The sequence below is a fragment of the Notamacropus eugenii genome, chromosome 4 (assembly GCF_028372415.1).
Source record: "Notamacropus eugenii isolate mMacEug1 chromosome 4, mMacEug1.pri_v2, whole genome shotgun sequence".
NCBI lineage: Eukaryota > Metazoa > Chordata > Mammalia > Diprotodontia > Macropodidae > Notamacropus > Notamacropus eugenii.
Window position 1 is genome coordinate 365042342 of NC_092875.1, and position 487587 is coordinate 365529928.

The window sequence follows — 487587 nt, forward strand, 5'->3', positions numbered from 1 at the left end:
TGGGTGCCAGGGCGGGTAGCAGAGAGCAACCATACCGCGGCAGCGACACCGTGAGAAAAAGATCCGAGAGGGCTACGGGACGGGATCTCCAGCGGCCACGCGGGTCCCTCCACCCACAGAGGGACCAGCAAACCTCTCGCAAAAGGTCCGTCGCGCTGCAGACGCAGTGCCCAGCCCGGACCTGCGGCGGCGGCGGTGGCCGCGGCTCCGAGAGACACAGTTCTGAGAGGGCTCCGGAGGCGGGATCTTCAGCAGTGGCACAGGCCCCCCCACCAACAGGTGACTGACGGGGGTAGGTGAGAGAGTCTCTTTGGCGGGTTGAGAGGGGAGTGAGGTGCCCCCATGGCTCGGGCCCCCCCAGGAGGTGGGGGCTGAGAGGCGGCTGTGGACGGGGGCTCCCCAAACGGGCAGGAGCCTGGATCCATTGTGGAAGGTCTGTACATAAACCCCCTGAGGGAATTGAGCCAGAGAGGCGGCCCTGCCCCTGACCTCAGCACCTGAGCTTAATTTAACACTGAATAACAGCCCTGCCCCCTCCAAAAATCCTAAGGCGGGAAGCAGCATTTGAATCTCAGTCCCCAAACGCTGGCTGGGAGGACCAGGAGGCGAGGTGGGTGTGAGGAGAACATTCAGAGGTCAGGCCACTAGGTGGAGAAAATGCCAAGAAAAGGGAAAAGAAATAAAACTATTGAAGGGTACTTTATCGGAGAAAAAACACTTCCTCCCTTCCTTTCTGATGGGGAGGAACAATGCTTGTCATCAGGCAAAGACACAGAAATCAAGGACTCTGTGTCCCAGCCCACCCAATGGGCTCAGGCCATGGAAGAGCTCAAGAGGAATTTTGAAAATCAAGTTAGAGAGGTGGAGGAAAGACTGGGAAGGGAAATGAGAGGGATGAGGGAGAAGCATGAAAAACAGATCAGCTCCCTGCTAAAGGAGAACCAAAAAAATCTTGAAGAAATTGGCACCTTGAGAACTAGCCTAACTCAGCTGGCAAGGGAGGTGCAAGGGGCCAATGAGGAGAAGAATGCTTTCAAAAGCAGAATTAACCAAATGGAAAAGGAGATTCAAAAGCTCACTGAAGAAAATAGATCTTTCAAATCTGGAATGGTACGGATGGACGCTTTGGACTTTTCGAGAAAGACAGATATCTCAGAACATACTGAGCAGATTCAAAAAATGGAAGATAATGTGAAATATCTTATTGGAAAAACAACTGACCTGGAAAATAGAATCAGGAGAGACAATGTAAAAATTCTGGGACTACCTGAAAACCATGATCAAAAGAAGAGCCTAGACATCATCTTCCATGAAATTATCAAGGAAAACTGCCCTGAGATTCTAGAACCAGAAGGCAAAATAAATATTCAAGGAATCCGCAGAACACTGCATGAAAGAGATCCAAAAAGAGAAACTCCTAGGAGCATTGTGGCCAAATTCCAGAATTCCCAGGTGAAAGAGAAAATATTGCAAGCAGCTAGAAAGAAACAATTCAAGTATTGTGGAAATACAATCAGGATAGTACAAGACCTGGCACCTTCTACATTGAGGGATAGAAGGGAATGGAATAGGATATTCCAGAAGTCAAAGGAAATAGGACTGAAGCCAAGAATCACCTACCCAGCAAAACTGAATATAATACTTCAGGAGAAAACATGGTCTTTCAATGAAATAGAAGACTTTCAAATTTTCCTGATGAAAAGACCAGAGCTGGAAAGAAAATTTGACTTTCTAACACAAGAACGAAGAGAACCATGAAAAGGCGAACAACAAAGAGAAATCATAAGGGACTTACTAAAGTTGAACTGTTTACATTCCTACATGGAAAGACAATATTTATAACTCTTGAAACATTTCTGTATCTGGGCACTGGGTGGGAGTACACACACACACACATGCACACACGCACACATACATAGAGACAGAGTGCACAGAGTGAATTGAAGAGGATGGGATCATATACTAAAAAAAAAAATGAAATCAAGCAGTGAGAGAGAAATATTGGGAGGAGAAAGGGAGAAGTTATATGGGGCAAATTATCTCTCATAAAAGAGGCAAGCAAAAGACTTATTAGTGGTGGGATAAAGAGGGGAGGCAAGAGAAAAACACAAGGTCTACTCTCATCACATTCCACTAAAGGAAAGAATATAATGCACGCTCATTTTGATAGGAAAACCTATCTCATAATACAGGAGAGTGGGGGACAGGGGCACAGGCAGGATGGGGGGGAGGATAGAAGGGAGGGCATGGGGAGGAGAATGCAATACGAGGTTGACACTCATGGGGAGGAAAAGGACCATAAGAAAATAGAAGTAATGGGGGACAGGACAGGATGGAGGGAAATATAGTTAGGCCTATAAAACACAACTAGTATGGAAATCATTTGCAACACTAAACAGATATGGCCTATATTGAACTGCCTGTCTTCCAAGGGGAAGGGGTAGAGAGGGAGGGAGCTAAAGAAGTTGGAACTCAAAGTGTTAGGACCAAATGTAATGTTCTTACCACTGGGTAACAAGAAATACAGGTTAAGGGGTCAAGAAAGCTATCCGGCCCTACAGGACAAAAGAGAAGACGGAGACAAGGGCAGGGAGGGAGGATAGAGGAGAGAGCAGATAGGTCACAGGGGCAATTAGAAAGCTTGGGTCTGGGGGGGGAGGGGAAAAAAGGGGAGAAAATTTGTAACCCAAAATTGTGTGAAAATAAATGTTAAAAGTTTAATAAAAAAAAAAAGAAAACTCTAAAGGATACTTAAAAAAAAAAAATCTTTTCTATAGGAAATATTTTCCTTCTACAGGAAATCTACAAAAAATGAAATCACCAGGAAGATTCTGAGCTTTCTATAAAGGAGGGTTAGGAGAGGCATTTAATATTCCCCCTCCAACTTTCCACACAGAGAGCAGAAGCAACTGAAGTCAAGTTGAGAAAGGATTGAGTATCAACATCTGAGTCAATCAGTATGATGATAAAATTTCAGGTGACCTCATTATCCTGTGGGGTTAGGGTAGGGAACAGCTGTTATATGGAGTCAAAGCCAAAGTGAGATGCTGTTACCTGGAAAAAGGAATTACCTGGAAGTTGTAAGATAAAACAAATAACCTATCCAGGATTCTAATGAAGACTCAATCTCAATTCAGTGAAGTAAGAGAACAAAGATTTTGATCTGCAGACAAGTCTTGTCCAATGCTTTACTTTTACAGAAGATGAAACTGGGACTCAGAGAAGCCAAGTGACTTGTCAAGGTCACGTTAATGATTGGTTGTCTTATCTTTTCAAATCCACATTCTTTCACTATCCCATGCTGTCCTGCTCACAACTACAAGAAAAGAAAACTCACTTCCAGCTGGGGTTTTTAAGTCTCATTTCACAGATGTGGCTATGTTTAAATAGTACTTTGAAGACTTTGCAGATTCTTAATGGGGTGAATGACATAAACAAAGTGATGGAGACAAGAAAAAGAAAAGGCATGATGCAGTGACACAAGATAAACTAGTTTATCCTGAGTAGAATGGTATTGTAAGATAGGTAACAGCAACTATGCCAATTGTATACCAGGGGGCACAGGAGTGGGAACTTTTCTAGTGGATTCACACTTGATCTGGGCAGATAGGAAGAAAGGAATACAGAAATGATAGGATTTATATTAATTAGCTCATTTTTCTCTTCTCAGTGGGGTTGCTGATAATGGGAGCACAACTTCTACAGCATCCCATAATTACTCTCTCACAGGGATGGGAGAGAATATAGTGGGAACTATAATTCCTACAATTTCCCTAAGTCTCTATGGGGATCAGTTAAGACTAACACACTTATTCACAAATCTCCCCAAGCCTTGGTGGGGTCTGATCAAGGCACACAGAGAATTCCAGCTTATGCATTCCCCTGTGGGTTCCCCCTAAGCTTTGATGAGGGCTAGTCAAGGCACGCACACATGCACATTCCCCTTGTGCATTCCTATTCCCCACTTACTAATCAGTGCCCACTTGATTTATAGAGGAGAGCACAAAGAAGGCAAATTGCCAGCAATAGTCTCACAAGTTTACATTAACTTTAGCAATATCATGTGCTTGCTCTTTACTAACTTAACTGAAATGTTTACATTGTCTTAAAATTATAATATGATGTGCAAACAAGGTGAAATTATTTACAAGTCATGAGCCTGGGAACTAGTAGATTGTTAAGACCATGGATCCTGGAAACTAGTATCTATCATCCTGGGAAATATTAACTAAAAAAAAATAACAAAATCCACCTTACATACACTAAAATCCACTTTACCTACAATATGCAGCAGAAAATAATGAAAGACAAAGGTCAGAAGGGAAATTGAGGGCAAATTATGTAAAGTCAAGTAGGGGGAAACCATTAGAATTTACTGAGTAAAAGAATTACACCCTTATAGTATGTTTTAGGAAGTTTGATGTGGAAGCAGATGCTGGACAGATTTGAAGGGAATAAAATTAATAATGATAATAATTATTATTATAGATAACATTTATATGGCATATTGAAGTTTTCAAAGTGCTATAATTATGATACCTAATCTGATCTTCACAACAACCCTGAGAGGTAGATTTTATCATTATTCGCATTCTACCAGATGAGGAGGAGACATCAAGTGATTTGTCCAAAGTCTCATAGCTAGTAAGTGTCAGAGGCCAGATTTGAACTCAAGTGTTCCATACTCCCAAAAAAATGCTCTATCCATCGTCCCAGTAAGCTAACTAGAGGCTAGTACCTCATCCAGAAGTGAAGTCATAGGTGCCAGTGCCCAGCTAACACTCTATGGCAGACCTATGCTATGGTGGTGAAGGTTTCTCAGGATAGGAGGAGTGAAAGACAAGCAAAGCACATAGCAAACATTCAAGACATTGTAATGACTTCAGCTCCACAGAATTCCCATCAGCCCTGCTATTTCTCAGAGCTTTGCTGCTTTGTTAATTTCATCAGCACTTCCTGTTCCCCTTTCCTTTGCCAAGCTGCTGTGTACATGGCTCTCCAGTTATATCAATCTAGGCTTGAATTTAGTGAATACTCCTTCCCTAACCCCCTCTCAATGCCATTAAGAACTCATCCTAGCCCCTGATGTCAGAGGCCTGCAGTACAGTGCTGTCAGTGGAAATGGAAAATGAGGAATGGATACAAACACATTGCAAAGGGGAAAATGACAAGATTTGTCAGTTAAGATGGAAAAAAATTAGAAGCCGGGACAAACAAGGAGAGGAGGGGTAGTAACAAGGGAAAAATAGGAAATAAAATCCATTATGAAGGACAACAACAGCTAAATAAAGAAAACTGAGAAAAGTAGAAAAATTCTCATTTATTTCTGAGAAAGCAATGATTCATTTTTATTTTTATCAACCCTTTCCCCAAATAATCTTCTTTTTTTTTATTTCTCAGAAACACTTGTTTTCGTAAAGGGGAGATCATCATGAGCAAACATATTGATGTGTTCCAATTCCAACCAACAAATGTCTAAAACAATTATCATAAACATACAGAGTTCAAAGGGAGACACAAAGTCTATATATAACAGCAAAAATGTTGGAGGGAGGGGTAGATAAAATGAGCAAATATACACACATTATATATGTATATACATGCATGTATGTATGCATGCATATCATGCCATCATGTGTAAATTTATTTAGATATAATACTCCATGTATTATATATCAACATATGCACATGTATGTTTTTATTATGTCTACACACCTAAGTGCACTTATGTGTACATGTATGCATGTGTGCACACATGTAATATGTCCCTGTAGAATTTTCAGTGGAGTATGTGCAGATAGTCTTATAAGACCAGAAAAAAAGTCTATTTCTATTTATTTGGAAACTGTTGTGTATTTGCTTACACATAAAAAATAAAGGGAAATGTAAACTCTAGCTTTTCAGTGACTCATAAATAGTAAAAGTCTCAGTATCTGATTTTCTTATCACTAGGACTCTCCAGCTGAGTTCAGCCACTGTGAAAAGATCCTTGAAATTCACAGTTTACCAGCTAGGGTTTGTACTATAAAAATAATAATTCACATATTACAAAGTACTTCATAATGACTAGACCTCAGGTGCTTGTAGTATAAAAAATGGCACTCTTTCCTCTTCTCTAAGCACCTAGTGCAGAAATATTTTCTCAGTGGTTGCTAAATGAACATTAATTAATGATGAATTCAAGGTATTTTGCCATCTGTTCAATGCTGATTTAAAATATATTATTGTTATTTAATTGGATTATTTTTAGCCTTACTGTTCCAATTGGGTGAACACTAATGGTTAAAACAGAGAATAGTCCAAGAAAATCATAACACATCTTTCTCATTCCATTTCACAGGATCAATTGATTTTATTTTGAATTATCAATAAAAGATCTTTTCTTAGACAATATACTTAAGAATTATAGAATTATAATATTAATGATATTTCATATATAAATATAAGAATTAAAAATTATAAAACAACCCTTCTTTAAGTAGAATTCAAAATCCCACGTTTGAAATGATAGTCAAGGAATTTAATTCACCTAAGACATAACAAGAATCCAATGCTTTCAAAGGAAAGTTAAAACAACAACTATGATTTATGCATACAGTATGTAATACTACATGTCTATTTGAAGAAAAATCACATTTGTCTTGTCTTTTGTGGTTTCCTATTAATTATGTAATAACCATTTCTTTATGAATGAGAAGTTGAGAGATTGCAAATGCTCTTTTAGGCCAAAAGAGATTTCTGAGAAATTAATTCAGCCTTTTCTGATCAATATTTCATCACAAAACAAAGAAATAGTAGATAGCACAGTAACCAAACCAGAGATACTAAACTTTGTGAAGAGGTATCAGGAGAGATTCACAATGCAGATATTTAAAGTATCCAAGGATATCTTTAAGAACATTCAGTTCTGTGCCTTTCATTCATTTTTCATTAAGGGTTTCTCCTGGGTTAGACTTTCTTCTTTCTTGAAGCCAAGTTCAATGCAATGTAGTGACACCACATCCCAGATTCTTCCATAGACAAATAAGTACAATTCCATGTTGTGAGGGAAAATATAGTGTCCCCACATACTTGAAACAAAATATTGGGACAGATCAAATTTTTTATTCCCTTTTGCTGAGCACCAGAGCAAAGAAAAATCATAACAACCTTAAGAAGGGAAAAACAAGAACTTATGATGTAGACTACAGAATTAGAGGAAGTTGTGAAGTACACAAATAAATACTATTTTGTTATTGGTTTCATGAGGGTAATTAGACTCCCTCACTAGACGAATACATTATGATGTTACAAAACTAGAACCGGGACAGAAGGAAAGAAACTTTGCTCAAAAGCACTAAAATTTCAGAGGCATAAAAATTTACACAAGCACTCCTTTAGGAATGTAAACACATTAACACAGAAAAGTGAAGGCAACATATCATGGTGGATAGAGACTCAACCTGGAGCCATGAAAACTTAGGTTCAGATTCCACCACTGACACATACTGGTTATGTGGCCCAAGAAAAGTCATTGAACTTTTCAGTGTTCTAAGCAACTTTCTAGGACTATAAGTTGCACATATTATGTCAACCCACATTAGTAGGAAGAGTTTACTTGTGTAGGAATACCAATGACCAAATTCCTACAAATTATGTAGGAATGCCATAGATTACATCTATGGCAAAAATAATTAATGAAAACAGAAGCCTAACAGTTCAGATGTTGCGACAGTTATTCATAGAATGAATGAGAAAGAGCTGCCCAAGATAGAATCTCTTACTATTCATGTCCATTGTAGCAAAATGAATCACAAATTCTAATTCATCATATAGAATAGTAAGCTTTTAAAATATTTCTAAATAATTTTAGGGACTATATTCACCATCATTATAGAATCAAAAGATTCTATGGTGGGTCATTGTTAATCTTACATCAAGCGTTGCTTCAGTTTTTTATTACTTCTTTTCACTCCTTGATAGATATTCCATCAGAGGACATTTAGAGTGATTACACTTTTAACTAAGCAGCATATCATTTTGGCAATGGTTCCATTTAGTCTGATAAAGCTATTTCACTAGAGATCCCTTTACGACTAATGTATGATTTTTTTACAGTGTGTCCAACCACTCTGGTGGTAGCATATGGTTAGTTTTGTTAATTGGACTTTTTGTTATGCTGTGTCTGCAAAGTTTCTTTTCATTTATATTCAAATGTTTGTTATCCTCTGGCAGTCTGTTTTGCTATGTCTCAGTTTATTTTGTGACCCATGACTATAGTATGTTTTTTCAAACTGTGTTCTGGCAGATTTTTTGAAGATGCCCACCATGTGTTAGTTTTCTTCTACAGTTTAATAATGCCTTGTCTGTGTAGCTAGCTAGCAGAGCTGGGTATTTTCATACTGGGCTGTTGTCATTTCAGCTTATAAATGCCTGTGCTTTTGGTAAATCCATTATTTCATGGTTTTTGCCTTTAATTAAAAAGTCTGACAAGAATTTATTAGGTGCCTACTATGTGTTAGGCCCTGGGGCTTCAAAGATAAAAATGAAAGAATTCCTGCTCTCAAGGAGCTCATCTATGTGGGAAAAGGAGAACAGAGGAAAGGGATCACCATGTTTAGAGATAAGTAAATATAAGTTTGTGTTATTTTGAACCGGATTTATTATATCATCTGGGTAGGTAACTCTTAGTAAGGAACTATTCTTACAAAAGCTGATTATTACCTGTTCTACAAATTATAATCACATACAATACATTGAAGGCACTCAAAGGTTAAATAATTTGCCCGGTGTCCCAAAGCCAGGATGTATTAGAGGCACTAGTTGAATGTAGGTCTTCTTGATTCCTAGGTTAACTCTACATTCATTTTCTCATGCTACATAAAAGCAGTATGACAAGTGAAATCGTGAAAAGCCTTTTAAAGGAGGATCACACTTGCCTTGAGTATTGAAGAAAGATAAGGATTAAAAATCATAGAGAAAGTGAAAGAGAATGTCCCAGGAATGAGGGCCAGCCTGTGCAAAGACACAAAGGTGGGAAATAAAATGATCCAAAAGAGGATTGGCAAGCCTGCCAGTTTGTCTGGAATATATTGTGTTTAAAGAGGAATAACAAATCATCAAACTAGAAATGCAATCTGAAACCAGATTGTCAAGAATTTTCAATATTGCATAAAAAAAATTGCATTAATGGGAAACCACTAAATTTTATTAAGTGGAGGAGTTACAAGGTCAGACCTGTGATTAGTAATATCAATGTGTGTGGTAGATAGATTTCAGAGTGGAGAGGCTCAATAAAGGAAGATCAATGAAGAAGCTAGTTGCAAAGGCCAGGTGAGAGATAATAAGGACTTGAACTAGGGTAATTGTGACTTGATTAGAGAAATGAAGCCACACATTCCCCTGTTCTCAATTTCTAGAATTCTTACTTGTATCTTTCAATAGGTTGATCCATAAAGGGTCAGCAATATACGGGAGCTTCTTATGAATGTTTTAGTATTCATTTAATAGGTTTCATTTTTGAAAGAGAAATCCTTGTTAATTTTCTGTTAATTTCTTTCCATTGTTCTTTGGACTAGGAATTATTCTGATTCTTTGAAAACCATGGTATTCGTCTTTTAAAGTTATAATGCTTCTTTAAAAATTGAGAAGTAGACTTCTTGATGGCAGCAATTTGGAGCCACAAAAACACTATAAATTTTCTGCAAAGCAATCTGCCCCAATACCCTATTAGAATTAAGAATAAGACCAACTTATTTTCTGTCTGCAGTGTTTGTCCATCACACACACACACACACACACACACACACACACACACACACACTCACACACACCCCCCCAAATGATTGCACATACATCTATCTATCTTCGTATACAGCTAGTTGGTGCAGTGGATAGAGCTCCAGAAAGATTGGAGTTAAAAATCTAACCTCAGACACTTAACTAGCTATGTGACTCTGGGCAAGTCACTTAACCCCTGTTTGCCTTAAGAGTCTTCATGTGTAACAATGAGGGTAAAAATAATACTTCATTCCAAGGGAGGTTCTGAGAATCAAATGAGATGATAATTATAAAGCAGTTAGCAAAATTAGCACATAATAAGTGTAAATAAATATGAGCTATTATTATCTATTTGTTTATCTAACTTCATGAAAATAGAACGCCAAGACTTCACCATGGCATGGATATAGCACTGAGTTTTCAAAAGTTATGCCAATGGAAAGCAGGTTTTGATGGTTTGAAGCAACCTAGAAAAGCTTCAGGTATGAGCCCCTAAGGGACTCTATGTTTGCTTCTCAAGGAACAATCTTAGATAAGTTTAGATACCTTCATCTCCAGGTTGGTTTGTTGATGAATTTTTCAGCACAGAAATTCTACAGGGATTATAAATTGAATTCATGGAGGAAGCACTCGCATTATTAAGCGACAGATCCTTGAAGTGTATATGATATATATGCACATATATAAACATATACATGCGTATTGTGTTTATAGATACATCATATATAAACACTATGCAAATATCTATCCATACACACATATATATGTGTTGGTGTATACATATATATGTATGTGTGTGTGTGCGTGTGCATATCATCTTGTACTTCAAAACATTCTCTGTAAAATCCATAAGAATATGAAACAGGTTGATTTAAGCCAATCAGTGTAATACCACAGGTAAAAAGAGACACTGCCTAGACTATGCCATGAAACTTGAAAGACAGCCACTCAAATTATTCTGTTCACCTGTCTCTGTCTCTCTCCATATCTTTATCTGTATGTCTGATTCATTCTCTCTCTCTCTCTCTCTCTCTCTCTCTCTCTCTCTCTCTCTCTCTCTCTCTCTCTCTCTCTCTCTATTTTTAAAATGCTATACTTTTTTCCATAGATACAATTTTCAATTCTCTCACAGTTACTCCGACTGAAAATTATATCATCTAATCTATATAATGATGAAATTCTCCAAACTTTTCTGTACAGATATAAGTATAAAGTAAAAATTCCTATATCTATTTGCTTATAGCTATGTTCATACCTACACCTATTCCTTTTTTTATTTTATTTTAGACTCCAACACTAGAACACAAATATAGAATAGAGAAAAGAAACAAAAACATATCATAAGCTTAAATATTAGAACTTAAATACAAAGAAAAAAGGGGGGATAAAGCATGCCATGTACACAGCAGAAAATGAGAGGACTCAAAATATATAATAAATTTTCATTTCAAGAAAGCCTGTGTGATAAATACTACACATTATGTTGAGAGCTGTCCATCTTTTTTTGCTTCCTTTTAAGTTTTCTTTTGGGTTTTTTTTTGGTTTTTTTGCTGTGCACGTTTTTACTTTATTCTTCACATCCCCCCAGAAGGTTAAAATTAAGTGCAAATATATTTCTCCATAACTACACACACACACACACACACACACACACACACACACACACACACACTATTCACCAGAATGTAAATATAGAACAAGGGGGGAAAATATACAAAGTAAGAAAAGAAAAAATGCCATGTACATAGCAGAACATAGGACAGGATTCAAAATACGTCACAATAAACTTTTATTTCAAGAAAGCCTGTAAGATAAATATTATATATTGTGTTGAGAGCTGTCCTTTTCTTTGATTCCTTATAAGTTTTTATTCTCTTCTGTGCACTTTTTATTTTGTTCTTTTCCTGTCCCCCCACCCACTGAAGGCTACAATTAAGTGTAGATATATTGCTATATAAATATAGACATATGCCTAGATACACATATATATGCACATATTTGTATAGATATGTATAGACATATACTTTCCCTAACAAATTCTACTCCTAATCTTTGTTTTCATGTCAGTGCATATCTCGTTCCCTATCCCTTCTACCTCCTCTACTTTACTTCTACTGGCTACCTTGGCCTCCCCCCTCCAAGGATCCCTTCCCATCTTCCCATTCCCATAAATTTAAACACTCTTATATCACCCCCTATAATCTTTTCCCTCACCCTCCCCTTATCCTCCCATTTCCATTGATCTAAACATCATTCTATACCCCCTTTTACCTCTTCCCTCACACTCCCTTCTAAAGATCCCTCCCTTGTCCTCTCCACCATCCCTACCCCCTTACCATTTTATTTCTTCTGAATTGAGAAGATTTTTATACTGTTCTAAATGTGTGTGTATGTATGTATTGTTCTCTCTTAAATTCATTTCTGATGAAAGCAGGTTACCAGGACTACCAGCCCTCCTCTCCTATCTAATTCTTCTGTATCAATTCTTCCTCTTACACCTCATTTGTATAAAAGAATTACTCTTTTTAGCTGTTCCTAAGTGGTTTTACTTTTTAAATTCATATCATACTTAGGTTTACTGCAATCTTTCTTATGAGCTACCCAATTATTAATAATAATCTTAGACATACATTTCACATTTTATATATAAGTAAGTGGTCTGTCCTTATTGAATCCCTTGTAATCAGGCTTTGGCATGTACCTGATGTTTCTCTTGGCTCTTGTATGTCAAACTTTCTATTAAGTTCAGATTTTTTTCTTTTAAAAAAAGTCTTGAAAGTCTGACAGTTGATCAAATTCCATCTCTCTTCATTGAGAATTATGCTTAATTTGCTAGGTATATTTTTGGCCAGATCCCCAGTTCTTTTGCTCTTCATTATAAAGTTTTCTGAGACCTGGGGTCCTTTAATGTCTCTGATGCTAGTTCTTCTGTGATTCTAATTGTGGTGCCATTGTATTTAAATTGTTCTATTCTTGTTGCTTTTAATATTTTATCCTTGAGCTGGGGATTTCAGAATTTGACTGTAATATTCATATGAGTTTTCCTCATAGGGGGTCTTTTAAGTGGTGATTGATAATTTCTTTTTCTATTTCTACTTTCCTTCCTTGTTCTAATGCTTCTGGACAATTTTTTTTTATTTTTTCTTATATTATTGTATCAAGATTCCTTTCTATCATAATTTTCGGTTAATCCAATTATTTTTGTTTTCTTTTCTTGATATGTTCTCCATATCTGTTGTTTTTCTTAGATGTTTTACTTTCTCTTCTATTTTTTTCATTATTCATATTTTGCTTAATTATTTCTTGATCTAATTTCACTGCCTTCGCCTTGCCCAGTTCTAATTTTCAAGGTGTCATTTTCTTCCTTAAGTTTCTGGATCCCCTTTACTAATTGGTTGACTTTCCTTTAATAATATTGTTTTTCTTAGATTGTTCTTTTTGTTTAATTTTTCTTCTGTCTCTCTCATTTGATGTTTAAAGTTTTTTTTTTTTAATATATTCTATGACCAGGTGACCATTTGATGTTACTCTTTGGAGATTTTATTTACCTCAATACCCTCCTCTGAAGATGAAGCCTTGTCTTCTCTATTCCTCTTATAACTTTCTATGGTTGAATTCTTTCTCTTTTGCCTGTGCATTTTTTGTGGTAATAGCTTAATTTTTGTAATCACCTCTAGCCCTGGGTTATGGAGGATGGTGCCTCTCACCCCAGATCTTCAGTTCTTCCCTCTTGCTTGGAACCAAAGCCAAACCTCCAACCTCCTGTGAGTGCCCATAGCCAGGAGCTTTCTGCCCCACTGCTTCTGCACTCACTAGGAATGTGCTGTTTGCTTCTCACCTCCAGGGCTCTTCCCAGCATAGCTGAGTCTGGCATTCCTTGTCAGCAGAGGTTCCCTCCATCTTATCTGAGCTCAGATGCTGAACTCCCTATTACTATCACAGGGTTAACAGTTCCTGTGCCTAGGGCTTAGGCAGCCTTTCAAATCAACCAACCCTAGGGCTTGCCACTTGGTGTTAAAGGGGACCCTAGACTGGAGGTGTTTACTCTTCTTTGGGACCAAACCTGATCTTGGGATTTTTCTTCTGATCTTCCCAAATTATCTCAGAAAGATTCCTGTTGTGCCCTATTCTTATTTATTTTTACTGTCACATTGTTCACCCTAAGGTACTATTTTATCTCTTTTGTGGAGGAAAATCTTGAGAGCTTGAAATTTTTCTGATCTACTCTGCCATCTTCACAGAGTCCTCTCCTAGATAATCTTTTCCACCTATTTCTACCTATATAAAGCTATCTGTCTCTGTCTCTATATCTTTGGAGTTGGATAGGTAGAGATGAGGAACCTAATTTGAGAAGTTGTCCTTTGAACTTCATGTCATCATCTAGGATATATAGGTTTATACACAATTTTTAATGAATAATTATTAATATCCTTCATGTTTTCATGGTTTTCACCAAGGAGATCATATAGTTTTCTCAGGAGGGATACAATTTGGATAAAAAGGAAGACTACAACTCTATTTTGGATTTTGATAAAGTTGTTCAAATGACCTACTAGAGATCAGTAGATTAAAAAGTATGGTGATAGAGTGGTACCTGTGTACCATTTGCACTTTGAAGCAGGGAAAATCACTGACAAATTAAGATAGAGGAATCATCTGAAAGTAAAAGTGGAAAGCAAGGCACGTGTATTGCATGAGCATGATATTTTACAAAACTGCAATGGAATTAGTTGAGTACTGGCCGAACTATGTTATTGTGGAAGCAGGGAAGGATAGAGATGATTAGAATTACAAAGAGCTTTGAGAATAAGGAAATATAACCATGGAAAGTACATGTTTTCTACTCTATCACTAAATTTGAGGTGGTGTGACTAGATGACAAAGGTTGAGGAGTCATTATAATAGGAAATGGATAAAGATGGCATGATCTGATGGCAGAAGCTAACAAGTAGAGGAATAACAAAGTTAATTTATGGAAATTTGATAGAATTAGGATCCTGGATGTTTTTAGAGTGTATCCAAAAGATTTATCTTCAAAGTGTAGGCTGTGTTTTGTTTTGTTTTGTTGACAGAGACATTAGGGCATTGGGTCTTTGAATGCTATAATCCTGATAAGAATACTAGACCTTTGTATATTTTATCATTTATGTATGGCTAGAGAGGCTGCTAGATAGAACAGTAGATATGGCAGTTGGTATCTAGTAGGATAGACCTGAGTTCAAATCCTAGTCTCAGACATTTACTAGCTAAAAGACCCTGGGCAAGTAGTATAACTTCTCTTTGTTTCTGTTTCCTCAACTAAAAATTGGGGATGATAATAGCACTTAACTCCTAGATTTGTTGTGAGAATTAGCTAAGAATATGTTTGTAACGCACTTAGCAATGCAGATCGCACATAGTAGATACTATATAAATACTGCTGCTACTACTACTACCACCATCATTAGTATGTTTCAGCTCTTTGATTAAGACACAGGACCTTGGGCTTGATACTAATTCTAAATCTTTAATTTGTCGCAATTTTGAAGAAAATATTTATTTCTTCTCAAACTGCACTAGATAATTTTGAGGAAAAATAATCATTTTTTTAGCTAAAAAAATCTATCAGCACAATGGAGTACTTTGCTTAACAATATTTTCTTTAGTTTTTAATAGCTTCATTATTATAAACAATAAAACACCTTCATTCTATTATGACTAGAGATGCTTCTTTTAACTATTTGAAAAAGTTTTTAGCGATACTTTTTGTTTATTTTCACTACAACCATTTCTTAATGTACTATACTGACAAAATCTTCCCTTGTAACAAAGAAAAGCAGTAAGCAAAAGCAACTGACCAAGCAAGCATGTCTGACATAATTTGGAACATTCTACCCCAATAGAACTTCACCTTTCTATTGACAGGTGAAAAATATATTCTAGCATCTAGTTCTCTATGACTAAGATTAGGTATTGCAGTTAATCTGAGTTCAGCTGCATTTTCCTGTTGTTTTCACATGTTATTTTCATCACTGTACGTACTGTTTTCTTGGCTCTGCATCACTCCATGCAATTCCTCTCATCCTCTACCTTCTAAATCTGAAAAAAGTATTTAGTTCTATTATAATTAATTCTAAAGAATTAATTGCTAATGATAACGTCAAATCTATACAGCCAACTGAACTTTACAGAAGTTATTTCAACTCCTATACAAAAAAGTGACCTTATTTTGTCAAATGAAACTCTTATTTCTGTCATTTAGTTACCTAACTTCTTAAATAGAATAAGCAGTTTGCAATAACTAGTCAGAACCAATCAAACACATGAATATACCAAAAATGCCTTTAACATCAAAGACCTGTATCCCTCAGGACATAAAAAAATAGACACATGGTGTTCTTGGATCTTGTAGGAATTATGTTCATGTTTTCAGAAAACAGTACATTTCCTAAGTGAGCATTAGCGACCTTGGACTATTCCCCTCACTAATGAACAGAAGTGTCAGAGCTGCCTAGATCTCTGACTTCAGTTGTTCTGTATTATATTGTGTGTATTATTGATTTATTCTATGTTGTGCAGCACTGCGTGAAAGTATTTTGCATTGTTTATCGGTAACTTACTCCCTAAAAGAACTCATGAATAATTCTGTGATTCATAGAGAATCCACAGGGAAAAGTATTGAAAGGTTAATGGCAATGGAATTTCAGGTGTCTCCTGAAAGTAAGGTAGAAATAAGATGACAGTATTCCATCTCTAAAGAGTGAATTAAATGTGAAATGCCAAGAAACAACAGTAGGCAGACAGATCTAGTGGATAGCCAGGAAAAATTAATTGGTCTTTTTTGAGCAAAGATGTCTACAACTCAGAGTACTGAAAGGTGGCAAGTACAGCTCCACAATCCAAATGACCCAGGGATTCAAGAACACAAGCTGTGAACAGTCTCGAACAGGAGTGAATTTGAAACTACACCCACTGACAAGTTACTGACAAGCTATTGTCAAGTAGTTCAGGGTCTCTGATGCTCAAGAGTACTGGAACCAGGGCACCATTTAAGCTCTTGCCTGATCCAGCAATAATTGGGATCAGATTATATCACTGTTTTATCATCTGGCTAATCCACTAGCCAAAGCAATTTTCCTTAAGCACAGATTTGACTAAATTACTACCTACTAAGTAAATTCCAATGGGTGCCAGGCATCTCTAGGATAAAATATAAACTATTGTATTTGGCTGTAAAGTCTTTAAAAATTGGTCCAACATAGTCTTTCATCTTCATTATACGTTACCCTCTCTTATCTCACTCAGTGGTCCAACCAAATAGGAACAGTCTCACACACATGCTATTTATAGTACTTTCGCACCGATTGCCACCATACCTGTAATATATTCTCACATCATGTCTGCTTTATAGAAATCCTCTCTTCCTTTCTTAAGGTTTGTAAAGTGCTTTTTATTTTTTATTATATTATTTAATCTTTGAGTTTTTTTGCTCTGAACTTAAATACCATAAAAGACTATTTCCATACACATAGTAGAATGCAAAAAGATTCTGCAAGAAACCATAAATCTATGATTTAATACTGTTTATAAAATGATCCTTTCAAAATTGCCTTCTTTTTCTGCACTTTCTTCTGAATATCTTCCTGTCCCAAAGAACAGAGGTTGGCACGCAGAAGGTAGTCAATACATGTTTGTTGATATTTCTATATATTAAAAAAAATTACAGTGGCCTCTTTTTTCCCAACACTGTTGCTAATATTAAATCCCTCCTCTATGGATAGAAAACTGAAAGAAAGAAAAAGGGGGAGGGGAAACTGTAGCAATTAAGCAAATTAAAATAAAATGAAGCCACAGAGTGTCCATGTCCAAAATTATGTAGCTCTTCCTCTGTCTTTCATGACTGTCAGGAGGTGAAAAACAGGCTTCATCACAGATCCTCTGGCAACTTTCTTATTGCATTGATCAACATTATTAAATCCTTAAATGTTGATTTCCTTCATAATGCTGTTGCTCTCTTAAAATTTGTTCTGCTAGACCCGCCCAATTCATTCTGTATCATTTCACAGTCTCTGGATTCTCAGGAATATGTCATTTCTTTCACCACAATGATATTGCATTTCATTTTTCTAAACATCCACTTTGCTCAGCTATTCCCAAACTGTTTAAAAGGCAATCTAAAGCAACTCCTTAGGTTCTAGTTTTTTTCCTCCTGTCCACTCCCCACTCCCCATACACTTTTCAGGACTTGCAAGTTTAATTGTCACTATCCCGTCTTTGTTATTATTTTCTTACCTTCCTTAACCTACTCCCCACCCCACTTCATCATCTCTATTTGCTTTAATATTTTTTAGTTTAATATTTTTAAGTGTATTCATCTCTCCTTTGTCATTTTCAAATAAACATGGGATTTATCTGGTAGCAACTCCTTCCATCCTTTTCTCCATGGTTATATTTTCTTATCAATTGAAATTCTGAAAATATAGTTCCTTTCCCTTCTTCTTGCTTTCCATGTTAACATACATCTTTTTGTCTTACTTTTTTTCTTTTTCCCTCATAAGATTCTTAGAACAAAACTAATCCATTCCTGGGACCTCCCTTTTTTATTTAACTCCCTCAATATTCTTTTAAGATATTAAGCTGCTGCGGGGACACTTTTTCTTCTCCTTTTGGAATGTTAGCACTACATCATAAACTCATTCCAATTGGTTAAACTGATTGACCTTTCTAGTATTTTTTTTCTGAGCTCTTCCTTTTGTTATCTCAAAGTTCCTACCTATATTTCTTGCCTTCTAGAATACTGTATTTCAAGGTCTCCTTTTGTTTTTAAAAGAACCATCCAGACATTGTGTGATTCTGATTATAATTCCTTGGTACCTGAACAATTTCTTTTTCTTTCTAGATGATTGCAATATTTCTTTTTCCTTTGACCTGAAAATGTTAGATTTTGGCTATGACATAAGTGTGACTTTTCCTTTAGAGGATCTTTTCAGGAGATGCTCTCATAACTTTACTTTATCCTCTGGTTTTAATATACCTGGGCAGATTGTATTTATGATTTCTTGATATCTTCTTCGTCTATTTTTGGAGAGAGCCCATTTATGGGGTAAGGTTTGCAGCTTTCTCTTTTAAATTATTCAGTATCTGAATTCTTTACTCCAGAGTTTTTATTATTTTTTTAACCTTTTGCTTCTTTTCTTCTGGATATTAAACAGTCCTTGTGGAATTATTTTTCGAGTCTTTGCTTAGAGTTATGAAGTCATACTTGCAAAAATTTTTAACATTCATTCATATATTCTCAGATTTACTTATACCTCTTGGTTTAATTCCTGAATTGATACTTTACACTAGGGCCAGGTTCCACCCAGCTGCACTTTTGGGTGGGGTTGTCAACTTTGCTGTCCCTAGATCTAAACTATCTAGATCTGAGCACTGCAGCACCAAGTTGATCAATACTATATTTGTTGCTGCTGACTGGCTCTCTCCAAAGTATCAAAGGTTTATATCTTGGAGCTTTTTAACTACCCTGGGGTTTCCTTAAAGGAGAACATCATTCTTTAGTACTTCTGACAAAGAACCTCAGAGTCTATGAGAGACACCTAGCTGATAGAGTAGATAGAGTACTAAACCTGATAGGTCTGGAATTGAGTTCAAATCCAGTTTCAGACAATACTACTTTTGTAATAAGTTAGTTCATATTCCCACATTAGTTTGCTTATCTGTAAAATTAGATCACTAATAGCAGATACTTCACTGGTTGTTATTGGGATCAAGTGAAATAATATTTGTAAATCACTTAACACAGTGCTTGGCATAATAGGCACTTAATAATTGCTTATTCCTTCTCCTCCTTTCCCTACCTGCATCCTATCTCTGGTAAAACAGATGCTTGAATTCCTGGAAGGGACCTCTTTTTTCTATTGCTGATGAACTTCTGGCTCAACTTTTGATAAGTTCTCTGGTGGATGGAGTCACTCACTTAATGTAGTTTCTCACTGAATTTTTTGATCATTAGTTGGTCTACTGTGAACTTCAGAGCTGAGTCTGGGAGATGTGTAATCCACATTCAGGTATCCTCGATTGAATTGCATCTCATTTTCTCTAGAAGATTGTCTTCCCTATCATCCCAATGCCTCCACTAATAGTCAGTCTGTCTGCTAGCTATTTCCACGTTGCCTATAAACAAATTTAATTCTCTCCAATCCTTAAAAATCATGACAAGATGTCCCTATTTGTTACTGTTTTATTTAGTCATTTTCAGTCTTGTCCAATTCATCATGAACCCATTTAGGTTTTCTTGGTAAAGATACTGATTTGCCATTTTCTTCTCCAGTTCCTTCTGCAAATGAGGAAACTAAGATAGAGTTTTTTGTTTGTTTCTTTGCTTAGGATCACACAATTAGGGAGTGTCTGAGGCCAGATTTGAACTCAAGTCTTCCTGACTCCATGACTGACACTCTATCCACTATACCATCTAGAAGATACCACCAACTCTACTAGTTACCAACTATTTCTTTCTTCCATTCTGTGGCAAAATTCCTTGAGAATGCCATTTACAAACTGATGGTCATTGCTTCTACTTTTTCTCTCACTCTTTTCTTAACTCTCTGTAGTCTGTCTTTGAGCCTCTTCATTCAACCAAAATAGCTCTCTCCAAAATGTCAAATCCAGCAGCTTTTTTCTTTTAATCTACATTCTTCTTGACCTCTCTGCAACCTTTGCAAGTGTCAATCATCATTTTCTTCTAAGTACTCTCTTCTCTCTAGGTTTCTCCTCCTACATATCTGTCTCACCATTTATATCAGTAAGCACCCTGACATACAAAGTGGGGGGGCAGGGAGGGCTGCCGTCACAGGTTCTTAGATCTGCATTTATAAAAGGAAAAACAACTTTTGAGGGGTCAACAATCACTTTAATTAGTTCAACCAAATTCCTCCAGACAGCCTTTTTACCTTGTACATTTCCAAAGCTACCAAGCCTCATATCTATTCAACAAATAGAGAAAATACAAAGAAATAACCAACAGACAAGGCTCTACTGCATAAATCAAAGCAATATTGCTATATACTTTACATACATCCCTGGTTTGAGACAGCCTTTACATCAGAGTAGTCAGGGGGTCTGAAGATGTGGCCATTCAGAGTCTTGACCTAGTAATCACAAGATCCATCTCATAAGCAAAACCTCCAAAATAAAATACTAACCTCCCAGTATATATAATGAAGACTTGGCTCTTGATTGGCACAGAGTCAATCCCATGAAACCTATATATCTCAGCACAGCTGTGAACTATCAGAGTTCAAAGGGGATTGAACCTTCAGGTGCTCACAATTTAGCCTGAACCTGGAAAATAGCTACAACCAAATCCCTCTTGTTTGCTCTTACACTACTCCTTACTTTTCATTGCTCGATCTTCATTGAGTTTAAGCCCTTAAACCATGGATATACCAAAGAGCTCTGTTTTTGGGGGGTTTTTTGTCATTATTTTGCTTAGTAATCTCATCGTTTCCCCTCTATCCAATTATCATCCTTATGTTTATGATCCTCAGATCTACTTATCCAGCTCTATCCTCTCTCCAGATGTTTACCCTTCTACAATTCCCTAGTAAATATCTCAAACTGGGTTAGTGTTTCCATATGAGAATTCCTTCCTGGTATTTCTCAAGGATTTTACATATTCTTTTGAAAGGGAAAAAAGAGTCAAGAAATTAGGGGAAGTATTAAGATTTTCCTGAGATAATTAAAGGTTAACAATTAAAGTAAGTATCAATCAATAACATTCATTAAGTGACTACTAATGTCCCCTGGGCTGGGATAAGGACTGGGAATGCAAAATGAGGCAAGAGACAGTCTTTTCCACCACAGAACCTGTAATGTAATGGGGGAAACAATTTGCAAACAGATATGTAAGAAGCAATCTATCTGCAGTATAAATAAAAGATAATTAACATAACAGTTTGGTGGAATAATAAAGTCAGAAACTGGGTTGTAAGGGGTTAATAAGAGAATGAGAGGAAAGAGGAGGCACCTATTATAGTCCACATTTTTGAGGGGCTCATTCATTTGAGAGTGTAGGCTGCCCTTAGTCAAAGGGCAGAAAGGGTATAGGGTATCAGGGATGAACAGATCAAATGAAGGTTTTTATGTAGGCACAGGAAATGAGCCAATGAACAGAGATTGAAAATAAGTGAGAGTGGGGATGGTAATGGAAGGGGGAGCAATCTGGTGGCAAAGATAGGATGGAATAGAATTGCTTGAACAAGCAGTAATATATACATACATTATACACATGTGTATATCATACATCCATGCACATATATGTATATATAGATTATATATTTTATGCATATACCATCCATATGCAGTATGTGCATATGTCTATGATATAGCCGGGGACAGATATATGCATTTATATACACATGTGTGCATTATGTACACACATTGTACACATATACATATTTGTTACCCCAAAAATGCAGCAAGAGGAGATATGAAAGTAATTTCATTTAAAATAATGATAAAATGCATTATATAGTTAAAAGCCCATCCACTAAGAAATATACAAGAATCATTTGCCTGCAGCTATAAAACACTTTACAGAAATAAAAAGATCCCAATAATTAGAAATATATTCATTTCAAATGATAATCTCTGCCAACATAACAAAAGTGGCAATACTACCAAAATTAATTAATGTATTCATTTTTCAAACAATAAAAAGATTAATTCAGAGTCATAAAAAGAAAAGGAAAATTTACCTTGAGGAAAAAATATCAAGAATCTCAAGAGAAATGATAGTGAAATACAGGAAGGAATGGGATCTAAGAGTACCAGATTTTGAAGTACATTACAAAGAGGTAATTATAAAACTCTTTGGTACTGTCTAAAAAATAGAGAAGTCTCCTACTGGGACAAGTTAGGAACTCAAAATCCAGAGATAACTGAATAATATAGCAGAGATTAAACCTGAAAGCTACGACTACTGGAAAAGATTATTTGACAAAAAATATTAAGAAAATGTGAAAGCAGTCTAGCAGAAATTAGGTCTGGCTCCAAATGGATACCTGCCAGAAACCTAAAATAAATAAATACATAAAACCATGTAATTAAAAAAAATCAGATGAGCAGGGAAGGATCAGCCTTTCACAACCATAAATGATGGAGGAGCTGTTGACCCCAACAGGGTTAGACGATCAAAATAAATCAAAGGAGATAAAATGGGCAATATGGATTACATAAAATAAAGTCTTTTGCACAAACAAAAGCAATGTAGCCTGAAGTAGAAAGCAAACAAATGGATTGGAAAAATCTTTGTGCCAAGTTTCAGATAACAGTCTGGTTGGAAAGGTAGGGAACTAGTCTAATTATGTGAGGAAAAGATCCATCACACAATAGATAATGAATATGAACAAAAAATTCTCCAAAGAAGAAATACAAGCTACCAAAACCTCCATGAAAAAATGTTTAAATCTGTAGCAGAAAGGAAAAGGAAAGTTTTTGCATTCTTATTTACACAGGAAAGTCACAGGTGAGGAAATTCCCTGTACCAATGACAGAGCAATTGCCCATAGTAGCCTGATCATAATATGATCCATAAAAAATTAAAACAAATATGTTGTTTCAATATTGATGTAGCCATATAAATGTCTATAATAAAATTTCAAAATATTGAAATTTATTACAAGAAAGCAAAATCATGTGGGGAACTGAATGAAGTGTATATCATCCCTTTCATCTCACTTCCTACTTGTATTATGCTGAAAATGTTTTCAATGTACCTACAAAAGATGAACTTACATCCAAATTATTTTAATTATGAAAAGTAATTGTTTATTCACGTGTACTATATTCTAGCCTAGAGTAGTAAATGTAAACATACAATAAAATAGTCATTTCTTCCAAAAATATTTATAGGTAAATTCCACAAAATAAAGAACAAAACAATAATAGTAATAAATCAATAATAGATATGGAAAGTATCCTAATAAAAGAGGATAAGGTTAAGAACTGGATCTATGATTTCACTGATGTAGGTATTTCTTCTATGAATTCAGTTTGGGCCCTTTTCTGTTTATTTTTTATTATTTCTTTCCTGATCTTGGAGGAAGGAATTGAACTAAATCGCAAATTTGGGAGCTTCAAAAAGTATTGAGAGCACATCACCAGATTTCTGGCAGCTACATTCTAGGGTAAGGTTTCTGTTCTCCCAGCACAGTCTCAAGCAGTGAGTAGCATCCCCAGCAGTGAATCTATCCCACATCCAATATGCCAATCCTTGGAAGTCAACAGGAATCACCCATTAGTTCTGCCAATGCTTTGTCGAAAATACTTTAAATTTGAAGTCATTCTTGCCAAGGAGCAAGGTGGTTAGGAGAAATTGTTCTCCCGACATTGGGGTAGCAAAGGGGAGAGGAAAGCTTATACTTCTGTTTTTAGTATATCTTCTTAGTAAATATCCCTTCATAAAAGTTAATGGAAGTTAATTGATTAAAGGACATTGGGGTGTCAATCGCTATAAGGTGTCGATGATATGCGAGTTAGAACTGTAATTGATCATTAATATATGGGAAAACACACCAAAGTGGAAACTTCAGCCATAATATTACAGAAGGATAGCTCAACCTCTCAGTGATACTAATGAAACCCTGAGAAAGTTATGTTGCTTAGCTCAGGAATCCAACTTGCCAGTGAGAGTGGAAGTTGGCATTAGTATCCTGAGAGAAATAATAACTACTTATCTCAAGAGCTTTTCTCACAACATGATATAGACTATCACCCCCTTTTTATAAACAAGTGCTCAAAGGAGTTAAATAACTTGCCCTGCACCATACAATGACTCTATAGTTAAGACTCAAACTCAAAGTATTTTGACTCCCAGTCTACTGCTCCACCCAATATATCAGGCTCTCCTCATAGCACACTGAGGAATTCTACCCCTGCTGTGTTTGAGTCACTCAGATTAGCTCAGTTGTGTTATTTAGGCATTGTCTTCTGTATCAGCACCGATCTATGGGGAGACATCTATTTTTTTTCTAGACTAAGGAGTCTTTATCTAGTTTCACTATTCTGTGTCAATCTGAGAGTGTCAGAAAGCTATTAAGCAGCACCCTAAGGCATCCTGTTCACTGATTGTATAACAAAGCTTTCATTGTACACTTCACTACAGTATTCTCATGCAAAATATGGCTTATCTTGAAACATAAACTAGAAATAACCAACCAATTATATCCCTACATGTGAGAGATGCTTGTCTTTTCAATGAAAGATTACAAATAGAGACAGGAGGTTTAAGTTTATTCAGGGAGCCAAGTTGAATATTATTTTCTGTCATAGATGTTGACACAAAACTAAGGGACATATTTTGGATTCCTGGAAGAATATAGTGGTATAGCAAGAGTCTCTAATCTTCAGACAAATAAAAACCTTGTTGCTCTTTGTACCTCTACAGCTGATCTTTCAAAACATTTTTGATTCTTTTCAAATAAAATCAAAAGTCATGGGTGTCCTTACTATTAACATAAAGAATCATTGAGGGAAAGGATCTGTAAAGTTAAACAAGCACTCAAAAGTTTCTGAAATTCAAGAACATTTTCGGTATTTAAGATATATGACTATGAAGCTCAGAACCAAAGTAGACATCTGCAAGAAGTTTTCTGTCCAATTTGATGTACTAAAATTGAATTGAAATGGGATGTATTTCTAATTACAAAAATAGATGAACTGTAAATTGGGGGGGATAACTGGGCTTCACTTAAGGGAAGTAAATTTGGCAGAAGGCAGGAAATTTAAAGGGCCACTGATAGCACTTATATTCTTCTGAGGAAGAAGGTTTTAATGGAGCTCAGAGTTGTGATGAAGTATAGCCTCGTAGGTGAGTTAGAATAGGAACTCTGTCCCTCCAGGAAGTAAGTTCCTCCTGGTAAGAGTTAGCAGGGCAGCTGTCAGACAAGCCAGGGCCTGAAAGTGGCCCAATCACTCGCAGTTAGAGGTACAGGTGTTTTATGAGGGACACAGCTGGAGAAGGAAGCTGTTTATCCCTTGCATAGGGATGCATAGAAAATTTCTCTATGCTAGGGAAATGTTTTGTTTGTTTTGTTTCGTTTTTTAACTGCAAAAATTTTGCTCTCTCCCTAGTTTCACAAACTTTTCTTCTAATAGAAACTTGCAGGTAGGGCTAATGATGAGCATGTGTTTAGACCATACTTAGAGGAATCAAAAGGACATCTTCTCTTTTCCTGAGGCATGAAGCCAGGGCCTACTATACCAGCAGGACCAATGATAACAGATGTTCCCCATGTCTAGAGGGAGACCTTGAAAACTGGTCATAAGGCCCATTCTACAAGGCTTCAGAAGATGTCTGCTCTAGTTCCTGATGTGACATTAACTCAGAGCCTCCATTTTGTCCTCTGAAAAATGAGGGCATTAAACATGGTGATCTCAAAGGTCTCTTCCATCTCTGTCTGTGAGTCTATGAGATCTGAGTACAATGTGGCTCCAGTTTATCACCGGTTTTAGTAAAAGTTAAGTCAACTTTTTATGACCTTGAGAAAGGGCCCAGAGCTTTAGGCTTGAGAAAGTCACTTTACTACTTTAGGACCTCAGTTGGACCTAGTGGTTCTCAGGATCACTTTGAGATATAATAGTATACTTTGATTGCTTGGAGAGAATTCACTACAAGCCCTCTCTTAGCCCCTTTCCCAAAGACATCTAATCTATCTCTTTTCTCTAAGGGTTACTATGCTACCCAACCTTTATTATTGCCACCATACAATCAGGCTTATTAGATGCCAAATTGAAGGGGAAAATAGTCTGAACACCTGGTTATCAAAAAATAGTTTGTTAAAATAAGAAGTTACCAGATGGTTTGGTTCATCATTCAGGGCTGGAGGAGAGCCAACTTCACCTGGATTAATCCAGCAGGATCTTAGGATCTCTTTCCATATAAGCCAGTGTCACATGGTCTCTGGCTCCCCTGAGCTATGTTACTTTCCCCATTGAGGATGCCTTTCATGCTGTTTGCTCCAGTTAAGTTTGTGCAGCTTGTCCCAGGTGTAAAAATCCCTACTTACAGCTCTCTAAAGTTCTACTACATGCATTCAATCTCGATTTTTCTCAAAGTTATCATCTAAAGAATCATTTTATAACCAATATCTCATTATTTTGTTGTGGATAGATATGTCTGGAGGCTATCAAATAGTTCTAGAAAGAACTAATGATGTTTCTAGGTCATATTATTTTGATCCATTGGAAGCAATTACACAACCTAGAGATAGTAGAGAAAATAGAATATTTCCTGTACTGGGGATACAAGGGGTGGAGCAGAACCTGTGGAAAAATTCTATCCTAAATGCATGATCAACTACTTCTCTTTTGTAGTCATTTGTTTTTATAATTTGCAAAGCTAATAAGAATGTTCCTGAAGTGATACTAAATGTTCTCTCTAGATCACTAGGCCATAGCTAAATTAAACCTGAAGGCTTTCCTGCTATTCAGTCACCTAGCGTTAAAAATGGATTTAAAAGAGCATCAGAGAAACCTGAGGGAAGCAAGAGAAGTAGGCCCTGGAAAGTCTCAGACTCTGTCCTCTGGTCACCGCAAATGAAGACCCACCCTCTTCTGCTTCCTTGAAACTGTCCAGCCATAAAAATAGAGAAGCATAGAAACACACGCAAACATCATATGAAATCACACTAAATCAGGCAATTTCTGCTGAGAAAACATTTATTTGATGCTTCAAGGAATACAAAATACTTCTTTCACAAAACTATGTGAGGCATTCGATGAAGCATCATTATATTCATTTAATAGATGATTAAACTAGGACACAGAGAGGTTAATTAACTAGTCCAGGGTCACATAACTAGTAAATTCCAGAGCTAGCACATGATTCTTCTGCCTTTGAATACCACTTTCTCTATAATGTCAATCTGAGTATTAGGTGATAACTAGAATTAACTAATATTTGGAAATGTCTGATAGATTTTCTGTGCTCTTTCATGATAAGAAAACCCTAAGAAAATAGTGCATCCCACCTAATCATAGCCTTTTACAAATATATTTTATTTTCCCTTTTAAAATCTAAATATTCTATAATGGAGGTGATATGGGGCAATGTTATTTGTTCGATACTCTCATTGAGTTTGGCGTTGCCATTGGTGCCTCTTAGATTAAGACAGACAGTTATCCATAACCTCAGAAATTGAGAGGTATTATGCTTACATAGTGCAGTGCACTTGGAGGCTGATAATATCTCACTTAAATTCCCATCTTGAATACTTCTCTTTACCTCAGTTTCTTCATTTTCAAAATGAGAAAGTGGAAAAAGGGCCTTTAAGGTCCCTTCCAATACTAGAACTATAATGTTACATCTTGAAATATCTTTTTTTTGGACACAAACATCTTCTGTCTGTGCTACAAATGGAAGATTTAGCTACTGTTTTCTTCTGACCTTATGATCAAGAAGATCTTGATATTTTTATTTAATGAACAAGTCTAACAAGAAGCAACTTTCTCTGAAGTGTTTGAGAAACTCAATACCTTGATTACTTCTTCTTTCTTCCACTTTAAATAAACTGAGCTGAAGTAGTAACCTGCGCTGCTAACTTCAGGTCTCCTCCCTTTCTTTAAGGTTACTTTGCTGACACCTACTGGCTCTTCCATAGATACTAAGTTTACATAGAAACATGGGCTAGGTGTGGCAAGAAGGGTTCTTTAAGCAGAATACCACATGATCTAGAATCATTTTCAACTTGTTTTTAAAAAGAAATACATAGAATTGAAAAATATTGCTTCTTCCTGACAATGTATCATCAAAAGGTTTATGTTCTCATGGATGAACACACGCACGCACACACGCACACACACTCATACAGATACTTCAAAAGTCTCCATTTTAAAGGAAAAGGAAAAAACGAAACAATCAGTTGCATATTATTTAAAACGCTTAACATTTAATTAAAATGTATCCTAAAAACTTTGATCTCCATTGACATATTCCCACTGAAAGGTATTTAGGATTAGCAAATCAGAAAAGAAGAAAAATCTTGTGTAAATCAGACAGCTTCCACTGAGAAGTTAATGAGAAATGTTCAGCCATCAACAGAGATTCTTATAATTGCAGCCTGTTGTTTAGAAGCAACTTCACTCTAAAGTATGTGAGCTATAATAGTTAACCAGATGTAATCAGGTCATTACTCATATTTAGAGACATCATTTAAATGTGTGCCATAGAATGTTGGAGATGGAAGGGATCTTAGAGATCATTAAGGCTAAGGTTTCTTTTCATTTTACAGATGAGAAAGTGGAGATGCAGATAAGTTAGACCATTTATCAGACACAAACTCTTGAATGACAAAAACAGAACAAGAAAGAGCTCAGATCCTTTGCTTCCCAGGCCAATGTTATTCCAATTGTACACTACTGTTCATGACATTTTAGGTAATCATTTGTCATTTGGAGTTGATTATTTTTGTTACCATTGCACACACATACACACACACACACACACACACACACATAAATACTAATGCCTGATTTGTGATGATCATAAGTCAATGGAATACCTACAACTACAAAGTAACACTCTGCTTGAACTGAAAAAGTTCTTAGATACTGTGGTTTCCTATAAATCATATGACTAATAAAATAAGGATCCTCAGGCACCAACATTTTGATACTATTTAGCTTACAGTAAAAAAAATTAGGGGCGGAGTCAAGATGGCAGAGTAGAAGGAAGTATCTGCTCTAACTCTCCTCCCATGGGCCATAAAATACTTGTAAAAAAATGACAAATTCTAGAGCAGCAGAAGCTATGAAGCGACAGAGTGAAAGAGATTTCTAGCGCAAGATAGCCTGGAAGACCAACAGGAAATTTCTTTCACACCAGCCTCAGAGCTGAGTGCAGCCCAGCCTTGGTGAGCTACACGCAGGCAGAACTGGAGCAGGCTTCAGGGCACAGAATAATGGATAGCAGCTGTGATTCCCAGATTTCTCAACCCACAAATGCCATGATATATGATATTCCAGAGGTCAAAGGAGATAGAATTAAAACAAAGAATCACCTACCCAGCAAAACTGAGGATAATACTTTAGGGAGGAAATGGAATTTCAATGAAATAGAGGACTTCCAGCCATTCTTGTTGAAAAGACCAGAGCTGAATAGAAAATTAGACTTTCAAATACAAGAATCAAGAGAAACATGGAAAGGTAAACAGGAAAGAGAAGCCTTAAGGAAATCATTAAAGTTGAACTATTTACATTCCTACGTAAAGAAATGTTATTTGTAACTCATGAGATCTTTCTCAGTATTAGGGTAGTTGAAGGGAATATATATATATATATATATATACGTATATATATATACGTATATATATATGTATATATATATAGGTGTGTACAGGTATGTTTGCATGTGTATATTACATATGTCTAGGTATGTATATGTACATGAATGTATGTGTGTATATATGTGTGTGTGTGTATATATATATATATAGAGAGAGAGAGAGAGAGAGACATAGAGGGCACGGGGTGAGCTGAATATGAAGGCAGAATACCTAAAAAATAAAATTTACTGTTGAATGGAATATATTAGGAGTAAGAGAAAGGGAGAGCTAGAATGTAGCAAATCATCTCACATGAAAGAGGAAAGAGCTTTTACAGAAGAGGGGAAAGGGGAGAGATGAAAGGAAATAATTGAGAGTAATAATTACTCTCATGGGATTTGGCTTAAAGAGCAAAAAACACACATTCAGTTGGATACAGAAATCTATTTTACCCTGAAGGAAGGCAAGGGGGAAGGGGACAGGAGAAGGAAGATAATAGAAGGGACAGCAAATTGGGGACAAGGATAAACAGAAGCAAACACTATCGTGGTAGGACAGTCAGCCAAGGGAGAGAATGAAATAAATGAAGGGCAGGATAGGACGGAGGAAAATGTGGTTAGTCCTTTACAACATAACTATTATGGAAGTGCTTTGAATTATTGCACATGTATGACCTATATTGAATTGCTTGTTTTCTCAATGAGGGTGAGCGGGGAGGGAGAGAGAGTGTGGAACTCAAAGCTTTGGGAATGAATGTTGAAAGTTGTTTCAGCATGCAACTGGAAATTAAACTATACAGGCAATGGAGTATAGAAATCTATTTTGCCCTACAGGAAAATAGAGGGGAAGTGGGTTGGAAGAAGGGTGGGTAATAGAAGGGAGGACAGACTGGAGGAAACAGTGGATGGGTTGCATGTTCTCCTGGGGTGGAGGTAGGGAAAGATGGGGAGAAAAATTTTAATTCAAATTCTTGTGGAAGTGAATGTTAAGAACTGAAAATAAATAAATTATATATTAAAAAAATAAAATGCATATACACATACACAGTGAAAGGCAATGAAGCCCTTAAGTACATAAAGGCTGTAAGAACAACGAGATACTTTTCTTGTAGAGTCAGAGTAGATGGTTGTGGTTTTCCTTTCCAACCCTGACATTCTATAATTCTGGGATTCTGTGGATATTATGGCAGTGAAGCATAGTAGAGCCAGAGCAGTGGAAGGAACCTTTGGGAGCAGTGAAGACAGATCCATCCAAAATGCATGTCTCCAGGTTTTCAGTGTTGAAGGTATTTAAACAGAAACTAGGTGCCATTGACATTTATCAGGTCCACAGGTGAAGATATGATTCTTATATGGTTAAGACTTGATGACTTCTATGATCCTCTCCAGTTCCCAAGGCTTATGATTCTATACCTCTGTGACTATAATAGTGTAAGGTCTGTAGGGAGAATGAGGATCAAGATGTCCAAATTGGGTGTCTCACCACCTCCTTCCTTCTTTCTAGAGACTATGATCAATGTATATAAAACAGTGAAGATACCAGTTTTGGGGTTGTGTTGGTTGGCTTTGACAAACTTTTTTACCCCTGTACTTTATTCTTTTTATAAAGAATGACTCTCTGAGCATATTGGAGTGGGCTATAAGAGAAAATGTCAGTGATATGAAAACAAAGATAACAATAAAATTCATAGTGAGAATTCCTTTCACCTAAAGGTTGGACTTGATAACACCTGAGGTCCCCTACAACTCTCAACTTTTATGATGTTAATAACTGTGTGAACAGAAGGAAAAATAACAGTTATTAGGAAACCAATGGCCATGATGGTTGTATATAACATGAGAATAATGAGGGAAGAGATGGCAATAAAGACTCTGGGGACAATAAGAGAAGTAAATGCAGGAAGAGCAGGCAAACCTCTGAAAACAGTGAAGTAAGAGCAGTAATTGAAGAACGGACCAAAATACCTGCTTTGACAGGTACTAGATTCCTCCTACTAGTTCCACAAGCTGGGACTAGTTGGGCATTTATCAGATGTGCTACACTGAAAACCTTCTCATGTTTGGTTTGGACTGGATGCCCACTAAAATATCTACCAATTTTTAAACCTATGATTCTGTAACTAGTAAGAACATAAAGGAAATGAAGACAACGAAGGTTATGAAAGTATTGATCACAATCAGAACAGTCAAGGCAGAGTCATCCAAAATGGTGGATAAAGGGGTACTGGGTTCTCTATTCCTGTGGGTCTTTAAAAATGGATTGGATGGCCACTTAGCAGGGGGCTCTTATACAGGGAGTTCCTTAAACTCTAAGCATATTGAATCCTTTCTCAAATCCTAAATTCTGTAACTCAGTAATTCTATACATCCCTGAATCCTTTAACACAAATGAGGGAAGGGAGGGCATAACTGTCAAAATTAATTGAAGAGAGAGGTGATATCTCCCCTTTTTCATATCTTCAAATGAGTCTGGATGGCTATTTATTGAGTGTAATGTACTCCTGGGAATTATTTTCACATAATGGTTGCAATAAGTGGTCACTGAAGTTACTCGCAAATTAAATTCTGTGATTCTATAACTATGAGAGAATTTCGGGTTTTGTGAGCAATGAATGCAGAAGTATAGATCAAAACAAAATGTCTGAATTGAGTTTCTAGACCCCCCTTTGTTGGTCTTTAAGGAGAAGCTAGATTACCATTAATAAGATATATTTTAATGGATTCTATTTAGTAAACTACTTCTGTAATTCTGTGATTTAGAAGACAATCAGGGCGGGCGGAGACAAGATGGTGGAGTAGGAAGACGCACATACACATAGCTCCGAACCCACAACCCACAGAACGGCTAGAGGGGACCAACTTACAGAGAATTCTGCACCCAGAGGCCACGGAATATTGGAGCGAGGGAGATTTCTATTCCGGAGAGACCTGCAAACCTCTCGCGGGGGGTCCTTCACGCTGCGGACTGGGCGCCAGGACTGGGAGCTAAGTGCAGCCCTGCGGCGGCCGCGGCTCCGAGAGGTACAGATCCAAGCGGGCTTCAGGAACGGGATCTCCAGCAGTGGCACAAGCACCTCCACCCACAGTGGATGGAGGTCGGTGAGAGAGTCTCTTTGGCGGGTCGAGAGGGGAATGGGGTGCCCCCATGGCTTGGGCCCCCGTGGGAGATAGAAGCTGAGAGGCGGCTGCAGACAGGGGCTCCCCAAGCGGGCGGGAGCCTGGATCCATTGTGGAAGGTCTGTACATAAACCCCCTGAGGGAACTGAGCCTGAGAGGCGGCCCTGCCCCGACCTGACCACCAGAACTTAATTCTCACACTGAATAGCAGCCCTGACCCCGCCAAAAGCCCTAAGGCGGGAAGCAGCATTTGAATCTCAGTCCCCAAACGCTGGCTGGGAGGACCAGGAGGCGAGGTGGGTGTGAGGAGAATATTCAGAGGTCAAGTCACTGGCTGGGGAGAATGCCCAGAAAAGGGAAAAGAAATAAAATTATTGATGGCTACTTTCTTGGAGAACAGACATTTCCTCCCTTCCTTTCTGATGAAGAAGAACAATGCTTACCATCAGACAAAGACACAGAAATCAAGGATTCTGTGTCCCAGCCCACCCAATGGGCTCAGGCCATGGAAGAGCTCAAAAAGAATTTTGAAAATCAAGTTAGAGAGGTGGAGGAAAAACTGGGAAGAGAAATGAGAGGGATGAAAGAGAAGCATGAAAAGCAGATCAGCTCCCTGCTAAAGGAGGACCAAAAAAATGTTGAAGAAATTAACACCTTGAAAACTAGCCTAACTCAATTGGCAAAAGAGGTTCAAAAAGCCAATGAGGAGAAGAATGCTTTCAAAAGCAGAATTAGCCAAATGGAAAAGGAGGTCCGAAAGCTCACTGAAGAAAATAGTTCTTTCAAAACTAGAATGGCACAGATGGATGCTAAGGACTTTATGAGAAAGACAGGTATCACAGAACATAGCGAGAAGATTGGAAAAATGGAAGATAATGTGAAATATCTTATTGGAAAAACAACTGACCTGGAAATAGATTCAGGAGAGACAATGTAAAAATTCTGGGACTACCTGAAAACCATGATCAAAAGAAGAGCCTAGACATCATCTTCCACGAAATTATCAAGGAAAACTGCCCTGAGATTCTAGAACCAGAGGGCAAAATAAATATTCAAGGAATCCACAGAACACCGCATGAAAGAGATCCAAAAAGAGAAACTCCTAGGAACATTGTGGCCAAATTCCAGAACTCCCAGGTGAAAGAGAAAATATTGCAAGCAGCTAGAAAGAAACAATTCAAGTATTGTGGAAACACAATCAGGATAACACAAGATCTAGCACCCTCTACATTAAGGGATCGAAGGGCATGGAATAGGATATTCCAGAAGTCAAAGGAACTAGGACTAAAACCAAGAATCACCTACCCAGCAAAACTGAGTATAATACTTCAGGAGAAAAAATGGTCTTTCAATGAAATGGAGGATTTTCAGGTTTTCTTGATGAAAAGACCAGAGCTGAAAAGAAAATTTAACTTTCAAACACAAGAATGAAGAGAAGCATGAAAAGATCAAGAGCAAAGAGAAGTCATAAGGGACTTACTAAAGTTGAACTGTTTACATTCCTACATGGAAAGACAATATTTGTAACTCTTGAAACATTTCAGTATCTGGGTACTGGGTGGGAGTACACACACACACATGCACACACGCACACATACATAGAAACAGAGTGCACAGAGTGAATTGAAGAGGATGGGATCATATCTTAAAAAAAAATGAAATCAAGCAGTGAGAGAGAAATATTGGGAGGAGAAAGGGAGAAATTGAATGGGGCAAATTATCTCCCATAAAAGAGGCAAGCAAAAGACTTATTAGTGGAGGGATAAAGAGGGGAGGCGAGAGAAAAACATGAGGTCTACTCTCATCACATTCCACTAAAGGAAAGAATAAAATGCACACTCATTTTGATAGGAAAACCTATCTCACAATACAGGACAGTGGGGGACAAGGGCACAAGCAGGGTGGGGGGGAGGATAGAGGGGAGGGCATGGGGAGGAGAATGCAATCCGAGGTCGACACTCATGGGGAGGGAAAGGATCATAAGAGAATAGAAGTAATGGGGGACAGGATAGGATGGAGGGAAATATAGTTAGTCCTATACAACACAACTATTATGGAAGTCATTTGCAAAACTACACAGATTTGGCCTATATTGAATTGCTTGCCTTCCAAAGGGAAGGGGTGGAGAGGGAGGGAGGTAAAGAAGTTGGAACTCAAAGTGTTAGGATCAACTGTAATGTTCTTACCACTAGGAAATAAGAAATACAGGTAAAGGGGTATAGAAAGCTATCTGGCCCTACAGGACAAAAGAGAAGACAGAGACAAGGGCAGAGAGGGATGATAGAAGAGAGAGCAGATTGGTCATAGCGGCAATTAGAATGCTTGGCGTTTGGGGGGGGAGGGGATAAAAGGGGAGAAAATTTGTAACCCAAAATTTTGTGAAAATGAATGTTAAAAGCTAAATTAAAAAAAAATGAAAAAGAAAAAAAAAAGAGATGGACTATATCTAACAAAGACTGGTAAGAATATATTTACCAGGTTTCTGAGAAATATAGTGAAAAGGACACTAAGCTGAAAAAAAATGAAAGATGAGTAAACTGTATATCCTTCAAGCTAGATATCATAGGTAGTAGCCACAATGATGTAAGAGGAATAATTGAAACACTCAGAAGTTCACAGGAGGCAAAATGCAAGAAAGAAGTAAATAATGAAACCTAATATTATCAAATGACTATACACAAATGGCCAAAGTTTAGGTAGCAAAAGAGGAACTAGAGGTCTTAATCAAAGGAAACAAATGTAACATTATACATATCACTGAGACTAAAGTATGACGGGATGAATAAACATATGGTTAGATGATGGCTGCAGATGGGTATACCTTATTCTAAAGTAAAAGAATTGGTAATGGAGGGGATAGCACCAAGGAAGTATACTCATTTTAAAAAAATTCAACAAACAATTGGGAGTGAGGAAGAATGATAGAGGATATTTCAAAGAAGAACGGTGGAGAGAACAAAACAAAACAGGGAAACAAAAGTGATTTGGCTACTGAAGTATAAGACAGACAACCTGGATGAAAAGAGGAAATAGACAAGTAACTGAAAATAGATTAAAGTTCTGGTAGAGAAGCATCGTATAATAATCATAAGAGAATTCAATTTTCCAGACATCTGCTGGAGAGCTCTTTCTGCTAAAAGCAATGGATGTAATAACTTATTGACTTGCCTTGCAGATAATTTTGTTCTCCAAAAGACAAACAAACCAACAAAGGGAAATTGCTTTCTAGATCCAACCTAATGATGAGCTGATATCCAACATAAGGAGATAGTAGGAGAGACTATCCCTGATGAATTTGTTATTTGACTCAGAAGAAGTTCATAGTACAATATTAAAAGAACTATAAAAATGTTGGCTTGTTTTTAATATTATTTGAAAGATCACAGGAAATGATTAAGGTACCACAAAATTTGGAAAGAGCAAAATGTTTTCCTGAATTTTTTAAAAGGGCAAATTGAGTCTGAAGATTATATGTAGGTGAATCTGATTTTGATACCTGGAAAAAAAAATAAATGAATCATTTCCTCCCCATTTTTATTATTTATTTGTTTTTATTTTTCACAGTCTTTTAAAACTTTGTCTTCTAGATTCTTTCCCTGCCTCTCCCCCCGCCACAAACTTCCTGCACCCACAGAGAAGTCAATCAATATGATAACAATTATACATATGAAATCATACAAAACATGTTCATATTAGCCCTATAATAAAACAGCAAAAATGAAAAGTAAGAAAATTGTGTTTCAATTGGCACTCAGAGTTCATCAGTTTTTTTCCCTCTGGAGGTAGATAGCATTTTTTCATCATGAGTCTTTTGAAATTATCTTACATTATTGTATGATCAGAGTAGCTAAATCTTTCAGTTAGTCATCATTACAATATTGCTTACTGTGCACAGTGATCTCTAAGTTCCTCTCACTTCACTTTGCATCAGTTCATATACATATTGCCATGTTTTCTCTGTAACCAGGCCCCTCATCATTTTTATAGCACAGTAGTACTCAATCAGAATCATTTACCATAACTTATTTAGCTATTGCCTGATTGAGGAGCAGCCCCTCCATTTCTAATTTTATGTCATGACGAAAAGAGACGCTTTAAATATTTTTATACATATAGATACTTTTCCTTTTTCTTTGATCTCTTTGGGGTACAGACATAACAGTGGTATTTTTATAGACCTTTGGGCATAGTTCCAAATTGTTCTCCATTCGCAACTCCATCAACAATTCATGAATGTACATTAGTCATCCCCTTCAGCATTTGTCATATCTTACAGGTGTGATGTGATGTGTGATGCCTCAGAGTTGTTTTCATTTGCACTTCTCTAATCAATAGTGATTTAAAGTATTTGTCATATGGTTATAGGTAACTTTATTTTCTCTTCTGTAAACTGCCTGTTCATATCCTTGGACCAATTATCAATTGGAGAATGGCTATTCTTTTTATAAATTTGACTCAGTTCCCTATATATTTAAGAAACGAGGCCATCAGAGAAACTAGGTATAAAAATTACATTATTTCATTTTCTATGGTACCTTTTTTAGCAAAATGTAGTTTCCCTGATTATCTGTTTAATTTTTGCTTTTGCTTTGTTTGAGATCATCACTTCTACACCTGCCTTTTTACTTCAGCTAATAAATTCTATCAAAGTCTTTACTTTTACTCTGTGTGTATCTTTCTGTTTCTATTGTGTTTCTTGTAACTGACATATTGTTATATTCTGGTTTCTAATCCATTCTGCTATGCACTTCAATTTTATGAGTGAGCGATTCACATCCACACTTAGGATTACTGTGTATTTCTCTCTATCCAGTTTTCTTCTGTATACTCTTCTCTCTCTTTTTACCTTGTCCCTCCTTAAACGCAGGTTTTGCTTCTAACTGCTGCTTAGTTAATTCATTTACTTCATTTTCCCTTTTATAATCCCCTTCATATCTTTTATCCCTAAACTCTCTATTTCCATATTAGGTAATATAGATTTCTATACCCAATTGAGTATGTGTTTAAGTATATATGTCTTTCTTACCCTTTCATTTTTTTGTTTCTTTTTAGATATCTCCCCAACATAATCGACTCACTTCCATTTCCTCTGCTTATGTAGACTTCTTCTTACTGTCCAAATAATTTATAAAATTCTTAGGAGTTACATGCATCATCTTCCCATACAGAAATATAAACAGTTTAACTTTATTGAGTTCCTTACATTACTCTTTCATGTTTACCTTTTTTATACTTCTCTTGAGTCTCCTGTTTAATGTCAAATTTTCTATTCAGCTCCAGTTTTTTCATCAGGAATGATTAAAAGTTCTTTGTTTCAATAACTATCTATTTTCCCCCTGCAGGATTAAAGCTCAGTTTTGCTGAGTCTTTTTTTTCTTGGTTGTAAACCTAGGTCCCTTGCTTTCCAGAATATCATATTCCAAACCCTCTGCTGCTTTATATGGAACCTGGCAAATCTCATGTGATCCTAGTGGTTCCAAGATATTTGAATTGTTTCTTTTCAGGCTGCTTACAATATTTTCTCCTTGATGTGGGAGCTCTGGAATTTAGTTACAATATTCCTGGGAGTTTTCATTTGAGGATCTCTTTCAGGAAGTGATCATTGGATCCTTTCTTTTTCTATTTTACCCTTTGGATCTAAGATATCAGGGCAGTTTATATGATGTCTATGCTCTTTTTTTTTTAACCATGGCTTTTATGTAGTCTAATAGTACTTCAATCACCTCTTTTCTATTTTTCAAGTAAGATGTTTTTCAACAAAGTAGTTCTAATTTTTCATTTTTAGACTGGTTTATTGTTCCTTGAAGTATCATGGAGTCATTAGTTTGTACCTGTCTAATTCTAAGTTTTAAGGAATTATTTTCTTCAGTGACTTTTTGCACCTCTTTTTCCATCTGGCCTAATCTTCTTTAAAAGGAGGTCTTTTCATTGGTGAATTTGTGTGCCTCCTTTGCCATTATGCCAACTCTGTTTTTTAGGCTTCATTTTCTTCAGTATTTTTGTGTCTCTTTTCTCAGGCTATTCATTTTTCTACATAATTTTCTTGCAGAACTCTCATTTCTTTTCCCAATTTTTCCTATACCACTTTCCTACACCACTTCTTTTTTAAATTCTTCTAGGAATAAATGCCTGCTGACCTTGCATCTAGTTAGCATTTTTTTCCTTTGAGGCTTTGCTTGTAATTGTTTTCATATTGTTGACTTCTTCTGAGTTTATGTCTTGATCTTCGTAGTCATTGTCACAGCTTTTTATGGTCAAGTATTTTGGTTGTTGCTACTGTTGTTGTTTGCTTATTTCCCCAGTGTAATTCTTCACTTTGAACTTTATGTTAAAGTTGGACTCTGTTCACCTGGTAATGGAGAGGCACTGTGTCAAGCTTCATATTTTTTGTGTTGCTGTCTTCAGAACTAGATCTGGAGTTCTGCAACTTTTTGGTGTTTCCAAGGTGGTGTGATGTGGGCAGAGCTATGGTCATTGCTCTTGTGGTCTGTGCTCTGATCTTTACTCAGGAAGGGCTCCTGCTCTCCTGAAACCTTCAAGTGCTAGAATTCCTCTTAAAACTGTGATATGGTCCACTGCTCTCCTGCAGCCCCAAGTCCTAGCACTTCTCTGGAACATCTGACTGTAATCAGGTCCCCTATTCTCTTGTAACCAGCCATAAATGTTCCCTTTGAAAGCAATGTTGTGTTTTTAATAAAATATCTCATATTATTGTGGAGGAGAATGACATGTAAAGTAAATAATATTACATTTAGATGTGTTCAGAGTTGATTGGATGATTGGACTGCAAAAGTAGTTGATATCTAGACAGGAGTTCTCTAGTGGAATACCACAGGGATCTGTTCTTGGACTCTGCTGTTTATACTGTTGTTGTTTAGTTATTTCAGTCATATCTGACTCTTCATAACCCCATTTGAGGTGTTCTTACAAATATATGGAATAGTTTGCCATTTCCTTCTTCATTTAATTTTACAGATGTAGAAAATGAGGCAAAGTTAAGTGATTTTCCCAGAGTCACACAGCTAGTAAGTGTCAAAGGCCAGATTTGAATTCATCATCCTGACTCCAGGTTCAGCATCTATCCACTGAGACACGTACCTGTCCAACTTTTGCAGGTGAAGTCTTTTATCAAAAATTTGGATAAAAAATGATATGGACATCAAATATTCATATCATACAAAGCAGAGAGCTGTAAATTAATACAATTAACTGTAGTCAGGATCAAAAATGACCTTATCAGGCTAAAGAATTTACCTCATTATAGTTTAAATTCAATTGAGATTAAGGGCAATACTTTCACTTTGGTGTAAAAGAAATCTACTTTATGACTACAAGATGGGGAAACATTGTTGGATGGAAGCTAAAAAATAGGTTTAGTGAGCTTCAAGTTCAATATAGGTGAGCAGGGTGATGTAGCAACCAAGGAATTTACTGTCTTCTTGAACTACATGAATAGAGGCACAACTTCCAGAAAGGGAGCTGATAGTTCCATGGTGCTCTGGTCTTCTCTTATCACAAATCGACTCTTGTGTGCAATTCTGCATGCCATAGCTTAAAAATGTGACCAGAATAGTTAAACATTAAGCTCATATTAGAAGATGATTGACAGAAGGAATTAAGGACGTTCATCTTGCACAAGTGAAGACTGGGGAGAGGGGGTAGAAACTGGCAGGTGTCTTCAGGTATTTGAAATGCTGTCATAAAGAATAGGGATGAGTTTAGCCCAAGAGGGCAGAAGTAGGAACTATGTATGGAATTGCAAAGAGGTCAATTTATCTATTTTGTTAGAAAAGAAAAAACTTCCTAAAAGCTAGAGTTTATTAGAAGCAGAATGACCTTTCTGGAGAACTGGTGGTTCCTACTTCCTTGAAGATCTTTAAGCAGAGGTTCAATTAATGTTCGTTGGGTATGCTGTTGTTGGGATTTGGGGGGTGAATTGAGATGACTAGATAGCTACTTGTGTCTTTTCCAGATCTCAAATTTTGGGATTCTGTGATCTCTCACAAGAATTCATATTTTAGGTTCTAGTTTTTATATATTTGATTTGGGGTAAAAGCACGCTTGATTGACACTTCTGTACCAAAAAAGTGTCTGAATTAAAATACAGACATAAACCTGATGCAACCACTAGCCAGTTTTCAGTCATTTGTTACTATCAAGATTATATCGTGCCTGCCCCCCCAAGCATGGTCATATATTCCATAACACAAATTAGGGCTATGCATGCAATTCAAGAATAGATGATAACCCTCAATGGAAAGAACTTGTTTTGACACAACTACAAAGCAGGAAGACTCTATGCAATGAGGGTATATATCACAGTTTTGCAGGCAGATCGGGTCTGTAAGTTTCAAAATTAATTTTCCTTAGGTAGAACCTCCAAATGATTTCTCATTTATAATAGCCTGGTTTTCTGAACCCATTTTCATTTTAGCAGGCTTGATTATTTCTAGCATTATTCCCATTTTAACTCAGTTTCTTATAACTTCAAACACTCCACAAGGAAAAGCACTATTGGTTTCTCCATTATTATCACATGCCAAAGTAGGCCAACTGGACAACAAATATGTCGCACTCAGGCTGGACCCTGGATGATTACTGATTTTTATTTATAAGAAATTTATGAAGAGGAGGTAAGCAAGACAAACCTTGGGGTGAGTTTATGAGTGTATATGCACATATAAAGCATATAGAGACATGTATATATCACATGTGTTTGTACATACTGTATATAGTAAATGTTGATATTTATCTATGTGCATATGTGTATGCATATAGCATACAGTGTGTGAGTGATACTTAAAACTTCCAAGAGAGAAGAATCATCCAAACATGGGACATTAATCTTATTTAATGAATGATATTATACAATCTGTACCTAGAAGTAGCTACAGCACAAGGCATTTTGTTTATATACAAATGTATATATACATGAATGTAAGCATATATCAATCCAACATATAAATATAAATAAAGATATATGAATTTTACGTGTTTATGTTAATATATTTATGTCTCTCTATATGGATATTGAGAGATGGACAAAGCAAGAGTCTTATGATATACCTATGGCCATGTGGAGATGATAAAATATAATTTATTAAATAACATTAATGATCTATGTATGCTTCCTCTCTCTAGGAAGTTTTGAGTATTGCTCAGCCATCATATTCTGAATACTGTTATTAAACTGATGAGAGGAATATCAGCTCTATTCATCTGCTATGGAACAGCAATGAATTAGCCAAAGCATTTCTCTAGTATGTATTACAAATAAATAAAACATCACAAAATGTTTTTCCCACATATAAATACTACTCCCTCCTGAAAGGGATTTAGACTACTTTTCTAAGAAGAATGATCAACTTTAGGAGATTTTCTCAAAAGGATTTAGTTTTTTATAAAACCCCATGTCTTAAATATGTCTCTAGTCAGAGAGGTTCTATGGAACAATGACCAGTTTGTTCCTAGCTTCCTAGTTAGAGATGGGAAGAGTATCTCTACACATATGCAAGGGACTTTGGTGAATGTTTTCTTGCCAAGCAACTGCAGAATAATTCTCTTCTCTAGGGAAGAAATAATCTCCCTTCTCCCCCTTTTCCCAAAGACCAAAAAAGATGGAAGTTTAATAGAATTCTCTGACAGAGTTCATGGAGAGAGGAAGGAAGGAAGGAAGGAAGGAAGGAAGGAAGGAAGGAAGGAAGGAAGGAAGGAAGGAAGGAAGGAAGGAAGGAAGGAAGGAAGGAAGGAAGAGGCTTTGCAACAAGGCTGTGAGTTCAACTGACATGATAAATAGAGCCTTAGATGAGCCAAGTTAGGAACTTCTTGGAAGGTAAGGAGCAACCAGATGAGCAACAAGTACTAGCTGACAAATAAAGGAAGGAGCAGTTCTTAAACTGTGATACTAAGGTTATCCACTAAAGGTTTTCATCCCCTTATTTTCATTTCAGGAACAAAAGAAAATTGCTATAACTTCCCCTCTTAGAGTATGAGTCTTTCGGAAGACTTCATTTCCTAGACTCCTCCACCAATAAGGAAAAAGAAACTGTACTTGCACAGATAGATAACTGAGGGTGTTTTTTGTTGTCCTGTCACTACAGTGGAGTTCATTGTTTCTCACCTGGTTCTGTTAATATGGTAAAAAACTGAAAATCAATGTAGGTAGGCCTAAAATCACTTCAGAAATGTACAATTTTCATATTATATGGAGTCAAATGATTCAATACCATCAAAAATCTTCACAATTTTAATTTAAGCCCATGATGGTACAGTAATGATATCTCAAGAAAGTTATTAATTAAACAAGCTTGCATTTCTGTTCATGAAGCCAGTAGGTGAATGAGTAAGTGAGTAAACTATAAATTTTCATCAGAATGCTATGTTCTGTGTAAACGTTATAGGCTCTTACAGGATATACATTGAAAAAGATTTTTTTAAAGTAGAGCTAATTATTAACATTCCCACTTTTAATTTTCATGACTTCAAGCATTAATGTGATTTTATTAATAAGGTCATTGTTACTTTTGTGTTGGCAACCATGTACATTCATTGCTAAGTGCAATAGAGAAAAAAAGGACAGGTGTGATGCCCACAAATTTGTGGAGCAGCTGGTATCCTACTAGGCACTTCCCTGGTCCTGTTCACCCTACCACTGTAGATTAAGATGCTCCCAGTGGATTTGTTGCATATTTTCATTATTTGCCTTTGAAACTTAAGTTTTGTGTCACAATTTTGTCCCAAAGCATAGTGCAAGCCCTTTGGACACTAAGCTCAAACTTGCCAAGTCAGCAATATGGTTTAGTGAGAAAACAAAGGTGTTAAATACCAGTCATCACACAAGAATGCCTGCAGCTACTGTTGACCTAATGACCAGCTGGTTGAAGGCTTAGAGGTTTCCAATCACTTGTATCATTTGTTATGCTCTCATTCTCTGAGACCATTAAGGATCTCAAATCATACAGGAAGGAGATGTTGATGATGGATTATTTTGAGCTGGTGCATCCTTCATGACTTCCAATATCATCCAATATTTGTGAAGATCAGAGTTTCAGAGGTGATGTCAAGACCTCACCAGTGTCAGTGACTTCTGACAGCAACAACTAAAGTCCCAGAAATCTCTTTCTTAATTTTCAGAGGATACCAAAGTAGAGAGGTTTACAGCAGTATAGAATACAATACAACAACCTCATGCTGATATCTGAAGGTAAGATTCAAGTTAAAACAAATGTATCTTTAAGAATTATATTTGCCATACAGTATTTATGGTACTATAGATTCCTTGTGTTATTAAAAGTGAATGTTGTCAAAAATCAAGGGGATGGGGTTTTTTTGTTATTTTAATGAGATGTTATCACAAAAGTCACAGAATTCTAGGGAATTTCTAGCAAGAAAATATGCTTTGCATGTTACCAATTTTATTTGGTTACTGTATTTATGGGTTATTTCAGGGTTACTGGGTTAGGAAAAGTGCATATTATCAGAATTAGGGTTTTGCTACAAAGAATTATGTGAAGGAAAGCATATTTTCAGCAGTCTCTAGTGAAAGATTATAGGTTTTGGTGACCCTGGGACCTAAACCTCTATTTCCCACAGGATTAATGTATCTACATTCATGTTTTTAACTTTATCACTATTTTCTAGGAATATTACCCTTATGAAAGTTGAGGATTGACTCTACAAGGACACTGCTTCTGGGTCTAAGAAGTATGAAGGATTAGAGAATTTGGAGTGAAAAGATAGTTAATATTAAAGATTAACATAAATTTTGAATACTTTCAAGGCCAATTGTCTTTTTTTCTTCTTGTTTTATGATATATAATCTTGCCACTGTTGGAGGTTCCTCAAAATCAGGACAATAAAATGACCCACTGATTTTGAATGAGAAACATTTTCATTAAAATAGAAAGCAGTCTGTATGTGCTTTCTCAGTTGTAATATAGAGGACTCCAGCCAAGAAGCACATTCAATTTACCTTCATTATTCATTGTTGGAATGCATGGGGTTTTAAAAAACCTTTAAGGGTAATGAGGAGTATGAAATGTGTTATTATACTGAAAATTTTAATGATCAAAGAAACCTGCAGCTTAAGTAACTGACACAACACTTACTGTCACCAACATTCCATACTTACTAAAAATAGATGTGCAGTTATGTCAGCTAATTTATATTTAATCCATCCATGGAATAATTTATTCATAAACTGAACTCAAACAATAATAACAAAACCAGAGCAAGAATTTGGGAATTGGAAGGAAAGGAGAACATGATTAAACAATGTCTCTATGCTAACTTATAATAGCAAAGAAAAAAGAACTGTTTGCAATTTCAGTTTCCCAACAATGAGAATCAGACATCAAGGAAACAAAGAAAAATATATGTAATATCTATGTTGTGCCCTGAGATGTAGCTTAATGTGGATAAAAATTAAGTTTTCAAGTCAAGAAGACCCAACACATAGCAGACATTATGACTATGGGCAAGTAACTATAACTTCCTTGTCCCATGCAACTCTAGTAGATTTTGTTTTCCAGGCAAGATGCCAATCTGCATTACTGGAAGGAGTTTCTACACAGGGAGTTCCCTACACTGAAGAAGAAACAGATGCAGATGAAAGACAAGCAAGTAACAACAAGAGCAGCAGCAATGAAATATGCTCAATATACTGGGCTGTATATATTCCTGCATATTACTGTGCATATTCCTGTCCCAGAAGAATGATAGCTCCTGAGGGCAGGTACAGTCTCGCTTGGGCATTTGCCCCTCCCAGTATTCAGTACAGTGTGAGGCATAAAGTAAATGCTTAATAAGTTCCTAATTATTGATTTGTTGATCAAGCAGTTTACAATATACCAAAGCAGGCCAGACTAATAAATGTGAAAAGTAATAATATAATAAATATATATTATATAATAAATAAAGATATGATATGATAATTGCTATAATATTTAAATGAATACTAAACTGGAATGAGGGACAAGTATAATAAGAGCTCCAAAAATGAGTGTAGACTGAGAAAGACATCATAGTAGAAGCTGAATAGAATTAGGATTTGGATTCAATATTTTTTTAATTACCATATTTGATCAGTATGTTATAGTAGAAAAGCTTGGAATCAGAAAACCTGCATTGAAACCCTGGCTCTGTAACTTACTGGTTATCTGCACTTGAATTGCTATGAGCTTTGCTTTTCTTCTCCATAAAGGGGATAAAGTCAAGCTTCCACAGATAACTTCATAGAATCTCTCTTAGTAGTCAATGAGAAAATGCATGCAATGCCCTTTGCAAAATCTTTTGTGTAACTATAAACTATTTTTACAATATCATCATAGTAATAATAGAAATGACTAAAATTGATTATAATTTGACTAAGTAAAGTTGAAGTGGTAAGACCATATGGTTTCATGTTGCTTTTCCATTGTCTAGGTCAAGAGAATCCTTAAATGGCTTTGCCCTTTAAAGGTAATGTGTATTCATTTTACAACTTAAATGGGTATCAGGCTTAATTCAGATAGATCACAATGGATGGTTGTCTTTTTATCTGCTGGAATGTTATTTCCAGTTCTTCAAAAGCTATTTGTATTGATTGAATTCTTATGCCATAGCTGACTACTTTCACTAAACGTATGAAAATGGTAAATGTTTCAAAGCATCAGTCATAGATAGAAATCTGGATGCAACCAAGAATTTGTCTGAGAGGTTATTAATTTAAATTTCTGTTTACAAAACAAATAATCAATAAATTTGGCTCAAAGTGATATGTTCTGTGGTAAGGGATATAGACTTTTGAAAAACATGTCCTGTAGATTCCATATGTGAAGAAGTTTAGGATATGTTCCTATTAGCAACTGAATAACAGAGAGTAAATCTCTCTATCTCACTTGGAATTACAGTGGCTACTCTTGGGCCCCATTCCAAGCAATATGATCACTAGGGAAGCTTTAACATGCTTTTTTTTCTGATACAGAATGGTTTACCCCTCCTTATATAGCCAGGTGATCCTCCACTCCAAGGAGTATGTCATATAAGTGCCAGATTTAGTGAGAGAAGCAGAAGGGCTTTAGCTCTACTAACCATCAGAACACCTGAACTCAAACAATCCATGAGGTTCAGCCTCCCCCAATAACAGGAATTATAGAAGTGCACAGCAATGCTCAGCTCCCACCTGTTTTTTAATCATAAATGTCTATGATGACATTATTTACATTACCTCTGTATAATTCCTTGGTGACAATATCTTGCTGTCCACTTGCCTCCACCATACAATTTTTCACTCCTCTTTCAATTCTTCATAGACAGTAGTGTTCCATAACACATAGCCATGCAATGTCACTTAAAGAATATCGATGTTAAATAAGTAGTCCTACAAAACCTGGTGTTCCCTGACTGGACATTCATGGAATTCTTCCCATCATTCAAATCAAATAAATATATAATGAACAGTAAATAGTGTCACATTATATTCTGTGAAGCTTTCAAAGGTGTAACTATAAAAATATTGTATTCAATATCATCTCATGTAGAAAAACCTTTCAGTTTCACTCATTTTTAATTATTCTTTTTTACATGGATGGATAACTTTAATAAATTTTAATAGAAGTGAAAAGTTAGTATGTGTACAAGAAGTTATTGATTCTCTCAATGATAGTTATTCTGAATAATAGTTACAGCCTTTTTTGATGATTTTCCTCAAATATTAGCTATCATCCTGCTCTCAGACATCTTGAGAAATGATGTCTCAGTGACCTCAAAGTTGTGTCTTCTCCTACATAAATATATTCTATGAGTTCTTAGTCTGGTTCTTATTCTTCCCATACTTTTCTGGTACCATTTCTATTTTCTCATATAGCACCACTGTAAGGATTTAAATATGCTGGTTCAGTTGGAATCAATGAAAATATAGTTTGCTATATAAACAACAAATCTTTTATATTATTCTTCAATTTGTTTTCTTCTTTCCAGTTTCATCCCTAAATGTTTTTGATTTAGGTTTCATGCTGGTCTTTCTGCAAACCTCAATTTGCTTTACTACTTCACACTGTTTAATAAAGTTTTTCAGATTATCATCTTTCACCGTCCTCCTCCATAAGATATTGCAAACTGGTTTATATTATAAATTGGTGCTGCCCATGAAAATAATCTGTACTCCTCCACTTATTAACGTGATCAGTCATTTCAGGCCTGAGACATTTTCTAGGATTATTTGTGTGATTGTTTCATATTAGTTTAACTTTCATAGGAAAATATGATATTTTTTAAGTTATAGACCTTCCACTTGGCAAGGATCCACTTAGCTTGTTTGATTAAATTAGGTTGAAGCTGTTTCAATGGCAGCCCATGTCCCCTGGCCTGTTTCTTCTAATTTAGTGCTAATTTTTTATCTTTGTTCTAAAGTGTCTATGATCTGACTATATACAAAAAGTTGATCTGGAAATGACTCTCTCACCAGTAAACAGTCATTTTGGCTAAGACAGTCAATAATGTTTGATTGTTTTCTGTGTGTGTGTGTGTGTGTGTGTGTGTGTGTGTGTGATGATGATGATGATGATATGTGGTATATGTCCTGTTGCATGTCTTTTTCCTCTTTTGAAGGTAAAATAAATGGATGGATGGATGGATAGATAGTTTGAGAGATGGATAGATGAACAAAGCAGGAAGGCAGACAAGCAAGGAGAGAATGAGAGAGAGACAGACAGCAAGACACACACACAGACAATGAATTATAAGGCTGCTGTGGTATAATCCTCAATTCTTTGGTCCTTCATTTCTTGATCCTGAGTCATAGAGCTCAATATTGTAATGCCCTCCCTTATTCCCAATTTTGTACTCAAAATAGTAAGTATTAAAGTGCTTGACCTGGAGGGTCTTATCGAGTTATTTGTAGATGCCTCATTCTGCAACTGATGCTGGCACAGTAGCTTCAGTTGTCCACATGCTGGTCTTTCTATTTATGTTGCTTATTCATCCTGCAAGATGAAATGACCAAGGAATTATTCATTCTTCCTGCCTTTAGATGCAAGATACAACTAACTTCTTCCATTTAACTTTACCTTTATTTTACCTTCTTTTTAAAATAAGAACAAGAATGTTCACAATGATATGATTTAGTTATTCCAGTAGTCTGTTAACTCTTGGCAGTTAGATGAAGATCACACACTTTACAAGTACTAATAGTTAAATTATATGGCTTAATAACTGTGTGATTCTTACCACAGTCTACCCAATTTTCTGACTTTCTGCCACAGTTGCTGCAGAAGCAAAGGAATAACATGGGATTGTGGATCATTTTGTAGTTTTCTTTTTTTCCTAGGCTGGGATGGCCATAGAATTCGCCCTCAGGTAGCCAACCTAGAGATCATGAGTTTCTTCATATTTAGGTAGGTTGACGCTTGGGCATCAGATGCCATCTGCTTTCAGAACCATATGAGAAGTTGTTCTATCATAGCAGAACTTGGCAGGAATTGTGCTCTGATACTAATGATTTAGAAAACCCTAGGTCACTTCAATGCCACAAGGAGGCATTAAAGGAGGACTTTTGTGAAGGTAAGGACCAGTAAGTGAAATACTGAATTTCACATAAAGTATTTGTTTCTTTAAAAAATTACCCTAGGTGTGTGTATGTTGTATGTAGACAGATATAGATGTATGCATGTATATATATATATATATATATACACACACATATATGTATATATAAATAGATATATTTTTTATCTATTTAGGATTTTGTTTAAATTCCTCTGGAGCTCAGGAAATAGAGAACATTGAGTACAGCATTTCATCCCAAGTTCCGAGTGTTGATTTGTAATTGGCTATACTGTCCCTTGGCAGCAATATGACAAAACTGCAGGATTACCTTCTTAAAAATTAAATAATCCAAAGAAAGGCAATTGCTTTCCATTGTTCTGGATTTCTTTTCATTGCCTTTTATATTTTCTCCAAAATTATTAATAGTTAACATTTGTGAACTTGAGTGCCTATGGGTAATTTTCTCCAAGTTTACAATGTTTGACTAAGGGTTGATGTCTTTAAATGTGGTATTTATGGAGACAGAGGACTGTTGGATGTATTGATATTTATGTTACCATAAATTTTGAGTGGACATGACAGACTTCTTGTCTCCTTGAACTTCTGGGGAATCAAGCAATATCAACTTTAACCGTGCCTTATTTCAAGCTAAACCAAATCTCCATTCTTAGGAATAAAGCTCAAATTAAAGAACCTGTTAAGACCAGTCCTTTCTCAGTCATTGATTGCCTTCCTAACATTCCTTGACCTTTAATTACAATCACATTTTATGAGCAAAGACTAATTCACATTGATTTCAGTGAAAATGTGAAAGAGATGACCAAAGTTTCTGACTCTGTAAGGAATATTGTGTCCAGGGTGAAGAGCTTTATCTTTTCTCAGATAAAGAGATCTGAGAAAATCAGATCTTCACAAATAAGAAAGTAATGAGATCTTATTTCAACAAAATACAAACATTATATCATATACTATGCTATATTATGGGACATGTTTTTAGAATGAAATGGTTTGTGAGAATTTTGGAAGGATTGTCAATAAGGCCATGGTTATATAGTTCAAAAATAATTCAGAAGCAAATATTGAAAAGTTCAGCTTTTTTTAATTTGGTGATATCTATAAATGACCATAAATATGGAAGGGAGAAAGCTGGGTTGCTTAGTGGATAGAGCATTAGACCTGGATTCAGGCCTGGAGTCAGGATTTGAACCTGAGTTCAAATCCAGTTTCTGACACTCATTAACTGGGTGACCCTGGACAAGTCACTTAACCTCTTTTTGCCTTAATCCACTGGAGAAGGAAATGGCAAACCATTCCAGTGTCTTTGCCATGAAAATTCGATGCAGGGTCATGAAAAATCATACATGACTGAATGACTGAACTAACAAATATAGAATATATAGAAAAACATGGCATTTTTACAATTGAAAGAGATGTCACTAATTTAGGTCTTCCCACTGAAAATTTTTCTGACCTAAATATCTCCATTTTCTCTTGATTGGCTAACGAGTGTGTGCATGTGTATGTGTGTGTATTATTTTAAAAGAACAACACATTTGTAATTTAAAACAATCGAATTTTTAAAAACATACAATAACATCACAATCCAACATCTGTTGTTTACTTTAAATGTCCCTGTTGTCATAAGATAAGTAGGATCCACTGGTATTTGAGAGAAATAAATAATTTGTTTTACTCATTTGGACAATCAGTCAGTGATAGTATAACTGGACAACATCGGGTGTGAATGTCAGCTTCAATCTAACTTTAAATGGCACATTATGATACTTGCTTATTATGTTTGTAGGGCATCACTGTCATGCAGAGGGAAACAGTAGGATCTCTGTTTTTGCTTTGAAATGGACCCCCTAAAGAGCACCATCCTAAAAACCTGAAATGAAAGAACCCCCAAAGAAACATTTCTTTGCTTATAGAATATCTTAAAGAAACACCAAACTTTATAGCTGTGAAGGACTAGTGAAAAAACTTTAATTTTACTGAGGCAATTGAAGTTGATAAAAGAAAGATGACTTCCTCAAAGTCATAAAACTAGTCACTGGCAGAATCAAAATTAAAACACAGATCACATGGTTCCCAGCCCAGTGTTCTTAGTAGGACTACATACTTCTTTTTCTAATAATTTCTTTACTAACAGTTTCAGATGTACCGTACAATTTTGGTAGGACTAAGCTGACCAATCACTATAGTTATTTTAGTTTGCATTGGAAATTGTTGTCATAAGAAATAAGCTCCTATTTTTTTCTTCTCTGTGTAAGGTGAAATGTAGGGCAATGACCTAGAAATCAGAAGATCTGGGTTCTAATTCTAGCTCGAACGCTGAATAGTTGTTTAAACCAGCACAAAGTCACTCAGGCTTAGGAAGACTTTGTTTCCTTATCTGTAAAGAGGGGATAATGATATTTATATAACCTGTGAAGAAGGTGCTCTGAAAAAAGTCAGAAAATACTAAATAAATTTTAGTTGTAGTTCTTAGGCTCCAAGTAGCTCCTCCCATCCCCAATAACACTTTTATTATCCCAAGTTGAGGTCATAATTGTAATGGAGGCAGTTAACCATTCATTTTAATTTACTAGGAGAGGAAATCCTATCTCTACACCTCATAATTCCATCTCCTATCTGATAGAGCAGTTGAAAATTTCATAAATTTCACTTATAGGAGAAGGATAACTTCCCAACCACTAGAATTCATAAGGATTAACCTTCTAATTTCTTAACCTGTCATTTAGGTGACTCTATACCTTAGTCCTTACTTACTCTACTTTTAACATTGTTGTTTTTTTTTAAGATAATGGGGCAGGAGTGAATGTAGGGAAGAGAACAGTGCCAGGCTCTGTACCCAGCACTTTATAAATGTTTTCTCACTTAATCTACACAAAACCCTGTGAGGCAACTACTATTATTAATCCTCATTTTCCAGATGAGGAAGGTGAGGCAGATAGAGGTTAAGTGACTTGCCAGGGAGAAACATGTAGTACCTGATTTGTATGCAAGACTTCTTGACTCCAGGACCAATGAATGTTCTATCCACAGTACTACCTGCCTGTCTCTAGATCAGAAGTGTCACACACACCACCGCACGCACGCGCGCGCGCGCACACACACACACACACATACACACACACACCTAACACTTCAAAGGGTTTCCCCATCCTGAGAACTAGATTAAAATGTGACTGGGAAATTTTTAACCAAATAAATAAAATACAATACAAGATAGACAATGTTAATTTGTGGTTGCTAAGTCAATATGCCACCTGAAGGGATCCATTTTCATTTAAGTTTGACACTACTGCTTGAGCTCTAAGAGCCCTTTAGTCAAAATGGCTTTACTCTTTGCTTAAGAAATATGTCATGCACCTGGTCACTTCAGTGTTTTTTCTCTTTATACTTTTCAGTTTAAAATGTTATTCTCTGTTTTCTCTCCTTATCTAAGTTCTGCTTCTTTTTTTAGCACCTGCTTAAGTCCCACTTCCTTTATGAAGCAGTCCTTAATAACCTCAGTCAGTTCAATGAAGTTTGGGATAGAAGCATCTAGTGGTTTGTTTAACACCCTGTTCTGTTTGTCTTTTTTAATGTATACATAACACACTTTTTAAGTTTAACCTACATTATTAACAAAATTTTATAAACACAGACATATGTACCATATACAAAATCAAGAATATATATATAGAGAGAGAGTGTGTGTGTACATATATATGTATATATATTACATATACACATAAGTGTATGTGTAAAATCATACACACAGAATCAGGGAGATAGATGATAGACAGACAGACAGACAGACAGACAGACAGATAGATAGATAGATAGATAGACAGATAGACAGACAGACAGACATCTTCCTGATTTGTAGCACTTGCAGATTTCAAAGTGTAAATTCTCACATTTAACATTTGGCTCCACTGGGCTAGTTCCAACAAGCTACCTGGATGCATCTAGAAATAAATAATATAACATATGTAGCAAATGCTACTCCTTCCCCTGGCTTGTGAAGGTTAAGAGGTGTCTCATGCCTCTTTGTATTTTCTGAATCTTGTACAGTGCTCTAGGTATGGTAAAGGTTCAATAAGTGTTTATTGCAAATGATCTCTAACCCTCTAGCAATCATTGCCTAGGAACTTTTATACTTATCCATCTGTAATGGTCATTTAAATGGGGGGATCTTTCATATTCATTAAAAGGCCCTTGTGACCTGCCTGAGTCACATGAAGCCTGTGGTAGGAAGAGTTTGCTGAAAGTGTGGAACAGAAAGAGGTGGAGCTAGAGCAGAGCTGAGAGGAAATTGGTCAGAAAGCAGTCAGAGCTAGGAAGGATGCAGGCAGCTGGCTAGTGTGAGTGAAAGAGCTTGTTTGTGATTTTGTTTAAGGGAGCCTGTTTGTGATTTCTTTAATGGAGCTGGTTTGTGGAAGTCTAGCAAGGAGAAAGTTTGGGGCTGGTGGTGTTCTCTGCATTGTTATTGTGTATAGATTTTTGTTACTATGATGGATTTAGCTTTCTGGTGTCTGACTAAATGTTTTGGTTCTGCCTCCCATGTGGAGAGTCTGCGGTATTTTGCAATTGAGAATTGTGCCAAAATATTCATGGTCACTGTAGGTGCTGTGAATATTGCATTGGTGCTACAAACAGCAACAAGGATGAAATTGTGAAATATCAGACCTCTATTTCGAGACATAAATGCAAAGGAGACAGAGGAAGACTTGGATGTCCCAGAGTGGGAGGATTTATACTCCTTCCTAGCAAGAGAATGGGCCAAAGTCATTTTGTGAAAACTGGGAACCAAGGCTACAGAAGGGAGAACCCAGACACTTAGAAAGATATTTGCAGGGAATAACAATACAACCAGGGAAAGAAATGGCAGGGGTGTGTAGGAGAGTCTGGGCCTTACTAACAAGCTATCGAATTAATATGTAAAAGCAGAGACAACCTGCTGGAGGAAAAGTCTCAGACAGAAAAGGAGTTGGCTGGTTTGCAGAAGTGTTTTATCCTGTAGCATTCAAACTGTCCTTTAGGAGAGGGAGCTAGAGAGTTTCAGAGAGTGGAAGAAAAAGCTATTGTTGGCTTGAATCACAGGAGGCTAAAAGTTAACAATAGGAAAGTGAATACAGCCCTTGCACAGGCTGGGCTTAACTGGGACCCAAATACTTGCCAAGAGGATGTGTGGGAGGAGAATGAAACAAATGAGACTGAAGTTTGGCCAGCACTAAGAAGGAAGCAGGAGAATAAAGGAGCCCCACTGTGTTTGGGGAGATAATTGAGAATTTTACTCAGCAGGAGGTTACAGATATTTTGATTTGGTTCACTCAAAGGATGGGAGAATTGTTAGTACGTCTGACAATGAGAATCAGTGAAAAAGATAAATTTCCTGGAAAGAAAAGAGTAAATACCCAGAGGATTCAAAGTCAGAATGGATTGACAAGAAAAGAATTGTTTACTGCTCTACTGAGAGCAGGGGTAGACTTTGGAAGAATAGATGGCATTCCGACTAATGAACTATATAAAATGTAACAAGGAAAGAGGCTTCATATTAGACTGAGCAGGGAGATGAGAACTGCCCCTACAGATCCTCCTGAAACATTATATCCAAGTTCTTCACACCTGCAAGGAGAAATTAGCCAGGATCCAGCTCAGATTAAAGTATATCTCTAGCCAGAATGATGACCCTGAAACTGCAAATTGGAAAACAGTAAACAACAGTGAATAAGGCTATGAGAGTAGGTTCATGGACTCCAGAAGCATGGCTGACCCTATATCTATCCTGCTTCTGGCTGTCTCCTTGTTTCTTTTTGGCTTTTTGTCTATTTGTTTTGTTTGTCAGATTTCTTTTTTGCAGGCTTAGTACCCTATACATGCAGATGCCTGATCAGTTAAGCTGGATGTCACCTGTTGTCCATGACTGTGATGTGTCTCTCTTGGACCTGGTGTCACCCAAGCTCCAGATGCCAGCTAAAGAATTGATCTCTTAAATGGTAACTCTTGGAGCAGGGACAGCTTTATGTCCAATTTCAGTAGGAAGTAGCCATGGAAAAGAAATCCTCGTCCCTTAACCCAAGATTTTGAGCCTCATTCATTTGAAAGGGGAGTGATGGGGCGCTTGTACTCTCAAGCTCCACCCTAAGTTATTGTTTTATGTACTTATATTGTGGGATCCCTTTCATACGGTTGAAAAGTTCTGTTGCCTACAATATTGTTTTATATATTTTCTGTTACCCCTGTTAAAATTCTGTTGATTCCAGTTAGTCCACTGACCTATGAAATGAATATGAAAGATCTGGGGCTCCCATATAATTGGCAATTTAAATGGGGAGATCTTTTCATTAATAGGCCCGTGTAACCTGCCTTGGTCAGATGGAAGTCTAAGGAGCCTGTGGCGGGAGAAGTTTGCTGAATGGGTAGAAGAAGAGGTGTAACCACAGCCAGGATGAGAAGAAATTGGTCAGAGAGCAGTCAGAGCTAGGAATGATGCAGGCAGCTGGCTAGCATGAGTGAAAGAGCTTGTTTGTGATTTTGTTTAAGAGAGCCTGCTTGTAATTTTTTTTTTTTTTAACAGAGCTGGTTTGTAGGAAGCCCAGTAGGGGGAAGGCTTGGGGATGGTATTTTTCTCTGCATTGTTATTGTGTATGGATTTTTGTTACTATGGTGGATTTGGCTTTCTGGTGTCTGAATAAATGTTTTGGTTCTGCCTTCCATACGGAGAGTCTATAGTATTTTGTGATTCAGAATTGTGTAGGGATACTCATGACTACATCATCATTATCATGAAATTACAGCTCAGTCAGTAGCTTTAGAAATCATGTAGGTCAGATATCAAATTTCACAGACGAGGAAACTAAGGTACTGATAATTTGTTATGAAATAAGAATAGAAACCCTGGTCTCTGGCCTCAAGAATCACAATCCAGGGTTTTGTTTTGTTTTCCCACCATGCCAGTAGGATCCAAACTGGGAATCATAGCTTAATCCTAATGGAACTGCAGTCAATCAGATAGTGGAAGAATGTGTCACATCCCACCTTCCCCACAATAGTCAATCTTTGGGCTTGCTTTTAGAATATTCACACTTAACTTTATCCCCTAAAATACCCCACTTTATTCAACTTCCTCTGCTGCGCTACCTCACAGTTTTCCTCATTCTAAGCCAAACATTAGCCCCTTATGGTAGTCATAACCTAACCACTTCCTGGGAATTCACAGGAGCTGACATTTGGGTAAAAGTTGCCCTTCTTCCCATTCATCACAGCCCCTCTCCTGTTTCCTAGATTGCCAAAAGGCTATTTATAGGTGGCTCTCCAGGCTCTGTGCTTCAAGGCAATTAATGGTAAGAGATCCCACTTTTTATTCTGAGGGGGACAAAGCAAGTCATTTGAATAGGCATAAATAGGTTATATGATCTTCATCACAGATTTCATTATATTGTTTTCCCCCAAAACTCCCACTTATTCAGAATATCCCTATTGCTATCAAGAACACCATTAACTGTTCAGTCACTCAGGGTCACAACTTTGGTGTCATTTTCAATTTGTCACTCTCCTTCATATGACATTTTCAATCAGCTGCCAGATCTTTCTGGCAACATATCTCATATCTGTTCCCTATTCTCCACTCATACAGACAGTACTCTAGTTTAAGCCCTCATCATTTGTCACCTAAACAGTATCACTGACCTCTTAATGCATCTCTCTGCTTCATCTTCCCTCACTCCAATTCCTCATAATACTGCCAAACTGATAATCTTGAAGTGCAAGTCAGACTATGTCATGTCCTTTCTTAATAACTCCAGGGGTTCATTATTGACTTGAAGATCAAATATAATTTCATATTTTTCTTTTATGTAAATTTTTAATGTATATAATCTTTAAGATAGCAGTACCTGTATGTAGCTTATAAATAAGTAAATGCACACATATTGGGGGCTGGTGCTCAAAACATTTTTTTTAAATTGATAGGGGCATATAATTTTTTAAAAAATTGACAGACCTGCACTAGAACACAATCCCTCTCTGGACCTTTCAGAATTGTTGGATAGAAATGCACATGAAAAGCTTGTGAAAATGAGAATCCTGATTTCTCCTAAATGCAAGTCCCACCTAAACATCTCTTTCCAAAGCTCACCAGAAGTATGACAAGCACCAGGAGAAAAAGACAAAATAAAACCCTTAGGAAGTGAATGTATTGGTATCTGATCTTCTGTGCTTTAGGTCTTTAGGAGTAAGTTCAGAGATAACCATCATTTCAGATAGTTTTGGTAGCCCATCATACCATCATAACCATTAACTTCTCAGTTTCTTATCATCTTTATGCAAATTAAGGGAGAGAGAAGGATTATGTGTATAATTACTGTCTACCTGGATGTCCTAATTTTAGGCTTTCCAGGCAGGAGGGCAATTCCCAAACAGGCTCACAGAATCCAGGAATACATGAAATGAGCTCTCATGGTCCCTTTCAGCCATATAATTCTATGTGATAGATATACCATAGTCACTCTTCCAGAGAAAGGATATCAAATCTTCATTTACTCACTTTATCTGGAAAGGCAATAGCAGATGTGGCACCTGTCTTTCACAAAGGGGGGGGCGGGGGGGACTAAGGCAATTTTTGCCCACTGTTGAGTCCAGTTTCACTATTCAGAAAAACTAAAAGGTGAAGTTATCTGCATGAGCTCCCAAATGCAGAACAATCAGTATTCTGGAGTTAGGTTGGTAAATTTTCAATTATTCTCAAACATTTAAAAATGCAAATTCTTACAAGTAGGGGTGATTCCAATACTTTGAGGCATTATCATTTAAACTCCAAGTTACTATAATTTTTTATGTGTTTTCTCCTAACCTAGAATGTCATTAATGTAGAGAAATTCCTTTAATCCAGGTAGATCAGCTGCTATTGTACTTCTTGAGTCAACTAGGGCAATGAGAAGTTAAGAGCCTTTCCCAGGCAGGATTTGAAACCAGGTTTAATTGACTTAGAAATCACCGCTCTATCCACTAAATGATGCTGTCCCTTAAGTTATTCTTTGTAACATAGAATTATTTGATGGGGATATGAGAGTATCCATATACCATGAATGATGGTGATTAAGCTTTAGGAGGAAAAAAAAGAGGAGGGAAGGACTACAAGCCCCAGGAGAATGGAGGTGACTCAAAAAGGAGGTGAGAAGATGCCAAAGACAAAGTTTGCTTACTTCAATATTTTGAATATGGCTCCGCCCTGCTTATACATTCCAAAATCATGTCATGGGTCGTTTTTGGCAATGATATCATAGACTGATGGACCATCATATACTATATAGCCTTGTACAGTTTGTAATTGAAGCTGGTTGGTATTCAGTTGAAGGAATTTTGATACTGGAAGTATCATAAAAGGTTAATTATTGCATGTACAGTCCCATGGAATAGGCAGTGTTGTAAGGAAGGTCTAGTGTAGAGCCATTACTGCTGTATATAGGTGTTATGATGGTAAATGATAGGAAAGAGGCTGAGAGCAAATTATATTGCTAATGTCAACTCCATCTCATTGCTACCAAGAACAACTTAATCTCATTAACTCCTAAATCCTTTTGTGATTCACCCAAAGACATACTTGAAATTTCTAGAGAAAGGGATAAGGAACAAGCCTTCTGAGGAATTCAAACAAAGGCTAGAAATTGCATGTGAATTGAAACAGAAAAAAGGGAAAAAAACAGAACCAAAAAAACAACATATGCACTGAGGATAACTAAAAAAATAAAGACGAACTTAAAAAGGCAAGAAAACTCAGGTCAGATGCAATGGACATCATTGGGGTTTCCTTGATAAACTTAAAGCAAATAGCCCTCATTTATTTTAACAGATAGCAAATACTAAATTATTTCATTACATAAATTATCAGCCCCAAGTATTATTTGGCCAGTCTAGAATAACTTGTTTAGGAGTGTAGTTGTGATTTGTTTCCTTTATCAAAAATTAAATTTATTATTTTTCCCTAGCAAAATGAGTGGTGGGGAAAATGTTTATATTCCCCTTAAACAAAATTATGTATTTTTTAAAATTCTTGAACAAGGGCAGATCTTCATCAATTCAAATCTAGTCTTAGACATTTACTAGTTGCGTGACCATAGTCACTTAACCTTGTTTACCTCAGTGTCTCATCTGTAAAATGAGTCAGAGAAGAAAATGGCAAACAACTCAAGTATCTTTGCCAAGAAAACACCAGAATGGAGTCACTAAGGGTTGAACACAACTGAAACAGCTCAACAAATTCTTGGATGAGTCACTGGTTTCAGAAGATCACCTACTGAGAACTAGAAGGGATCTTAAAGATCACCTCATCTACTTCCCCTTCATTTTAAAAATGAAGAAATTGAAGTTAGTTCCACAGGCTGTGACATGACTGGAATTCAAAACCAAGTCCTCTGATTTAATTCAACTCAATAAACTCTTACGGCTATGATGTGCCAGACTAAGCTAAGCACTGGAGATACAAAAAGAGGCAAAAGAGAGTCTCTGCCCTCAAAGAGAATCTAATGGTTCCACAACATTGGCATCTATTTACACTTGAATATGCATTTGAGACAAAACAGTCTGTTGTGGGGAAAGAGACTGACTTTGTTGCTGGACAACCTGGGTGTGAATCCTAGCTTTACCACTTACAACCAGCATGACCTTACAAAAATCACTCCACCTCTGTGGACCCCAGCTTTCTGATCTGTAAAATGAGAGCATTGGATGAGGTGACCTTTAAGGTCCTGTCCAGCTCTAATCCTACAAACTTATGATTTTACCAGCGTACTATGAATCATCTTCAGTGATTCTAGAAATATAAACTGAGCTTATTGAGTTTTGTTCAATCTCTCTGTATTCTACACAAATATAACTCTAAATTTCTTGACTTTAAACCAAGCTTAAATTTATTTACCATATTAAATATTAAACCATATAAACCATATAAAAATATTAAACCATATTAAATTTATATGCTCTGCTTTGATGATTTAGAAGTCTATTAGTCAAATTTTGTGAGTATAAAAATATGAATCTCCTTGAGGGCAGGAACTGTCTTTTGCCTCTTTTTGTAACCCCAATGCTTAGCACAGTGCATGGCACATAGAAGGTACGTAATAAATGTTTATTGAATTAAATTAAAGAAAGAAGATGGGGGTAAGGGGAAGCAAGCTTCAAATGATTAGTCAAGTTCCACAAAATTTCTTTACCTCTATGGTCCAGCTTCAAGTAAATGTCTATGTGACTATTATAACCAAAATAATCATATAAAGGAATTTTTTTCATCTACAAAGGTAACTGAAATTGTAACCATCATCATCATTTTAAGAGATACTCATTAAAACTACTTGGAAATTCTTGAGGGGAAGGATCAAGGTGTATAAAGTCACCAGAGATAGAACATGTTGGCATTAACAATTCATTAGGATCCCAAGGGGGAAGAAACTATCTGCATATTTTTCTAGAATGGTTAAAAATGTAGCATTGGCACATGTAATTGACCATTCTTCAAGTGATGAAATATACTACAGTGTTTTCTTCAGATCTCAGGGGATTCGCTTTATGTATTTGCATAAATAAATTATAAATGGGTACATCACAGCTGACTGCACTGAGAGAGATGAAGCTCAACAGAGCGAATTAAAAACCAACTTCATCAGTAAAGAGGAATGTTCAAAACTAACCCAAGCAGAGCATTTTCAAAAAATTTCTAAGCCTCTTCTAAATCTATGCTTTCAGTCCCTTCCTAGGCAGGCTATTCCTTGCCTTTCCTCACATTTAATCTTCCTTCTTTCTCAGGTCTCCAAAAGAACCCTGTACTGGAGCCTTATTAAAAATCACTCTTGCCCCCACATCGAGGAGCACTTAATTGGCTTTCCAGGACCATCTATTTGTGGTTGCATGCGATGTGCATGCTTTTTATTAGCCCAGGTGAAGAAATAAATGAAGAAATATATTACTGTAATCATCAAATATTAAAAGAAGCCAGGGCAAAAGTCTCCCTTTGCACAATATTTCTTAGTTGTAGTAGTCATAATCAATGAACACACAACCCGCAATAACACCTGGCAAAGTGAAAAATGTCATCTGGCATGCAGATGAAAAGGAAGGCAATATTCCATGTCTTGGCTGCAGAGTCCAACTACCATAAAGCACAACCTCAGAAACAATTAAGCTTGGATGTAAATCCAGAACCTTGGAGAAAATAAGCAGAGTTCTATATCAGAAAAAAGAGCAAAAGTACTCTAAGGAAGAAGATTCATTAACCGGGGCCAGAAGATGGTTTTTATAGCTTTTGGCCCCCTTCAGGGGCAAGGCAAAGCATTTATAAAGTCTCAGATTAATTTGGTTTAGCCACAGGAGTTATTATGTTGGATCATAAAAATATTTCATTCCTGTGTCATGATAATCTTGAGCTCTAGTACAAAAATATATAATGATATTTTAAAGTACAAAACTATTCCTCTTTTTCTAACCTTAGACTCTTCATTCGGCAAGGTTTTTCATTGAAACTGGCTTGATCCACCAGGATGCTTCCTAATAAGCAAATTCTAATGGGAGCCTGAGAGCAGAAGTCTCAGTCTGTCAGCATCAGCTTTTTCTTATCACTCATTCTCACTACACTTAGCTTCCTTTTACCCCTTAGCTTCCTTCCACCCTAACTACTCACACTTGCATATCCTCTTCATGCAAATGAAGGGAGAGAGAGGATTATGTGTATAATTACTATCTATCTGGCTGCCCAAATAAGCTTCCCAGGCAGGTGGAAAGTTCCTGGACAACCTCACAAGTGGTAGATTAAACAAGTGCCTGCTCTGCTCTGGGGTCTGCTAGGATTCATTTTGCTGAAAATACAGCACAAAAGTGAAGAATTACAGCTTACTCTTAAAATGAGGGAGGCAGCATTCTCAGGACCACTGACACTTATCCAAATCCTACCTTTGAATATGAAAAAGACCTTGAAAATATCTCTTTTGCCCCTTTTTGATACTTACCAAGATCCCTGTAAATACTTACTTTTTAAATGTGCAAGGGATACACTAATGTCACTGCTAGGAAATGTTCATAATTAGCTGATGCCTGGAGACGACAATTTTCTATCTTTTCACAAATACATGCTTGTTTATTTGACTGTCAAGGGGTTCAAATAATCTTTGAAAACCAAAGAAAAAATTCAAATGTATCATTTTATTCAGACTCAGGAAGCATCATCATATTGTGCTAACAATGCCTAATACTCAGTAGGCATCATAGAACTAATAAATCAGAAAAATAAAAAATCAATTTTCAGTGATACTAAACTGGGGGAAATATTAGGTACATAAGACAGATTATTCAATTGCTAAGGAAAAACAGGGAGCTCTTCTATTATTAAAGTATACCCTCTCTTTTTAAGAAATTTTATTACCCCTTCTAAATCACCAATTCTTTTAAAAGTTAAAATCAGCCAACTTTGTTTTCAATAATCTTCTATTAATTGTTTTATGTTGAAATTTATGCCTTATAATTTCAAAAGGGAGACATTACAGTGTAGCTGTACCAGTATCAGATTTTAAAAGGGAGGACCTGAATTCAAATTTGAGCTCTACCATTTACCACAAATAGACCTTGGTCTAGAAACTCCCATTCAGTTTCCTTATCTAGAAAACAAGAAAGTAAGAGGGATGACTTCTGAGGCCCCTTATATCTCTCTGATCTTATGACTTAGTAAATAAGTTTAAAGTTTTACAAACAAATCTAAAGTAAAAAGATCTTGGTAAATATCAAAAAGGGGCAAAAGAGAGATTTCCAAGGTCTTTTTCATATTCAAAACAGTGTGACAGTGCTAATTTGGTATTACTTAACAAGTACCTTGAAGGGAAAGAAACCAGTATCGAGGATTTTAGTATTTATTTCAATTTTTTGTTGCATATTGTACATTTAAATATGTAACAGTATATTTAGTTCCCATTGATACAAGCAGAATGCTTTGTAAAAGTATCATTCAATATATCACAGCATCTTTGGAGAATGAAATTGATGTACTGAAAGCATATGCAATAATTTGGCTCTGTTTTGCTATATGTTTATAAGGGGTGGGGAGTTGAGGGGTTATGGTTCAGTGCCTGACAGAAGTGAACAGAAGACGAGTTAAGATGAAATGGTGAGGTGAGGAAAGAGAGCCAAGCCTATGAAATATCATGGAGGCAGATGAGCAGATGTTGATGGTTTACTGTAAATACAGAGTGCTCTAGTTTGGCCAGAATGTAGTACATGTGAGGAAGAGTAGTGTGAACTATTTGGTAAAATAGGTGAGGGACAAATTACGAACAAATTTTAATACCAAATGGGAGAGTTTATATTTTCTTCTAAAGTTCATAGGAGAGGCGCTGAAATATCTAGAGAAAAGGAGTTATGTATTTAGGCCTGAATTTTGGAATGATCAGTTTGGCAGCTATGTGAAGAATGGATTGAACTGGAGAAAAAATGAAAGCAGGGACAAAATTAGGGCCCTATTCCAAAAATCTTGGAAACTATAAAAGTAATAGCATGAAGTCACCATTACCAATATAGAGGATCAATAAGTGAGGATCAGTCAGTTGCAGGATAATAGGAAGCTTAGAAATAAGTTAAACTACTATTTTTGAAGATTATAAGTTGTCAGTTTTGAAAAAGAGATGGTCGCATTACTCCTTTCAGGGAGCCAATACCCAGTACTCTGTTTATGACAGAGGCAATGTGTCACATAGAGTGATAAACTCAGATGATTTGATTACAAATTTTGCCTCAAGTAGACCACCACTTAACTAGACAGCCAAGGTCCAAGACTTGTAGCTACTAAAAGCCTCAGTTTTTTCATTTGTAAAATAGCCATAATGATACTTCCTCTACTAGCCTGCACCTAGATTTCAAGGTACAGAGGCAACCTTGTACCCAGCTGGTGCTAAGAGATGAAACAGTATGTCAATATTCACAAGCAACTGATCCTTCCGCCAAGCCCTGCAAGCTGATTCTGAGTGGCCCAAGAAAGTTAATGACTAGGGTTTTATATTGAGGTAGACGAAGGCAGCTAAAACCCTTCCTATGTAGCACGGGTTATGGTTTTACATGATAAAATGAGTCATTGGCCCCATGTTTCAGAACTCTTTCATGCATAAAACAGAAGCATTACAAAAAGAATCAAAAACAGATGGGAAGTGAAAGTGACACAACATGAGAAATGTGTAACGTACACATGCTTACAGGGAGGATGGTCAAAGCAGAGATGAAGGGATGAAGAAAATTGCATGCCATATATGAAATCCAAATGTACCAAGGCAGAAGAAGCATCTTTAAGTATATCAATCATGCGTATGTTTGATAAAGACAAACAAAGAGTTTGATAAAATGCTTGTGGTGTCAGAGGCTGCACTTAAAGCCTAATTCGTCACTGTAGCTATTTCTGTCACAATGGCTCTCTTCCTTATCTGGGGCAAAGGACATTATCTGACCAGATTAACAATGCCTTGCAGCACTGTCCTGAGAAAAGTGCTTTGAAAACTATAAAGTTCTAATCAGATTTGAGTGATTCCTAACAAGTGAATGAAAATGATAACCAGGCAGATTTTTAAGCTAAGAATGCAAGTGATATCTACCTGATCATCTGAGATTATTGCAATATAAAAGACCTTAGAATCTTCAAAAAGATGAGAGAACTAGAGAATTATTTTCAATGAAACTAGATAGTGCTATCTTGGTAGTAAGCTTTTATTTGATTCCTTCAACTAGAATGCTTACAAGTAAAATGTCTTTTTGCCAAATTTTTGAATGGAGTTTTGAACCATGAGAATTTCAATAAATCCTCAGAAAAATACATTACTTTTTCTATCAGATAAGGCTCAGTCAGTAACGAGATAGATGGGATGAAGTATGGCAACAACCTAAAAAATAGGCAATGTAATACAACAAGCTTTGATTAATTTAATTAATGGTAAAAAAAAAACCTGAACAACTATCTATAATGATCATTGCACATAAATATTTTATGAATCCTTAGGGCCAGTTGATAATTCTATAAATATACCTTATTGAATTTGTTCCTGTGAATTTCTAGTTGGTCTTTTAGGAATATCTATGGATAAATATATAAAAATATTTACAAATTAATACTAATGATACACTTTCAAGTGCTATGATTTTTGCCTAATATTTAAGTTGTCAAGTTCATTTCAGGACTTGATGTTACAAATATTCCATGCCTAATAAAAATCAATTCTAGTTCAGCCAATCAGCAAACATTTTTAAATAATCATTTATTGCATTGTTATCCTTTTGTTCATTTATGAAAAGATAAGTACACATTCACAAAAATCAATTTATTTATTAATGTAGAAGAAAGGTGTTCAAATAAAAGTGTTACCCAAGTGTGTTTATGTAATTAATGCCCCCATGGGCCTATCGCCTATCATATTAAATGACATAAAGCTACTCTTATCCATAATCATCAGAGACAACTATGTGCATGTGTGAGTGTACACACACACACATACACACACACACATACACACACAAAATAGAATGGAAATAGCGACTATAGCAACAAATATAAACAAATATAAACTAAATCTTGAAAAACATTTACAAAGTAGAGACCTAACTAGACTAGAAATATTGTATCATAAAGTGAAAAAAAAAAACCAGGACTTGGGGTCAGAAGATGTCAGGGTAAAAGACCTTCCTCTGACACTATGCCATGGGCAGGTCCCTTTACTTCCCTGAACTTCAGTTTCTTCATTTTTATTTTTTAAAGAATAATACATAATAACATTACCCTCCCTCACAGAGTTGTGAAGATCAAATGAATTAATTTGTATAAAATGTGTCATAAAATTTAAAAAACTATATAAATGTCAGATATTATCAGTAGATTTTAGACAAAATATTTGTAGTTAAGGGAGGTTTAGGAGAAAGAAGAGGAACATAATAATTAGAAATAAAAGGAGTTATTTTTAAAAGTAACAGAGAAATAAACATTTTACAATGAAAAATAGTATGGAAGTTTCAGCAGTATTTCCATCACAGTTTAAACTGGCAAAGCACTTATGACTGAAAAGTGTTTTATGATTACAAATTATCTCATACATCCATCATTTTACTTGATTTTTTAAAAAATCTCACTTTTTGTAATGTCATTTAAAATTTATGAAGTGCTTTCTTCACAATAATCCTGTAAAGTAGGTAGTGTAAATACTGTTCTCACGTTACCTACAGGGAAACTGAATCTTAGAGAGATCAAATGACTTGCCAAAACAACTAACAAGTAATGAAATTGCTACTTAAATTTAGATTCCTTGACCCTAAGCCTTTCCTGTATTTTATGTGCCACCTTTCCCAACCTATGTTTTAAAATAAAAATCTATTTTAATTTGGTACTTCAAATCCTGGAATTAAATTCATTGACCTAACAAATGAAGAAAGCAAAAGTAGCATATACTTCCCATGAAACCTCAGACTCTGTGGTTCACATAAGCACACTATTAAGAGAAGAAAACTTTCTTCATACGTAAAGAGAATCATTGACTACCTCACCTATTTAATCTTCAGTTAAACAGTATGAAGCCAATTAATGCTTCTTTCATAATGGATTTGGGGACAACAAGTCATTAGAAAGTGGGTTGTAATTATCATTGGTTATTTGCTTCTCTTAAATCACTTGACTTTTGAATGAAACACTGATTGGTCACTACTGATGAACAGGGTCAAATGTAAGTAGGTAGTTGAGGAGAGGGACGACTTGTAGTTCATTAATTTGGGGAAGGGGGCATCTGATTTATATGCTACAGTTTGTTGTAGAATATGTGTTTCTTCTAGGTACTTTAGTGGGAACACTGCTTACTTCCTTATCTGTCCTTTTGAAACTCCTCAGTGAAAAACACTGAAAAAGTACTTATGAAAATTGATTGAACATTACTTGACATCACAAAGAAGGGCCACCCCACGAAGTATCCAGTGCTCTGGGGGTTGGACAGTTTTAAGGTCTACTGCTGCGATGTAGTTCAAGTCTGTCCGCAGTGGCTTCTTGTATATTGGACATGAGTACATGCGAGGATCTCTTGAACCTTAAAAAAATTAAAAGGGAAAATATTTCAAATGATAAAAAATCCATGAAATTCAAAACTCAACTTATTAGGGTAAACAAATATTTTTATACTTTCATTATAAAATGGTTTCATCAAAAAATTGAATTAAGTGAATTCTTCTAGGGTGGAAATGGGGGTGGGTGGGAGGAGGCAGCTAATTTCACATAGTAAAATATGCACTTTGAACTTTCCTATATATCAAAGTCATCAATGCATTGTAAAATACAAGTGTGTCACCATGAGCTCACCCATGTTGTCCAGAGTATTCAGCTCTATGTGTTACTTTACAAAGATTATCATTAAAGTTGCTCATGCCAAGGTGTTCTTTAATTTCTCATTTTCTTTTCCCCACAAATACATTTCTATACTTCCATGGACTTAAAACTGAACCTTGCTTAGGGTTTGCCTCATATATAAGTAGCCTGTAATACTTAATGAGAACTCCATGGACAAATGAGAAGCCATTACCATTCTTTCTTCATTGTGAAAATAAAACACATTATTTTCAAAGTCTTCCCTACAACCCTGTCCATCATCACTGGTCTCTTCACATACCAAACAACTTTATATCAGCAGTCTCAAGGAGACCCTTTCCTTTCCAAATGTTACTAAGCAAATAGAAATATAACACACCAAGCAATGAAAATGGCTTATGAAAAGTGGGCCATTTGGTATATTAATGCATTTATTACTGAATGGTGGTTTTCTGGCCTCTAAGAGTTGATTAACTTACCAAAAGCACTAATGCAGGATATTCATTTCCATGTATTGTAAAAAGTTCTACTGCAGCAAGATAATATTAAACTGCCCCCCCCCCCTCACTCTCTCTCTTGCTGTATGAGAGACAGAGAAAGAGAAAGGAAGAAAGAGAGAGAGGCCACCAAGCCACTGAAACAATAAGATATTCAATGGTACCTCCAAATCTCTACCTAATGTTGCTTAATTTTCTCTCAGAAACAAACTGGGATTAAGATTGTGTTTTTTAAAATGACATATACCTACCACTGCAAGTCTTCATCAATCATAATACTCTTATACATTGACTACAAGGGTTGAAAAGGAAATGACATCCATCCTCTACTTACTCCTATTCTTATGCTTGCCTTATCATCCTGGAGACTTGGAACTTTGAAAACTGTCCCAGTAGTGCCCAAGCACTGATAGGTCCTACTAAGCTGGAAGAGCTTCTAATATTCAGCCAAAAATTAATGATGATGATGATGATGATGATGATGATGATGATGATGATGATGATAGTGTATTTGACATTTCTCAGTTAATTTCCTGAATATATAGTTTTTGTCAGAGAAGCAACTCCATTCAGCTACAGTTGTTGTCAGAGAAGTAGCTATATCTCCAGAGGACACTCATCATCAGAAGGTTGGCCTTGATTTATTTTTAGCCATGTTAATTTTTAAAGACCATAGATAGACTATAAAGGTGGAGAGGTTGTGGCTTGTCTCAGTGAGGGGTACATTCACAGTTGAAATCATACATCCTTGAAGTACTGAACAACAGATACTAATTCAATGCCTCTGTGTTTTCCACTAAAATTCAGCTTCAGATAAATAGCAATCTGTGATTTGCGATAGTGCAAGCCATATCCAGACTAAAAAAAAAGAAAACCTCCTTTCTTTCTACCCCAGCCATACCCAAGGATTCAGGAGTGATTTTGCAATAGACTCACCAAACCCTGTTCTTCCAAGCCAATGACACATAAAATGTAAATGTTTTAAGTACCTTTTAAATTTGGCATCCTGTGGTTTTGGTACATTTGGGAGAAGTGTGGTTGTCCAATCCTAGTAACAACCTTGATTTCACCCAATTTTGGTGGAATATTTTAAACACATGAAAACATTGCTGCTGTATGTATTTCTTAGCAGAAAAGAAATCATAAAAATAATAAGCAGTATCTACCTAAAACCTTCAGCAAGCATTATATGCAATGGAAATAAACTAGATGCATTTCCAATAAGATCAGGGGTGAAACAAGGATGTCTATTATCACCACTATTATTCAATATGGTACTAGAAATGTTAACTGTAGCAATTAGAGAAGATAAAGAAATTGACAGAATTAGAATAGGCAAAGAAGAAACTAAGTTATTCCCCTTTCTGATGATATGATAATATACTTAGAGAATCCCAGAGATTCAAGTAAAAAATTACTTGAAATAATAAACAACTTTGGCAAAGTTGCAGGCTACAAAATAAACCCACACAAATCTGCATTTTTATATAATACTAACAAAGCCCAACAGCAAGAAGTAGAAAGAGAAATCTCATTTAAAGCTAGGGTAGACACTAGAAAATATTTGGGAGTCTACCTGCCAAAAGAAACACAGGGACTATATGAACACAATTACAAAACACTTTTTGCACAAATAAAGTGAGATCTAAGTAAGTGGGAAAATATCATGAGTCAATATCATGAAAATGACAATTCTACCTAAATTAATTTACTTATTTAGTGCCATACCAACCAAACTATCAGATAATTATTTTCTAGAGCTGGAAAAAATAATATCAAAATTTATCTGGAAGAACAAAAGGTCCAGAATAGCAAGGGAACTAATGAAAAGAAATACTAGGGAAGGTGGCCTAGCTCTATCAGATCTCAAATTGTATTATCAAGCAGCAATTATCAAAACCACATGGTACTGGCTAAGAAATAAAAGGGTAGACAAGTGAAATAGGCTAGGTACTCAAGACACAGAAGTCAATAAATATAACAATCTCCTGTTTGTTAAACCCAAGGACCCCAGCTTCTGGGACAAGAACTCACTGTTTGACAAAAATTGTTGGGGAAACTGGATAAAAGTGTGGTGGAAACTAGGCATAGACCAATGCCTGACACTGTACACAAGAATAAAGAATAAACATGACTAGGTATAAAGAGTGATACTATAAACAAACTAGTGGAGCAAGGAATAGTGTATTTATAAGATTTATGAAGAAGGGAAGAATTTTTGACTAAAGAAGAGATAGGAAGCATTATGAAGTGCAAAATGGATAATATTGATTACATTTAACTGAAAAGTTTTTGCACAGCCAAATCCAATTCAACCAAGATTAGGAGGGAAGCAGAAAACTGGGAAAGAAGTTTTGCAACTAGTCTCTGTGATAAATGCCTCATTTCTAAAATATATAGAGAACTGAGTCAAATGTACAAGAATACAAATCATTCCTCAATTGATAAATGGTCAAAGGATATGAACAGGCAGTTTTCACAGGAAGAAATTAAAGATATCTATACTCATATGAAAAAATGCTCTAAATCACTTTTGATTAGAGAGATGCAAATCAAAACAACTCTAAGATACCACATCACAACTATCAGATTGGCTAACATGACAGAACAGGAAAATGATAAATGTTGGAGAGGATGTGGGAGAGTTGGAACACTAATTCATTGTTGATGGAGCTGTGAGCTGATCCAACCATTCTGGAGAGAAATTTGAAACTATGCCCACAGGGCTACAGAAATGTGCATACCCTTTGACTCAGCAATACCACTTCTAGGACTGTATCCCCAAGAGATCAAAAAAATAGGAAAGGTCCCCACATGTACAAAAATAGTTATAGCAGCACTCTTTGTGGTGACCAAAACCTGGAAATCAAGGGGATATCTATCAATTGGGGAATGGCTGGATAAATTATGGTACATGAATGTAATGGAATACTATTATGCTATAAGAAATGATGAACAGGAAGACTTCAGAGAGGCCTGGAAAGACTTATATGATCTGATCCTGAGCAAAAGGAGCACAACCAGGAGAACTTTGTACACAGCAACAATCACAGTGTGCAAGGAATTTTTCTGGTAGACTTAGAACTTCATCGCAATGCAAGGACTTAGAAAATTCCCAATGATCTTTTAAGGCAAAATGTCTTCTACATCCAGAGAAAGAGTTATAGAATTCAATCACAGATTGAAGCAGGTCATTTTCTTTTGTATTACATTTTAGTTTGTTCTTTGAGCTCTCCCATCCATTTTAATTCTTCTATACAACATGACTATGGTGAAAATGTATTTAATAGGAATGTATATATAATTGTATGCCATCTTGGGGAGGGAGGGGGAGGAGGTGGAGGAAGGTGAAGGAGGGAAAGAAAATATCTAGGTTCTATGTTAGTGATTGTGGAACACTGAAAATTAATTAATTAATTAATTTTAGAAAAAGAAAATCATACAGTTTTAGAAAATTTTACAGAACATTCAAATTAAATATTGAACTATTTATGTATTTCTTATTAACTTTATTATTAACATCAGTCCCCAAAACAATTTAAAATCTGTTCCTTAAATATAAAGTTCACTTCAAATACGGTGGGCAAAAATTCCATTTTTCAAAAATCTGAACACTATAATCTAGAACTGATTACACCAAATTTTGAAGGACACTTGCATAATGTAATTAACTTTTGTTTCATCAGTTGATTCTATTAATCCCTATTGTTTTAGAGATTCTCTTTGCCAGTAAGAAGCTTACTTAACTAAGCAGTCTTGTCTGGTAATATACACGTCTAGTAGGGATAATTTTTTAAACCTCCTTTAAAGTTCTAAGAGCATATATTAAGTCAGTTGGTCAGCAAGCACTTATCAAGCACTTCCTGATATGCCAAGCATTCAGCTAAACTCTAGGAATACACAGAAAAACAAAATAATCCCAGCCATCAAACAGTTTACATTCTAATGAGGGAAATAATATGTAAATAAATGAGGATATATATGTAAGATATAGGCAGAGTAAATGAAAGGTAATCTGAGTATGGAAGGCATAAGAAATTGGAAGAAATGACAAAGACTCACTGGAAAAGATGAGAATATAGCTGAGTCTTGAAGGAAACCAGGAGGTAGATGTGAAGGGATAGAATACTCCAGGAATGGAAGAAGATAGTGCAAAGGTACACAGAAGGGAAATGGCGGGGGGGGGGGGTGGGGGGGGGGTAAGTTCAAAGAACTACAAGTCAACCAGGACAGTTGTGTCTTAGAATGTGTAGAGGAGACCAAATTATAGCAGGACTGAGAGGATATGGAAGAGCCAGGTTCTGAAGAGATTGAGGCGCCAACAGACAAGTTTTTATTCGAGCCTGAGGTTAATAAATAGAGAGCCATTGTCACTCATTGATAAGGTGGAGAAGGAAGGGCAGACCTATATTTTTTTTAAAATCCTTTTGGCAGTTGAATGGAGAATATATTGCAGTGAGAAGAGTATTAAGGCAGAGGCATTTTAAAGAATATTACAATAGTCCATGAGATATAATGAGATCCTGAACCAAGATGGTAATTATACAAATATAGAAAATGAGGAGAGATGTTGTAAAGGAAGGAATGACAAGATTTGTCATTGAATTAGATATGTGAGGTAAGTAAGAGTCATGATTCATGTACAACACTGAGTTTGTAGGCATGAGTGACTGGGAGGATGATGTTGCCCTCAAAAGTCATAGGAAGTTTGGGGAGAATAGTTTTTGGGGAGAAAGATGATACATTTTGTTTTGAATCTGCTGTGTCTGAGATGCCTACAGAGGATATAATATGCTATGACCTGGAGGCAGTTAATAATAGGTGATTCTTGCTCAATAAATAAAGAGAGGGCTGGGGAAGAAAGATGGGAGAGAAAGTGAAAAAGGCTAAAAAGGAAAGGATGATAGCAAAAGTGATGGAGGGAAAGAGAGGGGGAAAAAAGAGGGGGGTGGAGAGAAAAAGGGAGAAAAAAGAGAAAAGATGAGTGGGAGATACAAAAAGATAGATACACCAGGGCAGCAGATAGATCCTGGAATTGTCTGCATTTTTGCTGATCAGTCATTCAGTCATATCCAACTTTTTGTGATCCCAAGGACCATAGCATACAGGCCTTTCTATCCTCCATTGTCTCTTGAATCTGTCCAAGTGCATGTTCATTCTTTCCACAATACTATCTACCCATCTCATCCACTGCCATCCCCTTTACCTCTCACCTTCAATATTTCCCAATAATAGGGTCTTTTCAACGATGAGTCCCATCTTCTCATTGTGTAATCAAAATATTTAAACTTCAGTTTCAGTATTTAACTTTCCAGTGAATAACCTAGATTAGTTTTTTTAAGTACCAATTGATCTGCACTCGTTGCTGCCCAAGGGACTATCAAAAGTCTTCTCCTGCACCACAATTCAACAGTACTGATTCTGCAGTGCTCATCTTGCCTTATAGTACAAATCTCACGGTTGATTATTGAACACATAGAAGCTAATGAGATCACCAAGTGAAATTGTATAGAGAACAACAGAAAAGAAGATGACCTAAGACAGAACACTGGGGGATACTTATGGTTAGTGGATTTGACATGGACTAAAATTCAGTAAAGGAGAAGACAGTGTAAAGGAATCAGTCATGTAGAAGGAGAACCAGGAGAGACCAGTGTTGTTAAAACCTAGAAAGGAGAGAGTATCTAGAATTAGGTGATCAACAGTGTCAGATTTTGCAGCAAGGTCAAAAAGGGTATGAACTGAGAAATATCAGATTTGGTAATTAAAAGATCCCTTATAACTTCTGTGAGTGTACTTTCAGTTGAATGATGAGATCAGGAGCAAGATTACAGAAGGTTTAGAGAAAAGGAGATATAGACACCAAGTGTCAATGGTTTCTAAAGGAATTTGTAGGAAGTTAGGAGGAAAAATAGTAGGTGGGGAGAAATTGAATGTAGGAGAGGGACTATGGAAAATAGTAGAGCCACTTTGTTGGAGAAGTCATAAAGAACTAGTACTAATCGTGGATGTAGAAGGGTTGATCTTGTCCAACTATTTGAAGTTTTCTCATAGCTGAAATAGTGGAGAAGAGACTGTTGTGTGGGAAGCTTAAGAAGATGAGAATATATGGAACAGTTTCTGGGGAGAATTGAATAGCAAATATGTACTTTGCTGAAGTGAGTGTCCAGTTCTCATTAAAACAACATAAATTTAGAATGGAATTTATTGTATGATTTCATGATTCTTCCACTTCCTTTTAGTAGCATGTGATTAGAATCAAAGGGAGTTAGTGGGAGTAATCCAGGGTTGGGAGTTGGCAAATACAATGAGGCAAGGGATTAAAGAATAGTGTTTCACTAAGGATTCAAGACAGGAAAAGGAGGAGAGTGTGGTCAGTTCAGGAGTTATGGTCTAGGACTGGCCTATCACTAGGCATCTTGACTTTTGTCTTGCCACTAATGATTCGGGAGGGAAAAGTGAAGCTGATTACTTCACACAGCTCTGCCTCAGTTAAATCCAGTTCACATGCAAGTCAAGACATCACCCCCATGATGCCATTGGTCCTCTTCAAGAATGGAAGACAAATAACAATATGTTCTAGGAAAGAAGAAAAGCTTGAAGGATAAGGAGACTCCAGTGAGTATGAAGAACAAGAATTGCAGTCATCCAGCATCAGGAATGATGGAATCATAAAAGATTATGATCAGATAAATGTCAAAGTGTAATCATGATTTATTTATTAATAACACACTAAGGAAATCTGGCCATCTATTTATATAAAATTAAGAACAAATACTTTTAAATTTCATAAAAAGGTGAAATGGACTTTTAAACATTTTTTTTTATTTTCAACACTTGTTTTCACAAAAACATTTCAACTGACTTATTCTATTGGATTTTTAAAAATTTATTATAGAACTGAAAGTATCCATGCCAAATCACAGCATGAGACAAATATTTATAAGTGCAGAAGAAACCACTGCAAGTAGAAGTGCTTAATAGACCTGCCAACAGACACTAAACTACATCATGGATGACTCATAAGTATCACCCCTGATTAAGCAAATAATTTTGGAAGCAAAAATAAACATATTGTGTAGGTGGACAAAATTAGTCAAATATGCTCAAATATGAAGTCTGAGGGATCCAAAAAAGGAAGAGAGGGAAAAATGGGTGCTATAGGAAAGTAGTCTACTGGATTCTAAATATTTTAGTTATGAGTCACTTGATTGGAAACTTCCTCCCATAGACTGTTCAACTTCTTATTCTATTTTAGCTTACTTATTGATGCATTAATCCAATAAACTTTTTCCCCACAAACTTGGGAGTAGCATATGATCACAATCCTGAAGACCTATTAATATCTATCATATAATAACCATCAAAAATGGTTGTTAAGAGTGGGTGTCAGTGTATATAAAACTAATATTTACAAAATATTTTCCTTCTAGCCCTGTTAGGTAGGGAGTAAAAGCATTATTATCTATATTATATAGATGAAAAAAACTGAGGTTCAAAAAGGTTGTGTAACTTGCCCCTTAAGGAGAGATATCAAGAGTCAGACAAAAGAGAGGAAGAAGGAGGAACATCAAGAATTAAGGCAGACATAATCAGGAACATACAGGCAATGAGTGGAATCGGAAAGACAAAATAAGATGAGGTATAATGAAGAAAAATTGGAGTCCATTGGCCTTTATCCACTCAGAGCCAAAGACAGAGGCTGACACTACCAATCACAACTCCTCAAGGATTGAAGAAAGTGGGCAAATTACAACATGTGGGACTGTTTTTTACCCATGTACACCATCAGGTGCTTTTCTTTTTGGTCCAACACTGTAATATATTCTGCTGCTCAACCCATGAAATTTCTCCTCAGGCTATGAATTAGCACCTCCGTTTATTTGAACTCTTTAGGATGTGCACATCACCCCATAGGAACAGTGTGAGCACTTAATTTAAAACAAACCAACTTTGATTTATTCAAGGGTCTGTCTGGGCCTTGTTCACCCTTTCTGAATAATTGTGATATTTTCTCACCTAAGAAATGTGTCAGTGCTCAGCATCATAACATATTTTAAATCAGATGGATTGATTTGATTATTTTATTCAAACATCTTCCACCTTTATGTTAAGACACAGTGACAGAAAAGGTGATACACTTTGTCCTCCATATTATTCAAAGGATACATTTCCTCTATACTAATCCAGTTGTCTTACTTGTACCCACCCTTTGTCTTTTTATTTCCTGGCCATTTGTATGCAACTTTCATAGCTTAAAGATAGTGCTGAACCCAAATCAGTGATCACAGAGCTTTTTCAGAAAATTTATATGTAAATAATAAGTCTTTGCTCTAAGTATTAAATTATTAAATCATTAAAAGCACTGTGAAATTTCCCACTTATCATCCAGCTTGTTCTACCCTGGTCTATTTTAGTACATGTCCTGAACTGACATACTAATTCAATGGACTAACCATCCAACTCTACATTATAATATGGACAATAGAAAAATTATTTAGTGTTTTTGAATGTATTTCAGGGCAATTACTGAGTAGGCACTATAATATTTTGGGCTTGATTCAATCAACATAATGTCATCTGCAAAGATCTGGAGGACCTCACTCATGCTTCTTTCGTTACAGTCTCATGTAAGACATCCAACATGACAAGGGCAAACATCTGGGCCAAGCATTTGAGACCTATAATACAGTAATCACTGTATAAAGTTATCTCCGTGATTGTATTTATCCAATAAAATTTCAAGATCTTAACCATGTGAGAGACAGATCAAGTTCTCTAGTGTATCCTTGTAATTTAATGCAGAACGAAACAAAGGAAAGGCCTCAAGTATATTGAGTATAATTTGTGTGGGGGCTTTCTCAAATAACAAAGACAAGAATTATACAGGATAAAAAAAAAAACAGATTGTAATTGGCATTGATGGAGGGAATACCCTTATTGATGATATCATCAATCCACTGATATAGTCATGTTTTTTTTTCACTATGGCTAGAAGTATACACTTCAACATTATTTTGAAATTCGCTTTCAAAGGTTCTACTGAAGCTTTGCTTAAAATAAATGCTCTCCCTGCTATGAAAAAGTCTGAGATCCGTTGATCTAAACCAAATCCCTTATTTGACACATGAAGAAACAAGCCCATGAAGGTTACAACTTGCTGGTTTACATGGATATTTAATGTATGTTTGGAAAAGCAAAATAAAACTATGAAGTTTCTCTGAAAAGAATATAAACTATGACCCTATTTCAAGGGTTGTGGATTTAAAGAGCATTTTCCCCTTAATAATATGGAAACTATTAATAATCAGATCAATAATTACAGAATGTTGTCCTGGAAGTGTTCTTTGATCATTAGCATTGTTACATTTGTTTATTTAAATGTATAGCCATTTCCCATACTTGGGGTTTAAAACAGAAGTTACATTATCAATTAGACCCTGAATAATAAAAGTATTTTTCAAAATAGATTGTCACGAACAATTTTTTAGAGCAAGAAAAGAGAGAACCATGTATTTTAAAAGAAAAGGCAAAAAAAAAAAAAAAACTCAAAGATCAGCCATTATTTCTGCTGCTGGTTTTATTTCCTCTTCTACCTGCTGATAATGAGCACTGAACCTGCCTTATGCCTGGCAGGGGAGTACAGTTCATCGACAAATTGAATAATCTTTTCTTGAATAATCAAGATTTGACTTTATTATAAAATTATTATTTTATTATTCTCACACTGAGATGTTCAATGTTAAATCTGAAAAGATTTTACAGTCTAATTATAAATCACTGAGAAAAAACTTCAGACATACAATAGAAAAGGATTTTCATTTCATTTTATAATAGATACTTTTTCACATGGAAAGGGAAGGTAATGAAAATGCCAATGTAAGTGGGGGAAAAGACTATGTTTGGCCAAAAGAATCTTTGCTTTTTATTTCTAAAATGCAACGTCCTGAGTATTTCACAAGGATGAGAGAAGCAATTAACTTGAAATCATTAGCCATATGTTTTTCATATTAAAAACTGGTGAACTAAACTCCTCAAATCACAGGTCATAATACAAATTGGATCACTTGTCCTGTAGACTTAAAGGAACCACTATCTCCATTTCTCTCTTAAACTCAGAAAGGGGAGAACATATCTGTCAGAGTCTTCTAATTTCCAATTTCTAGAGACAAGACTCCTAAAATAAGGACCACCAAGGGAATAGGGAAGGGGCCAGAAGTTACAGTCAAAAGGATCCTTATCTTAGACTTTGGGGTTGAGCCATCATAACTCAGTCTTCCAAATTTATGAGATTTAATAATTCATCCCCAAACTATTTCCTGAGTATTATCATTCTTTTTAAAAGATTTTTAAATTGTCATTTAAAATTCCCAGTGAGTAATAGTAACTCAAGGCAAGGGGGTAACCTTAAAATACCTTTGGACAAGAAAAACAAACGAAAGAACAAAGATTGATGCCTTTAATCAACAGCTGTCTTGCAACTGTGATTCACTAGTGGGCAATTGCAAATAATAGCTTTATACATTCATTTACTAGTAAATGAAACACAAACTTATCAATGAAAATATGTAAAGAAGGAAGAGAGAAAAAGGGAGCACTTATAAAAGAGCAGTGATGAAGGATGGTACCATGAAGTTAAATGACTTGGACTCAAATCTCTTCTCTGATGCTCTGATACTACCTTGATCAACATGGGCAAGTTAATAAACCCTGGTCTTCAGTTTCACCATAAAAATAGATCAAAATGTATAATCTGGACTATGTTTCATCAAGGTAATAAGGATGATTATGACAGGAAAGACATCGTAGAACAAAATCTCTTTCTTAAATAGGAGAGAGTGGGGAATCACCAAATTTTCACACAACTTATCAAGTTAATATAAAATGAAGGAAGTGTGTAACAGTTCTGTGTGTGTGTGTGTGTATGTGTGTGTGTGTGTGTGTGTGTTTAGGCTGGTAAAGGAATAGTATCTGTGAAATAAGCAAAATTATGTCTTCTCACAAAATAATGTAATTTCACAAAGTATTATAGAGAAAAGTTCAAATTTGACAACTGTAGTTTTGAATGTAAATTCAAGGCTATTGTATTTCCTCATAAAAAAATAAAGGGATAGTGATGGAATAAAAAAACAAAATACAACATTATGTTGCCAAATCTATACTATTTATTTCCCCCCATGTGTCAGTGCTAATTCACTTTAACTTCATAGCCCTCAATTTCTCAACTCTGAAATGAGAAGTTTGGATTGGACGGCCTATGTAAGAGTTGTCCTGGATCCATTTTTTATGATACTATAATTCTACATAAGATTTAAAGTTAAAATTAGCATTGAGAGAATGCAAATATGAAACATCTGTATGCCTATGGCATAACACTTAAATTAATGAAGGGAAACTACTGAGCTCTAAAGAAGAATTATGAAGTAAATTATTATTAGTGAGAGATTTCAACAGCACATTAGCAACATGAGAGATTTTTTTTAAAAAGTAAATGAAAGAGAAAAATCACTAATATTAATAGGATGATGAAGCAACTGGGCTTGAAAATATATGGCATATGCATGTTTTCAAGAACATATAGAATATTCACACATAAAGGAGATCATTTGTAGCACACAAAAATAGAATAGGTAAATCCATAAAGAAAGAATCCAGAAAATACATATTAAGAGCAACACACACACACACACACACACACACACACACACACACACACACACACACATACACACACACACATATGAAAAAATTTCCAAAAGTTGCAGAAGTATAAGAGTGGAAAATGATTCTAAATAATTTTAGAGCAAAGGAAAAATATGAAAAAATCAATCACAAATTGCTTTGAAGACAAAAATATAACATCAACACGTCAATATTCATGAAATATGGTTAAAGTAGTACTAACAGGAAAGTTTATAACCTAGATGCTTATATTAACAGGACCCTGAAAAAGAAATTTAGATAGTTTGCAGTTAAATTAATTGGACAAATCAATTATGAAAGTATAAAATTAAGTAAAATGTTTGTAATAAATAAAACAGATTTTTAATGCATGAAGAAAAAATAAACAAATATATTTTTAAAGCATAAGAAAATTTTATCAAAAAGAGAATGGAAAATAATTAAAAGCAGAAAAGAGAATACCATGAAGATAGAAAAGTAAACCATGAAACTATTTCAACAAAACCAAGAATATAAAAGAAATATATAAATACTTACAAAATTTATAAAATATTCAAATAGAAAAAAGAAATATTTAACTTGGTTAAGTCTCAGAAGTAGAGGAAGGCAGGGGATGGAGGGACAGTGGAAGGAAAAGAGGGAGAAAGAGACCCAAAGAAACAGAAACAGATTAAGGGATCAAACATTAATAAGTTACCAAGATCCCACAAGTTCATGTAAACATTATTTGAAGGACAAATATTACTATCTTAAAATCTATTTAGTTTACATTATAAGGCACTTTAAGGTATAAAAGAGTACATCACTTGATTATTTCCATTCATTCTCACCAAGCTTGTGAGAAAAGAACTACAGTTATTATTATCCCTATTTTATAGTTGGGGAAACTAAGGATCCTAGAGGCTAAGTAATTTGCCCCTAGTCAAACAACTAAGTATAAAGACAGAATTTAAACCTATAAGTGTAATAATTCTAAGTCTGTGTGTTTTTGCTCTTGTCCTATGAGATATAAATAGAGAGATAGATGTGTGTGTGTGTGTGTATAAAATCAAGACAAGTTATTACATGAAGCAAATATGATTCTGATTGCCAATCATGTTAGAGACAAAGTATAGAAAATGAACTACAAGTTAATTCTATTAAGAAATATTGATGCAAAATATTAAAATACCAGCAAATAAAATACTACAAAGCATAAAAATCAATATCAAACTAATTTATTTCAAGATTGTAAGGAAGGTAAGATAGTAGGAAGAAGTAATAAAATAATAATATCAATATGAAAAAAGATGCAGAAAAAAAAACCTTTGATGAGCAATAGCACTGATTTCTATAGTAGCTAGGTGGCACAATAGAAAGTGTTGAGCCTGGAGTCAGGAAGACTCATCTCCCTGAATTCAAATCTGGTCTCAGACATTTAGTAATTTTGTGAACCTGGGCAAATCACTTAACCCTGTTTGCCTCCATCTTCTCATCTGTAAATAAGCTGGAGAAGGAAATGACAAATTACTACAGTATCTTTGCCAAGAAAATCCCAAATGGGGTCATGAAGAGTTGGACAGCACTGAAAGGACTAAACAACAAACAAAAACAACAAAAGCAATGATTTATGTTAAACAGTAAAAAGAAGATAAATGGAAAGAATTTTTTCCCTTATGTTGGATAGAAAGTTATTTGAAATATTGAGTTAAATATATAAAAGAGAAATATTAGAAGGCATCTGATTAACATAGGGGAAAATCAGGATTATCCTCATCAGAGCTAATCTCATCCTTACTATTCAACATAAGTTTTAAAATATTAACACTATAAAAAATTCAAGAAATTAAAGAATAAAAATTAATTGCTAAAAGTAACTATAGTCACTCAGATAATGAAATATAAGATAAACTCATAAAATCATCAGCATTTTATTTGTCTCTGAAAAAAATAATTTCATTTACAGAAAAAGAAGTTCTATTTCTATAAACAAAATATGTATCAAATATTTGGACAATAACCTACCATGATATACATAAGACCTACATAAAGACTATAACATAATTAATAGAGAATAATAAGAATTCTAATATTATTCAAATCCTGTGGCAAGTTTCCACTGATCTAACAAGGATGACAAATTACCTAAATTATTTCACAAATTTTAGAGCAATACAAATGAGTTACTTCATAGAATTAAATTAAATGATAATTATATTTACATAAAAGAACAGATGGATAAAACTATCAAGAGAAATTATGGAGGAAAAAATACATATATAGCATGTTTTTCAATGCCACACCAAAAATTACACTGTAATATAATAATTACCCAAATTATCTGGTGGTAGATTTTTTTAATGAACAAATAGATTAATGGAATGGAAAAGTTAATCCTGAGTTAGAGTCTAACATAATAGACTAGTGTTTGATAAATCATCAGTGAAAAAATGCAGCTGAAAGAACTGATTATTAAATAAAAACTGATGGGACAAAAGGAAATATGGTGAAAATGAAACTAGATTCATTTCTCATAAAACATATAACAATAAATTTTAAAAGAATAATGACTATTTTGCTTTTTTAATCACAAAAACTGAACAAAATTGAATGATTGAGCTATCTTATAGAAATTTTAAAAAATTCTTGGTATTCAATAAATAGAATAAAATACAGGAAAAATGTGGGGATTAGGTTATATAAAATATAAGATTTTTGCACAAAAACAAATTAAAATATAAATAACATTATTTGGACAGATATTCATGCTTAAACTCTGATTTAGAACAGGGGAAAAATAAGATTATCCTCATCAGGGCTAACATAAGCATTACTATTCAACATAATTTTAGAAATATCAACACTATAAAAATTTCCAGGAATAAAGAGATTTAAAATCTATCATTATTTGTCACAAATTTTAAAAGGAAAAATTTATTTCAAAACAACTAGAGAAAATATTGAAATAATCACTTCTCAAAAAAAATCAGATTTTCAATAACTTCCTAAAAATTGTTCAAACTGTCACAAGGTAACATGCAAATTAACAAATGTTCAAAAATCATAAAAGTCAATGCTGACACAGTTGTAGATATAAAGATAAATTCCTACAATGCTAGTGGCATTGTTTTTTTAATCCCTTTTCCTAATGTTTCCTTGAGTAAGACTATGCCAGAAGGGTATATGGAGTGGGAAAATGTATACAAATGTTCATGGCAATATTATTCATTATAGTTTTTTTTAAAAACTGTAAGCATTTTAAGTGGAAAATGCTGAAAAATATTCATAGCAGAGGGCAGAGCCAAGATGGTGCAGCAGAAAGAAGCACATACTCTAGCTCTTCCCCCATAGCCCATAAAATACCTGTAAAAATGATTCTAAACAAATTCTAGAGCAGCAGAAGTCACAAAATGACAGAGTGAAAGAGATTTCCAGCCCAAGGAAGCCTGGAAGGCCAACAGGAAAGATCTATTACATGGGGCACAGAGCAGAGCACAGCCCATGGAGTCGATTCAGGCGTGGAATCCCCAGCAGATGTGGCAGTTCTCAGATTCCCTCAACCCACAAATACCAAAGATAGCTTCAAAGGTCAGGGAGAAAGCTTTTTCACCTTCGTGAGAGGGAAGCAGGGCCGTCTCCTAGCCAGAGCCCCCAGTGGTGATGGTGGTGGTGGTGGCACAGCAGCAACAGCATCCATTTTTGGAGCCCTTGGCCTAAAGGCCCTGGGGGAATGGAGCCACTTAGCTGGGTCTCAGACCTGAGTGGCAGCCCAGGGGTGAGGAAGAGTGCCGGCTGGAATGGTGGAACTGGTAGAAGCTCTGGAAAGGGAATTCTACTTGCAGATCCTGGGCACAGAAAAGTTTTGGTAGCCCCTAGAGCAGAGCTCAGGGCAAAAGGGGAGTAAACTCCTCTCCCTTGATTGTGCCACCTTGAAGAAACTGAGAACTTACAGGTCCCCAGAGTATATCCCTCTCTTGACAAAAGACTCAAAAGTCAAGTAACTGGCTGGGAAAATGCCCAAGAAAGGAAAAAAATAAGAATATGGAAGGTTACTTTCTTCGTGAACAGGTATTTCATTCTTTCATTCTTTCAGATGAGGAAGAACAATGCTTACCATCAGAGGCCTCCAAAATATATGCAATGGTCTCAGGCCATGGAAGAGTTTAAAAAGCATTTCTAAAATCAAGTAAGAGAGGTGTAGGAAAAATTGGAAAGAGAAATGAGAGCAACACAAGAAAATCATGATAAGCAAGTCAACAGCTTACTATAAAAGACCCAAAAAATGCTGAAGAAAATAAGAGCTTTAAAAAGAGGCTAACTCAATTGGCAAAAGAGGTCCAAAAAGCCAATGAGGAAAAGAATGCTTTATAAAGCAGAATTAGCAAAATGGGAAAGAAGGTTCAAAAGCTCACTGAACAAAATAGTTCTTTAAAAATTAGAATAGAGCAGATGGAAGCTAACGACTTTATGAGAAACCAAGAAATTACAAAACAAAACCAAAAGAATGAAAAAATGGAAGATAATGTGAAATATTTCATTGAAAAAAACAACTGACCTGGAAAATAGATCCAGGAGAGACAATTTAAAAATTATGGGACTACCTGAAAATCATGATCAAAAAAAAAGCCTAGACACTATCTTTCATGAAATTATCAAGGAAAACTGCCCTGATATTCTAGAACCAAAGGGCAAAATAAATATTGAAAGAATCCACTGATCACCTCCTGAAAGAGACCCCAAAAGAGAAACTCCTAGGAATATTGTAGGCAAATTCCAGAGTTCCCAGGTCAAGGAGAAAATATTGCAAGCAGCTGGAATGAAACAATTCCAGTACTGTGGAAATACAATCAGGATAACACAAGATCTAGCAGCTTTTCTACATTAAGGGATTGAAAGGCTTGGAATATGATATTCCAGAAACCAAAGGAACTAGAATTAAAACCAAGAATCACCTACCCAGCAAAACTGAGTATAATAATCCAGGGGAAAAAATGATCATTCAGTGAAATGGAGGACTTTCAAGCATTCTTGATGAAAAGACTAGGGCTGAATAGAAAATTTGACTTTCAAACATAAGAATCAAGAGAAGCATGAAAAGGTAAACAGGAAAGAAAATCATAAGGGACTTACTAAAGTTGAACTGTTTACTTTCCTACATGGAAACATAATATTTGTAACTCTTGAAACTTTTCTCAGTATTAGGGTAGTTGGAGGGATTATACACACACACACACACACACACACACACACACACACGCACACACACATGCACACACACATATATAGACAGTGCACAGGGTGAGTTAAATAGGGAAGGATGATATCTAAAAAAATAAAATTAAAGGATGAGAGAGGAATATATTGAGAGGAGAAAGGGAGAAATAGAATGGGATAAATTTCTCTCACAAAAGAGGCAAGAAAACCTTTTTCAATGGAGGGGAAAAGGAGGGAGGTGAGAGGAAAAAGTGAAGATTCCTTTTATGACATTTGGCTTCAGGAAGGAATAACATGCACACTCAATTTGGTATGAAAATCTGTCTTACACTACAGGAAAGTAGGGGAGAAGGGGGTAAACAGGGTGGGGGGATGATGGAAGGGAGGGCAAATGGGAGGAGGGAGCAATTAGAAGTAAACACTTTTGGGAAGGGACAAGATCAAAAGAGAGAATAGAATAAGTGGGGGGAGCAGTATAGGATGGAGGGAAATATAGTTAGTCTTGTACATATGACTACTATGGAAATCGTTTGCAAAACCTCACATATATAGCCTATATTGAATTGCTTGCCTTCTCAGTGGGAATGGGTGGGGAGAGAGGAAGGAAGAGAAGTTGGAACTCAAAGTTTTAGGAACAAATGTTGAGAATTGTTTTTGGATACAACTGGGAATAAGAAATACAGGTAATGGGGTATAGAAACTTATCTTGCCCTACAAGACAAGAGAGAAGATGGGGATAAGGGAAGGGAAGGGTGTTAGAACAGAGGGCAAACTGGGGGAAGAGGTAATCAGAATGCATGGCATTTTGGGAGATGGAGAGAAAATTGTAACTCAAAATTTTGTGGAAATGAATGTTGAATACTGAAAATAAATAAGTAAACATAAAAAAGAAAAAAAGAAATATTCATAGCAATATTATTTGTCACAGTCTCCAATAATTGGAGAATGCTTTAAAAAAAATAAACCTATAGCCAATAGATATAAAATATGCCTATACATTATAATAAATTATAAGTTTCATCGGACTACAGAAAAATGGGCAAAAATATGAAGATATATTGAAGGAAAAAAGCAGAAGCATATCAATAGTATTTACACTAACTACAACTATTTGATAATAATATGCTACTTGCTTCAAAATCCTTAAGTAGATTACAGATACTATAACTTTATCATTGATACAATAAAATACTGAAAGATTAGAAGATAAACTATTAATCTGGAGAGATTGTAATAGATGAAGAGAGACCATGAAATCATAGACAAAAATAGAATAAAAGAACTTCTGCCTATATAACTATAATAACTCAGTTAAACCTTTATCTTGTGAAAAAAAATTGAAGAAAATTCTTGAAAACATTTTAATTTGTATCCTGAGAGAACTGAATGGTGGGACTGTGTTTCCAGAATTGAAAAGTGAAGAGTAAAAGCAAATATTTTTGTTAAGAGGTAGCACTTGCTTTTTCCTTTCCCACATCTAATCTCTTTAAGGCCAGTGAAACTACCACTACTAGATTCTTGAATCAAAGCCTAGAAAGGTTTATCGAATAGTTAGAACCAGCGTCAAAGAGAACAAAGATGGGGAAAGTAATCAGATTAGAACAAGTCTGCAAGGAAGAGATCCATATAAACATAACAAAATTGTGAAGGCAATGAGGGATTACCTCACAAGGCAAGTGAAGGAGACAAAGATTAAGTCACAGGAGGAGGGGAAACATACCTCCTTGATAGCAAAAGTTCTTTTTCTTTTGCCTTTGTATCTCCAGCACCTAAAACAATTCCTGGCAAATATTTAATAAATGCTTGATAATTTCTTTATTTATTAATGCTCCCAAAAATGAAGAAACAGAGGATATCATCAAAAGTGGTGATTTCAGACTCAAAACCTAGGTCCAAATGATTCCTCTGATGCACATGACTCTAAATTGTAGAGCATGTCCTGACCTTTGTTCATAGCCTCAGTTTCCCTCCCAGGGATTCCCTACAGCAATGAAATTAAATTTCCACTTATTACCCCCCCTACATAAAACCTTGAACATATGTATACATGTGTATATGTGTGTGCATATGTATATATGTGTGTGCAGGTGTGTTTGTGTGTATATGAGTATATACACACATATATGTGTACACACACATATAGACATACATGTTGTATATATATCATGCATACACATATATGCATGTGCATATGTGTGTATACAGTTGTAAATATAACCTGCAAAATCAATGGAGTCCTTACTTGAAAATTAGAAGAAATCTAGAAGGTATCTAGTCTATGCTCCTTCACTGAACAAATGAGGAAACTAAGATGAAAAGAAAGGAAATAAATGATATGCCTAACGTCATTCAGATAATAATAAATGACAGAAATCAGGTTCAGATTCAAAACCAGGTCGTCTGGCTTCACAATATTCTTTCCACTGTTCCACTCTGCTTCACTAAGGTATTTATAGTCTGTTAATATGAACAATTTGTCACCTGAATTTTTCGTAATAATAAGGACTATAAAATAGTCACATTACTTACTGTTGTTTTCTGCATATATCCTTATAATAGGCATCAATTCAAAGAGCACTTTTGGTTTTGATTCAACGAGTTTCACATTCCTTTTATCCCATCCAGCACCTTCTAGGTAGAGCCCATAGACATAGACACCCTCAGTTGGAGGAGCAGAAATATCATCTTTCATCCATTTGGTGACTTCATTGCAAAGTACCACACTGTCCAATGCCCATCCTTTGTTGGCTCGAGTGATTTCCTATTCAAGGAGAAAACAAACAAACAAACAAACAAAAGCAAAGGCAGCATGAGTAAATTACCAAGCTACTCTTTCAGTATAAAGATAAAAAATATTCTTTTTAAAAGGAGATACTAAAACAAGCAAAATTCCAAGGAAATAGAGGATTACTTGACTAGATGTGTAAAATTCCCTCATAACTCATACCTATGTATTGATTTCATGGTTTTGATTTTGGTTTTTTTAGACATAAAATCAAACTTGGAAATAAAGAATATTATTGTTAATTATATCATTATATATAATTATGAATATAATATAAAGGATAATATTAATATTAAAAATTAAAGGTAGCTGTTTTTTTAAAGGAGATTAAGTTAGCTTTATCCTAATGTTTTAATGCCAAGAAATTTCACTAATGTTAAGAGGAGGAAATCATTCTTCAGCCTCAAAATAATTCTACATGCCTCAAAATAATTAAGAAAGAAGAAAAGTTTATAGCAGAAAAGTATAGAATTACTATGTGTTCAAAACACTGGTTTTTACCTGTCTCATCGCTGTTAGAAATCCTTGAGGGTTAAAAAATCCTGTCATCCAAAAGCAGTTTGGTCGGCCATCAAAAAGCCAAGAGTTAAATTGGCAATTTCTTTCTAAGAGTTCCGTGAACCAGAAACCTAGTGTACCTGAAACCCAAGATGCCTTAAAAAAAGCATAAATACAAATGTTCAGTTAACATGAATGGTCTATATAGGTTAAATTAATACCCATCAACAAGTATTTACTAAGTATTTACTATGTGCAGGCACTATTCTAAGTGCTAGAGATAAAAAAAGGCAAAAAAGGGGGCCATTTTCAAGGTATTCTAGTCTAATAGAATTAACATGCAAATAACCCCTTATAAATGAGATACATAAATGATATTTTTGTAAATAACCTCAGAAAAAGGAGACTATAATGTACACAAATCCTTCAGATTTTGATGTCCAGATGGCTATATGATATAAAACATAATTATATTGATAATCTACCCATTTTACTTTCAAAGTATGGCATGTGGAAAGAACTGAACTTTAATGTCTTCATCTTTCTTTATGTCTTCGTCAATACTAGGTAAGACCTGGCATTTCACTGGCATAGGGATCCTCTCCCCAGTGTACATTAGAACTCATTCATGCTTTAGCAGATGGTCTTCAAGTGCTTCCCTAGCCAACTTCCTGGTGATGAACTCACTACCCTTAGCCAGGTCTCCCTTGGACAACCGACATACAATCCATTACTAGGCCAGTAGGTGAAATAGTTCCAGCTTTATAGGCCCACCAAAGGTTGTGGTCTACTGGAAAAGCCTTTAAGAACCAAATTTATCTCAAGTTCCTCAGTGAGGCATCCAAGTAGTACTTGTTATGGAAGTTGCTTAATGTACTTACACTAGTGTTTTTCATACTCAAATTTTAATGATAGTATGAGAGTTCACTGGTCATCAGCATGATTACCAAACTAGTATAATTTTCTATAAGATGTCAGAATGAATATAAAAATATTCCTTATCATTAAAGTCACATTCCAGGTAAGATCATGTTCTATTTTTATTGGTTCAATAATAAATTAATTCAGTGAGTTAATGGAATTAAGTTCAATGGAGTTTGGCTACTTCTCTCAAAATAAAAATGAAATATACACAAATTTATATAGAATTCACATTCATCTACATTAATGTCACCCTAAGATTATGACTATAGCTCAATTCAGGGTAAATCTTTCCATATTTTAAAATATTTGTTATTATTCAATTGTTTCAGTTGTGTCCAACTCTTCATGACCCCATTTGGGGTTTTCTTAGCAAAGATGCTGGAGTGGTTTTGCATTTTCTTCTTCAGCTCATTTTACAGATGAGAAAACTAATGCAAATAGGGTAAAGTGGTCATATAGCTAATAAGTATCTGAGGTCAAATTTGAACACAGGTCTTCCTGAATCCAGGCCTGGCATTCTACCTACTACGTCACCTAGCTTCCCCATTTCAAAATATACTCTCTGTTAAAGAGGTTATACAAGTTTTTTTTTCACTTTTCATTTTTAATTAGATTAAAAACCAGTCTACATTTCCCAGGGTTTTCATCTCCCTTCAAATTAATTACCTTCTGATGAAGGAAGAAAATATGAAAGTTGATTTTCTTTATCACCCTTGGATCAATTATATTAATTTCTTTTAATAAAAAGTCAATTCACTGAACTCACTTTGCAAACTTTAATTATTCCATTTGGCATAAAAATATTATTATGTTTTCATTGGTATCACCTTTACAACCACTACTTTACTTCAGTGATACAAGTGATTTATAATTTCAATGGCATTTGTACTCCCTCCAAATGAGCAGCTCCCAACCCATCCATTCTGTTCATCCCTTTGAATCTACTGTCCATCTTATCCCTCAAAGCCTCCATAGAGGGTCTATCTACCCAGCAGTCCAAGGCTCATCTGTGGATCTCTTAACTTTGTCTAGATGCTGATGGAGCATGTTAGCCAGCCATCAGTTAATCTTTCTGCTATAAAACTAGACAATCTCTTTTTAAATTAACACATCTTTCTAATGATATCCCTTATGCCACTAGGTTTATGTAATTCTTCCTTATTCATATGCAACAGTCTATTCACACCCATTATGTTCCATTGTAATTTCTTGGAGACTCTAGCATCCAAAGACTTCTAGCATATAGCATTACCAGAAAATCAACTGCAGAATATATCAATTTCTTGAGATATCATTCATTGTTGTCTATATCTAGGACCTCCTACCTAAAGAAAATATTCATGCAACAAAGGAACAATGCTTTGTATAGTCTATAAAACTTTGGATTAACTCATTTTATATATCTCAACCACTTTCCCCAACATATCCACCTTGTCATCCATTGTTTTGAAGTCACAAGTATTGCATTATATGTTGATTTAATTAACATGTTTTTTTCAGTTATTTGTAGAGTAGTTTTTCTTTTTACCTCCTTTTCCTTTGCTACAGATGCTGGAGCATAAGTTGAAGGTATTTATATGGTAAGAGTTTTTGCAATACTTATCAACAGTACTGCAATATGAGGTGACCAAATATCCCATAAAATGATTTTTTGTTGTTGCGAATAGATTCATGATAAAACCAAATCTGCCAACTCTTTTATTTGTTTTGTTAATTAGAACATGTAAGCCATCCTTTCATTTAGCTGAAATTGATTTTTTTCTTCTGGTTTTATTTGTATTAAAATGCCTATCATGATTAAGTTCCTCCAGTCACATATTCAGTTGGTCATTGGATATATCTCACATTTGGAGTACCAACAGCTAAGCTAATATTTATAGAAAATCTAAAACCTCCAATTACTACCACCCTTGCCTGACTTTCCTGTCATTTGGATATTTGTAAAATGCTTTGCAAACAAAAAGTACTATAAAATGCTAGGATTTTTTTTAATTAAATGTTCAGCTTACTAGTAATGAGCATCTCTGTACCATATACTCTGCTATGACAACACAATTTTTCACTGAATGCAGCTCCACATGCTCTCAATTGCATGGAACAAGATACCCCTCCCAGGTATTCTAATTACCAGAAATCTCTACATCCTGCCTTGGATACATTCAACAATTTCCCACCTCCCTCCACCTCCTCTGCCTTCTGACTAGAGGGCTGGATTTGGGAACCATGAAATTCCATCCAAAACCTTTCTTTATTGAAGGCAAAACCTGAACTTTGCAGCTCACTCCACTTTGCATCTTCCATTCTATTGGTCTCAACTTCATGGAACAAGATGCTCCTTGGGATTCCCTAAACCTCCATTCTCCAGCTTCCTCTTATGTATTTTCTTCTCCCATTGGATTGCAAAGTCCTTGAGGACAGGGAAAGCCTTACTTTATCTTACTTGTATCTCTGGAGGTTATCACAGTGCCTGGCACAGAGCAAGTGGTTAATAAATGTTTATTAAATAGAATTAATGAAAATGAATACATAATTGAAGCTTTTCCAGGATAGCAAAATATGCTATAGTCTGAACTCCATTGACACGGGTCCCTTCTGTGCCAAGAAAAAGAAGGTTTTGGACTTTGTGGCTAGTAGAATATCACTATTCATAAATATCTATGAGATTTATAGACTTATAGGTATGTATACAATATCATTTTTATTTTATTATATAAAAACCAAATCAATTGATTTTGGTATGTATATTTCTGAGATATAGAGAAATTTAAGCAGCCCGCCTACAATTCAGAAGACATTTTGGCTCAATGCACAGTTATAATTTGCGTTCAGTTCTTTGCCTTAAAAGCTTCAGAACCTTTATGCCATGCTTTTTCAATCATCCTCCCAACAACCCCGTGGAACAGATTAAATATCTTCATAAAAACATCATGAGTTGAAAATGAATTCATTCCATCCTTACCCTTTTGGGTTAGTTAAATCAAAGAGAATGGTTTGTGAACTAATCTGAAAGCCAATAAATTGAGATTCCTTTGAGGAGGGGAAGCCATACAGGGATTTTCTGAGGGGAACATACTTCTCAAGAGTTTTACAGTTCCAAATGCAATCCCAAAGGTGAAAAGAGTACCAGGCAAAAACAAGGTTACAAATGTAGAAGACTGGGAGGATAATGGTATAGGAACAGGGAAGTTAAAAGGTGGAGTAAGCTGTGGAGGGCAAGGGGGGAGGAGGAAATATAATGATTTTAGGTTTTGGACATGTTGAGTTTGAGATGATTCTAGGATTTTCAGTGTAAAATTTTCAGTACCTATGACTAAATCTATTTACCTGAATACTTTCTCAGACAAAATATTGTTTATTATAACATACCAAAGGATACTTTCCTGAAATCTGTGTGTGTCACTATTTAAGGAGACATGTGACAGTTGTTTGTATTAGAACTCAACATTTATGAGTTTAAAATATTTTATTTCCATCACATGATAATACCCATTACTCCATTCATCCTATATCAATATTCAGTACCATCTATCCATTTCCCATGAGGAAATACTAATCAAGAAATAATTATATTTTTTGTAAATTCAGAATATTTAAAGAATATGACTACTGCTTCCCTCAATAAAACTAAGGTGTGAAATTCTTCTTCGTATTATGTCATATATCTACCCTTTTCCTTGTTACTAATGACAGATCCTACCTAAATGCATAGATAAATACATTTATTCCTAAGCAAAGAAGTTCTTTAAATAGCTTGGATTTAGCTTTCCACTTGCCACATGAAAAAATTCATGCCCCTTAGTATAGAGACTTCTTTTTAGGGACACAGATATTTTATTTCATTGTTATAGAGTGTTCCCCATTGAGAAATCCCCTTTAACCAAAACAGTTACATAACTTTGTGTTTTACAATTGTAGAGAGTCGCCCCGGGCTCTAAGAGGTTACATTAATTGTTCTGGGTAACATAGCCAGTTTGTATAAGATATGGGACTTGAAGCTAGCTTTTCCTATTTCCTAGGCCAGCTCTTTCTTCATTTTTTCATTATTTCATTAGCTATACACTTCCCCCAATAGGACAGGAGAAAATTATTCATTTCAGGTTGATGCTTACTTTTCCCCAACGAGCAGGGATCCTTGCATCATACATGCAATCCAAAGCATCTCTCAGATTTTCACTCATGATTATGGTGCCATCTATTGCAAGTTTTAGTTCAGTTAAGGTGCTTCGAACCAAGCTGATTATCCGTTGCATTCGGTCTATCTCCTGTCTGAGAAATATGTTTATAGGTTGGAATGGCCCCATCTTTTGCAACCTATCTTTTACCTGTCATAGAAAAAATGAAAAAATACATTAAAAATTAGACAACTGTTAATGACATTATTGATTTTGTGCCCCGTCACTCTTTGGGAATAAAAAGGGCAGAACTTTTATAATTCAATACACAACATTTATTATTTGCACAGAAAAGATAAAGCTGACCCAGGTGACTAATCATAACCTTCCTTTCACTTAGAAAATAATAAGCTGCTTCAGTGCCATGAAGGGATAGAAAAGCTATACACATACACACACACACACACATACACATATACACATATATGTGTATGTATTATACATACGTATGTCTGTATATATTTGTAAAGAAATGAGTATTCATTCCCTCATTAGGCAACTGGGTGGAACAGTGGATAGAGTACTGGGCTTGGAGTCAGGAAAAGCTAAGTTCAAATCTAGCCTCTGATACTTGATTGCTGTGTGACATTAGACAAGTCACTTAACCTGTTTGACTCAGTTTCTTCATGTATAAAACATGTAATAATAACCTACCTCCCAAGGTTATTGCAAGGATCAAATGACAATATCTGTAATAGCACAGCACCTAGTACATGGTAAGTAGTATACAAATGTGTGTATATATATGTATGTTAATGTATGTATATAAGTACATATATATATTCATAGAAATTCATGTATATTTATGCACATATCTATATACACATATGGACATTATCTATAATATTACATTATATATACTCATACATAGATACATACTGATATAAAATGACCCTGCTGCAAAAGCTGCATAGATGGTCAGACAATTAAGCAGATAAATTGCCTGCCTGAGACGACTGACAGCATGAAGTCAAAGGCTTACAACTAATAAAATAATTTATCCCAAGGAATAGCTTCTGAAGATATGGTTAGAGAAGTTAACCACTGATACGATATTTTATGCATTCCTCATTTTCATCAAGCAACATTATTCTCTTTAACTACTCTAAACTTTTAGACCAAAGCAACCAAGAATGATAATGAAAGGAAGACGATGATGATGATGATGATGATGACCTACATATTTCTTTCTCAAAAATGGGGAAGGGAACCAGAAATATACAAATAAATATGGCAATCTTCTGTCAAAGGTGAGACTAGTTACCATATTCATTTAGTTTGTGCTCTCCATTGAGACCACCTGTAAGTGAATAATTACTGTTACTTTTGTGAATTAGGAGAGTGTCTGCCACCTAGACAAACCGTGTCATTGTACAATATCCATGAGAATGCCATTACATTAAAAGAACTTTTGTTATCACCTTCATTATGAGGCAGTGGCCCAGAAAGATGAAAACTGAATCAACTCACAGCTGATTGGACTGAGAAATAAAGGCTCCAAAGAGTTAATGATGTAAACATATCTTCCCTAAATTAGAAAATACTTACATTTGAAATGGTGTTTTAATCCACCCAACACATTCTTAGTATTGAACAAGCTGGTAGTTTAGATTAAGAATAAATTGCCTTCTTTAGCATAAATGACAACTTGAAATACCTTGGGAAAATGTTCTCCATTTAAAAAGCAATCCTAACCCATCAGTACACATTTAGTCATTTAATTATAGACATTAGCATTCTGGTCAGGCTTTCTCCGTATTTATATTCTGAAAACATTACATAAATGGATTTGATAAAGCTCTTTTTAATATTAAAAAAAATCAGACTAACATAAGGATGAATTTTTTTTACTTGGGGTAGCATCCCCAAACCATTCCCAAAACTTCGAACGTAGTTATCATTTTTACAGGACTTCATTAACTCACTTCAAATGGGACATAATCAGGAGGAAGTTTCTCCAACATATCATCAGCCAGTCTTGCCACTACAGTCTCTCTGGTCTCATCTCCTCCACTGGAACTGTCTTTAGGCTGAATGCTGAGGATAGTGTCTAAAACATCCTTGGCTAGTTTGCTTTGGTAAGTAATATCAGCATTAGGGTGCAATCCAAACACCTCAGGAGTGTCGTAAGTTGGCAAGCCCTAAATTGGCAAAAAATTAAAATCTTAATAGCTTAATTATTTCCTTCATGAAAAATAGAAAAAAAAGATAGCACATCTTTTACAGTATGCATTGATTTTTCAGTGTATTTATTTTTAGTTTTCAACATTCGCTTCTATAAGATTTTGAGTTCCAAATTTTCTCCTGTCCCTCTCCTCCTCACTCTCCAAGATGGCATGCAATCTTACAGTATGTATTTAGATTAAACTTTTTAATCATGGCAGAACATAAAACTCAAATAAATAATTTCAGAAAAAATCAAGTTTGCTACAAAATATTATCACTGAAACATACAACATAAAATAAATTCTAATTGGGAATTCTGGGCCAACAAATAAAATTTAGCAAAAGGTTCATCTCAAATTTTCATGACGTGTACTACCAGATGGGAGTGGGACTTCTCTCCTAGAGTCTTAAATATAATGAGATGCCTTAGGGGACAATTTATTTTGCTTTTAAAATCACCTTAAAGAGACAAATACTTTCATTTTCATACATATGTATGAAAATATAGCTGAAACCATCATGCCTTACATATGTCTATTGGATGAAAGATCCATTGATCTAGAGTTGGAAGGAAAGTCTGAGGAACTCTTATCCAAACCCTTCATTTTACAGATGAGGAAACTGAGGGCCAAAGAGATTATTTGACTTTCTCAAGGTCATGAAGGTAGTAAGTGTGATATGCAATATTTGGCTCCATGCCCTCTGACTTCAAAACAAATGCTCTTTCCACAAAACCATGAAGAATGTATGAATGTAGAAAATCCTTCTAATAATTAAAAATCAATCCCAGTAATCATTCATATTTTGTAGATTTAGATAACTATATGAAATAAGTGTGGGAAAGAACATTAGAACCAGATTCTGAAGGGCTATAAATGCAAAACTGAATAGATTGTGCTTTAACCTAGAGGCAGTAAGAAGTCAATGAAGCATTTATTAAGCACTTACTATATGCAAAGCACTATACTAAGTGCTGCTAGTACAGATAGAAAAGCAAGACAGTCCCTGCTCTCCAGGAGATCACATTTTAATGGAGGCCAGGGAGGAAGAAAGAGGTAGATACATCGCATAAGGTAAGTTTTAGCTGCAAGTCAGATGGTAAGATTCTATGGTCCTTTAGAGTGCAGTAGCAAAGTAGATACTAATGCCTCTTCTTTGATATTATTTTCAACATTAAAATCACATACATTTTTATGCTGAATCATTTTACAGTGTCAAGGACTTTGGAGACAAGAACTTTCCTTTGGGCATCTTCAAACGATGTGGCAACAGCATCTGCAGGAGCAGCTGCCAGACTGCATCTCCACAGGGATTGCTTCTCAAGATGATGGCTATGGATATATAGCCTAGAAGCACTACTCTTCCAAAGACTATCTCCATCAGGTTGTAAGGGGAGATGGTGGTAGTGGTTTGACTTAGTAGGTGCGAGGTGTCTCTTATTTCTTCTTCAGGAGAGTGATAGGATCAGATGTGTTTTAAGATTTCTTTGGCATGGATGTGGATCTTAGATTTTTTGCAATAGTCCAGAGGAGAAATAATGAATTCCTGGACTAGAATAGTGGACACTTGAGTTAAGAAAATTATGTTAGAGGTGGAGAGGTAGAATCAACAAGATTTGGAAAATGGTGGGATACGTGGGTGAGGGAGAAGAAAGAATTATGAGTGATTCAGTTTAATTGACAAAGAAAAAGCCTGCAAATTCCAAGTAAGTTAGATTTGAAGTAGAGATACAGAAGATTAATTTTTCACTGGATGTTTAGAAGGTAGTATAGGTTTACTCAGACCTTGAGCACTGAGTAAATGGTAAACTGACTCTAATAACTGATCTATTCAATAACATAGAAATCCTTGCTTACAGCCAGTCTCCCATATGCCATGCTGGAGCTTAAGGAAACAGATTCCAGAAGGGTAGGTCTGGACAATCAACCTCATGACCTTTTTGTTAAAAAAAAAAAATTGGTTTCTATTGTAAGAAAAAAAGTTATGGCAACAGAGTCTCATTGTATGATCAGAATGATCCCTTCAAGATGCCTTGGCTGATGTGAACCAGATGAGAAGATGGTGTTTCAAAACCTTTACAGCACATACATGTATTTGTACCCTATCCAAACTTATAATAAAATGTAATTTCAGGGAGATCTAAGGAGAGTGTCAGACACTTCCCCCTTCACCTTTGCAGAAGTGGGGACATTTATGGATGTGGAATATTGAGAATGTCGCCACATTTTTTCAGCATATTGATGGTTTTGTTGGTGTTTTTCCCCTCCTTCCGCTTGTTAAAACATTCTTTGTTTTAAGTTGTGGCTCAATGGGATAGGAAAGGTGGAGAGATACAAGGGAAATTTTAGACAATGTAAAACAAAAGATATCAAAAATTTGTATAAAAGAGAAGTAAATATAGACAATATAAAATAATTGGGACTCTAATTGCCTAATACAAACCCAGGAACTATATGAATACAATCACAAAACTCTTTTCACACAAACAAAAACATATCTAACCAAATGGAAAAATATTAATTGTTCATGGGTAAACTGAGCTGACATAACATAAATGACAATTCTACCTAAATTTATTTACTTATTCAGTACCATGGCAATCAAACTATCAAAAATCAATTTACAGAGCTAGAAAAAATAATTTAAAAAATAGTCTGGAAGAAAGAGAAAAAAATAATAGAAGTTGAAGTTAGAGTCAACTCATCATTGTGACTGATAAGGTAGCTGAAGGGACATAAGCAAAAAGTTGCCATAATCATTGGTCACCCTGAGTTTCAATTCTACCTCTGATGCTTACTAATGATGTGTCTTTGGACAAGTTTCTTAATCTCCCTGTATCTAAATTTCCTCATCTATAAAACAGAGTTGGATTGGGTAGCCTCTGATGTTCCTTTCAGCACTAAATCTATGATCCGTTTTTCCCACTTTCATGTTAAAGGAAAGGAAAATAATTTCTCAAAGGACGAAATAAGAAAAAGCAAGTGAAAGCATATAGTTTGGATGGAAATGAAGACAAGTAAACATTTATGTAGAAAACAGACCAACAAATTCCCCATGTTGATATATATTTGATTTGCGTGTAAAATTTTGGAAGGTGACAAACCTGGACATAATGAAGATAGTTCTCCACCGTGCTGCATTTCGGTATGTTGTATCCTTTGTAAAAGCAGAAATCTGGAGTAAACATATTTTCACTAAACCAAACTTTAGCGAATGTGTTCAGTAATCTTTTATCATAGTCATCTGTGACTCTGCCTCCATATTGAATTTCACCTATCATGTAGCGCACAGTGCTCCAGGAGACACCCTGATGAAAGAGCACCATAAAGAATGATGAGAAATCTATGATCATCATAATATAATTTCTCCTATCTGCCATGCATTGTGATTTTAAAATGTTTATTTAAAAAGGAATAACATGATATTTCCAAAATAATAAATTATTGTTCAACAGTGCATCACTCTTTCCACTCTTTTTGAATGCATGTATTATATTAGTTAGGGAATTACATTATCAAAGAGGGAATATGTTAAATGTTTTGTATTAGACTATGTCACTAGAACAAGAGTTGTTCAAAAGGCAGGTAATAGGAAAGAACATCCTTCATGTGAGGTTTATACTTTGGAATGCATGGATCAAAAATCAAAAGGCAGAAGGGATCTTAGAGGCTACTGAACTTAACTCCTTCACCTTACTGGTGAGCAGAGAAGAGTTAATGACTTTCCCAGGGTCATGCAGCTAGGAAGTGTCTAAGGCAGAATTTAATACAGATGTTTCTGACTCAAAACCCATGTACCCTTCAAATATTTGGGTATATTATTTTCCTTAAAACATTAGGGCTTCTATACCCTTGTCATCAAGGGAGGTAGCACCAATTTACTAAATAAATTCTAAACTGTCAAAAAATCAAAACTGAGCTCCAATGTTCATCTACAGATTATTTTCGGAAAAACTGGTTATTTTCTTTTATATACATAATGAAAAATAAAGAATTGTAAGAAAACAAATAAAAGAACTGCTTGGATGCCTATTTTTATTATTTTAAGGTTTAAAGGTAAGTGTTATTTAGCAGATTCATATAACAAGTTTTGTTTGCTATGAATGGCTGAAAGGTAGACATGAAAATACACTCATGTACAAGCTTCTGAAACAACCCAAAATTTCATTTTCTTGGACTTTTAGGGGAAAAAAATCTTCAGAGAAGCCTCCCCATGTAGCTGTCTACATAAATTCAACTTTGCTTCAGGAGAGAAAAAAAAAGACAGAAAGAAAGAGAAAATTGTCCACATTTTTCCTCAAAAGAAGTGGCAAGCAGGCAACTCAAGGCATGATCACTCACAGATAATATTTTTTCCAGCACAAAGACTAGGACCACTATTAGGTGATTTAACCCTGACACAAGGGAGTCAAGTCATCTTGAAACCTCAAGCGTATATTTCAGAAATGACATGAAACTACATTAACTGCAATACCTTTTTGATATCCATGTCATCTAAATGGTTTTGGATGAACTGCATAGTGGCATTAAAGTCAGCCTGATTGAATTCATAGGGGATGTTCCACCCCAGTGGGCCAAATTTGCGTCTTTCTTGGACTGTGGAATGCAGGAAAGCCACAGCATATAACATCGGTTTCCACTGAGCCATATTATTGACATCCAGGAGATCTTGGCTAACACCTGTCATGGCCAAATGGATGAAACTCATTAGGCATTTTCTATATTCTTCATTTAAGTTTCACTAAATATAATGAATAAACAAACTTGATACTAAAATTCACAGAAGTAGCTTGTATTAATCAGAAAAAATTTTTCACAAAGATTATTTTAAAGTAAGACTTTGAAGGCAGAAATGGATATGTCTAAATGATGAAGAAGGAAGAACTATCTCTCAACATGTCTTATGGGTTACATGTAATACATACATAAACATATATGTATGTGCATGTATGGTGTATATATTTACATGTGTGTATGCATACACACATACAAATAATTATGTGTGAGTGCATGTACATTGGGGATTATTTTAAAATACCATCACTCACAAGACAGAATCTGTTTATTATTTCCCTTATCTCCTAGAAGTGAGATAACTCCTATCTTAGTGTGACTATAAATGTGTACATTTGAATAGCAAACAGGACAGCAATTTGTCATTATTCAGAGATTCATATAAAAAAGATGTCAAATTGGAAAACTGAAGAATACAAATATAGGGAGAAAATAGGACATATAGAATTGAGATGTTATTCTTAATCATTACTACAATAGTTACTTTTCATCATCACTTCCTTTTCTATTGGTTAAAGAAGAAAGCAATTCCTTAAAAAAATCTTTAAGAGAGTATAATGGCCAGGAAAATAGCATTTCTATTTCCCATGTAAAGTTTCACACACCTCCGTAGGTTCTTTTTAGACCTGCTCTGAGTCCTTGTGGAGGCTCATTGGCAAATTTGATGGACATTTGAAGAAGGGTAATGGGGAATTGCTTGTGGACCTCAGTGGTCATCCAGAGGCGGAAGGCATCATGTACAGTGTCTGTTTCTATTATTATGTCCATCAGCTCATCCAAGAAATCCAGACCCAGATGGCAGTTCTGCAGAAGTGCCCATCCTCCCTGCATCAAGCAGATGAAAAGAAAAATTGTTTGTTTCCTTCTGCACATAGATTGAACGCTCATAAGGTCCACTGAAAGTGATTGGAATTTAATAAGCATAACTCTAAGAATAACAGAAAAAAGTAAGACACAAGTTATGAAATGCATCCCTGGTTGTTTTTTATATCAATTTTTACAGTAAACTAGAATGTCAAGTATATAGCTTTTAGAAAATATAGAAAATTGGTCCAGGAGCCCTAGTTTTAAATATCAGCTCCGCTATTGCTATGTGACCATGATTCATTTTTCCTCTCTGGGTCTTAATTTCTTCATCTATGAAATGAGCAAGTTGGACTTGATGACTAAGGTCTCATCCAACTCTAAATCTTAATATGTCACAAAAATAATTGTTAGGAAACATGAGAAAAAACCTTAAAATAAAAGAATATGGAATAGATTGCGATAACTTTGTGATTCCTTAAAATCATTTTGAAAGACAGAGTTTTTGTTTTGAATTGTGCCATGGAAGAGATGTGGGCAAATTCGTTAAAAGAATAAGATTTTGTATATCACATGTGTAAAGATACTTACAACCGATCTATTTAAACAAAGAACTATATAGTTCAATCTATATTAAAAGATAGAAACACTCTCCACACTTAAGTAAATATTAACATTTGCCTTTTTAAAAGCATATTCCATATTTCTAAGTATGGATTGCTATGTTTTAATCATAAACGTATGAGTATAAGCATAGCATATTGAGTGGGTCTATGGAGAAAACTTACTTATCGTGGCTTCCTATTATCTATTGAATAAAGTTTAAATTTATTTACCTGGCATTTAAAGCATTTTAGATCTGCCTCTACCTTACCTTTCCAGATTTAAAATCAGGGAGAGAGGTAGAGAGAAGGAGGTAGAGAGTGGGAAAAGACATAAGTGCTTACCAGGTGCCAGGTATTGTGCTGTATACACATATCTCATTAGATTCTCATGAAAACCCTAGGAAATAAGTTCTATTATTGTCCCATCTTACAGTTAAAGAAACTGAGGCAGATAGAAGTGAAATGATTTGCCCAGCATCATACATCTAGTAAATGTCTGAGGGCAGATTTGATGTCAGGCCTTCCTTACTCTAGGCTCTTTGCTCCATCCACTGGGTGACCTAAAAGCTTTTGCTCTGGTCAAACTAGATTTTGTATCTATTCTCTCTTTTCAGTGTATATTCCCAGATACACACTATTCTTTCTATATCTTTACTAACCTTCTACCACACATATCTCTCTTAACCCTATTGAAAGTTTTTTATCCTTTTTAACACAAATAATATGTGTCTTCCTCAAAAAGGCTTCCCTTATTCCCCTAAATCAACTTCCTAAGAAATCTTTCCTCCCCAGAATTTACATAACAGTTTGTTTTGCAATTTTATAATGTACTTATCTATGCTGTGTCTTATCTACCTACTAGGCTCCAAGGTCTATGAGAACAAGGACTAAATTTCAGATACTCTCCCCCCAGAGAGGGCACTAGTACAACACTTAGAACCCAGGACATGCATACTTAGAACCCTAGTACAATGTTCTACCGTAGACACTATTGTTGTTCAGTCATTTTTACTCTGTCCAACTCTTCATGACCTCATTTGGGATTTTCCTGGGAGATATATTAGAGTGGTTTGCCATTTCCTTTTCCAGATCATTTTATAGAAGAAGAAACTGAGGCAAGGAAAAGTTAAATAACTTGCCCAGCATCACACAGCTAATAACAATCTGAGACCAGATTGAAAATCAAGATGAGTCTTCCTGAATCCAGGTCTCAAAGTCCATCTACTATACCACCTACCTACCTGAGCTAAAATTTCTCTGAAAGAATAAAATAGACATTAGATTTACTTGTATATATTTCCTTTTTTGTTCAGTTGTTTCAGTCTTTCTGATTCCATTTGGACTTGCCTTGGCAAAGATACTAGAGTGGTTTGCCGTTTTCTTTTCCAGCTCATTTTACAGAACTAAGGTTAACAGGGCTAAGTGACTTGTCTAGGATTACACAGCTAGTGTCTGAGGTTGAATTTGAACTGAGGTTTTCCTGACTCCAAGACCCATGCTCTATCTGGCTGTCATATATGTTGCCATATGTTGTTGATATAAAGGGCAATTTCATTTTTTTAAAGTACCTAATCTAATTTGTCACGTAGTATATGCCTGATTTATTCTCAGATAGGAAATGTACTGTATTCAAGAAACTGGATACCTCTTTTATGTCAAAAACCATATATTACCATTTCATATATATATGTATATATATATATACATATATATGCATACACACACACACACACAAACAACCTGAAAACCTACCTGTCTTTTGCCTTGTGAGAGATTATTACCCATGGATATCCTAAGTTAGAAACCTCTCAAACTTATTAGATTTCCCTCATGCTAAGAACATACATCTTTCTAAACTCTGACCAATTTCTTCTCTTTAGCAAATCATTTAATCCTGCTTTCTTCTTATGTAGAACTTACCAATTTTCTACATAACCTCATGATACACTGAGATCCTTTTGCTCCTTTGTGATGTCCACACTCTCTTTTAGAGGTCTAATTTCTTTAATGATGGCTTGACTGTACCAGAGTTGCTACCATTTATTGGCTGATTCTGCCATGCCATAACAACACTTTCAATGCAGACGCTGTTAAAAACACTAATTATTGGGACAAATCACAGGCATGCCAATAATGAGATATTTCATTTCATCTGCAATTAAAAGCTAAATATAAAACTGCAAGGTTAAAAAATATCTTTGATTATGACTCCATATTTTGCTGCATAAGGCTGAGATCAAATCAACAGGATACGTGCTCACTTTATACCCTAATTAAACAGGTGCACCCTTATTGCTAGTTCTTTATCATTATAGTATGGGACTAGCTCCCTTATCTAGAATGCTTCTGGATTTTGGTTCTCTATTAATAAGTTCTCCAGATAATTTAGGTCAATACCTCATGCATCATTTTGGGGAGGGAATATTGTAAAAAGATATGAAAACCACCCTTGCCTATTTAGTAAACAAGATGTGATAAATATATATTTAGGTCTTATCAAGAAAAATTTCCATATTCGTAGAACATTTTTGTTTTAAAGAACTTTCCTCAACTTTTGAGGTAGGGAATGTAATATTATTGGATATATTTAACAGGCAAAAAAAAAACTGAGAAAAAAAAATAAGTGACTTGAACAACCCAAGTCTTCTGATTGGAAACCCATTATCCTTTTCCACTAAATCAAATAATCTAGGTATCCTTGTGAATACCAGTACCATACTATACATTTAATAACAATGCCTTTGAGACCTTTAGAGGTGTGAAGATATAGTATATCCAAGATTAACATGCTGGCTTTGTTGTTCTTATTTTCCAATTTTTGCTCCTTTCTAATAATTTCAGCTTTTACAATTTTTACCACCCCACAGATACTTCCCTTTAAAATCTCTATTTTCCACCATTGTTGTCTCTCTTTTCTGGCAAATCCACAAATATTCACTAAACATTTGCTATATTCTTTGGGGGGAAAATATTCAATATACTCCCTTGCCCTCAAGGTGCTTATAATCTAATTTTTGGCTTTCTTATAATCTTTTCTTTAACACTTTTAAAAGTTTTGCCTTTCATATTAATAATGGTTAGATTTGACAGCCATCAACAGCTAATAAAGGTAGCTTAGCTGGTAAAATTAACCAGTCACAGGGTATCCAGTACCATCTTTGTCATCTTTAACTCTTAGTGTTTTATTTTGTTGTGCAGTTATACTCAGAAAGTTTCATTTCTTTATGAATTTTCAACACTTCCGGATAATTGTACAGAGGTCAGTCCAAGAAGGATGGGAACCTCAGAAGAAGGAAATTCAAAAGACACAGACAACTCTGAAGCTGAGCAGAGATGTCAACGAGACATATGTACACGAATAAGAACTCAAAAAGTAACATATTCTTAAAAGGAATAAAACAAAGGGGCATGGTACTGTCCATTCAAACCTTTTAGACTCCCAGCTCATCAATATTTTCATCTCCCAAGAACTAAATGTTAACCCACATCAACCATTCACCAAATTATACCATTGATCATGTGCCACCTCTATGCTCTTTAATTCTGAATTTTTCTTCTTAATCATAATCTCCTGTTCTTTCATCCCTTCCCTGTTATTCTTTTCCCAAGCCACACCCATGGGCTGTTCTTTTCTCCTCTTCAGTCTTGACCTTAACTGTTTAACTTAACTTTTTGACCTTTGAATACAATGTTCCCTTGTCCAAACTCAACTGAGCCCTATTACATAAGAATCTTCTTTCTCATCTATGATTAAATTTTTATTAAAACTCTTCATAATGTCCACCTCCAAATTTTTGACTCTCAACAAATGACCTTACCTACTACTTTACTGAAAAAATTGAAGTCATCCATTATTAAAGCATCCATTATTATTATAAAGCATTTCCCCTTTTCCATAGATGAAAACTTCTGTACACCTTCACTCATCTTTTACCACTTAAATCTAGTTACTAACCCATGCATCTCATCAAATCCCCCTCTTTGATGAGCTCCAGTAACTTCTTATTTCCATGAAGTCCTCCACCATTTAAATCTTTTAATAACCTGTTCTTTTCTCAATTTTCCATCCTTTTTATGTATTTCCTTCTATGCACTCTATCATCCAGCTAAGCTGACTTATTCATAATCCTTCAAATGCAATATTCCAATTCCCATCTCTGCCTTTGTATTGACTATCACTCATTCCTGGAATGATCTATCCATTTTCCCTTACAGTTACCTTAAATCCTTTAAGATTTAACAAAAAATATCTCCTTTGTAGGGGGATTTTCATAATCCTCATAATTGCTAAATGCCTCTATTTTCAGATTACATTTACTCAGTATTTATTTTTAATGTACCTAGAGACCATATGCTGTCTCTGTCATTAGAATATATGTTTCTTCAGGACAGGGACTAGTTTTGTTGGGGTTTGGTCTGGTTTTGCTTTGTTTTTTGTTTGTGTTTGGGCTTTGGTTACTTTTAGTTTGTTTGCTTTGTTTTGTTTTAGTCTTTCTTTGTATTCCAATGCCTGGTAGACAATAAGTTTGTTTGGTTGACTGATTCCTTTGCTATTGACACTCAGGAAAATTAACCTTTTCTCCTGGCCACATTTAACCCCTCTACTTATGCCTTTAATCTAGTCCCCACATAGTTTGTCTGAGAGCCTTCTTTAGCAATTGTTCCATCTCTCTTATCTTCCATCTCTCTCTTTCTATTGATTCCCTGCTTATATATTCATGTCTCCATCATACTAATAAACTTCCCCTGACTCTCCATCATATCAGTCTATGATGGTACATCTATCCTCTCTACCAAGAACCTAGAAAAAAATATCTACAATCACTGATTCTACTTCCTTATGGCCCATCTATTTCTCAACCCTTGGAAATCTTGTTATCAGACTTATGGTTCATCTACAACTTCTTTCACGTTTATCTGTATTCATGTTATATACTCCCCAATAGGAAGTTCCTTGAAGACAGATACTGATTTATCTTTGTATCCTAAAAGCATATCCCAATGATTTTCAATTGCAGACCCTTAAAATGATTTTTTGAAGATGGAAGCAAGTGCAAGAAATTGAGGATAATTTTTCTCAAGTCACTGTAAAAATCAAAGGATGGAACTTGGGATCTTTACCCTAGAAAAGAAAAGATTTCTAGGGATAGCAACCTTCAAGGAATTGAAAAGCTCTTTTATGGAAAAGGAATTAAACTTGTTCTGCTTGGCCTCAGATGAAAAGCTGGGAGCAGTGGAGAGAAGTTGCAGACAGATATCAGGCTTGATACAGGGGAAAATTATCTAATATACAGAGCAATTTCAAAATTAAATGAGATATCTCTAGAGTAGGTTCTTCCTAAATAGAGGTCTTCAAACAAAGACTGGGTGACAATTTGTTGGAGGTATTATAAAGGACATTCTTGTCCTGGTATGAGTTGATCTATATAACCTCTGAAGTTTCTTCCACCTTTTAAATTCTGTGATTCTTATCTATGCCCAAAAGGACATAATGTCAGTATCTTGTAGTCACAGAAAAGATTAATTGAATATAAGATGTTATTTATTTTCATTTTCCTAAGTGCAGCATAGCACTGACACTATCAAAAGAAAAGTAACAGAAAAATCTTCAACAAGGTGCTGGGTAAAGAATATAGGGATTTTTCAGTGTTCCAACATATAAAAGATCACTCTACATACTTACTTCCACTATAGGCATTTTCTAAATAGTAAAATATTTTAAAGCATGTATTTGAAACAGTTTTTTTTTCTGGAAGAACAAAACATAAAAAATACTAATTGGTGGATACCAATATTAGGTACATCTCTTTGAGTATTTCTGATAGATGCTTCTTTCTCCCTGCTCAAAACACAGACTAGGACCATCTTCCTTTCCTCTTTTAGGAAGGATTACCATTACCTAAAAGACAGTTAAGTGGCATAGTGAATAAAGTGCTGGATATGGAATCAGGAAGACCTGACTTCAAATCTGGTCTCAGACACTTACTAGCTGCATGACCCTTGACTAGTCACTTAGCCCTATTTGTCTCAGTTTCCTCATCTGTAAAATGAGCTAGAGAAGAAAATGGCAAATCACTCCAGTATCTGTGCCAAAAAAACTGCAAGTGGGGTCAGAAAGGTCAGACCCAACTGAAATGACTAAGTAGCAATAGCATTTTTGAAAAGAATAAAAAGCTATGATTATCCCCTATTTCCCCAATGAAGTTCCCTTATTACCTAAAGGTATAAAAATTTCCAGCCATAGGCATTTGGGGCCTGGTCTAATTGATTGATTTTTAAAGAGCATACAAGTCACTATATATTTCAATATGTCTTGCCTCAAAAACTAGATGTATTTGCATAAGGAGATGCAAGGTGGGTCAGGGGAGGGTGTTCAGAGAAACTAATTCCCAGGTTTTCTTGTTACATATCTTGCTGTGTTATGGCAAATTAAACTTTTTATTAAATCTTCACTGACTTGGAGACACCTCATTTCATTCTAACATGGAAAATGAATTGAGAGTGCTTGTCTTAGAGCCTTCTCCAAAGATATTCAAATACAGATAGATAGATAGATAGACCGACAGACAAACAGACATATAAGGTCCATAATAGTAATATTAACGAATCATAAAACTTTGTACATTTTCAAGTTCATAGTTACTGTTTTGAATAAAAATTAATACCAAAATAAAGTGGGTTTTTTTTTTATTTTCCTTACATTTGCCATGGTCTGCTGTAAAAGTTTACGAGCATGAACTTCTTGACCTTGACCCATAGAAACATAGCGTGTTTCTATTTTCAGTCTTTTTCCCAGTGCAGTGATAGAATCAGTAGGATCAGAGCCCATGGACAGAAAACAGATTAATGGAGTGCGTGGATCTGACTCTTCCCATGTCTTCTCCAAATCTAGGATAACTCCTTCTGCATATTTTTCTCCCATAGTGTCCATGACATATTTACGGGCCTATAGAAAGTAAAGCATAATGAAATATACAAGTTAACAAAATAGAGAATGATGTTCCTGAAGAAAATTCCATTATCAGAATATGTTTAAAGTCATTGTGGGTGTGTGTATAACAACGCAGCATCACTTTGCAAATCTGTCCTTTTGGGTTCTCTAAGTATCATATTACTAATACATACATGTGTATATGCACATTATACAAAATCCTCATTGTTCCAGTTAGAATTTACCAACAATCATTATTCTACCTAATAATTCCCATGGACTTCTACCTCTTCTATTTCCAATATCTATAACCTAATGAATGAAAAAGCTTTTATTAAACATTTAGTATATGCCAAGTACTGTGCTCGAAAATATAGGCAATGACTTTAATAAATAATGCTCTTCCTATTGACCCTTCTGATATTACGCCAATCCAGAGATCTCTAAATAGCTTTCCTATGTCTAAGAAGTTTCAGGTGAGGAAGATCATGCTTTCATATTAGAATTCTTGACTTTCTAAAGCAATTCCATTTGAAATTTTGATAACTCAGTGCTCACTTAATTCATATATATATACATATATATATATGTTATGTAAAACATCATATTTTCCTAGAAATTTGCCTGGAGCATTAACACTAATAAACACTAATAAAGCTGTGTGGTTTGTCTTCAAAGCTATATAATCCCTGTAATCAATTTTGACCTTTCTCAACTTTTGTATTCTTCTCTACTTCCATTTCTCCCGTGCTTCCTTCACTTGTTATTTTCCCCATATGCTTAGAGACTTTTGCTCTGCTTTGAATTTAATTTTTCCTCATATACATATATATAATATTCAGTTTTAATAGTATAAAAATGCATAAACATTTGGCACCTAATACACATTTGATACCTAATAAATCCTTCTGAACTGAATTGACTGCCTACTCACCATGATCTTTCAAAAAGAAGCAAAAAAAAGCTATTAGAAGCAATGATTGCTATGCTTAGTACAAAAAAAAACAAAATCTTCCATTGAACTCAAGGGCATTGTTGAAAAAACAAATAGTAGAAGAATGTCATATTGTATAAGCATTTCAGGAATGATATTTTATAACAAAAATTCTTAGAAAAGGGTGCTTGTTTACACAGAAGGAGGCAAGAATAATGTGAGATATAAGATTAATAAAGAACAGGGTTTACCTCACACCTGTCAGATCATACAATGGGACACATGTCCTGTTTAATTTGCACTGATTTTCAAGAACAGTGAATTTTACAGTATAACAGAGAAATTAATATGTAGAGATGAAAGAGATTGAAGTGTTTTCACTGAAACCAGTTTTTAAATCCAAATCAAACACAGAAAACATGGCAATAGAGTTATAATTTAAAAAACACTTTGACATAAAAACAGTTGGCTATTAAAGTATTGCTTGTACCCTAATGGCCCCATCCAAGTTTGATCCACAACTTTTTACTATCTTTGGAGGAAGATGAACTCGTCGGGACTTACTTGGACAAAATAATAATAATGCTGAGGATATTAGGAAATATTGTGTCAAAGATAATAAGATGAAAGCTAAAACAAGAATTTAAGATGTTGAGATGATGGAGCTCAAAGTAGAGGTGAAAGAGATTTTAGAAATCATCTAGTGAAGTTCAACCTGTCATGTAACAGATGAGAAAAATTTAGGTCTGGAAGAATGAAATTACTTTTCCATGATCATTGACATAATAAGTAGCAGAGAATATATTATTCCCTTATTGAGGAATGATCTGCTCAAATATGAGATAGTTATTCCATTGTACTTTGACACTCAGTTACAAGCTCTCTGCAGAATTCCAGTAAGAAGTCTCTGTGCATACCTCAGTGAGCTCTTATTACTACTGTACTATGCTTTATTTAAAGAAATGCTCAAATTACTCATTGCATAGGCATTAGCCAACCAGCCTCTTGGAGGCAAACAAACTTTTTTGATATCAAGTCTTTTGTCTACAGGCTTTAGATTTCATGAAGCAAGATTTTTAAGAATTTAACAAGCTAATTCAGACATATTAAATTTAAAAATCCTTCAGACCAAGATACTTTCTAGCCACCCAGAATGCTAATTTTCCTAAGTGAAAGCTGTGGGCTTCAGGGTCTTTGTAGCTTATTCTTGTCCAAAATTTAATAGATGACTTTTATAGTGCTGTTAGAGTTAGAAAACTCTTCACATTATGTCCTCTTTCTACTCTGTGATTCTACTTGTCAACCACATTTTCCAAAGGGGGCACTTAGGAGGCGGCCATATATACTGGATTCCACAGCATTAGACAATATCCATAAAAATATAAAGTGTCCATACAACCAGAATGATTCAGATACCAAATAATACTTTAAGCACATGTTCATCTGAAAAAAAGGAGCTGGTTGGTAGGCAGACAGAGAGAAAAACATCATATCCCACCTGGCTGCTCTCCTGGATTTCATCATTGTCTCTCGTAACTCATCTCTCTGCAAGATCATATAAACTTTGAAGCTTGTGCCTCCTCAGCATGCCTGCCCATAGCACCCCTTCCTTCTTCTGATTGGAGAGGGAGGAGGGTAGACATCAGAGAAGAGAGTTCCTCCAGATCCTTCATTTAAGGAAGGTATCCAGGGTAGACATCTCATCATTTCCCAACTAGCTGCAGGTCTTCATCATGACCTTCCCAAGCATGAGTATAATCCCTTCCTCTACCTCCATCCCTCCTTTATGACTTCTCTTTTATACACATTTTCTCCTCTCTTCTCAACAGACTATGAGCAACTTGAGGACAGGAACTATCTTTTGCCTTTCTTTGTAACCCCAACACTTAGCACAGGGACTGGCATTTACTAGGCACTTAATATATGATTTGCTGACTGATGACTGACAGAATATATGAAGAGGAAGTCAAACTTTTTTAAAAGAAAATAAGAATATATGGTTATATAGGTAACAAATAGAAAAGGCAAGATTTGAGCCTAGACCTGTTCACTCTAAGTACAGTTAAGTACAGTACTCCTTATATGGAATAATGATCTCATTGAAATTAACATATAAAATATATTCTTAAATTTGAAATGCAGTTGTGTTTTAAGAGCTATTCCTCATGCCTGATGCTTCAATTTTCTCATTTGTAAAATGAAGAGTTTAAACTAGATTATGTCTATGATAATTCTCCTCTAAAACACTCTTATTTTATAATTTACCTGTGCAATGGTTCTGTCAGGACACCAGGACCTAATAAGCAAGAGACGTCGAAAGCAGTCAAGAGACTGATCATAGGCATTTGGAGCAGGTTCCTCCTCAGGATTTTCCTTATCAAACCAAGTTTTCCACATTTTCTCATTTCTTGAAATCTTAAAATACCAAGAGATTAAAAAAACTGTCACATCCCATGAAAATCAGACTATAATACATTGCAAAAGCATTTTTTATCAGAAATTCTGGACCGTTGCAACTTTTGTGGACTTGGCCTTTTTTTTCCCCTTTTTTGTTAAACTTTATATTTGGGTGCTAAAGAGTTAGAACAAAGTTAAAAATTAAATAAGATTAATTGTACTAACACATGACAAGGCAAATTCTAATGTATTTATCCTCACATTTCCTATGCTTTTTTTTAAAAGTATATACTTCATAGTGAATAAAATTAATTGATAAATAATTTTTATAATTTAACCTTAAGAATTCTCATTTGTTCAACACAAATAAAAGAAAGTTAGAAATGCATTGTTATGCTAAAATGCCTGAGAAGGTTATTTACAATTGCTGGCTCTACTTTCCTTTTGCCCTTGTCTTAATACTCCACAGTCTGACTTCTCACTCAGTTGGCACTTCTCTCCATCAATGATCTTGTAATCGCCCCATCCAATGGCCTTTTCTCAGTCCTCATCTTCTTGACCTCTTTGCAGCTCCTGACACTATCAATCACCCTCTTCTTAATACTCTCTTTGGTTTTCATAATATTACTCCATAATATTACTCAATCTTGGTTCTCCTCTATTTGTCTGACTACTCCTCAGTTTCCTTTACTGGATCAAGGTCATGCCTATTAATTATGGTATCCTCCCCTGCAAACCTACATCCTAAGCCCTCTTTGCTTCTCCTTCTATTACCATTTTGCTTGGAGATCTCATTAGTTTCCATGGAATCAATTACCATCTCTACGCTGATTCTTAAATCTATTTTTCCAACCTTAACCTCTCTTCTACCCTGCACTTTCACATCTCTAACTGCTGACTGAATATCTCAAATTGATTTTCCAATATATATCTTAAATTGAATGTCCAAAACTGAGCTCATTACATTTCCCCTGATATTATGTCCTCTTCCTAACTTCTCTATTTCTATGAAGATTAGCATCATCCTCCCAGTCACCCAGGCTTGCAACCTAAGTGTATCCATAATTCTTCATTCTCTCTTACTCCCTATATCCAATCTATTTTGAAGACCTATTGATTTTATCTTCTCGACATCTCTTGTATACATTACCTTCTCTACCCTGACATTGTCACTATCCTCTTCATAGTGGCCTTCATCATTATATGCCCAGAATATTACTATAGTCTATTGTTTGATCTCCCTGCCTTAAATCTTTCCCCACTTGTCCATCCTCCACTCAGCTGTCAAACTGATCTTCCTAAAGTACAAGTATTACTATGTCACCTCCTTCCCTTTGTAACAAACTCCAGTGTCTCCCCATCAACTCCAAGATCAAATATAAAATCCTCCAATTTGTTTTCAAAATCCTTCATAACCTGGGTGAATTCTATCTTTCCCATATTCTTATGTTTTACTCCTACATATACTGGGATCCAGTGACACTGTCCTCCTTGCTGTTCCTTGCACAAGACACTCCATCTCCAAAATGCAGTCATTTTCACCAGCTGTCCCCATTGCCTGCAATGCTTTCCCTCCTCACTTTAAGTTCCTGGATTCCCTGGTTTCCTTCAAGACCCAGCTAGAGCCCCATCTATAGAAAAAGTTTTTTCCTATACCTCCTTAATCTTAGAACCTTCCCTCTGTTGATTATTTCCAATTGACCCTGCATACATCTTGTGACAACTTCATAGTTGTCTGTTGTCTCCCCTTTAGATTGAGTTCATTGAGAGTGGGATCTGTCTTTTGTTTGCTTTCTATTCTTAGCAGTCAGGACAGTGTCTGACAGTATTTTGTAGGTGATTAATAAATACTACAGACCGAAACAGGATTGTCATAATACTCATATTTAAACAATGTACAAAAATCCAACAAATACTTGCCATATCCTTTGGCCCCTAACAGTCCAAGTCAGAAAAATTCACATGGCTAGGCAACTGAAGACAGAGTGAATAAATGCGTAAAGTATATAAAAAGACATAAGTTCAAAGGACAAATGCCTTTGGTGAGTATTTAAGTAAAAGGAAAATCTTAGTATATACATGTTTAGACAAGCTAAGATCAGGAAAAAATGACTACTTCTCCAAACAGCAAAGACTGAGGCAGCATGGAATAGTGGCTAGAGCACTGAACTACAGTTAGCAAGATGTACATTCAGTTCTTACTTTAGACACACTAGGTATATCATGTTGGGCAAGTTATTTAACCTCTTCAAACATCAGTTCTCTCATCCATAAAATAGGAAGATTGGACTTGACTTTTAATGTTCCTTAGAACTCTAAATAATTGAATTTTATGAAGAAGATGAATAAGATAAATGACGACAAATTCATTACAAATAAAGCACATTGCAGATGCAAAACTAAGATAACTAATGCATGCAGGGCATTTGGAAATGAATGCCAAAAGGAAAAGAAGGAAGAGACTGGAGTGGTGATCATTTGCGGCAAACTGGACATAGTTTTGAAGCCCGGTTACTTTCTTTATACATAAAAAAAAAATTCTGATTTTTCTACATCTGTTTCCATTCAATGACACTTATTTAAACTCCTGAAAAAAATCAGGACCTATTAAATTAATGAAATCTTGTGTCATGTCAGATGTTGGCAACATAGCCAAGGGAACAACAGGCCTTCAACTAGACAGTCCTTGATTACTGTGAAATCTGCTTCTGTCAAATGCAACTCTCAACTTACTCACAACAGAAATGATAAGAATTCAAAAGGAAAAAAACAAGATGTTATATGGAAGAAAAATATGAATATGGTAACATAATGTCTACCATACTCACACATAGTACCCCTCCCCCCTCTTGGTTAACATGGTTCTATAACCAACAAGAGGTCACCAATATGTGAAGTTGACTGTGTGTTGTACTAGTGAGTGTCAAAAAAAAGAGGTAATGGCTTTAGCAGTTACGGAAGCCAGAAATGGATGAATATTTCCCTCTCTCTGGGACTAGTGAGTCCTCTGAAGTTAGAGCTGAAAATAATTTCAACATTAGTTGGCTCTAGAAGAATTTTTTCTAATGGATCTGCTCCTGACTGATATGTAGAAATTGTGGAGTATGCATGTCCTGTATACTGCTTATCCTGTGGGTAAACTTCCAATTTACATTTTATGGGTAGTTTCTTTATAGGAACCTATTCCTTTCATTACTGTGAAATATAATGATTCAGTCTTGCTGGATTGCACCTGGGAAAATTTGGTTCAGGGAGGAGGCTAGGATGGGGGGCTTCATCCTAAACTGCATGTACAAGAAGAGCCTGAAATAAGCTGTGCATGAAATCCCTTAAAAACCACTTTTGAGAAAGGACAGTAATATAAATAGCCATAGGATCACCAGGTTAGTCATTCCACTTGTGGAATCCAATTCTCTAAATGAAGATAAGAAGTTCAATTTTAATAGTTCCATAAATTCATCGAATATTTCAATTAATGGTGAAAAATATCATTACAAATAATGTAATGGTTTGCATTTGGGTGTATTAGGTCTATTAAAAATACAAGATTTATGTTTGGGAACCTCCCTTTTGGTTTTGCTGTATATTTTTTCCTTTGGATAGAAGAGAAATGTATTAAGATAATTCTAGGAATTAGATTGCCTGAAATCTTAGTTTTCACTTTGACTAAAAGCAGTTATTTTGAGCACATTTGTTTTTATTCAAACTCCAGATTGGAAACTAGATTTAATTATTTAACAAAAGTATGTATTTATCCAACTTTTAGGGAGCTCACCTCTATCACAAGAAGGGAGAAACAAGTCTTCAACAAGATAGTGATTTTTGATTAATTTTAAGACTTTTCTTGAAATCACTTTAACCAACATCTACAGAAATTTAAAGGGAACGAAAATGCTAACATTTTACTATATTGATCCCTGGCATGCAGGATATATTTTTATCTCTTCATCTACCAACTTTTCTATTTAAAAACCTCAAATGGCCCAGCTGTGTAGTTCCTCACCATGTGAGAGTGGTAAAAATAGAGTAGTGATTAGTTGACTAAAAGAAAAAGGTTGTATAGATGTCAAAATAAAGGTGGTAAGAAGAAAATTTTCCTTCTTCCCTAAACAATGTGGCAATCAAAGGACAATCAATGTACTTTAAATATCAATGTTCAATGTCACATTATTAGAAAGTTAATTAAATATGTTACCTACTTGATCAAGGACATCTGAAAATTGTCTAAGTTTACTAAGTTCCACCAAATTCAACCATATCATATCCAGGATCCATTTAGATGGTTTAGGAGGACAAGCTTTAAGATCCAATGAAGCACCACCTATAAAATTGAATAAATGATAGTATAAAACTTTTTTTCTATACTTAAAAAATTCAGAAAATTTTCTCCAGTCTCCTCTTAGTATCCTATAGTTTATAATTTCATAAATGTAAACTTATATTTACTTTTAACAATACAGTTGAAAGTAAAATAACAACATTAGAGGATTTTGATTCAATCCTGAAAGAAGAATTTTCCAGTATTAACACAAGCAGCAGATTTAAGGGAATAAAAACGTTTATCAGAGTTATCAGTGATGCTCTGTGTGGGTGAGGGACCCCATTTGTAAAGATCCTATTCCAAAATTCAGTGAACTACTCTATTTCCCTTCCCTGCCTGTTGACAAAGTTTATTATATCTGTTCTTTTAGTATAAATACATTTTCCACTAAGCATAGACATTGCTCCTAAATTTCCATTTACGGTATAACTGAACTCTTCATATCTCCCAAATAAATTGTATTTTATTCATTGCACAAGTCACAGTCTAAGTATGGAAACTGATTTACTAAAGGGCAATACCAACTTTACCTAAATTCGGAGAAATATTTACCCAGTCAAAAGCGTTAGAATTCTCGGACATCCTAATCAAAATGCTTCATTTTTCAGCCTACTCATGCTTAAAATTTCTACAAAATGTACACGGTTGACCACCCTCTCTTTTTAGAAATACTTTTCTTCTTCACATTCGGAACCATTGTTCTGTCCTAGACCTCTTTTTACCATTCCAACCTTTCCTTGTTGGTTCATCTTCCTCCATCCATCTATTAGCTACATCTTCCCTGAAACTCTGTTGCTAACCCTCTTGTCTTTTCTTTTGCACTCTCGGAAGCAGTATGAAGGAGTATCAAACTTAGTAAATATCAAGAAGTCCTCAGTTCAAATCCTGCTCAAACACTTTCTAGATGTATAACTTTGAACAAGTTATTTAACCTCTCCCATTTTCTTCATCTACAAAAAGGAAATAATACCTGTAGCTACCAAAGAGTGTTGAGGTATGAATGAAATAATTAGTACACTTGCAAGTTTTAAATGACTATTCAAATGTAATCAGTAGATTTCTCTCTTCCAACCTTTCTAGTCTTCTTCTACATAGTTTACTCCCCTCTGTGCATTGTGTGACCCTGCTAGATTAGCCAACTTTGTTGTTATTCTCTTCTAACACCCCAATCCCAAACTGTGCATTTGTACCAGCTACCCCGCCTGCTTGGAATACTCTTGCTCCCTATGTCCTCCTCTTAGCTTCCCCAGCTTTCTTTAAGATTCGGGTTAAATCCCATCTTCTGCAGCAGGTCTGCTCCTCTTCCCTCCAACCTACTCTCAGTTTATCTTCTATTTACTCTACAAATATTTTGTTTGTACACAGGCACGTAACTATTCACACGTTGTCTCCTCCATTAGAATGCAATATCCTTGAAAGCAAATATTTTGCCATTCTTTGTATCCCCTGCACTTAGAAAAATACTTAAAACATAATAAGTACTCAATACATGCTTCTTGACTGGCATTGACAATTTTATCCTTTTCAGTGACTTCAATTATCCCTTCTATGTAGATGAATTGTAAATACATACACACACACACACACACACACAAACAAGCAGACATATACATATTCATCTCTGATTTCTCTCCTCAATTTGAGTGTATTTTCCACTGCTATTAGTTCTACTCAGATGTGCCACCGGTACCAAAAACTTAATGTGCCCCCAAATTAAATTAATTATTTTCTTCCCTAAAGCTGTACCTCCTATGAGCTTACTTGCTTCCATTGGTGATTGTAGTATTTGCTAGTCATCCAAATTCAAAACTTTAGCATCATCTTTGACCCTTCTCTCTACCTTTCTCACCAATCCGATGCCAATCCTACCATTTATATCCTGATAAAACCTATTGTTGTCTTTTTGTTGTTTAGTTGTTTTCAGTTCTGCCTGACTCTTTTGTGACCCCATTTGGAGTTTTCTTGGCAAAGATGCTGTAGTGGTTTTCCATTTCTTTCTTTAGCTGATTTTACAGATGAAGGAACTAAGGCAGAGTTCTGAGGCAGAAAGTGACTTGCCCAGGGTCACCTAGCTAGTGAGTATCTAAGACGAGATTTGACTCAGGAAGATGAGTCTTCTTGACTCCACAACCAGCACTCTATCCACGGTGCCACCTAGCTGGCAATTCCAGACTCAGACACTCAATAACTGTGTGATCCTGGGCAAGTCAATTAACCCTGTTTGCCTCAGTTTCCTCATCTATATAATGATCTGGAGAAGAAAATAGCAAAACATTCCAGTATCTTTGTGAAGAAACCCCAAATGTGGTCACAAAGTGTCATGATGAATGAAAATGACTAAAAACATCACTACTCTACCACACTACCAATATCATCCATTTTTCATATTCTCTCTCTCTCTCTCTCTCTCTCTCTCTCTCTCTCTCTCTCTCTCTCTCTCTCTCTCTCTCTCTCGCTTTCTCTCTCCCTCTTTAAGAGCTTCCAAACTGTTTTTCTTTTGTCTCCTATTTCTCTCCTTTCCAATTCATCCTTCGTACAAATATGAAATTAAGCTTCCTAATGCTCAGATCCAACCAGGTTTAACTTCTGCTCACCTTCAATGGTTCACCAAAATGTATAAGACAAAAAAATAAATTGCTTAGCCTTATATTTAAGGGCATTAGCAACCTAGCTCTTGCCTATCTTTCCAGCATTATGCTTATTCCTTAAATATGCTTTCTTTACATCTCCATCTATTAAAATCTATCTCTTCTCTTAAAGTGCAAGTTCTATAGAATATGTCATCTGGAGAAGAAGTAGCTTCTTCATCTCCAAAAAATACTGAAAAAAATTTTCAGGTGAATGGTTCCATAGTAATTGTCAAAGTCAAAAAAGATGGGTAGGAATAATTGGTAACTCTCTATTCAGTTATTTGTTAGCTTTACATAAACAATACAGAAGCCTGATCTATTCCAGGGTATCTCTATGACATGACAGAAAACCTCACCAGACATGTCAAACCTAATGATCACTACCAATTTCTGGCAATTCTTGTGGGCTCATATGATACCTGCCCCAGAAAGACTCTAGAGAATATTTCTAAGAAATATGAAATCTAAGGCAGAACAAAACAAAAACTGTAGCCCTTAAAGATGCAGGTGGCATTTTCATCATGTCAGTAAGGATTCAGGAGAAAAGGTCAAGACTGATAGGTAAAAAACAGGCTAAGAAAATATCTGAGAATGATATTTGTATTTGTAATTCTAGATTATACTGCTTAAAATAGAGAATGGTCTCAGTCAGGTATGGAATATAATTAACAAGAGCCAGTAAAAATAAATATACTACAGCCTTTGGATCTAATAAAAAAAGGCTATTAAAATGAAAGGGAATGAAGTGGGAAAATAGCATGCAAAAGCTGTGAATTGATCCAGGAATTCTGGGAAAGTAATTTGTCATCATGCCCACAAAACTACTAAACTGCTTAATATTTGACCAGGAGATGCCAGCTACTAGACCTGAATCTGAAAGAGATCAAAGAAAAAGGAAAAAGTCCTTTATATGCAAAAATATTTATATCAGCTCTTTTACATCTGCCTATTAAGTGAGTTCATTCAAATGGGAAAAGACTGAACAAATTATGACATATAAATACCATGTAACACTATATCATCTTATAAATATGATAAAAGAAGTGGTTTCAGAAAAGCCTCAGAAAATTTGGTTAAATTGATACAGAGTGAAAAGAGCAAAAATAGGAGAATGATTCATATTATAAGAAGAATATTGTAAAAGATGAACAGTTTTAAAGACATTAAAAGTCTAATGACTATAGGATCAACTTTGATTCCAGAGGATGATATAGGCTGCTACCCATCCTCTGAAAGAGAAGTGATGGACTAATGAGATACATTTTCAGGCATGGCCACTATTGGAATGCATACTCCTTGACTATATATAGTTTTATAAGGGTTTTCTTTTTCTTTTTTTCTAGAAAGTGGAAAGAAAGGAGAAGTTTAATGCTTGAAAACATAATTTAATTATAAATAATTAAATCTACACACTAAAACTAAAGCTAACTCCTTAATTTCCCACAAGATGTGTTACATGATGAAACTCTAAACACTTTTTATCAAAAAGAAAAAAAACTAAGGTGGTACCAAAGAAGTTAGTATATATAGTAAAGAAAGGAGAATAGCAAGAGATGACAATATGCAAGAAGATATCCAGACATAAAATTCATCACTTTTGATGATGTGTACACAGGGAAAAATTATGGATAACAAGATAAGCAAACTAAATATCCTAGAGATGAACGCAAAGTTGACCTTGCAAGTACCTCTGACACTTGTTGGAATAAGAATTATCACTGGATTATAAATCTGGAAAGGAATACTTTGAATAGGTAATAAAGTAGAACATTGTAGTAACTTTATGCATTAAGTAGATATACTCTTGTAAGAAGATATACACTCCAAGGTGAGAAAAAAGAAGAGTAGAAACATTTTCATGAAGATCAATGGAATAAAAAAGGAGAAGATAATACTATAGGGGGTAGATTATATACTGCCTAAATTTAAAAAAAAAAAAGATGAGACAAGGAGTTTAGAAAACAGGACACAATCATGATATGACCATGTATTATTTTAGTGATGGGGAATTTCAACTATCTAGAGCTCTCTTTGTCCCAAAAGCAGAGTAGCTGAGAGACTGGCTTAATGGGGATTTCATCCTTGTTCTGTTTGTTCCAAAGCACAAAACTTGGAGTAGCAGGTTTACATTACAGAGATGCAGCTTTAAAATGGACAAAAGGAAAAACTTTCTAACAGTTAAATCTATCACAACACAGAATGGGCCCTATTAGGAGAAAATAGGTTTTCCTCACCAGAGTTCTTCAGGCAAAGGTTGGATGAGCACATGCCAGCTATACCCTACGAAGAATTAGACTAGATGACCTTTGAGGGCACTCCAACTTTACGTTTCTTTGATATGATAAACAGACTGGTCAGAGAATAGCAGAATATGCCATATAAGGATCATTTCAAAGAACTGAGAAGGGAAAAAAAGTGGTATGGAGTAGGGAGGGAAGTGTTCATGATAAGCTTAATATAAGATAAAATCTGTTAATGATTAGAATTACCCAAGAGTACAATGGTCTGACTACAGAGAGAGTCCTCTACCTCATTGGAGGTCTTTATGAAGGGGATGGGTTTTACTGAGGGTATGGTAGAGGAGAACTTGGTCAGATGTAGGCTAATCTAGATATCTTCGAGGTTCTTTCAAACTCGGAGACTGATTCTGTGATTATTAAGAAACACAGAAAAAAATGCGTCAAGTACATACTCAAGACATTTATTGAGCAAATACCTATTCTATCCAAATAGAATGTTACCAACTCATTACCTTTTCCTAGGTTTACTTCAATATATTCCACAGAGTCAAATGTATTTATGAGGTTTTAAAAGCAATTCAATAGATAGCTTTGGTATGCTAACAAATAAATTGCTACAATTTAAGACAGTACTTAAAAATATGAGAGAGAGTTAAATAAATTTCCAACCAATTGCCATGACAACTCTTCCCCACTTCACAAAAAGAAAATAATGAGATGATAACCAAGGCACTAGAAGGGAAAAAAAAACTGCAAATGTTTAGGAAAAGGTGCTGAACGCGATCCCAAACATGAGCCATTTCTTTAATATATTTTGAACTGCCTTGTACTCCTTTATCTATCTCAGTCATTCAATATAGACTCCAAAGGTCTAGCAAGGTTGATCTAAGCTGCTAGAAACTTAGTTTGAACTGATATGACTACATTTATTTAATAAAATCTACATAGCCCATGTTTCAATCTTTCCTATACTTGGATTACAGGACACCTAGCTAGAGATACTAATGGGCAAGCAATAAACAAAGAAAATGAATATTCTCGATAATTTACAGTCTAATTTTCATGATTATTAAAATTATTTCACTCTGTTAACTTTCCAAATATATACTTTAAAGCCACTTTTGACTCTCTTATTACTCTGTCCTGGAAAAAATGCACTTCTTTGAATGAAAGCTACAGAGAGTTTAAGACAATACCATAAGACGTTATTTTCAAATGGCGTTAAGGGCTCTAAAAATGATGCTCATGATAATGATGACGGTGGTGGTGGTGTTGATAGCACTTATTTAGTGCTTTAAGGTTTACAAAGTATTGTTACATGCATTATTTCATCCTATTCTCAGAACAATCATGAAAGGTAGATACTATTATTTTCTTCATTTTATAGATGAGAAAACTGAGAGAGAGAGGTCAAGGGACTTGCTCAGGATCACAAAGATAGTAAGCATTTAAGGATTAGCAGTCGGATCTTCCTGAACCCAAGTCTAGCATTTTATGCAGTGGACCATTTAGATGACTTTTTAAAGGGTTATGTAGCAGGAAAAAAAAGCCCTGGAATTAGAGTAGCAAGACATAGGTGGGAAGATGTGGGTAACTACTTCTATGACTTGGAGAAAGCCATTGAACTTCTCTGAACCTTGGTTTCCACATGTATAAAATGAGACGCTTCAACTAGACGCCAACTAAAATCCCTTTTAGCTTTAAGACTATAATACTGACCCTATAGTATTCAAATATAATTCTGAAACTACCCCCCCAAAAGGAAAATCAGAGGCTCTCCCTCTGGAGAATTAAGCATGCATCTATTTGTGAGTTTACTTTTCGACTACAAAAATGTAAATGATAACCCCTTGAAAATAAATGTAAAAGACATGTTCAAAAGTCTAAAATAACAAACAGCTCTGATCGTTTTTAAATGAAAAAGTAAATATTCGTTTCCCCAAATGATTCTGACATAATTAAAATGAAATACTATTCCACAATTTAATTTTACTCACCTCGAGTCAAATTGCATCAAATCTTAAATTAAGAACAAGAAGAAATTATATAAGCCAAAGAAAGATTCTTTCAGGAACATTCACAATAATCCCCACTACTTCCACTATGTAATTGTTGCATTGACCTTTTATAAGAGTGAGAAACTCTTCATGTTTTATTCTGTTTCTCTGTATATCAATCTTCAGAGTAAGCAGCAAGGTGAACAAGAACTTGTGCTCTTCATATAATCCTCGGGTGGCATATTTATAAACCTCATAAGTCATGTGTTCAATAATATTAGCAATTCTCTTGCTTGTAATTGGACTCTTGATAGACCTACCAAAAAGAACATTTAAACTTGGTTTATTTCACTGCCCTTTTCAATTGTCTACTTTAAAAAAAAAAAATTCTCCAATAAAGAATAAGTAACCTTTTAGAACCTATTCTCATTTCCATATATCAAAAGTGTATAGGCTGCCCATTACAGTAACAACAGTTCTCTCCAGCTGAAATAACATAAGGCACCTCACCTTTGTCTAAATTAAATTGAACTGCTGGACGTTAACTCTTTTGATAATATTCTGGGAATTTTTGAGTATAAACACACTAAACCAGAAGCTAAACAATCAAATTTCTAGAAGATCTAACTTTTTTATCTGAATATGCAATGTCAAATCAGAGTACATAAATTAATTAATTTTACATATAAATGGAAAAGGAAGAACCATATTGTCAAAGAAAAATTATACTGCTATAATCATAGAGCCTTAGATTTAGAAGGTCCTGAAGAAGCCACCTAATCTAGTCCTTCTAAGACATCAATTCCCTCTACAATATCCATGATAAATTTTTTATCCAGCATCTGCTTTTATATATGTAATAAAAGGGAGCTCACTGCGTATTAAGGCAAGCCACTCCATTTTGAGACAATTGTAATTATTAGGAAGTTTTTCTTTATAGAGGAGGGTGGTCTGCCTCCCTCTGGATACCACACATTAGTAGTCCTAGATCTGCCCTCTGGACACACACACACACACACAAGAAATTGCTTCTGTTTGCTTCTCATGTTGAACAACAAAGCACAAACAAACACAATAGGCCTTTACAAGTTTCCTCTAAGCAGCACACATATTTAAGTAAGCACTTTCAAGGGAGAACAGGAAATTGGATTAACAAGATTTGTGGAACTCACAAAACCTTGGTCAAACTATCTAGAATCCTTAACAGCCAGAATATAAATACTCTGGCTCTATGGGTGTAAAAATGTCTAACTTTTTGGCAATAAGCGCGTTGTTGGAGATGATTCTGGGAAGATGGTGTAGGTCAAAAAACTTCTGGCTCTCCAAATTTCCTCCAAGGAAAAAAATAGAACATTTCCTCAGAGTGAATGTAGAGCATTGGAAATAAAACAAAAGTTTGGGTAAAGCAGTTGTTCTCCAAGGACGACCTGAAAGTGCAAACACCTGAGAAAAGTGCGAATACCACCCTGGTCAACTCTGTGGAATCAATAAAGAACAAGCCCTGGGGGCAGCTGGGGGTGGGAGGCAGCCTCAGCCTTAGAAACCTGCATCTCTCAGACAATGTGGGGATCTGACAGCTGAGTAACAGAAGGTTGAAAAATCTTCCACTGTGTAGGGACACCAAGTACATCTGTGCTGACCAGATGTGTCCTGGGCTGGGGTGCTGCTGCTGCTGTGGGGGAGGAGTTAGCACACACCTGGTGAGTGCAGTAGCAGAGGGGCAGGGACCTTGCTGGCCATGGGTACTTGCAAGAGAGCAAAGTCCTTGATTTTCTTTCTAGGGTAGAGGACAGTTTTTGTTTGCAGCCACCTGAGGGACCACAGAGAGCAAGATCATTTGCAAGACAGCATAGCCCTGGGCTCTAGCCATGGTTTAGGAGCAGAGAGGAAATCCACGGTTGAATCCCAGGACAGATTTTAGAAAATAACAACGAGAAGGACCTGAGGCTTAGGGTATCATTCCCCATACCTTAGGAGTAGAATTTGATTATAATAATAACTGTTAAAAAATGAAACAAAGAAAAAATAAAACTGAGCAAGCAAAGGAGAAAGAACCCAACCATCATAGATATTATGGAGATAGAGAAAATCTGGGTTCATATTCATAAAAAGATAATGGAGCTAACAAACCACAACTTTTTCAATGAAATATGAAATGATCCCAAGCACAAAAAGAGTTTTTGGAAGAACTTAAAAAGGACTTTAAAAGTCAAATATGAGAGATCAAGGGAAAAAATAGAAATCAGTGAGAGTAATCCAATTAAAATCAAGAAAATTATGAAAAGAAAGTCAACCAACTGGAAATAGAGAATTAAAAACTTAAGGAAGAAAATAATTCCTTGAAAACCAAAAGAGGGCAAAGAGAAGCGAAGGATGTTCGAAAACACCAAAAATAATTTAAAAAATAATAACTAAAAAATCAAAAAAATGAAAGATTGATGAGATGTAAAACTTCTCATCAGAAAAACAACTGATGTGGAAAACAAATGGAGGCGAAATAACGTAAGAATAGTTGGACTACCTGAAAATTACAATTTTAAAAAAAGAAGAATCTTGACACAGTCTTATAAGAAATTATCAAGTAAAATTTCCCTGAAATTCTAGAACAGGAAGGCAAAGGAAAAATAGAAAAAAAAATCCAACTATTACCACCTGAGAGAGATCCCAGGAGGAAAACTTACAGGAATATCAATGCCAAATTTCAAAGCTCCCAAGTTCAGGAGAAAATATTGGAAGCAACAAGAAAAAAATTAAATATCATGGATCTACAATAAGGATTACATAAAACCTAGCAGCTAATACATTGAAGGACTGTAGGTCTTGGAACACTATATTTCTTAGAGCAAAAGAGCTGGGGTTACAGCCAAGGGTAACTTTTCCATCAAAGTTAAGTAAAATCCAGAATGAACAAAAAAATAGACATTAAATGAACTGAAACGCTTTCAGCTGTTTGTGATGAAAATAGTAAAACTTAAGGGAAAATATGATGTATAACATTCAGGAGAAACATAAGGTAAACATGAAGAATTGATTACAAAGGACTCAATAAGGTCAAATTGTATACTACTTATCTGTTAAAATATTATCAATTATTTTATGACTTTTTTTATTTAGGTAGTTTGAAAGAAACGTCTTGAGCTGAGTTGAGTGATGGAGTGATTTTAAAAAAATGAAACTATTGAAATTAAAAGGAGCAATTATCTCATGCAAATGAGACATAACAGGAAAAACTGACAGATGAAAGCTAGTGGGGGGAGAGGGTGGGTAATGCTGAAATATTACTCTCATTGGGAATGGGTTAAAGAGGGAACAACACATATATCTAGAAGGCTTTAAAAGTCTTCTAAATTCAGAAAGAAATAAGAGGGCCAGGGGATAGAGTAGAGGGAGAGGATGAGGAAGAGACTCTTGGGGGCGTGAGTAGAGTAAGGAAAAGGAAGCTAAGGTAGTGGATAGAAGTAAAGTGGGCATAAGTAATTATAGGTTAGAATGTGAATGGGATGAATTTATCCATAAAATAGAAACTGATGACAGATTAAAATTTTGAATTCAACAATGTGTTGTTTTCGGGAAATGCTACAAAATGAGAGATATACACAAAGATAAAATAAAGGTCAGGAGCAGAATTTATTATGTTAAAAAAAGCAGAGGTAATAATCATGATCTCAAAGTTAAAACTAAAATAGAGTTAATCAAAAGAGAAAAGAGGGAAACTACATTATGCATCAGCAATATTATTGAATATTTTAGACCATTTAAAATAACTAGACAACATAAAATACCTAAGACTATCCCTGCCAAAACAGACACAGAAACAATATGAACATAAACACAAAACATTTTATACAAATAAACTCATATCTAAATAACTGAAGTAAGATTTATTGTTCATGGACAGGTAAAGCCAATATAATAAAAAAATGACAACTTTACCTAGCTAATCTATTTGTGTAACGCCATTCCAAATTACTAAAAAAAATCTTAATGAGTTAGAAAAAATAACAAAGTTCATTTGGAAGAATAAAAGATCAAGAACTTCAAAGAAATCAGGGGAAAAGATGTAAGGAAGCAGATTTAGTAGTATCAAACCTTAAACTAAATTATGAGGTGAGAGCAGTGTTGAAGTACAAAATGCATAATTTTGTTTATTTTAAATTAAAATTTTCTTGGATAAAGTCTATGCAGCCAAAAATAGAAGAAATGCAGAAAATTGGGACATAATTTTCATAGACAATCTCTCAGATGGGAAGTGATGGGGTTGGAATATTTCTGTATTGAATGTATGACATTCATACATTCTGTATGAAATGATGAGCTGGTTGATTGATAAAAACATGGAAAGACTCATACATATGAAGGAAGATGTTATCCACCTTCAAAGAAACAGATGACAAGTGGAAATAAGTATAATATGGTGTTATATATATGCGTATGAGTTTATATATGAATATATGTACATGCTTATAGATATCTATATATATTTATATGTGTCAAGCATTAAGCATATATACATATGCATATATATTAAGCATTATGTACATTTTATGGGTGTATGATATGTATTAAGCATAGACGCATGCACAATAATGTATGTGTATTCACACTTAATTGTAGCCTTCTTTGGAGAGTGGCATGGGAAAAAATTAAGTAAAAAGTACACAGCAGAGAACAAAAGAAAACCTACAAGGAAGCAAAACTGGACAACTCTGAAAACAATGTGAAGTATTTATTATATAGATTTTCTTGAAATGGAAATTTATTGTTGCATATTGAATCCTTTGATGTTCTGCTGTGTCCATGGTAATATTATTTTTTTCTTATTTTGTATTTAAGTTTAAAATAAACACAAAAACTTACAAAAAATTTTGCTGTTATTGACCCTGATCATTTAATGAAAGGAATAGGTCTTTGGGTCTTCATTACCTTCTCACCAACTAAGGCTTTTTAATGATCAAAAAAGTGAACTTGTAGGTATACCCTTTTCACAAATGGAGGACTGGCTGGGAACATGCAAGTTCTTGCCTCTCATTTAGAGTTTTTAAAAAATTTCTATTCTTCTTTTGGGTCTAGTCTTTCTGGTCTCTGCTTGGCCACTCTCTCTCCTTTGTTATCTTCCTCATTAGAAATGACATACAAACAGCAGGTCTTAGTCACTTGGTGTTGGCCTATTTCTTGCTATTTATTTTAGAAGAGCTTGCTTGTCCTAATGTATTTTTTTTTCTGTTTCTTGGTAGAGTGTGACATCTGCTTCATTTATCTATTCATATCTTTGAATAGGATGACCTAGGATTCTTTTACTTTAATTTTATTTCATCTTAAGTTATTTTATCTCGTTTGTATTTTGAAGTGCTTATGTTCTTTTCCCTTTATTCATTGATTTTATCTTGCTGCTTAAAACTGAAGCACATTTTGTTTACTGCAGTTATTATAAGAGTCATAACTAGGAATTTAGGGGCATGAAACAGTCAGTCACCACCAACTGTGACCAGCTCTCTGGGGATGGTCAGGGAAGAGAGGAAGGAAAGCAGCTTAAGGTTGGTCTGAGTAAATCACCTTGGATACCAGTCTGGGAGAATGTGTGGCAAAGAGAAGGAAGCAGCATCTGATATTGTTATTTACTGCTAAGCTATGTGGTCTCTATGCTCCAGGCATCTTCTTTGGCTGCTCTCCATACCTTGGATGCTCTTGTTCATCATCTCTGGCTCCTGGTTTCCATGGCTTCCTTTACGTCTCAACCAAAATTACATCTTCCACAGGAAGGCTTTCCTAACCTCTTCTAAATAAATCTAGTGCCTTCGTCTTTTAGTTATTTCCTATTTATCCTGTTAATAGTTTGTACACATTTGTATGGTTACTGTCTCCCACATTAGATTATGAGGCTCCTTGAGGGCAGGACTATCTTTTTTCTCTTTTTGTATCCCCAGAGCTTTGTACAATATCTAGCACATAGTAGCCACTCAGTAAATATTAAACCAACTTACTGACTGGCTCTGTGTTGCTAAAGGACTTCTAGTGATTTCAGGTGACCAACCTTTGGGAGACCTAACACCTCTAAATTTTTGTTGTAGTTAAGTTGTTTTCAGTTGTGTTTGACTCTGTGAACCCTTTTGAGCTTTTCTTAGCAAGGATACTGGAGTGATTTGCCATTTCCTTCTCCAGCTCATTTTACAGATGAGGAAACTGAGGCAAACAGGGTTAAGTGACTTGCCCAGCATCACACAGTCAATAAATATCTGAGACCAGATCTGGACTCAATCTTCCTGACTCCTGGTCTGACACTCTATCAACGGCACTACCTAGCTGCCCATTGAAGTTATTTGACAATCCTAAAAATAAATTTGGAGAAGTAGAGGAATATATACTTGGCTCTTCTCAACAAGTCTAGCCTCAGCTCTCAGCTCCACTTGTAACACAGCTTCTTGTCAGTTTCTAAGAATGGCATGTTTTCATTTACTTGTTTAGGTTTAATGCCTGCTTTCCACTGCAGTACTCCCCAGATTCTAAGCACATATTGACATTTAACAAAAATGTATACACCGTAGGCCATTTGGAACAATCCACGGTGTCTATATACTTGTAATTAAAATTAGCAAGTAACTGGCAGGACCCACTGGTAGAAAATTCAGCTCAGCTTCCCTTGTATCATAGTACCTGGCCAAAGAAAGGTCAAACAACCCCAGAAACTGTCGTAGTGAAGTCTGATACATCACATTAACCACACTCATCTCTGTGATGAGGAAATAGAGTATGCTTCCCCTCGTTGCCACTGGTGGGGAAAAAAAAAAGAACAAAGACCAAGGTTATACTGTATGCAAAGTGAACAGATTACACATAAAAAATAGATAAGCCTAAGTTTAAGTATGAAAGAGTAATTATTTTGATTTGCATTCCTAATCAAAACCAACCAATGTTTGCCACTAGAGCACAGCAATATGAATTTATTGATCAATTTAAGCTTAAAATATATAGTTCATGGAAGTCATTAAAAAGTACAAAAACCAGTCCTATTTTTCAATGGTATTTTCTATCTTAAGATCTCTAAGTCCTTAATAAATATGTATTATCTTCTCTTTTTTTAAGTAGGGAAAGGAAGCAAAAAAGAAGATGAAAAATTAATCCAAGAATTGCCAAAAAAATTTTCTGCCCTGAGGCTTAAGGTGCAGCTCTTTTGAGCTGTGCCAGAGTGGAACCCATCTACCAACAATGCCTCAAATTTGGCAGTAATTATTTATGGTTAGTCTCTAAAGCTAAAGAGAGTAGCCCTCAGGCTCGGATGAAAATTGGCTCTTCTTATCCAAAGATATTATGAGTAGTGTACTGTGTTTGATAACCTTTCTAAGGAAGAGAGGGGTATCTACCAGAGGATTCCATTACCATGGTGCCTATTTCCACAGCACTGCTTGAGGTAGACATAATTTTTGTAGCCATAGAATGGCAAAACTGGCAGGCCTGTGTATAGACTGTGTTTATGTCACTGGCCTCATCAGGACGCCACCATCTAAAACAATTAAATTGATAGACCATAGAATCGATACTGTAGAAGCATGCTAACATCTTACTTCTCAGCTTTCAGAAAATGTATAAAAAAATCCCTCACTATTCACTTTCAATGACTTGGAAAAAACAAGGGAAATACTTAGTCTGTGATAGAGCTTTAAGACTTGGTGCCAACTTCTGACTTCAAAGAACTACAATCACATAAAAAAATCACCCACTACTAAGAGAAAAGATCAAATTGATGGGAATATTTCTAAAAAGGAAGCCTATAGGAAAAAGTAAAAATATGAAGTCACATTTTTGACATATTTATACATCTTCGTTATTTTCATGCACTTCATCTCACCCTCCTTTGTCCTCACTTCATGTTTCTCTGACGTTCGTCTTTCATTTTGAAACTCACCAGGCCTGTATTCTTCCCGAGCTGTGTTAATCTGTATTTCTGTCTCAGCAGAAATCTCAAGCTTCTGTGTCACTTCTTCTGCAGTCTTTTTCGTGTTACTCAGAACAATGATGAGGCTCTCATCTTCTACCAATGACCCTTTTGTACTTGTCAAGCGGTAAAGCAAATTATCTTCCAGTTCTTTCATTTTTCTTTTGTTCTCTGTTACATCTTGCATAAGATTAGTTCTTTCTTTTTCCAGTTCCTATTAATTTACAAATATAAATTTTTCCTCTGAACAAATTAATATGCATGCATAGAGAAACAGCACACAATTACTGGTTAAAGATATTTAGGAAATCTGAATATAGCCAGGCACAAAGGATGAAGAACAAGGCCTCTAAAGAAGATCTGAGTTCAAATCCAGTTGGGGACATGCACTAGCTATGTGATGCTGGGGAAGTCTCTTTAACCTCTATTTGCTTCAATTTCCTCATGTGGAAACTGGGGATAATAATAACATCTACTGCTCAGGGTTGTTGTGAGGATCAAAAGAGATAATAATTATAAAATGCTAATTATAATGCCTGACACATAGTAAGCACTTACATAAATGTTATTGTTTCTTTTTGAATAATATTTTATATTTTTCCCAATTATACATAAAAACAATTTTTAATATTCATTTTCTTAAATTTTGAATTCCAAATTCTCTCCCTCCTTGAGACAGTAAGCGATTTGATATAGGTTATAAATGTGCAATGATGCAAAATATAACCGTGTCATTTTAGTTATTGTTAATAGTACCATTGTTTTTATTAGTACTACCACCATTAATTACAGAATTTTTTTTTAAAATTGTGCTCTAAACCAGAGTTGTCAAACTCATGGTTATTGGCCACATAGGCCTATAAACGTTCAACAATGCTCTAGAAACAGATAAAAATGTAATTGGGAAATGTCTAACCAAATAAATTAAAATTAAATTAAACACAAATAGTGTTAATTTGTTGTTTTCTAAGATAATAAATTTACAGCCTTTGGGGATGCATTTCTATTTGAATTTGATACCACTGCTCTAAAATATTAACTGTTTATATTTTAACACATTCAGTAAAGAGATATAGTCTTGATACAGTGTATAAATTCATTTGAAATCCCAATGAACTTTAATAAAGAGCCGCCTTGTTGACTGTCAGGAAAAATATTCAAATTATAATTTAAAAAATAGCATGCTCCTATTACTTTGTCTTTTGGACTATACAATACTTAAATGGCAAAAATAATTCCACAGAAATGAGTAAATCACAGCCCTACTGTGAACTGAAACTGTAAAACTAAAAATGACACCTTTGAAATATCTTGACTGACTCACTTTAAGAATTTACAATGAGATATGAGATGGCAACTAGACCTGTGATGTCATCAGCACATGCAATTCCAAGGGGCGAAAATGCCTCTCATTAATGGAGGGCAGTATTTTCTCTGCCACATGTACTCCAGAGAGCCAGCTAAAGTATTAAGAAATTAAGTGACTTGTCCAGGGTCACATATCTATAGCAGAGGCAGGACTTGAACCATGGTGTTGATGACTTTAAGACCAGTTCTTTATCCTCTATGTATTACTGCCTCTCCAAATACATGAACACTGAAGTAAAAAAAAAATCATACTTTATACCACTTTCAGTTTCTGGCCATTTTACAGGCCTTGCTCATTTGATCTGCTTCAGAAGTAAGTAATACAGTAGTATCATTCCTATATTACTGAGAAGGAAACTGAGACTTGGAGAGATTAAGTAATTTGCCTAAATTCACACAGCCAAATGAAATTGTGGCAAGAACCTGATAGGAAAACATCTCCTAATTCCAAGTTCAGTGAATACAGAGAATTTTCTGCTTAAAGGCTACGGGATGACTGGTACATTAATACACTGTTGGTGGAATTTCTAATTGGTTGAACTATTCAGAATATGAATTTAGAATTATGTCTCCCCCCAAAAATTGCCTAAGTTTCCCATATCCTATGACTGGCAATCTCATTGCTGAACTTGAATGCCAAGAAATTCAAAGCCATAGAAAACAGCCCAAAATATGCCAAATGTTCATGATAGCACTTTCTATGCTAGCAATTAATCTATAAATATTTATTAAATATTTACTGTCAAGAATGTTGGCTAAATGCTGAGATTTAAAGAAAAAGCAAAAGTATCCTATGCCCTCATTCCAATGTACCCAAAGCAAAGTGAATATCCATCAATAAGAAATGGATGAAAAAACTACCATGTATGAATACAATGAAATATTATTATGCAGAAAGAACTTATGAATATTCAAAATTGATACATGGAAATATGTATACTATTTAATACAGAGTGAAATAAATCAAAACCAAAAGAATATACATGATGTCTACAATTTAAATGAAAAGATCACTAAATATGTATATTCATATGCTTGTACATGCATACATGAACACATACCATGTATTGTTTACATACATGTGCAGATATTTATAGATATGTGTGTATGTACACATAAAAATCTCACCTGCATGACTTCTAGTTCCATGATGCATTTTAATATGCACCAAAAGCCAATGGTGGTTAAATGGTTAGTTAGAAACATCAGTACTACAAATACGATGTATGCTCTGACTTTAATGAATCATAACTATTTTGATGATCCTTTCAAAAATGCTTATGGACAAGGCCTTTTATGGATTCCAATAATAAAATTGCTATATTCTGATAGAAAAATGAGGCGTATAAATAAATTTGAATACCAATATAGAATTTAAGCTCCTTGAGGGTAAAGATTGCTGTGATTTTTATGTTTTCCATTCTTATGGGCCAAGATTAGGTCTTGAACATGATAGGTGCTTAATATTTTAAAATAAATAACATAAATACCATGGGAACAGTTTACATTAAGGCTCTAATTATTGATTTTCAACTTCACTCTGCATTAGCTATGCCTTTCTTTTACTAAAAGCAATGTCGGAAGTAAGGCTTGGGATGACAAAGGAACAAGTAAGTAATGCAAATAGTGCCTTTATTGTTGGTTTATGGAGTATAGCCTGACACACTGAGCACTTTAACACTCTACTAGATGGGGTGACATCATGATGTTTTTAATAAAGCTCCTCTTTTATAAAGCAAGAGTTCTGAAGTTCCATAGAGACTCAATTCTTTGAGATGAGTAACTCAAACAAAAGTAGTTTTTTTTCATCTATTTCCATCTGTTGCCTGTTCTATTAGAAAGCTCCTTAGTGGTTATTTAATTCATTTGCCTATATCAAGGGAATTTCAAATTGTAGGATGTACAAAAGAAGTGACACAAAATAAGCAGCCCTTAATGTCTACTATTCCAATGGCTTTGTACCTTCAGTAATGACAGAATCACCATCACCACATCACAGTTCTGTTACAATCAGAAATACCAAATGAAAGTAAAGAGAAAAACATTACTTAATTTCTGTATTTTCACTATTTGCTTAATTTACTATCCATTTAAGAGCACTGAAAGGTAGTAGAAAGGTCAATGGATTCTGAATCAGAAAGCCAAGGTTTAAATTACAGGTGTGCTGCTCACTAGACCTTGGGCAAATCATTTCACTTCACTTTCCTGGGTTTCAGTTTCCCCTTTTGTAAAACAATGTGGTTCAAACAGATAATTTCTAAGGTCCGTTTTTAATCTAATTTAATTGAAAACAAAGATTTTAGTATTATTTATTTCAAGTTGAAAGAGACCATCAAGGAATTCTAGGTATTTCCCTTCATTTACAGATGAGGAAACTGAGGCCCAAAGAGGTAAGGATTTTCACTCTTTGAAGTGGTAAATAAAAAGGTCATCTCTCTTGATTTCATTGATGATAAGCCAAGGTGAGAGGTAATTCCAGCACATGTCCATCAAGTACTCAGATTCTAGAAATGACTGACCAGAATTTATTAAAGAATTCACCAGTTTGGTGAATTTTAATGACTTGGCATTAAAACTTGTGAGAAAGGGAAGCCAGAAGAAATTCCATCTCGAGAGCCATAGGTGAGTTGGTGTCGAGTTTGGGTGTTAGAGGGATACTCCCTGGTATGGTGTACCTTTCCTGCTACACTTACTCCTTTGTGCCCCGGGGCCCTTGCAGGCTATTGTTTCAGGATGGTGATTGTATCAGCCAGGTAATATTCACAGCACCATGGGCAACTATGAATATGTTGGTGTAGTTCTGAATCACAAAGTATAACAGATTCTTCATATAGAAAGCAGAAGAAAAACATCAATTCAGAGAGCAGAAAGCAAAATCCCCAAACTAGAAAGTCAAATCCATCATATTAACCAAGAAGTCAATACACATCAGCAAGGCAAGGGACAAAGCCATTCCCAAGCCTCCACCCCCCAACCCCACCCACCCCCACCCCACCACCTGTGGGGTCTTCCCACAAATACTCAAGAGGCCCAGCTGTGCCTGCTTGCCTGTGTACTTTCCAACTCTGACTAGCCTGACCAACTTCTTCTCAGTTTTCCTCCACCCTTCCTGTTCCACTTGTTCAGCAAACTCCTCCCACCACAATTGACTTAGGCTTCCATGTGATTTAAACAGATCACATGGGCTTATTAATGAATGGGAAAGATCTTCCCATTTAAATTACCATTACAGTGATATTCTGAACTGATGATATGGACAGAAATTAATAAGAGCTCATTGGCAAATTGGTGAGGTCTAATTTTCCAGCTGCCAAGGTGCTATGTTTCTTCTTACAACTTGATAAGAAAATTAGCCTCATCTCTCAATTCCCATATGGATTGTAGGTCATTCACTATTGACCCCACTTTCTTTCATCTAAGAACAAGGGAAGAAAAGAAAATAGAGAAACCGTGGCCTGTCCCTTCTAGCTACCATCCAAAAGTAACCAGTGCTCATTATTTATTGTTTCTTTTTATACCTTGTCGTTCTTTGTAAACATATTTACCTGATAAAGACAAAATCTGGTGGCCACCCATAGTCTTGTTTTTCTAATTAATGCCAGTTCAAAGAGAGAGAGAGAGAGCTGGGAAGAGGTTTTAACCCTTTAAAAAATATTAGAAATACTATTCTTTCAGCAGAGACTTAAAGTGTAGAAGTGAGGTTATCCTTGTTATTCAGTTGTTTCCAGTTGTGTTCAATTCTTTGTGACCTTACTTGGGGTTTCCTCAACAAAGATACTGAAGTGCTTTGCTATTTCCTTCTCCAACTCATTTTGCAGATGAGGAAATTGGGACAGACAGGATTAAGTGACTCGCCAAGGGTCACACAGTTAAAAATGTATCTGAGGCTGGATTCAGACTCCACAAGATGAGTCTTCCTGACTCCTGGCTCTATCCATTGCACCACCTACTTGATGTGAGGGGGTGAAGGAGAAGGCATAAATTCAGTTTGGATTTTACACAAAGTTAGAAGATATTCCATAAACCTATTTCTTAGAACAATTCAACAAAACCCTTGAGGCAAATGAGAGCCTTGAAAGGATAAACCAGAGGCATAGTGGGGATGCCAAATCACAGTAACATCTACATTATAACTAAATATGCCATTCTACAACTTCAACCATTGTTTCTAGGTATGCCCCCTTGGAGCCAAGCAGAATTTATCACCTCTTTTCTATATTAGAACCTTTCAAAAGTTTCAAAATGACTAACAAATCCTTTCTCAGTTTTCTCTCCCCCAAACTAAATATTGCCTTTTTCTCCAAGTGATACTCATATGGCATGATCTTGATTTATCATATAATCTCAATGGGGCCCAAATTGTAGCAAGGAAATTCTTTTCTGCCTCCCAAATTAATTCACTATTCCCCTCACCACAGACGCTTTTCTAAAACTTCTCATCTGATATCAAATCTATCACACTCATTTCCTCTACTCTCTCAGATGAGAAGCTTGCCTCAAATAGCACTGAAAACATGGAGGTCTTTGAAAAGAGACCCCTCTTCTCCTCTCCTCATTTAATATAATTTAGATGTATTCCTCCTCCATCTCCTCCCTCACCCTGTCTCACTTGAATGTAGGTCTTCTTCTTGCCTTCTAGATGTACCCATGATCCCATTCCATTCTATCACTTCCAGCAGAGAAGTATTATGCTCATCTTTACTTCTCCAGAGGCAATAGCATTCCATATCTTACACATAGCAACATTGGTAGAATGCTAGGTTGGGTACAGAGTGGAATGATAAAGGGGGCAATCTTCTGGGGAGGATGAGATAGAATAAGAATCACATACATGCTTAATAGACTCCAATCATGATCACCTTAGCATCTTTCATGCAGATGCTCAGGACAAGGTGCTCAGTCAGAAGCCATAGCTCTCCCTCTAACGTTGTTGTCCTGCAAAGTTTCTGTAAAACAAGACAGCCTTTAACTGAAGATGGGTTGCTCAGTTGTTGATGCAGGAGCATTTCCCAGTCTCAGTCTTGATGAAGGAACAGGCTAAATGCTTGGGTCACTAGTGGGTTTCTTACAGTTTTAGCTAAGGGCATTCTTAATCTGTTTACCATGACTATAAAGAGCATTGTGCCTTACACCTACATTCTCCAATTCAGGCTGAGACTGCTTCTCCTTCCCCCAGCATTTAACCAGGTAATTGCCTAACCACTAATAACTGTCAGTCCTCTTTTGGATGAGCCAGGACATGAGGCAGCAGGAGAAATAATTTATAGCTAGAGTAGATGTAGGAGTAGAGGCAACTAAATTAAATATGGATTGGATATATTGTCTGGCTCATAATTCTACCTAGAGTTGATTCTGGTAAACAGAATAAAAAATAAGACCAAGAACTCAGACAAGAGCCAAAATAAAAATCTTGCAGAGCATAAAGTAAAGCAATTTACTTTGGGTTGTACACAATCAATTAAATAAGTGTTACCATAGTGAATAAAGCTATTTGGGCTCAATCAAAACCTTATTTTTTGGTTGATGGAGATTTTTGGAAAGGAATAAGAAAAATATAGGTATGATCCTTTAACAAAATAATACTGTTGAATAATACAGCATAACTCTGCTAAAAACAAATGCACTTTAGTATCTAGGCTACTTCTGGGATAACAGGAAAATTGTACATTATCATATCCCTTCTTTAAATGTTTCCAGTTTCAGTGAAACTATCAGATCTTTCATTGTCACCATCTTGTTAGGGTTCTGTAAGGATAATGTCAGGAACATCAAGGTTCTGGACAAACTATGGTTGGTGAGGAATGCTAAGGACAACACAACACAAAGAATGTGTCAGGAGTGCTAAATCTCAAATTATAATGAGCCCAGTGTGGAATGCAAAGGGTAACAAAGAAATGGCTAATGTATGCGTGAGTGTGTACGTTTGTGTGTGTATTTATAGCTATATTAATATAGAGGATAAAAGAAGGCACAGGACCACTGTATGAGCTGAAAAAAGAGGGAAAGGAGAAGTGCTCAACTTTTATTTTGCTCCATTTTTATTTTTCTTGTCAAAAAGAAGAATTGTTGGACTATAAAGGAAAATTTTTGAAATAGCTAATAGGAAATTGATATCCAGGACAAGGAAGGAGCCAGAAAGCGAGTGCTTACCTGTCCCGGATGAGATCTAGTTACTTGGCCCAGAGGAACTACTTCCTAAAACTATGAGAGAAATAGGTATTTGGATTGCTGAACCACTGTCATGGATCTCTGGAAGCTGATATAGAGTGCAAAAAGTGCCACAAGACTGGAAAAGGGCAAATGTCTCCAATTTTTTTTTCAAAAAGTGATGAAAATAAAGTCTGTACAGTATAGGACAATGAGCTTGCCTTTGGGTCCCAATGGAATTCTAGACCATAATATCAAAGGAACATTAATGAAGATATAGAAAAAGAAACAGTGATTTAAAAGAGTCAGTATGTCTTTGAGGAGACATCATGCCAAAATAACCTCAGTTCCATTTCTAATTTTTTTCAGTTAATAAAAATCTATTTTCAACCCTCCAAGATCCTTCCCTCCTTTGAAAATATTAGAATGATTATTAATGGTTCAGCATCAAGAAGGCCTCTAATAGAATGCCTCAAGGTTCTGTGCTTGGCGCTTTACTATTAAATCTTTATCAATGACTTAAATATGAGTATAAGTGATTTTAGACTTATAGATGTTGCAAAGCAAGGAGAGATAGCTAAGAGACGGCAGAATCCACAAAGTTTTGGATAGACTAGAACATTGGGATTAATCAAATAAGATGGAATTTAATGTATTAAAAAGGTTGCAAAAGTCAGCTTCCAAAGTTCAAGATGAGGATTGCTGACTAGTCAAAAAGATGGCATACTGGGGTGTACACTGGCTTTCAAATCATAACAAACATGTTTTCACATCCTTTCAATTAGAGTCATCCAAATGTGGAATAGGCTGCTTTGGTAGGCACCCTCTGATGCTAAGTCTTGAAGATGAATTTAGATGACTTTCCTGGAAATTGTTTAGATGAGATTGTTTGGGTTTTTTTTTCCATTATTGGTAGCAATTTATGATCCCAATTTCCATATAAACCCTTATGCTATAAATTCCACTTCTGACACAAGATCTGTGACTATGGGAAATCATTTAAATATCTTTGAGCCTCAACCTCTTTATTTGTTTAAAAAAAAAGCAGGGGAGGGTAATAATACCTACTTCATTATATTATAGGGAAGATTAAATGAAATGAGTTTGAAAAACCATAAAACTAGGCAAATGTTAATTATGTCACTTTATCTGCAAAAAAATTATCTATTTTAATGGACTAAACTATCAGCATAGGCCAAGAATTCAGACAAAAGGCTTATGCAATAACAAACTACCAGAAGAGAAGCTAAATTTGAGGACTGGGAAGGTGATTGTCCTATTGTGCTTTGACCTAGTCAAAAGAGATTTGAATTACTATGTTCAGTTGTTGTCATGACCATAAAGGTAATAAATTTTAAGATCATATGATATGAGGATCAGTTAAAAGAACCGGATATATTTGGCCCAGAAAAGAGCAAACACAGAAAGGATATGAGAGTGACCTTCACATTTTTAAAGGGCTAGTATGTAAAAGGAGTATAAAAGTTCTGCTAGACGCAAAGGGTTGAAGTTGCAGAAAGGTATATTTAGTTAAATAAGCAAGTGATGCTGAAATTCTCCATTGCCACACCACCTATGGGTGATCCTTTCTAGGTTCTCTTTTGATTCAAAGTCTTCTCTGAATTATTCTAAGGGATATAATTATGAGACTTTCTTGCGTATGTGAAATCTGAACTGAATTGGTATCTACTTCTCTCCAACCTCTTCTCTAAGTTGAAAAATGGATGTTTCCAATCTCCTTAAGAGGTCAAGACCTCTTCCCAACTCTCTCTTTCTCTCTTAGCTGGTATTATTTACAAAAACAGGGATGTGATGATCATCAGATTTTATATTTATCAGGCAAATAAACATGCATAAGAAGGCAACATGCAAAAGTAAACAACACATGCACTGGTGACTTTTGCCTAGCAGCCAGGAAGGACTTACCTCTGTCTGTCATTATATCTCTTTATTGCCTGTGCTGGGAGGAAATAAGGTTGAAATAATGGTGAGTGGCCTACAGTTCACCTGGCAATTAGGGGGTGTTGAGCTAATTCCATTAGCAGATGGAAAGAAGCACACCACCCAAGTAACTAGTAATTCAGATCTCGCTCATTAAACTCTGTCCATCCCATCAGTTCTGATTATCACCATCCTGAAATGCCATCCTGGAAAAGTCTCAGGGTACAGGGTGGTCATGATGGGGGGTGCACCTTTAACAACTCCATATAACCTCTACTTAGCATGACTCTCAATATGGAATGTCTTCTGGCTTCTCTTTTCCAGAAGTCTCAATGCCAAGCTATATAGCATTACTAAAGTGTTGAATTCTTTGACAGAGTCTTTCTAGTTATTTCTAGAGTCTGAAATCTCTATGAAAATACTGGCAAAAGACCTAGAACCGAAAGGTAACATAACAAAAAAGGAATGTTTATAAAAGTGGAATGGACTTGAGAGGTAGCTTGTACCTCACTAGAAATATTTAAGTCAAGACTGAGTGACTACTTTAAAGGAACAATGTAAAAGATTCTTTTGTAGGTATGACTTGAATTAAATGCTCTCTAATGTACCTTCCAAATCTAAGATTCTCTGATCAGTTATATGATGTTGCCATAAGAATCTGTGGTCACTTGGAAAGATGGGTAAACATTTGCATGTAAGATGATTGGAATTCCAAAAACCAGTTATATAATCAAGAGGATCAATGATTTGCAGGAAATAAGGCTTGGGCATTGGGCAAATGAACTTGAACCAGCACTTCCATGTGTTGTTACGTGGTATTCTGGGGAATACCATTCTCCTCTATGGCTACAAGGATGATAGGCCATAGGGGTATCTAGGACTATAAGCTAGATGGAATAACTTAGTAAACTTAAGTACAAACTAGTTTGGTACCAGAAATGAATATATATATATGTATGTATGTATGTATGTATGTATGTATGTATGTATGTATGTATATAATTTTACTGATTGCCTTGTCTTTATGTATTACTTATGAACTTGTGTATTTCATTCTTTAAAATAGGGGAACCTAAGTATCTCAGTGTGTAGAGCAACAGGTCTGGAGTCAGGAAGACCTCAGTCCAAATCCAGATTCAGACGCTTACTAGCAGTCTGACATAGGTTAATCACTTATCCACTGTTTTCTTCAGTTTTGTCCTCTATAAAATGAGGAGCATCTACCTCCTGGGGTTGTTGTAACAATTAAATAAGATAATAATTATAAAGCTCTTAAAATAGTGTCTGTCATATAGTCATGACTATATAAATGTTATCTTTTATTAGTATTACTAAATAACCCCTGGAAAAATATATTTGTAGTCTAGATCATATGAAAACAAGGTATCCTCTCTCTATCAAAGAGAAATAGGAAATCATCACCAGACTTAACCATTCAGTTACAGTGACCATGGTTGAGGAAAGCGATAAAATAAGTAGTTTTTGGAAATGCTTTATCTCTCAACATTGGAGTCCAAATAGGCTAACAAATTAAGAATCATCAGGTTTGGTGATTCTGATTAGGATTCAGTAATCAGTGAAGACTCCAGAAAGTACTGAGGGGTGAAATCCTTGGGTCAAAGAAAGGACATAAAGGATTATTTCATTTTTTAAAAAGTTGAAATTGTTAGGATGCTGACCAAGATTTTTAAAAGCATAAAATCTAAGGATTTACCAAAAAATACTATTTTAAAATATCTTTCATGTGTTTCCATGGATGTTGTTCACTAAGTGGCCATCTATCTTGCCAAACCATAGTCCTTGGTCTACCATGTTGAATGACTCTTACTTTCTCAAAGTGGAAAGGAATGAAATGAAGTGTTGTGTTTTTTTTTAATCCTCTATTATATTTTCTATACACTAAAACATAGCAAAGATTGACAAAACTAATGGTAATAACATTCTTGTAATATATTATTTTCCTTATGATTCTAAAACCTTTCCCATGAGTAAAACTTTATCTTTGAGAGTGGATATATTAAGAATTAGAAATAAATTTTATGTATTCAAGAAAAGGATAAAAACATACAGACTAAATAAGAATAGGAAGGCGTATGATTCAAGTAGAGTGAGAGTTCGGAGAATTTGCCAGTCTTTTGAACATTCTGTCAGCTAATGGCGACTTTGGTGAACACTGCAAGTATACATAGATAAAATCAATCTTATAATGATATAACTGTCCTCCTTAGGAAAAGATCTTTTTTGGGATGGGATCTTCATTTGATAAGTTTTCACTATCAGGAAAGCATGTACTTGAATATTTTAGAATAATGATGACTTGTTGTAATCTTAATGAGAGTTAAAGATCTTTCCTGCCCATTTATAGGCCTCAGCTAGAGCCCATTAAGGGAGGATTGATTAGGGGAGGCTTGCTTTGTGGAAAAATCCACACATTTTGTTGATTTCTAATGAGGCACTGGGTCACGAGGGTCTTGATGCCCTCCAGGTCTGAAAAGTGTATAGATGGATAGATAGATAGATAGATAGATAGATAGATAGATAGATAGATAGATAGATAGATAGATAGACAGACAGATAGATAGATACTCTGAGGTAAGGTTTTGCTTGGGGGATTACTCTTTGGAAGAAGGTTCCTGTGCCAGATGAGACTGTGGGTAGCCATCAAGGAGCTCCCCTGCCCCTTGAAAACCCACATGTTGGTGATTCTGTCTCATGCATGTAATGGTCAGACAATTGGATCTGTCTGTTGATCTGTGATGTATATATTGCTTATGGTTAGACAATTAGAATCGCTGTCTGTTGGTCTTTATTTCTCTGCTTGTATATTATCTATTGGTATATGTGATTAAAGAAGATTGCTAGCCCCTCAAAAGTTGCTTTCCTTTTAGAAAAGCAGATCTAAGAACCTGTGCTAGCAGATCATCCTAGATGTGTCAGGGTGCTTGCTACAACACTTGTACTATAGTTTCTTCTTAGGCTATTACATAGATTGAGAAACTGGACAAGTCACTTAACCCTGTTTGCCTCAGTTCCTCAACTATAAAAATGAGTTGGAGAAGAAAATGGAAAATCACTCCAGAATTTTTGTCAGGAAAAGTGCAAATAGTGTCATGAAGAATCAGACACAACTAAAACAACTCAAAAATAACAACAACATCCAACATATAGATAGAAAGATAGACAGACAGACAGATAGATAGATAATTAGCAAAACCAGCTAACAATGGCAACTGAGATAAAATTTGCCCTATATAGGGTAGTGTCTAAGATAGTGATTGAACAGGGATTTTGCCATGCCTGGAATAACTGGAAGTAAATAAGTTGGGAGGAGGTAGGTTACAGTGCATAAGTTGTGCTCCATTATAATAAAAATGGAAAGATATGTGCTTTTGGCACACAGAATTTATTATAAAATTTACGGCATGGCTCATTTCCAGTATCAAGCATTTCCATTAGCTCATAATCAGAAACTTTCCACATATCACACCTAACAGACACGCAAGGGCCCTGGAAATATCTAGTCTATTCAATAAACATTTGTTAGTTTCTTTTTTCGGCCCATATGTTCAACAAGGAAGAATACTAGATATTTAAGATAAAAATGCAAAGCCCATAGTCTATTTCTTTAAGAAGCTTCTTAATAATCTAATAATGGAATATAATGAATAAAAAATTCATATGAAATATTTTAAGGAATTTAAGGAATCAGGAAAGAAGAAAAAGAAATTACATTTGAAAAGTATATGAAATTGGGCTGAGTGGTTATCTGTCTCACATCTCCTCTTTTCCCTCTCCTCCCCTCCCTTTCCCTTCTCTTCTCTCTTCCCTCCCTTTACCTAAGTGTGTTCTGCACAAAGGAAGGTAATTTTGATGACAAAAATATATCTGGTTAACTTGGGGTTTACTTTCTGGATTTCTTTCTCAAAGACCCTGTCTTAAATCCAACTCACTTTGGATTTCATTGGACAACAATAGGTCCCTGTCCAAGCACCACTAAACAGTTATTTGAGGGACCCTCCTGGCTCAGAGTAAATGTAAATAGTAACTGTTTCTCTTTTGGCCAAAAAACCCTGAGGGTCTACCACTCCCATATTAATTTTTTTTAATTAAAGGGGAGATCCCTTGACTCACTTCTTAAAAAGGCCAAGTTCTCACACTGCATCTTCAGTCATCTCCAGTCCTCCTGATCAATATCTGACCACTGCACCCAGATGGCTCTGGAGGAGAAAGTGAGGCTGGTGACTTTGCTCAGCCCTCCCTCACTCAAATAAAATTCAATTACAAGTCATGTCATCATCTCCCTGATATGATGGTCCTCTTCAAGAAAGAAAGACAAACAGCAGCTAGAAAGATAGACTGGAACCAAATTATTAAGGGCTTTCAAAACAAAACTAATGGCAATGAAGAGCAACTGGAGGTTTATGAGGAGAGGGATAACATGATTTTTTTTTGCCTGAGAGAGATTTTTTTAATCTATGAAAAGCATGAAATGGAAAAGAGAGAGAGGCAAGGAGAGTAATTAAGAAATTACTATGGTGGTCCAAGAATTGACAAGGGCCTGAATTAGATAACATTTTCCGTAGGTCAAAGGGAATGGATGTCCAATTTGTAACCAAAACAGAATAAACAGTATTTGCTAAGTAATTTGATGGGGAAAGTGAGGAGCAGAAAAGAGTTGAATATGACCCCAAATTTTAGGAGTTGAGGATTAGGAGGGTCGTGGATACTATCAACATGGAGAAGTTTGGGTATGGAATGGGCTTGGGGAGAGGGAGGAATGAAAATTAGTTCAGTTTTACTGTTTACATAGCATGTCAATTTGGAATTGTTGATAGGACATTGAGGTAAAAATATCCAGCAGTGAAGTTGAAAATATGGGACCATTTGCCATCTGAATGAAAAGAGAAATTTTGATAATTCAGTTAACATTCAGCAAAACATTTTCATAAGAAAAATGTAAGGGGAACCTAGTCATAACTATAAAAGGTTTTATGCCTATGAAAGTAAACTAGAGAAAACTTACAACAGAGCAAAATCTTTGGAAAGAAAAAATACTAATGATTATAGTAATCATGATGATATATTTTTTAAAATAGTCTTGTTTCATTTATATACATATATGTATATGTAAGATATATAGAAACATTGAAAATCTTTAGTAAAGAAAATTACTTTAGAAACTACAAAGGTAATAATAGTGAGATGAAATTCAAAAAAATTAAGCTTACTGTAAATTAATCTGCAAGAATAACTGCTAGATTCTGGGAGAGGAATATGCTGAGGAGACATTTTTTTCCACCTACTTGTTTCTCTGTGAGAATGACTCTTCCAAGTAACTGATCTTCCAAGCCTTTCATGGTGACAGTAAAGTCAATGATGGAAGTTCGGGCACTGATTTCAGGTGTATAGGCAGGATTAGGCAGTTTTGTAGTGATGTATAGTCTGAAGCCATCCATTACATCTACTTCTTTGTCACCAACTTTTACCTTAGGAGAGCCAGATTGGAAAGAAAAGTAACACAGAGATAAGCTTTAAAATATTTAAAAGAAATGCATAAGATAACAATCATAGATGTAGAGAGGTATAATGGAAAGAGTGGTAGACTCAGAATCAGGAACACCTGCATTCCAGTGGTACCCAACATAAGTCACATAGCTTTCAGAGTCCACAGACAGTGAGTTATAGATAAGCTTCTCATCTACATCCACAAAAAGAGTTTCCATACTAGGAGCAAAAAAAATGAAATCATAGGACCTTACCCTCAATAGTATAAACACAAAGAGTTATTATGTTTAACTATTGAATGTACACACGTGTCCTAGCTCCAAAAGTATCCATAAATTATCAAAGATCTAATCTTTATCAAGTTATTCAATAACTAAACAACTTTCCTGTGTATAGAATAACACCAGTAAATAATAGGAGTTCTTAAGAAAAATAATACATAGAAACCATCCATCTATTGCCCATATGACTGTTAGGTGGATTACCTGATGAGTAAGAGGAAATAAAAAAGTTAAATAATAAAGCTCTCACTGAGAACTTTGAGAAGAGACTGCCCACCAGTTATAACTCTGCTGTCTAAGACAAGTAATAGCTCAAAGAGTTATGTTTCTAATAAAGAGACACTACATACAGAAAACCAACAACTCTGCCTAGACCTGAGGAAGACACCAATGCAGACAAATTAGGAAGGTTGAATCCATAGGCAACACCTTCCCTCCTTAATACTTCATATGAAGTGATCCATATGGAAAAGATGCAATCTATAAAACTCCAAGATGATGACAGCTTCTATCATCAACAAGTTCATCGTGAACTATGATTTAAATAGAAAAAGAAATTTAATATAATATATACAAATATTAATGGAACTGTTCAAATTTTGACTAGGACACTTACAAGAGTGTAGGAGAAATAGGAAAACCAGCTATCTGTGCATTTAGAAATAGTTCCCAATAAATTATATTCTATTTGTTTCATTTTTATTTTTATGTGCAGTGTTATACATGTACTCCCATTATGTTAAACTATCATTATTAAAATCATCGTTGTTAATGTTTCCTTTTCATGCATTATTATAATATATATGTATTATATTATATATACACTCATATATACACAAACATACTGCAAAGTGGTACTTTGTATTTGTGACATGTATATTTCATATAATATTAATGTGGATTTGAAAGACAAGAATTTTTTTTTGGAGTGACTGAAAACTAATTGGACACATAGAGAAGGGTACCACCACAAACTTTTTTTTCCAAACAAACTTCTAATCAACAAGCCTTCAAACCATATAGTCACAGAAAATTGGTTAAAGATCATAGTCTAACCTCTAACTTTACAATAAGAGCAAAGTGAGGCCTAGAGAGATAAAATGGTTTGCTCCATACCTCCTCAGGCTTCCTGTTCATAATAGAAATATTTTTATTTTATTAGTCAACACAATCAGTAGCACTAGGACACAGAACAATGCAGAAATTTTAAGAGATTAAGATTATTGTTATTTATTTTTAAAATCACAGTTCACAATGCTGGAAAAGGAAAAAAATTATGTCAAGAAGTTTAAAAGTTATGATATAACTGATAGAGATATATCATCAGTTATACCATAACTTTTAAATTTCTTGATATAAATACCAGACACTATCCATCTATCTATTTATCTATCTATCTATCTATCTATCTATCTATCTATCTATCTATCTATCCAGTAGATAGATAGATGTGGGTATGTATGTGTATATATGTATGTATGTATGTACACATATACATATACATATATACCTACATATGTGTGTCTTTATATGCAAATATTTATGTGTGGCTATATGTATATAAATCTATTTTTATGTTCATTTATATAGTTAATATTAAGTATAGTCTACCTTAAATGTTGAACCAGTTTTAATAAAATTTCTTTCTAACACATTATCAAGTGCTGGGTCCAGCTCCTCCCCGATATCTTCAATCAGTAGTGGCCTCCCAAGAGAAAGGCTATCCTCCAGATGATTTCGGAAGTACTTATGATTCAGAGATGTGATCTAGAAATATAAATACAATGCAGTTTTTTATTTTTTAGAACAATACAGCCATATAGGTCATAAACACATCTGTTTCTGAAATACTATTATACACCTCTAATAGATTATTATATTACTAAGCCGATATAAGTATAGCTCACATATTTTTTGCCAAAATCTGCTTTGTTAAAATCTGAGGATAATTTATCATTACCATAATTTTTCAGTATGCTTGGTTTTTTTTTCTTCATAGTCTCATTTTAGGAGTATAACCTATATCAAGGTTGATCTATATTTGGATCAATATGAGAATTCTTGTCAACTATTAAAGAATTAGAGCTTCCATTTTGAAATATTATATGCAATATTGACTTAGTAAAACCAAACTTCTCAATTGTTTTCATGATCATTATCCCATTTCCACTTGACATTACTGTTCCCTCTCCTATGATACTACTTTTTCCCACTGCAATTGCTTAAAAAAACCCAGAAATGGTCATATGTATTTTTGTTTCTTTCTTTGTGTATCTGATCTTAAATGCTAAGCAGTTACTATAATGAGATATGCCATACTACAATTATCAAGGAGAGTCATAGTTCCCAATTCACATTGCTAACTCTCTATTAAAATGTTACAAATACAAACCAGCCAGAAGAATACAAAAATAAATTAATCTCCAAGCTTTATACACTAATACTTAAGATGTCCATCTGCTACATTTTTCTATGGAGATAGAGCCAATGGCTCTAAAATTTTTAAATCATTCTGTTCTGTGGTTCAGGATAAATTTTTGGCAGCAAAATAAAATGTCTGATAGCATAACTACATGCATGCACAAATTACCTGGAGTTCATTTTTGCTTTCTTTATTTTTAATCCAAATCTTGCCTTGAGTCTGTGGATCAATTAACAAAGGATAACGAGATGCTTTTGTGACAATAATTCCATTCTGTATGGATAGGTCATCATTTGGCAGCCCTTGGAGGTTCCAGTCACTAATGGTTGGGGCATCAATCAACATCTCATTGAGGTTTAGATTGTTGCCAAATGGAATTTTCCGGTTTTTCATTTCCCTTTGCCAATCATTTAACAACAGATTGCGGAATTCTTGGTTAAATGGACCAGAATAAGATAGAAAAGCTGTAGCCAGCAATACATCCCCTAAAATAGACCACAGAGCAAACAAAAACATTTTGTCACTTTATCACCATGCACAAAATTCTAAGCAAAAGAGAGCAGAATTACTCATTCTCATGCAAATTTCACAAATCAAATGATTAAGAATAACTAAATACATAATGTATAAATGACAAATAATTAGGCTCAATGGTAAATCAGGATTGAGTGGCACATCAGATGACATCCCACAGTCCTTAGTACTAAATCTAACTTTTTTAGTGTTTTTTTCCTTAAGTTATATAATTATTCTAGAGTTGGAAGGGGTAATAGTTTAATTCAGAAGAAAAGAATAGAATTCAAAATAATTTTTATTACTATGTCTATTACACTCCTTATATAACCTGCTAATCATTGGGAAAAGTTTGCTCCAACATACCAGAAGAAATGTGAAACTAGCATTCATCACACTAAAATTATAAGATTACAGAAAAAGAAGTGGAAGATCCAACCCTGAATCTTTGGTAAGGTTAAATGCCCAGATTAACAATCACTGTGATGCTTCGTATCTATAAAATCACATAATTTTAGAGTTTGAAGGAACTTTAGAGACCTACTTCAGTTTCCCTAATTTATAGGAGAGAAAACTGAGGCCCAGAAAGGAAAAGTAATTTGCCCAAGGGAGTAAAATTGGGATTCTAACCCAGAGTTTCCCACTTCAAAATCAGTATTGCTTCACATTTCACTATATATCGAGATAGAACCATAGAATTAATCGTGTATAAGGGACCTGAAAGGCTGTCTAATTCAAGGATCACCTAAAGTATTCCGTCTAGAAGATGTTGAACAAGTAGCCATTTAGTTTCTCCTTGAAGAATAGGAGAAATCTTAGTATTACCTTAAAAAGTTATTAATTTACAAATCTAACATAAAAAGTTATTTAAAAAATTATACTGACCAACAAGTCTTTTGGTTTGTGCAGCGAACTCTTTACTCTGCTGTGTCCATCTTTCTTTTTCACCTGCCAGTCCACTTATCAATGTGGATGCTGTCTGCATTTTATGTCTGCAACGTTCTGCATCTTCAAGCAGTGTCTACAAAAGATGAAAATCAAGAGAAAAGTATAATTTTCAAAACATCATATGTTTATATATACACAATATATACATATATGTGTATATATGTATATATACACACACACATATATTACACTCACATGAAAGAAGTCAGGGAACCAGGAGATAGAGACAAATAAGAAAAAAATTCCAGGAATGGAAGTTAGTGTATGAAAATGACCAGAGTTGAGAGATGAAGCATCTTGGGTGAGGGACAAGGCCAGTGTCACTGGATCACAGGATACATGATGAAAGTGGTGTAAGAAGACTGGAAAAGTATGAAGGAGGCAAGTTAGGAAGGGCTTCAAAAGCAAAAAAGGATTTCATATGATAGAGTGACAGAGCACTATTGGAGTTCAATAGGAGATATAGATCAGCAGGGCAATTTTAATACTATGTACATAAACATATACATGTGTACATACATACATATGCACATATATATGTATCAAGCTATATATGATAGATTCATAGTTTCATACATAATTTTTCTGTCATTTGTATATGGAAATGTTAATGTTTCTGAATGATTTTCTAGTTTGAAATTTTTTAGAAGCTGGTTATTTGCATGCTAAAGATGGTTGTCGTTATTCATTATTACCCATTTTTATCTTCTCAACGTTCTAACCAAATTGTCCTATTTGCTATTCCTTTCACAAGATAGTCTCTCTCCTACCTCTCTGCTTCTATGTATTAGCTGGTAAATTTAAACTAGGAATTACTACTTCATTAGTAGAGCAATTTTGCGTACCCTAGCATCTGCCCAAAACTTCCTAAAGGGAAAGTTCATCCCCTCCATTTCTTAATTCTTACAATTAAAAAATGAACAAAACTATTTATAAAGTTGGGCTTTGTTTTCTCTATACCCAGAACTAATCCGTATATTTATTAGAGTTACATTTATATTAAATACACTGAAAATTCAGCCTGGGTTAACTCAGAATGGAATTTCTTATCTATGTATTCATCTAAGTGAATCATGCCTTCGGCCTCATCTTTAGAGAAAGCAAAAAAGGCACAAACTGTTTAATATGACCCTGTAACTATCTGACAAGCTCCCTCCACCTTGGGGTAATTACCTGCTTTTCTGTCATGGCCTTTTCATACTCTTCCTGTACAACATCCAGTTCGGCTTGTTTGTCATCTAGCTCGGCCTGAGCTTTCTGTAGATCTTGCATAGCGGTGTCATAGCGTTTCTCCTGTACCACCAAATTAGCCTGGGGAGCAGACACAGCATGAACTGGTTGACAGGAATGCTTGAATACTAGAAAATTTGATTGCAACGTGAATGCCATACATAGATATATAACTCTTCTATGGTACATGAAATCATTTGGTGTTGATTTAGATGTGGGTTCAATTCTAAGACATATCCAATAATGAAATACTTCTATCTATGAGAAACATTTGATAGAATACTTCAAGTGGAAACTGTTTCAGGGAGAATTAATGTAGAACCATCTGATGAGGCTGACATAACAAGAACGGTCTTCATAGGCAACTAGTTGTTTTCTTCTGTTTTGCTTTGCTTTGCTTTGTTTTCAGGTTACTATTATGATGCAGGGTGATATACAGTATCATCCAGGATACACAAAGTCCTACAAGTCTCCCAGAGTGACAGCTCTAGGCATCTGTCCAGAATCAACCTTCTGTCTATCTAGACAGATCTTAAACATTGTAGCTAAATGGACTTCCTTGCTTGTTATTCTGTTTATATGATTATCTCTTGAATCCATTCTCGTGCGTAGGCTATGACCTGAGACTGTTTTCCTACTTCATCTTAGACTCCCAGAATCCCTAGCTCTGTTCACTGCTCAGCTCAGTTGTTATTTCCTACATGGTAGCCTTTACAGATGCTATCTTCCCAATTTCTTAGGGCTCCCTTGACCACAAGCACAAAATTACTTTGTATTTACTCTTGTTTCTTTGTTATCTGTATCCAGCAAAAGCTTCCTGAGGACAGGAGCTGTCTGTCATTGTGTGTTTCCAAAATCTAGCACAGTACTAGGCACAGAACAAGTACTTAAATGCTTTTTGAATGGACTGAGCAATTAGAAAGAATATGGTTAATTAAACAGAGCATAATTTTAAAAATCAAGGAACCTACTCTTGTTAGCCAAGAGATTCAGTGTAAAAATTATTCCATAAGTTTGGAACTATTTTCAAACACAATTTTTATTTTTAAATCCTTTATCAGTTCACGTGGCTTTCTTTCTTCATTCTTGAAAGTAGTCACTTTAAAGGCTGGAAGGTCCTTAGCACTTCCTCAGAGCTCTATTCTCTTTCCATATGGTAGAGAAAAGGAAAAAAAACTACATTGAATCTTCAGGTCTTGAATTTGAAGACAGAAACTTTAAGGATGAAATCGTAGCCAGATGACAAGTTTGAACTAAACAAAGGCAAAAATTGCATGTGTGTATGTATGTATATATACACAGAAAACATTCACATGTGCATGTATAGATTTATATGCATGTACGCATATATGCATGATTCATATATGTGCATGCACACACATTTTAAAAAACAACAACACAAAAAACTGACTGGTGGAACATTTTGGATCCTGTCACTCTTAAGCTCCTAACTGCTCCAGTGCCTTAGATAAGTATGTGAAGTTAGGCTATTTATGCCAGGTTCCTTACTGTGGCAAAACACTAATACAAAATAAAACTATTTGTAGAGTGAAGAATCAACTTGTATTGTGAATATTTTCTCATAGTTTACCCAGGAAAATATTAATTCCTGAGAGTTCTAAGCCAGCCTCATCTAAATGAAGGAAGGATAGCTTTATTGTTCAGAGGATATAGTTGTACTACATACAACATTGTCCTTAATGGTTTCTCTTCGTAGACATTCTTAGTGTTTATAAAGACAGGTCAAATCCATTGATAATAAATTCTTATCCATATTTTCTGTTGCATTGAATTTGTATTTAAATGTATACCTAGGTAGAAATTGCATTCCCATGGTGGGTGATACAAAGACAATTCATTTTCTGTAATTAATTAGAAAGTAAAAGAGGCACATTGAACTTTTCTCCTAGAATATATGTATGTTTGTAAACACACAAACATACATATTATGTACATTTTTCTATGATAACTTGTTTTGACTATGTTATTTGGAAACTTAGATTGAGGATTTTTTTTCAAAGTTGGAGGATGATTTGCCTTATATGTTGAAATAATAAGTGGTGATTTACATTGTACAATTTTGAGGTATGAAGGAAGATACTTTTGCCAAAAATATACCCTCCTCTTCTATTTCCTGGTGCCAGACATCTCTTTAAAAGAGGATAAAGCTTATTTAATATTCCCAATTACAGAGACACATGGAAGAGGTAACCAAGCAATCTACCATCAAGCATCTCTTAAGGACTTACTGTTTGTCAAGCCCCTGTGGAGGGGATTCAAAGACAAGTCTTTACTTAGATGCTGGGGATTCAAAGACAAAAGCGAAAGGGCCTTTGACTTGGAGAAATTTTCATTCTATTGGACAGATACATGTATAGAGAGAAGTAATAGGATATACTCAAAATAAGTAAAAATTTATTTGTGAGGGGGAGGCACTAGCAACTGGAATGATACAGATATATCATGAAAGATACAAGGCCATAGCTAAGCCTTGGGAGTTTGGAATTCTATGAGTAAAGACAAAAAGGCAAAGCATTCAGGGAAAACTTTAAAGTGCTAAAGACTAGGTTTCTTATTATCACTGTTGCTGTTATTATCTCTATAAAAGAAATGATGCTACCTATCAGGTATAACATTTTTCAGGGTCCTTCTTATTATGACTGATTTTTTTCCCTATAACCCTCTTTTCTATTTAAGGTAGAGTGGAGCTCTTGCCTTAGTATTCATGCCCAGTTTTCTGGACCACATAGGGTATGGTCTGCTTTCAAAATCACAGTGATCATCTGTCTTGAAGCAGACTGGTGTCTTGGAGTTCTCTAATTAGGCTGTCTTATAGCGTAAACTAACACTGATCTTAAAACAGCCTAAGACAATGATCTTTTGCAAAATACTTTATGGATACTATAGTATATAGTTTAGTTTAGAAATGGCTTCTACAGACATGATGGTTTTAAAAAGCAATCAGTAACCTACAGTGCAATTGTTTAAAGGCTTACAAGTCTCTAAATGACAACAGTAGGCTAAGAAGTAAACTAAACTGTGTGTCTTCTCCCTTTGTGCCCCAGGTTTTCCCTACAGAATTACGTGCAAGCATGTGATCAACTCCTAACTTATATGCCTATTATAATTAGAGGGAATTAAGTCTGAGATGTTTTCTCATGAATGTTTTTCATAATTCTACAAAGGAGACTTACCTTCAAGGGCAACACTTCCTTATTTGTAGAAAAAAAAGAGACCATGGCTTTAGTCCATGAGCAGAGACCAGCCACATTGCCACACACCCTTTTTGCAGTTTCAATATTGTAGTCTGACATTTCAAAGTAAGGAACCAGTAACTCCACTACTTCTTCATTGATCATATCTTTGGGGAATTGCTAGGGAATAAAAAGATGAAACAAACTTGAAACAAATATAGAATATTTCTTCTTCTGGAAGTTATTATGCTAACATTTATCATTTGATTCAATTCAAAATTATTGAATGGTTCTCATCATGACACTGGGTGATCTACTCTCTTGGAAATTTCTCAAAAGTATTAGTTATGACAACTAAAAATGGCGATGAGATGATGGAGCCAAAACCAAAAACTATTAAGACTGTGCCTTTCTGAGTGTGGTGACACATGTCTGTAATCCCTGTACCAGAGATAAATCTCTTGGGTTCAAATATTATAAAATACTGCAGGGATCAAAGCCAATTAGCGGTCTCCTCTAAGTTTGGCAACCATGTGATGAACCCCAAGAATGCAGAACCACCAGGCTGCCTAAGTAGGAATAAGTTAGCACTGGTCAGAAATGGTACAGACTAAAGTTTCTATGCTATCAGAACTGGATCGGGCCATGAGTTACTGCTTAATTTTCATTCTGGGTAAAATAGAGAAAGCAATTATTTTAAAAAATGTGCCTCAACTTCAGTTCTTAGGAGATTCTAACAGAGAAATCATTTTAATGGGTCTATGAGTAGAGCTGTGACAGGTTAACAGTTCACAGAATTTCAAAGAAATAAAAATTTCAGTATACCAAAATATAGTCCAAATGGGTACATGATTTAGATATAAAGGCTGATATTATAAGCAAATTAGGAGAGCAAGAAATAGTTTATCTGTCAGATTTAAGGAGAATGGAGGAATTGATGGCCAAATAAGAGACAGAGAACATTATGAAATGCAAAATGGATAATGAAAAGTTTTGGCACAAACAAAGCCAATGCAACCAAAATTAGGAGGGAAGCAGAAAACCAGGAAAGAATTTTTACAACCAGTATATCTGATAAAGGCCTCATTTCTGAAATATATAGAGAACTGTGTCAAATTTATAAGAATACAAGTTTTTCCCCAGATATGGTCAAAAGATATGAACAGGCAGTTTTCAGAGCAAGAAATTAAAGCTATCTATGGTCGTATAAAAAAAATGCTCTAAATCACTATTGATTAGAGAAATGCAAATCAAGGAAATTCTGAGGTACTGCATCACACCTACCAGATTGACAAACATGACGAAACAAGAAAATGACAAATGTTGGAGAAGATGTGGGAAAACCGGAATACAAATTCATTGTTGGCAGAGTTGTGAACTAATCCAACCATTCTGCACAGCAATTTGGAACTATGCCCAAATAAAAATGTGCATACCCTTTGACCCAGCAATACTAGTTCTAGGGCTCTATCCCAAAGAGATCATTAAAAATGGGGAAAAATCCACATGTACAAAAATATTTATAGTAGCTCTTTTTGTGGAGGCAAAGAACTGGAAACTGAAGGGATGCCCATCAACTGGGGAATGGCTGAACAAGTTGTAGTATATGACTATAATGGAATACTGCTGTGCTATAAGAAATGATGAATAGTTGGATTTCAGAAAATCCTGGACTTATGTGAACTGATGCTGAATGAAGTGAGTAGAACCAGGGGAACGTTGTACACAGTAACAGCCACGGTATGTGATGACTGAGTTTGATAGACTTAGCTCTTCTCAGCAATGCAAGGATGTAAAATAATTCCAAAAGACTTGGGATGGAAAATGCTATCTACATCCAGAAAAAGAAATATGGAGTCTGAATGCAGATCGAAGCAGACTATTTTCTTTTTTTGTTTTGTTTTGTTTTTCTTTCTCATGGATCCTCCCATTTGTTTGAATTCTTTTATACAACATGACTAATATGAAAATATGTTTAATAGGAATGTATATGTAGAGACTATATCAGATTGCATGCTATCCTAAGGGGAGAAAGGGAAGGAGGGGGAGAAAATTTTAAACTTATGGAAGTGAATGTTGAAAACTAAAAATAAGTAAATTAACTTATAAAAAATAAAGATTTCATGCTACACTTCACTAGATCAAAGCGTATATAGAATTAGATCTGGAAGGAAATTTATAAGCCACTGAATCCAATCCCTTTATTTTGCAGATAAGGAAACAGAGGCACAGAGAGGTTAAGTGAATTATTTAGGGTCACACAGATAATAAGTATCTGAGGCATAATCTGAACTCAAGTCATCCTTACTCCAAGCACAGAATTCTCCCATAAGTCTGACCCTTAAAAGTGAGTTGAAAATACATGATAATAACAAATTCAGTTACTGAGAACCTATTTCATATTGTTTAGTAGCAATGTTCCAATGAGGCAAGGAAAGAACACAGACACATTCAAACATAATTCCATTTTAGTTAATCTGAAATGGAAAAGCAAAATAATTGGGACTAAGGACAGACCAAAAAATCATGATATTCTCACAAATATAGAACTAAAATCTCCTGTGGCAAAGGTAGACTCTCAGAGGGGAGAAAGACAAGGAAGTAGGGTTTAAAATGGGCAGATCTGATTTCTTATTTTAAAAATGTCATCAATGAATAATATTTAAATGATTCTTTTTCATTGTAAAATAGGTCAGAGGGAGATTTCCAAAGTAGAAATATTTCTAAATAATGTTTCTTGCTTCAAAAAAGAAAGAGGTGCTGTACTTGGAAAGGTAAAGTTTATTTCCACTTTATTCCTATAGGTTACCATCTAATAGACCTCACATATTCATTTTCAAGCCCCTTTGGAAAACAGGCAGAAAGATGTAGAATCAATGCAAAGATAGTGCTATTAATGAGTCTTAATGGGAGGCACTAGAGCCATGGTGAGGAGAAAGGAACCTCTAGGAGATTCTTCTATAAGAAAAAAGAGTGGCAGGATCCACAACAGAATAAGAATTTGTCAAGGAGTCATGGCAAAAGAAAAGCCAGAGTGGGCTGGCACTGTGGTAGGAAATATGGATGATCTGCATTTTCATATTTCCTAGATCACTCTCATTTTCAATCAACTTAAATAAAGGAAACTCTACATAATGAACCATCTTCTAATAACAAAAATGTTGCTTAAATGTGTTTCAGAGAAGTACTGTTCTACTTTCAGAATATCTGACAGAAAAAAAATGTTCCAGAAAAAAAAAAGTTCTCAGAGTTTTTGAAATATGAGAATTCAGTCATCTATTTGTATAGGCTTTTAATTAGTATTCCTCTTTTAAGCTAACAAAATAAAAGATAAGACAGAATATCTAACCTAATTTTCTAGTGTTAGAATATAATTGAGGAGGAAAGCTAAAAAGTAACCAAAATTAAAATAGTATATTTTCATTCAACCTAAAGACTTGAAGTTATCTTCATTAGTTACCAATTTTTCATTTTGCCTTTTATTTTCCCTTCCTGTGAGTGATCAAACTAAAATGATTTGTTGTATCCTGATGGAGAGAAAGGGAAAAAAGTCAATATATTTCAATGTTACTAGGTTAAGGAAATAAGTACAAATAGTTTTCAAACAGAACAGGAACACTGAATATGTCAATGTTTCAAATCCCCTTGAATCTTAATGAAAAAGACCATCATATGATTTCCTAGAAAATGGGACCATTTCCTTAAACTGAAAAAAGTCCCCAGATCCTTATTCAATCATCCATTTCTGAACAACTACCTGTAAATTCTGTAAAAAGTTTCCTGCAGTCATTAACTTTAAGGACTCTTGCCAAGAAGGGATTACACAACTTTTTTCCAGGTCAATCTTCACTGCATTGACTTTCCTTTGAAATAGCAGCAGCACACAGTCCATTATGCGCATGATAAGGTGAGGAGGTCGGCCTAGGGTGCGGACAGTGGCAATATCCGAAGGCTTGATTGTCTAGAAAATGAACAGATCATTAAAAAGCAGACATTATGTCATAAAATTTGGTTAATAAACTGAAAATTTTCACTACTGATATTTTAACCATGAAAAGCAATCATTTATTTAAAAGCTAGATGTACAACTGTGGGGACTAGGTCCATAGGCCTAGCCAAAGAAACACACTTTTCAGAAAGTTCCAGTGTTTTAATCCAAACTGACACATGGTCATAAATGGTGGAATAGACTTCCTGTAAAATTTTATTGACAGTTTCAACTCAGATAAAGAAACAGGTAATTTGAACAAAAAAGATAGAATTTTCTGCATTCAAGCAATCAAGGATTCTAAAGACAAAAGAGTACAGCTACTGCAGATATCTGTCATGATTTTTAGTCTTTAGTTATATAGGTCAAGAATATGTCTCCATCTCTCTTAGACAACACAGAACTGTCATAGTGGAATGACAATAGTATATTGTCACAGGGCTGAGAGATTGAATAATTAGAAGTGTTTTAGCTGAGAATCAACCATACATGCTCTTAGAAAAGCTATTTTCCACTGTCTGTAGATATTTTATCTATACCCCCATCTCCCTTGGGTAGATGTGCCATACTTAATAACCAAGGGGATATAAAGGGACAAAAGGTTGAGAAGTCAAGGCCAAAATGACAAGGATGCTGTTAGCTGGCACAAAATAATGGATCAAGATGGAGAGGGGATCATAGTAACCAGAAGGGTCTATCTCTGTGCCTGGACCACTCTCACTCTATCCCATTCTCCACTAGCATTCATAGTTCCACACAGCCCAGGCGATTAGCCAACTATACTGAGAAGTAGCCAGAAGCCAGAACAAGAGACGGAGTAAGTGACAGAAAAGCATACAGGAAAGCAGAGCCATTGGGAATCAGCCCCAGTGCCCTGAGACCGGACTCCAATCCCTTAGAAGGTTGTGAGTGGAAAAGTGAATGAGAGAAGCTTAAACTATGAGTGGAACTGCAGATGAGAAAATAATTGCTAACTCCAAAATTCAGGACATTTCCTAACTTCTAGTGGAAGACATCAAAGGAAAACAATTCAACTGAATTATAGAATCTGCCTTCTCTTTCAAAGTCCTTAAAAATAAATTCTACAACACACTAAAATGATTTCATTTATAGTAGGGATTTTCTTTGTGTATAGTTGGTCTGGTCCAAATATTCTGTCCATCTGATTTATTTAGCATTATTCCTACTTCTTCATATAACTCATTAGGAACTGGGACATTAAAATATAAATACGGCTGTCTAGAAATTTTGACAGATTTTTTTGATATTGCCTGTTTCCTCATCTTCTAGTTGCATCTTTGGATTTTAGCATCCAACACCTCAGAGTAGAAAGAACTATAGAGGTCATCCAGTCCAATACTTAAATAAGCATCCCCTCAACTACATAAGTCAGCAAATGGCCATGGAGGTTTTGCTTGACAACATCTATGATGAAGATCCACTAATCATCAGAGTAGTTCATTCAATTTTGGTGAAGTCGTATTGGGAAGTTTTTTTTCCTTATATTGAGTATAAATATACCTCTTCAAAATTTCTACCTATTGCCGCCCTCCGCAGTCAGGTACTAAACAAGTCTATTCCCCATTACACATGATAGTCCTTCAAATACATGAAAACTGCTGACAGGACCCCATGAGGTTTTTCTTCTTCAGGCTAAACATCCCAGGTTAATTTAATAAATCCTTATACTGGTCCCATATCATGCTGGTTGTCCTCTTCTGCATATTCCCCAGTTTGAAAAAGTTCCTTCTATAATGTTGTATCAAAAAATGAACATAAGATAATATTGCCCTATCAAATCTGTGAAATGTGGTACTATCACATCTCTAATTCTGTTCACTATACATCTCTTACTACAACCAAAGGTTAAATTAGTTTTTGTGCTTTATATCATGCTGTTGATCATACTGTATTTGAAATCACCCAAATATTTCTCAGATGAGTTATTGTCTACCTATGCCTCTGTCTTATACATACAGTTTATCCAATAACTTTACATTCATCTTCAGAAATTAAAGATAAAACCTTATTGTGATAAAAGCTTATCTCATAACAATCTTTCTACAGGTAAATTTTTCTCTTCCCTGTTTCTCACTCTATAATGATCTGATATTATTCATAATCTTTCCTATCCTCTAAGATTTTGCAAATGGGGTTCTGTACAGTGTCAATGTTATTTATTGTTAATGTGTGTATACATTAATACATAGATCATAGATAACATATACATGTATATGCGTATATACATATAAGTATGTATATATCAATGTATACATATACATGTGCATGTATGTGTATACATACATATATGTATACTTACCTGTTTGCCAAATCTGTTTGGTAAAGAGATCAAGTTTTGTTGTTGTTTTAAAGGCTGAGCAACTTCTAGGCTCCTTAGGCCACCTCTTTGTGTGATTGCTTTATATCAGTTAAATTTATGTAGAATGTAGTTACAGTCTGAGCCAGCATTTATTCCTTTATCTGCTTTCCATTTTTCAACATCCTTAGGTCAGGTTGAAGCTGTTTTAACACTACCTTATATCTTTTCATTTTTATTTTTTCTTCTAATTTAGTATTAATGTTGATATTTTCTCTGAGTCTTTTATATATGAATAAAATTTTACTTATCTTGTATCTATTCAATAAAAGTTTGTTTCCTGGTATTTATTATTAAAGTGATTACTACTTTAAAAACTTTTTTTGTATTTTCTCTTGAAATTTGTTCTTCTTGCCCCCCTCCAATAAAAAGAAGTTGCTTCAGTACTTATATGTAGCCTTCCAGTAATTTGAGTTTCCTGGTTCAATTTCTCTGAATAGAAAATGAAAATTTCTTCACCATTAGTTTAAATATATTTGTGAATTAAATGATACCATTCAGAGTGGGAACCCCTTTGTTTTGCAAATATGAAAAATTAGTCCAACAGCCCTAAAATATCTTGCAGAGAAAAATAATCATAAATCATTATTAATATAGTTCTCTTTGGTGGGGAGGAGAGGGAAATCGTTATTTCTAATATAATGCCCTTTGGAACTGTTTCTAAGAATGAATGCTTGCTTTACAGACAGCACGTTGGTGAGAACCAGCAAGGTGATTCTTATGCTTAGGTATTTACTTTGTGTCATTCTTTATGCCAAATGCCTTGAATCAGGTTTTCTCATTCAGGGTTACCTGTAAAGCTGCTTCTGCTTCTTCCAAGGCAGGTTTAGCTGCTTCTAACTTCTCTTCAGCAGTTGCTTTGTCTGCTGAAATGCTGTCAACAATAGCCTGGGCTTTGTCCTTCACCTTTTGGACCTCACCCTTGACCTTCTCAGCAGCTTGAGCCTTCACAGTCACTTCTTTCAGGACCTAACACAAGCCAGAATAGATAACCATGACAGAAAGAGCCAACAATACATTTGTAACCGTACTATTTTAATCTTCCTTTGATCATTTGTTAAAGCTATCTGCTTGTTCAAAGCCTCATGTCTAAAAAGATGATAATCCTCACTGAAATGGAAAAAAAATATATTATTTACCATGTTATAATTGTTGGTTGCTAACTATGAAAATAAAATATGCCTAATATGAGGTCTAATATATAAGGTATGTTAGGATATGTAAGATACAATAAATACCTAATTGTATCACAAACTCCTGGAAAATAGACAAACAAGTAAAACAAATGAAAGTAATGTTTGCTTCTCAATTTACTTACTGTATCAGCTTTATCATTAGCAACCTGTAGCTCTTTTTCTTTCACTTCCAGTTCCTTGCTAAGGGCTGCAACTGATTCAGAAGCTTCTTTCAGTTTTTCCAATCCGGTATTCATCCTGAAGTCACATAGCAAAATAAGCAGTATTAGCATTTTGTAGTTAAATAGCAGCACCTTTATAGTCACTCTTTCCATTGAGCTAAGTTCTATATCTAGACATATGCACATGCATGTACATATGTACACACACATATATACATGTATTGTAATATATAATCTATTTTACCTTGTATAACTTGACGTATATTATACCTCATGTTATAAGGTATATGTGCACACATATACACATGTATATATGCATAGACATTCATATACACACATACATAGCCATTCACATACATACACATATATATATACCCAAATATGTATATAGCATCTATGTAGTTATATGCAGCATATATATTCATGAATGCATGTATTTGTGTATGTGCATGTATATATACATATACATATACATACACACACACACACACACATATATATATAGTGTATCACTTGAAGAAATAACAACAAGGAGTTGTTATGTAACATTCCTATCACTATAGTGTTCTTAGAATAGTAAGTATCCACTATACTTTGCTTGCTTCTGGAGCATGATCACCTAATACATTCCTTATTCATAGTACTTTCTCCACAGTTCATTTCAAAGTTATCTCTCCTAGGTCTTGTCTTATTTATATTTTCCTTCCACTATCTCCCTTAATACGTATATATCCTCTTTCCAGAAACATTCATTTCAGCTCATTAAGCACATTTAGGATATACTCTGTGCCAAGCTCTTGGGAACACAAAACCAAAAATTCAAGTCTACAACAACTGACACACTCTTCTAATCCTCTGAGCTCTCTAGGCACATATGCTATAATAATTTGCTGCAGCATGGAGGGAGTGTACAAGAACAGGTAATGGAAGCCAAAGAGCTGGATCATCAAGATCCAATCTGATGTATGATATCATTCAATAACATGAGAAGTAATTGATTATGTATAAATTTGACCAAAATGTGAGGCTAATGAGAAGAAAGAAGTACAAAATAATCATGTGATAATCCTCATTACAATAAGTTGCTCTACTTTATGTTCTACATAAATTTGCTATTTTCATACTTTAGGAGAAAATAATAATAAAAATAAACAGTAGAATTTATATAGGACTTTAAGGGTTGAAAAACACTTTAAAACATTATCTTATTTTATCTTCACTATAACTCTGGGAAGTTGATGCCATTATGATCCACATTTTACAGCTGGGAAAGCTGAGGCATATAGCAGTTAAGTGACATGTATAGGGTTATGTAGCTATTGTCTATAAGATTGAAATTTGAATTTGTGTTCCTGACTCCATGTTCAATGCTCAATCCGCTACAACACTCAGGTGGCTATGAAATCCATTTTTTTTTTTTACAGAACTTACCTATTGGCCAAAGTCTGCACTTCTGCATGCTTTTCTCTATAAATACTCTTATAGCCTTGAATAAAGGAGAGGTATGATTTGGGGGTCACATGGGTAGAGCGTCGATATCTTTGGAAATATTCAACACATTTTTCAGCCACTCCATCTTGAAAGGAGCCCATGCATTGGACAACCTCTTTTTTGATTTCAAAAGTACAGTCAATATCATAGGAAGAAAGAAAGTGTTCAGACACTAGAAACAAGAAAGGCATCATGTAAGTATTGAACACACACCTTCCTCCTTTCATTGATCTACTACTGAAGTAACTTTAGGTAAGTCACTTTCCCTCTTAGAGGCTTAAGTTGCTTCATCTTCAAGATGAAGCATTTAATGATCTTTAAGATCTGTTCCATTTCAAATCATATGCTTTGACCATTATAAATAGCATAATAATTTTTGCTTTTAAAAGGCAATTAACTATTGCTGAAGAGTTGTACAAATGTTAGCATTTCAGAGCATTATTTTCTCTCAGATTGGAAAATATCTTATTGGATTTTAGGTTTTATGTCATTTTGGGAGAGAGAGAGAGAGAGAGAGAGAGAGAGAGAGAGAGAGAGAGAGAGAGAGAGAGAATCATTTTATTTTTTCCTTTATTGTGCTTGAAAAAGATGAAATCTAAACCTAAGCAGTAACACCCTTCTTTATTCAGGAGAGTCAGCCTCTCGTGAACATTCAACCAGAACTTGCAAGTCTGCTTGGCAGCAAGTCTGTTTTATAGCTTATATAGGGGCAGCGTTTCTACAAATAATTCAAGAGTCAGAGCCCACATGGCACTCATATTTAATAGTGTCACTACCTTCTTCACTCAGCACTTGTCAGGCATTTAATTCTTCTAGATGCTGACTACATCTCATAAGTGGAAATGCCCATCACTAAATTATGTTATGCCTAAGGCATCTTGTCCTTAGCTGTGGCAGCTGGCCATGTATAATCTCCTAAAATTTATAGCATCCTTTAGAAATATTTAAGTAAAAAGCTTCTGTTGAGAGAACATTAACTTCCTAACTATTCTAAATATAGCACTCACTGCATTGCACTATGGCTTCCCTTCTGAAAACAGCCCTGTACTTGCCAAGGTTAATCAGTCAATTAATCAAGAAGCATGTACATAGTCCCTATCCTGTATATGTAGGGCTGCTTCAAATACTCTGAAATACAAAACATAAAATATGGTCCCTATCCATACACTGCAAATAAATTAATAAATCCCTTATAAATGCTTCACAGTGTGCTTGAGAAGCAACTAAGTGGTTGGCCTCAAATTCACTGAAGATGTGAGTATTTAATAATGGAAGACTAACAACAACTCAATGTATGAAAATATGACACAGGAAGAAAAAAACAGAAGGAATAAAGTGCAACATTTCTCTCACATGAAAGGCACCAGTTATTTGCTTGTTTTTAGAAGGAAAATGAGACAAATAACACCTTTGTTATTATGCTTAAAATAGCCAGAGTTAAAAATTCCAGAAGTTTGTCCATCACATTTTTGTGTTTGTTATTTTAGCATGTCCAACTGTCTCAAAGCATCCCAGAACCAGAGGTAATAAGTAAATAATACACTGTTTATGGTTAATATAGATGACAAGTAATTGAAGAACAAAATTCAAATCCTAGAGATGTTTAGCAAATAATGAAAAAAAAGTCTTCCCTGTACTTTTTTTTTTTAATCTTGAGTAGAGAATTCCCACTACCCTTGTAATTTATAATCTTAGAAATGTTTCTGGGACACTGATATGTTAAGCAACTAGCCCAGTGTGGAAATTTTTTTCTGTTTAAAGTATTAATGAGTTGCTTAAGGCACTTAAATGTTGGCTGGTTTGCCCACAGTAGCTGGTTCCAAGGTGCCCACTATAAACTAGGTCAAAATGGCTCTTAATTTATTTCTTGCAAAAAAAAAAATAAATAACATTCATCTTTTCATGACACCCTTCCCAGTGGCATGAGGGAGAATATCTGCATAAGAATGTAAATTAGAAAGATGTGCTAAGAGCTGAATCACATGCTCAGTGTGGCTACTGGCACACACTATTATAATACAACAATAAAGATAATAATCATCATAGCTATGTAAGTAATGGAGATCACTCAGCGGTCTGTTGGAAAATATAAACAATTTGTTGCACCTTGAAATGTAATCAATTGGACTACCATTGACTCACACAAGAAAATAAACTATGAGGTTAAGAAGCTTCTATTGAAAAGAGCCGGTTTTGATTTTTAGGAAGTTCAAGTCAGTCTAGAAGGGCCTGTCTGCCTCTTATTTAAGCAGTTGCTTATGGAAATCCAATAGGAACAAATGTGACCTCCAAGAAAGCCGTATGTATAATATTCGCATTCTTATTCAACAATGTTGGATTGAGGTAGGAAAATAATGTGTGTTGTACTCTATAAATAATATATATTCCCTTTTTAAACTGGGAAGATGCTTATATATCTATGGTGGTGATATTTTTCTAAATGGTTGTTGTATATACCATCATTTCTCTTTATCCTAGATAATTATTTCTAAGCTTTGAGATGAGCTGTGGTATTTAGATGGAAGAACCAAACTGTTCTATGAACTAAAATGAGAATCAATTCTCCAAAGGGGTGACTTAATTATAGATTTAGCTTCCACTGAATTGGTTTCAAACTATTCTTGGATGAGGAAAGATAGAAAGGGACATTTTAAAATAGTGAATGAATATCACATCTAGAAGAATGTTAATGACTACTATTCTTTCAAAGAGTTAGCAGAATTTAACTGAGGTTAATTTATTTAGCAGTGATTTGGGGAACACAGAGGCACAGAAAGGAATATGAAACAAGGGAATGAAAGTAATTAGAAGAGAGAAGTAAACACTCACATGATATTACCTGGATTGAAAATTTTAAAATAGTAACAATAACTTTTAGAAAGATACCTTGTATCTGACAACCAAGAAAATCATTTTATCTTTAATAATGTATCTGGATGAGTTTTTAAAACTCATGTGTTTAAAGAAATGGTGGTTTAAAAACAAATTTTAAGAGGATTATGAAAGTCTAATATTAATTTCTAAAGTTCTATAAAGCAAGGCAGCGTATATGTATGCTAGCATATTTAGACCATGAAAAATTATTATTAGCTTTTAGAAGAAATACTTGAATCACAAGAAAGTTTTCATAAATGTATAACCTAGCTTTCCTTCCACCAATCAAGACAGTCTCATGTTTAATGCTCTTGATGTCATTCCATATTGGTGTGATAAGGGATACTGACCTGATTTATAATCAGAAAATCCTAACTAAAGCTGCACTTACGGAAACATATGCAATATTTTCTCTGGATACCTCAGTCCTGACCTTACACTTGTTGTGTAATGACAATTCAAGTAAATAAGTTTTACATCTGTTAGATTAAATGACCTCTAAGTTCCCTTTCAGTACTAGGTCATTATCCCATGAAACAAAAATTTATTCACCACCTTTGAAATATGCACTTGAAGCAGAGAATAACCTAAGTTATTATAAAGCTCACCCCAGTTTCATCTTGACACACAACAATGAAATTACTAGGAGCCTTGAGAAGGGACTTCAAAACTAAGAACTAAGTAGTGTATTTATTCAATAATGTCCACAGTGCAGCCTCAGTTTTAATGGTAAAACTGTATCATGGGTAAGGAGGGGAAGGGCAAACAGACCCTTTACATATCTATATCACTATATCAGAACAGAACAAGGGTTGTGGAATTTACACTGATGCCATTAAGGGCCTTAGGAAAATTGGTAGCATCAGACATCAATGTCACATTTCCTCAGGGATCCCAGAATCTCTCCTTTAAGTGTAATTTCCCCATTATTCTATGAATCACTTGCTCATGTCAAGAAGATATGAAGGGTAGGAAGGGGACAATGTCATCATTCATCTTGCTTATTGGGGGGATGCAGAATGAAATAGGATGGTGGCCAAGGTTATGTAGGTCTCAGAGGAATTAGTCAGTGATAAAATGAGTCTCAAACCCGTCTACTTTCTGAATGTCTGTGACATCTTTTGAAGACCTTCTGAGAAGATACCTCCTCCAGAGTCCTTGGGCCTCTAACAGCAGGATGAACTGAAGTGAGAAGAGACTGGAGGGGTAACACTATCAAACTAATCTAAACATTAGCTGATGAGAACCTCAAGTGCCTGGTGGCATTGGGACTATAGTCACAGAAGTACAAATCTGACATCTTTAACAATATCTTTAATAATAAAGTTAAAAAAACAATAACATTGATTAAAATAAAGGATGAAGAAATCAAAGATGACTCCTGGTGACTTGAATAATGATGATTCTATTAAAAATAAATTAAGAAGTTAGGAAGAGGAGGCTATTTCCACTCAAACTGAATTAACAATAGTATTCTACTATTATTTGACAGCTGAAGTCATCCATCAACTATTTCCCACAATACCTTTTTTCAGATTAATCTTTACCGTAATTAGGACATACTGTGTATATTAATTGCTCTGGACTTTATGTTTCTTCCCTCCTGAAATAATTTTTATAATCTCATTTTACCTAAATGAATTTGAATTTGCATAATATAGGCTAAACATAAAACCCTCCTTTTTAATAGTCTATAGGTAAGCTTCATATTTCCAATGGATAGTAAAATTAAGACGTAGAAAAGCACACAAGGATTTGTAAACATTTCTTCCTTGCTATTTCGTTGTTTGAGTATTAATTTATAAAGAATTCTGTACTGTTCATTTCTTCAAAAAAAATGTTTGATACATTTAAAAAATTTTTAATTTAAACTAGATTCATATTTTTTCTCATACTTAGTGCCTTTCTAAGAGGCGAAGATAATAGACATAAGTGTAGTGGAAGAGAAGGTAGACAGTCAACCATACATTTCCTTTTGATTATCAGTTAGTAATAGCAAATACCAGGGTAAAATATTTAGTAAATACCATAGACCCAGAACACTAAAATAAAATTATGTATTTACCAGCAACCAAAGCATCTTTAGGCCATCGACTAAACCAGTCTGTAGTACATCCTGAGATAAGTGCAGGGAACTTCAAAGCTCGATTTCGGAATTTTTCACCAACTGGAGAAAAGCAAAGTACAATATGGAGGTTCTGTCGGACCCTGCTCATGAAGTAGTCATACAAATTCTCATTAGTTGGAGGTCGTCTGGGATATTCTTTTTTCATGACCAATATAAGATCACTATTAATTTCATCCATTTCATCACGAGCAAATAGGTTAGAGACCTTAAAAAGCAAACAGAGGCATACAACTCCAATGTTAGGGAAGACATATTGAAAAACGTGATATAAAGTTTTCAAAATGATTATGTCGAAAATGAAATATATCCTCATCGACGACCAGATGATAACACATCCATTTTTGTTCTCAAACTCACTTTTTTAAAGTTGCAAAAATCTCAATATGATATATATAGCTATTCTGTAATATGTGAATAATTTTGTACCATTTATTATAAAACATACAATCTTCTTATATTGTTTCATATTTCTAATTCTGAATATATCTGTTTTTAAGTGCTAATACCATACTTTGTTTGGGAATTATTCTTCAACAAGCACAATCTTTTATCAACACCTACCCCCGAACTCTTAGCAACACCATTACTCTGATAGAACAAAACATGAAAAACTATAAAGGAATAGAAGACAAAAACATGTGAAAAAAGTCCACTCCTACCTCACCAGATGATAAAACATTATTCATATATTCCAAAAACGACTCATCTTTAATCTCATTGTCAGTGAAAATAAAGCTGATTCCTTTGCCTTGCTGACCTGCTATCCTATATAAAAGCTTCAGGTCATCCATCAGGTTTGATGTACTATAAGACCTAAAATAACAACATGAGAATGTCATTGGCAAAAACCTCATCACAGAATAGGAAGAATATTTGCCTCACCCAAAAAGCCTCTTAGAACTTCCAACTAGGAGGAAGGTTTTACTTGAAATGTCCTGAGTCACTTCTACATTTTGAAAATTACTGAGATAATTTCTGCTACCAGTTCCTCATTATCTTTTCTAATAACTTGGAGAAGTAGACCCACTATATTCACCTTCGTTCAAAATTGTACACTCTTAGGATTAAAAAAAAGGTTTACCAAGAAGGTCTTCCATTCCAAATGAAGATAAAAAATATTCCTGTTTCCTGAACCCTATCATTTACATTGTACATGCATGGAAATCTTTATTTCCAATTTCAAATTGGTGCTGTCTCTTCCCTCACCCCTCTCAGGATTGATAGTTAAAATGACCAGTTTCCACTCTTTCTCTCTGTGTGTATGGAACAACGGTTTGTTAAAGTTTGAATATCATATGTCTCCTTAGCTTTGATTCCAATTTCCATCTAATATTACACATCATAGTAAGTATGATTAAATGTACACATTGTGATTCAAGCACAAAACCTTTGGAATCAAGACATGGAGAACACATATTTAAACTGTCTTTCCTTACATATGTGGCAGGGTGCATGGGAGATGGGAGGGAGAGGCAGACAATTTTTAATTAGACAATGATTAAGGAAAATTATTGGGCTGGCTCTCTTGAACAGTTGCTGACAAAAAATTATGGTTTATACAAATCAAATAAGAATTTTTAAAATTTAATGAGTATTTCTTAGTCATCAGGAAGTTATCAAAATACTTATTTGGGGAATAGTAATCTTTGTACTCACTAACAAGGCTGGTTTTACTATTAAAACAAACTTTTTACTTTAGGGAAACACTGTAACTAAACAAAAATAATTTCTTACCAATCAAAGAAGGTTAAAAAGTTAACCCAGAGTTAGATATAAACTTTTATTACAACTAAGAACAGATTTGATTGATTTGGAAAACATTTGATAGCAGTTGGCTTCTGGAATCAAACGAGAATAATATTTACTAGGCATCAATCTAAACCTGGTTGTACGGTAGACATTTTATAAATTTAATTAAAATAAACCAGTCTAGGTGCTTCCATTTTGAATTTACAGACCCACCAATAGTTCATATATTCAGTGAAACAGTTGCACAATATATGTGAAGAGAGTGATTACTTTAAAATGTTAATGTTTATTATTAAATATTAATTAATCATTATTAAGTTAATAGTTTGTAATTTAGTGCTTAGCATTTAATAAATCACACTCCCACATCTTCCTTTAGCCCCCATACAAAGACCTTGATTGGCATACTTTTGCCAACCATGAAGTTACCAAGTCAACAACATTTTATAGCAGAACTTTGTTTGACAAGAAAATTACAGTACTTTACCCTATCGATACTTATTCTGGTGCCAAAACCAAAATCCTTTAATAAAGTCAAATAATGAGAAAATATCAATGAGGTTCTCCCACCACCACCATAAGGAAGCCTCTATTACAGAGTAATCTATGTCTCTGAGGAAGGCCTGCAATCCTTGGAAAGGAAATGTAACATTACATTTCATTACACCATGAAATACTGAACCAAGGTCATTATTATCCTTATTTTACAGAACAGAAAACAGAGTTTAGGTAACTTGTCCAAGATCATTTAGATAGTAAATGGGAGACCTAGTTTTTGAATTCAGAGTTTTTGGCTCTGAGGTTAGTGCTCTTCCCACTATCCTAAAGGTTAAATGGAGGTAGGAAAAAAATAACAATCTTGTTATGTAGTTAATCCATCTCCTTGAGGTATGTTTTGCTTCTTCGTTTCACTCTACTCTACCTCCCAAGCCAGGTAAAGCTACTGCATTTAGTTTTTCCAGTGAGAGAGGGATTAGCATGTTATCTGAATAGTTTTTTTGGAACAATCCTAGGGTTGAAGCCAGATTTCAGGCAGCTACCCTGAAACAACTATTTTTTTGTTTGATTATTATAAATATAAAGTTTCTTCAGGTATCATTCACAGACATCTGGCCTAAATGACCTTCTTAGCTACCATTTTTCTATCCATTATCACCTCTTGCCTAGACTTTTGAAATAACCTCTTGTTCAGCAACTCCTTTGTCCCTCTACTCCAATCTAATACTAAGTCACCACACTAAGCCTACTAAAACACCAAGCTAACTTTGCAACCCCCTCAAAAATGTTCACTGGCTCACTATTGCTTCTAAGATAAAGTACAGAATCGTTGGCCTGGAATTTAAAGTATCCTACTATCTGGTTCCCACCAGACTTTCTAGTCTTGTTTCATCTTGCTCCTTTTTACTCACTATCCATTCTAGTCAAACTAGATTATAGCTAGTAAAATCCCTAATATCCTTTAAAGAACAGTGCAAGTCTTTCCTCACTCAAAGCCTTCTGTCATCTTTCCAGATGTCTGTGTGTCTGTCTGTGTGTCTGTCTGTGTGTCTGTCTGTGTGTCTGTCTCTCTCTCTCTCTCTTTCTCTCTCTCTCTTTCTCTCTCTCTCTCTCTCTCTCTCTCTCTCTCTCTCTCTCTCTCTCTCTCTCTCTCTCTCTCTCTAATTTTTCATCACTTTGGATATATCTTCGATTTGCTTCCTTTTTAACATGCTATATCCCTCCAAAATAAGATAATCTTCTCAATGGAAGAGACTATTAAATTGTTCTTTTGGTGTGTTTTTTTTTCGTTTGTGTTTTATCTCTAGCACCTAGAAAAGTGAATCTTAAGTTCTTCTAACTTATACCTGCTAATTTCCTCTCTCTTTGCTCCCCAAACACCAATGCACTATCTTTATTCTCCTTTCTTATCCAACATTAATCTTTGTAATTTTTTATATTCAACATGTTCTAAAATGAGATACCCAATATACAAAGGTTTGGGAAAGGGATTGTTATAGTGGAAGGCCAATTTTTAAATAATATTTTCTAAAATTGTTATAGACTACATACTAAGACCAATTTTTTAAATTATATGAATTTCTGGCTAATATATCACTGTGTTTTTCATGAACTGACACAGCCATCTCCAGCTCAAGTTTTATCTGTGAGTCTTTTTTATAAAAATCTACTTCAGATTCATTAAACAAGACACATGGAAAAAACCTTGTTAGGGTGATCTGGAAGGAATCGTAACCAGCAATGAATGATGCCAGCCGAGTCAGACTTTGCTTTCCTGATCCACCTACACCCACAAGAAGGGCATTTCCACGAGGCGTACGGAGAACACGTGAAATCTGAAGCACAAAATGAATAAAGCATAAATGTTATTTAAATTTTCTAAGTAAAGGCCATCCCCAAATTCTGAATACATTTTTCTCCAAAATTTGTATGTCAATCAGTATTTGGAATTCAATTCATTTTCCCTTTGAAAAAATATTATATTTATCATCAGAGTTGGTTCCTAATTCATTTCAATTTGATTAAAGATATTATATGTCTATGACCAGATATAAATAATATATAAATAAGATATACTCTGCCTTCATGGATGTTACTGTCTGGCAAAAAATTAAAATATCTGCTTAGTTATAATGTACTTTAATAATACTGCACCACATTCAGTGTTTCTTTGGAAAGAAAATGGATTCAGAGTTTCTATTTGGCATTAAAGGAACACATGACCCTCTACCTTTAAAATGAGTATAGGGTTACTCCACATAAAAGGATGAGTGAGAAAGAACGTGTGTGTATGTGTGTGTGTGTGTGTGTGTATAATATTAGAAAAGTTAAATAGATTCTAAACTGATCAAATATCTAGACATAAAGTATAGCATTATTGAGGAAAAAACCTACAACGAATTTTACAATGGAGTAACAACAGCAGTCTATACTTGTTCTTGAGCTGTCCAATGGTTTTAATCAATTTCCTAGATTAAAGAGGCAGACATAATGTTTACGAATTTTGCAGATGGCACTAAGTTGGGAGGAGTAACCAACACACTGAATGACTGAAGAATCTAAAGAGATCTCAGCAAGCTCGAATGATGGCAGGAGTCACATCAGACAAAAATTAAATTTTCACAGGCCCAAAAAATCAACCTCCTAAGTACAAGATGAGAATATAAGGCTAAACAACATGCCATGTGAAAAAGAGAAAGGTTTTACTGTATTGTAATTCAATATGACTTAATAATGTGACATGACAGCTAATAAAGGTAATACAATCTTGACCTCAATTAGGAAAAATATAGTATGCAGAACAAAGGATGCCATAATCCCTTTGTACTCAATAGTATGGCCATTGTAGAAATAACAATGACAAACTATTGTTATTCCGAAATGGGAAACAAGTATGATGAGAGATAAAAAGGAATGATCAAACAAAATCAATTCAAGGAAAAGATAATATTTAAACTATTTAAAAAATTATTATATAAGAGAGGAATTTGACTTGCTTTTTTTGGTCCCTTTAAGTATAATTAGGGAAAATGAGTGAAAATTGGATAAAGGTAGAATTTGGTTTGATATAACAAAGAGTTTCCTAATTTGAATTTTCCAAAATCAAAATGGAATCCCTTAGGAGATAAGAAATCCTCAATTAATAGAGCTTTTCAGGAAAAGAAAGGATAGCCATTTGTCAGAAATATTGTATAAAGGATTCTTGTTCAGGTAGAAATAAGACTAGATAACCTTTGAAGTTACTTCTAACTCTGTGTGATTCTAGGCTTCTATAATAATGCAGATGGTAAATCTTACAAGAGAAGCATGCAAGAAGTGTTTCATTTCCTCAGGATACGTGACAAGGTCAGGACCCCACCTATTGTTCATTGGTCTGCAGAGGGACTAAGGGAACCTTGTGCCATACTACTCTGAGGTCCTGGTCACTTAGCTGAGAAACTAGTATTAATTGGACTGTGACTCTTCCAACAGGGGCCACAAATTACCTACAAAATTCTAAAATACTTGTGCTCTGCACAAGAGAAGAATGTAAAATGTTAGATCCTGACAACAAAGAGAAACAGACCAAGACCTAAAATGTTCCATTCTATTTTTTCTCTATACCTTTTTGTCATTCAATTAGACATAAAAAGAGTGCCAACAGGTTTTAAGACTGCTCTAAAAACTGAAATAAAATTAATCAAATTTCAAAGGAAATGTAGATACAAGCTGTTCTGATAATTCACCATAAAATTTTGTTCATTGAATATGACAGATTTTACACAGGGTTCCTGCAATTAAGGAGATGTCTTAAAGATTATGGACACTTTCAGATGTGACGAGCACTAAGGCCATTCTCCAACTAAATAGATGTCATCTTAGTTTCTAGTGTTTTGATATAATACAAAAAAGCTGTTACAAATAATTTTTCAAATATGTGTCCTTTCTCTTTCTCATTTTAATTTTTTAAGTTAAAATCTATTGTGATATCACTAGATCAACAGGAATAAAGTTTTGTGATTTTGTATATAGTTACTAAATACATATATACACAATTCTCCTTCACTGTTATTTTTATATGTGGAAGTGGTCATATTTGCTCATGTCTATCAGGTTTAAAATAATGAATATAAAAAGTTATTTTAAAAAACTCTCTTCCTCCACTTATGTAGCTACCACCCAATTTATGACCTCTGACCTTATATAATTACCCCCTTAGTTATCATTTAATTATGGCAATCCCCTACAAATTTGTTTCCCTGCTTTAGTGTCTACTCTCTCCAACTCATTCTCCATCTGTGTTATCAAACAGCTAAAAAACTGACAGCCACAAATTGACATTATACCTCTCTTCTACATGAATGCTAAAATAAATTTCCTAAAATCCACATCTAATTATATAACTGCCTTGTTCAAAAATCTTTATGAGTTCCTTATTATCTCTTGAAACACACTGATTTACCCTTTTCTAACCTCTGCTCTTATCTACTGAACTAACTCATTGATGCAAGACAACCTAATGTATAAAATGCTAAAATAAGGCCCATATACCTTGTCACATATGGCTTTAAATTCCCAGTTCTGTAGAAAAGTTGATCCTCTCCTCAAGGTCACAAAAATAGTTCAGAAGTTCTAAACATAAGACTTCTCAATTAATCTACATTTCTCCTAGCTGCAGAATTTTAGATTTCGTCGAAACTATTCCCTCCTTTTTTTAAAATTACAGAACAGGTCTCATTCACTTTCTTAAAAGAAGCAGTAAAAACATCTTCCCTTTTTCATTTCTCTTTAAGACAAGAGTATAAAGAAGTCGTTGATAATACCCAAAGGAAGGGATTATCAATTAATTGTCTTTTGATCCTCCAAGACCTGAAGAAAACCTGAGTTGAAAATTGGAGATCACCCATAAACATTTGTTTGGGTAGTTGTGATATTTGTTAATTTGTTAATCTTAACCTTTAAAAGTCATTAATGGTTGCTATGCGCATAAATGTAATTTTATTTGTGATAAAGGGCTTCTTTCCATCTCACTACTCAAAGTCATGCAAGAGTAAGTCATCCACTATCTCCAAACCAAGGTAGGAAGAGAGAAAGAGGGGGAGGGAAAGAGAAAAGGGGGAGAGGGGAAGAAAAAGGAGAGGGAGAGATTATTTTACCAAGATGTAAATGTTTTAAAATATGTCTCATAATGGACTGCCTGTTTGAAGACCTGCTATTTGAAGAGCAATGAAGTTAAGTCTGTAGAAAGAATTAGTACTAGATAATGATTTTATTTTGTTTAGTGTAGAAATTTTAAAAGATTCTATTAAATTATAAAAAGGAAGTTGAGATCTTCATCATTTGAATGGATAACCACAAGGATGAATTGCAAATCTTAGAAATGAATGTTATTTCTCCCTGAAGGGTGCAAATTTGTTCAAAATGAAGACTTATGGATGCCTTTGTATTTCTAGTTAGAAACACAGTTCATTGAACACAATAAACATTTTTTCCAAAAAATTTTAACAAAACTATAAAATAATTATTTCAGAAGGTTTTTAAGTCAATTTTTAAATCACCTTGAACTGTTAAAATTAAAGATGCTATTTACAAAATATGTCACTCAAAGATCCCAACAGATTGTTTTCCTTGTTAAACAGGGATAGTGAGGCAGACATCTTTAACAACTCAATATTAATTTTTCGCTTGAGAATAATATAAACTGACATTTCTTTCAAATTTTAAACACTAATCAATAAGGTAGAGCTTCTAATTAAACAATTAACTTGTAACTAAAGATATCTGACAGATATATTGGGGGCACAGAGCAGGCATTTGCAGTCACTCTTGGTCCCAAGTTTTTTCCTGTTACTTCAAGTGCATCCACAAAACGCTACCCTTCTGTGTCACTCACTGTTTCTGTCACTTCTTATAAATGTGTCACAAATAATCTTATTGCAAAGACACCCATGTATATGGTTTTGGTCTTACATACAGAGAAACTGACAATAGAGGGCTCAAAGTAGAGAAAGAAATTTAAGAGTAAAAATAGATCTACTGATTTAGGTCTCTTGTTATGCTACCACCAGTCACTGATTGTCAATGAAAAGTCACATAGCCAATTGTCCTATCCCATAGATATGTGTGTCAATCTACCCTTCAATTCCTTAAACAATCAAAACTGCTACGAGGAAGCTCTCATTTGCCTCAGGAAATAAACCAAAAAGGCCAATTTAGAAGATTTCCACAAATACGACTCTAATACTTAATCTCACAAAAAACTCTCAGCCTAAAATGGAAAACTCATGGGGAAATGTCTGCTTTTATGGACATCTGATTTACCTATCTCTGTTCCCAAGAAAATCATTTCAAATCTGGAAGTTACCTTCCACACTATGAATATATGATAACTATTTAGAGAAAAATAGGTTTTTTGATTTATTGACTAAATTTAAGGAGATTTTTGTTCTTACTGAGCTACTTATAATCAGCTCTCACTTATCCATGTAAATAAACAAACACTAAAAGTATATATTAAATACTTGCTATGTACTAGGTAGTGTACTAAGAACTAAGGATACATATGCAAAAAATATTGGTCCTGCTATCAGGGAATTTATACTGCCATTGGAGATGAAAACACATCATAGGGAGCTGAAAGTGGCGAGGTCAAATGCACACAACTGTATGGAAACAGTCAGGATATGACATAAGGGGAAGGAAATAAACATTTATAAAATACTTAATATGTGCTGAGAATTGCAATAAACACTTTTCAGACATTATCTTATTTGATTGTCACAATCCTGGGAGGATATAATCCCATTTTTACAACTGAGGAAACAGGCAGAAGATGAAGTTTTTTTCCCAGGCTCATACAACAATTAAGTATCTGGGGCCAGCTTTGAATTCAGATCTTCCTGAATTCAGGCTCAGTGCTCTATCCACTGCCTCATTGAGTTTCATGGAAGCCTGCTTTCAAGCAAGATAAGGAAAAAAGGTCGTGTAGCAGAGCTGAGGGTGATTTCAATGTTAAAATCCAAGATTTGTTTAGGAGGAGGGCAGAAAGTTGAAGAAGATGGCTGGAGTACAGGAAGCATGGTTTGAAAATGTCCAGAAAATGATGTGAAGACCTAGTTCTAGAGAAGATGGGGGAAAGTTCACCCGACAATGGTAATCTTCTCATTGGAGTATAATATGTTTGACTAAATTATTCTTTGCACTTACAACTAAATGTAGGTGCACCTGATGTTCTCAGAATTCAGAACATACTGCAAAAAATAATAATCTCATTATGAAAATGGAACAATACAGGTATCATTGTATCATTGGTATCATTCTCTTCCTCAGACTACAGCACAATCACCACATTGTTCACACTGGGAATGATATTTAACCCCATTAATTGATAAATGTTGAAAATCAGGCTAAGGAAAATTAAATGACATTTCTAAATTCAGACATTGAGGTATTTTTTACCTCATTTTTACCATTGTATTGGCTAATTGCAGTGGTAACCATATCTAAATTTCCCCAGAACTCTCTCTTATATGATTTTGAACACTGATATTACCTTATATGATCATAATCTCCTGTTCTTCCATCTCTTCTTCTAACTTATCACTCCTAAATCAATTTTTCCCCTCATATGGTCTCCAGACTATCTATCCCTTCTTATTTCCCATGTCATCAACCTTTCTGTGATCCCATTTTTCACCCTTAACTGTCTTCACTCTCAATTAATCAATTCAACTATGATGTAATACATATTTGCTGAATTTAATTTAATTTGAGACATAAAAGACAGGATATGAGGGAGCTCACAATGGATGACCTCAATCTTCTTAGGGAAGTAAAAGGCAAGATTATCTACTAATGGAGGAAGAATTAGAAGTTGAATTAGGGATGAAAGAACAGAGAAGTTTTTGACTAGTTGATGTGTGGAATGTAATATGTCATTGCTCAGAAATGAATAAAGTACATTGTGCTACAAATACATTCAAGTTAGAGATCCTATATTGATTTGTATGAACCAATTGTGACTTTATCCAACTGCATTTATCTGCTTGGGAAAAGAAATTGAATGGACAGATATTGAAAGTTTGCTGAAATGATGCAGAACAGCAAAAGAAACAGGCAAGGGATTCAATGGTTGAGAGAAGTACATTATTGAAAAAGTATAGTCTCTAACAAAATTATAAAGACCAAGTATGACTCAAATAAAGAAATGTGAGAGGATATTCCCAACCCAATCCTTTGGGAAGGTGGGAGGTTGAAAGGTGTTACACACTGCATTTCTTTTTGGAGTTTCTCAGTGTATTGATAAGTTGTGTTAATTTTTTTCCCTCTTTAAATAATACTATTTTCTACGTGGGATGGCTCTCTAGGAGGCAGATGGGGAGAGACACTGGGGATAACTATAATAATGTAAGGAGCAGAAGACGTAAAGAAAAACATTTTTAAAAAAAGAGATGACATCAACAAAAATCTATAATGGTATAAAAAAATAGAAAATCCAAGAACCTTTTCCTTAGAAAAGCTGGATGGAAGAGAGTTATGCTTTCATAGGAAATACTCTTTTTTCTAACCTATTTTCAAATATTCACTAATTATTTTTTGGTGTTCATTAAATTCAGTATGAACTGTATAAAAAAAGAAAGATAAAAATCAGTCAAGACTGTGAAGAGAGGGGAATGAATCTAGTACTGGATAATCTCTTCTGCAATCTGAAAACGTCAGAGATCTCTATGTAGTTTTAAAAAACAGACTCGGGGAAGGGATGAGAAAATAGGTAAGGGAAGACAGGAAATCCTGAGGCCTTTCAACTAAAAACAATCTCTTTTCTTTGCTTTACTCTCATAGCACTTTCTTTGTACCTCTCTTTTAACAATCAGGATATTCTTCCTTATATCATATTTCTGTATGCAGCTTATCAACTCTACATAAGTTCATTAAAGATGGAAAATATTTGTCTTCATATTTCCATCATACCTGGAACAGTATCTTGTCCATGTTGGTTAACAATAAAGACCTGATAAATTAATTTGTTTAATCCTGAGGTAAAAAATGAAAGCTTTCAAAAGAATGCTTTGTAGGGTGTCAAATATAAGAATAATAGAAGTCAACAGAGTGAGAGGATCCAAAAAAGACAGCAAAGTAAGTCACATTTTTTTTTTGGCCCATGGATAAATAAAGTGATAAAGAAACAGTAATATGATCGATGTGTTTACAGATGATGGAGACTTGCCTGTCCTGAAAATGAATACCAAAAAGAAACATTTGATGATAGGAAAGGAAATTATAGATATAATAGAATTTTGATTCAGTTTATATTTGTCTTCAGGTACATTTTCTCTGGTTTTTCAGAACATTGTAATAAGAAGTCTTTTTTGACTAATCTTTGAACTCAATTGCCAATAACCTTCATTCTACATAAAAAAAATACATTGAGCTAGAAGCATTATAGCAACACTGACTACAATTAGTACATCCTACATACAAAGAATATGTTATTATTTCAAATCTACAGGTGCAATATATCAAATCAAGTGTAGAAATTAAGTTGGAACATAGCCTTGAGTTTATTTTTACATTGAATTTTTCTCATAAGAAATGAAAATTAAAGACAGAACAAATATTCTGGTGGGGAGTCAACTCTCTGTCACTTCCACAAGGCAATATTAGCAATATACTAGGTACCTTAACTAAATGAGTCATGGCATCTGCAAAAAACACCATGTCCATGCCAACTCCACGGATGCTTTCGTTGTATATTTGTAGAAACATATTTAAGCGATCTCTCAGGTGATTAAAAGATTCAATTGGTTCATAAATTTTGGGCATGTCAACATTAGTTTCTTCTGAGTCTTCACCTAATATGGAAAAACAATTTTAATATTGATAACAAAATACACAATTTTCCTTCTTTCTCCCATTCAACTCAATCAGCATATTTTATGTTTAAATAATTTTTTGGTACTCATTATAAATTTTCTAAATATTTAATATCATGTTTATTTAAAAAATTTAGTGACAACTAAATTCTAAAAGGACAAATTACTGTAACTGGACTGAATAAGTCATTTTAAGAACATGGAAATTCACTGAGCGCTACCATAGTGAATGGTTTTTTGAACATCTTAAAATTTCTATCACTTAAAAAACTACAAAACCTTTCAATTGACCTTACTCACATATAGCAATGCAATAATTTTCATATGGTGAAGGCAAAAAAAAAAGATGTTTTGAAACAAGTTTTTTTTTTCACAACCTTTATTTTAAATGTTAAAAAAATATGACATTTATAGAGCCCTTTCTAATAGCCTTCATGTCATTAAATTGTTTAATGGTTCATAAATATTAAAATGCAGCATTGTCACAAAGAAGAAGAAATAGCATTCCTTATAATGAGAAGGGACTTTATATTTGGAAATAAGTAAGACAGATATCATATTAAGTTTTCCTTATTAAATTATTGCCTAATATTTTTTGGTTGAAATTGGAGGAAAATAAATATAAGTACTCTGTATCACAAAATAGCTTTACCTTTATAGAATTTTCCTTTCCCCTGACCTAATTTCGAATAAAACTTGTCAGCTTCTTTTTGTGAAAGGATAGCTGCAAATGCTTATGCTGCATTAAATCTACTTTTTTATTATAATTCAAAAACTTTTGATAACGACACATAATATTGCCACATCTCTTAAAGATTGCCTGTCATCTCCAACCATTCTAGAGACAAAAATGGTATGTATAACAAGTTATATTTTCTTTCTAACTGAAAAAAATAAATTGAAGTTCATTCTCTGTATCTTGAATTGCTTCTTCCTGGAGGAGGCAAAGTAAACCCATTTAAAATCAAACAAGAGAAAAACAATTACCCTATTACTTTTTCCACAAGCAAAATGCAAAATATCTGTTTAGAAAAGCCATTCAACCACACTATCATGGAATTACTTCCACAACTTCTATTTCAACACTCTCCTCCTACTTATAATCATTCTCTCCTTTGTCCTGTAATTTTCTTTTTATTTCTTCCTCATTTCAATTATTTGAGCACTGCCTCAATGCTCACCTTCTAAACTAGCAAGTTCCTAATTTCCTGTGTGCATCATTGTCACTCCCACCTGTACTACTTAGAATTGACCGAAATTAATAGCAATGCAATTCAAAAATTATTTTCAAAATACCTTTATAATATTTATTACATATAAATGGAAACTGTTGAATTATATTCACCTTCTTCAACAATATTTTGGGGAAAACCTTATTCATTATTTACTTAGAATTTTTAGAATTACCTGTAGCTTCAGGTGCATCCCTTAAGAAATCAACAAAGTAAGAATCAACTCCACAATCCACCAAGAGTTTCTTTTCTTCACCAAACTTCTCTTCCACCAAATTTGCTAAAGTTGAATCAAACCAGTTCACATCCTCTGAGACTGTGAACCGATCAGCAATAACACGTTTGCATTCATGCTTCCACAATTTCATCAATACCTGTTGAAAGTACAATTTAAGCACGAAAAAATCCATATTGATGACTTATTAGTATCTGTTCAACTCTACTTGGACATGATATTTGAAGTTCTTTTTTTTATATCTTAATCTCTTTATTCTCTGAACATGTAGCCATAAGCAGGTCATGGTAAAGCAAAGCACCAGAGATCTTTCTTTTCTGCCTGAAGCAACCTTTGATATTTTATTTTTAATAATAATTTGAAATTTATCTTTAGAATTTAAATTTTTTTCTGCTTGGAAGACTTAAATTGAAGTCTACTTCAAATCAAACTATAGAAAAATATATTAATATAAAATGAAGAGCCAGAGGATTTTTTTTTATGAAATGAATTTAACATTAGATTTTTCAAAGAATTTAAAGTTCATCCTCAGTATCGTAATTCTTTTCTCTTTGGAAAAAAACTGTTCAACCAATGCAAGTTCATTTAAACACAAATAACAGAAAAAATAATGAGACTATTTCTTTTTCCTTGTGGAAAGTTTGTCTTTGATTTATGTTTACAGATGGCACAAAGCAAGAAGAAATAACCATCACCTTAGATATAGAGTAGCTAAAATGTTGAATATGTTATGTTCAATTCTGAGTACCATATTTAAGAAAAGACATAGGTAAACTAGAATAAATCCAGACAAAAGCAACTGGGATGATCAAAGAAGGAGAAGGTGTGCCACAGAGAATCTATTCAAGAAGCTGATGATCTTCAGACTTAAGGACAAAAGATGTGGGCAGGGAGTAAATAAGATCAGAATATCAGTAAAGACATTAAATACTTGCAAGAGAAAATAATCTGAAATGAGAATTATCAAGAAAATCCACTTCCAATGGCTACAAATAAATCAATAAAGATTAAAAGCAGGCCAACAAAAGGGAAAAAAAATGTGATCCCATAGTTATCATGAAGACATAGTAGGATTAGACCCAAGGCTGAATTACAAAGAAAATTATAGATAAAAGGAATAGTGAAGTAATATCTTTGCATATTAAGAAGATATATTAATGTGAAGAAATAAAAAACCAAAGCAAAAGAATAGTGGAAAGCATTGGGGAAAATATCAGCAAGGAGTAGAAACAAATAAAATATTGTTTTTGGGGAATGGTGAATACTACAGATCATCTGAACAAAAAAAAAGGAAATGGAAAAGGAATTTGGTAAACACATTAAAAATACCTTTAAGCCATAAGAAATAGTAGTGACTTGAATTATATGGATATCAGAGTTTTCTCTTGGCTCAAAGTAAAGCAATTAATTACTCTTTGGTCTAATTGAATGATAACCTCATAATTCAAAAGATTAAAGAATAAATAACTGTACTAGAAGGAATTGGTTGCTAAGAAATGGATGGAAACTATAGAAGGAAGTGATCCCTTTGTTTTAGATTCCATGATCATTAAGGAGAAAAATCCAGGCATAGCTTAAAAGCATCCTAGATTTGGGAAGAAGAGATTTCTAAAAGTTCACATAATAGTTGTGTAGAAATTTGTGTCCTGAGATTCCACAGGAAAAGTCTGTCCAAGAATGAAGGTTAGGAAGATCTCAAAAACAAAATTCTATAGGCACAAAGAGAAGCAATTCCAGTGAGGAAGAGAAAAGGGAAAAATTTCAGAAGTCTATGTAGACACACAGCAAACTCATAACAATCACATATTTTTTCAATAAACAAGTATAAAAGATGAGAGGCAAGTCATATAAAATTAATATAAAAGAAAGTCACATTAATGTGGAAATATACTTAACATGATTGCACATGTATAACCTATATCAGATTGCCTGCCATCTTAGGGAGAGAGGGAAAGGTCAGAGGGAGAAAAATTTGGAAATCAAAATATTATTTAAAAATCAATGCTGAAAACTCTCTTTACATGTAATTGGAAAAATAAGATTCAATTTTTAAAAAAAAAGAGTAAGTCAGACCCTGGAAGACAAAAATCAGGAGTGTAATCTTTAAGATGAACTGAGACTGAGTAAATACCATAAAAACAAATAAAAAGGGGTATTGTTTTTTGTAGAAGATGACTTTTTTTAAGGCAAAGAACTGCTGTATTAAATGATAATACAGATGTTAGAGAGAAGTCAAATATGTTCAATTCTTATTTTGTCTCTGTTTTTCTTTGCAAAGAAAAATAAAATTTAGGCTGGAAAGGAGAAAACAAAAATGATTACCATAAAGAAATACTGCACCAAAATTAGTAGAGAAAATGTGAGATACCATCTACCTGTTTTTGCTAAGTTCAAGTCACTAGGTTCAAATGAACTATAACCCAAATTACTCAATTAATTATTGCATGTGACTATAGAGCAATTGTCCCTGAGCCTTGAAAGATCTTATAGAATGGAAGCAAGTTCTGCAACCCTGAAGAAAACAAAAAAATTGCCTTAAAGTTTTTTGGGGGATGTGGAGAAGGAAGAGAGTAAAATCTATAAGACAAAGACTAAGAATTCCTTGGAAAATTCTAGGACGTTATTACATAGATCATTAGTGACCAGAAAGGTGGCATGAGAAACCAGATGGAGTTCTGGGATGACTTAAAATCAATTAACCAATCAGCAAGAATTTATTATCAGCATCTTACAAGGAAGCAATGAAGTTAAATGGGAAAAAAACACACTGATTCTATAGTTAAAGGTTTCTTATGCTTACTACCTCTGTGATGTTGGGCAAGTCACTTAATATCCCTGGGCTTCAATTTCCTCATCTCTAAAACTTAGCTTAGACTAAATGGCCAAGGGCCACCCATGAACACGCACTATAGTCCAGACTCTGTGCTACACGCTTAAGGATAAAAAGACAAAAATGTTAAACTCCTACTCTTAAGGAATTTAAATCCTATCAGGAGACAGCATTTCAAATACAAGTACATAGATATGAATAGGGAGTTCCCAGGGAAGCAAACTTCTTCTACTTCTGCAAAAGCAGATCGCCACTCTTGAAAAATTGACTAGAGCACTAAGACATTAAATACTTTGCCCAGAGTCATAGCTTGGATGAGAAGACTTCTTGGCTTGAAGAAGCTTGAATCTACCTATTATTTCACACTATCTCACTATATAAGCAGATACAGAATAAGTATCAGGCAAACAATATGAGGTAGTTAGAGATGAAGAGAACCTCAGAGAATTTATGATTTCCCCAAGGTTATAAGGGTAGAAAGTGAGAGAGTCAGGATACAAATCCATGTCACTTGACTCTAAAACGAGCATTTTTTGCCTACCATCCCATGCTCCCTCAGAAGATTTTAGCGGATACTATGAAAATAACTTGGCTTATTTTGTAAATATAAACATCCAACTCAAACAAATTAAGGCCTAAAGAGATGATGTAATTCTTTAGTCATTCTCCAGTTATATCTAACTCTGTGTCCCCATTTCAGTTTTTCTTAGCAAATATTTTGGAGTAGTTTGCCATTTCCTTCTCTAATTCATTTTATAAATGAGGAAACTGGGGTAAACAGGATTGTGACTCGTCCAGAATCACACAGCTAATAAGTGTCTGAAGCCAGATTTGAACTCAGGAAGATGAGTCTTCCTGACTCCTGACCTGGCCCTCTATCCACCGAGCAACCTAGCTGCATCAAAGACTCTATAGGTTAGAGTAGAATAATTATTCATATCAACTGGCAAATTTTATTGAGATTTTGTTGGATTGTCAGGTTGCACCTTTATGTAATGATCTGATTAAATATAATGATGTATCCAGAGTACAAATGTGTTATAAAAAAATATGTTCAGAGTTTCAGATAAGAGCAACATTATATGATAAAGGAAATATTAAGGGAAGGGACTAGAACTGGGATTCATTGGTAAGGAAAGATACCACTGAGAAATTTCCTCTGGCCAAAGTTCCACACCTTCTCAACAACTTATAGGGAATTGTCTTGAAGACTGAGAGAATAAGGGTTACATAGTTGTGAGAATCAGGGCTTGAAACTATACTAGGTTCCTCCAATCATAGTATTGTCACACACAAAAAAAATCAGTTGGAACTCAGTTACCTTTGGTAATAGATAAGGACAAAAGAGAGAATTATTTAAAAATAAATAATATTTGAAAGCTATATTTCAGAATTTAACAAATATGACTAATTTCGTTAAAGGAAAATCAAAATTAAATAATTTACTGCTAATATAGTGAAACTCAAACATTCTGTACTTTGGCAAGATTTCCATGGAAAATATTGTTTCAAATTTATTTCCTTGTGAATCTTACTTTCAAAAGGCAAATAACTACTTTTTTGCCTAAGCACTCAGTGAGATATCACTTATACAGCACTTTAAGACTTGAAAAAGTATTTTACAAATATTATTTCATTTCATCCTCACAATCACCATGGGAGTAGGTAGGTGCTATTGTTATCATCATCATTTCACAGAATAATAAACTGAAGTAGACATCAGTTAAGTTACTTGTCCAGGATCAAGCAGGTAGTAAGAGCCTAAGGAATATTTTAACTCTGTTCTCCCTGACTCCAGGTGCAATGTTTGATCCCGAGTACCACATAGCTACTCCTACCAGTTAATGGGCTTAATTACAACTTTGTTCACATCACAATGTTTTCTGTCTACTCTGCATGCATAAATACCTTTAAAATCCATTTACTTAACCATTTTCTTTGAGTCAAGTAAAGTCTAAGAGAAGGCAAATCTACCATTAAACTGAGAGTCCTGTATGTGTAATAGGAAGGAATTGATCAGTTGATAGAAAAAAAAAAATAGACCACCCAGATCTTCCCAAATCCAGCTAGCAATGAGCTTGAATTGAATTTTGGGAACATTGGACACTTCCATAATTCAAACTTATGTAAAAATACAAATTCTCAAGCCAAATAAAAATTATTTAAAAACTAATCAAGGATTGGATTCCCTCTCATATTCTGGTAAATTTTATTCTTTTAAAAGAAAAAATCAAGGAGGGAGGAGCCAAAATGGTGGAGTAGAAACAGGGACCTGCTTGTGCTCTCCCCCAAAAACCTCAAAAAAGCCTGTAAGAAAATACTCTAAACAAATTCTACAGCAATAGAAGCCCCCCAAAAAGCCACAGATGGGAATCAAATTTCCAGACAAAGGCAATCTAGAAGGGTCAACAGGAAGGGTCTATCCCACCAGGCTGGGAGCACAGCATAGTTCTGTGTGGACTGTGCCAGCACAGATGGGGCTGGAGCAGGCCTCAGGGGACTGAATCACTGGCAGCTTCAGTGGTTTCCAAACTTCTCAGCCCACAAGCATCAAAAACAGCTTCAAAAGTCAGTGGGAAAGGTCTCTCACCTATGTGAGAAGGGAGCCTAGCCTGGTCTGGCCCTAGCCCCAGCCCCAGCTTTAGTCCCAGGGTAGTGGCAGCCACTGCCACAGTAGCAACTACTTCTGGAGTCCTCCACTTAATAAAGATCTCAAAAGTCAAGTAACTGACTGGGTGGCTGCTTCTGAAGCCCTCCATTTAACAAAGAGCTCCAAAGTTAAGTAATTGGCTGGGAAAATGAGCAAACGGAGAAAAATCAGACTATAGAATCTTACTTTCTTGGTAAAAAGGTATTTTCGTATGCCCTTGGTGACAAGGAAATCAAAACGTACAAACAAAAGAAGACAACAAAGGCAAAGCTACTGCATCCAAAGTCTCCAAGAAAAATACAAATCAGCCTCAGGTCATGGAAAAACTCAAAATGGATTCTGAAAATCAAGTAAGAGAAGTAGAGCAAAAATTGAGAAGAGAATTGAGAGTGATGCAACAAAATTATGAAAAACAAGTCAACTGCTTGTTAAAAGAGACCCTCAAAAATGCTGAAGAAAAAAACACTGTAAAAGACAGACTAATCTAAATGACAAAAGAGATCCAAAAAGACAATGAAGAGAAGAATGCCCTAAAAAGCAGATTTGGCCAAATGGAAAAGGAAGTCCAAAATCTCATTGAAGAACATAATTCCTTAAAGAATAGAATGGAGTAGATGGAAGATAATGACTTTATGAAAACTCAAGCAATTAAAAAACAAAACCAAAGGAATGAAAAAATAGCAGACAATGTGAAATATCTCATTGGAAAAACAACTGATCTGGAAAATAGATCCAGGACAGACAATTTAAAAATTATTGAACTACCTGAAAGCCATGATCAAAAAAGAACTCAGATATCATCTTTCAAGGAATTATCAAGGAAAACTGCCCTGTTATTCTAGAACTAGAGGATAAAATAAATATTGAAAGAATCCACTGATCACCTCCTGAAAGAGATCCAAAAAGAGAAACTCCTAGGAATATTGTAGCCAAATTCCAGAGCTCCCTGGTCAAGGAGAAAACATTCCAAGCAGCCAGAAAGAAACAATTCGAGTATTGTGGAAATACAGTCAGGATAACACAAGATCTAGCAACTTCTATATTAAGTGATCGAAGGGCTTGGAATATGATATTCCAGAAGTCAAAGAAACTAGGATTAAAACCAAGAATCACCTACGCAGCAAAACTGAGTATAATACTTCAGGTGAAAAAATGGTCTTTCAATGAAATAGAGGACTTTCAAATATCTTGATGAAAAGACCAGAACTGAATAGAAATTTTGATTTTCAAACACAAGAATCAAGACAAACATGAAAAGGTAAATGGGAAAGAGAAACCATAAGGGACTTACTAAAGTTAAACTGTTTACATTCCTACATGGAAAGATAATATTTATACCTCTTGAGACTTTTCTCAGTACTAGGGTAGTTGGAGGGATTATATACATATAGACAGAGGGCACAGGGTGAGTTGAATAGGAAGGGATGATATCTAAAAAAATAAAATTAAGGGGTGGGAGAGGAATATATTGGGAGCAAGAGAAAGAGCAAAATAGAATGGGACAGATTATCTCTCACATAGAAGAGGCAAGAACAAGGTTTTTCAATGGAAGGGAAGAGAGGGGAGGTAAGAGGGGAAAAGTGAACCTTACTCTCATCACATTTGGCTTAAAGAGAGAATAACATGCACACTCAATTTGCTATGAAACTCTATCTTATCTTACAGGAAAGTTGGGGAGAAGGGGAGAAGTGGAGTATGGGGAGATATGAGGGAAGGCAAATGGGAGGAGGGTATAACTAGAAGCAAATATTTTTGAGGAGGGATAGGGTCAAAAGAGGGAACAGAATAAACAGGATAGGATGGAGGGAAATATAGCTGGTCTTCCACAACATGACTTTTATGGAAGATTTTTGCATAACTACACATATATTACCTATATTGAATTACTTGCCTTCTCAGTGGAGATGGGAGAAGAGGGAAGAAGAGAGAGAAGTTGGAATTCAAAGTTTTAAAAATGAATGTCAAAAATTGTTTTTATATGCAACTGGGAAATAAGATATATAGGCAATAGGATATAGAAATCTATCTAGTCCTCCAAAAAAATAAAGGGGATGGGGATAGGAGAAGGGAGGGGTATGACAGAAGGAAGGGGAAATTGGGGGGAGGGGTAATCAGAATGAGAGGAGAGATGGGGAGAAAATTTGGAGTTCAAAATCTCGTGGAAATGAATGGTGAAAACTAAAAATAAATAAATAAATTAGAATTTTAAAAAATTATCAAAGAAAACTTCCCTGATATTCTAGAATCAGAGGGCAAAGTAGGATTGTAAAGAATTCACTGATCACCTCCTGAAAGAGATCCCAAACAGAAAACTCCTAGGAACAGTGTAGCCAAATTCCAAAGTTCCAAGTCAAGGAGAAAATATTACAAGCACCCAGAAAGAAACAATTCAAGTATTATGGAAACACAATCAGGATAACAGAGGATTTAGCAGTTTCTATACTGAAGGATCAGATGTCTTAGAATATGATATTACAGAAGTCAAAGAAGGTAAGATTAAAACCAAGAATCACCAACCCAGCAAAATTTACTACAATACTTCAGTGGGGAAAATGGAATTTCAATGACATAGAGAACTTCCAAGCATTCTTGATAAAAAAGACCATAGCTGTATAGAAAATTTGACTTTCAAATATAAGAATCAAGAAAGAGAAACCATAAGGGACTTAGTAAAGTTGAACTGTTTACATTCCTACACTGAAAGATATTTGTAACTCATAGAATTTTCTCAGTATCAGGGTAGTTGGAGGGAATATATGTGTGTGTATGTGTGCATGTGTATGTATACATGTATGTGTATGTATGTATATATGTGTGTATATATGTATATATGTTTTGGTGTGTGTGTCTGTGTGTGTAGAGAGAGACAGAGTGTACAAGGTGAGCTGATTATAAAGTGATGATATCTAAAAATTAAATTAAGTGTTGAGAGAAATGTACTGGGAAAAAGAGAAAGGGAGAGGTGGAATGTAGGAAATTATCTCACATAAAAGAGCAAGAAAGAGCTTTTACAACAGAGAGGAAGAGGGGGAAAGTGAGAGGGAATAAATGAGTCTTACTTTCATCAGATTTGGCTTCAGGAAGGAGTAACATGCACACTCAATTGGGTATGGAAGTCTGTCTTACCATAAAGGAAAGCATGGGGGGAGGGGATAAGAGAGGGGTCATAATGGAAGGGATGGCAGATTGGGGGAAGGGGTAATTGGAAGCAAACACTTTTGTGGAGGGACAGGCCAAAGGAGAGAACAGAATAAATAGAGGACTAACTATAGTTAGTCTTTCACAACATGACTTTAAAGGAAGTGTTTTGTATGACTTTATATGTATAATCTATATTGAATTGTTTGCCTTCTCAATGAGAGTGGGTGGGAAGGGTGGAAGGGAGAAAACGTGAAACTCAAAGCTTTAAAAATTGTTTTACATGCAACTGGGAGATAAGATATATAGGCAATAGGATATAGAAATCTATCTTGCCCTACAGGAAAATAGAAGGGAAAGGGATAAGCAGTGAGAGGTGGGAGAAGTGACAGAAGGGAGGGCAAATTAGAGGAAGGGGTAATCAGAACACATGCTGTCCTGGGGTGGGAGGAGGGGAGAGAGGGGGAGAAAACTTGAAATTCAAAATTTTGTGGAAGTGAATGTTGAAAACTAAAAATAAATAAATTTAATAAAAAGAAAAATCATATTCTTTGTTCATTTGAAGAATATTTTCATTCTTAAGTGGAAAATATCAAATGAGTATACTAGAAAAATTAAATAGATATATGTTATAAAAGTAGCTATATTGTTCATATCCTTTGACTGAGTAATACCACTACTGTGCTTATATTGCAATGTGGTCAAAGACAGAATGGTCTCACAAACAAACACATTTATAGTAGTAGTTTTTGTAATATCAAAAAAAAATTAAGCAAAATGAGTGTCCATTGATTGGAGAATAGATGAAGAAATTGAGGCATAGTAAGGCAATGCAATACTATTATATGATAAGAAATGGTTAATATGAAAAATTTAAAGAAATTTGAAAAGATCAATATGACCTAATAGAAAGTGAATTAAAGAAGAACAATATACCCAAGAACTACATGTGTGTGTGTTCATCTTTCGTTGCTGAAGAACACCATGCCATCAGAGAAATAATGACATGACTTGCACTTGACTTTGTTTTGAGTGAGGGAGGGCTGTTCAGGTCACCAGCCTCACTTCTCCTCCATAGCCATCTGAATCCAGTGACCCGATATTCATCAGGATGACTGGAGATGACCCAGGATGAGGTCACTGGGGTTAAGTGGCTTGCCCAAGATCACACAGCTAGTGAGTGTCAAGTGTCTGAGGTGAGATTTGAACTCAGGTCCTCCTGACTCCTGCACTGGTGCTCTATCCATTGCACCACCTACCTGTCTACACCAGAATTGTAATAATGTAAAGAAAAACAATAACAAAAGACATCAGAACTTGAATCTATACAATGACTACAATTCTGTAGTCATTGAAGGGTAATGTGCAAATTTGGCTGTTTTTTTTTTCCTTTTGCAAAGTTCATTTTTATTTTTTTCTAAATGGCTGTTGCTCCCAATGGAAGCAATACAGTGGAAAGAGTGGTGAATATGGAATCAGTTAGTCTGGATTTGAATTCCAATGGCCATTTTTTATGTGTCACTTTGGACTAGTCAATTTCTGAGTTTCAATTTCCTAATTTATAAGATGAGAGTCTTCAGTTACTTTTTACCTTTAAGTCTATTACTCATTTCATGGAATTCAGGTACTTCATAGTCATACACACCTGGATTAGCTCTTACTACCGATGTAATTTAAGTCACAGCCTCTCTCTGGAATTTAGTTCTCTTATCTATAAAATAAGGAATGGAACTATACAACGATGGAGGTTGATTACAGGTCTGAATCTATGATCTATTGTCATAGTTCCAGAGCAGTGAAAAAGAAACATATATTACTCTTCTCAACAGCAAGTGGCTGACTCTACGTGTAGAATAAGATAGATGCTGCACGATGTGATCAGTAGGTCCATATGCTTTGCTTAATTATACCTTCTTACAAGGGAGCATTCTATTAAAAGAGATTCATTGAGAAATAATAATTATTTTTAAAAGAGAATTACCAACAATATTTTAAAAGAATATAATTAATGATTTCTTTTCATAAGACTTAACAATTACATCTGCTGTTAGAAAATGTCAAGCATTTAGCTATATATTTTCATTTAAAAATTAATACCTTTACATTATGTAAATCAAGGTGATGTATCTCTTTTTAAAATCTCAGAACAGTATTGGTTTTTTTTTTTCTTTTCTTGGTTAACAACACGCATCCTAAATGTTCATGCAAAACATTTTCATTATTTCAGGACGAACAAAATTGCCAAGTAACTCTTAAAAATGCTACTATGGCATAATCTATCAGTTGCCTCTCTGTGATTTATGTATCACTTACATCCATGTCCATGATAACTTCAGAAGTAGTATTCAACATTCCCTGCCAGATCCTGGAAAGATCTCGAAGGTTGAATACATAATGAAATTTGGCAGGGGTAGGCAGCATTTTCATCTTGGTCATCTGCCATAACCTACGAGTCAGGGGCACCAGCTTGACCACAGCATCTCCCACTTCTTCTGAGAAATTCCGTTGGGTACAGTAGTATCCTGATCCAATGACTCCTGAGGATAAAAAAATATATTTATAAGCCATTCAAAAATATAATTATGTTGCTAAACTCAAAACAAGGATTTTTAATGTATGTGCATATAATAGAATTACACATTTGAGAAGGGAAATGCAATCTGCTCTCATTTTTTTTTTACTGTGAATTGATGTCTTATTGCATTTCAGTGTTCCAGTATAAATCTACATTCAAAATGGTCAAAAAATTTAATGAAGGCATATCATAGTAAACTATTATACAGTCAACAGAAAAATATATAAAAACTAATGAATTTATAAACAAAATAATAATATTTATAGAAACATCAATTAGTTTGGATAACTAAAACTATCCAGCCATTTATTCTACAAATCCTCTGTTACCTTTCCCAAGTCTATATATTCCATAAAAATTTGTTTCCAGATCACACCCATTAGTCTAATGAATTTTATAGGATTAATAGGTTGAAAGCCAAAGTGTACCTTGGGGTTATTTAATTCAACCCCTTTTTTTTATAGATGAGGAAACTAAGCCCCAAGGAGCAAAGTGACTAGTCAAAAGTCCTCAGATGGTGGAGACAGAATTTTAATTGATATTCTTTGACTCCAAATTCAGTGTTCTTTCCACTGCCACATCTACCCAAAGAGAACCCAAACCCAAACAGGGACATGAACCCTGGACTCAGAATGAGTCTGATGCCCTACCAACTCAGTTATCCAGACTCAAGGAGTCCCTGAGCTATATAATCTTTCTCATTATCTTTTATTCTACCCTGAAAGCCTGGATCTGTAAGGGAAGCTCCTTAATGTAATTTTAAATAGTATTCAACCAAGATCAGTTCTAGAAAGGATAAATGACTATATTTATTGCCAGATATAGATTTACCCTAAAGAGGTTCCTAATATTGGTGAAAGGATTCTATAGAATAAGGACCAACCAATGCTGATCCATTGCTAGCCACTGGAAAGCTTTAGGGTGGTTCCTCAGTAGACTCTGGCCAGCTTATCTGTCCCCACCCCACACCACTTCCTACAAATCATTTCATATTCATTTTACCAAAGATCTTGTCAATGGAAGCATTTGATGGAAGAGTGCAATTAAATATAGAAAACTGCCTCTTGAGTCTCTGAGGTATATCATTGCGTCCTCCTCCAGGGTGGATCATGGCAGCCAAAAATTGGACATCTATGATGCTTGTAAACTCCCCAGGTTTCTCAAGGTTGTAGAATCCATTTTGTTCCATCAGCTGCCGAACTATCTCATTGGTAACCTTTAGAAGACAACTCATAACATTAAAACATTTTAATCACCACACAGTTTCAGATATGTATGCTATCAAAAATAATGAGCTTCAGGGTTACAAAGATTGAAGAGTTTGAAAATAAATGCTTGCCTATGAAAACATATTGAATATTAGTTGGATCTCTGACTTGAAAAAAATCAGTCTTACCATACCCTGAAACTTACCTGATCTCCCCATTCATTGATTACAGGCATATTTACATCATCAATAAATACAGTCATCTTCTTTCCTGCTGGAGGGCCGTATGTTGAGCCCATGCGTTTATCAACATAGCTCTCTATTGTCCGCTATGAAACAAAATAATCAACAAAAACATCTGTGAAAATATGAGCTGAAAGAGAATTGATCATAAAGAACTTCATGGGAATACTTTCCATTAATATGAATTAGCCAATAAAACCCCAAATGCTACATAGGCAAGCAAAAACACACCTGAAGTGTTTGAATTATCCCTATAACTTCCTTGGCTCTAATTTGAAAATTTGCTTTAATTTAGGAGGAAAAGGAATTTTAGCTTATGTGAAATTAGAATATGCTTCAATCCTGATATTATACATTTACTTTCTCTTACTTTTTTTCTGTTTTGATGACACTGTAACTTCTATTATGTAAAGACCTCAGGTCTGCTCAGAGTTCTGTAATCAGTATTCAGTTAACCAGGGCTGATGGCCAGAAAGCTTTTAAGTCTGGTCTCCAGGCAGTACAGCCTTTAAAGCCTTTTGGCCAGCTCTCTTAATTAAGGAGACTGCCAGCTGGCTTACGCGGGCCAGCAAAGTTAAACAAAGCTGCTTTTGGACTCAGCGATCTAGAAACAGACTCCATCAACACTACCCTCACTCTCACTCAAACCTAAACTGGAATAGACAGCATTGTCCTAACTGAATCAAGCCACATACAGCCCATAGGAACTCAGAAAAGACTGGTCTAACAATTCATAACAGAAAAGTCAAAACAGAAAAGGAATTCCCAATGTCCAGATTAGGGCATATAGTTAGACAGGCAGGCAGTCTCCTGAAATAGTATAGCTACATATATAGATATAGATATAGATATCAAGTAGATAGATAGATATAGATATATAGCTACATAGCTATATCTATATATAAAGATATATAGCTATATATATATATCTAGATAGATAGATAGATAGATAGATAGATAGATAGATAGATAGATAGATAGATAGATAGATATTGGACGAGCATTGCATATAGACAATGAAGCAGGACCAAAAGTAAAAAGAATAAGAAATCAGGGTGAATAACATTTGGGAAACTATATACCAGCACTTTCCTTGTGATATCACATTAAGAATTATGGATTATAATTTCTATAGAATAAAAACTTTCAAGTGACTCAAATAACAATGGAAAGATGGTGGTGGACAACATATTACCAGTGATGATTTTCATACCAGAAATATCAAAAGACATACAATCTAGGAAACATATATGACCAGAAAGGGGGGTAGGTTAGCCATATAGTGAGAAGAATGGAAAACACACTGACAGTGTAGGTCCTTTGAGATGTTAAAAGACCTAGAAGATGTCTGGCAAATTGGGGAAATCCTCTGCAGAGGATTGTAATGTTAACATAAGGTTAATGGCGGGTGGGGGAAAGAGTTAATAGATCTCAATACATTTTGTTAATTTCTATTGAGGCTCTGGGTCAAAGGTTCATGCCCTCAGGCTCTGAAAAGTGTATAAATACTCAGGTGAGGTTTTACTTTGGGGCATACTCATTAGAAGTGTTTGTTTGCCCAGACTAGACCCTGAGTAGCTGCTAAGGAGTTCCTTCAGCTTTGAAAATGCAGATGTTGCTGCTTCTCTCTCTGGTAACTATGTATGTATGTAATGGTCACATAGTTAGATCTGTCTGTTGATCTGTGATATATGGATTGCTTATTGTCAGATAGTTGGAAGCCCTGTCTGTTGGTCTTCATTTCTCTGCTTGTATTTTCTCAGTTGGTATATGTGTTTGATTAAAGTGATTGTTGACCCCTCAAAAGTTGCTTTCCTTTTAGAAAAGCAGATCTAAGAACCTGCACAGCAGCTCTCCTGTGTATGTCAGGGTCCTTGCTGTTACAAGGATTTATGAGAAGTCATAGCTAAGAAGGCAGGTATTAGAATGGAGAGATGGACAGTTACTTGTGGATTAAAAGCAAGCTCTTGGATGCTCATTGTACAGTGATTCCTCCAAGCTGTGCCTTGGGACAAAAAAAAGCTTCAAGAACTGATATTCACAGGAAAAAATGGGCATGATTAAACCAGTCCTTGTGTGACTGATTAGAACTGTGACGTAGTGAAATTTCATGAATGGAGTTCAGGTGATGTGTGTGTGTTTGTGTGTTTGTGTGTGTGTGTATGTGTGTTTATATGGTTTGATCTGTCAAAGAATAAACTTGCTATTACAAGCTATGACTTAGTATGTATATCAATCTAAGTGAGTAAATGTCAGTGGAATGTGCAAAGGTAGAGATCCCTGGGCAAATTTTTCTTGGTACCTTGTAAAGTTAAGGAAGGATACATGTGAGAGTGGAGTCAAACTTGAACTTCTGATAATCCAATAGGTAGTAGAGAGTAGAGCAGGAGGCAGAATTGTTTATTAAGCCTCACTCTGAAAACTCATACGGAAGAGTAATATTCAATTCAACAAGATATGTTAAGCATGTGCTAGGTATTATAGTAGGCATTAGAGAGACAGATGAAAATTACAACCCTAGCCCCAAGGTGATTACATTCTCTTCGTGTACATGTGACATGAATTAGTAGATTTAAAATACATATATATGCAAAGTCATTTCAGGAATGAGATACCCTAACAATCAGTGCATAAGTACATCTCAGATAAGCTTTGATGGCAAATGGCTCCTACCCATACAAATACCAGAACAAGAGAGAGCCCTAGAACTAGAATCAATCTTCAGAAAATCATTAGGTACCATAAAGAGGAAGCATTTACAGCTCTTTCATATAAAATGGCACCATATTGGATCCCTTATAAAATGGAAAAGGAAAAGAGTAAATTGTGAAGAACCCAAGGACCCCGAGATCTCAATATAAGTGAGGAAAGGACATTCATTGTAACATAAAAAGGAAATTGCCTTCTGTACCACACACAAAAAAATTTATATTACTGAAAGTATCAATTGGTTGAAGAATAACAAGGGAAAATCTGGTTAAGATCTCACTCAATCAAGCAGTTATATAGGAAATGGACCTACTATTTTTACTGATCTAGGGAATGGTAGGGTAAGGAAATTTTCTCTACCAATGTAGGTTGGCATCATCTCTGCTACTTATATTCTTTGAAAGTTGCCTTAAGCTGTGAAAAAGCAAATGACTTGCCCAGGGTAACACAGACAGTATGCATCTTCTCAGATCTGAGGATGACTCAGTAGCTCCAGTGTCATCTGCCTGTCAAACATGGAATGATTCGCAAATTCATATGTCATTCTTGTGCAAGGTCGATGCTAATCCTCTCTATATCATTCCAATTTTGTTATATGGCCTGGAGAATCAAGCATTTATTCAGCAAACCTACCAATTGCCTACCAATGTGGGAAACCAAAGACACATTTCTTGACTCCCCCCAACAAGTATGTAGTCTTATTTAGGACTGCTGTTTTCACATATCTAAGCCCTACATCTATAGGTGACTTAGGATTTTTTAATTATTTTATTTATGGTATATGACTACAAAGGAAGGCAAACGAATGTGGAGGTCAAAGGGAAAAAAACAGAAAAAATATCATATTTCCTTATGAAAAGCAAATAAATTAAAATTCAACATTAGCCAAGATACCATCAGTATTTATAAGAAAATGATATTATAAAGATTCAAATGCCAGCCCTTGAAAATCATTTCAGCTACAACATGTAACTTGAAAATATAAAAACATCTACCATTGTTTTTAATGTATAATAACAACCTACTCAAATTGTTCCCGCAGTATATTAAATTTAAAGCAATTGTAATATAGAAATAACACAATTCTCAATCATCAAAACTTGCCCCAATGGCAATGGTCATGCAGCCTTGACAATCGTGAGCTCTACTTCCACCTTAAAAAAGGACATTATCAAAGTAGATCAGGCTGCATTCAGTATTACTGGGCAATGGACATTAGAGCATACTGCAATTCATAGTGCTCTGACATCTCTTCCACAAACTAGAGTCCATGAAACACTGATGTCAAAAACAAAACACACACACACACACACACACACACACAGACATAAAGTTTTGTGTCTTCTGGATGGGTCTGAGAATAGCTGGAAGGGGGCAACAAGGTTACCACCTTAATCCCCTACACTGGTAAGTTTTCATTCGTCTTCCACTAACGTCACATCAAAAGTCCCAGGATCGTGAGAAGAAAAATGCTACTGGATTTTATTTGCCTGTGAAAGTCTGAAGTACCCAAAAGGAGAGGAAGATTAAATGACTCCTGGGCCTTCACACTTCACTTTTTAAACATTTAGCGTCAACAGGAACCAGTTATTTGTCAAAGCATTCTTAGTGTCTGGAAAGATCTTGCAAATAGAGAAAATAAAGTAGCAACGGCTTCAATAGAAACAACTTCATCTTTTTATATTCAACAATGTTTGTTAAAATACATCTGATAGGAACTTAATGGATTCTGTCAAAAAAAAAAAAAGCGCAAACCTTGGATAGTGACAGAGAATGAGACAACATTATCTAGCAGCAGGATAAGTCACTTTACTTCCCTAGGACTCAGTTTCCTCCTCCATAAAATGAGGGGGATTGGATCTGTGAGATCCCTTCTAGCTCTATGATCCTAACATCTTATGCCATTGGGGATGTAGTCTATTGCAAAAGACTAGAATCTTATTGTTAGAATTCACCAAACCCAACTTCACATTAATAACAAGACTTTATTCTGCCACATTCATATAACATCTAACCTTATTGGTAGTATATGTTATCTCCCCCTAGAGAAGTACCCTGACGACAGAGATTGTTTCATTTTTGTCTTAGAGAGATAAAGGGGTTTCTAGGTCAGCAAACAAAGATACCTTGGTGTAAGAACAACATGTGGTTGAGACAGTAGGAAAGTTAGGCTGAATAGAATGGAGGAGAGAGGAAGATGCTTGGGAAAACTGGCAAATACATTTGTAGAGGAAAACTGGGATTTGCTTACTGAGATCAAACAAAAGAGTTTAGATGTACTTAGCTATAAAACATGAAGTTTAGGCTGTAGCAAAGGCTTTCAACCTGGGTGTCCACAGATCTCCCAAGGAGTCTGTGGACAGATTTTATGGGATCTGTGAACTTGGATGGGAAAAATTACATCTTTATTTTCAATGGTCTCTAACTGAAATTTCATATTCCCCTGAATTATTAATTTTTAAAATACATTTGACTCTGAGGATGACTCCATAGACTTCCTAGACTAAAAAAGAGGTACATAAAGGGAATTAGAGGATAAGGATTTATTAAGCACCCACAGAATGCTCATGCACTGTGCTAAGCCCTTTACAAATATCTCACAAATATCTCCATGACACAAAAAAGAATGAAAAGCCCTGGATTAGATTATGTCCATGGTCTCTTTGAGCTCTAAAACACCTTAAGTTTCAAAATCAGAATAATTTGATATAGTAGTCATCAAAGGAGACACTAGATTTTTGGAGCTAGATAGTCACATTTTGGAAATTTAATTTGGGAGGGAGGTGCTAGATTAAAAATGAAGAATGATACTCCCATTTTTAGATGTGGTCATTACAGGAATTTGTATTACTTGGTATGTATATATATATATATATATATATATACACATATGTATATATACACATGTATATATACATATGTATATATACATATGTATATATATATGTGTATATATATATATATATATTTCTTACAAGTGTTTTGCTTTGCCTTTTTTCTAGAAGGAAAGAAAATAAATGGTTGCTGATTAGAAAAAAATTAACTTTATAAAGAAAATTAATCTGGTAGTAGTGACAAGAATAAGTAGAGCTAACACATACTAGAGTCAAGAAGGGCAGATCAAAAGCTGTTTAAGTTGGTTTAATATGAGCCAATAGATGTGTGGACTAAGGTGTTGACTTTGGAAATGGAAAAGAAAGAGATACTAGAGACACTTCTAAGGAAGTATAAAAAAAGTTGACTACACAGGATGAAAGTGAAGGAAGAATCAAAGGTAATTCCCGATCTGCAGTCTAGAACATGGTGGAAATGGAGATACGTAAAAGGAAAATATTTAGTTAAGAAAAGAAGCAGGTTTCAGTAGGAAAATTAATGAATTCAAATTCATAGAATGTTATTGACAAAAGATACTTTAGAAATATTCTAGTCCATTACTCCAAAATTGTCTGTCAAGTTATAGACACTCTGAGTTTAAGACAATAATGGTACCTACCTGAAAATAACATTTAGGATATATGCATGCCTACATGTGGCTCTTTGAGGCTACATGTGCACTGAGACCTTTATCTTGTTCAGAGAAGTTTCGGGCTTCACTAAAATTTAGGACTAGACATTATTAATATTCATAATGACATTTACATTGGATTTTATAGTTTTTAAAATGCTTTACATGCATTATTTAAATCTTCTAACAACTCTATGAGATATGTACTATGGGCATTATCCCCATTTCACAAACAGAAAATTGAGGCCAAAAGAGCTGATAGGACTTGCACATAATCATATATCTTATTAGATACCAGAACAAGAATTCAAATTCAGGTTTTCTTGACTCATGGTTGAACATGCTCTCTCTTGTACCATGATGCCTCTAAGATCCTCTAGCTAAAGACTTTCTCTGAAGTATGTAACAAGGACATCAGTACCACAGGATACCAACCCCTGGAATTGTTACTGCAAAGTGTTTCTCAAGTGTTTCACAGGGTAAGAAGCTGAAAGATGGCATCCAGCTAGTAGGAAAGGTACAGAAAGGGTTTATGAAAGTTTCTAATATAAACATGACCAAAAGAAAAGGTACCTGGAACATCAAGGGAGTTGTTGCTGAGGAAAAGTTCAAACTTTTGACCATGTGACTTTCAGCATTATATTTTGACATAAATCCTTTGATAATAACAGTTTTAGCTGTTCCTTGCTCTCCAATTAACAATACAGCCTAAAGATAGAAGGCAAATAATGTGAGAAATATAACAAAATAACTGAAAGATCTTTTTTTAACTATACTCAAAATTAAGCTTTTCTCTAAAAATTTAGGTAAAATAATACATAATAGTGAATGAGAAATAAGCAGGCCCAATATTACTGAACCATGATATAATGAAACAATAGATTATTATGGATGCATTATCGATCTTTTTAAATAGCAGCTCTAAAATAGCTCAATTTTTTTTTTATTTTCCAAAGCAGTTTTATTAAATGTCACATGCCAAAATTGTGAATATTAACTTCAGTGATACTAATTACAACCATTCTACAATTTAGTAGATGTACTTCAAGAGTTATTGCGGCCAATAAATTCATCATCTTCTGGACAATCAGGAGATAAGCCTCCCATAACTTGGTGAAGTTGGTCCGCAGTTGACAAAGTCTATTTCCAGGCCTGTCCTCTCACCTCTCAAGCCATGTGGAACCTGTTAGAGCCTATTTATTTCCTGATTTGGTCTATTAACACCCTGAAGGAACTTGCATGTTACAATGAGGAGTTAGGCTCTCATTTGACAAAGTCTGTTGCCAGGCCTATCCTCAGGCCTCTCAAGTCATGTGGAGATTGCCAGAGCCTGGCCTTAGTGCCCAAGGAATCTCAATGAGGCATTGCAGTTAGGTTTCTGTTATAACAATTAAACAAAAAAAGTCACAGAAATCATACCTTGCCTTGTTTAGCAATAGTTTTAATGAGGAAGTCAGTTCTCACATTATCTACATTTGGCACCAAGATAGAGCCATATTCTGGAGTAAAGTCAGAAGGATAAATATATTCTTCAACACATGTGTTCCAGTGCATCCATTTGCCTGATTAAAGGAGAGAAAATTAAAGTTTTCACAACTAAATAAATATATTTCACATGAAATACCACCTTTACCTATTTAATAATTCCTGCTTATCAAGAAAATTTCTAAGCAATCTACATAAAACAAATATCATCAGTTTCAGAGGCCTAAGTACATAAAAGCTAAATCAGAAAGTGATTAAAGAACTGGCCCAAATTTGCAAGGAGAAAGCAATAGGAAAATATGACCTCAATAGAATTTCTTTTTCAAGATGAAATTCTCCTAGAATTTAAAGTACATAAGGAATAGACACTAAAAGGTACTAAGTATTATTTTGTAGATGAGAAAACAGACTCAGCAAGGTAAAATAATTTGCCACTGGTCACACAGTTAGAAACTCCAGTGACAGTCTCCTAACTCCAGAACAGAACTTTTTTTTTAAATTTTTTCATTAATTTATTTATTTTCAGTTTTCTACAATCATATATGTGTATATATATATATATATATACATGCATATATATATATATATATATATATAAAACTACACATACTAACCATCAATAGTTACATAGTAATCAAACATGGAGTCTTCATTTCCAGACAAATGTGGCAAATCCAGTTTCAGCGTTTCATGAGACCGCAGCCAGTTCTCCATTTTAGAGCGGTCCTCCAATTCCAGTAATGCCCCAACACTCCACATGAGAGAGAAAACATATAATCTCTCCAGGTGTTCTGATGTGATATCCCCTCCCTGTTCCTGTAAAATAAAGAAGGTTTCTTTTAAATACATAATTTTTAACTAAAATTATTGCATGGAATTTCAATTAAAATCAATACAGAAGAAAGAGCAGATTTCTGTAGTAACAGAAGAGGAAGTAAAAGGATAATTTTCTGCATATAAAATCAAAAGGTATAATTTTTTCAATTACATCATCATGCTGAGTTTAAAATGGATCTCCCTATTGGCTTAAAAATTCAAATTAAAAACACAGACATTTGCTGGAGTCAGAAAGAATTGAGATTTGGGGCAGAGGTCAGAATAAATGTCCTTAAAGGTCCCCTTCAACATTAAAATGGTACAGCTCAAAATTATGTTTTCTTAAAGAATTGTTTTTGATATGTAACTGATGAGAAGTACAATAATGTATATACAGAATACATTTCATCCCAAAGTTTTATAAATAGAAACAACGGAATGTAAAACATCTTAAAGTTGAAATTTAAAGTTAATTTCCTCTATATTCTAACAGAATGAAGCACTTTTATATGTTTCAAATATCATAACATCTAATTTATATAGTACCCTGAAGTTGGCAAAGCACAACCATCTGTATCACCCAGGCAATATTCATAGCACCAAGGGCGACTAAGAATATGCCAATATAGTTCTGAAACACAAAGTATAACAGATTCTCCATACAGAAGGCAGAAGAAAAACATTTATTCAGACACCAGAAAGCCAAATTCATCATAGTAACCAAGAAGTCAATACACATTAGCACCTCAGGAGACAAAGGCATTTCCCAGCTTTCCCATACCCCACTTCCCCACCCCAGGGTCTTCCCACAAACACTCACAACCCTAGCTGTGCCTGTCTATGTCCTTTCTAACTCTGACAAGCCTGACTAATTTCCTCTCAGCTCTGCTCCACCCTTTCTGTTCCACTCCTTCAGCAAGCTTCTCCCACCATATGTGACTTTGGCTTCTGTGTGATTTAAGCAGGTCACATGGGCCTATTAATGAATGGAAAAGATCTTCTTATTTAAATTACCATTACAGTATCATAACTTTTCTCTGAGATTAGTATTGTGAATATATTTCCCTATTTGGCAGATGAGGAAACTGAGGCATAGAACAGTAAAGTAACTTATTCAGGCTCACAAAGCTAGTATACATCAGAGCTACGGCCCAGATTCAATTTTTTTGACTCCCAAGCTGGAATTAATTTTGCAACATCATATAGCTCTTAAAGCAGCAATTCCACAATTCAGAAAACTTCCATTATTTACATTTACCTTAGAAGGGATAAGGCCCTGTAGCATATTAATACTCTGCATAATCACAAATGCCTCAAGCATCTCCATTTTGTAGTTCAAGCTCTGGATACTGAAGCGATACAGGTCAGAGAAAGACTCAGTGTACAACTGACGAAGGATTGAAGCTTCTTGGGGAGAGCGCTTCTTCAAAAAACCCTATTAGTTCACACAATAATCTATGGTCATATAATTTTATATAAGAGAGTAATGACAGACAATTATTTCTAATAAAAATTATTTTAAGTAGCACTTAAGTATATGTAAAATACATTTTCAGGGTCTAAAGGATCAAAAATTCAGGAATCCAACTCAAGGAATTTCTGCATAAAGTGGAAAAATAAGGCTAGGTACTCAGGAAAATGGTTTAGAAGGAATTAAAGATGAATCAGGAAATTGAAAAGGACAACATTGAAATTTACTATGATTAAACATTTTCTATATTTTTTTTAAATTGAAGGATGGTATAGAAAGACTAGGAAGAATTACTCATAGAAATGAATAATTCAAAATGTTATAGGGCTAAAAGTTTATAAAAACTTTATCATTCATTAAAAAAAGTTATACTTCATATAAATAGAAAAGTTCTCTTAAGGCCATAACATCATCTCATTCTTCACCTCAGCATGCATAAGAAGAAATCACCTTAGATACTCTGAAATAAGGAGAAAGAGTGCCCTGATATTAAAGAAGGAGAATAAAATTGTTCATAAATTCAGGAATCTACTATGATTTTGTGCCCCCTCCCGAAGGTGGGGGAGAAGAATGGCAGCTTGGAGACTCAGTACATGCTTGATCTCATAACCTGATTGGTACTTGAAGACTAATGATTGAAACTAACTTGTTTCCTTGACCCGTAATCTAATCTCAGTCTCACAGTTCTCGCTACTTTTTTTGTATGAGTCTGATTTACTTCTAATCAGTGCCAAGAGTGAATACTCAAATGTCAAGTTCAACTGGATCAATGGACCTTATGGATTTGGATGTTTCTTCCAATGATGTTCATCACAATTCATGATGTCTGTCTGCTCTGCAAGACTGTAGTCAATGTCTTCCCATAATTTTGTCACATAGGTTTAATGCTCAAAACCTCCCTAACTTTCTCCTGCTCTCTTGAGGTTATCAATAAATAACCAGTTATCATCTACCTGTCATCTGTCACCTTTGGTCTGTGCTCAGCCCACCTTCCTTTGCCTACATTCAGTTCTCTGATATCCCTTAATCTTGTTCTGTAAAATTCATCATTTATTATGTTTCAACCTACTTAAACTCACCATATCTCTACATTGCCCTTTGTGTGATATTCATTGATCAAAATGTAAGAGAGTGATCCTTTAAGGGAGTGGCCCTTGACCATTTAGTTGTTTGGGTCATAAATGTGCTTCTGAGAAAAACAGTTGCTGGGTTGTCTACCTTAACAGTTCAAGAGTATGGGACGTAGGTCTTCTCAGAGTTCTAAGAGAAGCAATTAGTGAAATTGCCTGATCTGTAGTTCTAAAGCAGTCAAAGTTTATCTGAATGTAGCAAGATCTATCTAGAATATGGAGGCAGTGGAGAACACAAAATGCCTCAGTGGTTTGCATATGAAAAATTTAGAAAATCTTTACATTAATTATTTAGGAAATGTTGACAACAAATCTTCAATTGTGAGACAAATATAATTTATCTGATCTTAAAGGATGAGGATTTTGGTTAACCACAAGATAAAATGGAGTCATTTAGAGAGACAGACAAACAGACAAACAGAGAGAAATGCACAGAGAGGGAAGAAGAGGGGAGAGAAATAGGAAGATAGAAAAAGAAAGAGAGAGAGGAAAGGAGAGGAAGAAAAGGGTAGGGAGGGAAGGAAAGGGAAGAAACAGAATGTACTTTCATCTCTATTATGATTTGCTGCAGAGATACTTTTCTGCATTGTCACCAGTTGCTGCTGATAGGTGGAAAAGGAAAATATGAATCCTACAAAAGAGCAAAGCAAGAGAAACTTTTTCCAACTTTAAGGAAAACATTTCCTTTTGCTAAAAAATATAATACTATTTTAACTGAAAATATCAACTTGTTTGGCTCACACAACATGCCCATTAGGATATTACTCCAGTGAAGCTTAGATTATTTCAGTTTACCAGTACAAACAACTGCTCAAAAGTTTACAGTTTCTAGAATTGTGAGTTACTCCAAGCAGATGCAATTTCTTCCCACATGTATCTCATGGGCTGGTTCTTACAAGTATATGTTCACTCTCCCCCTAGAGACAAGTTCATTAACGGGAGAATGTGACTCAGGCTTACATGTGTACTCTGATACATATTTTATTCCAGCAGTCTAATCTAGCTGCTAATCTAATATAGTTGCTTCTTCTATGTTTATATGTCTATAGCTCCACTTCTACTTCCCCTATAAGTATATTCAGGACTATGAAAGTAAAATTCAAGTATGTTTGCCTTATTTTCCTTAGCAGAACTTCCTCCCTTCTTTGCAGAGGTCTGAGGGAGACTATGGGTATGAAATGTTTCATATTCCAACAGACTTGTCTTTTTCTGTTTTTTTATCCTTTCACATTATGGCTCTCTGGATAGGGAATGGGGAAAGGATAACCCAAGTAGACAGACAGACAGACAGACAGACAGACAGACACACAGATAGATAGACAGATAGATAGATAGATAGATAGATAGATAGATAGATAGATAGATAGATAGATAGATGATGGCTACATATGTAAAAGCAAAAAAAAATTTATTTTTTAACCTTTGTATACGTTTTCCATTTTGCTTCAGTTTGTTATACTCTTTCCATTTTATTTTTAAACAATCTAAAAATTATTTTCCTAGTTTAGGTCTCTCATTATCCTTTTAATTACTTCTCCCTACTTCATGAGATGATACTGTTCATGATATTCTATTGTCTCTCTTCAGAAGAGTTTCTGAGCAAGTTTATATCTTAAACCAGCGTTGTCTTTGGCTACCACCTCTCTCTATCTGGCAAGTAATTCAAATAGGCACTTTCTAGATTTTTTGGTCCTCTTTTAATAGCAATTATTGATAATTTAATGTAAGATTCTTAGGGAGTTCAAAAATTTTTCTACCTATTTATCTGCTGCAATTGGTGTTGATACAACAGCTACAATTATTTTTATGGTGGGCTTTATTACAAATACACACACATATACATATATTCATACATGTATATAAATGCACATGTATATACACACACACACACACACACACACACTGTAATACAAGACAGACAAATTTTTACTAAAACAATGCTCGCTATTGCCTTTGGGAAAATTAAAAAAATTACTCTGTCAACTTACTTTGAAGCTTGAAGCCATACTGTGAGCCATACTTTATGCTAAGTGTATCCCTCCTGCCTCCTCCCTCCTCCCTTTGGTGGATTCCAAGCCCTACACCTGGATGAGTTGTGAGGTAGAGTTAACAAAAGTGAGAGAGAGAGAGATTTGCTGTCTTTGTTTGAGAGAATCTTCAGTTCTCTTCAGTTTCTGTAGTTACTTCAGGTGCTTCTGGCTTCTAGTTTGAAGAGAGGAGATGGAAGATGTAAACCCCATTTTAGGTTGCTGAGGAAAAAGACTCTGAGAAGCCAATATATGAGGAACTGGTAGTCTTCATTATGACCCTGTCCCCACCTTCCTATATTAGATTTATCAGAGAAATTCCCCTGTAGTGAGATCAAGAACTCTCTCTGTCGGGTGAACTGAGTGACTGGCACACAGTACAGCTATCCCTTCCACATTGTGATTTTCCCCATCGCAGTTTCAATGTATTGCAGCTTGGTATAAGAAATTAAATAAGAATTTTTAGAGAGCTTTGCCAAAGCCACAGACAACCTGCAAAGGTCAGCATATGACACAGAGCCTATGACCAAATACTTAACCCAAATTTTATAATAAGGTACTGTACCCATTAAAGAAAAACAAAAAAAATCCAACTTCTCTGATATGAAGGGAGAGCCAAAAATTTTATGCAGGTTTTCTATATGAGGGGTGGGTTAGCACCCTAAACCCGCACAAAGTGGAAGGAATAACTCTACAGGCTTAATGAATATTTATTCACTGACTGATATTTCTGCTAATATGTTAGAATCATTGCAGGATGATGCAGGGTGTATCACAGGACTGAGAGCCATTTTGCATTTTCCTTTGTTTCATAGGTTGTCATGGTCACAGAATTCATCACTAAATGGATAAGCTAGTGATTAATCTTTCTTTGTCTAGCTAGAATGGTCTTGGTTGTGAAAAGTGAATACAATTTTAATTTTGTTAATGTCCCATGTGTCTAGGATGAATGCATGTAACATCACTTACTGATACAAGATGCTGAAATTCCATACCTATGCATGGCTGGTGGTTTATAAATGTTTTCAGATTTTGGGGAGAATCAATATCCTTTTAATAAAGTTCTTCTATGAAATAATTATCCAATTATTCTAAAATAATAGATGTTCAGTTTTCCCTGGGGTTTTCCTACATCCTCCCAAAATACAAGTAAGAATGATGAAGGCTTTAGAAAAGTTAATGACTCATTCAATTATATGACCTCATTTTTATATTTTTGATTCTCATTTCCCTTCCCTTCAAACTATATTTTAACTTTGTAGACCTAGAAACTTCTAAATCCCTGTGAAAAGCCTTTAAAAGTTTTTTTAAGCAGCCAAAACTAAGAGAAAGGAGCAAAGTAGAATGTTAAATTTCTTAAATTATATATTCTTCACATTTTTGACAAAATAGCTTCTGATGTTTGAACTTCATAAGCAATAACAATATAATACGTACAAAAGATGAATGTATAGCAAGTATCTAACTAAGTCCAACTCTTTCAGTAATTCATTCTTCAGTCACTCTTCCAGTAAACTGTCAAATCTTTCTAAGCATAAAAACTGTTATCAAAATGCTCTAAATGAAATATGCTGAAGTAAAAGAGTATGCTTTAAACTCAATTAAATAGATAGTATGTGAAGAATTATTGATACTTGTAAATCTAAAATGAAAGATTAGAAAACCTTACGGAAATGACAAATGGCTCAAACTCATAAAATCCAAAAACAAATATGATATACAGAAGAAGTATAGGAAAGGAGAGGATTCTCTGAATGAAGATGGAAGAGTAGGTCAGATAATTCCAAGCTCTCAAGATTTCCCCCCACAAAAGGGATAAAATAGCACCTTAAGCTGCATACCACGTGGGTAAAAATTAATAAGAATAGAGGCACAGCAGGAGTCTTCCTGGGACAAATCAAGAAAACCAGAAGAAAAATCACAGGATGCGGTTTGGTGTCTGTGAAGAGTAACCAAGTCCAAGCTAGGGTCCACTTTAACAAGTAGCAAACTGCTTAAAAACAAGCAACAAGCCCTGAAGATAGCTGGGTTGAGAGGCCACCTCCAACCCAGTCATCAGAACTTTTACCCCCAGGATAGTAAGGGGAGTTGGGTGTCTGAGCAGGAATGCCAACCCAGTTGTGCTGCAGCAAGTGCCAGAGGGACAAGAAGGAACCAGCACATGCTAATGAGTGCAGAAGCATTAAGGCAGAACACCTCTGGCTGTGGGCACTTATGAGAGGTTGGAGGTTTGGTTTTGGTTCCAGGCAGAGGGAAGAGCTAAAGATCTGGGGCAAGAGGCACCATCCCTGACATTCTACGACTAGAGGTGATTATAAAATCTAAGCTATTACTATAAAAAATTGCACATGTAAAGAAGAAATAATCCACCATAATAAGTTATTATGGGAATAGAGAAGTCTGGGGTTCATCTTCAGAGGAGGATGTTGAAGCAAAGAAACATACTTCTACTTCAAAGAATAACATCAAAAAGTCACCTGCCCAAAAAGAATTCATAGAAGACCTTTAAAAAGACTTTTAAAACCAAATGAGAGAGATGGAGGAAAAACCAAAATAAATAACAATAATCCAAGAAAAACAAGAAGATTGTGAAAAGAAAGTCAACCAATTAGAAAAGGAAATCCAGAATCTTAAGGAAGAAAATGACACCTTGAAAATTAGAATTGGTCAATGTAGAGTTAGTGAAGTTATAAGAGATCAAGAATTAATTAAACAAAATAAGAAGAATGAAAAATAGAAGAGAAAGTGAAACATCTTACAACAAAAACAAACTGGAAAACAGATCTAGGAGAGAAAACATAATAGTCAGACTACATGAAAGTTATGATTTAAAAAAGAATCTTGATACAATAATAGAAGAAATAATTAAAGAAAATTGTCCTGAAGCATTCGAACAAGGGGGGAAAGTAGAAATAGAAAAAAAAATCCATTGAACACCACTTGAAAGAGATCCTATGAGGAAAACCCATAGGAGTATTATAGTAAAATTCTAAAACCTGTTCCAAAACCAATTTAAATATGATGGTACTACAATCAGAATCACATAAGAACTAGCAGCAGAGACACTAACGTACCACAGGTCTTGGAACACTATATATTGAAGAGCAAAAGATCTAGGGCTCTGATCAAAAATACATCCAGCAAAGTTAAGCATTATTCTGAATGAAAAAAATGGACATTTGATCAACTGTCAGACTTTTAAGACTTTGTTAAAAAAATAAACTTGAACTTCATAGAAGATTTGACATACAAGATCTAAGAGAAACATAAGGTACATACCAAAGACTGATTACAAAGGATTCAGTAAAGACAGATTGTTTACTTTTTATATATGCAAAATGTTTATATGTCTACGATTGTCATTAGTAATTGAGGAGTTCTTAAGGAAGACTGTGTAGACCTGAATATATTATGACTTTAAAAAGTAAAACCATTTAGGAACAGCTAAAAAGAGTAATTATTTTATACAATAAGTGAAAAAGGAATAATTGATACAGAGGAATCATATGGGGAGAAGGGCTAGTACTTCTGGTAACCTACTTTCATCAGCAATGGGTTTAAGAGGGGGAGAGAGAGAGAGAGAGAAATCTATATAGATATATAGATGTATCCATATAGATATATCTATGTAGATATATATGAGTATAAAAGTCTTCTAAATTCAGAAGAAATAAAACTGTAAGGGGACAGGAAGGGGGGAGAGGATAGAGGAGAGATCTCTAGAGGAGATTGTGAGGGAATAGGTTATAGAAGGCTATAGAAGGGTGTTTAGATTTATGGGAATGGGAGGATAGGGGAGAGATCCTTGGAGGAAATAGACTAAGTAATATAATGGCAAGGTTCCCAGTAGAAGTAAAGTAGAGGAGGCAGGAAAGACAGGAAGCAAGAATTATACACAGACAAAAAACAAAAATCAGCAGGAGATTTTGTTAGGGAAAGTATATGTCTATACATGTTTGTGAATCTGTGTATATATGTATGTGTGTATATACATATAAATATGTGTATATATATATATGTTTAAATATATACACACGTATTTATATGTGTATTCACACACTTAATTGTAGCCTTTGGGGGAGAGGGGGAGGAAGGGCAAAAAAAGAACAAAGTAAGAAGTGCACAGCAGAGAGCAAAAGAAAAGTTACAGGGAAAAAAAGAAAAGGAAAAGAGCTCTTAACCCAACATGTAGTATTAAATCATACAGACTTTCTGGAAATGAAAATTTATAGCTATGTATTTTGAATCCTCTTGTATATTCTGCTATATACATGGCATGGGTTTTTTTCTTTTTCTTATTTTATATTTTTTTCTCTATTCTGTATTTGTATTCTAGTGTTTTGAATCTAAAATAAAATTTTTCGAAAACATAAAATATACAAACTTTATTCATACTATAAAACTACTATTGCACAGGAATGGAAAAGAGAGAATCGGTAAATTTCCCTTATAAAATACTAAATTATAAATTCATTAAGGGTATGGACTGTCATTTTTTCACTTTTTAATTCCAGAACACCTATCTGAATACTTCACACACAGCAGATACTTAAATAACTTTTTGTGAATTGAACTGACCAGGATGATATAACAAAGATATTCATGGGTAGTTAACATATAAATATTTCAGTGTAATAAAGATACTGTGAACTTTGACAAAGCAACTAAATTTTATTCAGAGAATCAATAGAAAAATAAAAATCTATTCAAAAACAATATTCATTTTTTTAATTATAGAAGTTGCACTCCGTACCTCAAGAATAGGACTCCAATTGAGGATGGAGGAACTCATGAAAACCATACCATTCCTTGACACTGTAGCAGGAGAAGCGTTATCGATGTTATGAGGCTCAAAAACTATTTTGCAGTTTGGAGCCATAGGGATACGATCTCCATTTGCAAGTGTTAAAGTTTTGTTATCATCCAAAACTGAATTCAAGTTTTCAATCCAGATTGCATCCACTGGGCCATCAAGAACTATCCAGATGTGTTCTCCTAGAATAACCACAACACCCAAAAAAGATATATTTTATATGTATATATATATATATATATGTGTGTGTGTGTGTGTGTGTGTGTGTGTATACATGTACATACACACATACATATATATTTACATATATTGTATATACATGCATATGTATGTATTTTTATCATCTTGTAAAAGAAAGTTGTTCCTCTATTTTATCAAATATATTAGCAGGTTTACACTCCATAAACATGTATCAAAATCCTAAAAAAGAAAAATTGACATCGAGTCATCATTGGATTGCCAATAAGAATTCTATCATTCATTTCAGCACATAACTTGACAATGATAGGAAATTTTGCTGAATTCCATTACTTTTCATGAACAGCTGACATTTAATAATAAGGTTTGTAGTCATGATTGTCCCATTAAAATTAAAAAATAAGCTTCAGATGTAAAATAAAATTTAAATAAAATCTCTATTTTAACCCATTGAACTAGCTATTCAACTGAAAAAAAATTGACATGAGTCACTATACACAAGTTTTGTGAGAAAGGATAGATAGCAAGTAGATATTTTTTTCCAGAGGAAAATTACTTATAAATGGCAATAAATTTTCTTATCCTAGGAAATGTTAAAAAATATTATGACTACAGGATAAGTCACTTCATAAAGACCCATTTCTATTCAATTCACCTGTCCTGTTTCTATCTAAAGTTACAATTTAAATTATTTACTTGTCAGAGATTTCTGTTCCAGAATAGGCAGTTGGGTACAACTGCACTAATTCAGTCTTCCAAGCACTTTTTAAAGATATTTTCTTCAGAACGGGATCAGGCCTCATCTTTCTAAAGAATTACACTTCCAAAATGTCACATTTGCACCTTTCATTAAATAAAAGCCAAAGCACAATAAAAAGACACTGAAAGGGAAAAGACTCAAAACTCATGTCTTTCACAATTTTTTTTTCTCACAAGGTACCCTATTTTCAGTGAACTTTTTTTTGAGACATGACCCTTGTGATGCCTGAATAAAAATGAACTAAATACTGAAGTAATCGTCATGTTTTAATATCAATTTGTCAAAGACAAAGTTTTCTCTTTTTAAGTTTCTCCTCCGTCAAGGTCCTCTTCTATGAAAACCTTCTTTGACCCTCCAAGCCGAAACTAATCTCTCCTTCAAATATGCCATGATTACACTCTGGACCTCACTTTCACACTTGGCACAGTCTGTATTGTGGAACTTATTTGAGTAGTATCTTAAGCCAGGAATGTGCTGGAGTCACCTTGTACATACTGATCGGTTTTCAATGTGATCATTTATACCTTGGAAACAGGCAAATGCTAAAAATTAGGTCTAGATGTATTGTTTCATTGATTGTCTAGACCTAAGAATGTAATTAAAATGTCAGTGATGCAAATTAAGTTTAAAAATGTGTCATGCATACATTTTTTTCAGAGTACTAATTCTTAATTTACCAGCACATTCCTACTCTTAAACTTCACCACTCCTATCAGATTATTAGCTCAAGTGGGAATGGTCTAATTAGCCATAGTATCTTTCTCAACATCTACAGAGGGTCTACACATGCTTTACATTGCATAGGCACTTAATAAATGCTTGCTGATTTAATTCAATATTGCCAAAGATCAATCAGGAAAATTAAGTCCTACATTCACATATTGCACACCTAAAGAATATGAAATTATCAAGTTTACGGAACCCCAAATTCTTGATCTTTGTTAAAGTACTAACGTTGAGAACACAATTCCCTTTCTATTCCAAACTTGTAAACTACTTCCAGGCAGAGACTTCCTTTCTCTAGTATCTCTAGTACCTAGCACTGTGACTCCTTAATAAAACTGTTGAATTGAATTGGCTTGAAACAGATTTTTTATTAGAAGTATCTTTAAATTTTTAGTTTTGTACTTTTTTTTTCTTACCTTTCTTTGCTCTCAAAGTTTTTCTCCAAAGAGTGGAGAAAATCCCATCTGTCCAGTCATTTGTAGCCACATCAAGACGACCAAACATCTGGGGTGCTGTGATAGCTTTGGGATTCATTCTCATTTCACGGTGTGGCTTTCCACAGTCTAGAGATGATAAATCCAAATAGTCAATATCTAAATCCTCAAATAAAATGTACTATATTACAACTAATTTACATACAACAGTATTTATGAACAATATTATATTGTCATCAGTGTTGTCTTTGATGAAGCATCACCAGACAGTGAAAAATTAAAAGCAAGAATCCTTTAAAAATATATTTGTACAATATACACACCTGTGCATGCACACATATATGTATACATACATGTATAAATAACATATCCATACATATATGATTGAAATCATTAACACTTCATAGACTATGGTTATTTTATTCTTCACCTACTGAGAAGCAAAAAGCCTGTATTGTAGAGGGTTAATAAAGGACACCATGCTAAAATTTATGAAAGCACTAATGTAATCTGGGAGTTCTTTAAACTTCACAGCTCAAAAGTCTTTTGGTTTATGATGTACCTGATTAAATTTTGTGCCTGGAATACCACCTGGAAGATGCTTTATTCTCCACATTATCAACTTTGATTTTCTGGGATGTGTTCTTACTCACCTTGGAAAAGACAGGCTAAACTAATGTCGCATGCATCTCAGGACTTTCCCTTATGGCCAACCACAGAAATATATTTAAATCATTATCATTCAACCTTTAAAATTACTCTTCAATTTGCTGGACTTTTCTGCATGAGTTTCCAGGAAAGACTTGTGTTTAATCAGAACCAAAGAGATCAATAAGCTTTAAGACTTAAAAATCATTAGAAGAAACTTAGAATATAATTTTACAAATAAAAGGGCCATATATACGCAAACATGCACATTAAGAAAGGTGTTACATTAAAGTCTGTGAAAATGTGTTCTACGCTTTCCTCTAAACGCCTCATAAAACTATGCAGGTTAGTAATCAGTACTATTTTATTGCCCTGAACTTCAATTTGATGGCCATATTTTATCTTTTGCAATGAGTGTAATCCACAAAACTTTGCCCAAACTCTTTTTTATTTACTTTTTAAACTCTTTTTTTCAGGAGAACAGGAAAGCATTAAAAAATGATCATGGAATATATGGTATGTTGGCTATCAGAAGCAGAATCCTACCCCCAACTTTAATTTTTGGAATATCATAATAAATAACTGATAGTAACACTTGTGTCCTCAGCTCCTCTCATCCTTAGTTATACACTAGTTGGCAACCATTTCCTTCTAGCTGCTTGGATGAGAAGGGTAATAGACCTGAAAGTGACCCTTTCACATCTAGTTCTTGTTAACATTGGAATGTTCCCCATTTGCTCCCAGGATCCATGAGGAACCTGTCTATTGTAGATGTAAGGTATTATTTATTCAATACTGTGGCCCCTAAGGAGGAAGATTAATTTCTTTTGATTTAACGTGCCTCAGACTCACCTCCTTCCAAACTGACTTTATCTTATTAAGTCTTCCATTGTGGATTGGTATTACATTATCCCTAAGCAAGTGAAACTGCGCTGACATGTGAATGTATTCTCTGGAAACCATTAAAAAAGCTACGATAGAAGGATCTGTGCTCCAGTTGATAATTCATTAACCAAATGACTATGATTATTTAGCCAGCAACAGATTCTTTTTCCAGCATGCCAAATTTAAAACTCTGGAAGAAATCTCATCTAATTTAGTTCTTTTGATTGATCTGACTGTTCTAACTTAAGTCATGGCCTATCTAGTACCATGAACATATGATCATACAAAGAAAAGAATCTCAAACTGGAGAAAATGCACTTCATTCATTCAGTACCTCTCTAGAGACTCATTGTTGGATAAAACATTTTGCTCAAGGACTATTCAGAGCTAAAGACTGGGAATATTATTTTTAGGTAGGTAAGATCATATCCTTACGTAGTAAACCCTTATGTAGCTTATCCTCCAGACCTAACTACCATTCCCACAAGCAAGTTGGAGACACAAGGGGTGCTTAACTACTTGCATCCTCAAGATTGTAGGGATAAATACAAGGAGGTGGGAAAGGGGGAGTTGTTTCTAATAGTATAATTCATGCTCTCCCTTTAGATGTACTCCCATGATTACCTAGACAACCTTAATTAGCTTTAAAAAAAAAAAAGATTCACAAAGGAACAGAATGGTTGATATAAAATATTCTCCCATAAAGTCTGGGACACACTCTCCCACAAGTACCTACAGAGTCAGGGGAAAAGTAGGATCAACCTTACAGAGCACATATGACAAAGGTATAATTCACAACTCCTGGTTTCTGGAAGTTCTTTTGCCCAATCTTCATGGCATTCCCTCGTGAAATGTGTAGCTCTCTACTAAGTTTTCAGGGTGGGAGCTCTTACAGAGTCCTGGGGCTACCTGCCCTTAGTGTATTTAATTTGTCCTCATTTACCAGTATAACACTGTAATCGGCCACTGCTGTTCTGGGGACATTGTGACCAATCTGACAGAAAGTCTGAATCTTCCAACTTTTAGAGTTCACAGAATCATCCTCTAGTCAAGAAAGAAGAGACAGAAACTATCCCTAAAACATACCCAAGAAATTCTCTCTGTGTGACCTGACTAGAGTTGTTCCACCAAAATTTAGGCCTGCTTTTGGAATTCTGAGTTCTGAAATGAATTGCTGCTTTATCCAGGCCCCACAGGATATGACTGCTTCCATTAAACCAACTACTTTTTTTCCTTTTTCTGCAGCCTTCCTTACTACCTATTCCCTTACCCCTACAATCAGGCCCCCATAATCTGAGTTTCTGTGCCATACCTAGGATAGTACAGCCTGGTTTGCACTAGGATGCCAAAACCTGGAAGATACTGATAAGATTTCTAAACAATTACAATTAATATCCAATTAGCTTCCTATTTGCATTGATTATCCTTGGTACCGTATGGTTACTCTTTCTCACATATACCATACCTGTGACAGGCAAGGTTCTTCTCATCCTATATTCACTCTGCTCCTCAGTAGAAATTTACTCAACAACACATGTGATTTTGTCTCCGTACTGGGGCTCTCTTATGTCTGAAAGACTTTCTATTGTGTTTCTTCTCCATCCTAATGCCCACTCAATTAAATTTTTCTTAAAAAGTTGATTTTAGGGTTACTCCTACTTGTGTTTTGTGAGACTTGTACCAGGAGCCATGGGATGGGTCTCATCACAAGTTACCATTGGACTCCTTATTTCTTAAGGCAAAAGCTTTTCACCACTCCTTATCTTCCTTGACCTCAGTAAAATTTTCAACTTAATTGACTATCTCATCCTTCTAGAATCCCCTTCCTTGGTCTTTAAAACCTTATAGTCTCTTTTCCTACCCATCTCTTCATCTGTCTCTTCACTGTGTCCTCTTTATTATTCCGATTCTTTGTGGATATCTTCCTAAGTCCTGCTCTTCACCTCCTTTTCTTTCCACATTCCCTCATCAACTTCATTGACTCTATAATTTTGACTATTATCCCTAATTAATTCCCAAATCTGTATTTTCAACATTAATTTTTCTCTTCATCTTGAGGACTACATTTCAAAATGATATCTGAATGGAAGATCAATAGTTAAAATTCACTATTTCCAAAGCTAAACTAATTATCTTCTCCAAAAAAATTCCTCCTCCAAAATGGTCTTCCAACCTCTAATCTTTGCCACCATACAATCCTTCCTTCATTGTACTGCTAGTTTTATCTTCCTTATAGATAAATTTTATAATGTTATCCCCTACACAATCAAAATCCTCTAATAGATAGATCCCTCTTACCTATTAAATACAAAGCAGTCATGGCATTCTAGACCTTCCGCAATCTCACACCAACCTACCTTTCCAGATTTAAATCATGCAACTTTTCTCCATATTCACTAGGTTTTAGCTAAACTAGACTCTTTATCATCCCCAATACAAACTTCTCTCTGTTCCATAACATATCTTGCTCAGTGATCCATACACTTGAAATGCCCTCCCTAATACCTCATCTCTTCCTACTGAAATTATATCTACTCATCTAGCACTTGAAGAGATATTTTGACCAGATAGTAGTCCTTGACCTTACTAACACTCACAATTGTGTTACCATACCTTTCAAAAATAGATATTCAGTTTTTCAACTGGCCAGAATGAGAAAAATAAACAAATCTCAAATTTTTCTGTAACACCTGGCTCAAGAAGACTGAGAAATATATAATAACATAGTGATAGCTGGGGGGGAGGGGTGGGGGGGAGAGGAGGGAAAGGAGGTCCTCTGGGAGCCTGGGAGCCTGGAAATGATATTATAATCAAAACAGAAAAATTATCTAAAGAATGCAGATCTCAGGAGAAAACTGGGTACAAATGCCACATTCATAATGCATCTTTCCTTGATTTTGTCCTGTTGCACCTGGCTCTCTCCAGGGACAGGGCCTACCTAATGGGAAAGCTGGCTAGCTACCAAAATTGGGGTCAGTAACAAGTTAAAACTGCAAGAGATAAGCCAATATTTACACATCTTGGGGAAGACTACTCAGTCAGAATTGGGCAACAACACATTGAAGAAGAGCCAATATTAAATCCAGTTCTAGAAGTCATAGGTCAGAGGTAGTGTCGACTAATGTATAGAGAGCTGACCTTGGAAGAAGGAAGATCTGAGTCTGGATAGACCTCTGACACATACTAGCTTTGTGGCCCTGTGGAAATCATTTAACCTCTAAAAGCTCTAGCCAATTCTCTAAAACTGTAAGATTCAGAGAAGATGTCAACATGCATTGGTAAAGGATATGATTCACTAAGACCATCTTATGCCAATGAAATCACAGGTCTAGTATCTATCCTCACTCATGTTCTGCTCAAGGCAACCTTTTGAGTTGCTGGAGAGGGTGCTTCCCACAATTCTCTACTAATTTAGATGAATGATTGCTCCCATCACAGTCCGCAGCAGTTAATCTCCCCACTCCTACACTTCTCAAATCACTTGGCTTGGATGTTTTCCATACATTTACCAAATATAATTTAAATTATGTTTATCTTTCTACATTTTGTATCCTCCTACTATACTATAAGTTCTATGAGGTCAGAGAATATGTCTTAATCTTTGTATCTCACTCAGTTACTTACAAATGTCAGGTACATTGTAAATTTTTTTAAAAGATAAAATTAGAACACAAGCCTCCTAGAATCCAACAGGGTCTCTGACTTTTTTAATAATCAAATTACAAATGGTACATATATATCAACAGCTATTGCTTCCACTAGGATCTCCCTTGCCATTTATCCACTAACAAAGCCTGAAATCTAGGGCTTCATGGGAGCTATCCAGAGACTAGAATCTTTACCTTCCTCCCTTCCTCTCTACTCCATTTCTTTAGGGCAGTTAGGTGGTGTAGGGGACAGAGTACTGGTCCTGTAGTCAAGAGGACCTGAATTCTTATTCTGCCTCAGACACTTAATTCTTAGGGCAGCTAGCTGGTACAATGGATAGAGCACCAGTGCAGGAGTCAGGAGGACCTGAGTTCAAATCTCACTTCACACACTTGACACTCACTAGCTGTGTGACCTTGGGCAAGTCACTTAACCCGAATTGCTTCATCCTGGGTCATCTCCAGTCATCCTGATGAATATCTGGTCACTGGATTCTGATGGCTCTGGAGGAGAGGTGAGGCTGGTGATCTGCACAGCCCTCCCTCACTCAAAACAAAGTCAAGTGCAAGTCATGTCATCATATCTCTGATGGCATGATCTTCTTTGGCAACGAAAGACAAACACACCATACACCACACCACCATTCCATTCCCTCCTCCCCACTAGATTCAAAGGACCTCAAGAAATCATGTAAATAAGAAATTGGACCTGAATGGGGTATGGAGCCCACAATTAAAATACAGGACTACTATTCCAACTTTGGATAACTCACAATTTAAATATTTCCATACCTGTCATTGATTTCATTAAGGTGTAGATGCAGGTTGTTTTCCCTGCCCCACTAGGTCCCAAGGTCATCATTCCATGTCTCACCCGCTGTGTTTCAAACAACTGAATAACTTTCAGCTTCCAAGGAGGATGATTAATTAAACCAGCTTCTTCAACCTAAAACCATAACCAAACAACAAAGTCATTCCAATTTAATGCAAGATTCCAATGAGTAAAATCAGATTTAATACACACTCACAAATAGAAAACTGAAAAATATTTTGAGATTTTTCAACTTATCATCATAATACAGGTTTTCAATGACTTACTAATATCACATTAAAACAAAGGGAAGCATCCTGCCCACGTGATTGAATAACATCTTTGTTTGAGTCAATATCAGGAGGATAATTTAAGAATAAAGTCTGAAACCATAACAAAACAGATTTTAAATTTTCTACTAACTCCTGATTGTGACTCATTTTACTTCTTGATTCTCATCCATCCTCACCTATTTATGAAAGTAATTTTCATAATGTGCAAAACTGACCATGACACTCTTACTGAATAAACCACAGTGACTCCTTATTGCCTCTAGGATCAAACGTCAAGTCTACTTCTAGGCATTTAAAGCTTTTTACAAGCCAGCCCCAAGCTAGTTTCCCAGATGTGTTGCATATTTAACACAGTCCAGTCAAATTGTCCTTCTTAGTGTTTCTCATCCATGGCACCATCTCCATGTTTTTGTACTGTCTAACCCCCATGCCTGGAATATACACACCTCTACTAAGAATCTTTAAATTCTCTCAAGTTGCAACTCCAAGGCCACCTTCCTCATAAAGCTTTTATTCATCCCAAGATGACACTATCTTCACCCTAACACTATCTTCTCTTTTGATGTAGCTTGTATATAATTATATGCAACACAACTTGTTATGGCACCCTACCTAATTATGCACATCATTGATAGAATATAAAGGTTTCAAGAGTTCCTGTCATAGAGTAGGCACTTAAATATTTGTTAATATTTTGATTGATCCAATACATTAAAAATACCAATAAACAAGGGAACTATGAGCAAAACATAGCTGTAAATTTGAAATGCCCAATTTTATAACACACGGGTCATGGATGAAACAATAATAACTCAAAAGATTATATTAAAGATAATGACAATATCAATACAAATATCAAAATATATGAGACAAAAACAAATCAGTACAGTGGAAAATTTCTGTTCAAGAATGTTTATATTAACAATCATAAAAAATAAAGAGATTTAATGAATTGCTTACCATTTAAAAATTAGCAAATCAACAAATAAGTATTTCCTCAAAAATGCAAAGAAAATAGGATGATTTGGTTGCTACCTTATTAAAATTAATATATACATTTTTTAAACCTATGAATAACAAAATTTTGTTTTCATACCTAATATTTTATAATCTTTTTTTTCTACTCTTAAAGCAAAAAGAAAGAATTGAATGTGAGAATCAAGAAATCGGGGCAACTGGCTTAACATGTTAGTGCTCTAGGTCACTGGTGCCAAACTGAAATAGAAATAGATTCCTATAGTCTGAATATTAACCCAGAAAACCACAAATTAACATTATCTGTGCTGTATTATATATTTCTTTGTTAAATATTTCCCAATTGCATTTCAATATGGTTTAGACACTGGGAGTTTTGCCTTGATACTTCTGTTCTAAACAACTACCTTAGACTATAAATTGCAGAGAAAGTATTAACCTCCTTTGTCAGTTTCTTTATCTGAGAGTTCCCTATACATACAACATACATAAATATGCACATGTATATGTGTGTATGTATACATGCATACATTTTATATATATATATATATATATACATATACATATACACGTGTGTGTGTGTGTGTATAGTTCCTGTCTCCTTCTTGTGAGGTATGAATGGAAGGCATTATCATCACCATTTTATAGATAATGGCCCAGAGAAGTTAAGAGATTCTTACCCTTAAGGTCACATAATTTTTAAGTAATAGAGTCAAGATTAGATCTCAGGTCTTCTGATTTCTTAGGCTATATTTCACTTTATTTGGTTTGTTAACCAAAACATTTGGTTACTCTCATAAAAAATAATCAAAAGCACTGCCATAGTCTCTCTTTAGCCAGTAGGTATCACCATAGGGGCCTCAGTATATCAATTTAATTCAGAGACAACAATATTGAACAAACATCTTGTGCACAAATACACACACACACATACACACACACACACACACACACACACACACACACATTACCTTTCTGTCAATTGCAGCTTCCAGTTCAGGGTAACCTGCCTTATCTAGCTGTATGTTTGGGAAAAGGTCTTCAATCAGACTCAGGAATAAAGGTTCATCCTCATCAATCTAAGGGAAAAGAAAAGGAAGGAAGGGAAAGAAAATGAAAAGAAAATCAGACAAATCATTTTTACCAGTAAAATAAAGATTTTACCTAAGCCCCCAAAAGACTAATACAGTCCTATATATTTGACAACAATTAGTAATACACATACCATCTTATTATGAACCTACACATTTTCATTATCTTTACCAGAAATCAAAAAAAATGCCATCTGTTACCACCTCCAAATATGACACAAAACCTTGCTAGCATTACTGTTTATACACATTCCAGTTAAAGATTAAGAAAACACTAACAGTTATAATAGATGAGAACTCATTAGCAAATTGAGAAAGTAAGAATTCTATTTATACTTCTCTTATGAAGGATGAACATCTATTCACTTAAGACAGACCACAGAACAAAGAAACTGGGACACACTAGAGGTCATCAAGTACAACCTTCTCATTTTACAGCTGCAGGAACTGAGGACAGGAGAGATTAAATGACTTGCCCATAGCCATACAATTAATAAGCCTCTGAGATGACATTTGAACTCAGGTTTCCTGACTCTAAATTTAGAATGCTATAAACTATATCATTCTGCCTTTGGACTCTATTAATTGTGTCTGTCAGTATATTGGCTGAGCCTCATTCTCTGCTATAAATTTTTTTTAAAAAATTTAAGCTTCTTACAAATTTTTACAACTTAAATAACGTGTTCACCTGTCATACTGATAGGCAAGGTGAGGGGGGTGAGTTTTAGTTAAAATGAATAAAAATCATTCATTAGCAACAGACATATAAACAGGACCTTAACTGATAAAATTTCTTCATTTATCTTCCTGGCTAAAATTACTTAGCCTGTGTTCAGAGATATACTATGACAGTCACAATAAATATAGATTATACTGGATAACATGTAGACAATATTATTTTTATTTTCCCTAGTGTTTTCTATAGCCATTAAGTCCTTTGTCATTAGCATCTCTAATAAACATCTCTAATAGCTATTAGTGCTTGATCAGTGGAACCAGTGCTTAAGTAAGTGGAACATGCCCATCTGTAAAGCTTACCAGTTTAGAAAGATTCATATCTCTTAGCACACGCATGACAATGGTTGATTCTGTGTCAGTGGGGTTAGCTCTTTTCGCTGCTCCTAAAGTCCTGAGTACTGATAAAATGTTACGTAGTCCAAAATCATAATGTACCTAAAGAATTAGGGAATTAAAAAAAATTATTGTTTCAATAGTAGCTTTCAGAAAAAAATATATAATTTATCCAGAAGGATTCCCAGACAGTGCAGTGGTGATTAAATGATGATTATCCTTTGATAAATGTACATAAACAATTGGTGCTAAGCACAGGTTTCTCTCAGAATACTTCGAAAAGCAAACTGAGAACATGAAACAAACTAAATCTGTTCCATTTCATGAAACTTATTTCATGAGTACAAGAATTCACTAGGACATATGCTAATAGAACTACCTAATGGGGAAAATTAGGGAAATTTCCCAGGCATGTAAAAAATCTCATTTTCAGCTTGAAGGAAGAGAAGGATATCATTTTATTATACAGGAAACAAAAAACTATTCTCTGTATAGGCAACAGCAAGATGAGAAAATATTTCTAAGTAGAAGTATAAGAAACAGGACAGCAAAAGCAAGAAAATAAATGAAGAGTTTGGACTGAGAAACAACATAGGAGCTGGGCATGCAGAGGCTTGATGCACCAAATGAGAACTTGGTAATGTGATTTACAGTGACAAAGGAAAGACTTGGAATAGAGTAGACAAATGGTTGATATTATGGCTTGGAAAGGGCAGAAGCAGAATGTGAGATACTAGTGAGAAGGTTACAGTAGATCAGGCACAAAACTTGGCTGCATATCTCACCAGCTGGATGTCTTTGGCTAAGTAACCTAACTTCTCTGTGCCTGTTCGAGTCAGGTATTTGTTGGTTGGCACAACCAATTCCCACCATGCCCAACCCTCCCCCCCCCAAAAAAAGTAAGACATACTTGTAATGTTTATCCACATTATTAATATTTCTCTATCGTGTACTTAAATCTAGATTATAGACCTAAGACAAGCAACAGAATAATAAATCAAGCCTTGATTTATAGCATTTGCTGATGTCCAAATTACAAAGTACTCATACTAAAAATTTAACTTGCTGGCTTTAGTATCACTTTGATTATTATTATCCAGAAAACTAAGGAAGCTGGGGTTGTGGATTCATTGGCTCCCAGGCTCCTTTCAGCACTAAAGTTTTTGGCAGTGGAGGCTGAGTACATAGATGGGATTAAATGCAATAATTCCTTGATTCAACATTTATTAAATGTCTACTCTAAACCTGGCTAAGAGACAGTCTGGTAGAGGGTAGATAGCAGGTAAATGAGTCAAAAAAAGTCAGCGTTCAAGTCCCATCTTTCACTCGTACTAGCTATGTGCCATGAGCAAGTTATCTTTCAGTGCCATAAGTCACTCTTTAAGATTATAAATTATAGGGAAGTCACTTATCTTCAACAGTAGGGGAAGCATCCACAGTGAGAACTCCCTCTACTAATGAAATCATGAGTGCAATACAACCCCTTTTTCCCTCTTCTCTAATATATAATAATTAGATAATATAGTAATACATCATATATGTAATTTATAACCATATGTAAGTAACTTAAATTTACTTATAAATTTAAGTTACTTACATATGGTTATAAATATCATAAGCCATATTATATTAATATGTGATAATTATCATATATTTTATATAGTATAATGTGATTAATTCTATGTTAATATTATTTCTAATATGTAATATTTTCTAATATGTGTCTCAAATAAGCAATCTTATTTTAGCCAATCAGGATGACACCTTCTCTGCAATTTCTAGTCTTCAACAATTGCCTACATGTCAGAGGTGGGACTGACCCCAGGCCCTCCTAGGGTTATATCTCTCTCTCTCTTTCTCAGAGGACAACTGTATCTGTGGCATACATTTATGTTTTACATTTAAACGGTCCCTCTTAGCAGTCAGATGCATATACAAAGGATTATTATTGTAGTGGTACTTGTGATTATATTTATTTGCCCCTTGAAAGTGTCTTTAAATCATCACCCCCTACATAGTTTTCCAACAAATAAAACTTGAATCAAAGACATCGAGTGATGCATTGATGCAAGACAAACTTTGGGTAGTCTCACCTGTTTAGAGAGCTGCTCCTCACATAGTTTATACAACGTGAAAAACTTCCTTGCCAAGACAATGTTATCGATGAAGCCACAGCTAGCCAGCTTCACTCGGATTATGATTTGGCGATCAGGAACCATCATAGCCACCGAACGAAAGTTAATCTTTAAGTTTTCGGGTAACTCCTGCCGACCAGCATAGCCAGGGTTCTAAACAGAAGAGGTGTCATTCAAACAATTATTAAGCAATAATCTAACCCCTGCTGCCATGAGCAGGCTAGGGTAATTTTTCCTTTAAAAGTATAAGAATTTCCTCAAGGATTTCTCTCAGGGGACTAAAGATTCAGACTGTCTATGTCACTTCCTCAATACGTACCTGAGTTCAAAGCAGTCCCAAGGAGCTGAAAGGACTCTGAGATGTTTGGCCAGTGAAATTGGATTGAAGCTTCACTCAGCTGAATTATATCAAAGGAAAGGTTCTCAAAATCGATCTTTTTTGAACACACCTGTCTCCCGCTATGGCTAAAGTAAATCTCCTTTCGGTAACTGTTAAATGACCTATGAATGTCTTATTTTGTTCTAGTATCAAATATAAACTATCAGAGGCCTGTCCTTAAGGAGGCTTAACCCAGGCCAAATGCCTACCACATACAAAGTTTTGAATGACTCACCAAGGAGATTCTTCAAATCTGCCAAAAGACTGATAATTTACTTTCTTCACTGACATAGCTCACAACACCTCCATGACTTAGTAGATAGTTCAATGAGTTGTTGTTGCCAAGTTGTTGTTACCCTACCCTGAACATGACAGCAAGCCAACCTTCTGCTAATAACAATGAGCTAGAGGCAAAGATTAAATAAAACTTGATTCTGCTCTCATAAATTACTATCACAGAGCATTAAACACATACAAAAACAACACCGAAAGGACATTTGATGCAGATGCAATAAATATGCAATTGCTATCAATGTGGTACAGTGAGGGAAAGACTGTGATAAAGACCTAGGTTCAAATCCTGACTTCTCTCTTGCTATATAGGTGAAATTAGGAAAGCTACAATTCCTCTCTAATCCTGAGCTTTTTCATCTATAAAATTAAAGGGTTGAATTAAATTATCTCTAAGGTCACTTCCACTCTTGACTTTATGTCACTTATCAAGATTTACCATTCTATGGATCATCAGGTATGACTCATGGGCATTTCTTAACCAGCCAGACCTATGATATCATCAGAGACCTCCTAGTAGGGCATCTCCTTTACCAATGTAGATGATCGCCCATCAGCAACTTAGTCTGAGAGAGCTGCTTGGAATGAAGCATGACTTTCCTAAGGTCACAAAGCCAGGATGTGGCAGAATCTGACCTTGAACTTAGTTCTTTCTAACTCTGAGGCCAGCTATCAGCACACACACACACACACACACACACACACACACACACAAATGTGTGTGTGTATATATACATATGTACAGATTATATGTATATATAGACATGTGTATATAATATATGTGTTAATATACGTGTGTATATATATATATAGCTCTCTCAGCTGGCGTATCAGTCTGTTAGGAGCAACCAAATGCACACACACATATAAATGCATACCAAAATCCACAATCCAATTCTTACTAATGAGAAGCAACTAAAATTATATTCATAGGGGAAAATATTGACCCTGTGACCATACTGCAAGAAATTCAGCAGTTGGTTTTATATTTTCTTACCATGGTTAGAAAGAGTCCAAATTCTGGGTTCATCTGTATAGTGTCTCCATCAGTAAAAATAAAACTCTTTTTACGTTCTTTCTTACATGTCAGAATAATGGAGATTTGCTGTGCAGCAACGGATAATACTGGTAGATCAATACGATTAAATTCATCAAAGCAGCCCCAGGACCCTGACTGTGCCAGCCCTTAGAAAGGAATTTAAAGAGAGAATTTGATTAATATATAGTATCAGAGAGTTGAGGATAAGGGTGTTGTAAAGGAAGAAGCCTACTGTCAAAGTAAATCAGAGATCCGTTCATTCAGAAATGAAGTAGGAGTGTATGGGGAATTAGAAGTTGAGTAAAGTGAACAAAGCAGCCAGCTCTGAAAGATGGTTAACTTAGCACCCTTCAGTAGCACCAATCTAAGCAACTTAGAGAAAAGGGATCCTACAACAGTCTGGTGATGTTGATAATGTTTGTCCATATGACCCACTATAATATATTTCAAGATTCCCTTTGAGTTTTGATTGATTTTTATCATTAAAAAATCAAATTACTTTATTAAAGAAAACTAGCAATTTGTATTATTGTACTTTGACTATTGACCTCACCTTTAAAAATTCTTCCCAGTCCTCGGAAATCCATCTGATCTGAACAGTTGAAAACCACCACATATTTACCAAGGCATCTTCCCATATCTTTTGTCGTTTCTGTTTTTCCAGTCCCTGCAGGGCCAGCCGGTGCTCCTCCCATGCTCATTCCCAAAGCTTGAGCCAAAGTGATATAACATCTATAGAGGTGGGAAGAGGAGAGGGAAAGATGACTGATATTGAGAGTGGTGGGAAAACAGACGAGAAGTCATGTAATATGAGAAACAGAGTTCTGGTCTGGGAGTCAAGAGATATGGATTTTAGATGTATGATCTTAGAGGAGGTACTTAATCCTTGTGGGCCTCAATTCCTTCCCTACCAGATGAGAAGAATATGCTAGATCATTGTGATATTATTTATAACTCTGTAAGTCTTTGATTTTACTTTGTTTGGATGATGCTGCTCATACAAGGAAGTAATTATTCATATATGAATAAGTCATCACAACATGGGCATACTTCCTGGTAAACACAAATTTACTCACTGAATCTATGTGCTTGTCTATCTGTCTGTCCCTCTCTCTCTCTGTCACGCGCGCGCACACACACACACACACACACACACTCCTATAATGGGATCTTGTGACTGTTCAGAGTGGAAAACTGCATTGAGTAAAATCTGGATGTGGTAGGAAATTTCCCAGAATAATATGATGTGAAAGGAAGCAATTTATAGAACACCACTATTTAGTACTGGTATTTCACCAAAAACCAAAGTGATAACTTCTTAATGGGAAGAATGATTTCATTGAAATATTCACAGAAAGACTTCCAGTGTGGACTCAGTAGCTTACAGTACATGTCCCCTCCATTTCAGTCAAATTTTTAGAGGCTTATCATAAGAGTAGCCACAGTAGGATACATGTCTTTGACAAAACAACTTACAGAGATCTTTTATTGGGTTCTAAATGAAACACAAATACCCACATGAATTACATCAGGCTTTAAAGCTGCATTTATATTTATAATTCAATGTGTTTATGCATATTGGGAATATTAATACACATGTATATGGAGTAGACATACGGAATATATTGTACACACATATGTGGAAATGGCATATATTCTATCTGTGTGTACATGTTCAGTTATAAAATATATATACAGGGTGTCCCAAAAGTCTTAAGCTTTAATAGAATATTCCAGAATAAAAATTTAGAGGCAAAAATATGAGGACCGCTTGCCTCAGTACTCTTCAAAAACCTATTTTATGAAAAAATGTGCTTATTAAAATGCAAATAACTTTGTACAGAAAAATAAAGAGGAAAATGCATCTCTTAAACCAAGAATGGAAACTGCTAGTTAGCAGGTCCAAACTAGCCCTTTGTTTCATTTCATCTCACCTCTGGGATATGTCACTTTAGTCCCTGCAGTAGAGAGAGTAATATTCCCCCCTGCCGAACTGCTAAATTTCCCATTTATAGTACAGCTTCAGAAATCATTGATTACTTAAAGACTAGCAAGCACTGGCTAATCAACTAATGTACATCTCAGGCATTACTGTAATAGGAATGTTTCTGGTGTATTAGGAAAAAGAGGCAACCAACTTACATGCCATTATCTCAATACATAATGATAAATATTTTAAGTGGAAAGTGCCTGAGCATGAGCACAGTATAACCAGCCTCTCTCCATCAAGACACAGCTACTTAAATAAGCCTGCTTTAACTACGCCACATCCATCATCATTCTGTGACAACCCCCCAGTTGCACCCAAGGAGCAATTCCACACCCTTCTTAGAGAGAGCAGCACAGGGTCTTTGTGTATCTGCCTGTGTTTGTGTATTTTTTTTCCTCCATTCTCCCCAGTACTCTGTATCTCCCATGCATTTGTCCTTCTGCAATATCTGTGGGGTTTTCTCCCCATCACCTGCCTTTACATTGCCTTGTCTAAACAACCCTTCACCTCCACATAACTGGCCATAATACAGAACAGGAGTATATTTTCTACTTTGCACTATATTTTTGAACAAATTTGTGTTCCCTATTCCTACCTTTAAAAGCAGGGGAGTTTAACATTTTATAATTTTAAAAAATAAACAAAAATATTTAAATTATACACTCATTACTTCTGTTTCATCCTCTATTTTCCTGGTCAATGAGTAAACTGAAAGGGAGTGGGGGTGGTGTCCCTCACGCATTAATGTAGATACAGTGATGCTCATATTACTGTATCAGCATCTCGTGGCAGTAAAAAAATCTTTTAAAGAATACATAAGAGTGCAAGTCCAAAGTCCTTTGATTCTACCATACATTTTTTGCACAATTTGACAGAAGTGAGTCACGAACCAGTGAGTTCATGAGTATGAAGTAGTTCTGGTGTAGAGACCTCTATCAATGCAGACTACACTTTATATGTAATTTATATCTTTAGAGGGCTGCCTGGCAACTGAGAGACTGAGTGACTAGCCCATGGTCATATAGCTAGTATGTGTTGGGGTGAGATTTGAATCTCAGTCTTATTGACTTCAAGGATTGCTCCTTAAACATTATCCTATCACCTATGCATTCATTAAATTAATATTTCTTCATTATCTCTAGGAAGCTTAGTTCTGGATTCTCTATCCTTTTTGCTAAAACTTAATTATGGACATATTTTAGGAATGAACAATCAAGATTTTTAAAATAAGAACCATTGTTTTGGTAATAAATCTATAACAAATTATATCTTATCAAATTCACTTTTTAGCTAATATGAACAGTAACGTCATGCAGTACATAAAGCATTGAGCTTGGACGGTTTATCATTGTGAGCTCAAAAATAGACTCACACTCTTACTAGCTGTGTAATCCTAGACAAGTAACTTAACCATATTTACCTTAGTTTCTCATCTATAAAACAAACTGGAGAAGGAAATAGCAAACCATTCTAGTATCCTTGCCAAGAAAACCCCAAATGTGGCCACAAAGAGTCAGAGACTACTGAAATGACTGAACAACTTAGCTAGTATTGTATGTCTTAATATGCTATTACTCAGACATGATGATTACTCTGTAGACCCACCATTGAGGCCTGAATTTTGAGTTATTTCCTCAATATCCAGAGCCAGTGAGTACAAGCTGGCTCCATTGCACCACTGCAAAGGTATATTAATCACATAGTCTATGTAATAACAACAGAATTTTGTTTTGTTTCATGCTTTGGGGATAAAGGGATGGCACAGATAGAAGTTATAAATAGGAAAAAAAAAGTGAAAAGTCAGAGTTCCCAAAAAAGAGAGAGAAGGAATTAAAAAAGGAAATATAAGCCAATGTTATAAATAAATCACGAATTTGTAGTTACAGAAGGACAGAAGTATAGTTTTCTAGTTTCATATACATTATTTATTAAACAGATAAAGTATCTTTATGTGATCCTTCATTTCTGCTACTATTTATTAGTTTTATAAGGTAAGGGATAAACGAGATTTGGGAAATTGTGTTGTACCTAAAATGATCCTAAATTGTTCACTGTGTCAGAAGCCCATCTCTAACACAAAATTTCCTGGTGTGTTGACTTGGTGTCATTACATGAACTATCACCAGCTCAGAAGAATCCTAACTATAAGTAACGCAAAGGGTACTGGAATCACATTTGTATGGCATCATTCAAAGATTTACAGGCTGACAAAGTAAAGTTTACACTCTCCCCCACAATCCATATGCACCTAACTTTCTTTATGTTGGAGTTACTAAAGAGAGATCTTACTATTAACCTAAACTAACCACTGGTTTACTGGTATTTCAGAAGAAAGGGGATTAGAACACAGTATGAGAGAACAAACTAAATTTGTTTGGGGGAAGAGCTTTCTGATAAAGGAAGAAAGTCTAAATGTATACTGTCTGAACCTCAAACAGAGGGAGGAGGAAACAAGGAGAATCCTGATTTACTCCACCAAATCTTTTCTCTTTTGGAGAGACTTCACCTCCTCATCTTTCTATGTCTTCTACAATGACGCGGACAAAAGGTATGCTTTGAGTTCATTCTTCCAAAATTTGAGTTATTGGGTTACCTTATTTTCAATTATTTTTCCATTCACTCATCTTGTCACTTCTGTCTAGCATTCATCTTCTCAAACTTAGCACAGGTAAATATGTAAGTAATAACATATCGCAAGGACCAGTCTTATCTTGTTTATACTAACTAAAAACCATCTTATTCAATAAGGGTGTTTAAAACAACTGCTGCCTAGACCTTCACAGCAGAGATAGGATGTCTTAAAGACATCTCCTAATAGAGAAAAGAATTATTGTTTTGTTATTAGAAATATTCTAAAAATATTTATTTTCTAATAAATATTAATGAAGAATTACGTTATTATTTGAAATAATGCTGAACCCACCACAAATCTCTTTTACTTTTAAAAATATGATAAATTCACTAAACATGAATTTATCAGTAACAAGTGATACATAAATAAAGATTCATAGTGTATAATTCTCTTCTAAGTTCATATGTATGGAAATGTTCATTATATTTGGTATTAATTAATAACAAAGCATTATTTTTTTAAAAATTACAATGTAGCTGATGTCACAAGTTTAAGGTAGAGTCATGGACTGGCAGAATTTTAGCAATGGAAGGGATCTTTGAAAATCTCAAGTGTACCCCCTCATTTTACACATGAGGAAATCAAGGCCAAAAGAAGCTGAATGATTTGCCCCAGTGATAGAACTGGGATTAAAATCCAGATCTCTTGACTACCAGTTCAGAATTCTTTCCACTACATCTTAGATTTATTTGCTTTCCATTGCTTTGTTGTACAAATGCCATTTTGGCTGTTTCAATAGGATAGCACTAAGTAGCAGAGCCAATAAGATGGTGGTCAAGGTCAACTATGATTTGTAACACTTTTTTTATTTCCATAAAAACAAAGAAAAATCCATTCATCTTCATGGCCCTTCAATTTCCACAAAGGTCATTTTAACTTTGTCTCAATTGAGACAAAGTGAAATTGCTTTGTATGGGCTCCTCCTGGGTAAGTCTGGGGAGATTTTTATCACCATCCAGCATAAAATATATGGGAAAACTCACATATAATGCTAAAAATGTCTTGGTTTCCAAGATTTCAGACACAAAAGAACCAATAAAACCTGAAGACATAATAAAACACCGTAAGCATTTTGAAAAGAAGAAAGGGGGGAAAAAATCACAGAATCCTTCCATCACCTATCTGTGAGAGGAGTTATGACAAGTCTGTCAGTGCAGCCTAAAAATTCATTCTGGTATATAAAAGAGACATCTGTGATGTGAATCATCATCTTGTCAGAGTCTTCATTAAAATAAAATCTGCACTGTTTCAGCCACTCGAAATCGGTAGGGTTCTTGATATGCATATGACACTGAAATTTAAAATAGATACTTGATTACAAGAGAGAGAATAATTTATTTCACATATATAAATTAATATCTGACTGGGCTGCAAAGAGTAGTAAAGGGGGATCATGGAAATTCCTGAGAATTCTGGGAGAGGAAAGTATCTACTCTTCATTTCACAGGCCCATAAAGAAACCTTTTGCAAACCATGGGGATAGTGTGAGTGAGGGGAGTACTTTCCTTAAAAAGATACAGTGAAACTAAATGTCTCTGCAATAAACAAGATATAATCTTTTTAAATTAGTTTAACAAATTAAGAAACCAAAATACTTCCCATAAATATATACACAAAATATAATCTATGTAGAATACAGAAAGAATCTTATAATTTAGCAGACAAAAACAAACACAAATAAACAATTCAAGATACAATAAAAATGATAAGAATTGTGTTTTTTTAAAAGAACTCTTAAACTTTTACATTAGACAGAAGCAAATCTAAAAATCCTACAAACGTATTCTGCCTTCTACAGGATATTATTATGCTGCTGGTTAGTGGCATTTCCATTTGAATTTTTTTAGTAAAGTACTAAATTTTCTATATTTAGTAAATCAAAAAAATCTCATTTCCAAAATTTCTTGACTCCTAAATCTATTTAAGGGTGAATATATATTCAAGTATTAAAATATATTATTATTTTAGATTATTATGCTAATTACTGTCATTATTTCTGGGCTAATCTTTCTTAATTCTTTACTGAATCTAGCTACATAGATATTAAAATAGCAGAAAATTTTTAAATCAGAGTGTTGGCTTTGAAGTTGGAGGACTTAGGCTCATGTGCCCGTTCTGCCCCTTGCTACATGGGTGACCTTTAACCAAACCACTTAGCCTTTTTGGAACTCATTTACCTCATATAAAAATGAGGTAGTTTAGACCATATAATCTCTAAGGTCCTTTCCAGTCTATATCTATGATCCCATGACATTTAGGACAGAAAATGAACTCTAGGAAAAAAACTAGTATTTCATTAATTATAATGAGCTGTCACCTTCTATACCTAATGGAGGATTTCACAAGAGCAGGCTTTCTTTCTTTTTGCCCATTTTTTCCGTTTCCTGAAACTTTTCTATGCTTATCAACTGTTAAAGATGAAAAGTTAATACAGTATCTAGAACATAACATATTGAAATTGAACACTGGCAAAAAAAAATTACTTAAAATGCTCATTTAACAAAAACCTCAAATATCTCAGTAAACTTTTCTATTAACAATGAAAATGTTCTCGATAGCAATAATAATCATCGTTATCTTTAATTAATAAGTAATTTTTAAATGATTACACCTGTTTTGGTAGAGATAGTGTAATTGCAGGGAATTCCCTATGCTGATGAATAACACATATAAAACTCCTACTCCTCAAAAATAGAGGAATATTAGACAAGCAGACAGACAAGTAACAGGCAAACACACAAAAAGGAAGACAGGAAGTCCTAGCTAAATAAGAGCTGAATGGAATTTTTCAACATATTTTAAAAATGGAAATTCCACATATACCCTTTCATAGTTAACACGTAAATGTACAAAACTAACTGAGAAGGAAAAAAAAGAACAGTATAAGCAGTTGTTTACCATTATGAAGAAGATTAAACTGAATTTCAACTTTGATTCTGATTCAATTAAATCAAAACCAATTAAGTGGGTAGATAGTGGAGGCTACTAAAAGTATTTACCAGTTCATCAAAGATATCCCTTTGGTGGACATGAATAGTGATCAAAGTCTCATATTTCACACGTTCCACTGAACTTAAATCCTTTGTGGTCATATCTATCAGTGTATTCAGTAGTTCTAGGAAAGACTGATTTGTTTTCTGCATGATTTTTTTATCAAACTTGGCATTTGTGAGAGCATCCTCTGAGTCCCTTGTCCATATCAACTGAATTCCTAACAGTCCAACCTGATAGAAACAAAAAGGCAATGTAAGCATGTTTATATAGAGATATCTAAACAGAATTGTCCATAAAATAAGTAGCTATTATTTATCAAAATGTTAATTCAAAGTATTTTTTTCTGGGAAATAATGGGTCACTCTTCACACAAGGTCTTCAGGCAAAGGCTGAGTGATGTCATCATGGGCATCGGAGAGGAAATTCTTGCTCTAATAGCAGTTGTACTAGGGGGTCTCAGAAGTTTCTTTCAATTTTGAGATTTTCTGATGCTGATTGCCCCCAACCTAAAGTAATTGCCTTTCTCTTCACTTTCCCAAATCCTCTACCAGTAATTTTTTCATTCATGTGTGTGCATGTGTATATATGTATGTGTATATATGTACATGTATACATACAAATATATCATGGGGCAAATTAGGACTGCATTCTCTTCAGGTGTCTCTTGTATTACTGTGTTGTACTGTTGTTTTTTTCTTTGTTTTGCTTATCTTTTCCTGTATATTTTGTTATCTTTTCCTGTGTCTAAGCCTTACCTCCCCCAGATCACTGTAAATTCCCTGAGGGAAAGAAAGGACAAGTCTTCTGCTTCTTTATGCCCCTACAACAGGTAGAGCAATGCTTTCCATTTGGAAGCAATCAGTACATCATATTTCTTTAGGAAAACAAACAATTTGGTGTATTTTAGTTAGTTTTTCATTCTACCAGTAAACATATTCAACATATATTGAGACTGAAGTATTAGAAAAACCAAACAGTAATATGGAAAATTTCTAAGGGCAATATCCATACATTTCTATTTTATGTAGAATTCAATTGTACATTGCACAAAAACATTCCAAGAGGAACTTTTAGCTATGTATTTTTTTAAAGTTTAGTTTAATATAATTAGGTAACTTGTGAACAAAGTTTTCATTGTCTTTGTATTCATGAAAATCTAGATGTTCGAGCTTTGTATTAGCACAATCATTCAAGAAACTCAAAACACATGCTTCCTGGAAAGAACATTCTGCAGAATATGCCATCTCAGTTTAATATTGACCTGTGCAGGGAAGGAAGAAAGAAATTCAATCAGTTGGAAGCCTGGTTCCTGAATGTTTGTGGATGCCTGGCGAATCACAAGATGTAATGAGGACTGAGATTCTTCCAAGAGAGAATTAAGCCAAACTTCTACGTTGCCCTCCGCCATCACAGGTTTATCCAGTTCAATCATCTCACCCTCACGCGAGCAAATTGACATAATACGATCATAGATCTACGTTAAGACATAAAAAGAAATACATTCATATAGAAATGAAGATAAATACACCAACTTTTTTTTCTCTGTTGCTTTTTTCCTCCTAATCTTACTTCTGTCTTTCACCAACTTAGGCTTTCAGCACAAGAAATTAAGTAACTGTGAGCTTCAAAACTAATTATCAGAAGAGAAAATATTTTAAAATTGTGAAGTGTCACATCAATAATGTGTTCTTAAATATTCTGATTCTACATGCTTAAAATAACTTATGTTGTGTATAATAACAAGGAAAAAAATACATTATGAAAAATCAAAATGGAATGTACCTTTTCATGAAATTTAACAGATTTTATGTTGTCAAATACATTCAGCAAATGAGCCTGTATGGTGTGAGAATCTGAGGCTTGGCCAAGAATCTCCAAAAGGGCAGGATCAGAGACAAAAAAGAACCGAGGAAAAGAAAGTCGTTTTTTCTCCAAATATCTGAGTGGTAGAGGAGGAAAACAAATACAAATTCATTTAAACACATTTTAAATTTGGTTGGCTGAGAACCTACTTGTTCAGGGGTATGCAATGGATTTGAATGGTTGTTTGTAAAGTTTATAACTTTCAAAAAATCTTTCCCTTTGCATATTACTTCTCAGTGTTGATTTTGTTGCCAGTGCTAGCAATTCAAACTTTCCATATTCTGATTGTAAATTATTACTTTTGGGAGGGGGGACATTTAATAATCATATCTGTTCTACATAATACATAGGTAGAAGGTCAATATAATGGTTTAACCATGTATAATCTTGCTTCTAGTTTTTGTACAAGCCATCTCTATTGTGTTTAATTTCTTATTCTGTAGACATCCAGGCACTCTTTCTACTGTCAGCAGAAAAATGATGGCAGGCAGAGTAGTTAGATGAAAAGAGCTATTACTACGTTTGAATCAATGGAACTTTCTCTTCCTTCAAGGTTCACTGTAGGTGCTGCCCCCTCTGTGAAGCTTTTCTTTATATCTGTGACTTAGAGTATTCTTCCCCTCTTCAAATTTTCCCAGCACAATCCAGTGGTATCTCCTTTTCTTCCTGTTATGTTTTACTTTATTTTATACTGAGTACATTTTATTTTCTCTGTAGTAAAATTTAAACCCATTTAGGGCAAAGATTCTGTGGTTTTCATTTCTGTATCCCCAGTGCTTAGCAGGCAGTTATACACATAGTGGCCACTTAATGCATGTTTATAGAATTCAATTGCTAAACTAGTAACTGACTGAATGTATGCTTTGAAAGAGAGACAGAAATCAAAAAAGAGTTACTGAGAAGAGAGAACAAGTTACCATGAGCAGAAACACAAAAGTAAGGGGTTGAGGCAGATTTGGGAAGACGATGAGCTCAGTTTTAGACAGGCTGAATTTGAAGTGCTGGAGGGCTGTACAATAGGAAGTGGGTAATAAGAAATGGGAAAGAGGATTGGAATTCTGAAGAAAGATCCCTATTGGCAAGTCATCGGCAAAGTGCTCATAAATTATGAGCAGAGGAAATTTCTAAGGAAAAGAATGTCAAGAGAAATGAGCGTATAAAGCAGAATCTTTGGAAATAACCAATGTACAATGGATGAGGAGTCATGCCAAAGAGTCCCCAAAAAGAATAGTTGTAAAAATGGGAATGAAAGTATACAGTATATTGTCATGGAATTAAAAAAACAAATGTGAAAGAAATGAGTATATGGTGCCTGGCAAACAGTAGGACCTTAATAAATGCTTGTTCCTTCCCCTACACTCCTTCTTACACTTTATTCCCTTCTACATACTCTATGATCCAGCTACTTGACTATTTTGCTGCTCTTTGCACACAACCTTCCATTTCCTGACTCCCTGCCTTTGTATGGACTGCCTCCCATGTCTGAAATTGTTCTCCTTCCTCACCTCTGCCTTTTAGATTGCTTGACTTCCTTTAAGATTCAGTTCGAATCTCAGCTTCTGGAAGAGGACTTTCTGCTGGTGGCTTCCTGCTAAGATTATCTTCTGCTTACAATAAATATATTTTATACATACATAGTCATTTGCATGTTGTCTCTCCCCATAAAATATGCGCTCCTTGATAGCAGGGTCCATATTTTTGCCTTTCTTTGAATCCATAGAATTTAATACAGTTTGTGGCACACAGCAAGTGTGAAACACAACAACAACAACAACAGCAAACCCAACACAAAAATACTGTTGACTAATTTTACTAAGCTAGTCTTCTTACATTTTTCTTACCTGTCATCAAACTCTGAAAGACTCATTTATAGTCATTGTTTCTACTTCTTTAGAGCCCACTCATTCCTCAACCCCTTATCGTCTGGCCTCTATCTCAGATAGCGAACTGGCTAGAGTATTTGACCTAGCCAGAAAGACCTGAGTTCAAATACTGTCTCCGACATTCACTAAGTGTGTGATCTTTGCCTCAATTTCCTCATCTGTAAAATGAGGATTATAACGTCACTTACCTCACAGAACTATTGTGAGGATCAAATAATGTCACATTTGTAAAGTGCTTCACACAGTGTCTGGCACTTAGTAGGTCCAGTATCAATGTTTATTTCCTTCCTTTCCCTTCCCTACTCTACTAAAATAAATCACATCCAAATAACTAATGACTTCCTTCCTTATTGAGAAGTTCAATGGATTATTTTCTACACTCTATCCCTCTTTGGAATTTGACGCAGAAGATACCATATACTCATTTCTTTCACATTTGTTTTTTATTTCCAAGACAATACAAGTCTTCCCCCTACTAAGCTTCCCACAAACTAGCTCCATTAAACAAATCACAAGTAGGCTTCCCTTAAACAAGATCACAAACAAGCCCTTCCACTTCCCTTAGCCAGCAGCCTGCATTCTTCCTAGTTCTGACTATTCTGTGACCAACTTCCTCTCAGCTCTGCTCTAGCTGTGCCTCTTCCTGTTCCACCCATTCAGCAAACTGCTCCCACCACAGGCTCCATGTGACTCAGACTTCCATGGGACCCAGGAAGGTCACATGAGTCTATTAATGAATATGTAAGATCTTCCCCATTTAAATTACCATTACAACTTGCTGTCTGTGGCTTCCACAAAACTCTCAGAAAATTCCCATTTAATTTCTTATGCTGACCCATGATATAATGAAACCACAATGGGGAATGTCACAGTATGGAAGGGATAACTGTAGCATCTTTAAAACCTTAAAAAGAGAGAATATCCAGGTTCAAGATGGACATCATTTGAACTATCTTTCAACTCTGAGATTCTGGGAAGTTACAAAAAAGTAGCTTTTGGCTCAACACAAAGAAAATTTTCTAGAAATCGGATCTAAAAATGCCCCAGACTACTGTAAGAAGTAGCAAGTTCCCTGTCATTGGAATTCTTCAAACAGAAGATTGCTGATCACTTGTCATGATTAAAAAAGAAGAAATTCACTTTTCAGCTGGAAACAGAGCATGATGCCTTTTGAGTTTCCATTTATTCCTAAGATTCTATGATCCTACAGTCTATCATGAAATATTTATTGAGTTCCTACTCTCTGTGAGGAATCTTGCTGCTGTATGTTGAAAGTGTGATGTGGGATGTGGGATCTCAGCATATGACAAGATACAAAAGTTGGACAGTTTCCTAGATCTTTCAATCATCATCCTCACTGTGGGGCTATGATTTTCTCTGAGGTAAATTCTCACAACATCAGGCATATCTACTGGTATAAAAACACAACTGGAAAATACATGTTCACAAATTGGGAGTTTTCTCTGGCCCTATTTGCATCTAAGAATATAAATCATTAATAAATTGCCACATAAAATTTCTTAATTGTTGACTATTGTGAAGTAATTATGGGTGCCTTAAAAGGCTAATGAAAAAATTAAATATTCAAAGATATATTTAGATTTTAATTGTTTTAACACTTTTTTAAGACTCAGACTCCTGACTTCATCAGTATTGAGAAAACCCAGTGAGGAATCATTCTCCCCTAATGCAGTCTCAACTTTTCTGCAACTTCTAATCTTTGAGAATTGCCTGGGGCACTTAGAGGTTGAGCAACTCAGCCTGGATCACATAGATAGCATGTGTCAAAGGAAAGGTTTGAACCCAAGTCTTCCTGACTCTGAGTTCAGTTCTCTGTCCACTATACCACCCTAGGTCTCAGAACACAAGTATTATACAGAATTTCTAAACAAAAAATTATTTAATCTTCTGCATAATTTTATTTTGATTAATCATGATAAAAGGCCAGGAGCAATTTGACTGCTCTTCTAATTAAACTGGCATATTTATACTTATATTAAGCATTAATTTACATGTAATCCTTAAAGCATAGCTAGATAACACTCAGTCTTATTCGGGTACACTACGTTCAGCTGTATATCATAAAATATTTTGTGTCTTCTGAGAGTGTTTTTCAAAGAGGCATCTAAAACACATGTGAACTGAATTCAAATGACTGCTTAAGGTCCCTTGTGCCTCTAAGACCTACATTTTTATGATTCTATGAAAGAAATATCAAGAGGATCAGAATTTACAGTCATCTGAAGAGAGTTTAGGGTTTCAAACAATTTGTTCCATTTCCCCTTCAGGGAAGCTACCTTCTCACAAATTCTTACACCTCTGAAAGGACTGAAGAAAGGCAGCTTTCTGTAGATGATCAAATTCATCAATAAATTATTCAACAAATATTATTTAACACCTATTAAACACCAGAGTCTGCACTATATAATTTGGCGTTCATTGTGTGATGTTAGAGTTTTTGTTTCTTTTTTCGCTGTTTGTTGACTTGTACCTGGGCTTCATCAGTGTGAGGAATTCCTCAAATGGAAACTCCCTAAACTGAGGCAAACATCACTCTATCTGTAACTTACAGTCTTCAAGACTTTCTGATAGCCCTGGAAAGCCAAGTGACTTGTCTGTGGTCACAGAGCCAGTAGACTTACTTCTGAGGCAGGACTTGAACACAGGTCTTTCTAAATACAACCACTATTATTAATCAAATCACTACCATTTCCCTAATTACATAAGAATTACCCAGATATTGGCATGCTATATAAATCCTATAACTAAAAAACTTCAAGCCAGACTTAACAACTGAGTCTACAATCAATATGTATAGAAATCATCTATTATTTAAGGCCTTAGAACCTTCCAGTTCTCAAATCATCTGAGTCCTATAAAGGTTAACTGTGCTATAAGTCTTACCCAGTAAGTGATTTCTGACAGATTTCCAGTTGATCTAATAAATGTGGCAATAGCTGCCCCATGGTTTCATCTCCAACACAACAATGTACTACGTGTGGCATATCACGTGCCCGTGTCATGATCTTCACCCAGGATTTATCTATATTAGAAAAACACTTGGCTTCCTGTTGATATAAAAAAAAAAAGAAAATGAATTTATACAGCTGTGGAAAGTGATTTCTATAGCATCTTATACATCTTGTCAGAGTTAGTGTTTCTAACCATTTTTGTTTGTTTAGATAGTACACCCAACTTCATGGATCTCTTTGTCTGTAAAATAAGAGAGTGGGAAGGGTCCCTTCCTGCCATAAACTTATTTCCCTAGGATCCTCAGTATATTGGATAAGAAGCACATCACTCCCTTCCTGACAGTAGAGCAGTGATCTCTTCTTTATTACTCCAAGGAAATTTCCACCTATTTTTCCTCACCATGTTATCATCTTCTACATTTATCTCATTCTCACACTCCCTTGAAGTGTCATATAAGGGTGAGAATACTCAATGGCAAGTCAGAAAATCAGAATTTAAGCCTTGGCTCTATTACCCAAGTAGTAGCTAAGTACTGTAGTGGATAAAATGTTGAAAATGGAGTCAGAAAGATATGTTTTAATAATGACTTAGTATCTGTGTAACCATGAATAAATTACATAAACCTTATTTAGCCTAAGATTCATCTTTAAAATTGATATAATTATAGTTTCTACTTCGCAGGGTTACTGGGAGATTCAAATGAGATTATATATATGAGCATTTTGCCAATCTAAACTGTTATATAAGTTTTAACTGTCACTAATTAGCTTGTGACCTTCAGTTAGATAAATCATCTAGCCCTTCTGAACCTGTTTCTTTATTTGGAAAACAAAGATTATATATTTTCACTATAATAATAATAATAGCTACCATTTATATGATGACTTAAGTTTTTCAAATTATATCATATATGTATATATGTCAGATAAACAAATAATGTACATGTTAATATAAACATATATGTATAAAAATTTCATTTGATATTTACTTAACAGCCTTATAAGGTAGGTACCATTCTCTTCTTTTCATAGATGAGGAAAATGCTGCCAAGAGAAGCCAAGCAACTTGCCCAGGGTCATGTAGCTAATATATCTAAGGCAAGATACAAACTCAAATACTGCTGATGCCAAATCCAGAGCTCTAGCTCTGAGTCCTGTACCACACCTCTGAGGAGTGATTTTAAGAATCAAATGAGAAAATGTATGTAAGGTACTTTTTGAACCTTTGACTACAACAGGAATGCTAGTTATTGCTATTATCCATCACTCCACTCACCCAATTGGTGACACAAATTTTACCACACTCCTTCTTAGCCTGGAAATAATTTTTAGCCTTTTTCATAGACTGTTCTCTCTATTTCTTTTAAATCTATCTGCCAGAAATGAAACAAGAAATAGAAAATGGAACATCTAGGGAGGAAACAATGTCAAGGAAAAATGATAAGAAATAAAAAAAGATAAGAAATCTTACTCAAGGACTTAATGCTCTGAAAATTAAATAGGTCAAACAGAAAACAAAAGCTCAAAAAGAAAAGCAATAGTTAAACAAAATCAATCAATAGACTGAAAAAAAAAGAAATGTCTGTAATATAATACCAAAAACAAGAGACTTATAAAGCAGATCTATAATCTAAGCATCATCAGACCACTGGAAAATCATGACTAAAAGAAAAAAGCTACCATATTTCAAAAAATCATGAATGAACACTGTTTAGATTGCTTAAAACAAGAGGACAGGGAGAATAGAAATAATCAACTAGCTATCTCTTTAAAAAATCCCAAAATAAAAGACTCTTAGGAACATGAACACCAAAATCCATAGCTTTCATATCAAAGTAAAAACATTGTAAAAAGCCAGAAATGAAGATTTCATGTACCAAAGAGCCATTGTTAGGATTGCCAAATATTTATCATCCACCATTCTAAAATAGGGGAAAACTTGTAATGTGATATACCAAAAAGCCAAAAAGAAAAAAAAATAGAAACTTAGAAACAACAATAACCCATCTAGAAAGTATAATTCTACAAGGTGAAAATGAACCTTTAATACAATGAAGTCTATCCAGGCATTCCTGATGCAAAGGTCTGACCTGAGCAGATAGTGTAAAATGAAAATGAAGGATTGAAAAATATAGACAGGCACATACTTTTGTTCGATTGGAAGAGATTGTGTTGGGATGGATTGATTACCTAGTAACTGGGACACGAGAAACAAATGTCTTCTTTGAATCCTTGAGCATAGTAGAGAAATGGGGAATAAAAATGACAGAGACCCTGTGGGTGATTTGTTCACTTTGGATGATCTTAGAAGAAAATGGCAATGGGAGTGATAGGTGACTATATGAGGGAAGAAAAAAGGAAGGAGAAGGAAATTATTACATCACATAAGAAAGAGTATAAGATGAATAAGATGAAGGCAAAGAAGAGGAAGTAGGCATCCCATTAACTTCATTTTCATTTGAACCAAAATAATATTGAACACAATTACATAAACTCACATACAAAGACTGAATGAAAAATAGAAATAAATTTCAATAGGGAAATGGTGAAGGACAAGGAAAAGGAACAAGGGAGTATTAAAAAGAAGGCGGCATAGGTAAAAGAAAAAACATCATAAGTAAAACAAACATCAACATTAGATGAGGGAAGGAACATATAGGGGAGCCAAAAAAAAAAAAGGAATAAAGAGTAACAGATTGAGATCAAGGCAGCACAATGGAAAGAGAATAGTATCGACGCAATAGAAGCCAACTGCTTAATTTATAGACGATGGTGTTAGGCAAACACTCTCTTTTGCTATCTTCTAGTTTGGAAAGAAGGGTATGGGAGCAAAGAGAAGAGAAAGAACGAGAGAATAAAATAGGAGAAAACAGACAATTGACAATTACAACTGAGAAAATAAATACGATGAATTCAATCATAAAATAGAAAAGGAGAGCAGAATGATTTAGAAAACAGGACCCCTCAAAATAGTTTACATTAAACACACTTGAAACATAAAGATGCACACAGAATTAAAATGAGAGAATCTACTATGCTCCAGGGTCAAAAAAGCAGAACTAGCCATAATTATCTTAGATAAGTATATTAAAAATGTAGGCAACAAAAAGAGGTAAGCAGGGAATCTACATTTAGCTTAAAGACAGTATAGATAATGAATAAATGTAACTATTTAATATATCTGTGCCCAAAAGCATAGCATCTAAATATTTAATAGGAAAATTTAATCAAATTACAGGGAGAAAGAGATAGTAAAACCATAATAGAGACCTCATTACAGACCTACATAATCAGATGATGTTGGGGTGGGGTTTACAATGAGGGAAAAATTCAGGACTTGAATAGAACATTGGAAAAATTAGATAAAAAAGAAAATTTGATTGATCTCTGTTACTTACTGAATGGCAAAGAGTTTACAGATTTCTCAGTCACACATGATACCTTTAAAAAAACTGACCACGTAAAAGCATCACCAAAAATGAAGAAATGCATGTTTACTGTTCATAATTCAGTACAAATTATATTCATTAAAGTACCTTTGAAGAATTAATTACTAATTAATTGGAAAACTAACTTTGTCTTAAAGAACTGGTGTGTCAGAGAATAAATCAGAGAAACTATAGATAATTTCACAAATGACAATGAAATGACATATCAAATGTATGGATGCAGCTAAAGCAATCCTCAGAGGAGGAAAGTTTTCATCCACAAAACTCTGGGATTTTATTGTACACGTGCATAAGATCAGCCAAGAAGTCAAAAGAGGAAAATGTGAAAACCTGGAGAGGCTATGGGAAAACAGGCACACTAAGATACTATTCCTTTAGCTGTGAATTGGTTCAGTCATTCTGGAAAGGAATTTGCACTATGTTTCCAAAATTACTAAAGTCTCCGTATACTTTTGCCTGAGTGATATCACAACTAGGCCTATACCTCAAAGAGATCCAAGAAAGAAGAAGTGAATCCATATCTATGAAAATATTTATAATGGCTCTTCCTGCATTAATAATTATAATGGAAACTGAGGGGCTATCCACCTATTGGGAAATAATTAAATTACAGTAAATGAATATTACATTAATGTGAAATATTTTTGACCATAATCAATGGTGGTGAAATAGTTTCAGAGGAAATCTGAAAGACCTATCTAAAGAGTAAAGTGAGCAGAACCAGGAGAAAAATTCATACAATGACAATATTGCTAGGAAAAAAATGTTGAAAGGCATTAGAAGTCTGTTCAATGCAATGACAAATTACAGTTACAGAAGGCTGATGATAAAACATGTCACCCACTTTCTGGCAATGAGAAGAAGGACTCAAAATGTAGAATGAGACACATGGTTTTAGATGTGATAACTGAGGGAATTTATTTGCTTGCCTATGCATATTATGACGGTTTTGTTTGTTTTGCTTTTTTATTGTTCAGTTTGGGGTGCGATTGAGGGGAAAGAAAATGTTTAATTGAAAAAATACTAAAAGTATTTGAAACAATAAAAACATCACCAAAAAAACTTATTTTCAGGCCTTCTTCTAGTCTTTGAAATTATATAAGTGGATATGAAAACAAATGATCGAAGTTTTCTTCTTCCAACAGTTAAGAGAAGAAATGGAATTATATGCTTTTATGAATGCTAAAACAGCTTTGCCATTTGTAGTGGAATCCTTTCACTGATTGAATAGGCAGAGGAGTCTATAACACTACTCTCCTAATGTCTCCCATTATACAGCTCAGATATGTTTTTGGTTTAAAACACCCAGTTCTGGTTAAAACTGGCTGCTAAAACTCTCCAGCAGCTTGCTGATGCAGTATAGTTATAATTTCTTTGTCCTCATCCTGAGTAGGGCTTTCTGGTTAATTTTAAAAGCACACCCTTTTAGAGAACAGCATGTTTCCTGAGTCCATCACTGTACAGTTGCCAAAGCATTCCCTTTTTCTTAAAACTTTATATAAGACCAAGATACCAGTGGCTCTGGGCCTTTGATCAGAAAGCACAGCCCACTACTCATTTTGGCCACTACCGCCTATAATGTGCCTCCTGTATCATGGGACATTAGAGACAGGGAGGTTATTCCTGGATTTATTCTGGATTGCTATACATAACTATGCTATGCTTGGTTTCAAGAATCAATGAATCATTTTAGCCCAGTCCTTACACAACAGTCACCAAAACTCTACCCTAAATTTGCATGACAATTGTTATAAGATTTGTTTCTACCTACCATCAGAAGATTTGAGAGGAGGAACAGGCTGGATTAATCCTACCTCTTTTACATCAAGAGGGGAAATTAAATACCATACTAAGGTAAAATTATATCCAAGTTTTTAAGTTTCAACTGTATCATAAAAACACCTTGATTTCATATACAATTCAAAAGCATGTACCGAGATATAATGAGAAACTTTTTTTAAAATACAACGAAACATCTCAAAATACACTCCATGTATGTTTATCTTGATTTCAGCAATTTGAGGAGGAAAGAAAATGCTCTTGATGTGTTTCAAGTGGGAGGGGTAGTATCTTTTTTTGTACATTTTCAGCCTACAATTTTACATAATAGATGCAATTAACTGGTTTATATCCTTCATTATTCTAAAATGTTACTTCTGAAAAAATAAATTACCATCATTTCCTCAAGATAACCTCTGCATAATTCCATACTCTTCTGTGTTCTAGATGAACATTTTCTGATGGTTTGTATCAGTCATGTAACTGTTCCCCACTTTGCTATTTTCCTTCATTCCAACTTTTCCCAGTATCAACATTCTACACTTCCCTCTCTCCTCCTACCTCACAAAAAGATAAATGGAAGTCAATGGACATGAGTCTTAGCTACTTTTCTTTATAAGGTGTTTTTTAGTATTCATATTTCTGTCATGAAAAAACTAATAAACGAAACCAACAACCTTAGGCAACTGTTTGGCGATGTCTCCTCCCACAAACACAGCTTCTAAATAAATCCACAAGTTTTGCACTGTCATCCAGTTTTCAATGATGTCAGTTGTGTTGGAAAGGCATTGTACCCATTTTTGAATCTGTGCCTTAAATGGAATGTTATACCTAAAAGAAGAAATATTTCAAATCTACATATTTTTTTCTCAAATCAAAGGTTGAAAAACATCTTTCTTGCTCATGCATCTAATTTGCCTTGAGTTCATCAGCAGCATAGAATGCACTAGGACTCTTTTTCTACAAGTAATTTGACTGCCTTTTACCAGGGTAGGAAACCTTTGACCTATGAACTTAATATGGTGCTTACTTAGGTATCATTTTATATTATCAAGCTACCATAGCCATATGTGAAATGGGGAGTATAAATCACTCCTTCCCAACTTAACTTGAGATAAAACAGTAAATCTCTGGAAATCAGAAATCACATGATATGGCTGATTGGAGGAGGCAGCTTATAGTTTATAAATATGATCCCCTTGAGTCAAAGCCTACTTGGAAAGGAGCTTATTTCTACTCATCCTTCCTTCTCACAGAGAGCTTGAAAAATCAAAGTTACAGTGAACTCTTCCTGGCAGGCAGAGAATTAAGTAGAAGTATCAATCAATCTGTCTGCCTCACTCTTTTTCTCTGTCTCTTCCCCCTCTCGTTGAAACTGGGTCTTCATAACCTGATGTCATGATTCACAAGGTAATCTAATTTCATCATATTTACAGGAATGCTTGTATATCTTGTATCTTTAGGGCTGCTGTTGAAAATTATATTCACATCTTATATAAAGTTATTTCTGTGCCATTAGAGATTTCTTGAAGTCCATCTGCTTCACAGTCATTATTAAATATGACTATTTTTATTTTAAATATGACATTAATATATGAACTGTGTCCAGCAAAATTGTTTATTCTGTGGAATTCAGTCTGCTAAGAAAGCAATTGACTATTACTAAGTAGATATCTAATTGAAGAAAACACTAGCCTTTAATAATTGGGCAGAGAATATTGGCATGGAGTTTTAAAGTAAGGATTACTCAATGTTTTTGCTAGAGAAATAAAGATGGGATCTGTAACACCACAAAATAATCTCAGCCATTCAGCATATAGCCTCTGAAGGTTTAAAAATAAAGGACTAGTTGAAGAGTTGAAAGAAAGGATCAACTAATTAGCATTTCAAAAGGCAGTCATAATAGAAAGATATAAATAGGACAAATACTTTATGAATATTCTCCAAAACCCACTAGATGGCTGCATTCCTATCTACTTTCTTCCAAATGATTTGTTATCCTTTGTCCTTTTTCCTTTCCTTTCCTTTTCCCTTTCCTCCTATCCATAACTTCCTCAACTGTATCTAAATCATGTTTAAAATATTTTTCTGAACCTTTTTTCCATCATGGACCCCTCTGGGACTCAGGATGAAGCCTGCAGATACTTTCTCAGAATAGAGGTTTTTTTGAAAGATGTGTTACATTTGTTAGAGGTTCAGGAAAATAAAGATATGTTTCATGTTCAAGTTCATGGACCCCCTGAAATATAACTACAAACTTCTTGAGTTTCCATAGATCTCAAGTTAAGAATTTCTGACTTATATAATGCTATATTTATTTTTAAAATATTTATGTTTAATAGTTTTAATTTTAAAATCAGAAAAGTATAAATACTTTTGTTCCCCCTTCCCTTCAGAAAATGAAATTAGTCAATTGATTATCATTTCTTTGGCCTTCACTTGACTATTTTCTATGGATTGGTGATCATAACTTGGGGGGAAAAGGCTCACTGACATAGACCATACTTGAATAACCTAAGTTGATATGGTTTGCTTTTCCTACTCAGGTATGTTATCTCCTACTAGTCCTTTTTGAACTCCCTGTTTTTTGCAGCCAAAATAGCAATTCCTTAAACCTTAAGCAGACCAAATTCTATATTTTGAGAAGAAACAATTTGTTTGAGGAGTGCTGCTTTGCATAGCTGTCAAACACTTAGATGTTTCAAATAAAAAGGAAAGAATTGTTTTTCCTTTGGTATCAGTCAAATTAGGAACTCAGAATTCATAAGTTGTTAAACTACTAAAGAAGAATAAAAGCCATCTGAAGTTATCAAGAGACTTGCTGTAAGCAACTCAACTTGGAAAATGACATGAAGTCAGAGAAGATAGACTCACATGCTTACTTAACCACTTGCCATGTATGTGACCAAATTACCTAGATTCCTTGGGCTTCACTTTCCTCATCTGTGAAATGATGAGGGCAATCACTAAAATAGATTATGACCCCAAAATTCTATAGTTTTAGATATATAGTCTGTATAATTCAACATGTTTGCTATGCTACTAAAAAATCAAAGTAATTTATTTTTACTAAGAGCATTTCATATATCTGAATGAATTAGATTTTCTTCTTCTCAATTCATTTTTTCATGAATGAGTAAATGGAATGATAATATTTTCCATTTTCAGGACCACTGGTAGAAACATTCTCCATATTGGAGGATGATGCTAAAATTCCTGCCCACTCTGGAATCAAGACAGTAGATCAATTCAGGGCAACACAAGGTTTTTATGTAAAACTGGAGCATTAAGGAGAACATGTGATAGAAGGGAAAAATGACTGGCTTGGGAGTCAGAAAGTTCAAATACTGTCTCAGAATTTTGTGTTGTGGGATCTCATCTCTCCAGGCCAAAGTTTCCTCAACTGTAAAATAAAAGGAAAAAATGCCCTCGAAGGTGCCTTTCAATTCTAAATCTAGGTCTTGCAATTCAAGGTGCTAATTGTGTGCTATGTTCTTTTGTGGTATGGGGACTTTCAGAGAATCTAGCTACTGAAGGATAATGATATAAAAATGGCACAAACTGAAGTGTCATTTGAAAGTACATTTGCATATGGATGTTAGCATTAAAATAAATGTTTGAAATATTCGATAAGATACTTGACATCTGAGAGGGGTTTAAAAAGGTTTCTCACTTCCCTTAAATCATTTCTTCTTCAATTTTTCACCTCTCATGAAATGAAAATGGTTTTGTTACCTGTTACTCATTAAGGAACCCAGCAGCATCAAGCTGTCTTCCATGCTGGCTATAATTTCTGCTGTGCTATCTCCTCTTAAGAGAAGTTCACCACGGTTTTTAAAACTGGCAAATGTAAAGGTTTTGTTGTCCCACTCAGTAATTACTTGTTTCAGTTTTTGTTCAATGTCCCGCTCCTTCACTGCACAGATACAAATGTCCTGTCGAAATAGAAAATGCTCATTTAAAAAAAATCCAAACTTTCAATAAATCACAAATTTTCCATTCAAAAAATCATGGAAAGAAGGTGACTTTCTCTAAGTTAAAACACATTGTGGCAGGTATCTACCAAGCTGGAAAGGTGTTGAGATAGAGCCTGGTCATGGACAACTTGTCTCTCATCCAAGGATCAGCCTATCTAAATTTGAGAGGAAAACTGACAGAAGGGGAGGTGGGAGAGAAAGGGAACGGCAGCTTCAAATGGATTAGTAATTTTACTTTAATTAAGCAATGAGAAGGACTTGTAAATAGAGAGAAGTGATTATCCAAGAAAGAATCCTATAGACAGGGCTGCAACTTGTCCAAACAAAGTAACAGATATATAATCACCAGACCAGGGAGTACCAACATCTGGATTCACAAAGCCAGGGGCCCCTTAGCAATGGTTTCCCAGAGTCTTGTCTGGCAAATTACAAAGAAACATTCTTCCCATGAGTGAGCCTCAAAGCAAAATCTCACCTCAGAACATACCAACGTGAATATATATATATATATATATATATATATATATACACACACACACACATATATACATATGTACATATGTACATATATATAAAAGAGCTTTCAACTAATAGATTCAGAGCCAGAAAGCATCATAACCCATGTGACTCAGTGTTTAATTGGTACAGTACCAAAAGGTGTGAAAGTGTATGTGACTCAGCACAGAATGTATCACAGCTGTGAACTGGGCTGGAGTTCAAAGCAACAAAAGATCTGAAATTGAAGTACCTGTGTACCTTTAGACCTGGGAACACAACCCACATTCCAAGGGGAAAAGGGGACACGTAGTCACAAGGGCCTATTAATGGACAGGGAAGAACTTGTACCCTACAGGGGGTTAGAGATGATGGTTGAAATTTAGAAGACATGAAATGGAGATGAGTGAAAATAAATATCATCATCAGATTAGATGGTGATGAATCTTTCAACAATAGTTACTCTTGCAGGTGACTGCACTTCAGGTCTTAATCATCTTTCTCCTAGAAGATTACAATAGATTAATTGCTTTTCCTGCCATAATTCTCTCCCTTCTCCAATCTGTCCTTCTCCATATAAGTGTTGCCACTTATAGTCTGAACATATCACCCAGCCCCTCAAAGAGTGATAATGGTTTATTATTGCCTCTAGAATAAAACTACTGTTTCTTATTAAAGCCATTTACAAAGTAGATCCAAACTTTTGAGACTGATTATACATTACTCCCATTCATGCACTTTACAATCCAACCAAACTTAACTTCTTGCTATTACATAGAATTCCATCATCTATCTCAGTGATTTTGCATAGTCTGTCTGGAATATGATCCTTCACCTCTGCCTCTTAGGATCCCTAGTTTCCTTTTAAAACTTAGCTCAAGCAATATCACCTATATGAAGCCTTTCCTAATTTCCCTCTTCCCCACAACTGCAAGTGTTGCTTCTCAAGTTACCTTGAATATATTATCTATATATAATATAGATTTATATAATATATGTTTCTATATATACATATTTTTCTGGTGGATGTAAACTCCTTGAGGACAGGTACCATGTTTTTCCTTTTTATCCCTCATACCTAGCACAGTATCTGACACACAGGAAATATTGAATAATTGATTGGTTGGTCCTCTATTATGTTATATAGAGTTTGTGATGTTCATGGATGATGTCTTTACATGGAATCCCTAAATTATTTTTTAAAAATAATCACCTATTTATTCTGGCAATAGTGTTTTTTGTTTTTCACATACAGATGTCAGGAAACACTTAAGTCTTCCAAATCCTACATGTGACAAATTAACTTTGTATATTTGCTTGATTTGTGGAATTTCCATTTATAAAACACTACATCAAACTCCTGTAATCTAGAATAATTTTGGCTGGGCTTTGAAGTAATTTTGGGATCCTGGGAGTCAAAGATAAGGAAGGAATACATCCCAGAGACGTGGGACAGTTTATGTAAATGCAAGGAAACAGGAAATAGAAAACTGTGTGTGATAAAGAGCAAATAGGTCTGGACCAAACAGTGTGTGAAAGGAATTAATGTATAAGTATGAAAAGGCAGTCTGGATACAAATTGTGAAGGGCTTTAAGTAACTAGAAGAGAAGTTTTTATTAGATTCTATTGACAAGAGGGAGACTATTACAGGTTTCTGAAGAGTGAAGTAATCAGACACACAGTAACAACTTTGTGATCTGTGGGAAGGATAGATTAGATGGGAGAGACTTGAATAAAAATCAGTCAGAAGATCAACATAACATTACAGGCAAGAGATGATAAAGACCTAAACTGGGGAGCAGAGGAGAAAGTAGACAGGTGAGAGAGATACTGTAAGGCAGAGTCAACAATATTTGGCAACTAATACTATACGGGGGTGGGGGAAGTAGAGTTAAAAAAAGAAGATAATTCCAAACAAATCTAGTAGTCCCTCTAGTAAACCATACTGCTATAACGGTATGTGGAAGGTGGTAAGTTTCTGGTTGAATTAATTCAGATTAATGCTTAGAAAGTACCACCAGAAACAAAGATTAAATTGAGAAAGCAAACGCAAGCTTATTTGCCCAATAAAACTATTCTCTTTTTCATTTCCTTAGCAACATTTCCCAAAGCAATATTTTATATTTGAGAAATGTGCAAAGGCATTCCTTTTTCCCACCCAACCTCACACTGCTTCTTGCCAAAAATACCTCTATTTCTTCTTTGTATTTCAGAAGAGGTGCATCCATGATATTCCTCAATTTAAAGGTCTCATTCTCCACATCAAAATTACAGCCAGTGAGTGCTGCAATCCTTTTCCAGTGTCGTTCCATCATGGCTTTATTTGACATGTGTTCCAAAAGTGGACAACATTCATTGAAATCATCAATGGTCTTCTTTAGGTCCAGAAAAGCTTGCCAATCCTTCAAAGCACGTGGAAGTTTACGACATCTATAAAAGAAAACCAACAGGGAAGACTAAACAGGTCTGACCTATTTTTTATTTCCATCTCATTTTTTTTATATCTAGCAAAGAAAACCACACTAAGTCCATATTTTCAATTATCTAGAGGTATGCCTTGAATGACATTGCCCTAATCATGGCCATTTCACAATAATTACCTTAATACAAAAGACCCAATATCCAAGAAAACCAATTAGAAGATCATTTGGTCAGTTATCCATTTTGAATATTGTTCCTATGGAATTAACTGTCCTAATCACTTTATTTCACCTAATGCTTTTTCAAAGAACAAATTATAACTCTACATAGACCTCGATGTACTACATAAGCACTAATTTTTCTCTATTATAATAAATACGGCATTACATTACCAAGACTTTATGTTGCAGAGGACCAGTCTTCATAGAAAGAAACCAAGATAATGGTTGGAATGACTTTTTTCAAGAGATTATTTTAGAAAGATACTAGGATCTTTCATATGCAAGTATGCCAAGTAGGATGAAATGGATATTATCTCCTAGTCCCTCCGCAAAGTCCATATGAAGTAGTATGTTATAGTTAAACTATATTAGACTTGGAATCAGATGATTAGGTTCAATTTTTTGCTCTGACACTTACTAGTTATGTAACCCTAAGCAAGCCACTTAATCTCTCTCTAACTCATAGATTCCTTATTTACAAAATGGAGATTCATTTAGAATGGAAAGAAATAGTGGACACACATACTATCTTCAATTATTGAAGTTCTCTCATATGAATTAGAGATTCAGTTTGTTCTACTTGGACCCAGGAGCAAGAACTAGGAACAATGGGTGAAAATTGCAGAGGGGTAAATGCAAGCTCAATTTAAAGAAAAACTCCCTAACAATTGGAAGCATCAAAAAATAAATATGGTGAGATCATCTGCAAGAAATGCCACAGAAGAGATTCTATTCAGGTATGGCTTATACTAGACGACTTCCAATGCCCCTTCCAGATCTAACATTTGCACTTCCTATGTCTCAGGATAGTTAAGAAGGTGTTTTATAAGCTTTAAAGAGTATAAAGTTTACATAAGGGCATGCCTTAACAATTTAAAGTATAGATAAGGAGTTAGGTGGTACAGTGGGTAAAGTGGGGCAGCTAGGTGGTACAGTGGATAGAACACCAATGCAGGAGTCAGGAGGACCTGAGTTCAAATCTCACCTCAGACACTTGACACTCACTAGCTGTGTGACCTTGGGCAAGTCACTTAACCTCAATTACCTCATCCTGGGTCATCTCCAATCATCCTGATGAATATCTGGTCACTGGATTCAGATGGCTTTGGAGGAGAAATGAGGCTGGTGACCTCCACCTCCCTCACTCAAAGTCAAGTGCAAGTCATGTCATTATTTCTCTGATGGCATGGTCTTCTTTGGCAACAAAGGATGAACACACACAATGGGTGAAGTGACAGGCTTGGTCACAAGAAGACCTGAGTTCAAATTGGCCTCAGACATTTGCTATCTGTGTGACCTTGGGAAAGTCATTTAACCTGTTTACCTTTGTTTCTTCAACTGTCAAATGGGGATAATAATAGCACCTACCTCCTACAATAGTTGCAAGGATTAAATGAGTTAATTTTTGTAAAGTTCTTAGCACAGTGCATGACTGTTTAATAAGTACTTATTCTGTCCATGACTTAAGCGATAAAAGGTGGACAGTATGTTGAAATGCTAAAACCTCTTATCAATCTCTTTAGATTGCTCAAGGTCAAAATGAAAGGTAACAAGATTTATGGGGGAGTATTAATTAAGTTTAATCCTATAAAATGATAGGGCCTCCAGGAAAAAAGAATCCTTTATGGTATTGATTTTAAGTTATGAGTTCAGTTATGATTTATATTGAGAGTAGTCCTAATATAATCCTCCCCATTTTCATTTCCTCTCTTGCTCTGATTACTAATCAAATTAACACCACCAATGTCTCTGGAAGATGTCAATTGATCTTCCTATTGTTCAGCTCGTGCATACACATATATGTATGTGTATATATATTTATTCTATATATATATAAATATATAAATATGTATTTTATATATAATACACATATATGTGTTTTATATATACACATATACACATATTTACATATACATATACGTATATATGTACATATACATATTTGAATTGTCTTAGGAAGATTCTGAAGATCAGCTGGCAAGATAAGTTACTAGACACTGAGGTCCTTACTCGAACTAAACTGCCAAGCATTCAAACTCTGCTTCAGAGAGCACAACTCCAATGGGCTAACCATGTTGTCTGAGTGCAAAATATACACTTGCCAAAAAGACTTTGATGGAGAACTCACACAGGGCAAGTAATCACATGGTGGTCAGAAGAAGAGATACAAGGACACTCTCAAGGTCTTGCTTAAGAACTTTGGAATTGATTGGGTGACACTGGAGACACTGGTGCAGGACTGCTCAGCATGGAGTGCCACATCAGAGAAAGTTCTGTGCTTTTTGAGCAAAGCAGAATTGAAACAGCTCAAAGGAAACACAGGATGCACAAATTTAGAGTATCCACTTCAAAGGTTCACATCTGTGCCCGATCTGTGGTAGAGCATTCCAAGCTCGTATTGGTCTGATCAGCCACAGTCGGACACACTGACACTTAACTCTAGTACAGTGATGTCATTTTGTTCCTCTTCAAGAAGGAAAGACAACCAACCAACACACATATACACACACAGACATATAAACATATATATGTGTGTGTGTGTGTGTGTGTGTGTAGTGTGTCCTTTCCTATTAGAAAATATCTGACTTTTGTATTTGTGTCCCCACTATGCTATTTAACTGACCATTAGCATTTAACAACTCCCTCTTCATCCATCTTTATTATAACATTCTATCAATCTGTAGAAGAATCTATAAATTCTTATTGTGTTAACAGATCTTTTAACATGGATTTCTAATATTTGACAAGTTTATATAAATGAAGACAGAGCATTGAAAAATAACTGACACTTCATTCAGGCTTAAAGGATTTGCTTTTCTATCACCATTCATGTGGAGACAGTGAAATAAGTACCATTTCATGACTGTTTTGACAACAGTGTAGTAAAAAATGCTTCTCAAAAATCTGGGATTAAAAAAAAAGATGAATCAAAGATAAAATGACTTAAGAAGAAAGTCATTAAAGTTTCAGAATAGTGGGAGCTCTTGTTACATACATGCTAACCTTTTGTAATTCCTTACCTGTTCTGGAATTCGAGAAGATCATTGTTTATTTTTTCAGTATTCACTTCTGACCAAAGCATATCGTAATATCCATTGATAGTGTTAATGACACTGTTATACAAACTGTAGATTTTCTGGAGGAGATTAAGCTGCTTTTTTATCTCAAGGAGCTGAGGATACGGAGTCACAGGAAGCCCAAAAAGCTCTTCTCCACCCGTGTAAGTGACATATTTGCGAAATATATTGTCAAATCTAGTCTAACAAAAATATAAGTGAAAAGTGGTTTGAATGATTTCCAAGAAGGATAAAAAAAGACTTGTGGTATACCTAAAATAAGACGTTAGCTAACAAATACATCATTGGAGATATATATTTCTACATTTAATTCTTAACTGACCCCAAAATCACATTTCACTTAAACACATCTTCTCATAACTGACCATGTATATTTGCTTATTCATGAGATTATTAATAAAATATCATCTCTACTTTTCTAATTATTGACAATATAGAATTATTTAATGAGATGTATGTATAATATTATAGAGATCAATACACATATAATATTAGAAAGTCTTTTACTATTTCTTGGTTTAAAAAATAGAATACAGTAGTTTCTTTTTTTCTACCACTATACACATTAGAAAGATTACCTGGAATATAATAAGTCTATCACTGGCTTCCTGTGGCTCTAGACCAGCAGCCATGGGACCATTCTGAAACAAGTTAAGATAAAGAGCTAATGATGCATGCTATTTACATAAGAAAATGTCAAGCTTTGGAAGGAATCTTGGTTTCATTTAGTACTTTTCTATGCTTTCAATTTTTACTTTAAGGAACATAAGATTTGGATCACAGTTAAAGTAAAGGGAATGAAATTATTATCACTATTACTTTACCTAAGAAAAGTGAAGGTTTAAGGGGTATATTACTGCCTCTTTTCTGGGAAATGATCTTTGCCACACAAATGAGAAGGGAAAGGAGAAAGACATTGACTTGTTTTTTTTTTCTTTTTTAGTAAAATACAAATATAGTTTTGAACTGAGAAATGAAAATAGAACATCCCAGGCTCTTGTTTCTACATGGTCCTAAAACATCCATCGTGTTTTCCAACACTCATAAGCTTTGTAGTTTAGCCTAGTGTCAAATAGGGGTCATAAATAATGCCCCCTGCTCTACACTCATATTCATTGGTACTTGAAAGTATAGGGAAGGAGGGGACTGACATAGGACAGAATATTCTATTTTATTAAAGAAACAGTGCTACTAAAAAATTTTGAAAATAGTTTTGGGAAAACTCTCCAATGTCTTCCATGACCTAAGTGATAAAAGGCAGACAGTATGATGAAATTTTGTAGTAAAACTGATTTTTAATCCTCTTACACTGCTCAAGGTCAAAATCAAAAGAAATGAAATTTATGGAAGTATGTTAATTAAGTCTAATCCTAAAAAAAAGTATAGGACTTTAAGGCAGAAAGAATCCTTTATGGCATAGATTTTAAGACATTATTTTAAAACAGCAATCCTTTTATAAAAAATTTATCTCCTTTTCCTTACAAATACATACATAGAAAATTAGTTTAGTACCATGTCATAGTCTGAATAGAACTGATTACAATCTTCAACAAAGGCTTCTACAGTACTAATAAGTTCTCTCCTGAAATTTGGCTGCAATGTGAATAATTCATGCTGAACTTCACTTGATCGGGCCAAAATCTTCTCCCAAGTATAACGCAAAGTATCAACTTTTTCCATTTCCTCCTTTGCTACCAAGAGTCCATATTTGCTAAGTAGAGCATAGGATTCCTATAGACCAAAAAAATAATGTATCAGGTTGGCACATAAATCCAAGCATAAAAACATTTCCTTAATAAAATAGAAAGAAATTATACCAAGGAATAGTAAACTTGTAACATGTAACTGAGTCCTTCTCTTGCTACCAGATTCAAAGTCAATAGGAAAAAGAAAAAAGAAAAATGCAAGTATGTGAATATAACATGCCTGGATGTAATGCCATACCCAGAGTAGCTGCTGTGGATATGTGTATTTGTGTATTTCTAGGGTAAATTCGCAAAATATAAACTCTCTTCCTCAAAGACAAAACCAAATTATTTATTCAGATACCAGAAAGCCAAATTCATCATAATAACAAAGAAATCTATACACATTATCAATGCAGGGAGGACAGCCATCCACAAGTGTTTCCTCTATCAGGCCTCCCCACAAACAAGCTCTCTTAGGCAAAATCACTCCCTCTCTCATACACACTAGCTGCTCTGCCCTTCTCTTCCTGCTCTCTCCCAGATCTGCCTTGCTCTCTCTTAGCTGCACCCTTCCTGCTCCACTCTTTGGGCAAGGTCTTCCCACCATCAGCTTCATGTGACTCAAGCTGGTTCCAAGTTGTTCCAAGAAGTTCCAAGCTGGTCACATGCGCCTATTAAGTGGCAGGGAAGATCTTCAGATTCCATTATCATTACACTGGGGGAGGGAAGAGGAAAAGGGGCACTTTTGCAGGCATAGGAGGAAGCATACAGAAGCTAACTAAGCACCTTGGGATTTGCAGTTCAATGCCTGGGAGAAAACAGGAATTCACCAATGTTCAATTTCACGGCCACACATTGGGAGATTTAAAAAACAGTTGGAGATTCAAGGGATAAGAAGTATAATGGGAAAAGGATATAGCCGGGCAGATTCTGCAGAAGCTCACCTTAAGGAGAGTGTTTTGATTGTCAGGTACCTAAGGATATCTTTCAGTATTTACTACAGGCATGCAGAACCAGGGTAGCAGGCTAGTCTCAGGGGTATTCCCTCCCTCCCTCTACAGATCACAGAACTTGGACTTAGACTAGTGAATGCCCATTTGTTTTAGAACTATGGAAAACTCCAGAATTTTTTCTTTCTCCATCTCCCCTCTCCCTACTCCAGCTGGGCTCACCTGGTGTCTGTTCCTTATTTCTTTACTCTGCTTTAATGTGCTGTTTGTTCTGTTTTCTTTTACCACACCAAAACGTATGATGATTAATGAAATGTTGTGTATGACCTAATTATACAGTGGTAAATTACAAAGGGTATTAATGAAAGGAAAACACAGGAGTTACCGGAAATCTACTCATAAAGAAATATTAAATCAAAAGGGTTAAATTTGTTCTAGTAACCAGAAATAGTACTGACCTGGGGAAGCAAGGTATTAAATTTCACCAATAACCAATATTAAGAATTGGTATGTTTTTAAACTCTGCAATTTGGAAGGGCATCCCTGTGGGTTCAGGCAATTTCTGTGGTGAAAACCACAAGTTTATCTCTGATCTCTAGAGGGTTGGATACTTTGAACTAAGGTAGTTTAGGGAGTTTGAACCATCCAAGGAATGATTAGGGAGCAGAAGTGAACATTAGAGAAGAAAGTCTCACCCCTGAGCCAGCCCCACACTCAGACGCATCTTTGGTCTGAGGAAAATCAGCCCTTCTCCATTTCTGCGGAGGGAAGGGAATGAACATGGGGACAGTTTTCTAGTTCTGCTTTCTACAACACCACCTGGATTTCATACAATAAAAATATTTTGCCAATTAGTTCACACTGCAAGGCATCCAATGTCTTAGGAGATTCTCTAGTCCACTTTAGAGATTTATGCTATTGATTGTTTCAGGGTTTAAAGGAACTAAGAAAGAGGAAAATCAGAAATCTCTGTCAGGATACTTCCCCAAAGTAGGATTCAGGAATTGTGAGATAGCGCCCATCGTGGTCATTAGAGGAAGTCAATAATGTAGCTGATGGTAAGTCTAGTGTCACTAAATTATATGATAATTGCTAAATTTTTCTTGCTTTAATTTAAAAAAATGGTTCCTGGAGCTCACTTTTGATAAAAGATCTTCATCAAGGTATACACGCACACACATACACACACACACACACACACACACACACACACACACACACATAACCGTAGCTATTATTTTCATATCCCTAAAAAACAACTATAGAAAAATAATATCTTTTACTAGAGGGAATTGTAAACTATTAGATTTGTTGGGATAAAGTCTGTTATCATTAAAGATTTAATTATAATCTAATATAATGAGATTGGTTTTTGTTTCTTAAAAGTATATAAATTAATCTATAGTTAGCCACTAAACATAGTTTTCCCTCAAATCTCATTTATGCTGTTTATGTGTTGTGTCTCTTTTGTTCATAAGCATAAAAAGGGCAATTTTCATCTATTCAGATCAAATTAACCCAAAACTATTGAGAATCAAATAAATGGCTTCATGGATATGCTTTAACAAATTCTTATTCCTGTTAGTTACCTCAATAGGGCCAACTTGAAAGTCTATGGGAATTTGCTGCTCTCTGATTTCTTTAAGTGCAGCCATTGCTATTCTGATATCATCCAAGTCTTTAATCTGGCGATTTAATTTTTTATTGAGCTCTTCAACCAAAGTAAAAACATTCTCCATCTCACTTTTGTATTTCTTGTTACAATGACGGCCTATATCAACCATCCAGGCCTTGGTTTCTGCAGTCAATGCTATCTTCAGGTCAGCTATAAAATGTAAGATTCACAATACATTTTGGATGAGTTGGAACAGCAGTTATCAAATATAACCACAAAAAGTCTATTTAATATACAGTCACACTTGGCATTTACAGAAACTTCTTTCCCTTTCCTTTCTTCCTCTTTCTTTTCTTCTGTGTCCTATAGATACCCAAAAATATATGGAAGTATAGTAGGTTTATGTCTTTCAGTTCTTTTGCTCTCAAGAATTCAGACTAAAAATATTTCTCTCCTTAAAATTATTCATTTATATATTTTTATAATATTTGGCCTTATAAGGACCCAAAGCACATTGTCAAAGACTAAAAACTGTACATCAAATATCCATTGCCTTTGCAGATAAACCTCCAAGGTTTTTTTATGTCTTTATTTTTTGAAAAAGCTCAATTTTAATACCAAATACATCAGATGTGTTCTCTTTCTCTAAATAAGCATTCATTTTCAGTGCATAGCAGCAAAGCATTCATTATATCTCTACACATTCTCAGAAAGCTGATTGAGTAGAAGGGGAATAAATAAACACCTACAACCTAGATCCTTATGCTTGAGTTTCATAAAAGGAAAGTCAATCTTTAAGAAAACCCAAGCCCTCAGAAATAGTAATCTAGAGATGAAGAGATAAAAAATATTTGTTGAATTTCTAAGAATATCTAAAAGAAGGTTTACCTACCTGTGTATAATGCAATAGCTCCTACGCAGATATATTCAGGTTCGGCATTAATTTCCTGCTCTAAGTCTCGGAAATAAAGGATCTGAGATTCAAATTCAGAAAGTGAGGGGTTTTTGCTTAAAAATTCCATAATAGTGTCTTCTTTCTCCTTTTGCCATATATGATGGTAACGTTTGAAACAATCGAGAGATGAAATAACTTCCTGAAATAGAAAGAAACAAAGAAAGGAAACAAATATTTTTTAAGTGCCTCCTGTGTGCCAAGTGCTGGGCTAAATACCTTAAAAACATTACCTTGTTTGATCCTCATAACACAGCAGGAAGGTAAGTTATTATTATCCCCATTTATTTATTTATTTGTTATTATCCCCATTTTACAGTCGAGGCTAACAGAGGTTAAGCAGCTTGCTCATAGTCACACAGCTAGTGTCTGAGGGAAGGTTTGAATTCAGGTCTTCCAAATTTTAGGCCAAGTGCCCCCTAAACCATGTGACACCTAATTGCCTCTAAGCAGCAATGGTCAGAATAAATTCATATTATAGTATTATAAATAACATTTATGTAACACTTACTACCTACCAAGTATTGTGATCAGTGCTTTACAATTCTTAACTCATTTGATTTCCACAACCCTGAGAGGTATGTGCTATTATTACCTTTATTTAAGGTAAGGAAACTGAGGTAAACAATTACGTTTAAGGGACTTGCACAGGGTCATACAGCTTTTAAATGTCTGAGCCTGCATTTGAACTCTGGTCTTCCTCCATATTATAGTAGGAAATAGGAACAAGAAGATATAATTGATATCTCTACTAATAAGTAGTGGCTTATTTTTAGATAATTCAAAACTTGAAACAATTTCATTTTAATGAAAAACATTTATTGCTTATCTTTGCTATGAAAACCCCAAAATGGGAGATTTTTTGTAGTGCAGCAGAACGAACATTAAGGGGCAGTTACATGGTGCAGTGGATAGAGCACTAGGCTTGGAATCAGGAAGCTTCATCTTCCTGAGTTCAAATCCGGCCTCAGACACTTACTAGCTGTGTGACCCTGGACAAGTCACAACCCTGTTTGCCTCAGTTTCTTAGCTATAAAATAAACTGGAGAAGGAAATGGCAAACTACCCCAGTATCTTTGCCAAGAAAAACCCATAATCTAGTCACAGACAGCCAGACAGGACTGAAACAACTGGCAACAGCAAATAATAACAAGATGAATTTTAGACTGGGAATCCAGAGCACTAGTTCTAATTTTAACTCTCTGGACCCAATATCCTCAACTGTAAAATTAGGGGGTTCCACTAGATTGAATTTAATTCAGTTACACACCTAGGAAGGCAGCACTTAATACAGAACCTGTTTTCACAGATCTGAAAATTTAATAATGGGAACCATAATTTAACGAATAGTTTTGATAAAAGAGAACATAATAGTTTTAGTATAAAAAAAAAGTAGTCTAGGCAAAGTACTAAGAGAAATGTGAAGGGAGAGATATCACTTTTGAGTTGGAGGGATGAGGAGGGCTCAAGGAGGACTGACACTCAAGGTAGGCCTCAAAAGAAGGAGGGGCTTCAACCTGAAGAGAGTTTTCCTAACATAGCATCTTGGAGGCCCAGACCATGTTTTCTATCATCTAACAATAGGAATTAGTTTTCCCTAAAAAGTAAACAAATCCATCAATTGATCCAGCTTCTTGGTCACCTAAGGCATTAAATGTTATTTTTGTCCTTTGTTCTTGAATAGGATCATGACATCAGGAAGATGATGCCATGACTTGCAAGTGAATTGGATTTAAGTGAGGGAAGACTACACAAGGTTCTCCAGAGCCATCTGGGTCCAGTGGCAAGATATAGATCAGGACAACTTGATCCTTGATTTAATATAGTCCCAGTCACAAAGAGCTTGAACCTACCTCCCAGCCTTGCGGGGGTGTCTGAAATCACTCAAGTCATCATGTCCTGCCCTAAGGTCATGTTAACATTAAACTGTAAGTTCCTTGAGGACAGGGACGTTTTTTGCCATTTTTTGTATCTCTAGCACTTAGTGCCTATCATGTAAAAGGTACCTAATAAATGCTGATTAGTTAATAGTAACCAAATATGTTTCCAGTAGGAGGCAACTGAGGCCCCATCACCAACACTGAAGATAAGCACCCCTGTATCCTTATTAAATATCCTTAATGTGTTAGGGCAAAATAAATCTCTTTTTTATTAATTGTTAAATGACTTATGAGTGCCTCATTTCATCCTACATCAAACCAGAACTAAGAAAGAACTGGCATTAGGCCTGTCTCTTCATGATGGCAGGTAATGGGCGGGGCAAGGGGTAGTCATGGAGAGAAGAGAAAAACTTCATTATATGTCTAATGTCTGTGCCAGCCCCAACACACTACGATTCTATGGACATTCAAAATTCAGCAGATATAGTCATGAGTTTGTACTAAGATAATGATATACTCAAATAACAGATTTGCATGAAAATGTGTTGATAAAATTATTTTATAAAGTTCAAATCTTTTTCATTTTTGCGTAATTTCAGAAAAAATAAATCCATAATAAAAAATACTCTGAAATGCAATTTTTAAAATTTCAGAAAGTAGTAAAGCTTTTTTATCTCCCACATATTAAACCATCAATAACTTTCTGATAAAATATTAGCAACAACTCTGAAAATGAACCAAGTACAATAAACTTAAGTTGGCTTCTGGAAGTGTTAGCGGGTTTGGTGTTCCCACTGCAAGTTTTCTGAACGCAGAAATGTTCTTCAGCATTCACTAGGCGATGATGATAACGATGATAGCGATGATGATAAAAGTTCATGTGCATGTACAGCTTTAAAGTTGATAAAGAACTTAGCTCACAACAGCTCTGACGTACGCAATACTGATGCTATCCCCATTTTACATATACTGAAATTAATGCTGAGCCAGATCAAATCTCTCATTGACCGATAGTAAGTGTATAGAACCAAATCGAATCCTAGGTTTTCTAAGTCCTAGTACAAACCTCAAACTGACTCCTATTGATATTGTCTACCCTTTAAAAACAGTTGGTTTGCCTGATGAGGTGCCATACATCCATGAGTCTATGGGATGCACTATTTGGGTTTCTGTCCTACACAGATACTATCCACTGGCAGTGAAATTTGATCAAATCCCTCCCCGTCCTGCTGCTTATCTCATGGTAAACACTAAATTCACTCATTTTTCATTCTTAATCTGTAGTCTAGTTAAAAGGTAAAGAATGATCACTGAAATTATGCATCATTGCCAGTCAGCTATTTAGGAGGTATGCCAGGCACCCATCTCAGATATATTAGATTTGAGACCCTGAGCAGCCCACTTAAGTTCTCTGAGCCTCAGTTTCCTCATCTGCAAAATGGTGATAAGAATATTTACAATAGCTACTTCATTAGAGTTATTATTAGGAAAGTACTTGTCAGTAGTTAAAGTTGCGTTTAAAATAAGTTCTATTCATTACTGTTACTTTGTGGAAGGCACATAATACTTGAGAAAGAATGAAAGCAAGAGCAGGGATGGCTTGGCTTTCAAGAGAAGAGATAAGATAGACAAGTTGATGTACTATTGATGGAGTTATGAAGTAGTTAAACTAGTGGAACTACACAACAAAAATGACTAAGTAATCGGTATGCTTTGATTCAATCAGACTACTGAGCACATAAGCAAAGGAGTCAAGAATGGGGAGGAAGATCTGATTTTATCTCCTCCAATCTGTTCTGTGTACCTTTGCCACACAAGCCTTCCATAAACATTGTTTGATCATGTCATGTGATCATCTTTTCTCTCTAATGAAATTCTAAGTTCCTTAATAGTGGAGATCCCTTCTAATGCTTCCACAGTCTTGACCATATTTCTCTAGCTACTTAACTTGAGTGCAAAGATATGTATCAAAGAATTTAGTGCAGTATTTCTTGTGATAACAAACAATAATTAATTGAGTGCCCATCTATTATATAACGGCTGTGGCATATGGCTATGAGGGAATACGATTTTCCAATAAGAAATAATAAGCATTAGAATTCATAGAAATATAGGAAAATACATATGAAGTGATGGATAGTTGAACAAGCAGAACAAAGAAAATAACATACTCAGTAACTATAACAATGAAAATTAAAGGAACCATAAAAGGAAGCTGGATTATGAATAACTTTAATGACCGATCTTAGTCCAAGGAAAGGCATAATGAAATATACCTCCTGCTTCAAGGGAAGGAGAAGGAACCATGGGTAAAGACTTTTACATATACCATCAGAAGGGCTTTGATTGGTTTTTATTAACTATTTTTCATTGTTTCAAGGAAGGGTTCAACATGGGAAAAGTTGGAGAAGTTCCCCAGGAAGCAGCTCACAAAATCTTGCTACCTTTTTCTTCCCCACCTTCGTTCCCTCCCACCCCTCCGCACATCCCCTGGCAAAAATTCAGAAAGACTGGTACTCAGTAACTGAATATCTGATTAGAAATCACTTATCGTCCTTCCCACAAGGTAGGATTCAGAAGAGACAAGAGTCTAAGAAGGGAAAGCTATTCCTGCTTTTGTAGTTAGAAGAATATAGTTTTAGCTGTTATTATTTCTAACAAACTTTTATTGTCTACCCTTTCACTCTTCTTTCATTATTATGTTATCTCCACCCTCCTTACATAAAAGTTCCTTAAATACATAAAACATACTATTTGATGTTAGCTGTGGCATTAGAAGTTTGGGGAAGGACAATATAGGAAAAGTGGGGACACAATCAGCCTTTCAAACAAAGATCAGAGATGTAAAAGAGTTCCAACAATGCCCCTGTGGGGTGAAAATCCCAAATCTTGTCAAGCTAATATGCTAGATTATACCTTGGCCAGTTCAAGGAGATATTCCAAAGTAGTAAACAGAGAAAATTTTTTAAGCTGGAGTAAATCAACAATCTCCTGGACTTAAAGAAGGTCATAGTATCATAGCTCTATATTTGGAAGGGATCAGAGGGACAATCATCTTCAATGTCCTCATTTTACACGTAAAAAAAATTAATAAACGTTTCTTAGAAAATTTATAGTGCCCTGGATTAAGAAGGAGAGAGAGGTGCCTTTTGGGAATCTTAGATCACTCCCCTCTATCTACCTCTCCTAACAGCACCCACTTACCAGTGAGCAAAGACAGCTACAGAGTGAGAGGATGCTCTTCAGTCCCCTCTCTTAGCACCTAAACATCCATGACATTTTCTATTACTACTGATGGCTATCTTCCATGGAATTATTGCTGGCTTCTCTCAAGACCAGGCTATGCAAAACTTATGTGCTGGAGACTGGGGTGGCAAGTTCTTATTCTTATTGTGATACGGTGTATAAATTAAATCCTATTTCAAATGTAGAGAGAGAGGTGACTGTTGGATGGATAATAATTTTGCAAAGTGAAACATCCTTTGTGAAGAGGTAATAATTTGAATATGATTTTGGAAACTGGGACTTTTAGTATAGCAAAGTTATAGTACGTTTTGTGCTGTTTTCTCATATCTGCACTCTTAAGAATTAGTTCTGGAGTCAATATATTAGTAATACCATAACTTGTTGTATTATGTATTGAAATGAATTTATTCCATCAAGGAGCATTTGTTAAATAGCTGCCACGTGCCAGGCACTGTATTAATCCCTAGAGATACAAAGGAAGGCCAAAAAAAAGTCACGATTCTTAAGTAGCTTGCAATGTTTTCTCTCCCCTCCTCTGCCTCTTGAAATATCTAATTAGTTTCTTTCAAGCCTTAGCTCAAATTCCTACACTTTCAAGAGGCCTTTTCTGATTTCTTCAGTTGCTAAAGCCCCCTTCAAAATTATTTTGTGTTTGTTTGTTTTGGATACATTTTTATTTATTTTCTTGTGAACATAATCTACCAGACAGTCTCTCTTGTCTTCATTCTGTCCCACTCCAAGTTGTTTAGGGCCTTTGGTCTGTCTCATTTTTGGATTTCTATACTTATCCAGTAGTACCTAGCTTGGCTCCTAGCACACAGGAGGCGCTTAATAAAGGTTAGTTGATTGAAAGGTTCAACCTTCAGTCACCAAAGAGCTCTGTGACTCAAGTCTCAGAGAGCATACACTATTGACGTACCTTTTTGGTAGAGTTGATGATTGTGCTAAGTACAGAGACCAATTTAACAATCTCTTTGTTGTCAGAAATACTCTTGTAATAGTTCTTACTTTGAACAGGAATTGGTAAGTTGACAGATGCCATTTCAATGGTATCTAAAGGGAAAAGTTCATAGTTATAATAAGATAAAGCTCCAGTTAAAATAAATTCTAAGCACCTCTTTGGGTCATAACTAAAATAACAGTCTGCGGTAATAATACTTCACAATTAATCTTCTTTCACTCTTATAAGACTGAATGCTGGGAATCCATAAACATAGTAAAATTCTGTCTTTCCCAGTTTTCATATTGTTGAAATATTAAGAAAGTATAAATCAAAGGAAATTTAAGTAATTAAAAGATAATTTCAACAATTCAACAAAATCAACAAATGTTTCTAATTTTCCTCCTTTATGCAAAATACAACATGAGGCGCTGAGGACACAAAAATGAAAAATAATATCCTTTCTACTTTCAAGGAGCTTACATTCCAATAAAGATACAAGATATACATAAATTTAATATGAGGCAGAGTATGAAAGGGGAAAATGCTGTGACAGACTTTAGGAAAGCTAGATCACTTTCACTTAGAGAGTCAGAGGAGATTTCATAGAAGACCAATAGAGATGAGGAGTGTGGAAGAGGGGAGGGAAAGGGAGGTGGACGGAGGGAGGGAGAGAGAGGAATTCCAAACATGAGAGAGAGAGAGCATTAAAAAAGGAGAGAGTAAAATGAAACAGCCATACAGAGACCAGGCCACTTTGGCTGCCAAGTAGACTACAGGAAGAGGTCTTTGGAATTTAAAACTGTTCAGTAAGAAATGGGATTTTTGCTTTAAGGAGACTACATAGCCAGTAGCGTAAAGCAGGGGCAGCTAGGTCTTGTAATGAATATAGCACAGGGCTTAGAATCAGACAGACTCATTGTCTTGAGTTCAAATCTGACCTCAGACACTTATAAGCTATGTAGCCCTGGGCAAGTAACTTAACTTTGCTTGCCTCAGTTTCCTCATCTGTAAAATGAGGTGGAGAAGGAAATGACAAACCACTCCAGTACCTTTGCCAAGAAACCCCAAATGGGGTCACAGAGCTGGTCAGGACTGAAACAATGGAACAACAAAAAGATGTAAAGCAGAGGTGTCAAATATAGGTCCCTCCCCAAGTATCTCAGGAACCAGATATTAAAATGTCATTGGGGAGTATTTAATAAAATAAATAAATATACAATAAAACATAGATATATAAATATGCAGTTTTTCAAGTAAATAATATGTGGCTGCATAGATCCATATACACACTTCTTTGTATTTTAGGGTATTTTTAATAATATATTTTACTTTTTCCACAGTTAAATTTTTGTTAAAAGAATTTTTTAACATCTTTTAACTTTTAACTTTTTAACATCTTAATTTTTTAACATCTTTTTTTAAGTTTTGAGCTGCTAATTCTATTTCTCTCTCCTTTCCTCCTCCCTCTTACCCCTCTCCCTTAGACAGTAAGCAATCAGATATGTTATACATATGCAATCATGTAAAACATTTCCATATTAGTCATTTTGAGCAATAAGAGTCAAGTAAAAGAAAAAGAATGAAAGTGAAAAATAGCATATTTTAGTCTTTATTCAATCAATATCAGTGCCTTCTCTGGAGGTGGATAGAATGCTTCATTAGTCCTTTGGGATTGTCTCAGATCATTTTATTGCTGAAAATAGCTAAGTCATTCACAGTTCTTCAACAATATTACAGTTATTGTGTACAACGTTCTCCTGGTTCTGTTCACTTAACTGTATTTGAGTTTGACCCCAGTGGTGTAGAGCACCAAAAAGGTGTTCTGTGCTTAGCAAAAAGAGATAAGGGCCCGAACTAGAGGAACTGCAATTGGATTGGACAGGAACTGTGTTCAGAACTGCGATGAGGAGACAAGGTTAAAAACAAAGGAGTTTCTGCTTCCAAGAACTTTATTACCTTCTGGGGAATAGACCCGTATGGGGCTTAGAATCATGGGAAACTTCCCAAAGGAGCTAGCACCTAAGCTGAAGGCAGTTCCAATAGCTTCTCTTCCACAAAGGACACTCCAATTAGGTTCTCCAAGTCCAAAGTTCTCTAGAGGCCCACATTCACTTAAAATCATCACTCACAAGCCCCTGTTGATGGGGCTTCCTGTTTTTGTTATTGTTGTGGTTCTTGTTACTTAGCCAGATGACACATGTAGGTGAAAGTAAAGACATCTAAAGAATCAGCATAAGGAGAAAAACTGAAATAGAATATTCCTGCCATCAATGTAGGGCACATTCTCTCACAAATGCACTAGCCATGAGTGGGGGCAGTATGAACCAGAAATGAAGGCAAAGATTTAAACATGAAAAACCAACAGTTACATGGGGGAAGTGATCATGCATATGAGGATTTTATGCAGATAGATACATATAGAGAGAAGCAACTCAAGTCTCCGATACTGAATCTTGTGATAAAATGAGGTAGAAATGACAAATTTGGATCCATGATCAAAGGAGTGGAAGACAAAAAAGCATCAAAGATGCACTGAGAAGAGTCAAAGGTAATGCAAAGGAGGCTTTTATCACTAAGCCCTACAAGATGTAATTAACATTGACAGATGTTTTGTTATTATTCTGTCCATCCCATGAGACTCTAAAGACCATGGAATTAGTGCTGTGTGACTCTATTCTGACCTATGAACAACCAATCACCAGATACTATCTGACTCAGGTGTGTGATATGAACTCTTCGCCATTCCCCATCTACCCTATGTTTGAGGAAAAAATATATAACAAAAACCAAAGCTGTAAAGAAAACCATCTAAAACTCAGCTCTACAATCACAAACTCCCCTTATCCTAAATCACTTCCTCCCACACTCCATCCTCTTTCTCATAACAACCTGATTTATCATGAGGACACCTCTTATCTAATCACCTGCCCATCGACTCCATTTGGTGACACCCCTCTCATGTGTGTGTGCACGTGTGCACATGCATGCACACACACACACACACACACACACACACACACCAGGACAGAAAGAGGAGTTAGTAAAGTCCTTGCTTTCCACTACCAATAATAAGTCTTCTTTCTACCACCATCATCTCTAACTTCCCTTCATTTGAGATTTATTCCATTGCTGTATCTCACCTTTTTCAGATCTTTGCTCCTATAATTTGTAACTAACTAACTTCCAGGTCATTCTCCCTTCTTTCTCCAGGATTTTCCTCTTTCCTTAAACCACCATTGTCAATCTCTTCATCTGCCATGACATGCAACTTTACTCCATTTATGTGTGTTTGTGTGTTAGCAGAGAAGATAAGATTATCTTTTAATTAACCTACTAACCCAAATCCACCTGCATATTCTTGAACTCTAGAATTCTCCTGTCATCAAAATTGTTCTATCTTTCTTTCTCATTCCTAAACCTATACCTTTCTAAAATGTCCAGTCTTCTCTACTTTGCCTTGTCCTCTCAGCCCACTACCTTGTTACCTGACACTCACCTCATTATTCTCCTGCCTCTATAAGTACCAAGTTCAATCACGTCTTGTCCTCCACCTTGACTTCCTTTTACTTCTTGTTCTACTACCACGCACATTTTGCTAATCCTTGGTTCTGGATGACCTCAACCATCTTCCCTTTCCCTCTTACTCCTGTGCTACTGAAGGATATCATGCAAATAGGCTGCCTGTTTCTGATATAAATTCAAGTTAATTTGTCTCTCAGTCGTCACTGCTGCATTATAATCATCCTATTTTTCCCTGACTGGTTTTCTACTGATTGGCCCATAGAGACTGTTCCAAAGCCTTTCTTCTTTTCTCAGTCTTTCACTGTGACTCGCATTTACAAATGACCTAAAGTACATTTTCACTGGAAAAAATCAAAGCCATCCACCAAGAACTGGCCTATTTCCCTTTTATTACACCTAGCAACTTCTGTATAAAATCAAGTCCTCTCCTTAGTTCTAGTCATTGAGGAAGAGATGATCTTTCTCTTCATCACTTCTAAGACTTCTCCTTAAGTCCTTGATCCTGTTCCTGACACACGTCCTCTATAAGAATGTTCTCTTGATCATTCTTCCCCTTCAATTCTTCAGTTTTTCCATATGAACATGTCCAAGAATATCTCATTCTTAAAAAGAAAACCTTGTCTTGACTTTGTAATATTCTCATGTGACCATCCTCTTCACTGCCAAACTCATCTCCCACTCATTTCTTAGACTTTTTGTAAGTTATCTTCTGACCCCAGCACTTTCCTGGGACTGATCTCTTAAATGCTAAATCTAGTTGCCTTTTCTCAGTTCTCATCCTCCTTGCCATCCCTACAGGTTTTTGAAAGGGTCAACCACTACCACCTCCTGTGTTCAGTTCAGTAATTTTTCAGTCATGTCTGACTCTCATGACCCCCGTTGGGGTTACCTTGACAAAGATACTGGAGTGATTTGCCATTTCCATTTCTAGCTCATTTTACAAATGAGGAAACTGAGGCAAACAGGTTTAAGTGACTTTCCCAGGGTCACTACGCTAGTAAATGATGTAAATAAGTAAACAAATGAGTCTTCCTGACTCCAGACACACCACTCTATCCACTGTGCCACCTCACTGCCCCACCACCTCCTGTATATTCTCTCCTCTTGACTTCTAAGACAATGCTCTTTTCTGGCTCTCTTCCTACATATTTTGCCTATTTTACTACTATTGCTCCCTCTAAGCTTGGGTAACCTATAAGGTTCTGTCTTGAATCTTTTCTTCTCTCTATATTCTCTCAATGATTTTATCAAATCCTATCAGTTGAACTATTACTTCTATACTATGACTCCTCAAAATACATCTAAGAATGTGTGTGTGTATGTGTGTGTAAAATTTATCTCTTGAACTCGTCACTAATTGCCAACTGCCTATGAGACATAAGGTTATCCCAATGGCAATTTAAACTCAATATGTTAAAAACAGAACTACTCATTCTCCATCCCCAAATAAATTCCTCCAAATTTCCCTGTTAATGTTGAGGATAAAAGTCACCTAGATTTAAATAGATGATTCCATCCCTTAACTCTTCACTTACATATCTAATCAGTAGCCAAATCCTTCCAGTTCTCCCTCTATAATCTCTCTCCCATCTGTTGCCTTCTCTCTGCTCACATGATCACTACATAATCATCAGCCTCTTTCAGGTCCTTGTAACATCCCCTTTGGGATGTTGTAATAGCCTTCTGATTGACTTCTCTTTTTCCAGTGGCCTCTCTAATTCATCCTCTATATAGCTGCCAAATTGACATATATAAAGCACAGATCTAACCATGAAACTTTTCTGCTAAAAACATCAATGGCTCCCAATCACTTCTAGGCTAAAATGCAAATTTCTCAGCCTTCCACTAGAGGCTGTGCACAACCTAGAACCTGTCTACCTTTCCAGCATTATCTTGTATTACCCATTGCATTATAGCCAGACTGGACTATTAGCTATTCCACAAACTTCACATTCTATCCCCCACTCCAGCACTTACATTTTCCCTATGCCTGAAATACACTCTTCTTTCTGCCCACTTTTAATACTAATTGGGAGAAAATGAGGTTCTTCACTCGGATTTGGAGTGAATGTAGATCTCCAGAGTACCTTCTACCTGAAGCACCCTATTCTGAGAGGCCTGTGGGTGAGAGGGGAGGGCTTCTATAGGGGCTACATTCTTTTCAAGATTCAGCTCCTTTTCCTTTCCCAATTCCAAATCCCCAGTTGCCAATGATTCCTCCCTCCTCAAATACTGTCTTTAACTATCTATATACATGCTGTATCTATAAGTAAGATGGAAGCTCTAGCACAGTTTCTGGCATGTGCTTAATAAATACTTGTTGAGTTGACATGAAATGGATTGAATTGAAGGACTCCCAAGTTGCAAGCCTGAGTGTTAGGAATTAATATTAATAGAAAGGATTTAGTCCAAAGGAAGCTTTATGGCAAAAGTTTTAGATGGTTACATTTAAGCTTCAGAGGACTAAATGAAAATTCAAACTAAAGCCTAGATCTTTGGCATAAGTTGGGGATAGAGATAGTCTGCATAGCTACAGTAATAAACCTGAATTCTATTTCCAGAGCTGCCACTAATTAGCTAGCTGTGTGACCTTGGGCAAGTCAACCTGTCTGGATTATAGATTACTAATTACCAGATAATAAAACTGGAAAATATAGTGTGATATTTAGAATCTTTAAAATATATGGGCCTTGACATTTAGTCAAATTAAAAACTGGCTAATAGTTCAATCATCTGATTTTAATTTCAAATGGAGCTTGAAATAAGAGTCATAGGATCATAGGATGTGCAGCCAGAACCTTAAAAATCACAGAATCACCACTATTTCAAAATTAAAAGGAACTTCAGAGGCCACGCAATCCAACCCATTCCTGCAAAATATCCTCTTCTATAGCTGCCTAGTGCTATACCAATCTTAACTTGCAGACATCTAATTAGGCAAGAGTGACTGTTTCCCAAGGCTGTTTATTCCACTTTTGGATAACTTTAATTGCCAGGAAGATTTTCATTACCTCAAGCCTAAATCTGACTTTTTACAACTACCAACACTTTCTCCTAGATATGCCCTCTGAGGAAAAAACAAAATAAGCCTAATTCCTCTAACACATGACTGCTCCTCAAATACTTGGAAGACACTAATTATATTCTTCTAAGTCTTTTCTCCTGCAGGGTAACAATTTCAAATGCATCTCCTTCAGGTGTCATGGTCTTGAGGTCTTTAAACTATTCTACTTCTTCTACTTACTCTCCTGGTGACCAATACTCTTCCTATGCTGAGGAACCCAAAACTGATCACAACACTGCTGATGTAGTACAAACAAAAGGAAGAAAAGGTGAAAGGAATATGCATTTATATAGCACCTACCATGTTCAAGGTATACCCTGAAAGGTAAGTGCTTTTATAATCCCCATTTAACCATTAAGGAAACTGAGGCAGGCAGAAGTTAAGTACTTTGACCAAGATCACACGACAAGTAAATGTCTGAGGCCAGATTTGAACTCAGGTCTTCATGACTATCAGTCTATCACTCTATCCACTGCCCCACCTAGCTGTCTCTTGGAAAGAACAAGATAGAATGCATTAGTATTATGACTTCTATATACCTCTTAGGATGTTATTTAACACCATAATAGCCTTCTCAGCCGCAATATTACTCTGTTGACTCATATAGCATTTGCAATACAATTAATTTCAGAAATTAATTTGAAACTGCTATCTAGACATTACTTCTACTTTCTATACTGGAAAAATTGATTCTTTTTGTATTCAAGTATAAGACTTTAAGTTTGTCCTCATTAAATTTTATCTTAGTAGATTTGGCCCAATGTTCTAATCAACTTTGAGTCATTTGCAAATTTGCTAAGCATGTTTTTATCTACACCACTATAAAAAGTTCAAATACAAGTCCTATGGCTACTCAATTAATACAACAAATATTTATTATACATCTACTATATGCCAGATGTGCAACTAGGTGACTCAACAAATGAGCGTCAAGCCTGGAGTCAGAAAGACTCATCTTCCTGGGTTCAAATCTCGCCTCAATCTCTTACTAACTGTATGACCCTGGGAAAGTCACTCAACCCGATTTGCCTCAGTTTCCTCATCTGTAAACCAAGCTGGAGATGGAAATGGTAATCCACTCCAGTATCTTTTTCAAGAAACCCCCAACTGAGGTCACAGAGTTAGAAATGACTGAAACTATGGAAGGACAACATATGCCAGATACTGTGGAATAAAGACAAAATAGACAGTGTCCGCCTACATGGTGTTTATATTCTACTGGGAGAAAACAACATGTTCACAGGTAAGTAAATACAAGATATATACGGAACAAATACAAACAATTTGGAATAGAGGAAGTAATAACACTTAGGGAAATTTGTACTGTAGACGCTTCATTCCAAGTTGACAGTGATTCACTTCTGTGTCCATGAATGAACCTATCTTTGGGTCCAGCCATGTAATCAGTTCCAGATATATCTAAGCCACATTTTCTTTTTTTCTACAAAAACATGAGAATTTTTATCAAATCTAACCCAGCATAAAACACAGAACACTAAATAGACCAAATAATTTAACCAAGGTCACATAACTAGTAAAGGAATACATACAGAGTCTGAATCTAACTCTAAATTCAATGCTTTTTCCAATACACAATACATTATATAGTGTGGACTTTCTCTTATCCCTCTAACATACATTTCTTGTCATATGGGGGGAAAAACCTTGACAACATGTTGTTTGTGAGTAGGTGGTAATTATAGGTACATATATATATATATATATATATATATATATATATATATATATATATATATATATATATATATATATATATATATATATATATATATATACATACATACATACATATTTAACTTGGTAGCTGGGTGGGTGGGTGAGAAAAAGAACTGAGTTATTTATAATAATTTTATCCTGCCAACAAGAAAGCATTTCAAGTTTCTTCCACCTCCTCAAAAAGTCAAACTCTTTCAAAACAAGCTCTGAGACAAAAATATAAGAAAGCTAGAAAGATGAAAAGGGTACTTTGGACTTGCGTGATGTGTTTCTTCCTTTCTTATGTTCATAGTACCCCTTTTTCACTTGTTACAGTTAACAGAGAGGCCAGGTTGATAAGTGTCGATTCTTCCCCGGTATTGCTGAATAAGAATATGGTTTTTATTGTATGTAGTTATTATAACAAAATTTCATTGCAACAAAATAGTTTGGAAGTCATATTCAAGTTAAAATAAGGGAATTTGATGACCTCTACCTGCCTGAACTTCTCATCAAGTCACCAAGTCAAAGTCAGAGTACTAATGGAAGAAGAAATCTGTAACAAACTATATGGATGAAGAAGTAATTATATGGAAGGATGAAGATGAATTGTGGCCTGCCTCTGCTGGGATTAGGGCAGTACAACCTCAACTACAGAATGAAACTCTGAACCCTGAACTATAACTCCAAACTCAAGTTCCACAGAAGATATTAAGGAGTAGGAAAGAATTACTTAGCAACTAACATAGCACCAACAGAACTCTTCATTCATGAATGCAAACTCAACATATGTAACACCTCAATCAGAGGCAATCCAGCTGAACTATTTAACATCCTAAAAGATGACGTTGTTAAAGTGTTGTACTCGATATGACAATAGATTAGGAAAAGTCAACAGTGGCCCCTGGATTGGAAAAAGTCAGTCTACATCAAGATCCAGTGAAGGACAATGCCAAAGGATATTCTAAAGAATGTTAAATGAAGAAAAAGAAGAAATGAAGAATATGGAACATATTACTTATCAAACTTATGGATAGGTAAATAATTAATAAACAAGGTAGAGAAAGCAAAATTAAGTGAAAATGGATAATTTCAATTATATGAAATTGAAATGTTTTTGTACAAGTAAAACAACTGTAGCTAAGATCAGAAGGAAAGCATAAAATTGGGGGGAAATATTTTGTAGACAAGTCATTCCCCAATTGATAAATGATCAAAGGATATGAACAAGCAGTTTTCCAATGAAGAAATCAAAACAGTTTATAATTGTATGAAAAAATGTTCTAAATCATTACTGGATAAAGAAATTCAAATTAAAGCAACCTTGAGGTATCATTTTACACCTACCAGATTGGCTAAAAAGAGGGAAGGAGAAAGTGACAAATGTTGGAAGGGATATGGAAAACTTGAGACACTAATTCATTGTGAGTGGAATTGTGGACTGATCCAACCATTTTGGAGAACAATCTGAATTCATGACCAAAAAATTATTAAACTGCCAAAGGGCAGTTTGACCCAGCAATACCACTTTGACCCTTTGACCCAGCAATACCACTACTTGGTCTATTTCCAAAGACAATTATAGAAAAAATAAAGAACCTCTATGTTCTAAAATGTTTATAACAGCTCTTTGTGGTGGCAAAGAACTGGAAATTGCAGGGATGCCCATCAATTGGGGAATGACAGAATAATTTGTGGTAAGATTGCAATGGAATACTACTGGTGCTGTAAGAAATGCTGAGTTCAACGATTCTAGAACATGGAAAGATTTGAATGAAATAATGAAGAGTGAAATGAGCAGAAACAAAAGAACGCTGTAGACAGTAACAGCAATATTGTTTTAAGAATGATTTTGAATGAATAAGTTATTTTAAAAACTTTTAAAAACCCAAATTAACTATAAAGGAATATATATACATATACATATGGAGAGAGAGAGAGAGAGAGAGAGAGATTTGTGTCTGATGGTAGTTATCTCTAGGGTGAGATGGAAGAAAAGAAAAAAAAGACATTTACATGATGATTTTGTGCTACATTTTAAAGGATTAGTAAGTTGTGCATAGTAAATTTGTAGTTTCATGTACAATCATCTTTTTATTATACTGTATTGTGGAAGTGCTTGTTTTATTCCATAAATATATATTAATGGGATAGAAAGAAAAAGGAATATTCAAACTATCAAACAATTGTGCTCATTTCACACACTAACAAGCTAGACTTTGGAAATATGGGAACTAAGAATTAACAGAAGGACAAGCTGGTTTTCAAAGAGGCAGAACTAGAAACCAAATTGCTAATATTTACTGGATTATGGAAAAGAGCAAGGTAGTTCCAGAAAAACATCTACTTTTGTTTATTGACTACACTAAAGCCTTTGACTGTGTGGATCACAACAAATTGTGGCAAATCTTCAAAGAGATAGGAATACCAAATCATTTTACTTGTCTAGTGAGCAACTTGCATTCAGATTGGGAAGCAACAGTTAGAACCAAATATGGAACTGATTAGTTCAAGATTGAAAAAGAAGTACAACAAGGCCGTATATTGTCACCTTATTTTTTTTAACTTTTTGTAGAGTATATCATGCAAAATGCCATGCTGGAAAAGCAAGGTTAAGATTACCAGGGGAAGTATCAATTATCTCAGATATGCACATGATACCATTCTGGAGGCAAGAAGTGAAGAAGAATTAGCAAGCCTTTTGATGAGGATGAAAGAGGAGAATGTAAAAGCTGGCTTGAAGCTTAACATTTAAAAAAAAAACTAAGATCATGATATCTGGTTCCATTACTTCCTGGCTTATAGAGGAAGAAGAAATGGAAGCAATGTCAGATTTTATATTCTTGGGCTTAAAGATCACTGCAGACAGTAACTGTGGCCATGAAATTAAAAGATGCTTGCTCCTTAGAAAGAAAAGTATGTGTGTATGTGTGTGTGTGTGTGTGTGTGTGTGTGTTCATCCTTTGTTACCAAAGAAGACTACGCCATCAGAGAATAATGACATGACTTACACTTGACTTTGTTTTTCGAGGAAGAGAGGGCTGTCCAGGTCACCAGTCTCACTTTTCCTCCACAGCCATCTGAATCCAGTGACCAGATATTCATCAGGATGACTGGAGATGACCCAGAATGAGGCAAATGAGGTTAAGTGACTTGCCCAAGGTCACACAGCTAATGAGTGTCAAGTATCTGAGATGAGATTTGAACTCATATCCTCCTGACTCCTGCACTCGTGCTCTATCCACTGCACCACCTAGCTGCCCCAGAAAGAAAAGTATGGCAAATTTGGACAGCATAATAAAAAACATAGACATCACCTTGACAGTAAAGGTTTACATAGTCAAAGCTATGGTTTTTCCAGTAATACTGTATAGCTGTAAGAATTGGACTACAAGGAAAGCTGAGCACCTAAGAACTGATGCTTTCAAATTGTGGTTCTAGAGGCAACTTTTGAGAATCCTTTGGAACCAAGAAGATCAAATTAATACTTAAAAATTTAATTCAGACTACTCGCTGGAAGAAGAAATACTGACATTGAAGCTTAAATAATTTGGTCACATAATAAAAAGACAGGACACATTGGAAAAGACTTTGATGATGGGAAAAATTGAAGGTAAAAGGAGAAAGGGAGAGGTTGAAATGGATTGTGTCATGGAAACAAAGTACATGAGTTTGAACAGATTTAGGCACATACTAGAAGGTCCTGATGTTCTATGGGCCATGAAGACTTGCATATGACTGAATAACTGAACAATTAAAAATAACAGTCTTGAACTGAGTTTGTTTTCATTGCTATTATAAATGAAAATGATGTTTCAAACAACTAGTAATAAAACAAATAATCTTTGGAACAGCCTACTAAAATTTTGGAATTTAAAAGGCAAAATTATTTCCAAAAGAAAGAAAAACTTACCTTGAGTTCCATTCTCACCTATGTCATCCTCTGAATCACTGTCTTTGTTATTGCTCCTCAGGGTGACAATCTTTCTTTCAAGCAGCTTTTTCTGCAAAAGAAACAAAGCATCATTTTCATCCCTCCCAAATAACTGATTTCAAAAGCTCTAACGTAAATGTATTGCTTCAGTCTCAAACTCACTGTGGACAATCGTTCTTTACTCCACTGTCCAACTCCCTTCATGACACTGATGATACACTCTACTGCTCTGTTAAGAGTCTGCTGTACATCATCCAGAACTGGAGCCATTGATATGTTCGGGATTGACAAGATGATGTTTGCCCTAAAAATGGGGAGGCTGATCTGCTTTGGCTTAGATGGGTGTTCATTATCTGGGTTAACAAAAACATGGCAGTTATTTAACTTTACAAACATACTGTTGATCTCATTTGCAAAAATACAAATCTAACTCATGGTGATCTGATGATTAAGCTGAATCCCATGTTACTTTTTAAAGAATCTTCTCAGACTTCAGTTATCATTATGCCCCTTTCTTTTGTACTTTATCACCTTCTAATTTTCCTTATTACCATTTACATCCTTTTTTTTTGCATTATTAGACAATAAGATCCTAGATGTTTGGACCATGTTTAATTCATCTTTATTTCCCTCTGCAAGAAAGATCATTTTATATGTAGTAGGCACTTAAGTTTTTTTTTAATTGCATTCTAAATATCATGACCTAAGTATATTCCTCTTAAAGGAAATCAGCCATATTCTGAAATAATTGCGTAAATTATCATTTTATTGGTGCTTAACAGAGATCACTATCATAAAGGATCCTAAAATATGAATTAAATAGTAAACCTTTAATAATTCCTAAGAAGAGTTGATAAATAAATAAGCAAACTGTTAAACATGAATAAATATCAAGATAAAATTTGAAGAAACTCACTAAAATTTTGGAACCAAAAAAATATTTACCATTGCTGGTTTTTAAAAGACCCAATAATGTCCACATGAGAATATTTCCCATATAGCTCTCTCTCCAAAGAAATATACTCACTGGTACAGTAAAGGGGATGACCTGTCCATTAGACCTTTTTCTAGACTTGCACACTATCCATCATTAGCAAACAAATCACAAAATACAATGGCTCAGATTGCTGAATGTGTCTCATGATGAACATGAAGTGGTGCCATCCACATAGAACAGCTTGGTCATTGACTTAAATAGCAAGTTAGCCAATAAAGAACCCATGTGAGATTATTACCTCGGAAGTTAATTGTGTTGGAAGAATATGTCCGTTTACGAAGGGCCTCTAAGGCATTCCGTGTAACTTTCAGAAGAGCATCAGTGTTTTGATGGTTGAAATGAGAAAGCAGTTCACAAGCCTCTTCCTCTAAAATCTCATTCTCTTTCTTCTTTCTCCTGACTATGGCAGGAGGGAGCCCAACTCCAGTCTGACTGGCATTAAGAGAAGATGCCAGACTTTCTAATTTTTCCTGCTCTTCACCTGCTGCAACAAAACCATGGAAAATAAACAACAACACATAGACCTAACTTGTTAAGGAGGAAGAAAAATGACAGACTATAGTTGAATTATTGAAAAAACTATAGGTAGTGAAGGATAGAAGCTAAATGGAGTAAGAGAAATGTAGATAAAGTCTTAAACTAGAGTGAATGAAACCTAAATTAATCTCTTTCTGAAGAATCAGAAGCTTGCTCTATTTTTGGAACCAGCCTACTGTTATTGATATACTCTCAGAAATTTTATTTGTTATACAATTTCAAAGTATTTTAAATATAATAAGCTCATGTAATTGGCACAAAAAACCTTCATATAAACTTAAACTTACAAATGGTAGTCATTAAAGATTAAAATCTTTATTATCGAATTAATTAGCACTATATTTTCATTTCCATAAATGTTTTCTGAGAATAAACATCTTTATAAATCATGAAGAGTGCTTCAAAAAGACTGAGAAAAACTTTTGACATCATACAAATAAAAACATCTAATATTAAAGCTTGAAAAAATTAATGTGACTAAAAAAAAAAGTATTAACATTAACAATTCTTTTACCTGTGTTTTCACTTCTGGAGTCAACTTGTTTGCCATTTGACACTTTTTCTCCTGTGGACCGCACTTCCCAATCCAGCAATGTATTTATTAGTTCATTGGCTGCTTCCTCCACTAATGAACTCTTTAAATGTAATATCTGAGCACCATTAGCACAGAGATCCTATAAGCATAAGAAAAACTGTTATATATTGTTGTTAGCCCAATTTCAAGTACAACATGTCGATGAGACCCAGAACAATGGACTCTATCTCCATGGTAGTCAGTTACCTCCTTTTTTCCATGCTCACAGATCAACACTGTTTATAAAACCAAAGACAAGTTGTGAAAGAATGCAAGGAGAAAATGAGGAGCAATATGAACCTACCACCACTCCTGGAAAAAACAAACTAAAAGTCTAAGTTTTCATGTATTTTCAGGGAGCAACATCTTCTGATACAAAAAAAAAAAAAAAATACATTACAGGAATCATCCTCTCCAATCAGATCTAGTTGATGCCTTTCCCAATTCCCTCTGACCCTCTTCAAAGCCAAATCCAAATCTCAAGGCCTTTCTTGGATCATGACGTCTGTACTGATCTCCCCACTCTCTTAACTTCTAATGTACAAAATTCCTAATTTAAAGTTTACAATATTCACATTCAATTATTTACAGAGAAAATTTTCTGATTTTAATAAATTCAAAATTATCATAAAGGGTAAAGGCCCATATTTGTTTCTCAGGAGGAGAGGGACTTTTTCTCAGGTGGCAGTTAGGTCACCAAATTCAATGTCTTTTTTGATCCACATACTCTTTTCTAATATATTTGATACTAGAGCTAGTAGCTATCACCACCAGCTTCGTGAAGCTCCCACTTCCCTTCTTTTCCATAATCAGTCAACAATCAAGCAATCAATGTACTCTCCTGTCTCTCATTTATATCTGAAAGTTCTCACCTATATCTCAAACTCAGTATCACAGATTTGGAGGAGACTAGGACAGAGTTTTAACAGTACTACACCAGTCTAGAGGTAGATAGGTGGTGGCACAGTGGATTGAGCACTAAACCTGGAGTCAGGAAATCTGGAGTTCACCTTTGTTTTCAAATTCAGACAGACAGTAGAGTCTTGCAAACCAAGAGATGACAACACATAGAAAAATATCATGAGCTCTTTCAGTTCCAGTTCTGACACATCTTGGCTCCTTGACTCTGGGCAATCGCTTAACCTCTCAATGCCCTGGCAATTCTGCAAGGTTATAAATTAGAGACCAACTGCTGAACTGCACAGATTCAGAGAGTTTCTGTAATGTGGATGAGATTTATGTTAATGAAAGATCTTCCCTCCCCATTAATAGGCCTCAGGTGGAACCCACTGGAGGAAGTTTGATTGGGGGAGGCTTGTTTTTGTAGAAAGGCCCACACCTTTTGTTAATTGTTAATGAGGCACTGGGTCACAAGGGTCATGCCCTCTGGCTCTGAAAAGTGTTTGTACTAAGTGTTTTAGAATTTTTAACTCATTTGATAGCATAGAAAGTAAAGACAGAAGATCCAGGGTTGAAGTCCCATTTCTGACACATAGTGGCCAGGACAAGTGACAATGGCCAAGTCATTTAACCTTTCAACGTTCAGACAACTCTAATCACTAAGTTTGTAATTTAGAGAAGAATTGTTGGACTGAATGGATATGGACAGTTTCTCACACAGTGAAATCACAGATCTAGCAGAAATAAAAATTTAATAGCAAAGAAAAATGTCTGAATTAATTCATTATTCATAAATGGTGCCTTTGGGGCATACTGTTAAATTCCTTATCTTTAAGCACCTATCAACATATCACAAAACTTTTTTTAAATGAAGACTCCATCTTAGGATAACCTTTGTCATTTGGAGAAACTCTTCACAACTAAGTGGCTCATCCTCAGGGAGTTTACAAAGAGGCACAAGACTCATTTCTTCTAAAACAGCATCAATGCGATACTCCATTAGATCATTGACCCGATCAAGAAGCAGTTCGACCTCACCTTTTAAAAAAAATCATCAAAGAAAAATGTTGAAGAATGCATTTTGCAAAGATGAAAACCAAAATAATCATCAAAATAATATTAAAACCAATTTTTAAGCAAGGGTATTTATAAGAGCAGTTACAGTAATTATTGCCATTACCATTCCTATGTAATCATTCCAATGAAATTCCGCATATCTGAAGTCCGTGGAAGAAAATGTTATTTGTAACATATTTTTAGTTATTTTTTCAATTAAAAGCAATAAAGCACAGTGAAAGCTACTATGTAGTTAAAGCCTATAGTCTTTGAAGGAAAACAACAATTTTAGACTTTTACTGCATCTCCTTTGGTTCACGTTACTTCCCTATAGGAAAGAAAGCTTCAATCAAAAGTTGTAAGTTAATGTTCAATCCTCATGATGCATTAATATTATGTATTTAGTTCTTTAAACAATTGCTTTCATCAAATTTCCCCATTCCAATCCCAATGACGGATAGCATAGATGTCAATAATATTTTTTAATCTTACCTAGGAGGCCACACATCTACTGTACTATATACAGATATATGAGTTGTTCAGTCATTCTCCAGGTCAAGGGCACACCTTTAATTTCTAATCTTTGTATATGAGAATACTCAGTATACACATGTTCATATACAATTTATATCAGCTCTTTCTGAGGTGGTAAAAAATTAGATTTTATTTCACAAAAAAAAAAGTTAGCTTTTACTCCACCATAGTTTTCCAAAACTAAATTAGAAAAAGAAAAGGTACAATATAATCATGGAGATAAAAATGGATTTCTTCCAAAATTGCCACAATGCATTAAAGTAGTACCGAAATTTTCCAGGGAAAAGAAGTCTCCCTTAACAGTCTATTTTAGAATTGTTGTGACAGCCCTCACTGTTATGGTGTTCTTGTCCATAATCTAAGCTCTTCCATTTATAATTTTAATTCATTCCTTTCAGTTTTATTCCAGAGGTGTATTGTGGGAACCTAGCAAGGTAGAAAAAGCATCAGACAAAGTAGAGATTAGATCATCTTTAAAGTTCTTCCCAACTCTAAATCTATGATGCAATTCCTGTAAGACCTTCATTCTAATCCTAATTCTACCAGTATTTGAGTGATATTTGGGGAACTCAAATTCCCTGGACCTCATTTTCCTTATCTGAAAAATGAGAGGACTGAGCTAAATGATCTCTTAGGTTATTTTTCAACTCTGAAGTCCTATGATAGAACTATACTGTAATATTATGGTAAGTGTAAAAGTCACTTCATTCATGTATAGGAATTAATAATAATTTAGTGCTAATAAATCCTGGCCTGTGATCTGGTCTGTGAGCGACCACAAGCACTCTTTTACACCCTGGAAGTGTGACTGAGGTCCCCTTTACCCTGCAGGCACAAGTTCTGGTGTGCTAGTGTTCCTGCTTACCCTAGGACTGAGACCCAGAACAGTGAACCAGATGCAAGTATAGGCAATATACCAGAGTCCTGAGACCAGTTCCAACAAAGGGAACCCTATAATCTCCTGACCAGTTGTCTGACCCCTTTACTATCTGAGGGCAAAGAGATCAGGAAAGTATCACTGCCACCATTGACTCAATCACCCCCAAGATCTGCTCCTATTTATTGAGGTTCAGTCTGCACTGGCGCTGACTGTGTTGAACTGCACTCTGCTCTTACCGTGGTACAACAGACCTTCCCTGCCAACCACCTAAACTATCTTGAGCTGGAAAAATTGTTTCATTCCACCCTTTTGTGAGTTGTACCACTCTAGAATTTGTTTGGGAACATTAAAGGTATTTGGAACGGTTTGGGGGATAGCTTAGGTCAGTCCTACCTTTTCTCTGACATCTTGTCTATGCCTCCTGAGATTTTTTTTGTCCTTGTGTTATAATGGTATTATGCTGTTTAGTAGAAGGTCATGCAGAATAAAGAGTATTTGGCTTAGATTCATAAGAAGTGAGTTAAGTGGCTTCCACCACTTAATATCTGTGTGATTTTGAGCACCTGATGCCTAACCAGCATATATAGGTAAATGACTCTTGAGGAAAAAGAAATATACTCCAAGCACAGTTTTTATTTTAAACTTAATTACTGCCATTTTCTCCATTGTTTTCTGAAGTCCAGGCAATCAACAAAACAATGAATCAAACTATGATTTGTAATGTTTGATGCTTCCCAAGATGTAAATATTCACACTAAAAAGTTAGCAGTCAGTTCTCCAAGTCAGTGTGCTGCCTCCAGCATACCCCAGAACCTATCCTTGCTAAGCTTCTGTTTCCTTTTTTATAAAATGAGGGGGCTAGAATACATGGCCTCCAAGGTACCTTAAGGTCTTAAGATCTTATCCTTGGATCTTATGATGATTTTCACATTGACTGAGTCTCCTAAGGCATTAAATAGACTGGACATAACTTTAGAAGTCATAGGTACTCAATTTAGAGTTGAGTCTAAGAGAAATGGTGTTAAGAGGGACATCTGGAATGAATGGGAAGAATGTGGATTATAGAGTATGGTCAATAATAGAAATCTTTAAGAATCAGGCTAAGATTGCTACTAGGAAGAATTTGTTGATTGCCTACTATGTGCAAGTATCAGACATGAGTCTTGTCCTTAAAAACCTTACCATCTAGTTGAGGAGATAAAACATGAAATAATTAAGTACTAAAATATGTAGTGCTAAATATAAGTACAAATGAATATCAGGAAAGGAAGAGATGAGTATTGATGAGCTAGAGAGGTCAGAGGATGCTCTAAAGAAGAGATGGAATTTTAAAAGAATTGATCTCATTTGTTTATTCTAAAGATGGGCAGATTGACTACACAGAGATCACAAGAAAAGAAATTCCAGGTTGAGGAAACATCATAAGTAATAAAACATTTCTTGTTTTTAAAAGAATCTTCTCTATCTGAAAACTCTGCCCAAATAGTCTTAATTTTGAGGAAAGAATAAATCCATTTAGAAATACTCCACTCATCTATCACTTTTCAGTGTCCAGGGACACTGAGATCTCTTCATCTCCAAGGTCATATTGTAAAGCCAAATTTTTAAAAAATAACAAAAAGAAATAGATTTGTCTAATTCCAGAAAACAGAATCCATGAGGGTCAACAAATCCTTAAACTATCTTGGAGATGACTCATCATATATTTGGTAAAAAAGCAATTTCTTTGCTTGGGGATACCATTGCTTTTCCTACAACTTGCAATAACATGATGAATCAAATCTCCCTCCTCTTGGTAGGTAGCTCATAGATTAATGCTGCAGAATGAGACATATATTTTTTATGCACAAGCAATATGTGGATTTGGTTTTCATGATTTTACTTATTTGTTGCAAGGTAGGGTTTGACAGATTTAGTTATAGTGATTAAAAAGAAAAGAGTATTAATGAATTGTTAAAATATAAACAAGAGTGAGCAGAAGGAAGATCAGAAAGAGACAGAGACCAGCAGAAAAGTATTAAAACTACCATACTAAATTAGCATTATACCAAAACAAAGTTGTACATGGTAGATATTCGTAGTTTCATTTGTAGCCCTCATTTACTGTTCTTAACATATGAAAATTTTGGTTGAGGCTCATAAAGTTCATCATAATAAAAGTTTTTTTTTTAAAATATGACATATTGGAGCATAAAATATTTGAAAAATTGAGTAATAATGAATAAATCCACGGAGACTTACTGAGCACTCTAAAAATGTTTTCTAAATATCCTTCAATGTTCATTGATGTCCAGTTCAGTGAAATTATGCCAGGCTGGATAGCTTCATCTACTTTAGCCAAATGAGGAACCATCAATGGTTCAATGGCAGGTTGGATTTTTGATTTCACTCGCTTAAATTCTGCCAGCATCATCTGAAACGAAATAGAGTTTGAAACAGAAATTGATGCTGCAATACTACCTACAGAACTACCTACAGAATTTATGATCGTGAATTTAGGAAGTCTGCCCCACCTCTTACAATTTATTTGATTTATAATCTGGAACTGAGTCACTAAGCTATTTCATTCTGGGGTTTTTTTTTAATTTGTTGAATACATGCTTAGGTATTTCACAGAATTATCATAATTCTTAACAAGCAAATAACTTAAAAGTACTTTTTAAAGCTCTTTAATTCTTTTCTTTGCTACATGGCCTGATAGCATTCTCTTTCAACCAGATGCATATAGCAGAATCTGTCTATAAGGTTTTTCCACCCTTTAAGAAACCCTTGTCAGGTCCTCAGCTTAACTTCTACCCTCTTGTTTTAAGCTATTCTGATAATCAGTCTCTTATTCCTCATGTTAACATTCTCACATTCTGCCTTTAATTGTGATGTGGGCTTGGCCAAATATGGTCTAATTAATTACTAACAATTTATATTCATGTAGACATATGGGAATGGGGACAAGGATAGGGAAAGGGATAGGGACAGAGATCCAAGGATAGGGATAGGCAGAGATAGGGACTAAACTTGTGATTTCATGGGTGCTGGAATTCTGGGGAGGAATTCCACATAGCAATTCACATCAGCTGATTCTCTGCATTTTATATTCTTGGAGAGTTGCCTGAAGCACTGAGAGGCTAAGTGACATGCCCAGAGTCACATAACTAGTATGTTGAACCCTAATCTTCCATACTACAGGGCTAGCTTTTATTCTACTATACAATGACTGCTGTCTTATAAAAGCCTGCCACTTCTTTTCTTATACCTCCATTGTATAATTGTTTTCCTTATAAAACATTTTTTGTAGAAATGAGAAAGTAGTCTTACGGGTTAGGATTTGCTAAATGTCTTTTGGTCACTTTTTTAAAAAATAATTTTAAAAATAATAATTATCATTATTAAAAATAAAAACAAGGTTGTTCTCTCTATTACATATCATATCATTCTACTTCCTGTTTGTCATGGCAGAAAGAACACTGAAGCAACCAGATGTTTGAAGATCTGTGGTTCAGTCCTAGCTCTTCCACTTATTCATCATATTATTTAACCTCTCTGAACCTTAGTTTCTCCAAGTAAAAGATAAGTATATTTTTTGCTCTTCCTGAGGATCAGATACGATTATGTATCTGAAGAACCTTGAAAATTGCAGGGTATTGTACCATAAGGCTTCGTAATTATAATTTCTTAGTCACATTTCTTAGTCACGCTTTTAAATATACATAGAAAAGCAATCAAGAAGAAAAGATAAAATTAAAAGAGATAAAATGCCATTTTTCTAGCTCTAAAATCACAGTACCTTTATTTGATTGAAATGCTTCTTGTAAATTTCCCGTTTCTGGTAAAAAGCACTTGCAAATGGTGGGATTTCAAGACCCATCTGTGACATGCACTCTGTTTCTCGAAATAATGTTAATATCTCAAAATCAAAATTCACAAATAATTCCCCTGTTTCTGGAGCTCTTACCAACAAGGAAGCTCCAAGTCCAATCTTAGTTAATTCAGTCTGTGGAAGAGAGAAAAAAATAATAATAATGAGCAGAGCAATGTGTAGATGGTGTCCTTAGTTCAACCATTTCCCCAATGAATATCTTCGCATTGTTATTCAAGAGATCTATAAAAATGTGTGTGTGAATTGACACTTGCATAGGTGAATTTTCCATGCATATCCTAAACAGCAATGAGAACTGATTTCCATCCAAATGTTGAAGTAGCATATTTTAGTTTTATTTCCTTTGAGTTATCAAGAATATGCAAAAACTATTGCTGCCCACAATAAAGCCTTGGATATAATGTATAATGCTCAATTCTCCAACCCCCAGGAATTCTACTCTAGGGATAGAAAATTGAGAGGAAACTGCCATGTTATACTTCAGCTTGTTAGTACTTAATACTACTTACTAATCATTTTACCCATGCTGGCATACACAATGCTTCAGACTCTAAAACATATTTTTACTGTACTAAACTATACCCACCTTTGCATTAAAGTTATAGACATTATCAAATATTAGAGTACATGTTGACTTAATTTTAACTGGCTTATTGAGTTTTTTCCTTTTTTCTTTACTTCCTCCAGATTTTCTTTTCCTCTTCCTCTGTGATAGTCATCCATAACATGAAATGATTTCACACTTATTTTTTTCAAATGCTTATCACCAGTACTCAACATATGGTCACTTAGCATCTATGAATTTATGTTACCCTTGGACACATGATAAAATCAACTTCACTAACTCCTTAATTTGCTTCTCAAGGAACACACAAGACATATTTCCATTTAGCTACAACTTCTTTTGTCTTCTGTTTTCAAACATATCAAGCTTAATATGACTCAGTCACCCCAGGAGTATGTTTGATCATCACCCAATGAAAATGGACTTCATTCTTAGAAAGCCAAATGATAAATTCATGCTTTAAGGAAATAAAAACACCACTCTCTTAGCAAACTATATCCTCTCCCCTTTCTACCATTCTGCTACCATCAAACAATAAATCAGCAAGCATTTGTTGGATACATATTAAATACTAAGTAGTATTCTTGGTGAAGAAGTTATAATGACAAAAAGGAGATAATCCTTTGTTTCAAAGAGCTTTATGACCTTTCCTCAACATAAAATACTATAAACTATCCTCTCCACTTTGACACCTTCTGTGTTTTCCACCTACCTGTCTCACCACTCTTTCCTTTTTTGGATTGCCATCTATATCCCTCTCCCTAAGAATGAATAGGAAAAAGGTAAATCTTGGCTCAAGATAATCTTTCCAAGTTTATTACATATTATTTCCCTTTATTCACTCTACGTTCCAGACAAACTGGCCTATTAGATATTTCTCTATATTCAATATTCCATCTTCAAACTAAAATGCTTCTTTTCCTCACCTGTGTCCCTATAATCCCTATGTGCCTTCAGAGGTTAGCTCTTCTGATTTGTCTTCCCCTATACATTTACCCAAAAGCTATGCCCTGTGCCCTCTTTTCATCTCTCTCTCTCTCTCTAGACTCTCACTTGGTGACTTCACAAGCTCATATGGGTTTAATTATCATCCCTATGCAAAAAATCCCTTACATTTGCATATATATACATATCCATATATTTATATACACAATTTATTTACCCCTATAAGCTTCTTAAGAGCTTTATTTGCCTGAGGCTTTTTTTGTTTTTCAGTCATTTCAGTTGTGTGTGATTGTGACATCATTTGAGTTTTTCTTGGCAAAGATATCATAATGACTTGCTTTTTTCTTCTCTAGTTCATTTTAGAGACAAATGTAACTAAGGAAAGTGAGGCAAATGGATAAAGGACTTGTTGAGGGTTATAAGGCCAATAAGTGTCTAAGGTTGGATTGGAACTCAGGAAGAAGAGTCTTCCTGTCTCCAGGCCCTGTTGTCTATCTACTGTGCCCTCCACTGTTTGATATGCAACAATGACAAAACCCAAATTTCAACATCATTCCTCCTTAAAATATAGACAAATGCATATCCCATGCTTCTCCATGTCTCATTGCTTCACCAACTAGGCAGAAAATAAATTTGGTCTTACTTGTTGAAGCCATGCCCTGTGATAGAGAGTCTCAAATTCCAAGAGGATTTTCGCCATCTTGTTATATTTCCGTACTATGTGTTTGGCTTTTGCTGTCTTAAGCACATTTGGATGCTGCTGGAAAATTTGCATTGGTTGCTGAATCCTGTGAAAGAGATGCCGAGCCCACAAGATCTTCCCAGCAACAGGGGGTTGGTCCCGAGCCAAAGGAGGGTCACTTTTCTGTTTAGTGTACAGTTTGGAGATCATCTCAATGTCAGCTCCATAGTTCTCAAGGACCATCTGATACTTTTCATCAATACCAAGATTAGGTATATTCAACCTAATAATAGAAAGGGTATTTTAGAATAAATGAAAGGGATTAATAATGTCTTAAGACTTCAAAAATAACTTGATTCATATGGCTATTCTGTGTGTAAGAAGGATGAACTGGTTGCCCAATACTATTAGAAGTAATTCAAAATAGTCATGAAATTATAAGCAGAACTGTATCATCATGGTAATGAGGTGCTGTTTTTGTTTTTTCATAAACTTGTAAATGTTTGGAAATACTCTAGAGATATGCAAAAAGGGCTCCGAAGTCACAGCATGCTGAGTATTTGTGAAAAGAAACAGACTGAGTGCCCTGAGCATATGCTAAATTTTCTCCATATGTACTTCAATCATAACAATCAGAATTTTAAAGTCAGTTAACTTTTAAAGAAAGTGTATTTAGATAGATAGGTTTGGTTTTTTATCATAATTTGATACTTTGATGCCTCTCTGATTTCATTGGTATGGACATTCCCTACACCAATTCACATACAGCACTCAATGCCTTTAGATCCTGTGAAATTCTCCTCTTGGAGCTGAAAATTTTCATATCTGTTGTCTTTTACTCCATTAGAATATGAGCTCCTCAGAGCAGGAGTGGTTTTGCTTTTTTTATTTGTATTTCCCCACATCCTCCAGCTTAGCAAAGTACATTGTATTTAGTGAACTCTTAATAAATACCTTATTAATTCATATATTCATTTATTCAGTCATTCATTAATTCATCTGTCTTTCCATGAATCCTTCAAATAAAACCTAACCAACACCCTGTAGAACTTCTCTTTTAACATGCCGTTGGTGCCATTATAGCCCTTGGACTGTCCATTTGTTGTATCTCATTTTCATTATTATAAAATCGATCAGCTATTTGATTAAAATATAAAATTAAATGGAAAAATAAATAACTGAACATTTGTGGCCCAGATACAGTATTCATCACCAGTAAAACCTTCCTTCTTTGATGTCAGTGTATCTTTAAAAAGATCAAATGCAAAAGTCAGTTTATCTTTAAAAGAAGAATCTACATTCAATCGTCTAATATCAACATTTAGTTGACTACATGAATTTCTAACACTTGGTGAAGAATAAGGTAAAAGAGAAGGGAATAATCTCTAATTTATTCTTTCCATATACCATTTGTTCATCATTGTTTGCATGCTGTCTTCCCCATTAAACTGTGAGCTCCTTGAAGGCAGAAATTGCTATTGCCTTTTTTCATATGCCAAGAACTTAGGACAGTGCCTAGCATAGAGTGAAAGCTTAATACATGTTTGTTGACTTAAAAAAAAAATCAATATCTGTAAGATTTTCTTGGTGACATCTATGAGAAATAAGTAATCTAGGTCCATAAAAATTGGGATAAAAATTTGAAAGAAAATGCATCTACCAAGATAGGAAGTAACCATGTGAAGATTTTTATTCAGATCATCTAATTCCATGTCTGACAGTCTTTGTATTTTAGTACTGTGCTATCAGGGAAAATTGTTCACATTATCCCCTGATTGTGAATAGTACAAAATTTAAAAAGTGAAAACAAAAAATATTACTAATTGATTTTTTACTATTAACTAATTATAGTTATTTATGTGAGCTATTTATCATTTACCACACATAATACCTATTATGCGAATCATTATATGTTAACTTAATTTTGCTCTGTTTTACCTTATTAAAGTAGTAAAACTATGGTTCATGCATGTTTTTATTGTTCTCTATACTTTGCTGCTTATGAAACATGCTTTCTTGCTCACAACTTTTTTAGATTGAATATTGGTCAAAAACCATGGGATCCAAGGCTGGCTTCTCACCAAACTTATGTAAGCGTTTGAAGTCAGGATTGGGGTGGGGAAGAACATAAGGAAGCAAATTTGTCAAGGTTACTTTTTTCTTTCTAATTAGAAAAGGAAACAAGAAATTGTGTTAACCTCTTTAATATTAATGTTATCATGATCCTAAAGACTATACTTGAGAAAATCATTTCAAATTTCTTTTTACCTTTCAAATTTCTTCAACATCATTAGTCCTCGCTCTGTGTTTTGAATATTTTCAAATGTGATATCCATGAACACCTGTAACTGATTCTAAAATAAAAGAAAACCTGATAATGAACATGAAAAGCGTTGAAATTTCATATTAATGAAACAGTCACAAACTGATATTGTATTTCAGAGAAGTTATGATCTCAATTTGAAGTACAAAATGTCTACTAATCAACTATGTCAATCAGAATTTTTACCAAAATTCTTTAAACTAGATTAGAGCAAATAATCCTTAATACAGTTCACTGGGATCACTTTGTACAATACCATGCTCTATTACCTAATGGACCATGGGCACTGATATAGAACAAGGTAACAGCCGGGAGAAGGTAATTACTTAGCATTAAAAAAGCTCTGTTGGAGTGAACTTTGGAATCAAAAAGCCCAGACTCACAACCAGACTATTGCATAATGCAGTAAGACACTTTTCCTTGTGAGCTGCTTCTGTGAAGGTCTTGTAAAGAAATGTCATGTCTACCATCCGGAATCATATTTTCTCTCATTTACTCACACTATTTATAAGAAAGGTAGAGGGAGTTGGGGGAAGAGAGAATAGAGAAAAAGACAGAGACAGACAAACAAAGACAGACAAGGGGACACAGAAAGAGAGAGATTAACCAAAAATAACCTATGGTTGAATCAAATAATTGGGCTGTATCTAATTTATTTTTTCTGTGCCACAGAATAAAATATATACTTAGAGTTGGCCTTAGAAGCAAGACCCTGATTTCAGTCTTACCCAACACAGCCCTGCCCTCAAGGAGCTTACTTTCTAATGGGGTAGTTAAGTAGGTAGAGACAAGATATATATGGAGTAGATATAAGGCACTCTAAGGCAGAATGTGTATTATTGATGGAGTCCTAATAGAGCTGTCCCCAGCCCCAGTAGTGTAACTTCATTACAGGCCCAAGGTACATACCTAGCTGCCCAGTCAATGTCCTAACTTCTTGATATATGCCTCACTGATCACTAGAACGACAGGTGTGTCCCTGAAACTCACAGTTCTCACAGAAACAGCAGGCATGGGAACCCAGCCACTGCCTCTACCCAGCCATGACCCCCAGATCCACTCCCACATATTTGAACAGGTGTGTTCTTGTATTCAATCACAATCATATCATCCATCTAGCCCAAGACAGGACCATAATACTTAACTATCTATCTTGATCAGACAGGACCACAACAGCTAGCCAATTGGAGGGTAACATGACCAGAATATTTAACCACCAAACCATAGATGGGACCCCTCCTCCATTATCTAATCCCTTAACAAACTCCTCCTACCTTTTTAATATTAATCATATTCCTATATTCTGTGCAAATTTCTGTTATATAACTGCATCTTTACACTATAAAAATTCATCGTTCTCTCCGAAGTCGCTGTTCCTCTTTGAACTTAACCTGCTTCATGAGAGGTGTCAGTCTCAGTAAATGCCTATACTTGGATTAGAGGGGTCTGACTCTGAATTCTTTGAGACAGTTCCACAACAACACATCATGAAACCTCAACAGTTTTTGGCATCCCTGGGTTTCAACCTCAACATTATCACCTGGGGAGTATTCCTGGAATAAGTAGAATTTGAGTCAAATCTTGAGGGAAGCCAAGAAAAGTAAAAGGCATAGGTGAGGGAGCAGAACATTCCAGGAGTGGGAGAGGGGTAGTGTAAAGATACAGTGAAAAGAAATAAAGTTTCCTGTTCAAGGAATGTGAGTGGACCAGTATTGCTGGAATCAAGAGTGTGGAGAAAAATAAAGTGTGAGAAGATAGAAAGGCTGGAAGGATCCCAGTAACAAAGAACATGAAATGCAAACATATACAGTATTTGATACTAGGAGAAACAAAATGCTACTGGAGCTCATAAATGGGAGGAGAAGAAATGGAGAATACGTTCACACACTTTAGAAAAAAATCACATTGGCAACTAAATGGATTGGAATGAGGAAGGATAAGACAAGGAGACCAGTTAGAAGGCTATTGCAACAGTTCAAGTGAGAAGTGATAGGGGCCTAAACTAGGGCAGCAGTTGTCTGAGTTAAGAAGAGGACATATAAGAGAAATGTTGTGAAGGTAGAAATGGAAAGATTTGTAACAGATTAGAAGATATAATGGATGTGTAAAAGTGAGGAGAGGAGAGTAACACTGAGATGTAAAATGAAGGTGACTGGGAAAATGGCTGTGCCATTGACAGCAAAAGGGAAGTTGGGAGAAGAAAAGGGCATGGACAAAATGCTAAGGATTTCATAAAATTCAGTTTACTAGGTGGGAGAGAAAAAGAGAGAAAGAGGGTTTAAACTCAATTTTGGAAATGTTGAACTTTGCAGGGGTTTGAGTCCAAATGACTAGAATAAAGTGTCTTTGGATTTTGAAGGGAATACAGATTAGTAGGGGAGAACTTTTATGTGAGGAGTATAGTTGAGTTGTAGATGCCATGAGTTTGAGAGAGAAATAAGAGTTGACTTTAAGTCATTCAAAATGGATATGTCTAGGCTGGCAGTTCTAAATACTCTCCTTCTTTGACTTTGATAATATTGCTCTCTTCTGGCTGTCCTCTTTCTGTTTAACCAACTCTTTGGTTTCCATTGCTATATTCATCAGCTGCTACTTAGCATAAATGTTCCCCAGGGCTTTGTTCTAGCTCTTCTTCTTCTTCTTCTTCTTCTTCTTCTTCTTCTTCTTCTTCTCTTCTTCTTCTTCTTCTTCTCTTCTTCTCCTTCTTCTTCTTTCTTCTTCTTCTTCTTCTTCTTCTTCTTCTTCTTCTTCTTCTTCTTCTTCTTCTTCTTCTTCTTCTTCTTCTTCTTCTCTCTGTCTATCTCTGTCTCTCTCCCTGATATTATCAGTTCCCAAGGACTCTGCTATTATCTCGAAGGAAATAATTTATCGACCTTTACCTATATCTTGAACTCTGGTCCCTCCCCAATTCCTCCTCCACTCAGCTGTTGAAATAATGTGCCTAAGGCACAAGTCTGAACACAGTCAATAGCCTGCTCAAAAGTCTACAATGTCTCCCCATTTCCCATAGGATAAAATATGTACTCCTTAGCCTAGCATTTGAGGTTCTCCATAGGGTGGCTCCCACCTACCTTGCCAGACTAACACTTATCCCTTTTAAAAATCTTATATTCTAACCAACTGTTCTATTAGTCATTCCCACAACTCAATATTCCATCTTCAGTCTCCATTCATTTATCTAACTGTATCCTATGACTGTTATAGACTATCTCCTCATATTCCCCTCTGGAGGGGGCCTCAAGACTTTCAAGACTCAAAGGGTGCCATTTCTTCCAAGAAGCCTTTCCTTGATCTCTTTTAGCCTATCTTTAGTGTTCTTTCCCACATCAGTTTTCTTGATTCTGTACCTATCTGAGTCTGAGTTATATATCATATCACTCCAGTAGACTTAAGAACCTTAGAATCAGGGACTCTGACTTTTGCATCTTTTGAACATTTAGCCCAATGTCCAGCACATGATAAGTAAATAATAAAAATATGTTGAATTTAAATCAATCTAAGAAATGGTTGGAGGTGTTTGTGGGGGGAAATAAATGAGATACCTTCAGAGGAAGTCCTAAATAGAAAGCTCTCTAGTCCAGTTCCTTCCTCAGTTTGTCTGGGATAACTTTCTACTGCTACCATGCAAGTGAATTTTTCTTCCAAAAACTTCACCTATAGGATAGACCTTTTTCCATCTGTGTTCTCCCCTCATGGATCCAACGGGGTGCAGCATACCTCATCCAAGGGCACAGCTAATCCTTACTCCAAGTAAAAACCTTACTGGTCTGAGGTCTAGATTCACACACAAATCTGCCTTTGATCTCTTAACAACCACCAACAACCAACTCAGTTAGTGTGCCTTGTATTTTGATAATAAAAATATTCCATCGAGTCTTTCTCTTAATATATTACACACACACACACACACACACACACACACACACACACACATATCTGTTTATGTAGATAGACACACAGATAATTTTCTTAAACAAACCTATGATTTTACTGATCCATGAATAGACATTGTCCACAGCTTAGAGTCTTAAAGAGATTCCTGAGACACTCAACTTGCTAAGAGCTACACAGCTCCCACAGTAGATACCAGAGACAAGACTTGAAGCCAGATTTTTCTGATGCTGAGGCCAACTCAACATCTTACTCAGTTTCCTTGAACCAAGCCTACCTCTTTGCTTTCCCTTAGCAGTTGTTGGTTCCTGACTGCTTGTTCAGCCATCAGTCTAATCTTTGCTTTCTAGTACCTGGCCCACAATAAGCACTTAATAAATTCTTGTTGGCCTGATTTGTGCTCCAGGAGCTGAGTTTTTTGTGTGTGTCTGTTTTTTACCCCCTGCATTTTCCTGATTGATTCATATTGGTCATCCAGAATTATAAGTTTTTTCTTTTGGCACATTGATGATGTCAATGGTAACTTTCTCTTTGGAACAGCAACCCTGCAGGTCTTCCCTTCCAGCTTGATTTTTTTCCAATTAAAGGGGCAATCCCTTGATTCACTTCTTAAAGAGGCCTATTCACTGAATGGGCATTACCTCACTCTAAGTGAGTACCTAAAAAGGCCTTAGCCTGAAAGGGCCAGGATCTCCCATGACATGTTGGACCATTTTCAGTCATTCAGATAAATATGTGGTCACTGGATCCAAGTGGCTCTGGAGAAGAAAATGAGGCTGGTGACCTTGTACAACCCTCCCTCATTCAAATCAAAGTCAACTGCAAGTCATTTCATCATTTTCCTAATGTCATGGTTGTTTTCAAAAAATGAAGGACAAATACAACCTGGTGGCATGGTATTTTCCTACAGCTGGCAATTGCATTGTGATGATCCTATCATTCACTCTTTTGGTAGGCAAACAAATTTGATAACTAGATTAGTTTTGATTGCAATTCCTCTGCCAGCTTCATGGTACTCCCCTCCACTGCAACCACTCTGGGAAAACATGTATTCAGCTCTGACTTCAGTAAACTGGTCTTCATTTGCTAGCCTTGTTTCACTCAGAGCTGCTATTTGGATATGATACCTGATGCGTTTTCTTGCAGTAAGAACTGTTTATCCTTCAGATCTACTGGGTTTTGCATTATCTCTAAGTGTTCACATATTCCATGGTGATGAATGGTGAGTAGAATCATCTTAGCAGAAATTTTTGGACATTTTTTTGTGTTTTAGTTTCATGATGTAATCTCCACCTATCACAGTAAATAGACCAGGGTTAGGAAAGCAGACAATTTTTAGGGCACCTTTTCTAGCCCCTTCCTCACACCAGGCAGTGAACAATGCTGTCCTTAAAGGACTGTTCAGACACCCAGGAAGCTACTGAATCCCACTGCTGCTTCCAATGAGAAGATGACCCTATGGCCTGGGCTACCTATGTATAGGGTTATGGCTACAGCTCCCAGTGTATCTGCTCTTGCTGCTTTATCACTTGCCTGTTGCCACAAGACTTTAAAATAGCTAAAAATGGTAAAATGATATGGGTGACATCTTTTGGTTAATGCATAAATTAGATTTAAGGGAGGCAGAGTTGCACAAAGTCATCAGCCTTACTCTATCTCTTCCTTAGTTGTCACAATCCAGTGGCAGGACAAAGTCAAGATGATTGATGATGGCTCAAGATATACTGGATGACCTTAGTGTCTTCAATGTCTAACCAAGCTCTAAGTGCTCTACAGCAGCTGCTTCAGTAGTCTTCACGGTCATTGAAATGAATTGTTCTCATCTGCCCATCCTAGGAGGGGAAATGTTCACATGCTTGAAGTAGAAAACCCCTAACTCACCAATGGGTTTAAGAACCCTCGGTTACTCTCATCCTGTTTTCACCCAGCTACCAAAACAGTTTAGCGGGATGTGGCCACTGCATATGCTACAGGTTCTTGGAGCCAAAGGTGAGATTTAGATGGATCAGGAAGATCCCAAAGGTGGAACGCAGCCCTGAAAAGGGCTCAGCAGCCCTCACACCACAGTCTTCCCTGAACAAACCCTATACCTTCACCTTGGAACTGACTGAAAATCAACTTTTTAAGGGTCTGTCAAGGTAGCTACCAATATATATAAGCATGCCTTTTATCTTGCTGAATAAGCCATAAAAATGTTTCTCTGGGGTCAAATCTGTTATTTCACTGTTGTAAAGAGTTTCTAGTGAGGAGCTAACTCCCTCTTCCATTGCAGATGGCATTCACCTCTTCAATTTATAGTCTTAGGGAGTTCCCCATGGTACTGAGGGGTTAAATGACTTGCCCCCATACAGATTATATCAAAGATGGAACTGAAACCCAGGTCTGAAAGCCAGAGTGAGTCTCCATCCACTAGACTATGTTGCCCCTCATAACACAAACATGAACAGAATGAAAGGAAAACAGTGGAAAGATCACTGCCTCTGGAGTTAGAAGATTTCCATGCAAACATCATTTCTAATGTATACCCTCTGTGTGACTTTGGGCAAATCACCCTAACCTTCAGCTTGAATTTCCCTATATGTTTTAGAGGGGATTAGTCAAGAGATGGCCTCTGAGGTTCCATTCAGTCCCAGTTTTATGGCACTGTGATCTATGATCCTATGACCCAATGAACATTGATTCTAAGTCAAGGTGATATGATCTGCTGTTCTGTTTCACTCTCCCTCAGAGGCATATGGATCAGCACATGTGAATGAAATAGCTAGTACACAGGAGAATTAGCTGCTAAAGCAGATAAACAGAAGGAACTTCTAAAGTAGATATTAGGAACTTACTTTCTTGTCATACAAAACATCTCCTTATGCCCCCTATGCTGCATAGGCTTCTGACTTTAAAGGGAATGAAACGATTCTCCCTTTGAGCTGAGTAAATTAAATTCAAGTCAGTAATTCCTGGAAGGAGACAGTGAAGATGGTTCTGCCCTCTACCATCTGAAATATGCATTGATGGCACCATTATGAAGGCAGAAGTTAGACTCTGGTTCATTATTGCAGCTTTTTGATTCAAATAAACAGAATAAATTTGGGCACATTATTAACTTCAACAGAAAGGCTGAAAGTTAAAAACTTTTTAGAACTAACTTAAAGGAGATTCTCTCTTCCTGTACTGCAATAGTGTTATTACAAATCATTATCCAAAGCTATATTTATGACCCTTTAATCCATGAGAAAGAGCACTCAATTATTAATATGAAATCAAAAAGCACAGACAGAGGTTGATATCATTCACCTCTATAATGAAGATACCTATCCCTTCTGAATCCCTAATGATTAGCAGTATTATACAGAAGAGGAAAAAATAAACATTAGAATGTCAATAAGAATTTCATCATACAACCTACATGAAGGTCAATAGTCTCCTTGCAGAACTCTTCATAATCCTGATCAAAATCAGTTTTCCGATGGTCTAAGAAATTGTATTCTTTTTTCTTCATGGTGGAAATTATGCTCTAAAATATTTTAAACAAGAAAGAAAGCAATGGTAAAGTTACAGTGAAACATACTCAAAAAGAGATGTTCTTTAAATGTAGATCATGAATCAATATTTTACAAATCACCTTAAAGTTTCCCTCAATAATATGTTTGGGGGCATAACTTTATATAAATAATAAAACACTGCTTTTAAAACACTACTCTACTACTTTTTTACAAATAGTTACTAGACTCACAAAATATCTGAGCAAAGATAACTGTTCTAACATGCCTGATCATTCTTAAATTTTGTAAAATTTAAATTAATTTTTAATTATGAAATAAAATTTAAATTATATTAGTAGGAAGGAAGATGACTTATCTTAAACTGTTTTTAAGTACCATGTGAAAATAATTACAAAAGTAAAATTCAGTGAAAAAAAATCTGCACAATCTTTAAAAAAAAATCCTTCTGAAGGATTCACAATATCACAAGAGAAAATATGCCTCATCAAAAGGTCATATTACAACTAAGGATGAAACAGTCTTCGAAGCTTCAAATGTCTTCAGTAAAATTCAAAACTACAATCTACCACATGAAGAGTTCTTAAGACTTTGTGACCTCCCTTTGCTCCTGCACAGCTGTAGTTTGTGCAAATGAAAGTATAATTTAGGTAACTCCTTTCATCAAGAATACTAATCTCAGAAGGTTTTTTTTTGCTCTGAATAATGAATCGTAATTTTTTGCAATCATTCATTTTTGTTTTCTTTTCTCACTTAATAGTATTTTATTTTTTAGAATTTCATGTAAAGACAGTTTTCAACATTCATTTTTATAAGATTTTGAGTTCCAAATTTTTCTTCCTCCATCTTTGCCCCCTCTCTAAGACAGAAAGCAGTCTGATACACATTGTACATGTACAATCATGTTAAATATATTTCAACATCATGTGAAAGAAGAATCAGAATAAAATGGAAAAATGAGAAAGAAAAAACAAAAAAATTGAAAATAGTATTTCAATCTGCATTTGGACCCCATAGTTCATTCTCTCAATGTAGATTGCATTTTCCATCATGAGTCTTTTGGAATTGTGTTGGATCATTGAATTGCTGAGAAGAGCTAAGTCTATCATGGTTAATCATTGCAGAATGTTGCTGTTACTGTGTACAATGTTCTCCTGGTTTTTCTCACTTCACTCAGCATCAGTTCATATAAATCTTTCAAGGTTTTTCTGAAAGATGCCTACTCATCATGTCTTATAGCACAATAGTATTCCATTATCTTTGTATACTACAATTTGTTCAGCCATTTTCCAATTGAAGGGCATCTCTTCAATTTCCAAAACTTTGCCACTACAAAAAGATCTGTTATAAATATTTGGGTCCTTTACCCATTTTAATGATCTCTGAGGGATACAGATCTAGTAATGGTATCCTGGAATCAAAGAGTTTTACACAGTTTTACAGCCCTTTGGGCACAGTTTCAAATTGGTCTCCAGTGTGGCTGGATCACTTCACAACTCCATCAACAGTATATTGTGTCCCAAGTTTCCCGCATCTTCCCTAACATTTATCATTTTCCTGTTTTGTCACATGAACCAATATGTAGATGTGAGGGAATACCTCAGGGTTGTTTTGATTTGCATTTTTCTAATCAATAGTTATTTAGAGCATTTTTTTCATATGACTATACCTTACTTTAATTTCTTCATCTGAAAACTGCCTGTTGATATCTTTTGACTGTTTATTAATTGGGGAATGACTTGTATTCTTACAAATTTGGTTCAGTTCTTTATGTATTTTAGAAATGAAACCTTTATTAAAAACACTGGCAGTAAAAATTGTTTCCCAGCTTTCTGTTTTCCTTCTAATCTTGGTTGTATTGCTTTTGTTTGTGAAAAAACTTTTTAATTTGCTGTAATCAAAGCTATTATTTTGCATTTCATAATGTTTTCTAGCTCCTCTTAGGTCATAAATACTTCCTTTCTCCATAGATTTGACTGGTGAACTATTCTTACTCTTCTAGTTTGCTTATGGTATCACCCTTTATGTCTAAATCACATACCCATTTTGAATTATCTTGGTATATGGCCAAAGATGTTGGTCTATGCCTAGTTTCTGCCATACTATTTTCCAGTTTTCCCAACACTTTTTGTCAGCTAGTGAATTCTTATCCCAGAAGCTGGAGTCTTTGGGTTTATCAAACAGTAAATTACTACAGTAATTTACTACTGTGTCTTGTGTACCTAACCTAGTTCACTGATCCACTACTCTACCACACAGTTTTGATGAAGGGTGGAGAACCTGTGGCCTCAAGGCCACATACAGTCTTCCAGGTTCTTGGGTGCCGCCTTTTGACTGGGTTCAAGTTTTACATAAATCCTTTTATTAAAGAATTTGTTCTGTGAAATTTGGATTCAGCCAAAGGGCTACACTTGAGGATCTCCAGGGCCACATATGACCTTGAGGCTACAGGTTCCCCACCCCTGGTATTGATGACTGCGACTTTGTAGTATAGTTTATGATGTGGTGCAGCCAGGCCACCTTACTTTGCATTTTATGTTCATTAATTCCCTTGATATTCTTGACCTTTTCCTCGTCCAAATGTATTTTATTATTTTTTCTAGTTCTATGAAATAATATTTTGGAGTTTAATAGGTATGACAGTGAATAAGCAAATTAATTTAGGTAGAATTGTCATTTTTATTATTTTAGCTCAGTTTATGCATGAGCAATTGATATTTTTCCAGTTTAGATTTGACCTTATTTTTCTGAAAAGTGTTTTGTAATTGTATTCATATAGTTCATGGGTTTGTCTTGGCAGACAGACTCCCAAATATTTTATATTGACTACAGTTACTTTACATGGAATTTCTCTTTCTGTCTCTTGCTGTTGGGCTTTTGTGGAAATGTATAAAAATACTGATGATTTATATAGGTTTATTTTATAGCATGCAACTTTGCTCAATTTGTTTATTATTTCAAGTGATTTTTAAAAATTAATTCCCTAGAATTATCTAAGTATACCACCATATCATCTGCAAAGAGTGACAGCTTTGTTTCCTCACTGCCTAGTCTAATTACTTTGATTCCTTTTACTTCTCTTATTGCTAAAGCTAGCATTTCTAGTACAATATTGAATAATTGTGGTGATAATGAACATCCTTATTTTGCCCCTAATCTTACTAGGAAAGCTTCTAGCTTATCCCCATTATATACAATGCTTGCTGATGGTTTTTGATAGATTCTACTCATCATTTTAAGGAAAATTCCATTGATTTGTATGCTCTGTAGTGTTTTTAATAAGAATGGGTGCTGTGTTTTTTCAAAAACCATTTTTCTGCATCCATTGAGATAATCATATGATTACTATTAGTTTTGTTATTGATGTGGTCAGCTATACTGATAGTTTTCCTAATATTGAACCAGTCCTGCATTCCTGGTATAAATTACACTTGACCATAGTGTATTATCTTCATGATAAATTGTTGTAACCTCTTTGTTAATGTTTTCTTTAAAATTTTTGCATTAATATTCATTTGGGAAATGTATTTATAAATTTCTTTCCCTGTTTTGGCTGTCCTGGGTTTAGGTATCAGCACTATATGTGTGCCATAAAAAGAATTTTGGTATGACTCCTTCTTTGCCTATTTTTCCAAATAGTTTATATGGTATAGGAATTAATTGTTCATTAAATATTAGATAGAATTCACTCGTAAATCCATCTGGCCCTGGAGACTTTTTCTTGAGGATGTTCATTGATAGCTTGTTCAATTTCTTTTTCTAAAATGGCATTTTTCCACATTTTATTTGCTCTTCTTTAGTCTGGCAAATTTAATTTTTTTTTATAAATATCTATTTAACTAAGATTGTCAAATTTATTGGGATACAATTGGGCAATATAGATTCTCAATATTGTTTTCATTTCCATTTCATTGGTGGTGAATTCAACCTTTTCATTTTTGATACTGATAATTTGGTTTTCTTCTTTCTTTTTTTAATCAAATTAACCAGCAGCTTATCTATTTTATTGTTTTTTTCCATGAAATCAACTCTTAGTTTTATTGATTAGTTGAATAGTTTTCTTACTTTCAGTCTTAATAAGCTCTCCTTTGATTTTCACATTTTCCAATTAGGTATTTAATTGGGGATTTTAATTTGTTCTTTTTCTAGTTTTTTAGCTGCATGCCCAATTCAATGATCTCTTTTTCCTCTATTTTATTCACTTAAGTATTTAGAGGTATAAAGTTTCCCCTAAGAACTGCTCTGGCTACATTCTATAAATTTTGGCACATTGTTTCAATACTGTCATTCTCTTTGAGGAAATTACTGATTGTTTCTATGACTTGTTGTTTGACACCCTCATTTTTTAGGGTTACTTAGTTACCAATTAATTTTTAAATCTATCTTTCCATATTTTATTACACTTATTATTATTGCATCATGATCTGAAAAATTCATATTTCTGCCTTTCTTCATTTGATTGTGAAGTTTTTATGCTCTAAAACATGGTAAATTTTTGTGTAGGTGCCATGCACCACTTTCCGTCCTCATTCAATTTTTTCCAGAGATCTATCATATCTAACTTTTCTAAAATTCTATCTATGTCCTTAACTTCTTTCTGGTTTATTTTGTGGTTGGATTCATTTAGTTCTGAGGGGGTGGGTTTCTTCCTGCACCTCATTTAACTTCTCCTCTAAGCATTTAGATACTTATACCGCTTGGTGCATTTATGTTTAGTATTGATATTGCTTCATTGTCTATGATACCTTTTAGTAACATGTAATTTGCTTTCATATCTCTTTTAATCAGATCTATTTTTGTTTTTGCTTCATCTGTGATTAGGATTGCTATCTTTGCTTTTTTTTTTATACTTCAGCTGAAGCAATGTTAATATATTCTGCTCCACCTTTTTGCCTTTACTCTGTGTGCATCTCTATGACTCAAATGTGTTTCTTCTTGTAATAGTAATTCAAATGGAAAGATCTTTCTCATTAATTAATAGGCCCATGTGATCTGCTTAAATTTCCTGGAAGCCTAGGTCACATGTGGTGGGAGGAGCTTGTTGAAGAGGTGGAACAGGCAGGGTGGAGCAGAATCAGGAGAAAGTAAGTGAGTGGGGTCAGGTCAGAGGGGAAAGGGCACAGGCCAACTGACACATTGTGACAGTTGATAGTGAGAAGGTCCTGGCTGAGGGAGGGGAGGTTTGAGACTGGTTTGTCCCCTGCTGTGATTATGATCATTAACTTCTTGGTCACCATGATGGATTTTGCTTTCTGGTTCTGGGATGTGGATTTCCGGTGCTTAAATAAATGTTTTACTTCTGCTTTCTATACAGAGAGTCTTTTATACTTTGTGACTGAGAACTGCACTGGCATATCCATAGTCACCACCTGTGCTGTGAGTATTGCCTTGGTGACACATTTGGCGTCATGAACAGGATGGCAGAGTAAAAAATCTCTATTTGGAAGCAGAAATGATTTAGAGGAAGACAGTAATATCCCAGGATGGGGGAATTTTACTTTCCTCACTAACAAGGGAATGGGCTAAAAGCACTGGAGCCTGTGAAAACTGGGAAGTCAGGCTACAGGAGGGGGAAGCTGGAGATTTGGAAAGGTGTTTGCAAGGAATACCAGTAAGACCAGGGAAGGAGTTGGCAGGAGTAAGTAGGAGAGGCTGGATTTTACTAATGACTTACCATATTGTATGTAGAAACAGAGATGAGCTGCTTATGGAAAAAAATCAGATGGAAAAAGAGTTATCTAGTTTGCATGGGAATTCTCATCTTCCTGACTCTCCTTCACAAGAGCAGTCTGGGGGTCACAGGCATAAGGAAAGGCTGTTCATTTAGCTCAGAAGAATGATGGCTGACAAAAGAAATGCACATCTGACCTTTATACAGACCTAGCCTAGTTGCCACAGTGACAAAGGAATGAAATAATTTTAGCAGAAGAAGTTTCTCAGTCAGAAGCACAACCCATAATGAGGCAGAAACAGGAGAACCAAAGAGGTAAAGTGTTTAGGGAAATAATTGAGGATTTTACCGAGCAGGAGGTCACAGAAATATTGAGTAAATTCACCCAAAGGATGGGAGAATCATTAATATCTGGGATAGTGAGAATCAGTGATGATGGAGCTGGAGGAATAATTATAGATCCCATTGATCACCTGAAATTTATAGGTATTAGTCAAAACCCTTTTGTACAGCAAACTTTTGAGATTACAATATGCAAGGAGGTAACAATACAACTAATCTTTTAGCTTTGGCTACAGAAGGCTGCAGTGGGCAGTATCCTATTGACTCTATGTGGCCTGGTGGAGACAGACCTTGGTATTCACTTAGGGACTGTATAACAAAGTTAAAGAAGGAAGTATTGAAGACTGCCATAATGGTTGGAAATGCAGATGCATACTATGATATTCCCTTTGCAGTTTATCATAGAGATATAATAGTGAAGATGGCTCCTACTACTTACAAGCACTTGATTTTGACTCTAATAATTATAGAAATAGGGCATCCTCTTTCAGAGGTGCTGGACAAGATTTCACCATTAGGTAACTTAGGAGACTGGGGAAAAGACAACATTGCTAGAGAGAGAAGAGTAAATAACCAGCAGATTCAAAATCGAATAAATTCACAAGGAAGGAATTGTTTACTGTTCTATTGAGATCAGGGGTAGATTTCAGAAGCATAGATGTTATTTCAACTAATGAACTGCACAGAATATACCGAGATAAGGGATGTGATACTAGACGAAATAGAGAAGTAAGAATTGCTCCTACAGATCCTGCTGAACCCTTGTATCCAAGTTTGTCGCACTTTCAGGGAGAATAGGAAGTTGGCCAAACCCCAGCTCAGATTAGGATTAGCAGCTCAAAGAATACATGCATTGGCTGGAGTGATAGATTCTAATTATCAAGGAATAATTATTGTAACATTCCAAAATTTAGGTGATGGACTCATACAGTTTTGTAAAAATGATAAAATATTTCAAGTGATTATTATTCCTTGTGAAACGACCACTTGTGAAAACTTGCACTCCTTCTGAAATAACTAACAGAGTATCTGAAGGATTGGATTCTACTGATAGAATAAAATTAGGAGCTAAAGTATGGGTAAAATGGAAGCCAGATGACATTCCAAAGGCTGCAGAAATTATAGCACATGGGAAAGATAATGCCGTAACTGTTGTCTATTCAAGAGATGCTTTTGATCATGGCTTTCAGGTACTCCCATAATTTTTAAATTCTCTCTCCTAGATCTTTTTTCTAGATCAATTGCTTTTCCAATGAGATACTTCACATTATCTTCCAGTTTTTCATTCTTTTGGTTTTGTTTGGTAATTTCTTGGTTTCTCATAAAGTCATTAGCTTCTATCTGCTCCATTCTAATTTTTAAAGAATTATTTTCTTCATTGAGCTATTGAAGCTGCTTTTCCATTTGGCTAATTCTGCTCTTTAAAGCATTCTTCTTCTCATCAGGTTTTTGGGCCTCTTTTGCCATTTGAGTTAGCCTATTCTTAAAGGTGTTATTTTCTTCAGCATTTTTTGGGTCTCCTTTAGCAAGCTGTTGACTTGCTTTTCATGGTTTTCTTGCATTGCTCTCATTTCTCTTCCCAATTTTTCCTCCACCTCTCTAACTTGATTTTCAAAATCCTTTTTGAACTCTTCCATGGCCTGAGACCATTGCATATTTATTTTGGAGGCTTTGGATGCAGAAGCCTTGACTTTTAGGTCCTCCTCTGACAATATACATTATTCCTCCTCATTTGAAAGGATGGAAGAAAATACCTGCTCACCAAGAAAGTAATCTTCTATTGTCTTATTCTTTTTCCCTTTTTTGGACATTTTCCCAGCCAGTTACTTGAATTTTGAGTTCTTTGTCAAGGGGAAGGATATACTCTGGGGACCTGTAAGTTCTCAGCTCCTCCAAAGTGGCACAATCAAGGGAGAGGAGTTTATTCCTCTCCTGGCCTGTGTGTCTGCAAGCAGGATTCCTTCTCCAGAGCTTCCAACAGCTCCACCATGCCAGCCAGCACTCTTCCTCACCCCAGGGCCACCACTCAGGGCCAAGATTCAGATCAACTGCTCAATTCCCCCAGGGGCTTTAGGCCAGGGCTCCAACAAAGGAAGCTAACACTGTCTGGGGCTGGAGCTAAACCACTGCATTCCCTTCTCACCCAAATGAAAGAGTTTTGTCACTGACCTTTGAGCTTATGAGTTGAGGAATCTGGGACCCAAGGCTGGTGGTAGCACCTTGAAGCCCACTCCAGTCCTGTCCTTTCCCCAGCATGGCCCACGCTGTACTGTGCTCACTCCATGCCTGGTGTGATAGACCTTTCCTGTCAGCCTTCCAGGCTGCCTTGGGCTGGAAATCTCTTTTACTCTGTTGTTTGGTGGTTTATGCTGATCTAGAATTTGTTTAGAGCCATTTTTTACAAGTATTTTGTGGGCTGTGGGAGGAGAGCTTCTAGAGGTGCATCCTTCCACTCTGCCATCTTGGCTACACCCCCAGTTTAACCTTTTTGAATAACAGGTTTGCTCTTTCTTTCCTGTTTACCTTTTCATGCTTCTCTTGAGTCTTGTATTTGAACATCAAAATTTCTGTTTAGTTCTGGTCTTTTCATCAAGAAAGTTTAAAAGTCTCTTATTTCATTGTGTGTCCATCTCCTCACATCAAAGATTATGCTCAATTTTGCCAAGTAGTTGATTTTTGGTTGTAATCCAAGCTCCTTATTATATTCCAAGCCTTGATCCTTTAATGTAGAAGGTACTAAGTCTTGTATAATCCTGTCTGTGACTCCTTGATATTTAAATTGTTTCTTCCTGGCTGCTTGCAGTATTTTCCCCTTGACCTGATAATTCTGGAATTTGGCTATAATATTCCTCAGAGTTTTCATTTTGAGGTCTCTTTCAGGAGTTGATCAGTGGATTCTTTCAATGACTATTTTACCACCACCCACCCCCCCCACTTCTAGAATATCAGGGAAGTTTTCCTTGATAATTTCTTGAAAGATACTGTCCAAGCTCTTTTTTTGATCATGGCTCTTAGGTAGCTCAATAATTCTTAAATTATGTCTCCTGGATTTATTTTCCACTTTTTCCAATGAGGTATTTTACATTTTCTCCTATTTTTTTTTTCACTTTTTTGCTCTTGACTGATTCTGGATGTCTCATAGAGTCATTAGCTTCCATCTTCTTCATTCTAATTTTTAAAGAATTATTTTCCTCAGCTGGATTTTGTACCTCCTTTTCCATTTGTTCCATTTTGATTTTTAAGGAGTTGTCTTCAGTGGATTTTTTTTCCAGTTTGACCAATTGTACTTTTTAATTTAATTAATTTATTTGTTTTCAATTTTCAACAATCATTTCCATAAGTTTTAAATTTTCTTGGCCTCCCTCTCTCCTCTCTCCCCGAGATGGCATGCAATCTTATATGGGTTCTACACATACATTTTTATTAAACACATTTTACATTAATCATGTTGCATAGAAGAATTAAAACAAATGAGAGAAAGAATGAGAAAAGAAAAACAAAACATAACACAAGAGAAAATAGTCTACTTCATTCTGTTGTCTGATTCCATAGGTTTTTCTTTGGATGTGGATGGCATTTTGCTTTAAGAGTCCTTTGGGAATGTTTTAGGTCCTTGCATTGCTGTGAAGAGCTGTCTATCAGAAACAGTCCTCACACACTATGACTGTTACTTGGTAAAAATATTCTCCTGTTTCTTCTCACTTCTCTCAGCATCAGTTCATATAAATTTTTCCAGATTTTTCTGAAGTCTGACTGTTTGTCATTTCTTATAGCACAATAGTATTCCATTACATTCATATACCATCCCCCAATTGATGGATATTCCCTCAATTTCCAGTTTTTGTTGGCCAATTATATCTTTTTAAGGAATCGTTTTCTTCAATCATTTTTTTTTGTCCTTCCTTTTCTGAGCTGCATAACTTTCATTTCTTTTCCCATTTTTCTTCTGCCTCTCTTATTTGATATTTTAATTCCTTCTTGAACTCTTCCAAGAAGGTTTTTTTGAGCATGAGACTAATTTAAATTTCCCTTTAAGGTTTCATATGTAAGTATTTTGACATGGTTATCCTTTCCTGAGTTTGTGTTTTGATCTTTCCTATAGGCATAGTAGTTTTCTAAAGAAGGATTCTTTTCTAGGTTTTTTTGCTCATTTTTAGTATATTTTGTGACTTTTAAAGTTGAGCTCTGCTCCTGGGGCACAGCAGTCACTTGCTTAGGCTTCTTTTGCTGGGGGCCATAGGCCTAGTCCCTGGCTTTCAGTACCAGGGTCTTAGGTGTTGGTGGTTTCTCCACCACACTGGGGTAGTCCAGCCTTGTCACACATGTTGTGCTGGGGCTCCAGAGCTGGTAGTCTGCCTTCTGCACTGGGGTTGGAGGTCTCACAGCTGGCCTGCTGTGCCACTGGACTGCTGAGCTAGGATGATGGGGCCTCAACCACTGATCTGTGCTATGGTGAGAGCTTCAGCTAGATTTCCCAGACATCACTTTCACTAGGCTGTACTCCCTTTTCACCCAAGTGAGACAGACCTTTCCTGAAATCTATCCAAATTATTTTAAGCTGTAAAATTGTTTTACTCTCTTTTTGTAGGTTCTGTCATTCCAGAATCCATTTAGTGGCTTGATTTAACATTGTTTCCAAGGGAAACTAGGGAGAACCCAGACAACTTCCTGGCTTTTCTCCACCATCTTGCCTCCACTCCCATAATCATTCTAAGCCATGCTCTAAGTTACCCTCAAAAATTCCCAACTTATTGACATGAGCTTAGAATCTTTATGAGAAATACTTTGTCTTCTACCATAGTCTACTTTTGAAGGTCATTTCCCTTTAAATATCAGTCAAAATCTCTTGGTAAATAAAATATGAACTCTCTGAATTGAATTTCCTATTTAGTTAACCTACTCCTCCAGGTCCTGCAATTATAAAATTATACCCTATATTAATAAAAATTTACTTTCTACTTACAGAAAATCTAAATTTATAGTCAGTGTTATGGCTCTAGAAGCTGAAGTCCTTTAGCAAAGGTCACTTAGTGAGTTGTTTGCAAAGAACCATAAGTATAGAAAAAAGGTCATATTGTAATAAAAGGATAATGATTTTATATTTTTATCTATTTCTTTCATGAATTAACTTTCAGCTAGATTGAGCAACAGTTAAAAATCAAAGTGAAATTACAAGAAAGGATGACTCTGGTTGAAATACAAGAAGCTCCAAATAAGAGCTATTTGAACAAGCTTTTGATTCTGCAAAATGGGAAATTAATTAAGCCTATTGACTTAAATTATCACCATTGCTTGGAGAAGTTTAACTCATATAAAATAAACAGCACAGCCCAGAGACCAAAATAACTCAGAAATTACCTCAGCTGATACATGACCTCCCAAAGACATGAGTGAAAAAAGGCATGCAAGGGTAAAACGAATGTAGCATACAAATTTATTTCAAAAACGTTATGTAATAAGGTGGAAGATTAGAAATACTCTCTCTTTTTCTTAAAATAAAAAAAAAGCATGGGATAGGTTAATGGAAGGGAGGACATATGAACCTACAGAAAATGTTATATGAGAGCTAAACTAAATCATTCCAAGATCATTTGCAGATCAAACTAGAAAACAAATAGGCATGAAATGTAGAAGGTATGTGAGCACTTCTACTGAAAGTTACTCTCACTATGGCCCAGGAGTAGGGAACCTGCAGCCACAAGGTCACATGTGGCCCTCTAGGTCCTCATATGTGGTCCTTTAACTGAATCCAGATTTCACAGAACAAATTCCCTTAATAAAAGGATTTGTTCTGTAAAACTTGAACTCAGTCAAAAGACTGCACTCAAGAACCTAGAAGGCCATATCTGGCCTTGAGGCCACAGATTCTCCACCCCTGATCAAAACGAGCTTAGGTACACAAGACACAGTAGTTAATGACTATAATAATTTACTGTTTGATAAACCCAAAGACTCCAGCTTCTGGGATAAGAATTCACTAGTTGACCAGGAATTAGTACGGCAGAAACTGCTGGTAAAACTGCTGGGAACACTGGAAAATAGTATGGCAGAAATCAGGCATAGACCAACATCTTTCACCTTCTGTCATTAGACATCACAAATTAATAAAGTATTTTATTCACAAAGTACACAAAAATTATTTCTTAGTCATCTTCAGCATAATTTTGTGCTATGTTGCTATACATGCTTTAAGGATGAAAAAAGGAAGACACAGAGTAAACTAACAAACTAAAATAGTTAGCAATAATACATGTTAAAAAATAATAATAGTTTTAGAGTTTGGCAGAGCTTTCTCTGTACACATCACTAGCTAGTACTCTAATGGAGAATTTATCAGGTGTTTTACAGGAATCATAATATGGGGGGTATAAGAAGGTTATGCTTCACTTTTAAGATGAAAGAAAACCTATTTTTTCTAAATTATATAGCATACTAAAAACTATAGGGGTTCATCTATAAATCTGAAAAAACATGTCAACACTATTGTTAAATCTCACATAGATTTATTCTCTTCCTAAAAGACAAGATGTATTTTTTTCTATAACAGGCAAACTCCACCAGTGTCTTACTCCTTCAAATTGCCCTTCAAATACATAAAATATTTAAAAATAATTATAACTCAGGATAACAATATTGATTTCTGAGGTACATTACCTGAAATTTGGTTGCCAAAATTTCTAGCCCTTCAATTTTAGAATCTTCAAGAACTGAGTATCTTGTAATAGTAGAGAAAATGCCCATGATCTTGGTAAGACGTCGGTGAAAAGTCTCAAATTTTCCAAAAATATACATCTCACTGAATTCAAATTGCTTTTCATTTGGATTTTGTTCAAGTTTTTGCTTTTTGTTTTGAAAACAATTTTGATATTCCTTGATATCAAAAACCAAACGAGAAAATAAGAAAAAGTAGTATGAGAGGTACAATAAATCTGTTAACTTTTTTTTTCCAAGAGAAGATGATAAAATTGGTGTTGACAAAAACTTTCTGGAAAAACTGGAAGCATTTGATACTAATAATATTAAAAATTACTCATCTGTCTACAAATTGATATACCATTACATCTATGAAAATAAAGCATAGAGTGAATTCATAGCATAAAACCAGTTTTGGACAAGGGCAATATGAGCAAAAGAGAGTGCTTTTTGTAGGGAGTTTCTAAGCTTGCACCTCATGCTTGCTAGCACAGAGTTTGAGGTTCTAGGACTTGGGATACACTTACCAACTATACATAGATATGTTCATTTATTTCTATTTGTACATATAGTACTTCCTCCTTCCTCAGTACTACATATGTTTCTTAAGGGTTGGGACTTTTTGATTTTTGTCTTTGTATTGTTAGTGCCTACCAAAGAACCTATACTCAAAAGCCATGTAAAAAATTCTTATTGAACTGAATTCTCTTAATCTTACTTACTGAGCTGTAGGTTACCTGTTTGAGTTTAATAGCAGACAATATTTTTTCCATAACTACATCCTGAGGCTGGTCCCAGATGGTGGCAGTCCCATTGTTGTTAATATAAACTTTACATGCAGTTATCATCTGATTTGTCACCTTGGATTTTAAAAAAAGATGGTAATTTCTTTTAAATATAATGACTACAAAAGAGAATATTGACAATCTCTAGACAGACTTCTGACTCTAAGATCCTGTGACATCATGCTTTAGATATGTGTTGTGTTTTCTTTTTCCTAACTATAGGATGTAAGCATGTTACCAAGACTCAGGTGACAACAAAGGAGTCCATACCAAAGGGAACCAGGATCTGAGATTAAAGAGAACTGTTAGTGAGAGTCGAGAAAACTACAAGGTTTCAGTTCAGAGTAATAGGAGAAATTTATAACTGTTAAGGACCAGTGGAAGAAGCAGTGTTTCTCTAAGGCCATTCTGAAATGGAGGAGGGGTAGGGGCAGATAAAGAATGAACAATAGTCCTAACTTAAGACTTGGCTCATATATCAAAGCCTCAAATGTCTCCATGTTCTTGTAAAAGTACAATACAAAACAGGAGTCACAACAGTAACTCCAAGCTTTTTGAGAGTCAGGAAACAATGTTTAAAAATTATTGTACAGAAGTGTGTATGTGTGTGTGTGTATGCATGTGTGTATGTGTGTGTGTGTGTGTTGTAATAATTGCTTTATATTCTTCTGGAGAGTTTCCAATGATTTTTATTCTTATTACTATAACTCTTCTAATATTACCAACCAAACAACTGTGACATCAGATACACATGGAACTCTGAAGCATGAAATATGAAGCAGCAATTGGCAATTTAATACATTTTTTGAAATGTCTCAAAGTGAAACGAATTAATGTCCCAACTATCATATAAAAGTTTCAAAAACATAATTTCTATGTTATAAGTATCAAAGTAATTAATAGAACACCCAATCTTGGGATTATTTCACTGATTTCCTTACATCAGCCTTACTGTTGTCCCACTAAAAGTTTAACACCCTTACTTTAGACACTTGATATAACAGAACTATTTTTTTAGCAGCAGACTACATAGAAATTAAGTCTATCAGTATGATAACTTTTTAATTAGAACCATGCCATTTAGAAAGAAAATCAGAATGATCACAATCCCCAATGAGCACTCACCTTTACAAACAAAGAAGTTATTTTTTCAGAGGTATTGTAATAACAAGATATATTGTAGATCATTTTAATTGCATTGATCAGTGTAGGAATTGCATCAATTATGGATACCTGAAAGATACCAGGTAAGATTTCAGGAGAAAAAAAAACAGTTCTGACAGAAATCTAATGTTTTTCAGAACAAGATTTACCTTGGACATTACTATTAATTTTCATTAATACTCTTTGGTGTTCCTCTACTAAAGTGTTCTTCCAAAACTTCATCACAATGAGCTTTCAAAAGTTATGGTCATGTAGAAAATATGTTTTGAACAATTTTCCCCTATAGGGCCAAGAACGGACTACGAGTTTGACATTCAAAGATCAATCTATCAAAGGTAAGAAAGGCTTATCATCTAACTTCAAGCTCTCATCACCTCCATTTGTACTACTGCAAATCTTCTAATGAGCGTTCCTATCTCATCTCCCTTGACTCCAATTCAGCTTCTACTCAGCTAGACAGGTGATTTTTTTTTCTAAAATATGTCTGATCACATTCCCTAACCCTTTACCCTCACATGCTCATTTCAAGATATAAAGTCCTCTGTTTTGAACTTTTAAAACTCTTCATAGTCTGGCCTCTACTTTCTCAGTCTTCTTTGACCATATTCTCCATATACTCTGTGATCCAGGGACAAATATTACACTACCTCTCTTACCTTTCACTTCCTCCTATCTGTCTTTATACTAGTTGTACCCCATGCCTTGAATGCTCTCCCCTCATCACATTTCCCTCTTATATTCCCTGACTTCCTTCAATATTTCATCTAGATGATTCTCAAATCTATATCATCAGTCCTAACCTTTGAGAATGAAAGACAAACAACCATCTGTGAATAGTAGAGCTGGCCCACTGGAGACCCAATTGGCCAGTTCCAGCTGGACAATGCTGCTCCTTTTTTTTTCCTTCCTTCTTCTCTTCCTTCCTTCCTGCCTTCCTTCCTTCTTTTATTCCTTTTCTCCTTTCTTTCCTTTTGTCCTTCCTTCTTTCTGTCCCTCCTTCCTCCCTCCTTCCCTCCTCTCCCATCTCTTGCTCCTTGCTCTCCACAGAAAGAACCATAACCTTAACCTGTGAGTGCTCTACCTAAAGGAAATAAATTTTGATTACTGAAACCCCACAAGATAACTTAAGGTTAGTGAGCTACATTTTTTTCTCTTCCCTACTTATTTATTCTATCATTTTGTTTTAAACTGACAATTAACAATTTTGCCCCATGTAGTTTCATTTATAAGCATACAGCACTGGAAAACCAAACTTTGATCAAGCCCATTGGGATTCAAATTTCTACTTGGCCATGCCTAAAACCCAAATCACTCTGGCTCACATTGACTGACCAACAAGACTCACTAGGTCATTGTTTGGGGTTTGATGTCTCAGGATGAAAGTAAATAGCAAGTGTTTCTGTTCTGATCAAAAACTCTGAGAGCCTTTCCCTTCCAGATTGATTTTTTTTAGTAGGTAAAGAGGACTTTTTTGCCTCATTTCTTACCTGGCCTTAATCACTGAATGGAAGCTGGCCTCATACAAATTGTGACCTATTAAAGACATTAGTTCAAAAAGGCTAAGGTCTCCCACTGCATCCAAGGCCATCTTCAGCCCTGATCTATATCTTGCCACTGAGTCTAGATGTCCCTGGAGAAGAGAGTGAGGCTGATGACTTTGCGTAGCCCTGCCTTACTTAAATCTAATTTACTTGCAAGTAAAAACATTACCTTCCTGATGTCATTCATCTCTTAGAGACAGGACAAACCATAACAACAGTCAGCCCTAACCTCCCTACTAAATTCCCCCTCCTTGAGCTACCTGGAGGGCCTGCAGTTTTTCTCTCTTCAACTCCTGTCCTCATTCTGGGAAACTTCAACACCCATGTTGGTGTTCCCTCATATACTCTAACTTAATCCACTTCTCAATCAACTCAACTCTCATGACACATTCCTACCTTCTATCTCAACTATACACAAGGATGGTCATATCCCTGATCATTCAAACATCCACAGTTATTTTAATTCCAGTTTTGAGAACTCCAAATTGCCTTTATTCAGTCACAATATTTTACCTCTCCAACTCTCCATTCATCTTATTCCTCCTTAAGTTACTCTTCACTTTCCCTATGATCTCCATCCTATTTGTCCTATAATACCACCCTAAAACATGAGCCCAACTCTGACTTCACTCTCCTCTCTTTCTAATCTCAACCCCTTGATAAACCATTTCCACTGTCCACTACTAGGAATTAATGGATCAATGCATTATTCTATTTGTTTATCTTTACAGCATTTATAAGGCACATACAAAATGCCAAACACTGGGCTGACTGCCAGGAACAAGTTGAGAAGGAAGTAATCCCTTATCTCAAGGAGTTCACATTCTAATAGGGAGAAACAACATGTACCCTTGGCCTATTGTTGACCCCATCTTACCAACCCTGCATTATTCTCATAATATCCTGCTAAAAGCACAATACAAGAAACATAACAATCTGTTCTTAATGAGAAAGAGTCTATGCTATTGAAAAAATTATCATTAATTCTTCTCAAAGGAATCAGGAAATATAAAAATTGCTGTTCTCCATAAGGGTTCTACAGAGAAAGCCCTTAGTAGTAGCCGTATTAGTGAATAAGTAAATATGAATAATGCAGATTGGTAAATGAATTTTCCCAGAACTATATAATATGGAATCTTAGAGAGTGGACTGGGGCCACTGAAAAGTCATGACCTTTCCAAAATCACTGTGCCAGAGACAGAACCTGAACCCAGGTCTTCCTGATTCTGTCACTGACCCTGTCCATTATGCCACTTTGCCTTCTAAAGATGCATTGCTTAGTGTAAATTGCACTTTTAAAAGTGGAAACATTTACATGTGTTATACATTTATGCTTTATATTCATTTAAAATACAATATCCCATAGCTAAATTCCTAGGCAGTGGGTTTTATTTGTTTGTTTTTCCCCAGAAGATGAAATTAATTTTTAAAGCACTGCCTATAAAGCCTGTGACCTAAAAATCTGTATTCATTTCAGCTAGTATAAAAAATCTTATCTGTTGAATAAATGAGTAAAAATGTTTTACTTACAGGGTCACCATTGTATAAGGGGTCACAGCATTTTTCAAGTGTGTACAAAAATTTGACATTGTCCTTGGCTTCATTAGCTGCATCGGTAATATGAGAATCTAACTCCCGCCAAGTCTAAGCATAAGACACACACACACAAAAAATCATGAGGACATCAATAAAGAAATATCTAATATCACAGTTGCTATGGAAATCATTTCATTGTAATTTCCTTGTATCAGCAGGCCAGTTTATTCTACTCTACTCAAGGACTAAACCCAGAAGGGTGAAGAATTTTCCTATAATGATAAACAAATTAGACATTTGGACCACACTCAGAAAGGAAACTTTACTGAGCCTCTTTTTTATGTTAATCCACACCATTTGGCAATACACCATGATCTGCTCAGAAAAAAAAAATAATTGCATTATCATTTTAATATAGAACTAAAAGGAAACTTATACTTTAACATTTTTGTCATTATATCATACCTACAACTCTTCAGTCAGTTTAAAATTAAAATGTAGGGGCACAAAACTTCGACAATGCATTATATTCCATCCCAAACAAAGTTAATAAGCTCCATTAGCTTCTTGGAATATATGGCTCTGATGTTCATTTTAATACTAATGGGAGTTATATGCACAAATAGATAGGCAAAAAGTTCTCTGTGAGTGCATCTGTGAGTGCAACTGAGTTCCTAGTTTGGTGATGCAGAATTGCTTACTTTTGCTTCATAGCCCTTCTGTTCTTGCTTGAACAGTTTGCACAATGACACTTTAATTCCATGAGACATACTGTCAGAAGAACATAGCCATATAGTATACATTGTGTTCTGCATCTCTTCATGATGCTATGCAGCAAATTCACCATATGTTTCCTTAAAAATCCTATTTCTTATTTCTTACTTTCTCAGTTAATTTGCAAAGCCCCAATTTTTATTGTGTTTATCCCCTTACAACTGAAATTTTTTCACAAGTAGCAATATATTAACATGGAGCATTTTGTTGAGAATTATCTCCTTTCCTATGGATGTGTATGAGAAAGAGCCTGTGCTATTGAAAAAAATATATCATTAATTCTTCTCAAAGGAGTTAGGAAATATAAAAATTACTATTCTGCATAAGAGTTTCCTATGTATGTGTATATACAATAAATTATGTCAAGCAATGGTTGTTAGAAATTTCTCAACTTTCAAAGACTAGAGAGAGAAATCAATCTCCCTATGTTTTCCTCATCATTATGGTGAAAACTAGGATGAGTGAAAAATAGACTTAGTCTCCCATATCTTCTAGTACATAAACTGACAGACTCTCAATGAATGAAAGAAAACTATCACAACTGCGAGTGCAGGTTGCAAAAATGGACTAAGTGCTGAAATAGTACTAGGCTCCTTCAAACCCATTTCTTCTACCCATTCTGCTTTAACTCATTCCTCCATATCTTTCTTCTCTTGATGGCTCTTAGTGCTCTCTAGAAGCAAAGGAAGTTAATGCATCTAACCCTTACAAGAATCACTTAGGATGACCCTAAGAATGGAATTATTAGCACTCACTCTGTGTTCTGTGCATATCCCACTGACAGTGTTTCCTCAGTATCAAGCAAAGCACACTTCATATGCAAACTGATATTTAATAAATGCTGCTGATAGACACTGATGCCTAAAGCAATAAATGGCATCAGAATATTATATAATTAATTTTCATCCCATTATAAGTCACAGTTTGTATTATATAGGGAATAGTGTTGGCTAGGAAATATTACATACATACATACATATATATGTAGTTTAATGACCTCATAAATAACTAAAAACGTAACATAGGAATTGAGTTAATCATTTCCACTTTATAATCTTTTCTACATGTCTAATAAATTTATGTTATTTTTATTATCCTTTTTTAAAGCTAAATATTCTCATCTCACACAGGTTGTAAGCATAGAAACTATTCACAAGGTAATCCTACTAATGATCTACAGGTAACTTTTACCTGCTCTATTTCTGCCCTAAACTGGTTCACCTTTCTTTGGGAAATCTGATGCCCAACCTGCCCCCCAAAGGCTCATTGTATTGCTGCTAAATTTTGTGAGGACACCTAATCAGCACAAAACTCCTGCCAGTCTTATCTTCACTGATTGCAGGGATTACAGGTGTGTGCCACCATGTTCAGCTAAAATACTAATCAATAGAATACGCAAAAGATTAACAGATAATACCATTTGAAAAAATATTCATTTCTATCCTATAAATAGGCAGTTAAGTGGTACAGTAGATAAAATGCTAGACCTGAAGTCAGGAAGATTCTTCTTCCTGAGTTCAAATCTGGCCTCAGACGTAAGCTGTGTGACCCTAGGCGAGTCATTTAACCCTGTCTGCCTCAGTTTCCTCATCTATAAAATGACCTGGAGAAGGAAATGGCAAACCACTTCAGTATCTCTGCCAAGAAAATCCCAAATCGGGTCATAGAGTTGGATACAACTGAAACTACTGAACAGGAAAAATTCTATCAATCAGAAAGAAGCAGCTGAGAACCTTCAAAAGTTTTGATTTTGCTGCAGCAAGCACTCCCAACACTGCTTTCACATCTGGGCCTTTCAGCTGATCCAAAAGGTAGTTAAATTTGCAAAGTCGTTTCTTCCAATAATCCAGTTCTGCTCGTGGTCCAAGGTCATCTGCCTCTGTCCGCAGCTGATTGTTTTCAGCAAGAACCTTCAATTACATAGGAATATCTTAGATACAAAGTGTAGCAAAATGATGAAGTTAAGAAAAAGAATGTGTGTATATACATATGTGTGTATGTATGTATGAAAGATAAATTTTGGCATGCAGTAGATGACAACCATCCACTAAAGTGCCAGTATTGTGGTCTTGAAATAAATGAAACTTATCAAGAATGATTTTAAACTATAAAGTTATTCTCGTAGTCATTAGATGTTTTTAACAGCTCTGACATGAAATAATACTCTACTTAAATATGCATTTACTTCTAAATATTAGTCAAGAAAACGTGGATATTTAGGAATGAAATTTCCTTAGAGACTGCCAACATAATTTTAAATGGTTAACTTTCAGGTCTTCTTTTCATTTTGACATTTATTACAAAATATAGCTTCTTTTAGGAATTTTGTGGCACCTCATTAAAAAATGTTTAAATCCAAGATTCCCACTGAGAAGATCCTCACAAGAAAAATAAAAAGGTTCTCATTTTCCTATAGATATTATCTCTAGTGCATATTATCCCTTGATGAAATAAAGCATAGTTTCTTGGTACTTCCAGAAAAATCTGCAGCTCTCTAGGCATACGTATAAATAGAGGTATTTGTGTTCATTTCTTCTAATGCCCTATTTTATGTTAACTTAGTACTAAGGAAAAACAAATTTAATCTCTCCTCTTTTTATTATGTAAGGACTATTAGTGGTTGAAAATATATATATATATTTTTAAAGGACTCGAGTTATTGCATGATTGTACAAATGACCTAATATATGTTTTTTTACTATATTGTTTCATACTACAGACTCTGGAAACAATCTCTGTATCTGAAAATTACCTGTTCTGTCTGTTTGATCCACACTTTCATGCAGCCTTCTATTTTTTCCAAGGTCTCACTGTTGTTAGCTGTACCTATGTAATCAACAGGGTCTTTCAAAGTTTTTAAGTCAAATACTTCACATTTTTGAAGGTTCACCTGCACAAAAATTAAAGATAAGAGAAATGAAGTATTATCTCAAAGGAAAATGTTGATTTTGATTGTAACATAAGTACAATGGGAAAAGTGTGACCTTGGTTAAGTCACTTAATCTCTTAGGGTCTCAGTTTGCTCTTCACTAAAATAAATTGGTTGAACTAAATGGCATCTGAGGTTACTTCTAGATCTAAATCTATTATCCTATAAAACTTACTGAGTATCCTTGGGCAAGTCACTTAATCTTGCAATTCCATAGGCAAATCTCTAAGACTATAAACTTTAGAATTAAGACTGACCTGGATTGGCAGAATGAATAATTTTTTAAAAAAACAAGATCCACTGACATTTTACCATAAGAATCTCCAAGAGGCTTAACACCTGATATTTAAATAACTGCAAAGATCTGTTAACTCTTTTTTGGGATCTATTTAATTTGTTAATGCAATGTCAGCTTACTAACACCCTCAATTAAATCAGGTTATTGAAAGAACATTAAGGATGAAACCAAAAATAAGACAATGACAAAAAGGAAAATGGAAAAGATCTATCACAATTATTGACAGATGATGTATTCTATCTTTCAAGATAAGATACTCTAGAAAAGACTTTAACAGTTTATAGTATCCATAGACAAATGGCAAAAAAAAAAGTAAAATAAGAAGGTAGATAGATGGATAGATAAAATAAGTAAAGATGGGGAAAATAACTGGAGCAGAGTTAGACTCTGCTGGAGATGAGACAATTTTGAGGGAACTGAGGGATTAATTCTTTAGAAATCTTTTCCATCTCTATAAAATCTTCATGAAAATAATCTACATAGATTTCAAAGGTATCATGGATTAAAGTGGAAAAAAAGGAAACAGTCCTCTCAAAAAAAAAAAAGGATATTCTACAGCAGACCACATTTTTACGGTCATGCAAATTGACCAAAAGGTTCAGAGAATTCAAGATTCCACTGTTCTTATTGTTTATTGACATTTAAAAAGAAAAATATCCCCTTCAAAGTCAGTAAAATATCATCCACACATATGTTAGAATCAAACAAGATTCTCAGAAGAACACAACAAAAGAATCAACTTTATTCAATGAATCTGTGACTACAACTATCAAGTGAGGATTAGGACAGCATGATGTATGTAAGCCAAGGAATCTTGCCATTGTCATGAAGTATATCCTGTACATAATCCAAATTGATATCCTTTAGACAATGAATCTCTTCAGATTCCCCTGGTTTGTAGATGAAAAGTTTCTGATTGTACCATGCCACAGAACACTGCAAAGCTTCATAATCACTCAAAAGAATTCCATCTTAATACATAGAATAAAAATAAAAACAACTGGATGGAGAATATTCATTTGTCCAGATAATGATGTAGACTTGGATAGACATTCTAAAGAGGTAATCTCTTGGTACATAAATCTTGTGGATAGACAATGAATTAGGCCTGGAACTAAATAGATAAAAAATAATAATCATGGCCATAAAAACACATTAGATCTTAAATGATGTTCAGTATATTCTGTTTAAGGAAGAAGGGAAGGGTATACATTTTAGAAAGACTTTTTTCTAAAATGGTTAATTTACTTAAAAGTAGTTGGAAAGTTGAGAGTTTTTTGAGTTTTATGTATTTTGCTCTGTTTGCATTTAAGAGAGACAATAACTTTGTAGAACCTAAGAAAGGCCAATTGAGCAAATCAAGATGGGGATACAGCTGAGCTGCATAAAAGAAACTTTCATGACCTTGGTGCCTTTTGCTCCCCTTCATAGTGTGCCCTCCCTGACTCCTAAACTTTAAACTAGAGCCATCAACAACTTATTCATCTCCTACTGAGGATTTTTTTAACCATGGATTTGGTTACATGGTTTTATTGGTAATCACATTATATTCATTCTTTCAGACAAAGACTTGAACCTCTCCTTCTTCCCCCACTGGTGTTCTTTCTCTCTGCCCCAGTTAATTGCCCCCTACTAGAGGCAAATGATGCTGACTAGGGTGGCTATGCAACTCTGGCAACAGAGATTTGATAGTGTTGTCTCACTTTAAACCATAACAATCTACTTACCACACCCCACTTGAGTTAGGAGTAATAACAGGCTACAGTTAGAGAGGACCTCCTAGGCACTGATTCCTCTCTGAAAAGACGTGAATCATTGCCAAATGAGTCTATCCTGCCTTTACTCCAGCAAGCCCTCTAGATTCTTGGAGGTCAGAGGAAGCCATTAGTTTTATGGTTGAATGGAAACTGTTTATGAACCTCTACCTTCAGGAATTCCCCACATTGGGAGCCAAAGTACCCTTTGCTATAACCCACCTTGTAGGATCAACTGTTTGTTGAGACACTCCCACTTTATTAGAAACAATTTCCTTATTAGTCAGGGCAGCTTCTGCCTAGAGCTCAAGAAGAATCATGAAGTTGTTCTTCAGTCCCAAATTACTAACTACTGATTCATCATCAGTTTGGATAGGGGAAAGATGTCGGAACAGAAAATAACATTTCATTCCAGACACAATACCAGGACTTGTCAAACATGTCCCTGCCTTCTAGGATATATTTTTAGAAGGCCTGGTCATATCTATCTATGATTAATTGCCTTGAGTAAAGTTACTCATCAAACTGCCATACATTATTCAGCAATATGTCCATATCTAATCCTGCTTTAAATCAAGCCCAAAGATGTACCACCCCCTTGATTTTTCTCCTAGCACACCTACTCAATTCATGACAAGGATAAACTTGTGTAACACAGGACACAAACACTCAGGCCCTATAAGGCAAATTTATTAAGATATCTCCATCAGTTTAAGGCCATCCACAGATCTGATTAACCAATGAGACAGCAGGGAAGAGTAGATAGGAGGCTATTTTTGAAGTCAGAAAGGCCTGGTTTCAAGTCCCAATTCTGATATATACCGGCTGTGTGACTTTGGGAAAGTCAACCTCTCACTGCCCCAGAAAACTTACTGAAACCACAAGTTACAGCACAAGTACCAATCCACAGTGGTAGGGAAGGAGTCTCCTCACAAGGAGTTGCCTATAGTGATGAAATCAGAAGTCATGACAAATAGAGGTGTGTGTGTGTGTGTGTGTGTGTGTGTGTGTGTGTGTGTGTAGTAGAGATCATGTTGGCACCCCAATCTTCCTTTACCTAGGTCAAAGAATCCCTACAGTCCTCCTTACAGTTTACAGGACAGTGGAAAGATGTCACAGAAAATCTGCGTTCCTATTTGACTGTGAACTCCTTAAAACCAGAGATGTGTTGTTGTTTTTTCTTTATGCCTCTAGAGCTTAGCACACAGACTGGAACGTAGTATTTGCTTAATAAATGCTTGTTAATTTGATAGGTTTAAATTCTTCCTCTGACACTAACTTCAATGGGTCTGATCTCTTCTGTAAAATAAGAAGAATTGGACAAGATGGCCTCTAAGATCCCTTATAGTTCTTAATTAATTATCCTATGATCCTCAGAATTCACATCTCCAGATCAATATCAGCTTTGGTAGACTTCAAGAGGGGATGGGAGGTGCTCTGTAAACTTTGTAAACCCAGTTCTTATAAAGAGAAAGTCCATGCCTTTTACCAACAGGTAATACCAAAATGTATAGATATTACCAATTATTACCAAGGAAACATCAAGTTTTCTGTCCTCTTTGGTACAGATCCAGTAGACCAAATTCCTGTGAGCCAAAGTAGGTGGGCACTGAGAAGGACCACCCTTTAATCTGTACAATCGAGGCTTGCCCTTTTCCCAGTGATGCTAAGGATCAGTTGACTGGTAGAATATAAAACCATTCTGTGGGCCTAAGATAAAGTCATATTGATCTCTAACAGTCAGGAACATTACACTATCACACATTCTGCTTCACTGATGCTCCTTTGCCTCTTTCTCAGTATCAAGCCTCTGGAGACCTTTTTAGTACTGTACACACAAAGAAGTTAACCTACATAAGCTGAACCAGTGTGCGTAATTACCACAGACTTGGAAGAACCAATTCTAACTGGTCAGATGTATTTGTTGGTTAGGTTAAAGACTGCAGTTCTGCACAAGCTTATGGAAAAGAACCAGAATGTATCTCCTCCATATCACCTTCACTAACCCCAATACTATTTCAACCATGCAAAAAACTAAAGGTTTTTGACTTTAGAGTCCTAAAACATAATTATAATCTGGGACCAATAAAAATTAGCATTGAAAGCTGATTTGCTAAATAAACTGACAGAGGCAGTTACACTCACTGAATTAGATTTGTGAAGGGTATATACTTTATTTTAAGAAGAGAAAGTGAAATATAGAAGATAGCCTTCCAAGGTCACTGTAGTCTGTATAAATATTGGGGGTGCCCTTAACTTTACACAGCAACTCTTACAATATACCAAAGGTTAATGAACTCAGGACTCAGCTAGTTGGTGGTGGTCTATCCTGATGGTAAACATCCTAACTACATATTTCTCCCCTCTCCCCAACAATAGACCCAGCCCAAAGTAAAGAAAGCACCTACACCAGGTAGGTGCCTGCACATTTGGAGAAGGACTAATTTGAAGAGTAGATGGAATTTATGTAGTGTATATTAGACTAATGGTGAGTTCATATGAATTCACATAATGTAGAAGCCTCACACTGGTGAAGAACCTATAGCAGTTTGCTGGGCTGTGGAGTATTACCACTACTTTATCTCACTAAGTCCCATAGTCTCTTACTACATGAATTCCCAAACAGTTATGAAAAGCACATCAAAACAACAGGCAAAGTTCAGAAGCTTTTTACAAGGAAGTCTTTGGTGTGTGCTATTTATTCCTTGAAACCTCCAGCAGCTTGGAATATAGATCACCACATGAGATTCTTTCTCCCTAGTATAATTTAGGAAACCACAAACAGACACAGAGCTTAAGTCACCAAGGTAACTAGCCTCCCTAAGAGCTATGCTGCTTTGCTCTGCCCCACAGATCTCACCTGACTCTCAAACTCTCCCTCCCTCTGCTCTAGAGTACATAATAAGGAAAAATTTATAAACGGGGATAAGAAAGGTTAGTGCCATTGTTAGGGTTATTAGAAATAGCTACTGCATTTCTAACCCATAGAATAACTACCCAAGCTTCTGGGTGTAGGTAACAAACACTTGGATTGCATTGTAGGCAACCCATCCCACCACACCAACAAATTGCTAGGATACGTCGTCTTCCCAACACAAAAAGAAAGTAAATTCAAGAATGGCTTATGCTTTCTCTCACCAAGAAGGGCCTGCCTAATCCCTCAAGAGTTTCATCCATCGACTTATTATTGTCCCATATTTAAAGTTCTCCACATTTTTTCATGGGCACTTAAGTCACATGGTAGATAGAATACCAGACCTAGAATCAGGAAGACTCATCTTCCTGAGTTCAAATCTGGCCTCAGACATTTACTATCTGTGTGACGCTGGGCAAATGACTTTACCCTGTTTGTCTCAGGTTCCTCATCTGTAAAATGAGCTAGAGGAGGAAACGGTAAACCAATTCAGTATTTTTATCAAGAAAACCCCAAATGGAGTCACAGTAAATCAGACACAACTGAAAAATTACCAAACAACAACAATAAAAACAGTCTTTTCAACTTTCCATTATTGCAAAGATATAAGGATATGGGAGGGGGGGTGGGGAGGAATATTCCCCTGCTGCTTTTCTTTTTTGCTTAGCATCCACCAGAACTAAAGCGATTGTGGAGTCAAAGTATATAATGTACAGTGAAAGAACTGGTATCTGGTAGGATGGTTGGGTAGCAAAGCCATGTCATTTCTTTATTAGTACCAAAAGCCTAATCGTTTTTCATGACAGTGAGGTGGTGGGCCCAATTGCCTCTAAATTGTTTTTGTTTCTGTATATTTTAATGTATTTCAGTGGTGACAGGGATCTGCTGTGGAAAGAACAAAAATATCAGGAGGAACAGCATCCATTCAGAGCCAGAGAGAGCTCTTATGTCCTCTGGTATTACCCGTAATCCAAGGTTAATACTCTAGCTATCAATCATTGGTTCCATCTGCAACTTGCATGCTTGAAATCTTGTGATTTTTAAAACCATAAAGACAAAGAAACAAATTTATGAAACTTAAAGGAGGAAAGGAAGGAAGGAAGAAAGGAAGGAAGGAAGGAAGGAAGGAAGGAAGGAAGGAAGGAAGGAAGGAAGGAAGGAAGGAAGGAAGGAAGGAAGGAAAAGAAAGAACTAGTTTACCTCAGTCCCTATCTTGATAAAGAGCCTTAACCTGGGAAGCACAGGCCTATCTAAGGGGGTCCATGAACTTGAATGGTACAAAAACAATTACATCTTTATTTCAGCATAATTGGTTTCCTTTGTAATCTTATGTATTTTATTTCATGACTTTAAATACCTCATTCTGAGAAAGGATCCATAGGCTTCACTTGCCTTCCAAAAGGGCCCAAGACATACCCCCTGATAAAAGGGTTAAGAACCCTTGATCTAAGCAGATATGAAATGAATCTGGAATCACCTTAAAGACCATTTTCATGTAAACATATTCCAGCATCCTGGAGTACAACATAGTGTCTGGCACATAACAGGTGCCTAGAAAGACTCATGCTTAATATTTGATTGACTAAGAATATATTCGAATCAGTGATTAGCTACATAGTCTCAAACCCTAAGGAGACATTTTTGAAGGAGGGATGGTATTCAGGACCAGTGAAGCCAAGTTGAGCTTCATCATGACTAGTCTATTACCATAAAAGAACAACATCTTGCATAAAGAAGTGGAATGAAACAAATGATCATCTCACTAATGCCTACTGCTGCTCATCATCATATGCTCTCCTTGATTTCATGCAGACTTCCCAACTGCATACTGTTATTTACAAACTTATTTTTCCTCTTTCTCCCAATCCCATGGATTTTTATGCTCTTGAATAACAGCTTTGACCAAGTTCTCTTTCTCCCAGAAGGCTCTTTTCCTCAGGCCAAGTTAAATGACGTTCCCCTCTCATACCCACACCCACAATCACAGGCATGTGTCAGCCCATCCCCACCCAAATGTGTATTCAACAATGTTTAAGAAAACTCAGCTGCCCAGAATAATTCTTCCCCAAAGCTTCCATATAGTTGTGTTTTCACTGAATATGGTGGTGTTGATGTTTGAATTTCATTTTCAAAGAGGACCAATGACATCATAGGATAATTCTTGACTTGTGTGTAAATTAGATTTAAGTGAGGCAGAATTGCACAAAGTCATCAACCTCACTTTCTTTTCCAGAGTCATCAAAGTCCAATGGCAAGGCAAAAGTTAAGACAAATGGCATTGGCTCAGGATGCAGTGGATGACCTTGGCATCATCGATGTCTGACCAAGCTCTAAGCAGTCCACAGATTTCAGCTGCCTTCTTGGCTGTTGGAACAAATTGTTCTCATTCAATCACCTTAATGGGTATGAGGGCTTATTGAGCCCTTTCCAGTGGTATTAATCAAACTTTGGTGTCCACCTTTCACTCAACTCTCACCTGGGACAAGTTAAACCAGGACAAGGATAATCAACAAGCCTCAAACCCATTGGTGATTTAGGGGGATATCTATCCTAAGCATGTGAAGAACTCCCTCCACCAATGAATATAGTAATATGGGTGTATGGGAATGAGGAGTGGGGGGACAAAGAAGGAAAAGGGAGAGGGACAGACAGAGAGAGAGAGAGAGAGAGAGAGAGAGAGAGAGAGAGAGAGAGAGAGAGAGAGAGAATTGATTGTATGAATAATGAGATATGAACTAAAGAATGTCATTATGCCAACAGCTTTGGGTTGTACACATGAAATTTTGTCCCCTTAATTCAGTCATGTTGGATTAGGTAAATCCTAAATGACTATCTAACAATTGATGAACATGTAAAATCTTAATTACTTCAGAGAAGACTTACCTCTAGTCTTTATTCAATGAGCTGAAAAAAAATTCCTTGAAAGATTCTTAATAAATTTTTCTCCACAACTAAATGATACTGGAATTAAGGATGATTCATGCAACACAAATAGAAAAATGTATTTGCAATTTTTTCACTGGGTTAGCGACTGTTCTAGTTTTTTTTAAAGAATATATTGTGCATTCTTACCTTCTCTTTCAAGTTCTCCTGAGCACTAGACAGGACACTCACGAAGCCCTCTAGAGAATTCAGAAAGTCCTTCCGAATGTCAGATGCTTTGTGGAGACCATCTAGTTCACCCCAGCCACTGTTCATTGCCTTGATTGCTGGAATGAAGACTTCTGACAACAAACGCTCCACACTTTTTAGAAGACCCCCATTGGTAGCATCTAACATATTGAAACAAACTTCCTGAGGAGAAAAATAGTTCTTTTAGACTAAAATATAATCTAGTATTTGAATATAAAACAATAATTCTTAAATCATCTGAATGAATTTTTTTTCTGAAGGCATATTCCATTTAAATTGTAGGTCACTAACTCATGATACAATGGGCATTATCCTAAATTCTCAAAGTCTATATGTTAATGGAATAAAAAAATCCAATAAATTCAATAAAATTGGAACTTTGAATAAGTATCTGGCCATTTAATGTATGTTTGTCAGCCAAGGAATGGTACATAAGTTGAGTCTGTCCTTATGAAAAAGTTCAGTGTGAAATAATTGTTTTGGCCACAGAAATTCATTATAACTGTCATAGAATTATTATAGATTTTGAATGAGAAGGGACATAAAAGTCATTGAATTCAATCCCTTCATTTTATAGATAAGAAACATAAGACCAGTGCAATTAAATGATATGCTCAAGGTCACATATAAGTAACAATGCTTTCATGAAGACCGTCTAAGTCTACAAAGTCTAAAAAAGCTGCCACAAAGCCAAATACAAAGTCTACTAAGCTACAAAAGTTTGGTGAGAGTAATGACCACACTAATGAAATAACGGATCTTTTTAAGTCACCTCCACACCTGAACTACTAGAAACCTTCCTCATTTTCTCTTGATTTTGAGTGGCTACCAATTGAATGTGTGGGAATTCCATCACTTTCGCTTATACAACTGGTCCCAAATATATTTCTTTGTTGTTATAATAGATAATGAAACCTATCAAAAGAATGATATTATATATATATATATATATATATATATATATACATCTATCTTGTTGTTGTTGAGACAAAATATAACATTCCTTTAATTCCCAATGTAATTTGATCCCACTAACTCCTCCACCACCACCCCACTCCTTTACAAATTGCTACTATCTCGATTTTGCCAAGACATCTCAACTACAAAATATCTTGTAAATGATTTTAAAATATGACCTAAGTAATAAACTCATAGTAAATAATGGATCTTGACTCTTTACCTGGTGAATATTCTCAGGAGTGATGGCTTTGGAAGGGGAAGATCTGATGAAGAATACACATAAACCAGTGAGAGCAACATCTTTACCTTCAGTCACAAACACCTTAGGTTTCTTAACTCTTCCAAGGAAAAGACTAGACCCTCCTCCTGGAGTACCAACTTGTCCTACAAATGCAGAAATTCAATTCAATCAACAAAAATAGTAGTTTTTCTTCATTGAAATTTGACATATAAATGTTTGATGTTTCTTAGGACAAAAGTTCTTAATTTTTTATGCCATGTACCCCTTCAGGAATCTAATGAAAACTATAAACTCCTCAGAATAATTCTTAGATAAATAAAACAAAATATATAAGAAAGAAAACAAGATTTCCTTTCCAATATAACTTATTACAAAGGAAACCAGTCATACTGAAATACAGTTATTTTTTAAAATTGTGGTTTAGTAATATATGTGTTTTAGTAGTATTAAATAAAAAATATATTTAAAATCAAAGGATCATAATATAAAATATAAGTTATTTTTTAAAGATATGTCAGTGAGAAAGTGACTGTTTCTTAGCTCAAATCAGAACATTAAATGTGATGTAGTCTTTTACAAGGCAACATACAAGACATGTTGGACATCAGTCAGTTTTCAGTGGTAATGCGGGAAGAAAATATCTGTGAATTCTATTGGTAACAGTCACAGGTATTGTAATACTACTATGGTTTGCTTCCTCTACAATTCAGAGAGATTCAAAAATTCAGTTAGATGTTGGTAAAAATAAAGGTGACATTTGTTTCCCATCCAAGTTAACAGACTTCCAGAGACTGAGAAAGAAGTCTAAGGACCCCATGTTAAGAAATTCTATCCTAGAAGGAGCTTACAGGTAGAAAAATATGGTAACATGTGCAGTATGTAATGTAGAGCAGAATTCTATGTAGTAGATGCTGTGCAGATTAAGTTAACTGCCCCCATGCCCAAGTGTATTGACCTAAAGCCAGGTGTGAGCCACTGAGGACAAGGACACACCCTGTACATTGGGCAGAGATTTCTTAGACCCCATAAAAACTTGGGTGTAGTCTGCTTTTACCAGAAGTCACTGAGCAAGTCTTGGAAGGAAAAACCTGAGGGGAGTTATATTTACTTGTATCTGTGCTTAACAGTAAAGTCTGTTTACTTGAACCATGGCTCTGGGTAACCATGGCTCTGCATCAGATAAAGAAAACTCCCTCCTAAGAACTTATGCTCACGAATCATACTGAAAGTACTTGTCATTAATTTACAACATAATTAATATAACGATACTAAAGTATTTTTCATTGAAATACTTTAATTCCTGCGTGTTTCAGGACATATTTTCATTCTCTGTTGAAATCCATCTTTGTTATTCATTATGGCATAGAAGTGAGCCTGAGTTACCAATGGCCATCGCAACTACAGCGATCTCTGATAGGTCCTACCAAACTGGAAAGGCTTCAAGGATGGCCTCCATGACTGATATCACATGAGAAAGACAGAAAAAAAGGACTGGATTTAGGGGGTAGAATATAGTGACCAAGCCCAATACTCTGCATCTATCCTATAAAGATTGGACTTCACCATCTCTAAGATTTCTTCCAACTCCAAAATTCTTCAAGTTTATGAGCTTCTCATAATAAAAACCCAAAAAGTACTTCTCAGCAGCCTTCAGAATATTCACACACTTGGTCCTTAAGAAAAAGACAAATATCTGACCAGAAAATTTGATATCAATAAAGAGCTCCTTTCAAATGTGGTTGATAATTACTCTTAGCTATCGGCTTGAAATTCAAGCCCAAGGAAGTGATAGAAGATATTATTGAAACAAAGAATTGTAAAGTCAGACTGAGATAAGGTAAGAAAATAACTTTTCAATTTGATATTTTCCTTGATTCAAATCTGTCTGCAGACACTTACTAGTTGTGTGACCCTGGACAAATTACTTAATCATTTTACCTCAGTTTCCTCATCTGTAAAATGACCTGGAGAAGGTAATGGCAAACCACTCTAGTATCTCTTCCAAGAAAACCTCAAATAGGGTAATAAAGATTTAGACAAGACTGAAAACAACTGAACAACAAAAATCAAGGAAATGCAGAAAATACAGAAATCCCTTCTTAAAAGTAATATTTATTTGTAAGAAAATCATTCCCTTATGGAGGAAAAGATGAATGTTGAGCACAGAGTTGCAAAAAATGAAATATTTTTCTTTCCAACATCCTCAGAGTTGAAGATCTAGTGGATTAATGAATAGCAGGCTACAACATATAACTAAGGAGAGAATTTGAAAAATAGGAGTAACAGAAGTATATATCAAGAAGAAAAGATAGGATGATCATGTGTGGAGGATAAGGGATAACAAATGGCAGACAGCCCAAGTATCCAAGCTGTTCAAACGTAATTCTTTGCTCCTCCAGACTTCTGATGATGTATATAGAGAACCAGCCTTGAAGAAAGAACACCTAAGTCCCAGATCCATTTCTGACATTCCCCAGCTATAACAAATTCTGATATTAAAGACCCTGGCATCCTGGCAATGCCAGGAGAAAATGAGGATGGCCTTTCTTGCACATAGGTTTTGAGGTAGACCTCCTGTGGTAAATTTATGAGAAGATGTGATCATGTAGGATGCTCAGGCACAAATTGTATGGGATAGATCTACATCTTTGGACAGAACATCCAAATCTTTGAGATAATGGGTCCATCGAAGTATTTGAGTAAGACCAAACTATCACAAGTTGGGGTATTTTTAATATCTTAATTCTTACCTGAATCTTATATAAGTAATTAGGGTATCCAGTTTCCCCTTTATTTTTCCAGTGGCTCATAAATTGGCATTTCTATATGGTTGAGGATGATTGTTAATTGATTTACTTTGAGGTAACTCAGACAGCTATCCTGGAAAGTATGACTTGCCATATTTAATTATATTATCAAGAGTTTTCTTTCTTATACCTGTTGAGTCTTAAGGATACTACTTTGAAAGACTTTTAAAAGTAGATAGCAAAGTATTTTTTTCTTGACCTGTGATTTCATTAGTGAAGGAAGCTAGCAGTGGTGTGGGGAGGTGGGGAGAAACTTTCCTTCCAATGTATACTATCAACCTCTTGTCTTAGAGCATAGCCCTGGAAATGGAGAGGCTAAGTGACTTGTGCTGGATCACACAGCAGGGACATCAAAAATGATACTGGACAAAAATTTTATAAAAAAGTGATACTGGAACCCAGGCCTTAATAATTGTGAGGTTGGCCTTCTATTCACTATGTCAAGGTCCAGATCAACAAAGAATAAAGTTTTCCCAACTTCCAACAAAAATGTGAACTTTCATGATTAGAGGCCCTTGAGTTTTAATTAAGAATCGACAGTGAGGAATTCTATCAGGAAACTTTTAATATATGTAAATTTCACCATGAATACATATGCCTTTGTGGCCTTACAATTTGATCACTATTATGGTACTTGGAGATAACTTCATAGGGAATTTAATCACAATCTAATACAGCATCACTCTTACATCAGAAACATTCCTGTCTGGAAATGAAATTCAAAGAGCTGATTTGTTTATTATGAAAGTATCTTAAAGGGGTTGGAGCCAAAATGACAGTATAGGCCTGGACCCAGCCAAACTCTCCCAACATTCTCATCCAAATTTAAAATAGTGCCTCAGATTAAATTTTGGAGCAGCAAAGCCAACAAAAGATCAGATACAGACATTTAAACAGCCTAAGAAAACTTAGGAGATCTATAGGAGAGTAACACTCAGGTGGACACAAGCTGAGAATGTAGCAGGAGCATCAGCCACTGGTCTTAGAGGGAGCTGCACCAGCAGCAGCAGTTTCTGGAGCTCTCAAACAAGAGACAGGGGATCAGAAAACTGGTCAGAAGGAGATTAAAGGGGACCCTGTGCTGATATTGGTGGAAACTGATGTTGATTAGCTATTGTTCCAGAGTGAAAAAGAGCTCTCAGAATCAATCAAAGGAGAGCACAAGCACTGGTCATAGTTCCAGGACCAAGAGGAATATTAGTACTTGCAGCCACAGGAGAGCATGGGACTCGATCACCGTTGTAAGGCTGAAAAGAGAACTAGAACTTGTGGCAGTAGGGAAGCAGAGGTTCTTCATAGGTAAAGACTCCAGCATAGACCAGGAGAGCAGTGACTATACCTCTTGCAGAATAACTGCACCATGAAAGTACTGACCCCAAGAAGCAGTTTAGAAAACATCAGCACAAAAAAAGCCTGAAGTACCTCCCCATGCCCAGGTAAGTGAAATCCAACTTTAACATAAAGTTCAAACTCAAGAAATAGATGGGAAAAATGAGCAAACAACAACAATAACAAAAGAATTGACCATAAAAAATTATTATGATGGCAGGGAAGATCATAACATAAACTTAGAAGATAACAATGTGAAAACAGCTACAAACAAAGTCTCAAAGAAAAATGATAATTGAACTCAAAATCATCAAGAATTCCTGAAAGAGTTAAAGAAAGAGATAAGAGTGATAGAGAAAAAGTTGTAGAAATAAATGAGACCAGTACAAGAAAATTATGAAAAGAGAATAGCTTGGTAAAAGAGGCACAAAATAATACTGAAAAAATAACATTTAAGAAAAAAGAGTTGGTCTGTTAAAAGAGGTACAAAACTTCACTGAAGAAAACAGTTCCTTAAAAAGCTGAATTAACCAAAAGGGGGAAAGAGGTACAAAAACTCACTGTAGAAAATAATTCCTTAAAAATTAGAATTGGGCAGGTGGAAGCTAATGACTACATGAGACATCAAAGAGCAACAAAACAAAGGCTGAAGGATGGAAAATAGAACAAAATGTGAACTATCTCACTGGAAAAACAACTGACCTGGAAAACAGATCCAGGAGAGATCATTTAAGAATTATTGGACCACCTGAAAGCCACAATCAAAGAAAGATCCTAGACATCGTGTTTCAAGGAATTATCAAGGGAAGCTTCTCCAATATCTTATATCCAGAGTGTAAAGTGAAAACTCCAAAGAATATTATAGCTAAATTCCAGAGGTTCAAGGAAAAAATATTTCAAGCTTCCAGAAAGAATCAATTGAAACATGGAATCACAGACTTAGTAGCTTCTTTGTTAAAGGAGCAGAATTATATAAATAATGACATTCTGGAAGGCAAAGGAGTTAGTATTACACACAAGAATAACATACTCAGCAAAATGGCATAATCATTCCGAGTAATACATTGATAGCTAATGAAATAGTGGACTTCAAAGTATTCCTGATGAAAAGACCAGAAATCTATAGAAATTTGACATTCAAACAGAAGACTCAAGAGAAACATAAAAAAAGAATCATGAAAAGAGTAATCATAAGGGGCTTCATAAAGTATATGAAAAGATGATACATGTAACTCTAAGAACTTTTTTGTTATTAAGGCAGTTATAAGACTACATAGACAGAGGGCACAAGTTTGAGTTAATTATCATGGATTGACAATCTTCAAAAATATAAAAAATGTGGATGAAAAAGAAAGGTGAAAGGGGAGGTGGAATGGGGAAATTTTCCTCCCATGAAAGAAGTGCATGTGGAAAAGCTTTTATAGTGGAGAAGGAAATAGAGGTAGTGGTGAGCAATGCTTGAACTTCATTCTTATCCAAATTGATTCAGAAAAGGAATTTATGTACACACTAAGTTGGGGATAGAAATCTACATTACCAAATAGGAAAATAGGAGGAAAAAGGATAAGAGATATGGTATGGGGGAAGTAATAAAAGTGAAGGTGGATTAAGGGAGGCAGTGGTCAGAAGCAAAACAGACTTTTGAAGAGAGACAGGAAAAAAAGAAAGAGAAGCAACAGAAGAAAATTTAATAGTGGGAAATACACAGTTAGTAATCGTAACTGTGAGTATGAATGGGATGAGGTGGCCCATAAAATGGAAGAAGCAGAATGGATTAGAAACCAGATTGCAACAATATTTCTATACATGAAAGACATACTTAAAACAGAAAGACACACACACAGAGTTAAAATAAAAGACTAGAGCAGAATTCATTATGCTTCAGTTAGAGTAAAAAAACAAACAAAACAGGGGCAGATCTTATTTAAAAAGAGATACTACATTATGCTAAAAAGTATCACAGATAATGAAGTAATATCAAAAAAAGTTACAGAAAGTTTCTCTGATAAAGGTTGCATTTCTCAAATATATAGGTAACTAAGTCACATTTATAAAAATAAGAGCCATTCCCCAAACGACAAATGGTCAAGTGATGTAGTTTTCAGAAATCAAATCGATCTATAGTGATATGGGAAAAAATGCTCTAAACCATCATTGATAGAGAAAGTCAAGTTAAAACAACTACCATTTCACTTCTATCAGAAATGATAAATGCTGGAGGGGATAAAGGGAAAATAGGTACATTAAAAAAACTGTTGGTGGAATAGTGAACTGGTCCAACAATTTGGAACTGTGCCTAAAGAGTTAATAAAACTGCACATACCTTTTGACCCAGCAATATCACTAATTGGTCTGTATCCCAAAGAGATATTTTTAAAGGAAAGGGACCTATTTGTACAAATATATTTATAGCAGCTCTTTTCATGGTGGCAAAGAATTAGAAACTGAGGAGATGCCCATCAACTGGGGAATGAATGAACAAGTTGTGGCACGTGATTGTGATGGAGTACTATTCTGCTAGAAGAAATTACAAGGTAGTGGCAGAGGTGGGAGGATATTTTCAGAAAAATATGTCAAGACTTCTATGAACTTATGCAAAGTGATGTGAACCAGAACATCATTGTTCACAGTAACAGCAATGTTGTAATGATGACCAACCATGACTTAGCTACTCTGATCAATACATTGAAGCAGGACAATTCCAAAAAACTCATGATAAAAAAATGCCATCCACTTCCAGAGAGTGTACTGATGAACTCTGTTTGCAAATTGAAATATTATTTTCTCACTTTTTTGCTTCATTTTGCTATATGATTAATATGCAGTGTTTTACATGATTTCACATGTATAATTGATAACATTTTTTTACCTTCTTGTGGGTAGGATAGATGTGAAAGGGAGAGAATCTGGAATTCAAAACTTAAAAAGAAAAGAATGTTTAAAATGATAAATAATGAAGCTTTTTAAAGTGAAAAAAAGTGAATTTGAGAAAATAAACTTCCAAAAATAAAGAAACCAGAAATACTTGTGTAATTCCTAAACTATATCCTACTTTATGCTAATGTCAGGAAGATTTTATGTAGGCCGATTCACAGAATATTTTTTAAAATGTAAAGATAACTAAACAAATTATGGTATGTGACCATAGTAAAATACTGTTAGAATTTATGAAAGAGATGGTTTCAGAGAAACGTGGGAAGATTTGTATGAACTGATATATTTTGTTGTAAGCAGAAACAGAAGAATTATTACATATATACATCTGTGTGTGTGCGTGTGTATGTGTGTGTATGAACAACCTTGTAAGGACAAACTACTTTGAAAGACTAAGAACTAGGATAAACACAGTGATTCCAAAGGACCAATGCTGAAACATGCTAGGCACTTCCTGACAAACGATGGACTTGTGAGAAAATACAAGGCTTTTTTTTTACATTACCAGTGAAGGAATTTGTCTTGCATGACTATCCAAATTCGTTGGAAGAATGGTGATTTGTCATTTTTTTTCTATTAGAAGGATGTGGGAGGGAAATAAGATAAACTTTTGTTCATTAAAAAATTTTAATTTCGGCCAAGATGGCGGAGTGAAAGCAACGACTCACCTAAGCTCCTGGAAAAACTCCTTTGGATATTTCTGGGGGGAGAGTCTGACCAGACTTTGGAGGTGTAGAATCCAGTGGGAGACGGACTTTGACAGATTCGGAGCCCAGGCTGGACTGGAAGGTCCACGGGAGGGATCTGTTCCGCGGGGGTAAGAGCCCGGCGCACAGCGCAGCGCGGTCGGCGCGGCAGGGCGGAGGGGACCCGAGGGACCCGAGAGTGGCGGGCGAGACCAGCGGAGCAGGAGATAAGCCAGGCCGAGCCAACGATATCAGCGCAACAGCCTTTGAAATCTTCAGCCTAAAGACGGGACTTCAGTGGCTCACTACTTGAACATCCAGAAGCTGGGATGCCTGAGTGATCAGTAAGTGCTCTCCCCTCCCCCCCGATGACCGTGAGGGAACCATAAAATTCTTCCCCAGATTGATCCTGGATCAGTGGGAGCAGCAGAAAGGGGCGAGTGGTCTCGTAACACCAGAGGCTGGAGAGGTGGCAAAGGGGGATTCTTCCTACCGTGGTGGAGGCTATCTGGAGGGACAGACGACCCAGGGCAGAGAAAAATTCACACTGAGACCCAAGCAAGCCGCAGCCCGGGAGACGAGCCCCAGGAGGGGCGGGAACACGCGTTAGCTTCTAGGCGTGCCCCAGCCCTCCAGGGGAAAAGGGAAGACAATAGGGAAGCTGGGATCACCATCCCCCGGACCTTGCCTTTGCCTCAGGCCAGCTGAGGAGATAGCCTGAGACCAGACCACCCCTCCCACACACCTATCAAGCTAAACCCAGGGTTGATCTGGGAAACAACAACAACAAAAAAAAGCCTGCTTTTAGCCTAGACAAACATCAACTCAACTTAAAAGATCTGTATCTTCTGACTGAAAGAAGCAAAAGCTACAACACTCAGCCAACATCATGAATCGGAAAAAGCAGACGAAAAGTGAAAAAACCATAGAATCTTTCTATGGGGATAAGGACCAAAACACAAACACCAAAGAGGTCAGAGCTGAGACTGTACTTCCATCTGAAACCTCAGATGGGACTATGAATTTCTCGCAAGCACAACTAGATTACCTGGAACGTCTGAAGAAGGATATAAAAGAAAAACTGGCCAATGATTTTAAAACCATAAAAAAAGAATTCACTGATGAGAACATCAATCTGAAAAAGAAAATTGAAGAAATGGAAAAGGAAGTTCAAAAATTAACTGGAGAGAATAATTCCCTAAAAGGAAGAGTTAATCAAACGGAAAAGGAAACTCAAAACCTAATAGGGAAAATTGATCAGATGGAAAAGGAAACCCAAAACCTAACTGGGAAAATTGGTCGAATGGAAAAAGAAGCACAAAAATTAAATGGAGAAAATAGCTCCTTAAAGGGAAAAATTGGCCAGATGGAAAAGGAGATGCGAAAGCTAACTGAAGAAAACAATACGATCAAGATTAGAATTGGGCAAGTAGAAACTAATGACTCAATGAGGCAACAAGAGTCAGTCAAACAAAATCTAAAGAATGAAAAGATGGAAGAAAATCTAAAATATTTAATTGGAAAAACAACTGACCTGGAAAATAGATCCAGGAGAGAAAATCTAAGAATTATTGGCCTGCCAGAAACCCATGATGAAGAAAAGAGTCTGGACAATATCTTCCAGGAAATCATCAAGGAAAACTGCCCAGAAGTACTAGACTCAGAGGGCAAAATAGTCATCGAAAGAATCCACCGTTCCCCACCGGAAAGGGATCCCAAACTCAAAACCCCAAGAAATATAGTTGCCAAATTCCAGAGCTATCAAGTGAAGGAGAAAATACTACAAGCAGCCAGAAAGAAACAATTTAAATATCAAGGTCACACAGTCAGGATCACACAGGACCTTGCAGCTTCTACATTAAAAGATCGAAAGAATTGGAACCCAATATTCCGTAAGGCAAAGGAGTTGGGACTCCAACCGAGGATCAACTACCCAGCAAAGTTCAGCATAACATTTCAGGCAAGGAGAAAGTCATTCAACGAAATAAGGGATTTCCAGAGCTTCCTGACCAAAACACCAGAACTCAATAGACAATTTGATCTTCAAATGCAGGTCTCCAGAGAATCATAAAAAGGTAAACAGAGGGGAAAAAACAAAAACAAAAACTTGCAACTCAATTAGGGCAATCTGTTTACCTCCCTGTAAGGGAAGATGCTACCTGTTAATCTTGAGAACTGTGCAGCTATTATGATAAAAGGGATATATGTAGAGGGAACGGGCATAAAGTAAATGATGTCATGGCAAAAATATAATTTAAGTATGAGAAGGGAATGTAATAGGAGGTGTGGAAAGGGGGAAGCAGAAAATGGCAAATTATATCACAGGAAGAAGTACAAAACCATAGTAGAGGGAAGGAGGGGAGGGAGATGAGCATTGTTTGAGAGGTACTCTCATCTGATTTGTTCAAAGGAGGGAACAATAACCTTAAGCAGATAATCCTAACTAGCTCTATAGGTAGTAGGAGGGGAAGGGGGAAGAAAGGGGAGGGTGACTAAAAGGGAGGAAAGAAGCAATAAGAGTAAAGGGGACTAAAAGGGAGGGGGGCTAAAAGAAGGAGGGGAAGGCTGCAGGAGGAGGGGGAGAAAAGTGAATACTATTGAGGAGGGGAAGGGAGACGGGAGAGTTAAAAGCACAAATGGTGGGAAAGAGGGTGGAGGGAAATACACAGATTGTAATCACAACTGTGAATGTGAATGGGATGAACTCTCCCATAAAACGGAGACGGATAGCAGAATGGATTAAAAGCCATAATCCAACAATATGCTGCTTACAAGAAACACATTTGAAACGGGGGGATACACATAGGATAAAGGTCAAAGGATGGAGCAGAATATATTGTGCTTCAGCTCATGTAAGAAAGGCAGGAGTAGCAATCCTAATCTCAGACAAAGCAAAAGCAGAAATAGATCTAATCAAAAGGGATAAGGATGGAAACTATATCCTACTAAAAGGCACCATAGACAATGAAGCAATATCATTACTAAACATGTATGCTCCAAGTGGTATAGCATCCAGATTCTTAGAGGAGAGGTTGGGGGAGTTGAAGGAAGAAATTGATAGCAAAACTATACTAGTGGGGGACCTCAACCTCCCCCTCTCTGAACTAGATAAATCCAACCTTAAAATAAACAAGAAAGAGGTTAAGGAGGTAAATAAAACTCTGGATAAGGTAGATATGATAGATCTTTGGAGAAAATTAAATGGGAATAGAAAGGAATATACCTTTTTCTCAGCGGTACATGGAACATTTACAAAAATTGACCATGTACTAGGACATAAAAATCTCACAATCCAGTGCAGAAAGGTAGAGATAATCAATGCATCCTTTTCAGATCATAATGCATTAAAAATTACATGTAATAAAAGGCCATGGAAAGAGAAACCAAAAATCAATTGGAAACTAAATAATCTAATTCTAAAGAAGGATTGGGTTAAAGAAGAAATCATAGAAACAATCAACAACTTCATTCAAGAGAATGACAATAGTGAGACAACATACCAAAACTTATGGGACACTGCAAAAGCAGTTATTAGGGGAAGTTTTATATCTCTGAATGCTTACATAAATAAAATAGAGAAAGAGGAGATCAATGACTTAGGCTTGCAGTTGAAAAAGCTAGAAAAAGAACAAATTGAAAATCCCCAAGTAAATACCAAATTAGAAATACTGAAAACCAAAGGAGAGATTAATAAAATTGAAATAAAGAAAACTATTGAATTAATAAATAAAACCAATAGTTGGTTTTATGAAAAAACTAATAAAATTGATAAACCTTTGGTTAATCTGATCAAAAAAAAGAAAGAAGAAAACCAAATTACTAACATTAAAAATGAAAGGGGTGAACTCACCTCCAATGAGGAGGAAATTAAAACAATAATTAGAAACTACTTTGCCCAACTTTATGCCCACAAATTCGATAATCTAAACGAGATGGATGAATATTTTAAAAAATACAAATTGCCCAGATTAACAGAAGAGGAAGTTGAATACTTAAACAACCCCATCTCAGAAAAAGAAATTGAACAAGCCATCAATGAACTCCCTAGGAAAAAATCTCCAGGGCCAGATGGATTCACAAGTGAATTCTATCAAACATTTAAAGAACAGTTAATTCCAATACTACATACACTATTCTTGAAAATTGGGGAAGAAGGAGTCCTCCCAAATTCTTTCTATGATACAAATATGGTTTTGATACCCAAACCAGGAAGAGACAAAACAGAGAAAGAAAATTATAGACCAATTTCCCTAATGAATATAGATGCAAAAATTTTAAATAAGATTTTAGCAAAACGAATACAGCATCTAATCACGAGATTAATACATTATGATCAGGTAGGATTCATACCAGGACTACAGGGCTGGTTCAATATTAGGAAAACTATTAGCATTATCGACCACATCAACAACAAAGCTAACAAAAACCACATGATTATCTCAATAGATGCAGAAAAAGCTTTTGACAAAATACAACATCCATTCCTACTAAAAACATTGGAGAACGTAGGAATAAAGGGAACTTTCCATAAAATAATAAGCAGTATTTATCTAAAACCTTCAGCAAGCATTATATGCAATGGGGATAAGCTAGATGCATTCCCAATAAGATCAGGGGTGAAACAAGGTTGTCCATTATCACCACTATTATTCAATATGGTACTAGAAATGTTAGCTGTAGCAATTAGACAAGATAAAGATATTCAAGGAATTAGAATAGCCAAAGAAGAAACTAAGTTATCACTCTTTGCAGATGATATGATGATTTACCTAGAGAATCCCAGAGATTCAAGTAAAAAATTACTTGAATTAATAAACAACTTTGGCAAAGTTGCAGGGTACAAAATAAACCCACACAAATCCTCTGCATTCCTATATATTAGCAACAAAGTTCAACAGCAAGAGATAGAAAGAGAAATCCCATTTAAAGTTAGGGTAGACAGTGTAAAATACTTAGGAGTCTACCTGCCAAAACAAACCCAGGGACTATATGAACACAATTACAAGACACTTTTTGCACAAATAAAGTCAGATTTAAGTAAGTGGAAAAACATTAGTTGCTCATGGGTAGGCCGTGCTAATATAATAAAAATGACAATTCTACCCAAATTAATATACTTATTTAGTGCCATACCAATTAAACTATCAGACAATTACTTTCTAGAGCTGGATAAAATAATATCAAAATTCATTTGGAAAAACAAAAGGTCCAGAATATCAAAGGGACTAATGAAAAGAAATGCTTGGGAAGGTGGCCTAGCGCTACCAGACCTTAAACTGTACTATAAAGCAGCAATTATCAAAACCACTTGGTATTGGCTAAGAAACAGAGAGGTAGACAAGTGGAATAGACTTGGCACTCAAGATGCAGTAGGCAAGGAATATAGCAACCTTCTGTTTGATAAACCCAAGGACCCCAGCTTCTGGGATAAGAACTCATTGTTTGACAAAAATTGCTGGGAAAACTGGATAACAGTGTGGCGGAAATTAGGCATAGACCCATACCTGACACCGTACACAAGAATAAAGTCCAAATGGGTACATGATTTAGGTATAAAGATTGATACCATGAATAAACTGGAGAAGCAAGGAATAGTGTATTTATCAGATCTATGGAGAAGGGAAGAATTCTTTACTAAAGAAGAGATAGAATGCATTATGAAATGCAAAATGGATAACTTTGAGTACATTAAACTGAGAAGTTTTTGCACAACCAAACCCAATGCAACCAAAATCCGGAGGGATGTAGTAAATTGGGAAAAAATTTTTACAGCTAAGCTCGGGGATAAAGGCCTCATTTCTAGAATATATAGAGAACTGACCCAAATGTATAATCATACAAGTCATTCCCCAATTGATAAATGGTCAAAGGATATGAACAGGCAATTTTCAGAGGAAGAAATTAAAGCTATCTATAATCATATGAAAAAATGCTCTAAATCACTATTGGTTAGAGAGATGCAAATCAAAACAACTCTGAGGTACCACATCACACCTATAAGATTGGCAAACATGACAGAACAAGAAAATGATAAATGCTGGAGAGGATGTGGGAGAGTTGGAACACTAATTCATTGTTGGTGGAGCTGTGAGCGCATCCAACCATTCTGGAGAGCAATTTGGAACTATGCCCAAAGGGCTACAAAAATGTGCATACCCTTTGACCCAGCAATATCGCTACTAGGACTATATCCCCAAGAGATCATAAAAATGGGAAAGGGTCCCACATGTACAAAAATATTTATAGCAGCACTCTATGTAGTTGCCAAAAACTGGAAGTCAAGGGGATGTCCATCAATTGGGGAATGGCTGAATAAATTATGGTATATGAATGTAATGGAGTACTATTGTGCCATAAGAAATGATGAACAAGAAGACTTCAGAGAGGCCTGGAAGGACTTATATGACCTGATGCTGAGTGAAAGGAGCAGAACCAGGAGAACTTTATGCACAGCAACAACCACAGTGTGTGAGAGTTTTTTCTGGTAGACTTAGATTTTTGTAATAACACAAGAACTTCTGAAAAAAAAAAAAAATCCCAATGGTGGACCTCAAGGCAAAAAGCCTTCCACACTCAGAGAGAGAAATATGGAAGTCACTCACATAATGTAGCAGATCATGTTTGTGTATGTGTATCTGTTTGTGTATCATGTTCTGATTTGTTATACGGATTCTTTCATTTATCTTAGTCTGACTACACAGCATGACGATAGTGAAAATATACTCAATAGGAAAGTTTATGTAGAATCTATACAGAATTGTATGCAGTCGTGGGGAGGGAGGGAGGTAGTGGGGGGTGGGTGGGGAGGGATAAAATCGCAATTGTATGGCAGTGATTGTTAAACATTAAAAAAAAAAATTAATAAAAAAAAAAAATTTTAATTTCTAAAATATTGAAGAAACCTCTGAGATCTGAACAAGATTCCCTTCTAAAACATCCATGACAACTACTAACACATTCAAAGTAGTGCTAGATTTGGTTTAAACAAAAGTGAAACTGGTTTGTCTTCCTCCAAATTTTAGAGACTTGAAAAAATGACAACTTTTAATGAATGATAAGATAGTAACGTAGAACAAAGTCATAAGTATGGTCTCCCTAAAAGTCCATTGGGCCATTTCTTAAAACTGCAAATTTCAGTTTTCATCTTGTTCCTCTTGTAGGATGTTTTGAAGAATGAGAGCTAGTACAAGGAGGAGAGCCAAAAGATGTTGAATATAGTCAAACAATGCTGCTCAGACCAAGGCAGTACATAAAGATGAATAAATATGATCCATAAAAATAGTATCAGGAGTTTTAAAACTCAGAATCATCTATTTTTAATGCTAAAATAAAAACCTCCTTATCTTATAAGCTCTTAAAGCATGCTTCACCAAAGTCCACCTCTGATTCTCATCACAGTATGAGACATAACCTTGTGTTAGTGAAGGCTATCCCAGTTGAAGAAAGTATCTGCAAGGTTTTAGTAAGCAGAAAAGATTTTGAGTATGGGCCCATTGATGAGCTGTGGGTCTACTTTCCAAGAACCAGCCTAGATCTAGATAAATTTATAGGGTGTGGGCAGATCACCAGGTTGGCCAGAAGGCAATGAACCACAGCTCTTGAATACCATCAACCAAGTTTTAGAGAGTTTGTGACCAGTGTTTATGTAGAAAGAACCCACACTGACATAATCACTGATCCAAACATCACTGAAGTGTTACAACAGCAGAACTGATGAGTAAGGAAAGAATACAAAAGCAAAGAACCTAGCTACCAAACATAGGAATTCTTGCCTGGAAAACGTACAAATCAAAACTTTCCATCTTGTTTGGAGTTCTCTAAAACTGTGAGGAGCCTTCTTAGCATAATAATAATATAAGACCAAGAAGCCTGAGTAAATGCCACACATTTCCATTTTGCATGGATGATTCCCTTAGTTTTCAGATAATGAAACAATCGTATATCATAGGCTGAAAGCAATAACTAATTTCTTTTTTGCAAAAAGTGTTCATAAAGTATAATAAAAGCCCATAGATGTGCATGGCATTTCCAATACAATCATAATATGACCATTTGTGTGCACAGTACAGCCTTTACAAGAGTACAATCTGCTTGAAAATAGAATCAAATATATTCTAGTTGCAGATCTTGAATCCAAATAAAGATTTGTGAGTTTTTCTTATATGAAAATGATGTAATTTGTCGTGACTAAGTTATATCATAATCTGCCCAAATAAATTATAATGTGATATCCAAACATAGAACATGAGAGCTCTAAATATCTTGAAAATAATTTATGGCAAATTATTGAATTTTAAGGAATAACTTGAACTTTAAATGAAGTACCTGAGAATGGATAAAAAAAGATAAATGTACTAAATTCTGAAATCATATGTAAAGAGAATATCCTAACTTTTAAGAAAGATCAATTTTCATAACTATAGGATTTCATCCTGTACATAACACTGTCACAGCTCAATAACTGAAACAAAACAGCTCAAAATATAAAAGGTTGTCTGTTCCATTTGTCTTTGTATCAAAGGATCACATAGAGAGAGCTAGAAAGGATGGGAAAGGCCATACAAGCCTATCCCTTCATTTTGCAGATGAGGTGGAGGCTGAGAGAAGTTAAATGGCTGTTCAAAGTCATACTCAGGTGGAGTAATTAGTGAGAAGTTCATCTAGATCAAAGCTGGACAGAAGTCTTTCCTAGCCTCTTGAAGCAGAAATGTGATCTATCTTAGGGGTAAGGGAACCTGCAGCCTTGAGGTCACATGTGGCCTTCTAGGTCCTTGAGTGTGGTCTTTTGACTGAGTCTTAAGTTTTACAGAACAAATCCTTTTATTAAGGAGATTTGTTCTGTGAAGTTTGCATTTAGTGAAAGGGCCTCACTTGAGGGCCTAGAGGACCACATGTGACCTTGAGACCACACGTTCACCAGTTCTGTACCAAGTATGTCTACACATATAACAAAACATGATATTGACACCAAAATAAATGGCATAGTTTATTCCCATACTGACCTTCTGTTTCACGTAGAACTTTTTTTTAATAAACCTGAAAACATTTCTGAGAGATAATAACAATAAAAATGTCTACCTGTTTCTGCTGCTTCCACATCCTGATAGTAAAACATGAGGTGATGGAAACCACCAACAGTAAAAAACTGATCGATTCGTTCAATCTGGGTTAAAAAATAATAATGGTGATCCAAGTTGATAAATTAGTTTTGTATTAGCATCAACCTTATTCAATTCAGTTTAGATATCCAGAGTTATAGCTTATAGTCATCAGATGATAAGGTAGAAGGAAGCTTAAGAGATAATCTAGTATATCCCTCCTGCCTTCAGGCATGACCACATCAAACCTATCATTTAGAGCTGAAAATATGTTCTGTTTTTTAACCAAATTGTGAAAGAATAAAAATCTCATTATCCTGTCTATTTCCTTTCAATTTAGGGAAGGAGTATTTGCGATAAGTCCAACCTTCCCTGAATTTACTGACTTTTTTAAATGTGTATTTCATTTCAATGCCATTTTCCTTTTATTCTATGATAGAACTGAATTCTAAGACATTTAGGAATAAAGATAATATCTTCTAAACAAAAGCCTAATATGCAGTAGATTAATACTAAATAGTAAGAACCAATTTTTTAAAATGTCATCTGAATAGATGTGACTAAAATAATTCCATGATTTTTCCAAAAACCACCTGGAACTGTCTTGTTAGTTTGTTTACTTGATTATCAGAAACCCATAGGAAATCAAAGAAAGATGTTTAGTGACAGAAAAATATTTTCTGTCCTAAAGCTACTCTTTCTCTCTTGTCTTACCTTGTGGACCTGAACAATAAGGTCCTTCTCTTTAATATCCTGAATCTGGCATTCTTTGTTCTTGCCCTTGGCTTCTTGGCCCTTCCCAAATCTACAGAACCAGTGGTAAAGTCAGCATGCAATTCAGTTGGGAATTGAAGAATCTATGCCATTCCCTTTGAACATGAACAAACTAGACTTCCTTCATCCCCATTGAGTCTTTGCAGCTTTAAATTCACTCTCCAGCTACTGAGAGGTCACCCATCACAGAGGCAATATCACTAAAGGCGGATCTTTTCATTGGAATCTAGGCCTTCTTTGACACATGACTCTGAATACATTCAGATTTTAGCAAAGCAGCAGCCCTACAGTCAAAAGACTCCACCTTGGAATTGTGCCCTATATTCTCTATTTACATATATACATACATACATACATACACATACATACATACATACACGTACATACATATACGTACACACATATGTGTATATATACATACATACATATACATATATATCATGCAACATACCTGATTCCCCTCCAGAACAGCATCTTCTACCTCAGCCTTCTCCAAGTCCATACAACAGGCTAAAATGTCAAAAAGGTAGTCATGTCTGCTATCAAGATGAGCTCGCTTAGCATCTTTCTCTTCCTTAAGCTTTTGCTGAATAGTAAAAAAAAAAAAAATGACATATGGAAGTTGTTGATTCACTCCAAATAAGCTCATTTTATTATAACAATTCTATTGTTGCTGTTAAAGCCTGTAGTATTCAAATAATGTTTAAGTGTTAGACAGGTCAATCATCTCACTTTATGTATTATCCTGACTTTAATATTCCTCTGCACATTTCACATCACTGAAACTGGCAGCTTCAAATTAGGAGGTCTTAGAACACCATTAGTTAAATCAGGCTTATTCCTCAGACAAAATGATTTTTTAAAAAACACAAAAACCCTTGGGGAACATTTTCAGAGGGATATACTTGGACTTCAGTTCTAATTAGGATAAGAGAAGGAGAGAAAGATAGCCCCTCTGGACACACATGACTGATAGTTCCATATTATTTGCATGTATAATAACAGCTCACATTTATGTAGTTCTTTAAGGCTTACAGAGTGCTTTCCACATAATAACTTAGTAACCCATTTTATAGATGAAGGTACCAGGATTCCTAGAGGTGAATCCACTTTTTAGTGGTCAACACAACTAAGAAGTGGAGTCAAGACTTGACTCGTATCTCCTGACTCCAAGTCCAACGCCATGCTATGTCCCTGTGCCTAAAAGGGTTTAACTGGGACCATGGATAGCTCCTGGACATATTCAATCCCAGGTTAGAGATGTTAAATGGCCTTAGAACTGGAAATAGACACTAGTAACTTATGCTGTGACTATAGCTAGTGAACTAGTGCTTCCATGGTCACAACCACCTTCCAAACTTACTGACTTCCTGCTTCCACATCTTGAGGCTCTGCACACTATATAGAACTCCAGACATAAATGATCTGCAGTTTTGTGTGAAGATGTAAAAGTATAAAGGATCTGTTCCAGGGTGAGGTCAACATATAACAAGTTACTGGAGCTGTAACAATATTAAAGAACTGACTTTGCAGAAGATATACTAAAAGCAAAACAGAAACAGTAGAAATCAAGTAAGATCTTAATAAAAGAAATACACTGAAGCCTCATGTTAGCACTTTATTTGAGGTATGTACCAGGAGGATCTGCCTCATAGTTGAATCTCCTTTGGGGATGAGATCCTAGATACCTCATAGAGGTCAAAATGATCCCACTTTAAACTATATTGCAGTTTTCCCTTCTGTATCATAGCTTTCTCTGTTGTGATTTCAATATCACAGGTCAGCATAAGAAATTAAATGGGAATTTTTGAGAGTTTTGTGGAAACCACAGATAACACATAAAAGTCAGCAGATGACAATGAGCCCATCACCAAATACTCAGCCCAAATTTTACAACAAGGTACTATAAACACCACCATAAAAGAAAAAGAAAAAAATCAGACTTCCCTAGTAGGAAGGAAGGGCCCAAAAATTTTACACAGATTTTCCAGATAGCAGGGGTGCCACACCCCTAACCGCTGAAAGGTGGAAGGGATAATTTTACTATAGTGAGGTCATGGGCTGATTAAAATTTAGCAAGCTTTCTTTTTTTTTATCATTATTTTTAAAATACTATCTTCAGTTTCAAATTTTTTCCTTTCCTCCACCACCTTTCCCACCAACTGAGAAGGCAAGAAATATGATACTCATTATACACATGAAGTCATGCAAAACATATTTCCACATTAGCCATGTTGTGACAAAGTGCAAACAAGATAAAGGAAAAAATATATTTCAACATATACTCAGAGTCCATCACTTCTCTGTCTGGAGGTAGATAGCATTTTTCATCATAAGTCCTTTGAAATTTTCATGGACCGCTATATTAAGCAGAGTTTTAGCAAGTTTTCTAAAATATCTTGCCGAATTTTCATTCATTCATTCTCTTGAAAGCAGAGTCTTCGTAGCAGTACTAATGAGAAAGCCTGTCTACCTGATCCTTAAATATCTAAAGGCCTGAATATTGTCCTAAGCCTTGGACTCCTGACCCAAGGAATGGCAATAAACTGTCAAGAAGAGAGAAAGAACAGCATTGTGTCTTTTTCACCTCTGCATACCTAACGACAGACCCTTCCAAATCACTGACTGCTGTGTCACTAACAATCATCCCTTGTGCCAAAAGCTGTCAATGTTTATTATGAACATTTTATATAAAAGTGTCTAAACACACAAACGTGAAAATCCATGAGACATAATCTCTCTCAATCTTTCTACCCAAAGGTCTTTTAGCCACACTTTGTGATAATGGCAGCTAACATGGAGAGCATTCCATAGTTTTCAAAGACCTTCACTTAACCAGTTTCAATGGAGATGCCAGGAGTACCTCCATGGTCTTCGGTGAACATCCAGAATCAAGGACAGAAGTAGCTGTCAGTGAACCTACCACCCCACCCACACTATAATCTTTCCTCCAGGTCTTTTTTTAAACTGTCTAAAAGTATGACACAATTTAATTCAATAATCATTGATTGAGAACATACTATGTGCCAGGCACTGTGCAAAGTACTGGGGATATAAGATAAGGCAGATAGTTCCTGCCTTCAGGGAGTTTTCAATCTAATGAAAGAACTTACACTCAATCTTACAATTTAGTCCCATTCTGCTAGTATAGGATTCCTTTGTTTCTTTCCCAAAATGCTTCCTGTACAAGTGGTCATTTTCTTAATAAGCCGTTATAATGGATTCTATAAAAATTGCCCAAACATTTCAGTGTCAGTCACACCTCCAGGATGGCAAAAGCTATTCAAATTAGAGACTGTTTTTCCCCCTAGCTGCAGCCTCCACATCTTGAGAAGTGAAATGAGTAAATACAACTATATCAGGATAACAAATCAATGCTAGATCTACATAAGCTGTTCTCACAAAGATCCTATGAAGTCATTGAAGCAAATATTATTATTCCCACTTTATAGATGAAGAAACTGAGGCTCAGAATGTTGCAAAATAATAAATGAAAGATCCAATATTCTCATTCATAGCTACTGATGCTGAATTAATGTTTTTTTCTACTTCACCATGCATACCTTTTGTTCGGAGTCCAAAATAATGATTTCACAATGAACCCATATGCAAAAAGAAATAAAATCTGACCATTTTATTGAGAATTGTCTGGTGAAGAGTATTGAACTTGGCATCCCAGAGTCACCATATCACAGAATCTCAGAGTTGAGACTCAGTGGCCAGCTAATCCAGCCCAAATCCAAAAGGAATCCCAGTATACCTGATGAGTAATTTCTGTCAGAAGACCACCAATGAAGGAAAACTTGGTAACTCCCAAGGCATCCCATTTTACTTTTGGACCACTCTAATTGTTTAGATTTTTTTCCTGAGTCAGATGACCTGAGTTCAAATCCTAGCTCTAGTACCTAGGAACTGTATGAACTGGAGCAAATTATCTAAGCCCTCTGCCATAGCTGCCTTATCTTTAGGTTAGACTAAGTCACTGATCTCTAGGGTCATTTACATTTATAAATCTATGATCTACAATCCTCCATAATTTACTGTTGCCCCTGTGTATTGTTGATGTATTTTTGCTTAATTTGAAGATCTTTCCTACCCATTAATAGGCCCATGTGACCTGCTTAAATCACATGGAAGTCTAAGTCACATGTGGTGGGAGGAGCTTGCCGAACAGGTGGAACAGGAAGGGTGGAGTGGAGCTTGGAAGAAGTTGGTGAGAGCAGCTAGTCTTTGTGCAAAGCCCCAGCAAGGGGGAGAGGGGGAGAAGGCTAGAGAATGGCGTTGTCCCTTGCAGTGCTGATGTGTATTGACTTCTTGGTTACTATGGTGGGTTTGACTTTCTGGTGTTGGGATTTGGCTTTCTGGTGTCTGAATAAATGTTTTTCTTCTGCCTTCTATATGATGAGTATGTTATACTTTGTGATTCAGAACTATGCCAGAATATTCATAATCATCATAAGTGCTATGAATATTGCCTTGGTGATACACCCTGGCCATGGGTTTGATTGAACATTCACCAATAATTTAGAGAGAAAGGAGACAAGGCAACCAAAAAGTTGTATGACTAGAGATCAGGAACATGGCAGAAACAAACCAAGATCAAGAACCAAGTAGTTGAGTTGAGGAACTGAAGGATTTGAAGAGAAAGGTGAAAACAGAATCAAAAGCAATAACAGTGAATTCAGAAATGGGGCTCTTGCTAGGTAAACTAAAGGCTTCAAGCTAAAAAGGTTCAATGATGGAAAGAAGTAAATGTTCAAACTAGTCAAATGAATGACCTCAGTCTGTCATGCTTATGTCAACCTAAGTGAAGTTAGGTCCTGACCTCCATGATCATACAAATTTCCTTCAACTAAGTGGGAGGATGAAGGTTTGTATTAATTTCTATGGAACTGAGAGGATGCCAGACAGTCAGCTTCATCACAGTCTCTTTACTTTGCAGTCACATACTCAGTAGCTCAAAAGTATTGAGCATAAGTTATGTGCCTACCACTATGCATGGATTGTATTGTGAGGTACAAAAAGATTTAATGCATAGTTCTTGCCCAAATCAGGTTTATAAGTTACTTGAGGAAATTATTTTTAAAAAATCAAATCTGTGATTTCATTGGCATGGGGAACTCCTTGTGTAGTGAGGAAATTCCTTCTACCAATGCAGATCAGCAACTCTTGTGAATCTTATAAGTCTTAGTTTCTTGAGACACAAAGAGGTTAAGTGACTTGCCTAGGGACCCAGATAGTTTATGTTAGAAATTGGGCTTGAATACAGATGTCTCTGTATATGAGCTCTCTCTCTACCCACTATGCTGCCTCTGAAGAAAATTAAATGCTATTTAAAATATAGATTTGTAGATAGGTATCACACAAAAAAATCTGATTTTGAGAGCCAATTAGGGATTAGGGCTACATTTAACAGAAATTCAAATTTGCATACTTCTTTAAGGTTTGCAAAGTACTTTCTTCACAATAACCATAATACAAATATTACCATTTACTAAATCAGGAAACTAAGGCTTTAAGAAGTTCAGTAACTTGCCTATGACTGCACTGATAGCAAATGTCTAAGGCTGGATTTGAACTAAGATCTCTAGGCTCTAAATCCCGTTCTCTATCCCCCTCTGCAATGCTAATTTTGATGTATGAAAAATCAAAGCATGAGGATTTAGAAAAGAAAGAACAAACATTACTGGAGTTATCAGGAAATTATTCACCAAGAAGATGGGATTTGAGCTGGACCTTAAGAGAAGGATAAGATGTCCATAGAGGAAGGGTATCATGAAAGGAAATTCTACAAAGAGAAAAGAGTAAAGTCATGGGATTGTCAGTTATAAAGATGCTGAACTACTTGAAGATGAGATTGTGTATTGGGAAGTAATGAGAAATAAAATCTATCCAAAATTATGAATAGCCTGGAAAATTACTCAGAGGCATTTGAAAGTAATAAAATAAAAGAGAAGCTCTTAAAAGTTTGTGAGTGAGAAACGTAATGAAGCTGGTGTTTTAAATCTAATGATAGTCTACTTCAGTGGTGTCAAAGTCAAATAGAAATGGGGCCCCAAATCCATATGTAATGATGCCTGTAGGCTGCATATTGACTTGCTTTTAAAATGTAATAGTATCTGGTTTTTTGTTGTATTTTATTTATCATATTAAAAATTTCCCAATTACATTTTAATCTCTTGCAACAATGGAGTTTCTGGAACATTGCTAACACCTGGGAAATCACTGCTGTGTTAAGAAGTCTTCCTCCTTCTAGATAAAGAAGAGAAAGAAAATAATCTTTTCTCACATCTCTTATATTTTGATGTTGGTTTCCAAGAGCTTCTTACATAATCTGTCCAGATTGGAGCCACATTATCCAAGGGGAGGAAGAAGCCAGGAAAACAGAAAACTCGTATGAGCCCAAGGAGGTATAGTAAAGTCAAAGAGAAATAAAGAACTGTATAAAAGTGAAATAACTACAGGATGCCAGTTTAGGAATTTGAATCAAAATCTAGTTAAAATCTGTTTTATGAAGTTTGATTTTACTTTAATTTTTTCTGACCCCTAAAACTGACAAATTGAAAGGTGTCACCAACCTTACATAAAAACCTCATTGCTTTCAATCTTAAATTACTCCTTCAACTGAAAATCATACTGGAGTAACGTGAGATTCTGCTACAAGAAAGAAGTCAATAATGGCAAACAAATATTTGCTTATTCAACTAGCTCATTGATGATTTGTCACCTAGCAAGCTTTTACAGAATTTAACCAAAGAAACTGCTACCAGGCAACCAAAGAAACAAGCAATCACAAAACTAGTCTACTAAAACTTGATTCCACATGTTATATTTCTCTAGCTAATTAATGTAAATTAGTGTGGGTCCTCTAGGGACAAAAGTCAATGATAATAACACAGCTAAGTTTTAAACATATTAATCGCAAAAAATATTCCAGTAAAATAGTTTCTCATAATTAGGGAAAAATGGTCACCTCCTGGGCAGCTACATGGTGCAATGGATAGAGCACCCAGCCTAGAGTTAGGAAGACTACTCCTGAGTTCAAATCTGACCTCAGACACTGGTTGCTGTTCGTCCTTCATTCTCAAAGAGGACCAATGACATCAAGTGGGTGAGGTCTTAACTTCAAAGTGAATTGGATTTAAGTGAGGCAGAGCTGTGCAAAGTAATCAGCCTCACTCTATCCTTGAGAGTCATCAGAGTCTAGTGACAAGAAAGGGCTCAGGATGACTGGTGATGTCCCTGGATGCGGTGGGAGACCTTGGTCTTTTTAAGCTAGGCTCTTTCCCAGGTCTCAGTTTGTCTGAGGCAATGCCCATTCATTAACTGAAGGTAAGAATTGGGACCAAAAAAAATGGCCTAGATGACCTAGGTTGCCTTCACAAAAGAATCAGTCTTAGAGGGGTGGATCCTCAGAGTTTCTAGCCAGAACAGAAACAATTACTATTTACATGCTCTCTGAGCCATTGAAAGTCAAAACCCAGAGCACTGAGACTGAAGACAGTAAGATTCATCTTCCTGAGTTCAAATCCGGCCTCAGACACTTAGTAACTTTATCTATTAAATGAGCTAGAGTAAGAAATGGAAAACAATTCAAATATCTTTGTCAAGAAAACCCCAAATAGGGTCATGAAGAGTCAGACACAAATGAAATGATTAAACAACAAAGTCCCCTCCTCCTGATAATAACATTTCTTCACTAAAAGAAACCCCCATAGTAGAGACTATGTACCTCATGCTGAATGGAGTCTTAGAGAGTTACCTGGGACTTTGAGAGATAAAATGACTTTCTCATGACATAAGCCAATGTTTCAGAAGAGAGACTTCAACCAAGTACTTCCTGATTCCAAACCAGACCTCTAGTCCCTATATCACATTGTCCCTTTTTCATTTCTATAACACTTTACATTTTACAGAATATATTCTATAATTCATTTTATACAACACTTCTGTGAGGTATGTGATATAACTATTAATATCCTCATTTTCAAGGTGAGGACCTGAGGTCCATACTAGATGACATTTCCTTAGGTCATAAGCCTAGAAAATGGGAGGTCAAGTGCTTACATCCCAATTCTGTTTTTACTGCCCAGTGCTGCATCTCTCCTACAGTAAACATACAGAAAAATAGAATGCTAACTGCTACCTCTTACATTCTAGAAAATGAGACAATAACTTACGTCTATAAGCACAAAATGAGTGCAATAGTGAACGACAGCATTCTGCTTGTTCTATCAGCAAGCAACAACCAACCATCCTGGACACCACATCATTGTTTGCTAAGCGATGATAAAAATACAAAAACAAAAGCAGATCTACAACAAGAAAGCCCTCTGCTCCTCCAGGCACTGGGACTGAAGTCAGGAAGAGCTGAGTCAAAATCCTCAGATTCTTCTTAGCTGTGTGTGTGGTCCTAGGCAAGACACTTACAGACACTTGACGTCTTCCTGCCTCCTTTCCCCAACTGAAAATGGGGCTAATAATAGTATCTACTTCCTAGAGTTGTTGTGAAGACAAAATGAAATAGCATTCATAAAGCACTTAGCACAGTACCTGGCACTTACTAGGCACTTAATAAATGCTTATTATCTTCCTTTATTCCTTCTTGCCTTCCTTCCTCTCTGCAAGTGCTGCCAGGAACATAGCATACATTAATGACAGGTCATGGAATTGGACCTGAATTTATAATAAGATTTTATTTCTATAGACCCTGTATTTTATACCTATTCTATTCATACCCTATTGTTATTGTATATTTCACGGTTTTGTTATTGGTACACATGTTACGTCCTCCTACAATAAAGTGTAAATAAACTCAGTGAGGTCAGGGATCATGTTTTATTGTAACCAGGGAACATGAATTGCTCTCTTATCTATTCAAATTATGGTCACCTTCACTCTGAGCCCAGAGGAAATCAGTGACTTGAAGAAATCCCTTAGTGATGTGGGTCCTGAGAATTGGCCCTTCCCCATCTACTTGGGAACCCAATATCTGACTATTCCTACTTCTTCCTCCTTGCTGTGGTGCAAGCATCAGGAAAGACCAGCGAAGAGGCATGGGGAGTTGAGCATGGATTCACGGAAGATAATAAATAGGGCAAAAGGACAGAGTCATCACAAGCCCTAGAGACATGTACACTGAACTGCTGTACACAAATGATTTTCCTCTTTCCCTCTGACCTCTGAGATTTGAACCATTTCTCTTGTAAATAGGCCATTCCATTTAGGAGAGGGAGAGGGAGAGGGAGCACAGCTAAGGGCTAGTTCATCCTCTACTCAGTTCTCAAAGTAAGCTTCCTAAAGTACAGATCTAAGTGTCACAAACTACACACACATACACACACAAACACACACAAAAACACACACAAATACACACACAAACACAAATACACCACACACAAACACACACATACACATGCTAAACTCTAACGTCTCCCCATCTATCACCTCCAGAATTCAATATAAAACCCTCTGTTGGATATCCAAAGTCCCTCATAACTTTTCTTTCTGATCTCTCATCTTCTTACATTTTATACACACCCTCTCCCTACATACGCCATGATCCAGTGACACTTTATCAAATCACTTTATCTCCCGACTCTGGGCATTTTCAGCATCTGTCTTCCATGCCTGACATGTTCTTCCTCTTCAATTATACCTTTTCTGGCTCCTCAGATTCCTTCAAGTCCCTCCTTCTACAGGAAGTCTTTCCTGATTCCTCTTAATGTTAACGTCTTCCCTCTGTTGATTTTCTCCAACTGATCTTGCATGTATCTTGCTGGGCATAGTGGCTTGCATGATGTCTCTCTCATTAGAATGCGAGCTCCCTGAAGGCAGGGGCTGTCTTTGGCCTCTCTTTGTAACCCTAGTATTTAACACAGTGCCTGGCATACAGTAGTTTAATAAATGTTTATTGACTGGCTGACAAGTCATGAAGCCACTCATTTTTGCCACTATACCCAGAACTGGAAATAGGGGAAGCTCATCTCCAACCCCATATTAAGGATACCAGACTCATCCTGAGGGCTGGGATATGTGTTGATCTAAAACAGTACTGAGCTGACAGCAACCATGAAATTGCAGCATTTAGTGAGATGGTTGAGAGACTATCTACCTCCCCACCCTCCTTTTTTCCTGGCCTGCAGAAATCACCTGAAATGAGTCTCAGACACACAAGTCCTTCCTTTGATGTTTCCCTTTACTTTTAGCAAAACCAGGATAGCTTCAGGGGGATGGTAGAACTGAATACTTCATGAGAAAAATGCTTGACAAAGCTCTTACAATTTTGCTACATTAAATAAACCATATGGTTTCACAAAGTGGTTTAATTATAGAAGGTCATGAGTGAGGATGGGAGATTCCAGACAAGCAGGAATAACATTTATGATCTTAATAATCAAAGGTATACTGAGTAAAGTTATCCCTTTGATTGCATGTATCAGATAATCTGATGTTATTAACATGTATGTGACAGACATTTTGTTAGGAAAGACACTTCAAGAATGTATTTTGCTCTCCCAAGTAGATTTTTTTTAATTAATAGAAAATAACCATATTAAGCTCTCATATTCAATTATATTCAATTCAATAAGTATTAAGCACTTACAGTATAAGACCTGATAATAACTAGGAATATGAAGATATTAAAAAAAAAATAGTCCCTACTCTCAACAAACTTCTCCTTAATTGGGTATACAAAGAAATAAATGGATAAGTACACAGCAATTTATTGAGGGAAAGATGACAAGCTGAAATTTCTGTATTTTATCTTTTGAGAAAAAAAGGAACCAGTAAAGATGCTTGAGGAAAAGAATGACACAATCAGACTTTTACTTTAGGAAAATTGTTTAGGCAACTATGTGAAGGATGGATTAAAGAGGGAAGAGACTCAAAGCATAGAGACTAATTAGAAGGATATTACATTCTTTTTACATCTCAATTACATAACTGAAGATGTGGTGTACTATAAAAAGTTATTTATGAAACTCTGCTTGTGTTCTCATATTTTCATCAAGGATTATCTTGTTGGATGCATAAATTATTCTCAACAAGATATCATCATAATCATCATTGTAATAGCTAATGTATGCATATCACTTAAAGGTTTGCAAAGTGCTTTACAAATTCACAACAATTCACCTTGGAGATAGGTGATATTATTATGCCTATTTTACAGATAAGGAAAGTGAGGCAAAGACAGGTCAAATGGCTTACCCAGATCACATGGCTAGGAAGTATCTGATGCTGGATTTTAACTCACCTCCCTGACTCCATGTCCAGCACTCTATCTATCCACTGTTCCAGCTAGCTGCCATTTAAACTTTATAGAAAGGAGAAAGTAAGCATATAGATCAGCATTTAATGATGGTTTCTCAGTCACCTTTTTGGAGAAATAATGCCATCTGATCTCTTTTGCAATCATTCAATATCTTCCCTGATTCAACTATTAAAAGCATCAATTAAGTAATACATTCAAAATTTTATCATCTTCAGTACATATTTTTTCTGTGTGTACTTGGTCTGATTCTGATATTCACCCCAACTTCTTAATGAATATTCTTAGATATGACAACCATTTCCTCATCCAACACATTGGGGACAGATAGACTACTATTGAAATGCTGACAGATCAATTCTATTTTGTATCAATCTATCATCTTCATTACAGTCACATCTATGAATACTCTTGAAATAATTTGGTTTAGTTTGTTCTCATGCCAAATTTTTTATGAACTCATTTTTCTCTTTCAACATACTTCACTATCTTGTGTGTTGGTAACTGTTTACAATCTGCCATGATCCTCCCCCATGATGTTTTGCAAATGGGTTTGTATTCTAAACAGCTTCCTTCATTTGTCTTAAGTTCTTTATTTCTGGGAAGGATAGAACGTATCTATTGGCTAAGGTGGTTTCTGAGCTCTTTGTCCTTCTCACCGTTATGATTGTTTTGCACGTTAAACTTTTGTAGGAAAGGGTGATGATCAGTGCCAATGTCTTTTACTTCAGTCATTGCCAATTGTTCAGTGTCAATAGCTTGAGTGACTATATCAGTATAGAACAGTTGTATTTGCATGAAGTGTCAGCCTTACTTTTGTCCATTCTAGGTAGGGTGTTCACGTTGACCTTTGTTCTAACTACTTGATGATCTGAATACACATAAACTACCGATTCTGCTCGTACTTCTACATGGGTGACCAGTCTTTTCCTGTCTGTTACAGTGTAATTAATTTCATTTTTGTGATGTTCATTGTTCATATCCAGTATCTCTTGAACCTCTTCATCAAGAAAGCATTTATGCCATACATAGACATGAGACTCCTGACTAGTCTTCAAACCTTTGACTCTTCCATTTCTTAACATCATATTGTATTTTCTAATATATTTTCTTCTCTCACTCTCTGAATCCACCTTCACAATGAGGTCATCAAGTTTCAGTGCATATTTTAACTTGGTCTGGACCTTCTTGTCATCTTCTACATAGAATTCTTTTCCTTTATCGGAAGTGAATGAGCTGCAATTACTTCTATAGTAGCTCTTGCTCAAGCTCATGAAGGGCAATAAAAAGATGAACAAATGCCCTATGAATTAATGCCTCTGGTTGCCTTTGGGCTCAGGAAATCAGCTCTAACTCTTTGATCTTCCTCTCCAAGGAGAGCTCAAGAGCTAATCTTCCATTTATCTCAAAGTCAAGAGGAATGTGCATACTTGTGAATAAACTCTGAAATTCACCTAAGGTTACACAGTTTTTTTATTTCCCCAGTTGGTAACTTTTCCTCATTTTCCACCCTTTCCAATTTAATAAAACTGTCTTTCTTACTATCTTAGATTTCATTAAAGCTATTCCTATGACTTATATTCCCATATTTTTATGACTTCAAGTTTCATTTATAATGAAAATACCAATGTTGATATGATTCAGTCCCAGTAAAATATTTCAGTGCATTAGGTTTTAGACCAATTTCATATTTAATTTGCCAAAAGCTAAATTAATGTTTGGGGATAGTATAAAACATTTATGCCCTTTACTTTTTCTGTTACTTTGACCCAGTCACTGAATAATAACAAAAGGGCCTCACAAGACTACTGGCCATTAGGTACTTTTCTGTGTTTCATAGGATGCTATTTCCAAAGAATTCATCAGCTAATAGCTAACCTCCTGGTGATGAACTTCTCCACATTGAGCCAAGAGGGGCAGATAGCTTGTAACTAGAGCCATACTTCAAGAATCCAACTTGGTAGCCTATTCCAAAGCTTATGTTTCCCTGAACTAGGCTTTGAGGAACCCAGGTCACCTCCACAATGAGGCATCAAATTAGGACTTTTGTGGAGGGCTTTACACATACTAAGAACTTGATAATTACTCAATGATCAAATTATTTGAGCCATGGTACCTCTACATAATAAAAAGTCATTATCGTAAGGTATTACTATTTACATTAGTATTTACCCTATCAAAAGGTATTACTTTTAATTTTTTATTTTGAGAATTATTTTAAGATTTTCATGATAACCCTTGAGATAACTGGAAATAACTTGAACTATTATAAATCTTGGGTTGGGGATCACTGTGGAATAATAAAAAAAAATCTGTTTGCTATTGATTTAGCAATGGTACTCAACCACAAGTCTACAAACCATCAATTCACTTGGCTACAGAGGAGTAGTAATGGAACCAAGGTCATGGGTTTGTTCACCATATGGATGAGTAAATTTTACTCTATGTCATAATCACTGGCCACCATTGACCTTTAATCTAAATCAGCTATATTATAAACACAATTAATTCCTTACAGGGGTTGAAAGGGAGTCCAGCTAGAGAATGTGAAAGGATTATTGCAAAGCCATCTCTACAAATGATAAAACAACTCAGAATCCATGTCCTTCTGATTGTGGTTCATTAGTATTACTGTTACATGTAAGGAATGATTTTTTTTTAAAAGAAAGCCAAAATCAACAGATGGGCCACATTGCTTCATTTCCCTCACCATATGCCTCCTCCTATCTTTTGAGTTGTAAAGAAAAATGTTAGCTACCTAGATATACTTTGTTCCTGACCAGTTTTTTTATTTAATCTAAAAGCTGAGTTAAGCATTTTACAAGTCACTCCCAAGTAGTTAGGTACTTAGGAAGACACATAACTCATTTTAGGTCAGCAGGAACTCATTACTGTAGTAGGACAATTAATGGCCTGTACTCTTCTATTAAGTGAATCACCCAGTGGTCTCCTAAGCACCTTACTTCCAGGGAAAGCTTCTACATTATTAAGAATATAGAATAATGCATGCATCTTTGTGAATTTTCAGGTCAATAAACAAAAGTTCACTACTAGCCATGGACAGAATCATAGAACCATCCCACAATTAGAAAAGTTTTTTTAATTAAAAAAAATTGAACTGAATTTTGACTGGCAGTGTAACTCTCACTTCAGTGCCACTCTATCAAGTGCCAGAGAAACATCATTCATATTGTTAGTCTGTACTCTTTTTTTTTTTTTTTACCCATATCAAGTTTGAGCCTTCGTTCCACTTTACATCTACTGCTCTGCCTGGTTTCAATTCCCCAGAACAAAATGTTCCTCCCAGAGCAGTAAGCTCATCACTTCTACACTCACCTCCATGCTGCTAACTCAAGCCTTGAATGACCACTTCTCTCAGTGTCCTCTCCGATCTAACTGGAGGACTGGTGGGCAGAGTACCAGAATCCTCCCACTGCCTTCCTTTACAGAAGGCAGCAACTGGAACTCTCAGCTCACTCCACTTTGCATCTGTTGCTCTGCCTTGTATCATCAGCTCAACAGAACAAGATGCCCCCATACCAAGTGCCCCCTGGTATCCATAAGTCCACCCTCTCCTTTCCTGTCCATTTGTGTGTGTGTGTGTGTGTTATCTCTCCATTTAGATTGTAAGCTCCTTGAGGGCAGAGACTTTCTTTTTATTAAATGTCTCCTCAGCACTTGGCATAGTGCCTGGTACATAAATAGGTGCTTAATAAATGATTAGTAGATTGCATTGGATTGAATTGGATAGGATAGGATAACAACATTTCCCTTGTATTCTTACAAAGGCAAAGGTCATTCCCTATGTGGTCTATTTTTTTCATTTTTTTAAACTTGATTCCTCATTTTTTAAATCCGATGCCTCATTTTTTAAACCAAGTCCCTTCAGAGAAAGAATATGTGATGGTCTTTTCCAGAAAGTTCGGAATTGCTCCTTAATTATCTGGGAGAAGAACAGTTTAAAAACTCTCTATTTTTAACTCTAATTTGTGGTTTCCTTTCACTTCTTTGACATTCTATTCCTTTACCTTTCATTTGCCCAGGTTAAGGGCAACTGCTGGAAAGAAATAGTTACATCACCCGCCTTCATCAAGGGGCACTTGAGGCAGATTGCAGGTGCTAAGCAAAATGGGCATCAGGCTACATCAGTCAAGTCCCAGCAGGTAGGACAGTTCAGCCCTCTTTCGTTAAAATAGAATGAGACTGCTCTCCCTTGCCTGTAGACCAGGGAAACAGTACTGCATTACAAAGTCTAGAGGAATGTGGGTACTTAGGGATAAACTCTGGAATTCACCTTAGTTGGAGGTCTCATGGTTCTTTTATTTTCCCAGTTGGTAACTTTATCTTATTTTCCACTCTTTACAATTTAATAAGACTGTCTTTTTTGCTGTCAAATTCCATTGAAGTTGTTCCTATACTTTAACTAAGGGAATTTCTAACCAATTAAACTCCTTCCTCCCTCTTTATATATACCCTATAGCTCAAATTCTAGTTTAAAGCCCACTTTCTATATTAAAACTTTCTAGACTAGATAGAAAAAGCTGGTAGAATTACATTAATGTTAACCATATGTCTTCCCCAAATATTGTAATTGATATGTTGCATATTATTTATATAATATGTATAGAACCTCACCCCAAACTAGAACTCTAGACCAGTGGTATCAAAGTCAAACAGAAACAGAGGTCACTAAACCATACGATCTCTGTGGGCCATATATTTGCTTAAAGAAACAAATATCAGTGTTATTTGTGTTTTATCATTTTTTATTTATTTTGTTTAACATTTATCAATTTACACTTTAATCTGGTTCAGGTCACACGGGAGTATTATGAGCCAACCACAGCCATGGGCTGTGTATTTGACTTCTCTGCTCTAAAATAACATTTTAGATTTGTCAATGATCGATAATATTTACTCTAATCTTGTTATAATTTGTGTTCCTACAATTTCTTCTGGGAAATAATAATCTGTCAGATTTTTACTCTTCCCTAAAGATATTCGAGTCTATTCAAGAAACAACCTAAGGCTTCTAATCAGCATTCATACAGAATATTTATCCAAGATAGTAATGAACATAGAAAAGACAAGTATATCAAACCCTCCAGTAAAAATAAAAGAAATATGATTCATCCCCAGGTGAGTATCGTTTCTGATGTCCTCTTTCCCCCAGAATTGTTCATCCTCTTAAAAGACTTATGATGACCACTAGAAAAGACTTAGTCCCTTTAAAAAATGTCTGTGCCATTATGTAGGATCTTTTTAGTTCCCCAAGAACACTGGTGGGTGGATCACACATCTTGTCAAATTATCAAATGGTTTCTTGTCTGCAGCTTTACCCCTCTACCTCAAAGGAACATCTTACCCCACCACCATGCTTATTCGACTTAGCTCTACATCTGCTTCCTACAGTAAAGCTTCTTTACACTCTTGATTGGCTCCATGACATCCAAACCTACTGCAGTTTCCATACCTTCCTGCCTTCTTTCTTCCTCTTTCCTCCCAGAAGTCCATGCGTGTTACCTTTCTGCCACATGCCAGGCTCCTGCTAATACCATATGTGCTATAGCACATACTACATATACCCCACTGATTTTTTTATACCACTAACAAAATAACAAGAAAAAAGGAGGAAGGGGTTTTGTTGATTCTCCTGAAAACATTACATTTACAAATCTTTCATTCTGAATTATGTCATTGTATCTTACCAAATTAGAAGAGTGACAGTTCAGATCAAATCATTTTAATGACTTCTAATCCATACGTTAAAAATCTCCAACATAACTTGTGTTACCAAGAAGTGCTTGTTACCAGCACCTTCCTTGTTCATGTAATATAATCTGATATGATAAATGATCAAATCACTTGATGAGTTAGTTCATTTAAATTAGCACAGAGTGATAATAATACATATCGCCTATATTAATTTAAATTGATGTACTGGAAACATTTCCTAAAGCCATTTAACTATACAAAACAGTTACCACAAGAAGGAAGACAAAAACCTGCAGAAACCACCTTACATATCAAACACTTAATCTTGCTCAATGGACATACATAATAGCCAAGGGTAGTTTCTAAAAGACCCACAGTTAAACAAAGAAAGAAAATGACCAGTACACAGCCACCACAAAGGAATGTTCTTTTGAATGGAGAAGTTATGTGAGGCAAGTTATCATTTTACCAGTCCATACGGTTTTTTCATTGTTTTTCCAGATCTATTGCAGGGTGTCCCAGTGAGTTATAATGGAAATAATATGACCTTGGAGACAGTGGATCTCATTTTAAATCCCAGGTATGCTATTTACAAACCGTATGACCTTGGGTAAGTTAGGTAAAAATCTATAGACCTCATTTTTGTCATCTGTAAAATACAGGGATAGAACTAGATGAGCATGTCCCATGCAGAATCAAATTCTACGAAAACTTCCCCAACTATCAACCTCTGTAGAAAATTCTTTTAGATGCTTGCTAATTCTTGGTTCTGGTTTCCCTTTAATCTGGCCCTCAGTGCTTGTTAATTGTCCCTAATAATCAACACACATTGACCCAAAAGGGCCCTAGTAATTGCACAAATGTATTCTTCCCACTGGGACTACATGAGAGTGTGATCAGAGATTGAGTTGACTATGACTTCAGGCCAAGAGCCCTTTATTGTACTGACTAAGGTGTATTTGATGCAGTGCAGGCAGTACCGGTTTGGTCAAAGAAAGTTTACAAGGGAAAAGTTTCCATTCATGGAAGACCAGTCAGGTTATATAACAATGAATAACGAGTATCAAGTATAAGATTAACAGGCAGTCAAAACAAGATGTCCAGCTGAGGACTAAATATCCCCAAGATCAAGAAATCAAGCAGAAAAACAAAATAATAAGTCAAAGATCAATTCAAAGAAAATAAATGTTCAACAAGTTTTGGGCTTAAGCAAAAAGAACAAAGAGTAAATAAACAATTCATCAAGTTCAATGCAGTGAGCGTACCTACAGTATGGCAGAAAGAGCATTAGGAGTTAGGAGACCTGAGTTTTCTTCTGCCTTGGGCTTGTTGTGGTTTGTTGTTCGGCTTTTTCAGTCATGCCTGACTTCTCATTTGGGGATTTCTTGGCAAAGAGATTGGCATGCTTTGCCATTTTCTTCTTCAGCTCATTTTTACAAATGAGGAAACTGAGGCAAACAAGGTTAAGTGACTTGTCCAGGTCGCACAGCTAGTAAACCCCTCTCAAGGGCTCACTGTGTTGGTAACAAGAAGTATAGACATCCAATTAGTTTTAACCTTAATGCTAGAACTCTCAAACTCAAGGAATTCACTTGCCTCTGGTTCCATATAAATAGGGATTATAGGTATGTGCATCCATACCTAGCAACAAAAATTATGCACTAGTTATAAAACAATTATAATTAAATCCACAGGACAAAAAAAAATGAGAATCCCAACAAGACAAAATCCTTATGAATTAATGCCTGAGAATGCTAAAGCATTCACTCAGCTTCTCTCCAGCCCCAGCCTTCATTCTCCCTGCAGAGAAGCACAAATGGACCCACAGATATCCCTGAGTCCCATTTTGGGATCACCTCCTGCTTCATAAAGCCAGCTGATACATGTCACATCTTATGTCCAACCCTAAAACAAGTAGCAGACAGATTACAGATAAGGAGGAAGTGGAGAACATGATGATGATAATGATGATTGATGATGATAAAGCAGCATTTATATAGAGCCTATGATATGTCAGGTACAAAAAAATAATTTGATCCCCACAACAACCCTGAGAAATAAACAAGAGAACATAAATCTTCCAACATGGAAGATATCTAAGATAACTTTAGAATCTAGGTCCAGGGACATACCCATTAGAAAAAGGAAGTAGTTAGAAAGTGAATAATGAACATAAGGAGGAAAAAAGGTTAAAATTCCAATTTCAAGAGAAAGACAATTCAGTAAAAACCCAGAGTACTAACAGATAGATCCACAGAGAAGGCCCTAAAATTAGAAGTAAGCTCAAAGTCCAAGAGGTTATAAAGTCTTTTTAACAAATATTTCAAAACAAAAGAAAATGAATGAATACCTGGCAAAAACACAGTTTCCTGTGGGAACTTAATGGAGCATATAAAAAAATAGGAAATTCCAGAGTAGTTCAAAAGAGAAATAAAAATCCATGAGAAATGAAATTAAGAATAAATATGTGCCAAAAGTTATAGTTTGAAATGCAGTAATACATAACTGAATTAGCAGCACAGAAAAAAATTAATCCATAATGAAGTTTCTCCATAGAAAGAAAACAGATACTAATTAATTTGGCACTTTTTAAAAATATGAAATGGTGGGAAATCTGACAGAAGGGAAGTAAAAGGCAATAAGGGTGAAAGAACAAATAATATTCATATGAGGCAAATCCATTGACTTTGAAAAGATTTGGTGCAGAAAAAAATTAAGGATCAGAACTTTCCCAAAATAACATGACAAATCAAAAAAACTTGAAGAACATAATACAAGAAATAATGCAAGAAAATTGTCCAGAACTTCTTAATAAAGAAAGCAAAGTATGAATCTAATGATTCCACAAATCACCTCAAGTAAAAACAAGTTAAAGGTCTATACTTCCAACTAAGATCCATAGTGATTAAATTTAGCAGTTATGATGACAAGCTAAATTTTCTGAAAGTGGCCAGGAGAAATATGTTCAAACATGAAGGAAAGGAGTTCCTTTGTTCCTATGTTCAAATAATAGGAGACTATTTTATGCCCTCTAGATAATGCAAAGGGGAAAGAAATAGTATATGTCACGAAGCAAAAGAGCTCAGACTTCCAACGCTTTTATATGTTGATAAGTTTTACTGAAAACTTTATTATCACAAGTGATGGCTGGAGTGGGATATGTTAAAGTGGGAGTGTACAGTGTGAAATCTAGGTGATTGATGCATAGAGTGGGAAACGTAATTGGCTAAAACAAAGGATGTCAATAAGATTTTTAAAAATGTTTTCAAAAAATAATTTATGGGACAACATGGACTAAATCACATGAAATGTAAAGATCTCTATCTTGGTAAAAGGATTACCCCTGCTAATGATTTTATAGATCTTGCAGATTATTAAAATAATATAGCCAAGTTCAAAAAGGAGAGAGAGTTCTAATGGAAATAGCTAAACAGAGCATTAATGTGGTCCAAACTTGTCATTGAAATGTTTATTTCTTTCACTGATGATTTGCAAAATTAAAATTATTTTCAGAAATTAGAAGAATCTCTATGATAAAAAATGTATGATCTCACCATTACTTCTGAAATAGCTTTTAAAATGCTATCTATAGCAAAAACAGAAGAGAAAAAGTAAGAGAATGAGTATTGGCAAGGAAACCAGTACAGTATCTGTATTTCCAGATGGCTTATTTAGAAAATCCTAAAGACAGAAAAAATTATCATTGTACAGTAATAATTTTAGTAAAATAACAGAATATGAGAAACTACAAAAATCATTTCTATATCAAAAAGCAGAAAAATTGATAAAAATAAAATAACATTACAATAATTACCCAATAATTAGGTATTGACTTGCAAAAATATACATATTTTTATGAAAATAACAATTCTAGAATTTTTCAGAAATAACAGAAAAATAAGTAGAGAGATGTACAATGTTCATGGCAAGTCTAAGACAATAGAATAAAGAAAGTAATCCTACCAAATTAAATGATAGATTTAAAGCAATACCAATTAAAAGACCAACAGGATATTTCATAGAATTGGTCAACATAATATAACCTATATAAAAGAATAAATGGTCAAGATTATCAAAGAAGATTGGGAAGAAGGAAAAGGACTTGCATTACTAGACCTCAAATTATAATTAAAAAAGTATTTATTTAGATAAAACGGTAAAACCAAATCCTACAATGTACTAGTGTTTGATTGGGACAGCTAGGTAGCACAGTGAATAGAGAGGCTGAGCTTGGAATCAGGAAGATTCATTTTCCTGAGTTCAAATCTGACTTCAAATACTTACTAGCTGTGTGATCCTAGGCAAGTCACTGTTTGTTTCAGTGTCCTCACTTGTAAAATGAACTGAAGAAGGAAATGGCTAACCATTCCAGTATCTTTGCCAAGAAAACACCAAATGGGGTCACAAAGAGTCAGACACAATGGAACAATAATAGTGATCCATAAGTTGAACAATAAATAAGAAGAGGGAAGTCTTATTCAATACAGAGTTTTAAGAATAAATCTCTATCTAATATCATATACAAAATAAATCCTAAATGAACAGTTGATCTAAATGTTTTAATAATTAGATAATTATACAGTATTGGATCTATCAGAATTTTAGAGAGGTGAAAATGTTGTAGGTAGTCAACAAAAAGAAATTATTTGAGATAAAAAATGAATTTCAGTATATAAATATGAAGCCCTTTTACAACAAAGAAATGCATCTAAAATAAAAGAGAAATAGAATAGGTGAAAATATTTGCAAAACACATTAATGATAACTTTTTCTGTCTAAAAACTATAAGCAATGGTTAGAGATTTATGAGCAAGATCTTTATCTACTACCAGTTGTCTCGACACCTAGATCAAAGACACAGAATACTTAACCCATTCAACTCCAGAACTCTCAAGTTGGGACCCCAATGTCTTGATTGGGGAGTGCCTCAAACAACCTTCCCTGTCACCATGCCCAAAGGCTATGAAACTGTGCATACCCTTTCATCCAGCAATATCACTTTTAGATCTGTGTCCCAAAGAAATTATAAAAATGGACAAAGGACTCATATGTACAAAAATACTTATAGCAGCTCTTTTTGTGGTGGCAAAGAATTGGAAAATGAGGAGACATCCATCAATTGGGGAATTGTTAAACAAGCTGTGGTATATGAATGTAATAATATGTTATTTTTCCATGAGAAATGATAATCAGGTGAACTTCAGAAGAGTCAAAGGAAAAAGAAGCAAAGGTGGAATTACTCTCTATCAAAGCACCACTAAGTAGGCCTCATCTGGCTTAGCCAATCTTATTTGACATTGCTTTGGTTCAGCCTCTTCCCTCTATTTCTACTCCAGCTGTCATGGAATGGAGGACCAGAGGAACACCAAAGTTCCCTTTATCATCCCAAAATTTACAAGTCCTTCATAAGGAGAGTACATATTTCCCTAGAATTGGCCAGACCAATACACCATGCACTGCGAGGGAGGCAGCCTCCTTTTGTATATGTTTATTTAATGTTTCCCTGGATACAATTAAGATTCTTGAGGGCAACAACTATTTTGTTTTTGTCTTTTTTTTTATCCCCAGTGCCTAAACATAGTAAGCACTTAATAAAAGTTTACTGATTGCCTTCTAGCTACTAGGTTCTAATTACAAGCATCTCATATATTCACATGAGGACTGTCAGGGACCTATTTTACCACCAAGTACAACTAAGGACTTTTAACCTCTACGGTTCTCCAGGAAACTGCCTTGACCTTCAATGCTTTTAATGTTTCAAGTAAGGCAAGAAAGTCTGGATTTGATGAACCACTGATTCTCAAGTTGACGTGTCTCTTTTATTGAGATTAATGAATATCATATCCTTTTGGAATTGAAAAGATACTTTAGAGAAACCAAGCACACCATGCTCTCCCCCAACATTCTTCCATAGCAATAGCAAAGACATCTAACATGAACAAAAGCCGAAGGAAATAGGTCAGCAACAATTAAGCAGTAACCCTTCAAATTCCCCCAATTCAAAAACTTACTTTAGCTTATTGTGCAGACATATGAATAAATCCTCAAGAAGACATGAGTGTCTTCTTGATTTACTTTTAACAAAGACAAATACAATTATTTTACTAAATTTAGGGGAATGAATTTTAATCCACAGTGCTGGAGCCTTAAAACTCATTACCAGACATAAAACACTCATATCAAAAACAAAAAAAAAGAGGGGAAGTCGATCTCCACCATCACCTTGTGGGAAAGAAGTTAAGAAATGTAAACAGAAATATTTTAATAAATGTCAAAGAGTTAATATATTGGTTAATATATTGGGCAGAGCTTTTTTAAACTCCAACATTTTGGGTTTCTTAAGATACTTCTATGTATGTGTCCCAGTGATGAAACTAATGATTACATTTTAGTAATTTCATCATATAACATCAGCATAAAAATGAGCCAGACCAGGACTCTAAAAAAGTAGACTCACATTTTCCAAAAGCTAGGCACATTGGAAAAATGTTTTCCATTACTATGTCAGATCACTAAAGCTGTAATTTAGCAAATTGTTATACCATTTATTTTTAGAATTTAATTTTAGAAAAATAGTAGTAATTTACAAAATGTTCTCCAAGAGTCTTGAAGTAATATTTTGATGCTTTAATGGATCTGTAATCTCATCAATGTGAACAATCCTGCCAATCCATCCAGGACTTCTTATCCTTGGTGATTTTTTTCCACATGCTTCCATAAATTCTGCAAAGAGTATCAACTCAAAACACTAGGGTCCTTTTCCTCTAGCAAGGGTTCCTAAACTTTTTTGTGTCATGGACCCCTTAGGCAGCTAGATGGTGCAGACTGAGCCTGGCATCAGGAAGATCTGAGTTCAGACATTACTAGTAGGGTGACCTTTCATAAATTATTTAATCACTGTTTGCCTCAGTTTCCTCAACTGTAAAATGGGGATAATAATAGCATCTGCCTCACGTTTATAAATGCATAAAATAAAGCACATAGGATTATGAAAGAAATCAATAATATTTAAACGGCATTATCAAAATGGGGTTAAAAAGAGAAATTCACAGACTTTTTGGTCTAAATCTCTTGACTTTGCATGGAAATCGGGTGAGTATACTGGCTGACTGACCGCAGCTCTTCCAATATGACTGAACCCACTCTTTTTCCTTTCATATATTCTCTGATAACATTCTTTTTACAATATTTCTCCCACACATTCTTTGCTGATGATAGATTCTAGTGAACTTCTCTCATTCACCCTCCTCTTTTCCATTGCCCTTTGAGTTACCTGTAATCTGAATTCCTTAGAGACTTTGTGACATAGGGCTTTTTAAAATTTACTTTATGTTTTGTTTCATAGATTGAAATAATAGCAAATTTTCAAAGTTCTTCAATTTAATTAATAGATCCTTAATGTTTAATGTGGCTTCCAAAATAACTCATTCCCAAAAAAGTAACTTATACTAGAAGAGAATCTAGCTCTGGTTTGTAATTTATTTAAACATCATATCTAAACCAGGAGATGTGGCCTACTTAGTGGACCTTTGAAAGGGAGAAGCATGAATGGATGAAGCGTTAAAAACAACCCAGAACTACCACAAAATACTATCTTCAGTCAGGCCAACAAAATGCCATCCTCAGAGTAACTACCACTACTGCCAAAAGAAAAGAGTGGAAGAGAAGGAAGACACCAATGCCAACAGTCTTGGACTTGAACTGATAAACCACCAGCACTAATAAAAATAAAACTGAAAATGTGGGCAGCATCTTGAAATTGACAAAAGGAAGGACAAAAACATGCATACCAATGTCAAGTGGCAAGGGTCCTGAGAAAGAAAATGCTGAACTGTCCCTAGAATGCTGGACTTGGAGTGAGCATGCCTTTGTGGAAATTTGTGCCCTGTCATTTATCACCAGTGTGACCTTGAGTATTTCATTTTTCTGGACTTCTGTTTCCTCATCTGTAAGATGGAGGAGTTGTACCAGATAACCTCTAAAGTTAGTCTCTTTCTAAATCAAGAACCTTACTTAGGAAACCTGTGACTGATGTCCCACCACCCCTACTCTCTCTTTAGTGTCTGTCAAAGATACCCTGTTCTAATTCCTAGAGTAATTAGCATCTTTTACTCCCTCTAATTTACTTCACATCATTTAATAGTCCTTAATGCATGTATATTCTTTAAAAGGGGGTAGGCCTATACTGAGTCTTATGCTTTTGGAATTTCATACCTCAATATAACTTTTCAGTTTTTCTTCACATCTTATTTCCTAGTATTTCATTTCCAATCATGCTAGAGAATGAGCAAGAACCAGATTGAAAACCCGGCACTTATAGGTCCTGACTACTCTAAAACTTTACAGACAACTTCACTACAGAAAAGAGCAAAAAGTAGTAAAAGAATATCATTATGCTTTCCCTCAAACATATATTTTCCCAATAGATGCATAACTCCTCCAAACATTTCTTACTTAGTCAGACATATGTAAAACAAAGAAAAGTCTAATCACATTATTCCCTTTTTTTGGTATAAGAAATGTGCCTCATGTTTCCTGCTATCCAACTGAGATAATACACAAATCAGAACAAAATCAATTCCCCTGTTATGTGTGAATGAGCAGCTTTGATCCTTTGACACAGGGATTTTTCCCAAGGCATGACTGATGATCATCTTTAGCCCACAAGCAAGTCTACAAATAACATAGTTCCTTACCGTTAAAACTCGGGTGACACTTTGTTTCCACAGCTGTCTCCTACCAGTCCTAAACATTGCAGAAATCTATATGTCTTATAGATTGGCCGTCAAGTTAATTTTCCCTCAATAGTCTTGTAACACCCAGGAGCTTTAGCCTGTTCATCACACAGCAATTTTTTCAAATGAGGAGTCTTCTCAGAGATATGCTAGTTTTAAATCCTGTTCCCAAGACTGAAAGTCAGAACTGATCTGCATGTATTGTTTACAACATAAATTAAATAAATTGACAATGAAAAGTCAACCTCTAAGACCTCAAAGTAATCTCCCTTCCAGAGTTTCTGTCATTGGTTAACTCCTGTGTTCAACTGCTTCTGTGTTTGTTGTTAAGGTAATACTGTTTATATACTCTGTTGTGGAGTGGTGCTAATCTTGTATTCATTTATAGAAGCCAACCAAGCCATTTTTAACAGTTCAGTTGCAACACAGTTTATTTCTGATGTCTATTTAATTCTATTAACTTCCCCACAATAGGTTCCAAATCAATAGAGATGCTTGAGTGATTTATTTCAGCAATGAAAAATTTTATAGAACATCAAAATAGAAAGCAGGAAAGTTAAAACTCCAAACAAATTTTTCAAATTGAGAAATTAGGGCTGCTTTTGACTAGGCAACAGTGTGCACAATTAACTGGCAGCATTGTGACAAATTGTGACTAATTGTTGGATAGGCTAATTGTGACCCAAAGGGATCATTTAATTCCCAAAAAGAACAAGAAGCTCATTTCATATGCAAATGGAAAATTATGTCCATAAATTACTTGTGCTCACACAGTTGCAAATTCAAATAAACTGAAACACAGTAATTCAGTTCTGTTCAATAATTTGATCATTCTTACAGTGACAATATCAGTACAAAATTGCTAGATGGGTGTTTTGATGAGTTTGTCCCAGGGACTACTCTCAATGAAGTGAAGGAGATCAGGAATTTCAGAGGAAGCCTCACAGGGACTGTTCATTTTATAGGAGAGTGCTAGAATTGAAATCAAAAAGATAGGTTCAAACCTGACCTCTGATACTTGCTAACCCTGTGCAACTCAGTTAAGCTATGTGAGACCCAGTCTTCTCATCTGAAAATAAGAGGTTTGGACTAAATGGCTTCTAAGTTGCATCCAGCTCTAGATTTGTGACCTTGTTGAAAACGAAATCTTTCTGTGCCTCAGGTTTGCAGGTTCAGGAATTCAGTTTAAATAGGTAAGAGGATCAGGGAAGATGGTCAAGTCATATTGACCAAACTCACAAGAAAGTGATTTATAAGCCAGTTTTTTATATCTTATAATTTATAAACCGATTTATAAGCTAGATTTCTAAGGTGTTTTGTTTGGGTTTTTTTTTTCATTCATAACAATAAACAAGCATACTAAATCCATGGAATTGTTTTTACAAAACATGGTTAATTAGAGTCAGGAGTTGTTGTTCAACGAGCTACAGATGCAAACAATCAACAAGCATTTATTAGGCACTACTTTGTGCTAACACTGGGAATACACAGAAAAGCATAGAGAGTCCCTGCTTTCAGAGTTCAGAGTCTAACAGGGGAGATAACACTCAAACAACAGTGTAAAAAAGCTAGCTTAGTGATTATAAATAGAGGGAACTAGCATTAAGGAAAAAGGTTTCTTAGCTTGATAGAGATGGAGGGGAGAGAATTCCAAGGATGAGGGACTGCCTTTGAAAAAGCTCAGAAACTGGAAAAGGAGTATGTTGTATGAGGAACAGCAAGGAGGCCAGTGACATTGGTTTGCAGAGTACCTGAGGGTGGGGGAAAAGCGGAGGAGTAAGGCATAAGAAGTCTTGTAAGGTAATAATGAAACAGGTTATCAAGGGCTTTGAAAACCAAATAGAGGATTTTATATTTGATCCTGGCAGGGATAGGGATCAACTAGAAATTGAAGATGAGAAAGTGGAGAAGGTAGAGGGGGCAATCTGCCAGAGAAAGCAGAATAGAATAAGATCACTTCTCAACGTAGAGGAGTTTGCCTTGGCAAGGGGAAGGGCCAGGTATTCATTTTGGGGTGAAGGAGATAGTGGCAGAAATCATCTGAGTGATAGGAGATGAGGAGGAAGAGAGAGGACAGAGCTCTCAGCAAATGACCTGAATTTAGTAGATTCAGAACAAACATACTGAAAGTTCTTAAAGGTAAGTATAATCAAGTCCCACAAATTATCTTTCTCCATTTTCAGAATATTTCTGTCTAAATAACCAATGTTCTAACATCAGATCGCCTCTTTCCTGAATAATGTGAAGGAAATGTTTCTAGATTCCTTAATATCCAAATCTCCTATTTCTAAGTTTTGTATTAGTCCTCACTAGCTTCTGTCATTACCTGAATGGAAATGCTACAATGGGATTGTGGTTTATTTTACATCAGGTACATTTTAGATGAGTGTATCCCTGCTTAGATTTTAATAGATGCTCTAGTTTCCTGAGAAAAAAAAATATTTACAAACTGATATTTTTAGTGTGGGTGAATTTCTTAGTATTTTGTTTTCATTCATATTATAATGGTATGCAAATTAGCTGGAAGAAAGTAAAATAACAGAATTTTATTGACTTATTGAATAACATAAGTTTTATACTGTTAAAAAATTTTAAACACATATTGTATCTTCTAAAACTTATGCCTGATCATGTCACTCCCACTGCCCTGTTCAGTGAGTTTCAGAGGCTCTTTATCACTTCCAGGATGAAATATGAGTTCCTCCCATTCAATCCCATCTTCTCCAGTAGATTTACAGCTCTATTATCCCTACCCGTTCACTAATCTTTAATCTCTCCTTATCTAATGGCTGCTTTCCTGCTGCCTACAAACACGACCACATATACTTAAGAAAAAAAATCTTATGTGATTTGACCATACCTCCTAATTATCATCCTTTTTTTTCTGACCATCTCTGCTAGTAGCCATCCTATATTTCCTCTGTCTTATGTGGCTAAACTCCTTAAAAGAGCCATCTATTATCAGTGTCTCTTCTTCCCCTCTTCCTCTCTCTCTTCTAAACTCTCTGCAGTCTGACTTCAGACCTCATAAGTCAACTGAAACTGTTCTCTCCAAAGTTACCAGTCACTTAATCCCTCTGAATCTCACTTTTCTCATCTGTAAAACCAAAGAATATGACCAAATGACTTCTAAAGTACTTTACAGCTCTCAAGGTAGGATCCTAGGATGCTAAAATGCATGCGCTCAGTAGAGTTCCATTCAAGAAATCCAAAGCCATCCTTTGTACCTACCTGCTATTCAGTATGGGCCACAACATACCAAGATTTTGTCACTGAAAATAACCCACCTCTTCTATTTGGATGGCTAGGAAGCCCAGCAGCCTAAATTGAGTATTCAATTTAATTCAGCAAATGTTTAAGTGTTCATTACGTGCAAGAAAAAGATGAACAACATAAGGCTACTTATCCTCAAAGAATCTGCAAGTTAATAGGAAAAATTAGACATGCATGTACACAAATAACTATGATACAAAATAAAATATGTTAACTAAAGAGGAGATATACACAGAGTTATGAAAAATCCCAAAAGGGATAAATTACTTCAATCTAGAGGGATTGGGTATGTGTATGTTCGTCCGTTGTTGCCGAAGAAGACCATGCCATCAGAGAAATGATGACATGACTTGCACTTGACTTTGTTTTTTGAGTGAGGAAGGGCTGTGCAGGTCACCAGCCTCACTTCTCCTCCAGAGCCATCTGAATCCAGTGACCAGATATTCATCAGGATGACTGGAAATGACCGAGGATGAGGCAATTGGGGTTAAGTGACTTGCCCAAGGTTGCACAGCTAGTGAGTGTCGTGTCTGAGGTGAGATTTGAACTCAGATTCTCCTGACTCCTGCAGTGGTGCTCTATCCACTGTACCACCTAGCTGCCTATGAATGTGGTGACAATTTTAGACCTTTAAGAATAGGTAATTTCTGTACAAGTACAGAAACAGAATAAGTAAATATGTAGAGGTGACAATGAATAAAAGGACAGTATTAGGGTAAAAATGAAGCCATCAAGTTTGTGAATGGCAGTATAGAAAGGGGAGCAATATGAGCTGTGGCTCCAAAGGTAAGTTGTTATGGATTGGAGAAAAGTTCATAATCAAACAAGGAATAGAGAGGATCATAGCAGATAAAACTAAAAGTCCATTTACATAAAATTTAAATGTTTTTGCACAAACAAAACCAATGCACCTAAGATTTTAGAAAGGAAACAGTTAACAGAAAAGAAAACTGAAGCATTTCTATGATAAAGGTCTCATTTCCAAGCTATATAAAGAACCAATTCAAATCATAAGAACAAAAACTGTGTCCCAATTGATAAATGGTCAAAGGCTATAAAAAATCAGTTTTCAAAGGAAGAAATCTAGACTATCATCAACCATATGGAAACATGCTACATATTACTAATAATGAGAGAACTGCAAACTCTGAGGTTCTTTCTCATGCCAGTAAGATTAACAAAGTTTGGGAGGGGGGGAGAGAGGGAATGACAAATGGTGATGGTAATAAGGGTAAACAAGCACATTAATGCACTGTTCTTAGATCAGTGAATTGATCTATCCATTCTGAAAAGTAATTTGGAACTATGACCAAAAAGTCACTAAACTCTGTAGTGGTATAACTACAAGGCCAGTACTCTTAAAGAGATCAAAGAAAGAGGAAAATTACTAATATGTACAAAAATATTCATAACTTTTTTTTGTAACAAAGAACTGTGAACAAAGGAGGTGTTAATAGAATAAGGAAGAGCTTAACAAATTATGTTATATGAATCTAATGGAATATATTGCACCATAATATATGATAAAAAGGACTATTTCAGAGAAACCTAGGCAGACTTTGTAATGCTAATGAGTTAAAGATCTTCCCCACCCATTGATGGGCCTGCCCATTAAAGGAAGCTTGATTAGGGGAGGCCCACACCTTTTGTTAATTTCTAATGAGGCACTGGTTCTCAAAGGTCATGATGCCCTCTGCCTCTGAAAAGAGTATAACTACTCTGAGGTGAGATTTCACTTAGGGTCTTACTCATTGGAAGTGTTTGGTCACATGAGAATCTGGGCAGCCACTAAGGAGCCCCTGGCTTTGAAAATCCAGATGTTGGGGCTTCTCTCTCTGGTAACTGTGTATGTCTGGTCAGTTATCTGTCTGTTGGTCTGTGATGTTTGTATTTATTGCTTGTGTCAGACAGTTGGAAGCCCTGTCTGTTGATTTTGATTTCTCTGTATTTTTTCGGAAGTTCAGGGTGCTGACTTTTTCTCCTGAATTAAGTGAATGATACATATGCTTGATTAAAGTGATTGTTGACCCCTCAAAAGTTGTTTTCCTTTTAGAAAAGCCGATGTAAGAACCTGTACAGCAGGTCCTCCTGTGTATATCGGGATCCTTGCTTTTACAGACTTATATGAAATGATATTAAGTGAAGTAAATAGAATTGGAAAGAATGAGTAATACAATAGCAATAACATTGTAAAGAAAACAGCTTTATAAGACTTAAGAATTCTGATCAATGCAGTGACCAATCACTATTCCAGAGCACCAGGAATGAAGCATGCTAGCTACTTCCTGATAGAAAGGTGATGGACTCAAGATGCAGAATGAGACATACATTTTTTGTATGTGGCCAATAATTTAGCTTGATTATTCAGATTTGTTATAAAAGGATTTTTTTTCAGTTTGAAGGGGTAGGAAGGAAAGAAAATTAAAATTATATTAATTGAAAATAAAATAAAAGGTTTTTTATTAGTACCATACAATAATTAATAATAATAATAGAATAGTTAGTCCTAAAAAGGCTTGGAGGCTAAAAATCTTGAGTCCTTGAGCTCACACCAGCAATGCCCATGATAGTATCTTAGAAAAGACATTCTACTAAATAGATAGGGGGAAAAAACAGAACAGAAACAATCATAGGGAGTCACACAGAACCAAAAATTTGACACTCAAGAGGAACAAAAACTGAATGGAATCTTTTCAATAACCAGTCAGAATTATGAAATGTTTGTCTTTTTTCTAAAGACACAAAGTTATGTATATGCAATGCCAGATTCAACATACCTTCACACAAAGATTATAGCTAACTGTATCTCTAAGAGGCAACAGAACCATCAAGTAACCATTAAATTGTCAGTCTGTGAGAGTTTAACTGGCATTCTGTAGAGATTATTGTGTGATGGCTGAAAAGAAAACAGAAAAAAGGGTTAAAAGAGTATATTTCCTGAAATAGCTAGGTGTAATCCCAATCTTTGAAAAATCAATGAAGAGAATTCCTGAGAAAAGACTTTAACTTGTATCCAGAGAGCACTGAATGGTGGGACTGTTTTCTAGAGTTGAGGAAAAGTTAGCAGTTGCAATGGTTAAAGCAGGCCTTGACTGTGATCTTTCTTACAACATACTTATTGTTAATAATCATTTATGTCTTTTTTTATTGGTTACACTGAAAATTGATCTTAGCCTAGAAGTTAGGACTTTACATTTTATACATGTGGAGAAAGGGACAGAGGCAAATGGAAAGAGATCAGAGATAGGGACAGAGTGGGAGAAAAGAGCAAAAGGTTCTCACAGGAAAAGAGATTTCTGTACTTGATAAAATAATATTTAATATACAGGAATGGGGACTCAAACCTAATTGAGAGAAGTTACAATTTTACTAATTAATAAGGAGATATCAAAGCATACAAGGTAGTTCGGTGGCCTAATGAATAAAGTGCTGGACTTGAAATCAGGAATACCTGACTTCAGATCCTACCTCAGACATTTAGTTGCTGTGTATCCAGTGACAACTTCTTGCATCCTCCATTTCTTCATCTGTAAAATGGACATAATAATACTTCCTTCAAAGAGTTTTTGTGGAGAAAAATTACATACATATATAAATATATATACGTACACATATGTTTGTGTACACATAGGTGCATACACATGTGTGTGTATATGAAAAATGCTGTCCAAACCTTAAAGCACTTTGTGTTAGTTGTTGTTATTATCATTATTGTGTATCTCTTGATGGCTTTAGAAGATAAGAACATTTAAGAAAAATGAACTAGCTCGTAGGCAAACTATCATGCTACTAAGGTGATATAAGAATAGTTGATGAAAACAGAGCCATATTACTGAATGAGGGTTATTTAATCCTGAAGACCTTGAAGGTACAGGTTGCAGATTCTTGCTTAAATGTTGCAGCCAACCTGCGGAGCTCATATAGACACACACCATAGTGACAGAGACACAGGAGTCCATAATATGGTTGATTCCAAAATAAGCATAATGGTTCAATGTGGGTATTTTTAGATGCAACATACAAAATCCTAGGAAAAGTAAAATTTCACTTGCCATTCTGCAGCCCAAAGTCACTGTTGAATCCTAATTCTTTTGGAAGTTATTGGTCTAGTTTACCACTTACTGACTTGGAATTAGCATAATTACTTCTTAAAGGCTGTTGGTCAGATACATTCCTCAAGTCTTTTAAATTGTTTACACTCTGGCGTATCCATTTTAATAGTGTCTTAGAGCTTAGATCCTGATTGTTGCTTAAAATGCTGCAGATTTTCATATTCACACAGGAACTGCTAACAATTAAATAGATCTTAAAGGCAATTCAAAAGACAAGGAAAGTTTGTTGCATTTTTAAAAACTTTCACCTATTTGAAATTTACATAGAAAATATAAATAGCACTTAATATGTGCTGAAATCTCTGTTTTACAGAATTTTGTGTATATATACCAACTACCATTTGTTGAAAAATAAACTGGGGCAAAAATATTATGTCTTTACCTAATAGGCCTATTAGAGACTAATGATGCAATTACTTCATGTGGTATTTCTTTTCTTTTTAGCTACTCATATTATAGCTAATATAAGACTATTATTGGTTTTTTTTTTTTGGTTTTGTGGAAAACCACATCTTATTAATTTTGCAATTTTATTTAATGATTTGTCAGGTTTTTCTCGAACTGCTTTTCTTTGATTTTGTTATAGTTTCTTTTTGATGAAATGAATATTTATTAACCACATACTGTGTTCAAGGCACTGGGTGAGTTGGAGTGATACAGTCAAAAATATTTTTAAAAAGATACCATCAAAATTCTCTGTAAGAATGGATAATGAATAGATAGCATGTATTAAAAATAGCTATTATGTTCCAAGCACTGTGCTAAGTGCTGGTAATACAACTATAAAAGCAAGAAGCAGCCCCTGCCCTCAAGGAGCTTACATCATAATGTGGGGCAACAAAATATAAAGTAGAGGTGGCCAGGGAAAGGAGTTGTGGTCTGGGAATACACAAAAATGGTAAATGGAACATCAAAGCAGTAAATTAAATAGAAGGAATTATACTCTACTAGCTTTATATAATTAAATTGTTTCATTTTCTAAATTTAATTTTCTTACAAAGAATATCATCAAAGAAACAAGTAAGCAAAAGAAAAGATGACCTGGTCATGAAGTTAAAAGTGGGGAATGACCAGTGTTTGCTCCAAGATGTCAGGAGAAAGTTTGGAAAGATATATTCTAAAAATAAAAACAAGAATATTTGTGACTTACTTTATATTTTAATATAAAAATAAACTTTTTTCTGTTATTAAAGTGCTGTCATATTGATTTTTCCTTATTTTTAGTATATATTCCAAAGTTTGGGAAATTTGTTTCTGTATACTTTTTTAAAAAATGAGATAAAGTCTCCAAAGTCATGATTCATAAAATTCTCAGAAATTCTTAATCTCTCACTGAATACACATGACTCTCTGTCTGTGTGAATAAAAAGAATATAAGGAAAAAAGAATGCTTCTCTACCCTTCAACAATTCCAAAACTATGAGGCATTCAGAGAGAAGTAGAAAGATATGATCTAAGAATGGAATGATGAAGGAAAAGACTCTAAGGAGGAAACAGGAAATCTAAATCAGGGTAAAAATATCAAAAAGTCAAAGAATGTGGGCACAAAACCACATCCAGAGTGCTAGAGGTTATAATTAGTATAGGAACATGGAGGGAGAGTGGAAATCAAATTGAAAAAACAGAAGCATCCCAGATGCTACAAAATACTAAGGAACAAGTACAAGGTCCAAAATGTATACATAAATTAATTACTAACCTCAGGAACAAGAGATGCTCAATGGTAGTGAACAATTTCCTAGTGAGAATTATATTGAACCTCAAACATGCCTAATTAGGAGGTAGAGTAAGATTGATCATACCTGATAATCATCATCTATTTCTGGTGATTTCAGTTAGGAAGAATGATACAGAAGGAATGGAAAGAATGTCCGAGAATTGTGATGTGCTAGATGGAAAACTTAAGAACGTGGGAGTAATTTTATCTCTAAGGCAGAGCAGCAAAGGTGTCACCAGCCAAAGTAAAACTATAAATCTTTACATGAATGTATAGGTCCCTGGGAAGGTATGGCTCACTGAAGGAGAATGGTCAAAAATCTAGTGATATGAGCACTTTCCCATTCTATGGTCCAAGTAAGGAGGCTGAGGGATAGGCCCCAGGTGAGATTTCGCCAAGTTAACCAAAAAGGAAAAGAGAATTGTACTTTTTGGAGGCTCATATACAGTCCCTTCTGTATTTGTATTTTTTTGTTGAATTAAATGAAGCCTATCCTGTATCTAATGTACTGTTGGATTCAGTACTTCCAGAGGTGTAGAAAGTCCTTTTTGAATTTTTTTTTACAGATTTAGGCAATCAATTTAGACAACAAAGAATATGAGTATTAAGAAGATCCCAAGATAGATCCTGATCCATGTTGAAAGATAAGATACTAAAATGATCATCTCTTCACCAGAAATAGATTGTTTCTAACAAAGACCAACAAGAATATATGTGCATCCCAAAGATATCCAAAAAAGGGAAAGAGATCTATCTGTATAAAAAATATTTATAGTAGCTCTTTTTGTGGTCAGGAATAGGAAATTGAGATGCCCATTAAATGGGGAATGGTTAAACAAACTGTAGTATATGATTGTGATGGAATATTATTGTACTACAAGAAATGACAAGCAGGATGATTTCAGACAAAACCTGGTAAGACTTACATGAACTGATACAAAGTGAAGTAAACAGAACTAGAAGAACGCTGTTCACAGTAACAGCAATATTGAATGATGAAGAACTGTGAATGATTTAGCTATTCTCAGCAATGCAATGATCCAAGACAATTCCAAAGGACTCATGATGAAGTTTGCTATTTGTCTCCAAGAAAGAACTGATGCTCTGAAAACAGCCTGAAGCATGCTATTTTTCACTTTATTTCTTTCATTCTTTTTTTATTCAAGTTTTCTTGTACAAAATGATCAATATGGAAATGTTTTACATGATTGTACATGTATAACCTATATTAGATTGCTTACTGTCCTAAGAACAAGGAAGGGGAAAGAGAGAGATATAGAATTTGGAACTTAAAACCTTTTTTTAAATGATAAAAATTGTTTTAACATGTAATTGGAAGAAAAATAAAATATATAAAATATATTTGCATGCAAACTTGTTGATCTGATCAGGTGGGGTTTTTTTTAACTTGAATTTAAGTGAAATTTGAGGGAGGTGGGAATAGATCCCCAGATAACTGTTAGATTTATACATATGTTAATATACAGAATAAACATATAGAAGGTAAAAAATATGGCATTCCAAAAAAAATTGCAGTATAGGTGTATAGTATATTTGCAGAAGAAAATAATTCTGAATACTGGCATAAACTCATGATCTCAAATGACTATATACCAAAGTAATAAGCTGAGATGAAGTAAACTTAACATCTTAATGAAGAAAATAAATAGCCTTCAATTGTATCACTAAGACTCTATAGGATTCAACAACTTAGACTAAATATGGCAACAGAATGATATCGTTTATTTAAAAAAAGAAGCTGATTTCTTGAAAGGGGTGTTAGATTATCTTTATGTTTCATGAAAGCATTTAACAGGGTGGAAACCCATGGAATCGAGGAAAACTTGATGAAGAACAATGGATGAAGACAAAAGAAAAGAGAAACAGAAGTGATACCACTTTAGAAGTGTACTACAGACTGCTGGGCCAGATGAAGGAAATGGATAATCAACTAATAACAGATCAAAATGTCAACAAGAAGGATAGTGTTGTGACAGGAGGTTTCATCCAGTCATAAGGATCTAAGTTGAAGAAGAAGAAGAAACTAGAGGTTTCTCTCTAAAAAAGTTAAACCATCTCATCAACTCTTGACTTAGTTTTCTGATATTTCTTCTTTCAGTAGTAGGCGGAGGAAATTACAAGTAAAACTGATACTTGTAAATATGTTCTGACCCATCAAGAATAATTGGTTGGAGGTATTGAATTTTTCTGATTCTTAAGAAATAATTGGTTGGAATAACTTTAGGCGATTAAATTTTCATCTTTGAGTTTTGTGCTAGATGAGGAGAGTAAATCCAGGAATATACTTTCACATACCCTGGAATTTAAGAGAATGGATTTCATAAAGTTAAGAGAAAATATACATAGAGTACCTTGGAGTAAGACTCTAAAAGGGACGTCTACTTTTTCTCTTACTTGGTTTAAGACATCAGCAATAGTCACACACACACACACACACACACACACACATCCCATCAGATTTATGGACTCATGATAGAATGATGTTTTAGTGACAGTCGTTATTGGCCTGCCAACCTATTTTGGCAACTTCAAATTAGCTTTTCCCATCAACTCCTAGAAATGAGATTATAGCAAAATTTGCAAGTAAGAGATCCTTATATAATTAAATTTAATAGATGTTTATCATCTGCTAATATTCAGGACAGAATCTGGGGGAAGAGGAACATTCCAGGTTATAGGCACATCTCATAAACTTAAAAATTTTTACAATTCCTTTAATAGTGAAAGTGCAAAAAAGAAAAAAGAAGGGGGAAAGGAAACATAATGAAAACTTCATTTTTTCTGCCTTCCTCCAGAGTCATTTTGTCTCATATTCATCACACAGCTTAAATAGTATTTCAGCCCTTATTTCTAGTTCTGAGATTTACTAGACACTTCCACTACTATTCCTTTTGCTATATCCCACGTGCTGTTTTCCAAGCTGTGAGAGAACCTGAGGACTGTCTTTTTTCTTCTGTTACTACCAGTCTTCCAAAGTCATTTCTTTGCATCTTTATCAAATTAGAGAGACAAAAGGTGACAGAAGACTTTAGAAATCACCCAATTCAATGCCTTCCTTTGATATAAATTTGTTAGTTATTTTTATAATACCAATGCTTAAAATAGTAGAGATATAATAATGTCGTTATAGAATTTAGTATGTTATGGGGAGAGGGTAGTTGTAATATATTATTATACATTATACATATATTATTATACACATATTATACGTGTATTATAATGCAGAGTATATTATGCCTAATACTGTCATACATTAATAGTTAATAAATTATGTCAGCAATCAAATTATTTTTTTAAATTAGCATATTTGTACCAAATGAGGGCATTGGATTAGCTGATTTCTGAAGTCTTTCTGCTTTCATGATCTCCTTCAAGAAAACAAAGAAAGCCTCCTTTAAAATACACAAGGAATCTCAAAGAATTCCACGTGTCCTGGTTAAACAACAACATCCACAATATGGAAAAATATATTAATTAGGAACCTGCTTATAATAATATTGCTATGTACAATCGTATGTAGGGGCACCTAGGTGGTGCAATGGATAGAACTGTGGGCCTGGACTCAGGAAGACATTTTCCTGAGTTCACATCTGGCCTAAGACACTCACTAGCTATGTGACCCTGGACAAGTCACTTAACCTTGTTTGCCTCAATTTCTCATCCATAAAATGAGCTGGAGAAGGAAATGCCAGACCACTCCTGAATCTTTGCCAAGAAAACTCCAAAAGGGGAGTTGGACACAAAGAGTTGGACGCAACTGAAAAGTGACTGAACAACAATTATATATTATTTATACGTTGATTTCAAATATTGTACTTGAAATTATTGGTAAGGTTGGGGTCCTACTGGGAAAATTCAGAGCAGCTGAAATTTAAATATATTTGAAACACAGACACATCATTTACCATTAACTTACCTTTCCGGTCTTATCTGATTCCACGAACACTATATTTTGGACAAAATAGACTACATGTTACTTTATATAATGCACATCTTGATTTCCAACCACTAGGGAACAGAAAAGAACAAGTGAAGTTGTTTTCTTCACCTGAAATACCCTTATCTTCAGATTTCCTTTTCAATTCCTAATAATCTATCCTTCAATAGTTCTTTATTTGGCCTCTCAAGGTTCAAGTTAAAACAAATATCTTTCACTTTGCAACAAGCAAGCAAACAAAACACACACACACACACACACACACACACACACACACACAATGACAAAAGAAACCATCAGAGGTTTGTCCCCAAATGCAATAAACTCACTTCAACTTGACCGGTGAAGGAGTTATAAGGGGAGGAACCCTGCTCTAAGTTAGAGTTCAGGTTGCAAATTATATACCCTAAAAATGTGCTTGGTGGAGAAAAGGTAATGGGTGCCTGATGAAGGAAGGGGCATTTCAAATCAAACCCAAATATGGTTAGAAAATTCCCAGGATTCTTTATTGATACCAGATTTGGGTGAAGTTCGGGTAAAAAGAGTTTCTTATAAAAACAATAAGCTGGTAAGTGGATTTAACAGCTGTCTGAGGCAGCTGAAATAAAATGGCTCAAGCAGGTCAAGAATTCATCCAACTAAAAAGCTGCACGTCTTATCCATCTAACACAGTTAACAGTGAAAAAGTACAAATACCAGCTCTGTTTTGACTGTCTCCACAGGAATTGAGCTCACTTAACCTAAGTGATTCCAAATTAGAGTCCTGTAATTATAAATACATTATCAAATAATGACTGACATCAAACAATAACATCAAAAATAGAAAGTTTATAATTATCACAAAATGCCAGCTAAGATGTTATCTCCTCCATGTAATCATCTTCCATCGTATTAATTAAGCTCCAGGGTATGTTGTGTGTGTGTGTGTGTGTGTGTGTGTGTGTGTGTGAGTGCGTGTGTGTATATGAAATGTTAGCTATTGCCAAGAATTGTCCACAAATAAAGCTTGCTCAAAGGATCAGTGGTGAGACCCAAACATTAATGTTCAAAAGGATGACAGCATGAAAAATGAGTCAGATTGAAAATGTATTGATGTGTTTAAATGTCTTTCTATATGATTTCTTTGAATTTTGACTGACCTTAAACCATGCTTTTTCTGCTTTGTCCCTTGAAACAAGGTACCATCGCACTGGTAACTTGTATACAAAGGCATAACTAGAATTTTTTTGCTTCTGGGTTGAAAGCATGCTCCTAGTTGCTTATGGAAGGAGATCTTCAGGACACCAATATGAAGCAGCTTAGGGAGGGGAATCATGAATCAATTAAACAACAAGCCCTTATTAAGTACCTACTATGTGCCATATGCTATGCTAGGTATGAAGTATACAAAGACAAAAATAAAACTTCAAGAAGATTAATTCCTGCTGGACAAATAACATGTACATATAAATATACACAAAAAACTGTACTAAGTAAATACAAAGTAATTCTAGGGGCATCAGATAAGGTCTCACATAGATTGTATTTGAGCAAGGTTTTGAAAAGAACCATAGATACCAAAAGGCAGAGTGAGGAGGGACAACATATAAAGCATGGATTGTTGTTATGTTCATCCTTCGTCGCTGAAGAAGACCATGCCATCAGAGAAATGATGACATGACTTGCACGTGACTGTGTTTTGAGTGGAGGGCTGTACAAGGTGTGGGTGATAATCTTGAAAAGCCATAGAAATAGGCAATGGAATTGCTGAGTATAAAAAAACAAGTAAGCCAATTTGACTAGGATATAGAGTATATGAAGGAGAATAATGTACATAGTCAGTCTGGAAAGGTAAGCTGTAGTCAGGGTGTAAAGGGTCTGGGATGCTAAATATAGGACTTTTTATTTGATCATAGAAGCAATAGAGCTTTGAACTTTAAAATCATTAAATCTGCCCCTTAGAAACATCAATTTGGCCACTAGATAAAAGATGAATTGGAGTAAGATGAGACTTGAAGGAGGGAGAACAATTAGCAGGCCATTTTAATAATCCAGGTGAGAATTAGGGTGGTGGCTATGTAAATGAAGAGAAGAAATCAATTGTGAGATGCTGATCAGGTAGAACTGACAAAAACGGCACTAATTAAGATACGTGAGGGGTCAAGAACAACATTGAGATGCAATCTTGGGAGATGAGAAAGATGGTGTACCCTCAACAGAAATAGGGGAGTTTAGAAAAGAGAGGAGTTTTGGGGGAAAGAAAATGAATTCTTTATTAGACATGCTGAGTTTGAGGTATTTACTAGATATTCAGTTGAAAATGTCCAATAAATGGTTTGTGATACAAGTCTGGAGCTTAGGAGAGAGACTAGGGTCAGATATATAGATTTGGGAATCACCAACTAGAGATAACAATTGAACCTACATGAGCTCCTAGGATCACGTAGAGAGAACAAAGGTCCCAGAGCTTTGACTAAAAACCAGAAATTTCGGGATAAGCCAATATTGTAGAATGAGGAGTGATCAGAGATCTTGGTTGGACTACTTCTCTGGTCTTATAGGACCCTCAATTACAGTCACTTTTTCACCAGAACTTTCTTCAACCTTCTGTACATCTTTAAAACCTAAATTGTTTCACAAATCCCTTATGCATCTATATCAGTTTTATATTATTATATTATCTGATATTATATAAACTCTAAGAGGGCAGTGCATTACCAAGCACAGTGTCAGGTATATTGTGGGCATGTATTGAGTACTTGTTGATGGTCCAGTGAATTGACAAATTGATTAAAGTCCTTCTTTCCTTCAAATTGGAATTGTTTTTCCTTTAAAATATTGGGGAAAGTTATTAACAGCAGCAAAATCTAATCCTGCGCTAATTATAATCCTAATTAGAGGCAGCTTGGCTGGCTTCTGAAATCTCATCTAATTCTGAAATTTGGTGATTCTGTGAATTCAGTGTTCATCAAAATGCATCTCTGAAACCCAAATCACATGAATCATACAGATGATTCATAGAAGTGACATTTCCAAGCATAAAATCAGACACCCCTACCTGGGCTCTGCTAGTGCCCATCATATTCATGTAAACATTGCAGAGTGAAAGTAGTGGGGATGGGAATGGTGATTGTGATCACTTTTTGAACTATACTGAGGATGAAAAAATTGATATAGGAGTCACTGCAAATTATGATGAATTATAAATCTTAATGCTAAACTTCACTTCATTTCAGTACAAAGACAACCACATCTGAAGTGGTAGCTTGCTGGCAAGGAGAGCCAAAATAAAAACTATGCTGATTTATTAACAAGCTAGTGTTTTTACATTTTTGATTATCACTGATCTTTAAGACTATAACATAACCTAACTTAATTGTCACTTTTCTCCCTTATTTTTCAAAAAGCAATGCTCAGATATCACAGTCTACCTCATAAGAGAAATGCTAAAAATAATCTTTGAAAGGCCATATATAAGTTTCATGTGCCTTTGAATATGAACACAAGAAAATCTATCTTGCTAATGAACACGGGTTATGTGTGGCATATATGGATCAAATTTTAGAACACAAATTTAAAACCCAAAGTTCTCTTAAGGTCTTTTAAGGTTAATGTCTTTCTAAATACAGTACCAAGGCTTATCTTCTAGTGTAAAGAAAAAGAGTAAGGCCCATTCTTTTATAAAGATATATCATAGTCAATTCTGTAACTACATACATGTTTGCATTAGAGGCTGGTAAATTAAAGTGGCACAAGAAATCCCAGAATCAAAGGATAGCACTTTAATGGGCCTCATAGACCATCTATCTGTCAGTCAATAAACACTTACTGGGTGCTAGGCACTGTGCTAAAGGCTGGGGACAGAAATACAAATAAAAACAAAGACAGTTCCGCCCTCAAGGGGAAATTAATAGGGGAAGATAACAAATGAAAGGAAAAGGGAAGGGAGAAAGAGAAGATGAGCAAAGGAGGGATCTAGGGCAGGAGTGTAATGGAGAGTTCCAAAGAAGTCCAAAAGAAGGTAGCTGATAGGAAATGGGGAGAAAAATTATGCTGAGCCCTTTCCTTAAATGGAGAAGGGGCAGCTCCACCTGCATTGCCCTCCCTTTTATCCCTCCCATCTCCCCTGCCCCAGCCCCCTCTAGCCCTTGGTCCTATCTCAAGTGGGAAGGTCCAATCAACTGTCTCATTTTTATATAAGGAAAATGAGGCCCCAAAAGGCTAAACATGACCCGTTCAAAGTCGTACAGATAGTGCGGCAAGGCTGGAACTGGAACTCAGGTCTCGACTTCAAGACCAGTATTCTTTATACCATATAAAGCAAGTTGCCTGCTATCAAATGAATTGTTGCCTAAATTTTCCGATTATCACTCCTTTCTTTTCACAGAAAGTAGCTTACACTTAGTGTAGCTTAAGTGTTTTACAATAAGAATGTATTAAGGAGGCTAGAGCATTGAAAGGAAAAAAAACCATACCCAGGAACGAAGGGTCTTTATATCCTTCCTAGCCTTATTTAAGATGGTTGTGCCCAGAACCCATTTCTAAACATGCATTCTTTTTTTAATGTGTTTTTTTATTCGGTTAAAAATTTCATGTGGCAGTTCTAATCTATTTCTCATAAATACCTGTGGTCAACCTTGTCCTTTGTATTTCCTTGTGTCCTTTTCTTTGCAGCATGAAAGATAACCTAGAATGGCTCTGAGAGCCACATAGGAGAGAGTGAACTTTCCTAGTCCAGGATAAGATTCCAGCTGCCATCCCAATGTTAGAGAATTATTTTCTCTTAATGGGAGCATCATCACAAGTCCTTCATATGTTTCATAAACACAATTCCAAGAACAGAATTATTATAAACCTGGAGCCTTTTAAATTGGTTTCATCAGACTAAAAGCATCAGGCCTTATTATTAGATAGGCATGAAGCAATTGCAGTCTGCATCACTAGAGGGAAGAACCAGGTCAATGAAATCATGAGGATCAGTTGAGTATTTCAGTTCTAATTGAATATAATTCCTTGCTTGGGAACATAAAAATGTCAGAGTATATAAAGATGAGAGTCACATTAAAATGTGCATTTTCAAAATATGTGACATACATTTAATTTAAATTATTTCTTGCAAATCAAAAAGAACAATTAATTAATTTATATAAGAAGTTACTCTGATCTTCAAAGTAATATCATCCAATTTGCTGTTTTGGAAGAATCAAAGTGTCATCTTAATAGCAAGAAAAGTATCCCAAAGACAAATATGATTTCTTGTCTAAGAAAAGAAGATCTGATTTACAAGGAAAAAGTAGTTGAGGTAAAACCCACATAAACTATATTTATAATGGGTTTATGAGGATTTCATGAAAGTCTTCGATGTGCCCAATACCATCTGTGGAGACTCATAAGTATGACATGGCCCTACCTTCAAGGAATTTTTAATCTACAATGGTCATGAAGTTGTGCAGTGCTTAGAGCACTGGGTCTAGAGTTAGGAAGATCTGAGTTTAAATCTGTCCTCAAATCCATACTACCTGTGTGACCTTGGGCAGGTCACTTAACCTCTGTCTCAGTTTCCTCAAATGTAAAACTGGGATCATAATAGCACCTACTTCCCAGAGTCATAAGGATCAAATGAGAAAATATTTCTAAGGTGCTTAACACAGTGCCTGGCACATATTAGGCACTCAATAAATGCTTGTTTCCTCCCTTCCCTCTGGCTGGGAAGATAAAATTAACACATATGAAATAACTAAAAAGCACATAAGTGCTAAGCTGTCTGACACTAACTACAAGTGTAGTATCAGCACCAATCTCATTTATCAATATGCATAAAATTACCTATCATCTTCAACAGTCCAAGAGCTATATTACATAATATCATACAAATAAAGATAGATAAGAAAAGGGTCTCTTAAAACATATTCTTAAAATAAGCTACTTGAATAAAAAAGGCAGGAATATGACCCTAAGAGCTGAAAGATATATAGGAACTATTAAAATCTAATCCCTTTCAGAGGCAAAAAATTAAGGGAAGTAAGTTCCCAAAATAAGTGCTCCTGAGATTTCCCTACAACTGGCACAAGAGAAAAATCATTTCTCATCATTTACTCCAATCTTTTACACATTTCCTACCTTACCCTACCCACTAAACCAAGCAGCTATATTGCATCCTAATGTGTGCTGGCCAGAAATTGTATAGACTAAATTGCAAGTACAGCGTCTTTCACCTAATCCATTTATACCCCTGTCTGGGTTTCCCTTAGCACATTCTGCTTCTTAATCTGTCTCCCGGCTTTCTCTGGCTCTCTTCACCACCCCATCTGCTTTCAGTTTCTCTCCTTCCTTCCCCTCAAGTATCAAAGGATAATCATCCCTCAGCCTAGCTCATGTTCTATTTGCACATCATCACCGTTCTTGTCATTGCTCACAGCACCAACAGCATCTTGAAACAAATTAAGACTACACAATTAAAATTGAGGCCAAGGCAAAAAGACAGACTGGTAATAAATCATGTTATATAAATTAGTGATTTGCAAACAAACTATAGAATTGCAAGGGGATTTCGGGTAACACTCCTTGCCAAGTAAGGAAAGAAAGAAAAATAAGATGGGTTCATTACTTCGTATGAACAAACCATAGATAAGCCAAAATGAAAAGAAGAGTTTTTACAGTGGAAGGGAAGACAGGGGAGATAAGGGTAGGCAATGCTTGAACCTTACTCTTCTTGTAAGTGGCTCAAAGAGGTAATAATATACACACTCTGTTGGGTACAGAAAAATTATTTTATCCTGCTGAGAAATAGGAAAAGAAAGGAATAAGGAAAGAGGGGAAGAATGATAGAAGGGAAGGCAGATTAAGAAAGGTAGGGGTCAGAAGCAAAACAGACATTCTGAGAAGGGGTAAGGTAAAAAAGAGAGAAAGAAAGATAAACAGGAAAGAAAACAGGATGGAGGGAAATATACAGTTGGTAATCATAACTGTGAATGTGAATGGGATGAATTCATCCATAAAACAGAAGTAGATGGTAGAATGGATTAAAAACCAGAATCTGACAATATTTTGTTTACAAAAAACACATCTTGAAACACAGAGACACATGTGAGAGTAAAAGTAAAGGGATGGAACAAATGTCATACTTTAGTAGAAGTAAAAAAAAAAAAGAGCAGGAGGAACAATCATCATCTCAGACAAAGTAAAAGCAAAAATAGATATAATTAAAAGAGGTGAGCAAGGAAACTACATCATGCTAAAAAAGGTATCATAGATAATGAAGTACTATCAATACTAAACATATATGTGTCAGATGGCGTAGTATACAGATTCTTAAAGGAAAAGTTAAATGAGTTACAAAAGGAAATAGACAGTAAAACTATACTAATGGGGGCCCCCACTTTCCCCTCTCAGATCTAGATAATTCCAGCCAAAAAAATAAACAAGAGAGTAGTTAAGGAGATGAATAGAATTTTAGAAAAGGTAACTATGACAGACCTCTGGAGAAAATTGAATTGGAATAGAAAGAAGTATTTTTTTTTCAGTTGTACATAGCACTTGCACAAAAACTGAGCATGTTTTAGGGCATGAAAACCTCATGATAAAATATAGAAAAGCCAAAATATTAAATTCATCCCTTTTAAATCATAATGCCATAAAAATACATTTAATAACAGGTCATGGAAATACAGGTTAAAAATTAATTAGAAACTAAATAATCTTATCCCAAAGAATAAATGGGTCAAAGAACAGAATCATAGAAATAATAAATAATTTTACTAAAGAGAATAAAAACAATGAGACAACACACCAAAATTTATGTTATGAAGTCAAAGCAAAGGGGAAATTTTATAACTCTAAATGCTTCCATCCATAAAATAAAGAGCAGATCAATGAATTGGGCATACAACTAAAAAAATTTTAAAGAACAAATACAAAATCACCAGTTAAACACAAAATTGGAAGTTATGGAAATCAAAGGAGAAACTGATAAAATTAAAAATAAGAAAAACATTCAACTAATAAATAAAACTAGAAGGTGATTTTATTTTAAAAACAATAAAATCGTTAAAGCATTGGTTAATTTGATTTTTTAAAAGAGAAAACCATATTACCAGTACCAAAAATGAAAAAAGTGAATATACCATCATTATTAGGAGTTATCTTACCCAATTACATACCAATAAATCTAACAATTTAAGTGAAATGGATGAATATTTACGAAACTGTAAATTCCCCAGATTAACAGAAGAGAAAATAGAATACTCAGCACCATCTTAGAAAAAAGGAATTGAACAAGTCATTAGTGAACTCCCTAAGACCAGAAGGATTCAAAAGTGAATTCTACCAAACATTTAAAGAACAATTAATTCCAATACTTATAAGCTATCTGGAGAAATAGCTAAAGAAGGAACCCTATCTGCTTTTGTGGCAGAAATAGGATACTAATACCTACACAAGGAAGAACAAAAACAGAAAACTGCAAAAACAATTTCTTTAATGAATACTGATGTAAAACTTTTAAATAATATAATAGCAAGGAGATTCTAAAAATATCACAAATATACACTGTGACCAGGTAAGATTTATACCAAAAATGCAGGGCTGATACAATATTTGGAAAACCATCAGCATAACTAACTATATCAATAACAAAAACAACAAAAATTATATGATTATCTCAATGGATACAAAAAAAAGCTCTTGATAAAATACAATGCTAATTCCTAGGGTAGGGTGGGAAGGAGAGAATTTGAAACTCAAGAATTTTTAAATGAGCGTTAAAAATTGTTTCTATATGTAATTAATAAAAAAATAAAATTTCAAAAGATGAGAAATAAAACTTGAAGGTATTAAATAGTTAGGTAATACTTATCAGGGAGGGCAGTCAATTACTTTTTTTCTAATCCAGAAAATATACAAAGCTAGAAACAGCAATCTTCAAGGAAAAAATAGAATATAATTACTACAGAAAGAATTCCAATGGAATCTACTTTCTTATAAATTATTTATACTATGAATGAATTATTTTAAATAAAAAAGATCACTTAGAAATCACAAAAGTTTTCCTGTAGAATGTTTACTTCTAGAAAATATTTTATTCAACTTTAAAAGTCTTGTGGATTATATAAAAATATGTAGCAATCAAAAACATTGCAATTATCTTTCTGCTTAAATAAAATTTCATTACAATAAAAAAGGTAGGGACAGAAGTTCAGGAAAGAGTTAGGGCCTATCCTTTCCATTCCTCATAAAAGACAGAAGAGGATAGAGGCCTAGTAGAGTCACCTGTGTTGGCCAGGTAGACTGGCTCCCCAGTTGTTTCTTAAATCTATGAATTTGGAATTGGAAATGACCCTGAAGGTATCATAGTCCTACTCAACATTTTAAAGGTGAGAAAAATAAGACCCAGAGGATATAAATGATTTGTTCTAGGTAATATTGGTAATAAATGGCAAATTGGTAGTAAATGGCAAAAATGGAATTTGAATCTGTGCCATCTAACTCCAGACATTAAAATTAGAGGATTGTCTATCATCTTAGCCAGTGCTATTAAAGTCTTTTTTTTTTTTACTATCTGCCATATAATCTGGATTATATTATATAATTATATATTATTATATTATATAATCTGGTTCTTTTATCCTTTTGATTATTTTATGGAATCAGCCAGGTGAAGGATATTTTTTCCAGTGAACTATTTGAAATCATTCAATATTCAAAAGTAAAGCCTGCTATGAAAATGTGGTATGTGATGAAGATCAGAAATATATTTATCAGAGGGAATTTTTGTTGTAATCTCATTTATAGTAAGAAAATGTCACTTGTGACATCCATGAACTCTCCTAGTAGTTAGTGGTTTTTGCATGTATTGAATATTTCCTATATCTGCAATTAACGGCTTAGATTGACTTACCTTTTTCCTTTTTGTTTTCTTTTTTAAAAATATGATGATAAACATTCCAGTTACAAACAAGACTGTAAAACATCTGTAACTTATGGCCTGTAAAATCTCATGTTCAGTGGTTAATAAAACCAAATCAATTCAAAGACATATTTAAGGATTTTTTTTCTTTTGAATCTAATGTTTATAAGATTCACAATAGCATCGATAGAGCTTAGCTGCCATCCAGTGGCAGACAGTCAGATTAACACATCAACATTGCCAGCAGATCTAACAGAACGTTAGTGGAGGAGGCATCAAAATGTAAGAAGGTATGCTCTAGGGGGAGACTGAGTCACATGTCAGAGATACATCAAGAACTTTTCAAAGGTTTGCATAAAATCTATACTTTCCAACTTCTACATAAAATCTATACTTTCCTACTTCTGTGGGGACACTCACAGTTGGGGGCATGATGGGCAATGAGCCATTATAGGTGACTGAGAAGGGGTTAGACCAGTAGGAGGAGAATCAGGAGAAAATATTGTCATGAAATAAATTCCAGACAGAAGAGACTATCCAAAAGGATAGGGTAATCAAGAGAAAAGGATGTAAAGAAATTAAAGAGGATAAGGACTGAAAAAAATCAAATTTGGTCAGTAAGAAATCGTTGATAACTCTGGAGAGAATAGTTCTAGTTGAATAATGAGAGCAGAAGGCACATTGCAAGGGATTTTAAAGTGGGAGGAAAGGAAGTGAAAGCATGGTGCTAGGGTGGTTTTTCATTTGCTTGCTTGTTTATTTCATTTTGTTTTGTTTTAGGTATTTGACTGAGAACAGGGTAAACAATATAGAATGATAGCTAGAAAGGAAGGTAGAGTCTTATAAGGATTTCTTTTTTAGGATAGGGAAGAATTGGGCATGTTTGTTGGCATCAGGCAAGGAACTAGTACATAGGAGTTGAAGATTAGAGTGGGCAGTCTACTAGAAAAGATAGGAAAGATGTACAAAAAGCTATCCTTGGTGAAGAAAAGGATCACCATTTCATCAGATTGGAGTAAAGGAAACAGAAATTGGGGGATGATGCCAAGGAGTTTTAAGGTGAAGAGAAGGGGAGAAAAGAAATCTCATAGTGAATAGCTCCTGTTTTCCCTAATATTAGAATCCATTTGTTATAGGTGGATTTTCTCCCTTACTCACACATTCCCCCTCCTTCCTTTTCCAGAATCTAGTCAATGTAGAATCCCAAAAGATCCCAAAGCCAATAGTCCTTTGTCCTCTTACTTGATACTACATTCTGAATCTAAGTAATTTAGAAAGAGAAAGAACTCTTTAGGGATATTTTTGCCTATTCCAATTGTTTGTTCTCCGTACATTGTAATATTCATCTTTCTCCCATCATTACAGTTATTTTTGTGGAGTCTGTGTTCCTTTTTTAACTGGCAGGGGTTGGGTTGGGGGTGGGGCATGATTTATACTCCCAATCTCCATAATTCCTACTTCATAAACACTTGTACACCCAGGCAAAATTTGTCAATGGACCATGAGGAAAGATGGAGAAAATGAACCTTTAAATCCTAGTTTATGCTACTGATGCCATTTACTCAATCACAAAACTTAAAGATCTTAAAGTCTAGATTGGAGACATGAGATAGCAGATAAATACTTCATCTCTATAATAGTCACTGTCCTAAATTCCCCAAAAACTAATTAAAGGAATTCACTTAACAGACATCAGAAATACAGCCGATAGTGTTTTTAAAAATATCAGAGGGAAGTCCTATTTAGAGTTGCTATTCTCTCTATCTTCTCATTTCCCCTTCAAAAAAAAAAAAAAAACCTTGATGCAGATTTAAAGATTTACCGCATACCCTCTTTCCAGCCCTTCTGAGGCTTCAGTCTGCTGTAAAAAAAAGAAACATCCTTCAATAAATCTTATTTGGATAAGTTTTGTGCATGTAATTTTTCTTTTTTCCTTTTTTACTATGAACACTAATTTACCACAAAATCATTCATTTGGAGAGATTTGCTACCAAACATAGGGACTAATATGGACAGGAAAGATTGATCATTTCTACTTTCTAATTTAGGAGGAAAAATCCTAGGAACTAAGAAAGATAGCACTAATTCAGACCTCTATTCAATAAAACTTTTCTACTGTTATCAGTTTTATCTTATTAGCCACAGGAACTATTCCAGATTTCACTCTTTCAGCCTCTACTCCAACTTCTACTGTGTCTCACATTTCAATTAGGAAGTTATGGTAATCAAGCCTGGGCTTCATCAATTTGCTTTTTTCATTCCTTAAAAATTCTCAGCTTCCTCATTCACTTTTCCTCTTTCCATTTGTTCACAAAAAAAAGTTTCCTCACAAATCTAATAAACAACTGAATAAACAGTTGCTAATGACAGTAGATTGAATTGATATTTTCTTCTCATCATAAATTTAGGTAATCAATTATCAATCAGAATTTGGGTATAACCCTCTAACAGTCACAGCTAGAACTATAGAAACTCACAAAAATGCCCAGGCTTCAGCCTGATCTTGGGTTACAAGTAAGACTGACTCCTATATTCCTACATTTGAAACTCAAGCCCCCTTACATTCTCTAGAAAGCAGTGCTAATTAATTGACAGAGCTTTGCTAGGTAGCCACCTTGGACAGAGACACATGGATTTCTGGCTAGGCAGAGGAGTTTTATCACTGAGTACCAATATGAGATATGCTTACTGAGAAGCCCTAGGAAATCAGGATGGTGCATTGTTCCTAGTGGGGTTAATGTACAGATTGTCTAAGAGATAATATAAACTAATGTTTACATACATTTGATTAAGTCTGATTCCTAGCGTTGGAAAGTGTAAGTCTAATCAGTGTTTCCATCATACTAGTTAGCACAAATAATGACAAATTGGTTTTGTACAGGTACCCTTTGTTACATGAGCTTCTTGGAAAAAAACATCTAAAGGCGTACCATTTTTTATTGCACTTCACTTTATTGTGCTTTGCAGATAATGCTTTTTTTTTTTTAACAAATTGAAGGTTTGAAGCAACCTGTATTGAGCAAGTCTATAAGCACTATTTTTCTAACAGCATGTGCTTACATCATGTCTTTGTGTCACATTTTGTTAATTCTCACAATATTTCAAAGTTTTTCATTATTATTGTATCTGTTATGGTGATCATTTATCAGTGATCTTTGATGTAACTATTGTAATTGTTTTGGGGTACCATGAACCACACCTATATAAAAAAGGTGAACTTAATCAATAAATGCTGTATGTATTCTAATTCCTCCACCAACCTACTATTTCACACCTGTCTCCCTTTCTTTGGGCCTCCCTATTCCCTGAAACACAATACTAAAAGCAGGCCAATTAAATAACCCTACAATGGTCTTTAAGTGCTCAAGTGAAAGAGTAATCATTGCTGCAACTTCATTGTTGTCTTATTTTAAGAAATTGCCATGGCTACCCCAGCCTTCAGTAACAATCACCCTGATCAGTAAGCAGGCAGCAACATCAAGGCAAGACCCTCCACCAAAATGATTACAAATAGTTTAAGGCTCAGGTGATGGATAGCATTTTTTAGCAATAAAATATTTTTAATGAATACATTGGGGTTTTTTTTTAGACATAATACAATTGCATACTTAATATACTACAGCATGGTGTAAGCATAATGTGTTTTATATGTACTGTAAAAATGAAAAATTCACAGGACTCATGTTATTATGATATCGTCCTTATTATAGTAGTCTGGAACCAAACCCACAATAACTCTAAGGTATGCTTGTATATCAGAAGCCTCCACTTCGTTAATGTCATCTCTCTCTTTAACTCTATGTAGGATGGTTTTGGTGTACACACACACACACACACACACACACACACACACACACACACACACACTATGTTAATTTGTCTTTCAAAGGTCACCAACTTCTAAACCTAAATATTCTATCATTTATTCATTTCTTATCCTTTTTGATAACTTTACTGCATTCAAAACTGTTAACCAGTAAGCACCCCAACGTACACAGTGGGGCCTGCTACCACAGGTTTTTTGATCTGCTTCTCTAAAAGGAAAGGCAACTTTTGAGGGGTTAACAATTACTTTAATCAAGTACAGGTACGAGAGAAAATCAAAATCAAAATGTCAGAGAAATCAAAAATCAACCAACACCACTTCCAAACTGCCTGACCATTGGCATACATACATCTTTACCAAAGATGGAAGCACCAACATCTGGGTTTTCAAAGCCAGCGGGGCTCCTTAGAGGCTTCCCAGAGTGTCCTCCAGCAGACAAAGTTTCTTCCAAAAGCTAAGCCCCAAAATAAAACCTCACCCTCAGAGTATTTACACACTTTTCAGAGTCAGAGGGCATGACCCTCTAACCCAATGCTTCAGTAGAAAAAACAAAATGTACTTGGGACCCTCCTACAAAACAGTTCCCCTAAACAAGCTTCTCTCAATGTGCAGGCCCATCAATGGGTAGGGAAGATCTTCTTTAATCACATTCAAATAGAGGCATTATTCTTCTTGATTATACTAAAACAAAAACAGCAAAAGAGCCCACTTTGCTTGGCCTAACACACTCTCTGTCTCAAAAACTCAGCATTCTTGGCTTTAATTATACAATGCTGACAGTATTCTCCTTTCTCTTTGACCACTGCTCAGTCCCCTTCATTAGTTTCCTCTCCTAATTCTGACTAAAGAAAAATGTTCTTCCAATGATCTGTCCTTAACTTTGTTTAATTTTCACAATCTCTCCTTTGACAACCTCATTCACTCTCACAGCTCCAACTACTACTACTCTGCAAATCAAGCAGGAAAATTTAAGGGTGGGGCTTGACCTCCAATTAAATGTCAAAAGTCCCAGACCTAGTTGACCAATCCAATCAACCAAACAAATATCTAAACTAGGTATGAATGAATCAATTAATCTTAAATTTATCATACTTGATTCCTCTGATAAAAGCAGGTGATTCCATATAGGAAATACCTTGTGACTGACTCAAAGAATCACAAACCTCTGGGCCTATGCCCAGTCATGAACAAAGAACCAGCCTGGTAGATGGGTTCTATTTCAAAAGTTTCTGTTATTTTGAGAAAACCAAGATCCTGAGAGAAGAACATGCTTGTGGGAGTAAGAGGGTGGGGAGAGAAAATAAAGAAAATGGCATCAATAAAAGGTGTAAAAAAATAATTTATACTTTGCATGATACTCTATAAATTTAGAACAGATATAAATGATGTCTATACCAAAAGTAAAAATAAAAAAGACTTCTTGAAAAGTAACATGTAAATTGAATCTTAGCAAATTAAACCAAATTTTGCCAAGACTTACACTGTAGTTTCAGATACATGTAACTAACTGCCTGGGAAGATTACTCTAATAAACCATGAAAAATCAGATTTTGAAGGCATATATTTAAGAGAAAAGTAATAACTTTCTAATAAAACAATGCAAATATTTGAAATCAAATAATCTAATAAAAATATATTATGTAACACTACCTGAAACTAAGTTGCAGAAGGTGAGAGGGAAAAAGAAAAAAACAAACAAAAACCCAGTATTTTGCTAAAAAATGTGTATTCAAAACTAGCTACGTGGAATAAGGCTTATTTCTTGTCAGTTATTTCACAAGCTTCTTTCCCAAAGATATTTAATATGGATTTGTTAAAATGTATGGATAGAGTGACAGAATATAATGGTAATATCCTGTGAATGAATGAATAATGCCTATATCAGGGTAACTCTCCTTAAGATGGCAAATTAAGTGGAAGAACATCCTAGCTCTCTCACAATTACTCTAGCACAGATTTTTTTTCAATCTCAGAGTGAGAAATGATCAAGAAATCCAAAGTGAAAGTACAGTAAGTACATTTTGCCAGCTGGAATTCAGGCAAAGAGACAAATATAAGCCTGTAGTCAGTAAGGGATCCAGACAGAAAATCTCAGATAGGAAATATATCTCACAGGATCATTCCAAACTGAGGATCAAGTAACCAGGAAAACCTAGAACCTGAAGGTGTATAGCAGAGTACAGGGAAAGAAGAACCAAAAATAGGGCCTAGCCAATGGTAGCCATAAGCACAGGGTCACACATAAATGTTAGTTATTATCATTTACTGATCACAAAATAATAAAACAATATTCAATAAATGACTTTTGACAAGATTAAAATTAAATTGCAGGCTGACTAACAACCCTAAAGAAAATATAGAAACAATAAAAAATTTAATTTAAAAAATAAGACAAAATAGCAAACTTTGGGGGATGAAGTCAAAGCAGTCCTAAGGGGTAAATTCATTACTCTAAACACCTTTATCAACAAAGAAGAAAAAGAAGAAATCAGTGAAATGAAAATCCATCAAATACCCATCTGAGAGTATAGCTGAGGACAACTGCAATTGAAGATTCTTTGTGTAATCTCTCTCTGCTAGAATTGCAAGGTGTAATTTTTACAACTATTTTCATAAAAACTGAGAGTCAAGAATCACAGTGGCGGCTTCTTTTTCCCACTGAAGCAGATAGACCACCATGCTTGTTTTCCTCCTTTTGGGGGCAGCAAGAAGATAAAAGTAACACAAAATACAGTAGACGAAGACAGGACCAAAGAAAAATAATAACTAACATCCAGAAAAGAAAGTTTACTTGGGAATGTGGTAGTAAGAAGGCACTTTTGTTTGTTTATTTATTTGTTTTTTGAGGGAGGAAGGCAATGCATTTGGGGTTAAGTGACTTGCCCAAGGTCACACAGCTAGTCAGTGTCAAGTGTATGAGGCCAGATTGAACTGAGGTCCTCCTGACTCCAAGGCCAGGGCTCTATTCACTGCAACACCTCGCTGTCCCACAAGGAGGTTCTCAAAGGAATTATTGATAGAACAAGCTCATGCATGAGTCATCTATTAGAATTAACTAAATTATGCTTAAATGAATTTGCATAGAAACAAAATACATGTCATAAGTACAACTTATACTTTATACTTGAGGTATGTGTGCACATGCACACATGTATTCAGAATCTCAGACTAATTTCTCAGTGCCTTGACAGGCAAAACTTAATCCTTTCACTGGAAGTTTCTGAGCAGAAAATAACTACTTATCAATCACTCAAATGCTAAGGATACAAAGAAAGGCAAAAATATGAATATGATCTCTGCCCTCAAGGAGTTCATATTCTAAGGGGAGAGACAACACACAAAATACTATGTCCATACAAGATACACAGTGTAAATAAGAGGAAATCTCTCTAAAAGAGGGAAGAGGGGTGGGAAAGTCCCATTCAGTAGGTGAGATTTGGTCCGAATTTTTAAGTACATAGAAAGGAATAAAGTATAAGAAGACTGGAAAAGTAGAAAAGGGCCAGGTTTTGAAAGGTGTTAAAGCCAAACATATTATCTTACATTTTATCCTGAAGATAAAAGTGAAGATAAAAAGAAAAGAAGTGACCTGGGCTTAAGAAAGATCACACTGGATGTGTGGAGGATAGACAGGAGTGAGGAGAAACTTGAGGTATCACCAATCAGAAGGTTATTGCAATAGTACAAACTGAGGTGATGAGAGACTTCACCAGGTTTTGCGAATGGAGAGGAAATCGATATGAAAGATATTGTGATGAAAGAAATTCGAAGATTTGATAACAGAATAGATATATGGAATAAATTAAATTAAGAAGTCAATGACATAGAGGTTGAGAGACTGGGTAATTGGGATGATGATGGTCCTGATGACAAACAATAATACTTGGGTCAGATATGGTATAAAATTTTAAATTCAGGTGATGTTTGTACTAAATGACTGCTGAGATTCTATGATTCTATAAACCCTCCCCCACCATATGGAACAGTGCTCCGCATGCAGTATATACTCAGTCAAACATCAAGAATAGGACCCGCCAAATTAAGACACCATTTCAAAAGGGATGGTCAGAAAACTTCAGGATTTTTAACCAATTAATTTGCCTCTCTAACATTCTGTTCAATAGCCAATTTTTTATTCATTGTTGTCTTTTTTCCTATCACATTTAATAATCTTTAAACAGTAGAAATAACCTTGGGTTTATAACAAGCATGGCATCTAACTCTGAACAAGAAGTTGTAGGTCATAACCTTCTCATATTGATAATATTTTGAGAAGCAACTTGAGCAATTAACATTTTAAGACAAGGCAAAGAAGTATGCAAATCATTGGGAAAGTAACCTACTGGTGATAACATGATATAATTGTGTCCCCTAACACCTACTTTGATGATGCTTTTTGTGGGTGGTGGTATTCCTAACTTATGATTTCACTGGCATAAGGAATTTATGAGAACTAAACTCTCTCTACCAATGCAATTTACGGTCTTACTGTAAGAGTTACTGAAACACTGAGAGTTTAAATGATTTGTCCAAGATATAGCCAATATGGATAGTGGGCTAATTAAGCCACTCACATGATTTTTCTGAAGCTCAGATCTAACCATGTTACCCACTACTCAATAAATTCCAGTGGGTCCCTATCATCTGCAGGATCAAAGACAAAATGCTACATTTGACATTCAAAGGCTACTGTATCCCAAACACCCAATGGGCTCAGGCCATGGAAGAGCTCAAAAAGGATTTTGAAAATCAAGTTAGAGAGGTGGAGGAAAAACTGGGAAGAGAAATGAGAGAGATGAAAGAAAAGCATGAAAAGCAGGTCAACACCCTGCTAAAGAAGACCCAAAAAAATGCTGAAGAAAATAACACCTTGAAAAATAGGCTAACTCAACTGGCAAAAGAGGTTCAAAATGCCAATGAGGAGAACAATGCTTTAAAAAGCAGAATTAGCCAAATGGAAAAGGAAGTTCAAAAGCTCACTGAAGAAAATAGTTCTTTCAAAATTAGAATGGAACAGATGGAGGCCAATGACTTTATGAGAAACCAAGAAATCACAAAACAAAACCAAAAGAAAGAAAAAATGGAAGATAATGTGAAATATCTCGTTGGAAAAACAACTGACCTAGAAAATAGATCCAGGAGAGACAATTTAAAATTTATGGGACTACCTGAAAGCCATGATCAAAAAAAGAGCCTAGACATCATCTTGCATGAAATTATCAAGGAAAACTGCCCTGAGATTCTAGAACCACAGGGCAAAATAAATATTCAAGGAATCCACAGAACACCGCCTGAAAGAGATCCAAAAAGAGAAATTCTTAGGAACATTGTGGCCAAATTCCAGAGTTCCCTGGTCAAGGAGAAAATATTTCAAGCAGCTAGAAAGAAACAATTCAAGTATTGTGGAAATACAATCAGGATAACACAAGATCTAGCAGCTTCTACATTAAGGGATTGAAGGGCATGGAATATGATATTCCAAAAGTCAAAGAAACTAGGACTAAAACCAAGAATCACCTACCCAGCAAAACTGAGTATAATACTTCAGGGGAAAAAATGGTCTTTCAATGAAATTGGGGACTTTCAAGCATTCTTGATGAAAAGACCAGAGCTGAAAAGAAAATTTGACCTTCAAACACAAGAATGAAGAGAAGCATGAAAAAGTAAACAGCAAAGAAAAGTCATAAGGGACTTACTAAAGTTGAACTGTTTACATTCCTACATGGAAAGAAAATATTTGTAACTCTTGAAACTTTTCAGTATCTGGGTAGTGGGTGGGAATTACACACACACACACACACACACACACACACACACACAGCACAGCACAGAGTGAGCTGAATAGGATGGGATCATATCTTAAAAAGATGAAATCAAGCAGTGAGAGAGAACTATATTGGGAGGAGAAAGGGAGAAATGGAATGGGCAAATTATCTCTCATAAAAGAGGCAAGCAAAAGACTTTTCAGTGGAGAGAAAAAGAAGGGAGGTGAGAGAAAAACATGAAGTTTACTCTCATCACATTCCACTAAAGGAAGGAATAAAATGCACACTCATTTTGGTGTGAAAACCTATCTTACAATACAGGAAAGTGGGGGATAAGGGGATAAGCAGGGTGGGGGTGATGATGGAAGGGAGGGCATGGGGAGGACGGAGCAATTTGAGGTCGACACTTATGGGGAGGGACAGGATCAAAAGAGAGAATAGAAGTAATGGGGGACAGGATAGGATGGAGGGAAATATAGTTAGTCTTATACAACACAACTATTATGGAATTCATTTGCAAAACTACACAGATATGGCCTATATTGTTGCTTGCCTTCCAAAGGGAAGGGGTAGGGAGGGAGGGAGGAAGAGAAGTTGGAACTCAAAGTTTTAGGAACAACTGTCGAGCACTGTTCTTGCTACTAGGAAACAAGAAATACAGGTAAAGGGGTATAGAAAGTTATGTGGCCCTACAAGACAAAAGAGAAGATGGAGATAAGGGCAGAGAGGGATGATAGAAGAGACGGCCAATTGGTGATAGGGGCAATTAGAATGCTGGGTGTTTTGGGGTGGGGGAGGGGACAAAAGGGGAGAAAATTTGGAACCCAAAATTTTGTGAAAATGAATGTTAAAAGTTAAATAAAAAATAAACAAATTAAAAAAAGATATAGTTGTGTGTGGGTGTGTGTGCACATTGTGCAAGAGAGAGTGAGGGGGAAGGGGTGGAGAGACAGAGACAGAGAAACAGAGACATACAGACAGAGAAAGAGAGGCAATGAGATAGTGATGGAAAGAAGGAAAAGAAAGGAGGGGGAGAGATGAGAGAGTAGAAGAGAGGAGGGGGAGAAAAGGAAAGAGAGAAAGAGAGGAGGTGCTCTAAATTCTACGTTTTTAGAGCATTTCAACTATATTCTTGAAAAAAGCTGTTGTGATATACAAACATAAGGCTCCTGAGTAATCTACAAGCCTTTGACTTGTAGATTTTTTAATGCTAATTTTTAATGCTAATTCATTTTCTAATAGTTTTCACAGACCACCTTCTTACTGAAGTCACTAAATATGAATATATATATACATACATATATATACATGCATACATACATATATATATATATACTGACATAACTTGAAAGATCTTGTCAAGTTCCTCATAAAATTTTTCTTTCTCTTTGCCCTCTAAAACAGATACTGCCACATAAACTACTGTTATCTTTGTGATGGTTTGTCTCTTAACAGTTACAAGAACTATAGGGCAAGATAAAAACCATCCCATGAAAGGATGTTTCTTGTTACTTTTCACTTACAACGAAGTAACTCCTCAAAGTCTCATATGCTCTTTAGGGAAAGCCAATGGACCATGCTTAAGTTTTGCTTCAACTTTTTTATTTCATCTAATTATATTTATGATGAGAATGTAGTGCAATCCCTCTATCTATATTTCAGCTCATTGTTTATTTTGAGTATACCAGCAGTTAAATTATTTTTGCACAAATATAAGAACTGTGTGACAGTCCACTGTCACTTTTTTTGCTACTCTCTCACCATGACTCTAGAAGAAAAAAGTGGAAGGGTAATGCACAGAGTTAATTACAATAATTTCATATTTTTATTTACTTCACTGTTTTATTTATTTCACTGGTCAAAACGGCAAAAATCATCATAACCTACTAGCCAACCCTTCCTGGATGATCCTCTCCGCATTTAAGGAGGCTAGTGCTCAGACAGCTGAGAAAGTTCATCAACTGACTTGTCCTCAAAGCCTTTCAAATCTCTTACAACCTACCACAGCTAGAGCTCTGCTAGCATAGCCTTCAAGAATACAGGGTCGCTTCCTTCCCATGAGGAGACATCAAGGTAGGACTTCTGTGTAAGATTCTTCTCTGTGTTATTTCTACCTCTAACACACAGAAAAAGTGATTTTAAAATGTCATTTTTCTCAAAAGGGAAAAACCTGTTCAGAAGGTCCTGTTATTTATGGGCATTTGAACCCAGGGCAAGGATTTTAAAAGCTGGTGTGGTATTAATGGTTTATGAAGAAAAAAATTTAACCTATTGTTCAAAAAAAAACAAGCTGATATAAATGAAAAAGGCCTGGCTCTGTTCAAAAGACGTTTTCAATCTTTCTCTTTTCTTTCTCCTTCATGCCTTCCTGTTCAAAATAAAAGGAAGGAATAGAGAGAGAGGAAAGAGAATTAAATTATGAATGCCTTCATCTGTATTTTCTGTTGTCATATCCCCAAGAGTGTACTGGAATAAGTGCAGTAAATATCTGCTTGCAGGTTCCTACCTAAGGGTCTGTATACTCTCTCTGGACATCAATGCAGTTATTTTTTCTATGCTTTGGATACCTTCACAGCATCTATCACCTTTGATTTCATAGCTGGGGGAAAAAAAGCATGACAGAATCCACATAGGCAGTCAGCATGCAGAGATTAAACTTTGCTTTAATGAGAGAATTCAACTGTGCTGACTTTCACCTAACCATTCCATGATTACTTTATCACTGTCTCACAGGTGGATACTGAAGGGAGAAAATATTTAACAATACCATGCCACACCAGGTGAGAAAGGATCCAAGAATATCAGGTTATCTTCCTAAAATATATATCTGCTTCTCTTTCTATGTCAATACAACAAAACATGTTCAAAATATAATTTTACTTATATCCAGATATGATGAAATATTTGAAAATAGTACGATACCTTCTTCCCAGAAGTTGTCATTTGTATGTAGAAGGTATGGGATTCTACCTGTAAGAAGTCATCCAAAACCTCCCACTTCCTACATCTTGAACCTAGCCTTTCCTACATCTTAACCCTGAGTTCAGGTGTTGTGCATTCATTACTGTATTCTTATAATTGTCTCCTCCCCCAACCTCTTATGTCTCTCTGCTCTTTGTGTCTTCTAGAGAATCCAAAATGTTTTAACTAAAACTAAAGTGCCAGCTAGAAATTCTGAAACCTAGGGCAAGTTAAATTGTGCTAAGCAAAAGACGCTCACCACTCTGTGTGTTTTGGGATTGCCTAGAAACAGAGGTCATGGAGTAGAGTTGAGGATCTTGAGAAACTGAGAGGTGACTTGTGTGAAGGGAAAAGGGAGTGGTAGTGGAGAAGACTCTAAAATAGGAATTTAATGTATTGGAAATAAGAAAGCATGACCTAGAGATCCATAAATGATGACAACAAGAATCAGGAAGAATTGAAATTTACTACCATTCAAAAACTTTATCTCAATTCTGCACTTCACTCTTTCCTCATTTCCATACTTCCCTTTGGTACTACTTTTATTTCCTTCTCCCCTCACTTTTAGATGTTCCTTTACTACTACTCCTCTTCCTTTCTATCACTTACAGTAGGATTATGCCTTGAATTATAGTCAAGCATATGACATTGGGAATGGTTGCTAAGGAAAACTGTGAAACATCCTTTAAGACTTTAAAAGCTAAGACAGAGACCTTTCCAAAGGAAATTGAGTTCAGCATTGAGGCAAGAGGACAGATTTAATAAATTCTAGATTACACACCTTAGAGATTCTAGAAATGCCAATAGATGGTCATTGCATTCATTACAGTGTTCATATTCGAAGCACTGGTAGCACCTACCAAAAACTTTTTTTGTAGCAAAGTCCTAATAACAGTCTGGATCATCATCACAAAATAGGCAGTCAAACTGGACTTTACTACAGTGGTCCAATAATAGATTATGTATCAATTGTCAAAAGGTCAGTTGCCAAGTTTGGAGAGGCCCAGGGGCCCATAGTTATGAGTCTTGTGGCCACAACAACTTTTTTTAAACCACCTAGAAAGCTATAGAGAAGCCATAAGCAGCTTCACTGGAGGGTATTTCCTCATCAATCAAATCATTTCCTTTTATATGTTGACTTGGACGTAATTTCTGTTCCTGTGTCTCAGGGCCTTAGAAATGAATACAATTTTGAGCATATTGAAAGAAGGGAAAGGAAAGAAACATAAATTTAGATTAAAGGAGACTCTGGTCAGCTCCAAATATGAAGAATGCTAGCTTTGGAATCAGAAGCCTCAGTTTAAATGCTACTTATGATCCCTTCTATGTGTGTGACCTTGAGCATATCACTTAAACTTTCTAGGCCTCAGTTTCCTCATATGCAAAATGAGGAGAATGGGGGTCTAAATAGTCTGAGGTCCCTTCTAGATCCAAACCCATGATCCTATAAAAGTCCATAACATACCCTCCAAGATAGGCTTTTCTGATTCCTGCCAAACAAGAGTAAGCTGTCACTTAGTCCCATTCTGTGTTCTGTCACAATGAGTGGTTACGCCTGGTCACTTCTTGGTCAACTTCAATTTCTTTCCCAGTAACAGTAGGATTTGACTTCTTATTTCATAATTTTAACAAACATCATAGGAGACAGATATCTGCATGTATAAAATTTGATCATATATCCATTTTTTACTCTTAAATATTTATTGAGCACCTACTATGTACAGAGCCCTGCTCCTGCTAAAAATTCAACAGGGAAAAAGACATATAAAAAAAGACAAAGCAGCATATCATAGATGCCTCAAAAGACATTAGTTTGGGGTTAGGATCAATAAATGCTTCAGTACCAGGACTCTAATGAAGGTGAACTTAAACTAAGTCCAATGTCCTTATTAGTTTTGTAATACAAGGCAAGTCACCACTCTGAGCCTCTATCCACAACTTTCAAGACATTAGGTTTCAAGACAAATGGTTTCAAAATAACTTCTTTCCAAAATCATAAGGATATTTACTGTCACAAAATCCATTAGCCTTTTTCCTAATAATCCATATTTAGGATATCTTTTCTACCAGTTATATTGAACTATGCTGGGAACTTTGCATGTCATCTGAGAGTCTGACAGATTAAACTCACCTTTTTATGGGAGCTTTATAATTTACAAAACACTTTTCTCCCATATGCCCTCTGGACTTTGTAGTGCAAGTGTTATTATACATATCTTACAAAATGAATAAGAGTTTATTATTAAGAGTGAGGCCAAGAGTAATGACCTCTGAGGTCTCCAGGCCAGACAGCTCTATGGAGACTTCAAAAGGCAGACCCAGGAGAGGCACTTGACGGCCTCATCACCTCTGAGGACAGGATCCCTGGCCAGAGAGGTAGTGAAGTTCAGCCAACTCTGCCCCCACCCCAAGCTAATATAGATTACATCAATCCTTGTTAGTTTTGGCTCTGACTAAAATTATCTTCTCAAGAAGCTGGTGATGCATTGGATGAGCACGGAACCTGGAGTCAGGAGAACCTGAGATCAAATCTGGCCTTAGATACTTACTAGTTGTGTGACCCTAGGTAGGTCACTTAACCTCTGTTTGCCTCAATTTCCTCACCTGTGAAATGAGAATAATAATAGAAGCTACCCCCAGGGTTGTTAGGAGGATCAAATGAGATATTTGTACAAAGTACTTAGTATAATGCCTGGCACAGTTTGTCATTAAATAAATGCTTATTCTTCCTTTCAAAAGTCCTTTATTTGATTGATATTCCCTATTTTTTGTGGTTGTAAATTACAACAGGCTTAGTCTGTTATCAGAGGTTTTTAAAATTCTCCACCAATCTGTTCTCATTTATTCTACTTACCTTCTCTTCTCTTTAAGTTATTATTAACAATCCCTGGCAAAAAGTTGGCTACCTGGGGCAGAGCCAAGATGGCGGAGTGACAGCAACTACTCACCTAAGCTCTTAGACAAACTCCTTCAGATACTTCTAAAAAGAGAATCTGACCAAATTTTGGAGGTGCAGAATCCAATAGGAGACAGACTGTGGCAGATTCAAAGCCCAGAACAGACTGGAAGGTCCACAGGAGGGATCTGTTCCACAGGGGTAAGTGCACAGTGCAGCACATCCAGTGCAGCAGAGCAGGAGGGCCCCAGGAAACCTGAGACAGTAGTAGGTGGAACCGCCAGACTGCCAGCCCAAAGTAAGAGACCAGCAGAGCCGAGTGAATGACAGCCACTGAGCGCCAGATATCAGCATAGCAGCTCCTGAGACTTTCAGCCCAAGGATTAAACATCTGAAAGTCACCTACTTGAACTTCCGGGAGCCAAGATGGCAGAGTGATCAGTAAATGCTCTCTTCTCCCCCCTTGATGACCTTGAAAGAACCATAAAATATTTCCCCAGAAAAATCCTGGATCAGTGGGAACAGCAGAGAGGGCAAACAGTCTCATAACACCTGACACTAGGAAAATAATTGAGGGGGATTCCTCCTACAGTGGCCCAGATAAACCAGAAGGAAAGGGGCCCCAGGATGGAGGAAACTTGCACTAGGACCCAGGCAAGCCTCAGCACCAGGAGAGGAGCCCCAGGAGGGGTGGAAACTCTCACTAGGATCTCGGTGTGTCTCAGCACTCCAGGGGAAACAGGAAGACAATAGGACAGCTGGGATCACCATTCCCTGAGCTTGCCTTTGCCTCAGGTCAGCTGAGGTGATCTCCCTTGACCAGACTACCTCTCCCCCACGCTTAACAAGCTAACCCCAGGGCTGATTGGGAAACACAAAACAAAAACCCGCTCTTAGTTTTTTCACACAAGTCAGCTCAACACCAAGTTCTGCAGCTTCTAACTGAAAGAACCAGAAACCACAACATATAATCACCATCATGAACAAAAAAAAGCAAAATAAGAGCAAAAAGAAACAGAGAATCTTTCTATGGGGATAAGGACCAAAACACAAATACCAAAGAGGTCAGTACTGAGACTGTACTTCCATCTGAAACTTCAAAAGGGACTATGGAAAAGGAAGTACAAAAATTAACTGGAAAAAATAACTCCTTAAAAAGAAAAATTGGATAGTTGGAAAAGGAGATGAAAAAGTTAACTGAAGAAAGCAATTTGATAAAGATTAGAATTGGACAAGTAGAAACTAATGACTCTATGAGACAGCAAGAATCAGTCAAACAAAATCTAAAGAATGAAAAGATAGAAGAAAATGTAAAATATCTAATTGGAAAAACAACTGACGTGGAAAATAGATCCAGGAGAGAAAATTTAAGACTTATTGGCCTGCCAGAAAGCCACAATGAAAGAAAGAGTCTGGACAACATCTTCCAGGAAATGAAGGAAAACTGCCCAAAAGTGCTAGACCCAGAGGGCAAAATAGTCATCAAAAGAAACCACCATTCACCTCCCAAAAGGGATCCCAAACTCAAAACCCCAAGAAATATCATGGCCAAATTCCAGAACTATCAAATGAAGGAGAAAATACTATAGGCAGCCAGAAAGAAACCATTCAAATATCGTGGAACTACAGTCAGGATCACACAGGACCTTGCAACTTCTACATTTAAAGATCATAGGAATTGGAATCCAATATTACATAAGGCAAAGGATTTGGGACTACAACCAAGGATCAACTACCCAGCAAAGTTCAGCATAACATTTCAGGCAAGTAGATGGTCATTGAATGAAGTAAGGGATTTCCAGACCTTCTGACAACAGTGCCAGAACTTAACAGACAATTCAGTCTTCAAAAGCAGGTCTCAAGAGAGTCATAAAAAGGTCAATGGGGGGTGGGGGGGAACAAAAAAAAAAAAAACTTCTTACTCAATTTAGGAAAACTGTTTACCTCCCTATAAGGGAAGATGATACCTTTAATCTTGAGAATTGTGAATCTATTATGAAATATAAAAGGGATATGCATAGAGGAAATGGATATAAAGTAAATGATGTCATGTTAAAAATATGATTTAAGTATGTGAAGGGATTGTAACAGGAGGTGTGAAAAAGAGGAAGCAGAAAATCATAAATTACATCACAGGAAGAAATACAAAATTATAGTAGAGGGAAAGAGGGGAGGGAGATGAGCATTGTTTGAGAGGTACTCCCATCTGATTTGGTCCAAGGAGCAAACAAAAAACTTAAGTATATAATCCTAACTAGCTCTATAGGCAATAGGAGGGGAAGGGGGAGAAAGGGGAGGAAAGCTAAAAGGGAGGGAAGAAGCACTAAAAGTAAAGGGGAGTAAAAGGGAGGGGGGTTAAAAGAAGGAAGGGAAGGCTGCAGGAGGTGGTGGTGAAAAGTGAAAACTATTGAGGAGGGGAAGGGAGATGGGAGAGCTAAAAGCACAAATGGTGGGAAAGAGGAGGGAAATACAGATTGTAATCATAACTGTGAATGTGAATGGAATGAACTCTCCCATAAAATGTAGACAGATAGCAGAATGTATTAAAGGCATAATCCAAGAATATGTTGTTTACAAGAAACACATTTGAAACAAGGGGAAACACACAGGATAAAGGTCAAAGGTTGGAGCAGAATATATTGTGCTTCAGCTGATGTAAGAAAAGCAGGAGTAGCAATCCTAATCTCAGACAAAGCAAAAGCAGAAATAGATCTAATCAAAAGAGATAAGGATGGAAACTATATCCTGCTAAAAGGCACCATAGACAATGAAGCAATATTATTACTAAACATGTATTCTCTAAGTAGTATAGCACCCAAATTCTTAGAGGAGAACTTGATAAATGTATCTCAAAATAAACAAGAAAGAGGTTAAGGAGGTAAATAAAACTCTGGATGAGGTAGATATGATAGATCTCTGGAGAAAATTGAATGGGAATAGAAAGGAATATACCTTTTTCTCAGTGGTACATGGTACATATACAAAAACTGACCATGTGCTAGGACATAAAAACCTCACAATCCAGTGCAGAAAGGCAGAGATAATCAATGCATCCTTCTCAGATCATAATGCAATAAAAATTATATGTAATAAAAGGTCATTGAAAGATAAACCAAAAATCAGTTGGAAACTAAATAATCTAATCCTAAAGAAGAAGTGGGTTGAAGAAGAAATCATAGAAACAATCAACAACTTCATTCAAGAGAATGACAATAATGAGACAACCTACCAAATCTTATGGGATACTGCAAAAGCAGTTCTTAGGGCAAGTTTTATATCTTTGAACGACTACATAAATAAAATAGAGAAAGAGGAGAACAATGACTTGGGCATGCAGCTGAAAAAGCTAAAAAAAGAACAAATTGAAAATCTCCAAGTAAATATCAAATTAGAAATACTGAAAACCAAAGGAGAGATTAATAAAATTGAAATTAAGAAAACTATTGAATGAATAAAACCAATAGTTGGTTTTATGAAAAAACTAATAAAATTGATAAACCTTTGGTCAATTTGATTAAAAAAAAGAAAAAAATCAAATTAGTAATATCAAAAATGAAAGGGGTGAACTCACCTCCAATGAGGAGAAAATTAAAACAATAATTAGAAATTACTTTGCTCAATTTTATGCCCACAAATTCAATAATCTAAATGAGATGGGTGAGTATTTTAAAAAATACAAATTGCCCAGATTAACAGAAGAGGAAGTTGAATACTTAAACAACCCCATCTCAGAAAGAGAAATTGAACATGCCATTAATGAATTCCCTAGGAAAAAAATCTCCAGGGCCAGATGGATTTACAAGTGAATTCTATCAAATATTTAAAGAACAGTTAATTCCAATACTATATGGACTATTTTTGAAAATTGGGGAAGAAGGAGTCCTCCCAAAGTCTTTCTATGATATAAATATGGTTTTGATACCAAACCAGGAAGAGACAATACAGAGAAAGAAAATTATAGACCAAATTCTCTAATGAATATAGATGCAAAAATTTTAAATAAGATTTTAGCAAAAAAAGTACAGCATCTCATCACAAGAATAATACATGATGATCAGGTAGGATTCATACCAGGAATGCAGGGCTGGTTCAATATTAGGAAAACTATTAGCATTATTGATCACATCAACAACAAAATTAACAAAAACCACATGATTATCTCAATAGATGCAGAAAAAGCTTTCAACAAAATACAACACCCATTCTTATTAAAAACACTGGAGAACATAGGAATAAAGGGAACTTTCCATAAAATAATAAGCAGTATCTAACTAAAACCTTTAGCAAGCATTATATGCAAAGGAGATAAGCTAGATGCATTTCCAGTAAGATCAGGGGTGACACAAGGATGCCCATTATCACCACTTTTATTCAATACGGTACTAGAAATGTTAACTGTAACAATTAGACAAGATAAATTGAAGGAATAAGAATAGGCAAAGAAGAAACTAAGTTATCACTCTTTGCAGATGATATGATGATATACTTAGAGAATCCCAGAGATTCAAGTAAAAACTACTTGAAATAATAAACAACTTTGGCAAAGTTGCAGGTTACAAAATAAACCTGCACAAACCTTCTGCATTCTTATATTATTAACAACAAGGTCCAACAGCAAGAGATAGAAAGAAAAATCTCATTTAAAGCTAGGGTAGACACTATAAAATACTTGGGAGTTTGCCTGCCAAAACAAACCTATACAAATATATGAACACAATTACAAGACACTTTTTGCACAAATAAAGTCAGATTTAAGTAAGTGGAAAAACATCTGTTGCTCATGGGTAGGCTGAGCTAATATAATAAAAATGACAATTCTACCTAAATTAATTTACTTATTTAGTGCCATACCAATTAAACTATCAGAAAATTATTTTCTAGAGTTGGAAAAAATAATATCAAAATTCATCTGGAATAACAAAAGGTCCAGAATATCAAAGGGACTAATGAAAAGAAATGCTAGGGAAGGTGGCCTAGCATTACCAGATCTCAAATTGTATTATAAAGCAGCAATTATCAAAACCACTTGGTACTGACTAAGAAACAGAAGGGTAGACAAGTGGAATAAAGTAGGCACTCAAGACACAGTAGGCAACCTCCTGTTTGATAAACCCAAGGACCCCAGATTCTGGGATAAGAACTCACTGTTTGACAAAAATTGCTGGGAAAACTGGATAACAGTGTGGTGGAAACTAAGCATAGACCCATGCCTGACACCATACACAAGAATAAAGTTCAAATGGGTACACGATCTAGGTATAAAGATTGATACCATGGACAAACTGGAGGAGCAAGGAATAGTGTATTTATCAAATTTATGGAGAAGGGAAGAATTTTTTACTAAAGAAGAGATAGAAAGCATTATGAAATGCAAGATGGATCATTTTGATTACATCAAACTGAAAAGTTTTTGCACAAGCAAACCCAATGCAACCAAAATTTGGAGGGATGTAGTAAATTGGGAAAGAATTTTTACAGCTAATCTCAGGGATAAAGGCCTCATTTCTAGAATATATAGAGAACTGAGTCAAATGTACAACAATACAAGTCATTCCCCAATTGATAAATGGTCGAAGGATATGAACAGGCAATTTTCAGAAGAAGAAATTAAAGTTATCTATAATCATATGAAAAAATGCTCTAAATTACTTTTGATTAGAGAGATGCAAATCAAAACAACTATGAGGTACAATAGCACACCTATTAGATTGGCAAACATGACAGAACAGGAAAATGATAAATGTTGGAGAGGATATGGGAGAGTTGGAACACTAATTCATTGTTGGTGGAGCTGTGAGCTCATCCAACCATTCTGGAGAGTGGTTTGGAACTATGCCCAAAGGGCTACAAAAATGTGCATACCCTTTGACCCAGCAATATGACTTCTAGGACTATATCCCCAAGAGATCATAAAAATGGGAAAGGGTCCCATATGTACAAAAATATTTATAGCAGCACTCTTTGTAGTTACCAAAAACTGGAAATCAAGGGGGTGGGGGTGCCCATCAATTGGGGAATGGCTGAATAAAAATTATGGTATATGAATGTAATGGAGTACTATTGCTCCATAAGAAATGATGAACAAGAAGACTTCAGAGAGGCCTGGAAGGACTTATATGATCTGATGGAGCAGAACCAGGAGAACTTTGTGCACAGCAATGACCACAGTGTGTGAGAGTTTTTTCTGGTAGACTTGGAACTTCATAACAATCTAAGAACTTAAAAAAAAATTCCCAATGGTCTTCTCAGGCAAAATGCCTTCCACACTCAGAGAAAGAACTATGGAATTCATTCGCAGAATGTAGCAGATCATTTGTGTGTGTGTGTGTGTGTGTGTGTGTGTGTGTGTGTATTATGTTTTGATTTGTTATATGATTTCTTCCATTTATTTTAGTTCATCTATACAGCATGACTATAGTGAAAACGTATTCAATAGGAAAGTATATGTAGATTCTATATAGATTTGTATGCCGTCTTGTGGGGGTTAGGGGGAGGTAGTGGGGAAAACATCTAAGTTTTATGGTAGTGATTGTAGAACATTAAAAATAAAAATAAAAAAATAAAAAAGTTGGCTACCCACAAAGCCCCCTCAGATTTGTAGTTCGTCCCAATTTGTAAAGAGAAGAAACTAACAGAGATCAGCTGTCCAACAAGAGTGAGCAGCAGGAGGTTTCTTCACTCAGCAATGGTGGGAATTTGGGGGGACTCTCAAGGCTGAGAGTGAGAATGTCTCCTAATGGAACTGTGCAGGCCTTATCCTTCCTCAATCTTACTATATGTGTGTTTTTTCCCTTATATTTATTCTATTAAAGAATAAATTTGCCAGATCTCACATTATTTCTCCTAAACACTTGTGGCTGACCATCCTTTTGTGCCTGGATATCCCTTTGCTTGTACACGAGGGCACAGTGGGGACCATACAGAGCAAGGCTGGGAGCTTCTCTCTGAGCCCATCATGTGAGAGAGAGTGGTTCTCTCTAACTGTGGGCATAAAGCATGAGCTTCTTCATGACTACCCTGCTAAGTGCAAAATTATGATGAATTCAGGCCCTATTTTATAATCCGACCACATAGGTGCAAATTACAGTTGTTATTACTATTACTCATCCTGCTTTTTGCCCAATTCCTTCAGCCTAGCTTCATCTATAGTTAGGCTCTCACACTCCAAATGGAAGATTTCTTATCAATGATCTTCCTTTATCATATTGTCATGTATGTACTAATCTGTTTACATGCTCTGCATCCCTTCCCCCTTTCCAAGATAATGGAAAACTCTTGAAGGACAGAATTGTGTTTCTTATTGCCTAAGGCTTAACACAATGCTTGGCACATAAGAGGCACTTAAATGCCTGTTGGATTGGATTCCAAACCCTTCTCATTTTCAGTTTCATGTAAGACATTCCCCTTGGGTGAGATCTAGAACTCTCTCTTGCTTGAAATTACTTCTCTCCCAACGGGAAAGCTCCTTCACTTTGTACTGTCTGGGATATATTCTTTTATATATACTTTCTTATTTCTTTTTTGTTATTTGGATTAATGGATTTCTTTGGGGAGGAAAAAACCCACCTTTAGGAATATGCCTTCTCTCTATCATCAACATGTCCAGAAGTGAATTCATTATCTTTTTCTCCACCTAAACCCTCTCCCATTCTTATCTTCCTTATTGCCATAGAGGGTAACACCATCCTCCCAGTCCCGCAGGCTCACATTTAAGGAATCATCTTCAACCCCTCATTATCTCTTTTCCCTCATACCCAATCTGTGGCCAAGGTCTGTCGATTTCACCTTTGCAATATCTCTAAAATATCCCCATCCCCTTCCTCCTCAGACATTGCCACCATTCTAGCACAGGTTTTCATCATCTCACACCTGTCTTACTGCAATGGGTCTAGTAGGTCTACCTGACACAAGTCTCTACCTACTCCAATCCATCCTCTACTCAGCCCACCAAAGTGATTTTCCTAAAACACAGGTGCACACACACACACACACACACACACACACTCAATAAATTCCAGTGCCTCCCTATTACCCCCAGGACCAAATACAAAATGACCTCATTTAGCATTCAAAACCCTTCATAATATAGTTCCTCTCCTACCTTTCCAGTTTCCTTAAACCTTAGTCTTCTAACAGATATTCTTTGACCTAGTGAGACTGGCTGTTCCACAAGTCACTCCATCTCTCAGCTTCAAGCATTTTCTCTAGCTGTCTCCAATGCCTAAAATGCTCTGCTTCCTCATTTCTGTCTACTGATTTCCTTTAAGTCCCAGCTAAAAGCTCATCTTCTACAGGAAGGCTTTCCCAACCCTACCTAATTCTAGTGCCTTCCTCCTGTTTTTTATTTCCTATTGTTCCTATATGTTGCCTGTTTGTATATATTTGGTGTCTCCTCCATTAGATTGTAAGCTCCTTGGAGTCAGTGACTATCTTCTGCCTCTTTTCACATCTCCAGCCCTTGGCACAATGCCTGGAACATAACAGGCACTTAAATAAATGTTTATCGATTGACTGACCTCTTTCCTCCTCTTAGATGAAGTTGGACAAAGGCAGTTTAGCACATAAAAGGTGGTAAAGAGTGAAAGAATAAGTAGGTGCCAAGCAGAAATAGGGCAGACATTCAAAATGTTCTAGGAATGTGAAGGATTTTAGAAAGTACCTGTGGAAAGCAGGAGAAAATCCAAAGTAAGGAATGGCAGCCTAGGAGTCTCACTCTCCACCTGGCTTGCCTTTGACCACCCCACCCCCAACACCCACTAGTCATGAACAATTCTCCAGCAACAATCTCAGTCCTTCATAGCTCAGCCTATGAGCAAACAGTCAGGGAGTGGGCCCAAATCCTAATGGGAAAATTCATGAAAAAGTCACAGTGAGCCACTTTTCCAGCCCAGATCTGCATAGGGAAACCAACTGAAAAGTCTATGGTCAGTGGGGACAGAGTAGAAAGAGAAAAGATCCACCAGTTACTTCCTGAAAGAAACTTCTAAATGAAAATTTCCAGAAACATTATAGCCAAAACCCAGAGCTTTGCAGTCAAAGAAAAAAATGTTATGAGCAACCAGTAAGAATGAATTAAAGTACAGAGGAACCACTCAGAATAAGATGTGATTTAGCATCCTCCACTATAAAAGAGCAGAGAACTTGGAATATGATATTCCAAAAGGCTAATGATAGAAGCTTACAACTGAGAACAACTTACTCAGCATAATCCTATGGGGGAAAATAGTCCTTTGATGAAATAGACTTCTAATCATTCTGATGAAAAGATCAGATTTGCATAGAAACTTTGAAGTTAAAACACAGGAGTTAAGAAAAAAATAAAAGGTAAACATGAATAAACAACCATAGAGGACTAAGCAAGAATATATCACTTCTACTCAAATCTAGAGAAATTATACGTGTCCTCTCCGAACCCAGAAGTCATAGAGGGAGAGTCTAATAGGCAAGACCTAGAAATGATTCTGTTGTTAATCAATCAAGTAATAAGTATTTATTAAGAATCATTATGTGACAAGCACTCTGCTAAACTCTGGAGATAAAAAAGAAGCAAAAGATAGTACTTACCCTCAAGGAACTCATACTGAAAATAATTAGCAGAGGGAAGGCAGTAGAATTAAGAGGAGTTGGGAAAGGCTTACATAAAAGATTAAGTGAGACTTAAAGGGGATTGTAGGGGAAGTCAGTAGGTAGAGTGAAAGAGGGAGAATGCAAGAGAGAATACCCAGGGCTGAGAGATAGGGTTATTTGTGGGACTGGGTACAAGAGTATTTGTCAAGAGTAAGATATAAAAAGATTGGAAAGATAGGAGGGGGATGGATTATGAAGGGCTTTTAATGTCAAATAGAGCATTTTATATTTGATCTTGGAGACAATAGGGAGCCAATGGAGTTTATTGAGTAAGGGATGGGCATGGTCAAAACCACACCTTAGGAAAATCACTTTAACCACTGGATGGAGGATGGATTATGGAGAGGGTAGGGGTGAAGTTAGACTTGAGGCAGACCAACCCACCAGTAGACTACTACAATAGTCTGAGTGTAAGGTGAGGAGAGCCTGAACCAGAATGGTAGCAGTGTCAGAGGAGAGAAAGGGTTGTAAAAGGTAAAATTGACAGGCCTTGGCAACAGATTGGATATGGGGGATGATCGACAGCAAGGAGTTGCGGATGATTCCTTAGTTGTAAGCCGAAGGAACTGGGCAGATGGTGTTACCCTATACAGTAATAGGGAACATTACAGTGGGGGAAGACATAAAGTTCTGTTTTTGACATGTTTAGTTCAAGATGTCTTCTGGATATGCAATCTGGGATGTCTGAAAGTCAATTAGAGATAAGAACTCAGAGGTCAGCAGAGAAGTAGAGGCATGTTAGGTTGATTTGTGAATTTTCTGCATAGAGATTGTCATTAAATCCATGGGAGCTAATGAGATCACCATATGAGGTTGTAGAGGGGGAAAGCAAAAAAGTTCCTGGAAAGAACCCTAGATAGGACACCTACAGTCAGAGGGCATGATCTGGAGAAGGATCCAAGCAAAGGAGACTGAGAAAGAGTGGTCAGACTGTTAGGAGGTAAACCAAATGACAGTATCCTAAAAACCTAGAGAGAAGAAATTATCCAAGAAAATGGGGTGATCAATAGTGTCAAAGGCTTCAAAGGGCTGGGGCAGCTAGGTGTCAAAGTGACTAGAGCACTGGCCTTGGAGTCAGGAGGACCTGAGTTCACATCCAGCCTCAGACACTTGACACTTAACTACCTGTGTGACCTTGGGCAAGTTATTTAACCCCAATTGCCTTGGGGTTAAAAAACAAAACAACAACAAAAAAATGTTAACCTTTAAAAAAGAGGCTGCAAAGGAATCAAAAGAATGAGAATGTGCTGATCTTAAAAGAAGAATGAAAAGAGAAGGAAAAAAGAATACTCTAGGGTGGAGGGGTGGGATGGAAGGTTAAAGGAAATTCATACCATATTATCGGAGTTCCTAAATAGATATCTATACACCCCCCCCAAAAAATGAGGAGGGATTGGGCAAGTATCAGTTAATACTTATATATCACTCTTCTGAATTGGACAAAGGAAGAAGGAGGAGGAGAAGAAAGAGGAGGAGGAGGGAGAACACATTAGGTATAGAAATATATTTTACTCTGCAGGAGAAAAGGAAGAAAATGGGAGAAAGGAAAAGAGGAATTAGAAGAAAAGTATATTACGGGTGGGATTATTCCTAAGCAAAACTAACTAAAGATGAACAAAAACACATAAATATCTTTTTGTGGTGGCAAACCTCAAAAAGTTTCAGAGCAAGTACCCATAAATTGAATGACTGAACAAGTCATGATATATAAATGTAGTAGAATTCTATTGTTCTATAAGAAATTATAAAAGGGGTCGTTTCAAAGAAACCTGGGAAGCATTGTGTAAGCTAGTACAAAATGAACAAAACCAAAGGCACTATTTATACAATGACAATATCATGGTAAAGACAAACAACATAATGATCAATGACAATTTCAAGACTAATGATGAAACGTGCTGTCTCACTATCTTGATAGTGAACTGAATTACTCAGAGTGAAGAATGAAGTGTGTGTGTGTGTGTGTGTGTGTGTGTGTGTGTGTGTATTGGACATGGTCGATGTAGACTTACCATACACCCTTGTAGCAGAATTTTTGTTCTTAGTTGAATTGGTGGGGAGGGAGAAAAGTCAAATTTTGACTGATTGAAAAAAAAATCAAAGGTACATTTTGAAAGAAAAATATGCTTCCCATTGCTATGTAGACATGCTTCTGAATATACAGCTTATTTGAGCTAAAGCTGTACTACAGTTCTAGATATTATATTAGCATAAGTATTGGCAGCATATAAGGACATAGGACACATATCCTGGGGCAGAGTAGGAATGGGAGGCAGAAAAGGTACCATCTCTGGTAATTATATCAGTACTGCATCCCATTCTAGGGTGAATCATTAACTATTTGGAGACTTGCTTCCCATAGTTCTTAAGATTCAGATTGCAGAAAGAAGGAAGTTTGAGGATTAGTGATAGAAGGCAACCTTAGCTCCGCAAGTCTAGACAGCCACAGTGGTATGAATAATTCTTGGATTTCTTTTTCTTCTCTTACATGTGAGTTTTAGTGACTCTGATGAGTTCAATAAGAACAATCAGATGCCCAGAAGGTGTATATCTTATGTTTATGTTCCTTTGGTAAAATAGCTTCTAGAAAACTATCGATTGTGTCTGTCTGGTGCTATGGAAGCAGTAGTCAAGGTGACTAGTTCAGTACAATCCCTGGGGAGAAGGCAACATGAAGCAGATTGCCCCCATACTCACTTGTGCGTATGATATAGGTTATCAAGATTTTCTCTTTCCTGACAACTCAGTCCACACAGAGGCCTTTGACCATACAGATTTTTCCTCTGATTCAGCTATTTCAGTAAATAGCTTTATCAATTTGTAAATAGAATTGATAAAGCTATAACTGTTCCTGAGGTTAATGGACTCTAAATACTCAACATATTTAGAGAAACATAAAATGGTTCTACACTTTGAGAGTTTACTTTTAAAGGTTATCTAATACATATCACATAAATTTTCACATGTGAAAACTGCACATTTATATTAATAATCTATTTTTCTCTTATTGTTTGGAAGATGTATATGGACAAATGGTTGATAGCTTTCATCATCATCATCATCATAGCATTTATATAGGACCTACTGTGTGTCAGGTTGCAGTTGAGAAAAATGAGGCAAACGAGTTAAATGACCTGACCAAAGTCACTACTTCAGTTAGTAATGGTCTAAGGTCACATATGAACTCAGGTCTTTCTGACTCTGTGTCCAGCATTTTATTCAGTATACCACCTAATTGTCTCCAATATTTAAGGGATACTAAAATGTTCATCAGGACAGCTAGGTGGTACAGTGGATTAAGTGCTGTGTCTAGAGTCAGGAAGACTCAACTTCCTGAGTTCAAATCCAGCCTCAGACACTTACTAGCTGTGTGACTCTATACAAGTCACTTAACCCTATTTGCCTCTGTTTCCTCATTTGTAAAATGAGCTAGAGAAGGAAATGAAGAACAATTCCAATATCTGTGCCATGAAAATACCAAATGGGATCACAAAGAGTCAGACATGACTGAAAAACATTGAACAAAATCTTCATAAAATCTGGCTCCTCTTGGACTGAAAAAACATTTATTAGTACTATGTGAAAAGTACTGTTCTAAGTGTAACAGAAATTTGCACATACCCAGATCACCTAAGAGGTTGGCACCCATGTAGGAGATGCCACTTCTTTAGGAAGGCATTTTGCATCCCCCTGCCACAGCGGTGGAAGTAGCCTCTTTCCTTTTCCTAAATTCTTTTTTTCCCTCTCAACTTTTTTCCTAGGCTTTTTCCTGGAGTTTAGCTGAAATTATAAGCATCTTTAAAACTACTGGATTAAGATAGTCTCAGGCTCTGTCTCTCTTTCTGGTATTGTATCTTTGTCTTCCTCTGTCTATATCTTTGTGCCTGTGCCCCTGTCTCTCTCTGTCTCTCTCTGTCTCTGACTCTCTATCTCTGACTCTCTGTCTCTCTCTCCCCCACTCTCTCTATTCTCTTGTGGCGGTGGCATCCCAGGGCTTATTTAATAAACAGATAGATAAATAAGAGGCTTATTTACACACAGCATGAGTACCATGCATTAAGCTGAATAGGGAGAAGGGTCCCCTCCACCCCTTCAAGCCCTTTGGCATCAAGTAATGGACCTGGGACTTCATTGTATTTTGAGTGTTCTTTTCAGTTCTAAGCACAGGAGTCCCACCCCCACACCACAGTTGAGCCCTAGAGATCTTGGAGTCAATATTCCAGGCTAAATATTGCTGCCAGAGTGCCAGGATGCAATCATGAAGATAAAGGCAGGAGGGGGGATAAAAGGAGGGCCTTGTGGATTTGGAACTTGATGGAACTGTGCTAAATAGGAACTATATTAAGCTGTGAACCTAATCCCTCTCCTCTCTCCAAAGACTGAGGTAAAGTAATAGGACTATTTTCCCAAGTATTGTGGAGAAATGTTCGCATTTTTTATACCTTTAAATATTCCTTTGTGAAAACTAATCTGACTGTTATAATAGTTTAATGAAATTGGAGTGCTGGGGACGCCTAAAATCAAGGAAACATGATCGGTGGAGTTTGAGGCAATGTCAGGACCTAAATAGTTCCCAGCCCCCTGTAAGGATGTTGAAAAACCCCTAGTGAAGAGGTGAAATGTAACACACATGGTCTTCAGGAAGAGGGGGTCAAAGTATTAGCTGTTAAATCAGCACTGTGGTTACAAAGAGAAATAGCAAGACAATCTCCGCTCTCAAGGAGCTCTCATTCTAATGAGTAAGATAATATATAGAGGAAGTTTCAGCTGCAAGTAAGATGGAAAGGCTCTGTGAATATCAGAGTAGAGTGGTATAATGGTCATTTAAATGGGAAGGTCTTTCCCATTCATTAATAGGGTCATGTGACCTGCCCAGGATGGATTTGGCTTTCTGGTATCTGAATAAATATTTTGGTTCTGTCTTCCATGTGGAAAATCTGTTGTATTTTGCAATTCAGAATTGTGCCTGCATATCCATGGCTGCTGTAGGTGCTAAATATTGCATTGGTGCTACAAGTGGCAAACCAGATGGGAATGCATCTTTAACATCATTGCCAGTGACAAGCCATCACTGTTTCTGATATTAAACCATCTGACAATCCCAAGGACTTGGATGACAACACCTTCTAGCTTCAGGTCTTCAGTAGCTGTGGCTGCTGAGTCAGTCAGGGCTCTAGCCTGCTGATGGCAACTGATCATGGTTAGAAGTGTCTGATAAGGAGGAGGCAGCACTTTGGCTTACCTGATACCTGCTGCTTCCTCTCTTTCCTCACAACAATCTTTATCAAAACTATAAAATCAGCAATTTTTTAAATTAGCCTCTCCTTCTGAACTTTTCTCCAGTCTGTAGTATCTCATTTAATTCTCCCACATTATGGGGTTCTCATTAGAGTACTGCTATTTCATATCTCTCCATTCCCTCTGCCCTCTAAAAACATGCTCTCAGTAGCAAATATTAGTGACTTGCACCTTCATGTGAATTTAAGCTACCTCTTTCATGATGTTTGCATTTTAAGTTCTCTCTAATTTTGGAATGGCACTAAAGGAAGCATTTTCTGTTAAAGGACTACTAGACTTCAATAAGAAAATACGGAAGTAATTGGAGAAGAAAGGATAGGACAACCTTTCCAGTGTCCTTAAAACTGTATATACTAAGTAAGTAGCCACTTCTTCTGACTATATATAGGACCATCATTTGAATTCCTATATGAGACCCACAACTGATAAAGCTTTTAAATTTCAAAAGATAAGATGAAAAGAAGATATGAAGTAGTTAGAATTTAATAGCTCTACTGTGTGCCAAGTGGTTTACAAATATTATCTCATCACATCTTCACAACAATCCTGCAAGATATTTTATCCTCATTTTACAGTTGAGGAAAGTGAGACAAACAGAAGGTGTAACTTGCCCAAGGTCACACATTTGCCACAGCTAGAAAGTGTTTAAGTCTGGACAATGAAGTCATGGCTTCCTGATGCTAGGCCCAGTGTTCTGTCCACTGTCCTATCTAGCTGTATTAGCTATGGTCTGGGGAAAAAAATATACATATATATAGATATAGATATATATTTTATAAACCCTTTGAAAAAGCTAGTCTTGGGCCCCATCTGTGATACTTACTAGATGTGTGACTTTATACCTCTCTTAGTCTCATTTTCTCCATCTGTCAAAATGGGGATTGTAATATGTGTCTTGTTTATCTCAAAGGATTCTTGCCCAAATTAAATGAATCAGTTCATAATAAGATTTGAATGTAAGTTATTAGTATGATTAAGAAGTAAAGAAGAGAAGAGAAAGGAAAATCAAAGAACATAAAAGAAAAAAGAGAGAAGGAGGTAATGTTACAGGCAGGAGATAAAAGACTACCATGGGCCTATGGCATGAAAAATGGCAAAGGACTGCAGGGTTCGAAGTTAAAAACAGAAATTGTTTTTTCCTAACTCAAGCAAAGGAGAAAGTTAGTGATTAACGTAATCAAATGTGCAAGAGTTTTTGAAAACTGAGTGAGGCAGGTATACAGAGACTTAAATAATGTGGTTATATTTAGAATTATAAGAGTTGTAGGATCAATCAATAAGAATTCACTAAGAGACTCCTAGATGCCAAGGCTTCTGAGGATGCAAAGATAAAAATGAGAGTCCCTACCCTCAAGGAGTTGATATTCTCTAAAGGAAGACCACACGGGTAAATATAAGTATATAATAAATATATAATATTATTTTACGTACATATATGTGTGTGTACGTGTATAATACATATTAGTTGGTTGGTTGTTGCACTTTGTTCTCAAAGGGTACCAAAATGACATCACTATGATGGAGTCAAGTAGGGTGTGTCTGACTGTGGTCATTCAGATCCAAATGACCTCGCAAGGCTCTAATAGGCACAAATAGTCCACACAAACATCTGCAGTGGAGATGTCTCTAAACGTGTGCATGTCATGTTTCTTTTGAACTACTGCAATTCTGCTTCACTTAGAGAGCACAGACCTCTCTTGGATTTAGGCACATCACACTGAGTGCCTCCCCATGTCACATAATTAACTCCAACGTTCTTCAGAGAGACCTTGAGAGTATCTTTGTATTGCTTCTTCTGACCTCCATGTGAGTGCTTGCCTTGTATAAGTTCTCCATAAAAATAACCTTTTAGGCAAATGTAAATTTGGAATTTGAACAATGTGGCCAGTCCAATAGAGTTACACGCTCTGCAGTAGAGTTTGAATGCCTGGCAGATCAGCTCAAGAAAGGACTTCAGTGTTAAGTAACTTATCTTGCCAGGTGATCTTGAGAATCTTCCTAAGACAATTCAAATGGAAGTGATTCAGTTTACTGGCATGGCTCTGGAAAATGGTCCAGGTTTCATAGGCATACAATAACAATGTCCGTACAAAGGCTCTGTAGACCTTCAGTTTGGTCAACAGTTTAGTCTTCGTCTCTCCCACAGTTTCCTTAGGGGCCCTTCAAATAATGATCTACCTCTGGCAATGTGTGCATCAATCTCATCATCTATATGTACATTTCCTAGAAAGTCTACTGCCAAGGTAAGTGACTTATCCACGGTATTAAAATTTCTCAATTTCCAGTAACAGATGTTTCCACATAAATAGATGGTGTGGTGCTGGTTGGTAGAGAACCTGTGTTTTCTTGGTATTAATTGTTAGGCCAAAATTAGCATAAGCAGCAAAGAACCGATCCATATTCCATTGCATCTCAGCCTTAGAGGCTATATTGAATGCACAATCATCTGAAAAAACTACATCATCACCACACCTGCAATTTCATCAGTTTTTGTGAGTTCTGGGTGATGAATATATGCACACACATACATATACATACACACAAATGTTTATATGCACACACATAAAAATCATTTCAATGATTGTTACATATAAATATATATAACCTGTAAATATATTACATAAAATTTTTAAATGTTAAATATACAAACAGGTAAATGTTTATATAAATATTAATGTTATATATGATATATATAAACATTTTAAATGTCAATATATAAACATAAAATATTTACATGTAACCATTTATAAATAAGCTTATATATGTATTGCTTATATATAAGTATGTTATATATATATTTTTGTTATATATATATTTATGTTATATATTTTTATATAAATGTTTAATGTTACATATAAATATATTGTATATCAGTATAAACATATAAGATATTTCTATAATGTTATAGTTATATATTATACAGTAATTAGGTGAGGATTATGTCATGTGGATGCCTGTATGTGTGTGTATGTATGTATTCAGTTCTGTGTGTTCCACATTAGGAATGTCTTACTACTTATGCAGATTGACCCTTTCTCTGAAACTTCAGAGTCTTAGATAATTGCCTGGGGACCTGAAAAGAGATTTTCCCGAAGTTTTGCATAGCTAGTGACTCTGTGGCAGAAGTGGGATTCTGTCATGTTACATATATATGAACTGAAAACAGGATAATTTAGAGGAGAGGGAAAGGGAAAGACACACAAAGATGGAGGAGATAAGGAAAGACCTCGTGTGAGAAATGACATTTAAGCTGATCCTTGAAGAAAGTTAGAAATACAAAGGAATATAAATGAGGAGGGAATGCAGTCCAGGCATGGAGAGCCCCTGCAAGGGCACAGGGCAGAGTTCCTAGTGTTGTTATTCAGTCATGTCTGACTCTTTGTGACCCCATTTTGAGATTTTCTTGGCAAAGATACTGGAGTAGTTTATCATTTCCTTCTTCAGCTCATTCTACAAATGAGGAAACTAAGATAAACAGACTTAAGTGACTGGCCCAGGGTCACACAGCTAGCAAGCGTCTGAGACCAGATTTGATCTCAGGTCTTCCTAACTGTAGGCTTGATGTTCTATCTATTAAACCACTTGGCTGCCAGAGAGCTACTATTGCATATGTGGAGAAAAACATGCCTGGATCACAGACTTTGTGAAAAGAAGTAACATAGTAATGAAATGCAACAAATCCACAAGGGCTTTGTTTTTCTCTTGTTTTTTCCCTAATGGGAAAAGAGTAGAAGAGTAGGAGAGGATGAATCAAGAGGAGAGAGAGAAGTAAAGGAGAGGATGTCAATGGGTCACTTTTTTTTAAATATATATTAATTTTAGTTTTCAACATTCATTTCCACAAAATTTTGAGTTCCAAATTTTCTCCCCATTTCTCCCCTTCCCCACCCCAAAATGCTGTGCATTCTGATTGCCCCATCCTCCAATCTGCCCTCTCTTCTACCACCTCTCCCTTCCCTTATCCCCATCTTCTCTCTTGTCTTGTAGGGCAAGATAGATTTCTATACCCCATTAACTGTATTTCTTATTTGCCAGTTGTATGCAAAAACAGTTCTCAACATTTGTTCCTAAAACTTTGAGTTCCAACTCCTCTTCCTTCCTCCCTCCCTACCCATCCCCACTGAGAAGGCAAGCAATTCAATATAGGCTACATATGTGTAGTTTTGCAAACGACTTCCATAATAGTCATGTTGTGTAAGACTAACTATGTTTCCCTCCATCCTATCCTGCTCCCCATTTATTCTATACTCTCTTTGACCTTGTCCCTCCCCAAAAGTGTTTACTGCTAATTGCTCCCTCCTCTCATTTGACTTCCCTTCTATCACCTCCCTACCTTGCTTATCCCCTTCTCCCCTATGTTCCTGTAGTGTAAGATAGATTTTCATACCAAATTGAGCATGTTATTCCTTCCTTAAGCCAAATGTGATGAGAGTTAGCTTCATTTTTCCCTCTCACCTCCCCCTTTTCCACTGCATTGAAAAAGCTTTTCTTGCCTCTTTTATGAGACATAATTTGCCCCATTCCATTTCTCCCTTACTCCTTCCAATATATTATTCTTTCATCCCTTACTTTTACTTTCTTTAGCTATGATCCCTTCTTATTCAACTCACCCTGTGCTCCCTGTGTATATTTATATATATATATATGTGTGTGTGTGTGTGTGTGTGTGTGTCTGTGTCTGTGTCTGTATCTGTGTCTGTGTCTGTGTCTGTGTCTGTGTGTCTGTGTGTGTCTGTGTATGTATAATACCTCCAACTATTCAAATACTGAGAAAAGTTTCAAGAGTTACAAATATTGTCTTTCCATGTAGGAATGTAAACAATTCAGCTTTAGTAAGTCCCTTATGACTTCTCTTTGCTGTTTACTTTTTCATGCTTCTCTTCATTTTCGTGTTTGAAAGTCAAATTTTCTTTTCAGCTCTGGTCTTTTCATCAAGAATGCTTGAAAGTCCTCGATTTCATTGAAAGACCATTTTTTCCCCTGAAGTATTATACTCAGTTTTTCTGGGTAGGTGATTCTTGGTTTTAGTCCTAGTTCCTTTGACTTCTGGAATATCATATTCCATGCCCTTCGATCCCTTAATGTAGAAGCTGCTAGATCTTGTGTTATCCTGATTGTATTTCCACAATATTTGAATTGTTTCCTTCTAGCTGCTTGTAATATTTTCTCCTTGACCTGGGAACTCTGGAATTTGGCTACAATATTCCTAGGAGTTTCTCTTTTTGGATATCTTTCAGGAGTGATCAGTGAATTCTTTCAATATTCATTTTGCCCTCTGGTTCTAGAATATCAGGGCAGTTTTCCTTGACAATTTCATGAAATATGATGTCTAGGCTCTTTTTTTTTTTTTTTTGATCATGGCTTTCAGGTAGTGCCATAATTTTTAAATTGTCTGTCCTGGATCTATTTTCCAGGTCAGTTGTTTTTCCAATGAGATATTTCACATTATCTTCCATTTTTTCATTCTTTTGGTTTTGTTTTGCAATTTCTTGGTTTCTCATAAAGTTATTGTCTTCCATCTGCTCCATTTTAATTTTTAAAGAACTATTTTCTTCAGTGAGCTTTTGAATCTCCTTTTCCATTTGACCAATTCTGCTTTTGAAAGCATTCTTCTCCTCATTGACTTTTTGGACCTCTTTTATCAATTGAGTTAGCCTATTTTTCAAGGTGTTATTTTCTTCAGCATTTTTTTGGGTCTCCTTTAGCAAGCTGTTGACTTGCTTTTCATGCTTTTTTTGCATCGTTCTCATTTCTCTTCCAAATTTTTCCTCCACCTCTCTTACTTGATTTTCAAAATTCTTTTTGAGCTTTTCCATGACCTGAGACCATTGCATGTTTATTTTGGAAGTCTCTGATGGCAAGCATTATTCTTTCTCATCCAAAAGGATGGAAGAAAATACCTGTTCACCGAGAAAGTCGCCTTCTGTAGTCTTATTTTTTTTTCTTTCTTGGGAATTTTCCCAGCCAGTTACTTGACTTTTGAGTCCTTTGTCAAGAGAGGGGCTATACTCTGGGGACCTGTAAGTTCTCAGTTCTTCCAAGGTGGCTCAAACAAGGGAGAGGAGTTAACTCCTCTCCTGACCTGTGCTCTCGTCTGGGAGCTACCAAAGCTTTTCTGCCTAGGATCTGCAAGTAGAATTCCCTTTCCAGAGCCTCCACCAGCTCTACCATGCCAGTCAGCACTCTTCCTCACCCCCTGACTGCCACTCAGGACTGAGACCCAATTCAGTGGTTCAATTCCTCTAGGGTCTTTAGGCCAACATCTCTAAAAATGGACACTGCTCTTGCCCCCACAGCCACCATAGCCACCTCCTGGAGGCAGGTCTAGGGGAAGACCTTGCTCCCTTCACACCCAGGAGAAAAAGCTTTTTCACTGACTTTGAAGTGTCTTTGGCATTTGCAGGTAGAAGGATCTGAAAACTGCTGCTGCTGCTGCTGCTGCTGCTGAGGATTCCACCCCAGAGGCCTGTTCTTGTCCTGTCCCTGCTGTGCCATGTAGCCAAGGCTGGGCTGGGCTCCATAGGCTGTGCTCCACTTTGCGCTCCATGTGATAGACCTTTCCTGTCTACCTTCCAGGCTACTTTGGGCTGGAAATCTCTTTCACTCTGTCATTTTGTAGCTTCTGCTGTGCTAGAATTTGTTTAGAGTCATTTTTTACAGGTATTTTATGGGCTGTGTGGGAAGAGCTAGAGTATGTGTATCTTTCTATTCTGCCATCTTGGCTCCTCAAATCTAGTTTTAGCCAAAGAAAAACAAAGGTTAGTAAAGATCTGCCATATTGAGTTGATTCTTAAGAAGCTTCTCCATTTGTGAGGCTTGTATTGATACGTGGGTCAAACAGAATCTGAGCTAGCTCAAATCTGAGTTAAACTGAATCTGACCTGGGTCACATGTTTTTACAATGCTGAAATAAAAACATGGAGGGTGGAGCCAAGATTGCAGAGTAGAAGGGCAGACCTCCTCTAGTTCTCCCCCCATAACCCATAAAATACCTGTAAAAAATGACTCCAAAGAAATTCTAGAGCAGCAGAAATCACAAAATGACAGAGTAAAACAGATTTCCAGCACAAGACAGTCTGGAAGGCCAACAAGGTCTATCACACCAGGGCTCAAAATGGAGAGCAACCTAGCCTGGGTTATACAGTGTAGACAGGACTAGAGCAGGCTTCAGGGCACAGAATCATGGATAGCAGCTGCAATTACCAGATTTCTCAACCCACAAATGATGAAGACAGCTTCAAAAGTCGGTAAGAAAGCTCTTTTCCCTGAGTGAGAGGGGAGTGCAGTCTGGCCTTAACCCAGCCCCAGGATGGCAGCAGCCACTTCAGCATTAGTAGCCACTTTTGGAGCACTCAGCCTAAAGACCCTAGGGGAATTGAGCGACTGATCTGGATCTTAGCACTGAGTGGAGGTTCTGGGGTGAGGAGAAGCACTGGAGCTGGCTGTGGAGAGGGAAACCTACTCACAGTTCCAGGGAAGAAAACAGTAATTTTGGTTGCTCACAGACCAGAGTGCAGGTCTTGATTGTGCCACCTTGGAGGAACTAAGAATTTACAGGTCCCTAGACATATCTCAGAGAACAGCTGCACAAAATCTCTGAAGCCTAGGATAGTATACCCTCCACTTTACCAAGGACTCAAAAGTCAAGTAACTGTCTCAGAAAATGCCGAAAGGGAAAAAAATAAGACTATAGAAGGTTACTTTCTTGGTGAAAAGGTATTTTCTTCCATCCTTTCAAATGAGGAAGAACAAAGTATGCAATCAGAGGAAGACATCAAAATCAAGGCTTCTACATCCAAAACCTCTAAAAATATATGCAACAGTCTCAGGCCATGGAAGAGCTCAAAAAGAATTTTGAAAATCAAGTAGGAGAGGTGGAAGAAAAATTTGGAAGAGAAATGAAAGTGATTCAAGAAAATCATGAAAAGTGAGTGAACAGCTTGCTAAAGAAGACCCAAAGAAATGCTGAAGAAAATAACACCTTTAAAAATAGACTAACCCAAATGGCAAAAGAGGTCCAAAAAGCCAATGAGGAGAAGAATGCTTTAAGAAGCAGAATTGGTCAAATGGAAAAGGAAATTAAAAAACTCACTGAAGAAAATAGTTCTTTAAAAATTAGAATGGAGACTGAGATAAATTGCTGGGAAAACTGGATAATAATGTGGTGGAAACTGGGCATAGAACAATGCCTGACACAATACACAAGAATAAAATCCAAGTGGACACATGATCTAGGTATAAAGATTGATACTATAAACAAATTAGGGGAGCAAGGAATAGTGTATTTGTCAGATTTGTGGAAAATGGAGAAATTTTTGACCAAACAAGAGTTAGAGAACACTATGAAATACAAAATGGTTTGATTATATTAAATTAAAAAGTTGTTGCACAAACAAATCCAATGCAACCAAGATTAGGAGGAAAGGAGAAAACTGGGAAAGAATTTTTGCAACTAGTTTCTGTCATAAAGGCCTCATTTCTAAAATATATAGAGAACTGAGTTAAATTTACAAGACTACAAGTCATTCCCCAAATGATAAATGGTCAAAAGATATGAACAGGCAGTTTTCAGAGGACGAAATTAAAGATATCTATAACCATATGAGAAAATGCCCTAAATCACTATTGATTAGAGATGCAAATCAAAACAACTTTGAGGTACAACATCATACCTATCAGATTAGCTAACATGACAAAACAGGAAGATGATAAATGTTGGAGAAGATGTAGGAGAGTTGGAACACTAATTCATTGTTGGTAGAGCTGTGAGTTAATCCAACCATCCTGGAGAGCAATTTGTAACTATGCCCAAAGGGCTACAAAAATGTGCATTACCTTTGACCCAGAAATATTTCTTCTAGGACTGTATCCCAAAGAGATCATAAAAATGAGAAAGGGTTCCACATGCACAAAAATATTTATGGCAACTCTCTTTGTGGTGGCCAAAAACTGGAAATCAAAGGGAAGTACATAAATTGGGGAATGGCTGAACAAGTTTTGGTATAGTAATGTAATGGAATACTATTGTGCTATAAGAAATGATGAACAGGAAGACTTCAAAGAGGCCTGGAAAATATGAACTGATGCTGAGTGAAAGGAGCAGAACCAAGAGAATTTTGTGCACAACAACAACCACAGTGTGCAAGGAATTTTTCTGGGAGACTTAGTCCTTCACAGCAATGCAAGGACCTAAAAAATTCTCAATGGACTTTTGAGGCAAAACACTTTCCATATCCAGAGAAAGAACTATGGAATCGGATCTCAGAATGAAGCACACTATTTTCTTTTGTGTTATATTTTGTTTTGGTTATTTTCTGTTCTCCCTTTCATTTTAATTCTTTTATTCAATATGACTAAGGTGAAAATGTATTTAATAGGAATGTATGTGTAGAACCTACATAAGATTGCATGCTGTCTCAGGGAAGGAGTGGGGAGGGAGGCGGGAAGGAAGGGAAGGGAGGGAAAAAATCCAAGATATATGAACGTGATTGTAGAAGACTGAAAACAAATAAAATAATTTTTTAAAAAATTAGAATGGAACAGATGGAAGCTAATGACTTTATGAGAAAACACAAAATTATTAAACAAAACCAAAAGAATGAAAAAATAGAAGATAATGTAAAATATCTCATTGGAAAAACATCTGACCTAGAAAATAGATACAGGAGAGAGAATTTAAAAATTACTGATCTACCTAAAAAACATGATCAAAAAAAGAACCTAGACATCATCTTCCAAGAAATTAACAAGGAAAACTACCCTGATAGTCTAGAACCAGAGGGTAAAATAGAAATGGACAGAGTTCACTGATCACCTCTTGAAAGAGATTCCTAAAGGAAAACTCCTAGGAATATTGTAGTTAGCTTCCAGAGTTCCCAGGTCAAGGAGAAATATTACAAGCAGCCAGAAAGAAACAATTCAAGTATTGTGGAAATTCAATCAAGATAACACAGAATTAAGCAGCTTCTATACTAAGTGATTGAAGGGCTTGGAATATGATATTCCAGAAGTCAAAGGAACTAGGATCAAAACGAAGAATCACCTACCCAGCAAAACTGAGTATAATACTTCAGGGGAAAAAATGGTCATTCAACGAAATAGAGAACTTTCAAGCATTCTTGTCAAAAAGAGCAGAGCTGAATAGAAAATTTGACTTTCAATTACAAGAATCAAGAAAAACATGAAAAGGTAAACAGGAAAGAGAAGGCTTAAGGAACTCATTAAAGTTGAACTGTTTACATTCCTACATGGAAAGATATTATTTGTAACTCATGAGACCTTTTTCAGTATTAGGGTAGTTAGAGGGAATATATATGTAGGTGAGTATGGGTATGTATGTATTTGTATATTATATATGTGTGTATATATATATATATAATGTACATGGGCATATGTATACACACATATAGAGTGCACAGGGTGAGCTGAATATGAAGGGAGAATATCTAATAAATAAATTTACTGTTGAATGGAATGTACTAGGAGTAAGAGAAAGAGAGAGGTAGAATGTAACAAATCATTTCACATAAAAGAGGGGAAAAAAGAGTTTTACAATGGAGGGGAAGGGGGGAGATGAAAGGAAATAAGTGTGCCTTACTCTCATGGTTATTTGGCTTAAGGAGGAATAGCACACACTCAATTGGACAGGTCAAGAAAGAGAATGGAATAAATTGAGAGCAGGATAGGACAGAGGGAAATATGGTTAGTCTTTTACAACATAACTATTATGGAAGTGCTTTGCGTTGTTACACATGTATGACCTATACTGAATTGAATTGCTCAATGAGGGTGGGTGCAGAAGAAGAGACTGTGGAACTCAAAGCTTTAATAATAAATGTTAAAAATTGTTTTAACATGCAACTGGAAATTAAGCTATACAAGCAATGGAGTATAGAAATCTATAGTGCCCTACAGGAAAATAGAGGGGAAGAGGGATGGAAGAAGGGTGGGTAATAGAAGGGAGGACAGACTGGAGGAACGGGTGGATGGATGAATGCTGTTCTGGGGTGGGGGGTAGAGAGAGATGGACAGAAAATTTTAAATTCAAATTCTTGTGGAAGTGAATGTTGAAAACTGAAAAATAAATAAATTATTTTTTAAAAATAAAAACAGGACAGCTTTGAAAGTTAAGCGTATAGCTAAAAAGACAAGAATGCTGTACATAATAGATACCTATAGTTTCATATGTGATTCTTTTCTGTTCTACTATATATAAGAAACTACCTATTTTATTTGATGTTTGTTAAGTTCAGAATAATTTTTAAAAGGAATATGATTTTTAAAAGGAATATGACATCAGCAAATAATATTTAGTTCCATGATGTCATTATCCGGATATGTAGGACCTATTTCTTTTCACCCATATTAACTCTTTGTGAGTCCCTAAATTCAAGGATTTCTCTGTACTCACTACTCCTTAAATGATATTGTCGGGTCAGCAAAGTCAAACAAAAACCCATTATTCATTTTCATTCACATAAAGAAAAAAAATTGGAAAAAATATTATCTAAGAAATTGTGATCTAAAAAGTGTAAATGCTCTCACATAGTTTATTTACATAACAACCTGCCACCCCCAGTGTCTTAACATGCACCACAAACCTAGAAGGTCAGATACACCAACCAATGACTTCTTCCTCTTCACTCATTCCTTTCCTAAATAATCAATCAATAAGTATTTATTATGACAGAACTTTCCTGAATGAAAAAGAGGTCTTCTCTGATTCCCAAGTCTATTGGTTTTCAAAAACTATCCCAGCTGGGCATTTTACTTTCAAGATATAGTTTCCCATCTCAAAGAGATCACTAGAACTTCACACACATAGGGCATATTGCCTTCTCTCCCTGACCTAAATCCCAGATCTCACTGGAATTCTCTCTACTTTACTTTTCACTTTGAGTCCCAACACATTTGTTGCACTTATATTATAGATCACATGCAAAGTGATAAAGATTTTAGTGGTATTTTCTAAAAAATAATGAGATATGAGCACAAAGATAGTTCTGTCTATAAAGTACTAATAAACAGTTCTAAAATATTGTCCCTAATTTCTCTGACCACCTCTCAAATGTTTTTCATAATAATCATTGCTTTTATTACAGAATCATAGATTAAAAACTAGAAGGAGCTTTAGAAGCCATGAAGTCCAAACCTGTCATGTTACAGATAAGGAAACTGAATCACAGAAAGCTTAAGTGACTTGCCCTGGGTCACACAGCTAAGTGCCTCAAGTAACATCTGAACCTAGGTTTTTCTAACTCCATTCTAATGTCCCATCCACTTTGTCATACTGACCATCAGTTTGTTATTTTAAATCACCATAGGACTTCACAAAGTTTTCTTGCCCAGGAGGAATATTTCTAGCCTAATAAATCTAGATTGATTGTTGTCAACATAGTTGCCTTCTGTCTAGGGCTCCATCTGAATACAACTTGGTTTGACCCCTTTTGGATCCATTATCTATTGCTTCTTGTCTTGAGTTGAACTAACTCCTACTAGTCCCCCATCTCACCTATGTACAGAGATCATTTCCTGATAGCTAACCCTGGCCAGTCTCTTGTTTAGTCCCAGAGAAGGCTAAACCTGTAACTTTAAACTCATGCCACCTTAGAGAGATGACAGAGATGGTTTCCCTTACCTATCTTGCCTCAGGTTGAAGATCCACTCCCATGGAAGCCAAATGTTGATTCTATCAGTTTACCAGTTAATACATTCCTAGATCATCTTCACAATGCCTTGACCTAATCGTTCTGTCCCAATACAGCATCTCACCAACAAGACAGAAGGGAGCCTGTTACCCCAAATTCCACCTTTGTGTGAAGCAAATAGGATGCCAACCTCCCTGACAGAAGAAGACCATTGCTGAAGCCTTGCTTGTCATGACTAGTACTGCCCTAGCTTTCTTAATGATGACTATGGAAAGAAGCCTAAAAATAAATCAAACCACAAGAAAAGGAAATGTATGTGCACCAAGTCCAAGGAAATTAGAAAATGAGGAGATGGTTAACCAAGGAAGTTATGACAAAGGATAGAGTGGGGGGAGTTAGGGTTTTTACCTAGTCTTATTCCAAAAATCAACCCTTTGTAACATGAGCAGCTTTTCTTTCAACATTTTTCAATATCTCTGTGGATGAGGGGACAGTTTCAGCTGTAAGATTCAAGAACTGACTGTGGATAGTCTTATACTTCCAAAGAAAACACATCTCAAAAGGAAACACAGGGTGAGCCCATGAAGAGGATGCTGATTACCTGAGGCGATTTGAGAGACACAGAAAAGCATACCCGGCAAAAAAAAGCATTGCCACCACCTTTGCCAAACTTCTACAGTGCCTGCAACTCCTACATTTAATCAATCCTTTGGGTTAAAGCAGAATCATAATTACCAATACTGGAGCCCAGGGCAATCATTAAGAAACATGTTTCAAATTAATTTTGCAATTCAAGTCAAAATAATACAAGTAATACTCAAGGCAATCTTTGTTAAGGGAGATTTCATTACAATGGTGCTACTGAAGGAGTTCATGTGTTGAATTTTTATATCCTCTAAATTCTAGTGCCCTGGGACAAAGTCTTGGGTCACTCTGTACTAGCTATGATTCTGAGAAATCCACTGAAGAACCAATTTAAACTATAATTGTGTTGAGAAGGATAACCCATTAAGCCACTGTCACCTTGGGAAGTTGTAGCCCTGAATAGTGGAGAACATTTGAGATTTAAAATCAAAAAACCCTAGCTGTATTTTCTGCCTCTATTAGTGACTGCAGCTGCAGGGTTGAGACTGGTTTAGTTCACAGTGTCGTCAGGAATAGAACTCAGGGCTTTATCCATTTATTCTGCCCACTTGAACTTTAAGATTACACTTTTGTTGTTGTTCAGTCATTCCAGTCATATCCAACCCTTCATGACCCCATTTGGAGTTTTCCTGGCAAAGACACTAATATGGTTTGCCATTTCCTTCCCCACTTTACAAATGAGGTAACTGAGGCAAACAGGGTTAAGAGACTTGCTCAGGGTCACATAGCTAGTAAATGTCTGAGGTCAGACTTTAATTCAGGTCATCATTACTCCAGGCCCAGTGGTCTATCCATTGTGCTACCTAGCTACCTATAAGATCACACAGTTGGTGGTAACAACAACAAAAAAAAAAATAGTTTCCCAAATCACAGCTTCCATGAAAGCAAACTGCTTTTCATGGTGGAGTGGGATGTCTTTGTTAATAGTACAGTCTAATGCAAAGCAACATGACAAAATGCATAGAAGGCCAGATTTAGAGGAAATTATCAAAAACCTGGTCAGTCAACTTTGGCACACATTTTGCCTTTGACACACACCAGCTGATGACCATATACAAATCATTTAACCTCTCAGACTAAAACGCAGAACTGTCAATATGCATTAATAGGGACAGTTCCCTATACTGATTAAATTATGGTCTTGACCCAAAAATAGGGGCTCAGTCTTTTAAGACTAGAAGGTAAAACAGATTAAGATCCTAGATCTGAAGCCAGGAGGGACCTCAAAGCCCAGCAAGTCCAAGTTTCTAATTTTATAGATGAGGAAACTGACACTCAAAGAAAAGAAGCAACTTGTCCAAAGTCGGGGGTATTAACCCAGGTCTTCGGCCTCCAAATCCAGTACCATTTCAACCACCCCAGTCTGCCTCCCTATGACTTAACCTGTCCTCAGAAGAAATGGAATAGTTTTCTGCTATCTGAAATGCCGATTTTACAAATGGTGTGTCCCCATAAGCAAATGTAATATAACAAACATTCATCAGATATTTAGTATGTCAGGAAATGACTATATGTGGTAAATATGTCTTCAAAGAATTCCCAGCATACTTGGGAAGTGAGGAGGAAGAAATACAATATGTACAGAAATAGATGCAAAATTTCACAAAATTCTACAAAAATACAACTTGAAGTAAATCGGTTTGTGGTAAGTCAAGGCAGTTTCATAGTGTCAGTGTTTCAGTATAAAAGGAAGATACCTTCCTAGGCAGTCATAATTCAAACTTTAAAAGTTTAAAATGGGAGGAGAGAGCAAAAAGAAACTTCTGGTCTGAAAATATGGGAACAAGACATCCACGGAGAAGACAGTGGGATCTCCCTGTTGAGCATATCCCTTATTCATTGGAGCTGCCTCAGATCTGCCCCCAAACCATTTTCTATTTGTCCATATAATCTCCTCTTCATCAATCATAAAACATCCCTTTTCATTGTAATAGGGACTGAAGAATATGGACCCAGCCTTCAGAGCATGCTCAGGAGGCTCTACCTTTTATCAATTCATGGTTTGTAAATTCATGATCAGCTTCTCCTGACAATTCATGATCAAATATTATGGAACTCTTCCCCTAATTTAGAACATGCACAAGCATTCTGTGACTATTTGCTGTATAGTCCAGAAATGTCTTTTAATTAGGTGCTGCATCAGAAATAAAAATATGTATAAAAGGCGTCAACAAAGAAATTCAATCCTTTGCTTTCCTGGTGGCAATCAGGGAAGAAATTCTGTAAGCCTACAGGTAGGGAGAAGTCTTGGACCCTTATCTCCCCACCTGAGACAACTTGTAGCCTGTGAATACATGGTGCCATTATTTATTCTGTCCCTATAATGTTTATTCGTTCCTGATCTTAGCTGAAGCACTATTGGAAATGGAAAGACCTCACAAGCTTTAAAAGATTGGGAGAGCCACTAGAGTGGTCCAGGGGCTCAGCCCAGGACAAGGTAGCCATGAAGAGAGACCTGACTGACCCAGTCTTGCAGTGGATCAATACAGCAGCTATGTCCTTATCTTGCAAGTAAGAGAGTGGTTATGCCACATCCAAAAGTGAACTTTGTCATGGAAATGTTTTGTCATTATCACTTTGAATTTACCATGCCCTGAAACTAAGAGAAAGAGAAAAAAGAGTGATCCAAGTTTTGATCCATGTACAACATGGTTGTACTTTGATTCTTACTATATAAAAAATCTTGTCAATAGTATTGGAAGAACCTCAAAGCACTTCAGGGATATCCCTAAAATCATACGGAGAAATATATCTAGGAAAGTTGGGAACATAAATCCACTAGATTCTAAAATGATGTCCATAGCTTGGCAGACAAGTATTTTCTGATTTCTCTGGCTAATCATTCAATGGAACTTACCCTAATTAGTAGATAACTAGTCATCTTTAACAAGCCCAGGAGTGAGGGAGATAGAGAATTTTCCTAGAGAAAATTTCTTGGAAAGATTTGGAAGATTGTTCAATGCTCCATAAAGATATATCACAAAGAGGCAAAAAGAGAGAGGAACAGATAGAGACAGAAACAGAGAGAATGTCTGACTTTAAGTTTAACACGCATGACCAAAAGTAGAGTTTTGTTTTAGTACTTTCACAATATTATTTTTTTAAATAGCTATATTTGGGGTAGCAATATGTAAGAGATTACTGTAACTATAATACAAGGTAAGATGGTAAATGGGAGAAAAGTGGGAGAAAAGAAAGGTCAGAGAGAGAAAGAAAAAGTGCAATGCTGAGAGACTACAAGTGTTTCTTAGTACAATCACCAACATGCCCCCATTCAATACTAATTAACTTGCTTGATACCAACTAACTTTAAAAAATGGATATTTACTGAGGAAGTTCAGCAAAGTCAGAAACTGAAAACATCACCCAAACCGGGGGTACACTCCCCCCTCTGCACAAACTCAGTCCCTGGGGTAGTGGGCTTAAGCTTGGAAAGGACATGTGGCAAAGGGATAACTCACAAATCCTCTTTTTCTCTCCATGTCTAGTCTTCAGGAAATACCTCTTCCATATGTGTAATTCCTTTCCTGGGTTCTCAGTATGAGCGCCCTGATGGAGAACCAAAGCTGTTTTCTTCAGCATATCCACTTTGTCCTCAGTTCCCAGATTCAGATAATGATGCTGTCAGTTGTTGCTATGCTAAGGTCACTGCTACTAACTCTAATGGGAAGCTCAAATCTTCTGACCTTTTGATGTTCATAAGGTGATCCTATGGTCAATGGGGGAAATGGGAGGAGGAAGAAGATTCAGTTCTCTGCGCTTCTCCTAGCTACTCTCTGGTTACAGTCAAAAGAGTCAGACTCTTCAAAATACTCCATCTGCTTAACTATATTCACTACTGAAATTCATTTTCTGATGTACATTGACCCAGAAGTGTTTCTAATTCTTCCCACCAATACTAATATACCTCCTGTGTAATGGTTTTATACAATGACTTGGAAAATTTGACTTAACCAAAATTGACTAAAAATAGGTTTGTACCTAGTTTATACCTGTGATTGATAGATTCAGTAGAGGTGTCTAGGGCTAGTTCAAACCTACTTTATTCCTTTGATTGATTGATTTTTATAACCAAATCAGAGGTATTCTCACAGGTAAAGGAATCAGAGTATAACTATCATTGTTATTTCATTTCCTATGACTAATCTGGTGTTGAAGGTGTTTTGCTGTGTCATTTCAGTCATGTCTAACTCATTGTGACACATTCTTGGTAAAGATACTGGAGTGACTTGCCATTTCCTTTTCCCACTGTTAAAATAAGGAAACTGTGGCAAACAGGGTTAAGTGACTTGCCCAGGGTCACATTGTAAGTAAGTGTCTGAGGCCAGATTTGAACTGATGAATACGTCTTCCTGATTTTATGCCTAATACTCTATCCCCTGTACCACCTAATTGCTTGGTTGAAGGTGTGAGAAATCCTTTGTAGGTGTAGGACACCCCTTAGAACTGAGGAAAAACATAAAAGCGTACTATATCTGAAATAATTAGATCTGCCTCAACAGAAAAAGTGTGAACCATATATCTTTCCCATTCCCAAATATCACCAAATATAGTTAGTTCATTTTCTATGATAAATAAACCTATTTCCTTAAAAACAAGTGCCTATTATATAAACTTCCATGGCAATCTCAGCAAAGAACAAGGATTAAATACATTTAAAACATGCTAAACTATGTTACCTAAATTATTTAGTCCTGAATTCTTGAGGACTTCAGGACTACTCAGAATTCTTTAGGTCTGGATTCATTAAAATATCTTTTTTCAAGATCTTTCCACAAGGTGGGGCTGCTCTCCAAGCAACCCTGCTACGGACTGACTATATTTTAGAAACTTCATAAAAATTACCAAGCAGCAAATTAGCTGGTCCTAAGAGAGTTGTGGATTAGCTCTAACTTGAGTAATCATTATTCAAGATAAAAGTCAAATAAATGTTTTTAAAATACAGTTTTAGCTAAAACTTGGAACAGCTTGGTAACTGCCCTTGGGCTGAATCAGTTTTCTCATTTACAGCCCTTCAAGTCTAGGCTTGCCAAAGAAGTCTGTTCCAATTATGGACAGAGAGATCTGGTGGTTTTTTCAACTCCCTCAGTAGTAGCAAGTTCTTTCCACCAAATGAGATGCTACCGAGGGGCCTCTAAAAGCAGCAAGCTTACTCTGTTGTTTTTCTTCTTTATGCCTCTCTCTGCCCTCAGATCTCTGTTTGTTCCCCCATCCCTCTTGTGTTTCCAGATAATAAATTCATAGCAGTTGCTAGGGCTAGTCACTTTCCAACAGGAAGAAGATTCACCCTCTCATTACCATATCAAGTCCCACATAGAGTCATGAATTGTGAGAAAACAGAATGAGTTCCACGTACAAATATTACTTTGTGTATTTAGATTTTTGTCTTTGTATACTAGTGCTCAGAGCATTGCTTAGCCTTTCATAAGAACTTATTAAATGATTATTGGTTGAGTTATGCTTTAAATAAGTTCTGCATTTAATGTAGAAACTGAATATTATCTCTCTGAAAGATCCACAGCACTGCTTTGGGGAATTTTATTTAAAAATCACTTAGAATTTAAAGGTAAATTAACTGAGAAAGAACTATTAAGGCATCAATATGTCTGCAAGTGAATTCTACAAAGACATGTCAGTATCATAGTATTATCCGCAATTTATGCCTCGAATAAGAAGATGATCTTGGACTCCAACAGCTAAACAAAAGACAATACAATCTTGGGCAAATTCTACCAAGCTTGAAAAATTTTGAGTATGGAAGCAGAGCCAGACTTACATTTGTCACCAGAGGACCAGCACACCTAACTTTAGAAATCTCCATCCTAAGGTTACAGCAGAGAAGTGCTTTTTCTCAGTGATAGCAGCTCATGAATATAATTTACTGAGAAGAGGAGGGGTCGTGGATCAGTATGGAACAATAATTATTATACTAATAATAGAACAGTTGAACATACAGTAATTCATTTGAACCTCACAACAGCTCTGTGAGGTACATTTTACAGGTGAGAAAGGGGACCTGCCTATCACCCAATGACTAATAAAATAATTTGAAGCAGGATTCAAATTTTGGTCTTCCAATTCCCAGTCCAGCTTTCTTTCCACTATACCATGCTCAGACACCGACAAAAAAAAAATCAGATCCTTCAGTATTGAGGTATAAGTAATCTATCCTTTATACAGCAGGAATGTGAAAAAGTGAAAAGATTAGGCAAATTAAGTTTACTCTAAAATAATTCAACTTTCCAAGCAAAATAAAACCAAAAGGGAGAAAGGCAAAGTGACCCAGCTATTTAGTTAGTCTTAACAATGAATAGTTGATTATGACTGAAAGAAAATAAGATACTAATTTTAAAAATAAACTCATTGACTCAAATTACAGGTCAAATTTTTTAAAAGGCACAAAATCCACAAGCTACCTGAAGGGAAGCCACTAGATGGTGAGCTTTCTCTATTCCATGCTGGGTTTTTGTTTTGTTTCGTTTTGTTTTGTTTAGCACTGCCCAATTTCTGCAACCAGAAGAATTCTGGTGGTTTTTTTTTTTTAACTAATATCAGTTAAGTATGATTTATTTGCTATTTTGACAAGCCAAAATTTATTCAGATAGAAATGGTGGATTTGATAAGTTCTGAATACAAAGAATGAAAATGATTTATGAGAAAAACAAGATAAAACTAAGATAAATGAATACCACAAAGATGTTTTTTTCCACTCTTAATCGGCTGTACTTTATTTCATATCACTTCTTATCTTAAATTGTTCGGCTCTACATACTCTACACTCCAGCTAGAAAGATTCTGCTCTACTGCCTCTGTACCCTTGTTCACAAAATTCCCTCTACCTGGAAGGACTTTTTCTCCTCTCTTGTTGAATTCCTACTCATCTTTATGTGACCAATACAAGAACTTCCCTACTTTATTCCCCTTTCAGTAAAGAAGCTTCTTCCCACTCTGAATCTCACACAGCCCTTTTATTTTGTACTTCTCTAATATACTTGACATGTACTAATGTGTATTCCAGTTATCATATGTATGTCCTTCTCTTCAATTATAAGTGTCATAAGGACAAAGACTACGTCTTGCAGTTCCCACAGTGCTTTGCACTCAGTAGGCATTTAATACAAACAGGGATTGGACCTATAGTTTCACTGACACAGGGAACTCCCAGGTGAAAGAACTCTCTCTACAATGCAACTCAACACCTTCTCTGCAACTTACAGTCTTAGAGAGCCACCCAGAGCAATGACAAGTCATGCTCTTTGCCTGGGGTCACAGAGCCAGCTCATGTCAGAGGCAAGATACGAACCCAGATCTTCCTAAGGACAAGACTGGCTCTCTATCCACCTCAACACATTGCCTTTCTGGCATTTAATAATATTTCCTAACTTGACTGGAACAGTATGAAATTATTGGAATATAATGACAAGGAAAGGTTCTATCTTGGGTATTAAATTTCAGTTGATATATTTGAAATACGTGGCTTAATTCAAGCTTTGATCAAGTCATCTCTGCTCCATTCTCAGCTTTCCTTTCCTCATTTAACATGGATTTTGTTATAAAAATACTACAGTTTAGAGCCTTACCCTGGTATGCAGGTGAGTTGGGTTTTCCAGGCCTACTTCAATGAAGTGTCACCTTTGGTAGACTTGACAGCGTTTCAGTTTGGTTCTGGCTATTCCCTAGACGTACTCTCTCAGCACCCAAGTCACTAAGTGCAGAGAAGCTTGATACCAGAGGAATGGCAGCTAGATGGTGATTTTTTTTTAGCCTAATAATCGACAAAACAGATAAAAATGCAGAATGGTTCTTAATCCTATGTAACTCATTCTGCTTACCCAGTGCCAGTAGCAAAATAGTAGAAAAGGGGGCAGAGAGGGTAAATAAGCATTCAACTCTTAGACGTTCCATACACTTTAATAGAACTTTGGCTACTCAATTTACAACATTATTGGGGAAACTGAACCATATCCATATTGATATGCTTTCTATAAATGAAACCAGAAGAAATAATGAAATTGCAGCTAATTGAAGGAACCGGGGATGCTTGGCCAGTTGTGACAACTGTCTTCAAGTATTTGAAGGGATGTTATATGGAAGAAGGATTAGACATGATCTCCTTGGCCTCAGAAGGCAGAGCTAGGTACAATGGGTGGAAGTAGCAGCTGCGTCCCATTTCCAGTCTCTTTCCTGGACTTGGTGACCTGACATTTAAAGGTCATGCTGAGGTATGGTCTATCATTCTTAATCCTACCCCTTACTTCCTTTCTGATTCACTCAAGGGAATAATTCCCACTTCATAAAGGGATCACCTGAAATAGCAATATCTTTTACAGTCAGTCAAATACCTCAAAACATCCTGCTCTTTGCCCCTTTTCTTCAGTTAGAACCTGGACTATCAAGGACCACTCCCTCACATGACAAAAAATACCCTAGCAATTATAGTTATCCCAAAGTGAAATAAGCTTGGGGAATAATGAGATTCCTCCTCCCCAAAGATCTTCGGGTGAGGACTGGATGATCATTTGCTGAGGATATGATATCATAGAAAGGATTATTTCTCAGGTATGAACGGAGCTAAATGTTTTCTAAGAGCTTTTTCAACCTTGAAACTCTATGGTTTTGATTCTCTAGAGTCAGATCACTAATTTGTTAAGACAAAAACTAATATCAAGTTAGAAGAAGAAAAAAAGGTAAGACACTGCCCACAGTTATAGCTGCTTCAATTTAAGTAGGATGTTTATTCAAAAAAAAATAGAAAATACACAAAAATAAATGCATTCCATCAACATTTCTTAGAGAAGTTTAACAAAATCAAAATGTTCTGTACAATATCGTGGTTGTGATTGTTGTTGCCTGTTCTCCAAGAGGACCGTGACATCAGGAAGATGATGCCATGACTTGCAAGTGAATTGGATTTAAATGAGGGAGAGCTGTGCAAGGTAACCAGCCTCACTTTCTCCTCCAAACATCTGGATCCAGTGGCAAGACATAGATCAGAATGACTGGACATGACCCCCTCTGTATAATAAGGGGGCTGAAAGAGACCGGAAATCATTTCATCCAGGAAATATTTGTTCTCATTACCAATTTTATCTATCATTGGAGTCAGGAGCAACACCAACAAAGCCAAGTTCATTGGGGAAAAAAAATATATTACAGAGGATAATAGACAAGTAGTTAAGGGCAATATGAATTTTCAAAGAATCTGATGGTAGATTTTCCAAAGTTAGATCATTCTGAAAACATTTGTCAACAAAGCTAAGAGAAGGACAAATAGCCGTGAAATGGAACAGATCTGGCATTTCTATGTTAATCTATTGTTATCAGCCATGGTGATATTGTCTCAGTCCCTGAAGTGTTATGTGAATGAAAACATCTCTGAAGAAGCTGAAGTGAAGAACAGCTAGTCCTGGCCAAATACAAACTGAATAAATCCATGATGAATAGAGGGTTTCCAAAACAAATGCAATCACAGAGGTAACTGTCCAATGAAACTCTGAATATTGACATCTTCAGGCATAATATGTGGAAATAAAAGTGCATAAAAGGACTCACCAATGTTGTATATCTTGGGAAAAGTGCAATTAAAAGAGTGATTCCCTACACAAGGCAAGGGTTCCTAGAGACTCCAATTTGTGGATAACATTGTGCTAATTATATTGAGCACTAATGAAGTCTCCTCAATGAGATCTATATTCATTCATAGGAAATCTACCTAGGCATCAACACTGAAAAACAAAGCAGAGGATGCACGTTGCCCAGATTTTGGCATGCAATTAGGAATGGCTAAACTACACATTTAGTCTATCTTCTTTTTTTTTAAATTTATTTATTTAACTTCTAACATTCATTTTCACAAAATTTTGGGTTCCAAATTTTCTCCCCATTTCTCCCCTCCCCCCTCCCCAAAATGCCGAGCATTCTAATTGCCCCTATCACCAATCTGCCCTCTCTTCTAACATCCCTCTATTCCCTTGTCCCCATCTTCTCTTTTGTCCTGTAGGGCCAGATAACTTTCTATACCGCATTACCTGTATTTCTTCTTTCCTAGTAGTAAGAACAGTACTCTACAGTTGTTCCTATAACTTTGAGTTCCAACTTCTCTTCATCCCTCCCTCCCCACCCATTCCCTTTGTGAAGGCAAGCAATTCAATATAGGCCATATTTCTGTAGTTTTGCAAAGGACTTCCATAATAGTCATGTTGTATAAGACCAACTATATTTCCTTCCATCCTATCCTGCTCCCCATTGCTTCTGTTCTCTCTTTGGATCCTGTCCCTCCCCAAGAGTGTTGACTTCAAATTGCTCCCTCCTCCCACTGCCCTCCCCTCCATCATCCCCCCACCCCTCCTATCCCCTTCTCCCTCACTTTCCTGTATTGTAAGATAGGTTTTCATACCAAAATGATTGTGCATTTTATTCCTTCCTTTAGTCAAATGTGATGAGAGTAAGCTTCATGTTTTTCTCTCACCTCCCCTCTTTTTCCCTCCACTGAAAAGTCTTTTGCTTGCTTCTTTTATGAGAGATAATTTGCCCCATTCCATTTCTCCCTTTCTCCTCCCAATATATTTCTCTCTCACCGCTTAATTTCATTTTTTTAAGATATGATCCCATCCTATTCAATTCACTCTATGCTCTGTATGTGTGCGTGTGTGTGTGTGTGTGTGTGTGTGTGTGTGTGTGTGTGTAATCCCACCAACTACCCAGATACTGAAAAGTTTCAAGAGTTACAAATATTGTCTTTCCATGTAGGAATGTAAACAGTTCAACTTTAGTAAGTCCCTTATGACTTCTCTTTGCTGTTTACCTTTTCATGATTCTCTTCATTCTTGTGTTTGAAAGTCAAATTTTCTTTTCAGCTCTGGTCTTTTCATCAAGAATGCTTGAAAATCCTCGATTTCATTGAAAGACCAATTTTTCCCCTGAAGTATTATACTCAGTTTTGCTGGGTAGGTAATTCTTGGTTTTAGTCCTAGTTCCTTTGACTTCTGGAATATCCTATTCCATGCCCTTCAATCCCTTAATGTAGAAGCTGCTAGATCTTGTGTTATCCTGATTGTATTTCCACAGTACTTGATTTGTTTCTTTCTAGCTGCTTGTAATATTTTCTCCTTGAACTGGGAACTCTGGAATTTGGCTACAATGTTCCTAGGAGTTTCTCTTTTTGGATCTCTTTCAGGCTGTGATCAGTGGATTCCTTGAATACTTATTTTGCCCTCTGGTTCTAGAATATCAGGGCAGTTTTCCTTGATAATTTCATGCAAGATGATGTCTAGGCTCTTTTTATGATCATGGCTTTCAGGTAGTCCCATAATTTTTAAATTGTCTCTCCTGGACCTATTTTCCAGGTTAGTTGTTTTTCCAATGAGATATTTCACATTATCTTCCATTTTTTCATTCTTTTGGTTTTGTTTTGTGATTTCTTGGTTTCTCATAAAGTCATTAGCCTTCATCTGTTCCATTCTAATTTTGAAAGAACTGTTTTTTTCAGTGAGCTTTTGAACCTCCTTTTCCATTTGGCTAATTCTGCTTTTGAAAGCATTCTTCTCCTCATTGGCTTTTTGAACCTCTTTTGCCAATTGAGTTAGCCTATTTCTCAAGGTGTTATTTTCTTCAGCATTTTTTTGGGTCTCCTTTAGCAAGGTGTTGACCTGTTTTTCATGCTTTTCTTGCATCTCTCTCATTTCTCTTCCCAGTTTTTCCTCCACCTCTCTAACTTGATTTTCAAAATCCTTTTTGAGCTCTTCCACGGCCTGAGAACACTGAATATTTACTTTGGGTGTTTGGGATACAGAAGCCTTGACTTTTATGTCTTTCCCTGATGGTAAGCATTGTTCTTCCTCATCTGAAACGATGGGAGGAGATATCTGTTCACCAAGAAAGTAGCCTTCTATGGTCTTACTTTTCTTCCCTTTTTGGGCATTTTCCCAACCAGTTACTTGACTTTTGGGTCCTTTGTCAAGAGTAGGGTATACTCTAAGAATCTGTAAGATCTCAGTTCCTCCAAGATGGCACAATTAAGCGTGTACTGGTCTGGATGCAGAGAGGGATTTTTGTGCCCAGAATCTTTGCAGATACCTCTCCACAGCCACTTGGCCTCCAGTTCCCAAGTCAGCACTGGGGGCTGATTTTCAGATAAGCTGGATGGGTAGGGCCACCATTCAGTGTGAGACAAAGATCAGCTCTCCCAGGGCCTCCACCCGGGGCTGAGGTAAGACTCAGCTTTTCAATGCCCCCAGGGGTTTGTGCGCTCCAACAATGGAGCTTCCCTATGGACTGCTGTGTAGGCCCTGTGGCTGCTGCCTGCTGCCAGAGCTATGGGAAAGCCCTTCTCCCTTCCTGGCCAGCCGATTAAACCCTGTCTCTGACCTTTGGTGTCTGTGGGCTGAGGGATCTGAGGACCTGCTACTGCGACTGGAGATTCCTCCCCCGAGGTGTCCTCCTCCCAGAGTCTCCTTGTGCCTCGCTGTTTGGCCAAGGCTGGGCTGGGCTCCACGCTCCACTCCGTGTCCAGCACAATCGACATTTCCATGGGCCTTTCAGGTCACCGTGGGCTGGAAATCTCCTCCACTCTGTTGTTCTCCACTTCTGCTGCTCCAAAATTTGTTGAGAGTCCCTCTCTACAGGTATTTTATGGGCTGTGGGGAGGACCCTATGTAAGTGTGTCTTTCTAGTCTGCCATCTTGGCTCTGCCCCCTAGTCTATCTTCTTCTTTGGTAAATATTGAATCTTTTTTGCAACTGCTCTATTGAATACACTGAGGACACAGTTGCTGCCAGGGCATACAAAAAGGGAGGCCTCTGCTTTACATACTGCAGTCTCCAGCTTCTGGGCCATTTATGTTTATAACTCATCTGCCTAATGCTTGATCTTAGTATGTTCATAATTCATTTAGACTCCTATCTATGCAGGAATTTCATGGTTCCAATACTATATATATATATATATATATATATATATATATATATATATATATATATATATATATATATATATATATATATATATATATATATATATATATATATATACACACACTCCCACCAAGATCACTGTCTCTCTCTATCTGTCTCTGTCTGTGTCTGTCTGTCCGTCTGTCTCTCTCTCTCTCTCTCCTTCTCTCTCTCCTTTCACTCCTGTCTCCTCTGTCCCTCAATGACATTGTAATCACTTGTTTTTCTTCAATACTTTACACATAGTAGGTGCTTAGCATTTGTGAATTCTGTTGAATTATTCTTCATACTAGGTTATAAGATCACATCCTATCTTCTTGTACTATAACTACACTATGAAAAAACACTGGAATGAGTCAGAGGAAACGAGTATGAATCCCGTCTCCAGTGCTTAATAGTTGTGTGACCTGAAACAAGACAATTAGCCTCCTTAAGCTTTATTTTCCTTATTTGTAAAACAAAAGCAGTACCTACCTCAAGGTGTTATCGAGTGGATCAAATGAGCCTAAAGACATCAGCAATAGCTATATATACTCTTCTATAATAGTAAAATTGTATTACAATAAGATATTTTGAATATGCACAAAGATTCATTCTTCAATTTTGTCTATCAAATAAATTGAATTATTAACGAAATCTAAATTATTGGTATATCTCTATCAAATAGATTATTTCCCTACCAGTGGGTATGATCAGAAAGGCAAAAACTATAATCATCCATTAACAATCTACTAAGATTTAAAAGATTAGTTCATTTGGTGCTCAGAATACTGATTATCAAGAAGTAAATGGAAACCCTCAGTTGAAAAGAGAGGTCTTTTTTCTTTAATAAACAAATGATTCTCACTGCAGCCATTGCTAGTCAGTGACCCATTTATTCTCTTCTGATGGCTTAATTAGTCCCATAATCACTAAGTTCTTTTTTTTTTAAGTAGGGGAATTCTATTTCTGTCATTCATTAACACCCTTGAAGCATATTTCAACTGCCAGACATAAGTCAAGATAAAGTAATAAACATACGTTATGATAATTGCCCACTATTAACAACAAATGGTTTGCCTGGAAACACAATTATTTCCCTTACCCATACCTATGTTTATAGGCTAGTGGTTTAAAATGAGAATGGAGAATTGGAACAAAGACAAAATTAGATTGAAAATCATGAGGAAGGTTATCAACAAATAAAACGTAACAACTAATCCACATCTAGAAAGAAGTCTAGCTGTGTGTTTTATTACACTCTTTAAATTTTCCCTTTAATCAGGTGAAACTTAGTTTAAAGTTCAATAAAGTAGTGACACATTAGGAAAAATGTAGGTCTTGCTTTAACTTGGAAGTGCTTTTCCTTAAATGATCTGTACATCTAATCACTTTCCAACTTTCTCTTCCAGTGGTTACTCTTTGTAGTCTTCTCTTACAATCTAAAGAACTCACAATTTTTGCTTGATTTTTATGTCAACATTAGTCTTATCATGCTTAAGCTATTTACCTAGATCAATTAATCCATCAACAAGCAGTTATTAAGTGTTTACTTTGTGCCAGACTCTGTGTTAGGTGCTACAGATAGAAATGCAAAGAATGAAACACTCCCTACTCTCCTTTACATTCTGACACTTTCTAGCTGTGGGACCTTGGAATAATCAAAACCATGCTGGACCTGCTTCCTCATCCTCAAAGTGCAAGGGTTGAACTAGAAGGCCTCTAATCTATGATCCTACGATCACAATCAAAGTCTCCCAGAAGTTTTTCCCTTCTGTCAAAGCTATTGTTGAGAAATGGGAACCATAGAAGAGAGAGGCAGTCAGTTCATGATCTTAACCTAACAGAGATCATTCCTTTCAGCTCACACTTCACTAAGTTCTTTTTTTTTGGTTCACAGCTATACACTAGAAAAAGAAAAGAATCATGTGTACTTAAAGATTATGACTAATATCCCTCTTCTCCACGGAAACCCATAGTGATCATTCTAAATCAATAGGTTTAATCTCATACAGTAAAAATGGAGCCCATTTGGGTTTGGACTTATTAAAAAATATATACATTTTTTAAAGAAAAAACCCTAACTCCATACCATAAAAATAACTAGATATGACATGGGACATAGGCTATACTATATTATTCTTGTCCTTTAATATTAATGTTATAAAGGAATTCCATCATACTAAAAAACATTTTTTACAATGCATATGTTAGAGAGACAGGCCAAGAGGACAGTGTGGGCAAAAGCAGCATAACGCAGTTGTCCCTCACAGCTACTCCAACAAAGATCTAGAAAGAGCACCAGTCTGAGAGTGATAAGGAAATCCAAGAAGAAAACATATTGAGCCATTTCTCCAGTTCATGGATCAGAAATAGGATCTTGTGCAGCTAGATCCTGTATGGACTGAGGAGGGGACCTGTGACTATGAGTAGGGTTCATCTTCAGCTACCGTTCTAGGGGAGTCAGAAGTTTGGAGATCTAGAAAGACCTCCACCTGCTTTTTGTTTCTTCCTTGCAGGGAACAGGAAAAGGAGCCAGCTAGCAGCTGAGTCACTGATCTAGAAAAGGGCAGCAAATTCAGTCCACTGGCCCTGGATGAAACCTATAGATAAGTGACCATGATGAGTGTAATGGTAATTTAAATAGGAAGATCTTTCCCATTCATTAATAGGACCATGTGACCTGCTTAAATCACATGGAAGCCTCAGTCACTTGTGATAGAAGGAGCTTGCTGCACAGGTAGAACAGGAAGGGTGGAGCAGAACTGGGAGGAAGTTGGGGAGAGCAGTTAGGATGGAGGAGGAGAGGACATAGGCAGGAATAGCTAATCTTGTGAGTGTTTATTTGTGGGAAGGTAGGGTGGTAGGAGTGGGGGGGGGGGTGTTGAGGAGGGCAAATTGAAAGAAGGCTTGGGAATGACTTTGTCTCCTGCAGTGATTATGTGTATTGACTTTTCAGTTACTATGATGGATTTAACTTTCTGGTGCTGGGATTTAGCTTTCTGGTGTCTGAATAAAAGTTTTTCTTCTGCCTTCTATATGGAGGGTTATACTTTGCGATTCAGAACTACATCAGCATATTCATAGTCATCATCAGTGCTGTGAATATTGCCTTGGTGATACAGTGGGGAGCTCAGACCATGGCAAAGCATGAAGTTCTGTTGCTCTGAGCCTACGTAACCTTCCAGCTAGCTGACAGGGCCTGGATTCAGCAGCACTTTGCTGGAGTTCTACCTAGAAGTAAGCCTACAATTGTGTTGCCCAGCCCAAAACTGGGGTCAGGAGCATGCAAAGCTCAGATCAAAAGGGAAGCCATCAGACTTCATATTAGATCAGGCCACTATGGGTACACTATAAGTTGGTAGGTCCCCAACCACCTCCAGAATCCTTAAAGAACACAACACTCAGTACCTGGGGAAAGCAGTAACAAGACTCTAGAAAATACAAATTTGGACCAAACAAGAAGTATAGAAGTGCACAGAGTACAGCCATACTACAAAGTCTCAATTTAAGAACACAGGCTAAGAAAATAAGTAAACAACAACAACAACAAAAAAAAGATTCTCATGATAAAGAGCTATTATAGAATGAGAGACACTTAAGGCACACACCCAGAAGAAAAGAACAACTCTAAAATAACCGTAAACAAAACATAGTCCCAATGTCAGCTAGAATTCTTAAAGAACAGAAATCAGACATTCCTTTTTTTCCCCTAATAGTTTAAAATGACTTAAAGATGAAAATGATAAAGAAAGCCTAAAAAAGAAATAAGAGCCTTAAAGGAAATACTTGGAAGAACTAACAGATTACTACAAGAAAAATGAAACCTTACCCCAAAACACAGGCTTCTTGAAAATTAGAATGAACCAAACAGAAGTTAACCATTCCATGAGACAAGAAATATCAAAACAAAGTTAAAGTGCTACACTAAATGTAAGCTATCTCATATCACAAAGAACTTAAATGGCAAGCAGATTAAGGAGAGATAAATTTACATTAAAGTTCTTCAAAGTCATAACCAAAAAAAGACTAAGAAATCATGAAAGAAAACTGCCAAGATATATTAGAACCAGAAGGCAAAGTAAAAATTGAATCCACCCATCATCTCCTGGGAAAAAAACCCAAAACAAAATCTCCCAAGAACATCACAGTCAAATTCCAGGTATTTCAGGTCAACAGCAACAATGACAACAAAATACTACAAATAGCCAGAAAGAAAGAATTCAAGTACCAAGGAGCTACAGTCAGGATCACATAAGATTTAGCACTAAAATTAAAAAGGAGCACAGAGTTTGGAATAGGATATTCCAGAAGGCAAAAGAAAGGATTACAATGAAGAGTAATTTACTTGGGTATGTATCAGTAAGCACCCCAAAATACACAGAAGGGCCTGCTATCACAGATTCTCAGATCTGCATTCATCAAAGAAAAGGCAACTTTTGAGGGGCTAACAATCACTTTAATCAAACGCATGCATCATTCCTTTAACCAAACACATATATTATTCACCTAGTTCAGGGGAGTCAGCCCCCTGAACTTCAAAGAAAATATAGAGAAATTAGAAGTCAAAAGACATGGCTTCCTCTGCCTGAATTCAACAGACAGTTGAACCCCAACTGTCTGACCATAGTTACCAGAGACGGAAGAACAGATATCTGGGTTTTCAAAGTCAGGGGGGCCCTTTGGCGGCTTCCCAGATTCCTCATCTGACACTCAAACCTTCTTACAAAATCTAAGCCCCAAAGTAAAACCTCACCCTCAGAGTATTTATACACTTTTTTAGAGCCAAAGGGCATAACCCTCTGACCCAGTTCCTCAATAGAAAAAACAAAAGGTACTTGGGACCCTCCTACAAAATACCTCCCCTAATCAAGCTTCCCACAATGAGCAGGTCCATCAATAGGTGAGAAAGATCTTCTTTAATCACATTATTCAACCAGAGGTACTTTTAGTAAAACAAAAACAGCAAAAGATCCTAATTTGATTGTCATCACAGGGTAACAGTAACAAAAACCTGAGTATGACACAGGGGCGTAGGAATGGACCTTTAATGAAGTAGAGAATTTTCAAGCATTCCTGATGAAAAGACTAAAGCTGCCTAGAAACTTTGAAATACAAATGCAGAGACAAGAAAGACATCAAAAATAAGCATGAGTGAGCAATATAAGGGATTACACAAAGATAAACTGCTTATATGTCAATATGGGGGATTGTGTGTGTGTGTATATGTATATATGTATATATATATATACATATATATATTCTCTTGGAATGCTGTTATTATCAGGGGTCACAGAGCATTATAATAAGACAAAGAGCATGAGGGTGGTTTTATCATGTTTGATTATGTTAAAATAATAGAGGAAGAAAGGAATGTATTAGGGAAGAAAAAGGAAGGAAGGGTGAGAGAACTGATTTTTTCATCTTACTAGGGTTTGCAAATTGTGTTAGGGGTAGTAGAAGTCATTTGAATCTCACTTTCATCTGAACAAATCAAAGGAAGACAAAACATATCTATGTATATATACATGCATGTGTACATGTACATATGCATATGTTTTACCTTTTACATATATACATAAAAAGGAAAATAGGGGAAGTGCTAGATTTGGAGAGGCATTAGTCATATGCAAAGCAAACTCTAACTTTAAAAGCTAAATCACAAAAAAAAAATATTTAAAAGGAAGGAAAGAAAAGGTAGGAACTTGTGATTAGGGTCTGGCAGAGTAGAAGAGAAGTAGAACAGAGAAATGAAAGCAAATTGCATGAAAAAAACATCAGGGCTGAGCATAGTCCTCTTGTAAGGACATGGGAAGAAAAGGGAAAAAATAATAATAGAATTAAGGGAAACAAACAATTAATTACCATAATTGTGAATATGAATGGGATGAGCTCACCCATAAAACATACGAAGAGAGCAGAATGGATTAGAAAGCAGAATCTAACAATATGTTGTTTACAAGAAACACACTTGAAACATAAAGATTCACAAAGAGTTAAAACAAAGATCTGGAGCAAAATCTGTTATGCTGCAGCTGAACTCTACAATGATAGTGTTGAAAAATAGGATGTTATGGGATAGTCATAACTCAAATTACATGTTACTTTTGCACATTACAAGCACATCTACTTGTGTTTTATACCTACATTTTCTATGGTATATGAATCTTAGGATGATGAACTTCCAAAATGCTACAAAGTCCCCTAAGTGAAATCCAAAAACACACAGTTACACAATTCAGTCCAACCATTCATTATCAAAAAAACAAAGTGGATGAAAAACATATATTTCCATGCAGTTAGATGTGTACGCATTGAACACGATACAAATGAATAACAAGTTTGACCTAGAACTGAATTAAGAACAGATCAGGCTGGATTTCATGTGGGAACTTGTTCAGCAGCCTTCAAAGACCCCAAACAGTGGTTTGAAATCATCAACACCCTTTGCTCTAATTAATGCAAAAGCCTTTTAATGCCAGTGTTCTCTGACCTAACGCTATCTATCAGAAATTTATGGAACACAAGTAGTTAGAGTGGTTGAGATGTATACTGTTGGAAAAAGTACCCACAAAAAGCCCCAAAATGACTTGATGACATTTCAAAGGATTTAAGGATCTATCAGATATCTGATAGTCTTGTTACTTACACAGTATGAGCCCAGCTGGATAAAGAAAACTATATGACCCTCAACACAGTCCTTTCTACCTTGAATACTTATTGTTTCTTATTCTCAGTGGTTAGTTACCTGAGTTTACTGAGCCTTTTATTAAGCTCTGATTCCTTCCTTCAAAACAAGCAATCACATTTTTTTTGCTGTTCATGTAATTAAACTGTCTGCTATTATTACAGAGCTTCTGAATTACATTTCTTCTGTCCAACTTGCCTGCAGTTCTCCCATTTAAGCTTCCCTTGGAACCACTGCTTAGGTGTTTTCCTATAAATTTTCTTATGTATTTATCCTTAAGATACAAATTCCAGAGAATACGTATTAAATACCAGCAGACTGACTGGTCTCTAGGATCTCAGTTTTGGCCATCTTCTCATTTAATAGAAATACCACCACGAGGTATTGCTGAGAGGTACGAATTTGATGCACATCCCACACTGACCACTCTCTTGGTTATGTGCCTTGCTATTTATGTATTGATCCTTATACTGGCTACATGTATCTCTAACTCATTTAAGCTCTCCAACTTTTCACTGTATTAGTCACTATTCTGCCCCATGGCAATGCTAATGCAAAGGATTGCAACATATTATGCCACAGTCATAAAAAGCAAAGCTGTCTTGGGCAGGGAAGATGCCTGAGGGGCTAAAATACTGCAATTGCTCTTTCCCTTGTTAGGACAAGCTAGAAGGGTCATCTAGTGAAGTCCTAAGTTACTTGCCCAAAGCAGAGACGCAGCTAGGAATTCTGTTACCTTATTAGGATGAGAGCACCCAAAGTATGGCAAACCACTCCTATCTGTGAGGTACAGGTAGAGTGTGTCAGAGGTCACAATCATTAAGGTTAGGGAGTTCAATCCTATGAACCTGTGAGGGTGGTTGCTGATACAGAAGGAGTGTCTGAACGTCGCACTGAGGAACACAGAGTGTGTACCAACTCCTCTGTCCAGCCCTGTGTGCTGTAGATAAGAAAGGACTAGTTGACCTTAGAAAAGAGGGCCAAGAAATGGCCCTTAGGAGAAATTCAGTTTCAATGAGCATTACAAAATGGAAGGAATGTAAATTACATTCTAGAATTAGAACTTGAAAAGACCTCAAAGTACAATCCCCTCATTTTCTAGGTAAGAAAACATTTATGGGGTGTGGAGGTTTGGAGAAGTTAAAGGACTTGCCCAAATATTAAGTTCCAAGCCCAAAACTTGAACCCAGATCTGATTCCAAAGTCAATGAATATTTTATAGGGGAGAGTCAAAATCCAAACCCAGAACCTCTGACTCCAAATCCAACATTCCACTGTGCCCTGCAGCAAAGGAAGGAGTACAAAGGGAAGGCAGAGGAAGATAGTGTCTAGAAAGGAAGGGTTAGGGCTTTTTATTTGCTTGCTAGCCTCTACTAGTACCTATAACTGATTCCCTACTAATCTTAGGGGGCTCAGAATGGTGGAGGATAGAAGTCATAGAAAAGCAACCCCATGTGAAGGGATCAGTCCAGTCAGGCAGCTGGGGCTCAGCCTATCTCAAAGGCACTCATTTAGTAAAATAGGAGAGCTGGGAGTGGGCCCGCATTATCTGACACTAAATGCAAAATGCTTTTTCCTGCTCTTTCAGTCCTTTGTAGTGTTTTTGTCAAGACATAGTCATTCATAACTGTCAGCTTAGCCCCGATGCTACATATTCCATTTCTGGTCTGCTGCATCACCCTTTTGATCTTGGTAGTACAGTGATATCTGGCTAGACTTAATGTGGACTCTGGTTTGCTTTACTGTATTCTCAGAAAACTGAACATTCCCTCTTCTCTGAAAGAGGTCTTTCTTCCCTCGGGGCTTCTTGGCTGACCTTTATTACTTGCACATTCCACCCTCATTGTCCCACGAGCCAGAGATCTGACAATATTGTTCTAACCAAACAACCAATCCTGCTCATCCCTAAACTAGTTGCTTTCATGGGAGTCCTGTGACCTCTCCAAACCAGTCCAGGGACCACAGTACTGAAAGACCAGTTAGAGCAGACCTCCATAGAACTGGCCAACCTTACAGGAAATGAACAAATGACTTCTGAAATGTATGAAGTCAGCTTCTGTTTCTACCAACAGACCAGTGAGTAACTGAGGTACTCTCACTGGGAGGGCAGTGGACCTCCCAGGGTTTCCAACAATGTAAATTTTTCACGGATGTCTACCTGAATCAGGACTCCCTGCAGACTAGGATGTAATGGTTTTTTAAATAGACCACCTGAAGGGACTGGTTGTGTACTTATTGGCCTGTCCCCATCCCAGAGAGACCCCTGTTGGACATTGTGAGAGGCTTCTCTGAGGAACTCCTGGATTATTTGGCATGCCTCCTTATCTAAAACTGTCACTCACCAAACCAGCTTGAATAGGGACAAGTAAACGTAATACAGTAAGGCAGCACCTTCTATATTGTCAAAATTCAGAAGAAAATATACAGCCATAGTGAGCACATTTTTAGATGTGTATCTGTGATGAATTAGTTTCAGGGGAACTATGACCCACTCCATCCCCACCCAAATACAAAGCCGCCCAAGGATTAGCTTGCCTGGCCTGAGTCTTTGTCAATAAGGAAATCACAATAGTTCTCTTTTCCTCACCAATTCTCAGATTGACTAATCCTCAGAGACTGCCATATAGCCCACCTGTTCAACCTTCTGTGACCTGGAGTAGAGTGGGTATCAGTTTAAAATCACAGAAGCATAAATCCAGGCTAGAATGGACTTCAAACACCAACTCATCCAAACCTTCATTTTCACACGAGAAAACTGAGGCCCAGAAAAAGTAAAGTGACCTGCTCAAGGTCACACCAGTGTCAGAGATAGAACTGGAATCCAGGTCTTCTAAAAGCTGGTCAGTATGATCATTTTCCCCTACTCTATGACATGGTTTTGGGGAAGCCTACAAAATTTATGAACTTGGATCATCATCCAAAAGTGCCTCTATCACTCCATTCTACTCCTCTCTGGGGACAGTTGAAGCAATGAATCCAGGCCTGGCACCAAACCCTTTAAGCAGCTATCATGTACCCCTTCGAATTTACCCCCTAGTCTTCTCTTCTCTAGGTGTAACTTCTCCATTTCCTTAAAACAATTTTTATATGGCACAGTCTTGAGATCTTGTCATAAGATCATACACAGGTTTACAGGTAGGGTTTAGAGAGATTAAGCACCTTACTAAGGTCACTGAACCTAGGAGCCTAACCAGACATATTGATTTTACAATCCACTGAAACACCCAGAGTATTTTCAGTTGTAAAAATTTCTAGACTAACCTCCCTTATCATGGACTTGTGAAACCCCAAGAATAAGACTTTATATTTATGCCTATCAAATTTCACTCTACTTGGCCCCAAATTCTAGCCTATTGAGGTTGGCGGGGGGGGAGGCGATCCTGACATCTGTTACCTATAGTTTCAATTTTGTGTCTTCATATGTGATAAGCATTTTATCTGTCTTTAGCTAAGCAACTGATAAAAAATGTTAAATAGCACAGAGCCAACCAAAGACACCAGAGCACTGGATATCTTCTTCCAACCTGACAGCATAGGCCCTTTCTGGCACATGATAGGTAGTTTATAAATGTCTGTTAACACCAAGTATTGACTAATCATTCAACTAGTTCCAAACCACCTAGCTATACTATCATCTAGTCTACATCTCTTCATCATTACAGAAGAATGTTATGGGACACTGTCAAATGCCGTACTAAAATCTAGGTAAATTATTTCTACAACATTCTCCTCATCTACTAAAACTGTCAAAAAAAAAAACCAAAGAAAGAAAAAAAGGCATGAAGTTGGTCTGCTATAACCAGATTAATAGTACTTGGTTAAGTCATGCTGACTTTTTTAATACTCCCTAACCACCCCTTTAATAATAATTTGTACAGTTCTATGAGCAAAATCAAGTAAAGGGCACACATAGACTATTTTTCCATTTTTCAAAAACATGCATTTGTTTTCCAGTTTCACAGCCTCTTTTCCCTCCTGCTTGATCTTTCAAGCACAAACCAACATACATAAAGGTGAAAGAGGTCATTTTTTTTAGTCCAGCCCCCGAGCAGATGAGGAAACTGAGACCTAATCAAATTAAGGACTAATAAAAATATAGCAACACAGGTGCTATCTATGAGAGGTAAGATTTGAACCCAGATCCTCTAATTCCAGAACCCCTGCCCTTCTTACACATGCCCATTCTACATCATTGACAGTTGCTTAGCAATTCCATCAGCCAATGAGAGATTGGGAAAAAACATTTATGTAATGGCTATTATCGCACCTGGTCTTTACAACAACCCCGTGAGGTACATGCTGTTTTGTTTTGTTTTTTACATTTTTACAGTTGAGGAAACTGAGGCAGACAGAAATTAAATGACTTACCCATGGTCACAAGCTAGTAAATATCTGAGGCAAGATTTGAACTTGGGTCTTCCCCACTCCAGGCACAGTACTCTATTCATTGTGCCATCTAACAATGGTTGGGGCAGCTAGGTGGTACAGTGGATAGAGCACCAGTGCAGGAGTCAGGAGAACCTGAGTTCAAATCTCACTTCAGATACTTGACACTCACTAGTTGTGTGACCTTGGGCAAGTCATTTAACCCCAGTTGCCTCATCGTTAGTCATCTCCAATCATCCTGATGAATATCTGGTCACTGGATCCAGATGGCTCTGGAGGGGGAAGTGAGGCTGGTGACCTTGCACAGCCTTCCCTCACTCAAAACAAAGTCAAGTGCAAGTCATGTCATCATTTCTCTGATGGCATGGTCTTCTTCAGCAACAAAGGACAAACACACACATAACAGGGCTTAGACTGTAATTCGTTTGGATCTTGTTACTTAAAGTTTAAAGGCAAGTAGGTATCACGTCCCATGAAATGGTAAATACATGGGAAATCAGAGGCTGCTTGAGTTGACTCACAGTACTCCCTAAAGATAGAGAGATAACTTTTAAAATATAGGACCATTGGTCATTATGATACCAGGGAAAGAAGGGGCTTTCCAAAATCTGTGTACACATAGACTTTCCCAGAAACCAGCAGTTAAGGTAATAAGTCCATTCCCACCAACAGCTAAAATAATTTTCATTAATATATGCAGCCCATTTTCCTTATTTTATGATGACTTCACCTGACCATAAACTACCTCCATCCTAGAGAGAAAAATACAAAAGGAAAAGATATTCCACAAAATCTTGGGGAAAGGGGCTGCATCCAATACTCTGGGCCAGCAGGGGTAGGGACATTTACATGCAATAGGCACCACCACAAATGCTTCTCTTTTCCTCTCCCCCACCCCTCCAAGCCATAGCCTCTAGTTCTAGGTTGGAATTCTAGGGGGAAAGACATTTAGTTACATGTACCTGTGAAGAGAGAGGAGCACACCCCTTAAAATCATGGCACAATGGACAAAGCAAGTGAAGTATAGTATGACTTCTCCACTCCTTCCAAAAGAACCTTGTCTTAGGTAGTAAAATTATGTGAAAACAGTCATATGGAAGCTTCCTCCCCCTTCCTTTCATCCAGACTTTCCCCAGCTTCAGGTCTCCTGAAGAGGCAAACTCTATTTTTCATCTCCCAGTGAGTCATTGAAATCCTTTCACTGGAAGGGCAATGGACCTCACAAGGTTTCTAAGGTAATTTAAATTGTTCATGGATGTCCTCCTGAACAAAGCTCTCCACTTAACCTCAACTCATCATTTTTGCATCATTGTACCTTATTTCTCCTCCCATACTCCGCAATACAGCCAAACTGTCGGCCTCTGTGTTCCTCACATATATATTCCATTTCCTGTCTTTGAATTGGCATTCTCTCATGCCTGGAATGTCCTCCCTCGTGCCCCTCTACTTCCTAGAGGCCTGTATCTTCAAGACATACTTCATACAATTTTACTTCAAGCCTTCACTGATCTGTAAACTCTCTCCCACGATACCTTATAATTAACTGAAATGTCCTTATCTCCATTTGTTTTTTTAAATATTTTCTATATATACACATATAATATGCATATACATATATATGTATATCTTTCATCATTTGAATGTAAGGAGAGTAAAGATTGCTTCATTCTTTGCATTTGTATCCCCAGTGCCTGGCATAGAGTAGGAGCTTAAGAAATGCTTTTTTGATTAAGTTCTTTTTAAAAAATGTTTGATTAAGTTTTTGAAAGCCAGGTAATTTCTTCTCCTCTTTTGTACCCCAGTGCTTCCAGTAGATGGTTAACAAATCTCGTTGATTGTCTCTTTGCATCCATCAGGAGAAGTCCTAGGGAAAAAATCATGAAATAGCAGGTTTGTTTTTGACACTGTCCCATGCCATATTTCAAAGTCCACTACCTTCCTCCTACTACCAGCCATATACATCTCCCAGGAACCCAGTATCTTTGTGTTGGCTATAGTGCCTCATGCTCAAAATCCTCCCAGTCCTTTACCTCTATTTTTTTTTTTATTTTCTCATTGCCATACTAGGGAGGGAAGCAATTTGACAAGTTAATTTATATTATAATATAAATGCATCATCCTAAAAGACAATGTTACCTTAAGAGTATTTATTTAGCCTTTAGACATTAGTAAATTTCCATTTCTAACTAGATCTTTTGGCCCTGGGGCATTTCTGCCACAAGACCAAAATTTTTAGCTAGAAATGGAAATTTACTAACGTCCAAGGACAAAATTAGGGACTATTTTTTAAAACTTGCCATTTGTTTATTTGTTTAATTAATTTAGAAATCTTTACATACTACTTCAAATCTAACCCTTTTTTCTTTTAAAGATAAAAAGAGCATTCTCATATTTATTCACAAGCTTGTATCATTAAAGAACAGCTGTTAGCTCCTATGACCAAAAATAATTTTAAAATTCTAAAGAAGTAACTACAACTAACTGTAATAACAATTTAAAACTGAGCAATGGATATTTCCCCCATCAACAACATAATTTAAAAATAAGAGCTCCAGCTGGTATAACACCTGGATGTTTTCAGATTGCTTTTTTTAAAGCAACTAGCATATTTATATCTCTTCTATTAGTAATCTAATTATCAGAGTACATTGTTTTCAAGGAACTAAAGAACTGGGCTAATTCCCTTTTCAAATAGTATCTTAGCTGTTTTGATACTTAGACTGACAAATCCATTTCAATATTACTTGCAAGAATCCCATAGTTAGATATAACTAGTGGTGTGGTGGCAAATGTTTAATACCAGGCTCATGGAGGGGGGAGTGTTCATATGACACACATTTAAGCTTAATCAGAATTGTTAACATTGTCTCCGTTACTTTTTTAAGTCTAGATCAGTGGTGTCAAACTCAAATAGATATAGATCCCTGTGGGCCACATATTGACTTAGAAAACCACAATTAACATCATCTATGTTGCATTGTATTTTTATCATTTTGTTAAACATTTCCCAATTACATTTCATTCTGTTTCAGGCTGTGAGTTTGACATTTCTGGTAGAAAAACAGTAAAATAATAAATCTGGACCCAATTTGCAGTGTTCGCTGATTTCTCTGATGTAAATATGCTGAAAATTTTATAGTAGGTTCTTGAGTAAGGTTCGTAATAGGTTCAAAGCACTCTGTATATATATATGTATATATATATATATATATATATATATATATATCCTTCTAAAAGTCTGTTTTTAAACAGCTGTGACTTCTCTCACTTCTCTCCAAAAACATACATATGTATATATTGGGAATCAACTGTCTAAATTTTATCTCAGCCCAAAAAGTTCAAATCTCCCCCAACCCAGTTTGACAGGTTTAAATTACAGAAATTGACACATACTCTAATTCGTATCTACACCATGTGTTTGAGAATGGCAATGGAGAAACATGTCAAGAAATAAGTGAGAGACAATATTCATTCATATGCTGGGCAGAAGGTAACCAATTCCAGAGCCCTAGGCAAAGCTAAAAAATAATAATAACTAATAACAGCTAACATTTACATAGTGTTTGCTATGTACTAGGCACTATGCTAAGTACTGTATAATAATCATCCCATTTGATGCTCATAACAGCCCTGGGATGTATGCAATATTATTATCATTCTCATTTTACAGATGAGGAAGTGGAATCTTCATCATCTGGACTCCCTTCACATCTCCTTATAGTATCCTTTTCCTCACTGCTGATTAACTTGCAAGTTTTAATAACAGCATAAATCTCATTATAAAACTTTGTGTTTAGAAATCCTAATAATAAGGTTAATCAATAAATAAAGTTATCAGTTCATTACCACAAGTCTCTAGTTCCCCAACTTTTCATGTTCAAAATGAGAATGGATATACATGAATGAAGGAGGAACAAGCAGATAGTGTGTGTTTGTTGGGATCTTCCAAATAGTGTTTCCAAGGGGGTTTCCAGTACTGGAATGGTTCCAGTTGGCTTTGGTTCCCGTAGGACAGTTCAGAATATTGAATGTCAAGCCAGAGAGCAGGTATCATAGAACTTCTTAAGTTCTTAAAGTTCTCCATGGAAGAAAGGCAGAAAAATGGCCTCACCAGAGCTTCTCCTCTGAACTACAGCTGTATCTAACTGACTGCTTCTGCTGCTGCTGCCGAGGATGAGGGAGAAAAAGAGAAAATCAAAACAATAGAATACCCAAGATCTGTGCAGCTAATATAGACTGGAGAGGCTGCCAGCCTGCTGAATAACTTCAGTTCTGGCACCTAAATTTGAGAAGATATACCCATGGCAAAGATTTGGACAAGAATTCTCTTTTTTTCCCTTATTTTCTATTTCCATCCACAAATACTAGGGGAAGAACCATGGGAAAGGAATTCAGTGAGATTACTATGGCAGACAGGTTTGTGCTGAAGAAAGCTGTTAGGATGAAATGAGCAAAAGAAAGGGAAATGGACTCTGAAAGGCATTTCTGACTTGGGAGAAGTTGGATCAAATAATTAAATGAAATGCTGCAGGTTATGAAATGAATGTTCCTTATATTACTATTCATTTAATTAAGTGGTTAACCTGTGAGTTAAAATTATTAATTTAAAAAGGTAAAGGAATAAAGCAATACTGTGATAAGGAAAAAGGAATTATGAGACAATGTATGTTGAAGCTAAAATAGAAATTAACTGACATACCCAGAGATAAGAGTCCCCATTATAGCTGTGGGAACAAAGCATTGGCTGACTGACAACCATATGCCCCCATAGTCCTTAGTGTTTATGGGGCCTAAACATATCATGTGGGACTCTTATCCAGAAAAACATTGTTTTGGCAGTTTTACAATTATTTGTAAGTCTATTTGAATACTTGGACAGACTATGATATTCCTTTATGGATGAAAGGTTTTTCTTTTCATTTTTTCCTTTTTTCAGCAGCTCAAACTTTTGTGGCTACACCTGGGGCCCTCTTTCTCACCAGAATAACTATATTGTCACTAACTGTTATTATATGGTTATATTATTAAATGTTTACACTTGTTGGACTGTTGGATATTAGCTTACTAAGATAAACTAAGCAAAACGGTTGTTAAATCTTTCAAACATTGTAAAAAAATAGAACTCATTTTACGGTGGCCTCCTAACTTTAAGGATACTTGCTGACTATGGGAACATGACTATTGAAAATACATTACCGACATACCACTGGATAGTTTGGGTAGGTATGAAGTAATAACTAAAGTATACAAGAAGGCAAAAAAATCTCCATCTGTTTTCTGTAATTTAAGTAGGTCACTAGTATATTTCAGCATTCCCACAGTGATAAGAGTTAAACAGAGTATTTGCGCACTGGTCACTAGACCTCCCACTGAGAATCAGGAGGAAAATGATACAAAATCCTCATGGAAAACATGGGATTATACAAGATACCTGTTTGGGAGGAGGTCCATACTTGTACCAGCAGCAGATAAAAATCAGCCTCTATTCCTGCTGGTACAAGTTCAAAGAATTCATTAAACCAGAATGAAGGAGCTTCCCAGAGTAGCATCCACTCAATTCAACTAACAAGCATTTGTTAAACACCTGTCTATTAAGCTGGGTACTAGATCTATGGGAGGCCCTGAGGATGCAAAGACCCAAAAGAAAACATCCCGAAGCTGAAGGGAGCTGAAGGGAGATTATATCCTTTGGGGAGAAACAACACCATCATATTAACTAAAAGCAAAATATATGAAGTAAATACAAAATAATTAGGTATGGAATAGAAAGTGTCAACAATTGAGTGGATTAGGAAATACCTTGTGTAAGAAGTTATCAGTTGAATTGAACCTTGAAAAGAGTTTCAAATACCAAGAAGGAGAGGTGAGGATAGTGAATAATCCAGGCCCGAGAGATAGTATATACAAAGACTCAGAGGCAAGAAACAAAATGTCACATGTACCAGAAAATAGGCCAGTTTGGCTGGAACGTAGAGTATGTTAGTGGAAGTATTAGGAAATCAGTCCAGAAAGATAAGTTGGTGTCAGATGTGAAAGGCATTAAATAGCAAACAGAGGTTTGTATTTTATCTTAAGATAAAAAGGCAATAGGGAGTTATTGAAGCATTTTGAGCATGGAAGTGACAGGATCAGATAATCAATTTGGCAGTTTTGTGGGGGACAGATAAGAAAGAGGAGACACAGGGACCAATTAAGAGACTATTGAAACAAATGAGGTAATGAGTGCATAACTTATACTTATTATTACTATTACTTAAAAGTGGTTATAGGAGAAGAGATGAATGCGAGAAAGGATGTCCAGGTTAGAATTAATAAGACTTGGCAACTCTTTACCTTGGGAGGAACCATTCAAGTCTTGAGTAGAACGTGTCACTGGAGTACAACAATTGCAGGGGATTGATATTGAGAAACAGAGGCAACTAATGGAAAGCCTCAAGAGACAGCTTTATCTCACAGGCAATTTGAAACCATAGGTCCCAGAGGACTCAAGGGGTTATAATGTTTGCAATGATTATAAAGGTAGTTTGGGAAAACTGACACTCTACACTAGACCTATGGCTAGTTCTGTGACACATGTTAGCATGAGGGAAAGAAGCCCTCTAATCTTGCAAGCCTTACAAACAGGCTGCTCCAGAAACTGCTAATCAAAGGACCTGGAAAGATGGCATATCTGAATGCTGTTGGACTATCCCCAGTGAGTAGTAGATTACTAGATAAGAGGGATGTGTGCACACATCTGGCCATTTTTGAAGGAGATGAGAAGCAGATTGAGTATGACCACCTACTGTGGAAAGCAAATTTGAAAAAATGTTAGAGAGCCAGAATGAGGTCTGACAACAGAGGAAAATGCCTTCAGCTGTCTGTAAGACATCTTTCTCAAGTGTGGGTCAAGGAATAAAAATGACAGGCTATCTCTAGAGACTCAGAAGGCAGAAGCCAATGGAAAACCAAATGAACAATGAAAAGTTAGACAAAATTCATCCTCTCAGAAACAGAAGGATCATGGGACAAGATGTCCCAGAAGCTGGATATGAGAACACACAGCAAAAGAAGCAGAGTTATATTGTGTTACAACTGTAAACTAGATAGACATGAGTTCTAACAGCACTCAGAAAACAACTGACTATCTGACTATAACTTGACTTTGTGAAACAGAAATGGGTTTAATGATGAGGGACATCTTAATTCCCTAAGCCTCAGCTTATCAACCTCACCAATAACCTTGCCAAGCTTCTTTCTAAAGCAAAAAAAAGCATTCCATCAACTTATTGGAAGTTCCACTTCCAAATAATTTTCAAAAGTGCTTCAAATGTTTTATCTTTTCATGAGACCTAACTCAAGTCTAGGATTTGGTGGCTATTTAGGAAAAAATAATATAATCATTGGTATATATAACATTCAGTGATTTTACCTATGGGCATGTGGTAGAGAAGATCTAGAAGTAGAAGGGGTCAATATGGTCTAAACCCTATGTTGCCTATGATACCATTTGGAGATTTCTGTGTAAGTCATGCTTATCTGATACAATTCCCCACCTGAAAAAGGCTGGCAGACCTGCTTCTAGGAGACTCATGGTGACATGTAATAAAGTGTTTTGGAAAGGACTTATGCATGCAAAGGTATTCTATAAACTGTTCTGGTCTCCTAAGCATGTGGTAATAAAATTCTCTTTGATTGGCTGTAGAGGTAGAAATTGGGGCCCATTACTCAACAAAAAAACCTTGTAGCAATCACAATTTCAAATTGTATGGAGAATTAGACATAAAAATTATAATAATAAGGGAATGCAATGTAACGTTTCAGATCTAGTCAAATATAATGAAAAAAGATTATCAAGAAATAAGTTAAGGAATAGGATGGAATTTTAGAAAAATTAGAGATGACAGACCTCTGGCAATTATTGAAAGAGAACAAAAAGGAATTTAGACACTTCACAGGTATACACAGTAGCCTTGCAACAAATGACAGTGTACTAGGTGGGGGAACGAACAGGGAAATGAAGGAAGAACCTTGGAAAATATTGTAGATAAGAAGAAATATAATTCAATAATAATTTTGTTCAACAAAGGGCCTTTGAAGAACAAGTATTAAATGTATCAGAGACTAAATAATTTAATCCTAAGGAACTGATGAGTCAAACACAAAAATATAGACTATTTCATTGAAGAAGATAAAAATTAGATAATATATCAAAACTTATGGGATGCAGCTAAACCAATCCTTAGGAGAGTAGATTAAATTTCTAGATGTTCTTATCAATGAAAGAGACAACGAAAAAATCAATGAATTAGGTATACAACTAAAAAAACTAGAAACAAAACAAAAAACAAACACTAAAGTAGAAATTAAAATTGGAAGCAAAAAATGAACTGAACAATAAAATTATCAGCTTTTTAAAAAGCTAATAAAATGAATTAACAGATAATCTGATTTTTATATAACATACAGGAAGACAAAATTGTTCATCTGGAGGAAAATGATAATTCAGTAATTGAAGAGGAAACAAAGGAAAATGCTAAACTATTTTGCCCAGTAAAATATCACTCACACTAGTAACTCAGATAAAATGGATGGATGTTTATGAAGATATGAAATGTCCAAATCAACAGAAGAATAAATAAGTTATATAAATAACTCACTATGAGAAAAAAGAAACCATAAAGGAAAATAATGTAGGATCAGTTGTATTTATAAGTGAACTATACCAAGTATTGAAACAGCAATTAATTCTAATATTGCACAAACTGATGGCAAAAGCAACAGCAATAAGAAGAATCTTTCTATCTCTTCTATGGTTTTGATACCCAAACCAAGGAAAGACAAAGCAGAGAAGTATAAAACAATGTTATTAATGAATGCTGAGGCAAAAATTTTTAATAAAATATTTGCAAGTAAGTAACAACATCAAGTTAAAAACATTAAACATTATGATTTATAGGATTTATGCCAGGAATATAGAATAAATTCAATATAAGCAAAATTATAAGAGGTCAATAATAAACATTTATTAAGCCATAGCAATCAACCTACTAAAGAATTATTCTTAGAAAAATACAATAATGAAAACCATATGGAGGAACAAAAAAATCAAGAATTTCAAGAGAAATAATATGGAAAGGAAGAGAGTCTAGCAGCACCAGGTCTCAAAATACACTACAGAATAGGAATCATCAAAGCTAGCTTTAAAAACACATTTAAAAATAGAAGCCAATCATTTAAAGAGATTAGGTGCACAACATACAGAAGCAAGTAAACACAGTAGCCCAAACCCAGACACTTCAGTTGTTGAAATAAAAACTAACTATACAGGAAAAAGACTCTTGGGAAAACTAGAAAGCAATACAAATATAAATATAAGTATAGCCCAGCAACTCATACCATATACCAAAATAACTTCAACAGGTTACACAACTTAAACATAAAGGGTGACATCAAAAGCAAATTATAAGAGAAAGAAAGAAATTGCCTTTCCCTCTATAAATAGAATAACAACTCATGACCAAACAAGGGATTGAAAAATCAAAGGTAAAATGGACAATATTGATTACAAAAAAATTTAAGTTTTTGAGAAAAAAATATCCATATAGCTAAAGTTAAAAGACATTCAAGTTACCTGGGGAAAAAAATCATTGCAAAATGTTTCTCTGACAAAATTCTCATTTCTAAGAAGATGGATTAGATAGATGATAGACAGACAGACAGACAGATAGACAGACAGACAGACAGACAGACAGACAGACAGACAGACAGACAGACAGATAGATAGATAGATAGATAGATAGATAGATATCAAGAACTATTTCAAATTTATAAGAATGAGCTATTCCTCATATGAACAGATAGCTTTTGAAAAAAAGAAAATCAAGCTATTAACAACCACCTTAAAATAAATCTTCTAAATTACTAAGAGAGAAATACAGTTGCCTTTCCTGGTCCCTTTAATAATAAAAAAATAAAAGATTCTTCCCTCTAATAGCCTATTCATTGAATGGGTATATCTCACTCAAAATGAGAATGCTATAAGACCTTAGCCTGAAAGGACCAAGGCTTCCCATTGCATCTTAGGCCATCTCCAGTCATCTTGATGAATATCAGGTCACTGGAGCCAGATGGCACAGGAGAAGAAAGAGAGGTTGGTGACCTTGCACAGCCCTCCATCACTCAAATCAGAGTCAACTACAAGTCATGTCATCATCTTGATGTCATGATCCTCTTTGAGAACAAAGGACAAACACACACACAGACTTCTCTCTAATATTGCCAACATTTTTTTCTTGTATGTATCATGTTTGCACATAGTTGTTTGTATGATGTCTCCCATTTAGATTATCAGCTCCATGGGAGCAGAAATTATTTTTGCCTTTCTTTGTATTTCCATGGCTTAACATAGTGTTTAGCACACAGCAGGAGTTGAATAAATTGCTTCTTGATTTGACAAAGAAGTCATGGATTCAACATACAGAATAAGACGTATATTTTAGGTAGAGCTGAGGCAAGAATTTGCTTTGTTTGACTAAGCGTATTTGTTATATGGTTTAATGTTGTTTAGTTGGGGAGAGAACTTAAACACTCGCTAAATGAAATAAAGAAATAAGATCCTATGTGTGTATGTGTGTGTGTATATACACACACAAAACAGTAAAGCAGACCAGATGTGAGGAAAGACCTTAACAAAGATGTTCCCCCTCCAAAAGTCATTTCTTCTACCCCAATCCAAGTACAATATATCATTCCAACCCATACACCACCAAAAAAAAAAAAAAAGAATATCATTATCACAGAAAGAAGCAATCCTTATCCCATATTTCACTATACCAAAGAAGAAGCCATTCTGATACATCATCAATTGATCACTGAAAATATCCAGAATCCCTCTGATTCCTAGATCACAGCATTTCATACAGTGATCACTCCTACCTTAGCAGGTATTGTCACAAATACTCTAAACATTAGAAAACATCAGACATAATGATCAACACCAAAATCTCTCACCTTCCAGGTTTTTTATTCATTCATAAGGTCTACAGTAGGCTCAGAGTAATAAACTTCTGAGGCTTTTTTTCAAGTAGTCAACTTTATCTGTTCACATTGTTGTATCCTAAAAATGAAATCCCTCAACAGTGTTTAAAGATAAAGAAGGATAAATAAAAATACAACTCCCCTTTCTTCTCTGCTTCTTCCAATCCTTTAGAAGTATGAGACAAAAGAAGAAAATACAGCAAAGACTAACTCTTCCTAGAGTACAAGGGTGTCATTGATTGGTTCCCCTCCCCCATCACAGGCTATAATTCATAAAGTATCTTATCTTTTCAAGTCTGTCATACCCCTTTGTAAATGCTTATAAATACAATTCTAGTGGGCTCTAAATCATGGCTCTCCCAGTCCCTTACATTCACCCCGTGACAGGTATAGTAGGCTAAAAGACGCCTTTCTTTGCCTGACTTCTTACCTATCCTTAGCCAATGAATGAGAGTTGTCTCAGTCAAAAAGAGACCTGGCAGTGACCTTAGTTTAAAAGGCCAATAGCTCCCACTGCATCAGGGATCATCTTCAGTTGCCCTAATCTATATATGGCCACTGGACCCAGATGGCTCTGGAGGAGAAAATGAGGCTGATGACTGCACAGTCCTCCCTCACTTACATTCCATTCACTTGCAAGTCATGATATCACCTTTGTCCTCTCTGAGAATAGAGGACAAACAACCATAAAGTATAGCAGACATAGTACCTAGGGTCTACCTCCTGCATGAATCTTTCCTTGAGTTTCAATTTAAAGTGACACATCCTCTTTACCAGCAGCTAGTTGACATAGCAGATAGAGCACTGGGCCTGGAGTCACAAAGACCTGACTTCAAATCCAACCTCAGGCATGTATTAACTGAATGACTCTGGGCAAGTCACTTAACCCTGTTTGCCTCAGTTTTCTCACCTGTCAAATGAGCTGGAGAAGGTAACAGAAACCACCTCAGTATTTTTGCCAAGAAAACCCCAAATGGGATCATGAAGCATAAGACACAACCAAACAGCAGCAACAAATCCTCTTTATACTTCTCAATGCATTTTGTCTGATCCCTTCCTTTGCACTTCTGCCTTATAGCCTGTATAGATATGTACACATCTCATCTGGCCACTACCACTCATTAAGCTCCTAGAGTTTTTTAGTACTCGAATTCTTAACATCTAGCATGGGGCTTTATATGTTAGAGAAATGTGAAACTATTTGTTGGATTAAATTGAATTGAGGAATTAATCAGTCTCTATGGAAATGAACATATGTAAATGTAGATTTTGAATTTTTCACACCACACAAATATGTAATACCTACCTGTATACCAACAGATCACAAGACAATTTCTTACAGTAACCAAAAAAACGTATATTTAAAACAAGAGCGTAATGTGTCTCAAACACCCTTCTATTAATGTCTCTAGAAAGACTCGAGTAAAAAGACTAGTTTTAGCTCTAAAAAGCACCTTGCAAATGGGCCCATGGCAAAATAAGTATGGACTAATGAGATAACATCCTCAGGTCTCAAGCACAGAAATCTGGTGATTCCTGTGTGAGATTTTCAAAGGGCCAGTTGTCAAGGAGTTATTGAGGCTGAACAATGCTTAGCTCTCTTTCATTTAGTTTTATATGCTTTGTAAACCAAATTGATAGCTTTGTAATAACTTTGTTCCAGTAAAAATGGAGAGATCCTTATCACTAATAAAAGATTTACAACTACAGTGTGATTTTTTGCTTGTTGTTGTGACCCAACCAGGTTAAAAAAGGGAAAGAATGGGATTTTTGTTGAGGGGAAAAAAGGTCAGAGAATGAAATGAACAATGATACATAATTTTTAATGAAGGAGGAAAAAACCATATAAAGTCATTGGCATTTTCAAGATCCCTTAATTAAATGAATTTGTACCTCTGGTCCTGAATCCATACCCCAGCTGTTTTTTTCAGGCTTAGCAAGCTTAGAACTCAATTAAAACTCAAAGTGATAAAAAAAAAAAAAAGTAATTTAAAATGTGACTGTTTCCACTCCTATTTTATTACCATCACACAATAGTCGAATGACTTCATGTTTCACATTTTAACACCTGTAAAGTTCATGGCATGTGCTGTCTTCCTCCTTGGAGTTTAAGTTTTAAATTTGTATCTAGGACCATACTTCATGAGCTTTAGGAAGTGTAGAAAATTCTCTCTGGAATGAATTTCACAACATTGACTCTAGGATAAAATACAAACTCTGGCATTTCAAGATCTTCACAACCTTGTTTCAGCCTGTTTTCAAACAGATTACACTTTAGTCCCCCACTCTTGCACTATGTGTCAAGAAAAACGGACCTATTTATTTACTATTCCCCATACATGAATCTCTCTAGATCAGCAGACTTTAAGTTCCTTGAGGAAGCTGCTTCATTTTTGTGTTTGCATCCTGAGCACCTAACCAGTGTCTGACACACAAATACTGCTTAATAAATGCTGGTCAAATTCTCTACTTCACTCTAAAGAGTATGTAACTCTGTCACTTACAGTCTTAGACTGAGCAGTCTAGGAGCACTGAGAGCATGACTTGCCAAGCTTATACAAATAGGCAATAGGTAGGTAGATAGATAGATGGATAGATGGATGGATAAATGGATGGATGGATGGATAGATGGATAGATAGAGGATGGATAGATGGATGGATAATGTATTTTCTATCTACATATTTAGATCTAGATACCTAGATCTGGGTATCTCTATCTATCTATCTATCTATGTCTATATCTATATTTAGAAATTTCTATTTAGATATCTACACCTAGTCCTACATACTTACCTAAAAGTCTATAGCTAGATATAGACATCTTTATCTAGAAATCTATGCCTAGATCTAGATCTATATGTTTGTGTGGTGTGTGTTTATATTTTATGTGTGCATGTCTCTATATTACCAGTATGTAACATACTGGTAATATAGAGACAGCCTTGAATCCAGGTCTTTCTTATCCCAATAATGACTTTCTACTCTCTATATCACATGACCATACACAATGAGTGTTACCATACGCAGAGAAAAATAGAAAGCTTGCAATCTATAGACAAAATCTATAGATAAAAAAATCAGAATGGATAGAGAACCAGTATTGGAATAAGGAAGAACTGCACTTACATCCTGTCTGTGATACACACTAGTTGTGTGACCCTAGCAAAGACACACTCTCACTGCCCCTAGTCAACTATCTAAGACTCTTAAGTTGCAGAACAGTTACAATGATAAAATTATTTTTCTCCGTGGGAGTTCAGTACGCAAGTGAAAGCACATGTCAAGACCAAATACTATGTTCACACACACACACACACACACACACACACATAAATATAAAGCAAACAATGAAACCACTCAAGATGCTCTATGACTGCTCTAACATGAGATGAATGTGTCACTATATCTGGATTCCTTTATAAGGTAATAGCAAATCGGCTTGAGTAGTCACTGGTTAGCATGTTCACTGCAACGGAGTGACATCAATAATCCTAAAAGAATCAAGCATCCCTGCAGCATAGGGCACAGCTTAAACTTTAAGCAATTGATTTTTATTGGGCAGAAAGAGAACAAATGTTCAACTCTTTGCTTGCCTGACAAATGGAAAGCATAAAAAATCTAAAACCAAAGGCAAACACCATAGAGGAAAAACAAAGAGTAGATCATTTACTGCCTTACACACTACACCAGGAAGCAGCTTAGCACACCTCAAATTTCACCGGTAAACTTCCTCCTAAGTTTTCTAAGTTAGTGTGTGCCCAATTCCTAGAAATATATGCATACATATCAACTCATTTTGAATGCTAAGAGTGGACTCCAGGGTACAATCAGATCAAACTTAGAAGGGAAAGTAGGTACACTTTTCGTGTGTGATGGGTTGGCCTGAGGAAAAAATCTTACATGAGGTCATACTTTAAAATTGGGAATAAAGTCATTCTGAATTGTGTGCTTTTATTTTGTTTCCATATACATTTGCTTCGCAATTTTCTCTACAAGGTTTAATCACAAAAATGTTTATATGCAGAATACATGAGCCACTTAGGCAAGTGTTGCTGAAATCCCTTAGAAACACAACATGAGCTTTGGGCCAATGATTTGCCTAGGGAATGGACTGAAAGAATGAGCTCTGGCTTCCATTCCCTTCTTTCCTGTTGCATTTCTCAGTGATCCGACACTGCCAATTCAGCACTTTTCACTTTCAAATGTCTGTGTTGCTTACTTAGCTAGAAGAGTGTGTGAATTGCATATGAAGATACATACAAAGTGAAAGATGATGGTGAAAACAGAACACATTTGTCATGGCATGGTACATTTGTTTAGAACAAAATGTGGAAACATTTATTTTGTTTGAAATTATTTTACCTTCAATTAGAACAGCCTCAGGGCAGAAATTTAGTAAGTCAGTTTACCCACTTAAACTCTAAGAAGAGCAAGGATAATTAATAAAACATAAGAACAAAAGAGCATTTTATAACGACCTCAGTTTGTTAATCTGGGTTGGGGGGCAGTGGAATTTTATAAAAAGACAGGAGCTCCATTAAATGTGGGCCTTATAAATAAAGTAAGAAGTTTATTTGGATTAGCAGCAATAATGCTACTAATTTCAGCAGTCACGGTTTTCTTTGATGGAGGCAAAAGCTAAAAAGTAAATGTTCCTCATAAAGTTTTAGGAGAAGTAGAAAGCATCTTTCATCAGTGAAATACAAAATAACCTAACAAGGAGCCCATAAGTTTTCTGTTATATATAAAATGTCACAAATATGAGAACATTCTGTTGAAATAAAAAGCTATCAGATTCTTTTAAAGGCTGATTTTAAATGTAATAACAAGAAAGAAAAATCTGAATGATCATTTGCACAAAATTAGTCTATCAATTTGTTCTTAAGCAGTGCACTAATATGTAATTATCGATATTTTGTTTTATTGAACTGTGATGTTCTATATGTGTGCATGTAATATAGATCCCTATAAAATATATTGTCATGGTTAATTTTTAGTTTTTGGACCAGGTCTGCAATTTCATAGGTATAGGGAGTTCCCATTGAAGAACTTACTGTGCCAAGGCAAACTGGCATCTTTTATGCAACTCAGAGAGTTGACTAAACAGAGAGGTTAAGTGACTTCCCCAGAGACATATAGCCAGTATGTGTCAGAAGGAAGACTCGACACAGAACTTCCAGACACTCTACTAACTCTCTTTCTACCATACCATGTTGCCTATCTATAGCTAAATACAAAATTTATGCTATCTTTATGTAGCTATGAGTAATACAGCTTTGAAATAATGACCAATAGTTATAAATTGAAATTTCAAATTTAGAAGTGAATAATGTAGAGTCACAAGTATCTTCCAAAATCGGTATAATTGTAAACTAAAGAAATGTTATTTATTTTTTTCTATAAACACAAAAAAGTTCACTACAGAAAATGTCATCTTTATTTTGTCCAGGTATGGCAACAAATGGAAATATCTTTTCTTAATCTCATACGTAGCTTAAAATTGAATGCATACACTATTTCTCCCAAAGGGTTATAGGTTTATCTTATACAATGGAAAAATGATTTTTTCTTTCATATTATTCATAAGCATAACAAGATCAAATACAACAAATTCTTATTTAAATATAGAATAAATTTCCCAACTGTGTAAAAATTACCTTTCCACTATACAAGAATAGGTACCAAAGTAGAAATGAGGCAAGATTATTGGGTCACTTATGCATGAACCCTCCCCCCACTTTTCTTTCCCAGGCACCAAAGTTTTTTCACAGGGAACAAAACAGTCACTGTTGTCCATACATTAAAGCTACTGAAATAAAGGGGGATCCAAGCAGCAAGATGAATTTAAATACTTTCTTCAGTGAACTGGATGAGAATGTACACCAGCTTTCTATTATTAATGAAGCCATAGGTATAACACTGTGTGTTTAGTGTTGGAAGTGGGGTAGGGTGGGCGAAGCAGGAAGAATGGGAACAGAATCTCTGATTTCAATTGATATAGAGCCCTCTCAAGGAAGAAACTTCTACCAATGCATACTGATACCTGCTTCTAAATGTGTAGTCTTCAAGGGTTGCCTGGGAACACTGAGATGTTAAGTGAATTGCTCAGGGTAAAGAAGTCAACACTTAAATGGAACCCAGATCTTCCTGACTCTGAGTGCTGGTCACTATCCACTAGAGCACGCTGTGTGTTAGGTGTATTAAAAAATAGAAAAGCACACATGGAGTAATATTCACATTATAGGCAAATGCCTATTAAAAAGAAAATTCACTTTGCCTACTGATTCCCCCTTATAATTACAAGCCCCAAACACAGCACAAAGGTAGGTAACCTGGGCACACCTGCATTGTTTTAATGTTTGCCACTGGCAAAGGCCAGTTTGAATCTGAACTACCGAGCCAGTGGACTCTAGCATATCCCGAATTTTATAGGGTGGGGTGGGTGTTAGGGTCAGCAAAGATGTTGATGGCAAGCTTTGCCCCTATTTTGAGAGTGCATTTTGTCCTAAGGTAGATGTAGCTAATTCTAACTGAGTCTAACCAGGGCAGTCCACAGTAAGTACCGTTCTTGGTGTGGCCAGTACCTCTGTGGTCAAGTTCTGCTCTAAGGAGGAAGCTGCCCCCCTGACCACTGTTCCAACATAAAAACAAAAACAAAAACAAAAAAAACCCTGGCTAGATGAAAGTGCTGTCAGTTTCTAACCATCCAGCTGAGCACGCTCCAAAATAAGGACTGTTTGGGTCTTAAGTGAAAGGCATTTGCACCGTACCAGCTTCTCTTTCTCCATGGCTCCCGTCGGCTGTCAGAGCCCTGCTTCCTCCTTCCAGTGCGCTCCACCGGCTTGTCCTCAGTCTCTCTTTGCGTTCTACCTGTGCCAGGTGCTCCCGCTGCTACAGCTGCTGCCTCTTTTGGCCTCAGGTCCACCCTGGGCAGTCAGGCTGCCTCTTTCTAAGTCATGGGCTGTTTGCTGCTAACACTGTTGCCATGGGGAAGAGAAATCCCTCAGATCCTCCGCGCTCCGCATCACAATCGCCCTATTTCCCCCTCCCCTTCACATTCCTGCCTGCTTTCGTTCTCTCCTCTCCTTGGTGTTTGAGTGACCTGTATCAACTTGCTGGGCAGCACACTTGGAATCAGGCTGCGAGCAAAGCCCAGAATTGGAGTGGTGTCTTGTCTGGTCAGGTTTCATTCATTACAACCTTTCCTAGAGTTGGGTTTGAAGTTGCTAGTGGCTTGATGCCTGCCTGTTCTAAGTGTCATTTCAAATTATGTACCTACAACCCACATATTTGTACTAGGGTTAAGGCAGATTTTTAAATCCCAGTGTCTTTTAAGGGAAAATAGTTGCAAAGGGCCATTAAAATATTGCAGATTTAAATTATCTTCTAAGAGTTTTGGGGCTCTCACATATATTTAGTTTCCTTTCCTTTTCAGTTATGGGCAATTTACTACTGATAAGAATTCAATGGAACATAAATCATCGGTAACACTAACTTTTAACTTCACATTTAGCTCTTTCCCTCATTGGAATAAACTCAGTCTCCTGGCAATAATAAAGATGTTTGACTGGGTAACAAAAACTTGTCAGTACAAGGCAGTTGTTTACATGTTATATTCCAAAACCTCTGAAGACAAAGTTACAGTTTTTTTTTCCTTAATCTTGCCTATGAAATAATAAACTTTAAATCTAATGATATTTTCCCAAGTAAAGTAGGTTTTATTTCATACAACCCAAAGTTAGCCTTGCCCACGAAAAGACAGTTCTTCAGAACATTCAAAGAAGAAAGTCATCTTAAACTCCTCATGTCCCTGAATGCTTATGTTGTTTCCCGGTCCCTTCATCAAGCTGAGGAAATGCTGTTTGTTTCTTTGATTTTTCCCTTCCCCTTCCTTGGGATGAAGCTCTCTGACCTCCAAAGTGCAGATATCCTTACCAATTAAATTTTAAAACTCAGGCTACTCTCAAAGAACCTTCTCACCTAGATCATAAACTAGGTAAAGGCAAGAATAACAAATAAGTTTTTGGATCCTCTCACAATGCGTTGTACATGGTTCTGGTAGGTGTTCAAAAGTCTGTTATTTGCTAACTGAATGTTAAAATGATGCCCAAAAGAATACTCTTATCAGGAACATTTTTTGGCCCAGAATTGTGATTTCTGTAGCTGGGGGACCTGGAGCTAACTTTAACCTCTGTCATTCACTTTCTGTATGACCTTGGGTAAGTCAATTACTCTCCCTCAGTTTCCTGCACTATAAAATGAGGGAGTTGAACTAGATGGTCTCTAAAATCCATTCCAGCTCTAGATCTGTGATCATTTGATCCTATGATCAACAAATCAGTGTCTTAGAGAACTTTCTGGATCAGAAGGAAACTAAGATTTATTCATGGTCAGAAAGATGCCAATGGCAGAACTGAACCTAGGTTCCTTCTCCTGACTCCAATGCCATTCTACCATCCACTACACCAAAGGTGTCCAATGCAGCAGCCTCTGGAACCA

At 35.7% G+C, this 487587-nt stretch overlaps 1 protein-coding gene and 1 non-coding gene across 5 annotated transcripts; both read right to left on the reverse strand.

Annotated features, from left to right (window-relative positions):
* Positions 1-65947: 65947 nt before the first annotated feature.
* Positions 65948-486068, reverse strand: DNAH5 (dynein axonemal heavy chain 5). 4 transcript variants are annotated; one of them, XM_072605437.1, is made up of 79 exons: positions 485859-486068; positions 352185-352319; positions 350940-351024; positions 334085-334248; positions 332845-333066; positions 324630-324767; positions 323611-323787; positions 321098-321211; positions 317988-318095; positions 316815-316937; positions 316039-316254; positions 303278-303385; positions 295932-296017; positions 293625-293946; positions 291379-291585; positions 289839-290010; positions 286020-286165; positions 284168-284327; positions 283355-283600; positions 282282-282472; positions 282099-282189; positions 269860-269993; positions 263755-263956; positions 262837-263072; positions 260122-260340; positions 259188-259250; positions 258553-258791; positions 255080-255320; positions 252153-252352; positions 249095-249248; positions 243122-243285; positions 238254-238410; positions 237733-237945; positions 236477-236701; positions 234596-234768; positions 229409-229587; positions 228814-229001; positions 227105-227299; positions 224979-225113; positions 223821-223928; positions 221563-221716; positions 215573-215719; positions 213413-213654; positions 205290-205466; positions 203830-204031; positions 203150-203292; positions 202304-202438; positions 195480-195602; positions 195069-195282; positions 193805-194028; positions 182814-183012; positions 181213-181385; positions 173260-173390; positions 169968-170121; positions 169246-169513; positions 164247-164478; positions 162777-162891; positions 162251-162427; positions 158851-159054; positions 155094-155273; positions 151843-151980; positions 150607-150742; positions 149377-149693; positions 148398-148553; positions 146304-146486; positions 131515-131758; positions 130266-130380; positions 123740-123930; positions 116626-116747; positions 112295-112444; positions 108865-109110; positions 101361-101580; positions 100436-100641; positions 99066-99269; positions 95722-95937; positions 93734-93946; positions 88704-88856; positions 87947-88178; positions 65948-67770 (listed from the first exon to the last, which is right to left on the reverse strand). In XM_072605437.1, exons 1-79 carry the CDS (start codon positions 485874-485876, stop codon positions 67619-67621), a joined length of 13842 nt encoding a protein of 4613 aa, XP_072461538.1. In that variant the 5' UTR covers positions 485877-486068; the 3' UTR covers positions 65948-67618. The 4 variants fall into 4 exon arrangements, 3 of the variants coding, with proteins under 3 accessions (XP_072461538.1, XP_072461537.1, XP_072461536.1); XM_072605436.1 differs by lacking the exon at positions 485859-486068 and adding an exon at positions 377420-382069 and having other exon boundaries at positions 283355-283597; XM_072605435.1 differs by lacking the exon at positions 485859-486068 and adding an exon at positions 377420-382069.
* On the reverse strand, positions 198735-198839 carry LOC140502865 (U6 spliceosomal RNA). The gene has a single exon (XR_011966602.1). It is a non-coding gene; the product is annotated as a U6 spliceosomal RNA (small nuclear RNA).
* Positions 486069-487587: the final 1519 nt, after the last annotated feature.

Bases quoted from the DNA above. Each gene is read 5' to 3' on its own strand.
- DNAH5 (XM_072605435.1), bottom strand. From the start codon at position 377,476: ATGTTTAGGACTGGTAGGAGACAGCTGTGGAAACAAAGTGTCACCCGA. The intron at 225,114-227,104 runs GTGAGACTACCC...CTAATTCTTTAG, and splicing joins AGGAGCAGCTCTCTAAACAG to GTACATTATGATTTTGGACT. The intron at 95,938-99,065 runs GTTTGTCACCTT...TTGCCAATTTAG, and splicing joins ACTATCTTCATTATGTCCAG to GGCTTGCCAACTTACGACAC.